This window comes from Mustela putorius, unplaced genomic scaffold, assembly GCF_011764305.1.
Source record: "Mustela putorius furo isolate JIRA1106 unplaced genomic scaffold, ASM1176430v1.1 tig00003845_pilon_pilon_pilon, whole genome shotgun sequence".
NCBI lineage: Eukaryota > Metazoa > Chordata > Mammalia > Carnivora > Mustelidae > Mustela > Mustela putorius.
In genome coordinates this window covers 96,697,519-97,274,234 of record NW_025421998.1, presented here as the reverse complement: position 1 = coordinate 97,274,234, position 576,716 = coordinate 96,697,519, and the positions used below count along the sequence as shown (strand labels likewise).

At 36.6% G+C, this 576,716-nt stretch overlaps 1 long non-coding RNA gene across 1 annotated transcript; it reads left to right on the top strand.

Annotated features, from left to right (window-relative positions):
* Positions 1-268,413: 268,413 nt before the first annotated feature.
* LOC123387060 lies at positions 268,414-291,246 on the top strand. The gene is made up of 3 exons (XR_006601435.1): positions 268,414-268,646; positions 284,310-284,354; positions 288,669-291,246. It is a non-coding gene; the product is annotated as an uncharacterized LOC123387060 (long non-coding RNA).
* The last annotated feature ends 285,470 nt before the right edge of the window (positions 291,247-576,716 follow it).

The window sequence follows — 576,716 nt, the reverse complement described above, 5'->3', positions numbered from 1 at the left end:
ATTTTAAAGCAATTTAGTAGCTAAGGAAATTGAGATTTGTTGAAGGACAGTTCATGGGCTTCACATTTCTGAATCTTTGGAACAGAGGCACTGGATCTTTTTGTTCAGGATGATCTTTTCAAAGATGTTTGTATGGCCCAATCTTGAAAGATAGAGATAGCATTCTTCTCTGGAGCAGAGGGCAGGTTTGTGTACTGGTCTGTATAATAAAGATACCGCTTTCCAAGGCAAATATTGTGCAGGTTTTCTTATAGCCCATTATGAAGAACTGGATTTTGTAAGTTTGCATTTCTTTACCTACGGTGAAAACCCATTGCACATGCAGCATTCACTTGTGCTGCTCTATAACACAAGGGGAAACAACGCAAATGTGAGTAACAAAGTCTTTGTCTCTGACTCATGAGTATCGTGTCCTTTGCCAGCATCTATGAAACCACCGAGGGCTTACTTTTTAGCTTATGTGTCAGATAAAAGTCTCATGCCCTTTACAGTTTTTAACAAGAGAAAATAGGTGCAAGTGAAATACTGGATACAAATGAGAGTTAATACTATTGTTATTATATATCATTTGATTATAGTTAATTAAATAATTTTTAGAGCTATTTTTGTTAAATGTTATGTATCCTGTTGCAGTTTTTGCATGAAAAAGTACTTTATAATGCAAAAATTCCTTATTTGCTGACTTTAAAATATCTTTAAATACTATTAATTGTGATTTTAAGATATAATATGGTATCGTTCATTTATAATATTTGGAGGCAGTCTTTTATAAAAAACTAAAATACATGAAGATAAAAAAAAGTAAACATGGCAATTTCAAGTAAAGGTTCCCATATATTTCTATATAGTCTTCTGTGAACATATACTTTTTTCATCCAGCTAAGCTCATGCCTCAAATTTTATTATTAAAAATTCAGTTATGGCATAACTTTTTTGGAAAATATATGAAGCTAAATATGTAATTCAGCATTAATTTTATGTTTTTCCCACTTACCGCTGTACTGCAAGTGGTTCAATATGCTACTAAAATGATTAATAAAAGTTATTCAACTGGTGCACATTATTCTATTGATTGGATACACAGCAGTTTATTTAGTATTTCCTTCTTTTTGGGGAATTTTATGTTTTATTTTTCACCATATAAATAAAGTTGTGATGATCAGTTCTGTGCATAAATCTTTATTCACAAATATAGCAAAATGATAGAATAGATTTTCAGAAGGGAAATTGCTTGCTCAAAATTTGAATACAATTAAGAATTTTGAATTTATATTAATATTTTTCAGAAATGTTGTACCATTTAACCTTTAGTGTTAAGAAGTAATCAGTAATATGGCAAGGGAAAGGTACAGGTTACGCTTGGCTCTGTTTGGCTTTTGAGTTTGTGAGGTTAGACAGGAAAAGTATATTAATTATTTACTTGGATATCCACTTTTTAAAATCACCTGCCTGTGTTTTTCAGCTGCATTCCCATTCTTGCTCTCCCCACTGTGATCAATTTCTCTCTCATCTAGCTCCATCAATTATGGAAGAGGAAAAGGAATTGCATACTAATAGAAACCCCATTCACCCCGCCCGAACAGTTTGTACATTTTATGTTCACATACTTTTACCAGCATAAATTCTATGAGAATCATTCATGTTATTGCATATATCAGTATTTTGTTACTTTTTATTGTTGAATAGTCCACTGTATGTATATATCACAAACTTTTCAGTATTGATAATTTTTCTTTCTTTTTTTTTTAAAGATTTTATTTATTTGACAGACAAAGATCACAAGTAGGCAGAGAAGCAGGCAGAGAGAGGGGGAAGCAGGCTCCCTGCTGAGCAGAGAGCCCCATGCGGGACTGGATCCCAGGACTGTGAGACCATGACCTGAGCCAAAGGCAGAGGCCCAACCCACCGAGCCACCCAGGTGCCTGTTGATAATTTTTCTAACTCAAGGTACACTTACATTTCTGCTTTTAAGTTCCTTTTGAGTAAATTGTCAATCAAATATTCTTAGATAATGTCTTCTTCCAATGCAAAGGTGGAACAGGTTTTCTTGCAGCCTATTAACAAAAAACTGGAATTTCTTAAGCTTGGACTTGCTCCACTATTATGAAAACCCATTACACATACAGCATTCATCTGGACTGCATCACAAGGGGGAAAAATACAAATGTAAGTATTAAGGTCCTTTGTCTCTGACCCACGAATATCATACCACTTGTTAGTACATATGAAACTGCTGAAGGCCTCTGTGGAATTCCGTTCGCTGTAGACCCAATGTTTTAGCCTTCTCCGTGCCCCTTAATATGTTGATTCCCAGTGTGAGGGTACTTGGAGGTGGAGATTTTGGGTGGTGATTAGGTCACTTTGGAAGGTGATTAGGAAGGGCATTAGTATCATTATAAAGAAATCTCAGAGAGCAGCCTTATTTCTTCTGTCATATGAGGTTACAAAAAAGTGGCTCTTTTGTGAAACAGGAGGAGTCTCTCAGCAGACACGAAATGTGCTGGTGTCTTGATCGAAGACTTCCCAGCCTCCAGAACTGTGAGAAATCAATTTCTGTTGTTTGTAAGCCATACAGTTTATGGTATTCTGTTATAGCAGCTTGAATGGACTAAGAGACTACTTACTATTTACTAGCAAAGAGGGCTTATGCAATTGTAAAAGTTTCCAACTAGCACAGCCAATGAAAACTGGGTTCAGGACAGGTTAGCTGATGACTCCTATAAAGGACAAACACATTATGATCTTTCCACACATAGTGGCCATGCAAAATATGCATCAGGTAAAGCCTACTTAGTCTCTGAAAAATCTTTCCAGTCACTTTCCCCCCTTTGTTATTTTACATTTATATTTGTTCCCTCCAGCACGGAATCTCTAAACCCATACAGTTTCACATTAGAACATTAAGCATCGTCCCTATCTTCCATAATATTTGTGTCCGTTGAACACAGGTGTCTTAAAATTCTAAGCAGTTATGCATATTACCCGTAGATTTAACCCAAATCACTGTACGCTTCCTAAGGTCCCTTGACAGTTGCACTAATTTTGAAAGTGCTATAGGAATGAGATATGCTTCTGGTTTACAACATTGCTAGAGTGAAAAAATTCCAGAAGATTCCACTTAGGCGTTCCTATTACATTGTCCATTTCTCCATGACTCAGAGAGCCAACGTGGAAATTCTGAGAATTGTGAAATATGTCAATCTTAACTCTACATTCAACACATAACCACAAGATGGGTCACTTTCTGACCCCACTTTGAGTTCATATTGAACCAAGATGCCATCTATTACCTGAGTCCAAAAGTACACACTTTGTCTGATAAGCTGCTGTACCATTTTTGGTGCTCAGGAGTTAGTGTTCATGCAAAGTCAGGATCAAACCATCTTTGACAAGTCTCAGCATCCCTTTATCCCCAGGGCACAGTCATTCTATTAAATGGTTTTCAGCCCCTTAGGAAGATTTGGAGGATGCTCTTTGTTTTATACTCTGACAGTGCTGCAGGGTCTTTCCTCAGATGGTCAGTGCTAGCTTCCCTTGATGTTTTTAATAGACTGTTTTTTAACAGTTTTACTTTATAGAAAAATTATGCAGATATAAAGACAATGCCTATATACTTATCCAAGTTTCTCCTATTTACAGTAATTAGTGTAATTCATTTGTTATAATTAATGAGCTAATATTTATGATTTTTAACTACATTAACAGATTCCCTTAGTTTGTATTGATGCCCCTTTTTTATTCCAAGATCCCATTCAAGATAAAACATTACCTTTCATTATATGTCTTTTTACGTTCCTTTTGGCTGTGACAATTTCTCTGAATTTCTTTTCATTTGATGGCCTGGATAGTTTCTGGTAGTATTGGTTGGGTATATTATAGCTGCTCCTCTATTGAAATTTTTCTGTTTTCTTGTGATTAGACTGGTGATGTGAATTTGGGACAAAAATTATAGAGAAAAGGCACCATTTTGTCACTCATGGAAAGGGTACACAAATCAACATGATTTATTAATGCCAATAGTGACCTTGTTTAACTGAGTCAGGGAGTGTTGGGTTTCTCCACTACAAAGTTACTATTCCACATCTCCATTTCATACTCTACTCTTTGGAAGGAACTACATACAGCCTACAAATAAGGAGTGGGGAGTTATGCTACACCCTAAGGATGCTGTGGAGTTTCTATATAAATTATTTGAAATTCATCAGCATGGGGTATTTCTCTCTTCTCCCCCTTATTCCGTCATTTTTTTACTGAGATAAACTCATAGATATTTATACTTTGAGTTAGAATCCAACATTGCTTTATTAATTGTTGCTCAGATTATTCTAGCTTTAACCACTGGAAACTCTCAGTTGGATCCTTGTGCCTTTGCCATACTCCGATCATTGAAATTTTTTGAGCAACTTCTTACTTGAGGGTAACTGCAAGATGCTCTAGACTCCTCTTGGGTGTTTCCTGCACAGTCTTATAATTAGTCCCTTCTCACAGGAGCCCTAGGTGTGTGCATTGCTACTGGGGTGTCCTAACCTCTAGACCCTTTTAGCACAGAGAGCAAAGAAATATATCTTGGTATGCTAACCTGTGTATACACACATATCTATAAATATTTCTATATGAATAATACATATCTATATTAAGTTAAACATAAGTTCTTACATTCTCCAACTATAATCCATTACCACATGGATCATTCTAACATCTCTCACTTGCTTACTATAAATTTCTACTTCAACAGTGAGAAACCTGTCATAGTCACCCATTCATTTACCTAATTGGTTAAGTCCAGCATATCCATTAGTAATTGGAGAGTAGTATTAGAACTGTTAGCCTGTACCTCAATAGAAAATAAATTAGTCAAGTAGAGGTTTAGTCTTAGATATAACTCTAACTCCTTTAGTGTGGTTTTTAAATTCATATAAAATAGTTAGATTCTCTTATCACAGTCTGCATTCTTTCCGGGGATCCCATATTATCCTAAATGATTTTTTCTCTCAAATCGCATACCCACAGTATGTAAATTTCCTTGCTATTAACTTCTAAAGTTTTTGACAAATATATAGTGTTGCATATTAATCATTACATTAATATACAGGAAAATTTCACTGCCCTAAAATTGCCTGTGGTTCACCTATTCATACCACCTTAGTCCACAATCCCATTAAAACCACTGATATTTTAATATTTTACTTTCTTTATAAGTTTGCTTTTTTTAAGAATGTCATATAGTTGTAATTGTATTGACTGATTTGTTTCACTGAGCAACATATAAAGTTCCTCCAAGTCTTTTCATAGTTTAATCGTTCATTTCTTATTATTGCTGAATAATATTCCAAGGTATAGTGTAGTACCATAGTTTAGCCATTCAGTTTTTGAATGCCATTTTGGTTGTTTCCAATTTGGGTTGACTATGAATAAAGCAACTATAAACATTTAGATTTGGGTTTTCCTGTGGACTTAAGTTTTATAATTAGTTGCATAAATACCTAGGGATATGATTTCTGAGTCATATGTTAAAACAAAGTTGAGATGTGAGAGTAATTGCCAGAGTGTCTTTTAAAATGGTTGTACCATTTTGAATTTCCATGAGGAAGGAATAAGAGTTCTTGTTATATATCTTCATCAGAATTTAGTATTTTAGTGTTCTGGATTTTAGCCATTCTAGTAGTTGTGTTGTGGTATCTTATTGCTTTAATTAGAACTACCTAATGACAGTAATATCATTTATCTTGTCATATGCTTATTTTACATCTGTGTATCTTTACTGGTGAGGTGTCTGCTCAAATCATTTGATCATTTTCAGTTGAGTTTTTTTTCTCATTATTGAGTTTTAAGAGTGCTTTGCAAATTTTAAATACAACTTAAGTAAGAGTACTTTTTAAATTTCAAATCCTTTATTAGAGGTATTTTGCAAATGTTTTTGCACAGTGTGGGTTGTTTTTTCATTCTCTTAAAAGACTCTCACAGATATGAAGTTTTTAATTTTACTAAATCCAACTTTATCAATTTTTTCTTCCTGAAATCTGCTTTTGGTGTTATATATAAAAAGTCATTGCAAAAGTCATGGCCACCTATACTTTGTCATGTTTTCTTCTAGAAGTTTATATTTTTTAAAAATTTTATATATAGATCTATTAAATATTTTGATTTAAATTTGTTGAGAAGTGCTTTTATGTATATGTCCAACTGTTCAAGTTTCATTTGTTGCAAAGATAATCCTTTCTTTACTGAATTGCCTTTGGTCTTTTGTCAGAGAACAGTGGACTATAGTTGTGTAGGTTTATTTTTATTTTTATTTTGCTTTTTAAGTTTTTATTTAAATTCCAGTTAACATACACTGTAATGTTAGTTTCACATGCACAGGATAGTGATCTCACACTTCCACATATCACCAGGGCTCATCACAACAGGTGCACTCCTTAAATCCCATCACTTATTTCACCAATCTCTCTACCTACCTCCCTTTTGGTAACCATCAGTTTGTTCTCTATAGTTAAGCATTTGTTTCTGGCTTGTCTCTTTCTCTGTTTTTTTTTTTTTTTCCCCTTTGCTCATTTGTTTTGTTTCTTAAATTCCACATACAGTGTTTGTCTTTCTCTGAATGATTTATTTCACTTAGCATAATGCTCTCTAGCTGCATCTATGTGATTGCAAACGGCAAGCTTTACTTTTCATTTCATGGCTAATTAATATTCCATTTCATATATGAATATTATATATATCTCACATCTTTATCCATTCATCAGTTGATGGACATTTGGGCTCTTTATAATTTAGCTATTGTAAATGATGCTACTATAAACATAGGAGTGCTTGTATTCCTTTGAATTAGTGTTTTGGAATTCTTTTGTTCCCCATTGATTGAATTTTTGTTATTTAACAGAACAAGGATGTGTTTTTGTTTGTTTCTTTCTTTCTCCACTGTGTTCAATTAGCCAACATATAGCACATCATTAGTTTTTGATGTAGTGCTCAGCAATTCATTACTTGCATAAAATACCCACTGCTCATCACATCATGTGTTCATAGCAACAACATCCACAATAGCCAAACTGTGGTAGGAAACAAGATGTTCTTCAATAGATAAACGGATAAAGAAGATGTGGTTCATATATAAAATGGAATATTATTCAGCCATCGGAAAGCATGAATACCTACCATTTGCTTTGACGTGGATGAACTGGAGGGTATTATACTGAGTGAAATAAGTCAAACAGAGAAAGACAATTATCATTTGGTTTCACTCATATGTGGAATATAAGGAATAGAGCAGAAGACCATAGGGGAAGGGACGGGAAACTGAATGGGAAGAAATCAGAGGGAGAGACAAACCATAAGACACTCTGGACTCCAGGAAACAACCTGAGAGTTTCAGAGGGGAGGGGGGTAGGGGATGGGGTAACTGGATGATGGGTATTAAGGAGGGCACATGATGTGTTTTGGTATTCTTTAGGTAAATACCCCATAGTGTGATTGCTGGATCATAAAAGGAAGTTCTGTTTTTAACATTTGAGGAACCTCCATATGTTTTTCTACCAGTGGCTGTACCAATTTGCATTTCCACCAACAATGCATGAGCGCTCCTTTTTCTCCACATCCTAGCCAATATCTGTTTCTTATATTGTTGATTTTGGCCATTCTGACAGGTGTGAGGTGATAGCTCATTGTAGTTTTGATTTGCATTTCTCTGCTGATGAGTGATGGTGAACAACTTCTCATGTGTTTGTTGGCCATATGTATGTCCTCTTTGGAAAAATGTATATTCCTGTCCTCTGCCATTTTTTTAAACTGGATTATTTGGGTTCTGGGGGGGTGAGTTTTATAAGTTCTTTATATATTTTGGATACTAGCCCTTTCTCAGACATGTCATTTGCAAATATCTTCTCCAATTCAGTAGGTTGCCTTTCATTTTTGTCAAATTTCCTTTGCTATGCAGAAACTTTTAATTTTGATGAAGTCCCAATAGTTTATTTTGCCTTTGTTTGCATTTGGCCCTTCACTGTGCTCTCTGGGTCTGTTCTTCAACTAATACCAAACTATGTTGATTTCTGCAGCTGTATGAGAAATCTTGTGCTTGGGTGGTATTGGTTCTCTGAATTTGTTCAGTATTATATTGCTTTTTCTGTATCTTATCCTAATCTGTATAACTTTTAGTTTCAGTTTGTCAATAACATAAAATTGCTTACTGGGATTCTGATTGACTTGCAATGAATCTATGAATCAAGATCGGAAGTATTCACATTTTAATAATATTAAGTCTTCCTATTCATAAACATGGAACATCCTTTCATTTACTTAGATTTTTAAAATATCTTCTTTCAAAGTTTTATAGTTTTCTGCACATAGATTCTATTTATATTTTGTCAAATTTATGATTGGGGTTTTCTCTTTCTTTTTTTTTCTTTCTTTTGGGGGAGGGGTACAAATATCAATGATATTGAGTGGAGGAAACCACTCAATAGATCAAACTGATGGTGTTTACAACAGTTTGGATTAATTGATGTTGTTTGCCATAAGGTTATAGCTGTTTACTTTATCCTTACTAGTTTAATTTCTTATAGTAACATAGAGCTGGGTCTTGCAATTTTTAATAAACTCAGACAGTACCTTTTAATTGGTGCACTTCAGGAATTCACATTTAAAGTCCTTATTGATAATATTTAGATTAACATCTGCCATATTTTTAATAGTTTTCAGTTAATTTCACTTATTTATTTTTTATCTTCCTTTTTCTGCCTTCTTTTTTGTTTGTTTCTGTTTTTGTTTTGAACATTGGTGAAGCAAAACTCTATCTGCTGGAAGGATATGGTACAAAATTTTTAAAAAGATTTTATTTATTAGAGAGAGAAAGGAAGAGGGGAAGGACATGAGGAGAAGCAGACTCCCTGCTAAGCAGAGAGCCTGACACAGGGCTCAATCCCAGGACCCTGAGATCATGGGCTGAGCTAAAGGCAGATGCTTAACTGACTGATCCATCCAGGCACTACAGGAAATGGTATGATGTAATGAGAACCTTTGTCAGAAATATTTGAGGCAGTTTGGAAAAGCAGAATAGACTTCTCTGAGCAAGTAGGTCTGAGTTTGGAAGGATTAATAGGAATTAACTCATTGAAGCCATGTGTATGGGGGGGTGTTAGGATTTATATGCAAGGGGGCCTTCTGACAGGAATGAGAAGATGCTTCTGAGAAAAAAATAATGTGTGAGGAAAGCATAAATATCAGGTAGACAGGTAATTCCAAGCGCTCCTGGAGAAATCAGGTTCAGTGCTCAAAGAACCTAGGAAGCCTAGCCTCAAAACACTAGTCTTACACCATTGAAAGGTGTTAAAATGGGGGCTTTTGGGGAGGGTACAACCAAATTCTTTTTAATAAATTGTCATTCTCTTAGTATGAAGAATAGATTAGAAGGGCGCAAGAAGAGAAATGTTAATAGATAAACATCTCTCTCTCTTTCTCTCAACACCCCCTTCTCTCTTTGCATGGTTTGTGATGTTAATTCCAATCTAATTTTTATCCTTAGTCCACTACTGGTGAAGTGTGATTTTTTTTTTCTCTGCTTTCTTTTAAGATTTTCTCATTGTCTTTGATTTACTACTGTATAGATATGATACCCCCAGATGTAGGATTGTTGGTATTTATCCTGGTTGGTATTCTGTTAGCATCCTGAATCTATTTATGGCTTTAATTAACTTTGGAAAATTCATCATTAGTACTCAGAATCTTTATTCTCATTTTCCCCTCCACTTCTGATATTTCTATTGCATGACTATTATACCTTTTGTTATTATCCCACTCTTCATGTAGGTTTCTTTCTATTTTACTCTTAAATAACACTTATTTTTCCTCTTTGCATATCATTTTGGGAAGTTTTACCTGATCTGCTGTGGCCATGCCTATTGATGAGCTCCAAACAAAGGTTTTCTTCATTTTTTAAAGTGATTTTTGATTTCTTATGTTTATGGCACTTTATTTTTTAATTTTTCTCAAGTTTTTATTTAAATGCTAGTTAAGATTATGGTAAAATTGATTCCAGGCATAGAATTTAGTGATTGATTGCTTACATATAACACCCAGTGCTCATCACAACAAGTGCCTAATATCCATCATCCCTAATACCCATCATCTATTTAGCCCCCCCCCCCCATAAACCCTCATTGCTTTTGATTTTTTCTTGGAGTTTCCATTTCTTTAGTTATGTTACTCATATAGTCTTTAGTGCTGTCCAATTGTATCTCTCCATTAAAGTCCTTAATGTACTAATCATAGTTATTTTAAGTTCTCTGTATAATAACTCAGTCTCTCTGATACTGGAATCTGGTTTAGATGACTGTTTTGTGTCTTCAGACTGTATTTCTTGGCTTTTGGCATTCCTTGTAATTTTTTATTGAAAACAACCAGTAATCGTTTAGGAAATTGGACTTACGGTAAATAGAACTTCAGTGAGAGGCTTTGTGTTAACCTGGCTAGAAGCTAGGCTGTGTTTAATGTTTGCTGTAGTTTTTGATACCAGAATCTACACTTTGGTCTCTTGTTCTTTTTTATTTTTCCTTTGTTTCTTTAGGTTTAAAAACAAAAACAAAAATCTGCTTTACCCCCAAGCTATAGTAATATATAATTGACATATAACATTAGATAAGTTTAAAATGTACAGCATTGATAAATGTGTTTGTTGTGAAATGATCACTGCAGTAGGGTTAGTTAATGCTTCTGTTTCCTCACATAATTACCGTGTGTGTGTGTGTGTGTGTGTGTGTGTGTGTTGAGAACTACTCTTTTTGCAACTCTCAAGTATATAGTACAGTATTGCTACCTGTAGGCAGCATGATGTACATTGGATCTCCTGAATTTATTCATCTTAAAACTGCAAGTTTATACCATATTCTTGACCAGCATCTTCCTATTTTCCCCACTCCCTCAGTCCCTAGCAAATACCATTCCATTCTGTTTGTATGACTTTGGCTTTTTTATGTTTCACAGAGAAATGAGATCATCCTCAAGGTTTATCCGTGTTGTCACAAATATCAAGATTCCTTTCTTTCTCATGTCTGAATCGCATTTCATTGATATGTACACAACTTCTTTATCCATTCATTTGTTGAGAGACATTTAGGCTGATTCTATTACTTGGATATTGTAATATTGCTTCAGTGAACAAAGGAGTGCATGTATCTCTTTGAGTTCGTGATTTCATTTCATTGAGATACCTACTCAGAGTGGGGTTGCTATATAAATTTTTTAAGACCCCGCCATACTGTCTTCCGTAGTGGATGCACCAGTTTATGTTCCCATCAACAGTTCACAAGGACTTTCTTTTCTCTACATTCTCACCAACATTTACTATTTGTTGTCTTTTTGAAAAGGGTCATTTTAACTTGTGTGAGGAGATATCTCATTGCTTCTGATTTGCATTTCCCTGATTCGCATTCTCTGATTAATTTGCATTGTTTAAGCATATTATCATGTACCCATTGACTATTTGTACATCTTCTCTGGAAAAATGTCTTCTTATTCTCTGCCCATTTTTAAATTGGATTTTTTTTTTGTGCTATTGAGTTGTATGACTGCCTTAATTTGGTTAATTTGGATATTTACCCCTTAATAAAGATAGTTTGCAAATATTTTCTCTCACAATCCATAGGTTGCCTTTTTAGTTTGTGGATTGTTTCTTTTGCTGTACAGAAGCTTTTTAGTGTGATATAGTCACATTTCTTTAATTTTGCTTTTGTTACTTAAACTTTTGGTGTCCTATCAAAAACTCATAGCCAAGATCCATATCAAGGAGCTATTTTTCCTATGCTTTCTTTCAGGAGGTTTATGGTTTCTGCCATTGTTTAAGTCTTTAACTCATTTCCAGCGAATATTAGTGGTATAAGAGAAGAGTCAAATCATTCTTCTGCATGTGATCACCCACTTTTCCCAACATGATTTAAGAGATTGTCCTTTCCCCATTGAGTATTCTTGGATCCTCATCAATTGTTACTTGAACATATATACAAGAGTTTATTTCTGGGCTCATAATTCTGTTATATTGGTCTATATCCTTATTTTTTTCATTTTTTTTATTTTCAGTGTAACAGAATTCATTGTTTTTGCACCACACCCAGTGCTCCATGCAATACGTGCCCTCTCGAATACCCACCACCTGGTGCCCCAAGCTCCCACCCTCCTGCCCCTTCAAAACTCTCGATTGTTTCTCAGAGTCCATAGTCCCTCATGGTTCACCTCCCCTTCCAGTTTCCCTCAACTCCCTTCTCCTCTCCATCTCCCCATGTCCTCCATGTTATTTATTATGCTCCACAAATAAGTGAAACCATATGATAATTGACTGTCTCTGCTTGACTGATTTCACTCAGCATAATCTCTTCCAGTCCCATCCATGTTGCTACAAAAGTTGGGTATTCATCCTTTCTGATGGAGGCATAATACTCCATAGTGTATATGGACCACATCTTCCTTATCCATTCCTCCGTAGAAGGGCATCTTGGTTCTTTCCACAGTTTGGCGACCGTGGCCATTGCTGCTATAAACATTGGGGTACAGATGGCCCTTCTTTTCACTACATCTGTATCTTTGGGATAAATACTCAGTAGTGCAATTGCAGGGTCATAGGGAAGCTCTATTTTTAATTTCTTGAGGAATCACCACACTGTTCTCCAAAGTGGCTGCACCAACTTGCATTCCCACCAACAGTGTAAGAGGGTTCCTCTTTCTCCACATCATCTCCAACACACATTGTTTCCTGTCTTGCTAATTTTGGCCATTCTAACTGGTGTAAGGTGGTGTTTTTATGCCAGTATCATACTTTTCTGATTACTATGACTTTGTGATATAGTTTGAAATTAGGAAGTGTGATGACTCCAGATTTTTTCTTAGGAAAAGACAATTCAGTCTTTTGCAATTCCATAAGAATTTTAGGGGTTTTTTTCTATTTCTGTAAAACATGCCGTTAGAAGTTTTTGTAGAGATTATACTGAATGTATAGATGACTTTGAATAACATGGGCTTTTTAACAATATGAATTTTTCTGATCTACAAAGATGGATTATCTTTCCATTTATTTGTATATTCTTTGATTTCTTTCTCCAAAGTCACAGTTTTCAGTATACTGGTTAACCTCTGGTTAAATTTGTTTCTCAGAATTTTATTATTTTTCATACTATTGTCAATAGGATTGTTTTCTTTATTTTCTTTCAGGTATTTTGTTGTTACTGTATAGAAGAAACACAACTGATTTCTGTAGGTTAATGTGATTTCTGCAACTTTGCCAAATTTGTTGATTAGTCCTCAGAGTCTTTTGGTGGATCCTTTTAGGATCTTCTCTATATAAGAGCATATTATCTAGACAGATAATTTTACCTCTTCCTTTCCAGTTTGGATTCATTTTCTTTCTTTCTCTTTCCTAATTGCTCTGGCTAGGACTTCCAATACTATATTGAAGTGGAATTGTGGGACTGGGGCACACTTTTCCTGTTCCTGACCTCAGAGGAAACACTTTTAAATTTCATCATTGAGTATGATGTTAACTATGGGTTTGTAATAGTTAGTCTTTATGATGTTGAGGTGCATTCCTTTTATATCCCATTTTTTGAGAGTTTTATTATGAAAGGATATTCTGTTTTGTCAATGACAATTTTGGCATTATTGAGATACAACTTTTATCATTCATTTTATTAATATGATATGCCATATTTATTGATTTGCATGTGTTGAACCATCCTTGGGTCCCAGGGCTAAATTGTACTTATCATGGTGTATAATCTTTTTAATGGGCTGTTGAATTTGGTTTGCTAATATTTGAAAATTTTTGCATATGTGTTTTTCAGGGACATGGGCCCATAGTTTTCTTTCCTTATAGTCTCTTTTTCTGGCTTTGATATCAGGGTAATGCTAGTCTTTTTTTCTTTTTTCTTTTTTAAAGATTTTATTTATTTGACAGATAGAGATCACAAGTAGGCAGAGAGGCAGGCAGAGAGAGACAGAGAAGCAGGCTCCCTGCCGAGCAGAGAGCCTGATGCAGGACTCAATCCCAGGAGTCTGGGATCATGGCCCAAGTCGAAGGCAGAGGCTTTAACCCACTGAGCCACCCAGGTACCCCAGGGTAATGCTAGTCTTATAATGTGAGTTTGGGAGTGTTCCTTCCTCTTCAGTCATTAATTCTTTAAATGTTTAGTAGAATTCACCATCTTTTCCTGGGCTTCCCTCTTTTGGGAGGTTTTTGATTACTAATTCAAACTTTTTTTTTTTAAGATTTTATTTATTTATTTCACGGAGAGAGATCACAAGTAGGCAGAGAGGCAGGCAGAGAGAGAGAGGGAAGCAGGCTCCCCGCCAAGCAGAGAGCCCGATGCGGGCAGAGAGCCTGATGCGGGACTCGATCCCAGGACCCTGAGATCATGACCCGAGCCGAAGGCAGCGGCTTAACCACTGAGCCACCCAGGTGCCCCACTAATTCAAACTTCTTACTTGTTTTGGTTTGTTCAGACTTTCAATTTCTTCAAGATTCAATCTAGGCAGGTTGTGTGTTTCTAGGAATTTATCCATTTTTCTGTTACTCAGTTTGTTGGTGTGTCTTCACAGTAGTCTCTAATGATCTTGTGTATTTCCGTGGTATCAGTTATAAGATCTCTTCTTTCATTTCTAATTTTATATACTGACTCTTCCTTCTTATTAATTAGTCTAATTAAAGGTTTATAGATTTTGTTTATCTTTTAAAAAGCAGTTCTTGGGCGCCTGGGTGGCTCAGTGGGTTAAGCCGCTGCCTTCGGCTCAGGTCATGATCTCAGAGTCCTGAGATCGAGTCCCGCATCGGGCTCTCTGCTCAGCAGGGAGCCTGCTTCCCTCTCTCTCTGCCTGCCTCTCCATCTACTTGTGATTTCTCTCTATCAAATAAATAAATAAAATCTTTAAAAAAAAATAAAAATAAAAAGCAGTTCTTAGTGGTGTGAATCTTTTCTGTTTTTCAGATTTTTATTTCATTTGTGCTCTGATCTGTGTTTTGAGATACAGTTAAGGGTTGGTGTGAAGGTTGCAAAAATTAAATATATTTCCACCTTCTCATCTCCTGGAGTTGTTTGACTCTTTTTTCCATGTCATTGCTGAGAACATCTTTCATACCCACCTCATGAAATATATGCTACCTTTAAATCCATGTTACTTTTAACCAAGTAGGTAATAGAAGGAGCTACTGTGTATGAGTTCACACATTAAATCCAGATTCTCTAGTAAAAGCATGTCCTAGTGTTTTATTCTACCCTTGGTCTAATGTCTAGGATCCACTTTCATATGTATTCCCAAGATTCTCTTGACATATATTTGTTAAATCTTGGAATTATTTTGTGTGTAAGCTATTTCTTCCTGAGTCATAGTTTGTCCCTGGCCCAAGAATCATGCTGATATTTAACTCAGCTATGGATCTGGCGCCAACAGGGGGTAATGGTGGTCTGTTTGAGGAAAATAAGTATCTTCCTCTAAGACAGATGACCCAGGTAAGGTTAACAAAGAGTTTTCAGCAAAGAAAGGCAGCTTTTCTCAGACAGGTATGGACAGCTAACTTCACCGGCAAGGAAGGCTCTGGGTAACCAGGTACACAAGATTCTGTTTCATAGGAGCCCCACCAGATGCCTTCAGTTTAAGTGTCTCGGTCCCTATCCTTTTCAGTCAAAATCTCAACTTTCATATGAGAAATTGGGCAAGATTATGAAGTAAATAAGCATCCTGATTCTGTAACCAATGCAATTAAATTTTGTTTGATAATCAAAAATCTTGGTTCTGAAGCTGCAAAAAAAAAAAAATTATTCTAGTATTACCATGAAAGCTATCTAGTTTTAAGATCATGACTTGAGCTGTTAACCATCTGAACTCCTTAGGATCTTGCTGCTTTTGTGATAGATCACAGTCAACCACAGGAAACAACTTGACTCAGCATGTGCCAGTGTACACACTGAATACACTGTACATCATAGGTTACATCATAGATATTACTATCCCATTTTCCATAGGCAAGACCATGACTACCCCTTCCAAAAATTCCATATTTGAGATATGGTTTCCAAAGACACCATAGATTATTACTATCCCATTTTCCATAGGCAAGATCATAACTACCCCTTCCAAAAATTCCATAATTGAGATATGGCTTCCAAAGACAACTGTTGTTATCTGTATTGGTTGGGATCCTATCACAAGGGAGAAACCACCTTAATGATTTGAAAAGATATAGATTTACTAAAATATAACTTTCTTAGTGAGGCATTCTCTTAACCCCCAATTTAAAATGTCTATGATTTAGTTTCCTACAAAATTCTCACTACCATTTATTCAAATACAGATTTTATGTGTTATCTGTGCTTTATTTCACTAAAATTTAAGCTCCACAATGCCAGAGATGTTTACCTGTTTTGTTTATTACATTATTCTCATCCCTAAGAACTGTGCCTGAGATAGGGCAGTTCTCAGTAAACATTTGTCAAAGAAATTGAACAAACTCCATTCCAAATGAAGAAAGAATGCCCCCTATACAAGTTGGGGTGAAGGGTGTTTAGGGCTTGCATTTCCTTCTTAAATTGGGACAAATTATAATCTCAATGTATTTAGGAGCCATATATGTAATTTTAAAAGTCTGATAAAATGTTTTCATTAGAGGTTATCCTAAGAATAATGATGTTAATTTTACAAATTGCTTTTGGCTTTAAACATTAAAAGCATTTTTTTGTGTGTGGGAATGCACAAAAATGTTTTCTCTATCATTTGAGAAAAAGTAGAGAAGCTTTTAAAAATACCATTTTAAAATTATTTATATTAATAATAAAATTGAAATGTGGTGGTAAAGAGCTGATGGTGTTGCAATGAAGTTGTACATTTAGTGAATGTTTATATGCTTTTAGCTTCACTAAACAAACTAATATTTCTGACACTGAAAATTAATATGTCCTTACATCCTGCTTTACAAAAAGTACTCCATCTACACATTACTTATATTTGTCTTTTCCATTTATGTCCTGGCCTTCTTGCCCAGGGCAAAAGGAGTGAAAAAGAGCTGGTAATGGTATTTATTACAAAGAGTAATCAACCATAAAGACTGTAATTGAACACACAAGTGTAGTCATTACATGATTAATTACTTTGGTGAATCAGCCTCCTACATATATCATAAAAATATTCAAAGGAGCTAGAACAGAGTGTACAAAAAGCAAACTTTTCATCAGCATAATCACTGCCATTCGTGGCTTGTTTTCAATATTTCTCAGTTTTCATCATTTTTTCCTCCCTGTTAATCCTCTATATTAACTACATTTTTAGATAAATGTTTTGATGATTAAATGGTAGCTATGCAGGCATTGGCTGAGGCCAGTCTTTTGTCACACACACAAAAGATTAAACTCAAAGATGTATTTGGCATCTTAGGCATCTATTGTTGATTGATATATTACTGCACTCATTGCTAATATTTCTCTAATGCTTCAGTTTAGTAGAAGTAGATCAATAGAACTTTTTTTCTTAAGTTAAAACCAATTCAATGCCCTGTGCAAAGCTTTGGAAAAATAGTGCAGAGCATAAAGTCAGATGTGATGAAAAGTGATTAATAGGAGATGATTTCCTTTGCTATGGTTGTTCTCATGTTTAGATATGAACTTCCCTAGAACTTCTATAGCCTCCCCTAGAACTTCTATAGCCATTCCATCACCTTGAGGGGAATCAGCCCAAGGGGGAAATTGGTCATACTTCAGAAGATGTATCAGAAAAGTGAGAAGAACCCTGATAATGGACACCATCATCAGAGTATTGAGACAAGTAAAGCAAGAATATGCCCTGAATCTGGACATTGAGTCTTCTCAGGCTATCTCTGCTCAAACACCAATAATGCCCCCCCAACTATACCTATGCTGTTACTAAAATAATTTATAACTAAAAACAACAGGTATCTACTTTGAATTATTTCTCATAATCTAACTCAGAGTGACATTTATGTAGTTTTCTTATATATAATATATAATATGTATAAATTATAGAAATATATAATATTATATATATATATAATTTCCTTCCAAAATTACAGTAGAAATTTCTGACATTTGTGCTTTGATTGAAACATCTATTGGGTGGTATATCATTGCTTTTAACTGTTTGGTCAAAATAGGTTTCAATGGGGCACCTGGGTGGCTCAGTGGGTTAAAGCCTCTGCCTCTGGCTCAGGTAGGATGCCAGTGTCCTGGTATCAACCCTTGCATTGGGCTTTCTGCTCTGCAGGGAGCCTGCTTCCTCCCCTCTCTCTCTGCCTGCCTTTCTGCCTACTTGTGATCTCTGTCTGTCAAGTAAATAAATAAAATCTTTAAAAAAAATAGGTTTCCATAACCTGGAAAGGTCCCTTTCCAGTGATTCTTACCCCCAAACTGGGCATCTCCTAAAGCTGGGACCTATGTGTGTCCCCTTGAATTTTAGAAATGAGTAAAAATATTCCACCTTTTTTTTTTTTAAAGATTTATTTGAGAGAGAGAGAGAGCACAAACAGGAGGAGAGAGTAGGAGAAAGAGATAATCTCAGGCAGACTTCACATCAAACGAGGAGCCAGATTGGGGAGCTCAGTCCCATGACTCTGAGATCATAACCTGGGCAGAAATCAAGAGTTGGATGTTTAACTGACTGAATCACCCACGTGCCCCAAATTCCACTCAGTCTCTTTCAAGATATTATTTATTTATGGGACACCTTGCTCTGTTGGTTGAGTGTCTGCCTTTGGCTCAGGATCCAGGGATCTAGTCCCACATCAGGCTCCCTGCTCAGCTGGAAGTCTGCTTCTCCTCTGCCCCTCCCCCAGCTGGTTGTCTCTCTTACTCTCTCTCTCTCTCTAATAAATAAATAAATAAATAAAATACTTTTTAAAAGATTAAAAAGATTTAAAATCCTTTTTTAAAAGATTTTATTTATCAGAGAGAGAGGAGAAAGAGAACAAGTGGGGGGTGCAGGAGAGGGAGAAGCAGGTCTCCCTTGGAGCAGGGACCCCGACACACGATGCCCTCCCTCCCCCCACTCATTCTTACTGTTCCAGTAAATCATGAAGATAGAACTCTGGAGTCCTGGTGATCATAGTTTCTGTTAGGAAGATTAAGAAACTGGAAATTCATTTTAATTGGAAAATAGATAAAAGTAGCAAACTTTGTTAAGGAATAGGGAAATAATAGAGCAGTATGAAAGAGAATGTTTTATGTTACATATCATCACATATTGAAATCATGTCACATATTGAAAATGGAAGAGAAAAAGAGACATAAGGGCAATAAGGTTGAATATGAAGCAATGTTTTATGTTTTTTTGCTTTACTGAGGAATTGACAATATAGTTGTGTATATTTAAAGTGAATTGATATACATATACATTGTAGAATGATTACCAAGTTTGAGATAATTAACATATCCATTATCTCACATAGTTACCACAGAAAATTTTTTGGAGGGTGTGCACTGAGAATGTTTAAGATCTGCTCTAGGGATGCCTGGGTGGCTCAGTTGGTTATGCATCTGCCTTCAGCTCAGGTCATTATCCAGGAGTCCTGGGATCAAGCACCACATCAGGCTCCCTGCTCAGCAGGGAGGCTGCTTCTCTCTCTCTCGCTCTTCCCTTTCCCCTGTTTGTGCTCTCTCGCTCTCTGTCAAATAAATACATATATAAAATGGGTGAAAGAAGTTAAGCAGAGAGAGTCAATTATCATATGGTTTCACTGTGGAGCATAAGGAATAACAAGAAGGACATTGGAGAAGGAAAGAAAAAGTGAATTGGGGGAAATCAGAGGGGGAGACAAACCATGAGAGACTGTGGACTCTGAGAAACAAACTGAGGGTTTTGGAGGGGGTGGGGGATTGGGGGAGCCTGGTGGTGGGTATTAAGGAGGGCATGGATTGCATGGAGCACTGGGTGTGGTGCCTAAACAATGAATTTTGGAACACTGAAAAAAAAATTAAATTTAAAAAAAAAGATCTGTGCTAAAAAACCTTCAAATATTTAATATCATTATTATTTTTTTTAAATATTTTATTTATTTATTTATTTGACAGAGAGAGAGAGAGGGATCACAAGTAGAGCAGCAGGTAGGGTTGGGCGTGGGGAGCAGGATCCCTGCTGAGCAGAGAGCTCAATGCGGGGCTCGATCCCAGGACCCTGAGATCATGACCTGAGTCAAATGCAGAGGCTTAATCCACTGAGCCACCCAGGTACCCCTTAATACTGTATTATTAAATATAGTCACTGTGCTACGCATTAGATCCTCAGAACTTATTCTTATAACTGAGTATGTGTGACCTTTGACCCCTAGCATCCTATTTCCTCCTTCCCACTCAGGCAATGGAAAGCACCATTTTATTCTTTGTTTCTATGATACATTTTTTAAAGATTCCACATGTGATACCATATAGTATTCGTCTTTGTTTAACTTACTGTGCTTAGTGTAATGCCCTCCCCGACTCATCCAAGTTGTTAGAAATGGCAGAATTTCCTTTAAAAAGAAAATTTAAATTCCAGTTAGCTAATATACAATGTAACATATGAGTTTCAGGTGTACAATTTAGTGATTTCGGCACTTCCGTACATCGCCCATTGCTAATCACAAGTGCACTACTTTTTTTTTTTTTTTTTTAAATTTATTTGACAGAGATCACAAATAGGCGGACAGGCAGGTAGAGAGGGAGGCAGGGGGTGGGGGGGGAGCAGGCTCCCTGTTGGGCAGAAAGCCAGATGCGGGACTCAATCTTAGGACCCTGGGATCTCGACCTGAGCCGAAGGCAGAGGCTTAATCCACTGAGCCACCCAGGTACCCCACAAGTGCACTACTTAATCCCCATCATCTGTGTAACCAGTCTGCTCACCCACCTCCCCTCTGGTAACCCTTCATTTGTTCTCTATCGTTAAGAGTCTGTTTCTTATTTGCCTCTCTTTTTCTCCCCTGATGATCATGTGTTTTCATTCTTAACTTCCAATATGAGTTAATTCATATGGTATTTGTCTTTCTCTGATTCATTTCACTTAGTTTAATAGTCTCTAGCTCCATCCACATTGTTACAAATGGCAATATTTCATTCTTTTTTATGGATGAGTAATATACCCCTGTGTTATGTACATCTTTCTTATTCATTCGTCAGTCAACAAACATTTGTACTCTTTCTATAATTTGGCTATTGTTGATAATGCTGCTAGAAACACTAGGGTGCATGTATCCCTTTGATTTGGAATTTATTGTTCTTTGGGTAAACACCTAGTAGTACAATTGCTGGATTCCAGGTAGTTTTATTTTTAACTTTCAGAGGAACCTCCATACTGTTTTTCAGAGCTGGCTGTACCAGTTTGCATTCCCACCAACAGTGCACAAGCATTTGCCTTTCTCCACATCCTTGCCAGCACCTTGTTCTTGTGTTGCTAATTTTAGCCATTCTGACAGGTGTGAGGTGATATCTCATTGTAGTTTTTTTTTTTTAAATTTCTTTTCAGCATAACAGAATTCATTGTTTTTGCACCACACCCAGTGCTCCATGCAATACGTGCCCTCCCCAATACCCACCACCTGGTGCCCCCAACCTCATAACCCCCGCCCCTTCAAAACCCTCAGGTTGTTCTTCAGAATCCATAGTCTCTCATGGTTCTTCTCCCCTTCCAATTTCCCTCATCTCCCTTCTCCTCTCCATCTCCCTATGTCCTCCATGTTATTTGTTATGCTCCACAAATAAGTGAAACCATCCCTGATGATAAGTGATATCGAGCATTTTTTCATGTGTCTTTCAGCCATCTGTATGTCTTCTGTGGGAAAATGTCTGTTCATGTCTTCTGCCCATCTTTTAACTGGATTATTTGTTTTCGGGGTGTTGCATTTTATAAGTTATTTATATATTTTGGATACTAACCTTTTCTCAGATATGTCACTTGCAGATGTCTTCTCCTGTCCCATAGGTTGCCTTTTAATTTGGTTAATAATTGCAGGAGCTTTTTATTTTGATGAAGTCCCAATAGTTTATTTTTGCTTATTCCCCCTTGCAAAGGGGAGGGGTATCTAATAAGGAGAGGTGTCTAATAAGAAATTTCTATGGCTGATGTCAAAGAGGTTACTGCCTGTGTTCTCCTCTAAGATTTTGATAGTTTCCTGTTTCATATTTAAGTCTTTAATCCATTGTGAATTTATTTTTGTGTATGGTGTAAGGAAGTGGTCCAGTTTCACTCTTCTGCATGTGGCTGTCCAGTTTTCTAAACATCATTTGGTGAAGAGATTTTTTTAAGTTTTGTTTTTATTTATTTTCAGTGTTCCAGAATCCATTGTTTAGTGCTCCATGCAATACGTGCCCTCTTTAATACCCACCACCAGGCTCACCCAACCTCCCACCCACTTCCCCTCCAAAACCCTCAGTTTGTTTCTCAGAGTCCACAGTCTCTCATGGTTCATCTCCCCCTCTGATTTCCCCCAACTCACTTCTCTTCATCTCACAAAGTCCTCCTTGTTATTCCTTATGCTCCACAAGTAAGTGAAACCATATGATAATTGAATCTCTCTGCTTGACTTATTTCACTCAGCATAATCTCCTCCAGTCCCATCCATGTTGGGTATTCATCCTTTCTGATGAATACCCTTTCTGATGGAGGCGTGATACTCCATTGTATATATGGACCACATCTTCTTTATCCATTCGTCCATTGAAGGGCATCTTGGTTATTTCCATAGTTTGGCAACGGTGGCCATTGCTGCTATGAACATTGGGGTACAGATGGCCCTTCTTTCCACTACATCTGAGATTCTTTTTTCCATTGGATATACTTTCCTGCTTTGTTGAAAATTAATTGACCTTATAGTTGTGGGCCCGTCTCTGGCTTTTCTTTTCTGGGCCATTGATCTATGTGTGCATTTTTGTCCCAATACCACAGTTTTATCCCAATACCATCCTGTTTTGATCACTACAGCTTTGTAATGTAACTAAAATCCAGAATTATAAAGCTTCCAACTTTGCTTTACTTTTTCAAGGTTGCTTTGGCTGTTTTGGGTCTTTTGGTTTTCCATACAAATTTTAGGATTGTTTTTTCTAGCTCTTTGAAAAATGATGGTGGTATTTTGGTGGGGTTTGCATTGTATGTGTAGAACTGCTTTGAGTAATACAGACATTTTAACAATATTTGTTCTTCCAATCCATGAGCACACAATGTTTTTCCAGTTCTTTGTGTCATCTTCAGTTACTTTCATAAGTGGTTGATAGTTTCAGGATACAGATCTTTTTACCTCTTAGGTTTATTCCTAGGTATTTTATGGTTTTTGGAATAATCTTAAAGGGCATTGATTCCTTGATTTCTCTTTTTGCTGCTTCATTATTACTGCGTAGAAATGCAACAGATTTCTGTACACTGATTTTGTATCCTGTGACTTCACTGAATAACGTTATCACTTCTAGTAATTTTATGATGGAGTTTTTGGGTTTTCTACATAGAGTTTTGTGTCCTCTGTAAATAGTGAACATTTTATTTCTTCCTTATCAATTTGGATGCCTTTCACTTCTTTTTGTCTGCTGTGGCTAGGACCTCCGCTATTATGTTAAATAACAGGGGTGAGAATGGACATCCCTTTCTTGTTTTTGACCATAGAGGAAAAGCTCTCTATTTTGACCTACTGACGATAATATTAGTGGTAGTTGTTGTTTTGTTTTGTTTTTTAATATGGCCTGTATTAAGTAGAGGTATGGTCCCTCTACCTCAACTTTGTTGAGGGTTGTTTTTATGAATGGATGTCCTACTTTGTCAAATGCTTTTTCTGCATCTATTGAAAGGATCATATGGTTCTTATCCTTTCTCTTATTAATGTGCTGTATCATGTTGATTGATTTGCAAACATTGAACCACTCTTGCAACCTAGGAGTAAATCCTACTCAATCGTTGTGAATGCTTCTTTTAATATACTACTGTTGGATTCAGTTTGCTAGTATTTTACCAAGATTTTGTGCATCTATATTCATTAGGGATGTTGGCCTGTACTTCTTTTTCTCAGTGGAGTCTTTATCTTGTTTTGGTATCAGGGTAATGCTGGACTCATAGAATGAATTTGGAAGTTTTCCCTCTATTTCTATTTTCTTGGAATAGTTTGAGAAAAATAGATATAAAGTCTTCTTTAAATGTTTGGTAGAATTTACCTGTGAAGCCCGAGACTTTGGTTTGTTGTGAGATTTTGATTGCTGATTCCATTTCTTCGCTGGTTATTGGTGTATTCAAGTTTTCTATTTCTTCCTGTTTCAGTTTTGGTAATTTATATGTCTCTAGGAATTTATCCATTTCTTCCAAATTGTCCAGTTTGTCAGCATATAGTTTTCATAATATTGTCTTATAGTTATAGTTCTGTGGTGTTAGTTGTTTCTCCTCTCATTTGTGATTTTGTTTATTTTGGGCCCTTTCTTTTTTCTTTTGATAACAGCTGCTGAGTTCATTGATCTGTCCTACTGTGGTTTGTTTGTTTGTTTGTTTCTGTGTCATTTATTTCTGCTGTAATCTTTATTATTTCCCTTCTGATAGCTTTAGGTTTCATTTGTTCTTTTTCTATCTCCTTTAGGCATAAGATTAGGTTGTTTGAGATTTTTCTTGCCTCTTGAGGTAAGTCTGTATTGCTATATACTTCTCACTTATGACTACGTTTTTGTTTTTTTTTTGCTTTTGCTTACTGTTTTTTTTATTTTTTAATTTTTTATAAACATATAATATATTTTTATCCCCAGGGATACAGGTCTGTGAATCGCCCAGTTTACACACTTCACAGCACTCACCAAAGCACATACCCTCCCCAATGTCCATAATCCCACCCCCCTTCTCCCTACCCCCCTCCCCCCAGCAACCCTCAGTTTGTTTTGTGAGATTAAGAGTCACTTATGGTTTGTCTCCCTCCCAATCCCATCTTGTTTCATTGATTCTTCTCCTACCCACTTAAGCCCCCATGTTGCATCACCACTTCCTCATATCAGGGAGATCATATGATAGTTGTCTTTTTCTGCTTGACTTATTTCACTAAGCATGATACTCTCTAGTTCACTTATGACTACTTTACTGCATCCCAGAAGTTTTGGATCATTGTGTTTTCATTTTCATTTGTTCCCATGTATTTTTTTTTTTATTTCTTCTCTGATTTCCTGGTTGACCTATTCTTTCTTTGGTAGCATGTTATTTAATGTCCATGTATTTATGGCCTTTCTAAATGTTTTTCTTGTAATTAAATTCAAGTTTCATAGTGGTGAGATCAGAATATATACAGTTGAGATTGTGATCTCCATATTTTTGTACTAGTCGAGGGCTAATTTGTACCATGTATGTGATCTATTTTGGAGAAATGTCCTGTGTGCACTTAGAAAGAATGTGTATTCTACTGCTTTAGGACAGAATGTTCTGAGTATATCTGTTATGTCCATCTAATCCAGTGTGTCATTCATACCCATTGGCTTTTTTCTTGATTTTATGCTTAGATGATCTGTCCATTGATGTAAGTGGGGTATTTCTTATTGTATTATTATCAATGAGTTTCTTTCTTTTTTTTTTAAGATTTTATTTATTTATTAGAGAGAGAGCACAAGCATGAGTCAGGGTATGGTAAGGTCAGAGAAGGAGGGAAAAAATCTCAATTACATTCCCTGCTGAGCATAGAACCTGACCTGGGGCTCAATCCCAGGACCCTGAGATCATGACGTGGGCCAAAATAAAAAATCAGATACTTAACTGACTGAGCTACCCAGGCATCCCATCAATGAGTTTCTTTATGTTTGTTATTCATTGTTTTATATATTTAGGTGTCCCCATATTGGGTGCATAAATATTTATAATTATTAGATATTCTTGATTGTCTTCTTTATTATGATATAGTGCCCTTCTTAATCTCTTGTTAGTCTTTGGTTTAAAATCTAGTTTGTCCAATATAAGTATTGCTACTCCCACTTTCTTTTGATGTCCATTTCCATTATAAATACTTTTCCATACCCTCACTTTCAATCTATAGTTGTCTTTATGTCTAAAATGAGTCTTTTGCAGAAAGCAAATAGATGGTTTTTTTTTTTTTTTATCCATTCTGACACCTTATGTCTTTTATCAAAGTGTTTAATCCATTTACATTCAGGGTAATTATTGATAGGTAGTTAGTGACATTTTTTTACTTGCTTTGTTACTGTTTCTGGTGATTTTCTCTGTTCCTTTCATCTTTGTCACTTTTGGTCTCTCCTTCCCACTCAAAAACACTTTTTTCCCCCAAATTTTTAAAAAATTATTCCATCACCCAGCCACCTCATCCCTCCTAGTCCCCTTCCCTCCAGCAACCCTCAGCTTGTTTCCTGAGATTAAGAGCAGAGACACCTTTAATACTTCTTGCAAGGCTGGTTTAGTGGTCATGAGCTCCTTTAGATTTTTTTTTTTTTTTTTTTTTTTTTTTGTCTGAAACTATCTTTCCTTCTATTCTGAATGATAGCCTTGCTGGATATAGTATTCTTCAAGACTTTGGATTTTTCCCATTCAAGCACATTGAATACACCATGCCTCTCCCATCTGGTTTCTCAAGTTTCAGTGGAGACATCTACAGCCTGCCTTATGGTTGTCCCCTTGTAAGTTAGGGACCACTCCTTGATGCTGTTAAGATTTTTTCTTTATCATGATATTTTGCAAATTTAATTAAAATACATCCTGGTATTGGCCTGTTTTTGTTGACTTTAGTGGGAATTCTCTGTGCCTCCTGGATCTGGATGTCTGTTTCCTTTCCCAAATTAGGGAAGTGTTCAACTATCATTTCCTTAAATAAATGTTTTGTCCCCTTTCCTCTCTCTTCTTCTGGGGCTCCTGTAACATGAAGTGTTATGTTTGAATCACTGGGTTTCCTAAGTCTATTGTGTTCCATAACTCTTTTTTTTTTTTTTTAATAAATTCTCATTTTATTTATTTTTTTTATTTTTTTTTAATTTTTTATTTTTATAAACATATATTTTTATCCCCAGGGGTACAGGTCTGTGAATCACCAGGTTTACACACTTCACAGCACTCACCAAATCACATACCCTCCCCAATGTCCATAATCCCACCCCCTTCTCCCAAACCCCCTCCCCCCGGCAACCCTCAGTTTGTTTTGTGAGATTAAGAGTCACTTATGGTTTGTCTCCCTCCCAATCCCATCTTGTTTCATTTATTCTTCTACCCACTTAAGCCTCCATGTTGCATCACCACTTCCTCATATCAGGGAGATCATATGATAGTTGTCTTTCTCTGCTTGACTTATTTCGCTAAGCATGATACGCTCTAGTTCCATCCATGTTGCTAAAATCAACAAGTCAGGAAATGACAGATGCTGGCGAGGATGCGGAGAAAAGGGAACCCTCCTACACTGTTGGTGGGAATGCAAGCTGGTGCAGCCACTCTGGAAAACAGCATGGAGGTTCCTCAAAATGTTGAAAATAGAACTGCCCTATGACCCAGCAATTACACTATTGGGTATTTACCCTAAAGATACAAATGTAGTGATCCATAACTCTTTTTCTCTTTTTTTTCACCTTCATTATTTTTCATTATTTTCTATTCCAAATCACTTATTTATTCCTCTGCTTCTTCCATCCTTGTGTTCATTGCATCAAGCCTGTTATGAATTTTAGTTCTGCATTTTTCATTTCTTTTTTAAGATTTTATTTATTTGGGAGGGAAGGTGAGAGGGAAAGAGCAAGCACAAGTGGGAGGAGGGGCAGAGGGACAAACAGGTACTGAGTGGGGGCTCAGTCCTAGGACCCTGAGATAGTGACTTGTATGACCCTGTGATGGTGACTTGAGCTGAAGTTGGATGCTTAACTGACTGAGCCACCCAAGTGCCCTACTGCATTTTTCATTTCTGTTTTTTTTTTTTTTTTAATTCCTTCTTCTCTGTGGAAAGGACCTCCCTGAAGTCTTTTATTCTTTTCTCAAGCCCAGTGAGTATCCTTATGATTTTTGTTTTAAATCCTCCCATCAGACATGTTACTTAAAACTGTTTCATTTAGATTTCTGGCTATGACCTTATTTTCTTCTTTCATTTTGGATGAATTCCTCTATCTTGGTATTCTAAGTCTCTGCTTTCTTCTGTATGTTAGAAAAACCCATTATTTTTCCTGCTCCTGATAGTCATGGCTTTATGAAGATGAGGTCGTACAGTTAGAGCTTTGTGCTTCAGGGAGTGTCTCTAATGTGTGCTCCATGCACTCTGCTGTTGTGTTTTGACTATTCTGTCCCTCAGGCCAGTCATCTGCAGAGGCTCTTTGCCTGCAGTGGGCAGTGTTTTGTCCTTGGCCAGAATGTGATGAGTTTTGACTAGGTGTTTTCTGGTCTGCTTGTTAAATGAGAGCTGATAATACTTCCACTATAACGGGAGGCCTGCAGAACTCTCTGGTCAGGAGATGTGGCATGAGCAGTGTTTTCTGCTGGTCTTTTGGCAAAGGGCTCACTGTGCTGGCATTGAGGCAAGCTCAACAGAGAAGGGCAGTCACACCAGAGTGCAGAGGTGTGGGACTTGGTGTAAGCAGGTTAGGCAGCCAGTATCAGCAAAGTGCTGCTTACTACTAGTGGCTCTTATTTGTACTGATGGGTGGTGGCCGGGGGGCGGGGAGGCAGAAAAATGGTGCCAGCTGTCTCTTATGTCCCAGGAGAGGCATCTCTGTGAACTCTCCTGCCAAGGGTACACTCCCAGAAGAGCAAATAAACTCCCCACTATGTGCCCCAGGCATTTTTCCAGATCGTTTTCCATACTGACTCTGGGTTGTTTGCCTGTTTCCTCTGCAGGAGTAGGGCAGTGGCCTTAGGTCTTTATTCAGCCAAGCCTGAAGACCTTTAAAACTCTAGTGTTAAACCCTGATGGTTGCAATAACTCATAAAACTCAACCTTTCTTATTTTTCCCATCAGTGGTTTTTGGGAATTTCTCCTTGTGCATTCCCCTGTGTGCTCCTGTCTACCTCCCCTTTCTCTGGGACCATAGTTTGCTCTTCTTTGCAGCACCCCTGCTCCATTTCTCCCCCAAACCACATGTCTGCACTTCCTACCCTCTTCCGTGTGGTTTATTCTCTCTCTTTAATTGAGGAGTTTGTGCTGTCAGTCTTGAAGTTGATTTCTGGAGTATTTAGAATGATTTCATAGTTATCTAGTTCTGTTCAAGGAAAACAAGATAGGCTTAGGGTCCCATTACTGTGCTGCCATCTTAGCTCCCCTCCCAAAACTTCCTTCTTTCTTATGGCTGAATATTGTTCAAGTGTTCATGTATACCACAGTTTCTTTATTCATCAAAGGACATTTAGTCTGTTTCCATATCTTGGCTCTTAGGAATAATTCTGCAATAAACATGGGTGTGCAGAAATCTTTTCAAGAAACTAATTTCTCTTTCTTTGGTTATATACTCAGTCGTGTGATTGCTGGATCCTATGGCAATTCGGTTTTGAATTTTTGGGGAAATCATCATATTGTTTCCTAATATGGCTATACCATTTTATATTTCCACTAACAGTATAATGGTTCCCTTTTCTCTATATCCTCACTCATTTCATTTTGATGATAGCCAGACTAACAGATGTGAGGTGATAGATATCTCGTTGTGATTCTGATTTGCATTTCCCTGTTGAACACATTTTCATATATCTGTTGACCATTGATATGTCTTCTTTGGAAACATATCTATTCAGGTCTTTACCCATTTTTAATATGATTATTCGCCTTTTTTTTTTTTAAACTGTAAAGTTGTATGAGTTCTTTATGTATTTTGGATACTGACCCCTTATAAGGTATAAACAGGCATATATACCAGTGGATTAGAATAGAGAACCCAGACATAAACCTATGCATATATGGCCAACTATTTTTTAACAAGAGTGCCAAGAACACAAAATAGGGAGAGGAGAACCGGGTATCCACATGCAAAAGAATGAAACTGGACTGCTACATTACACTACTGATAAAAATTAACTCAGATGGATCAAAGGATTAAATGTGGAATCTGAAACCATAAAACTCCTACAAAAAAAAACTTAAAGGAGAGGATCCTTAACATCAATTTTGGAAATGGTATTTTTGGATAAGACTTCAAAAGCACAGGAAAACAAAAATGACAACAAGAACAAAAACTAAAATAAGCAAGCATAACTATATTAATCTAAAGAGCTTCTGCATAGAGGAGAAAATGATAAATAAATTAAAAAGGCAATCTACAGGTTGCATTTTTTTCATATGTCAAAACATATCTTATAAAATAAAAAATATATTAATTACAAAAAAGAAAAAGAAACCTCAGTGGATTTCAGTAAGAATTAATTAGCAAAACTATGAAGAGAAATGATGCATTTCTGAGGAAATCAACAAAACCCAAAGATTAAAAAATGTATGTCTTAAGACATTTCAGTGTTTTAAGAGAAATGGAAAACAAAGGAATAAAGCAGTAAGAATTGAAAAATTAACTGTGGAGTGAAAAATAGGTCAGTATTTAAAGAGAAATTGATACATGTATAATAAAATATTAGGGGATAGGGAATGACTTCTCCAATTGAAGAGACTGAGTCCTGAGCAAGACCATTGGAAAAGAATCACAGTAAAATAGAAATTCAGTGACAAAATCTGAACAGCTACCAGAGAAAAACAGATTACATCAAAGAAAATAAAGTTGAACTAACTATATACTTCTGCCCTTTAATAAAAGATGCCAAAAGGCCATAAAATGATATGCTCAAAAGTATTATAAAAAATAATAACTTCCTACCTAGAATTTTACACTTCAGAAAACTAACAAAAGCATTTAGATGAGCAAATACAGAAAGAATGTGATTCCTTAATTTGAGAAGAACTAAACTGCACTCCAGTTAAAATAAAATTAAACCCAGAAAGAACTGGAAGCTGGAAGTATTAAGGAACAAAGAAATTACTAAACACATTATTGATATGTCTAAATTACTCCTGGCTGTAAAAAAATAATACTGGGTGCTCAGAATTTAAGAAAAATCAAAGGTTTAAGCTTTTGTAATATTGTAGTCTAGATATTTCTCCTGCAACAAAGTACATAAAAATGCCAGATAAATTACTTCAGAAAGCTATTTTAGCATAATACTCTTAAGTTATTCAGAGAAGGGCAAATACCATGTGACTTCACTCATATGTGAAATTTAAGAAACAAAAAAATGAGCAAAGGGGGAAAAAGAAAGAGAGCAAGCAAGAGAGGCAAACCAAGAAACAGACTCTTAACTATAAAGAACATACTGATGGTTACTGGAAGAGAGGTGGGTAAGGGATGATTTAAATAGGTGATAGGATTAAGGAGTGCACTTGTGGCGATGAGCTCTGGGTGATCTAAGGAAGTGTGGAATCACTATATTGTACACCTGAAACCAATATTACACTGTATGTTAACTAACTGGAATTTAAATAAAAACTTTTTAAAACAACTTTTCAAAATTCACAGCTTTTTTAACAAATAAAAGGAAATCAGAGATGACTACAGTAAGAAATACCTGAAATCTACAAACTACTTCCTTTCTTCAAAACTCAGAATATTTTAAATAAATAAAAAAGGCAAGGCAGATACAAAAAGCAAACATTTCTTCCTCCATGGTGATATAGGCTGCTTCTAGCTTAGTGAAGTGAATACATCTCAAAATGTGTTAGGATTGTGGTACTTTGTACTTATTATTACCATATTTTGTCATATTAAAAAATTAGCTTTTAAAAGTTTACTACCTTTTAATTTTTTCCTTCCTGTACTCAGGATTGTTTATTGAATAGAAGAGTCTATACATTACTTCTGGCTTTAGTTTGTTGTTGTTTTTCTTAAGTTGATGTTGTTTCATTAATAGTTTTTTTTTTTTTAAGATTTTCTAGTATAGTTAACATACAGTTATATTAATTTCAGGTGTACAATATAGTGATTCAAAAAGTTTATACATTATTCAGAGTTCATCATGATAAGTGTACTCTTAATCCCCTCACTTATCTCACCCATCCCCCACCCACCTTCCCTCTGGTAACCATCTGTTCTTTATACTTAAGAGTCTGTTTCATAGTTTGTCTCATTTTTTTCTTTGTTCATTCATTTTGTTTCTTAAATTCCACATTTAAATGAAACAATTTCTCTGATTTTTAGTAGGGGTTTGCACACAGGATACTTTGACAATGTTTATTTTGAGAATGAGTTTATATTGCTCAGAGTCTTGTATGACAGTTTTGCTGGATATAAAATTCAGAGTAGAGAGTGTTTTCTTTGAAAACACTTATCTTCTGGTATCTTTATGCATTGGAAATAAGTCAAAGATTAATTATTATCTCGGTATAGATAAACATTTGGCTATTTGGTAGCTTTTAAGATTGTGTTTGGTTTTTTATTTAAATTTTTTTTTAAAGATTTCATTTATTTGAGAAAGAGAGGCTGTGAGAGAGAACATGAGCAGGGGCAAGGGAGAGGGAGAAGCAGGGAGCCCAGTATGGGGCTCGGTCCCAGGACCCTAAGATCACAGCCAAAGCAAAGGCACATGTTTAACTAAGCCACCCAGGCTGCCCCAAGATTGTGTCTGTTCTTGATAATTTTTGCTTCATTATTGAGCATGTATATATAGATTTACTTTCTTTTTCACTGCTTAGAAATTTAGATTTGCCACCAGTGGGAAAATTCTGAGCCAATTATTATTTTACAATAATTTCAAGATTTACAAATGAAATGAAGCTCCTATTATCCACTAAAGCAATTAAGTTACTAACATGCAGTTAAGGGTTCACCTATCTTCTTTCTCGGTGTTATTTTCCCTGGCTGTCATCAGTATTTCTTTTATTTTACAAGTAAGCTAATTATACCTGAATCTTCTGTCTGGGGAAACCCAATCTAATAGATATTTCTATTATATAAATTATATAAATTATATAATTATATATATTATATGTTGTGTATATAATATATATTACATATGATAAATTATGTAAATTAAATTTCTTTGCTTTCTCCTCTTTTTTATAACTATTTAATGTAAAAGTACCCCAGTTCTTAGTACACGGCTTTCCCCCTTCTCTTTCTACCCTGATGTATTTCTGGTTATCTTATCCAGCCATTGGCTTTGAATACAACAAAAGGTTGTCTTCAAAATTTAGACTCCTTTTCTAAACCCTGGACTCCTTTTCTAAACCCTGGACTAATATACCCAACTACCAATATGATACGATACCTCCATTTGGAGGTAAACACTTGAAAAAAACTTGAAAAACGTGGCATGCCTAAAATTGAACTGCTGAATTCCTCCAATCAATAAAACCACTACTTCTCTTCCCTTTCCAGTTTCTGGCCAGTTAGTCTTTCCAATTGTTCACACCTAAAATTTTATAGACATTCTTAGTACTTGTTCTTATCTACCACATCCATTACTGTCTTCTCTACTTTAAAAAAAATATGCAGAGGGGCACCTGGGTAGCTCAGTGGTTAAAGCCTCTGCCTTTGGCTCAGGTCATAATCTCAGGGTCCTGAGATCAAGCCCCGCATCAGGCTCCCTGCTCGGCAGAGAGCCTGCTTCCCCCCTCCTCTCTCTCTGCCTGCCTCTATGTCTACTTGTGATATTTGTCTGTCAAATAAATAAAATCTTTAAAAAAATATATATATGTGCAGAATCTGGCTACTTTACTACAACTCCTATTCCCGCTTTGGTCCAAGCCATCGAATTTCCTACCATTATTAGCACAGGAGCATCCTAGCTAGTCTGCATGCAACCATACCTGCTACTCTGTAGTCTGTCATTTACAAAGTCCTTTACATTTACCAAGTCATTTACAAAGATCCTTTGAAAATATATGTCTAATCATAGCACTCCTTTGTACAAAATTATTCAGTGTATTTTTACCTCACTCAAAAAAAAATTCCAAAAATCATACAGTGGCCTGCATATCCCCACCAGATGAGGGATTTCGTCATCTCTCTGACCTGCCCTCCTAGACCCTTACCCCTTATTGACTTTGTGTTGGCTACAGCATTCTTCTTTCCTGGACTATTCTATTCCCAGCTATCCTAATGGCTACCCCTCTCATCTCCTCCAATAATTTTTACAAATATCACTTTCTTTGTGGAACTTACATCGATGACTCTAATTAAGATTGCAAATCATCTCCACCCCATTTACATATATTTTATATTCCTTACCTTATTTTTGTTTTAAGTACTTATTAACTATTAATATACCATATTTTAAATTATTTATTATATTTAACATATTGTGTTTTTTCACCAAACAAAACGTTAGGCAGAGATATTTTATTTTATTAATGATGTAACTCGAGTACTTGGAATAGTTAATTATATGTATTAGGTGGTCAGTAAATATTGCTAAATAATGGACTGTGCATGTGTGTTTCCATGAGAAGTTTGGAAATGATAAGTGACTATTGATGTGAAAATTGAAGTACATTTTTAAAAAATATTTTATTTATTTTTTTTGACAGAGAGAGAGAGAGAACACAAGCAGGGGGAGTGGGAGAGGGAGAAGCAGGCTCCCCACTGAGCAGGGAGCCCCTTGCAGGGCTTGATCCCAGGACGCTGGGAACATGACCTGAGCTGAAGGCAGATGCTTAATGACTGAGCCACCCAGGTGCCCCATTAAATACATTTTATAGCAGAAGAATGAAGCCATTGAGAAAGGTATGTGAAGATTCAGGAGAGAATAATAGGTTACATAAAGTACCAAAAGAAGTAAGAAGGGGTCAAATGAAGTTCATTGATCCAAAATGATGAATTATCAAAGACTTCCCAGGTTCAGGGGAGAGTACCTATATAAACATAATCATTTAAATACACACAGTGTCTGATTCATATCCAGTTAAAATTAATAAAACACCCTAATATCAGAATCTCAGGTTGTGGTGTTGAGCCATATGCTAAATCAAAAAGTTAATAAAAGTAACAAAATTGCCTATTTTCTGACCCATTATTGGAAAGTGATATACACCAATAAGTAAAAATACCAAAATAAATTATGTAGTTTTTAATAGTTTCAGTAAGGTGAATTTATTATATCTCATCAAGGTATTTAAATAAATTTCTGGTTTTCCAGGGATTTTGTCATTTTAGAGTCAGTTAATATGTGATTCTGATTATTTTCAGCAAATAGTCTATAAGAACCTATAGAAATATATCTAGCCCTAATCTGTTGTTATTATTATTATTCCCATTGAATTATTTCTAAAGCACTACTGATAATTCCTTACGCTCATTTTTCATCTTGAGGATTTCCCTGTGATTATACTTGGCAGGAATTTCACACTGAGCAATGATCAGTATTAGAGCACTCATTTTTAATAGAAACAATAGTGTGCATGCTACAGTTTATTAATTAAATATACAAATGGTCCCCTTCCAAATTTTTATGATGATCTGGAATTTACCCCAGAAATTAATTAAATCCCTTTTTACCATAACTAACTACATGATTCATGAAAGCTTGTGGAGATTAATTCTAAATTACTGTATTGTCAATGAGACTATATGATGAGGTTAAAATATAAATGGCAAAAGAAGATATATCTCTAATTATTCTGAAATACTTATTTTGGTTATCACCGTATTTGATTTTATTGCTTCTTTCAAATTATTTCCTTCAGAAATCAGACACAGATGCTAACCATAACATAGTCAAAGATGAGAGTGCTTCATTTATCCAGAAGTCATTCATGCAACAAACTAACTTTCCTTAAAATAAAAAGCCAATAAATCTTAGTAAGTGAAGCAAAATATTTCTGAGCAGCCACCATAGAGAGAAACCATGGCAAAGAAATGATATGTACTTGTGGAAAAATGTGAACACATTTAGAATGCTATAATAAAATACAAATGCATTATTATGGTTTATATGGTTATATAACTAAAACTCTATTTTTTCATAGGTATTTCTTTCATCAATATGTATCATTTATTTAGGATTAATTCAAAATAAATTCTGATAAAGTTAATGTGTGTTGGAATAGGATGCTTCAACAGGCAGCCTTTAGGCAACAGAGGAATTAGGTTTACATACATGTGTTGATACATATATTATTTCTAATGCAAGTTGAGATAGTTTTAGAGAAAAAAGCATTTTTAATATTATATATGTTTGTCACCTTCATGAGGTGGGGATCCTGGTGATCGGAGCCTAAATGGTGGGGGGACTACTGACTGATCAGTAGATGACTTTATTTCTTACAATCACTTCTCTTATACTTTACACAATATCCAGTTACAAACAACATAGAGATTTATGAGCAGGACATGAACTGCATGTGAGATGTGAGCTACGTGTGGAACATGAACTTCATGTGAGATGTGAGCTATGTGCAGGACGAGGACTATATGCAGGTAATCAAGTGCGATAAGTGAACAACAATGATTATCTCTTAGCTTTAAATGACAAGAGCAAGTTAAGGTTTCTCCACACTTAGCAGATACATCTAAAGGAGGACAGGAAAGCACTCGGGGGAGCCTCCCATGTTTATTCTGGGCGTTGGCCCAGGAAGACTCTTGCCCTCCATCTCCTGGAGTTTTCTCACAGGATCCCACACGACCCCAGTCACATTGGTGAGGATCCAGGTTGTGTTCCAACATATGTTAGTGGTTTGTATTTTATTTACTTAAATAAATACTCATAAATTTCTGGAAAAGCAGAAATTAAAAATTTTTTGAGGTACAAACTATTGTTTCTAAAAATAATCCATTTTTGTAATATCTAAGGCATCTGTGCTCAAACTTATAGACCAAATTGAGGAAAGCTGACATTCTACAAATGTTGATTCTTCAAAAATTTATAAAACTAGGATATATTGAAAATTTTTAGGTTTACTTTGATTTTTGACATCAGTCTTTTATTGTTTGAAAATAGGTCTCGACAGTGGCAAATATGTTTTATTAAGTTTATATAAAAATTGTGTTGTGTGTCTTGGTTTTTCTGACTTTTTTATCAGGATATAATTGCTATACATAGACAAAGATATAGATATATATCTTCTGTATCATTTTTGTATCCATTGATAGACACTTGTTTCCGTGGCTATTGGTGAATATTGTTTCAATGAACAAAGAAGTGAATATATCTTTTCTTATAAAATTCAATTAATTAACATAAAATGTGTTATTAGATTTAGTGCTCATTACATCAAGTGCCCTCTTTAATTCCCCGTCAATCAGTTACCCCATCCCTTGACCCGCCTCCACTCCAGCAACCTCTGTTTCCTACTATTATGGTTTATCTCTTTGTTTTCATCTTCTTTTTCCCCTCCCTTCCCCTATGATCCTCTTTTTTTTTTCTCTTAAATTCCACATACGAGTGAAATATAATAATTGTCTTTCTCTGATTGAATTATTTTGCTTAGCGTAATACTGTTTAGTTCCAACCATGTCATTGCACAGACAAAATTTTGTTTTCTTTAATGGCTGAGTAATATTCCATTAAATATATATACAACCTCTTCTTTATCCATTCATCTGTTGATGGACCTCTGGGCTCTTTACATAGTTTGGCTGTTGTGGATATTGCTGCTATGAAATTGGGGTGCCCCTTTGGATTACTGTATTTGTATCTTTGGAGTATATACCTAGTAGTATAATATCTGGGTTGTAGGGTAGCACCATTTTTAATTTTTTGAGGAACCTCCATACTATTTTCTAGAGTGACTGCACCAGCTTGCATTCCCACCAACAGTGTGAGAGGGTTCGTCATTCTTCACATCCTCACCAGCATTTCTTGTACCCTGTCTGGTTCATTTTAGCCATTCTGACTGGTGTGAAGTGGTGTCTCATTGTGGTTTTGGTTTGTATTTACATGTTGCCTAATGATGTTGAGCATTTTTTCATGTGTTCATTGGCCATTTGGATGTCTTCTTTGGAAAAATGTCTTTTGCCCATTTCTTGATTGGATTATTTGTCCTTTGGGTGCTGAGTTTGAGAAGTTCTTTATAGATTTTGGATACCAGCCCTTTATATGTTAAGACAAATATCTTCTCCCACTCATGTCTTTTGGTTTTATTGACCATTTCCTTTGCTGTGCAAAAGATTTTTATCTAAATGGAGTCCCAGTAGTTACTTTTTGTTTTTGTTTTCTCTGCCTTTGAAGATGTGTCTAGCGAGAAGTTGCTGTGTCTTAGGTCAAAGAGGTTGTTGCCTGTATTTTCTAGATTTTGAGGGATTCCTGTTCTGCATTTACATCTTTCATCCATTTGGGTTTATTTTTGTATATGGTGTAAGAGAATGGCCCAGTTTCATTCTTCTGGATGTGGCTGTCCAATTTTTCCAACACCATTTGTTGAAGAGACATTTTTCCATTGGTTAATCTTTCCTGCTTTGTCAAAGTATAGTTGACCATAGAGTTGGGGGGTCCATATTTGGGTTCTCTACTCCGTTCCATTGATCTATGTGTCTCTTTGTGTACCAGTGCCATGCTGTCTTGATGATTATAGATTTGTAACATAACTGGAAGTCTGGAGTTGCGATGCCACCAGCTTTGGTTTTCTTTTCTTTTGAGTTGTTTTGTGCGTGTGTGTGTTTTTTTTTAACTTTCTTTCTTTATTCTTTATTTAAGATTTTAATTATTTATTCAACAGACAGATCACAAGTAGGCAGAGAGAAAGGCAGAGAGAGAGGAAGGGAAGCAGGCTCCCCGCTAAGCAGAGAGCCAGATGCAGGGCTTGATCTCAGGACTCTGAGATCATGACCTGAGCCAAAGGCAGCGGCTTAACCCACTGAGCCACCCAGGCGACCCAATTTTCTTTAGATAAATACCAAGAAGGAGAATTTCTAGATCATATGGTAGTTTTTTTTTTTTAATTTTTATTAAATGATTTTACTTATTTATTTGAAAGAGAGAGTGAGAGAGAATATGAGAGGGGAGGGAGTCAGAGGGAGAAGTCTCCCCATTGAGCAGGGAGCCCGATGTGGGACTCGATCCTGGGACTCCAGGATCATGACCTGAGTTGAAAGCAGTTGCTTAACCAAATGAGCCACCCAGGCACCCGGTAGTTTTATTTTTAATGTTTTGAGGAAATTCTGTATTTTGCATTGTAATTGTACCACTTTATATTCCTGCAAGCAGTGCATAAGGGTTAGGTTTTCTCCATATCCTTGTCAGCACATGTTATTTCTCGTCATTTTGACATAAGCTATTCTAACAGATATGAGGTGATATCTTATTGTGGGTTTGATTTGCATTTCCTTGATGATTAGTGATACTGAATACCTTTTCATGAACCTATTGGCCATCTCTCGTCTTCTTTGGAAAAAACTCTCTTCATGTTGTTTGACTACATTTTAATTGAATTATCTATTTTTGCTTTTAAGTTGTATGTGTTCTTTATATTTTGAATATTAAACCCTTATATAAAATTTGCAAATATTTTGTCCCATTCACCTTTTCATTTACATTGTCTTTTCATTTAATTGTTGAGTTCCTATGCCATGCAGAAGCTTTTTAGTTTGATGTAGTCTCACTTATTTATTTTTGCGTCAAAAAATCATCACCAAGAATGATATCAAGGATCTTACTACCTATGTTTTCTTCTAGAAGTTTTATGGGTTTTGGTGTTATGGTCAAGTCTTTAATACATTTTGAGTTAACATTTGTGCATGGTGTTAAGATAGTGATCCAATTACATTTTTTTGCATGTGACTGTCTTGTATTACCAGCACCATTTATTGAAGAGATGGTCATTTTGACATTGTATACTCCTGATTCCTTTGTCATAAATTAAATGACAATATATGCAGGGATTTTTTTTCTGATTTTTTTGTGTGCTATTGCATATGAGCATTTAAAATTTTTTTAAAAGATTTTATTTATTTTTTCAACAGACAGAAATCACAAGTAGGCAGAAAGGTAGGCAGAGAGACGGGGTAAACTGGCTTTCCACTCAGCAGAGAGTCTGGTGTGGGGCTCAATCCCAGGACCCCAAGATCATGACCTCAGCCAAAGGCAGAGGCTTAATGCGCTGAGCCCGGCATTTAAAATTTTTAATTTCCCAATTTTTATTACTAGTACATAAAATATTATTTTTATCACTTTTAGCTAGTAATCTTGATTAAAATAACTATTAGTTATAGTAAAATTATGTACATCAATAGATAAAGAATGACATCATTAAAGGACTGACAGGAAATTAAAAAATCCTATAAACCAAGACTTATATACCCAGCATGTGAAGCAATAGACTGTTATTTTAAGGTAGACTATGAATAATTTAAAAGGTATATTGTAAGTGCCTAGACAACAACTTTTTTTAAGATTTCTTTATTTATTTGACACAGCACAGTGATGAGGAGCAGTGATCATGGAGGAGAGCAACTTAAATAGAGTAATGCTAAACATGGAGCCTGACGTGGGGCTTGATCTAATGACCCTGAGATTATGACCTGAGCTGAAACCCAGAGCTGGGTGCTTAACTAACTATGCCAGTCAGGCACCCCTAGGCAACAATTATTTTTAAAGAGTTATTAATCCTGAGCCAATATTGGAGCTAAAATGGAATCTTAATAAATAATCCAAAAGCAAACAAGTAAAAGAAATAGAAGCCGAAGTAACAAGTAGAAAATAAAGATAATCATAGACATTAATAGCACAATTATATTGAAAGATACTTAAGGGTGCAATTGAACGAAGACACTTAAATCAGCACAAATATAAATAAATACTCAACCATCTTATTATGACAATATGGAACAGTAGCATTCTCACATGCTATTGGAAGAAATAAAAATATGGGAACTTGGAAACATGTTGGAAAATTTTTCTAAACTTATAGAAAATATGCATTTTCCCTCAGCTATCTTATTTTTTTGTTATAAACCCCAAATTAAACCTGTGAACATGTTCATTAAAGATATACAGTAAAGACAACACTGAGCCTGGCTAGCTTGGTCAGCAGAACATGTGACTCTTGATCACAGGGTCATGGGTTCAAGCCCAATTAGGCATAGAGCCAACAACAACAACAACAAAAAGACAAAACATTTTTCACAGCAGCATTATGCATAATAATCAAAATCTAGAAACAACATAAAGGTTTAATGCAAAAATAGAAAAATAAATAATATGAAAGTAAATACTACATAGCAATAAGTACAAATTATAATTATATACAACATAAACTCTGTGAGAAACTAAGGGAACCTATTTTATCTATGGAGCAAGAACAAGTCTGACTTTATCTCTGTGTGAATCTCTCTTCTTTCCTCTCTCCTTCCCTCCATAACTAAACCTTCTATTTGTATAGAGTGCTCTAGCACATGGAAGGTTAAGAAATACTTTTATACATCCTAAGACATCTGAACTCTTGTAATTCAGAAGGTACGGATGATGTGTTTTATTTCCTTAATTTACCCAAAAGAAGCATTTTACAGAACTTAATTTTCTTTTATTCAAGTTTTGATATCTCACTGGGAATTGAGGGCAAGAAAGAGGACAGTCATAAGCCTGAAAAAATGTGGAGAAGAAGTGGGGAGAGTTTGCTTCATCTGGAACATTCTGAAAGAGGAGGGATAAGGGGCCTTGAAGAGACCAACAGCTTCTGAATTTATGTGGTGATACTCCTAAATCTTCCATTAAAACTAAAATTACTGACTGATATTTTTTTACCCTGAAATAAATGGCTTTTTGTTCTACTTTTCTCATGAAAAATAGCCTATTCCTTTCCTAAATACATACTCCGACTAGAAATAGTCATAGTACCTGGAAGTCAGCATTTCTGATTTTTATAAGTTCATGATTATTCTCATTTGTTACGTGTTTCTCTGTGAGCTTTCAGTTAAATTATGTTGCGAAGCATACTATCTCATATAAAAAATATAACATATTATTGAGTTTGTAGGATTCCTTCATTATCAAATTACTGACCCATACACAGAAATTTTTTCCTCATTGTATAATTTGATGCAAGTTGTAAGTTCTTTAATGAATCCATTTTCTAGCCTCATTGTACTTTTCAATTTTAACATTTCATTATCTATAGTTTGACACCCCAAATAGCTCATTTTTAGAGGTTTATTCCTCTTTTTAAAAAAGTAATTCATTTTTGTGTTATAAAAATTGATGCAGATTTACTCATACATGGCCAAACTGTCTTAATTATGTAGCTTCCACAAGTGAGGAAACTGAATTAATTCCTGCCTGCCTTAACTCCTTATATAAATAAGAGCTAGAGTACTATGTGTGTTATATACACGTGTGTGTGTGTGTGTGTGTGTGTGTGTGTGTGTGTGTGGTTCCTCTTCAGTGCTTAATTACCTCTCAAGTATTATCTTCCTTAAGGATACTGTATGAAATCACTTCTGCAGTGTTCTCCGTGATAGCATATGTACAAATTATTTTAATGTTATAAAGAATGTAAATCCCTTGGCCTGGGAATTTTATCTAACTTGAAATGCTTAGATCATTTTTTCCAATACTTTCTCATTTATCAGGACCTGCAGTTGCCCCTTTTTAATTTTAGTTTTGCCCTTCATAATCTGTGAAAGCAAGAGTAGAGGAGTTTGTTGTACTGTCTGCTTTTTACTAAGTCTTTGTTGTTGTTGTTGTTGTTTGATGTTATACTATTTGTTTCAAGAAAAGGGAATCTTTCACCCTTATTGCATTTCTTGCAAGGCACATGGCCTAATAAAATTTTTTGTCATCTTCTATTGTTCTGTAAGTTACTTATCAGAGCCGTCTTTTTTTCTGTGAATATGCCACTTTTCACAAACGCACAATCAGGGTGTCTGAGTGGCTCAGTTGATTAAGTGCCTGACTCTTGGTTTCGGCTCAGGTCATGATCTTGCAGTTGTGAGATCAAGCCCCACTTTGGGCTCAACACAGAGTCTGCTTCAGATTCTTTCTCCCTCTCTCTGCCCCTCCCTACTGCTTGCACACTCTCTGTCAAACACACAAATAAATAAAATCTTAAAATAATTGCATGATCAGAAATAAAATTTTTGGAATTTATTAGCCTTTATGAGCTATTTTAAATTATAAAATTTATATGTAGCATAATTAAGAGTGTACCATCCAGACATTGCATGCCACTTGCTCTCCTGTTGTGTTTGAATAAGAAATACAAAGAATCACCTATGGTATATTCTTAGTTTGAATGTAGCTGACCAGTTTATGTAGTAAACTATGTAGATTTTATTTACTTGTTAGAGAGAGAGAGTGCAGACACAAGCAGGGGGAACAGCAGGCAAAGGGAGAAGTGGGCTCCTCACTGAGCAAGGAGCCTGATGCAGGACTTGATCCCCAGACCCTCGGATCGTGACCTGAGCTGAAGGCAGTTGCTTAAATGACTGAGAACCCAGATGTCCTGGGTTGGCAATTTTTAAAAGAAAATTGGCCTGTTCTCTTCAAAACCTGGGTAAATTAAAAAATCTGGTCAATAAGGAGTACTATAGGTTAAAAGAAACATAATATTTATGAAAAACAGTACAACATGTGGAACTTATGTGCATAAAAATTTGACCAGATCAAGGTCCAGCAAACCATTATTAGAGATTTTCTTTGGGACAACTTTGGGTATGGACCAGCTGTTAGATGTTATGGTTAAATTTTAGTTGTTAAAATGAAATATTGGTTCAGAAGTTAAGGAAGTTTGTTCAAAAATGACACTGATATCTATCTATAGTTGTCTGGATTAAGAGCAATTGGGAATCAGGGGCACCCTACTTTTGGAGTGTGTAATTTAATCAACCATTATAATGGAATATTTTACAATTTAAAGATGATTCTTATTATTTGTATTATGTTCTATAAAGTTACAGTGAACAATGAATTAGTAAATACTGACACATTGCTCCTAGAGGAAATACAGGGTTAGGTTCCTGCAAGCTTTTGGTCATAATATTTACATCAACCAGTCAGTCTCTAACCTTGTTTTATGTATATTTCTGTTTAACCACACCTTATAAAATATGTATTATTGATTCATTAACATTGAACTCTCAGTGAACAGCAGTGTAACTCATATATTCTCCAGAACATGCATCATAGGACTTTTATATTTGGAAATCATTGACAACATTTCAACACTGTGCTTAAGGAGCATTCTAAGCAGTGAAATCAGCAATAAACACAAATGTGAACAGTATTGCACTAAATAGAAAAAGGATCCTTTGGACAGCGTGAGAACTGGACCAAGAAGACAGAGCACCCTTGTTTGACCTTAGCTAGGAACACACATACTTATTGGATAACTAAAATTTGGAACAGTCCTATGCATATGCATGTCCATGAATGATGGAAGTGGTAAAAGTATGGATTTGAGGGCACATATTTTACTGAGTAATCAAATTCCAAATGTGAAGCCCACAAATAATGAGAATTCATTCTATATTATAGTTTGCTAGTATTGCTATGTTATCATTATGAAAATCAGCACTTTCTATTCAACATTAGATTAAATAATTTTATAACTATCATTTATTAAAATTGTTAACATATTTTTGTATGAATGCAAATGATAGAAATATTGTGAACAAGACAACTAATAGTTTGATGTGACAGGCCCTATCACACTCTATACTGAGCAATTAAAAAATACAAATGTCAAAAATTGTCCACATGCTAAGCCATAAGAAATCTTTAAAACATTTAAGTGAATTAGTACTCTGTTAACCTTCATCTCTTAATATTGGACAACAAAGTTAAAAGTCAGTATTTGACAGGTAACATTTAAAAAGTCCAAATATATTACAAAATTTAAAATCCACAGTGCTTTTGGATTCAACTTATTGCATAGAAAGATGACAACAGCATCACTCCTACTGTAATTGCCAAAAAAGTCAGAAAATAGATAAATTTATAACTTTCCTTCATCCAGTCAGAGAGCTAAGACTATAGGGCAATCAACTAGCCTAAAATAGACACTTCCAAGGAGAGATGGATGTGTGTACTGCTTCATGTGTGGCAGTGTACATAAGGAAGAAAGGTAAATAAGAAAAAAAAATATTTTTATCAAATTGCTAAAGACGAAATGTGTCCCCATCCCTAAAAATATTAACATAGATGGCCTGAGACTGTTACCCTTAAAAAAGCATGCTTGTAAGGTTGAATTTTGGCTTCTGTCTGGAACTTGAATTTTGGGAGGAATTCCACCATTCTGTAAAAGAATGGTTACCTGTGCCTAAATTGTGTACATACTATTTTTTGTGAAACATCCACTTTTCTTCTGGGAGTCTGGAATCTTGATAAATGCTAGGCAGAGGGTGTCAATGTAAATAGTCCTCAATCAAAATCTTGGGCATTGAGCCTCTAATCAGTTTCTCTGGTAGATAACACTTATATGAGGTGCTACAATTTGTTGCTATGGGAATTAAGCATATTAATATATATATATTCATCTGGGAGGACTTTCTAAGGATGATGCAAAAATGTATGAAAAAGAAAACATTTGATATATTAGATGACATTAAAGTTAAGAACTTCTATTAATCAAGACACCGAATAATTGGAAAAAAGCAATCAAAATGATCCATACATGACCAACAAATTACAACAAAGGATTGATAGCAAAATACATAAGATTTTATTTATGTTTTTTAAAGATTTTATTTATTTATTTGACAGACAGAGATCACAAGTAGGCAGAGAGGCAGGCAGAGAGAGAAAAGGGGAAGCAGGCTCCCTGCTGAGCAGAGAGCTCAAGGTGGGGCTCGATCCCAGGACCCTGGGATCATGACCTGAGCTGAAGACAGAGGCTTTAACCCACTTAGCCACCAGGCGCCCCCATAAAATTTCCTTTAAAACACACAAAAATATTACCATATTAAAATGGATAATTAAAAAGAATCATGCATAAAAAGTGAACCTGTTTCAAAATATCCTGTTTTTAACCATATAAATTTAAATTTAAAAACCAAGAAATACTGTAACTCTAAAAATAGCTGTGGATAATATGGAACAAACGTGTTCCTTGGAAATCTAAATGACACTGTCTGGTAAACTTAAATATGTAAACATACTTTTTAAAGATTTTATTTATTTATTTGACAGAGAAATGTAGGAAGAGAGCAGGCAGAGAGAGAGGAGGAAGCAGGCTCCCCACTGAGCAGAGAGCACAATTGAGGGTCAATCCCAAGACCCTGATATCATGACCTGAGCTGAAGGCAGAGACTTAACCCACTGAGCCACCCAGGCACCCCTGTAAACATATTTTTAGTCAATAGTGCTATCTCTAGGCATCCTAGAATAACTTATGCCAATGTATATGGAGTATCAATGTTCATATGTATATATATCATGTTCATATATATACATGCAATATCAATGACTACACATATTAATACAGTCATAAAGTGAAATATAAGTTAGACTAGAATATTTAAGTTTGCACATAGAAGTTTGACTAGAAGTATTTATAAATTCATTTTCCTTCAAATATTCAATACCCATATACATGCCTATTATACATTATACATTAAAAAGTACATAATATTTTTTAAAAATCACCTATAGTTTCATCAGTTAGCAATAGTTACTATTATTTTTCCAGTTTAATTTATATATATAAGGATATAGCTTATGCATTTATCCACCACTAGCTCTTCCACTTATATACAGCTTTATTTTGGGTTAATTATTCAACTTCTCTAGGACTTCTTACCAATCCGTTTAAAAAAAAAGGATAGTAGTAATTATTTCATAGGCTTTAGGGGTTTTTTTTTTGTCATAGTTAATAAGATAGATTATGTCTTGCACCTCACCTTCCGTATTCTCTTTTTTCTTTCTCCAGTCCCCCTCCCCCAGTCCTTCCCTGTGTATTGAACACACACACACACTGTGGCTTGCCTTCCAGAATGTTCCTTGTTATCATTACTTCTAGGTCTGTCATAGACAGTGGGAAATATATTTCTGGTAGCTGCACACCTCTTCTGGGAAAGGTTCGGTGGAGCGTGGACTCTCTTTAGAGAAATTATGGGCTATAAAAGTATTTACAAATGTTAGAAATTCTCTAGTACATTCTTCTAAACAAGTTCATCTATTACTAACCATACCTTAAGTTCTCATCCAGATATGGTGAAGCCTGAACATTCTCACTTTTTATTTACTAAGCTTTGTGTTCTTCCCACCTCCTATTCATTAAAATTACCCTATTTTGAATACACTTCAAAAAACAGGCTCAAGTAGGAATGCCATACTTTTTTCCTATCTTCACCAGTGTGTTTACTCCTGTTAGATACCAAGAGAACAGTAAGAAAATTGTTTAAAAGGGTTTGGCCAGTATAAGTTCTAGCAGTTTTGGAGTGGAGTCTTTTCGGTTTTCCACATATAGTATCATATCATCTGCGAAGAGTGATAATTTGACTTCTTCTTTGCCGATTTGGATGCCTTTAATTTCCTTTTGTTGTCTGATTGCTGAGGCTAGGACCTCTAGTACTATGTTGAATAGCAGTGGTGATAATGGACATCCCTGCCGTGTTCCTGACCTTAGCGGAAAAGCTTTCAGTTTTTCTCCATTGAGAATGATATTTGCGGTGGGTTTTTCATAGATGGCTTTGATGATATTGAGGTATGTGCCCTCTATCCCTACACTTTGAAGAGTTTTGATCAGGAAGGGATGCTGTACTTTGTCAAATGCTTTTTCAGCATCTATTGAGAGTATCATATGGTTCTTGTTCTTTCTTTTATTGATGTGTTGTATCACATTGACTGATTTGCGGATGTTGAACCAACCTTGCAGCCCTGGAATAAATCCCACTTGGTCATGGTGAATAATCTTTTTAATGTACTGTTGAATCCTATTGGCTAGTATTTTGTTGAGTATTTTCGCATCTGTGTTCATCAAGGATATTGGTCTATAGCTCTCTTTTTTGGTGGGATCCTTGTCTGGTTTTGGGATCAAGGTGATGCTGGCCTCATAAAATGAGTTTGGAAGTTTTCCTTCCATTTCTATTTTTTGGAACAGTTTCAGGAGAATAGGAATTAGTTCTTCTTTAAATGTTTGGTAGAATTCCCCCGGGAAGCCGTCTGGCCCTGGGCTTTTGTTTGTTTGGAGATTTTTTATGACTGCTAGAACTTATACAGGGATTCAGTAAAGTGTCAGGATATAAAATTAATGCACAAAATCAGTTGCATTTCTCTACACCAACAGCAAGACAGAAGAAAGAGAAATTAAGGAGTCAATCCCATTTACAATTGCACCCAAAACCATAAGATACCTAGGAATAAACCTAACCAAAGAGACACAGAATCTATACTCAGAAAACTATAAAGTACTCATGAAAGAAATTGAGGAAGACACAAAGAAATGGAAAAATGTTCCATGCTCCCGGATTGGAAGAATAAATATTGTGAAAATGTCTATGCTACCTAAAGCAATCTACACATTTAATGCAATTCCTATCAAAGTACCATCCATCTTTTTCAAAAAAAAAAAAAAAGGGTTTGGCCACAGTGTTGCCTACTACTAATGCTTCCCTTTAACATCTAGAGTTGATAAATGCACAAGGTTAAGATATAGTAGAATTCATCATTTTACCCAAGCTAGATTCCAAATTAATGGAGTCTGAGTGAAATTAGACTGCAAGCCATTGGAAGATAGTTTCTGCAAGGCTTATTTATTTGATCTCTGCTTACTTTCCTCCTGGCTCTAACTTTAGTTTATTAACTGAAAGTAATACAGAATATTGAACATGTGCCGTACTTTTATTTTCTTCTATGATAGCAGAGTTTGTGATGTTACAACCTAAGTTGGTTTGTCATCTTCCTCTTCCAATATATATCAGGCAGTCTGAACACAAGAATATTATTTCTCTAGTTTACAATACCTGAATGCTTAGTATTTGTCTTATGATCTTCTCCCTTCAGTCAGTTCCATTGTTGATGATCTGTTAATTGCAATATACACTTCCAGGTACAAAACTTTATATCAGTTAGAATTAAATTTATTCTGTATGACGTAAAAAACTCACAACAAAAATTAATATAGTAGATTTTTTAATGTTGCTTTTAAGTAATAGGGTCCCAGTCTAGGCAGATCAGGGTTGATACAGTTTTATGGAGTCTTTGGTATCATTGGGAATCTTTTCTCTCTTTATCTGTACTGTGGTCTTTCTGATACATTTCCAAACATAAGGAATGACTCATTTTCATGAGGCGATCTTTGTGGCTCTAGTCATCAAATCCATGTTCTCAGAAGCAAGGAGGAGTAAGAGGTAGGGATAAAGCACTGGGTACCCAGCAGAGTGAGCTCTCTTTAAGGAGATTCCTGGGAAGCAAAATCCAACAGTTTCTATTTGAAAATAGAACTTTATAAGCTAGTGTATGTCCACATCTTTGGTTAGTTTCCTAAAGGAAAAAGTAATGGAAAATATATGGTAAGCAAGTAAGTAGAATTCTCTGATATGTAACTCATATGTTACACTTCATGAGTTCCCATTATGTAGGGATGTGTTGATGTTGGCTTTACTCTCATAAAACTTTTTGGGAATTCTGTTGAAGTGCATATTAGCAAATTCCATAAAACATTGTATGTTTCAATATATTAATTTCCCGATAAACATACTTTAGTATTCTACTACATGGAGTCCACTTCCCATTTTTTATTTTATGACAAGTAACAAACATAGATACGGCTTTAAAAGAAAATGCCCTGCAGTAAATTTTAGATTAGATTTTGTTTTTTATGTTGGTTCTACTGTTATTTTTTAATGGAATTTTCTGAAACAATGAAACAACTCACAAGATTAAGCTTTTTTAATGAAACCAATTTTATACATTAAAATTAACGTATTTTAAAAGATAACATTGCTTATCACTGCTATAATGGTGATAATTTAGTGCCCATTTTTTGCACTATATCAAGCTTTATCTGGCTGTACAACTGGGGAAATATCACATATAGCATAAATTCAATCCAGAATCAAACACAAAGCAATACTTTATTTTTGTAAATGGTTCTGTGTTTTATTTATTTATTTTAAAGATTCTATTTATTCATTTAAGAGAGAGAGCCAGAAGAGAGCACAAGTAGGGGAAGCAGCAGAGGGAGAGAGAAAAGCAGACTCTCCACTGAGCAGGTAGCCCATTGTGGGGCTCGATCCCAGAACCCTAAGATCATGACTTGAGCTGAAGGCAGCCGCTCAACTGGGTGAGCCATCCAGTGCCCCACAAAATAGTACTTTAAAAGCAAAAAAGAAACTTAATTGTTAAATAGCATTACTCTTGGTTAAATACACAAACATTATTTTTTTCTTTTTTGTGTGTGTTTCTACTTGGCCCTGACATTAAAAGTCCGTGTAATAATAGACACTTTGCAGCTCTCCAAATTTCAGGCAGAAGAATTCCATACATAATCAATAATAAAATACATGATTGATCAGTTCTTTCATATGTTGACTGGGATTAAGGCAAGTTTAGGGAATATTTGTCCTTTATACATTTCCTCCCACAGCATCCATGTAACCATCTTTACGGCAAGGGTGTAGACCTGTGTAGCATTAACAAAAAAATATATTTCCTTAAGGATAGTGTAACAATGAACATAGCATTATTCACACGAGCCAAAATGGAAGCAACACAAGGTTCCATCAGTGGATGAATGGATAATAAAATGTGGCATATACATACAATAAGACATTATTTAGCTTTAGAAAGGAAGGACATTCTGACACATACTTCAACATCCATTAAGTTTGAGGACGTTGAGCTGAGTCAAATAAGCCATTCACAGAAAGATGAAAACTTTGTGATACCACTTAAATGAGGTATTTAGAGCAATCAAATTCACAAAGACCTAAAGTAGCTGCTTTTGAGCAGAGAATCTAGAGCAGACTGCACCACAGATATGACAGAGGTTTTCCACCACTGTCAGCTTTATTTATTTTTTTTAAAAGAACTCACATTGCAGATAAAATACAGTATACATATAAGGCCAGATATATGGCCACCTAGCTGATTTAATAGACTGTGTAATTGTGTAACTGTGTGTTTGTGCATGTGTGTGTGTGACACTTTGTGCATTGTATCTGTATTTAACAAAGATAGGAGTTTATACTTCCAAAGTAGAAAACATGGGTAGGCTTTTCACCTTCTTCTCCTTATTCATCATTGTTTCCTTTAGTCTAGGGAGGGTGACTGTTAAAAAGTTCTTAGGAATTACTCTTCTCACAGAATGCTATTAGTACATCGTTCAAATATTACAGTTAACATGTGTCAGTGGAATTAGATAATAAAATATTTAAGAGATGTGTTCTATGTTTTAATACCTCAGTGTAATGGAATTGGTACAATGTATTCAAATGCCAGTATTTTATACTATTCTATTAAAATAGCAAATAGGAAATAAACAGGGAAATATAAGGAACATTTTATACATCTTTTGAATATATGACTACTTTATTAGGTTTTAAATATACAAAATATTTATGATATCTGTTTCTTTACATGAAACAAACTTTATAGTGATCAGATCAATAAATATCACTTAAAGATTTATTCATATAATTTATAACATCAAAAATATGGATTCTAATGGCTATTTTTATTGATGTATAATAATTAAAATTTAAATCAAACAGTATTTCCTAGAAAAATTATATATAGAATTTATGAATATAAACTATTTATATTCAATAATAGCATTAATATGTGAATATATTCAGAAATTTAGAGATTTTGAGATGTATTGCAAAATATGCCTTCTACTTAAGTCATCAGTTGTCTATCTTTTTCTTGGGATTTTTAGCATGAAAAGTTGCAGCAAGTGGAGTTACAGAATTTAAGACAGAAGTCTAAATTGCCTGGTATGTTCAAAGGAACATGATTATCCCATCTGCAGTTCAGTTTTAAAATCTGAATACAACATACACATTATTTGTAACAATTTCTCCTTAAGTTGTATAAGCTGACAGCCCACATATTAAGTTTAGAGTTTTCAAAAAAATACACTTCTAGAACAAAAACAAGCCAGAGTATTGGAAGATTACAAGCACTGTATTTGTCTCTCTGAAATTCTATTACATTGTCACATCTATAAACATATTTATGTTGTGTCTGACACTGGGAAGGACACAGGTATATTTTCAGTGAATGGCTAATGATTTGATATGGCTTGGCTTTCATTGCTCATATTACAAGGCTCATGTTACAAATTGGTGATAAATAGAGAAGATAAGGAGAGATCATTGCATATCTTTAATGCAATGAAGAATCACATGACCTCTGATCTGCAACATGATAGGTACTATGACAGTTTTTTAAATTAAGAGGCCAAATATCATTAGCATTAGAAGTCTAATCCTAGGGAAGGAAGAGACCCTAGGAGTTGTGGATTTAGCAGTAGGAACACCAGTGCAGAGATACTGCAGTATTCTGGGTAGGGAGTATTAAGATACTAGACTATGCCAGTGGCAATTCTAATACAAAAGGAAGGGTAAATGTAAAACATTTTAAGAAAATAATTGATGATTTTTCTTTTTCTTGTCTAATTGCTGTGGCTAGGACTTCCAGTACTATGTTGAATAAAAGTGACAAAAGTGGGCATCCTTGCCTTGTTTGAGATCTTACAGAAAGTCATTTTTCACCATTGAGTATGATGTTTTCTGTGGGATATTGACATATGGCTTTTATTGTGTTGAGGTTAATTTCTTTCTATACCTAATTTGTTGAGTATTTTTTTTTTCAAGAAAGGGTGTTAGATTTTATCACTTGCTTTCTCTGCATCTATTAAGATGATTTGTGCTGTTTATTCTTAATTCTGTTATATGATTATTGATTTGTATATGTTGAACCTTCCTTGTATCCAAAGGATAAATCCCACTTGGTCATGGTGCATGATCTTTGTTATATGCTATTGAATTTGGTTTGCTAATATCTTGATGAGAATTTTTACATCCATGTTCATTAGGATATTGGCCTGTAGTTTGCTTTTTGTCTTGTGTCTTCTCTTTGTGCAAGGTGATGCTGACCTCATAAAATGAGTTTGGAAGTACTTTTTCCTCTTTTTTTGGAAGAGTTTAAGAATGATGGGTCTTCATTCTTCTTTAAAGTTTGGTAGAATTCACTTGTGAAGCCAGCTGGTCCTCCACTTTCATTTTTGAAGAGGCTTTTGATTACTAACTTAATCTCCTTATTTGTTATTGGTTTGTTAAAGTTTCCTATTTCTTTTCAATTGAGTCTTGGTATACTGTGTGTTCCAGGAATTTATCCATTTCTTCTAGATTGCCTAATTCGTTGGTGTATAATTATTCATAATAGTCCTTTGTGATTTTTTTCATTACTTCTGTGGCATCAAATCATAATATCTCTTCTTTCATTTTTAATTTTATTTCTTTGAGTCTTTTTTTCCTTCATTAATCTAGCTAAGGATTTACCAGTTTTATTTATCATTTCAAAAGCTATCTCTCAGTTTTGCCATTTTTTCTATTGTTTTTAATATTCTCATTTATTTATGCTCTGATATTTATTATTTCCTTCTTGCTGCTAACATTGGGCTTAGTTTGTCTTTTTTTAACTCCTGAGGTATAAAGGTCAGTTGGTTGAGTTCTTTTTTTTTTTTTTTTTAAGATTTTATTTATTTATTTGATAGAGATGACAAGTAAGCAGAGAGGCAATCAGAGAGACAGGCAGAGAGACAGGAGGAAGCAGGCTCTCCCAGGACCCTGGGATCATGACCTGAGCCGAAGGCAGAGGCTTTAACCCACTGAGCCACCCAGGCGCCCCGAGTTCTGCTTTTTTAATGTATGTGTTTTTCACTGTATATTTCCCTCTTAGTACTCTTTTTTTTTTTTTTTTTTGTATTCCACAAGTTTTTGCTGTGTTGTATTTTTGTTTCATTTGCTTTGAGATATTTTTTAATTTACCTTTTGATTTTTTGACCCAGTGGCTGTTTCATTGTATTTAATTTCCATGTATTTGCACGTTTTCCATTGTTCTTTTGTTACTGATTTTTAGAACATTTGGAAATATATTGTTCAACTTACTACAAGGATAAAGTGTATTTGTGATTTTTTAAAAAATTTATTTTTTTAAATTTCTTTTCAGTGTTCCAGAATTCATTGTTTATGCACCACACCCACTGCTCCATGCAATATGTGCCCTCTGTAATACCCACCACTAGGTGCACCCAACCTCCCACGCCCAGCCCCTCCAGAACCCTCAGATTGTTTTTCAGAGTCCCTAGTCTTTCATGTATTTGTGATTTTTAATGTTAAAGCACTAAGAGAATAAGGCAGATAGGGAAAACATAGAAGTCAGTGGTTTGCCAGGGAACTCAGGACAGCAAGAGCTTGTGGGGTTAGATGGAAGATTTATACTCTGCTAAATTTTAGGATGAATTCAGCTTACAGGATGGATACAATATACAAATGAAGATGATGCATAAAAATGTAATTGCATCTTAAGAAAGAAATACTCAAGAAAATTATATTTTGTTGATCACGATTTTAATGTAAAGGAAATCTATAAACTTTGTTTGATTATGAAGAACATTGTATACTTTACTTTTGTCCTCACTGTTGGCATTACTGAAATAGATGGGTATGTGAGTTTAGGTTGCATGTGGTAAGTTAAGCGGGGCTAGTATATCAAACACCACTGAGCCTTGCTCTTACTATCAGGGCTACTATTCGGTTTGAAAAACTCAATACAAAAAAAGGTGGTCATCAGTTTCCTTCATAAATATTACATCAGTGGTATTCTCAGCTCTGAGAGTACTATCACAGAATAAGACGCTTATGTCAGGAGTGTACTTTCTAAAGTGAAACACTTAAGAATTTCTATCTTAACCTGAGAGGGGACCAAATATAATGAGATTTTAGCCATCTCCACCAAACCCAGATTTTATAAGATCAAGATATCAAACTAATGTTTACCACCTTTGATTTGGTTGACAGAAGAAATACTAGTTACTTATAGCTTATAAAAATAGATCTGTATGTATGTATGTATGCATCCAGCACTTTCACTGGTAACATAAATTTAGTTTGTACCATTTCAGAAGTTTGTAGAGTTACCAAATAAAAATTCATTAGGTAGTGTCTCTTTATAGCCTGGGGACAAGGCTAAAAAAACAAGAGAAAGAGAATATTATCCAGGAAGACAAATGGAACTGCGTTATAGCTTCTTAATTCCAAAGAAAATGAATCATTATTCATAATAAATTTATGGAGAAAATATTAACATAACAGTGTGTTTCAGAAGCCTGGTCTGTCTGATTTGACTGGGAACTTAGTTTTCCTCCAGGGCATATTTTATCATTTAAATTATAGAAAAATGTGATGAACCTGAAATAATATTTGAAATAATAAAACCTAAAATTTATCTTAAGTGAGATTAGACTATGCCATTGTTCTTAAAGATATATATATTTTTAAAACGGCTGTTGGGAAATAAATTTATCATTTCTATATCAATTCTAATATAACCACTATGTATCTTTTGAGATTAATTGGCTTCTCAAAATTTTCTATCTATGTATTAATAAAGGAGAAAGCAAAGAGATGCTCTTCATTGTAATTGGAGGTCTGTATCTGAGGCAGTTAATATAAATACAAAAGCACATATTCAGAAGTGCCTAAGGGATATTTAATAATTTCTCTATCTTTCTTCATAAAATATTAACCAGTTTTTTATGAGGGGTGATAGGGAAGCCTTGACTAAATACAGAAAACATCTCATTTTTTTATCTATATCATATTAACATTGATTTTTTTTAGAAAACCCACAAGGAATAATTCAAAGTAGGACAGAGCCTAAGTTACATATTTCAGCATATTAATGTCCAAAAGAGGTCCCTGCTTTAGGATAACTTCAGATTCTTATTTAGCTTCTGATTTGCTTACAGAAAATTAAGAGGCAGATAAATTTTAGTGAAATCAAGAAAAACATATATGGTAGACTCTGGAAAAGGAATTGTTGTCCCCCAGATAATCTCTTCAGAAAATAAGGATTTTTAATATCAGGACACAAAATACGTTTTAAACTTTTCTCCTCTGATTTCTTCTATATAAAATGATTCATTAAAATCATTTTATAGATGAATTAATAATGAATAAGTATAAAATACCTTATTGTGATTACTATAAATAATAGCAAGTAGTCCTATGGCTCCTATTTATACTTACATTTCATATAATGTAATACTGAATTACATATAACACTTCACTTGAATATGTACAAGAAAAAAGGGAACTAAAAATAATCTCTTCCATCCTTGTCAGTTTTTTCTAATTTTACTATATCAGTGTTACTGCTTTAACCTAAGACTTTCTTTTCTGTAAAGTATTATTGTCAATGGAACCTTAAGTGGTTATTTAGTACCATGTTTTGATTCTACACTGTAAGTCTAAGAAGATCTGTTCATGATCAGAGTATATTATACCTAGAGAGGAAAGGGCAAAAACAGCAGGTGGAAAAAGTGGTATTAGCAAGAGGTGATAAAAAGGACTTCAACCCAAATGTCACCTGTTCCACAGTCTTTCTTTGTGTTGCCACTACTCAAAGATACTAGAGTGTCTTTGTTCTCTGTTACAAATGGAAGTAACTCCGTATCAGGAGGAGGCAAGTACTTTCTAATTCTTACTTTATTCCCATCCTGAAAAAGTGAAATGACAGGTATAAAAAATGCTTTGTCTTTAAAATTTCTGGGATAGAACATCTGTGTCAGCTTTAATATGTCAGTTGTATGTACCCTATTTACTTTGGAACATTAAAAAGAAACAAGTTAAATATTAAAGATTTTTTTCATAAAGTTAGATAAAAATAGATAAATTTAATTATACATTAAGAGCACTTCATTTTTATATTGATTTTTACCTTTACCAAAGGACAATATTCCCTTGTCTATTTTTAACCCAATCAATAAAATAAAATCCATGTATAGCCCTAGGATATTTTTTCAAGTATAAGTTGAATTTATTCATCTTTCATTTATTTTTTGTCATGGTTAGACTACACTATCAAAGATATATTAAAAATCAAAGAACAAATACTTTCTCAAAGTCATTACTTTCAAGAGTGTCATGTTGGTAAAAGCATATTTGAAACAGAGAGGCTGTTATTAGATACATTTAAATATCTGAATCTTTTTAGGAATAGATATATTTTAATGCAAAAAAATTTTAATAAAATAGTATCAGTGTTTTCAGTGAGGATAAAATAACAGGGACTAGGTTTGCTTTACTGTCTGAAGCCACCAAAAAAATGAACCAAATTAATGGAACAGTGATTTTAAGAACACTAGATATTGGGCAGTGAAGGGCAGAAATCCATGAGATGAAGTAGTAAATAAACAAGGTGAACCCCGTGAATAGCCAAATGTACTATCTTGAATGAATTTCTAGGTTGTGAGAACCCAAAGCCCAACTGTGTCCCTGAGATGAAGAATTGAAGCTGAGAGTACCAGTAGGTCAAGTCTAGAACCGTCAAGACATGCAACTAGGTAGCTATACCTTCACAGAAACAGCACTCAGAAGATGTGCAGAATACAGATTAGCCCAAGAACATAAGAAGTTACTCGAGGATGGAGAGACTACAGATCCTCATTGTTTTTAGGGATATAGACTGCCTGGAATTCACATGGGGCCAGGAATATTGTCAATTCCCAACAGCTAAAATAGAAAGCTTCAAGATTAAGAATTGAGTAAATATACCATAATTCCTAGTTGGTGAATAGGGAATAACTAGCCTAAAGCTGAGCATTATTCTGGAACCGCCTAATAGATCTTTAAAACAGGATTCAAAGGATTGAGCTGTTTCTAACTAAGTTATTGAATTTCAAACAACACAGCATAACATTTATAGGATTCCCAAACTATCTAGTACCAAAGAAAATAAAATTCAAGTTGTCTGAATCATGACTATTATGTGTAATTACTAACCATTCAAAATGTAAGAAAATACTCAAAATGAAGAGAAAGATAAATCTATAAACAGACTTCTGAATTAAAATACATTTTAGTATTAACAGATAAGAACATTACAATAATTTCTATGACTGTATTCAGTATATTCAAAAAATTAAGTGGAATAAATGGAAGTTACAGTGACTCACACCCCTTAGAAATGAAAGCTAAAATATGTGAGATGAAAAATTCCCTGAATGCTATATTCATAGCAGACAGTCCACTGCAGTAGAAAACATTATTGAACCTAAAGACATCAATAATAGGAAGTACTTAAAAGTAAACAAAGAGAGGAAGGAGAATTTAAAAAAAAATATGAACAGTGAGTTTGGGGATAAAATCATGTAACCTAATATGTGTAAGTAGTTTCCACAGTAAAACTTAGCACATAAAATTCAACAATATGTAAAAATGATAATGCATCAGAACCTGTTGGATGTTATCCCAGGCATACAGGGTTTTAAAAATATTCAAAATTAATAAATGTAATTTGACATATTAACAGACTGAAAAATAAAAACCATATGATTATTATAATCAATCCAGAAAAAGCATCTGATGTACGTCATATTTAAATATGGAGAAAAACTAATCCTTCTAAGGTTAGAAATATGGCTAAAATGTCTGCTCTCACCACATTTACTTGACATTGCTCCAGATATTCTAGCTGGCATGGAAGGTAAGAAAAACCAATAAAAGCGATACAGAATGGAAAGAAACAAAAAAAAAATTATCTTTATTTGTAAGCAACATTCTACATATTAATCCAACTAATATATAAGAAGCTAGTAAGTGATAATAGGTTACAGGATACAAAATCAAGATACAAATACCAATACTATATTGATAACAAATCAATAAAAGTGGAATCAGAATAATTATACAGTTTATAATATTATCAGAACTATGAAATCCTTAGAGATAAATCAGACAAAAAAGCTGCAGGACCTGCATAGTGGAAACAACAGAGGAGAGCTAAGTGGTATCATGTAGTACTTGTCCTTCTGTGTCTGGCTTATTTCATTTAGCATAATGCTGACCAGATTCATCCATGTTGTTGCAAATGGTAGGATTTCTTTCTTTTGTAAGACTAATATTCCAAGGTAAGTTTATTCCATATTTTCTTTATCTGATCATCCACTGATGGACATTTAGGTTTGTTTCTGTTTTCTTCTTGGCTATTGTATGCTGCAATGAACATGAGAGTGTAGATACTTTTTTGAGATCCTGATTTCAATTTATTTTAGATATACACCCAAAAGTGGGATTCGTGCATCATACGGGAATTATATTTTTAATTTTTGAGGAACTTCTATAATGTTTTCTATATTGTCTACACCAAGAGGTCTACCTTACAGCATACAACCTAGAGTACTGCCTTGAATACTTAAATATCTACAAAAAGGGTAGATCTTATGTTAGGTGTTCTTATCACACAAATGGTAATAAAGAGGTTGGAGGAAACTTTGGGTAGTGCTGGGTATGTTTATGTCATAGACTATGGTGGTCTCATGGATATGCAGTTACCAAAAAAAAAAAAAAAAAAAAAAGTGAAAGAGAGAAGAGTCAATGCCACCCATCTTATCCTCTCTTTTTTTCTGCCATTTCTACTGTATCGGGTGAAGGCACCACAAATGTTAGGTGAAAATTTTTGCTTCAGGAATACGTGATTTTTAACCTAGAAAGGTAGTCAGGACTGTGCATTAAGAAGCCATTTTACCTGGAAGTTCATTTGAAGATAGAAATGTCACTTGCTTTGAGGTTGCCTTTATTACTAAAAAGACAAGAAGGGACAAGATGATACAGAAATGAGCCTATTTTTCTCCTTCTTTCCCTCACTTGGCTGTATCCTTAAGGGAAAGAGAGAGAAGATTCCTACTTACGTTTTCAGGCCCAGATTGCCGTCATATGAAAAGAGACATGAATTTGGTCCATGAATTAAGTGTGTGTATTTGACAGTAAGGTCCACTGTGGTTTCTTCCTCTGAAAAATGAGAATAAACAAGAATGGTTTCTTTTCCTATAGCTCAGTGGCCTATATTCTAGTTCTGTATTTATAGGATTTTGTTTTATATCCAAGAATAAAAATGATGCTAGACCAAACAGATCAAATTTTATTGGTAATCATATTAACTGCTAAAAAAGAAAGATTGATTTGTTTTTAAGATTGAATTTATTTATTTGAGAGAGAGCAAGCAAGAGAGAGCACTAGCAGGATGAAGGACAAGGGAAGAAGCAGATTCCCCTCTCCATAAGGAGCCAGATGCAGGACTTGATCCCAGCGCTCAGGGATCGTGACCTGAGCTGAGCGGAAGGCAGATGCTTAACAGACTGAGCTACCCAGGTGCCCTGAAAGATTGATTGGTTTAATCATTTAAGTTTTAATAAATGTTTCATGAATGATTTATTCATCTTTTTAAACACAATTACTAAAAGAATTTTATTTTTAATATTTTAAAATAATGTTTGGATTAAACATGTAATTTTAAAATGTGTAAATAGAATAAATTATATTCACCACTTTTTGTAGGGCATTAAGGAGATTTTTTTGTCCAATGCAGATGAAAAATACAACTTGGAAATTTTACATAAAATTATATAAAGTAGAAATAACCTCTAAATATTTAATGGTAATTAAATAATTACTTAATGGGATATTAGAGCAGAACCAAGATGAAAAGTTCATCAGAAAGTAAGTCTACGATACATAGATACCCAGATACATAGTAGGTATGGCACATAGATATAATACCCAGATGAAATTTAACAACTTATGTCAAGATGATTTTGCTTTCATTACAATGTGTCTTACAATTAAATAATAATATCCCCCAGTGTGTTTTATTTCAGTGCCACAGCAGAACTGGATTTTCTCTTTAGTAATATTCATAGCCATGGATGAGGAACTTAATATTACTTTATTTAATTCAAAGGTAGTGATGACATTATCAACATTCAAAATGTATGTTTAAGAGCCAGAATTTTAACATTTGGCTGTGAAAATACCAATTAAAACTATAATTTGGCCTGTTACTTAGTTTGAAATTTAGGAAGTAAAATATACAATGGTATGACATATTATGTGACATTAGGTAAACTACTGAATCTACATGCCCTTACATGCAAACATAATTATAAAATACCTAATTATAATATATGGACTGTTTTCATATATCTCCAGGATATTGCCTTTTGAGTAGAACACAATATGTTTGTTGCCTTATAACATAGGTAAAGTCTTAACTCCCAAGGACTAGGCATTTGTATCTGTCTTAATGGTCATATTACTTTTTCATCTGATTGATTTAAACTGCAGTGTCCTGTTTTAAAAATATATATAATTTTGACTTGAAATTTATAATTTTTATAAACCTACTTCATATAATTATATTAGAAATAAAATCCTTTCCTAGAGATACCTAAAATATGTAGAAATCTATATTCAAAACATAATTTGTAATACCACTAAATCAGATTATTTGCTATTTGCTGACATGATTTTTTCTGACATTCAAGCATTTCATAAATCAGTTTGATGTATGCAAATCAAAATTATTGGATTAACATAAACTGTTAGATGTCACACAAAATATAATGCTGGAATTGGAATAGGGAAACAATTTTCCTCATCATTTAAATTAAGAAAATAGCTAACAGGATAAGTTACTTTAAAATTTCAATACTACTTCTGTTGTCAGTGTAATATTATTTTAATGTAAGTCTTTTTAAAGGACTACAAGATGTCCCCCAAATAATTTTTGATTCATAATTAGGAAAAATGAGGAAAATATTTTTGCAATTATTTAATATTCCAAAATTTAAAACCCAACCACAGTAAAAGCTAATCAAATCATTTATATGTCACAAAATGTTTTAATAATAGTTATATTTAAATGAATGGTAAGTATCATGAATTTATTGTATTTTTTTTATTGTTTTAAAGGTCTAAGCATATTGCAGCAAGAAATGGTCCATATGCTTTCTTTATAAGGAGTTTCTTAGATTAATATAACATGTTTACTGAGTATTCTATTTGCAAAATTTTCTGGAGTTTTTAAAAGCTATAAAGATAAATAGAGTGGGGGCGCCTGGGTGGCTCAGAGGGTTAAGCTTCTGCCTTCAGTTCAGGTCATGATCTCAGAATCCTGGGATCCTGGGATCGAGCCCCACAGAGGGCTCTCTGCTCAGCAAGAAGCCTGCTTCCCCCTTCTCTCTCTCTGCCTGCCTCTCTGCCTGCTTGTGGTCTCTGTCTGTCAAATAAATAAATAAAATCTTTAAAAGAAAAAAAAAGATAGAGTGCATCTGTTTGCCCTCAATGAGCTCATATATCATGAAGAAATAAGATAAATGTGTAAACAAACAAAAAACAGAGGTACCTCAGTATCAATAAATGGATAAAAAGTAATATGATAATTCATAGATGGGAAGGACAATTTTAGACTGACATTTTCTGCTATCATATCATCTGTTATTTAGATGATATGGAAGATTTAATTAAATCTTAAAGGATAAAATTCTCCTGTATGCAGAGGTGTCTCTATTAATTGATGCCTATGCAACACCTATCAATGGCTTGATTTTATTCACCAAGAGATAGCACAGATCATATTGTTTCTGAGTATTTCTCTGCTGGCAGTTGCACAGTCACCAAACCCAATATGAATAACAGTAGCAACAATAGAAAAAACATTCAAAACAACAAGATATTTGACAGGGGAAATATTCTGAAGGACAATACAAGCAATAATATTTAAAGCCCAAACAGATTCTCCTCATTTTTTGATGGTTCAAATTTTTTTTTCAGTGTTCTTAAAAGCATCTTAAAGGCACAATTAGTCAAAGTTTGCCTGATTGATTTATTTTTAAAAACTGCTTTATGAGCTATAATGTACACATGCCATAAAAATCATCCATTCTAAATAAAGGTGGTCTTATTTACAGAGCTTTGCCATCATCACCACAATATAATCTTAGAAAACTCCAATCACTCTGAAAGTCTATCTCATTCCCAGATTAGTTCTTACACTGTCCTTGAACTTCTCCGAATACTATGCATGAGTAGGGAACGTGTAAAACATTTGGAAAAGTTTATAAAGGTGTATATATGGGTTTTTAACACACTCTAAAGTTCCTACCATCAGAATTATTTACCAGCTGAGATACTTGTAATAATTTTATTATTCAGAGTGTGAGTACGTGAGGTTATTACATATAGTTTTCAGTAATTTCTTTCAAACCATCTGAGTGAATACTTTTGTGTAATTGGTTGACCTCCTGACTAAATATGATTTGGTCTTTACCAGGGGAACACACCAGGTTAAGCACATTTTATTCAAATACGCTAAACAGTTTGTCTTTAATCAAATATCTTACAGTATAAAGTAGCTAGTTTTAAATAATTCAAAAACAATAATGATTTAAATACCATTTCAATGAATTATGGTATCATTTAGATGCAAAAAACATTATTACATTAAACAGCTATTTCTAACATTATGAGGATATGTGAGATTGTGGTTGATTTTTTTTGCCTCCTCTCACAGCAAACAGCAATAATATAAACAAGTTCTATTTTAATACAGAACATACTAATGAGAAAAGACAGGTAGTAATACTTTTTAGGCATAATATCTATAAAATTTTCACCTACATGATTATTTTTCCCTTAATAGTTATTAAAAAATATTCCCAAATTAAATTGAATCATCATTAAAAACCTGTCATAACAATATATTTACTAGTAAAGTTTAGCTTACTTTTTTCTTTTTAAATTATTTTTTTATTTTAAGTTTTTGTTTAAATTCTAGTTAATACATAGGCTAAAATTGGTTTCAGGTGTAGAATTTAGTAGTTTGTCATTTACATATAATACCCAGTGCTCATCACAAGTGCCCTCCTTAATACCCATCACCCATTTCGCCCAGCCCCCACCAACTCCTTCCATCAACCTTCAGTTTGTTCTGTATAGTTAAGAGTCTCATGAGTCTCTTATGGTTTGCCTCCCTGTTTGTTTGTTTGTTTAAGATTTACTTATTTGAGAAAGAGAGACAAAGACAGAGATAGCACACGCAAGGAGCAGAGGGAGAAACAGGCTCCCCGCTGAGCAGGATCCTGGGATCATGACCTGAGCTGAAGGCAGACACGTAACCAACTGAGCCAACCATGCGCCTCATCCCTTTTTTTTTTCTTCCCTTTCCCCAAGTCCATCAGTTTGTTTCTTAATAACCACATATGAGTGAAATCATATGCTATTTGTCTTTCTCTTATTTCACTTAGCATAATACACTCTATCTTCATCCATGTTGTTGCAAATGGCAAAGTTGCATTCTTTTTTGCGGCTGAGTAATTTTCCAGTGTGTGTGTGTGTGTTTACAAATACCTCCTACCTCTTCTTTATCCATATATCAGCTGATGGACATTTGGCCTCTTTCCATAATTTTGCTACTGTTGATAGTGCTGCTATAAACATCAGGGAGATTTTGCCTCTTTGAATCTGTAATCTTGTATCCTTTGGATAAATACCTAGTAGCACAATTGATGGGTGGTAGGGTAGTTCTATTTTTAACATTTTGAGGAACCTCCATACTGTTTTCCAGAATGGATCCACCAGTGTAAGAGGGTTCCCTTTCTCCACTTTCTCACCACCATCTGTTGTTTTCTGTGTTGTTAATTTTAGCCATTTGACAGGTATGAGGTAGTATCTTGTTGTGGTTTGGATAGGCATTTCACTGAAGATAAGTATTTTCATGTGTCTGTTGGCTATCTGGATGTCTTCTTTGGAAAAATGCCTGTTCATGTCTTTTGCCCATTTAAGTGAATTATTTTGGGGATGTTAAGATTAGTAACTTCTTTATAGATTTGGATACTGACCCTTTTTCAGATACATCATTTGCAAATATCTTCTCCCATTCTATAGGTTTTTTAGTTTTGTTGATTGTTTCCTTCACTGTGCAGAAGCTTTTTATCTTGATGAAGTTCCAATAGATCATTTTTGCTTTTGTTTCTCTTGCTTCCAGAGATATATCTAGTAAGAAGGTGCTATGGCCAAGGCCAAAGTGTGACTGCCTGTGTTCTCCTCTAGGATTTTGATGGTTTCCTGTCTCATATTTAGGTCTTTTATCATTTTGAGTTTATTTTTGTGTGTGGTATAAGAAAGTGGTCCAGTTTCATTCTTCTGCATGTTGCTGTTCAGTTTTCCTAACACCATTTTTTGAAGAAACTGTCTTTTTTCCATTGGATATTCTTTCCTGCTTTTTTGAAGATTAGCTGACAATACAGTTGTAGGTCCATTTCTGGGTTTTCTATTCTGTTCCACTGATTTGTATGTCTGTTTTTGTGTCAGAACCATACTGTCTTGATGACTACAGCTTTGTAAAACAGCTTGAAATCCAGAACTGTGATGCCTCCAGCTTTGCTTTACAAGATTGCTTTGGCTGTTTGGTGTCTTTTGATGTTCTATACAAATTTTGGGATTTTTTTGTTCTATCTCTGTGAAAAATGCTGGTGGTATTTTGATAGGTATTGCATTAAATGTGTAGACTGCTTTGGATGGATTAGACATTTTAATAATATTTGTTCTTCTAACTGAATGTTTTTCCGTTTCTTCATGTCATCTTCAGTTTCTTTCATAAGTATTTGATAGTTTTCAGAGTTGATCTTTTACTTCTTCAGCTAGGTTTATTTCTAGGTATCTTATTGTTTTTGGTGCAATTGAAAATGTGATCTATCTGTTGTTTTCTCCTTTTGCTGCTTCATTTTTGGTGTATAGAAATGTAACAGATTTCTGTACATTGATTTTTGTATCCTGTGACATTACTGAATTCATGTATCAGTTACAACAATTTTATGATCTAGTCTTTTAGGTTTTCTACATAGAGTATCATGTTGTCTGCAAATAGTGACAGTTTGACTTCTTCCTTGCCATTTTGGATGCCATTTATTTCTTTTTGTTGTCTGACTGCTGAGGCTAGAACTTCCACTACTATGTTAAATAACAATGGTGAGAGTAGGCATCCCTGTATTTTCCTGACTATAGAGGAAAAATTCACCTTTTTTCTTCATTGACAATGGTATTAACTGTGGGTCTTTCAGATACGGCCTTCATGATGTTGGATGTGTTCCATCTCTCCCTGCTTGTTGAGGGTTTTCATCAAGAATGGATGCTGTATTTTGTCAAATGCTTTTTCTTCATCTATGGAGAGGATCATATATTTCTTATCCTTTTATTAATATGACATATCATGTTGATTGATTTCCAAATATTGAACCACCCCTGTAGACCAGAAGTAAAATCCCACTTGATCATGGTGAATAATTATTTTAAAGTACTGCTGGAATCAATTTGCTAGTATTTTGTTGAGGATTTTTGCATCCATGTTCATAAGGGATGTTGGCCTGTACTTCTCCTTTTCAGTATGGTCTTTGGTTTCTGAATCAAGGCGATGCTGGCCTCATAGAATGAGTTTGGAAGTTTTCCTCCACTTCTATTCTTTTGGAACTGTTGGAGAAGAATAGGTTTTAAAAAGTATTAAATGGAAGGCAGAATTCCTCTGGAAAGCCATCTGGCCCTGGACTTTCGTTTCTTGGGAGATTTTTGATTACTGATTCATTTCTTTGCTGGTTATGGGTCTGTTGAAATTTTGTTTCTTCCTGTTTCAGTTTAGCTTACTTTTATGCCATGTCTTGGAAGGTTCTGAGCAGTTTATATATAGTGTATTTATTCAAAACTTTATATGTGCTTGAGAACAATATGATGATTTGATATACATAGTGAAATCATTACTACAGTCAAGTAACATATCTCCTCACATAGTTACAATTTTTTGGTGCATTATGAGAATATCTGAAATCTGTTATCTTAGCATTTTCTCAGTTTTCAGTACAGCATTATTATCATCATGCTGGCTATTATCTCTAGACATACTCCTCCTACATGGCTGGAACTGTGCACTCTTCAACCATAATCTTCCCGTTCCCCTCTTCCCTCCCTCAGGTAACCACCATTTTACTTTCTGCTCTATATGCAGCCATTTTAGATTCAAAATATAAGTGAGATCATCAGCTGTGTTTTCTCTGTCTGGCTTATTTCACTTAGTATACGTTCATTGATGTTGTTGCTAATGGAAGTATCTCTTTTATTCTAAGGCTGAATAATGCGCCATCATATATATGCACATGTACACACATACACATATACATATGTACACGCATACATACACACACACACCACATTTTCTTTATTTGGTCACTCACTGACAGGTACTTAGTTTGTTTTCATATCTTGGCTATAGGTAATACTGCTACAGTGGACATGGAAGTGCAAATATCTGCTGGGGATACTGATTTCATTTCCTCCAGGTGTATGCCCAGAGTGGGTCTGCCGGATTGTATGGTGTTCTATTTTTAGTTATTTGAGGAAGTGATATGCTAATTTTCATGATTGGTGTAAAAATCTATATTCCATCAAAACTGCACAAGTGTTCCAGTTTCTCCACATTCTTACACTTCATGTCTTTTATTTTTTGATAATATCCCTTCTAACTGGGTATAATGTGGTGGTATCTCCCTGGAGTTCTCATTTGCATTTCCCTGATGATTTCATGTACCTATTGGCCATTTGTATCTCTTTTTTTTTGAAAAATACATACTCCGTTCCTTTGCTCATTTTAAAAAATTGTATTGTTTGATTAATTCTATTAAATTATATACACTCCTTATATACTTTGGATATTCACCTCCTACCAGACAGACAGTTTGTAAATATTTCTTCCCAAACCGTAAGTTACCCTTTTCTTGCGTTGGTTGTTTCTTCTGCTGTGCAGAAGATTTTAGTTTGATGTGGTATCATTTATTTTTGCTTCTGATGCTTGAGCTTTTCATGTCATATGCAAAAATCATTGCCAAGGCCTGTTGGGTTGAGCCAGCAAACCCTGAGGCGGTGAATGAAAAGATTAGTCCAGACACCTAAATGAGAGAAAGGAGAGAGCAAGGGGACTGGTTGCTCTAGTGGCAAATGTTACTGAGCCAGACTTAGTCTCTGCTTTTATTGCAGGTCTTATCAGTACATCAAGTAAGGGCAGAAGAATAAAAAGGAACATTAGAGTTTGATAATCAAGATATAGACATATGGGGCAATTGATGATTAAAGTGAGTAGTGTTCATGACGTATGTGCAGGCTAAGGGTTTGCTGAATAAGTGACCATAAGGAGAGCGTGTTCTTCATCTAAATTAAACGTTTACTCTTTAGGTGAGACCACTGAGCCACAGTAAGATCTGGCTGCTTTCAACTCAGAAACTTGAAAGGAGACCCAGTGTTCCAGGCACTCCTTTGCTTTTCAATCTGTCTCACCCCGGGAGACTTATCTCACTTAGATCTTTCCTACCTAGGCATTATGAATCCCCACAAAGGCCAATGTCAAGGAATTTTTTGTTTAAATGATTTCTTCCAGAAGTTTTGCAGTTTTAGGTTTAAATCTTTATCTGTTTTGAGTTATTTTTTGCATGTGCTGTAAGGTAAGTGTTCCGTTTTATTCTTTTGCTTGTGGATATACAGTTTCCCCAGCACTGTTGAGGAGACCATTCGTTTTCCCATCTGTACGTATTTAACAACACTAATCCATTGTTTCTCAAAGAAATACTCTTCCACGGGATAAGCTGACAAGAATATTTTCCAAAGCTTAAAAAATTGGGAAGCCCTACACATTGTTTAGAGATTTTAATTGTACATTTACCTATGAAGGCCCTATTAACCCCTGCAGTAAGGAAACCTATGTTGCTATTTTATCCCACTCTTCCAATGCTAGTTGCTCATTAATTTTTTTAAAAAAATCTTATTAAAATTGGGGTGCCTGTGTGGCGTAGTTAAGCCACTGCCTTTGCCCCAGGTCTGATCCCAGTGTCCTGGGATCAAGCTCCACCCACATCAGGCTACTGGATCAGCAGGAGCCTGCTTCACCTTCTCCTCCTCACTGGTGCTCTCTCTTGCAAATAAATAAATAAAATCTTCCAAAAAAATCTTATTAAAATGTATTTGCATCCTACAGAGTAATGGTCTATGGAATATAGTTTGGGAAACACCAATTTAAACCATGAATATAACAAATGACTGGGGTTTGTTCTTTGAGTGGTAATGGGTCTATTTCTGGAAACTCTTTTCTCAATATTTTTCTCTCCATTCATTTTACATTGTTTCAATTACTGTAGCTTTATAGAAAATCTTGGCATGAATAGTGTTGACCTTATACTTTTGTTGCTCTCTTAAAATACCATTTTATTTGAGATGTCTTTCATTTTCTTGTAAACTTTAGAAGCACCCTGGCAATTTTTTTTTTTTTTTCAAAAAGCTACTGAGATTTTGACTGGGATGAATTGATATAGATATAAAAACAGATATCTACCTATAAATCTATCTATCTGTAGATAGATCAATATAGAGAGAGGGAAAATAAATATAAAACTTACTATATTTGGAGCTATGTTTCATTTGTTTAGGCTGTCATAATAGAGTATCACAAAATCGGTGTCTTAAACAACAAAAATGTTATTATCTCACAGTTCCAGAGGCCGGATCCAAGATCAAGTTGTTAGCAGGGTCATAATTCCTCTGAAGGCATGAAGGAAGGATCATTTCCATGACTTCCCCTAGCTTTTGTTTCTTGGCTTGTGGCCTTGTAACTTCAGTTTCACTGGAGGTTATCTTTTTATGTGTGCCTGTGTTGAAATTTCCCATTTTATTTATTTTTTTTTTAATTTTATTTTTTTTTTAATTTTTTATTTTTATAAACATATATTTTTATCCCCAGGGGTACAGGTCTGTGAATCACCAGGTTTACACACTTCACAGCACTCACCAAATCATCTAAAGCCATCTATGAAAAACCCACCGCAAATATCATTCTCAATGGAGAAAAACTGAAAGCTTTTCCGCTAAGGTCAGGAACACGGCAGGGATGTCCATTATCACCACTGCTATTCAAAATAGTACTAGAGGTCCTAGCCTCAGCAATCAGACAACAAAAGGAAATTAAAGGCATCCAAATCGGCAAAGAAGAAGTCAAATTATCACTCTTCGCAGATGATATGATACTATATGTGGAAAACCCAAAAGAATGCACTCCAAAACTGCTAGAACTTATACAGGAATTCAGTAAAGTGTCAGGATATAAAATCAATGCACAGAAATCAGTTGCATTTCTCTACACCAACAGCAAGACAGAAGAAAGAGATATTAAGGAGTCAATCCCATTTACAATTGCATCCAAAACCATAAGATACCTAGGAATAAACCTAACCAAAGAGACACAGAATCTATACTCAGAAAACTATAAAGTACTCATGAAAGAAATTGAGGAAGACACAAAGAAATGGAAAAATGTTCCATGCTCCTGGATTGGAAGAATAAATATTGTGAAAATGTCTATGCTACCTAAAGCAATCTACACATTTAATGCAATTCCTATCAAAGTGCCATCCATCTTTTTCAAAGAAATTTCCCATTTTATAAGACTACCAGTCATAAAGGATCGGGGACCTACCTTGTTCCAGTATGGTCTCATCTTAACTAATAACATCTGCAATGACCCTATTTCTGAGTAAGAAAACATTCTGATGTTTGCTAAGTTCTTTCCTCAAAATGTTGAAAATAGAACTGCCCTATGACCCAGCAATTGCACTATTGGGTATTTACCCTAAAGATACAAATGTAGTGATCCAAAGGGGCATGTGCACCCGAATGTTTATAGCAGCAATGTCCACAATAGCCAAACTATGGAAAGAACCTAGATGTCCATCAACAGATGAATGGATCAAGAAGATGTGGTATATATACACAATGGAATACTATGCAGCCATCAAAAGAAATGAAATCTTGCCATTTGCGACAACATGGATGGAACTAGAGCGTATCAGGCTTAGCGAAATAAGTCAAGCAGAGAAAGACAACTATCATATGATCTCCCTGATATGAGGAAGTGGTGATGGAACATGGGGGCTTAAGTGGGTAGGAGAAGAATCAATGAAACAAGATGGGATTGGGAGGGAGACAAACCATAAGTGACTCTTAATCTCACAAAACAAACTGAGGGTTGCTGGGGGGAGGGGGTTTAGGAGAAGGGGGTGGGATTATGGACATTGGGGAGGGTATGTGCTTTGGTGAGTGCTGTGAAGTGTGTAAACCTGGTGATTCACAGACATGTACCCCTGGGGATAAAAATATATGTTTATAAAAAATAAAAAATTTAAAAAAAAAAGAAAAAGAAAAAAAAATAAATAAACAAATAAAAGCTCAAAAGAAAACATTCTGATGTACTTGGGTTTAAGATTTCTGCATATGAAGGGACGCATGGGTGGCTCAGTTGGTAAAGCCACTGCCTTCAGCTCGGGTCATGATCCAGAAGTCCTGAGATTGAGTTTCACATCGGGCTCCTTGCTCAGATTGAGTCCCACATCGGGCTCCTTGCTCAGCAGGGAGCCTGCTTCTCCCTCTGCCTTTGCCTGCCACTCTGTCTGCCTGTGCTCACCTGCTCTCTCTCCCCCTCTCTCTCTGACAAATAAATAAATAAATAAAATTTTTAAAAAAAGGTTTCTGCATATGAATTTTTAAGGGACATAATTCAACTCATAACAATGTTTATGTATAGATTTCATAAGGTTGCCTCTATAGCCAATCACGTTATCTTCCAATAATGAGAGTTCAACTGCTTCCTTTACACTTCATGCCCTTTGTGTCTTTTTCTTATCTAACTGTATGACTAGGATTTCCAATACAATATGGAATAGAAGTTGTGAAAGTCCATATAGATTCCTTCTTTTTCTTAGGAGAAAACATTCACTTCTATTTCACCATTAAGTTCAGTGTTAGACTCAGAGAAGTCCTGTAAGAGATGAATGCAAAATACCTTCAATTCCAAATTTGATAAGATTAATATAATTTATATTGAATTTTTCAAATACTTTCAAACATATGTATGGCATTGATGATACAATATTTCTACATTATCCTGTTTTACAGTTAATTTTTAACTGCTGAACCAAGTTTGGATTCCAGGGATAAATACACTGAGTTTTATACATGGCCTTAATAGGATGTTGAGTTTCATTTGCTAATTTGCAAAGGATTTTGGTGCCTGTGTTCACAAAGATAATGTCTTTATCAGGCATTATTTGAGGGCAATAATGGGAGATACAAAATGATTTGAAAAGAGTTCTGGCCTCTTCTGTTTTATTAAGTGTTTGTGTGAAATTGCTATAATTTCTTCCATTTATTATTGATAAAACTTACCATTGAATCTCTTGGTGTGGAATTTTATTGGTGGGAAGATTTTTTTTTAATTAATAGAGCAGTCTTTAATAGATGTATGTATATTGAAATTATCTGTTCAATTTCCTACTTCAATTTTGGCTTTTATTTTTTTAGGTAAATAGTTTTTATTGTTAGAAAGTCTTTAAAATATACTTCTTTACATTTCTTTTAATGACACTTTGGTTATCTTTCATTGAATATAATGCTAAGTTCTCTTTGTTTTTTTTTTTGTGTGTTTTTTTTTTTTTATTTCCAAACAGCCTTACTAAGAGTTTATAAATTTAATTAAAATCTCAAAGACCATTATTTGGATGCTGTCGGTTTTCTTGATATGTTATTTGTTGTTACTTCACTCCTTTATTTTGTGATTGTGTTTATTTGCCCTTCTGTTTCTAGCATCTGAAGTGGCAACATAAACCACTGATTTTAATTTTTCTAAGCAGATTTCTGCACTGCATTTCCTTGCAATCACTGCTTTAGCTGCAATCTGTAAATTTTAATATGATGTATTTTCATCTTCAGCAAACTCAAAAGGCTCTATTTCCCTTTGTGATTCCTTTTTTGATCCTTGTAGTATTTGGAAGTGTGTGGCTTAATTTCAAAACATTTAGGATTTTGCAGATATCTTATTCTTATTTATAATTTAATACTGTTATTGTTATAAAACTACTCTGTATGATATTATTATATTTAAAAGTATAGACCTTTGTCTTTTGACCCAGCCAGTGGACTATATTGGTTAATATTCTATGTAATACCTGACAAGCATATGCATTATGCCATTGTTTGGTATAATAATTTATAAACACCCATTTTGTGGAAACCATCTAAATGCTCATCTGTAGATGAATAGATAAGATGTGATATGTGCGTAAAATGTAATATTCAAGCACAAAAAAAAGAAATCCTGCTACTTGTGACAACATGGATGGCCCTCGAGGTCATGGTGGTGAGATAAGTCAGCCAGAGAAAGATAAATACTGTACGATATCACTTATATGTAAAATACAAAAAAAACAAACTCCTAAAAATGGAGTAAAATGGTGGTTAAATGATGCTTGTCTGTAGGAGAATAGTTCTAGATGTTGTTTAAGGTACAAATTTGCATCTAGTAAATAAGTCCTGGAGCACTAATGCAAAATGTAGTCAAATATAGACAACAGTATTATAATTAAAAAATTGGTGGTGTTGTAGATAAAGTGATAGAGGCGCTATCACCATACAAAATATATCAATTTCATCAAATTTGTTGGTAATTTGGTTCAAATCACATCCTTACAGAGTTCTACCAGTTACTGAGGAAGGGGTGTTAAAATATCCAGTTATGATTGTAGGTATATCTACCTCTTTCTTTGACTCTGTAGTATTTTCTGATATATTTTGAAGTTACTGTGTTTGGTGCCTAGGCATTTAGGGTTAAATTTTCTTGGTGAATTCTCATTATGTAATATCTTTTTTTTTTTTTTTTAAGATTTTATTTATTTGAGAGAGAGAGAGACAGATAGTGACAGAGATAGCAAGAGAGAGCACACGCCGGTAGTCGAGTGAGAAGCCGGACCCTGGGATCATGACCTGAGCTGAAAGCAGACACCTAACTAAGCCACCCAGGTGCACCAGGAATGTCTTATTTTATCACTGATAATACTGTCTCAAAACTTACCTTATCAGATACTAACATAGCTATCCTAGCTCGTTTTATGCTTATTGTGATGGTTAATTTTTTTGCCAGCTTGACTGGATCGTGAGGTACCCGGATACTGAGTCATACATTACTCCTGGTGCATCTGCAAGTACGCTGTGGGATGAGATGATGAGGGACGCTTCCCCAAATGCGGGCCTCAATTGTATGAAGGCCTGACCCTCCTCCTGCCTGTCTTTGAATAGGGACATTGCTTGTTCCCGCCTTTAAAAAAAAATTATTTAATATTTTCTTTATTTAGAGAGAGTGAGTGTGAGTTGTGAGAGGGGCAGAGGGAGAGGAAGAATCTCCCGCAGACTCCACGGTGAGTGCAGAGCCCCATGTAGGATTCCATCTCCTGACCTGAGACAATGACCTGAGCTGAAATCAAGGGTCAGGTGCTTAACCAACTGAGCCCCCCAATGTGCCCTTTCCTCCTTCAGACTAGAACTGTATCATTGGCTCTTCCTGGTCTCCAGCTTGCCAACTGCAGATCCTTGGATTTGTCAACTTTTATAATCATGTGAGTCAATTCCTTATAATATGTGTCAAATGCATGCCAAAACTATGTGTATGTATCCCTTTGGTTCTATTTTACAGAGAATCTTAATCTGTTATTCTATTCAGACAGTTACTAACAATGACATACACTGTGTGGCTTAAATAACAAAGCTTTTTTCTCTTTAGGAGGCTGGGACATCCAAATCAAGGTGTTGGCAGATTCCTTGACTGGTGAGTGCCCATTTCTTGATTCATAGATGTCATTTTCCCATTGTGTCCTCGCTTGTCAGAAGGGGAAAGGGTCTCTTCTATATTGACACCAGTGCTATTCATGAGGAGTCCTTCCTCAGGACCTAATTACATCCCAAATGCCCACCTTTCAATAAGATCACATTGGGGATTACAATTAAAACATGAATTTTGGTGAGACACAAACATTCAGTCTATAGTGCTATCTCTTATTATTTTACTTTCAGCTTCTCTGTTTTCACACATACATATGTAAATTTGCTCTTTTAACAGTCCTGTTATTTTTATCCCTGTGTGAGAATCTGTGCCTCTTATGACAAATGTGTTTAGTAATTTAAAAATAAATAAGGACTGACATTGTTAAGTTTTAAGTCAGCCATGTCGGTATTTGTTGTGTATTTTCCCCATTTGTGCTTTGTTCCTTTATTCCTGTGTTCCTAACTTCTTTTAGGTGTTTTGAATACTTTCCCAATTGTATTTTATATATATATTTTTTAATTTTTTAATTTTTATAAACATATATTTTTATCCCCAGGGGTACAGGTCTGTGAATCACCAGGTTTACACACTTCACAGCACTCACCAAATCACATACCCTCCCCAATGTCCATAATCCCGCCCCCTTCTCCCAAACCCCCTCCCCCCGGCAACCCTCAGTTTGTTTTGTGAGATTAAGAGTCACTTATGGTTTGTCTCCCTCCCAATCCCATCTTGTTTCATTTATTCTTCTACCCACTTAAGCCTCCATGTTGCATCACCACTTCCTCATATCAGGGAGATCATATGATAGTTGTCTTTTCTATGTCCTTTTAGCTATATTTATTTTGTGTTAATATTGATTGTTGTAAAGATTTGAATATTCATCTTGTACTTCTAATTTTAAATGAATAGCATAATTGCATTCCTCATTGATGTTTTATGCTGTTTTTGTCATTTGTTTTACTTATAAAATGATGGTATTTTCCCTAAAGTAAGTTGCTTTTGTAAAAAGTACAGAATATTTTTAGGTACATATAATCACCCTTTATTCTGTATCTTAAGACTTCAGTGTGATATCATCACCTTTTTCCCTGAAAAACTTTTCAAACTATATGTGGATATGTATGTCTGCTGGATATTTATGCCTGATATATCTCTCATTTTTGTGTTACTGAAAATGTCTTGATATCTCTTTCATTTAGAAGAGAATTTCTGCTATATGTAGAATTGTGAGTTAGCAATCTCTTTATCCTCTACCATTTTGATTGAGAAGTCATCCATATGTCCTTAGTCATATGCTTTTATTTAATATGACCTCAGTGTAAATGGTTTTAAAAGTTACTTTACTATTCACAACTGTAACTACAATATGCTTTATTGTGGTTTTCCCTGAATTTATGCTGCTTGGGATTCCTTTGGTTTTTGGGTTTGAGGATTGATTTCTTTAATTTTGCAAAATCTTACTCACTATCTTCTCTTTCTGGCATTTGAATTATATTTTATATTTTATTTAATGTTTAATAGTCTCAGATTCTGTTACATTTTCCTAATTTTATCTATAATGACCTTTCTTCTAATCTATGATTTCTTCTGTTGTCTTCAATTATTACAGTTACGACCACCAAATGAATTATTTCTGATATACAATTTTTCATAGGTAGGATTTTCATTTTGTTTGAGAAGGAGGTTTCATTTATCTTTTAGCCATTTCCCATCTGTTAATTCATGTTTAACTTGTTTAACATTTATCATAGTTATTTGAAAGTCTTATCTGGGTATTTGTGAGTCTGCTTTTATGGACTGCTTTCCCCCTTAATCATGTTTAACACTTTCTTCCTTTTTATCATCACTTAAGCAATATTTATCTTCAGGAAAGACACATTAGTATTATCATGTCACAGCTTTAGGCAGAGAGCTGAGTTAAAGTTAATCTGCAGTGATTTGGATTTAAATTTGATTGCAGGTTTAATTGGATTAATTGTCCCACTAGGTGTGAATATTTTGAAGTCATGAATTATGGCATTTCCTGAGAGGAACTTGAGATCTTAGAACCAGGAAGATTCTAGAGATTTTTGCTTTATATATCAGGTGTCAGCTTTGCAAATTATGGTGAGTTCCCCTATTTTTCAATAGGTTATCAGGTTTTATATCTCAGGTTTTATATCACATTTCTTTCTCTCTATCCTTATTCTAATCTTTCTACATCTTGTTAGCTCTCTCACCATCCTATGGCACTGCCCACAGACTTTGGACTTGTACAGTGCCCTAAGTGGACAATCTCAGAAATATTTCTGTTTTGCTCATGGACTTTACCACCATCTTACATATTCAAGTATTTCATGATCTCCATTCTCTCCACTTCTCACCACTTCTTCCTTCCCTACATGTACACTTTTCTAGTGTTTTCATCCCTACTCATGCTTCTGCAACACCTTAAATTTCATGGGTCACATAGTTAAATTCCATAGATCATACCAAAGGTTCAAACATTACTCAAACATTTAAGAGAGTCCAATTGCTTACACACTCTTACATAAAGCAGCTTTTACTAATTGTTTCTATCCAAAACATCTTTGTCTTAATATTTTAGTCTCCTCACAACTTTCGTACTTTGTATTTCATATAGAATCTGGAAATTGCTCTAGCATTTCTCTTCTCTTAAATAGTATATAAATTCTCAAAGAGGATGGTTTTTATTATCTTGAGTGATTCCCCCAAACACACACACATGTAATTTTCTATGTAGAGGGTAGAAAAAAGGTGAAATACTGAACTGATAAAGAGGAAAGACTGTGAACATTTATAGAGGAATTTATTTTATTCTATTGTGCTACAATCCTTTGTCTATGCTCTTCTATATATATGGCTTCTATTTTCCCCTGGTGTTTGAGTAATTGTATGTAACTATTTATCTATAGTCCTATCCTCTTTTAAAATGTGATCTCATTTATGGTAAACAGTGTATCTCTGTCATTTGTGTAAGTACAAGCCATTTCACAGTATTTCACAGTAGTGATGGGCACATGCTTGCTGAACAGAATTTCATTAAATTCTGTGTATAGTTTGAGGAGCTTTAATATAAAGGTAGAAAGTATTACAGTATCAGGTGGTTGATAGATGGTATCCGAGCTCTCTTCTAAGTTCTCTTTGTTATGTTTTCCTTATTATTGCTGCTCTGTAATTGTTTCTCCTCAAATTTCCAGAAGTTATATTTAATGCTAGTATGCTTTCAGTTGAAGATCACACCTCATATTAAGTGAGAAGTGATTATATATGAAACGAATTAGATAAGGAGCTGCAGCTCAGAAAACAGAGCAATATTGAGATGCAAAAGAAAACACTGGGAACAGAAACCAATATGTATATACTGTAACACTGTGTTGATGAGAACTGAATGTTAAATAGAATGAAAATACCACTTACGGGTTGTGCATGGTTCCCATTTTTAAAGTAATTACTGAAATTTGATTTTGGTAGCCAAGGGTTCCTATGTATAGGAAACATCTCTTTATTACAGTTTTACACATAAATGTCAAAGTATAGTACCTACTATTTCTTAGAATAACTCTGATGCAGGGAAGTATTCCAGGGGCATATTTTTAAGACTCATCTGTTACCACGTCTGTCCCACAATTTTGTAAGTGAATGCATTTAGCATAAAATCCTACTGCAAATTTAAGGAATCCCCCCTAAATATTTATTGTAGGCCAGAAGTATTTTATGGAAATATGTGTGTTTGTGTATATTCTAAGCATTTCTGTATTCCTCAAACTAATGCAGAGATCCACGTTAAGACCAGGCTTTTAAAAATTTTATTAATGGAATATTGGAAGACTGGAAAACAAAACCTGACATTGGTTCAATACTTCCTAAATTAGATGACTTGTGCCTGATATGTAGTACAGTTTAATAGTTGATAATTCAGGCCTTCAAAAAGTGTACTCTGACACTATTGGGAATTCACTGTATGGAATATAGTGGCAGGAGAAGTACTCTGTGGGAAAAAAATGGAGCAATCACTTTTGTAATGTTAATTATGAATAGTCAGGGAATAAAGTGAATATTAGAAATAGAGAGGGGAGTTTGCTTGCATATTTTGGGGCCTAAAATAAAACTGTGAAGATATTTGGACAAGGCTAATGATGGAGACTAAAGAGTTTGCTTGCATATTTTGGGGCCTAAAATAAAACTGAAGATATTTGGACAAGGCTAATGATGGAGACTAAATTTGAACCCTCTGACCTGTGCTTTTAGTTACCATGTCTACTATCTTTGGCAGGAGTGAGGCACAAGAATCCTAGAACTGGAAAAGGCTCATTTTCTACTAAACTGATTTTCTTATATTTTTACAGCAATCTATTTTTCAGAATTCCTGTTTTCATTCTGTTCCAGTTTAGTTTTTCATCTTTTATATGGTTCTAATTCCAAGACTATGAAATCCTTGAAGGTAAAGGATACTTTTATTTCACCTTCAAAACTCTGGAATTTGGCAGGCTAATTTTAAATACATGTTTCAGTCATTTGAATCTGGAATGGAGCCATTTGCCACGGTAAAAAATTCAATGAGGAGTTCTGGTTCAAGATGGCAACTTTAGTGGGATCCTAAACTCTTCTCCTCACAGGGACACAGCTTATCTACAGTTACATACAGAACAATTTCCTCTGAAAACCCTAAACTAGCTGAGTGGATGTTCCACTCAGGGAAAAATAAAATACTGAAGCAGGTAAGAGAAGCTGAGACAAAAATCTCATCATGAACTCTAACCACAATGTGGCGACTCACAATCAAGAGGGAACAGAAAACCTTGAGCTTCTCCCTAAGGAGTGAAAGGTTTGCATCCCACATGTAATGCCCCAACTTTTAAAATGTGCACCTGAGCGATGAGCCTCCAAGTCCTCTATTTTTGAAAGCCAAAGGGTCTTGTAGTTAACTAGGAGTCATTTCTTAAAGGCTCATGCATGTAGACTCAGGTATCCCAGGACCCTACACAGAGACAACTAACTGGAAAGTTCCCAAAACTCTCAGTAAAAGAAGCAAATTTGCACACCCTAAAGCTCACCCTGAAGTCACTATTTTCACACTCACCCTCACTCCACCTTAAGAAAGGAGTCGGTATACTCCTCTGGCACCTAGATTTTCGTGACTGCCACCAAGGAACACCTCTAGATTTCCTGGCTCTGGTAGCTACAGGTGCTCATATTAATGGGTTCACTGGGGCAGTAGCAAAAGCAGAAACAGTTATTTCATTTTTTTCCAGTATAATTAACATATATTGTCAAATTAGTTTCAGGTTTACAGTATAATATATCATCAATTCTATACGTTATTGAGTGGTCATCACAATAAATATTTTCTTAATCCCCTTCACTTATTTCACCCACCCATGCCCTGGGCCTACCTGCTGGTAAATATCACTTTGTTCTCTATATTTGAATTTTTTTGGCCTTTTTTTCCCTTTATCAATTTTCTTAAATTCCACATGTGAGTGAAATCATATGGTATTTGTCTTTCTCTAACTGACTTTTTTCACCTAGCATTATATCCTCTCGATCCACCCATGTTGTTGAAAATTAAAAGATTTCTTTTCTTTTTATGGATAATATTCCATTGTATGTATGTATGTATCATCTATCATCTGTATACACCACCTTTTCTTTATCCATTCATCTGTGGATGGACACTAAAGTTGTTTCCTTAATTTGGCTAATGTAAATGGTGCTCCAGTAAACAGAGGGGGTTACCTACCTTTTCAAATGAGTGTTTTGTCTTTGAGTAAATACCCAATAGTGGAATTACTGAATCATATGATAATTCTATTTTTAAATTTCAAGAAATCTCCATATTGTTTTCCACAGTGGCTGCACCAGTTTATGTCTCCACCAATAGTGTACAAGTGTTCTTTGTCCTCCACATCCTCACCAACACTTGTTGTATCTTGTGTTTTTGATTTTGGCCATTCTGACAGGTATGAGTGGATAGCTCTTTGTGGTTTTGTTATGCATTTCACTAATGATGATTTACAGCATCTTTTCATGCTTTTGTTGGCCATTGTGCGTCTTTGAGAAAGGTCTGTTTGCATCTTCTCTCCATTTAATTGACTTACTGTGTGTGTGTTGAGCTGTGTAAGTGCTTTATATAATCTGGATATATAACCCCCTATGAGATATGCCATTTGCATGTATCTTTTCCCATTCAGTAGCTTGTCTTTTAGTATTGTTTGCTTTGTTGTGCATAACCTTTTATTTTGATGTCATCCTAATAGTTTATTTTTGCTTTCTCTTGCCTTAGGAGACATATCTAGAAAAATGTTGCTATAGTCAATGTCAACGAAGTTATCTCCTGTGCTCTCTTCTAGGACTTTTTTTTTTTTTTTATGGTTTCAGGTCTCACATTTAGGTCTTAATTCCATTTTGAGTTTATTTTTGCTTATGGTATATTATAGTGACCTAGTTTCATTCACTTGCATGTGGCTGCACAGTTTGGGCAACATCATTTGTTGAAGAGAATGTTTTTTTCTCATTCCATATTCTTCCCTCCTTTGTTGAAGATTATATACTTGTGTATTAATTTTGGGGGTTTCTATTCTGTTTTATTGATCTGTGTCTATTTTTGTGCCAGTACCGTACTTTTTTGATTACTGCAGCTTTGTAGTATATCTTGAAATCTGGAATTGTGGGTGTCTCCAGTTTTGTTCTTCATTTTCAAGACTTCTTGGGCAATTCAGAATCTTTTAAAATTTCCATACAACTTTAATTATTGTTCCAGTTTGAGAAGAAATGCTGTTGGCATTTTGCTAGGACTGCACTAAATTTGTAGATTGCCTCAAGTATAGACATTTTAACAATGCATGTTCTTCCAATCCATGAGCATGGAGTAGCTTTCCATTGGTTCATGTCTTCTTCAATTTCTTTCATCAGTGTTTTATAGTTTTGAGTAGAGGTCATTCGTCTCCTTAGTTAATTATTTTCCTAGACATTTTATTATTTTTGATATAATTGTAAATGGGACTGTTTTCTTAATTTCTCTTTCTCCCTCATTAGTACACAGAAATGCAACAGATTTCTGTATATTTTGTATCCTGTGACCTAACTGAATTCATTGTTCAGTTCTAGTAGTTTTTATGAGGGGAGTCTATGGTGCTTTCTATATATAGTATCATGTCATCTGCAAATAGTGAACGTTTTACTACCTTTTGGGGTGCCTTTTATAATTTTTTCTTGTCTAACTGCTGTGGCTAAGACTTCCAGTACAGTGTTGAATAAAAGTGAATGGACATCCTTGTCTTGATCTTGGGGAGAAACCTCAGTTTTTCACAATTGAGTTTGATGTTAAATGTGGATTTTTCATATATGCCCTTTATTATGCTGATACATATTCCCTCTAAATCAGTGGTGTTGAGGGTTTTTATCAATGAATGGATATTGTATTTTGTCAAATGCTTTTCTGCATCTATAGAAATGATCATATAGCGTTTCTCCTTTCTCTTGTTAATATGATGTATCACCCTTGCTTCCTAGGAATAAATCCCATTTGATCATGGTGAATGGTTTTTTAATATCTTGTTAGATTTGGTTTGCTAATACTTTGTTGAAGATTGTTGCATCCATGTTCATCAGGGATATTGGCCTGTAGTTCCCCCCTTTTTTTGTAGTGTTTTTATCTGGTTTTGGTTTCAAGGTAATTCTGGCCTAAAATGAATTTGGAAGCTTTGTCTATTATTTGGAATAATTTGAGAATTCTTTAAATGTTTGGTAGAATTCACCTGTGAAGCTGTCCAGTCCTGGGTTTTGTTTATGAATTTTTTGATTACTGATTTTCATTGCTGTAATTATTCTGTGCAACTTTACTATTTTTTCCTGTTTCCATTTGGGGAGGTTACATGTTTCTAGGTATTTTTTCTAAGTTGTTCAGTTTGTTGGCATATAATTTATCATAATATTCTTAAAGTCCTTTGTATTTCTGTGGTGTCAGTTATTATTTCTCCTCTTATATTTCTGATTTTGTTTGAGTCATCTCCTTATTTATTTATTTATTTATTTTGGTAAGTCTGACTAAAGGTTTATCAATTTTCTTTTCTACCTATCATGTATTTCTATTCTAATCTTTGTTTCTTTCCTTTTGTTGGTTTGGGGGTTTGTTCTTTTTTTAACTCCTTTGAGATTTTCCTTGCTTTTTTGAGGTAGGCCTGTATCACTAATCTTCCTTCTTAGAACAGATTTACTGTATCCTAAATACTGGAACATGGTATTATATTTTCTTCTGTCTCCCTGTAGTTTTTTATTTCCTCTTTAATTCTGTAGTTAACCCATTCATTGTTTACTAGCATGTTCTTTAACCTCCTTGTATTTGTGTTCTTTCCAGACTTATTTCTTGTGGGTGATTTCTAGTTTCATAGGATTTTAGTGAGAAAGATACATGATATGACTACAATCTTTTTTAATTCATTGAGACTTACATTGTACATGTTGTCTATTGAGGAGAGGGTTTCTGTGCACTTGAAAAGAATGTGTATTCTGCTGTTTTGAGATGGAATGGTCTGAATTTATCCGTTAGACCCATCTGGTCCAATGTGTCCTTTGAAGGCATTGTTTCTTTGTTGATTTTCTGTTTGGATGAAGTCCCTTACTAAATTTTATGTTACTCTCAACTGCTACTTTTATGTTTTTTAATAGATGTATTATGTATTTATGTATTTGGAAATATTGGGTACATAAATATTTACAATTGTTATATCTTCTTGTTGAATTTGTCCCATTACAATTATGTACTATCCTTCATTGTCTCTTGTTACAGTCTTAATTTAAAGTCTGTTTTGGCTGATAGATGTATTGTTTCCCCAGCTTTCTTTGGCATCCATTGGGATGATAAATGTTTTCCCATTCCTTCACTTTCAACCTACATGTGACTTTAGGTCTGAAATTAATCATCAGACTTACACAGTTTACAGCACTCACCATAGCACATACCCTCCCTAATGTCACCATAACCCAGCCTCCCTATCCTTCCTCCCACCCCCCAGCAACCCTCAGTTTCCTGAGATTAAGAGTCTCTTAAGGTTTTTCTGCTTCCCCAGTCCCATCTTGTTTCATTTTTTCCCTCCCTACCCCCCATGACTTCCCACCCTACCTCTCAAATTCCTCCTGTCAGAGAGATCATATGATAATTGTCTTTCTATGATTGACTTATTTTACTCAGCATAATACCCTCTAGTTCCATCCACGTTGCTGCAAATGGCAGATTTAATTTCTTTGGTGGCTCCCTAGTATTCATTCATATATATATATATATATATATATATATATATATATATATCACATCTTCTTGATCCATTCCCCTGTTGATGGACATCTAGTTTCTTTCTATAGTTTGGATATTGTGGACATTGCTGCTAAAAACATTCGGGTGCATGTGCCCCTTCGGATCACTACATTTGTATCTTGAGGGTAAATACCCAGTAGTGTGATTGCAGGGTCATAAGTTAGCTCTATTTTCAACTTTTTGAAGAACCTGCATACTGTCTTCCAGAGTGGCTGCCCCAACTTTTATTCCCACCAACAGTGTAGGAGGGTTCCCCTTTCTCCACTTCTTTGCCAACATCTGTCATTCCCTAACTTGTTAATTTTAGCCATTCTGACTGGTGTTGAGTTGGTATCTCACTGAGGTTTTGATTTGTATTTCCCTGATGCCAAGGGATGTTGAGCACTTTTTCATGTCTGTTGGCCATTTGGATGTCGTCTTTGCAGAAATGTCTGTTCATGGCCTCTGCCCATTTCTTGATTGGATTCTTTGTTCTTTGGGTGTTGAGTTAGGTAAGTTCTTTATAGATTTTGGACACTAACCCTTTATCTGATATGTCATTTGCAAATATCTTCTCCCATTCTGTCAGTTGTCTTTTGGTTTTGTTGACTGTACCTTTGCTGTGCAAAAGCTTTTGATCTTAATGAAGTCCTAGTAGTTCATTTTTGCCCTTGTTTCCCTTGCCTTTGGCGATGTTTCTAGGAAGAAGTTGCTACGGCTGAGGTCGAAGAGGTTGTTGCCTGTGTTCTCCTCAAGGTTTTTGATGGATTCCTTTCTCACATTGAGGTTTCTCATCCATTTTGAGTCTGTTTTTGTGTGTGGTGTAAGGAAATGGTCCAGTTTCATTTTTCTGCATATGGCTGTCCAATTTTTCTAGCACCATTTTTTGAACAGACTGTCTTTTTTTCCATTGGACATTCTTTTCTGCTTTGTCCAAGATTAGTTGACCATAGAGTTGAGGGTCCATTTCTGGGCTCTCTGTTCTGTTTATTGATCTATGTGTCCATTTTGTGCCAGTACCATACCTTGATTACAGCTTTGAAATAGAGCTTTGAAGCCTGGAATTGCGATGCTGCCAATGTTGCTTTTGTTTTTCAACGTTTGTATTCAGGGTCTTTTCTGGTTCCATATAAACTTTAGGATTATTCCATTTCTTTGAAAAAAACTGATGGTAACATCTTAGGCATATAGCTTTAGGTTGTGGGAGGGGAGCTGGAACTGCTTTGGAGTACTCCTGCTGAAAATGACTGGATAGGGCTTGGTATGCTATTAGCAAGTTAGGTGGAGCACGCTTGCATTGGTTCCCACAGGTGTCTGTGTAATGAGGCTGCAGTAAGAGAAAGAGTGCCTTTGAGCCTAAAGACTCCTGCTGCTCCTGTGCTCATTCTGAGATTAGTAAATAAATCTTCCTGTATATCTCAGGTGTTTTTCAAGCTGCTGCTTCTGTGCTATATCTCAGTGGAGTTACTTGTTATTTTGACTCTTTAAGGTTGGCGGCTCTCTTATGCCTCCCAGATCTCTCATGACTTTGAAAACCAGAAGGTCTTAAAGCCAAATGTTTTTAGGGATTCATCCTCCCAGTGTGGGTCCCTCATTTCTGGGTTGGGGCCTTTTCCTCTCCCTTCTCTGTGCTTGCCATGGCCCTCCTTCCCCTAGACAGATCTATGGGTCAGATTTGTTCCTCACCATATTTCTGACCTCCCTCCCATTTTCTACTTGCCTGTTCTCTACATTGAGCTGTGAAGAATCTATTCTGGCAGTTTGGCGGACATTTTCTGGGTTATTTACATTGATGTGGAGGTTTTCCAGGTATATCTTGGGATGAGGTGAGCTTAGAATCTTCCTATTCTGCCATCTTCCCTGGAAATGAAAGAAACATTCTTTCTGGCTATCGCCTAAAGGTTCTGGGCAGAGGGAACAGACATGAATTCTAATACCCGTTTTCCACTGAAAGAGATATATTTGCATAATTTAAAACCTTCTACCTGAGGGTCTGGCTTCTAGTCAGCCTGAATCTAGGGGCTAACTGAGATCCTTCCCTTTGGGAAGACATTGACAGATCTTTACAAACTCTTAACCAGTAGGAGCCACTAAAAATAAAATAGACTGCTTGGATAATTACAGAGGTTTGAGAGCCAACTTCAAAAGTCTAAGTAGGACACAGCTGAATGATAAGGCTCAAACATTCCTTCACTGGAAGAGGAGGCTGTTTTACCTAATGCCTAGAACCCAACAGAGAATCAAGGAAAATGAAGAAGCAGAAGAAAATGAAAGAACACAATAAAACCTCAGAAAAAGACCAGTGAACTGGGGATAAGTGATTTAGCTGATAGATTGTTCAAATAACAGATGCATACTGAGCACAGGAGAAGAGTGGATAAAAAAAAGTGAGAATTTCAAGGAGAAAGTATAAGAAAGTACTAAGTAGAAGTAGAAGTCAAAATAACTGAAGAATATGGTAACTGAACACTGCAATGGAGGGGTTCAACAGCTGACTAGAGAAGATACAAAAAATATCAGTGACTGGTAGGGCAGTAGAACTCACCCAACTAGAGCAGCAAAATGTAAAAGAATGAAAATAGCTTAAGGGACTTGTAGTACAATACAAGCAGACCAACACTGACATTATACAGGCCCCAGAAGGAGAAAAGAAAGGGGAAGAAAAGTTATTTTCAGAAAAAAAGGCTGAACAATTTTCTAACCTGAAAGGAAGGAAAGATACATCCAGGTCCAGTAATTTTGCAGAGTTCCAATGAGATCCACATCAAGAAAAGAATCTGAAAAGGAGCACGAGATAAACAACTTGTTACATATAAGAGAACCACTCCCCCACCTCCCATAAGACCATCAGGTTTTTCAGCACAAACTTTGCAAGCCAGAAGGGAGTGACTAATATATTAAAAGTGCTGGGGGGGATCCCCCCCCCCAAAGTACTCTGTCAACCAAAGCTCTTCAGGTTTACAGGAAAGGTAAAGAGTTTTCCACATAAACAAAAGCTAAAGGAGTGTATCTCTACTAGACTAGGCTTGCAAGAAATGCTAAAGAGAATTCTTTCAGCTGAAATGAGTGCTAATTCATAACAGAAAAACATATAAAAAGTGTTACGTTTCCCTGAGAAAGGTGGTGAGTTCATCACTTTTTAAGTTAGTCTGAAGGTTAAAAGTATGTAAATCGTGACATCGAAAACAAAATGTGCATGGCGGGGGTTAGTAAAAATTTGCAGGCTTTGAATGTGTTCAAATTTAACTTGTTATCAACTTAAAATAGTTGTTTTAAGTCATCCTATGTAAGTCTAATGGTAACCACAGAGCAAAAACCATTGGTACGCGCATAAAAAATGAAGAGCAAGAAATTTAAGCCTAACACTGTAGAAAATCATCAACTCACGGAAAAGAGAAGGATTCCTGGGTGGCTCAGTTAAGAATCTGCCTTCAGCATGGGTCATGATTACAGGGTCCTGGAATCGAGTCCCCCGTCAGGTTCCTTGCTCAACAGGGAACCTGCTTCTCCCTCTGCCTTCCTGCTGCTTTCCCTGCCTCTGACAGATAAATAAATAACATATTTTTTTCAAGAAAAAAATCACAGAAAAGAGAGCAAGAGAAGAAAACAGGAACAAAGTAACTATAAAACAACCAGAACACAATTAATAAACTGGCAATAAATAGGTACCTATCAATAATTACTTTAAATGCAAACAGACTACATTCTCCAATCAAAAACCCAGAGTGCCTGAGTGGATTAAAAAAAGATCCATGTAGATATTGCCTACAAGCAACTCATTTCAGATATAGGAAGCACACAGGAAATGAAGATATTTCATGCAAATGGAACCAAAAAGAAAATTGGTATAGCTCTAATTTATATCAGACAAAACAGACTTTAAGACAAAGACTATAATGAGAGGGAGAAATAAGGCCATTATATAATGATAAAGGAATCAATCCAACAAGAGGATATAACATTTGTAAATATTTATACACCCAACAGTAAAGCAGACATTAGCAGACATAAAGGGAGAAATAGCAATACAATAATAGTAGGGGACTTTAATACCTCACTTCCATCAATGGATGGATCATCAGACAGAAAATCAATATGGAAACATCAGCCTTAAATGACACATTAGCTAGCTGGACTTAAAATATGCATGGAACGCAACATCCAAAAACAAGAATATAGATTCTCCTTGAGTGTTAATATAATATTCTCCAAGAAAGGTCACGTGATAGGCCCTTAAACAAGTATTAATAAATTTAAGAAGACTGAAATCCTATCAAACATTATTTTCAACCACAGTGATATGAAATTAGACATCAATTACATGAAGAAAACTGAAAAATTCACAAATACATGGAAATAAAATGACATGCTACTTACAACTAATTGGTCAAAGAAGAAATTTTATAAATACCTTGAAACAAATGAAAATGGAAATACAACATACCAAAACTTACAGAAACAGTAAAAAGAATTTCATAGTGACAAAAGCCTATATCAAGAAACACATTTTAAAAAATCTAAAATAACCTAATTTACACCTCAAGGAATAGAAAAAAAAAAGTCCAAAGCTGGTGGAAGGAAATAACATGGTGGAAAGAAATGAAATAGAGACTCATAAAGCAGTAGATTAGATTAACACAATTAAGACACGGCTTTTTAAAAAGACAACAAAAGAGACAAGACTCAAAATAAGATTTGGGAGACCTTATAATTGATACCACAGAAATACAAAGGATCAAAGATTACTATAAACAATTATATACCAAAAAATTGGACAACCTAGAAGAAATGTATATATTCCTACAAACCTACCAAGAATGAATGATAAAGAAATAGAAAATCTTAAATTATGAAAGAGATTGAATTAGTAATCAAAAGCCTCCCAATATAGTCCAGGACCAGATGGCTTCTCTGATGAATTTTACCAGCCATTCAGAGAAGAATTGATACATCCTGAATTCTTCCAAAAAGTAAGAGAACACTTCCAAAGTCATTTTGCGAGGCCCAGCATTACATTGATACCAAAACCAGAGAAGGATACTACAAAATCCCAAACAACCTATTTACAGAAAAATTCAATAATATATTAAGAGAATCATATACTGTGATCAAATGAGATTACTTCCAGGGAAGTAAGGATGGTTCAACATCCATAACTCAGTGTCATATGTGATAATAATAAAATGTAGAATAAAAATCATTACCTCAATAGGTGCAGGAAAAGCATACATAATTCAAAATCCATTTATGATAAAAACTTTCAACCAAGTGGGTATAGAGGGAATGTACTTCACCTTAATAAAGGCTATATATGATAAACCTACAGGTGACAAGTTGTAAGTTTTTCTTATGAATTCAGAAATAAGACAAAATTTCTCATTCTCACTACTTTTATTCAAAATAATATTGGAAGTCCTACCCAGAGCACTTGGGGGGGGAAGTCATTTAAATCAGAAAGAAAGAAAGAAAGAAGTAAAACTGTCACTATTTGCAAATGACTTGGCATTATATATAAAATACCCTAAAGACTCTAACCCCTCCAAAACTGTTAGAATAAATTAATGAATTTAGTAAATTGTGAGATACAAAATCAGTATACAAATACATGTTGTGTTTCTATCAAATAATCAGAAAGGAAAATATACAGAACTTTCCCATGTCCCATTTAGTACTAAATCAAAAAGAGTAAAATACCTTGGAATAAATTTTACCCAGAAGGTGAAACACCTGCACACTCAAAACTTATAAGATATCAATGAAAGAAATTGATGACACAAATAAATGCAAAGATGTTCCATCATCATGGATTGGGAGAAGTAATATTGTTAATATGACCTTACTACACAAAGCAATCTCCAGATTCAATGCAATTTGAATCGGTATATTTTTCACAAAAGTGAAACTATCCTAAAACTTGTATGGAATGAGAAAAAAAAAAAAAAAAAAAAAACCCAGGGGCGCCTGGGTGGCTCAGTGGGTAAGTGTCTGCCTTTAGCTCAGGTCCTAATCCCAAAGTCTTGGGATCAATCCCAGCATCAGGCTCCCTGTTTGGCCTTGAAACCTGAAAATAAGACTTGAAGCCTTAAGATTCTGAGAACACAAAGTAGTAATTTTCTTGACTTAGGTCTCCAAGATTTTTGGATTTGATACTAAAAGCAAAGACAACAAAAATAAACAAGTGGGACTACATCGAATTGAAAGGCTCATACACAGCAAAGGAAACCAACACAATGGAACGACAACATAGGAATAGGAAAAATATTTGAAAATCATCTCTCTGATAAGGGCTTAATATCCAAAATATGTAAAGTGGGCGGTGTATCCGAATAGACATTTTCCCAAAGAAGAAATGCAGATGGCCAACAAGCACATGAAAAGGTGCTCAACATCACTGATCATAAAGAAATGTAAGTAGAAACAACAATGAGAGATCATCTCACACGTGCTGGAATAGCTAATATAAAAAAGGGTATAACAAGTGTTGGCAAGGATATGGAGAGGATAATTATTGTGCACTATCGAGGGGAATGAAAATCGGTACTATGGGAAATGGTATGTAAGTTCCTCAGAAAACTAACAGAATTACACCGTGATCCATACATTATGCCTCTGGGTCCATATCTGAAGAAAACAAAAACAGTAATTTGAAAGGTTATTTCCACCTACATATTGATAGCATTACTATTTACATATTCATAGTATCCAAAGCATAGAGCAACCTAAGTTTCATTGATGGATGAATAAAGAAAATATGGTGTGAGTATATATACAGATACAGATATATAAAATGGGATATTAGTCATACAAGAAAAGAAGAAAATCTTGCCATTTGTGATTAGATTGATGGGCCTTGATGGCATAACATTAAGTGAGAAAACTCAGATGAAGAAAGACAAATACCAGATGATCTCATTTAAATGTGGACTCCTAAAAAACAAACAAACAAACAAAAAACACATATACAGAGACCAGATTGGTGGTTGCTGCAGTGAAGGGGGTCAAAGGTACAAAACCTTGAGTTATAAAATAAGTCATGGGATGTAATGTTCAGCATGATGACTGCATTTAAAACTATATTGTATATTTGAAAGTTCTTAAAAAAGTGAATCTTAAAAGTTCTCATCACAAGAAAAAACATTTTCATTTTATGACTTATTGTGCTGACCATTTCACAGTACAGTTTACCCTTGAACAATGTAGAGGTTTGGGGCCCCAACAATCCAGCAGTCAAAAAAAAAAAAAAGTCTGTGTCTACTTTGGACTACTCAAAAACTTAATTATTTATAGCCTACTATTGATAGGAAACCTTACTGATAACATACACAGTTGATGAATATATATTTTCTATGTTATAGGTAGGGTATGCTGTATTCTTAAACTAGAGAAAAATACTATTAAGAAAGGCATAAGAGAAAATGCCTTTATGGTACTGCATCGAAAGATTTTGGCATATAAAGTGGACCCAAGCATTTCATACTCACATTGTTCAAGGGTCGGCTGTATGCACAAATGTCAAATCATCATGCTGTATACCTGAAATTAATATCAATTGTATCTCAAAAATGTAAGGTAATTTATGAAAATGAAACTGATTATTTTCAATATATTCTGAATAGCATAAAGGTTTTACAAGTACTAAAATAACTACAGAAGTAATTATTTTGAAGGGTAAACATAACGATGCCTAAGCTTTTAACATTATTATGCCCTTTTAATTAGAAAGTAAAGGAACTATGTGTAGACAAAAATTCTGCAAGTCAAAAATTTCTCACCTCACATACTGACATCAGTTCTTGGTAATAAAGAGCAATGTTGAAAAGTAAGGTCGATGAGACTGCTAAAACGGGTAATGATGTCTACAGAACACGTGGAAACTTTTTAGTACTGATTTGGATAAACACTATCTGCCATCATTTTAACTAAGAAATGTACAGCAATATCACAAAGAGTTTCTTTTCCCTATTGGTTTCTTTAAGAGGTATATATAGTTCAGATACTGAAAATTTCATTTATGAATTCATCTTTACTTAATCTCAATAGAGTTAATAACTCTCACATTCTTTAGCAGACCACTGAGGAACTCTGCAGCAGAGATCTTTGCTCAAACTAGAAAGATGGAAATCTTTAGAGGAACATGAAAGATAATTATAAATTAACCTAGGAAAATAAGATTACCTAGGAAGATAATACTAATGAGAACAAAATTAAAGCAAAAATTCTATTTTCCCCTGGAGTGGAATGAAAATGTAATTTCTTATAAAGGCTCAATGTAATGGTGCATTTGATGGTGAGTTTGATTGATAAACTCATTAAAATTGGTCATATATAAAAATTAGATGCTTGTAGATCCAAATTCCATAGTTTTAATAATTTGAATTATTTTCCCATATAATAAAATTGCTTGAATAATCTCTAGAGAAGCATTCTTAACTAGCCAATTAATGAGCTCCTAAACTCACAAAAATTTTAAAGGAAAGAACAGAGCTCTTAAATTAATAAAGGGAGCATGATAATTCAAAATTACTAAGGAAGGTGGCAGAATTGAGTATCGTGTCAAACTGTTAATATACATAACAATAAAGGTGACAATAATGGTGAGATTGATATTGGGAAGAGGAGAGAACCTTGTAATTTTGAATTCTCAGTTAAATGAAGAGGATTAGATAGCTGTAACAGGCAAAAAAAAATCTTCAGTTGAGATTATTTTTTTCTAGATGGCCTGTCGCAAAAGATTTCCATAGTGATTGACCAAACACTTCATTAAACATAGACTCAATTCTCTTTTGTCATTCCATAAAAAAAATTTCTTGTACTTATATTTACCTCAATTAAATGAGTCTCTAAGCAAAATATTACATCCATGACACTATTAAAAACAGCACAGTCTGTAAGTAATACAGTTTACATATAAGGACTCGCAGAAGTTGAAAGGGAAGGGATGGAGAACATTACCATGGTAACAGAAAGTTGAGTAGCTACAATATTTTCAGATAAGAGTTTAGAAGTATAGTCTTCAGATAAGGAAGGACATAAAATAATAAAAAGCTCAGTTCTCCAAGAAAAACCTCTATATACCTAACAACAGAACATCAAAGTAAAAAAAAGTAAAAACGGAACTAGATGAAGACAAACAAACCCACTCTTCTAAATATATTTTTTAACATCTCTTTTTTGGCAATTGATAAACCAAGTAGGCAGAAAACTAGTAAAAATAAAATTGACCTTAAAAGCACTATTAATTCAAAAGCATTTCACATATTCTAGTACCCATCCATGAAAAAACTGAAGTAGGAGTAGAGGAGAACCTCCTTAACCCGCTAAAGACTATCACTTCATGAATGCACAGATATTAGGGTGCTATAGGGCAAAGTAAATACAAGGTAAAAAGAATCCATTCTTTTTTTTTTTTTTTTTAAGATTTATTTATTTATTTATTTGACAGAAATCACAAGTAGACGGAGAGGCAGGCAGAGAGAGAGAGGGAAGCAGGCTCCCTGCTGAGCAGAGAGCCCGATGCGGGACTCCATCCCAGGACCCTGAGATCATGACCCGAGCCAAAGCCAGTGGCTTAACCCACTGAGCCACCCAGGCGCCCAAAAAGAACCCATTCTTAACATCTTTCCTTACTTACCCTTTGGGCTTTGGAGAGTGGATGTCCAGTTCTTTTACTGATCACTGAAATTCTCAACTGGTCTCCCGTCCCTCAATTCTGTGTGTTATGAAATATTTCCATTAGTAAGTATAGCTCTGTATGGCTGATAATGATAATTACTATTGATCTAATAGCTAGTAATTAACATATATTGAAGATTTATAGATCATACTGTGCCAAGCAGCCTACATAGATTACCTATTCCACCTCAAAACCTTCTGTGATTTATTTTTAATTCCCATTTATAACTGAAGAATCTATGGTACAAAAAATAATCAATTTGGTGCTATCAGCTTAGGATTTAAGCCTACATAATTAGGTTCCAAAAGCAATGCTTCTCCTGTATCATGTTGAGTTGCCTCTTGGGCAGGTGAGTGTAGTTAGAAAAATAAAACCCCTCAGTTAATTCTGGTGAAAACTGGAGCTTTCTCTCCTCATGAGAATTCCTGGTGCACACCTTAAATCTCTGCATCAAAGCATCAAAGGACCAATTATAAAAGTTTAGAAATGTTTGCCTTTTCAGGTAGTCTCTTAAAAAATAAAGGCCAAATTTACTTTACATTCAAACTATGTTCCCCCCCACCACACTCCAGCTCTATCTCACTTTTGATAAAATTCTGATCTTTTTCCATATCCTCCATTAGATTATCTGTGAATCTCTGTCTGAGGTTAATTTTTGATTCTTTTGTTATACTTCACCATAATGAGAAAACACATATTTACTTTATGGACAATTAGTAATTTCCTATTTATTTACTCATTTAGTTAGTTAGTTATTTGACAGACAGAGATCACAAGTAGGCAGAGAGGCAGGCGGGGCCTGGGGGGAAGCAGGCTCCCCGCGGAGCAGAGAGCCCAATGCAGAGCTCAATCCCAGGACCCTGGGACTGTGACCTGAGCTGAAGGCAGAGGCTTTAACCCACTGAGCCACCCAGGTGCTTCAGTAATTTCCCCTTTTATCAAGAAACTTAAAACTAGTTTTTAGGGGTGCCTGCATGGCTCAGTGGGTTAAAGCCTCTGCCTTCAGCTTGGGTCATGATCCCAGCATCCTGAGATGGAGCCCCACATTGGGCTCTCTGCTCAGCGGAGAACCTACTTCCTCATCTCTCTCTCTGCCTGCCTCTCTGCCTACTTGTGATCTCTGTCTGTCAAATAAATAAATAAAATCTTTAAAAAAAACTAGTTTTTAGTTGGTTAATAAATTTATCCCACACCATGGAGTAGGTCTTTCTGGAGTCTTAATTTCCTGGGTCAGTATTTCTAATACCCCTGAAACAAGCAAAAGATGCTATTTTGATTTCATGAAGTTTAAGTACTTAATAACTGAATTTTATTAATTTGAGTGCTCTTATTTTCTTGGTCTTTTCCATGAAAATGTTTTCTGTATAAAGAAGTTATAAAAATAAGTGGACTGTTTACTGAAGAAAACACAAAACAATCATACTTTAGTAGAAATTAAATTACCAAACAGATAAAATACTGAAATGCCAAAGAGAATACCAAATAATTTATCCTTTATATGAGTACACGACTTGCTAAACAACAATGTAGTACCATGTTTAATGTCAATTGCATAATTTCATGCAAATTTTATGGAATAGAATTCCAACATATAAAAATAAAACCATGAAAATAAATAAAATAATAGCTTGTTGATGTGTTTTTTCTTTTGTTAAGGATTTACGTACTAATGAAATTAAGTAGAAAACACATTACAATTTGACAAACAATTTCTGGAGTGGGAACAGACATATTTAGAAAAAGCTTTCAAATCAAGTGTTTTTCTTTTAATGGCTTGCATTTGGGGGGAAAAAAATCACAGGTTAGCTTTTTTCATCGCCCTTAATTTGTCTCCTTTTCCATAAAATGCCTGGGGAGAATATCCTTTAGTCTTTCCACTTATGTTTCCACTTATGTAGTTCCAAAATGCCTAGTCCAAATCTATTCTATTCATTAGAATATACATTTACATTTTCTAACACTAAAATACTGATTGCTCTTTCCTTGCTGACTTTGAATAGCAGGCCGATAAGAACCCTGTACATAAGCTATAAAGGAGTTGTAAGTTAAATACGCTTATTACGGTTCTTTACCATAATCTACATATTTATTTAACAATGAGCGTTCATCTATCCCAACAGTGATTCTTGGGATTTATCACCTTTCAATCTTGAAAAAGATCCCTATAAAAATTTCCGCTTATGACCAAGAAAAAGTAACAGCAGCTGAATTTACACACCCAGCTTAAACAACTAAAAGTCTGGACATGATAGGTAAGTCAGCACTTCTCAAGGCATTGGAGGTTCTGCAGTTAAGGACAGAGTTCACTAACAGGAGCGGGGGGAAACAAGGTGAGCTCTAGGATTGCCACAGTAAACCCCCTGCAGAGAAGTTCCAGGCTTTTTTATCACAGGAGGTGAAATGTTGAGTGCTCTGGGTTGAGGAGGCATCGACAGTGTGGATAGGACAAGAGGCTCGAGTTCACAGGGCAGAATCCTGAAAGCGGAAAGCTGTATAGAGACAGCAGAGTGGAGATGGGTATAGGCGTGTCCTTTAGTTTTCAGCTGAGTACTTACCAATCTTGATGGTGAGAAGACTTGTGGCTCCAGAAACAACCACCTAAAATAAACCGAGGGAAGCAGCCTTCAGAGTTCACAGAGCCAAGTGTCCTTCCTATTCCCATGGAGTAGAAAAACCTCTTAATTCGTGGGTCGTTGGGTAGACCACTCAGAAGGGATCTGGAAGTGGAAAAAAAATTAGACCTTGAGTGAACTCTGTTCTGGCCCTGCGTAACAAAACCTAAAAGCAAGACAGAAGGATAGTACATTATTTTAAAGTAAGTTAACTGTGTCCATTAACAAAGCTCAACACCATTTACAGGAATACAAAGGTAGATAGACAGACAGAAGGTGTTTATTCAAAAATTGCCAGGTATGCAATAAAGAAAATATGACACATAATGAGGAAAAATATCAATCAAAATATTAATCAAAATCCAAGAAACAGGTTATAGAATTAGTAACAACACTAAAACACTTATTATAACTGTATGAGAGATTTTATATATATATATATATATATATATAATATATACACATACATACGCACACATATGTATATGTGTATATATGAAGCTAGCGGAAAAGAGCATGTAAAGTGAAATACAGAAATGTAACAAGATACAAATTTAGAGATGAAAATTATGATGTCTGATATGCAATGCCCTGGATAGAATCAAAGGTAGACTGGATTTCTCAGAATAATGAATAGATGCAGATCAATGAACTTGAAGACCTAGACACAGAAACTATTCAAAATTTTAAAAAAAGCAAAAAGAATGAAAAAAATAAAAATAAAAATGTGCATCATTGAGTTGTGGGACAAATTCAATCAGTTTACTATAAACATAATTAGTCTCAGAAAGAGCGAGTGGATTGAGGGAAGACAGAAATAATAATAGGAAAAATAAAGTTTGAAAATAGTGCAAATTTAGTGAAAACAAATCCCACAGATTTTAGAAGCTAAATGGACCCCAAACATAATGATTTGATGAAATTACTTGAAGGCCATATCATAGTTACTTTGCTTAAAATCTGTGATAAAGAAACATCAAAAAGTAGAGGGAAAGCAAACAGTACACACATAGGAACAAAGCTAAAAATCATAGACTTTTCATATAAGGCAAACTAGACGTTCCTAGAGCAGCATGTTTAAGATAGAAGAAAAACAAAATCAAAGCAATTAATGTAGAATTTTATGCCCTACATAAGTATCTTCCAAACAAAGGTAAAATATAAACATTTTCATACATTCTTTGGCTCAAAGAATCCCCTACAAACCTAAAATACAAGAAATAATAAAGAAAAATTTTCAGGTAGAAGTAATGATACCAATAGATCATCATATACACAATGGAATGAAGAGCACCCAAATGATAACTGTGTGGATATAGAAAATGGGTTTTTCTTATTATGTAAAAATCTCCAAATGATAATTAACTGTTTTAAAATAATATTGTATTACGGACTTTTTAACGTGTGACAGTAAATATATAGCAGTAATGATATGAGGGCTAATAGGAAAAAATGCAAGTATATGTTCTTATACTGTGCATGAAGTGCTATCATATCATTGAACATAGACTGATAAGTTAAAATGTATCATACAAACATAAGCAAACACTAAAACAAAAAATGTTACAGCCAGTAACTAAAGGAGAAAAAAAAATAGAATCATAAAATACACTAACCCAAAAGAATGCATTCCAGTGGGGGGCGGGGAGTGGAACAGGAATAAACACAACAAAAGCAGTTAGCAAATAAAAGATTTAGAACCAACCACAGCAATGATCATATTAAAGGATATAGACTATCAATACACAGTGATTGTCACCATGGATAGAAAAGCAAGACCCAACTACAGTTTGCTTCCAAAATGTCCACTTAAATATCAGATGCAATGAACAAAGTAAAAGACAGAAATTACCAAACTCATTCCAGAAATCTGTTACACAAAGAACCAAGTATCAGTTATCTTTACTTAAAATCTTTCCCACAAAGAAAGGTCCAAGACAAGATGGCTTCAGCTTAATAAATAAATGCAAGAATATATCAGAAGCGTGATAATTCACACCTCGACTCACTTACAAAAATTAACATAATATGGGTTGTGGAACTAAATATGAAGCCCAAACTTCTGGGAGAAAGAAAGAAAGAAAATATTTGTGATCTAGCATTGGGCCAATATTTCTTAGAAGAGTAATAAATGAATAAAACAATTGATAAATTGTGTTTTTTAAGTTTCTGTTAGCACAAAGATAAGTCACAACTGGGAAAAATGATTGTATATCTGATAAAGAACTATTCTGAATATATAAGGAAATATCAAACTCAATGAGAAAACTGGCAACTTGATTAGAAATTAGGTACAATCTTTGAATAGAAATACATTTTTGTTCACTAAGGAGGAAATAGAAGTACAAATAAGGATCTGAAATGTCATCCATCATTCATTATTTTCAAAAAACAAAAAATTAAAATCACAAGTTGATACTTCTCTACATCACCTAGAATGCCTAAAACTAAGAAGCCTAACCAAACAAATCAGTGGCAAGATTGTCGAGCATTTGTAAATCTTACTAACTACTGGTAAGAATGGAAAATGGAAAATATGTTTGAAAAAAGCTTGGCTTTTGCTTGAAAAGTTAAATATACATGTACCATATGACCAGCCAATTCACCCCTAAGCATATATCCATGCAAAGACATACACACACAGCAAGTTTGCACACAGGCAAACAGAAGGCATGTGTAAGTTTTAAGCAGTCCAAGGAAATATCTAAGGAAGTGAAGTCATACTTAGCAATTCCAGATCTCAACAAGGGCTGGAAAACCTCTAGATATTCCAGCCTTATGTGAGAAAAAAAAAAATATGTGACTAAAATATGTGAGAAGTTAAATCATATAAGTTAAATACAAAAGGCTTAAGAACAATTATAAGCACATTATTATATAGAGAGGAATGTCATCTCAATAATTACTAAAAATGAAGGTCTAGAGGCAACTGGGTGGCTCCATGGGTTAAGCAACTGCCTTGAGCTCAGACCATGATCCCAGTGTCCTGGGATCTTGCCCCACATTGGGTTCCCTGCTCAGCGGGGAGGCTGCCTCTCCTTCAGCCTCTGCCTCTCCTACCCCTGCTCATGCCTGCCCCTCCCTATCATTCTCTCCCTCTCTCTCTCAAATAAATAAAATCTTTAAAAAGTAAAAAATGAAATTTTAGGACTCTCAAGAAAATCACCACGACTAAAAACTGGGACAGGATATCAGTATGTTTCTATCACTTTTAATTCAAAATATAACTTATATGTGAACATGTTCAATTTCAGTATTAAGAAAATATTGAAGTCACAATCAAAAGGCCCCAATAATACTTACGTTGATGATAGTGATTAAAAGTGGTGATACCTCCTGGTATAGCAGATGCAGGGAAAGTGGCCTGCTCTTCTTTTCAGTCTTTGGAAACACAACCTCAAATGTACCTACTAAAATATTTGACACATATACACATTGAAATAAAAGACAAAAAGACATCTTTTTTATAGACAAAGTAGAAATAAGTTGGGGTGCTGTTTACTAAAATATATGAAAAAAGAAGAGCAATTTACATCACTAGTTGGAGAGATTCCTTGGATACAGTTATGTGAAAGAGCTAGATGCAGAGACGTGTCTATGTTACCTGTTTATTATGCAGAAATGGCAGAAATTCATTTTATGTGTGCTTATGTATATCTGCAATGACATTATGCACATGGAGAAAAACATACACGAAGTTGTTAATATTTGGTTCCATGGTAAAAAAGGAAAAAAAGGTGAGAGGGATATAAGTAAAAATAGTACCAAGGTGCTATAAAAACGAGAATGTCCATTTCCAACTAAAAAGTAACACCCCCTAGGGTAAGATATGTGAAAATATGTGGGTGGATGGGAGGCTGGGGTATATCTAGAAGGATGTATTAAAAGTTACAAAAATATTAATGATACTTCTGTCAAGATACTGAAAACAAACAAAAAGATACTGAAAATATTTTTTACTTCTTCACTTATGTTTTCATGGCTTAATAGTTTTACAATGACTTTGTATGGTAAATACAGTGAGAAATCTATTAAGTATATGAAACTACAGAAGAAAGTATGGGAGATTTTTAGAAAATTATTTTTGGATGAAAAATGTGTTAGGCTTTTTTTTTTTTTTTTCTTCAAGGCAGAATGAATCTATTCAAACTGACACTTCAAAATGTAACAGTTTAAGAACATACTCAGACACCTGAAAAGTGCCAGGGTTGTCTCTGTTTTTAGCACTCTTGATACTGGTACCCAAGCAAGGCATCAGGGATGTGTTTCTCCACATCTTTCTGTATTGCTTTCCCTTGTGTTGGATTTGTTTTCAGGCAGGGTCTACTAAAGGTCAACCAGATGGTCATAGAAAGTTCTAGGCTTATATACAATGAGGACTCCAATGAAGAAGTGATTTCCTCTCTTTATGGAATGTAATAGCAATTTTCCCCAGGTTAATTTTCCCTTGCTTTCTTTCACATGGCCTGGGTTCATGTGTTCTACCTCTTGAGTCTTCAGATGCAGCTGGCTCTCCTGCCAAGTCCACTACTGACGCTAATCCTTGGAGTCAGAGTGGAGTCTGCAACCTGAATCATATAGAGACAGGGTGATATCCTTCTTGGAAATAAGATGCCAGAATCAGATGAACAGGAGTTGGGCAATAATCCAAGGTATAAGAGAAGTCTGTATCTGGCCCTTCCTAAATGAGATAGAAAATTAAACCTAAGTTTATATACCTTTTCAACATGAAATACATTATAAGCATAGTTAAAAGATAACATTGAAAAATATATATGTTGTAATATAATGTTTAATATTTATATATAGAGTCCCTATAACTCCAGAGACCAAAAATAATAAGAAAGGGACAGGGACGCCTGGGTGGCTCAGTTGGTTAAGCAGCTGCCTTCGGCTCAGGTCATGATCCCAGCGTCCTGGGATCGAGTCCTGCATCGGGCTCCTCGCTCCGCAGGGAGCCTGCTTCTCCCTCTGACTCTGCCTTCCACTCTGTCTGCCTGTGCTCGCTCGTGCTTGCTCGCTCTCTGACAAATAAATAAATAAAATCTTTAAAAAAAAATAAAAAGGACAAAAAGCAGATTTCTCAGTTGAAAATTGCTAATGGCCAATGAACTTATAAAATATTCTCAGGACATGTGGGTGGCTCAGTCGGTTAAGCATCTGACTTGATTTTGGCTCAGGTCATGATCTCAGCAGCGTGAGGCTGAGACCCACATCAGGCTCTGAACTCAGCGGGGCGTCTCCTTGAGCTTCTCTCTCCCTCTCTCTGCCCCTGCCCCGACTCATGCTCTCATTCGGGCTCTCTAAATAAAATCTTTAAAAAAATGTTTAAAACATATTTCAGTTAGTAGTCAGTAATTCAAATGAATGTGACCATAAGCTTTCAATTTCATTAATTAGGTTATGGAACTAAAAATGAAAAATATAATAAATTGCAATGATACATTAGTCTATCAAAACAGGTACTCTTACACACAGTTGATGGAAATATAAATTGGTAGAGCTTTTTAGTCTGGTACAGCTTTTAAGGTTGACAAGTTGACAGTAATCTGCCGAAACTGAAAATGTGCATACTTACGTCTGCCACACAAAAATATTCATAAATACACAGAAATGTATATTTATGTTACTGCACAATTATTTGTTATATGAAAAATTAGAAACTATGAGTAGGATAATGATGAATAAATTCCGGGATATACATACTTGAATAATGTGAAAGTCCATAAAGATATAAAATAGCTCTATATGAGCAGAAATCTATAGCTCATTAGACAATGTGTATGTGATGTGATTTTATTGAGAGCAATTCTGTATTTATGTGCAAATACACATTATTCCTAACTAATCATGCCTATCAGGGCACGTGTGCATGTGTATGTCTGTAGAGGAGTAGAAGGATGGGCACAAACTCCCAACAGAGGGTGCTGTTGTGGAAAAGTAAGGGGGGGGGAGAAAAAGATACATTTCTGCATTGCTAGAGGGGTTTTTTGCCCATTTTTTATAATTTTTTAATTTGTGGCTCAGGGAGTCCTCCAGATGTTGAAATAAATGTGTCATATTTTCAAAAATTATAGAAATCACCTTTCTGAAGCCTGTTCAAAGAAATAGCACTGGTTGCTGTTGTTTTTATCTCCATTTCATAGGCAAGCGTTCTATTTTTGCTACTTCTGCATCCTGACCCCATCTCTCCTCCAGCACCTCTAAGCCTCCTGGTGCTGCAAATATACATGGAAATGGAAATGCTAATAGATGTAGATTTATACTGGGCCATTTCTCATGGTCTCCATGGAGGTTTATCTCACACTTGGTAATTTATTTCCTATGATCAACACACCATTAAGAATGTATTGGCTGCTGTTTCTTTGTCTTCTTAAATGTTTAGAATGTCCTAATGTTGACGGAGCTAAGCCTAGAACGCGATATGCTTATTCTTGATGCTCACTCTCCTGCTCCCCACCCCCGTTTTAAAATAATATAACTATTTTAATATTTTTCTTTTCTTTTTATTGTTGAAACTAGCCAAATGATTCACGATGAATCAGTAGTCACCAGAAAGTGGGCTATTACTTGCCAAGAATTCTTTTGGAATGGGCTGGCATACCTGGAGCGGAGCCTATAGCATCTGGTAGACTGGTCCTTCCTAGGAGGCAGGGTTGGGGCTGCCTGTTGGCTGTGCCCAGCCCGAGGGCAAGTCAGCACTGCTTAGCTAGCATCCAACGGGAGTTCTGCACGGACCTTCCAGAGAGCTATTCCATTGGAGCATGCCTATTAGTGCAATACAGAAAAGTTATGCTTTTCATTTTCAATATAAACTTTTATAAAAACTAACTTTTCTCATTTTTATTTTACTGTGAAGCTGTTCAGTTTTGTTGTATGTGACAGTATATTACTAAAAACAATCTAGACCAGGGCAATGCTATGATTTGATTTCCCGAAGAGTTTTTGCATGAACTTTTAAGAAAATGCCATTAAGAAAACAAACAAAAAGACAATATCATAAAGAAGTGTTCTGCCTATGTGATTCTAAGAAACGTGACTTAGCATTTAATTCTTTTTTTATACTCTACACACTCCTCAGTAATTGGCACTTTTTAACTAATCAAATCCATCAGCTTGATCATTCTTACTGCTGTTTGCCTTTCGTTCCCACTTGTTTTTCTGTTTGTTAATTGCCCTATTGTACTTGCCCCTGTTTGAGTCAAACAATTTTTAAAAGTCACGTTGCTGATGCTGGAATGATATGAATGTTTAGCCTAAATGTGCCTTGAGGGAAGTTTTCGGTATCCAAAATTTGGCGTATTTCAGACTTTAGATGACGGAAAACTAAGTTCCTTAATGTAACTTTAATGCATTATTTAATGACTGCAATAAATTCTGATGTACTTTTTTCAGTCTACAAAAGAAGAAAAATCATTTAATATTTAATACAACTTCTCAATTTACAGTTGAGGTTACAAGTATTCATTTTCCTCTTCTGGAAACATAAACCTCTTCATTATACCCAATGGCTATGAGGGAACTTTTTTTTTCAATAATGAACATAATATCAGCTTTTGATTTAACAATTTTTAAATCAAAATGATTTCTTGCATAAAATTTTTTTATACTGCTTCACACAAAAGCAAATGCATTAACTTGATAGCTTTTTTTGGCTTCATATTTTAAACTCATTTCTGTTGGGGAACTGTGTTTTTTCAGCAATTGAAGTTGTATGTGGGAATGAGTAATTGTATGGAGGAAGAGAATACTATAAAAATGTATTTAACTCCTGGAAAGCTTAGTTAGAAAGCTTTAGAAAGCTTCTACAAGAAAGAGTGCATCACCTGCTACTTTATCACATACTGAGAAAAAAGGGAAATTTTGTCTTATTTTTGGACCAGAATAAATAAGCACCACGTGGAGAGTGGGAGAAGGGAGAGACAGAGAGAAAAATAGTGGTGTTTCTTCTTTTCCAAAATGTCTGAAAAGAGGGAGTATGGGAAAATGTTTAGTTTTCCCACAGTCTTCTAAGTACTGAAGTGTAGGACGAGGAGCGAGTGAGGAGGAAACAGTGACGGTTAGGGAGAACAAGTGAGGAGGCTTGGGTTGGATTCTAAATGATGTTTACAGGATAATGACTCTCTGATCTATCAATAAAGACCCAAGAAGGGCATCACATAAAGAGAGGTCTGGGCAAGAAAGGCTTTTAAATTATAAAGAGCAATAAGGATTATGTTAGAATTCTTGCATTTGAATAAGATTTATTACTTAATGAGGTAGCAAGACACTTTAGCAGGCTTAAGTTTGGGTCATGAGAATGGGGAGACATTAATAGATGGTATACAAGCTTATTACAATTAATTACTGGAATATTCCATATAACTCCTCTTGCTTTTGTTCTATCCATGCAACCATCCATCTCTACTTGTCTATCATATGCTTACTTGAAAGTATATAAACTATATTATTCAAGTTCAGGAAGCAATTTTTCAAGTATGAGGTACTGAATTCTTAATTTGGAAGAATGTATTTTCAGTATAAATCCCATTTGACAGGTGTTAGTGCTTGGACATTCTTAACCCTCTGAGATAGGTCAGATATTATTATTTTCATACAAATAAGGAAACAAACCCCCAAATTCCCAAAGACCCCTGAAATAGTTAATGAGGGAATTCTGAGAATTCTCTTAAAATATAACTGTAGTATAGTCCTATGTTTTATTTTTTTTTTATTATTATGAATGATACTGTTGACCAAAATTTGATATCCCTCAAGTTTGTCAGCTTCAAATTATTTTATTTACTCTCCCATTTAGTTAGTCATTTAAAAAAATGATATGCAGCGAACTTTGAGAGGGAATGGAGATGCAGATATTAATAGAACTTTGTTATTTCCTTCAAAGGACTGATAGTTGTTTAGAAATTAGTAGCATGGGAAACATGCTTTTTACTGATTTAAGTGCACTAAGATAAAAAGTTTTAAATCATCAAAATCATGTTTTAGTATAAAGTGTCATAGGTCAGAATAAGACTGCTGAAATTCAAATCTTAGTTCTCCCACTTTCCAGTTGAGGGTCTTAAGTAATACGTCTCTAAGTGATAGAGACTGAGTATTACATGCCTCATGGCAATATTGAGAAGATCAAATGAGCCAGTTCCTGTTAGATGCCTAGAAGAGTACCTGGCATACAGTAAGATTTTGATAAGTATTTGTCTTTTATCATTACTGTACTCATCAATCACTCATCTGATACACTACTATTATCCAGTAGTGGTTATATCACCTGTTAGTCCAAGTTGTTATATGTATCATACACTGTGTGTGTATGTATGTATGTATGTATGTTGATAAACATCTTAATGTTTAAATAGTACATTTAAATAAAACAGCCAGTTACTGAACACCAGGTTCAATCTGAATGTCAATCTGAATGAGGGCACAGTGATATGTGTGTGAAATGTGTGAATATTAATGTGAGGCTTCTGAAAATTTAAAAGTCATTTTAATTGAAATTTCTATAAGACTTGGGTCATTTTGTGATTTCTGTGGGTAAATTACCCACTGGGCAATTTATACACCAGAAGATTTCTTCAGATACTGCCTCCTACTGACAGTCTCGTTCAACAAAGGACACAAAACACATTTCCTCACTGGGACTCAGAGGGTCCTACCCAGAAGTACAGGTATTTGAGAATTAATCTCATATTGTGAGAAAGCAAAGACTTAAGAATTTGCCTGGTATGAATCCCACCCATCCCACTACTTACTTGTTGTGTAATCTTGGCCAAATCTTCACTCTATGTTCAGCTTCTTCCTTTATTAAGAGGAGGTCGAGATTAATACTGACTTCGTGCTTTGAAGAGGAAGTAAATTAATAAATGCTAAAAGCTTAGAGAAAGTATGACCCATTATAAATACTGTGATAAAAGTATTTGCCATTTTTTCTCCCCTTTAGTTACTCAAGAGTTTACAATTTTAGAACAAGGATTAAATGAATTCCATGCTGCCTGTATCCTGGTTTCACATGTTTAATTCAGTGTGTATAAACTCAGCCATTAAGGAATGGCCTTTATCTTTAAAGGCAGTGCTCATGCCTGTGATGTTCTTATTATACGTTAAGTTCTTGCAAGTTGTAAGAGGACTGGAACTAGCTTCCCTTCCTGGAGGTTCCCAGTTACCCTTACCTAGGGTGCAAATTAGGAGCAGATAAAAGGAAGGGTTCTCTGACCGTCCACCTTATTTCCTAAAATGGCAGCTATTCTATGACTGAATGCCCTGCGGAAACAACTCCCACAGCAGGAGCAAGCTCACACACTGAGGGCTAGATCCAGTGACTCTCAGTCTGTCTTAATACAGGGCTGTGCATTTTTGTCCAGTTTCATTTCCCCTCAAGTAAGTAGACTACAGGTCTGTGTTAATATTGTTGGCAGGAAGAAACATCGCCTCCTGAGACCTTAGGCACATTCACATGGGGGGGCGACTCTAATCGAGGAACTTTGAGCAAGTCTCAAACTAAACCTTGAGAAAATTCCACCTCGGTTTTTTTGTTTGTTTGTTTGTTTAACTTAATTTTTACCAGGTGGCAGATGCTGAGCTTCTCCAGACACCTCAAGAAACTTCTCAGTCGAGTGTGTCAGGTTTTCCCAGATCCTGTGAAGATCCTCCACTCTAAGAAAATGTATGTTCTTTGCTTCTGAAAAGCACGAGCCATCCCTTGATGGAAAATGCCATTCATTCCAAAGTACAAAGCCCTGCATCTAGAAAGAAATGTAAAGATGAATGACATAGTCCTTGTCTTCAAGTTGCTCATAGTTCAGAATCACGATACTCCACATAATGAAGATGTGAATGAATAAGGTACATGTGCTCAAATCATTAAGTCTAAATCCCTGTTTCTCTCTTTTAAAATAAGGCTAATAGCACCATGTATCTCATAGAACTGAAGGTGGAAGCATTGACATGATGAATGGAAGGGGTTTTGGCAGTGTCCTGCATAAAGTAACCATTAATTTTTCATATTTTTATTATGCCTGTAATATTCTATCATTAGTATTGGAAAAATACCTCATTTAGCCATTAGTGTTGACCTCTAAGTGATTGCATTCAAAATGTGAATAATTAAAATATTTTTGATGACTTTTATTTCATAAACTTTGCCAGCACAGTAAGAAATCTTTGTGCCAAAAATTTCACTGCCATTTTTGCTTGATACTAAGTAAATTAGACTAATTTTGCTTAATATTAAACATTTGCTAAGTTATCTTCTCAGTGATTTCTATAAGGCTTGATCTATTTGGGTAGAAAATTCTCACTGAACTAAGAACTAAGAAATATCAAAACTCTAATCAAAATGTTACCTGAGAAAAGCAGAATATAAAATTTATTTTGATTCGCTTAAAATTTATATTATATTCCAAAAATTAGAAGTTACTATGTAAGAATTATTTTCATTTATGGTACATGTGTGTACAGATAATACCCTATGTCTTCCTGCAGAACAGATTCCCACCCTTTCCTACCTTTACTGGACTCTTTTGGGTGCTGGCTTTAGTTTGTGTTCAACCAGTGGGAAGCCGGAATAGGAGGTCAGCATGGTTAATGAAAGCTCACTTCTTCGTTGCAGGGTCATTTCAACATGGCTGTGTCTCAGCGTTAAAGATCACAGTTTTCATATTGACCCTGCTTCCACCATGACCTGCTACTGGGTTGAGATAAGCAACTATTCTCACCACACTGCTCGGTCCCAGGGTAGTAACAACAGCTGTTGTTAGCTCTGACATAATGCATGATCTCCCGAGGTTTTCCTATATTCTGCCCACACTTTAGAAATAGGGCCCCTTTTTAAGGTCTTTGAATTATCCCAATTTAAGTATACCATCTGTTTCATGCTATAATCCCAATGAAAACAGGCACTAAAAAAAAAAAAAAAAAAACCACAAATTTTTTTCTTTACATTAAAAAAAATCTTGTCTCTGAAAAAAAAGGAGAAAAGCTGTACTTTTAAGTTTGAGTTGGGAGGCAGAAAGCACAGGGTTGAGAGGGCAGTCTCTTTGAATATTTATGACCAAATTCTGACTTGGTCATTTATTACTTGTCATTGACTTTATTTCTTTACAATTCAATGTTCTTATAAAATAGGTTAGTAGCAAATGGTCAGTGGCTTCTATCTCCTATTATTGATGTGAGAATTATATAAAAAGACATATGTAGAGTATTTAGCATAACACCTTGCACTGGGTAATCTTTCAATGAAGGATAGCTCCTACTTTAGTATTTACATCTAATAACATTGTAAACAGTTCAGTGCTTAAATTACGTCTTTTTTTATTACCATTGCAAATTTAAACACTTTGAAAAATCTGTGGGCATATTTGTAAGTAATTTTAAGTTATAACTCCATTATAAAATAAAACATGCTCTGAGTCATTATATTAAAAATATATTTTTAAAAATATCTATTGTAACCTGTAATTTTTAGCATTTCTACTGCCTCCATAGAATATTATCTGGTAGAGTAGAACAATTCTAACAAGTAGAGTTAGATCATAAATAAATAAGACATTTACAAAACTTCTTTCTATAAAAATGTTACTCTAAACTAGTGTTATTTATTCTATCCTCACAGATACAATACTTGCCTGGGAGGTTCCTTGGGAACTGCTTAAAGCACGTAACAGGAAATTCAGTGGGTAGGATTCAAGGTTCATAACCAGAGCTGCATCAATTTTTTATCTTTTTTTAACTATAATACTAGAGTAGATACGCCTTCTTTTGCAAGGAAGCTTTCATAGTTTAAACTTAACCAAAATCTAGAGGATAGCTATTATAAAAATGAAATTTCGTGTATAATATAAAAATGTATTGGCTCATTTCTCTATCAGTTGCTTATTTTTTCAGCCCTGAGTTCCCTACAGAAGGTATATCTTAAACTGTCAAATGTATATTGAAATCTTCTAAACTATTTTAATGTAATTTTGTATGTGTTTTCTCATTTCAAGAGCAATATATACTTTACTACAGAAAATGTGAAAATTAGAGAAAAAGTATAGAGAAAAATCCATAATCTCAAGATGAAAAAACGCAAGCACCATTAGTATATTATTATATTTACAACTTATTATTTTCTTTAGGCAGCTTGATTTTAGATTTAAGGTGCTATTGCATTTTTTACTGAAATTATTATAGAGTTAATATGTTTTAAAATATTACATGGCAAGTATTTTCCCATGATATTACAAAAGATCTTGAAAACACCATTTTAGTACATAATGATAATTTGTACTAAAATTACATTTACTACATAACGTTAATCCTTGTAAGAAAGTATTCTTTTTAAGATTTATTTATTTGAGAGAGCAAGAGAATGAGCTGGGGAAGGAGAAGAGGGAAAATCTCAAGCAAACTCCATGCTTAGCACGGAACGTGACCTGGGGCTCAGTCTCACAACCCTGAGATCATGATCTGAGCTGAAGTCAAGAATCAGAGGCTTAACCAACAGAGCCACCCAGGCGCCCATAAGAAAATATTTTTATAGTTATCAGTTTACTTTCTAAGAATTTTTGAAAGGTAATAACTGACTCGAATGCAAACTTATTAGCTCTTAAAATATACTGCTTCATTATTTCAAGTTTTACAGATTTTCATACATAACAGCAGGAAACATTCTTTCCTTTTCATTTTGCTAGTTTAATAAATGAAGGGTGATATATTACTGATTTATTTGCATTTCTTGTTTTGCACAGAACTATATTATTTTCTCATTGGTGTATACTATTTATATTTGTTTTGTGTGTTATGTAGTTTTTTTCTTTGGAAGTTTCCTGTTTTCTTACTTCTGAAGGCATGAAATACCTGTTGAGGCTGAGAAAATAGGTGATCCAAAATCACTTAGAAGAAATAACCATTCAGATGTGAGTGGATAGATGAGCAGCTGATTTTCAGAATGAAAATATTTGCAGATGTGAGTATAGGCATACAATGAGACTATGGACTGTTGCTAGAGAAAGGGAAATCTGCAAAGCTTTTAACTGATGTGTGAGACTGGAATGACCAAACATGAAGATTTTTGAGGACTACACAACTTTGAATTTTCAGACTCAGTACTGGCCTAAGGAGTTAGGAGGAAAACTCTGGAAAGGAAAGTGAAATCTCCCATAGACTTTCACTCCTTTGGAGTTTAAGAATTTCCTGTCAAAAATAAACTAGATTTAAGTAAAAGCAAAATAAGCCAGAGATGAAGAGTCTGGAATGAATGAATTCATGTTTAGAATCTACAACCAATATCACGTAGGAGCAGTGACTCAGGGCTCAGATAAATGTTCCAAGTCTAGTTTAGGAAGGCATTTGCTGTAGACCATAGAAACCATCAGAGATTTTATGTTTGGTGTGTGCACCCTGACCAGAGGATGGAGGCGCCCTCAAAACCAAGGAAATTCCTGTCAAAATAGCTAGGATAACCAAGGCAGAAGATAGAATTAGTGACTTAGAGGACAAAATGATAGAGAAAAAGGACCAGGAGAAGGCAAGTAACAAACAGCTTAGAAACCATGAAAACAGAATTAGGGAAATAAATGATGCCATGAAACATTCCAGCATTAGAATTATTGGGATCCCTGTGGGGGGTGGGAAAAGACAGAAGACTAGAAGATATCGTTGAACAAATTCTGGATGAAAATTTTCCCAGTCTGGGGAATGGAATAAGCATTCCTGTCTTAGAAGCAGAAAGAACACGCACCCCCCCCCCCAAGGTCAACAAATCTGGAAAGAACCCCAGGCACTTAATTGTGAAGCTGATGAATCATAATTTTAGACAAGAGCTTCTGAGGGCAGCTAAGGGGAAGTTTCCTTAGGTACAAAGGAAGGTCCATCAGAATAATGTCAGACCTGTCCACAGAAACCTGGCAAACCAGAAAGGGCTGTCAAGACATATTCAGGGCACTAAATGAGAAGAGCATGCAGCCAAGAATACTTTATCCAGCAAGGTTGACATTCAAAATGGATGGAGAGATAAAGAGCTTCCAAAACCACCAAGGTTTGAAAGAGTATGTGACCACCCAGCTGGCACTGCCGGAAATATTAAGGGGGGGGGGTTTCTATAAAAGAAGAAAGAACCCAAGAGTGACATAGAACATAAATTTACAGAGACAATCTATACAAGTAAGGAGTTCAAAGGCAACATGACGTCAATAAAAACGTATCTTTCAACAATCATTCTCAATGTGAATGGCCTAATGCTCCCATAAAACAGCACAGGGTTGCAGATTAGATCAAATGACAGGATCCGGCCATATACTGTCTACTAGAAACCCATTTGGAACTTAAAGATACATCCAGACTGAAAGTGAAGGGGCGGAGAATCATCTTTCATGCCAACGGGCCTCAAAAGAAAGCTGGGGTAGTGATTCTCATATCAGATAAATTAGATTTTTAAACTAAAGACTGTAGTCAGAGATACAGAAGGACACTACATAATTCTTAAAGGATCTATCCACCAAGAAGATCTTGTACATATTTATGCCCCCAGCATGGGAGCAGCCAACTACACAAGCCAACTGTTAATCAAAATAAAGAGTCCTATTGATATGAATATATTAATAGTAGGGGATCTTAACATGCCACTCTAAGTAATAGATCATCCACGCATAATCAATAAAGAAACAAGAGCTTTGAATGACACATTGGACCAGATGGACCTCATAGATTTATACAGAACATTCCACCCTAAAACAACAGAATACTCATTCTTCTCAAGCACACATGGGACTTTCTCCAGAATAGACCACATAATGGGTCACAAATCAGGGCTCAATTGATACCGAAAGATTGAGATTATTCCCTGCATATTCTCCGACAACAATGCTTTGAAACCGGAACTCAACCACAAGAAAGAGTTTGGTAGGAATTCAAACATTTGGAAGCTTAAGAATGTTTGGATCAACCAGGAAATCAAAGAAGAATTTAAACAATTCATGGAAACAAATGAGAATGAAGACACATCGGTCCAAAACCTCTGGGATACAGCAAAGGTGGTCCTAAGAGGGAATTACATAGCCATTGAAGCCTCACTTAAAAAAATTGTTTCGAAGGGGCGGGGGGTAGGAAATTGCGTGAGCCTGGAGGGGTATTATCGAGGGCACATATTGTATGGAGCACTGGGTGTGGCACATAAACAATAAATTCTGGTACACTGAATAGATATTTAAGAAATTAAAAATTAAACAAACAAACAAACCAAAACAACAAAAAAAAGAAAAATACACAATCTCTCTTTATACCTTAAAGAACTAGAAAATCAACAACAAATTAAATCAACCCCACATATAAGAAGGGAAATAATGAAGATTAGAGCAAAGATCAATGAGATAGAAACTAGAGATAGAGTAGAACACAACAATGAAACTAGAAGCTGTTTTTATTTTTTTAAGAATCAATAAGATTAATAAACCATTGGCCAAATTAATCCAAAAGAAAAGAGAGAGGACCTAAATTAATAAAATTATGAGTGAAAGCGGAGAGATCACGACTAACACCAAGGAAACAGAAACAATCATCAGAAATTATCAAAAGTTATATGCCAATAAGTTAAGCAACCTAGACAAAATGGATGCATTCCTGGAAACCTATAAAATTCTAAAACTGAATCAGGAAGAAATTGACAACCTGAATAGACCAATATCTAGTAACAAGATTGAAGCAATGATCAAAAACCTCCCAAAAAACAAGAGCCCAGGACCTAACGGATTCCCTAGAGAATTCTACCAAACATTCAAAGAAGAAATAATAACCTATTCTTCTGATGCTGTTTCAAAAACAGAAACAGAAGGAAAACTTCCAAACTCTTTTTGTGAAGCCATCACTACCCTGATCCCTAAACCAGGCAAAGACCCCATCAAAAAGGACAATTTCAGACCAATATCCCCGATGAATATGGATGCTAATATTCTCAACAAGTTCCTAGCTAATAGGATCCAACAGTACATTAAAAAGATTATCCACCATGACCAGGTGGAATTTATCCCTGGGATGCAAGCGTGATTTAACATTTGCAACTCAATGTGTTAGAACAAATCAATAAGAGAAGAGAGAAGAACCACATGGTCCTCTCATTTGATGTAGAAAAAGCATCTGACGATACAGCATCCATTTCTGATTAATGCTTTAAATTATAAGATAGAGGGAACATTCCTCAACTTCATAAAATCTATCTATGAAAAACCCATAGCAAATACCATTCTCAGTGGGGAAAAGCTTCTAGCCTTCTCTTTGAGATCAGGAACACGACAAGGATGCCCATTCTTGCACTATTATTCAACATAGTACTAGAAGTCCTAGCAACAGCAATCAGACAACAAAAAGAATTAAAAGGTACTCAGATTGGCAAAGAAGAAGTCACGCTCTCTCTCTTCACAGATGACATGATACTTTATATGGAAAACCCAAAAGACTCCACCCCAAACTACTAGAACTCATACAGCAATTCAGTAATGTGGCAGGATACAAAATCAATGTACAGAAATAAATTGCTTTATTATACACTAACAGTGAGAGTATAGAAAGGGAAACTGGAGAATCAATTCCATTTACTATAGCACCAAGAGCCATAAGATACCTGGGAATAAACCTAAACAAAGAGGTAAAGGATCTGTACTCGAGGAACTACAGAACACTCATGAAAGAAATTGAAGATGACACATAAAGATGGAAAAGCATTGCATGCTCATGGATTGGAATAATTAACATTGTTAAAATGTCTATACTGCCTGGAACAATGTATACTTTCAATGCCTTCCCGATCAAAATTCCACCGGCATTTTTCAAAGAGCTGGAACAAACACTCCTAAAATTTATATGGAACCAGAAGAGACCCCAAATTGCCAAGGAAATGTTGAAAAAGAAAAACAAAGCTGGGGCATCACGTTTCCTGATTTCAAGCTTTACTACAAAGCTTTGATGACCAAGACAGCATGGTATTGGCACAAAAACAGACACAAAGACCAGTGGAACAGAGTAGAGAGCCCAGATATGGACCCTCAACTCTGGACAAATAATCTTCAACAAAGCAGGAATAAATATACAGTAGAAAGAGGACAGTCTCTTCAATAAATGGTCCTGGGAAAATTGGACAGCTATGTGTAAAAGAATGAAACTCATTCATTGTTTACCAAAGAAACATAAACTCAAAATGGATAAAAGACCTCAATGTGAGGCAGGAATCCATCAGAATCCTAGAGGAGAACATAGGCAGTAACTCTTCAACATTGGCCACAGCAGCTTCTTTCAAGATATGTCTCCAAAGGCAAAGGAAACAAAAGCAACTTTACCAAGATCAAAAGCTTCTACACAGCAAAGGAAACAGTCAACAAAACAAAGAGACAACCAACAGAATGGGAGATGATATTCACAAATGACAGTACAGACAAAGGGCTGATAGCTAAGATCTATAAAGAACTCCTCAAACACAACACACACAAAACAGATAATCACATAAAAAAAATGGACAGAAGACATGAACATACACTTCTCCAAAGAAGACATACAAATGTCTATCAGACACATGAAGAAATGTCCATCATCATTAGCCATCAGGGAGATTCAAATCAAAACCACAGTGAGATTAACACCTTACACCAATCAGAATGGCCAAAATTAACAAGACAGTAAACAAGTATTGGAGAAGATGTGGAGAAAGGGGAACTCCTCTTACACTGTTGGTGGGAATGGAAGTTGGGGCAGCCAGTTTGGAAAACAGTGTGGAAGCATGAGAGACTGTGGCCTCTGAAAAACAAACTGAGGGTTTTGGAGGGGAGGAGGGTGGGGGGTTGGGTGAGCCTGGTGGTGAATATTAAGGAGGACACATATTACATGGAGCACTGAGTGTGGTGCATAAACAGTCTTGGAACTCTGGATAAATTAAAAAAAAAAAAACCAGCTGCCAGATTTTGAAGTATTATTATGCAGAAGCTCAAGAAAAAATAATTAAAAATTTCTCAAGAAGAAGTAAACCCTCAGAGTCTCTCAATATAGACAAGACCCGTAGATGCTCTGATTAACCAAAAGTAGCTGAGTGCTTTGAAACTTTCACCCTGCCCTAAAGGAGCTTAATCCTAGATTAGATGGATATGACCAGTGCCAAACTGGTGAGATGAGAAAAAGCAGGATCATCTCTGGTAAAGAATGTATCACCATTTTGCAGGCTTTACACTTCTTTCATATACAGTATCTGCCAAATGATTAAAAACTAAGAGGAGGGTGAACTTTTCAGGATGCAAGTTATGCATCAGTAAATGTTTCTTTTTTCAAAAAACATGAAAACTAAAAACAAAACAAAAAAGAAAACATGAAAAGTTATGACTCTCTGATAACCTAAAGAATAGACAGTATAAATAGATGAATAGGTGATCAAATGCTGATGTCAGTAGATGAGGAGCTTACAATAATTATAATTGATATGTACAAAGTAAAGAAAAAGATAGTCAACTGAGATGAAAGAATGGGAATTTTCACCAGTTCATAGGATCTAAATCATCATTCTCAAATATTTTAGGGCTGAGAAAATGAAATATTTGAAATTAACAACTCAGTGAATAGTTTAATAGTATATTGTTTATAGCATGACACAGGCACATGAATAAAAGATGACCATACTGAGACAGATAAAGCAGAAAGAATCACAAGACAGAACATAGGTCATATGGTCATATGGTCTAACACATAGTTAATTAGACCTCCCTCAAAGTCCCATTTCCAGACAGTTGTTACTTTTTGTTTATTTGTTTGTTAGAGCACAGGGGTGTGGGGCAGAGGGAGAGAGGGAATCTTAGGCTCCATGCCCAGCACGGGGCCTGATGCAGCGCTTGATCTCATAATCCTGAGTTCAATACCTGAGCCACAATGAATGTTTAACCAATTGAGCCACAGGTGCCCCAATAGTTATTACTGTGGACCTGTTTTTCCCCTGTAAAACAATCCTCCTCACAGGATTTATCTTTATTTAACTTGACTCACTGAAGACAAATAATATTATCCCCAGAGTATTTATCAGCAACAAATAGCAGCAAGTGTTCAGCAAAACTGTGGTGGATGATAGCTGTCTAAGGTGTAAATACCACCTGGGGCAAACAGGAGGCTGACCAGAAAACTGAAAAGGAAAACCTAGGGAATAATAATAATAATAATAATAATAATAATATATTCATAGTAACTTAAAAATTTGTCCCATATTTCTGGTTACCTAAACATATCTACATCTAAATCATGTACAGATGCAGGCTGTGAATCTGTCCAGCAAAGACCTTAGACTGTCATAATCCCTCATTTTTGGTTTATTTTAAGGCTCTGTGGAAGCAGGAAATGAAGGCTAAGGCAGAGTTGTATACTGTAATGAAGGCATGTCCCCATACCCATATACAAAACCCCTCAGCAGTGGCTGAGAGATTTACTGGTTCAAGGCTAACTAAACTCAGCACCATATAAGCATTCATATAAAGAAAATTATAACCCATCATCAATTGGGTTATTTCTAACTAAATTCAACAACATATAAAGAAAATTATAACCCATCATCAATTGGGTTATTTCAGGAATGCAAGGTTGGTTTAACATCTGAAAATCAACTAAAGTAACACAGAACAACATGATCATCTCAATAGATTCTCATCTATTTGAAGAATTTCATGAATATCATCCTTTCATGAAAAAATTACTAGGACCAAAGAGAATTTCTTTAATGCAATAAGGACTGTCTGTGAAAATCTCTAGCTAACATCATATTTTATGATATACGGGTAGTTTTCCTGTTAAGATCAGAAATAAAGATACCTATTCTCACCATGACCATTCACCAAAGCTCTGAGAGTTCTAGCCATAAAAGTCTGGCAAGACATTTTTTTTAAAAGGCACTCAGATTAGAAAGGAAGAAGTAAAATATATCTATTTAAACACAGTATGATTTCAAAAATTTACTGACATCAGTAGGTTTGGATATAAAGAAAGCTGCTACAAATCTCAAATAGCTGAAATCACTGAGAGTAAATAGTAAAAACTCTGATCACAAGAGTTCTAACAAAGTTAAATAAAATGGCATTTAGTAAGTTTAAAATAACTAGACAAATCCTGTAAGTCTGGAATTTAAATAAGAGTGTTCTGTATAACAAGGAAAAGGTAAAATCAAAACCAGAAAATAATTTGAACTAAATTATAATTAAGATACCATGTATATGACATAGCAAAACTTACAAGGTACAAGCAGTGCTTAGAAATGTATAGTCTTAAATGCATATATTACACAAGAAAGGCAAAAAAATAGTGATTTAAGCTTTCATCAAAAGCTAGAATTAAAAGAGACAAAATTTTAAGTAAAAGGATGAATATAAAATGAAATAGACATCAATGAAATTGTAAATATGCACAAAAAAACTGAAAGCTCGGGCGCCTGGGTGGCTCAGTGGGTTAAGCCGCTGCCTTCGGCTCAGGTCATGATCTCAGAGTCCTGGGATCGAGTCCCACATCGGGCTCTCTGCTCAGCGGGGAGCCTGCTTCCCTCCCTCTCTCTCTGCCTGCCTCTCCATCTACTTGTGATTTCTCTCTGTGAAATAAATAAATAAAATCTTTAAAAAAAAAATAAAAATAAAAAAAAAACTGAAAGCTATTTCTTTGAAAAGTTTTAAGCATTAATTAGTTCCTAGCAAGCCTGCTATAAAAAAGGAGAAATAAAAACTATCTATACCAAAAACACAAAAAGGGTATCACTACAGATTTCACAAACCCAAAGCAATAATTACACATAAAAAATGCACAGTTTGAATCTGATAGAAAAAAAGCCTTAAATAAAATACAATTATATAAGGTTAATAGTAGCAGAAATAGACAATGTGAATATGCTGGTCTCAACTAAAGAAGCTGAAAACATTACTACAAAACTTCCCACAAAGAAAACTTAAGACCTGTGAGTTTCATCAACAATCTTTTCCAAATATTTAAGGAAGAAACAACAGAAATATTCCACAAACTCTTTAGGAGAAAAGGAGGGAATCCTTTCCAACTCATTTTATGAGGAGGAATATTTTTTTTTTTTTTTACCAGTATGTGAGAAGGAATTAGAATAATAGAAAGTGAGAGACAAATCATGCTCACAGATGCGGATGTAAAATCTACTAAATAAATATAGCAAATGGTGCCTGGGTGGCTCAGTCAAGTTAAGAGACTGCCTTCCACTCAGGTCATGATCCCAATGTCCTAGAATTGAGACCTGCCTGCATCTGGCTCCCTGCTCAGTGGAGAGCCTGATTTTCCCTCTCCCTCTGCCTACCTGTGCTCGCTGTCACATTTTCGCTCTCTCTCTCTGTCAAATAAATAAAATAAAATCTTTTAAAAATAATAATAAATAAATAAATATAGTAAATGGAATCCAGTAAATATAAACATAGAATCATCAAGGAGAGTTTTACTACAGAAATACAGAGTAGGTAGAATCAATGCATGCCATCTCATTAACAGATTGAAAAAGAAAAAAAATTCATATGTTCCCTGAAAGACGCAGAAAAATGTACCTGATAAAATTGTTTCCATTTATTCTTTTTTAAATGTAGCAAACTGAAGGTAGGGTGTAACTTCAGTTCTCTGAAGCATATTTTTTTCCTGATAAAATATAGTAATGCAAATGAGCAAATCCAACAGTGCAAGCACATTTCAAGTCTCCACTTTTACCATGGTGGTTAGCAATTTCTTGACCAAATTTAGACAAGTAGCTGCTCAAAGAATATTTTACTGTGCTTTCCTAACAGGTGTTCTGAGTAGCTTCAGAACTGGTAGGGACAAAAGAAAAAAAAAAAGCAATTAAGCAATTAGCTGGTCTCCAGGCCTCCTCCTATTACCTTTAAGCAAAAAGACCTATTATCTTGGGGCACCTGGGTGGCTTAGTATGTTAAGCCTCTGCCTTCAGCTCAGGTCATGAGCTCAGGGTCCTGGGATCGAGCCCCACATCAGGCTCTCTGCTCGACAGGGGGCCTGCTTCTCCCTTCTCTCTGCCTGCCTCTCTGTCTACTTGTGATCTCTCTCTATCAAATAAATAAATAAAATTAAAAAAAAAAGACCTAGAATCTCTTTAAAGAATAGGCTCAGAGATGAAAAGTAATTTGAAAAACACTGTCACTCTATTCTAGCATGGCCAATGGAATAATCCTCCCTTTCTCCACTGAGAATATCAGCTTTACTTACAGTCTGGGGGAGCCTGGGTGGCTAAGTGCATGAAGCCTCTGCCTTCGGCTCAGGTCATGATCTCAGGGTCCTGAGATCTAGCCCCGCATCAGGATCTCTGCTTGACAGGGAGCCTGCTTCCCCCTCTCTCTCTGCCTGCCTCTCTATTTGTGATTTTGCTGTCAAATAAATAAAATCTTTTTAAAAAATAATATATTCTGTAGACTCTGAACTATACAAATTCAGGTATGTTGCTTGGTACTCTTGGATAAATATGACACTCTCAATAGCTTTGTAATTTTTCAATATGTGGTAGGTTAATTTTTTTAATTAATTTTTTATTTTTTATAAACATATATTTTTATCCCCAGGGGTACATGTCTGTGAATCACCAGGTTTACACACTTCACATCACTCACCAAAGCACATACACTCCCCAATGTCCATAATCCCACCCCCTTCTCCCAAACCCCCTCCCCCCAGCAACCCTCAGTTTGTTTTGTGAGATTAAGAGTCACTTATGGTTTGTCTCCCTCCCAATCCCATCTTGTTTCATTTATTCTTCTCCTACCCACTTAAGCCTCCATGTTGCATCACCACTTCCTCATATCAGGGAGATCATATGGTAGTTGTCTTTCTCTGCTTGACTTATTTCGCTAAGCATGATACGCTCTAGTTCCATCCATGTTGTCGCAAATGGCAAGATTTCATTTCTTTTGATGGCTGCATAGTATTCCATTGTGTATATATACCACATCTTCTTGATCCATTCATCTGTTGATGGACATCTAGGTTCTTTCCATAGTTTGGCTATTGTGGACATTGCTGCTATAAACATTCGGGTGCACGTGCCCCTTTGGATCACTACGTTTGTATCTTTAGGGTAAATACCCAATAGTGCAATTGCTGGGTCATAGGGCAGTTCTATTTTCAACATTTTGAGGAACCTCCATGCTGTTTTCCAGAGTGGCTGCACCAGCTTGCATTCCCACCAACAGTGTAGGAGGGTTCCCCTTTCTCCGCATCCTTGCCAGCATCTGTCATTTCCTGACTTATTGATTTTAGCCATTCTGACTGGTGTGAGGTGATATCTCATTGTGGTTTTGATTTGTATTTCCCTGATGCCGAGTGATATGGAGCACTTTTTCATGTGTCTGTTGGCCATCTGGATGTCTTCTTTGCAGAAATGTCTGTTGCCAATAATTTTTTTTAACAGAATATTTTTCTTTCGTATTATATACTGATTTTGATGGTATTGAGCAAATACATTTATATTTTAATTTCATACAGGCTAATTTATGGGGTCCTCTTATTGGTCTAATTTTTTCCACTTAATTTGGGCACTTCATTCCTCTCATAAAACAGACCACAAATAATTGTAACATATACTTTACTTGTGTTTTATGTTTTAATGAATTTACTAAAGCTCCGGAGTAAGATAAAATAAATGTAATTTCCCAAAAAAATTGAAGAAATTTTATGCCATTTAAAAACTCTTCAGATAATAGATATTTCCAGTGAAAATGCTTTAATATTCATTTTGTATTTAATATGGGCTTGCTTAGAGTCATGTGTAGTAATTTTGTAGGTGCCTGATAGAGGAAATCTTTCATTTCCCTTTCAGTTAAAGCATGCTTTAAAGTTGCACATCATACCCAGGGATATTCTGAGTGTATATGTTAGCGGATTCCAAGTCTGTAAATAAAATGATAAATCTGTGTTGTCATTAATATATCTCTATGATAGATAGGCAAAAAAATGGCAAAAGAAAGCATGGAAATTAACAGAATTAAAAGAAATATACCTCTCTGCAGGTTATTGAAAAGACTTCATTTTATAGTGACTTTGATCAGTTCACTCAAGATCTAGTCCTCCAATTTATACTTCAAGAGAATAACATGTTATCCTGTTTATACACAGTTAATAATGTATACATTAAAATCCATTTTGATTAAGATCATGTTCAAAATAACAAAGTATGTATTATCAATAATCACATAACATAGGCTGTTATATTCCACTTCAATTATGTATCATGTTCTGTATAATAAAGCACTGGTTATGAGAAATAGCTTTGGTCTCACTATCCTCTAGTTTATCTGTAACTTGGGCCATTGTTCAGTGAAAACATACCTTGAGTAACTACTGTGTATTAAAGCATGTATTGCCTGAAACAGCAGCCACTAGTCACATGAAACTACTGAACACTTAGGATGTGGCCAGTTCAGATTTATGTGGTTTAAGTATAAAACACATTACTAATTACAAAGATGTGATAGAAATAAAAAAGAATGTAAAATACCTCACTGATAATTTTTATATTGAATTCCTATTGAAATGATCTTTGGATATATTGGGTTACAGGAGTGTTACTAATTTTGTTTTTAAAATAATAGGTATAATAGATTTAAGTTATACATGTGACTTAACATTATGTTAACATCAGATGTAATTGGGACACTTATGATACAAATATCAAAATGCTTATAACTTTGATCTCAATGAGTGATGATTATTATTTCTGATGCTTTTCAGTTTATTGAAAACTCACAAATCCCTATTTAGGTAATAATTTTCTTTATTTTACACTCTAGATAGTTAAGGTTTGAAATGGTTAAGCTATTTTTTCAGTGTTTTAGAGTTGGTGTAGACTGAACGTAGAATGTGAACCTGAAGTTATCTAGTATTCAGAGGCATCTCTAGAGAGGACATAGCCCCAATAGAAAATAATAAAAATATAAGACAGTAGATTTTGGCATGTTAACAGATGTTTCTTAGAGAAAATTTTAACTCTATAGTCTACTTCACTCAGAGTTGAAAGGCTAATTATTTGGGCAGAGATACAAATCTGTTGCTTCATATTTTTTAGCCAGAAGCCAACTTTTTATCTCCATATTTGATTTTAATAAAAGCCTCTTGTTGTCTTCAGAAAAATGTCACTATTGAGTTAGTTCCCTTCCAGTGCTGCTGTGTTAACTGATGTGAGATGTGCCAAGCTTTCATTCTTTTTGGGACATAGGTGGCTCTATCAGTTAAGTGACCAACTCTTGATTTCAGCTCAGGTCATGATATCAGGAGCCTGGGATCAAGCTACCATGCGGCTTCATGTTCAGCAGGGAGTCTGCTTCAGATTCTCTCTCTCTCTCCCTCTGTGCCTGCCCCCAACGATGCACATTCCCTATCTCATAAGTAAATAATATGTACCCCAATGTTCATGCCAGCAATGGCCACAGTCGCCAAACTATGGAAAGAACCAAGATGCCCTTCAACGGATGAATGGGTAAAGATGTGGTCCATATACACTATGGAGTATTATGCCTCCATCAGAAAGGATGAATACCCAATTTTTGTAATCAACATGGACGGGACTGGAAGAGATTATGCTGAGTGAAGTACGTCCAGCAAAGAGAATCAATTATCATATGGTTTCGCTTATTTGTGGAACATAAGAAATAACACGGAAGACATAGGGAGATGGAGAGGAGAAGGGAGTTGGGGGAAATTGGAGGGGGAGATGAACCATGAGAGACAATGGACTCTGAAAAACAATCTGAGGGTTTTGGAAGGGCAGGAGGTGGGAGGTTAGGTGAGGCAGGTGGTGGGTATTACGGAGGGCGTGTAGTGCATGGAGCACTGGGTGTGGTGCATGAACAATGATCTCAGGAACACTGAAATTTAAAAAATAAAAAATTTAAAAAATCTTTATTTTAAAAAAACAAAGCTTGCATTCTTTCATTCTGGGTGTGTGCATAAACAGTGAACTCTGGAACAGTGAAAAGAAATTTAAAAAATGAATAAAAATTTTTTAAAAATCTTTATTAAAAACAACAACAACAAAGCTTTCATTCTTTTAGAATCTGAAAGCAAAGCCTTTGGATCAGTAAGACCACTAGGCTGTACAGTTTTGTTTTGTTTTGTTTTAAAGATTTTATTTATTTATTTGACAGAAATCAGAAGTAGATGGAGAGGCAGGCAGAGAGAGAGAGGGAGGGAAGCAGGCTCCCTGCCAAGCAGAGAGCCCGATGCGGGACTCGATCCCAGGACCCTGAGATCATGACCTGAGCCGAAGGCAGCGGCTTAACCCACTGAGCCACCCAGGCACCCCTAGGCTGTACAGTTTTAAGATGGTGCTTCTACTTTACCTTGGAAAAGCTTTCAACATTTAGAAATATACTCCTGGGTTTTATTATAAACAAATACAATAAATAGCAAAAAAAAAAAAAATGAGAAAGAGATAGTACACCCACATTTCTGTTCTCAGCATGATTTAAAAGTTGCTCACATAACTTCTGATTATATTTCATTTCCCTAGACTTAGTCATAAGAGTGTCTGGTATTTGAAGAGAGGCTGGGAGATAGCCCCTGACCTAGTATCCAGGTGGCCAGGGGGCTCCCACTAAAGGTAAGGGGAGGACTGAAGAGGTTCACAACTACTAGCGTGGACCAAACATATTTGCCTAATGCCTTTCTAAGCAACTTCCAGATTATGTTGAAAAGGTAGTCTCTATTCTCAGATCTATCACTTTCTTCTAACTGTAATCAAGTTGGTATGTTCTCTTAATGTCCAGTTATTTTTATTTTTTTTAAGATTTTTATTTATTTATCCGACAGACAGAGATCACAAGTAGGCAGAGAGGCAGGCAGAGAGAGAGGAGGAAGCAGGCTCCCAGCCGAGCAGAGAGCCCGATGCAGGGCTGATCCCAGGACCCTGAGATCATGACCTGAGCCGAAGGCAGCGGCTTAGCCCACTGAGCCACCCAGGCGCCCCTCCAGTTATTTTTAATATGTGAAGTTAAGTTATTTAATCACAATGATGTTAATATTCCACAGTTATATCACAAAGATTCACTACATGGTAAAGTTCTCAAATTCAAATAGTATTTTAATTATGAAGGAAAAATTGTTTTAAGTACCATCATTCAAAATCTGTCAAAATTGGGGCTTATGACAACTAAAAATGGTGTGCACATTCTATTCATAAAGGTATCAAAAAAGGTAATTCAAAATGAAAAAAAAATATTTCAGAGAACATATTTATAAGATCTACTGAGAAGATAATATGATTTATGCACAGAAACACCTACCCCTCACCCCCCCGACAGAAACACAAGATACATATGTATATTTTCCATTTAACATTGGCATAATTCTTCAAAGCAAGCTTTCCATTTTCCAAATGAAGAAAACTGAGGTTTTAGTGATATTATGTACACTAAACTGATAAAGAACAGAACTAATATCATAATCCATATGTAATTCTAAGGCCAGAGCTAAGACTTAAGCATTTATTCACACTTTATAGTGATTGATCCAAACATTATTTTATTAAAGATTCTTAGGTTTAAAAACAGCAGCAACATTATCAAATTAATCTTACTACATTGATTTTAATTCTAAATATTTCTTCTTTACTTTGGAGCAAAGATATTGGAAGCTTCGATCAGATTGCTAGTAACTGAATAGGGAAAATATGTAAGTTTTAACTATTTACCCACTTAACTCATAATAATAATATTTCCTAAGTAATAAATGTAAAGAATTTATATTCTAGTGATGGAGATTATGTAATTTTATTGATTTGGTTAATTTTCCCTAAATAAGAGATGCCTAAAATTAGAACCATATCTTCATATGCTGTCATCGAATGAATTGAAAATGTTTGATCCCTGATGAAATATTCACATTTTTCCAGTTCAGCGGAAATCAATATTGATTCATCATCTTTAGTCCACTGGAGGCAACATCCAAGTGTCAAACTACAAGCTCGTCAGCTTCATTAACAATTAAATTTCATTTAAAACAGAGATGTGGGGAATTGAATTTGCTTATGGTAAATGGAAGAAAGATTGGATTGCCACCTGGTTCCCAGAATGACTGAATCCTTTCTGGGTGAAGCAGTATTAAATAAAATGATTAAAAAGAGACTGCTTTTTTTTTTTTTCTTTTATAATGTGAATGGATCAGCTTTCAGGGTGAGTGCCAGAGGTAACATACAGCCACTTCATCAGCTGGAAAAATGAGGAATCAAAACCTTATGGAAAATTAACATTTTTAAAAATGTCCAGAATAGGGTAGATGGCGCCTTTTCCAACTTCCAGCTCTCGAGCAGCAGCAGGACATACTAAAAGCAATTCTTCCTGCCTGGGTTATGTAGTTATAAAATGCTAATAAATTATTTCACCCTTCACTAATGCACTTAGGAATTTTAGTGTATATTGAATCTTATTTTTCTACTGTTCTTCCATGTAACATGAGTTTTTTTGTTAGAGATTGGTGGGGATTACTTCTTGACATATTTGATCCATTTCTTTAGACTTTATACATATATCTAGAATATATCCAACTTGATTTCCATACAAGTGTTCAGAAAAGAAACACAAAGTGGCTGTTTCCAGTGATTTATGTTTAATTGTATAATATCATCTCTGAACCAGTTTTTAAAGCACAAGTACCAAATAAAGAGGAATCAACTTGAAATAAACATACTTTAAAAATTTATTTACTTTTTTCACAGAATTTTCACTGCAAGATTCCAAGATGATTATGTCCAGAATTCAAATTTCACTGAATTATTTCTGTAACTAACTTTATAGCTTTATTCATCTTTAAATGTGTTTCTGCCCAATATTGAATTTACATCTGCTGCTAAGTTTATCCACCAAATGTTTTTAAAAAAACCTAGGAGTTGTGATTTTAAGACCGTATGAAAACTAGTTGTCATTAATTTAATATTTTTAATAACATGTTTTTAGGGGTTGCAATTCACTGGCAGGACACAGTTTTTAATCCTTTGTCCTCTAGGAGCATCTTCTATTATTAAGTTTCTCTTATTTGTGTATTTCCTACCAGGATAGGTATATGGATTCTTACATGTTGTGTTAATCACATCATTAATTAAATATCTGGGCATTGACTTTATTTCTTTGTATTCTTTTTTTTTATGATGATTTTTTAAAAATTTTTTATAAACATATATTTTTATCCCCAGGGGTACAGGTCTGTGAATCACCAGGTTTACACACTTTATTTCTTATCTAATCTTTTGAAGATAATAACTAATATAAAAATTATTCCTAGAGTTACTGCGTGGCCATCTAGTAAAACAGATTTCACTAAAGATGGTTTAGACCCTCTATTAGCAGATACAATTTACCAGCATTGGCTATTGAACCTAAATGGTAATGAAATGATTGTTTTCTTTCTTTAATTCTACCTCATTCATAAACAATTCTTTCTCCTATGGAATAAGACTTTTCTTCCAAGTGATCCTGGGCTTTTGAAAATTTGAGAACTGCCAAGACATGGCAGAACTGCAGAGTACAAGAGAGTAATGTGAAATAAAAATTAAAATGTAAATTAGGTAGACCATAAAGGAAATCATAAAAAAAAAAGTTACAAAATGAACCTAGGGAGGAAAATTTCACTGAAGAGTTTAATTTTAAAAAAAGAGTTTAATTTTATCTGTTATCCATTTGACCTTATCCAAGAGCCTTTGAAGGATTTTAAGTAAGCATGTAATGAGGTCAAATCTTCATTTTGGTATGCCAAAGACACATAACCACCCAAATGCTTGGAATGACTTTTCCAAAGTGAGACAGTTGTAGTTGGCCGTGGTAACTGTGTCCTTTATTCTTTCCCATATTCCTCTCTACTACTCTTTATTCTCAGGCACATTCATCCTTGGGGCCATGCATTCAGAGTTATCCTTCTCTCATTGAAGGAAGAGAGTGTCTAGAGGATTGATCTTAGGTTCATAGGAGGATAAGCAGTTTGATTAACTTAGCACTTGAGAATATAGATTTCAAAATCTCTTCTGTGTTAACAATGACATGTCATTTATCACTTGAATAGTTTCAGATAAATGTCTTCATATCAGCTAGTGGGAACTTTTGGTAATTTCTAATGATATGAAAAGCACAAAGAAAAATTCAATGGGAATATGAAAATCTCTTGACTCTTAGATTCTTGACAAGGAGAAGAGTTTGGAGGATCACAAATAATAGATTTTCATTCGTACCATCTTATTTAGAAATACAATGAGAAACTCAATAACAGAAAATATGTATATGCTTAAATCTTATCAGCAATAGTTGGTGAGCAGTTTTGTTTTAGCCCCAATTTTAAGTTACTTACATATTTGATAATCATTATGAATCTTCTTACTTTGACATAAAAATAACAAAATTTTAGATTTGGAAGATTGTTCAGCCCAGTATTTTCCCTCTTACTCTTATCAGAACATCCTTAATTTTCTACTTTCCTTACATGTCAAGGTTTTCTAAAATTTTCCAGTGTTCACTATTTTTTTCCTTAGATATGCAACTTTCAAATCTCTTGTCCTCTCAAAATGTTTCCCTGGGAAATAAATCTTAAGATGGACCAAGATATGAAAGGCAAAGCCAATAACTGAAGACATTATTATAAAATAAAGGAATTTTCCCTCTCTGAATTCTGATCCAGTCACATCAGAGGTAAGGATTCCATGACAAAAAGGGTTACAAGCAGGCTGATCATAGGTTCCTAGCATCCCTTAGATAGAATTTAACTCTGTTGTCCTGACATTAAATCTTGTTAACATGCCTTGTCACTAAAAAGTTACCAAAATTTAGATGACACATTTTATGATCATCATAATTATAAATAGGAAGAATTTTAGGAGGCTGAAATTATTTTCTTTTATTCAGATCCTCTCTTTTGGGACCAACAATGTCCAACCTACATTTTGTTATTTAATTTTATTTACCCTGTACTTCTTTTTCTTTTTTTTTATTTTTTTAAAGATTTTATTTATTTATTTGACAGAGATCACAAGAAGGCAGAGAGGCAGGCAGAGAGAGAGAGAGGAGGAAAGAGGCTCCCCGCTGAGCAGAGAGCCCAATGTGGGGCTTGATCCCAGAACCCTGGGATCATGACCTGAGCCGAAGGCAGAGGCTTTAACCCACTGAGCCACCCAGGCACCCCTTGCCCTGTACTTCTAACATAGAACATATCTAGGAGATGGGTGCTGGGAGGGAAAGAGTGCTACCTAACCCTACCCAGTTTTACCATCTTCAAACCCTCCTTAAAAATGTGTATTCATCTTAGTTCCTAGTGTAAACAGGTTTAGGAACTTTAAAAGGCAAGGAAAATCTCTCATTTCTGTGATATCATACAATCATATGTCTCCGCTGAGACAAAGTATAATGACTAAGTAACTTAGGCTAAGGTGGGGCAAGTAGACAGAGACAAGAGCTTTAAAAACAAAAACAAAAACAAAAACAAAAAAACAGCAACAACAACAAAAAAAACCTCCCACTACATCATCCTGTCATGTATTTCTTTGCTTTTCTGGTAGTACCTTTCATATAAAAGTCCTCGTTAAATATTTGGTGAGTGAATGAGTGACCTGGAATGAACTATGTCTTTATATAAAATCTGAGGTGACTAGGACACCTTCCAATTTCAGAAAATGATATTAGGCAGCTGTGACCCTTGAAAGACTATTGCTTCAGCTGGAGCTCATATAAATTCAGCATGTTAAAGAATGTTAATCTTTTGTTGTTGAATATTCAAAAGTATAGCAACTGGTTAGAAATTGCCTGAAATTTATTTCTGTTTATTGAAGTGTTCCCAGCCTTAAAATGAGCTGCTCCCAAACTTATTGGAGTATTTTGGTGAGGTGATTTTCATGAAGGCTTAGATAGAGCTAGGGATGTATATGAAAATGCCCAAAGGAGCATGTATGAATGGCCAGGTTAAAAAGGCATTATGGAGTCGACCTAAGGGATTGACATCACAGCTCATGCCTGGCAGTTTTGGAGACATACTTCAGGTCTTATAGCAGGACCAAGTCCTTGCTTTGTAAATCACGGGGCACCAAAATGGTCATTTGTGTGTGAATCTGAACTGGAAGAAAATTTCCCCTCACATTCTGCAAGGTATGGCAATTTTTTGTTGTTTCAATACAGTGGAGCCTCTGGAAGATCCAGTAATACTTTGATATCTTGAAGGTTTTGTCTTAGGTGTTAGTACATGAGTACTAGCAGCAGTGGTGGTCATGAGGAGCATGAAAGTGACTTCATGGGTGATGAAAATTAGTAACAGCAGAGCAAGTGAGGAAGAACTTCAGGGCATCAGGTGAGAAAAAAACCAAAGTACCAACCAGCCAGAGTGAGGTGTGTGTGGAAAGGTGCTAATGGAGGAGGGCTGTTGTTCTTCATAAGCCTGGAAGTTTGCCATTAGCTTTTAAGGGCATAAGCCACAAAAATGAAGATTATTCCTTATATAGCTCCATTTGTACCCACTACTCTCTGACATGACCAGATAAAATAGTTTGTATGATATATATATGTAGTTTTTTTTTTTTTTCAAAAGAAATTCACAGTCACTATCTTAGAAGAACCAATTTAGTATTTCATCCCTGTCAAGCTTGACTCTTGACAAGTCCCTAGGTTAGGTGTACTAGATAAGCAAATAAAAATATGGTATCCCTATTTTAACTTTATATAAACAAATACTTCTTAAATAATGTCCCAAATAGAGATTGCTGGAAAGATGATGAAGAGGAGGACTCTAAGGTCACCCTGCCCCATGGATACAACTAAAAAACACTCACATCAGTGTAACTAACCCAGAAAACAACCCAAAGACTGGGAGAACAACCTCAATAAGTAAATGTAGAGAAGGGCCATGTAAAAGAAGATAGGAAAGGTAAGGACACGGTAGGGATCTAAATGATCCTATTGGACTGCTCAAAGAGTGAGGGATGCTGGTGGGCATGGAGAGGAGAGAGAAGACGACCCTCACACCTGGGATCCTGCACTGGGAAGACAAAACCCCATAACATGTGCTTTGAAAACCACACAGGCCAAATTTCACAAGCTCTTACAACCAGCAGGAATTTTAAAAATCAGCAGGCTCATCTCTGAGAGAGGAAACTTGAGTCCCTGCCCCTAAAAAGAAAGGCACAAAAAACAGCCCACAGAGAAAGCATAGACACAGCAGTTTGAAAAATGCCCGGGGGCATACTGGAAGGAGCGTTGTTTACTTATCTCAGAGCATGTACTAGAGGGACAGAGATGTTTGGGGGACTCCTCCAACAAAGGAGCTGGCAGGCACTATTTCCCTCCCCATCCCACATAAATACATCCCACCTTCAAGAACAATCATGGAGATGACATTTGGTACCAAACTTGCCAATACTGCTAGGACACCACCCCCCACACTTTGGTGGATCCATCCCCTCCAGCCAAGGCTCCCTCAGTCCTTGTGCTGCAGGTTTCACAGAGGACCAAGGCTCATCCTGCAGATACTGCATATCTCACCCCCTTACATGTTGCAGATCTGCCTCCTCTACTACACTCTTGGCTAAAGCCCATACAAAGCCGTACCATGAGCTTGACAGGACGGAAGCAGCCCTAAAAGGGGCAAACATCAGTCCAAAGAGAATCTTATCCTAGAAAGAGGGATTGATAAACACACGCACACACACAAACATACAACAATTAGACTGCAGCCCTGGCAGTGGCTGGAGTCAAACATCTGGTCTGACTGCAGTCCCACCCACCAATGCAAGCTTTTCAGGATAAAACACAGGGAAAGTGGCCTGTGTTTTGGTGCTACTGCATCCTGAAAACATATGGTGTGATTCAACTCAAGCCCAAGGCAGCCCCAGACTGACCCATTAACACCACAGGGACCAAACATTGCTCACAGCAGGCAAATAGAGCCACTGCAAATGACTGAACTGAAAGAAAAAGTGCCTCAACCACAAAAAGAAAGGCAGATGCAACACACATAGAAGAAACTGCTGAAAAGCCAGGGTAAGGTAGAAAGGGGACACTGCAATGCAGGGCACCACAGGACCTCTTCTTTGTAAGGCCACTACTCTCAAGAGCAGGAGAAGTAGCTAATTTTCCTAATAGAGAAACAGTCACAGAGAGTTAGACAAAATGGGGAGACAGAAGAATATGTCCCAAATGAAAGGACAAAAATCATAGCAAGAGACCTAAACAAAATGGAGATAAGTAATATATGTATAGAGAATTTAAAATAATGTTCATACAGATACTCACTGGACTTCAGCAAAGAGTAGAGGATATAAGTGTGACCCTTAACAAAAGAACCAAACAGATGAAGAACACAATAAATGGAATTAAAAATAGACTAAGATGGTATAAATAGTAGACTAAACAGAAGAATAAATCAGCAGCCTGAAATAAAACAATGTAAAGAATGACACCATATACCTAAATAATGGGGTGGGGTGATGAGAGAAGTGAAAGAATGGGTTTAAACTTAAATGACCATCAACTTAATATAGACTTCTATATGCAGAAGATGTTTTATACAAACCTAATGCTAAGAAATCAAAACCAGTAATAGATGTAAAAAAAATAAAGAGAAAGGAATCCAAGTGTATCACTAAAGAAAGCCAGCAAGCCATGATAGAAGAGAGCAAGAGAAGAACGGAAAACAGAAGAGCTACCAAAACAACCATAAGGCAAGTAAAAACATGGCAATAAATACATATCTATCAATAATTACTTTGAATGTAAATGGACTAAATATTCCACTCAAAAGACATAGTGTTATGGAATGGGTAAGAAAAATAAGACCTATCTATATGCTTCCTATTAGAGACTCATTTCAAACTTAAAGACATATACAAATTGAAAGTGAAAGGATGTAGAAGCATTAACCATGCAACTGGAAATGAAAGCTGGCATAGTAGTAATTATATCTGACAAACAGACTTTAAAACAAAGGCTTTAATAAGAGACAAAGAAGGACAATGTATTTCACAAATGGAAAAATCCAACAAGATATAACTGGTAAATATTTATGCTCCCAACATGAAAGCACCCAGATATATAAAGCAGTTAATAACAAACATAAAGGAACTAAATCAATACTAATACAATAATAGTAGGGGACTTTAACACCCAACTTATATCAATGGACAGAGCATCTAAATAGAAATCAACAAGGAAACCATTAATCTGAATTCCACCTTGGGCCAGATGGATTTAACGGATTATTCAGAATATTCCACTCTAAAACAGCAGAATATATATTCCTATCAACTGCATATGAAACATTTTCTAGAATAGATCATATATTGGGCCACAAAACAATTATCAACAAATTCAAGAAGACTAAAGTTATACCATGCATCTTTGCTGACCACAATGCTATGAAATTAGAAATCAGTTGCAAGAAAAATTCTGGAAAGAGCACAGGTACACAGACATTAAATAATATGCCACTTGACAATGAATGAGTCAACCAACAAATCAAAGAGGCAACCCAAGAATATACATGGAGACAAAATGAAATTGAAAATACAATGGTTCAAAATCTTTGAGATACAGTAGAAGCTGTCCTAAAAGGTAAGTTTAAAGCAAAACAGGCCTATGTCAAGAAGTAAGAAAAATCTCAAGCAACCCAACTTTATATCTAAATAAGCTAGAAAAAGAAGAAAAAAACACAAAACCAGAAGAAGAAAATAATAAAGATTAGAGCAGAATAAGTGAAATAGAAACTAAAAATAATAGAATGAATCGATGAAATCAGGAGTTGGTTCTGTGAAAAGACCAACAAAAGTGGTAAACCTTTAGCCAGACCCATAAAAACAAAGAGACAGAGAGAAGACTCAAACAAAATCATAAATTAAAGTGGAGAAATAAATGATACCACAGAAATACTAAGGATTATAAAAGAATATTAGGAAAATTTTCCAATAAATTGTACAACATAAATAGATAAATTCATAAAAACAGATAACATCCCAAAACAGAATTAGGAGGGAATAGAAAATTTGAAAAGATTGATTACTAGCCCCCCCCCCAAAAAATTGAATCAGTAATAAATAAACTTCCAACAAACAAAAAGTCCAGGACCATATGGCTTCATAAATTCTCCCCAAATTCTACCAAACATTTAAAAAGTTAATACCTATCCTTCTTAAAATATTAAAAAAAAAAAATAGAAGAAGAAGAAAGGCTCCAAACTGATTCTATGAAGCCAGAATTACCCTACCAAAACCAGATAGACACTACTGAGGGGCGCCTGGGTGGCTCAGTGGGTTAAGCGTCTGCCTTCAGCTCAGGTCATGGTCTCAGGGTCCTGGGATCGAGCCCCGCATCAGTCTCTCTGCTCAACAGGGAGCCTGCTTCCCTTCCTCTCTCTCTCTGCCTGCCTCTCTGCCTACTTGTGATCTCTCTCTGTCAAATAAATAAATAAATAAAATCTTTAAAAAAAGACACTAAAAAAAGAGAGAGAGAGAATTACAGGCCAATATCTTTGATGAACTTAGATGCAAAAATCTTCAACAAAATATTAGTAAACTAAATCCAAGAATACATTACAAAAGTCATTCGCAGGTATTCTATTATTTTTAGTAAAATTGTAAATGGGATTGTTTTCTTAATTTATTTTCCTCCTGCTTCACTATTAATGTATAAAAATGCATCCTGGGAATAAATTTCACTTGATCATGGTGAATGATCAAGGATGTGGAGAAAGGAAAACCCTCTTGAATTGTTAGTGGGAATGCAAACTGGTACAACCAATCTGGAAAGAGTAGAGACATTACTCAAAAAGTTAAAAATAGAACTACCTACCCTACAATCTGGCAAATGAACTACTAGGCATTTACCCAAAGAAAACAAAAATACTAATTCAAAGGGATACATACACTCCAATATTTATAGCAACATTATATATAATAGCCAAATTATGGAACTAGCACATGCCCGTTGACCAATAAATGGATAAAGAAGTAGTAGAATAGATAGATAGATAGAAAGATATTAGAATACATGCACACAATGAAATATCATTCAGCCATAAAAAAGAATGAAATCTTGCCATTTGCAATGACATGGCTGGAGCTAGAGAGTATTATGCCACATAAGATAAATCAGAGAAAAAAACCCAGCATATTCTTTTACTCATGTGCCATTTAAGAAATAAACAAACAATGGGGGGCAAAAAGAGAAAGATCAACCAGGGAACAAACGCCCAACCATAGAGAACTGATGATTATCAGAGGGGAGGTTGGTAGAGAGATGGGTTAAATAGGTGATGGGGATCAAGGAGGGCACTTGCTAGCATGAACAGCAGGTCTTGTATGGAAGTGTTGAATCACTGTAACATGCACCTGAAATGGGTATTACGTAGTTTATTAACTAATTGGAATTTAAATAAAAACTAAAAATAAAATAAAATAAAATAAAATTGCCCACTCTATAGAACTCCTTTCTTCCTTGTGGAAATGTTTGTCTAAGGAAAACAATCGCTCTTCCATGACTTATTCCATACCTCAGGTTCATCAGTTATTTGTATATATGCCGGAAATCCTGTTTTGGATGCAAATTCTCGTCCTTGGGATTTCTGAGCTCAGTGTAAGAAAATGCATTGAAACATCTATTTCCATGTTCCTGTATGAAAGGTAAGAAGGCTTCCCCCTCCTTTTGTTTGCTTATTTTTTGGTGCTATATTTTGGGTTGTTTTTGCTTTGGCTGATCTGATACAGCATGCAGGAAGGAACATGTGCTCATTTCACTTCTCTCTTTTAATAATGTATTTTGAATATCAGCTCTAGCCCAGACAAAACATTAGTACACTTTCTAGTCAAATACTCTCCACCTAAATGGGATTTTTAAAATTTGCATGTACATTTTTAGACCTTTCAAAATAAACATATTCATATATATTCATATATAGATGAGTTTACCTGGTTTTGTAAAAGAAAAGGATATAGGCATAGCAATATATAAAATAATAGAATAGCAAAACACAAGAATAAATTTTACTATTTGATCTACTACTAATGTATTGAGCTATCCATCCCTGTACTTGGATTTCCTTGTCTGTGACATGGGCAAGACACACCATGGTGTTATAGGAACAACCTTTTTGTTTTGCAGGAATTTCTTTTTTAATGGTAGAGTACTATTACATTCCCAAATTAAGCAAGGAGTTTCTTGAATATATATATGCTGGTTTATTATCAGAAATTTTAGCTTTATAAAATGAACCCTTAGTCGGGAGTACATGATTTTGATCCCATGCCTTGACAAGATAATGCCCATTTCTTTCATACAAAGTTGTTGAAAGAAGTTAATATTCTTCTCACCCTTAAATGACTGTTTTTGGTGCCTGATTCCTAGTGTTCCTTTGCTTTTACAGTTTTCCAAAAATATTGCTTCCAGGAGGCACTCTGCCATAGTTTTCCTCAAATTAAGTCTCCTAGGCATGCTTACATAAAGAGGAACTGCATTGTCAAGGAAATAACCACAACAGAAGTGTAGACACACAAGTTTCAGTATACTAAAATTGCACATCTGAGCTCTTACTCTGTTTCAACAACAACAAAAAATTTATGTCATCCAGAAACCTCTTTTCACCTTTTAAGACATCAATTTCTTTAAATATGAAACCATGCAATACATTTGTGATTCCCAAATCAACTGATGAACAGAATCACCTTCAATTTTTTAAATTATAGATTCCTGGGATCCCACTCCAAACTTAATGAATCTGGCGACCACATCTGGGGAACTTCCTTATGCCAATGATTACCTTATAAAATAGAGATGGTCAAGAAACAACTGGTTTGGTTCTACAGAAAAATATGAATTCATAATATTTACCTAATATTGGAAATATAGATTTGAGTGAAAAATGATACACATAAATAAAATACTGTTTATTGAGACTACACTGTGATTAGAGAAGTTGCAACATTAACCTAAGGAGGAATAATGAAAATTTAAAAACACTTTGTGACCAGCAGATCCTAGAAATCTACCTTTTATTTTTCATCTGTTTTCATATGATTCTGAAGATTTGTGATATAAAAGGATGATTGGATTCTACCAGGTAACACACTTTATTTCATGTAAAGCTCTGACTACTACAACTATTACATTCATGTTATTGTTTCTTCTATAAAAGTGATAAATATTTAATAATTGGCAACAATCAAAGTAAAAATGTCTTTCATTTGAAAGTCAGATATGTCAGTCATTCTGGATTTTTAAAAACTATCTTGACAAATAGACAAGGAGTATCTCAAACTTCCTTATATATGGCTCTTGACTAGATGAGACACTTTCTTCCTGAACTCAAAGGATTCTTTGTACTACAGGAACCCTATACGGACAATCTGCTTCCAAACCAAGCCTCCATGTTTCAAGCCAGTAAGCAAATGATCTTTGTATTTTAGTCTGTCAGTCAAAACAGGCTTCCTATTCAAGGTTACATAATATTTTCTTTTACAAGTTTCTGTTGAATTTGTGGAGTATTTATTGAGCACATATTATGTGTTTAGAACTACATACAGAAAATAAAATTATCTCTGTTCTCACAAATGGGAGAAGATATGTAACAAATGAAGCCTACATAGCTATTATGTATCATCATGAGAAAAAGAAATGAGGAGTCTACAGGGGTTTTTGAAGGAGGAAGAAATTAACAGTAATGAGAACAGTCTAGAAAGCCTACATCCTGGGAAGGGAGTGCTCTGAGTCAACAGAATTTGCTTATGCTAAAAAGGGTAAGGAGATACAGATGTTGACATTTCGTAGGTACAACCAAAACTCTCTATCGTGGCCTTTCAAACCTTTGTACTCAAAGCTCCCATACCAACCACACATTCTGCCACTGTTGCCATCATGCATCTTCTAAATGTATTTTTTTGTTTTTCCTCTGGTCCTCAATTTTATATGACACAAAATTATGTAATCTTTTTTTTTTCTTTCTACACAGCTCTTTGATGAGAAGTTCAATGCTTTTGTTTGCTTCTATGACCACCTTTTTAAAGATTTTATTTATTTGACAAAGAGAGCACAAGACGGCAGAGCAGCAGACAAAGGGAAAGGGAGAAGCAGTCTCCCGCTGAGCAGAGATCTCCCCACTGAGCAGATCCCTATGTGAAGTTTGATCCCAGGACCCTGAGATCATGACCTGAACCGAATGCAGACACTTAACTGACTGAGCCACCCAGCACCCCTATGAGCACTTTTTAGCGGTTGACATGAATTTGTGAGCTGCTTAGAAGTGTTAGTGTAATCTTAGTTTTTAAGGGAATCTTAAGTACCTGTTTCTGTAATGCCTACACTTAATTATTGTTCCCTTTCCAAAAATAGCAAAACCATGTGATAAATTATTTTGCTTCCTTACTTGGTCAGCTTTAAAATATAGTCAAATTGGCATTCTATGGCAATTCATCCAATTGTGCTGTTTATTCTAATTCATATACATTCCTCAAAACACTAAAATATATTTCATTATAGTTTTGAAACTACAAGTACAAGGTGATTGCATATTCTCTTTTAAAACTCTACAATTCCCACTTTTTCCCTCATAACTCCTGGTTACATGTGTGTTTTTAAGGGAAGTCCTACCTAGATTAATGCTACAACTTCTCCAACCTTAGTCTCCATATACAGTATTTATTATCTATACAACATTTTTTTGTTGAAACATGTCTGTCCTTATGACATTACATAAATGTTAGGGACCCATATAATTCTGTAGCACAAGAACAAATGCTCTTTGAATGTTTCTAAAACATAGCGTGAATACTGGTACAGGTAAACTCCCAGATGGGGCTGACAGAATAAAAAAAAATACTAGGCATAAAGTCAAATTTGAATTTCAAATAAATAATAAATAACTTTTAATATAATTACACATGTGTGGGTCATACCTATATTAAAACTATATCAATCATTTATTTTGAAATCAGAATTAACTGGGCCTCCTATATTTCTATTTGCTTTATCTGGCAACACTACCATAAAATTAGTACCGAAACTCCATCGGGCTTCCCCAGAGTTCTCTACTTCGTGTCTTTCTTCCATCCCTTTCCCTCACATACTTCCTCTTGCTACTTTGCTTAGTCTCATCTGTGAATGCTGTCACCCCGGAGTATCTACACTCCCTGCCTCTGGTTTCTCACATGGCATTCTCATCCAACATATTTGTACATGCTCTCTTCCACTCATGATCAAGTCCAAATTTCTCAGCTTAATTTCCAGGCATCTTCTTACCAGGGTGCATGTTTCTATTCAACTGCTGTCCCATTGGCTCTCCAAGGTACTGCCTCACTCCAAACGTCTTTAGAATAAACGTGTTTCTTGTGTATCTCCTTCACTTCAGCCATGCTACTTCTGAGTCTCAGATATCTTCTCTCTTCTCATGTAATCACCATGTCAAGCTCTCATGCAATGTTCCTCTCTTGTATGTTTTCCTATACTTTTTCATCCACCTTGCAAAGACTCTTCTATGGAAATTACCTGTAACAATTACTTTAAGATACTTTAAGACACTATCATATACTGAATTTCATTTTTAAAGCGATGTTACTTCTTTCTCCCTCAATGAAATACTATTATTTTTGAGATCAGCAAATGTGTGAACTTCATATGGAACAAATAATAAGGCAGAGACACCTTTTTTTTCTTCAAGTGCTAATCAAATTGTGGGCATTCAATAAGCAAGTTTATAATTGAATGGAAGATGATCCTGATCTCTTAAAATAAAGTGTGCCCATTTTCACAGAGAAGGAAATGATTGAAACAGTGTGTAAGGATATGGGCACAGCCATACCCCCGCTTAGAGTACCCCCCGCTTAGAGTACTTGCTGTGCTGGATGAAAGTTGCGTTCAGCAATAATCAAAGGGGAGTTGGAAAACTGAAAACAAATTATCAGGCTCTAATCATGCAGCTCAGAGTGGAAGGGATAGGGCCCTAAGATGCTCTACAACAGTATTTTTGCAGAGTTCATTTTAGAACTTGGAAGTCTAAAGGTATCCTCTTTGTTCTGATTACCCATCTTTGCACCTGCAGTCTGACCCTCCATTTCAAGGCCAGATTCCTACAATTGGTTGTCTCCTGGCCATTGTGAGAAGTTATTGCATTATATTTGAGACCTGATCAGTGGAGGTCAAGGTTCAGAATACTTGACTAGAAGTATGACATTAGGAAAATGGGCATTTCGGTGATCATTCTGAACTTCATATGGAACAAATAATAAGGCAGAGACACCTTTGATCCACTGACTGAGGCCCAGACGTGGCCCGGTATTTTTTGCTGGTGCTGTATCTCTAGAGTTCATATAAATCAATTTACAAGAACATTATTTATTCCTCTCTCCAAGACGATTTGCCAGAATGAGGTCAGAAAGAAAGATTAATATGACACCTAATACCGCAGCAAGAAGAAAACTGTTTTACAATTAGGGTCAAATCTTAAAGAGGCAGGTGTTTTTCCTTTGCCAGAAAATATTAAATTCACAGTCTTGCATTAAGGAACCTGGTAGGTCTTATTTTAGTCTGTCTAGCAGCAGTGACACATACACAGGCATTGGGAATTTGAAAACCTGGCTTGAGCATTTCCTTAACTTCTCTGACCCTCACTTTTATCATATGAAAAAAAAAAATAGGGTTTAGTGCAGATTAAAACTGAAAATATGGGGCACCTGCGTGACTCAGTTGGTTAAGTAACTGCCTTTGGCTTGGGTCATGATCCTGGAATCCCGGAATCGAGTCCTGCATCAGGTTCCCAGCTCCACAGGGAGTCTGCTTCTTCCTCTGACCTTTGCCCCTCTCTCTTTCTCTCTCTCTCTCTCAAATAAATAAATAAAATCTTTAAAAAACAAACTGAAAATATGTGGGTGGTAGAGCTCCTCTACTAATAGTGCCCCTTAATAAATGGGTACACTTGACTGTACCACTTATGATCACTCCTTACCAAAGAAACCAAGATTTGGATGTAGATAGAAATTTATAAAGTATTTATACTGCAAAGATCTTTCAAGTGTCTTGTCTCTTGTGTTAAAAAAGTACTCCATTGAGAAGCAAGGATTATGTCATTATCCTTATACTTTTCAGAGAAAGAAAAGGAATTACAGAGAAACTATGAGATACAGTAGAAAGATTCCTAAGCAAGAATCAGGAAAGTTTGTTCAATTTCCAACTTAGCCTCTAACTACTTTATGGCCTCGAGCACTTTAGCCCTCTTGTGTGTAAAGTAAAAATGCTGACCTAGATCTTCACCATCCTCTGGCATAATTCTCCAAGTTTGTAATGCAGCCCAAACAAGGACAACATTATAAACAAAATGCCTTTTTTTTTTCTGGTTATTAAATGGTATGATTTTCCTCACTTGATCACATGGCTACTTTTGCAATTATTTGAAGCATTGATTCTCTACATTTACATGAAGAAATATAAATTTCTTTGCCCTTTAAAATCCAACTGCTAAATGTGCGTGTCTTACAGTAAATGTTGCTCAACCACCAATGATTTGTTGTAACTGCGTGGGGGACACACATAAATCAAAAACGCATTTAGAGCTCAGTCCAAATTATAAATTCAATAACCTGGTGCAAATTATAAATCAAGTAACTGACTACTGTGCAACTGTCAATCAATTGAAATAGATTAATACCCTCAACCGGAGTGACTTGAGGACCTGGAGAAGTTATGGGAACTACAAGATTGCAGTTCTAATTTGAAGAGCTCTCCACAGTGCTGGCAGAGCACTTCTGTGCACAGGGTAATAGGAATAGGGAAATTTACGGAACACACTGGGCTTTATTCAGACTATCTCGTTCTCATGACTGCCCTGTGCAGAAGTTGCTCTTACCATTATTTTCTAGAGGATGGGCTGAAGGCAGAGGTTTAGGGGCTTACCCCATGTCATATGCTCCTAAAACACGCAGCAAGACCCAAATCACCTGGTATCTTTGTCTAGACGCTGGTCTCTTAACAGTTACATGGTACTGCCCACTCCTTGTGTAATTCTAAGTAGAGGACGGCTAGAGACTATAAAGATTTCAAGAAAGCCAAAAGATGTTGCATTTATCTCTTTTGGTGATTATAATGTCTTTTTTTTTTTTTTTTTGCTCAAATGCATTATTTTATCTTACCAGGATGTGCACTGCACCTCTGTAGTATTCACCACTTAATGCAACTACAAGTTTACAAAACATGGCAGAATAGGTGCTTTTTAATTTTTATAATGACTTCTCTGAGCCACTTAGTCACTACCTGCAACTTCCACCCTCTCCAGATGCAAGAAATGTGTGGCTGTGTCATGGGGTTTTGTGAGCACTGAAAAGGAGGGAAGCAAAGTGTTTTGCCAGTAGCTCAGGACTCTGTCCCGTGGAGCATATATTAGATTAAGATAATTAGATTTCATCTTATAACAAGGTAAAATTGTACCTACTGCAAGACAGCACTGTGAATGATCTTCACATGCATTATCTGACCTGATTCTCAAAACACTGAGAAACAGTTCTTAAGATTTCCTTGGCAGTCATGAGCTCTGTGGAGTTGCTTGGGAAATATAATGAACATGTGTGGCTTTTCCTGCATACTTTGGAAGATGCCCCTCCTCAAGGTAACTAATGTTCTGAATTTAATATTAATGATTTTCTTGATATTTTTAATTTAAAAAATTTTATTGTTGTAAACTACACATAGGTTTTACCAAGCTGGCCAATTTAAGTGCACGGTTCAGTAAAATTAAGTTCATTTGTGTAATGCAGCCAGTCTCCAAAATCTTTTCATCTTACAAAACTGAAACTGTGTGCATGCGTACATATGGACCTATAGTCTTCTGACCCAGAACCATCTACTGAAAAGACCATGACTGCTTCATTGATTGGCCATGCCATCTAGCTGCGTCATCAATCATTTCTGGATTCTTGTTGTTTGATCTGTTTCCCTGCTCTCAAATCTGTTTCAATAGTCTGTGTATTGATTCTCCTAACAATATTTGTGTTATTTACTAATACCTCCTAAAACTTCTGAAGTCTGTAGGAGAAATTCCCCAAATTTTGTTTTTATTCTAGATTTCCTCAGACATTTGGCTGTTGGCTTTTGCACACTGATGTAGAAATGAACATGTCAATTTTTAGCACCGTCATCACTCTCACAAATGCAAATAAAATTGCTGTGACATTAAATGAAATGCATTTCATCTGTAGATGAGCGTTGGGAGAATTAATTTTCTCATGATATGGGATATTTCAATCTATGACCTTCTGTTTCTTAATTTAAGTGCTGTTAGTACCATAAAATTGAATCTTAAATTTTCCATAAAGCCATCAACATCTTTTGGTTAAGTATTTTTTGAGATAATTTGATCTATTATTTTTCACATCAGATTATTCCAATGTACACAATGTATATATACACTGTGAACACACAATATACACACACTATATACATGTATACATATGCACCCAAACACCCATAGATACTATGTATATCAAAATATAGAAAATTTATCACATGCCAGCAACCCCCTCAATAGTTAATATTCCACAAAAATAAATGCTATTCTTACTCCTATTACCACAAACTTAATTTGTTTGATTTTGAATTTCTCATAATGGAATAATATAATGATACCAAGCACTCTTTGTATCTGGCTTCTTCATTCAACAATCTGTCATAAAATCCATCTGTATTGTGATATGTAACAAAAATAGGTTTAATTTCTATATAGTATTATATTGTGTGAATATATCATTTTATAAATTCTGTTGATATACCTTTGAATTATTTCCTTTACTTTGTTATTATGAATAAACATGCTATGGACATTCTTGTGCATGCTTTTTGATGGGCATATGCATTTATCTGGGGGTGGCAACGTATAGCCAGGAGAGTAATTGCTGGGTCACAGAACAGATGTATATTTAGCTCTGATTGATACTGTGAAATAATGTTTTTACGTGATTGTATCAATTTAGACTCTTTCCAGCCATGTATGAGTTCCAGCTGCTCAACATCCTTGAAAATACTTGGTATTTTTAGTTATTTCACTTTCAGTCATTTTGTTTCTGAGCCTCATTTCTAATATATTGTTGTGGGGTTTTGTTTCTCTTTTACTTTTTTTTTTTTTAATTCCTGAAAGAGCTAGATTGATTGAACAGGAGCTGGGGGATGGGGGACAGAGAGAGGAAGAGGGAGAAAGAGAGAGAGAATCTTAAACAGGCTCCATGCCCAGCCTGGGGCTCAACCCCATGATCTCAACCCTGAGATCATGACCTGAGCCAAAGTCAAAAGTCAGACACAACCAACTGAGCCACCCAGGAACCCTGTTTTGTTTTTCTTTTGAAGTAATATACCTGTTTTCCTAACTATAACCAAACAATAGTTAGTAGGCAAAACTTGGTTTCTGTGTATTGATTCTCCTAACAATATTTGTGTTATTTACTAATACCTCCTAAAACTTCTGAAGTCTGTAGGAGAAATTCCCCAAATTTTGTTTTTATTCTAGATTTCCTCAGACATGTATATATATATATATATATATGTATGTATATATATATATATATATATATATATGTTTTATATGTGTTTTGTATGTGTTTCATATGATTTTATATACATATAAATACATATATGTGTATTCTATGTAAGTACAAATGCAATGAAAAAAAATGGGTTAAATGATGTACTTTGTTAATCACTGTAATTTTGCATACCAAATAAAAGCCCAGCTGCAACACAGACCATATTTCAAAAATATCAATTTTAATTAATATGCAATTTGCAACTATAAGCAAGAGACTGTGAGGGCACTATAGAGTATAAGAAAAAAAAGTGAGGATTTAGCAAGCTCTGTTTCCTTGAATCTTGCACTCCAAGATAGGGAGTTAGAACTAAACATGAGTAACTAACAAATGTCAAAAAAATCAATAATTCAAAAAGTGTCATAAAAATGTAAGCTGTCAGGACACCTGGGTGGCTCAGTTGGTTAAGCAGCTGCCTTCGGCTCAGGTCATGATCCCAGCGTCCTGGAATCGAGTCCCACATCGGGCTCCTTGCTCGACGGGGAGCCTGCTTCTCCCTCTGCCTCTGCCTGCCATTCTGTCTGCCTGTGCTCGCTCTCTCCCCCTCTCTCTCTCTGATAAATAAATAAAATCTTAAAAAAAAAAATGTAAGCTGTCATTGTTACATGAGTTCAACCAAAGTAGATGCTTAGTTCCAATCACAGGAATCAGAAAAGAATGATGAAGATTATGTTATTTTTTTCTTGAGGGAAACAAAGGATTTCATTAATAGAAATAAGTTAGATGATTATCAGAGTAGAAGGAAGAACATTAAAAAAAACAAAACAAAACACTGTCATTGTGTTAAAAATTCCATGGAATGATTGATTGATTGATTAACTGAAAGTAGAAAGATCTATTCCATGTGGCTGAAATGGAGAGTTATGAAAGAATAGAACAGTCTCAGGCAAAGAGATGGGATGTTCACTGAATAAATTGTAGAAAAAGTGGATAGAAGAATGAATAAATGAATAATTCAATTCGTGAGTGAAGAAAGAACCAATAATAAAAGGTTGTTCAGTCACAGTTTATCTATCCCATTGTTGCACGTCTTCTGAGCAAAGCACTGACTGACTTTTTTATTGTTTAACCTATCTTCTCAAGGATGTTTGTGTAGTGAATAGCCTTGGAAAATTAAGATCTCTGAAAAACAAGACAGATTTACTTACAGTCCAGTGCAACAAAGATGTCTTTTTTTTTTTTTTTTTTTTTTTTTTTTTTTTTTTTTTTTTTTTTTTTAGGATAATGAACAGGTCTGATTGTAGGCCATTAGGAAAAAGCAAAAACAAAACAAAACAAAAAACTTTGGATTTCCTGAGTTCAAGGTTCCTCAGCTGTGGTTCATAACTATGTGAGTACAATAGCTCTGAGACCCTCACACGGAATTTGTGGAACTTAAGAGGCAAAGGTGAAGCAAATATGACACCCAATGGGTTTAGTGTGCCAAGAGTAAGCAGCTGCTTTATCTAACTCGGGATTCTGTCATCTTCCAACAACATCCCTATGACTTAGACAAACTAGCTTGTTAGCTTCTAAGCAATATAAAATCTCAGACTCTTCATGACAAATGTACAGGACAGTCTCCTCAATAAACAGTGTTAGCAAAACTGAATATTCATACATGGAAGAATGAAATAGGACACTTCTCTCACAAAAATCAACACAAAATGTACTAAAGACCTAAATATAAGCCTGAAACCTTAAAATTACTGGAAAACAACCTAAGGAAAAGGATTCTTTACACTGGTCTAGGCAATGATTTTTCAGATGTAACACCAAAAGCACAGGCAACAAAAGAAAAAATAGAAAAGTGAGCTTGCATCAAACTGAAAGTCTTCCGTAAAGCAAAGGAAACAACCAACAGAGTGAAAAGACAGTCAATGGGAGAAAGGGGAGAAAAATCTATGGAAAAATGGGATGGAATATTTGCAAGCCATCTCTCTGATAAGGAGTTAATATCCAAAAATAAACAAGGAACTCCTACAATGCAATAGTAAAAAAAAAAATTCAATAGCCAAAGAAGATAATTGAAAAAATAGGCAAATAACATGAATAGACATTTCTTAAAAGAGGATATACAAACCGCTGATACATATATGAAAAGATGTTCAACGTCACTAATCATTAGTGAAATGAAAGTCAGACCACAATTAACTAGCACTTCACTCCCATTAGAATGACTATTATCAACATGATTATTATCAGAAAATACCAATGTTGGCAAGGACATGGAGAAAAGAGCCCTTGACACTGTTGGTAGGAATTTAACTTGGTACAGCTATTATGGAAAAAGAGTACGGACACTCTTCAAAAAACTAGACAGAATTCTCTTATGACCAAGCAATCCCACTTTTGGATATATATGCAAAGGAAATGAAATCAGGATATCAAAGAAGTCTGTCTATACACATTTATTAAAGCATTATTCTCAATAATCAATCAACAAATAAATGAGAAAAATGTGATATATGCGTGTGTGTGTGTGTGTGTGTGTATAATTGAATATTATTCAGACTTGGAAAAGAAGAAAATTCTGCCATTTGCAACAACACAGAAACACCGGTAGCAAATTTTGCTAAGTACTCTAAGTCAAATACAGGAAGCAAGCAAACACTGTGTGATCTCATTTACATGCTGGACCTAAGATAAACTGAAAAAAGGAGGTGGTTGCCAGTGTTTGGGGAGGAGAAAATGAGATGTTGGTGAAGGAGTATAAAGTTTCAGCTATGCAAGATTAATAAGTTCTGTATATCTAATGTACAGCAATGTGACTATAGTTAACAATGCTGTATTGTATACTTGAAATTCATTGGGGGTAGATCTTAAGTGCTGTCACCACAAATAAACAATAACAATGACAAAATGAAATCACAATGACAAAATGAAAAGGATAACCTATGTAAGGTGACAGCTATGTTAATTACCTTGAGTGTGGTGGTTATTTTACAATGTATACATATATCAAAGCATGGAGTTGTATACCTTAGTTATATACAATTTTCATTTGTCATTTATCCCTCAGAGAGATGGAAAAAAGAAAATAGACATATTATAGATATATAATATATATATATGTGTATTTATATGTATTATGTGTGTGTGTGTGTATATATATATATATATATATATATGGGCTGCAACATGGATGTATCTTGCATACATTACATTACATTACATGAAATCAATTGCTAAAAGACTGATATCATATGATTCCACTTACATAAAGCACCTAGTGTAGTCAAATTTACAGAAATATGAAGAATTATGGTTTCCAGTGGCTGGAAGAGAGAGGAAATGGGAAGTCGGGGTTATGGGCACAAGTTTCAGTTGGGAAGACGTAAAAGTTCTGGAGACTGTGGTGATGGTTACACAATAATGTGAATGTATTCAGTATCTCAGAGCTGTACACATAAAAATGGTTAAAATGGGAAATTGTATGCTATGCATACTTTATTGCAACAATACTACCAACAAAACACAAAACAAAAGAAAAGCTGTATCAGGAGCGTATTTTTGGTCAACTTTGAGAAAGTGCACTAAATTTACCACTTGATTTACTTTTCAATTGTTTTCAACTTATCAGTTTAAATATAGGAAGAAAAGGACACTGTAATCACTCAAAATGAGGAAATCTGGATTCTAGATTTTTAGTTCTTTGTCTCAGTCTGGCTCATCATAGCACCTCCCTAAGCTTCAGTATCATCACCAGGAAAATGAGTCATAGGATGATTTCTAAGTCTGTATTTAGCCTAATCATTCTCTTTTTCTCATGTTCCAACTTCAATATTCAGAAATTTACTATGCTTAAGGCAATAATTATTATTTCAACTTTAAACATTGGTCTAAATTTTAACAAATGTGACTTAGCAGACTTTTAAATGAGAAATGTTCTTTTAGAGGAGAAAGTACCTATTTTTATTTTATGGTTTTTTTTTCTAGAATGTTAATTATTTCTTTGTAAAATGGAGAGAGCCCCAATACAGTGAATGAAAATAACAGAAAGGTGTAGTTTGACCCTATATGGTATATAATTCTATATTTGCAATCCTCTTAATTAAAAAATATTTATATAGCATTCCTTTTTTCAGAGGTTTTGGATCAATTGGGCTTTGGTCAGAAGAAATATATAAAATAGGGAATTACTGATGCATTACCATAAATTTATTTTTCTTTTGAGATTTTTCACACAGTATTCACAGAGAAGTAGACATAAGATAAATAATTAGAAATCTTTCTCTCTCTCTTTCTTTCAATCTCTCCCTTGTCATGTCTCTCGGATTTTTGGAGTGAATAAGGGATATGTGCAATCAGAGAAATTTTAACAACATATACTCAGAAAGAAATCATAAATCATTTACCGAGATTTATTCCCTAGAAGTACAGCCTGCTGTTGCCCTTCTGGGACAACATCTATTTTAGTTATTTATTAGTAGTTATTAGTATTCTTTAACATTTCCCCATTGGGCATTTATTTTATCCTAAAAGATACAAATGCTAACTATACAAATTGAAAACTGTACAGTGAGCACTTCATGCTCCATCTAAATATATTTGTCACTTATACAGAAGCTGTAATCTCAAAAAGGACACAGCAAGGTTCCTTAAATGTTAGTCCTTCATAGATGATTGCTCATAAATGAAGGCTATTTTAGAATGCTTTGTGCACCAGCATAACTTCAGACAACTTGACTTCTCTCAGCAAGAGAAAGAAAGAAGGAGAGAGAGAGAGAAAGAGAAAGAGAAAGAAAGGAAGGAAGGAAGGAAGGAAGGAAAGAAGGAAGGAAAGAAGGAGAAATAAATAAATTGTGGCAAAGGCAAGGAAGTATTTCCATACTGTGGGTGCAGCTAGGGAATGGGATGATACACTTATACCTCAGGTAATTATGGACTGACCATTATCTCCCATAAATGAGATAAAAACTCAGTAACAATTTTCTGGAGTATTTATCACTTTTCCCCCTCTTTCCTGTTTCAATTTCTACCAGAATAAACACATGGATACCGAAGCACCATTCAGGATTGTGTGTGTATATGTGTTTGCACATGTGTTATTGGAAGAGAGAAAGAGCATGTGTGACAGTTTTCTGATTCTAAATCTAGATGGTATTACATACCATGGATAAATTTTAGAAAGCATATATTGTACCATCCCTGTTTTTGGAAAATCCACAGACTCTAAGGAAGTCAGAACCATTCAAGGACAGTATATTAATTGTAGCTAATTAATTAGTCCAATTAATTAATAATATTTTTTTTTTGGTTTCTCAATTTAATCTTCCCTAAAGATTTTATTTTCAGGGCCATTATAATAGGATAAACACTGTGTATGTGTTTAAGTAGAAATTCAAGTACAATAGAGACTGGCTGTAGCTGAAAAGTTTGATATACTTTAGAGGACAAGCTGAAGTTCAGTTGGCTTTGTAGGCAGATAAGATTGAAAGCAACAGGTGATGTGGTGATTGATAAGTATTTGCCTTGTAAATTTATACATGATGAATGGATGAATGAAGAGAAAACATAGCAGAACAGTATGAATGAAGAATCAAGTATGAATCATTTTATAGAATATTTATTAAAAAGCATTGTGGATATTTATCAATAAACAAAATGTTTATATTCTTTTTCCTCAGGAAGTCTTTACTATAGTGGGTGAAGAATACACTTGTGCAGGGAATATCGGACACAGTATACTAACTGCATATGAGGACACATTGAGAAATAAATATAAAAGGAGAAAGCATCATGTTAAAGTTAGAAGGAACATCAGAGACCATCCAAATCATTCCCCTTACTCTATACATGAGACACTGTAAGTGGAGAACTGTCAAGGACCTAAAGTGACAAACATTTTACTGTTGGAGAAAAAGAAAAACAAATAAACAACAAGCAAAATAAATTGAAAATGATATCACCAAGGTGGTGAATATCCTGACTTTATTCTCCCCCTCATGAAGAACAATAATTAAGGAGGGCACATGATGTAATGAGCACTGGGTATGATGTGAGACTGCTGAATCACTAAACTCTACCTTTGAAACTAAAAATACGCCATATGTTAATTGAATTTGAAAAAACAGTTTTAAAAAGAACAATAATTAACAACTATTCATGGACAACATATCACTGAGAAAATCTTAGAACATGGAGGTGAGGCTAAAACATGCCCCTATACCATAGACACCAAGACATCTAACATTAGAAGGGTGAGAGGAGAAGCTATTTGCCAACTAAATTGCCCCTACCTCCCTTCTGGACATAGCACCATGCCAAGAGATCAGAATTCTCCCCTGAGCCTAAGGTGCCTCCACTGGGAAAAGAGCCCAGGGTGGACATCCAGTTCACCTAGTGTTGTAGGTCACTTCTTGGGAGTCTCCACTCTGGTTTCATCCCTCAGGGATCATAGAGGAATCTAGAGGTATTTACTAGAGGGAACCTGATCATGAAAGAGAAGTGGAGAATGGTTACAACACCAACACTTAGATTTTGGCAGACAGATTTCCCACCAATCGTGCCCAGATAGTCCAAAACCATGGGTTTGGTCATCCACAGAGCCAATATAGTGGCACAACTTAACCAAGTAAGTTGGTGGTGTGTGGTTTTTCTGATTTGGGTCTCCAAATAAAGAGTCCTTCTAGCACTGACACCTGGTCTACCCCCACCAAAGGAAAGGAGCTGAGGCATACCTCGCCCATTGCTTAAAGCTTGCAGCCCTGTATGAAGAGAAAGATTGTTCAGAACATCTGGAAGATTAGTAGACCAGCAATGCTCAAGCAGATATTATAGCAGACAAAGATGATTATCCACTGAGTAAAGTTGGTGGCCTGTTTGTCCAGGGAACTTGCAACATGGGTCAACTTGAGTCAAAACCATGAAGAGTCTTTCTGATGTTAGATCTGGTTCTCCTGCTCTATCCTGGCAGGGAAACTAATTTATAGCCTTGCTCATTACTGAATATAGCTTTCAACCTTCTCAACCAAGGAACTTAGCCAGACCATATAGGAGGCTTTGTAAACTACCCAACAGTCCTGCTTACAGTGGCACTTAAACAGAAAGCATAGCCTGTGGGTTTTTCTATCTGCAGAGCAATATTGGTGGCCCTATCTGGCCAGGAAATTCAGTTGCTAGTTTTATATGATTCAGTTCCCCCAAACAACGAGTTGTTCAGGCCCTGGAGCTTAGCTTCTTCTACTGCCTTACCAAGGTAGGAAAACTGATTCAAAGACCCTACTAATACTGAGTATAGTACCTAGTCCCAACCATCTAGTCAGCATGACCAGATAACTCAGGCACCTGTGGAGCACATTCTATAGCCTTGCTTCTCTAAACAACCAAGCCAGCAGTCCTGACTGTTTTGGCCAGCAACACTCCGCTTCTGACTTCAAAGCTCAAACAGTGGTATCTCCCCAAAATAGACCATGATAGCTTGAACCTGCCCAAGGACACTATCAGTGGACAAATCCAGAAACCCAAACTGAGTTTATCTGATCTTAACTAATGAAGAATTGTTTCTGCTTGAGCAAACCTATAAAGTCTGAAAGAGGAGATTGCTTATTTAAAAGTGCAAATATCAACATAAGGACTCAGGGATCATGAAAAATCAGGTAAACATGACACTGTCAAAGGAAACTAATAAAGCTCCAGTAATAATAGACACTAAAAAAAGGGAGATCTATGAACATTCAAGGAATTCAAAATAATCCTCCTAAAGAAGTGAGCTACAGGAATACAACTAAAGACAGCTAAAGGAAATTAAGAAAACAGTACATAAACAAAGCAAGAAGTTCAACAAAGAAACAGAAGTCATAAAAATAATTCTAGAGCTGAAAAATACATAAGTGTACTAAAAAACTCAGTAGAGAGCTTCAAAGAAGACTTAACCAAACAGAAGAGAAAATCGATGACCAAGAAGATAGAGTATTTAAAATTATCCAATAAGAGGAATAAAAAGAAAAAAATTAAATGACAGAGTTAAGAAAGCCTACAGGAATTATGGACCATCAAGTCAAATGGATCTGCATTAGGAGTATTCCAGAAAGAGAAGAGAAAGGGAAAGAAACAGAAAGTATATTTAAAACAATAAGGGCTAGGCGGCGCCTGGGTGGCTCAGTGGGTTAAAGCCTCAGCCTTTGGATCAGGTCATGATCTTGGGGTCCTGGGATCGAGCCCTGCATCTGGCTCTCTGCTCAGCAGGGAGCCTGCTTCCCTTCCTCTCTCTCTGCCTGCCTCTGCCTACTTGTGATCTCTTGTCTGTCAAGTAAAGTAAATAAATTTAAAAAACAAAAACAAACAAACAAACAAACAAAAAAACCCCCCAAAACAATAAGGGCTAGAAATTTAAACCTGGGAAGAGAAATGGAAATCCAGGTCCATGAGGTCCAAAGAACTCCAAAAAGGTGGAACCTCAATAGGGCTAAATTGAGACACATACTAAAATTGTAAAAATCAAACACAATAATGAAATTTTAAACAGCTAGATAAAAGAGAGAAATTATGTACAAGAAAATACCCACTAGATTAGTCAATAGTACTTTTTCAAGCCAGGAGAGAATGAAATGATATATTTGAAATATAAAGAGAAAACACCACCAACCAAAAATTCTATCACCATTTCTTGAGAAATGAAGAAATAGAGGCTTCTAAGAACAAAATCTGACGGAGTTTGTCACCACTAGATCTGCCTTACAGGACACGCTAAAAAAAGTTCTTTGAGTGGAAGTAAAAGGACATTAATTTATTATATAAACCTAAGAAGGTAGAGTAAAACTGATTGGTAATGCTAAATATATAATCAAAGATTGTGTAGGAAGATAATGGTGGCTGATAATTCATTTATAACTCTAGTTAAAAAAACAAACCAAAAACTAAGTTGAAACACAAACCTAAAATAACCTTAGCTACAATAAACTGTTATTCGATAAAAATATTAAAAAAATAAGTAAACTGTAACATCAATAACCTCAAATATGAAGAAGGAGGAGAAGTAAAAAAATTAAAGCTTAGGAATGCTATCCAAATTAAGCTGTTAGGAGTTTAAAATATGGTGTTATAATTTTAAGATATTTTATATACACCTCATGCTAATCATAAGGGGAAAACCTGTAGTATATATACAAAAGAACATGATGAAGAAGTCAAAGCATATTGATACATCAAAATATATCAAAACACAAAATAGGCAGCAGGATTAAAAAATGAGATCTACACAAGTGCCAAAAACCAATTAATGATAAAGATCTTGATAAACCAAGAAGATAGAACAATGGTAAATATTTATGTGTCCAACATCAGGCACCTAAATATATGAAGCAAAAATTAAAAGAACCAAATAAATAAATAAATAAATAAATAGCAACATGGGGGACTTTAATATTCCCTTCTTAATGATGGAGAAATGATTCAGACAGCTCTTTCACCTCCTTAAGAGGCTAATGTGAACAAATTTTGCCAAAAAAAACTGGAAAATCTAGAACAGATGGAAAAATTCATAGAAACATAAACCCTAACAACACTGAATCAGGAAGAAATAGAAAATCTAAATAGACCAGTTACTAGTAAAAAGATTGATTTAGTAATAAAAATTATCCCAATGATGAAAAGCTCAAATAGTTTCACTGATAAATTTTTGTGAACATTTAAAGAAAAATTAATACCAAATCTTCTCAAACTCTTCCCAGTTGCAGAAGAGGAAATACTCTAAAACTCATGAGAACAAATAACCTTGATACCCAAGCCAGAAAAGTACCTTACAAGAAAACTATAGGTTGATATTCCAGGTGAATATAGAGGCAAAAATTCCCAATAAAGTACTTGCAAACTGAATTCAGCAGCACATTAAAAGGACTATTCACCATGATCAAGTGGGATTTATCCCTGGGATGCAAGCACACTTCAATACACAAATCAAAAAATGTGTTATCATATTAAGAGAATGTAAGAAAAAAATCATAGGATTATTTCAATAGACACAGAAAAAGCATTCAACAAAATTCAATATCCATTCATGACAATGATTCTTAACAAATTAGAAAAAAAGTATTTCAACATAATAAAGGCCATATTTGATAAGCCTACAACTAACATCATATTCATTGCTGAAAACTTTTTCTCTAAGATCAAGAACAAGGCAAGGATATCTGTTCTCACCACCCCTATTCAACATTAAATTGAAAGCCCTAGCCAAAGCAATCAAACAAAAAATTATTTTAAAAAATTTAAACAAAAGAGGGACGCCTGGGTGGCTCAGTCAGTTAAGCCATTGCCTTCGGCTCAGGTCATAATCCTAGGGTCCTGGGATCGAGTCCCACATCAGGCTCCTTGTCCAGCAGGGAGCCTGCTTTCTCTCTCTGTGACTCTGCCTGCTTGTGCTCTCTCTCTGACAATAAATAAATTTAAAAATCTTAAAAACATTTTAAACAAAAGAAAAGGTATCATAATCTAAAAAGAAAAAAGTGAAATGTCTTTATTTGCAGACGACATGAATTTATATACAGAAATCCCTAAAGACCCCACCAAAAATCTGTCAGTTATAATTAAATTCAATCCAGTTGACAGATACAAAATATACATAATTCAATAGAATTTTAATAAGATAACAGTGAATTGTCAGAAAAAAAATCAAAGGAAAGGATACCATTTACAATAGCATTAAAAACAACACAATACATATGTGTTGTATCACGGTGAATGGTCCTTTTAATGTGCTGCTGAATTCAGCACATTATTCAGTTAAAAATTATTCAGTTAAAATAAATTTAACTAAGGAAGTGAAAGATGTCTAATTTGAAAACTATAAGACACTGACTCAAAGAGGAGTCAAATAAATGAAAAGATATCCCATGTTCATGGATAATATTGTGAAAATGTTCAAAGAAATTCAAAGGAATCCCTATCAAGATTCCAATGGCATTTTTTACAGAATTAAATAAAATCCTAAAATTTTATAGAACTACAAAAGATCCTGAAAAGCCAAAGCAATCCTGAGAAAGAAGAACCAAGTAGGAGATATCACGTCTTGATTTCAAGCTGTATTACAAAGCTATAGTAACCAAAGAAGTATAGTATTGGCATAAAGACAGACACATAGACCAATGAACAGAATTAAGAGATCAAAAGTAAACTCAAAATATTAAATATATATACTAATATTAAATATATGCAAATATTAAATATGCGTATTTAATATTTGTCAAGTGATCCAAAGTTACTCAATTGGAAAAAAATCCCTTCAATAAATGATGCTGGGAAAATTAAACATTCACATGTAAAAAATGAAACTAGACTCTTCTCTTACACCACTCATAAAAATTAACTCAAAATAGATTAAGGGCATAAATATAAGAAACCACAAAACTCCTAGAAGAAAACATAAAGAAAAATCTTTTTGTCATGGGTTTTGGCAATGATTTTCTTGGATCTGACACCTAAAATGCAAGCAACAAAGTCAAAAAATAAGCAAGTGGGACTACATCAAACAAATTTTTACACAGCAGAAGAAACAATATAATGAAAGACAGCCTATGAAATGGGAAAATATATTTGCATATGATCTGATAAGGGGTTAATATCCAAATTATGTGAAACACTCATGCAACTCAATGGCAACAAACAAAGCCAAAACCAAAACCAAACAAAAAACCCAACAAAACAAAACAAAGACAAATAATTCAACTAAAAAATGGACAAAGTACCTGACTGGACACTTTCCTAAAGAAGATTATTAATAGTCAACAAGTCCATGAAAAAATGCTTGAAGGGGAAATGCAAATGAGAACTACAACAGGATAATACTTTATGCCTGTTAGAATATTTGTCATCAAAAAGGAAAGAGATAAAAAATGCTGGTAAGAACACAGAGAAAAGGGATTCCTTACACACTGTTGGTGAGATTGCAAATTGGTACAGCCACTTTAGAAAACAGGATGGAGTTTTCTCAAAAATTTTAAAATAGAACTAACCATATGGGGGCACCTGGATGGCTCAGTGGGTTAAAGCCTCTGCTTTCAGCTCAGGTCATGATCCCAGGGTCCTGGGATAGAGCCCCGCATCGGGCTTTCTGCTCATCAGGGAGCCTGCTTCCTCCTCTTGCCTGCCTCTCTGCATACTTGTGATCTCTGTCTGTCAAATGAATAAATAAAATATATAAAAAAAAAAGAACTAACCATATGAACCAACAACTCCACTTTAGGGACTCTATCTGAAGGAACCAAAAACACTACGTCAAAAAGAGATGATATTCACCCCTATGTTGACAGTAGCATTATATACACTAGCTAAGACATTGAATCAACTTAGTATCCACTGACAAATGGATAAAGAAGTTACAAGATAAATAGATGTGTATTATTGTGCCCAAAAAAGAAAAATCTGCCATTTGCAACAACATTAATAGACTTTTGTGCTATTTTTGGCAAAGTGAAACAAATCAGACACAGAAACACAAATGCTGTATGATGTCTCTTATATGTGGAGTAAAAAATATAACTAAACTCACAGTTACAAGATAAGTAAGTACTAGGATGTAATGTAGGACATGATGACTATAGTTAACACTGCTGTCTGATACAGGTGACTTTGTTAGGGGAGGAGTTTATAGAAGTCTCATCACAAGGAGAAAAAGACTATTCTTTTCTTTTTAGTATCTATATGAGACAATGGATATTAAGTAAACTTTGTTAATCGTTTCACAATATATGTAAGTCAAATTATGATGGTGTTTACCTTAATTATAAAATTAAAATTATACAATCCTATATGTCAATTCGATCTCAATAAAACTGAAAGAAAAGGAAAAAGATATATATATATATATACATCTCCTTATAATGCATTCTTACCCAGCCATGAAAAAGAAGGAAATCCTGTCATTTGCAACAGCATAGATGGACCTTAAAGGCATTATGCCAAGTGAAATAAGTCAGACAAAGAAAGACAAATACTTAATGTTAACATTGATATGCGGAATTTAAAACAAACTTAATACAGAGAATAGATTGGTGGAGTGGGTGAAATGGGTGAAGCTTGTCAAAATGTACAAATTTTCAGTTATAAAATAACTCCTGGGAGTATAAAGTACAGTATGGTGACTATAATACAGTATTCTATACTTGAAAGTTGCTAAGAGAATAAATCTTGAAAGTTACCATCAGAGAAAGTTTTTAAACTCTATGTATTCATGGATATTAACTAGACTTATTGCCAGAATAGCCAGCAATCGCTGTACCCACGGATGAAAGATTACTCCAAACTTTGCTGGGAAAGAGAACAGAAGTCCAGGAGGTCAATGCTCAGAGGCAAAGACCCTTTGCCCTTCTTTGATCCTGCTTTTTTTGGTCCTTCAAGACAATCACAAATCCTTATCAGCGTTCCTCAAGCACCTGATGGGCGACAAGGGGTCTTACTGAAACTGGGAGGATCTGTTTACAGGAAAGATACAATATGCTAACCTGCATATTCTGCTAAACATAGCCTAAGGGACAATGCATGTCTCTCTTAGATCATGGGATGGCTGTTTGGGCTAAGAAAGCTTCCAGAAGGCAATTCCCCACAGTATTCCAATGGCAGAGTGGTCACACAGGCCTCAGCATTCCAAAGGCCTACCCATTCTCTGAAGCCTGCCTTGGTCCCCAGCAGCCTCTGTGTTACATTTTAGCAAGCAAGGTATTATGGCTGATTTCATGGTCTACATTTACCCCCAACAACTTATTGTGGTCATTTTGTAATACATACATAAATAGAATCATTGTGTTGTACATCTGAAACTAATATGACAATTACATCTCATTAGTTACTGAATAAAAAAATAGAAAAGAAAGTAAAAGGGTCTTCAGCTTTGTGTGGGACTAAAAGGATGAAACTTATTATGTGAGTTTCCTCCATATAAGTCTTGTTCTCAGACTTGGTTTATTGCAAGGTGAATAAGAATTACCTCACAGTTGTTTCAGCATGTCCCCAAACTTATTCTGTATTTAGTTTCCTAGTTCCTAAAAGTTTAATTACAAAAAGACCTACTTGTACAAATAGAATATCACCACCATCAGGACCCTGATACATGGGTTTGTAGAAAGATCTAAGAAGAAGTTTTGAAATGGTCTCACCCTAGCAAAATAGTAAAGCAAAAACCATCATACTGTGTTCCTGTAAGAACTCCACACCAACATGCTGCCACAAAAATTTGGTCACTGCTAAGCATCCAGTCAATATAACAAGGTGTGAAGGAGCAGTAGCAGTTCCTGCATTATAGCTATAATCATACTCTTAACTTCAGCGGCAGACTCCCTTATCCATTTCTGCTTAAAACAAAGAGGTTCCTACTTCCTGCCATTGGACTATGGTTGATGTAATAGTTAACTAAGATAACACTGACACATGGCAAGTAGCCAAGGATGGGTTAGTCAAGAAGTTATTGAGATGGGATAATCAACGATGGAAACTTTGCAGTTCTCAACTCCTTTTGAGTTGCAATATGGAAGCATTCAGTCAAGTAGAAGTTTAGTTAGGGCAGGATATACTTATTAGTACAACTGGGACTACGTTTCTGAACTTGAGACAGTGGGACAAAGAACTGGTTGTCCAATTTAAGTAAGAAGCAGCAGTGGAGGCTTCCTTATGTTAGAAGCAGCAACTGATATTTTCCTAAGAGGACTGGATGTTCTTTCAGTGACTTGCTGCAAAGTGTGATCCTAAGGGAGGCAGGTCCATCTAGTTGTATGGCAATACAAGTCATGTCTTTGTATGTTGGACTTCTCTAGTTCCACAAAGGAGGTAATGCCATGGATGTGAAGTACATGGAGGGCACTGACTGAAATTAGATAACCTAACAATTAAATTTCTAAGTTTTTAATTTATGGTTTTAGAATTCACTAAAGTGTTCATTTAATCAGAGCCCTGATCACTGTTATGAGGAAAAGGAGGAAAATTTGTTTAGAAACTCACATTTTATAATGAGTAATCAAAAAAGATCTCATAGAGAAAATGCATTTGATCAGAGGCTTGAGGTGTTGGGAGCAATTTGAGTGTCAGAGATGGGAGAACAGCTTACATAAAAATGAGAACTGGGAAGTTCAGATGAATTTTAATAAGAATGAAAGAACAAAAAACAGAGTCAAAGGTCATGCACTACTATGTTCTTCCATTCTAGGAAAGCAGATAATAAAGATTTAATTTCACACTCTGACATAATCTCTTACTTTATGTGTAACATACTTGACCTAGCTCTCAATTTACTCACTTGTAACAAATATCCATAATAGTGTAGAAAGGTTTATATAAAATAAGTAAAATACTTAGCCTTTGATAAGTTTTCTAGAATGTTTCCTACAACCCCTGAAACCATTTTTCTTCTAAGATGACTTTTAGTTTCCAGAGAAAGACACTGTATATAAAAATACACTTGAGGCGGATTAAGAAAAGCTTCTTAGCTAAGATTTAGGTTGAGAAAAACAACAATTCCCCAAATGAGGCAGAGATAAGTTACCCAGAGAAGGGTCAGCTTCAGGAAATTCACAGTTCTTTCTTCACTCTCCCATATCCACCTGGACTGCCATTCCTAGTAAATTCTTAAGGATCCTACAAGTTTTAGCCCATACATATTAATGCTAAAAATAACCTCCTGATATTTCCAGGTAGGGAGATGCTTCACACTAGTGATAACCATATAGTTTATTTGTACACTTATAACAGGTTGACCTATCTATCCTAACCCTACCCTGGGACATCATTAATGAAAAGACATGTTCTAATGTGCTCCATATCCACTATAAAGTATCTGCAGCATAAAAAGAACATAATAAATGCTTGCTCTAGAACAAACCAGAAAGCAAATGACAGGGGATAAGGAACCAGAAAGTCAAGTGCTAAGCATAAATTTTTACTTAGAAAATTTGTGTAAAGCTAACTTTTATTTAAGGCTATTTGTTGTTTGATATAGCATGCAAAGCAAGAAGGGAGAGAGTTAAGGAATCACCCCAAACCAAACTAACAGAAATTAAATTCTATGCAAGAGCTGCTATGATGAGCAGGAACCAAAAAAATAAGCTATTATGCATTATTGTCAAAGATTTTTGAAGCTTCATGTAACTAGACTAACAAATCTCTTACCATGAGCCATCTGCTATGTTTCTGACATTACTTTTTCACAGGTCATCTTTTTTTTTTTTTGATGTGAAGACCCTTATAATAAGATATTATGAAATATTGGTCCTCCTTGTTTGAACTTATATAAAGGATTGGGTAGAGTTTTGTGACTTTCAAATGGAAATATTTGTAATTAAAGCAAACATATGGGGGTGGCAGGTGGTCATCTTCCTCGATAATGGCTATGATATGAGTTAATTTAGAATGCTAAATTAAAGAGCAAAGAGTTCCAAAATGCATAATCCATGCAAGGAAAATAGCCCATTCAGTTTACGCCTGATCAGTTATTAACTGATTCAAAAGAATGAATGAACTCTTTCATTCCCAATGCATCATTAACCAAATCTCATGGTACATTCTAGTATCTAAAGCAAAATGACTCTAAAATCTATCCATATAAGCAAGTGGGAGGGAGGGGTTATTTTTCTGAAAACAAAATCAGCCCTGGAAAGAATCCAGTGGCAATAGTCGTAAGGTCACCAACAGCACTAGTTGGTGTTGTCCTGTGGAATGTAGTGACTTAAAACTGAAAGCAACAGATGGGAATTCAGCAGCACAAGGTGCAGAAATTGAGGTGGCAACTGTTTTTCTTTCCTCACGGTCCCTGATGTGAAAATCAGAAAGGATTTAGTGGAGCAGGAGAGTAGGAAGAGTAGGGAAGAAGAAAGATAAATTGTTTTTTGTGAGATGCTTAAAAAGTCACTATGGGGTTCACTTGAACTATATTTTAAATGACTTTGAATGAATGATTTATTTCTATTGACTGAATATGCCCCTGCAAACCTATTAGCCACAAGTAACTTTGAAAATAGATTACATTCCTTTGAATAAGAGTAGGAAATTTTATTGGCCATATGCCATTCACCAGGCCAAGAAAATAGGAGATGCTCAAATTTCATTTAAAATAAGAAAGAAATCTCAAAGTTTTAAGAAAATCCTTCAGTCATTATTATCAAAGGGTGATGAAGTCAAATATCTAATGATCTTTATGTCCAGAAGCCTTAACAAGTTTGGTTTTCCATGTTAACACAACCAGGAAACAAAAGCAAACACATTTGGAAAATATATGAACATTTATGGTGATTCTGTCTTGAAGAGATTATGTCCTTTGCTGGAAGAGAATGGTAAGAAGGAAGAAACAGAGTTCTGCCTTTTTTCCTTACTCTTCTCTGTTTTAATATTAAAACATTTTATAATTAGCATGAATTTCTCTATTTACTAGTCCTTACTTAAAATGTTAACATTGGCCAATATTCAGTGCCTTACTGTGAAATAAATGGCAGTCATAAATATTTTCCATTAAAAGTCAAAACAAAGAAAGAGTCGAAATGATAGAGGAGTAAAAGACTGAGAGGACATCGGGTCACAGGAGTTCAGCTAGATAGTTATCAAACCATTGGGAACACCTGTGAACCCAACAGGAGATTGAAGAGAGGAAGAGCAGCAATTCTAGGAACAGGAAATTGACCACTTTCTGAAAGGTAGGACATGCGGAGAAATGAATCTGAAGCAAGGGGAAGATAGATCATGTCAGAGAGGAGCCAGCTCCCGGCAAGCAATGGAGCAACAAAGCACAAAATCCAAACTTTAAGAAGTCTGTTCCATTGAGGAACATCACTCCAGAGGCTAAGCGGGGGTGGAGCCCTCACTGGGACAGTGTGGTCTCACGTCCTGCAGGGTCAAGGAAGGATGGGGGTGTCTGAATGTAGCAGAGCTCGCAGGTATAAGAGCAGGGAAGCCGACTACAGAGATGGAGCCAATGAGTGAGCTCTCAGCTTGGGGTTACCATAAACTGTAATCTGTGGCACAGTTGAACCACTGCTCTTTGAGCAGGTACCCCACAAAAGGCAAATCTGGGGAGACCCACCTTCCTGGCCAAAGAGTGGCAAGAGTCTGCTGGATCTGAAGACTCCAAAAGGGACTGTGTGCAAGACACAGAAATGCTTGGTCACAGGCTGGGTGAGCTTGTAGTGCAGACAGAGACCAGAGAGATGGGAGTGACTGAGCCCTTTTCCCCGAGCATGCACTGAGGAGTGGGGTCCTGAACTCTCAGATCCTTGAGGCCAGAGATTGGGAGGCTGCTATTTTCATTCACATCCTCCAGAGCTCTAAGGAAAGCATTCAGGGAACAAAAGCTCCCAGGAGCGAACCCCAGGCAGATTATTTGGACTGGCCCCTGTCAAGAGCAGCAAATTCTGCCTCAGGCAAAGACATTTGAGAATCACAACAATAGGCCACTCCCCAAGAAGATCAGCAAGAACATCCAGCTAAGACCAAGCTCAATGATAAAGGAGAACAGCGGAATTCCGAGGAGGGGAAAGCAAAGCATGGAATTCATGGCTTTTTCCCCGTGATTCTTTAGTCTTGCAAAGTTAATTTTTTTTTATCTTATTTATTCTTATTCTAATTTTTAAAATTTGTCCTCTTTCCTCTTTTAATGTTTTAAACTAATTTATCTTAACAATACTTTCTAAAAATAATCTTAAACCTTCATTATTATAATCATATTTTATCCTTCATTGTATCTAACATTATTTTTGGCATACATATAGGGTTTTTTCTTCTAAAATATCTTGGGATACAGTTTCTTCTAATAGATCAAAATTACCCTAAATCTACCACAGGGCTTTGTTCTACTATCCAGCCTGAGCAAATTCTCTCCACTTTCTTTTTCCCTCTTTTTCCAACCAACTTATCAATTCTTTTTTTAGAATTTTTTTTAAATTTTCACCTTTACAGTTATATTTCATCCCCTCATCGTGTTTACCCTTATTTTTGTATATAAATTTTGTATACATATAAGTTTTTCTTGTATATATATATAAATTTTTCTTTCTTTAAAATTTTGGGAAGTAGTTTCTTGTAAGAGACCAAAGTACACCCAAAATCAGGTGAGTGGCCCTGTTCTATTCACCAGTCATATATATATATATATTTATATTTATATATTTATATATATATATTTATATTTATATATTTATATATATTTTTTAATTTTTAAATTTAAAAAATTAATTTTACCTCCTTTATACCCCTCCCCAGTTTGGGGTCTCTTTTGATATGGTTAGCGTACATTCTTCTGGGGTCTTTCCCACCCTTATAGTATTTTATTCTCTCGTTCATATATTCTTATCTGGATAAAAATGACAAGGCGGAAAACTCACCACACAAAAAAAGAACAAGAGGCAGTACTAGAGGCTAGGAACCTAATCAATACAGATATTGATGATATATATATATCTAGATCTAGTGTTCAGAATGATGATTATCAAGGTGCTAGCTGGGCTTGAAAAAGGCATGGAAGATACTAGACAAACCCAGAGCCCTTTCCAGAGAAATAAAAGAACTAAAAGCTAACCAAGATGAAATAAAAAATGCTATTAATGAGGTGCAATAAAAATGGAAGCTCTTACTGCTAGGATAAATGAGGCAGAAAAGAGAATTAGTGATATAGAAGACCAAATGATGGAGAATAAAGAAGCTGTGCAAAAGAGAGATAAACAACTACTGTACCACGAGGGAAGAATTCAAGAGATAAGTGATGCCATAAGATGAAACAATATTAGAATAATTGGGATTCCAGAAGAAGAAAGAGAGAGGGGCAGAAGGTATACTGGAGCAAATTATTGTAGAGAATTTCCCCAATATGGCTAAGGGAACAAGCATCAAAATCCAGGAGGCACAGAAAACCTGCCTCAAAATCAATAAGAATAGGTCCACGCTCTGTCATCTAATAGTGAAACTTTCAAGTCTTAGTAACAAAGAGAAAAACTGAAAGCAGCTCAGGACAAGTAGTCTAACATACAATGATAAAAATATTAGATTGGCAGCAGACTTATCCACAGAGACCTGGTAGGCCAGGAAGGACTCACATGATATATTCAGGGCACTAAATGAGAAAAACATGCAGCCAAGAATACTACATCCAGCTAGGTTATCATTGAAATAGGAGAGATGAAAAGCTTCCAGGACAAACAAAAATCAAAAGAATTGGTAAACACCAAACCAGCTCTACTGGATATATTGAAAGGGCTCCTTGAAACAAAGAGAGAGCCTAAAAGTAGTAGACCAGAAAGGTACAGGGACAATATACAGTAACAGTCACCTTATAGGCAATATAATGGCACTAAATTCCTATCTTTCAGTAGTTACCCAGAATGTAAATGGGCTTAAAGCTCCAATAGAAAGGCACAGGGTATGAAAATGGATTAAAAAACAAAACCCATCAATATACTGTCTACACAAAACTCATTTTAGACCCAAAGACACCTCCAGATTTAAAGTGAGGTGGTGGAAAACCATTTAAAATGCTAATGGGCATCAAAAGAAAGCTGGGGTGGCAATCCTTATATCATATAAATTACATTTTAAGCCAAAGACTATAATAAGCGATGAGGAAGGACACTATATCATACTCAAAGTGTCTGTCCAACAAGAAGATCTAACAATTTTTAATATCTATGACCCTAACATGGGAGCAGCCAACTAAATAAACCCATTAATAACAAAATCAAAAAAACACATCGACAATAATATAATAATAGTAGGGAACTTTAACACACACACCCTCACTGAAATATCATCCAAGCAAAAGATCCACAAGGAAATAAAGACCTTAAGTGACACACTGGACCAGATGGACATCACAGATATATTCAGAACATTCCATCCCAAAGTAAAAGAATACACTTTCTTCTCTAGTGCACATGGAACATTCTCCAGAATAGATCACATCCTGGGTCACAAATCAGGTCTCAACCAGTACCAAAAGATTGGGATCATTTCCTGCATACTTTCAGACCACAATGCTCTGAAGCTAGAACTCAATCTCAAGAGGAAAATTGGAAGGAACCTGAATACATGGAGGCTAAAGAGCATCCTACTAAAGAATGAGTGGGTCAACCAGGAAATTAAAGAAGAACTGAAAAAATTAATGGAAACAAATGATAATGAAAACAAAATGGTTCAAAATCTGTGGGACACAGCAAAGGCAATCCGGAGAAAAAAATATATAGCAATACAAGTCTTTCTCAAGAAACAAGAAAGGTCTCAAGTACACAACCTAACCCTACACCTAAAGGAGCTGGAGAAAAAACAGCAAAGAAAACATAAACCCAGCAGGAGAAGGGAAATCATAAAGGTCAGAGCAGAAATCAATAAGATAGAAACCAAAAGAACAGTAGAACAAATCAATGAAACTAGCAGCTGGTTCTTGGAAAGAATTAAAAGATTGATAAATCCCTGGCCAGACTTATCAAAAAGAAAAGAGAAAGGACCCAAATAAATAAAATCATGAATGAAAGAGGAGAGATCACAACCAACACCCAAGAAATACAAACACTTATAAGAACATTTTATAAGCAACTATAGGCCAGCGAATTTGAAAATCTGGAAGAAATGGATGCATTCCTAGAGACGTAATAACTACTAAAACTGAACCAGGAAGAAACAGAAAACCTGAAGAGACCCAAAACCAGTAAGGAGATTGAAGTAGTCATCAAAAAACTCCCAGCAAACAAGAGCCAAGGGCCAGATGGCTTCCCAGGGGAATTCTACCAAAAAATTAAAGAAGAATTAATACCTATTCTCCTGAAACTGTTCCAAAAAATAGAAATGGAAGGAAAACTTCCAAACTCATTTTATGAGGCCAGCATTACTTGATCCCAAAACCAGACAAAGACCCCATCAAAAAAGAGAATTACAAACCAACATCATCCTTGATAAACACAAATGCAAAAATTCTCACCATAATACTAGCCAATAGGATACATGTGTACATTAAAAGGATTATTCACCAGGACCAAGTGGGATTTATCCAGAGCAGCAAGGTTGGTTTCAATATCCCCAAGTCAATCAATGTGATACAATACATTAATAAAAGAAAGAACAAGAACCATAGGACTCTCAATAGATGCTGAAAAAGCATTTGACAAAGTATAGCAAACTTTCTTGATCAAAACTCTTCAAAGTGTACAGATAGAGGGTATATACCTCAATATCATCTGAAAATATCATACCTCAATATCATATGAAAGGGGGAAAAACTGAGGCCAGCGAATTTGAAAATCTGGAAGAAATGGATGCATTCCTAGAGACATAATAACTACTAAAACTGAACCAGGAAGAAACAGAAAACCTGAAGAGACCCAAAACCAGTAAGGAGATTGAAGTAGTCATCAAAAAACTCCCAGCAAACAAGAGCCAAGGTCAGGAACATGGCAGGGATGTCTGTTATCACCACTGCTTTTCAACATAATACTAGAAGTCATAGCCTCAGCAATCAGACTACAAGAAGAAATAAAAGGCATCCAAATCTGCAAAGAAGAAGTCAAACTTTCACTCTTTGCAGTTGATATGATACTTTATGTGGAAAACCCAATAGACTCCACTCCAAATCTTCTAGAACTTGTACAGGAATTCAGTAAAGTGTCAGGATACAAAATCAATGCACAAAAATCAGTTGCATTTCTATATACCAACAACAAGAGAGAAGAAAGAGAAGTTAAGGAGTCAATCTCATTTATAATTGCACCCAAAACCATAAGATACCTAGGAATAAACCTAACAAAAGAAGCAAAGAATCTTTACTCAGAAAAATATAAAGTGCTCATGAAAGAAATTGAGGAAGACACCAAAAAATGGAAAAATGTGCCATGCTCATGGATTAGAAGAACAAATATTGTGAAAATGTCTATGCTACCTAAAGCAATCTACATGTTTAATGTAACCCCTATCAAAATACCATCCTTTTTTTTTTCCCAAAGAAATGGAACAAATAATCCTAAAATTTATATAGAACCAGAAAAGACCTCGAATAGTCAGAAAAGGTAATCATAAATGAGAGACACTGAAAAGAAAGCCAAAGTTGGTGGCATCACAATTCCTGACTTCAAGCTATATTACAAAGCTGTCATATGGTTACATTTTTATAATAAAATGCTATAGTATTGGGTGTGATCCCCAGGTTCACACATATGGTGAATAAGGAAAAAGTTTAAGACCATGACTTCTATAAGTAGAGCATGAATGACCTATAAAAATATGTCAAGCAACAACTGTAGGAGAAGAAAGGAAACCTACTGTAATCAATCCATAAAATCCAAAGGAGTAGGTAGTTCTTAAGGGGAAAAATTATCAGTAATGTTGAACAATGTAGATCTTAAAAGAAAATTACCCCAAAGATACAGATGTCATGAAAAGAAGGGCCATCTGTAACCCAATGTTTATAGCAGCAATGGCCACGGTCGCCAAATTATGGAAAGAACCAAGATGCCCTTCAACGGACGAATGGATGAGGAAGATGTGGTCCATATACACTATGGAGTATTATGCCTCCATCAGAAAGGATGAATACCCAACTTTTGTAGCAACATGGACGGGACTGGAAGAGATTATGCTGAGTGAAATAAGTCAAGTAGAGAGAGTCAATTATCATATGGTTTCACTTATTTGTGGAGCATAACAAATATCATAAGGACAAGGAGTCTTAGGAGAAGGGAGTTGGGGTAAATTGGAAGGGGAGGTGAATCATGAGAGACTATGGACTCTGAAAAACAACTGAGGGGTTTGAAGTGGTGGGGGGGTGGGAGGTTGGGGTACCAGGTGGTGGGTATTATAGAGGGCACAGATTGCACGGAGCACTGGGTGTGGTGAAAAAATAATGAATACTGTTTTTCTGAAAATAAATAAATTTAATTTTATTTTTAAAAAAAGGCAAAAAAAAAAAAAAAAAGAAAGAAAGAAAGAAAGAAAATGAGCCATGGAAAGAATCCAATGGAGTTGGTACACAGTAAAGTCATCAATGGCACTAGCAGGTGTGGTCCCACTAGAGTGGTAGTAACTTAAGAGTGAATGCAATTGATGAGAGTTCAGAAGCAGGAGGTGCAGAAACTTAGGTGACAACTATTGATTTTTCCTTTAGGTCCCTGATGTGAGCATCACAAAGGATTTAGTGGAGTAGGAGAGATAGAAAGTAAGGGAGTAGCCAGGGGAACAGAGAACAGAGGTCACTTTTTGATATACAAGAAATATGCTGGCATCCTTAAATGCTTTATTAAGAAGTCAACAGAGAGGATAAAGTTAAATTTGTAAGAGTGAGCATAAATATTGATAATATCCTTGTGGGTATGGTGTGGGCTCATGAAGTTAGATGCAGGGCTCATTAATGGTAATCATAAATGAGAGACACTGAAAAGAAGACTTTCTTTAGTTTCTGCTAAATCTGGCTAAACCAAGAGAATTTATTTTTTTAACTTTTTAAAAATATTTTATTTATTTATTTGACAGAGAGAGAGAGAGAGAGCACAAGCAGGGCGGATGGAAGAGGGAGAAGCAGGCTCCCACCTGAGCAGGCACCCCACTGCAGGACTCAAGTCCAGGACCCTGAGACCATGACCTGAGCCAAAGACAGCAGCTTACCCAACTGAGCCACCCAGGAGCCCCTAAACCAAGAGAATTTAATCTGTATTCCAGAAAATGAGGTACAATCATTTTGGTTTTTCATTAAGTTCACAATACATCACAATCCTAGCAGCACGAGGACTGAGATAAACATGACAAGAGAGTATCATTCCCATCTGCACCTGCAATAAACCTCCATTACCAGTTATTTTGTAAAGTTTGCAAATGCCTATTTCTTGTGGCCAGATTGACGTTTTGCTCCAGAACCTATTCTCGGATTCACCTCTGATACGCCTCCTTCCAAATTCAAGCACTCACTGATCAGTATCAAACCTGCTTTTGTTTGGTGCCTCCAGCTGCATTTTCCACACCATTCCCGCTGGATCTTGGCTTCATTTCAAGGCTTTCTGCTGGGAGTCTTTTACCTCTTCCCTCTCACATTTCACCTGTAATTTGTACTAGATAAAACTTCCTAGAACTGCTTTAAACACCTTCATTCTTACTCCAAAAAGCTTCAGTGGTTCCTCAGTACATACACAAAGATCCAAATAAGCTGACAGTCAAGGTCTATCACAATGAAATCCTACATGTATCTTTACTTACTACTATATTCCTACATGACACTACATTTCAGACAAATTGGTTTGTTGGTTGTTCCACATTCAATTTAACACACATACTTTGCTGTATGCTTCTCCCCAGTGTGGACTTTTCTCAGTACTCGTAACCCATCTATTAAGTCATTATTCATGCTACGTGAGCAATCTCCAAGGTTACACAAATCTTTTTCAAATTTTATAAATTACTTGTTTTTTAATTGCTTAGTCACACTTATGATACTCAGTATCTTCCTACTGGCTCATAAAGACTACAGACCCTTTGTGAAAACCATAAAGTCATTTCCTTATTTCTCTGAACACTTTCTAGATTGCTATATGTTTAGGAGTCCATAAATACATGTTCACAAGGATTTAAATTTCAAATAGATAGATGTCATAGCTAGACACTAGTGGTAATGAGAAAGCTGTTTTTTTGTTTTTTGCTTTTTTTTTTTTTTAAGTTTTCATTTATCTATTTGACAGAATGAGACACAGCGAGAGAGGGAACACAAGCAGGGGGAGTGGGAGAAGGACAAGCAGACCCGCCGAGCAGGGAACCCGCCCCCTCTGGGCCTTAATCCCAGACTTTGGGATCATGACCTGAGCTGAAGGCAGACGCTTAATGACTGAGCCACCAAGGCGCCCCAAGAAGCTGTTACTTTGTATGTATAACTGTGATCGTTGTGCTGTAAGATTACTAAGAAATAGGTTATTTATTTTCCAAGTTCTACAAATGCAATTAATACATGAAATGCAGCTTTACTCTTTTCTAATGTTACCTATGGGGGGAAAAATGTGACAAGCAAAGTAAGCAGCTTCTTATTTGGCAAGAGAAAATGACAAGTGGATTTGCATATCTTCAGAAATGTGTTCTGGAAAGTAGGAGACTAACTGAAATTGTAACAACCTATTTTATAAGCTATTGAGACAGAGAAGTAATATTTAGAAGTCCCTGGATTCCCAATCACACAGTAGATGAAGTAATATCAGGGTTCAATCTGCCCCAGTTCTTTTAGCTGTTCCACAGTTCCATACTTATGTGTCACTTCCTCTTAGAGTATTTTACAGGTACTTAGCAAATTCTTATAAAAATTCCTAGTGCATGAGCTACTACAAAACACATTTTTAAAAATGCTTTTATAGGCTATCCAGCTGGACATCTTCTATTTTCTAAGAAGGTAAATATTAATTAAATTATTAATTAATATTAGTTTTTCTGCCCAATACCTAGTGCTTCCAAATAAATTTTGCTATTTAACTTAATTGAATACAATTGAAATTTTAAATGTTCAATCGAATTGAATATAATTGAATACAATGAATATAACGGAATACAATTGAAATTTTAAATTCAATCAAAGTAACAGAATCTTCATAAATCTCTAAAATTTCAGATTGCTCTCGATCACAGTAAGATCTTAATAGTCAAAGCATTCTAAAAGAAATGTCATTTTTATATATAAGCAAATAGCTTTTCCATGTTATACTGAGCATTCCATAACAATCAGCCATTGTTAAAGCATTAGCAAAAATATATAACTGTTCCAAATAATATTTTATTTTTTCAACTATAGTAATTTCACTAGGAATAGGTTATGGCTCTTTATTTGTAATCCTTAAGTCTGGCCTTGTTGTCCAGAGATGTCTGTAAAATGCTCTCCATAATAACTGAAGTTAATCATGTGCTAGCACTTCATAAAAACTCCAGAACCATAAGAAATTACTTAATAGGTGCAAGTATGCACTAAAATAATTCAGACAATGTTCTGAACATTTATTCACAGGCCAGGCTCCTCTCCATTTCAGTTAACTATGTTCTCCATCTCAGCAACTACATTCTTCCAGCCATGCAGTCCAAAATCTTGGATTCATCACAAATTCTGCTTGCTTTTACGTCGCATATTCAATTACTTTGGCACAGCTTGTCTCTACTATTTCAAAATATACCCAGTACCAAACAATTTCTCACCTATCCGCCACTAACCATCTGCCCCCAGCCACCAACATCTTGGAGGGCACATATGAAGGCAGAGAGTTTGCTAAATTGAATTTCCTTGAGTGTAGCTCTGGATTACACATTTGGGTGATGTTATTTATATAGTGGCTCCTTGACTAGTAGTATTTACAAGACAGATAATAGGTATAATAAAAAGAGACAATCAATTAATAAGCGAACATCTGTTCCATCAAGAAAAGGTGGCATTGCTTAATAGCGATATGATTATGTACTTAACTTTATTAAGAAGAAATTTTAAATCCTAACCACAGTGAAGGATTACAAACCTTCCCATTTGCCAAAAAGCAAAAGTCGCTCACATGAAGTGTTCTTTAAGTGGAAGAAAAATTGTATCATATACACATCTGGAAAGAATTGAAAGAGATGCTCATTTGGAAACATTTACTTAACTGAGATCAGTTTATCAGTATTGGGATTATTTACTCATTCTCTTCTTTTTTGAAGTTTTTATTTACATTCCAGTTAGTTACCATACAGTGTAATATTAGTTTTAGGCATACAGTGCAATGACTTCGCACTTCCCTACGTCACCAGCTGCTCATCACATACGCCCTTCTCAATCCTCATCAACAATTTCACCCCTTCCCCGTGCACCTACCCTCTGGCAGTCATCAGTTTATTCTCTAGAGTTCGGAGTCTGTTCTTTGATTTGCCTCCCTCTCTCTCTCTCTTTTTTTTTTTCCTTTGCTCATTTTTTTTTTCTTCAATTTCACATCTGTGAAATACTACGGCATTATCTTTTCTCTGAGTGACTTACTTCACTTCGCATCATACTCTCTAGCTCCGTCCATGCCATTGCAAAGGGAAAGATTTCACTCTTTTTTCAGTGAGGTTGATCTTGGCTATGAATTCATATGGCTTTTCCTGGTGCTTTTGGTTTAAATTCCATGGTATTCCTTTGACTAAGCAATACATTCTCAATTTGCTACAAAACTCTAGAGACACAAATACATATAGTTTCCTTCTCTCATCAAATACCTAACAGCAACCAATGAGTCGCTTTCACCCTTGCCAACAATCAACTTGATAATTTCCCATTGCTTTGATGAGAAACAGCATTTTGTTTAATTGGCATTTATTTAATACACCAAATTGTTATTTGGTGAAAAGGGAAAATATACCCCGCTCATAAGAAAGCATATTTTTTTCCTCTTAACTCTCTCCTCCAGTGAATTCGGAAGTTAGCAGGAAATGAATCTTTTCATTTATATGTGTAAGTTTGCTGAAAGTATGCACAAGATTTTCATTATTTGCTATTTTTTGCTCATTATATAAAGATATATCTAGTCAAACTTCAAGGTGTTACATTTAGAAATCACAGCATATTTTTAATTCCAGAATTCACATTAATACCATATATAATTATCCTTAAGTATTTTATGCATATGTGCATATGTATATGCATGCAAAGGTACATAGATCTATAAAATATACAAGTGTTTGCGTTTGTATGTACATTAACCTCATTAACATATTTTTTAAGTTATTTTTCTCATCCTCCCGAGCCCAGATTTTGTTTTCAGACTACTGTAATCACATTGTTCCTTCTCTGGCCCTATTTATATATTGGTGATTTTACATTTTGTACTATTGCAGCTCAGGTCCAGTTTTTAACATATCTTAACAAGCAGTAGCCCAGGAAATTATAGAAAATAGAGCTGTTTGTGCTTTGTGGTGCAACAGTTTGGCAGAAAACAAATCACACAATAAATGAGGTTACCTTAAATGATACTCTGGAAAAAAACAAACAAAAAACAAAAAAACCTTGTAGTAAATTTGACCATAAAAAAGTTGTTAAGTAGAAAAAAAAAAGTTGTTAAGTAGGATATACAAGGAACTTCATTATTTCATTAAAAAAGACGAAAGTTGACAGAGTATATGAATAAGCAACTTGTAGAAGAGTAAATGCAAATAAAAAATGAAAACTTATTTAAATATAAGATTGAAGGAAATGTAAATTAAAATGATGAGTTACATTTTATACTTATCAGACCAGCAGGCATCAAAAGATGAATGCAAGCATCTAAAGGTGAAGGCAACATTGCAAGGGAAACAAGAAAACACAGTCATATGCTTTGTATCTATAAACTGGAATTAATACCAGGACTCTTACCATAGGTCTTATGCCTATAACAAACACAGATGAGTAAGCAAATCTCATTTCTCCCTTGCCAGCATCGAATTTTATAATTTCCTATTGCTTGGATGAGAAAAAGAATTTCATTTAATTGTCATTTATTTATTGAATATGGAGTTTCACCAAATCACTATTGGGCTGATGAAAAAGCAAAACGCACTGTTTAAAACAAACACTGACCCAAGTCCATTCTATTTCCCAGGAAGCAGAATGTTTTGGAAATGGGGTGTTCTTTTATTCAGTTAAACACCACACTGGATAAATTTTTCTACGACAAATCAACTCTTTTTCTGATAACTTCCACTCTTTCTCTCCATTCTACAGTACGATATGGGAAAAACAGGAATAACAAGGGAAGAGTATGGTAGCTTTACTTTTTTAAGTTAAGAGGAAAGTCCTCAAAATTACTGGGGCAACCAGAGAAAGACGGATGGGAGAGCAGAATAAAAATGAAGGCAAGAAGGGTAAAGGCAGGGGTTTGGGAAAGAAAAAGTTCCCAAATGATTTAGCAGTTTGCTAGAGCACCTATGAATGAGGAGAGCGCCGGAAAAAACTTCCCAATCAGGGTGTAGCTAAGGCAATTTAGGGTAGCAATATTAATATTCAAATAACCGCTCCTTTGTCTAAAAAGTGGGGTAATCATAAGGGATTTTCTGGAGATTTCCTCTTAACTCTCACGCAGTATTTCGTTACACATATTAAGTAATAAGGTCCATTTAAATAATCAATTGTGAAAAGACATTATTAAGGTTGCCAGCTGATTTATTTTTAAAGTGTTGAAACCAGTAATTACAGAATAATTGAGCACATTTTATGATGGTATCATTTATTTCCATTCATAATCCCCTATGTCTTCATTCTCTCTTCCTTTTCCTCATTTACTTTATCACTATTTTTCTCTCTTGAAAATCAATTTTCTATTTTCTGAAAGTTACTAATAATTTATCTCTAGGTACATCTAACCAAAGATATATTCCTTCCATGTGACACAACCAGAATTTTTTTTTTTTCTGGAACTGAAATTATAAGATCCTGGATAAAATAACTTAACAGAACCACCCTGCTACCCTGCCCCTAAAAAAGAAACTGAAAAACTGCTCACTGTCTGAAATATGGTGCTTCCACGGATAACAAGACTAAAGAGATTTCCTCTCCCATCTTTGTACACGCTTGCGTTGCCAAATTTTCTATTGGGTAGTGTCTAGTTCTTTCTTTTGTTTGTTGAAGCAAACAAAAATCTGTGAGTTTAAATACTCCATGAATTTGTAGGTAATCATCAAATGCATTTGGTTTAAAAGAACTCCCAGTCGAATTTAAGCTTTTTAAAATAATTACACTTTAAAGAGCATTTAAACAATCTTTATATTTAATTCATGAATATTCTTTGGATTTTATGACCAAATTTGATATGCAAAACAACTTAATGTTTTCTTCTCTGACTCAAGATGTCTTTTTGCTGCTAATAAAAATAATCAGTCTCATTTTCTCTTGTGTAATAAACCACGTGACCTGCACAATTCGAAGCATGTTTTATCTATTGCACTAATCATGACAACAGCCATGCCAAATAGATGTTATTCTCCATTTTACCCAGAAAAATCAGAGAAGTTGCAGAATTTAATAAAGCCATAAAAAACATGAGAGACTATGGACTCTGAAAAACAATCTGAGGGTTCTGAAGGGGTGGGGGCTGGGAGGTTGGGGGAACCAGGTGGTGGGTATTGGAGAAGGCACGGATTGCATGGAGCACTGGGTGTGGTGCAAAAACAATGAATACTGTTATGCTGAAAATAAATAATAAATAAATTTTTTTTAAAAAAGTAAATACTGGCAAAGTCCAAATTAAAACCTGATTCTCTCGTAGTTTTTTTTAACTGTTTAAATTGTATCCACCCATTTCAGTACATTTTACAGTTTGAGGATTTTTGATCATTGTGTACAGATACTTAACTCTTGCTACAAAAAAAGAGAGGGAACAGTTCCATGGTTTTCTCATTGTTAATGTTAACAATGTTAGCAATGTTAATGTCTTTCAATCTCCAACCTCAGGAAACCACCAATCTGCTTACTGCCTATATAAATATTTTCTAGAATCTCATACGATGAATCACACAGGACGTAATCTTTCATGTGATTATTTTCAGTTATCATGTTTAAAAATTTAGACATACTCTTATGAATGCTAGTATTTTCACTTTTCTTGCTGAGTAATATTACATAGTGGGCAATATGCCTATTTGCCAAAGTCGCTTATCCTTTTGGTAGTTAATGGACATTTGAATTGTTTTTAGTTTCTTTTTTATTATTATTTTAAATAACACTGTTAACATTTGCACAGAAATCTTTAGGTGGACCAATATTTCCACATTCTTCCTGTGGACATAATTGCTATGAAGACCTACAAAATGCCCTTATTGCTAATGATGCTGCCTGTGTCTCTACTTCTTGGTCAAATGAGGATTCTGATCCTTGGAGTTATAGGAAAAAAAACATGCAAGCAGTTAATTCTACTATTGCCATGAGGCCACTAACCCTGATGATACTGATTTGAAGGTCTCTAGATAAATATTAAAATGTAAGCAGGTTAGAGAGAACCTCTCTCCCCACCCCCAAAATATATCGAATTTCCACAAGACAGAAGAAAAGAGTGGGAGAGAGTGAGGGAGCAGGCAAAAGAGAGACTGAGAGAGCACTAGAGAGACAGAAAGACGTACATGAAATCTGGATACGGAGGGAGAAAACAAAACATGAAAATCTGTAAAAGACCTTCACAATTCAGTTTAACCCAAAGAGATATCCAAAATTCACTAAGAAAGTTATACAACAGAACTTTAAAAGGACCTCTAAAGCATAAACCTTGGCTTGCCACTTAGAAATCCTATGAAAGTTTCTCCCAGTTTCAACAGTTAATATTGACCAATATAAATTAAAACAGGGTCTTCAAGAATTGAGATCCATTATAGGAGACATGTTTAGAGAAAAGGTGATTATAAGCCTTCTGAATACTTTGCTTATATATGATCTTCCTTTCTCAGAGAGGTTACACAAATCCCTGTTATTAAGAGCACAGCTGCCAGAACACCTTTTTTTTGACTGTTCATTTACACTCAGATGATTTCTCAATGCACACTTATAGCATGTCTTTGTCTCCTACAGAGTTATAATCCTTCTCTGCTTTTATATACTGTATTTGGAAGGTGACTAATTCCATCCTCTACTTGCCAGAATTTTCTTTCCTATGTATAATCTCCATTTCACATCTCAAATTCTTTGGTCTTTTCTCTGAAATTTCTAGACTATCGGAACATCATTTTGTTTCCTTTTCGGGCCACTGTATAATTGTGGTACAGCAAATAGTTCATGTTGAAGAGATCAAAAGAATCTTTTAATATTGCCTCTCTATTGCTTAAAGAAATTCCTAAAAGAAAGTTATATCATTTTACATGCACTTAGGGTTTCATTGATTACAAAGTACTTTCCTACACATCATCTGTTTTTTTGTCTATGAAGGGCACATAGAGCTTGATCCCGTTTTATAAGGACAAGATTGAGGCTCAGTGAGATCGGTAATACATGCTGGAGCCAGGATAAAAAAGTAACAAATTACTGCCCCTGTTTCCATCCCCTTACCCCTTAGGGCTCTTTCTACCACAAAATGTAAATTTATAGTTTGACCCTTTTTCTCTTGATACCATCATCTACCACCTTGATTTACTCTAGTGTCTATCAGTCCACCTAAATTTTTTCATTGATACTGTGTTGGGTTGCAATCAAGACATTATTAACACTGAGGCAACTTGAGATTTGCAGAAGCCAACTGTGTTCTGAATTATGCAAAATAAAGGAAGTTTCTCATGGTGACAGACCCTAGCATAGTTCTTTCAGAAAACTGCTCTCAGACTGCTGGAGGCTCATAAATATTGCCCGTTCTGTGCTCTGTATTCTTCTTCCATAGTTAGTGATCCTCTGAATAACAATCTTCTTTCTTCTATTTGCTCATAATTATTCCATTCCTGTTTTCTTCCTTTCATCCATCCTGACTAAATTGTTTTTTTCTTTTAGCTTTTCAGGTTTCTGCTCATGGGTTACAGTCATTGTTCTAGAAGTTCTCCTTCAATAACTCTACCACAAGTCTATCTGCTGGCACTGTAATAATATCTCTATAGCTACACATGCTATCAACATTTCTCCAAGTCTGTCCTCATTCCAAGATTCATCATTCATTTACAGTTTTTGAAAAACTTCATTTGATGATCTTGAAAATCTCCATGAAATGGAAAAAAAAATACTGTATGCATTTTTCAAATGAGGTAACTTGTATAGAGAAATTTAGTATTTTTTCTAAGATATTGATAAGGGAATCAAGCATTTTTTTAAATGTCATACACTTATTACTGTGAGCATTTCATAGTGTATATAAGTGCTGAATAGTTATGTTACATATGTAAAACTAATATAATACTATGTTAACTATATTTAAATTGAAAAATAAATAATTCTTTAAAAAAATAAAAAGGTTATACACAAGGTTTCCTCTTATTACAGGATTTATTCATAAAACTTATAACTTATCACTTACAATCCAATTAAGATAAATTTTTAGAATATCTAAATAATGTCAGAATAAATTCATTAGCAAGTTGAATTTATTTTTATATTTCAGAAATTTTTCTTAAGTATGGATGGAATAAAGGACTGTTAGTACTAAAGAAACTAAATTTGACCTAAACAAGTGCAAAATAGCATTTTATTTCAATTTTAACAATTTTTTGTTTCTCAGATGAAATTAAACACCTAAGATTCCTTTTCAGCTTAGTATTAACTAACATATATCCCCTTCCTTTTCTTATTTATGTAGTAATTTACTTGAAGTAAGAACATTATTTACAAATAATACTTTTCTCCTACACTTTGTTGTTTTATATGTACATATGTATATCCAATCTCCTATGCATGGAGAAACATATTATTAGCTTTTTTGGTAAACCAGGTCAGGTAAAATCAAGAACTCTTCGAAACTTCAAAAGAAAATTTACATCAAATCACATTAACTTCAGTCCATTTCTGATTTACTCAACTTCTCCTGATATTTATGCTGATTAAATGGCTATATGAATATGGCTTTTATGAGCCCAAGAAGTCAGTTGTAAGATAGAGCATTAACTTCAATCTACCTTGTTAAATTTATGAAATAACAGGAATTATCATTAATCTAATATTACCGTATTTATGATTATCCCTAAGTTTAAATTTTAAAAAATCAATATTTAAAATGGATATAGAATAGCAATAAGTAGAAAAATTACAAATAACTTCAGAGTTTCATTTGCTTTTCCAAGAGTTTCCATGACATTAATTCCAGCAAACTATTCTAGGCTGCCCTCATGCATAAACTACTGGTTCCTCATAATGGCGTATGGCATTTCAATTTCAAACCTGCCCTCAATAAACAGGATGAAGAATTACTTTGCTCATGTATAAACTGCTTTGTGACTCAATGTTTATCTACCATAATCAATAACAGCCAAATTCAAAAAAACTCAAAGCACATGAAAAGTAAAACAATTTTATTTCATCTGCTAAGCAAATGCTTTGTTCTTTTCATGAGGTAGATAAGATTATTGAAACAATTGGTGCCACAAGGTAAACTCCATCATACAAAAGCTGTAATGTAAATTAAGCAGTAAAATGTTCAACAAATCTCCTTAGTTTCTAAAGGTGATTTTGTTTATGCATTTATTGATTTCTTCAGATGTATAATCTAGTCCAGCTCCTCTATTCGTCAACCCTGACCTGTCCTCTATAAACCCTCAAATTACATAATAAATACTCTTTAGGAAAATACATTCTGCTGCAAAGCAGTATCTCCCTGTGTAAAAACATGTCTGAAATAAAGGATAAAGCAATCTAAACAGACTTCAGAGTGTCACAAGTTAACCAAACTGAAAAATAAGCTTATTCAAACAAAAGTTTCAACTGTTTTTAATTAAATTCTAAATGATTTTTTAAAATATTTTGCAGAACATTAATTTAGAACACAGCTTTTATATTTGGAGGACTAGATTCTGCTCTTCATTTGTTTTTTCTAGTCCTAAAGCTAATATTTTCTTGAGTATCTATTAACTATCATTTTAAAAATCCCACTGCACAAGAACTTCAGTTAAGCTTAACTTTTCTGTGACTATCACAACTGCCAAACAACAACAACAACAACAACAACAACAACAAAAGTGCAGACATCAGGATCTGCCTTTTGCTGCTTCCATGAAGAAAATATTCTTCCTGACTTTACTACATACTTACGACCTTAAGACCACATATGGTATGAGAATCCTTGCCTTCCCTTATTCATCAGGAATAAAAAGAAAAAGAATTTCAGAATTAGAGGTCTTGTGATTTGTTAGCTATATGGCTCTTTCATTTATCTGTCCAGTACATTTTCATTAAGCAGCTACTATGTGTCAGGTACCTATCTAGACTCTGGGGCTACAGTGTAACAAGTAAAACTAAGTGCCTTCCCTATGGAATATACCTCCTAGTGGATATGACAAATGAAACAAACCCATTACATGGGCAGCTACAGAGATATAAAGACTGGAGTATCATGGTAGAAGTATGACTTTTAATAGAATGGAGAGAAAGATTCTCTCTGAAGAGACATTTGAACAGAGGCATGCTTGAGGTAATGCAGTAAGAAAGTTAATGCTAATTCCCAGTAGGATGAATACTAGTGTAAAAGTTTTGGAACTGGAGTGAGTGCTGGGAGTTCAGAGAAGGGAGAAAACTAAGGTTCAAGTGGCTGAAACAGAATGTGCCATGCAAAAGCAGCAGGAGAGTAGTTCAGACTGGTTTGTGGGAGCCAGATCACGTGGGCCTTGTAAACCAGAGCACAATGGCTGTGAGACCGTGTAGGACAGGAAACCACTAGAGATACGGAGTAGAAATGACCTGAATATATTTTTGCTATAAAAGGCTCACACTGGCTGCTGATGGAGAATGTGCAAGTTCTTTAAACTCTCAAATCTCAACCTCTGATTTTTTAATTGGAATAACAATGTTTACCTAGTTTGTCCCATAAGCATTGAATGAATTAGCATGCAAGTCTGACACATAATAAGATCTCGCTAACAAATATTTCCTCTACTGTGCTTCTTTCTCTTGAGTTAGATAAAACACTAGCCCTATTCTTTTCAAAGCGAATTCTGCTCGCAACCCTTATTCCCCTAATTCCATTGTTTCTGTATTTCTTCTGGGTTCTTTTCTGTCAAATATTTTCTTTACCCTCCATCTTTCTTCCAAATGATTTATTCTCTCAGTGTGAAAGAATATACATGTCTTCCTACCTCAAAAAAAAAAAAAACATCTTTTCTTCAATTCTGTTACCTCAGATATCCCATCGAAATGTACCCCTCTCCTCCATTTTTGTAAAAAAAAAAAAATTATAAAAGCAATAGTCAATATATAATGCTTCCATTTTGTCCACATTTCATTGTTCCCTCATATTTATAGTTGAACACTTGACATTACAATTCTACTGAACCCAAGTCCCTGATTGTTCTACCCAGTAGACAAGGCAGTGGAAGACTTTAATCATGATAGCAACAAAATAATTCTGCTACTGAAGTCACATGCTTGCCAAGGCTTCTTAAAGGTATAGATAAAATTTAAAAACTAGTCTATTTGTCCTTTTTCATCCTTGGGAAAGGCAACAGCATGAACAAAGTCCTGGGGATAATGAAATAAAAATGATTTTGGTGATGAAACTATGGAAAGTCCCACTTAAAAGTTACCCTGCTATGGGGGCTTCCCCTTCTGCCATGATAGGGTAACTACTTCAGAACTTGCCCGTCCATTGTAAATAACCCAACAACTGGAAAGCTTTACGGGAAAAATGTTTAAGACAGCGGACAAAAGGCACTGCACAATTTTGATCCATGACATAAAAGAAATGGCATGAGGTTTATGATTATTGGATTTCTACCTAGAGCCATTTTTACACTGCAGGCATGATGTTCTGGCAGAGTTGAGGAGCCCAATCTTCAAATTCAAGGAGGACAAAGTATCTAGAATTGATGGTAAAGATTGTGAAAAAAGGAAGCATACAGAAAAAGAGATCCAAAAGCCAACAAAAGGCTCCCCTTGAGTATGTTACCAGATAATAAGCAGCTATACATATTTAGGATGAGAGATGTCAGAGAACAAACTACTAGGGAGATATAAAAAATAATTCCAAGAACTCACACAAGACCAGGAGATAGTTGAGTTCTTATGAGCCAAATTGCAGAGACCTTACTGAGCACCCAGAGCATTCTGCTAAAGACTCCAAAACACTTTATTATAGCTGTCACCAAGTTCTCACACCTACTCACAATTTACCCATTGACTTGGCTTGATCTAACCTCTTCCCACAGGCCCCTGAGCTTTGGTTCACACTTAATCTTATGCAAGTACTAACACGCAGAACATCTTCCCTTATCAGATCATTCTGGAAACTGGCTGCCACAAAGAACATTTCCTGTAGATCTGCTTCAGTGATATTCTCTGCTCACTCCCAGTTCTGTATCTCAGTCTCCTAGTCATGTTAACTCCTTGTAGTGAGTTGAAGGTTGTGCCTCCCAAAAAGATAAGTCCATGTTTCAACCCCCAGAATCTGTGAGTCCTACCTTATTTAGAAAAAGGGTCTTTGAAGATGTAATTAAACTAAGGATCTTGAGATGAATCCATCCTTGATTATCCAGTGATAATCTAATGATAAGTGTCCTCATGAGAGAAAGAGGAAAAGGCCATGTAAGGAGAGGGGAAGAGTGGATTAATGTAGACACAAGCCAAAGAATGTCTGAAGTTACCAGAAGCTAGAGGAGAAAAGGAAGGATTCTCCTTAGAGCCTTCAGAGGGAACACCTGCTGACACCTAGATTTCTAACTTCTGGCCTCTGAAACTTTGAAAATAACGTTCTATTGTTTTAAGCAACCAAGCATGTGATAATTTATTATGGAAGCCTTAGGAAATTAATGCAGTCTTCCTTTATAAAATAAAATTCTTTCTCTGTTTTCTTTTCTGATGCTTATGGATCTTGAGGTAGGAGTACTCTTCCCACTGCATTATTCTTTTTTAAATGTAGTCTCTTACTGTTTCTTTTGATTTGACAGTAGTATGGCTAAGCCCTAAAGTAAAGGCAACTTCAAACTCATCATAACTTTAAAAACAAAGCCAATAAAAAGCCTGGAAAATATGGAGCTGAACCACTAGTAAGCAGCTTAACTACCAACCTATTTGAGTTCTATGCTTTTAAGAAAGATTACTTTCTTAAACAACAATAGAAATATATCATTCATATATATGTATATACATATATATATATATATATATATATGCTGGTCTCTGCACCGATTTCTGGTTACAGAGCCCCTAAAACCTTGTAATTTCCTAAGTTTTAAGAGCATAAGGAGCATCTTTCTTTCTAATATTTGGTCTTTGGTGGTAGTTCCTGATATACAAGTTTCCTGTTACTTTGGAATTTCCTGGGTGATAGGTGTGTGTTTTGTTCTAGTGAAGCAACCCTTGATGGGGTCCTGGATAGCTTTAGAATTGGGGTTGGTAACAAGACCACATAACTTAGAACTCAAAGCCCCACCCCCTTCCTCTGAGAAAGGGAGAGGGGCTAAAGTCTGAATTAATGATTGATCATGCCTACTCTATGAAACCTCCTTAAAGTCCTTAAAGTACAGGATTAGGAGAGCTTCCGGATGAGTGGACACATTTATGTGCTGTGAGGATAGCAAATCCCAACTCCATGGGCCAGAATGTCCTGCACTTAGGACTTCTCTGGATCTCACCCTATATATCTCTTTATGTTTCTGTTTATCTGTATCCATTATCATACCTTCTATTATGTAATAACTGGTAGATGTAATTATTTCTCTGAATTCTGTTGGCCATTCTAACAAATTATCAAACCCAAGGAGGAGATTGTGGGAACCCAGTTCATAACTTGTCACCCAGAAATCCACGTGACAATCTGGATGTCATCTAGAGTGGGGAGAGGGTACACTCTAATGCAACTGGGCCCTTAATCTGTGGGATATGATTCTGTTTCCAAGAAGAAATAGTGTCAGAAATGAGCTAAGTTGTAGGAAACCCAGCTGGGGTCAAGACTTGCTTCATGTGTGTGTGGAAAACCGCACACATTTGGTAACCAGAAGTTAATTGTTATAGCAGTGTGAAATAAAGGAGAAATGCAGAATTCTTCCAGCTCAACAAAATCCTGATATTCAACAATATAACTTTCCTAACAGGAAATATAATAAAAAATATCATAAGATAAATGAAGCAGGAAAATATATCTCCTGAGACAGAAAATCAGTAAGTAAAACATACTCAGAAATGACAGAGATGATGGAATGGGCAAACAAGCGCTTCAACATAGCTCTTACAAAGAGCAGTAAGGTGTTATAGGAAAACATGAGCATAGTGATAAGAGATAAACTCCACATGCAAATGATACAAGGGAAAGTCTACAACTTAAAAAATACATAAGCCAAAATGAAAAATTCACTGAATGGTCTTAACAACTGGTGTTACAAGGAAGGAAAATTCACTAAATTTGAATAAAGAGCAGCATATATGCAAACTGAGGAATAAAAGAGTGAAAACAACACAAACACACACACAACCAACCATCAATTACCCTTAGGATAATGTTAGCTGAGGAAACAATTAAAATTAAAATCCCAAATTAAGAAAGAAGAAAAAAATGTTGATAAATTAGTGGACAAAATATTTCCAAGTTTAATTAAAACTATCATCCCATAGATTCAAGAAAGATAAAGATACCTGAGCAAAATAACATAAAGGAAGACATACTAAGGCATGAAATAAGTATACTAGGAAAAGTAGTGGTAAAGAGGATATTTGAACAACAAGAGGAGGGGTGGGAAAGAATCATTTCATCTGAGAGGGGAAAAAGAGAAGAAAAATCTGAGACTACTCTTCATTAAAATAACCAATCCACACAAAAAAGAACAATTTTATATTGAAAGAAAAAGAAAAGTTAGGCCAGAATTCTATCCAGGAAAAATATCCTTCAAAAATAAGTGTAAAATAAGATGTTTTTAGACATAGAAAACTATGAGAATTTATCAGCAATAAATCTGCAGTTAGAAGAAAGGTATTAGAAAAAAATCTTGGATCTACACAAAAGAATGAAAAGTGGCAAATTTGGTAAATAAAGTAAATAAAAATTAATAATATAACCTTTATAGCACATGGAGAATATGTACATATGACAAAACCAGAATAAAGGACAGGAGGTAGTTATCATAAAATAACCATTGTAAGAGTTTAACTTTACATAAAGTTATATAATTTGAAGTTAGACTGTGACAAACTATTAAAGATATTTATTTTAACCTTGGAGCAACAAAGAAAAAAGTAATTACATTTCCATTAGTGAATATAAAGTGGAAAACTAAAAGATACACAGTGACTCCATAAAAAGGGGGGAAAATTGAGTAGTTTTCTAAGTCCTACTGTCATCAGGATGTACCAAAAGTTGTGCCAAATATAGTCATTTATATGAGACCGTAGGAAGTCAAAGATGAATATTCTAATTTCCAGGAAGCCTCCCAAAGAATAGATGAGATATATAACATCAAGCTAATATAGGAGAAAAAATAGACTATTAAGACATTTATTAGTCCAAAAGGTGGCAAGAAATGAGAGTAAAAAATTTATAGAAAAAGATGTTTGTCAAAAAGAAAAATGAATCACAATTGAAGTAATAAAGAATTTGTACTTCATGGAAGTCGCTAAAATTAGGAAAATAAAGAAAACAAATACTTTTAAATACATGTTAGAAAATAAATTAAAAAGCTACAAAACACATCTATTTTAGGATTACAGGAGGAAGGAATGAGAATAGAAGAGAAAATGTTTACTCTTTTTTTCCTCAGGTTTTATTTATTTTTAGAGAGAGAGAGAGTGAGAGAGAACCTGTAAGATGTGGGGGTGGTAAAGGAAGAGGGGGCAAGGGAATCTCTAGCAGACTTCCCAAAGAGTGAAGAGTCCATGTATGCAGAGTCAACCTCACAACCCTGAGATCATGACCTGAGCCAATATCAAGATTCAGTCACCCAACCAAATGAGCCACCCAGGGGCTCCCAAAATAATTTACCCTTAAAAAAGCCAACTAATATTTGAAGATTTTATAGCAAGAAATAAAAAGCAAGTATAATCAGGAATGAAAATGAGGATGTCACTATTGTTCCTAGATACCATATAGTTAATAACAAAATATTGTGAGCAACTTATGTCAAATTACTTGAAAAATTGCATGAAATGTCCCAATATTTTAGAATACTGCTTTCCTAAAATGAATTGTACCATACCTACTTTTAAAACTGAATCTCTTCAATATTTTCACAAAGAGAAAATTCTATATAAATTTACCCAGTATATACTCACAAATATTTAAAAAATAACACCAATTTTACACGAATCCTTCTATAACATACAAAACAGAGGCCAATTCCAAGGTATTTCAGAAGTCTAGGACCTTGACACCAAATACAGACATAAATAAAAGAACATTATAGAGTAAGCCTGCTCATGAATGCAGATGCAATAACCCCCGCAAAAATATTACACTAAATTTGGAAAATGCAACAAGTCTAATAAATCTTGATTCAATGGTTCTATTTAAATAATGCCAGATTGGTTTAATATTTGAAAACTGACTGTAGTATTTATCATATATGGAGAAGAACAGGAGGAGGGAAAGGAGGAATAGAAGAAGGAGAAGGGGGGGAGAAATAAAATAGACTCACCTGGATAGATGAACACTCATTAACGGCCAATAAATTGTGGCAAACTAGCAAAATAAGGAGGTTCTCAAACTGATACAGAATATTTCAAACACTCTGCTAGAAAGTCTTCTATCTGTGATCAGGAGAAGTATGACCACTATCACCACTTTTATTCAGTATTGTATTTTAAATATAAGTTACCATAAAGCAAGGAAAATAAGTCAAAGACACAGGATTAGGAAGATTAAATAGAAATTATTCAGAGAGCATAACAGAATTCCTAAAACAGCTAAGTTTCCAGGAGCAAATTTATGCTTTAGAATTTTACTGGAATTTGTAGAAAATATAAGATTTCTTAGTGCTCCTGTAGAAAGTCCTAGTCACCTAAAGTTGTAAAAGCTGAAACAAGGTGACCTATCCTGCTCCCCAGGAGATTTTATTTACTTACCAAATGGCTAGAAGAGATAGAGGTAACTGTCTTTATAAGGGGGAAAAAATCATTCCCCTTTATTGCTTGATTATGGGGTATTGGGTTCCTCAGAAAAAATGACCTGGCATTCATCCCATCACACTGAGAGTGAATTCTATCACAAAGGAGGACTAACTTATGTAATGTTAAATATTTAATAAGAAACCCCTCTCCAATACAGTATACCTGATGTGTTCATTCAGGATAAAATTAATAAAGGTAACTACTAAAAACCTAACAGAGTTCATAAAGATCTTTGGATCTAAGATCAATATTCTAAATTCAGTTATGTTTCTATATACTAGAAACAATGTGTAGAAAATATGTTAACAGTCTAGGCAAAAGACATGATAAATTGGGTCTCATTATAAAAACATCAGTTGACCAAGAGACCATATTAAGACTGTGAAAATTCAAGCTGCAAACTGGAAGAAGGTAAGATCTAACAAAGGCTTTCCATTTAAAACACTTATAAACGAGTAAGAAAAAGACAGGTAACCTCATGTAGAAATGCATGAAAGATCTAAATAGGTACTTCAGAACATAGGATTTCCAAATGGCCACTGAACATAAAATGAAAGACTTAATTTTATTAATCATCACATAAATGCCAAAAAGAACCACAATGAGACATCACTACACACCCAACAGAATACCTAAATAAGAAAAAGAATAAAAAACTATGACAATTGTTGGTGAAACTGTGGAGCAATTAATATTCTCATACATGGAAGGTGGGATTATAAATTTCTGAAGTGTTCCTATGTTTAGAAGAAAAACTTTAGCCCGCAGAAAAAAGAATTACTCAGTTACCCAACAAACAAACCACAGAATAGAAAATGCTATTTGTTTTGTATATATATATATATATATATATAGATATAGATATATGATGTATATATTTACATGTATATATACATATATATGAAAGGACTTGTATTCAGAATACAGAAAATAAATAATTTTAAAGATCACAGAGAAAGTACAGAATATGTGACTCTCATATATGAAAGGCTGATCAACTTCACTTGTAATAGAAATGGAAATTTTAAAAATCTGAGATACTGTTTCTCACAACATTGAGGAAAAACTGAGTAAGTTTGGCAGTATTAACATGTAGTGTAGCAGGTGCTCTATTGCAATGCTGGTAGAATGCACAATTTCATTGCAAACTCCTATGGACATTAACTGGAACAGTTGCTATTAAAATTACAAATCCAATTATCTTTTGACCCAAGAGTCCTATTTGTGACACTTTAACTTTCAGATAAACCACTATGAGTAAAAAAAAAAATTTAACATTATACAAAATAGATGCTATAGCTTTGATTATAATAAAAGAAATAACTCATGTTCTTTACCAAATTACATCCACATAAAATATGATGCAGCTATAGAAAAGATCCAAGAAAGCTATTTTTTTCTACTCACACTAAACAATTAAGTAATAACTGAAAAAGGCAAGGCATAGAAGGTTTATAGTGTTGTCTTTCATGAAAGATGGGAGAAGCAGAAAAGGTAGCATAGCATATTTATATTTGCCTCAATCTGCATAAAGAAACAGTAAAGAGGTTATATGTTGAGAAAAGGGAGAGTGGGGTATTTGGATACAAGAGTGGGAACAGACCTTTCAATTCATACCCCTACAGGTCATTTTAATTTTTATCATGTGCTTATATTACCTAAACAAACAAACAAAAAAAAAGACATTCAAAAATTTAAAGTTATAAAAATTAAACTACTCATCTTTATGTTAGGATGTACTTTCTATCTTTTGGTGTTAAAAAATGTCTTTTGTTCTTGAAAAAATGATAGTCAACAGAAAATTGTTTTTACCATCTTATTTCACTAAAAATGAAAATCTTGTGTCTGTTTCCCTATTTAATTATGATTTTTGTTATATTTATTATTAGATTGTTTCAGTTTATATGGGAAACTCTGGATAAAAGCACCTGATATCAAATTCAACATTATTATCCTTTTCCTGGGTCTCCAGTATAGTATATACATATTGTTCATTTAAATATCATGAAGAAATATCTTCTCTGAATTTTTGGTTGCCATTCCTTAAATTTACTGAAAAACTCTATTAGAAGAAACCATTTTATGAGTTTTCTACATATTCTACAAACAGGAAAAGCCCATTAGGCTGCTCTTTGACAAACACAATAAAATTAACTAAATAATTTAAATAATAAAAATTAATGAAAAATATCCTTTTGGAATTTCAAATTAGGAAAAAGTATATTTCTTCTGAAAAACGTATGTTTTCAGTTAGCTGGATTTATTGCTGACTCTATATTAAATAAATTAGTCCTTACTACATAGATGCTAAATATTTTATTAATCTTAAATTATTAAAACATTTCATTATAACATATTAGTGCTTCTGTTTATATTAAAATTCACCTCAAATCATTTTTTTGACAGTAGTTAGGACATAAATTAGCATATGAGTTTTCCATAGCTAACATAACAAATTACCATCAGCCTAACACCTTAAGACAACATAAATTTATGGTCTCATGGTCCTATAGGCCAGAAGCCGGGGTTGTCTGGGCTGGTTTTCTCTACTTCAAGTTACAGGAAATCAAGGCATCTACTACTGGGCTATTATCAAGGGACTCTGCGAAAATCTGTTTCCAAGCCCATGCATATTGTTGGCAGAATCTACTTCACCAGCTGTCATCTGGAAGAGGTACACATAATCACATAATAGACCATGCTGTGGTGTCCTGGCACATGGGCCCCTGTATCTCAAAGACAGCAATGGTATTTCCATCCTTTACCACTCATGAAATCTGACTTTTCTACCACATCTCCTCTGCCTCTAGCCAGAGAAAATGATTTGTTTTAAAGGGCTCATGTGATTAGATTGTGCCCTCCTAGATAATCTAAGATAATCTTCTATTGAAAGGTCCATAACCTTAATTACATTGGCAAGTTGTTTTTGCCACAAAATGTACCATCTTCACAGGCTCCACTGATTAGTTTGTGAGAATCTCTTTTTTTGGCGGGGGGGGGGGGAGGTGTCAGGTGGTGGAAGATACAGTAAGGTATAAACTAAATTACTTGGCTATTTCCTGTATCTGAACACCCACAGAGTCTAATTATAACTGATTGCTCTAAAACTCACAGAAGTTATCATTAATGTATTTTTATAGACAACAAAATAGAAGAAAAATACTTTTTTTCCCAAAACAGTGGAAATATTAAAAGGAAAACCTTTGAAAATAATTTACTTGGATTGGGGAGAGAAAATAAATAAGCCCCCTTTTTAATTATTTGTTCATGTTTTATATTCCAGAATCTAAAATATATTTTAAAAAGCTGCCCTATTTGTCAATCTGTCATGAAATATATTTCAGCTTCAAGCCTTCTGCTCCTGGGGAAATCACAAAACATCTCATTCAGCTGAAGAGGCTGAAGCTCTAAGCAGGGCAATTAATATCTTCCATTTTTGCCATCGGCACGGAAAGCAGCTCCTTGGACTCTGAATTACTAATTGTGTCTAATAGCTTACATCTGGCTTGTGCAAGTTCAGCACATCAGGATTTAGTTTATGTGTCCTGGTCACCAGGCACTGAGTGGATATACTCTGACCTGGAATTCAGGATAGCTGCCACATTAAAACCTTCTCAAGAAATAGAATATTCACTAATGAATTAAATCAGGTTTCTGGAAATTGTCTGTAGACATTCTTCCCACTGAATGCAGCTTTATTGTAACTGGCAGTCCTGAATAAGATGACAGAAACACCATAAAAGAGAAAAATCTTCCCTGGAGTGTTTCAAAAGAAGTTTTGTTTAAAACTCTGAGATAAACAGGCTTGTTATACTGATTCACTTAATTGGTTTTTGGTGCTATGAAAACTCAAGACTCTTGCATATTTTAATTTTCGAGGATACACAGGACACCACTCATCTAAGAGTACAATCCAGAATATATGAAAAGTTTACAGTTATCTTGAATAAGTGAAATAATGCAGTATTTGTCTTTCTGTAATTGGCTTATTTCACTTAGCATAAAGACTTACCCTGTTGTACATGGCAGGATTTCCTCCTTTTTAAGGCTGACTAATATTCTATGATATGTATATACCTCATTTTCTTTATCCATTCATCCACTGATGGACATTTAGGTTATTTTCCTGTCTTGACAATTTTGAATAATGCTGTAATAAATGTGGGAATGAAGATATAGTGCCTATAATTAACAACACTGAGTTGTACACTTAAAATTTGTTAGGAAGATAGATCTCTTGTTAAATGCCTTAGTACAAAAAACAATGATGATGACGATAGCAAACAAGGAAACTTGGGTGTGTTGGACAGGTCTACTACCTTATAGTGGTAGTTTTATGGGTGTGTGCACATATGTAAACTCAAGAAATTATATATATTAAATATGTGCAGTTTTGCATATCATAGTTCAATAAAGTTTTTTTTTTAATCCGTTATCTGAGCTTTGACCCTGCCCAATTCCTTCTTCCAACTCAGAAAAAAAAAAAAAAAAAATCCCTGATAATCCCCAGTCTAGTCTACCATGCCTAACAGGTGTCCCAGCCTAGAACTCACTAATTTAGCTCCTAATCCCTAGAACAACTTTCTCCTAAGTGACAGAAATACTACTGCCTGGCAGCACCCATCCTCAAGGCAATGTGATGTCACATATAAGACTCCTCCTCTTTGGGAAGGAGCTGGAAAAACAATAATTGTGCACAACCTTCATTATGAGGAAAGAAGGTAGGCTTTTTCTGGTTTTGCTTCTCTCCATGTCACACATGGTAACTTGCCCTCGATTTCCTTCAGGGTATTTTTCCTTTTGGCTTCTATGCTCAGATCTCCTTGCTTCCCGTTAGCATTTTTATTCTTGGAAAGAAGAGGAGGAGGAGGGCCCTTAGTACTGCAATCTTGCCCAAAATACATGTTCTGCTATTTATCAATACTGGTAAGTACGAAGAACAGTGCAGGCCGTTATTACTTGAACAATGGGAAAGAAGGGTGCTAAAAGCTTTTATACATAAATCTTCTTGTACTTTTACGGAAATGTACAGTATTTAAATACCCAAAAAGAAGATCAAAAAGGAAATCAGACACCAACATTTTAAGAGAACAAAAAAGTGAGAAACTCTCAGATATCATCTCATAGTTGGTGCTTTACAAGACATAGTCAACAAAAAATATAGTACCTGTCCTCGTAAAGATTCAGAATCTCTTAACAGCCTTGCAGTCATACTGGTACATTTCTCAATGGCTCGATTTCATAGGTAGAGGGCAACATAATCTTTCCTTGTTTAGGGCTATTAAATTTATCCCTGTATGTGCTTGATATGTATAGTTGTGCTTATGTTTGGTTTTAATGGATTTTTTCCTTAAGGTTAAAAAGCAATAATTTCAATAATTAATACCTAGCATTTATTTAACATTACATACATGCAGGAGTGAAAACATTTTATGGGATTTCTCCTTGTTTAATCTTTAAAACACACCAATAAGGGGCGCCTGGGTGGCTCAGTGGGTTAAAGCCTCTGCCTTCAGCTCAGGTCATGATCTCAGGGTCCTGGGATCGAGCCCCATGTCAGGCTCCCTGCCGGGCAGGGAGCCTGCTTCCCTCTCTCTCTCTCTCTCTGCCTTCCTCTCTGCCTACTTGTGTTCTCTCTCTCTGTCAAATAAATAAATAAAATCTTTTAAAAAAATAAAAAACACACCAATAAGTTGGATTGTATCAGCTTCCTCCTTTAATCTCTGAGGAAAACTGAAATGCAGAAAGGTATCACTAGCCTGGGTAGTCTATATGAGAGAAGTGTTCAAAGTATATTGGTGACATAAAGGTTGGAAAAATAAATAACCCTGAGGGAGTCTGGGTGGCTCAGTCAGTTAAGTGTCTGCCTTCAGCTGAGGCCATGATCCTGGGATCCTGAGATCGAGTTCTACATCAGGCTCCTTGCTCAGCAGGGACCCTGCTTCTCCCTCTCCTCTCCTTTCTTGCTATCTCTATCTTTCTCTCTCAAATAAATAAATATTTTTAACCACGTTAAAAAGAAAAATAGGGGCACCTGGGTGGCTCAGTGGGTTAAAGCCTCTGCCTTTAGTTCAGGTCATGATCCCAGGGTCCTGGGATCGAGCCCCACGTCGGGCTCTCTGCTCAGCGAGGAGCCTGCTTCCCCCTCCCCCCTTTCTGCCTGCCTCTCTGCCTACTTGTGATCTCTACCTCTCTGTCAAATAAATACATAAAATCTTTTAAAAAAGAAAAATAAATAACCCTGACTTATATCATATTCAAAGGTGAAAACAAAATGACACTGAAGATGATTGACTAGGACTTAGCAAAGAAGACAGGGTAAAGGGCTTTCCAGGCCCAGAAATATGCTCCCATAGGGCGCTATCAAATAGGCCCAGTGAAGAGTATGGGGTGAATTCAAAGGGGTTCTGAGACTGGAGACAGGAAGGCCATACAAACAGTATGTCCTGGAAATAACATTTGCCTCAGTCAGCAGTAGGTGTACAAGGGGGTTAGCAGATGGTGCCCCACATGGCCTGGAGGAAAATCCCCACAAGTAGAAAGGTTGATCCTTCTCAGAGGGTCAGGCTGGAAACTGAAAAGCAAAGAGACAAGGCACAAAGTTTGTAGATCGTGCAAAATCACCCAGGTAAGCATAACAACTTGTACTTGGAAAAGCTAAAGAATGAAAGATGTATCCATAGTGGAAAGGGACAGCCATCATCTAAACCATCTCTAGTTTAAACCATCTACAGTTTAAATGTTCCTTGTATTTTCCTCACTTTCTTCCTATTTTTCTTTAATATTTAGATCTACTGAAAAACATATTTTCAAGTCCCAGTTGTTTTAACAGAACTAATGGAAGAAATTGGTGTCCACCCTGAGTTCAGACTTTAAAAGAATGAGCAGCCCCCTGGCCATCAGTGTGATGAAAGCAACAGAATCCCAAGGAGAGATGAAATGCAGGGTGGCAAAACAGAGAGGATTCTGGTGCAGAACTTTTCCCCCTTCAATCAGGAGCTAATTACATAAACAAGAAGAGAGGCTCTCCTATTTAAGTCTAGAATGAGCTATTTTTCTTATACTTTATATTGTTCCAAACAAGTCTTGTAATTCAAAATTTTAAATGCATGAAATCTATGAAAGTATGAAATTTTTGCTCATTTGAAAAAAGTCAAGAGACAGTCAATTCATATCCTCTGTTGAATGAACCAACTTTGATCTGCACTATTACTTGATTAAAAAATAGTATTTAACAATAAATTCTTATCTAATAAATTCCATTGAGATCTGCTATAGTATATAAAACCTATAGTTAACAATATTATATTATACATTTAAAATTTTTAAAGGTAGAGTTCATGTTAAGTATTCTTAGAAAATGTAAAAAATAACTTTCAGCTGAATAAAACATGCAAAATAGTATTCAAAGGGGAAAAATGATTTTGCTAGCAATATCACTAAGAATACGGTATGGATCATGAAATACAAAAATCACATGCAATATTGACATTTGATATTCACCTAAAGTAGAGTAAGCTGCAGCTAATTTTTTTTTAGCTTTATGGAGGTAGAATGGACAAACACTGTACATCTTCATGGTATATAACTTGATGTTTCATATATGTAAAAATTATGAAATGATCACCACAATCAAGTTAATAAACATTCCCATCATATCACGTAGTTACCAATGTTTTTGTGTGTGTGATGAGAACACTGAAGAACTACCTACTTTGCAGATTTTAAGTATACACTACAATATTGTCAACCATAATCAATGTGCTATATGTAAGATCGCCAGAACGAATTCATCCCACATAATTGAAACATTTTCTCATTTCCCTCAACCCAACTCTGCAAAACATCATTCCAGTCTCTTCTATGATTTAGACTATTAAAAAAAATAGACTATTTCAGATTCTTCACCTAAATGAGGTCCTGCAGGATTTGTTTTTCCATCTGCCTCATTTCTCTTAGTATAATGTCCTCCAAATTCATTCCTATTATTACAAGTGACTGGATTTCCACCTTTTTAAAGGCTGAATAATAATCACACAGACACATATATACATGCATACACACACACACACACACACACACACACACAACATTTTCTTTATCTACTCAGCCATCAGCAGATATTTAGGTTGTTTCACTATCCTGGTTATTGTGAGTAATGCTATAGTGAATGTAAGATGCATGTAGCTCTCCAAGGTATAAACCCAGAATTGAGATTGCTGAATCATACAATAGCTCTATTTTTAGCTCTTTGAGGAACCTCCATCCTGTTCTCCAAAATGGCTGCACCAATTTACATTCTCACCAACGGGGCACAAAGGCTCCAATTTCTCCACGTTTTAATCAATACTTGTTATCCCATCAGTTTTTTCTCCTGCTCTTTCTTTCTAAATAGATTATTTTATAGGAAATTTTATTCTCGGACTCTAAATGTTTTTAATAGAAACATAATGCAGATACTGGGCTGATACATAAAGACATATGAAACTACCTCTCCTAGTGTTTTGTTAATCAATTTTGCTAAGGCTTTGGGGGAGAGTGATTACAGCTTTCCTGGCAGATGTTTAGGTAAATAGGAATTTTTCCAAAAAATAAATTTCTTTGAGGAGATGTGCAACACTAACAAAATCAAGGTAAACATTTGTTCTGTTTTATGAACACAAGTGAAAACCTCTTTAAATTAAAAACAAAAGTCAGTTACTACAGGCCAACTCAATTTACTAAGTCACAAAAAAGAAGAACAAATGATGTGATGTTCCTCTATAGCTCATTTCAATATATACACAGAACCCAGATTTCACATTGTTCAGCTCTGAAAGGTAGTTATTGCCAAAGAATTGGTGACATTTTCCCTAATATTTAATTTCTATAGCATTACTAATCCTTGATAATGTATTCATCCTCAAGGAGAAACAAAAAGGCAATATCTTGGCTTTCTGACAGTCTAAATTATTCTTTGTCCCGTATTCCTTGTATGTATCTGCTTGTTTTTCTCAACTTCCATTTATCTTGTTCTATTTTTTTCTTCCTATAAACAATGGCTATCTTAAATTTCTTTTAAATATTTTTACAGAACTTAAAGTTACTCAAGTGAACTAAAGATAGCCAAAATATCTTATAAGAGCATGTAAGCTGTAACGCTTTGGCTGCCAAGTTAAAATATTTTTAATAGAAAGACGTGAGCATGTTAATCCTATTCAGGATGATTGAATGTGATCAATATGGAATGTGAGAATATGTAATGTGATGACACCACTTTTATGTGTACTCTCATAAAAATAAGTTATATCTTTCCAGGTCAACATTAATATCCCTATTCTTTAAGTACAGCCATGGTGCTACAGCTCCAGTTACTACAGTAAAAAGATAGTCTCCTGATGTTTTCAGAGGGAAAAATATTGAAATCAGATGTATATGCTTGTATGCCTATATGTGTGGATTTATGTCCTTCAGAGACAAAATCAGCAATTTTATTTTTAACGAGGTTCTCTCTACATTAAGGCCACTTTATACATGAAGATACAATACTGCCATGTTTACGCACTGTCCCTGAGGATATATTTTTTAATGAGCTTTTCATGTATGAAGGGACATTTAATGTCAGTTAAGTAGAAAGAATGAAAATTGATGATATTCTATAATCATTGAGACTTAGATATAAAAAGGACTTCAGAGAGAACCTGAGTCATCACCAACAGTTCAAGTCTATCGTGCAAGATGCCCATGAAAACCCTGCCAGAAACATTTAATTAAGATAAATTTCATTACACGTTCTTTTCTGTTTTTTGTATCTTCAACAGTGGTAGTAGAATTTCCTAAAGATGCAGCCACTGCACCATTTTCTTACTAGAATATTAATACACCAGGGACGCCTGGGTGGCTCAGTTGTTTAAGCAGCTGCCTTCGGCTCAGGTCATGATCCCAGCGTCCTGGGATCGAGTCCCTCATTGGGCTTCTTGCTCGGTGGGAAGCCTGCTTCTCCCTCTGCCTCCGCCTGCCATTCTGTCTGCCTGTGCTCGCTCTCTCCCCCTCTCTCTCTGACAAAAAAAAAATCTTAAAAAAAAAAAAAGTGAGTTGGACTTACTTCTTCAGAACAAAGTAGGGAAAGGGAAATTGGTTATTTTGCATTGAAGAAATCTAGCTAAAGTTGCCTTACTCAAGTGATGAAAATAATCACCAATAGTGATATGGATATGATGTATTCTCTGATATGAAGAAAAGAACGCTTCCTAGATATCTCTCTAAAACACTGTAACTCCAGAGTAATTCTGATAGAAATCAAACAAAACCCAGTTTGGGGAACATTAAACAGGATCAAAATACTTGTCAAGATCAAAATTATTTAAAAAAAAAAACAATAATTTAAGAACCACCACAGATCAGAGGACACTAGAGAAATATAAAAACTAAATTTAATGTGGTACTCAGAATTGGATCCTGAACCAGAATGAGGACATTAATAGATGAAACTCAAAGTCTGAAGTTTAGTTAACAATAACACACCAAAGTCAGTATCTTAATTTTTACAGATGCACCTGGGTAATAAGATATTAACAATAGGAGAAAGTGGGTGAGTGTTATATTGAAACTCTCCTTATTATCTTTGCAAATCTCTATGAATCCAAAATTATTCCAAAATAAAACATTCACTTTAAAAAACACAAAATTAATTTTATTCTACATTAAATTTCAAATGTCTATGAGTTAAATATGTAACTGAACAAAAATACAAGACAAAGATATTTGCCAACTTTATCACAGATGAAAAATTTAGTATCTGTAATTTGAGAGAGAGAAGAAATTAAGCAAAAATACCTAAAAACTGTAAGGAAACAAGACACATACTGGGAGAAAATATTCACAACTCATATAACAAATGAAGGACTAATATTCATGTTCTCAGAGGAATAAAAATTAAGAAAAAATAGATAATGGGAAAAGTAAATAAACAGAAGAAGCAACTTGAAAATCCAATAAAAATATCATGAAGCTATTTTAAGTAATAATCTATATGTCCAGTTATTAATTTATTGCTGTTCAGGTGCAGACTGACCTTCTTTGCCTTTCCATAAAGATACTAAAACATGAGCCTACAGACTGCATTTCTCCTTTGGAAGCTGGCTCAATGCTTGGCATCTCCAGTAGCTGGTACTGGAGGGACTCAAAGAAGATGGAAAAGGAAGAGGGACTCTTTTCTGTCTCATTTTTCTATTTTGCAGCAATCCTATCAGGAGGTATGATACTTGGGGTGCCTACAGCTCAACTGGAAAAGCATGGAACTCCTGATTTCAGGGTCATGAGTTTGAGCCCCATGTTGGGTATAGTGATTTCATAAATAAAAATTTTAAAAAGATAAAAGAAAAAAGGAGGTGGGATACTGGTACCATTTACTGCAACTGAGTCACTGGCATCCCTCCAGCCAGTGTCTTCACCATCCGGCAGTGGCTCTGCTCTCATGGCTGAGGGTAGTCAAACTTTTCATCATTCCAACAGTCAAAGCATTACGTTTACCCTCTTCTGAGAAATGTGATTGTCAGCAAGGAGGGACCCCTTCCACTGATTTTCTAAATTCTTGGTTCTGAAGATATACTGGTGCCATTTGGAAGTGGACCGTTGTAGCTTTACTTCTCCTTTCAAGTGGTTGCCCGGAAAGCCTAAACTGAAGGATAACCTCTCTGTAGGCAGAACTTTACATGGTGCATTTTATAGTCACTTTTCCTGGAATAATGACGGCCATAAATATAAATGTATTCATGTGTGGTTGCTATTGTTTTGGTGGATAGTAATGGATTGGAAGGATCAGGATAGAAAAGTGGTGACAAGGAAGTCTAGGGAAAAAAATCTGTTGATAACCTGCTGAGAATAAGCAGCTGGTGAACATATTCATATCCTATTTTAAGAGTTACCCAGAATATCTCCTGCAGTGGACAGCATGAAGTGCTTTTTGCATGACAATAAGCCTCTCATGTTGTAGCAGTGCTTTCCAGTGATTGCTCAATGAGTTAATGAGAAAAGTGGCTATAGTGGCAGTTAATTACATGGTCATAGATTTCAGTGATATCATGTTAGTAGGTAAAGCACACCATGAGTCCATGGATGGTGGCACCGACAGAACACTATAGACAGAAAAGTAAATTCATATCCCATAATATACCCAGAGATGATGCCACAGTGTTGACACCATCTACTCTGATCAAGGAAGTGCAGCTATGGGCTTCTTGTCTATGTAATTAAGTGGCCTTACCATAACAAAAACTACCACACATAGAATCTCAGTCCTAATTGCAAGATGAAAGGACTTAATGAAGACAGAGTTAGGATACCAGTTAGAGGATGTGATGAGACATGGGGTACCTAGGTGGCTCTGTTGGTTTAGTGTCTGCCTTTGGCTCAGGTCATGATCCCAGCACCCTGGGACTGAGCCCCACAACAGGCTCTCTGCTCAGTGGGAGCCTGCTTCTCCCCCTCTCTGCCACTCCCTCTCTCTGCCACTCCCTCTCCGTGCCACTTCCCCTGCTTGTATTTTCTTTCAAATAAACAAACAAAATCTTTTTAAAAAATGACATAAGACAGATATCCTATAGGATGAACTATATGCTTCCTATTTGAGACAATGTTAAGGTACTATCCTCCCTCTAGCAAGAAATACAAGAATCTAAGAATCAAGAGATGGAAGTGATTTTTCACTAGTCTACTTAATAATTCATTCAAAGATTTTTTTCCCCAGCTCTAGCAACTTTGAATTCTGCTGGATTAGAGATCTCAGTTACCAAGGAGAGAATGCTTTCACCAAAGGACACAACAATGGTTCCATTCAGCACTGTTGCTTGGACATCCTGGACTCCTTTTCCAGTGAACCAAGTGGAAAATAGAAGACATCGGGTTACAACTAACACTGAGGACAAAGAAGACTATGTCTGAAACTCAGAGGAGCTTCTGAGTAGCTCTTCGCAGTTCCTTCTAATTAGTTAATTATCACAGAAAACTACAGCAGTCAAAACAGGCAGGACCATTGAAGTCCAAAAGAGAACCACCACTGAGGAATTAATGTTTGGGTTACCCACCAAGTAGAGAACCCTGACCAGTTGAGATTTCATTTCAAAGTGGAGAATACAGTTATTATTTCATACAATTTTATTGGTAGCTCACTTGATAATTTAGTCTTTAGGTAAGAAAATATTTGATGGGTCTATAACTAAATTTGTGGCAACCACAAATGAAAATTTGAAGCTGTCTCTCTCTACATTTGGGGGAAAGGTTGAAATCATCACTTCTATAGAGATGTACCTTTAAGGTGAAAGCAGTTGCTTTGTTTCTGTAGAGAAGTCCATATTCATATATGACAGAATGTGTCATGCTTTAGGATGCCAGAACTGGGCTATCAACTACATTATCCTTTATCCAGTTGGATCAATATTGGCTCTACAAATAGAGAACTCTAGAGGGACATAACCAAATTAGAAGATGAAGAAGACACTTCATTTTTTGAAGCATTTTATTTTTCCATGTGACTTTGAGTAAATTGATATGCCAGGATCCCAGCAAGATTACCATAGTGTCAGGCTGATTGTACAGCTTAGTGTGAAAGTCCACTCAACTAGTTTCTCTGTTACTGCATTGACAGATACTCCTGGCCCTGACAGCTCAACAGCTGAAACTCTTCCAGTGGTTTTTATCTTTGCAACACTTACAGCAGCTCCTGCTCTTGTGGCATAGCAGTAGCAAGTTTCATTGTCACCAGAGGCCTGGGAAGTATATTCCTTTGGCAACCATATCCTCTCTCAGTGTCTGAATCCTGCTTCTGCTGTTCTCTCTCCTTTGAGTTTCCAGGTTCCTCTTTTATTAAATTTCCCCCACAGTCCAAAGGTGAATAGTTACTCTGCAGCAATCACCTTTCTACCTTCTTACTGTAGACCACATTTTTTTTTGTAATTTTATTTTTTTTCAGTGTTCCAAGATTCATTGTTTATGTACCACACCCAGTGCTCCATGCAATACATGCCTTCCATAATACCCATCACCAGGCTCACCAAACCTCCTATCTTCCTCCTCTCCAAAACCCACAGTTTGTTCCTCAGAGCCCACAGTCTCTCATGGTTCATCTCCTCATCCAATTTCCCCAAACTCCCTTCTCCTCTCCAACTCCTAATGTCCTCTGTGTTATTTCTTATGCTCTACAAGTAAGTGAAACCATATAATTGACTCTCTCTGCTTGACTTACTTCATTCAGCACAATCTCCTCCAGTCCCATCCAAGCTGATACAAAATTTGGGTATTCATCCTTTCTGAAGACCTCCTAAAAGCCTTTCAAGACCACTTTAATTGATTTTTCTTCACAGGAGTACCTTTGCTTTAACACTTAGTATTTGTATTCATTTTTTCCCGCAGTTATCTAGAGATCTATACATGTTTATTCCTATTTTTAGTTATGATACAATATCTGGCATAGAGAAATTACTAAGAATACAATATTCCATTGTATATATGGACCATATCTTCTTTATCCATTCATCTGTTGAAGGGCATCTTGGCTCTTTCCACAGTTTGGCAACTGTGGCCATTGTTGCTATGAACGCTGGGGTACAGATAGCTCTTCTTTTCTCTACATCTGTATATTTGGAGTAAATATCTAGTAGTAAAATTACAGGGTCATAGGGTAGCTCTATTTTTAATTTCTGAAGGACTCTCCACACTGTTTTCCAATGTGGCTGCACCAACTTGCATTCCCACCAACAGTGTAAGAGGGTTCCCTTTTCTCCACATCCTCTCCAACACTTGTTGTTTTCTCTCCTGTTAATTTTGGCCATCTTAACTGGTGTAAGGTGGTATCTCAATGTGGTTTTGATTTGAATTTCCCTATAGCTAATGATGATGAACATTTTTTCATGTGTGTAGACACATTTTAACTTGATAAAAGGTCCTTATACTAAATTACTCCTACTCAAATTATTGGGCCTTAGTTAATAACCAGAAAAGTGCATGAAGAGTACTATTTAAAGACCAATGATATACTATTTCATAACTGATTCTTAAAAGTTTTAAACTCTAAAAATAGAAGTTCTTGGCAAGAATGTGAAAAAAAACCAGCAACTGTAAATAAGCATGGAAATTGCAACAACACATTAATACCTAGGAAATTTGAACATGTTCATATCCTGGTATCAGTCATTCTATTCCATTCCTAGTCCAATATTCTAAGAAATCTTTGTTCATATGCACAAGAAAACATATGCAGAGAACCACTGCTTTATAAGAATTAAAATGGAAAAGCATAAAATTTCATCAATACTAGACTAAACTATGTATATTCATTTAGTAGCATAGTATTATAACAGTAAAAGAAATATAGAAATACACTTATGAAGATCAATAAATCTCATGAATACTGAAAGAAAATCAGAAATCCAATAAAAAATGATGTTCAATTTTAAAATGTGCAAAACTGGTTTTAAATAGATATGCAAACATTTTATGTATACTGTATACACAAAAATAGTAAATATAAACACACTTACAGAAACAGACATGGGAATGAAAATATCTGGGCAAGTAAGAAGACAATGGCATTGGAGAAGGGCAAAGCAGGGAATTTTTATAGGAAAATTATGTTATATAAATTAATTTAAAATCATAGCTAAAGCATCCTAAAATCTTGTCACTTATGTATCTCTTGCCTAGAACCCAGTGAGTCGTATTTAAGTGGATGATTTACAAGAATGTGTCATACATCCAAGTTTTTATTTTCCTTTTAAAGAGTTTGTTTCCCCACATTACTTCTTTAAACTTAGTTCAGATATTACTTCCTCCTAGAAGCCTCTCATGACTGCTTTAACTGATTTTTCTTCACAGGAGTACCTTTGCTCTAACACTTAGTATCTGTATTCATTTGTCCCCTCAGTTATCTAGAGATCTATATAGGTTTATTCCTATTTTTAGTTATGATACAATATCTGGCATAGAGAAATTACTAAGAGGCATGAATGCAAGTTAAGATTTGGAAGAATCTGAACCTTACAAGGACCTAACCAGCACCAGGATCTGAGCATTATACATTTCTTATATAGCAACAGACTGTGGAGGAAACAGCAAAATAAATTATCTACATTGATTATAAGCATATTAGTCTTTAAATCAGAGGATAGAGACCTATATTTATAGAATTCTCAGTTTCTATTTGTCAAAGTTAAAAGGACAGTAAGAGTTTCATTCATTCATTCAACCAATCTAAAAAAAGAGATCTTAAAAATTATACATACTGCCTACTATACCTGCTATTATACTAAGTACTATAGGTTCAAGGATGAGTAAGAAAGAACTATATCTTTCTTTCCTCAAAGAAGTTTATTTTCTAGGGGTGCCTGGGTGGCTCAGATGGTTAAGCAGCTGCCTTTGGCTCAGGTCATGATCCCAGGGTCCTGGGATTGAGCCCTACATTGGGCTCCTTGCTTCGCAGGGAGCTGCTTCTCCCCCTCCCTTGCTTGTACTCTCTCACAATCTCTCTCTCTCTCTCAAATGAACAAAATCTTTTTTTAAAAAAAGTTTATTAGGAGAGGGGGCCAAGGTGGCGGAGGAACAGCAGAATGAAATGACATCAGGTCCGAGGAGTTCAGCTATAGAATTATCAAACCATTCCAAACACCTACATATTCAACAGGAGATAGAAGAGAAGAACAGCAGCAATTCTCAGAACAGAAAATCGACCACTTTCTGAAAGGTCAGACATGTGAAGAAGTGAATCTGAAGCAATGTAAAGATAGACTTTGGCAGGAAGTGCCAGCTCCTGGCAAGTGGTAGAGCAGCAGAGCACAAAATCAGAACTTTTAGAAGCCTGCTCCACTGAAGGACATTGCTCCAGGGGCTAAGCAGGGGTGGAGCCCTCATAGGAACAGTGTGGTCTCAGGTCCCACAGGGTCACAGAAAGATCAGGGGTGTCTGAGTGTGGCACCGCTCCCAGGTATTGGAGCAGGGAAGCCAACTACAGAGGCGGAACTGAGGAGTGGTCTTTCAGATTGGGGTTACCTTAAACCATGATAAGGCACAGTTGGAACACTACTCTTCAAGCAGGGGCCTACAAGTGGCTGATCCAGGGAGACCCCCTCCTCTGGGAGGAGTGGAACGGGAATGTGTGGCAGGAATCTGCTGGGTTTGGAGACTCCAAATGGGGCTGTGTGCCAGAGACAGAAATATTCAGTCACAGGCTGGGTGAGCATGGAGTAAGGCCAGAGACCAGGGAGACAGGAGAGACTGACTGGTTTTTTTCTAAGGGCACACTGAGGAGTGGGGCCCCAAGCTCTAGGCTCCTCTGGTTGGAGATTGGGAGGCTGCCATTTTCATTCCCATCCTCCAGAGCTCTACGCAAAGTGTTCAGGGAACAAAAGCTTCTGAGAGTGAACTCGAGCAGCTGACTTAGCCTGGGCCCCAGCAAGGGTGGTGCAATTCCACCTCGGGCAAAGATATTTGAAAATCACTGCAACAGGCCCCTCCCCCAGATGATCTGCAAGAACGTCCAGCCAAGACCAAGCTCACTGATCAAGAAGAACTGTGGAACTCCAGAGCTAGGGGAAAGCAAAGCATAGAATTCATGGCATTTCCCCCATGATCTTTTAGTCTTACAAAGTTAAATTTTTTTTTAATTTTTTTTCTTATTCTATTTTTTAATTTTTCCTCTTTCCTCCTCTAACATTTTTTAAATTAGTTTATCTTAACATTAACTTTCTTTTTTAAAAAATCCTTTTAAACCTTCACTGTTATAGTCATATTTTATCCCTTCATTGCATTTAATCTTATTTTTGTACGCATACAGGTGTTTTTCTCTTTAAAATTTTGGGATACAATTTCATCTAATAGATCAAAATACACCCTAAATCTAGGACATGACTTTGTTCTAGTCTCCTGCCTGAGCACATTCTCTCCTCTTTTAATTTTTCTTTTCTTTTTCCAAACAACTTATCTTATCAATTCCTTTTATAGAATATTTTAAAAATTGTTCATCTTTACACTCATATTCCATTCCTTTATTGTGTTTACCTTTATCTCTGTATTTATATAAGTTTTTCTTTCTTTAATTTTTTGGGAGGTAGATTCTTCTAAAGGACCACAATACACCCAAAATCAAGTGGGTAGCTCTGTTCTATTCACCAGTCTAATATATATATATATATATATATATATATTCATTGTTTATTTTTATTTCTTTTCTCCTCCTTTCTTCTCCCCCTGGTTTTGGATCTCTTCTGATTTGATTAGCATACATTTTTCTACAGTCTTTGACACACTTTGAGTATTTTATTCTCTTGTCCATGTATTCTTATCTGGATGAAATGATAAGGTGGAAAACCTCACCACAAAACAAACAAACAAACAAATAAATAAATAAATAAATAACAAGAACCAGTACCAATGGCTATGGACCTAATCAATACGGAGATTGGTAATATGTCAAATCTAGAGTTCAGAAGTTGCTACCTGGTCTCGAAAAAGGCATGGAAGATATTAGAGAAACTTTTCTGGAGAAATAAAAGAACTAAAATCTAAGCAAGCTGAAATTTTAAAAAGCTATTAAGTGGAGTGCAATAAAAAAATGGAGACTCTTACTGCTAGGATAAAGGAGGCAGAAGAGAGAATTAGTGATACAGAAGACCAAATGACAGAGAATAAAGAAGCTGAGCAAAAGAGAGACAAACAACTACTGGACCACGAGGGGAGAATTCAAGAGATAAGTATTATCATAAGACAAAACAATATTAGAATAATCTGGATTCCAGAAGAATAAGAAAGAGAGAGTGGGGCAGAAGGTATATTGAAGTGAATCATAGTAGAGAATTTCCTTAATATGGCAAAGGGAACAGCATCAAAATCCAGAAGGCATAGAGAAGCCCCCTCAAAATCACTAAAAATAGGTCCACACCCTGTCATCTAACAGTAAAACTGACAAGTCTTAGTGACAAAGAAAAACTGAAAGCAGCTGGGGACAAGAAGTCTGTTTCATACAATGGTAAAAATTTTAGACCGACAGCAAACTTATCCACAGAGACCTGGCAGCCAGAATGAACTGGTGTGATATATTCAGAGCACTGAATGAGAAAAACATGCAGCCCAAGAATACTATATCCAGCTTGGTTGTTACTGAAAATAGAAGGAGAGATAAAAAGCATCCAGGACAAACAAAAATTAAAATTATTTGCAAACACCAAACCAGCCTTACAGGAAATATTGAAAGGGGTCCTAGAAGCAAAGAGAGAGCATAAAAGTAGTAGAACAGAAAGGAACAGGGACAATGTACAGTAACAGGTCACTTTACAGACAATACAATGGCACTAAATTCATATCTTTCAATAGTTACCCTGAATGTATATGGGCTACATGCCCCAATCAAAAGACACAGGGTATCAGAATGATTTAAAAAAAAAAAAACTATCAATATGCTGTCTACAAGAAACTCATTTTGGACCCAAAGACACCTCCAAATTGAAAGTGAGGGGGTGGAAAACAATTTATCATGCTAATGGACATCAAAAGAAAGCTGGGGTGGCAATCCTTATATCAGATAAATTATATTTTAAGTCAAAGACTATAATAAGAGATGAGGAAGGACACTATATCATACTTACACAGTCTGCCCAAGAAGATATAACAATTTTAAATATCTATGCCCCTAACATGGGAGCAGCCAACTACATAAACCAATCAATAACAAAATCAAAGAAACACATCGATAATAATACAATAATAGTAGAGGACATTAAAAACCGCCTCACTGAAATGGACAGATCATCCAAGCAAAAGATCAACAAGGTGGTAAAGGCCTTAAATGACACACTGGACCATATGGACATCACAGATATACTCAGAACATTCCATCCCAAAGCAAAATAATACTCATTCTTCTCTAGTGCACATGGAGCATTCTCCAGAACAGATCATATCCTGGGTCACAAATCAGGTCTCAACTGGTACCAAAAGACTGGGATCATTCCCTGCATATTTTCAGACCACAATGCTATGAAACTAAAACTCATCCACAAGAGGAAAGTTGGAAAGAACCCAAATACATGGAGACTGAAGAGCATCCTATGGAAAAATGAATGGGGCAATGAGAAAATTAAAGAAGAACTGAAAAAAATTCATGGAAACAAGTGAAAATGAAAACACAACAGTTCAAAATCTGTGGGACACAGCAAAGGCAGTCCTGAGAGGAAAGTATATAGCAATACAAGCCTTTCTCAAGAAACAAGAAAGGTCTCAAGTACACAACCTAAGCCTACACCTAAAGGAGCTGGAAAAAGAACAGCAAAGAAAGCCTAAACCCAGCAGGTGAAATCATAATTATCAGAGCAGAAATCAATGAAATAGAAACCAAAAGAACAGTAGAACAGATCAAAGAAACTAGGAGCTGGTTCTTGGAAAGAATTAAAAGATTGATAAACCCCTGGCCAGACTTAACAAAAAGAAATGAGAAACAACCCAAATAAATAAAATCATGAATGAAAGAGGACAGATCACAACCAACACCAAAGAAATACAAACAATTATAAGAACATATTATATAAGCAACTATACACGAGCAAATTTGCCAATATGGAAGAAATGGATGCATTCCCAGAGACATAAACTCCCAAAACTGAACCAGGAAGAAATAGAAAACCTGAACAGACACACAACCAGTAAGGAGATTTAAACAGTCATCAAAAATCTCCCAATGAACAAGAGTGCAGGGCCAGATGGCTTCCCAGGAGAATACTACCGAACATTTAAAGAAGAATTAATACCTATTCTCCTGAAACTGTCCCAAAAATAGAAATGGAAGGAAAACTTCCAAACTCGTTTTATGAGGCCAGCATTACCCTGGTCCCCAAACCAGACAAAGATCCCATCAAAAAGGAGAATTAGAGACCAATAACCTTGATGAACACATATGAAAATTCTCACCAAAATACTAGCCAATAGGATCCAACAGTACATTAAGGGGATTATTCACCACCACCAAATGGGATTTATTCCTGGGCTGCAAGCTTGGTTCAACATTCCCAAATCCAATCAATGTGATACAATACATTAATAAAAGAAAGAACAAGAACCATAGGATACTCTCAATAGATGCTGAAAAAGCATTTGACAAAGTACAGCATCATTTTTTGATCAAAACTCTTCAAAGTGTACAGATAGAGGGTACACACCTCAATATCATCAAAGCCATCTATGAAAAACCCACAGTGAACATCATTCTCAATGGGGAAAAACTAACAGCTTTCCCGCTAAGGTGAAGAACACGGCAGGGATGTCCATTATCACCATGGCTATTCAACATAGTACTAGACCTCCTAGCGTCAGCAATCAGACTACAAAAAGAAATAAAAGGCATCCAAATCAGCAGAGAAGTAGTCAAACTCTCACTCTTTGCAGTTGACATATACTTTATGTGGAAAACCCAAAAGACTCTACTCTAAATCTGCTAGAACTTGTACAGGAATTCAGTAAAGTGTCAGGATACAAAATCAATGCACAGAAATCAGTTGCATTTCTATATACCAACAACAAGAGAGAAAAAAGAGAAGTTAAAAAGTCAATCCCATTTATAACTGCACCCAAAACCATAAGACACCTAGGAATAAACCTAACCAAAGAGGCAAAGAATCTGTACTCAGAAAAACTATAAAGTACTCATGAAATAAATTGAGGAAGACACAAAAGAAATTTAAAAATGTGCCATGCTCATGGATTGGAAAAACAAATATTGTGAAAATGTCCATGCTACCCAAAGCAATCTACATGTTTAATGTAATCCCTATCAAAATCCCATCCATTTTTTTCAAAGAAATGGAACAAATAATTCTAAAATTTATATAGGAACCAGAAAATACCTCGAATAGCTAGAGGAATATTGAAAAAGAAAGCCAAAGTTGGTGGCATCACAATTCCAGACTTCAAGTTCTATTACAAGGCTGTCATCATCAAGACAGTATATTACTGGCACAAAAACAGAAAAATAGATCAATGGAACAGAATAGGGATCCCAGAAATAGACCCTCAACTCTATGGTCAACTTATGTTCGACAAAGCAAGAAAGAATGTCCAGTGGAAAAAAGACAGTCTCTTCAAAAAATGGTGTTGGGAAAATTGGACAGCCACATGCAGAAAAATGAAACTGGACCATTTCCTACGCCACACACAAAAATAGACTCAAAATGGATGAAAGACCTCAAGGTGAGAAAGGAATCCATTAAAATCCTTGAGGAGAACACAGGCAGTAACCTCTTCAACCTCAGGCGCAGCAACTTCTTCCTAGAAACTTGGCCAAAGGCAAGGAAAGAAAGGGCAATAATGAACTACTGGGACTTCATCAAGATCAAAAGCTTTTGCATAACAAAGGAAACAGTTAACAAAACCAAAATATAACTGACAGAATGGGAGAAGATATTCACAAATGACATATCAGATAAAAGGCTAGTATCCAAAATCTATAAAGAACTTATCAAACTCAACACTCAAAGAACAAAGGATCCAATCAAGAAATGGGCAGACGACATGGACAGACATCTCTGCAAAGAAGACATTCAGATGTCCAACAGACACATAAAAAAGTTCTCAACATCCTCAGCATCAGGGAAATACAAATCAAAACCACAATAAGATACTACTTCATACCAGTCAGAATGGCTAAAATTAACAAGTCAGGAAATAACAGATGTTGGTTAGGAAGTGGACAAAGGGGAACCCTCCTACATTGTTGGTGGGAATGCAAGCTGGTGCACCCACTCTGGAAAACAGCATGGAGGTCCTCAAAAAGTTGAAAATACAGCTACTCTATGACCCAGCAATCACACTACTGGGTATTTAGCCTAAAGATACAAATGCAGTGACCTGAAGGGGCATGTGCACCTGAATGTTTATAGCAGCAGTGTCCACAATAGCCAAACTATGGAAAGCGCCTAGATGTCCATCAACAGATGAATGGATAAAGGAGATATGGCATATATATACCATATATATGTTGTATATAGTATACAGCATATATATATACTATATATATTTATACTATATATATTACTATATATTTATATATACATGCTGTATAAATATAGTATAATATATATATAGTGTATATATGCTGTATAAATATATAAATATATATACTATATATATTTATACAGCTGTATAAATATAGTATAATATATATATAGTATAATATAATATATATAGTGTATATATGCTATACACTATAATATATATAGTGTATATATATATATACTATATATATTTATACAGCATATATACACTATATATATGCATGTATATATACTATATATATATACTATATATAGTATAAATATACTATATATATACTATATATAGTATAAATATATATAGTATATATTATTTATAGTATAAATATATATAGTAATATATATATGCTGTATAATATATATTTATACTATATATATTACTATATATTTATATATATATACATGCTGTATAAATATAGTATAATATATATATAGTGTATATATGCTGTATAAATATATAAATATATATACTATATATATTTATACAGCTGTATAAATATAGTATAATATATATAGTGTATATATGCATGTATATATACTATATATAGTATAAATATACTATATATAGTATAAATATACTATAGTATATATTATTTATAGTATAAATATATATAGTATATATATATATGCTGTATACTATATACAACATATATATGGTATATATATGCCATATCTCCTTTATCCATTCATCTGTTGATGGACATCTAGGCGCTTTCCATAGTTTGGCTATTGTGGACATTGCTGCTATAAACATTCAGGTGCACATGCCCCTTCAGGTCATTATCTATCTATATATATATATAATGGAATACTAGGCAGCCGTCAAAGAAATGAAATCTTGCCATTTGCAACAACGTGGATGGAACTAGAGGGTATCATGGTAGGAGCAGTAAGTTAATCAGAGAAAGACAATTATCATATGATCTCCCTGGTATGAGGAATTTGAGAAGCAGGGTCAGGGGTTTAAGGGAATAGGGGAGAAAAAAATGAAACAAGATGGGATCAGAAGGGATGCAATCTACAAGAGGCTCTTAATCTCACAAAACAAACTGAGGGTGGCGGGGGGTGGGGGGAGGGATAGGGTGGCTAGGTTATGGACACTGGGGAGGGTATGTGCTATGGTAAGTGCTGTGAAATGTATAAGCCTTATGATTTACAGACCTGTACCCTTAGGGCAAATAATAAAATAGCTCAGAAAAAAAAAAAAAAAAAATTTTAGTGACAAAAAAAAAAAAAGGAATGAGTACTGTGGGCTATTTCTAAATGTATTTCTGAACATGTAATTTCTGTTTGTTTCTTTTTCTAAAACAGTAAAATAGTTATTCTTGTCCTACTTAAAAAAATAGTTTATTTTCTAGTGAGAAAAAGAGTCAAGTAACCCACACACACAAATGTATTAAGAAACTGTCATACATAGTTATCATATTATGATCACTGAAGGGAAGAAAAATACATTTTGATTCCCAGTGTCTTTGTTAAAATCACAGGCTTATTTAATTCTAAAATAATCTAACTCCTGACTTATTGCTATGTGTAATATATATTCAAATTCAGTGTCACATTTTTTATTTAGTTTTCTACTACTTCCCTCACACACACAAAAGTCCAAATTGATAGCCTTGATCACTTTATATATACTTTAATTACTTTAATGACTACAATTTTATATACTTTAATGACTTTATATACTTTAATATACTTTATATGCTTTAATGACTTTATATACTTTATATAATATACTTATATACTTTAATGACTCCAATTTATATATTTTATGCATACTTTTATGTCTTTATATACTTTAATGACTACAATTAAGTTATGGAAGAACCCTGACCAATACCAGGTGAATATCCTGAGACAGTTCAGCCATTGGTAGTTTCCAGTGAGGAATAAAAGAAAGGTGTATCTCTAAATAGAGTTAGAAAATTGGGTCAATAGTTTGTTTACAAATCTTAAATAAATTTTTAGTAACTCAAAAGGAGAATAATCTATCTTAACCAGTATGGTTAGCAGACTCTTACCTTCATAATTTTGGCTCTCTGATGTTACTCCTATGTTTATGTTATAGTACATGGCAAAGGGACTTTTCTGATGTAATTAAAGTTAGTAATAAATTCTTGAGAGGAAGTTATCCAGGTGAGCCCAGTGTAACCACCTGGGTCTTAAAAAAACAGAAGTCTTCTTTAACTTTTTGAGGAACCTCCACAATTTTCCAAAGTGGCACTATTGGGTATTTAGCCCAAAGATGCAGATGTAATGAAAAGAAAGGCCACATGTGCCCCAATGTTCACAGCAGCAATGTCCACAATAGCCAAACTGTGGAAGGAGCCAAGATGCCCTTCAACAGACAAGTGGATAAAGAAGATGTGGTCTATATATGCAATGCAATATTACTCAGCCATCAGAAAGGATGAATACTCAACATTTGTAAAAATGTGGATGGAACTGGAGGATATTATGTTAAGTGAAATAAGTGAAGCAGAGAAAGACAATGATCATATGGTTGCACTTATTTGTGGAACATAAGGAATAGCATGGAGGACATTAAGAGATTGAAGAGAAAAATGAAGGGGGGAAATCAGAGAGGGAGAGGAACCATGAGAGACTATGGGCTCTGGGAAATAAACTGAGGATTTTAGAGGGGAGGGGGCTGGGGGGATAGGTTAGCCAGGTGATGAGTGTTAAGGAGAGCATGTATAGTATGGAGCACTGGGTGTTATATGCAAACAATGAATCATGGAATACTACATCAAAAACTAATGATGTGCTGTACCATGATTAACATAACATAATAAAATAATAATAGTAAAAACCAGAAGTCTTTCTCTGAAAGAAATGGCAGAAAGAATTAAAGCACAAGAAGACTTCAATATACTGTTGATTTGGAGATGTGAGAGTCCACATCCACATGGAAAGCATGAGAAAAAAAATAAGTTCTGTCAACAACCACTGAACTTGGAGGAAAAGGACCCTAACTCCAGAACAGAACCACAACAAAAGGTGATAGCTTGATCACAGCCTGGTGAGACTCTGAACAGATAATCAAGCCACATTGTACTGACTTCTGACCTACAGAAACTATGAGATAATAAATTTCTGTTGTTTGAAACCACAAAGTTTGTAGTGATTTGACCACAGCTAAATAGAAAGTAACATACCTAGATATTTACAATTTGAATTGCTTCTTCACTTTGATATTCGGTTTCTGTGGGTATCATTTCTCTTTGGCTGAAAGTTGTAAAATATGGGGAAATCTTTCCACGCTCTCTTGGCTTTTGGAAACTGCTGTTCTTGAGCCAGACCTAGATGGCTTGTCCTCTTTCACTCCTGCCAATGCCAACTTCCAGATTGTGGGTGAACTTGAATCCAGGGCAGGGTATACTGAAGGAAAAATGATGTTAAAGTCACAGCCAGTTTGGTGGAACTGCATCTTCAAATAGCTGTTCCATGCAGTATGTCAAGATTCTGAACTACATTCAGTAAGAGAAAAAGTGTGCAGTGTACTAAATCCATTTTATCTGGGAATGGAACTCCTATGACCATAACCTTAAAACTTACAAAAATTTAATTTATGGTTTTCCAAAATTCCCTAGAAAATATATGTTTAATAAGAGTGCTTTCCTTGTGATTTATTGCACTGTCTTGCAAGTAGAAGGAGTCATCAAGAACTGGCTGGTAGAATTCAGTTCACAGTAAATGTAGCATGATAAATGACAGGGAGTTTGATACTGAGTGAAAGTGAATAAAAAGAAAAACACCTTAAGAGGAGAACACAAAATGGACAGGAATCCAAAATATCTTAATATTCAGCTTAACATCAACATTTTTATAATAAGTATTTATAATCTCAAGTGAAGATGCAATACTACTAGAAATATTCAAAAGGAAATCATCATTGCAAAGAGAAATAACTTTTTAAAAATGAGTATGAAAGAGAACCAATCAATTTTCTTTAAAACATGGTTATTGACTTCATCTTCAGAAATATTTCAGTTCCTTATTCTAACCTAGGAGTACATCTTTTCTAGTCCAATAGATAAAGATTACACACATGTCAATACTCCAAAAGTAAAATAGTATATTTGGGTTAAGTCACTAATAGTGGATATGAGAAAGAGTAGAGGCTCTATCCTTCACCATAATTACTACAAAGTGGCTCTTACTCTTCAAATCCCTTCATCATCCATTTTCCTTTCTGGTCTTTCCTCTCTGTTCTGCTAACTATTGCAATTTATTATTTTCTTTTCTTTGCTCTGTAGAACAGCACTACTGCTTTGGGGAGTATGTGAAAAATTCAACATGTGACCTTCTCACTGAAGGGAAATTGTCCTCCAATAATATTTGCTGTTCAGTGTATATTTTAAGAATGACAAACACTTGGGGGTGCCTAGGTGGCTCAGTCGTTAAGCGTCTGCCTTTGGTTCAGGTCATGATCCCAGGGTCCTGGGATGGAGGCCCGCATCAGGATCCCTGCTCAGCGGGAAGCCTCCTTCTCCCTCTCCCACTCCTCTTGCTTGTGTTCCCTCTCTAGCTGTGTCTCTCTCTGTCAAAGAAATAAATAAAATCTTTTAAAAAATGATAAACACGGGGTGCCTGGGTAGCTCAGTGGGTTAAAGCCTCTGCCTTCGGCTCAGGTCATGGTCCCAGGGTCCTGGGATCGAGCCCCACATCGGGCTCTCTGCTCAGCAGGGAGCCTGCTTCCCTCTCTTTCTCTGCCTGCCTCTCTGCCTACGTGTGATCTCTGTCTGTCAGATAAATAAATAAAATCTTTTAAAAAATAAAAAAAAATTATAAACACTTGATCCATATGTTTTCCTCCACGTGCTATTAACTGAGAAATTTTCAGGATTCGTGTTATTGGTACATTTCACAGTTCTGGCTTACAATCCCTTAACTTCCATAACACCATAGTATTTATCTTCATTATCAAGCAACCATTCAGCCTGGCATATAGGGAAGAATACCATGTCCCTAGAGTTTGTATACACTGTCCTAAATTAACTATAACTGCCCCCAAATTTTAAAGACTTTTTTTTTCTTATGGAGGGTAACATTCAAGCTTTGATATCCTAGAGTCTCAGATATCTTGACTTCTTAGTCAAGATAGTGTCAGTGGGAGCCATAGAACAAATAGGCTTTCCCATGTTTCTGCCTCCAACTGGTTTCACTGGAGAAGTAATTTAAAGAGAGGGAAATCCCCTGTGCCCTGAATATCTTTCATGCATTTAATTGAGAAAGGACCAGTAATTGTCACTTGCGAATCACCTAAGTAACAGGAACAAAGGCTGGAGAATTGTGACAGGAATGTTTTGGAGATATTCACTATTATGGAAAATTTATCATTTATGAAATTAAAACTTACCCAGAAGATTCTAACTAAGTGGCCAAACAGGAGAACAGTAAATATTTGTGGAAAGAAAGAATGAATGGATTATTGATGATTCTATTTTATTTTTTCTATTTTATTTCCATTTCTTTGTCCTATTCACAGATTCTCATCTTATACCTAAACCTTACCATAGGTTCTTAACTGTTACTTGGTTTTCACTCAAGTCTAAATGTTTCACTCTTCCTGCATGACTCCTTCCATAAAAACAGTCTTGCACATCACTGTATTTCTAAAGGAGGCCCATGTCTCTCTAGTGTCTTCAACTCAAATGACTGCTGTAAAAACACAGTAAGATCAGATAATAGCTCTTTATTCCGAACTTCCTATAGCGAGAGAGTCCATCACCATCGCTTCAGCTTAACAGAGACTCAAAAGAAGGCAAAGGAGGAAAGCTTTACAGTTGAGAAAAAGGTAAAGAATTCGGGTTATTGTTATCCTGGAAGCTGGAAGTGGACTGCATGGAAGGAGAGCATCCTACGTGATAGTTAGGGGGGAGATAGTGGATGTTCTCTAGTTAGCCCTCCGTTAGAAGAGGAGCAAAAATAGAGAGAGATTACTGATCAAGTCCTGGCCATTTGGGGCTGATCTCAGCAGGGGCTGTGTTGTGGTTTCTGGAGCTGACTGCTGCAGATGGGGGTCAGTGTTCTATTGGAATAAATGGTCCGGCCATTTCCTGTCTGGATAGTCCGTCTCTAACTGGCTACAACTGAGCCCATTTTTCCTTTCCCGGGATAAATTCAACAAATATCCTCTATAGTTTGGTTGGTGCTTCCACTAATATGCAAACATTCCAGAACTAGATGTTATTTTTTCTTCAACTATTCCCTTTTTCCATAATGCTTTCCACCATTCTCTATGACTACCTCCTATCCAATTCCTAGAGACCATCTCAAGAACCATCAATGTCAAAAGAATCTTCCCTTCACCCTTTCACCCATTAAATACCAAAGAAGCTGTTCTTTAAACCCCTAGTGTTCTGATAACTTACCCCCAACTATTATTGTGTCACATGACATAAAATACTGCCTTATTAGACATTTTGTTTTCTTTTTTGTCTGTTTAATGGAGGGCTGGAATCAAGCCTGAAGCTTTTGTTTGTGTCACTACAGAGCGATGAAAATAATTTCAGTCAAGAGGATAAGATTTTGAATGCCAGCTCTATCATTTATTAGTTCTGCAAACCTGGACACTATACTTTGCTTTTCTAGTGTATAAGATGGGAAACACTAAAGAAATCTGATTAGGTGGCAAAAATTTAAATAGAAAATACATGTTAATGTTTAATGGTTAATGTTTAACCATTTTTACTTTCTTCTTGTATCCGCCTCATTATATAATGTTGAAAGAATGTTTATAGCAGAATTCTAGGAAGATGGCGGAGTAGAGGACCCTAAGTTTGCCTAATCCCATGAATACAACTGACACTGACATCAGTTTAAATAACCCAGAAAATGTCCCAGCCTGGCAGAACAAATTCCACAACTAAAGTAGAGAAGAGGCCATTAAAAGAAAAAAAGGAGTACTCAAACAAAATCAGAAATGAAAGAGAAGTAACAACTGGTATCACAGAAATGCAAAGAATTATAAGAAAATATTATGAAAAGATTTATGCCAACAGATTATATAACCTAGGAGAAATGGATAAATTCCTAGAAACTCATAACCTCCCAAAACTGGAGCAGGAAGAAATAGGAAACTTGAATAGACCAATTACCAGCAATGAAATTGAATCCAAAAACTCTCAAACAAGAACTGAGAACCAGATGGTTTCACAGGTAAATTCTACCAAACATATAAAGAAGATTTAATACCTATTCTTCTCAATTCCAAATTTTAGAAGAGGAAGGAGAACTTCCAATTCATTCTATGAGGTCATCATCATCCTGATACCAAAGGCAGATAAAGACACTACCAAAAAAAGAATTATAAGCCAATATCTCTGATGAACATAGATGAAAAATCCTCCACAAAAATATTAGCAACATGAATTCAACAATATATTTTAAAAAACCATTCACCACAATCAAATAGGATTTATTCCTGAGATGCAAGGGTGGTTTAATATTTACAAATCAATCAACATGATACATCACATCTATAAGAGGAATTGCAAAACACCTGATCATTTCAATGGGTACAGAAAAAGCATTTGACAAAATATAGCATCCATTCATGATAAAAGGCTTCAACAAAGTCAGTTTGCACGGATATACCTCAACACTATAAAGGCCATATATGAAAAACTCACAGCTAACATCCTATTCAATGGTAAGAAAACAAAACAAAACAAAACAAAACAAAAACAACAACAACAACAAAATACCTGAAAGCTTTCTCCCCAACATCAGGAATAAAAAACAAGGATGTCTACCCTCACCACTCTTATTCAAGTCCTATCCACACCAAATAGACCAGAAATAAAATGCAGCTAAATTGATAAGGAAGAAGGAAAACTTTCATTATTTACAGATGATACAATATTATATATAGAAAACCCAAAAGACTCCACCAAAAAACTACTAGAACTGATAAATGAATTCAGTAATGTCATGGGATACAAAAATTAATGCACAGAAGTCAGTTGCATTTTTATATAATAACAAGGAAGTGGCAGAAAGAAATTTAAAAAATAATCCCATTTACAACTGAACCAAAATGAATAATGTACCTAGGAATAAACTTAAAGAGGTGAAAGACCAGTACTCTGAAAACTATAAAATACTGTCGAAGGAAATAGAAGATAACACAAATGGAAAGATATTCCATGCTCATGGATTGGAAGAATAAATACTGTTAAAATGTCCATACTACCCAAACCAATGTACAGATTTAAGCAGTCCCTATCAAAATATCAAAAGCATTTCTCATAGACTAGAAGAATAATTCTAAAATTTGTATGAAACCACAAAAGACCCCAAAGGGCCAAAGCAAACTTGAAAATATCACAATATCACAATTCCAGACTTTGAGTTATATTACAAACCTCTAGTATTCAAATTAGTATGGTACTGGCACAAAAACAGACAGGTAGATCAATAGAACAGAAACAAAACCCCAGAAATAAATCCACAGTTACATGATCCATTAATCTTCAACCAAGGAGGCAAGAATATCCAATGGGAAAAATACAGTCTCTTCAACAAATGGTGTTGGGAAAATGGGCAGCTATATGCGCAAGAAGGAAACTGGACCACTTTCTTATATCATACACAGAAAATGAACTCAAAATGGATTAAGGACCTAATTGTGAGCACTGAAATCATAAAGATCCTTGAAGAGAGCAAAGGCAGTAAATCTCTGACATCAGCCATGGCAACATTTTTCTAGATATGTGCCCTGAGGCAAAGGAAATGAAAGCAAAAATAAACTATTGGGACTACATCAAAATAAAAAGTTTTATTTTGCAGAGCAAAGAAAAATGTCAACAATGAGATATCATCTGGAGAAAAAGGAACCCTCGTGCACTGTTGGTGAGAGAGCAAGTTGGTGTAGCCACTCTGGAAAACAGTGTAGAGGTTCCTCAAATGTTAAAAATAGTACTATCTTACAATCTAGGAATTGCACTACTAGAAATGTACCCCCTAATACAAAGACACTAATTCAAATGGATACATGCACTCTAATATTTATTGCAGCATTATTTACAACAGCAAAATTATGGAAGCAGCCCAAGTATCCAATGATAGATGAATGAATAAAGAAAAAATGGAATATATACAATGAAATATTATCTATAAAAAAAGGATGACATCTCGCCAGTGCTACAACATGGATGGAGCTAGAGTGTACAAGGCTCAGCAAAATAACTCAGAGAAAGACAAATACCATGTGATTTCACTCCTATGTGAAGTTTAAGAAACAAACAAAAAAAAAGTAAAAAAAAAAGGGAGAGACGCACACCCAAACCAGCAAACGCACTGATGTTTAACAGAAGGGAGGAGGGTGGGGGATGGGTGAAACAGGTGAAGGGTATCCAGAGTCACTTCTCTTGATGAGCACTGAGTAATATAAAGAATTGTTGAATCACTATATTGTACTCCTGAAACTAATATAACACCGTATGTTAACTATACTAGAATTAAAACAAAAAACTTAAATTAAAAAAATAATAATAAATAGTGCTTGTAGCAGATAAGAATAAATCTGAACTTTATTAGCCTAGATTTCATACTTATAATACTGTACATCTAGATAATAATCAGCATTTTCTTCCTTTTCTCAACTAAGTAAGCATCAGTTATAGAATCAATTTAGAGAAAATTTTACTTTGTTGAAGAAATTTTTCAATTGTTTGAAGTAACCTTAGTTTGAAATAACTTTGAGTTTTTATAACCACTGATACAAACACAAGTATATTTTGAAAATATTGGAAAAATAAAGATTAAAAGAAACCCAAGTGACTTATTTCAAAAATAAACACCACATTCCATTCGGAAATAAAAGCTTTCAAAAAATGTGCTTCAAAGTTCCAGTTGAAGACTTACTGTGAGAATGAATTTATCTCCAAAGAAAGTATTTTTAAATACAACGGAAATAGAGAATCTAGTCTCAATAAGACCACATAGAAGAAAACTGTCGTTTCCTGAAGTTATGATAAGATTTATGCAATCTTTTTCTACAGTCCTAACTTTACAGTGTAGAGTTTTTAAGTTTTAGTGTCAGTAAAAAATACCATTTTGAAGGCAACTGGCTTCCTTTTATAAGACAAGAATATTTGGAGTTTTCACACTTTTCTAAGTAGCTTATCTGATTTGGATTCCCAAACAATCAGTAGTGTTGTCTAAACATAAGACAACAATATTCTTTATGAAACAGTGACAAAGTGTGTTGTCACAAAAATATGATACTTATAAATGGTCTAAGCTCCTAGAAAAATATTCTCTGAATTTTTGCAGAGTAAAAGCATGAAGAAAACTATTTTTTCTACTGTACATAATGGGTAAGTACAAAATATGTTTTTTATTATTTTCCGAAGACCTTAATATTAATAATTTTATGAATATTAGTAATTTCTCCTCCAGGTTATCACACAGAAATTTGTCTACTCCCAATGTAAAAAAAAAAAATTGACCATCAAATGTGCATGAATATGCATCAGAATAATTAGTAGTAATTTATTAGTATGTTTCTTGGGAAAAATACTTTAAAAAATATTTTATTTCCTTATTTGAGAGAGAGCAAGAGAGAGCATAAGAGCAGGGAATGGTTGGGGGCGGGGGGAGAAAGAGAGGACTAGAGGAAAAGGAAGAGAATCCCCAGTAGACTCTGTGTGGAGCAGAGAGCTAGATGTGGGGTTTGAGCTCACAACCCTGAGACCAGCTGAAACTGAGAGTCAGACACTTAAATGACTGAGCGACCCAGGTGTCCCAAGGGAAAAATACTTCTGAGATGCCTGTAACAAACTCTCAATGAAAGAGGAAACTTATTATAATAGTCGACATGGCTGGCATAATTTAAAGTACATTCCCAACTTAATTCAAAATTAAATGTAACTATGGAAACTTGAAAACACTTTAGATTTTTAAGATTCAGTAAGCTAACGGGGAAAAGACAGTATATCATAATTCTTATTTCCTATATTATGCATACTTCTTCATTCCCTTTATAACCATGATGGGCATAAATATAGTTATCTTGCTATCTAGTATGCAAAGAGGGATTTAGACAACAACTATCAACATCATACACGATTTTTTTTAAAGCATCTTTCTGAAGGATTATTTATATCATGTTATTGTGGGGCCCGAATAAATTTCTTCAAAGAGGTCAGCATTCTAATCCCCAGAACATACGACAATAAAACCATACGCTTAAAATAACTTTTCAGACGTGATTGTCTTAAAATAAGGGATTATCTTGGATTTTCCAAAATAACCCAATAGATTTATAAGCATCCTTATAAAAGGGAGACAGATGGTCAAAGAAGGTAGAAGATGCTATGTTGGTGGCTTTGAAGAGGAAAGAAGAGATTATAAGCCAAAGAACATGGCCTCCAGAAGCTAAAAAATGACAAGAAAATGAATTCTTTCATGAAGCCTACAGAAGGAATAGAGCTCTGCCAGCACCTTGATTTTAAGCATTTGATTTCCAAAATTATACAATATGTGTTTTAAGTTTGAGGTAATTTGCTACAGCAGGAATATGAAACTATCAGTTATCTTACTATTACTTGATTACTTTAAAATTTTGTTTCTATATTTTATGAATAGGAAACCATTCTGGAATGCAGGTATTTTACAAAATGTATTATTTTAAAGACAAAATAGTGAAAAATCTACCTGGGCCAGTATGAGCAAAGAATTGGGTATTCATTTATTCACTGGTAAACTAAAGATTGAAATTTTTGATATTTTCACTTTTTCTTCTAATTCAGAATTTGCATTAGTACTTATTTATAAATGCCATGTAATCCTAGCACAATGCTCAAGGACAAAAGTCTGTACTTGGAAGCAGAGAGGCTCAGATTTTAACTCCGCCTTCACTGGCACACTTAGGCAATAACAACCCTTAGTGTCTATGTTCATATGTGAAATGAGGGTAACCGTCCCTGGGGTGTTTTAAACATTAAATTAAGGTATTTTAAAAGGTGCTGACCATGTATTAAGCTCAAGAGATTATAAGGATGAAAACGCTGATCATGAAGACATTAAAAACAAAACAGGCCCTGCATGGAGCTGTGTATTTTAAGGTCACCAAACTAAGATTCAACTTCATTACAGTCTCAGCTGTCCTAGGCAATGGAATCTTAACCAGACTATCAGGATTGATCAGCATTATTACATCATCATCTACCTGATAGACCTCCTGCCATCCAAGAGAAGGAAAGAAACCTTGCAATAACCAAACCACTTTTTAGTCTTGTAGAACGTCCTTGGTCCTGCTCCCTTCTGCCTAGATCTTTTGTGTTGTCTAGTTCTTGGAAGCTCCTGTCTAATCTGCTAGATTGGATGCTGGTCAATTTGTGAATCCTTGAATAAAGCTAGTAAGATATTTAAAATTGACTCGGGCTTTTTTTTTTTTTTTTAATAAAACAAAGAATGTTGATGAATATGATGAGTTCCTGCTGTCAATACTGACCGGAATCCTAATCCTGAAGTCTTCCCGAAGGTCCCATTTTTAAGATCTGGGGCATCTCATGTATAGATACAACTTTTAAAAAAATTATCAGTCACATCAGTACATAACAGGCAGAAGACAACCCGACTTCCCAAGAATGGCTTAGCTGGTGTGTGCGGTGGCAGTGATGAAGGTGGGTAGAAGCCAGAAGCAGAGGCAAAGAAAACGTAAGTGATTTGACAAGTTTATTGGGAACCTGCATGGAACACAGCTCTAAGGAACTAGACTTAAATGAAAAATGAGCTTATTTCTACTGAAGGCAAAAATAAAATTATTAGATGGGGGGTGGGGGAGGACAAAGCCAGAATTTAAATGATTTTTAATACTAAACAGTATTTTTAAAAAGATTTTATTTATTTGAGAGAAAGAGAGAGCACGCACATCAGAGGGTGGTCCGAGGGGGAAGCAGACTCCCTGTCAAGAAGGGAGCCCGCCCAATCCCAGACTTAATCCTCAGAATCCAAGATCATGATCAGAGCTGAAGGCAGTCGCTTAACCAACTGAGCTACCCAGGCACCCCTAAACAACCCTTTAAAACTTTCATTTCATCGGAGTTTTGTGGGAAAATGTTATTTTAGTCATTTTATGCGAAGCAATTCTCAATGAAGATTACCTACTGAAATCCAAATTTTGTTATTTAAGTCTATATTCCCAAGAAGCACCTGTACTGTACAAGCTCTTCACAATGTGGTAACCGAAAATTAGCCACGTATTTGGAGAGCGTTCACTTCTCTTCCCTCTTCTCCTCCCCCATACACAATCTCAAAACCTATGGACACAGGCTTAAGCTTAAGTCATTAAAGCTTCCAATAAATAATTTTTATTATAATATTTCTGAAGCATTGGGTAAAAAATTTAGACGGTCCTAAAACGTTTTTCTACAGCAAACTCTAAAGATTCTATTTTAGCTCTAGTCAGTGATCTCTCAAAACACTTAAAGCTCAAGTTCCGTTAAGCATCTATGCCTGACATTTTCTTCCAAAAGGAAATTAGGAGTAATCAATCATGATGGCCTGAGGGAGTTTCTAGTGAAAAGAGCTATTTGAATATCTGACTTGTAGGCTTCACTTCCTAATTTGTTATGAATATGCATTTCTCTCCTTATAAAATGAGTACTTTAAAAAAAAAAAAGAAAAAAAAAACCACTGGGCATAAACCTTTAATACAAAAGTTACTTTAAAAAAACCCATGCTCTATTTCAACCCCATATTTAGGAAAACAGTAAGTAAAATGCATATTGGTTCCTTCCCATAATCAGTTATTTTTCCTAATTTTTAAATTTTGTTTTCTTTGGTTTGCATTGGTACTATTTAAGTCCAAAATATTAAAGTAGTTGAGTTTTAAACAGGCTTTTTATAGCTTTCTTTTTAAAAATGTATCCAGCAGTTATTACCACACATATTACATATATAGAATTTGTAGATTTTGTCAAAATTTAAAAGTAAACATGTAGTTACTTTGGTAAAATACTTTTGGTAGAATAGTGTAAAATCTTTAATGTTTTATTTATAAGACCTTATGTTTGCATTTTTCCAATAAGCAAATCATATTTATCACTTTTTTTTAAAGCTTTTATTTATTGGACAGAGAGAGTAGGCAGAGAGGCAGGTGGAGAGAGAGGAGGAAGCAGGCTTCCTGCTGAGCAGAAAGCCCGATGCGGGGCTCGATCCCAGGACCCTGGGATCATGACCTGAGCCGAAGGCAGAGGCTTTAACCCACTGAGCCACCCAAGCACCCCTCATATTTATCACTTTTAAAGAAGGACTTTCTACAGGAAAGAAAATAGTGAAATATTCATCTGATTCTTCCTAGTCTCTTTTTTAAAACCAGTTTCCAACCTTCAAATAGTGTGCTAGTCTTCCGTGAATCTTTTGAATCACAAGATAAAAATAAATACAGCATTGGATTTAAAACTGACTTGGCAATATTGGCTTGATGCAATTTTCACAACTTCCCAATAAAATAAACATTAAGGTAAAGAAAAGATGAAAACCTAGAACACCATTGCAAATGCTGTCTTCAAGTTTAAAATATGGAAGGTTTCCTCTGAAAAATGGACTATTGTAACAACATTAAGAAATGTAACTGCTGATGAATATATGTTATATTCATGTAATACTAAAAAGGGATACATTTTATCCCTCCTGCCTTCTGTTCATCTGGGTTTATAAACTCCAGTGTTTCTTCCCATCAGAAAATTGAGTAATCACCATCAACTATATTAGTGCTGTTGTTTAAGGCAGCCGAAGAATTATTTCCATACCTTCCATCTCTGATAATGGTATTCATTTTTCAACATCCAGAAAAAGATGGACACCACCACCTACATATGCAGATGCATATGTACACACGGGCACACGAGCACACATACGTTACACGCTTGCAGGTTTAATCCCCACAAGTACACAGCTCAGTAAGTGTCAAGACAGGAGAAAGTTCTAGTAGCAATGCATCTAGAGACAAATTTTAATGGTGTTGATGTTTTTGGACTATCAAAAAACTAGAGAGTAGTGATAAGAAAAGATTCAATTTACTAGAACCCAGCCAACTAAACCCTGCCATTCTCTGGGAACTAGAGTAATAGCTGTGCACATTTACCCAGTGTATAGCTAAAAATCTTTATAATGAAGAAATAGCAACTCAGGGGCATCTAAATGATTAGCTCAATACCTTTCTAGACAGAAATTTGTATAAATTTTACATGTAAAATATACTATTACTATATAGTCCAGATGAATATTTTAAAACATTATCAGAAATTTTCAATGGAACTTAAGGGGAAAAAATACAGAACATTTATTTAACAAGAGAAAAAAGTGGTAACATCAACATGACAAAAATGAGGATAGAAGTTATTAAGAAAAATACAGAGACAAAATAATTTATAAGGTAAAGAGTAGGGATAGTTTGGTGCTAAGTTGAGTATAACTTAGAAAATCTAAAATTATAAATTTTAGAAAAAATATGAAGAACAAAGTTTAAAAGTTATTACTGAGTAAAGAGGAAAAATAATGGAAATTTTAAAATATTTTTAGAAGGTGAGAAATAGGATGTAGAGAAAACATAAGTCCAAGTCATTCTTTATTAACATATTTGAGGGGAAAAATAAAATAATTAGTAACATGGAATTTAAACATTGATATGCTCATTGGAGTCCAGTAAATATGTGTGAATTATATAAGTAAAGGCAGGTTAAATAGATCGCTTAACCAGCCTTATCTCTCAGCAAAACTAAATTCCAGATGACCATATTGTTATGTCCCAATAATGGGTCCACGATTAAAGGAGCGAGACTGATACAAAGCGAAGCTCAAGCAAAGCTTTATTTCGCACCAAGCATCAAGAATCTAACAATCTTACAAGAGAGGGCGACCCTTCCCAAGGGTCTCCCTGGTTACCAAGCTCCCAGGCTAGCTTTTAAGGGCAAAGGCCATGCGGTCGGCCCTGGCTACGCACAGGTGGCCAGTGAGATTGTAACACACACAGGAAACTCCACAGTGATGCTAGGTGATGAATTGAGTTAACAATTTACCTTAGTAGACATTTGAACCAGCCTATTACACCTTGATTGGGATTGGAGCCAAAAGGCTCCCAAAGGGAGGGGCCCATACTCCTTGGTAACCAGGGAGACAGTATGCATCCCCCCCACTGATCAATGTCTCCACCTGGCCTGACCCACCTTTGTATCTGGGCTTTGTTACCTGTAAATCCCCTGGGGGAAGGGGAGCAGGGACAGTTTCTAAATAGGTCCTTATACATATAACAAATGCCAATAGATTTTTAGGAACCATTTGGTAACCCAATAATTTTAGACCCAACTTCTCTGTTGTCCACTAGTGACCATGTAAAAGCAGCAAAAATATCTTCATATCTAGAAGATCCCCAAAATTATCTATTTCCCCTTGGAGAAAAAAACTTTTGAAGACAAGTACATAAGATATCTGAAATTTAAGTCAAAATTAACTAAGTCATAATTATTTTTTTAAAATACTTTTTATAAGGGTGCCTGATTAGCTCAGTCAGTTAAGCATCCAACTCTTGATTTTGGCTCGGATTATGATCTCAGGGTTCTGAAACCAAGCCCTGCCTGCCTTGGGCTCTGTGCTGGGCATGGAGCTTGCTTAGAATTCTCTCTCCTTCTCTCCCTCTGCCCTCCCTCACTGCACGTTAAACAAACAAACAAAATACTTGTCTCGTTTCCTATAGGGCCATCAGAAATACACCCTGAACTCAACAGGGCGCTGTCAAGCCTCATTCATTCACTGATAGCCTCAAAAAGTACCGCTTCTCATTGCCTGTACAATGCAGGCTTTGGCTGGCAGTCTTAGGGGGATGGATTTAGAAAAGACACGAAAAATAAGCAGTAGATACAAAAATAAATACATAAGAAATAAATTATGCAACATATTAGAGAATAATGAGTGTTGCGAAGACAAAAAAAAAAAAGCAAAAAAAAAAAAAAAAGCAGAATTGGAGGAGACTGTCAGAAAATGTAGGGTGGTAGTGGTGCCTGGGTGGCTCAGTGGGTTAAAGCCTCTGCCTTCAGCTCAGGTCCTGATCCCAGGGTCCTGGGACTGGGCTCTCTGCTCAGTGGGGAGCCTGCTTCCTCCTCTCTCTCTCTCTCTGCCTGCCTCTCTGCCTACTTGTAATCTCTGTCTGTCAAACAAATAAATAAAACCTTTTTAAAAATTATAGGGTGGATAGATCCCACAGTCAAGAGCTACAAGTCAACAATTCAAACACAGAAGGATGTGCAGGTAAGGAGACTTTAAACTCATTATTAGTCATTACTGCTAGTATTACTACTGCATGCTTCTGCTACCATTAGCATTACTACCATCATTATTACTACTGTTCCTGCTGCCGCTGACACTGTTCCTAATGATATAATTACCATAAATGAAGTATTCCCTATGTTCGCATACATTGCAATGTGTGCTTTGCACAGTTAATGCTCACGGTCTCCTAAAACTGTTACTATTATTTTCCATTTTATAGATATCTCACCCAGGACTCAGAGTACTCATTATCTAGTAAGTCTCACATTGATAGAAGATTAAAATCAACAGATTTTCCTGTGATTTTTAAAACCTCATTAAATTACCTTGTAATTAGATGCAAGAAATACCTCTGGAAAGCCTTTGCTTAAGGCAGCATTGTCAAGCAGATTCACAGTTCTTTTTAAATAAAATTTTCCTGATTTAAGTTAAAACGCAAACCTTCAGAGAGTAAACATACCCAAATGCTAACTTACATCTTACGACTAAAGTGACTTTTATTAACCCGGATTTCACTCGGTGTTATCTTAATTTTAATGGTTGTATGTCTTAGTGTGAAAAACAGTCAGGTAAAGAAAAAACATTGATGATAGCCCACAGATCTAAGAAATCCCACAAAACATTTACAACTGGTACATAAAACATTTTAAGAGTGCCACCTCCAGGCTTTGGCCAGTTTTGCTTTGCAGTGCAGAGGAGCAATAATGAAATTTAACTTCAATCAGCAGAGAAAAATACTGACTTTCATTTTATAATCAGATTAAATATTGGGACCAATTTTTGACATCTTCTATTGGTGGTTAAATTCCAAGGACCATTTTGGTCTCCACAGTGGTTCCAAAATGTTCACAAACTTACTAGGATTCTCTTAGCAGCAGCTGACAAAAAAAAAGATACTCAAGGACAAGTGTGCCCATTTGCATGGATACTCTCAGCTCAGATTCCCTTGGATCCCTTCACTATTTCTCTATACCTCTTCCTGGCTTCAACATGCTTTTGCCTCCAAAGGCCTGCAGGGGCCAGTCTTCTTGTGAAGAATTCCCTTGGGCTACAGGAGTTGTCCTGTCTGTGGGCTAAGATCTAGAAGCACCTGGGAGTTTGCATCCATACTCCTATCCCAGAGGCCCTCAGCCAGTACAGACTAGAGAAGAAGTTAAGAGACCCTGGCTCCTTGGCTCTCTGACCGTGTGTGTATATGTCCTGCAGTTGATGGTGTGTGTTTGAGGTGTTGGGGGGGGCAGTCCCATTAGTCTAACTCATCAGCTTATTTCTGTATCTGCAATTTTTTTTTTTTTTTTTTTTTTGCTTACCTATGTTTTATCATTTAGGAACATAAGGTGTTCAATAAGTATTTACTCCTAACTTTATTCATCCATTTGTTTATTTGGGCAATCATTCACTTGGTGCCTACCCTGTGCCAGTAAGTGTTTCACATTACTCTAGACAGCAGGAAAGTTCATTAAGCATAGAAACATTGTCAGAATTTATCCACAGTGCTCCAACCCCTCATCTTTGTCCAAGGATAAAGTATCACAGCCATTAATTTACTGATAAGGCAATTTATAAGTAAACTCCCTCATCTGTAAATATCTGTTTCTCAAATTCCAGGGACTATCTTTGATGTAGTCTATTTCTTAAGGTGCATAAAATTTCAGATACAGCACATACATTTGTTGGATAAGAAAGCATACCTAGGTTCTTACCACTAGGTGAAGATAGTAAACTGAGTTTACAGTGGAAAAAAAAATTATAGTAATGCCAATGCCCTTCTTTGTCAGATGAGGAAAACTTGAGTACCAGGTATAGGACCTACTGATTTATTCCATTAATGCAGGTCTTTGTCAGAGAGAGAGAACATTCACACTAAGATTTTTATCTCATCTTCTCTGGGTTCTTCTAATACCTTATTCCATTATTTTTCTGCTTTCTTCCTGATTTTTCTCTGTCCAAATTTTCTGATATCAACACTAACAAACAAGAATAAAAAGCCAGGAGATAGGGAATATAAAAGCTTTATTGGTTGGGTTATTTGTTTTGTTTTGTTTTGTTCAATGCCTGCATAAGTTTTACTTTTCTTTCTGAACGCTGAATTGCAGGGTTTAGACTCTCCGGGACTTAAATTAGCAGTGTTTCCTAGTAGCTTGAATCCACAGAACACTTTTTTGTGGGGCTGCCTGTTCCTGAACCAGCTAATTCTGATACCTGAACACAGAATATAGCCCATGCTCTTGCTAATGATGAGAAGGCAGGGCAGTTTCGCTTCCAGACAGAACTTCCTATCATCTCCTGACTTTCCCCTTCATACCTCAATGTGCCAAAGTGTTCCCCATCTTATAAAGAAAGGAATCCAATACAAATTAAAATCCTGACCCTGTCAATGCATAATTTTCAAATTTTCAAGACATAATTCTGGTGTAAATGAGCAGTGAAGTTGCAACAAATTTTTATTTAACACGTAATGAGAACATAGCAGGGAAGCAAATTCAGTCTGAAAGAAATTCCAGAAAAATGAATTTTATATTCAGTGGGAAAAATATGTTTATGTAAGATTGCTATGTTAGACAAAAGTGATAAATGTCCTACAAGGGGAAAAAAGGCATACTTTTCAGGGTTATTTTTTCTACTGGACAATAAGAATAACTTTTATCAGCTATCTATAAATTTATCTCTGAATTTATGGAGCTGCAAAGTATCAATAATATGCATTTTCTAAGAACATTATAAGACAATATGTATAATCAGTAAATAGCAAGTCAGATAAATTTAGATATTTCTAGGCTCAGATGACCTACATGTGGGTCACCCTATAGTAGGATTTCTCAGGCAATGCCAGGATTAAATTAAAAAGTCATCCATATTTTTTCCCATTTCCATATTTTGGAAAAGTGTCTTCAAGTCAAACTCAGTCTGTCTCTTTTTACTGGCAAATTTCTCTAACAAATTTTATCAGATCTGTTACAGTTGTTTTGTCACGACTTTCCTCACTTTTTATGATCTTAGACCAACTTCCTGTAATACCGAAAAACCCAGACGGGGAGAGCAGCAATGATCCCATAGACGCCACATACAAATGCTTTTTTGGTAAAGATTTTATTCTTGGTTAATGTTTAACCATTTGGTAGCACGCTGCATTTCCTCCCTAAACCCCCCCCCCCACTTTCTTGTGGCATTGCACAGACCATCCTTTCTGGGCGCGCTCTTTATCTCATCCACTTTTTGTATTTCGTTAGCCCCAAAGATTTAACATTCAAAGCTGGGACCTCATAATTCAAAAATCTTTGTTCCCTAAATGAATCTTCTACTAAAGAATTCATTTGTTCAATATTTTTTAAAGATTTTATTTGAGAGAGACATCGCAAGAGAGAACACAGAGAGGGGAGGGAGAAGTACTCTCCCCACTGAGCAGAGAGCCCCGTGCGGAGCTGGATCCCAGGACCCTGAGATCATGACCTGAGCTAGCCAGGTGCCCCTGTTCTCAATATTCAAAGTATTATTTCTATAAGATATCTGAGATCAATTTATTCTAACTCAGGGGCCAGATATTTACTGGCAACTGCCGACTAGATGTTCTTATTTGCTATCATTACCCAAGTTCAAAGCCCGTAAAGTTAGAAGTCATCTCCAAGGCCCACTGACCACACAGTTCCTGTGTTTTGTTAATCAGATGGCTGGTTTCCCAAGTCTGGCTGCCCAAAATTTTACTGTAAGCATTACCTCTTTCCTTTCCTTTAGTTTCTACACCCAGTTGTTAGAAACCCTATGAGCCAAACAATTGTGAGTCTGCGATGACTCCTGCATCAGTTTTCTTCACTCTACTAATATAGGGCATCTTTCTACTTCCCACTCACTATGACCTAGCTTGCTGGCTTGTTTTGCTGAAGGCAGACTCATTCTCTCTTATCTAGCCAGCTTGAACAGCTGAAAATATGACTCTCATAAAGCCTCTGTTTAAAACTTTTCCTAAGGCCTTTTGGGATGATAAAATTCATGCTCCAATTTTAAGGATAGCCATAATTTGACCCCCTGACCTACTTTTCTGACAGTAATGCCCTCTCCTCAATGCACTGCCATAGTTTATCCTCCAGTACCCTGGCAGTCTTTGCCCTGGTAACTCACCTCAGGTCCCTCATCCCTTCTTAGAACGTCTGTTTCCTCCTTAGCGCATGTGCAACATTTAGAAGGAGGTTCACCTTTCTTAAGGGAAACACCGTCAAATTCTTGTTGTTTTAGCCATCAGTAATGGATCGTCTACAGCAGCAAGGAGTTGATGGTTGTAAATCTCTCATTAAATCACTCACTGTCTCCTTCAACAGAAATATTTAAGGCCCACTTTGTGCGCTGAAATAAAGTACCAGATGAAAGAGACAAGTTCCTACCCTCATGGAACTTGTATTAATAATAGTAGGAGCCAAAAGGAAGCTCTATGTATTAAAAACAAACAACAGACAGACACTTAGGGAGAGGCAGGACTTCTGAGCTAAAACAGGAAGACAAGGAGCCCTCGGGCTGCAAACGTGACCAGGCAAGTATGGGTGACGTTCTTGACTGATAAGAATACTGGAGGGAGAATCCATGCCAAGATTTTCAATATGATTTGAAGGCAGAGTTGTAATTGTCGAACCAAATGGATTATACTGGGGGGGTGAAGGAAAGTTTCAAGACCGTCTCAAGGTTTTTATTTGAGAAACCAGTAGAATAAAGACCCAGTTAAAAAGGGAGTAGGAGTGGGGCGCCTGGGTGGCTCAGTGGGTTAGAGCCTCTGCCTTCAGCTCAGGTCATGACCCCAGGGTCCTGGGATTGAGCCCCGCATCGGGCTCTCTGCTCTGCGGCTAGCCTGCTTCCTCCTCTCTCTCTCTCTCTGCCTGCCTCTCTGCCTACTTGTGATCTCTGTCTGTCAAATAAATAAATAAAATCTTTAAAAAAAAAGGGGGGGGGAGTAGGAGAGACTTAAAGAATGGACAGTTATCTGTGGGAAAATGACAAATTGTTCTGAAATTGTTTACTTGGATATTCCTATTCTCCATCTAAGTGGAGCAAGGACTCATCAGATTGCTGTGCAAGGGACACTGAAGGCGGAAGTCTCTGGCTGGAGACAATTCAGAAGACATTAGCATGCAGGGGAGAGTAGGTAGGGGGCAAAGAAAACATGATCCCAGACTGACCCTTTGAGCCTTCCAATAGTTAGAGAGAACCAGTCAAGGCAACTGAGAAAGAGAAGCTAGTGAGGTCCAGACGTGTGAAGAGAGCTGTGCCGGACGCCCCCTGGAAGTTTTCCAGAAGTGCAAAGTACTTTCCGAAGAGATCCTGACTAATGGAATAATATTAATGGCTCCAGGTTCCTTGAATAGTTTTCTGACCCCCCGTCAGCCCGTCTTCAGTCCCTCACACATGGTAGGCGTTCAGTCAACAGTCATTAGCCGTCTCTCCATCACTGCTGCATCTCGATGTCACATGAAGATTTAGGGCGACAAGTTTCCTGCTGAAAGTGCAGGGCGGGCTTATCTCAGGAGTAAATTGGAGGCACTATATCCAATACATGCTCTAAAAGTTCTTCTATTAGTATAAATCCTTCAGGTACGATGCCCATTTCCAAGACCAAAGTGACTGTGGCTAAGTGACTATAGATATTCATTTCAGCCTATCTTTTATTCATGTTTACGATAGCCACATTTACAGTTTGAGGAGTCTATTACTTCCAAATGCCTCCCAAGAGGAGAGAAAAAAGTTACTAAATAAATAAGTATATTTATGAAGTGCCAAGGATATCTCATGTGAACTTTTTTTCTTCTTTAGGACTTCATGTCCAAAACCAATCTACTATTTCTACAAAAAAAAAGAAAAAGAAATAAATGAGCTTTTAAGCATTACCATCATTTCCACATGAAAATGCTCCATTATCGGATGCTCACAACAACCCCAAGTAGATAGAAGACGGTTGGGTGGCCTAGGAAAATCGACCCCTTTAAAGACGCAGACACACACTGGTTCCAGTCTCTCACTTTTCAGGACTTCAACAGGGTCACTACTTCAAATGTACCTGAGGAATGGACAAAACTTTTTCTCTGCCTGACTCCTTACAGGCCAAGTGACCTTTATAAATGACAGCAAATCTCTGCTGAATGAAAGATGAAGGCCAAGAGGAAAACATTAAGATATTTTGTCCTACTTTCTTGTGACTTGTTGAAAATAATCATGGGGCCTATTTGTCACCGGAGCTTTGTCTCTTTCCCCCCGTAGCATCTGACAGACTCAGTGAAAAAAGTGCAAGTAAAGATGAATTGGCAGCAGCATCATTTCTGCTCTGTCTCTTGGTCTTTCTAATTTTGCCTCCGATGAAATATGTATCTACAATATCAAGTCTGTTAAGGGAAGAAACATCTATAGGGAGAAGGAGAGTAACCAAGCCCTTTTTCTAGTATAGAAAACAGCTATTAAACAATATCTGTCTCCTTCACTTTCATAGTCCAGTTATACCCCAAATCTTTATATCCACAAAATGAAAATGTGTTTTCCTTTAGAAAAGACAAATGACAGATGGCCCAGGGAGGCAGAGGATTGAGAGGAAATGAAAGGGAGGAACAGAGAACTCAGGTTAAATAAATACTAACAACCATAAACTGAGTTAAGGGAAAAGATTATATTCTACAAGACATTGTCAGGATGAAATGTTTTGAGGTAAATAGAACAATTCACTCAAGAAATAATATTGCCCAGAAAATAACTGAAAATGATGACACAGGATTGCACCGCATAATTTAGAGCTAAAGGAAGTGTTTGAGGTTCACTGAGTTATCTCAGTGTTTCTGCAGTCTCCCTGACAGTAACGGAGTCCCTCCTGGAACAAAATGGAACTGAGAATTTCTTTTTCAACATGCCCAGTCCTTTTGATGGACACCTTTTATTTATTTGGGGGCTAATGTAACCTCCATTCCTCAGTCCTAATCAAACTATTTCGTGCTGCTCAGGGTAACTTACATGTTTATTCCCTATTTTTGGTGAGAAATGTCTTCCAAGTTTGACTCTCACTCTCAGTGACATAATCTTGCGTCTTTTGCTCTGCTTTTGTTTTAATTTAATCCTATTACTACGTTACATTGTTGCTAAACCCTTTTTATATTTCTCAAGCTTCAGTTTTTTTTCTAAATGTTATGCCAATATTCATAATTTACCTTTATTTGTATAGCAGTTAATTTCCTTATTACTTTTAAGTAGGTATTGCTGATACACACTGAGTATGTTTAAATAACCCACTAAGTTGTTGTCTTTTTCCTTTGCTCACCCATGAACCAATGCTCAGATGATCTGATTTCCTGATCAATGTCTGCAGTTGTGTTACTAAAATTAAGTGTGATAGTTGAACTTCCTGAAACTGGACATGGCCAAGTACCTGACTCCCTCCAGGAAAATGTAAGAAGTGACATTTTTTATTTCTATGCAGAACTAAGTGAGAACCAGGATGTAATCTTCCTTCCATCTTCCACTCCCTAGCTATTATAATGTTCTCACAGTATTGCAGTAAGTTCAGATAGCTTTGAATGAAGAGTCCCCACCAGCAGGGCACCTGCCCTGCACTATCCATAAGTGGAGAAAATCTGGTTTTCTTTTCCAGCTACATGGCCCATCTTATCCCAGCTGATCTCATCAGTACATTAGAATCAGTTTAAAAATTCCCTATTTGGGGTAATCCATATGTGAGTCAGTCCAATTGAGACCATCACTAGGCAGATTAATGGTTCTTGTGACACTATGTCCAGCTAGTACATACATATTTCATAGACCTATCCATTCCCCAATTCATGCAGTGCCATTCATTCTCTGTAGGAAGATATTTGTTTGGTGGACAAAGAATTAAGAATTTCTCAAATTCCCAAAGGTATTCATGACCCCCCCAAAAGACATTAAGATATTCTAGAAGAAACTATGTTAGATTAAGTATGATTTGAAACCTGGGTTCCAGAAAAAGATCTGAAAGGCACACAGCCTATCCAAACTGTCAGATCACCCTGCCTGAGTGATAGAGTGCAGATATGCAAATAAAATACAAGGGCTTCTCTCTTTTTTTTTTTCAATCTTTAATTTTTAATTTTTTATAAATATATAATATATTTTTATCCCCAGGGGTACAGGTCTGTGAATCGCCAGGTTTACACATTTCACAGCACTCACCAAAGCACATACGCTCCCCAGCGTCCATAACCACACCCCCCCTTCTCCCAACCACCTTCCCCCAGCAACCCTCAGTTTGTTTTGTGAGATTAAGAGTCATTTATTGTTTGTCTCCCTCCCAATCCCATCTTGTTTCATTTATTCTATCAGAAAGACCAGACATAAAAGTGACTCCTCACTGCCTATATCCTATTATTAAATAAAAATAACTACAGGTAGTAAGAGACAGTAAATGGATACCAGATTTAATTCCTAAATTATGATTCATGCAATTATTTTGCATTCTATTTACTTATTTGCTATAGTGTTAAGAATTTTAAAAAGTATTTTATTGTTTACATTTTCCATGTGTTCCCCAATCTTACTATTTTCCATATGGTCTCTTGTTGCATTATAAATAATTTTAACTTTGGCAAGGTCATCATTAACAAATTCAAAAAAGAAAACATATCATCCTTCCTTTGTGGTTGATTTTAAGAAACAAAATGCCAATCAATAGGAAGATATTTGATAGCTTATTTCTAATATTTAAAAAGCAATTCAAACTCTAACAAATAATTAACAGAATCTTGAGAACCATATGCTATCACTTAACTATTAGAAAGAAATATTATCTTGAGCGTCATGATGGTGTGAAATGTTCCCTTTGTCCCTCCTTTCCACTTACAACTAGTAGGACATCCATAACCTACCAAAAGTACTCTGCACAGCACATCAAGACACCAGAAATATACACGCATGTGCCCAGCTAAAGTTAGTCTGGGAGGAGAGGGGGCTGCAGACATGGGGAGAGGGTTCTGTCAATATGGGGGGGGCTCACAAAGGTACCTGCCATCCCATCCAGTGACCCCAGCAGCAGAGATGCAGGCACAGCTCTGGCCGAGGGGTGGAAGGTGAGAAGTTGGGAGGGAAAGTCTATGCAGCTCTGCAGGCAGCAGCTCAGAGTCCTGTTGCACTTCAGCAATGCCTGGTCCTATGAGGAGAGAAATCCTCACTGTGGGGGTGGCAGAGGCATAGGAATGAAATGAAAGGGAAAGAGACAAGGAGAAACACATTACTTGTTGCCTACATCTGAAGTTCAACAAGAGGACCATCCAGGACTCCCTCACTGAAGGATTCCCCTACCAGGCCATGGGCATGCCTAAAGCCCTAAGGGCCAAATACACACTTCCCCAACTCTGTTCCTCCCCCCACCCTATTTTCAGTGTGAGTTCCCAAACAGCCACAGAACAACTCAGTTAAGAGTAACCAAAGCTGGGGCACCTGGGTGGCTCAGTGGGTTAAGCCTCTGCCTTCAGCTCAGGTCACGATCTCAGGGTCCTGGGATCAAGCCCCACATTGGGCTCTCTGCTCAGTGGGAAGCCTGCTTCCCCCTCTCTCTCTGCCTTCTGCTCTGCCTACTTGAGATCTCTCTCTCTCTCTCTGTCAAATAAATAAATAAAATCTTAAATCTTAAAAAAAAAAAAAAAAAAGAGTAACCAAAGCTTGTGGTAAAACAAGCTTTGTCTTACCTGCTGTAAAACAAAAGAACAGGCTCTAATTGCCAACCTGTTGGACTATTAGACTCAAAATCAACAAAATGTCCCCTAGATGTGTGTTTGCTATTCTGATGAGCCAGGGGAGGTACATCTCAAACACCATGAAAAATCATGGTAATATGATAGCACACACACAAAAGAATCCTCCAGAAACTGAACTCGAACTCAAGGAAGATTGTGATATGACAAAGAATTCAAAATAATGGTTATAAAAATAGGTTCAATGAGTTACATGAAAACTCAGAAAGGCAAACTCAATGAACTCACAAAGTTACTGAAGGGATACTTTACCAAAGAAATTGAAATTCTAAAACAAAACAAAGCAGAACTCAAATTCTAGAGCTTAAGAACTCAATAAATGAGATGAAGAGTGAATTCAAAAGTAGTACAAAGAGAGCAGATGAAAGGGAGAATAAGCAATCTAGAAGTTCAGAAACTAGAAATTATTGAAGTAGAAGAGAGAAAATTAAGATTCAAAAAAAGTTTAAAAATAAATAAATAAATAAATCCTGCAAGAGATATGAAACTCCATTAGAAAACCCAACATAAATAACAGGAAAAGGAGAAAAAGAGAAGGAAGAGAGGGCTTAAAAAAATAATAGTTAAGAATTTCCCAAATTGGAGGGAAGAACTGGACATGCAAGTCCACAAAACTCCTAGATCACCTTACTACCTAAATGCAAAAAGACCTTCTCCAAGACACATTGAAACAAAGCTGTCAAAGTCAATGATAAAGAACTTCTAAGGGCAGCCAGAGGGAAAAAGCAAGTAGCCTACAAAGAAACCCCCATTAGTCAGTCAGATTTCTCAGCATAAACTCTATAATCCAGGAGAGAATAGAAGGACACAAGCAAAGTATTTAAATAACAACAACAACAAACAACAAAAACAACATAAACATTTCTAGTCAAGAATACATTATCCAGCATAGTGATCTTTAGGTTTGCGGGAGAAATAAAGGCTTTTCGAGACAAACAAAAGCTGAGAAGGCTCACTAGCTCTAGACTTGCTTTACAAAATATGTTGAAAAGAGATCTTCTACCTAAAATGAAAAGACAAAAGTACACAAAACTCTGAATAAGGTGATAATAGAATCAGAAAATCAGAAAAGCCTAACTGTTTTAGAATAGGCTGTTAAACACTTACAGCACAAACGTTGAAAGGGGGGGGCATTAAACTATAGCTACTACAATTTGTCATAAACTCACAGCATAAATATTGATAATTTGTGACAGCAAAAACATAAAAGGGGAGGAAGAAAATAATGAAAACTAAATGGGCAAATGAGGATCAGTTGCTATCAGCAGAAAAAAAAAAGATTATGTATGAAACACCTTATACAAACCTCATGGTAACAACAAAACAAAAATTTAAAGCAGAGACATGAAACATTTAAAAAAAAAAAAAAGGCAAACTGAGCAAATCATCATGGAAAACAACTAACTTTAAAAAGTAAACAAACAAGGATGCCTGGGTGGCTCAGTTGATTAAGTGTCTGCCTCCAGCTCAGGTCAGGATCTCAGGGTCCTAGGATTAAGCCCCTGCATGGGGCTCTCTGCTCAGTGGGGCATGTGCTTTTCCCTCCCACTCTTCCTCTGTGTGTTCTCTCTCCCTTGCTCATCCTCTGCCTCAAATAAATAAATAAAAATCTTAAAAAAAAAAAAAGACAAACAGTAGGAAAAGCAAAACAACCAGAAAACAAAAGAAAAAATGGCAGTAGTTAAGTTCTGACATATCAATAAATATGAATGTAAATGGATCGCTCTCACCAAAAGGCACTGAGTGGCTGGATGAATTAAAAAACAAGACCCAACTACATGCTGCCTTCAGGAGACCCGTTTCAGCCTTAAGACACACATAAGCTCAAAGTGAAGGGGTAGAAAATGGTACTCCAAGCAAATGGATGTATGTGTAGCCATACTTTTATTAGACAAAATAGACGTCAAGCCATAAATAATAACAAGAGACAAAAAGGTCACTATATCATGATAAAAATATCAATATATCAAGAAGATATTTCAATATACATGCTCCCAAAACCTGAGCCCTAAAATTTACTAAGCAAATACTAACAGATATTAATGGAGAAATAGACAATACAATAATATCAGCGGAATTCAATAACCCACTATCATAATGAATAGATCACCCAACACAGAAAATCAACAAGCAAATGTTGGAATTGAACCATACATTATAACAAATGGACTTGACATGTATAGAACATTCCATCCAACAGCAACAGAATACGTATTCTTAAGTGCACATGGAACATTCTCCAGGATAGGTCATATGATAGGCCACAAAACAAGTAATAGCAAATTTAAGCAAACTGAAATCATACCAGGTGTCTTCTCTGACCACAATGTTATGAAATTAGAAATCAACACCGAGAAGAAAGTGGATAGATTGACAAATATGTGGAAACTAAACAACATACTTCTAAACAACCAACAGATCAATTACAAAAGAAATAAAAAATTACCTTGAAACAAGTGAAAGTGAGAATAAAACATATCAAATTTTGTGGGATACAACATAAGCAGTTTGATAGCAAAGTTTATGGGAAAAAATGCATGCATTAAAAAATTAGATCTCAAACAAACAACCTAACTTTATACCTTCTAACTTAACTCTTGAAGGAATTAGAATAATCAACTAAGCCCGGTGTCAGCAGGAAAAATGAAATAATAAAAATCAGAATGGAAGTAAATGAGACCAACAATTAAAAAAAAAAATCAATGAAACTAAAAGCTGTTTCTTTAAAAAATAAAATTGACAAACCTTTAGCTAGACTAAGGGAAAAAAGAGATGGCTCATACAAATAAGATTTTAAAGTTTTTCTTTTTTATTTTTTTAAAGATGTTATTTATTTATTTGATAGAGAGTGAGAGAGAGAATGACAGGGGAGAAGGTCAGATAGAGAAGCAGACTCCTCATGGAGCTGGGAGTCTGATGCGAGACTTGATCCCAGGACTCGGGGATCATGACCTGAGCTGAAGGCAGTCCCTTAACCAACTGAGCCACCCAGGTGCCCCCAAATAAAATTTTAAATGAAAGAGTTGACATTAAACTGATATTATAAAAATAGAGAAGTTTAACTATGAACAATTATATGCCAACAAATTACATAACCTAGAAGAAATGGATCCATTTCAAGAACACACAACCTACCAAGACTGAATCAAGAAGAAATAGAACAGATGAATAACAAGTCAAGAGATTGAGTAAGTAATTAAAGCTCTCCCAACATAGAAAATTCCAAGCCCTGACAGCTTGACCTGCAAATTCTACCAAACATTTCAAGAATTAACATCAATCCCCTTCAAACTCTTCCTCAAGATTGAAGAAGAGGGCATTCTTCCAAACTCACACAAAGCCAGCATTACCTTGATACCAAAACCAGTTAAGAATATGCCAAGAAAATCATATAGGCCAATATCACTGATTACTAAATGCAAAAATTCTCAACAAAATATTAGCAAATGAAATTCAAGAACACATTATAAAGATGATACACCATGACCAAGTGGGATGCAAAGATGATTATTTCTGGAATGCAAAGATGATTCAAGACACACAAATCAATAAATATAATTCATTACATCAACAAAATAAAAGATAAAAATCACATGATTATCTCAATAGACACAGAAATAGTATTTGAAAAAATGCAACATCCTTTCATGATAAAAACAAAACAAAAAAACTAAAAAATAAAAAAATTAAAGCTCAGAATAATCTTAACAGATTGTGTATAGTAGGAACATACTTCAACATAATAAAGAACATACATGACAAAACCACAGCTAATATTATAGTCAATGGTGAAAAAAACTGAAAGATTTCTTCTCAGATCAGGAACACAACAAGGTTGCCCACCTTCACCATTCCCATCCGAAATAGAAGTCCTAGCTAGAGCAATTAGACAAGACAAAGAAATAAAAGTCATCCAAATAAGGAAGGAAGGAAGGAAGTATAACTGTCACCACTTGCCGACAACATGATCTTACAGAAGAAATCCCAGAGATGTGCCTGGGTGCCTCAGTAGGTTAAAGCCTCTGCCTTCTGCTCAGGTCATGGTCTCAGGGTCCTGGAATCAAACCCTGCATTGGGCTTTCTGCTCGGCAGGGAGCCTGCTTCCCCTTCTCTCTCTGCCTACCTCTCTGTCTACTTGTAATCTCTGTCTGTCAAATAAATAAATAAAATCTTTTAAAAAAAAATCCCAGAGACAATCAAAAAAGTGTTGAAATTAATTATTTAATTATATTAGTTTACAAAATCAACTTCCAGAAATCAGCACATTGACAATAAGAAAACATCCAACTAAAAATAAAGAAAACTATCCCATTTGTGATTGCATAAAAACAAAAGAATGCTTAGAAATAAATTTACCAGAGGTGCCTGAGGATCAGTTGGTTCAGACTCTGACTCTGATTTCACCTCAGATCATGATTTCAGGATTATAGGATTGAGCCCCATGTTGGGCCCTGTGCTCCGCAGGGAGTCTGCTTAAGAGTCTCTTTCTCTCTCCCTCTGCACTTCCCCTCCTTGCATTCACATTCTCTAAAATAAATAGATCTTTTAAAAAAGAAATAAATTTAACCAGGAAGTGAAAAATCTGGACAATGAAAATAACAAGACTGTGTGTTAAGAAATTAATGAAGACAAATGAAAGGCATTCCATGTGCATGGGTTGGAAGAATATTGTTAAAATGGCCACACTACCTAAAGCCAACTATAGATTCAATTCAATATCCATCAAAACAATAGAAGCATTCTTCACAGAAATAGAAGAAACAAACTTAAAACTTGTATGGAACCACAGAAGATGAATACTCAAAGCAATTCTGAGAAAAAGAAGAAAAAAACAGAAGCATCCCATTTTCTGATTACAAAGCCAGTGCAGAGAAACACAGTGAAGGAATGAAGTTGGATCCCTACCTCACACCACTCATAAAAATTAACTCAAAGTACACTAAAAGCTTAAACAAAAGATCTGATCCTATAAAATTCCAGAAGCAGCTCATTGAAATTGGTCTTGGCAAAGATGTCGTGGACATAATGTCAAAAGCACTAATAACAAAAGCAAAAAAAATCAGCAAATGGAACTACATCAAACTCAAAAGCTTCTGCACAACAACAACAAAATCAAAAGGCTGCCTATAGAATGAGAAAAAATTTTGTAAGCCATACATCACATAAGGGGTTAATATCCAAAATATATTAAGGACCAACACAACTTAACAACAACAATGACCATAAGAACAAAATCCCAACAATATGATTTTTAAAACAGGCAGAACTAAGTACATTTTTTTCAGAGAGGACAGTAAAATGCTCAAAAGGCACAGAAGAAGGTACTTAACATCACTAATCATCAAAAAAAAAAAAAAAAAAAGCAAATAAAAACCACAGTGAGCTATTACCTCACATCTGTTAGAATGGCTATCATCAAGAAGACAGATAACAGGTGCTGGTAAGGGTATATTGAAAAGGGAATCCTTATACACTGTGGTGGCATGCGTATTAGTTTATCCACTATGGAAAACATTATGGCAATTCCTCAAAAACTAAAAATAGATCTACTATATAATTCATTAGTTTCACTTCTGAGAATGTTAAAATTTCCTGTTTTTATATCCTTTGCATACAAGATACATGCACATCTGGGTTTACTGCAGTACTATCCACAGTACCAAAAAAAGGGCATAACCCAAATGCCCATCAAAGGATGAGGGGGTAGGGCGCCTGGGTGGCTCAGTTGGTTGGACGACTGCCTTCAGCTCAGGTCATGATCCTGGAGTCCCGGGATGGAGTCCCGCATCGGACTCCCAGCTCCCTGGGAAGTCTGCTTCTCCCTCTGACCTTCTCCTCGTTCATGCTCTCTCTCACTGTCTATCAAATAAATAAATAAAATCTTTAAAAAAAAAAAAAAGGATGAGGGGATAAAAAAAAATGTGTTATCTATACACAATGGAATGTAAGTTAGCCATAAGAAAGAAGGATATCCTACTATTCATGACAATATGGATGGACCTTCAGTACATTATGGTGAACAAAAACAGCCAAGACAAGCACTGCACGATATTGCTCATATGTGGAGTAAAAAAAAGTAAATAAACATGTGAAAAAAAGATGAAGAATAAAATGGCGGTTACCAGGAGATAAGGATGAGGAGATAAAATTGCTGGTGTTTAAGGGTACAAAGATATAACATAATAATATAAGTATTAAAATAGCTTTGAGATTTACTGTGTGTTTATTGAACAAAGTAATATTGTACTATTTTGTACTATGTTGTAATAGGTATGTAATGTGATAAATATCATTAACAGCAACTGTATTACAATATATAAATGTATCAAAGTAGTTCAATACATATCTTAAATTTATACAATATTAATGCAAAATTTATCCAATAAACGTCTTGTTCATTTTGTAACTAATGACAGAACATGCATGTCCACTCAAATGCATATATTTCTGATATTTCCTATGTAATTACTCATGAAATTGTTCTTTTGCTATTTTTATTTACTATTTGTATCACTTCATATATTTTATAAATGATTTCTAGAAGGCACAATAGGAAAGAACATGAAATTTAGAGTCAGGTGAGTCTGTTTCTTCCTTGTTTCACTTATTAGCTATGCAACTGTAAGAAAGCATATGAGTATAGCCATATATATATACATATGTATATATATATGAATATGTATTTGTAGAAAGATTTATCTGCTTAGTGGCAGGCATATTTGAGCTGATATAGAACCACAGCCATGACCCTGTGGACACCTCCAGACTCCCAGCCCCTCTAGCCTCTCTTCCTGAAAGTATTTCCAAGAAGTAGTTGCTCATTTTCAGATCTCCAGAGCCAACAGCAAGGAATTCAACAGCAGAAAGATCAGATTCCGCACAGAGAAACGAAGGCTTCTGAAATACTGTCACTCAATGGCCATTAACCAAGCCTCAGACGGGCATCCTAATGAGGCAGATTATGGAAGCTGATGGTCCCAAGAAGCCAGGCCACTCCATTAAACCCCTCGCTTACGTGAAACCTGTGAGATGGGGGACCCTTGTTTACAACCTTTCTTCACTTATAAAATAGTATACCGAAACGAACATCATGAAAGTACTGGGTATCAAATAAGACGGTTTGAAGTTACTAGAATAGAGTAGGTAATACAAGATACTTATTATTTTTCATAAATTATTTTGATACATTTGTTGTAAAAATTTTTCATGATAATGTTTACTGTTTAACTTCATTTATTTTGAAACAAATTTTTTGCTTCCATGTTTGTTTTAGAGTTTTTAATGGTTAGATTTTTTTTTCCCCTCTTTCAGAGTTTGAGTCAACATTAAATGGCTTTTTTATTAAAAGTAATTTAATTTTTACATATAGCTATTCACTAATTATGGAATATATTTAGATGTATAATATGATGTAAAACTTGTTTCTAAATTTCTAATTAATATTCCAGAATTATTTATCAAGTATCCACATGAAAAGGTAACAAAACCATAATCAAAATGATTATCTACAGCTAAATGGAGAAAGTAGATGGGAAGAACCGGAAAAACTTTTATGGAAACATAGCTCTTCTTCATTTTGACCTTGGAACAGGGTAAATATTCTATGTACATTAAAAATACCACAAAAAATCCCTAAATACTGGGTTTGGGGGTGGCAAAACAAAAAATAACATTGAACATTATAACAAAGGTTGCAAATCACAGAGAGAAAGTTATTTTATTTTGAGAAAATAGTTAAAATATTCTGTTATTTCAAAACCATTACTGGAATAGATAAAAGCAAATAGTTGTGTTAATATTGTTAAGAACCAATATTTTCATTAAAATAGAAATATGTAAAAGTATAAAATCAAAGAATTAAAGTAAAATGTAAAATATCAAATTTGAATTTGAAATACCAGAATAGATACATCCTCACTATTTCTATTCAACATATTCATAGCCTGATCTACCAAATGAAAAGGTCTGGAAGTAAAAAGTAAATCTGTTTTGCCGTGTAGAATGGAAGAGGGCAATGTAAGTCCAATCATGGTATGACAAAAGGACAAAGAATTTGACAGAACCCCTATGGGACAATTTAAATAGCATTAAAAAAAAACTGTAATGAATCAAGTGTATCAAGTATACTAAAATTCCTGATTAGACTAAAAAAATAAGTATCACTGGACACCATGGAAGTTGCTAGGGCACCAACTCACTGCTGTGAATTATTTTTTCTACCTTTCCTTCATGTTTAGATGAAGAGTAGCAAGAGGTTGATGAGATTCCTTTCATAGAATTCCAGGAAATAAGGATAGGAGGAAGATCGTATTAGAACATTTCCACTTGAAAATCATAACAGATCTACAACCTTTTATCATCATCTTAATGATACAATGGTAAAAGAGGACATAGAGTCATAGATATAGAATTACTGCCCAATTATCAAGCCTATGGATCTATCAATTTACAGGAAGTACAGGGTAGAGAGAAGGTAAATAAACAGCTCTGTGAGACAACAATCAGCATCAAAAAGCATCTTTGATACAATGTGGGTGATTAAGTATGAGCTAGGTATTAGAGGCTATTAAGGAACTACTATTAATTCTCAAGGATTCATAATGACATGGCAGTTTTGTTAAGAAGAGGATCCTGACTCATACATAACTGGGGTTACCTTTTTTTTTTTTAAGTAGTACGCTGAAAATAAATAAATAAATAAAATTTAAAAAAAAAAAAAAACTACGTCCATCATAAAATGGGAAGGGAAAGTTGGTAATTGTTCAAGGAAGGTGATTACAAATAGTAGTTTGTCGTATAATTCTCTTTATATGCATTTGAAAATGTCCTTAATAAAAAGTCAGATCAATTGGAGAGTCACAGAAAGCCAAAATCCCATGGAAGCTGAACCTGTAAGGAGAAATCCAGTGTACGAAGTTGGTCCAGTAGATAAAGCAGGATTAGACAGAGAAATGGGGAACTCGGCGGTCTCTCAAGATGTCTGGTTCCACTCCTGGTAAAATCACAGTGAATTCTCTTGTTTTTTTTTGTTTGTTTGTTTGTTTGTTTGTTTGTTTTAAGATAAGTTAGTGATTTTTCATTCAAGAAGCATGACTACTATTTCAGAAGGACAAATGTGTCCTCGTGATCAGGGATGCTCAAGTGTCTCAAAGTAATACCACTTAAGATGAAGAAGAACCTTTATTTACTGAGTATTATGAAACATTTAAAAAATTACTGGATTTCCATGTCTACATTATCCCCTTTAAATTAACACTTGCTTCATGTAACTCTACAAGAGCCACAAATCCTTTGTCTATTTGATGGCCGCAGAGAATCTTATGCCTTTATAGGTCATCTAGCAAAGGGTTAACTCAGTTCAACTGACTCTACAGAGGGGCTTCAAGGTCTAATTAAAACCCCAATACCAAATAAATAAATTATTAAATAAAGTAAAACTCCAACACCTCTTTGAAAAATAAGGTTTTTTCCAAACCGAGACAAATCAAACTGCAGCTATAAATCCACATAGTGCTTATTACTTTGGTTCAACCCTGAGTTCCCGGGTTCCAGCTGGAATTGTCTCTGTTAGAGTACTACCTTGGATGGGCCCTTGCCTTGGTTTATACATCTCATAATGGATAAAGCCTTCAATTAAAAGTTTTGTGCTCTTAATATAATCACGGTTTTTGTGTTCTGCTAACATCTCTGCATTCTTATTTTTGTTTCAAATTTCATCTGAGTATTATTCATAATCTTGTCAGGACTTTGATACTTTAAACAAGGTGATTTATATTTTTTATTTGGCATTTGTCATGGTTTTCAGTGGAACAATTAGTCTTAATCATCTCATCCACTGTTATCAGAAACTAGAATTCTCAATTTTCAATATTTAGCAAGTAGATATATATATTAAACCACAGGTCTAAATGAGGAAACTATATAGATGAAAGGCTAGAGGACAAATCTTTGAAAATGTCCAAAAGAGAGGCGAATGAGTCGATGGGAGATAAAGGTCTGCTTAGGGCAGTCCCCTTTACCTGGTGCATTATGTCTGACTAACAGAGAAAGAAAATCACAAGGTATACCAAAAGGCCAAAACAAACAAATGCACGCAACTGGAAGAGAAGATCCAAAATCAGAACCAGACATAGTAAAAATGAATGTAGGAGTTATCAAGTCAGGAATTTAAAACCATGATTATTAATATGTTAAGGCAGAGAGCATACAAGCATAGATGAGCAATGTAAGCAGAGAGATGTAAATCTAAGAGCAAACCAAGTAGAAATGCTAGAAATAATATCACATTGTAAGAGAAATAAAGAATATATTTGATAGGCTTATTAGTAGATTAGACAGGGCTGAGGAAAGAGTGTCTGAGCTGGAGGATATCAAAAGAATCCTCAAATACTGAAAAGCAAAGAGAACAGAGACTGAAACACAGGAACACAGTAAGAACTGAGAGACAACAAAACATCCTGGGAACACCACAGGCAGAGAGAGGGAAAGGACCAGAAGAAATATTGGAAACAATGATTACTGAGAACTTCCCCCGAATTAATGTCAGAAACTACACTACGGATCCAGGCAGACAGGAGAAGAATTATGCTTATAAGTTTTTACATCTTATTTTTATGTCCATCAAGTGGGATAGTGTTATTTGAAAACAGACTTGGATTGGTTGTAAAAGTATATGGCAAATTCCAGGGCAACCACAAAAACTGTTTTAAAAAGAAGTACAACGGATGTGCTAAGAAAGAAAAGAAAATGGAATCACATAAAATGCTCAGTTAAAACCACAAAGACAGAAAAAGAGTAGAAGACCAAAATAGGAGAATGGGAAAAAATAGGAACCTAGAATATGGGCAAGAAATGGAAAACAGCAAGGAATATGGTAGTTATTAATCCAACTATATCAATGATCACTGTGAATGTCAGTGGCTTAAATGTATCGTGTAAAAAATAGAGATTGTCAGAGTGGATCTGGTGGGTATTAAGGAGGGCATGGATTGCATGGAGCACTGGGTGTGGTGCATAAACAATGAATCTTGGAACACTGAAAAAATAAAATTAAATTTAAAAAAAGAACAGGTATAATGAAGTGTACAAAAAAAAAAAAACCCACCACCAAATTATATGCTGTCCATAAGAAATCTACTTTAAAATGGAAACATATAGATTAAAAGTAAAGGGATGGAGAAAAACACATCATGCTAACACTTGTCAAAAGGAAGCAGGAGTAGTTTTATTTATTTATTATTTATTTCAAACAGAGAAGACTTCAATGTAAGAGAAGTTACCAAGAATAAATGAAACAAGATGGGATTGGGAGGGAGACAAACCATAAGTGACTCTTAATCTCACAAAACAAACTGAGGGTTGCTGGGGGGAGGGGGTTTGGGAGAAGGGGGTGGGATTATGGACATTGGGGAGGGTATGTGCTTTGGTGAGTGTTGTGAAGTGTGTAAACCTGGTGATTCACAGACCTGTACCCCTGGGGATAAAAATATATGTTTATAAAAAAAAAGAATAAAGAAAGGGATTACCATAAGGATAAAGGAGTCAATTCTCTAAGAAGACAGACAGTTTAATGTGCATGTACCTAATGTCAGAACATCAAAGGATGTGAGGCAAAAACAGATAAAACAGCCAGGAGAGAGAGATGAATCCACTCTCGTAGTTGGAGATTTTAGCACACCTTTCTCAGAAATGGGCAGATCCAACAGGCAGAAAATCAGCAAGGACAGAGTTGAACCCAGCTCCTTTGACAATCAGCTGGATGTAATTGTAATCTCTAGACCACTTTATCCAACAATAGCAGATGATACGTGTTTCTGTAGCTCACATGGAACTTTCACCAAGATAGACCACTTTCTGGGCCGTAAAACGGATCATAGCAAATTAAACAAAGAGAGATCATAAAATGCCTGTTTTGAGACCACAGTGGATTTTACTACAAATCAATGACAGGTAAGTAGAAAATCCCCAAATATGTACAGATTTAAAAATACACTTCTAAATAACATATGGGTCAAAGAATAAATCTCAAGAGAAATTTAAAATGTTTTGAACTTAATGAAAATGAAAACACAACTTATCAAAATTTGTGGGATGTGATGAAAGTAGGGCTTGGAGGGAAATCTATAGCATTGACTGCATACACTTAAAAAGATAAATATTTAAAAGCAATAATCTAATCTTTCTTTTATCTTAGGAAACTAGAAAAATGAGCAAATTAAACCCAAAGCAAGCAGAAGAAGAGAAATGAGAAGACTTTGAGCAGAAATCAAAGAAAGTGGAAACAGAAAATCATTTCCAACAAGAAATTTTATTTATGAAAATCTGAATTTCAAAGAACAAAGTGAAAGAATTTAGAGGCATGCACCACTTCTCAACAAGACGCACAAAAATATGGATAACTACCCTCAAAAAGGAGATCTGGATATTCACAAGTCAAAAACTTTTAAAATTCAAATTAACTTACAAACCACCTCACTAACTACCTAGCATGTATTTATTAATTCATACAACAAATGTGTTTAGAAAACCTCCTATATTCTAAGCACTGTTCTAATATCTACATATACCTTTTTTAGTAATAAAAATTTTAAAAGCTCCAAGTTAACTCAATTCAACTTGGCATTCTGCAGCCCAAAGTGAATTCAAAAAACAATTCAAATTCTTATCTCTTAAGTAATTCAGCTCCAAGGATCTCTGATGTCTCCTTTCCCTCTGCTTCTTTTGCAATTCTGTTTCAATAATCAGCTATCTATAGACCAAAATGTGTAATTAACCTCCACAAACAAATCCCACATACAATAATGGAAGAAAGGTGGAATGAAAAACGGAAAATGAGCAAAATTTTGAAATCCTTTGTTGTGTTGAGCCTTCTCCCTACATGTTTGACTTCATAATTGGTCTCCTACACATACTGGAATTGGATTCTAATTATAGGTCTGGAGATAATGAAGAGTGATGGGGAAGGAACATGAAGAAAATTAACTTCCTCTTGAAAGGTAAACTCCTCTGACAAGTCACTAACAGTGTCTTTTTTCAATGGAGGAAAGAATTATCAAGTGAGGGAGAGGAGGCTGTGATGCCCAGCATGGCAGGTTTAGCGGGAGGCGATTCTGGTTATTCCAAACGCAGCTCTACCTTACCACACAAAGGCCCTAAGGTCTGTCAAAACTATCCCATGTCTAATTCTTCCCCATGCCATCTCTCCCCAAAATCAGAAGAAAAAAAAAAAAAATTCAAGTCTGTGATTTTCCTCCTTACAGTCCTCGACCCACTCTGTTGTGCCTCCTGTTGGCCAAGTAGTTCCTATAGTCATGGATGCAGGAGGTGTCCTTTCTTTTCAGGAGAGACATGTAGCTCTAAAACTGTTCTCATTCAGGGGGAAAGGTCAGAGAGCTCAGTTTTGGCCTCAGGTTAAGGCTGCATTTTACAATTTAAACTTATTCATAATAAAGGAGATTAAAAATAATTAAATCTCATTTCTGCAATCACAGGAACATGCTAATGGAGAACTATAATACATTGTCACACCAGAGCATCCAATATCTATGTAGAACAGGAACACTATCATAATGTATCCAATAAAATGGCAAGATAAACATAGAGAAATGGATACTATTTCAGCAGACAACTGACCTACCAAAACCCAAAAATGAACAAAATGATCTATTTCACGGTACAACTTTAAGATTCCCAAGAATAAATCCAACAAGATCTTTGAAGTTTCATAGGAGAAAAATTAAAATACGTTATTGAAACCTACAGAGGAATGTTTAATAAATGGAAACACATGGCTATTCGTAACTCTGCTCCTTGAAATCATTGCCAAAGGCAGTTTTGAAACTTGACAGGCTGATTCAAAGATCCCTACAGAAAAATACATGTACAGAGATACCTAGGAAGAACAGACCAATGGTTTGACCTACCAAATAATGAAACTACTAGAAAAGGATCATAACTAAAACAGTAAATCATTGATGTAGAGACAAACAGATTACAAGAACAGAATGGGGAGTACACAAAGTAACCCATGCATATATGGAAATTTGAATATGGTATGTATGGCATTTCACATAGGTGCGAAACTTGAACTACTCAACAAATGCAGAATAGAATATTGTTCACTCTAACCACACCAAAAAGAAAACAAACTCCATTAAATAAGAATATAAAGCCCTATTGCCAAGAAGCAAAACATGAAAATTTTTTACATTAAAAATATATGGCTAAAATATAAGAACATAGATACAGTTAAAAGATATACAATAGACTGAAAGGAAATATTTGCAATATTTATAGAAAAATTTTAATATCTATAATACAGTATATAATGAATGGCTTCAACTAAAAGCATAGAAAATGCTTAATTAAAAATAGACTTCTGGCAGAAGAGAAAAATGTAAGTACCACTTAATATATGAATATTAATAAATAAAATTAAATTAAACCTTGATAGTCAAAGAAACACAAACAAAAATAATTATAAATTATTCATCACTCAGTAGAATGGCAAAAGTTAAAAGTTTTTAATAATGTCCAGTGCTTGGTTCTCAGAAAATAAGCATTTTCCCATTGTCCCATTGTCCCATTGGTCAGTCTGTAGGTTGGAGGACCCTTGGAGAATATTTTATCACCATCCATCAAACTCTTAAGTCTCAGGGTGCCCGGGTGGCTCAGTGGGTTGGGCATCATGATCCCAGAGTCCTGGGATCGAGCCCCACATCAGGCTCCTTGTTCTGTGGGAAAACTCCTCCTCTTTTTCCCTCTGCCTGCCGCTCCCTCTGCTTGTGCTCTCTCTCTCTCCCTCTGTCAAATAAATAAATAAAATCTTTTTAAAAAATTAAGTCTCTTGAATCTCACTTCATAATCCAACTTTCAAGAATATAGCCAACACATATTCTGAGCATTTGTGTACAAAGAAATATATACAAGGGAACTCATTGCAGGATAGTTCATGTTTTTTGTAAAATTGTGTATAATACTGTAGAATTTTAAACAACTTAAATATATGTTTAAATATATCAAGCTGCATTTCTATTCAGAACACCAGGCAGCAGTTACAAAAGATCAAGCTGGAACTATTAATTTTTCCATGAACAATTTTGGGGAAAGAAAATGTAATTGAGAGAGACAGAAATTCACTTGTGAAAGAAAGAAACTATTCCATAATTTTGTGAATGGCTTTAAATTGTTATAATCACCAAGCATGTAAGTATTTAGTTCCTCAGGTTTAACCAATTAAAATGACATAATGAGTCAGAGAATTACTGGGTGCTGAGATTGACCCAAGTCACACAGTAGGATGGATTTTGCACCCCGCATCAACATTCCATGGGGGGCCTGAACTCCAGACAATTTAGAATTGTGTTGAACATCTCTTGGCCTCAGAGTTCTTTTCATCGATTTTAAAATCCAGAAGACTGTAATGTTAAAGCATGAAAAAGGCCATTTGTCAACCATCTCTCCCAAGAGATCAGACAAGTCATCTAGTTTCTTCACAATTGTTTTTCAACACCAACAGAGGGCCTAGTATATGGCAGGCAGCCACTATTTCTTTGAGTAAGTATAAGTAGAATGAAGTTGATATTAATCTTTTCATAAAATAGCAAGCAATTATTTTATTTCTTTTGTTCCCACCAGTTCTCTTGAGATTTGCAGCTTCTATTATTGCCTTATATTAAATTATTATATTGTTCAGAAGTCTTAAAAAATAGCGGGGCTATTTTTGGGGCTCAGTCGGTTAAGTAACTGCCTTCAGCTCAGGTCATGATACCAGAGTCCTGGGATCCAGCGCCGTATTGGGCTCCCCACTCAGCGGGAGTCTGCTTCTCCCTCTGCCCCACCCCCTGCTTCCACTCTGTCTTTCTCTAATAAATAAAATATTTTTAAAAATAAAATAAAACACAAGTTGTTTTTAGTGTTCTTTTCTTCCTCTGAACAAAATCAGCATTAATTGATTAGAAAATTAGTTAAATATTTTCTCAGGTATTATGAAGGTGTGTTGACACATTGCTACCAGATCTGAGCAGGTTTCACTGAACCAGAGGCAGCAAGCGTTTTAATAGGATTCTATTTTTATGTTGTGGCAAAGAATCAGTTGCGTGCCTTACTGCCCTAATCTTCTATCAGAGCTGTTATGAAAAGGAAAAACAAATTAATCCAAGATAGTGTCATTCCCCCAGAAACAGAGAGGGCAGACATCAAAATCTGGGATATTTAGTGTGATGTCACCAAACCTGCAAATGAGCTGAAGAAAAAAAAAAAAAAAAAAAAAGGAAAGAATTACTCTACAGTCTGCTCCAATGTTGTATTACCAAGGAAAATATTTCTTCTCTTTTTATCAATTGAGAGTGTGTTGAGTTTCAGAAATAAATAATAGTTACCTTTGAGATGTTCATACTTAAAATATCACTGAGTAAAACAACTAGCAAGTCTGTGACTCTATTGAGAAAGCTGAAATGGAATTGAGGACATTCATTCACCCTTTCTCATGGGACAGGAGCCCAGGAAAAAGATGGCGGTCCACATATTAATCAGTGCCCACTTGAGTATCAGGCACTACTGGGAAGTGGAAGAGTCTAGAAATAATTAATGAAGTGACATCTTCTCCTATGTAAGAGAAACAATGTTCCTTAGGATGTAATATAAAAACTGGTCCCCTTTTCTTGTGGGAGAGCATGAGACTACAGCACAGAAAGATTTAAGAAGGGATTTATTTGATGCAAAACCCTTCATATGAGGGCAGGATTGGCAAGGAAAGACAGGAAGGAACCTCCACAAGTCCCTCTTTTCTGAAGACATTAAAACATCAGGTGCCAGGCGCCTGGGTGGTTCAGTGGGTTAAAGCCTCTGCCTTCAGCTCAGGTCATGGTCTCAGGGTCCTGGGATCCAGCCCCACATCGGGCGTTCTGCTCAGCAGGGGAGTCTGCTTCCCTTCCTCTATGCTGCCTGACTCTCTGCCTACTTGGGATTTCTGTGTGTCAAATAAATAAATAAAATCTTTAAAAAATAATAATAATAAATAAGTAAAATAAAACATTAGGTGCCTACCTTGAGCACTTACAAGAAAAGTCCCGTTAGCAAGTTCAGAGACTTTTAAGTTTTCATTAATAACCCTGTATTAGTTTCCTATGGTTACCGTAACGAAGTACTATACACTGGGTGGCTTAAAACAACAGAAATTTCTTCTCTAGCTAAAAGTCTGCAATCGAGGTGCTAACAAGATTGCTTTCCCAGGAGACTCTGAGGGAAAATGTGTCCCATGACTCTCTCTTAGCTCGCGGTGTTGCTGGCAACCCTTGGTGTTCCTCAGTGACAGCTGTATCATTCCAATCTCTGCTTCCATGGCCGGCTTCTCTGTGTGTCTGGGTCCAACTTTCCCTCTTCTTAGGACACCGGTCATATTGGATTTAGGAGCCACCCTAATGCAATATGACATCATCTTACCTTCATTACATCTGCAGAAAACTTATTTCCAAATACGGTCACATTCACAGGTTCTGGGGAGACAAGAGTTTTGAGGAAACACTATTCAATCCAGCACAAACCAACAGTAAGAAATGTATTTTATCTGTATGGGAAAACAATACATAACAAAAGCTTCCATGGACAATATTTAGCCCTGCTCTGCACAATGAACTCTAATATTTTTTATTCTCTTAGTTTTTACTTTTAACTGGTTACAATACCCAAAATTGAGTCCATGAGTCAATGATATGTGACCATGTCAGCCTGAAAACATTTAGTAAGGCCAATAATTTTTGTCCCTCTAACATTTTAAGTCACTTATAACATCACACTAAACCTTTAACAAAAAAATGGTGAAGCAAGGGTGGAGCGACAGGATATTTGTCCCACCAGATAACCTCTTTTTTTCAGACCTCCAGAAGAGAAGGGGCATGGGTTCAATGGGTGGCCTAAAACACAGAGGTGCCAGTATTATTGCCATCAGTAAAGAGTCCCACAGTCCTGTAGACAAGATTCTACATGAACGGACACAATATATGTAAACAAGATCAGAATCCATCCCAGGGATTAGCAAAGGTAAAAAAAAAAAAAAAGAGAGAGAGAGAGAAAAGGATTAGAAGGAGCAATAAATACATAGGCTGAATTTATGTTAAATTGAAGTCCATATTATTTTTCATTAAAAGCAGCTATGATCAATAAACCTTAGAAAGTACCTAGCTGTTTTGATGCTTTCTTCATTTGTAAAAAGATGAATCTAATCAAAACAAGGGAAACACCCTTGAAAGGTAACTCAACACTCTTCTTACAATTTCTTTGGCAAATGTATTGTTCGAGAAATCTGCAGGTATCAAATTGAATAAATCTGAGTTAAAGTCCTTGCTGGAAAATAAAGAACAGAAGTGTCCTTTCCAAGTCACTTTTATGACTAGCCCCAAACCTTAACTACAAGCTAAGAGATCATACCAATGATTAACCCGGGAACAAAACTCTTCTACAATATTAATTGATCTAATAAAATATTCTTCCTCAGGCTACTTTTCACGCATTCATTTTAGTATCAAGGAGGCAACCCGTCATAGGAGTTATAATTCTTTTTTTTTTTTTTTTGGTACCCATATTCTGGGATAAAGTAATAGATAGTATGATGAGCTAGCCCTTTATAACACTGCTCCAGAGAAACTAGAAAAAAATAAAGTTGTAACTTAAATCACAGAAGGTATCAAGGTGAGATTCTAATTCATGGTTTTGTGCTCATGAATTTCAGGGACGTATAGTCTGTCTGTCCATACCTTACCCTCTGAATCTGGTTTCTCATAGCCTCTCCTAACCTTAACCATATCCTTCTTAAGGACACCTTTATAATTTGTTCAAATATAAAAGGGTTGCCATTCTAAACCAAAAACACTGGCCAAATCTAATGTTGAATATAACATGTTATGTAAATGACAATAAATATTCCACAGGAATTTTAATAAATTTATATAATCATCATGTTTCTTATAATGTGTTAGAGTTAGTCACTTTCTTTGTTAGGCACTTTCATCGCCATATCAGACATCTAAAGGGGTGATATATTTAACATATGCTATGCAAGAAAATCCCTCTAAGGTTTCGAGATCTAGGTTGCCACCTGGAAAAAATACAGAGAGCCTTTGTTTTCTTTCTCATTACACAGAGTCCATAATAACCCGAGGCAAAGCTCAGGGTTTAATACTTTCCAGTTCTAACATGCTGGATTTGTTTTCCACCCCCCATGAATGGAATGGATTTACAACTCGTTATCTTTTGGCAAGTCCGTGGCAATGATATTTTTAAATAACATTTTCTAATAAACTCCTAGACTAAAGAATGGTTTGCTAAGCTCCTCCAAGCATCGACCTGGATGCTGCTCTTAAAATAAAGACGTGTTCCCACCATCTGTCTTCCGTATCTTCCCAACTGACTTCCCTACGGTAATGACTCACCTTAGATTCTTTACTTAACTGATTAGGAAGCTCACAAGAATAGTTGAATGAAGTGCAATTTTTTAATTTGGGGAGACCTTCTCTGCAAACTCAGGTTTGTCCTAAAATACAGCATGTATCTGAGTGAGAGTGACCACTACTCCACCATCGGCTCTATGATTTCTATCCATCAAGCAGACCAATGACTCAGTGCCACGAACCATCTGCATCTTCTTTGTCATAGACCTGCATTGTCTCTTCTTCTCAAGACATTTAATTTATTTTGACTGCAGGAGAAAAAGAGTCAAATTTATTTTGACCGAAGATCATTTTTTGAATGGGAAGAACGTCAACTCTCACATATCCACCACAAGCACTTTTTAAATTATCGATATATCTATATTATTTTCTACATTGATTTTTTTTGAATTTTTTATTTTTTATAAACATATATTTTTATCCCCAGGGGTACAGGTCTGTGAATCACAGGGTTTACACACTTCACAGCACTCACCAAAGCACATACCCTCCCCAATGTCCATAATCCCACCCCCTTCTCCCAAACCCCCTCCCCCCAGCAACCCTCAGTTTGTTTTGTGAGATTAAGAGTTACTTATGGTTTGTCTCCCTCCCAATCCCATCTTGTTTCATTTATTCTTCTCCTACCCACTTAAGCCCCCATGTTGCATCACCACTTCCTCATATCAGGGAGATCATATGATAGTTGTCTTTCTCTGTCTACATTGATTTTTGAAAACACTCACAAAACCTCAAAAGTCCACTCTTTCCTCAAAAGCCTACAACACTTTTCTTCTTCCACTGTTATCTATACATTTTCATTTTCCATTCATTCAGTTTTTAAAATACTCATTCTGCTCTCTATAAATTCTTACCCATGCCCCGTACAGTTTAAGAAAGACCTACTATTCCATCCTGAAACTCAAAACATATGAAGTTTGAACTGTTGAGCATCGCTTGTTTAACAAAGACATCGCATTGTTTTTCCTCTGCTCATCATCACCTATATTACGGCCCTCAAAGCTCCAGTTCCAGTGCAGGGATTAATTGTCAGTTTAGAAAAAACATATGTGAGAGAGGAAACTGAGTTTCACCAGTTCAATTTTGACCTGTGGGGCCAGAATGAGTGTTGTCTAAAAACTTCTACTCTGTTTTCCAAAGAAATGCACCTGAACGTATTGATAGAATGAGCTTGTTCCCTGAATGTTAGGAGCAGCTTCCCAGTGAGCTAAAATGGAATGGATTTCTGAGTTTCTTGGCCACAAAAGTCCTAGAGAACTTTTCCTTAAGACCTGAAGGAGAGCATCATATGATCACAATGTTTACCTCTCCAGTCCAACTTGTTCTCAACTTACTTGTTTTTTAGTTGTGCTTGTTTCCAGCCAATCACGGGGAAGTGGATTCACTGAGCCCACAAGAAATGTATTCCTCCTCTTATCACATGTGTTACTGCATTTCTGGGGCAGACAGAAATTGTGTTTGTATTTGCTCCTTGTAGGTACTTAGGAAATAACAGACACTATAAAATTGCAAAAAGGTTCATTGCAACTGGTGTTTAATTTTTAGACCCATCCATAAGTTATTATCTTCTTCTTTTGGGAAAATGTGATGACTAGAAAACCATATAGGCAAAAAGGTAGGGAACAAAAGAATAAGGATATTAACTGTCCACTTTGACACTTTACCTATGCATGACTCTGTTGTCCTGAATCAGAAAAGAACAAACTAATTTTGCCAAAGATAGGATACTCAGAATCCAATGTTGACAGACTGTTGTGACTTTAGTTGTTTCAAAACTTCTTTGAATGGGATAGCCAGGTTTCGGGGAGAGGACACTAAGGAGTTAGTTGCATTCTTTCATGCTCCTTCCAAAAGCCTGCCCCTCACACCCTCCTCCAGTATGCTCACTGTGAAGGAGGCTGTTCCGCGACTAGAGAGATGGGTTAATAATGCTGTTAATAACAAATCCTCCATAACTATAATATCATTGTATGAGCTATCTGAACTACTTACTACTCCATAGTAAGGATCAATTTTTCAACTTTGGTCGTTACTTTCTCTAGCCCCGGTGACTCCCAGAAAATTACTTTGGAACCTTGGATTGACATCTAACATATTTAATATTATAATAAAAAACAGCTGCCATTTATTAAGCACTTAAACATCCAGGTATTGTGTTATGCTATCCCTAATTAATACTCAAAATAGTTGTATGAGATTAATATGATATTCTCCATTTTGCAGCTGAAAAATCTGAGGCATATAGAGTTTATCCATCTTTCTCAAAGTCCTGAAGTGGACCACGGATTTTAACGCAAAACTGACTAATCCCAAATCCTATCTTATTAAACTGTGTGCTTTACTCCTTTTTCCCTGCTATTTGGTTTCATGATGACTGATTCAGATTGCTAAAACTGCTATGTTATGTAAACCATTATAACTCCAAGGTTTTTTTTTTAAAGGTTTTATTTATTTGACAGAGAGGAATCACAAGTAGATGGAGAGGCAGGTAGAGAGAGAGAGGGAAGCAGGCTCCCTGCCGAGCAGAGAGCCCGACGCGGGACTCGATCCCAGGACCCCGAGATCATGACCCGAGCCGAAGGCAGCGGCTTAACCCACTGAGCCACCCAGGTGCTCCTAACTCCAAGTTTTTGAGAATGAAAAAACAGCCAGCATCCTTGGTCCAGATAAAATAAACAGAAACAAGGGTACTGTGGCTAAGAAAGTGGAGGTGGAAGGGTTTCCTTTGCAGGAGCAGAGTTGGACCTTGCTAAATAAGAAAATTTGATTTATAAGTTTTTTGTAGCAAATCTGTGTATTCTTTCAAATTCCTTTTTAGTTAGTCAAATTTCATATCAAATTTGTAAAGGTAATTCTATTTCAACTCTAGACACAGTTCAAAAATGTCTAGCATGAGTGTGGCTTCCCTGAATAATATTTTTTAAATTGAAATAAGGAGGTGAGATTTATTTTCTTGAAATGTCCTTCTACATTTGATAACATGGGAATTAAATAATTCTATCATCTTAAGGCCATTTAGTATTTCACAAAACCATAGAAAATTATTGGGATTAGTCAGTCTCATTAATTATCTCAGAATGTTGACTCTGGTTTGGATCAGCTGTTTGGAATTCTTTCTTATTCTCATTTTTGAAATGTGTTATAGCTTCTAGGAATGTGGTATCTCAATTGCTCTAAATCAGGTATTACTTTTCAGGGACTAGGACATTTCCCTAAGTGAATGAATATAGCAGATGCCACAGTGTAATTTTTTTAATCAATGAAAATGTCTAATATAAATTGATAGCATGTTTATTTTATTACTATATTTAAAATAGTATTAATGTATTTAGAATAGGAACATCATATCACTGGTGAGCTAACCCTGATCCCAATCAAGCTATTTAAATAGCTGTATGAACTGCTGTTTTTCCCCTGATGTTAACTAAAATGAAGTCGTACCTAATGACATCCTCTATCAGTCTAGCTTTCATTTTTTAGCACTGTCTTTCTTAGGTTTTTAGTGTGTGCTTAATCAATGTTTGTTTAATTAACAGATGTATATTTTTGCATATTCATATTTATTGGTATAAATTATATATTCATGATAGAAACTTTATATGAATTAGCTACAAATACCTATTTCTATAATTAAACACATTTTATATCAATGGTATTATTCATTGTCAAATGTTGTTTCCAAACATCTCCTAGATAGTTACTCTTTCTTGAATGAGGAACCTTGAATATCTGATGCGATCTCCAGTGCAATGGAGCAAAATGGAAATTATTTTTGCAGAATGGAAAAGAACCCACCTTGAACATTATGGCCCCAAATATAATCATTACATCATTACAATCATTACTATCATTACATCCCTCATAAGGCCTCACATCTTAATTGAATATGCATCTCAAAGTAATCAAAAAACCATGACAGAATGTGGACTCTAAGAAACAAACTGAGATTTGCGGGGAGGGTTGTGGGGGTGAGCCTGGTGGTGGGTATTAAGGGGGACACATATTGCATGGAGCACTATGGTGCATAAACAATGAATTTTGGAACACTGAAAAAAAAAAAAAATAAAATTCAAAAGAAAGTAATCAGGGGCACCTGGGTGGCTCAGTGGGTTAAAGTCTCTGCCTTCAGCTCAGGTCATGATCCCAGGGTCCTGGGATCGAGCCCCACATCGGGCTCTCTGCTCGGCAGGGAGCCTGCTTCCTCCTCTCTCTCTGCCTGCCTCTCTGCCTACTTGTGATCTCTGTCAAGTAAATAAATAAAATCTTTAAAATAAAAAAAAGGAAAGTAATCAAAATAGAAATAGAGATCTTCAGTAAGTGATCATTCATTTCTCCCTTAAACAAATATATAGTTTGGGGCACCTGGGTGGCTCAGTGGTGGATTAAGCCTCTGCCTTCAGCTCGGTTATGATCCCGGGGTCCTCGGATCAAGCCCCACATATGGCTCTCTGCTCAGCGGGGAGTCTTCTCCCCCCTCTCCCCCGACACTTGTCTCTCTGCCTACTTGTAATCTCTGTCTGTCAAATGAATAAATAAAAACTTTTAAAAAAACCACAAATATATAGTTTGACCATTGATACGATCTCATTTGCACCTCACACAATGTTGTGAAGTAGGGTGAGGCATTGTGACTCTAGATAAATCTAAATAAAGTATATGCTGATATTTGGTTTTGCCCAGCTTTAAGAATGCTCCCAGACCCCTAGGTCAGGACATCTACCACTCACTCCCTGGAGAGGATCTCAGACTAAGGAGTAGATAATTGTGTCTCTAAGGAAGCAGGTTCCCTGGCTAAGCACCAGGGACAGAACACTGACCTTCAGAGTCTAATAAATTTGTGGACAGAGGAAAACACAGCACCTGACTCAGAAAAATCAAACCCCTCTTGTAAAACAGGCCTTTCAGACATAGATGCACTATGACTAGTACCACTTAATTCTAATATGCATGTAACATGCTTTTTAAAATAATTTTTTTAAATATTTTATTTATTTATTTGACAGAGAGAGATCACAAGTAGGCAGAGAGGCAGGCAGAGAGACAGAGGGAAGCTGGCTCCCTGCCGAGCAAAAAGCCTGATGTGGGGCTCGAACCCGGATCCTGAGATCATGACCCGAGCTGAAGGCAGATGCGCTCTCCCTGTGCCCCTTCTAATTCTTTGCTTAGGTCTTGAGCCCATTACCAGTATTCCTGACTCTTCTATGTTTTCATTCAGTTTCACCTCTTTTTTTCCAGCCAACCTCAGCCTGCTGCCTTCAGTGAAGAATCTACCTCCTGTCAAGTTTTGACCTACCAATCATGATTGTCAGCTGCTTATCATTCTCCAGCGACACCTATGTTCAGCAACACTAGCACATTCTGCGTTACATGTGAAGCCAAGCCAGATCAACAGACCTTATCTGTGCTCTGTAACTTCTGGTGTAGTAGATATTTTACCTACCTGAAAATGCTTTTACTCAGGACCTGGGCCACATGTGCTGGGCCCCAAACCCCAAGTCCTTTCCACCATGCCTTGCTATCTCCCAAAACAGGAGTCATGCCAGAGATGGACCAAATGTAAACACTGATTGTAACCATCTGCAAAAACATATTTTTAAAACACACTGTACCTCTATAAATTTCTTAGACTGCATAGAAAGTAGGTGATTTTTAAATTTCTATTGAATTAGCTTTCTTGTTAGTGTCAGTTAATATGTTGTGCATTGTGGACATCCTGGGCATGTGCATGGCACATCATTATTTTCAAAACAATTTTATACGACACGGGCAAAGAAGGCACTTACAAACCATAAAAAAAAAAAATACTTGATTGTTTCCATTTAGAAGCTGAGAATTCTGAGTCTTAAAGATATTACATGAATTTATTAAAAATCGCAAGCTAGGAAGTACCTGGACCAGGGACTGAAATCAGGTAATTTTAATTTCTGATGCAGAATTCTTTCCTCCACATATTATGGATTCCCTGGAAGCCTGTTGAGATTGGTAGCTCATTAGCCCCTACTCAAAATGGCCTCACTAAGCTGTGATTTTAGAGGACTTGCACATTTTCCCATAATATTCCTGTTCCTCCCACGGGGAGGAATTTGTCAGTTACTTTCCTCTTTTTGTCATTGTGGCTTTTTATAGTAGTTCCCCATTATCCCTCCTTTTAAATTCCTGCTACCAATTTGCTGTTGGCTTGAAATCCAATCATTAAATGTTTAAAATAAAAAATCTGCTGGCTATGAGAGACCATCTAAAAGTAAATCATATGAGCTTGCATTTTATAGGAGATTTTTGGTTGCTCTTTATAATCTTTTTTTTTCTGACTGTGAAATTAACCCATGCTCATTATTTAAAAAATAACACAATGAAAAACAAATAACATAATGTAGAAAGGTTTAATTATGACCACTGAATACAGAATCTTTAACCTCAGCAGGCAGATAACAACCCAATATTTTCGTGCATTTTCTATTGCATATCCTTTAATATTATTACTATTAGTCTGATTATCATTAATGTTATTAGTTTTAGAAAATGGAAGTTTGTACCGTGCTTTTTTCACTTAGCATTTAAATTGGAATATTTTCCTATGTAAATAAATAATTTTCAAACACATGAATTTTGATTTCCATATAACCTTTATGATGTGAATATGCCATAGTCTATTTAGCTATTTTTCTTTGTTTCACATATTGTTGCTATTGCCTTCATTTGGGCTATGATTCTATGAAAATCACTTGTCTAATCACAACTCTAACTTGGATTACTAGTTGTGAATTCAAGGTCTAAATTTATGAAAAATGCAGGCCCTAGTTACACATTGCCAAATACTTTTTTCAACAGTTATATGTTACACTCCCACCAAAAATGAAAGAACTTTAATTATTTTTAATTATTTACTCTAGCTCTGATAATGATTTTTCTTGCTCACTCCAGGTTTGCTGGTTGTGTTTCAAATATTTGACGTTGAAATTAGAGGACACTAAAAATGTACGGTGTTACTATAATCTGGAATGCAAGATTTCATTCCACAATTACAAGTTCTTATTACTTAAAATTCAATTTTATTTTTAATAATTAGAAATAATATTACTGATTCACACAAATCCACCAAAGCCTTGTGCTTTGAGCTGTCTTTATCCCGTGTGGGGAACGGCACGCAGAGCCATCTGTACTCTTCCTTACTCCCCCCTTCAGATTTCTATGTAATTCCAAAACAGCTGTCTGATATTCAATTACAATCTGTAACAGTGCCATAGTGTAAAGTTAATTTGTCCATACTGTTAGTAAATCTGTTGGGAGAAAAAAAAGAACTCTATCATAAAGCATAACCATTTTCAGGATATAAAAATGAAAACAAACTGAGGGTTGCTGGGGGGAGGGGGTTTGGGAGAAGGGGGTGGGGTTATGGACATTGGGGAGGGTATGTGCTTTGGTGAGTGCTGTGAAGTGTGTAAACCCTGTGATTCACAGACCTGTACCCCTGGGGATAAAAATATATGTTTATAAAAAATAAAAAATATTAAAAATAAAAGGAAAAATAAATGGTTGCTTTTCCTATTCTTTAAAAAAAAAAATGAAAACCCTTTAAAAAAAAGTTTAAAAACTTGCAAAACATATTATTAGGATCTGTCTTAGTCAATTTTGGTTCCTACAACAAAATACCACAGAGTGGGTGGCTTATAAACAGCCAATTATTTCTCACAGTTCTGGAGGCGGGGAAGTCCAAGATCAAGACATCAGCATGGCCGCATTTTTTTTTTTTTTAAGATTTTATTTTTATCTATTTGACAGACAGAGATCACAAGCAGACAGAGATGCAGGCAGAGAGAGCGAGGAGGAAGCAGGCCCCCTGCTGAGCAGAGAGCCCATATGGGACTCTATCCCAGGACCCTGAGATCATGACCCGAGCCGAAGGCAGAGGCTTTAACCCACTGAGCCACCCAGGCGCCAGCATGGCCGCATTTTGATGATGGATCTCTTCACCATTGCCCATGGCTGACTCTTTGCTGAGTCCTCATATGGTGCAAGGAGGTAGGGAACTCTCCCAGGCTTCTTTTATAAGGGCCCTAATCCCTTTCATGAGGGCCCTGCCCTCCTGACCTAATAACTTCCCAGAGGCCCCATCTCCTAAGACTGTCATCTTGGTAGTCAGGTTCCAATATGAATTTTGGAGGAACACACATTTAGAACATAGCTAGATCTAATTGTAACAACAGCACATAATAACAATGGAATAAAGAAGATCCCCAAATCCTTATTTATTAGGTGGCATTAGTAAGGTAGGATCCCTTTATAGTTCAGGCTATAGAAAGGGATCACAAACCACAACATGATTCATTTAAAGTAAGCACATTTCCACAGTGGGTACATTTCACCAGCTTTCATGATTATCCTCTCACTATGGCCTCATCCTACCATCTTTACTATTTGTGCCTCTGACCCCCTTATATCAAATGAACATAATGAACCCTAAAATTGAGAAGACCAATGTTCGTGGACCATGGCCAGTGGTTTCACTGGATGATCAGGGACTTGGAAGGAAAAGGAATGGGAAATTGGTGACTAAGAAATTTTAGGAAGAGATATAAGATCAGATCTGCTGAATAGGCAAAACACATGAAGATATCCTTTGGATCAAGTCAGCCTTTTTCCCCAGCCACCCCCTCACTGCTCAAAGAATGAGTCATCCTATCTGCTTGATTATTAAAATCACCCTCTGCTGAAGGATGCTTTCAATGAGCATTCATATGGGACACAAATACAGAGATTATGCATGGGGTCAGCAAAACGGACTTGGACTCAGCAAGGTCGATCTGACTACAGCTACTGTTGCAGTGCCCAATCTGTCAGCAGCGGAGCTCCTAAGACCAACACCAAGACCCAAGGTAACACTATCCTCCAGGGTGATCAGCCAGCCTCCTTGTGACAGGTTGATTATATTGGATTGTTCCCACCATGGAAGGAGCATCATTTTGTCCTTACTGGAATAGACACCCTGGACACAGACTTGCCTTTCCTGCAAACGTTTCTTCTGCCACAACTATCATGAACTCACAGAATGCCTTATCCACCATCATAGTATTCCACACAGCATTGCTCTAACCAGGAACTCATTTTACAACAAAAGAAGTGGGACATCCTCGTGCTCACTGACCTTGTTCCCCACTGATCATGTTCCCCATGATCCTGAAGCAGCCAGCTTAAAAGAACAGTAGAATGGCTTTTTGACACTCAGTTACAGAGTCATCTAGATGGCAATACCTGGCAGGGCAGGGTCAAGGTTCTCCCCAAGGCCATATATGCTCCAAATCAGGATTGATATATGGTGCTATTTCTTGGATAACCAGGATTCAAGAATCCAGGAATCATCAAGGTGTGAAAATGAGAGTGGCACCATTTATTAGTACACCCAGCAACCCACAAGTAAAATTTTTGCTACCTGTTCTCATTAATTTTATAATTTTCTGGCCTAGAGATTCTAGTTCCAGAGGGAGGAATGCTTTCATCAGAAAACACAACAATGATTCCATTGAACTGGAAGTTAAGACAGCCACATGGCCACTTTGGGCCTCGCATGTCTCTGAATCAACAGGAAAAGAAAGGAATGACAGTGTTGGCTAGGGTCATTGATCCTGACTACCAAGGGGAAATTGTGCTGTTCTTCTATAATGGATGTACAGAAGAGTATGTCTGGAATACAGGAGATCCTGCAGGGTATCATCCTTTATAATTGAAGTCAATGGAAAACTACAACAACTCAATCCAGGTAGGACTTCTAATGGTCCAATGTCCTCAGGAATGAGGGTTTGAGTCACACCATCAAGTCAAAAACCATGATCAACTGAGGTTCCTGCTGAAGGCGAAGAGACTATGGAATGGTTAGTAGAAGGACGTAGTTACAAATACCAGCTACAACATGTGAGCAGTCACAGAAATAAAGACTGTAATGATTGAGAATATTTTCTCCTTATTTTGTAATTTTTATGTTTGTGTGTATATAAGTAACTACAACATATATTAAACATAGACATACAACATCTATTAAACAAATCCTCTTTGTTTTCTTTCCTCTCTTATTCCTTTATCATATAACATAAGAGGTACTGACTTTATATCAGTTTTTAAGTATTGCTAATTTTACACCATCGTATCTAAGTTATGAGGTATCAGGAGAAGAATACACATTCCTCAAGGACCTTATCTCCTCTTCTGAGAAAGAGATGCAGTCAGGATAGTTGTACCATGTTGGGTGGAATTATGACCTTGTTACCATCTCCATTTGGAGGTTAAGTATGGTTTAAGGAGATGGGTGCCAAGGTGACAAAGGGTGGACCTATGATGACTAATTTTATGTGTCAACCTGACTGGGCTAAGGGATGATCAGACAGCCAGTATAACATTATTTCTGGGTGTGTCTGTGAGGATGTCTCTAGAACAGATTATCATTTGAACCAGTAGACTGAGTCAAGATTGCTCTCCCCAATACTAGTAGACCTCAATAATCCTTTCTGAGCCTGAATAGAGTAAAAAGGTAGAGGAAGGTTGAATTCACTCTTCCTGCTAGAGCTGATACATCCAGGTTCTGCTACCCTCAGACTTCTGTGCTCCTCATTCTCTGGCTTTGGGACTCAGGCTGAGAATGACTGCATCAGACCCTCAATTCTTAGGCCTTCAGACTCAGACTGAACTGCACCACTGGTTCTCCTGGTTCTCCAGCTTGCAGACAGCAGAACTTTGGGACTTCCTGGCCTTCACAATCATGTGAGCCAGTTCCTGCAATAAATGTCCTGTATATCTGTATCTATCTATGTCCATATTTATCTATCTTCATTTGGTTCTGCTTCCCTGGAGAGTTCCTTAATCCTGACTAAATGGGTAGAAAGGGCATTTACATAGTATTAATCCCTTTCTTTATACCATACCCAATAACCAGTTATTGTATTTGTATATATTAAACCCCAGCTTTATATTCAAATTACTACTACAGCAAACATAAGTAATTAGGGAAGGGAGGTGCCACCTCCAACTGGAGATACTTACTTCCTCTTAGAAGATCCTTTTCCCTAGGGTGTGACAGATCCAGCTCCATGTGGTTTAGACATCATTTCTTCTATACAAACCATATTGCCAAGTAAATTCAGGAGGAAATAATGAGAAAACTATCAAAACAAAGCAACTGCTAATTCTTAAGATCTATAAATTATAAGCCTTATATTCTTAAATATTCATATTTTACACTTTTCCATATATGCTTTTTTCACTATAAAGGGTGAATTATTTTTCTTTATCTTTCTCTTCCCTTTGATCTTGTACACATTTTCTTTCCCCTTGTAACAGGCATATGAAATTCCCTAGCCCTAGAACATCCCTATATTTAAAGTGTAGATCTTTAAGATTTCTTATTTTTGCTGACTCACAAATGAATATAACATAAGATAGGAGCACTTTGCTATGGAACATTATGAAGCGAGGAAATCTTAACTAATTTTTTTTCTTTTTTTAATTTAAATTCAATTTAGTTACCATATCGTGTATTATTAGCTTCAGAGGTAGAGTTTAATGATTCATCAGTTGCATAGGACACATAGAGCCCCCAGTGCTCATTCCATCACCCTGGCACCCTGTCACCCCGCCCACCTCCCCTCCAGTGACCTCAGTTTGTCCCCTACAGTTAAGAGGTTTTTTATGGTCTGTCTCCCTATCTGTTTTTATCTTATTTTCCCTTCCCTTCCCTATGTTCTTCTGTTTTGTTTCTTAAATTCCACATCTGAGTGAAATCATATGGTATTTGTCTTTCTCTGACTGACTTAATTCACTTGCCATAATGCCCTCTAGCTCCTTAATCTCTTTTTAAGACTGGCCTTAAGTAAGGTCAGACTGGGTCATTCGCTCTGTGTGTGGTGTGTGTGTGAGTGTGTGTACCTGTGTGTATCACATGCATACACTTTGCCAGCAGTCAGAACTTCTGCACTGAAGACTCAGATCTCCTGAGCCACTCCTCTTGGGTCCCCAGTTAAGAACAGTAAGTACCCTATAATAATCAGACTCTAGCATTCCAAGACAGCCTGCAATTATGCTTATTACAATGATATAAACAACAAATAATGTTATAAATGGCACTGTTTATGAGCAAATGCTACTCCTAGATTTTCCTGGCTCAAATGACAAGGGTTGACTATTTTGGGAATTTTTGTTTCTTTAAGCTAAAAAAAGGGAAGAACAAAAGGCTATGATATTTTGACAGCCTTTGCTATTTTTCCCTTGACAAATGTGTGGCAGCTTTCAATTTGATCCAAATACTTCTGTTTTTATTCCCAGTCCCATCTCTAAAAATGATTACTGTATTTTCTTATTGGTCTTACACCAGCTAATTTTTATATAGCATATTGATTTCTAATTTTGTTGCTGGCAGTTCATCATTCACTTGTAAGACACATCATTCTTTCTATGAATTGAAGTTTCACATTATCCATCTTGATCCTTTATTCTAAGCAATGTTATCTCCTTTCTTTATACCTCAGGACTTTTTTCCTCCCTAAAGATTTATCTTGTTTAAAAATGCATGTTCCTTCATGCCTTTTTTTTTGTTAATGAGGTATTAAACTTTATTACAAGGCACACAAGGGTATTGAATTTGAAGCTTTGTTTTTGAGGAAGTAGGAACAAGTGACTCACTCACCTTAATCCTGCACTTAGTAATATAAGGTGTGCATACAGAAGCGAGGAAGCCACGAGGAAGCCAAAATCAGAGGCCCCTGTTCCTCTTAAGGGCAGTTTCCTTCCCTAGAACCACGTATGGACTGGTATCAGCACTGTGACATCTGTGTTTTTTGAAGGAGAAGTGAAGAAAGAAGAGAAATACATTGAACCAAATCCAGAAGAAGCAGAAATAGAATCCCAGGTCCATCTACACAGTCCCCCAGTGTTTGTACCAGGTAAGCATCCTTTAGAGTTCTTTCTTAGTTTATCTTTAGGCTAAAGCAGGATCTGATTGTCAGCTGGGTCTTCCGGCCGAAAGAAGGCCTCCTTCAGGGCATGGAGGGGAGGGAGGGGAGAGAACAGAGAACTTTCTCTTTTTAGGAATACTTCCAAACTCCCAGCGGAGCGGGCTCAGCGGAATCTGCAGACCTCCTTACCTACACTCGCCCTGCCTTTACAGCCATTCTGCACCTCACTCCCACACTAATCTTCTAAAGTAGAGCTTTTATCATGTCACTCCCCTGCTCAGGAACCTGTAGTGGATGAGAATAATAGTATTAATGCCTCACATTAGCATAGAGTCTTCCCATTTACCAAGTGCTCTCACATATGTTATCTCATTTCCTCCTAGCAGCAATCTCGGAGTACTTATTAGATCAAACCCAAACTCCTCACCCGTAGCATAGTCTTACCACTTGCTTGACTTGTGGTTAGCTGTCTTCCTCTGACTTTTCCTGAAGAAAGCCTTCCTTCCGTCTCTCATTCCCTCCCAGAGAGCATTTATTTTCACCTTCAAGAGTTGCCATTTATAGATGCCCCTGCCCTCTCTGCCTGAAATTGCTCCAGCCTCCTGCCTCCCTACGAAAGTCAGGAGGAAATGCCAGTGGCGGGGGAATCCTGGTGTCTGAGAACAGTCTGGGGACAATCCCACCCTTCCTGGTCTCACTTTATGAAGTCTGTACATGGACATATTAGGCAGTTTCTTCCCACTCGTGAGGAGTGACCCATTGTTAGCGAATCTGTGTTTGGTATATCAGCCTTCTGACCCACATATACATGTCATGCGATTTTTTGGCTCAGTTTGCTTGCAGACGCAAAGCAGAAAATGATGATACACACCTAGGCTTCCCTCAACTGCCTTATATGGCTCTGCAAAGTTCCTGTCAGAATCCCATCATTAGAAACTATGGTATATCCATTAACAGAAAATTCTGTAGAAGTATTTTCTCAGTTTACTTTGACTTGACTTCCCTTTCTTTTTGGGGAAAGCTTTAAAATTATCCACAGGACATAAACTATTCTCTTAAAACTGAAAGACTAACAGGGGTAGGAGTAAGTAATGCAGACTTTCTTCTCCTCTGTAGCCTTCACTGTCCTATAAAGATGTTCCATTTCTCAGTCTCTCTGACAGCTGGGTGTTAGGTCAGATGCAAGCCAAAGCCAAGACTTTTTTCTCTATAAAATTTTAGCCACAATATTAACTTCTGAGACCTTTATGAAATGATCTGTAATGGGATTGTACTCTTCTCTGATTTTTCAAATCCAGTGTTAAAACTTCATGAAAATAGATGTGTAAGGGCCCAAAGTTAACAAATACTCTTCATCCCAGCCTCTTTACGGAAAAGACTTTTCTTTTTTTCTATTTTTTTTGTCACCCTCTTTACCAATCTCTAAATTCTCCCTTTTCTCTCTTGTATTGGTTCTTCCCCCTCTTCCTTTTCTTCTTGATAGTAATTTATTAATTCTAATAATTATCATTTGGTCATAATTTAAACAGATCTCAAATCTGAAAAAGAAAACTTCTGGAGAATAAAGTCAATTTTTTTTCTTTTTTAAAGAAATTTGTTTATTTATTTATTTACCTATTATTGCTATATCCAACATGGGGCTTTAACTCGTGACCCTGAGATCAGGAGTTGGATGTTCTACTGACTGAGCCAGCCAGGTACCCGTAAGATTTATTTTTTCATCCAGATGCCCCTATTCATCAACACACCCAAGCAGAAAGGTCATTATTGGCAAATGCCCACGACTGGCCGTCAGCTGACAAGGAAAAAGACTGCCCCCACCATGGCCTCCTCTCTACTTCCAGTCACTGCTCTTACGTTGCTATCTCTGCTCAGCAACCTGATTTGTCCCCTTCAACCTTACCAGCAGAACTATTTCATTGCCTATTATTCAGCATAAAATCTATTCTTTCAAACCCTACTGTCATAACATAGCAGAGGAAAAAGAGCAAACAGTTATCCTTACAAAAACAAAAATCTAACCTAGCTTTAAGCCGTGGAAATTGATAGCCCCACTCCACTCCCTCCTTCATCCTAATTTCTATGGTTCCCTTTACACCCAAACAATAAACACAGCCACACCTGCTCTAATTCATATCATGAGATATACACCCTTCACTTTCAGCTATGCTTCTACTGACCTTGGTGTCTTACCTCGGGGTGTGCCCTAAACCTGAACCCCGAAGGTTATTGAACCCCTTGATTACCAAGCCCTTCCCAGACTGAAGACTTTGATTTATGCATTTACCATCAAAATTTAGCATTAGAAAGTCAAGATGATCCCCAGGGGATTGCTTGGGCACTGATCCCCACTGTACACTGTAGCCCAATCACCTCTTAATAATCAGGGTCAATAACACCTGCCCAGTTGAGACTCCTTCCTTGTCTGATATTCCCTTGACCCTGAAGGGCCCAGGTGGCAGCTGAAGAAAATGATATACCACTTCCTTCTGGCCTCTCTGGTTTATGATGAAAGAGTAGGTTAGATGATTAGATAGATTTAGATAATTAGATAGATTAGATAATTAGTTTTTTTTTTCTTTATTTCTAGTTTTCAGAAGTTTATGATGTGTCTTGGTGTGGATTACTTTGAGTTTATTCTAGTTGGGATTTACTCAGCTCTTGAACCTTTAAGTTCATGTTTTTTGATAAATTTGAGAGATTTTTAGCTATTATTTTGAGTATTTTTCAAAAGCCCTACCCTTTTCCAGCTCTCCTTCTAGATGCTGATGACATATATGTGAGAATATTTTTATATTACCATAGGTTACAAAATATGTGTTCTTCTCCATTTTAAAATCTCCTTTCTTTGCTGTTCAGACTGAGAAAGTTCTATTATAATGTGTTTTTCTTCTCTCCCCCGACCCGTTCTGCTTCTGAGCCATCCATGGAGTTTTTTATGCCAGTTTATTTTTCAGTTACAAGATTTTCATTTATTTTTGTATCTTCTGCTTTTTTTTTTTTTTACTATTTTCTATTTCTTTAGCAACACTTTTTTTTCATTTTTTAAAGACATGTTTACAATAGCTTGCTGAAATATCTTGTAATGACTACTTTAAATTCTTTCTCAGATAAATTTAATATCCCTGTCACATCAGTGTTGATGTCTCTTAACTCTCTTTTTCCACTCAAGTTGAAATGTTCCTGCTTCTTGTTATGCTGAGTGATTTTAAACTGGTATCTGAACATCTTGTATGTTATAAGACTCTGATGTTTATCTAAAACTTTTGTTTTTATCTGGTTTCTTTTGACAATGCTCCTGTAGAAAGAGAGGTCATGCCATCTTCTTACTGCCAGCTGGGGATAGAAATCCAGGTTTCCCACCTGGACATCACAGGGTATGAATGTGGTGGGAAGGAGGGCCTTGCATTAGACTGGGGTAGTCCTGAAGAGTCTGGACTCCCCACTAGGACTTCTTTGACACTAACGTAGAGCAAGAGAAGGGGCACCTCATTCTCCTGGATAAGTGTGGGGCATCCACAGGAAGGTTTCTGACCATGGCTGAGGCAATTCCCTGACTCTAATTGGTGGAACATAGGTTTCTTAATAATTATAAATGTAATATAGCCCATTTCTTTCTGAAGATGATTAACTCAAATTACTCAAATACTCCTCAACTAATTTTTAAATATTTCCTTCTTCAATATAAACTGTGATTTTTCTTCAGTAAGTCCATGAAGATAGGTGAAAAAAATGACCAGAAAATTTAAAAAGACATATATGTTATGAAGATGACTCTTCACTGGCATAAATGTTAGTATCTCGAAATAGCCTTAATGAGTTAGCATTTTTTCTCAGGAAGGACAATGATGGAAGCATGAGGACATGTGTAACCATGACAATAATATTTATGCAGTTGCCTATTAATCATTAAATTATCTATTTTTATTTAAAATATCCTTGTTTATCATTTGAGATCAAAATAATGCCCCAAATTTAAAGGTATGAAAATATACTTTATCCCATTTGTTAAAATATAAAGAGCATGTATCCCACACAAGACACACTCAAATTACCACATCAAGTAATTGAAAAAACAATCTAAGTACTAAAATGTGTGCTGGAAAGTGTGAACATACTAAGTACCAATTAGAGGATCTGAATTCTAGTCTCCACCTTCCTCTAAAATGTGTGATGACATTGCTAAAACTGTTTCTTGGTCTGAAAAAAGAAGAGCTTGGATTAAGAGTCAATGCCATTGCTAAGGAAACATTAAAAAAGAAAAACAAAACTGGGGGCATCAAATTGCCTGATTTCAAGCTTACTACAAACTGTGATCACCAAGACAGCATGGTACTGGCACAAAAAGAAACACACACTCCAGTGGAACAGGGTAGAGAGCCCAAATATAGACCCTCAACTCTATGGTCAAGTAATCTTCAACAAAGCAGGGGAAAATATACGGTGGAAAAAAGACAGTCTCTTCAATAAATGGTGCTGGGAAAATTGGACAGCTACATGTAGAAGAATGAAACTCGACCATTCTCTTACACCATACACAAAGATAAACTCAAAATGGAGTTTTGATGTGAGGCAGGCATCTATCAAAATCCTAGAGGAGAATGTAGGCAGTAATCTGTTCAACATCGGCCATGGCAAATTTTTTCAAGATATGTCTCCAAAGGCAAAGGAAACAAAAGCGAAAATGAACTTTTAGGACTTCATCAAGATTAAAAGCTTCTGCACAGCAAAGGAAACAGTCAACAAAACAAAGAGGTAACCCACAGAATGGGAGAAGATATTCGCAAATGACACTATAGACAAAGGGCAGATATCCAAAATGTATAAAGAACTCAAACTCAACACACACAAAACAGATAACCGTGTCAAAAAATGTGCAGAAGATATGAACAGACACTTCTCCAAAAAAGATATACAATGGCTAACAGACACATTAAAAAATGTTCCTCATCATTAGCCATCAGGGAGATTCAAATCAAAACCACACTGAGATACCACTTACACCAGTTAGAATGGCCAAAATTAACAAGACAGTAAACAACGTGTGGTGGAGAGGATGTGGAGAAAGGGGAACCCTCTTACACTGTTGGTGGGAATGCAAGTTGGTGCAGCCTCTTTGGAAAACAGTGTGGAGACTCCTTAAGCAATTAAATAAAGAGCTTCCCTATGACCCTGCATTTGCACTACTGGGTATTTACCTCAAAGATACTGATGTAGTGAAAATAAGGGCCATCTGTACCCCAATGTTCATAGCAGCAGTGGCCACTGTGGAAAGAACCAAGATGCATTTCAACAGACAAATGGATAAAGAAGATATGGTCCATATATACAATGGAGTATTATGCCTCCATTGGAGAGGATGAATACCCAACTTTTGTTATCAACATGGATGGGACTGGAAGAGATTATGCTGAGTGAAGTAAAGCAGAGAGAGTCAATTATCATGTGGTTTCACTTACTTGTGGAGCATAAGGAATAACATGGAAGACATTGAGTGAAGGAGAAGAGAAGTGAATTGGGGGAAATCAGAGGGGGAGATGAACCATGAGAGACAGTGGACTCTGAGAAACAAACTGAGGGTTTGGAGGGAAGGGGTGTGGGGTGTTGGGTGAGCCTGGTGGTGTGTATTATGGGGGACATGTATTGCATGGAGCACTGGGTGTGGTGCATAAACAATGAATACTGGAACACTGAAAAGAAATAAAATAAAATAAAATGAAATGAAAAAAAGAGAATGAGAGAGTTGATGCCAGATACTACTCTAATATTTCAGATATCAGAGTTAGGATAAAATGATTACACTTAAATATGTTAGTGGAACTTCCTTCACTGCAACTATGTAACTGTGGTATATAGAATTAGACATTGATTTCAGAATAAAAATATGTTTTGTATTACAAGAATATGGAGTCATTTGCTTCATTTTTTGGTCAGTTCCTTTAGTTAATATATTAGTTAGGGCTATCCAAAGAAACAACAATGGGTGATGATAGATAGATGATAGATCAATAGATAGATAATAGATGAGAGATAGATAGATAGATAGATAAAATTGGTTCACATGATTGTGGAGGCTGGCAAGCCCAAAATCCATAGAGCAGGCAGGTGGCTATAGGTGTAGAAGTTCAGACACAGTTTCCAAGTAACATTCTTGAAGCAGAAATGCTTCTTCTCCCAAAAATCTCAGTGGCTGCTCTTAAAGCCCTCAACCAATTACATAAGGCCCACACCTACAGTATCCAGGGTAAACTCCTTTTTATTTAAAGTCAATTAAATAATGTAAATGTTCATCTCTTCTACCTTCACAGCAATATCTGTACTAGTGTTTGACCAAAGAACTGGCCCCATAGCTTAGCCACGTTGACACCTCAAATTAACCACCACAGTGATCATGTGTGCTCACTACAGTACCTGTTATCTAGTACTTAAAATACCTCACAAGTTATTCTTGGTGCTGTGAATGGGTAGTCTCATGTAATTCTCAATGTAATCTCATTAATTACCTTGTTATTTCCACTTGAGACATGAGCAAATTGATTCCCCCCCAAAAAAATTTTGTCTTAGGTCATAAAGCCAATAAATGATACAGTCGGGTCTGAAATTTAGGCTTATCTGACTAAAGAATGTGACAAAGTGAACACCGCAGAAAGAGGTTAGAACATTCAGATTTGGATAATTTCTTTCCCAGTAGCTCGCTTTTGAACTTGAAGGATGTAACAGTATTATTTTCTGCATATCTATAATGAACAGTTTGAATTGGACATTCTCTAAAAATATTCTGTGATTTTACTTTGATACTGTGCACATGGTACCTGCTTTTCTTTTCAAATACATTATTATCTTTTAAAGGGTAGACATTTCATCAGAGTTTGGGTTGGGTTGTTCTCTTGAGCCGCATAATGAACATTTTGTGCTGGCTGATTATTCAATTACAACAGAGAAGAGACAAACCATTATGAGAAATTATGAATCTACACATTGGAAGGAAATCCTGTGATTTTGTTTTGCCCATCAGCCTTTCCATCTGTACTTATGTTATAATGAAACAAAATACAATTTAATGAATAGAAAGCCACATGAACTGAAGAAAACAGTAAGCATGGCTGATGCCAGATGGTGAATTTTGCAGAGTTTCACTCAACACTTTTTTTTCTCCCTAGGTGTCTTGGCCCAGTATCTTCTTACCTCGGTAACAGAAAACAAGTTTTTAACACCATTATGTCCTGCTGAGCCAATGCGGTTATGAAAGAGCAGGCTGGGTTCTTTTTGTCTCATACATCAACTACAACATTGTCGGCTAAGTTCCATTTGCAGAATCTTTATTACTGCTGATGATGTCAGAGAAAAGGAACATAGCTTGATTAATAGATTGCAGGTGGAATTTACAACACTGGCAGGTGAAAATGATCTTTTGATTTATAAACTGAGGATATTCAATTTAAAAGTCACTGAGAGTGAATAATATGTTCAAAACCCACCAGATCACTTTAGAAATCAATTCTCTATTTATAATTACAATTTAAATGCTGTTAAAAAGCTCCTTTCTTTGCTGTTTTGCATGTATTTTTTTTTTCACTATGTTAGAATCATTCGTTTTCCTGAGTGGAATCATTATGGAGGATTCTTCCACAAGGACCTCCTCTGGCCTTTGTGAGTAACTTATTCTTTTTCCAAGACAATACAGTACTTGTGTATGTGCACACAGTAGATCCACAGACTCAAACAACACATGCATAGAATGTGAAAATCTGCAAGATTATCTATTATCATCCAAAATATGAGCAATGACAGTAATGTTTATACTTACAATACTCATTTCCTCAGAACTTATATTTTTTGAGGTTAAAGAAAACAGCTTCCGATTTTTACCATTCTCCTCTACTGCTTCTTTAATCAGAAAGAGTTGAATGCTTTATTTTCTAATGTCAATCTTGATTCTAGGAGATCTGAATAAAGCTGGACTTTTTTCTTATTTACAGCAGAGACAGCTAGGATTTGGCAGAGCACACCTGCTTGGACTGAAGGTCATTCAGTTGTTTGCACATCTTATTATACCACTACCCTTTAAATAGGCATCCAAATGGAAAGGCACCTGGTAAGTCTCCCCCACAACACACACACAGGAAAATGCAGCAAGAATAAAAGTGGCATTTTTTTTAAAAACTCCTGGCTACTGTAATATCAACATGGTATTAAAAGCATAAGAAACACATTGAAAGATATTAGTTAATAGGCTCCTGGGTGACTCAGTCAGTTAAGCATCTGCCTTCAGCTCAGGTCATGATCCTGGAATCCTGGGATCAACGCCTGCATCAGGCTACCGGCTCAGCAGGGAGTCTGCTTTTCCCTCTGCCCCTCCTCCCTGCTCCTGTGGGCACTCTCCCTCTCTCACCCAAAAATAAATAAAAACTTAAGGGAAATGTATTGGTTAAAATATTTGTACAAAGTACAGTCTTTTCTAATGTTACCCTAATGTGGTTTTCTTTGCTGGCTCTGTAACAACCCTCCTCCGATTTTGGAGTGGTGGAGATGATTTTCATTCATCCTCATTCTTTTGCTCAACTGACATTTTAAATATAATATATAAATGCTCAACTTACCCATAATGGAGTGAAATTTTATACACAGTATATACTGCAGAAGGTCAACTATCAGAAGATACAGAGAAAGCTCGATAGCAGCACCAGCTTCTGCGTTAGAGATAACCTAACATTCAGGATTCTCTGTATTATTATGTGACATTAATACGTTAATGTCTACATTAATTTCTTTAAATGTAGTTGCTTTGTCCTTGGATTTACCCTAAACAAGTGTTTAGCACCTCAGATCTTTAGATAGAATCACTGATAACATCTGCTAGAGCTTGGATTATTTTTTCACTATGAGTCTCCATGGTTTCTCTACACTTAATATACAATATTTTTAAAGAAAATCTATCCAAAAATAAATATCCCAAATTTATCTAAATTTCTGGTCAATTCATAGGTCAAAAGCCAGTTGGTGATAGAGTAGATATGTCTCTTATTCAACAGATATAGGTGTGAAGGAAATTTAAGTTTATGTTCTATTTTCTCAATTTAATAACTTAATGGTGTGAAGGAAACTTAAGTTTATGTTCTATTTTCTCAATTTAATAACTTAATGGTTAGTGAGAACACTAATCTTAGTCTCTGGGGCAAGGGATGGGGAGGTTGTCTCTGATTTCTGATGTCTCAGGTTTTGTCAAGTCTTGGAGTGGCTTGTGTATTGTCAAGGAATTCAGGGACACAAAGCCAGATGATCTTCAAGTTATTCCTTTGCAAGTCAGAACAGACATAAACCATCAATTAAGCATGCCTTGTGTCTTTGGCATTGTAGCTAAAATGTCATCACCATACCCAAATTTACCTGTATTGTTATCCTACCTTATCTGTAGGAGTTTTATAGTTTTGTGTTTTGTATTTAGGTCTGTGATCCATTTTGAGTTCATTTTTGTGAGTTTAGATTTAAGTCCATGACCCATTTTGAGTATATTTTGTTCATTTGTGAGACTAGGTCTGTGTCTAGTTTGCTTAAAGGACTGTCTTTTCTCCATTACATTATCACTGTCCTTGCCAAAGGTCAGTTGACTATGTTAAAGATATGATAAAAGGGATTTCTACACTGGCTGGAAGGAAGAAATCTGTGCTTAAAGAAAGAGATTTCTTTCAATGTTAAGATTTGACAATTTAATTGACTAGTAAGATTGATATTAGTATTTCTTCAAATTTTGTTTGTTTTCAAATGTATTGTTAAAAGTGTCCATCCAATGAAAGTAAGCACGTCTCTGCTCTCTCCAGGGAATATTAATCCAAGGAAACTTGGATTGCAGGTTTTCCTATTTCTTGCTCTTACACACCTTCCCAAGGTCTTCTAGTAAAATTCACTTTAGGAGATTAATGGCAGTGTATTTTCAAGACATCTATAGTGCAGAATTAGCTTCTATAATGGCACTTATGTACCATGCTCATAAAATTCAATGCTCCAAACTCTACTTCATATCCTTTGGTGGCCTCTATATTGTCCACTAAAATTATTTCCTAACGGATAAATTCTTTTTTGACACTAAACTTATCAAAAGACTTAAAAAGCTTCTTCAGAGTAAAGCAGGGCTCCCAGGAAGGCATTTCCTTGTTTTTAAATTGTTCTGCATGTTTTACAGTAAAAAAATGTAAACATGTGAATCAGAGATAATTATCAAAACAGAATTGTCTAAAAACCTAAGCGTATAGACAACTTTATGATTTTTGTAAGACTTCCTTTTATAGGTGGCTGTTTCATCTTAAAATGCATAGAATCATTTTTCAAGTAAACATGAATACATGGTAAATTCTTAGAGGTGCTAAGCATCTTAGCAGTGTACTTTATCTTTTGTTTTTAAATTATTATTCACTCAAGGGGCACCTGGGTGGCTCAGTGGGTTAAAGCCTCTGCCTTCAGCTCAGGTCATGATCCCAGGGTCCTGGGATCGAGCCCCACATAGGGCTCTCTGCTCAGTGGGGAGCCTGTTTCCCTTCCTCTCTCTCTGCCTGCCTTTCTGCCTACTTGTGATCTCTGTCTGTCAAATAAATAAATAAATAAAATCTTTTTATAAACAAATAAATAAATGAATTATTATTCACTCAAAAGATATCCATTCAAAGTCCAAGAATGTAACTTAAAGTAGAGGGTGTGAGGTAAGGGAGGCTGTAGAATACTTTTGATTGAACTGAGTTTGCCTTCTTCAGGTACTTTTTCCAATATTTGCTCCACTTAAAATACGATTCCATCTACCACTGCCAGCTTGATCCTGAATGGGCAGGATTTGAGCACTGGCAGCCATGCTACACTATATTGGCTACTATCCGCTCTAGGTTCTTCTTTCCTTTCTAAAGCGTACCAGCAATTGAAAAAAGTTACCAGCCTCCACTCAAACTCTTGTCTGCTCACGTTTCAATCATCCCTGATCTGCCCAAGTACAGCTTCCTTTTATGACTGCACATCTGCATTTTCTCCATGGGAGAAAAGTTATCTTGGACATTGTTCTGGGTGAATTTTACAATAATATATTGATAATTTGCAGTTGCAATACTATGTTTGAGAAACCTATACTTTGTTATTGGGTCGTTTGGCACTCCCTTCCCACTGGTCAATAGGATTTTGGCCCATTAACCTTTAGCTGGAGCGAGAAGAGTTGAAGACTAAACACAACAGTAGGTTCCATGATCATCAATATTTCAGAACAAGAGAAAGAGCTGTCACTGCAGGATTCAGCACAGCACTCACTCTGCTGGGCCTGAGCGAAGACTTAGCACAACGTCATAATTAAGTAACGATCAAGGAAAGGCCACACCGCATGCTCCAATTTGATACATATGAAAGCAAGTGTGGAATGCGATGGAAACATTCAATCATGAAACACAATCCTGAATGTCCCGAACTCCTTCAGAATTGCTAAACAAGTTCTAATAGTACAATACACCCAGAGAGATCATCAATATTCAGAATTTAAATATTTCTCATGCTCCATATACTATGTAGCAGAGCTAGAGAATTGATTAACTGTCCACTCAATATATATATTTAAGGAGTTTCTTTTAATTATAAGGAGAACCATATTACTAATAATTTCACTTTAAATTTAAGCATATGATTAATGTGAGAATCACAAGTAATGGCAACTCATTTAACAAAAATAAAAAGTATTGATTGTTTCATTGCGAACTCTACTTGAATCTATTTGGTGATACTCAAAAAAAGGAAATTGTCTCTGCTTTTGAAGTATTTAGAATCTAGTGCAGGAAAAAATGTAGACAGAACTTAAAATGGAACTAGAAAACATCTGTAAAGCATTAGGCCACGAGGGTTAATACAATTCAGTAATATGAAAAAAAGAGAAGGAAGAAGAGGTCAGAGTAGGTAGTGGAACATATGGTTATGGGTTGCAAAGCATTTTGGTATTAAGGACTGTATGCACTCCTCTCTCTTCATGCAGAACTAGTTGAGGGCCGAAATCAAACACTTTACCAGCAGGTGACACCACATTGAGTCAGTTTAATGGAAACTACAAGGCCTTTTGAACCAAAACTCAAGAGCAAGGTTGAGCAAAATTCTTGCACTGAAGACAGCAAAGTTGAGCACTTTGCAAACCAAATAGAAAAGAATGCTATGGGGGACCCTTTCTCTCACAGTGACCTTAATCTGTTTGGTGTCCCTTTCATGACCTGTCTTGTCCCCTCTGCCATTCCAGTTGACTATTCAACTTAGACCTGTCTCCTCCTAATTTCTGTTTTGCAGCTCCTGCTTCAAGACATTGGACCACTAACAGAAGTCCTTTAGGGTGGCTGCAGGCTGTGGAAGCTCTTGGGAGAGTCTTTTTATAACTGCGGCTCTGTCAAAGGGATTGAACTTTAACTTGACTAAAGTTTCCCACAGTATAATGTAGGCTTCAGAACGAATCAACCGAGAAGTCTCTGTGTAGGTGTGTTTTCTGGGCTTTATACATATAGTATATGTATAAAGTGTCTATGAAGAAGCTTCTGGAAATTATATAAAAATGTTTACCTTCAGCAGAATGATATCAGAAAACTTTGAGCTTCTGAGCTGAAAATTTACAGAAATAATTTAAAATTGTTCTGTATTTGCTAGCAAAAAAAAATTACTAGCAAAAAGGTAAATCAATATTGGAACCTGTACTTTCTTCGGCATGGTAATTACTATCATTTTCTTACAATATGAGTAGTTAATCTATTCTCATCAAGTTATAGATTAATATTCTCTCAAGATTTACAATTAAAGTTGCCCCCAAACTTGGGATATGAACAAACTCAAGTCCTGATGGACAGCGCTTTTCACATTCCACATATTTTTATATAAAAGCTATGGACTATCTTTGATGATGCTCCTGTCCCTGACTTCAAAAAGGCTAAAAACCTAATTTCAGTAAGAGCAGTATTAGAGAAGAAGACCTGGTCGCCTTTCAACAAAACTTTTCTGGCAATTTTCTTGTTAGGACTCCTTATGTTTTTGGTCTTAGCATTACCTTCTTATTAACTAAGTCATGCCTTTATTTGATACACAGAAATATAAAAGTGGGGGGAATGCAGAGAGAGGCACTGTGAGAGACGGCGGGGGGATCGTCTATTTTTTGTGTATCAGACTCTTCAGACATTTACTTATAACTACTGGATTTTTATTTCGTACTGAACTTTCTTCTTTCAGAAACATTTAGAAGGAGAAAAAAAATTTGCATTGGAATATTCAGGTTTACTCTTTTCTTAAAATGCTTTCATCAGAACTGTTTTGTCTAAGTTTACCATCTGAAAGATACTCTCAGTCTATATTCAACATACAAAGAAAATTGTCTTTACATTTTAATATCATTGAATCATGTTTAGTTACCCTGACTCCTTTTTAAAAACACAGCTATATTCCTTCATTTTTCAAACATTTTTATGATTGTATACTGAATATTATCTGAGAAAATCAAACAGTGCTAATAATACCATGTTCTTTATTTAAAGTGCAGATGAAATTTCCTCCATATAAATCTTATGTAAGGGGTGCCCGAGTGGCCCAGTGGGTTAAAGATTCTGCCTTCAGTGCGGGTCATGATCCCGGGGTCCTGGGATCGAGCCCTGCATCGGGCTCTCTGCTTGTCAGGGAGCCTGCTTCCCCTCCTCTCTCTCTGCCTGCCTCTCTGCCTACTTGTGATCTCTGTCAAACAAATAAATAAAATCTTTAAAAAAATTTTTAAAAAAATCTTATGTAAGTGCTCATAATATATTCTATTTCTTTTCTATTTTGGGGATAAAGATACAAACCACAACATCCTCATCTACAAAAACTAAATTCCATTTTATAATATTTACATGAAAATTAAGTGATACCACATATGTCTTGAATAATTTGCAATATATTGAGCAGTTTTATATACTTTCTAGTAATTTTAAGTGACATAAGATGCAAATAGATTGTTTTAAGATAAAATATAGAAAATTTGGTTCATAAAAGAAATTGCCAAATATCACAGAGGGGTCCACCCCAAATATAGATATGTCATATTGTAATAGACATAACTGGGCATGAAAATACTTAGAAATGTTATTCATTTTGTCTATTTACAGCAACACTACATTAATCTAGAGGGGGGAAACCTCATTTAAAAATATTTAACTTTTATTGACGCCTGGGTGACTCACTCAGCCAAGCCTCTGCCTTCGGCTCAGGTCATGATCCCAGGATCCTGGGATCAAGCCCCACATCGGGCTCCCTGATCAGCGAGGAGCCTGCTTCTCCCTCTCCCTGCTGCTCCCTCAGCCTGTGCTCTCTCTCTCTCTCTGACAACTAAATAAATAAAATCATTTTTTTAAAGATTTTATTTATTTAGTTGACAGAGATCACAAGTAGGCAGAGAGGCAGGCAGAGAGAGAGGAGGAAGCCGACTCCCTGCCGAGCAGAGAGCCCGATGCGGGACCCGATCCCAGGACCCTGAGATCATGACCTGAGCCAAAGGCAGAGGTTTAACCCACTGAGCCACCCAGGCGCCCCTAAATAAATAAAATCTCTAAAAATGAATAAAATAAATAAAAATATTTAACTTTTAGTGATACTTACAGGGATAAAATTCCAAACGTCTAGCTGCTTCAAGTTAAACATTCGAATTAGACAAATTTCACTTAATATAGAAATAATGTTTCATGTCACTGAGATTCGTTATCAACACCAGCATACTTTAACATAGATGGAGCTTCTGATCTCAAAAGCTCAGGCATGTAACAGGGCACAGACTATAATCTTTCTTTATTTCACCAAGGGGGCTCAGAGATGAGGGGTTGCTTTCATAGGAGTAGGAGAGGGAGAAGTTGGAAAGAGAGCAATGTCATCAGTATCCATAGACTTCCCTCAATTTATGTCTTGGAAGTTCCATTCAATGTCACTTATTGATCCTTTAAAATCTTCCTACAAAAGGAAAATATTTATGAACACAATATCCCCCTCCACATCTACATTATCTATATTTTTATAAAAAAGAAAATGCACATGGTTTTAAGGTATACAGCTAGAAGTTCTTGTTTGTGAACAGGCAGGTCTGCTTATTACCAAACGTGCTCAGTCCAAAAATTAGTATTCATGTTTATATTTCTCTTTCCATTAATCTGAATACTCAACAAGATTTCATAGTTGCTTTCAGCATGTTTTTTTCCCCTCTGTGAGTGCTATATTTCTTAAGATACATAATCAGATGAAAGGCTTTGAGATAAAACACAAAAAAGTTGAAGTATTTGTTACAGTTTTGCTATTGTTGCATTTTAATTCCTATCAAATCAATTACATTTTCCAGACCCAGAATAGAGAAGTCTGCACCTGCTGGTGATTGAAAGGACAGTACACTTGTTACACTGATATGGATAAGTTTTCCTTCCTCTCTCTCCAACCCTCATAGCAATCATTAACAATGAAGCCTCCATCACAATGGGCTGTCAGTGCCTTCCCCTTTATTAGAAGAAAAATATACCGCCCATCTCCAGAGAGAATAGGTAATACAAGCTGAAAAATGTAGCAACGCAAAGCAAGGCATTCCTTCAAGTTATTTTACCTAATTCCATTTGACACCTGGAAGAAAGTAATATTCATTTTATCTTTCTATCATAGATACTGGATGTGAACAATCAAGGCAATGTATTCTGGACTTATCAGGTAATACGACAAGGCCATAAAAAGCTTTCTTTTGTGACTATGATTCAGTCTGACAGGTTTTATTGGTGGTGGTGGTGATCTTGGAAATGTTGGCATTGATTTGAGAAGAATTTCCCAAGTTTTGTAGGATTTTGCAAGTTAGAACCCATTATGCAACCGTAGGTGTTAAAACCCTCAAACCCAGGTGTTAAAAATGTTTAAATGTTACTGGTATAGAATAAAAAAACTAACATTTAACTTATTAGTACTTTTGTTCTCTCTCTTTATTATTAACATCAAGAAATTTTTTTTAATTATTTTTCAGATGTCAGTTGGGAGTGGTCAGGAAAAAATCAGATTAAATATAATGTTACTAACTGCTATTCCCTGGAAATTATAATATAACTCACATTAGAGACATAATATTAATTCCTCTTAGTTGAAGAAAATGTGCCCAATAGTGAAACAAGTAACCATATAAAGAGGTGTATTCCTTGCTATGAAAAATACTCAGAGATTAGATGACCACTCACCAAAAATGTTCTAATAAAAAAAGGGAATTTTTAAAGTAAAATAATAGGTGAACCAATTTACCCTAAACTCTCTCCCTACCTTGTCATTCTATGCTTCTATGAAAAAAATAACATGATATTAAAGACTCAATCTGGTCAGGATTACTCCAAGGCACTGAGCGTCTCCAGGAAGAAATGTTTAATATAGAGAAACAACTCCTATCAAGCACTTATAGGACTCATTTAAAATTCACACAAACGTAGGAGTTAAACCTCTCCCAACAGTTAACAGAGAAGGCAGTTTGCACAAAGTCACACAGTGACGTGGAGTTCAGATCCCAACCCTTTACACCGAGGCACTCTGCCCTTAGTGTTTAAAATACTCTATGTACTCTTCTAATTATTTCTGAAATATGTGATTCTAACCCCATTCAGGAATATTACTGTTGAACCTCTGGAGACAAATTCATCTAGAATTTTCTCAGGCAGCCTGCCAAAGACTTAAAATGTCAATGTGCGGGTGAAGCTTCTGGCTCAGTTTATCTTAGTGAGTCTCTGAACAGGTAGGGTTTGATGGTTACACAGGAAACTCCAGAAGTGGTTCCCAAAGACCTAAAGAAGGCTTTGGAAATAGTCACATGAGCATTTCTAGACTCCTGCTGTGAAAGAATTCATTAGATCAGGAAAAAAAATCTTCCCAACATCGTCTCAGAGGAATTAAGTGTGTTTTGCCGCAGTTGTCCAAATAGCTCTGCAGGAGTCTAGACAGAGGCTGACTGTCACCCACGAGGCTGGTTTTAATGGGATCGCAGCCTGATTCAAATCTTTCTCACTTAAAAATTATCAGAATTTTTTTTTTGTTTTTGGCTAGGATTTTTGGATTCAACTAGATTAATATTATTGTTCATTTTCTTTCTCATTTTATAATATGTGAATTTATGCAAAACAGCATTCTGTTTACACAGCATGTTACCGCATATTCAGTTTTAAGCTAAGGTAAATTCTATGCCTTATGTTTTTGTCTCAAAAGTCTCCTTAAATTTCTACACCTTATAATACATTTTCCATGCTCCTGCTCAAAGAGGCCTGGTCCCTACGGCTCACTGTCTGCTCATCATCTGATAATCTAGGCCGTCTCCCACCTCTGCACGGTATAGAGATGCTGTTTCTTTTTTTTTTTTTTAATATTTTATTTATTTATTTGACAGACAGGGTCACAAGTAGGCAGAGAGGCAGGCAGAGAGAGAGGGAGAAGCAGGCTCCCTGCCAAGCAGAGAGCCCGATGCGGGGCTCAATCCCAGGACCCTGGGATCATGACCTGAGCCGTAGGCAGAGGCTTTAACCCACTGAGCCACCCAGGCGCCCCCAATTTTCATATTTCTAAGTGAAATTTGAGCACTGCATAAACATCTAGCCATAACGTACATTTTCTTGCTGTCTTGATTAAAATGTAATGCAATGGCGTCTACTCCATATTTAATTAATCACCAGAATTTACAAAACAGACTTTCTAATCTGAGGGAGAAGATGTCAAACTCTTAAAATTTTTTTTCCATTTTATTTCTCTATGTAGGTGGCCACTTCTACTTGAAAACCAAAAAAATGCCACTGCCAGAAAATTTACTTTACTGGTACTTTAAGAACAACAATTTAATTTTATGTAAGCACTTTCCTTTCTCTTCTTTCCATATCTTCATTTTAGCTCACTTTGACATAAAGCTAAATACTCTTTCATCACGAAGGCAGTAAAAAGGTTAAATTTAAAGGAAGAGGAAGAAAAAAAAAGAAGTCAGCACTTTGCCACGGCCCAATCTCGGGTTCTACTCCACTAATTTGTTTCACCATTTTCATTTTGAAATATTCCAAACACCCCAAAATAGACAGACTCATAAAATGAACACCAAGGAACCAATCGTTCTCCTCTGCCCAATCCTGACATCAGGCAAACCTTCTACAGATTTTTAAAATCAATAAAACATTATTCAAGGAATTGGCCCCTCCCTATGTCATTTGTCTGAGGAGTCAGATATTCAATCTTAGACAGGTTTGTGCCGTTGCTACGGTATCTTTATATGTAACTCAGAACACAAGGAAGGTCTACACAATGACTTCCACGTGCATTGTTTTATTTAATCTTTAGAAAATCTTCTGCATTATAGTTATTATTTTTCTTAGTTTGCAGATAAGGCCAAGCTAAGGCTGACAGAGTTTAAGGAATTCCCACGAACCCAGAGTGGCAAAAATAGAATCAAACGAAAGTCTTTTGCAGAGTCTATTACTGTGTCCTACTTATTGCCTGTTTTTATGTAAGTATCAGAAAGCTTTAAGATTTTTCAGATGTCTCCTGAAAAGCAGAACTCCTTTTAAAAGGTAGATAATATTACAAAATGGGTTTATACTTATCCAGCAGAGTCACTCTCTGTTTTTAAAGTAAGTTTTCTGTGGGGTTCAAGTTGAAAATCCTTCAGAATCCTCAACTGCTTTCCACAAAACTGGTTCCTAAGTACGAGATGGAGAGAGAAAGATGTAGTGGGGAGAGGGGAGAGAAAAAAAGAGTAAGAGATGGAGGGCAAGGAAGGCGAGAGAGAAAGAGGGAACGAGAGAGGGAGACAGAACTGTTTTGTTACTAACAGCAAGATGAGAACAGCAGTCAATTTCTCTCAGTGTAGTGAGAACTATATAATAAATTCAAGTGTCCCATATTAGAGATGGGCTATTTTATACTCTGCCCATTTTGCCTCAGAGTGTGGAGTCTCAAATGCACAACATGAAACAGTCACAGCTGTTATTTCCACTATTTCAGAAACTACAACCCTAAAATAAATCCCACACTTAATTAGCAATTCAAATTCTGCATAAAATATTTCTATGCTCCAATTTTTTTCAGCTGATAAAAATTCAGGTTTTTTAATAAAAAGGAAGGCAACTAAAATATTATAAGTCCAAGGAGAATGCAGGAATAAAATTGATTTTAATTGTAATTTTTCCCCTAAAGGAAAAAACATTTTCCTCATGTAAAGTATGTTTAGGGATCACTAAAATTTTTGCAATTGCTTAACAGATGCTTGGCACCTTCACAAAAGAGAAAAAAGTGGGTTTGGGGGCGGGGGCAAGTTTTGAAACTGTCAAAAGTATATGCTGTAAACTATGAAATCATGAAACTTACCACTGCTGTTAATTCCATACATGAGAGCATATTCTCCAACACAGAGACAGAGCATATGTAAGTGTATATAGATATTTAAGTTCTCCCATTAGTATTGGCTGAGTCAGCCAAGGTATCTTCAAGACCTTTTCCTTTCCTTGTTTCTATTCACTTTATGTCCTAAATCCAGAAGAAGACAAAGTCCCACATGGGATTTTTGGTCAGGAAGTTTCAGAACAGTCACTCCAAAGGTTTCTTACTTCGCTAATCCTACAAGTACATGTGTTGGGGGAGGCATTTGCCACATTATCAATTAGTGCTCACAGTAGCCATGAGTGGCTCAGGTTTCATGGCCACTGAGCGCTAAAATAGTAAAGAGGTAGTTGAAACTCTCCATTGACCGAATTATCATCCCTGGGGCAGTCTTTTTTTACTGCCTACATTAGTTTATTGTCATCATTTACAGCAAAATTCAGATGACAACCCTGCTGCTTCTTAAACTTTTTCCAATTATATGGCCCTAAGTGTTCTGATGGACTTGGGTTCTGTTCAGATCTTTCCTGAGTGTTAGGAATGGTGGACTACAAGTAAAAATGGAACGGGTCAGATGGTGTGTGTTGAATGAAGTTATGTCTTTACTGAGTTTTCCACTTAATCATTATTTTCTTTATTTTCCAGATAAAAATGGAACACGTCAAAAGCAATGGTCCTGTCCCCTCTGAGAGAACTGCAGAATCTTTCCTAACTGGCCGGATAAGACTGCCTCCTGTTTCTTGAGAATTATGCATGCTTACATGTTGTCACAAAACAATTGGAAACTTCCAGGATCTCTAGAAACCACAACAATTTGGCATAGTCATGTAGCCAACTGTGCAGTCATCTACTCAGCCTCGTGTACTATGTCCAGTGTCTATTCCTTGGGGTTGACCAGTTGTCTTCCAGGGTATCCATTGTTAGTGACTATCTTTTTAAAAAATAACTTGGCCAGGTTCATGCCATTATACTTTCTGTCTACTATATACCCAATGGACAATTAATTTCATGGCATATACATGGGCAAAGAAAAAACAACAATGAAGAGCAGAAATCAGAATCAAATTAAAGATTAAAGTAGTGGTAGCTTTCCAGTATGAAATCCCACATTAATGGAATATTTTGGAAACAGGGTGTCAGTTAACTAACATATCTTATGCAACAGGAAAAGTGCAAGCTGAGTAAGTTTTGGAGGATAAATGAATGACAAGATGCACCAGCCAGATGGCTGTCATTCAAAGTTGTCATTCATAAGCAGCTGATATTCTGAGACAAAAAGCATGGTATAATGCAGTTTTACTGGGGACAAGTAGAGTGATTCATATGTATGTGACTTAAATGCCTTTCAAGGAATTTTCCAGAAAATTTATAGTAATAAATTATATATTTGAATAAGCTTGAAACTTCAGTAATAAAAATGTATTTGTCTATGCATCCAACTAAATAAATGTTAAATATTTAAGGGCTATTGGTTTTTGGAGGGAGTCAAAAAATTAATGTGATAGATCTCATTATTATCAGTTCAGTTCTGATCCTGTCAGAAGTAGCTGTAGAATTCTCATATCTTGTTTTTAAAGATTTATCCATTTATTTTAGAGAAAGCATGTATGACTAAGAGTTGGGGGAGGGGAAGAAGAAGAGAATCTTCAAGCAGACTCTGCGCTGTGTGAGGAGCTCAACGTGGGGCTTGATCTCACTACCCTGAGATCATGACCTGAGCCGAAACCAAGAGTTGAAGGCTTAATGGACCAAGACAACCAGATGCCCTGAATTCTCATACCTTGATCCCCAAAAGGAGACCATAGCTTTGTTATTTTGTTCTATTCTGAATGACATAGAAATGTCCTATTTACTATCCTAATTCCCACCATCTGCAGCAATGAGATGCCATTTATAAAAATTTTACAATCCTAGGGAAAATTATACCATCATATATAAAATACATTTGTCTTTGTTACAACTGTACAAAGAGTTGTAATTGCTCCTATTTTTGTAAATGTATTCTGTTGTATTTTGAGAACTTTTATATTGGATATAATTCTAACATCACTAACATGGCTTTCTAAAATTCATATTGAAGAAAATGCAGCTTTGCCTAAAGATGTCTTTTTTGCAGGTGTAAAGTATGAACTAAATTATGAATAACTATAGCCCAGTGAAAGAAAGCACCTTTAATATGTTACTAAAGCATAAGAGGAAAAGCATTCTCTGCAGCCTCCATAATATTAACAAAGAAGCTAAAATGTTTAAAATCTGCCTCAAATTTTTTTGTAAGTCTTAATGATGCCAATTCTCAGTTTCTAATACAAACATCTCCATCATTATGCAAGTAATTTAGTAGATTTTCATCTAAGTGGTCATATTTGTTCCTTCAGATCTCAGGTTGCCTCTTTCCTTGTCCCACTTGGTCGCGCACACCCCTCACCATCCACTGACTCTAACTGTTCGGCCTCTCTTACACTGGACCCACAGCCCCTTCCAAGGTGGCATCAGAGCTGGGGCCTGCTGAGAACAGTTTTTTTTTTTTTTTTCTGATCCTAAGTCCTATTAATTTGGGGCATGCATCTAGACATAGAACAATTTCCTGCAACTCTGAAAAGACACAGCACCATAAAAGGAAATGAGCATATTGTCCAAAGAAATACAGAGCATATTTATAAAGTGAAATAGTTCTTCAGGAAGCATATGAAATAGGAACCTGGTTAGGCAGCACTATAATGGGGGTACATGCTATGTTTCAATATTAAGTGTCATATTAATTGAGATACATTAATCATTTCAGAAACTACCTTTCTCTTCATTTTTTAAAAGCTTTTTATTTTGAAATAATTCTAGATTCACAGGAAGCTGCAACAAAAGTAGCAGAGACCCGTGAATCCTCAGCCAGGTTCCCCTAATGTTAAGAAGTTTACATAACTGTCGTACAATAATTACTAGAAACCAGGAAATTGGTGCCAATTCAATACTCCTTTGTAGACTACGGGATCTTACTCAGATTTCAGCAATTTTTCCATGCAATCCCTAGTGTGTGTGTAGAATCCTACACAGTTTAATCACATGTATATGCTTATGTAACCATGGCCAAAATAAAGACACAGAGCTGTTCCGTCACACAAAGTAACTCCTCTCCCCTGGTCCTAAGTAACCACTAAACTGCTCTTCATCTCTATCCTTTTGTTATTCAAGAATGTTATATAAGTGTGGGGGGGTGCCTGGGTGGCTCAGTGGGTTAAAGCCTCTGACTTTGGCTCGAGTCGTGATCTCAGGTTCCTGGGATCGAGCCCCGCATCAGGCTCTCTGCTCAGCGGGGAGCCTGCTTCTTCCTCTCTCTGCCTGCCTCTCTGATACTTGTGATCTGTCTGTAAAATAAATAAATAAAGCCTTAAAAAAAAAAAGAATGTTATATAAATGGATTCATGCAGCTTATTTTTTTTTTTTTTGCAGGCAACTTACTGCCTACATTTTGTTTCAATGATTTCGTAATCAAATGTTCTAAGGTACTCAAATTTCAGTAGTGAAGATGCTTTAGAAGGAGTAAATTTTTGCATATTCCTGCTAATGCTCTAATAATCAGTTGGGAGACCAACATGTTAATAATATTTGCATGGGATTTAATTCTTCTGGCAAATACATGGGAAGTTAAAAACATGGCACCTTCCCCAGTACTGAATTTCCTCAGTTTCTGATGTAAACTTGAGAATTCACCCTTGAATAATTGGCCCATTTATAACTTTTGTGATGGGCTGTTTTTATTTAGTATGTGGCCCTTGAAATCCTTCAAAGTTGTACTGGGCATCTGTAGTTCGTTTCCTTTATGACTGAGTAGTGTTTCATTGTATGCATGTACCATAATAGGCCTAACTATTCACCCATTGGAGGACTTTTGAGTTGTTTCCAGTTTGAGGTTATATAGGTGCTGTGAACATTCATGTGCAGGCTTTGTGTGAAAGTGTGTTTTCATATCTCTAGGATAAATGTCTAGAAGTGCAATGGTGGAAATAATTAATGATAAGGATAAGCCTAAATTAACATTAGCTGTGTAAACAGCATTAAGAAAAATAATAACAATAATACCAAAAGCAAAATGAGTTATTAATGCGATTGAACTTAATGGTAGACAAAACTAACATGGAAAGAGTTGGGACTTCGTTTATGAATGAGTGAAGAGTTTGTCAATTCTCCAAACTATAAAACTACATAAGAATATCCCAAAACAACCATATCAGGGATCTGGATATCAACTAAAAGAAAGCCTCAAACTGAGAAGTTGTCATTCAAACAGAGCTGCTGGACTTCAGGTACGAGCTGTGGGTGTCGACACCATTTATGCCTGGGGCTCCCATCCCTTGAACAGCATGGTGGTTCCATTGAGCCATCACTGGCTATGGCCACCAAAGTGGCCAGAGGGGCTGACTCAGTCTAGAGTGAAAGATGGACACCCACATTCAGATGCACTGTCAGTGCAAGTAGCAAACCCAGAAGAATGGACACAAGAAGCTTCAGCAGCCTTAGCCTGAGACTATAGTCCCAGGTCACACCGTAGACTGGAGGAAGAGCCTGAAATTTAATGAGGCTTCATAATCTCTCCATTCATCTCAGGCATGTACCTCAGGTGTGTGTAGGAAAGATCTGAGGGGATGCAGCAAAACTACAAGACAGAGGCAATTTTTAAAAATCACCCGAATTTTGGGTGCACTTTTAAACCCACATACTGATCTACCAGCAGAAAATGGAACCTTACCCCTCAAAGCATTTCAGCACAACAGCGCAACCTACAATAGATCACTGGCTGGTCACAAAGACATCCAGGAAATCCCCCTAAATTTTAAAAACCATCCTCATCCCCATTATCTAAAGAGAGACAGCAGTGATTGTACAACACAGAGGAGGAAAAATCCACAGATTAAGTCCACTCAAGTTACTTTTAAAATAAATAACAAAGCAAAAGCAACAACCCTCAAGGGAAAAAAGTCAGAATACAGAGTTACCAAATGGCCTAAATAACCAGTTTTCATCAAAATAAGATGAGGAAGGCAAAGAACCAGTAGTGTGAACCATTTCTAAGTATTTAAAAAAAAAAAAAAAAAGCAATCAGCAGAAATTGTCACCGAGTGGACCAAGATATTTGGTTTGGCAGACAAAGACTTCAAAGCAGATACAACAAAAATATTTAAGGAGTTAAAGATAACCAAGTTTAATGGAATAAAGAAATATATCATGATAATAACACACTAAGGAATATCAATAAAGTAAAAAAAACAAATGGAAATTCTAGATGTGAAAAGTGCATTCATTTTAAGGAAAAATTCACTAGGTGGGCTCAATAGCAGACTTGAAATGACAGGACGAGAGACACCTGGGTGGCTCAGTTGGTTAAGCGTCTGCCTTTGGCTCAGGTCCTGAATCCACATTGGGTTCCCTGCTCAGTGGGAGCCTGATTCTCCCTTGTCTGCCGCTCCCCCTGCTTGTGCTTTTTCTCTCTCTTTCTCTCTGACAAATAAATAAATAAATCTTTTAAAAAATGATAAGTAATCAGTGAACTTGAACATAGATGAATAGAAATCATCCAGTCTAAAGAACATCAACAACGAATTGGGGGGGGGGTGCAGGGACCTGTGGTATAACAGCAGGTGTCCCAACATATATGTTGTGGTAGTCCCGGAGGAGAAAGAGAAGGAGTCAACAAACAAACAAACAAAAAAGAGAGAGAGAGAGAAAAAAAAAAAAAAAACTAATGGTAGGAAACTTCTCAAACTTGCTGAATATTTTCAAAATTCCATTCTTCCACTCTTGGATCTTGTTAGGTGTTTCCATCCTTTTGCTTTTAATGTAATTATCTATATGTTTAGATTTAGCTTTTCCACTTAATTTTTACTGTGTAGTCCATCTGTTATTTTATTCCTTTACTCCTTTGGGTTATTTGGAAATCTTTAGCATTCCATTTTAATTTATTTAGTTTGATTTTGACTATACATCTTTTCATATTTTAATGGCTTCTCTAGGGATTATGAAATCCATATGTAATTTTACATTCTATTTAGAATCAATATTATACCATTTTGTTATAGTGCGGAAATACTATCACTTTCTAGGTCCCTTTATGCTATAATTGTCATATAAATTACATATGCATAGCCTGAAACCATTAAACTCATATTAAGGAACTTGAGAAAATGGCTATTCTATGAACCCAATATTTACTTTTTCTTTTGAGCATCCTTCCTTTGGTGATGTCCCAATTGTCCTTCCAGTATTATTTCTTTCTGTCTTTTTTTTTTTTTAAGATTTTATTTATTTACTTGACAGAGAGAGAGATCACAAATAGGCAGAGAGGCAGGGAGAAGGAGCTCCCTGGTGAGCAGAGAGCTCGATATGGGGCTCGATCCCAGGACCCTTACACCATGACCTAAGCAAGAGGCAGAGGCTTATTCCATTAGGCCACCCAGATGCCCCTCATTTCCTTCTGTCTTAAAATCTCTCTTTGGTAGCTATTGTAAGTCAGTTTGCCTGGCTCAATATTCTCAGTTTTCCTTCCTCTGAGAATGTGTTTTTTTTTTTTTTTTTTTTTATCTTCAGTGCTGAAGGATATTTTCAGTGGACATAGAATTTGGGGTTAACAGTTTTCTTCAAGACTAAAAATGAAGTGCCACTCTGTTCTGATGTCATCATTTCCAGTGAGGACCATTCACACTTTAGAATCTTGGTTCCCCCTTACAAGTAAAGTTGTCATTTTCTAGGAATTTCTTTCAAGGCTTTTATTTTTCTTTAGTTTTCAGTGATTTGATTATTATGTAGGAGCACAGATTATTTGGGTTTCCTACTGATGGTCTGCTCAGGTTCTTGAATTGTAGTTTTATGTATTTTGCTAAATTTGAAAGGTTTTCATTATTTCTTCAAATGTTTTTTTTCAATACTATACTCCTGGAATTCCAATAACATGAGCAGAAGACATTGTCTTCTTATCCCGCAGGTACTTCAAGCTCTGTTGATTGTTTTTTCAATTTTTAAATTTCTATTAATATTTGATAATTTGGAGGATGCCTAGGTGGCTCAGTCGTTAAGCGTCTGCCTTCAGTTCAGGTCATGATCGAGCCCCACATCGGGCTCCCAGCTCAGCAGGGAGCCTGCTTCTCCCTCTGCCTGCTGCTCTCCCTGCTTGTACTCACTCACTCTTTCTCTCTGACAAATAAATAAATAAAATCTTTAAAAAATATATTTGATTATTTTTATTGATTTATTTTCAGGTTAACTCACCCTTTCTCTTATATCTTTATTCTCCTGTTGAGAACTTCCAGTGAGTTGTTTTTTTAAATGTTGGTTATGATGGTTTTCAATTTATTTGGTTCTTCACTTGCTCTATTCTTTGCTGAGCTTATCTACTTTAGCAAATGTTTAAGGAGTGTTCATGATCGTCATTCAAGATTTTTACAAGTTGTTTTAATGTCTGCATCAGCTCATTTCAACATCTATATCACTTAATATTAGCATGTGTTAGTTGTCTTTCTATGTGAGTTGAGATTTTCATGGCTTTGCTGTATGAAGTAATTTTTAATTTCATTTTGGGAATTTTGTAAATTATGTCAAAGGTCTGTGTTTTACTGCCATTTTATAGAGAATGATACTATTTCTGTTTTGACTATCAAACCTGGTTAAATTCAGTCCTTAGGTTCCAATCTGCTTTCTGTAGGCTGTGGTTTCAATAAGTGTTCAGTTTTTAAAGCCTTTTTAGATGTTTTCTACACAGGTGTTTACTTGCTATCAGTGAGTCTGTGCCATAGAGTACAGCTCCTACATAACATGCTAAAAACTACGAATACATCACATTATCAGGATCAATGAACCTAGTATCTGCCCTCAAGAACATCTTAATCTAATAACAAAGTCAAACATGCAAGCAACAACATACAGTTTGTAGATATGTACAAAGTTAACATGGAAAACAGAGAAACAAAAAGAAGAAATATATAGGTCAAATGTCAGTAGAATTTATTTTCTTTAAATGCAGTATAAATTTTTAAAATTTTATACTTAAAGGTACATCTCCACCAAAAATGAGGTGCTGTATGGTGATTAACATGATTTTTTAAAAGGTACATTTTGGTCTATTTAAATGGTTTTCATACTGTTATTTGACCTGTACAGAAGTAATTTCAGAAGTTTTGACTTAGATCACCATAGTCTAATCATCCCTACTTTCACTAACAAACACAACAGGGAATTATACAAACTCTAAGCACAAGAAATATTTCTAACAGTAATTTGATTAGCAGGTACTCAATATTCACTAGCAGAATGAATATTTCTAGGAAAACCCTGAATCACTTGAACATTTCTGACTGCATTATTTGTCCTACACATCTTGTAAGTTTAATTAATTGCCTCATATACAATGCAGAAAAATACTGCATAGCACAAGTATCTATTATTTGCTGTCATGAACTTGTTTTATTTTGTCTTGCTATATGCACAGCATTTTTGAAGTACTTACATTGCTAAGACTGAAACTTGGACCACCTTCTAGAAATGTTTTGCCTTCCCTATACTTCTACTTCCCTCTACTGTGTTCCATTGAGTCTATAGTTGTGTTGGATATATATTGTGTTTTACTTAATTCTGGCTTTGGTTTTCCTTCAGTACTAACCGACACTGTGTCCCTAAGAGCAAGAGTAATTCTTAAAAAAAAAAAAAGAAAGAAAAGGGAAAAAAAGGAAAAGAAAAAAAGCAAAGGAAATGAAAGAGAAGAAAAGAAAAGGAAGGAGAAACTAAAGCTGCCAAAGTATAAATTATAGAGTATTGGTTGGATACATTTGTTTATGTTGGTGAATTTGGGATTCAGCAGAAAAACTAAAGAAAAATACATCATAGCAAGGAATGGTATAGCATAGAAATTTGCTCCTTATTCATAATAACGAATAAATTTTCATGCCTGAAGAGGTAATTCGGTTTTCTCTATTTAATGTTATTTGTTTAGTAAGCTTTTAAATAACATGCAGTTTCCTTAACACATAACTTCAAATGCATACAGGGATTGCTCTCCCACTCAAATGGTACTACTAAGTTAAACTATTGATCTGTGGTATTTTAATAACAGCATTTCAGTTTACCAATAAAATTAGAATATAGGTGTTTAGGTTTAAAGCCTACATTTGAAGTAAATGTGCAAATAATGCATGAGGATATCTACAAAATTCTGTTTATATATGTCTTTCTCTTAATGAGACTAGATAGAGATAACATTTCTATATGGTTTCTATATGCCTAAACAGTTACATCCCTGAAGTCTGTTCCTAGGAATTTTTTTTTTTAAGATTTTTATTTATTTGACAGAGATCACAAGTATGCAGAGAGGCAGGCAGAAAGAGAGGGGCAAGCAGGCGTCCTGCTAAGCAGAGAGCCCGATAAAGGGCTCAATCCCAGGACCCTGGGATCATGACCCGAGCAGAAGACAGAGGCTTTAACCCACTGAGCCACCCAGGTGCCCCTGTTCTTGGGAATTTAACGTGTATTAAAACAACTTGCCTTCTTATTCCAGAATTTACCTGAATGTATCAATTCCCACTTTGTACTATAAGAGTTGAATTTAATGATTCAGCTAAGTTTCACATAGCACAATTTTGTGAGAGCAATATTCTTTCTTCTTGCTCACTGTTACTGCACAGTTTTGATCTGTGGCCTGAGTAAATATGCTGATTAATCTGACATTAACAGAGTTGATTTCTTTTTATGTAAAATATTCAAGACTTTGGTTGCAAAAGTGCTCTGTCATCCAAAAAAAAATTTTTTTTAAATTAATGCAAGTGACTAAAAGTCGTTACAGGGCGCCTGGGTGGCTCAGTGGTTAAGCTGCTGCCTTCGGCTCAGGTCATGATCTCAGGGTCCTGGGATCGAGTCCTGCATCGGGCTCTCTGCTCGGCAGGGAGCCTGCTTCCTCCTCCCTCTCTCTCTCTGCCTGCCTCTCTGCCTACTTGTGATTTCTCTCTGTCAAATAAATACTTGGCACCCACCACCCCTTCCTTGATTCCTTCCTTCTCCTTCATATATTCTCTTTGATTTTCAGAATTCTACATCCTCTTGATAGTCTCTTATCGTGTTATTCTCTTCTTATCAAGTCTCCTTTTCTTATTCTTCCTTTCTGCCTGAACTCTTAAAATTGAAGTGTTCCAGAACACAGCCCTTGATTCCTAGTCCATCTATGCTCACCACGTTTTTTATTCTGTTGGATCTGTCTTTATGCCAATAAATCCCAAATTTATGTCTGCAGCCCATACCTCTCTTTTGAACCTCAAACTCACATTTCAAATCTTGATTCATTTCCACTTGGGTATCTAGTAAATACCTGTAAGTGAATATCTAAAAAAATATTGTACTTGAATATTTAATAAACTTTTCCATCTGGATATCTCATATTTCAAATTTAACATCATCCTAACTGAACCTCAGATAGCCCTGAAAACTGTTTTTACCTGTATTATCTTAGTTGACAGCTCAAGGCCAAAAATTTAGATTTATCCTTGAGATCTTTCTCTTAAAACTATAGCCAATCCTTCAAAAAATTATCTTGGCTATACTTTCAAAATACATCAACAATTTGCCCACTACTCACATTTACTCTTTTTACACTTAAGTGCAAGCCACCTTTGGGGGTTTTGGTTTGGGTTTGGTTAGGATCATTGCAGTAGCCTCCTAACTAGGTCCTTGCTTCCTTCCTTGCCCCATACAAGTACTCTCAATAAAGCAGTCAAAATGATTGCTTTAGAATGTGAGCCATATTCTTATGTCAAACCTCACTCCAAGTCATCAAATGTTTCTCTCTTCCTTTCAGAGGAAAATCTAAAATCTTTACAATACCTTTGTGTCCCTATCTGACTTCTCTCCCATCATACCCAGCCCCCTTACCTCCTTTTCTCTCCCTTTCCTCCTCGCCTCCTCCACCCCAGCTCCACTGCTCCTTTGCTGTTCCTAGAAAATTCCTATTATTGCCTTTGTGCTAACTATTCTTTGCCTACAATCCTCTTTTCCTAGATAGTAACAGACCAACCTCTCTTTCATTCTTTAAGCCTTGGCTCAAAGAGTACATTCTTAGTTAGATTTTTCATAAACTTGAATCTTTACATTCCAGAATCAACATTTCTGATCTCTTTTGTCTTGCTTTGTGTTAGTATTTGTTTTCTAACATTCTGTATAACTTACTTAAATAGTTGAGTACAGGAATTTTGTATCTGCTTTGTTTTTTCATGATCTCATTCGCTAGAAGAGTGAAAAAAGGATCGATATTGACATATAGTAGGTAGTCAATAAATATTTATTAAACTAATGACGTATGAACAGTTTCTTTTAATCTGTGTTTTCACTACGATGTTTCTCAGATTCTAGAGCTCTCCTGGACACCAGACCTAGGGAGCACTTACCACAGGCCTACAATGACAAGATAAAAATTTAAAGGAGTAATCTATTCACTAGAGAGTCAATGATCCAAATTTGAATTTAAACACTTGGTAGCCACATATGTAACTTCTCTCTAATTTTCAATATTTATCATTCACATGAATCTCCATTTATTTCTTGTAGACTTTCTGTGCATTTTATAAGGAATCATTAGAGTCCCTCACCGATATTAGAAATGAATGACTGTATAGTTATATTTGAACTCCATAATCCTAGAATTTAAATTGTCCTATGACAACCATAATGAGAACCAAATGTGACAAACAAAACTGCAAGGTTTTACATTAAGAAGTGTGTAAACCTGGTGATTCACAGACCTGTACCCCTGGGGATAAAAATATATGTTTATAAAAAATAAAAAATTTAAAAAAAAAAAAAAAAAAAAAAAAGAAGAGCAATAATAAAATAGAAGAACTATAAAGCTTGCTCTGCCAGACTGAGTAGATTGTAAGAAAACAAAGGTAGTATAAATAAATCAGATACCAGGTCCTTGCCCCACCTGTCTTTCAGTGCCAGTAGAAATGTATGGGAAAATCCAAGAATATACAGACCTGAGGGCTAATTAGTCAGGAGTAGTGAAAGACAAGGGCTCCAGAAGGTCCACAGGAGCATCTCATCCATGGTGGGCAGAATTCTTAAATGGCTGCCAGTTATTATCCTTCCCCACTCTTTGGAAACGATGAAAATGATTCCACAGCCTGCCCATGAACATGTTATATTGTATAATAAAAAGCACTTTGTAGATGTAATACAGCTAGCCTCTAGGAGAGGAGCACAACCCTTGGCAAAGAGCCAGCAAGGAAAGGGGACCTCAGTCCTACAACATAAAGAACAAAATTCTGCCAACATCCTGAATGAACTTGGAAGCAGTTTCTTCCTCAGTCTCCGGGAAGAAAGGTAGCCTCATCACCTAATTTAGATGGTTTAGATGATGAGATTTTAGAATTTGGAGCTGATAAGATTTAGATGAGATTTGAGATTTGAAAATAATGCTGTAATAAAATGAAATTTGGGGGTACCATGAAATGGAGTAGATATATTTTGTTTGGGGAAGGACATGACTTTCTGGGGGCCAGAAGGCAAACTGTGGCAGGCAGAATTCTTAAGATGGTCCTCCCAAGATTCCACTCCCTTGGCTTTTCAAATGCTAATCTAGGTACTGCTTTGAAGGGATTTAGATTAAAGTCCCAGGTCAATTGATTTAAGATCTCAAGATTATTCAGGTGAGCAAGACCTAATCAGATAAGAATACTTAAAAGCAGACTATTCTGTTTTGGGCAGAACAGAAGAAGTCCTGGGAAAGATTTGGAGTATGGAAAGAACTTGACATTCTGAGGCTAGTTTGAAGATGGAGGGAACCATAGGACAAGTAATTACAGAGCTGAGAGAGAGGCCTTAGTCAACATCCAGGAGAAAAGGGATTTCATCTTCCATCTTAAGGAAATCAATTCTATCATCAACCAGAATCCAAGGGCCAATTCATCAAACCAAGGCCCCCTTCTCTCCACCCAGACCTAGGTACACTCATTCACTTAGATATGATCCTGAGGTATAGCAGGGAAAGGGGTGGAGGGGAATGATTAGTGCAAAGGCTACTGCATCCTACCAATCTGAGAATTAAATTATAAGTTAAAATTTAAGTAGACTGACACTTAGAGTAAAAAAGAAAATTATTAACTCAGGAAATATGGACATATGAGTAAGTAAAAGTTTCTTTGTCATCCAATAGAAAGAAGTTTCAGTTACTTGAAAAAAAGTACTTAAACTTTGTTTGCGTGAGTAGAGTATGGAGGGTTTTTTTTTTTTTTTACCTTATTCCATTAGTGTAGTAAGTATCAATTCATGTGTGTCATTTATAGAAATGAAAACTAAATTAAAATGGCATGTGAAAAGAATTCATTTATCTAAAATAATTCTTATCATAAGAGACATATAGACACCAGTAAATAAAAATGATTCAAATATTTTATTATGCCTATTGGTTAATATGTGACTAGGAGCAAAGCCCAACAAAGCATACATTATCGAAAAGTTCAAAACCTTGAAAACTGTTCTTGGCTTTATCTCCCCACCTCTAAGTTGAGTAAAATATTACGTGCCGATGGAGGTATGTAATGTGATAATGGGATAGGTTGTGTTTTATGACGAGATTGTAAAACCTGCAAAATGTTGCCCATAGCCAAAAGGAAATTAGGCCAAGCATAAAAAGCATACAGCTAGCTGAAAATAAGAATTTTAATAAAATTGAAAATACAGCCTAGCTCCCTCTTTTACACTTCTTCAGGCTACCAGTCCTCTCAGCCAGCCAGGTTTCACTGGTACAACACTGGTAAGTATGAAGAAAGCAGGTAAAAGTTTTTAGAGCTGGCAACACATTTTTTGACATTGAGCTACCTGAAACCTTGTATGGAAGAATTAGTTCCCTGACAGCATTAATTTGGCTGTCCTATTAAAGACATAATGATATAACTGAAAGTGGGTAATATTTTACATGTATTAGAATGAAATAATAATTAGTTTTGGGGTAGAGAAGATAACTGAGAATCTAGTCTAGTCTCTTGATTCACAGCCATTAAAACAAAGGATTAGAAGGAGTAATAGTAATAGATACATTTAAATCCAGTGGAAAATCTGAAAGTCTATCTCTTTTGATCCCACCTTTATATACTTCGCTTGACCAGATAGACATGATTTATAACAAAGTTCAAATATCCTAAAAGGAAAAAAAAAAAGATTAATTGAATAGTAACATTCACTTGCATGAAGTATTGTTATTACCATTAAAATCAGGTAGTAAAAAATAGCCAGCTACTTCCAGAAGGGCTTCCTTTGTTCCTATCTTTAATAAAACAAGATGGAAAAGAACGTAATTAGCCAAGGGAAACTCCAGCTGTATCTGAATCTATCCAAATTGGTGATAAACAGGTTAGCTTTTCTCTAGTCTTGATTCATAATGAAATTCCTTTCGGCGGTGTGTAGCTCTCTTTGGTGATTTCGTGTTCTTATAGTAGAACTGACAGCTGAGACCTTTCAAGATATCCACGCGACTGCGGAGAGGTGAGAGAGGTCCTCAAAGCCAATTGTTCTCCTAGAACAAAAGCTCCATTTTCATTACACCTACATACACACTTACATACTCAAATACTGACATATTCCTCATTCTTTTTTTTTTTTTTTAAACTTAAGTTAAATTTAGCTGGCTTACAACACAAAGCATCCTAACTCATGGGTTTATTTCTGTGCCTGCAACTGCTCTCTCCTTCCTAAGATTTCCCTATGGGGTAGAGGAAGGGAATGAGGTCAAAAACAGACAGTACCTGCTAAGCTGACTTCATTCAATGGCCCCTAAGAATTGTGCTTTACCCACATCTAGGAATGCTGAATCCTAGGATAGGTCAGCTGGTCGGAAGCACAAACTGACTGCGTAACACGGTTTCTTCTTTCATCTACATGGTAATCTGCACGGACACAAGGGACAGAACTGGTGGAAGCATGTTTCATTGTGTTCAGCACAAAGTTAAGTTTTAAAGACTGCAAAATAAAGGAAAAATATACTGTGCTGGCAAAAATCACGAAGAGAGGGAGGGCTAGTTCTAAGGCCTTCCACAGGGAAAGGGAAAATTAAATATATAAGTAAAAATCATCCTTTCTCATGAACATTCGTGCCTTGTGAGAAGGGGTAACTAAAGTCAACGACTCACTTAGGGTCACGAATCCACAGACGCATCATATGTATGTGTGACTGGGTGATAATACAAAGCATTTATTCTAAACAGCACAGTAGCACAATTAATTTGTCAAACTCCCCAAATGCCCAGATTAGCAAGAAGCCCAGAATTTCCTACTGGGACCCTCTCTGCTGCCCTAAATGGTCCAAGAATGTTCAATCAGAACAAAGGAGGCTGTTCGGCGGCAAATGCTTCATCCAGTCATGGGGAATCCGTTTCTTGCTCTGGCTTTAGAGAGACTTGACCTTAAAACCCGGCCCTGCATCCTCCAACGAGCCAGTAGATTGTTACCTGATATCAGTGCTGGTCCAGCAGTGTTTTTTCCAGAATGCGGATGGAGGGCAAGGCAGTCTTCCTCCCCAGTGGAACACAGGCCCGTAGTCCAGTATGCCGCTGTGGGCTAGTCTCCAGACACAGCCGCACCTGAACTGCAGGTACGAGTGGCGGTCCTTCTGTGGGCTGTGACTGCTTAGGTCAGACTTACTGCTGTCTGAAGGACATGGTGGGGGGGAGCACGAAGACTCCAGAGCCAGATGGTCTAAGTTCATTTTGTGTGTTTCATTTTTGGTATTATTTTATTCTCAATACACCTTTAATAAGTGTGGCACTTTTACATGATTATCTGTTTTTTAGGTGTTGAGTTTGAGGAGTTCTTTATAGATCTTGGATATCAGCCCTTTGTCTGTAGTGTCATTTGTGAATATCTTCTCCCATTCTGTGGGTTGCCTCTTTGTTTTGTTGACTGTTTCCTTTGCTGTGCAGAAGCTTTTGATCTTGATGGAGTCCCAAAAGTTCATTTTTGCTTTTGTTTCCCTTGCCTTTGGAAATGTGTCTTAAAAGAAGTTGCTGTGGCTGATGAAGAGGTTACTGCCTATGTTCCCCTCTAGGATTCTGATGGATTCCTGTCTCACATTGAGGTCTTTTATCCATTTTGAGTTTATCTTTGTGTATGGTGTAAGAGAATGGTCGAGTTTCATTCTTCTACATATAGCTGTCCAATTTTCCCAGCACCATTTATTGAAGAGACTGTCTTTTTTCCACTGTATATTTTTTCCTGCTTTGTCGAAGATTATTTGACCATGAGTTGAGGGTTCTTATCTGGACTCTCTACTTTGTGCCATTGGTCTATGTGTCTGTTTTTGTGCTAGTACCATCCTGTCTTGGTGATCACAGATTTGCAGTAAAGCTTTAAATCAGGCAACGTGATGCCCCAGCTTTGTTTTTCCTTTTCAGCATTTCCTTAGCAATTCAGGCTCTTTTCTGGTTCCATACAAATTTTAGGATTGTTCATTTCAGCCCTTTGAAAAATGCCAGTGGAATTTTGATCAGGATGGCATTGAAAGCATGGATTGCTCTGGGCAGTAGACATTTTAACAATGTTTATTCTTCTAATCCATGGTGCATGGAATGCTTTTCCATCTTTATGTATCTTCTTCAATTTCTTTGATGAGTGTTCTGTAGTTCCTCGAGTACAGATCCTTTACCTCTTTGGTTAGGTTTATTCCAAGGTATCTTATGGTTCTTGGTGCTATAGTAAATGAAACTGATTCTCTAGTTTCCCTTTCTATATTTTCATTGTTAGTGTATAAGAAAGCAACTGATTTCTGTGCATTGATTTTGTATCCTGCCACATTACCGGATTGCTGTATGAGTTCTAGTAGTTTAGGGGGAGAGTCTTTTGGATTTTCAATATAAAGTATCATGTAATCTGCAAAGAGAGAGAGTTTGACTTCTTTGCCAATCTGAATACATTTTATTTCTTTTTGTGGCCTGACTGCTTTTGCTAGGACTCCTAGTACTACGGTGGTGAGAGTGGGCGTTCTTGTTGTGTTCCTGATCTAATGGGAATGCTGTCAGTTTTTCCCCCATTGAGAATGATATTCACTATGGTTTTTTCATAGATTTTATGAAGTTGAGGAATGTTTCCTCTATCCCTATACTTTGAGAGTTTTAATCAGGAATGGATGCTGTATTTTGTCAAATGATTTTTTTCTGCATCAGTTGAGAGAAACATGTGGTTCTTCTCTCTTCTCTTATTGATTTGTTCTATCACATTGATTGATTTGTGAATGTTGACTCACCCTTGGATCCGAGGGATAAATCCTACCTTAAAAGGCACGAACAGATACTTCTCCAGAGAAGACATACAAATGGCTAACAGAACAATAAAAAATGTTCATCATCTTTAGCCATCAAGGAAATTCAAATCAAAACCACATTGGGATATGACCTTACACCAGTTAGAATGGCCAAAATTAACAGGACAGGAAACAACAAGTGTTGGAGAGGATGTGGAGAAAGGGGAACCCTCTTAGACTGTGGGTGGGAATGCAAGTTGGTGCAGCCACTTTGAAAAACAGTGTGGACATTCTTCAAGAAATTAAAAATAGAGCTACTCTATGACCCTGCAATTGCACTACTGGGTATTTAGCCTAAAAATACAGATGAAGTGAAAAGAAGGGCCATCTGTACCCCAATGTTCATAGTGGTTATGACCACAATCACTAAACTGTGGAAAGAGCCAAGATTCACCAACAGATGAATGGATAAAGAAGATGAGGTCCATATATACAATGGAATATTATGCAGCCATCAGAAAGGATGAATATCCAACTTTTGTATCAGCATGGATGGAATTGGAGGAGATTATGCTGAGTGAAATAAGTCAAGCAAAGAAAGCCAATTATTATATGGTTTCACTTACTTGTGGAGTGTAAGGAATAACCTGGAGAACAGTAGGAAAAGGAAAGAAAAAGTGAATTGGGGTACATTGGAGGGGGAGATGAAGCATGAGAGACTGTGATCTCTGAGAAACAAACTGAGGGTTTTGGAAGGGAGGGCAGTGGGAGGATGGGTGAGCCTGGTGGTGAGTATTAAGGAGGGGCACATATTGCATGGAGCACTGGGTGGATGCATAAACAATGAATCTTAGAACACTGTAAAAATAAAATTAAGATGTTAAAAAAATAAATTAAAAAATTTTTTCTAAGTGTTGCAGTTTCATTTTTTATTATGTTTAGTTAGCCACCATATAGTATGCAATAATTTTGAGGTAGTGTTCAATGATCATTAAGTAAGTATAACACCCAGTATTCATCACAAGATGTGCCCTCCTCAATACCTTGTTACCCCCTCCCTTCTCCCCTTTGAAATCCTCAGGTTATTTCCCAGGGTCCATAGTCTCTCCTGCTTCATCTCCCTCTCTGATTTCTCCCCCTCTGGATTTCCTTCCCTTCTGCTATGGTCCTCTGTTCACTTCCTTGTGTTCCACATATGAGAGAAACATATTAAAAGAGATGTGACTTTATGAGTTCTGCAACTAGTTAGATGAAGTAATAGCAAGGACATTTAATGAGAACTTAAACAATGTTCCAGGCACAGTATCAATTAATTTACATAACTTAACTCCTTTAAGCTTTGCAACATGAAAGGGTAAACTGTATAACCCACCCTTTATACACAAGACAACTGAGCCCCAGCAAGTTAAATAACGTCCAAGGTTGCGAAACTAGGGTGTGGCAAAGTATTTATAATCAAAGTTTCTAATAGCAAAGGATTTCCCTTTTCACTGTGAAATGGCCATGCTTAAAATATGGAGGGAGAAATATTATAGTAAACTTGCTAGATATATAGATCGATCTCTCTATCTATCATCTATCTATACATCACAGTAATGGATTCATTCTCCTCGCCATCATTTTAAATCTGCTCCATTAGAAGTAAGGGTCTGGAGGTCTCTATAGGACACAGCATATACCCACAAGTGAGTCTGGAAATGAAGAAGGCAGGCCTCCATGGGTGGTGGCATTGTGAATGCATACTAAAAATTTCCCCTTCTCAAAAAATAGGATCAAGGATCCAAGATGAAAATGAACCTTTCTTCAAAGTGGCTGAAGCTTTCAAATCTACCCATCTAAAATTCAGACTCATGTAAACTTAGAATCTGATGCTGGAGACTTAAATCCCCAAGGATAGCATTTGGGAAGGGAAGATGCGTGTAAATACAGGAAAGCAAGCATAATCTGCATCCACAGTGTGAACTAGAATTCATGAGAATGGACTGGAATGTGTCAGTTCCTGTTGCCTGTAATCATGAGGGTAAGGAAGCCCTGCAGGGGAAGCTGGTGCCCTTCATTATGGAAGTGAACACAGCTCTAGACCAGAAGAAAGAGCTAAAAGAAGACCCAGAGGAAGGAGGAGCCCTTGTAGGACAGGTAACTGTCCCATACCAATGCCATGAACTGTCCCATACCAATGTCCCATACAATAAGGATGAGTTCTAAAGTGGCTACTGCCTTAATTCTATCCTCCAAATCTCACTCAAGAATTTATCTTTTTTCCCACTCTAATAGGGAACACATACTGAATCTTTAAATAATGGTATTTTAGACCAAACTACTTTCCAGTGAAAGAATGTAGTCTATAAGATCCCAACAGGAAAGCTACATGATTACTGGAAGGGACTCTTGGTCACATATGGGAGAGGAAATAGGACATAGTTTCAGCAACACAATATTTGTGTGTATTCTGATCATGAATATGACAAGAATAATTTCTCCTAACTCTGCTGAAATACACTAGATAAAATTAACTGCATGTATATAAAGAGTATTCTTTGGTTAATTTTGACATACAGACACACACAGTGAAACCATCACAATAATTGGGCTAATAAAAATATCCATCATCCCCAAAGTTTACCTGTGTACCATTGTACCCACCCCACATGCCTCTCTCTATTCCTAATTCCCATCCCTAGGCAACTTCAAACCCGCTTTCTCTGTTGACAGATTAATTTGAATTTTCTAGAATCTTATGTAAATAGAGTCATAGAGTATGTACTCTTATTGTCTGGCTTCTTTACAGCCTAATTATATTGAATTTCATCCTCGTTGTTGGATATTACCAAAGTTCATTCTTTTTTATGGCTACTAGTATACCATTACAAGAATGTATTATAATTTATTTAATGATTCCATTATTGGTGGACATTTGGGTCATTTTTAGTTTTTAGTTAGTACAAATAAAGTTGTTATGAACATGTGTATACATGTCTTCATGTGTAAACTTGCTTTAATCTCTCTCTTTGGTAAATACCTAGTACTGAAATTGCCAAGTCATGCCATTGGTGTGTACGTAAATGTTTTTCTAAGATGGTTGTGCCTTTTTACATTCCCACTAACAACGTATAAGAGGTGAAATGGTTCTATGTCCCTGACATAATTGTTTTGATCAGGTTTCTAATTTTAGTCTTCCAGTATGTGTGTAATGACATCACACTGTTTTTTAATGTACATGTTCTTAATGACTCATGAGGTTGAGCATCTTTTCAAGGGCTTATTCTTAATGTATGTATCTTTTTGGGTGAAATATCTGTTCGTATATCTTGCTTATATTCTGTTTGTGTTGTTTGCTAATGTAGGTAGTATTTCATCTTTACATAGTTGCTAGAAGTCACCACCTGAGTCTGGAATTTTCTTTAAGTAAAACTGAAATTGTGTAATAGAAAAAGCACAATTCAGTTATCCATTTCTTTTTGAAGGACCTTTGGCAGTTTGTGTTTTTCAATGAATTTTTATACTTCATCTCAGTTGTTATATATGGGCATAAAGTTTTCCATAATATTCCCTCTCCTTAAACGCGGGGACCTCTGTACTGTTGTCTCTTCTCTCATTTCTCATATTGGTAATTTGGTTCATCTTCTCTTTTCAGGTTCTCTGGAGATTTATCAATTTTATTGATTTTTTCAAAGAATCAGATTTTAGTCTCTTCAATTTTCTCTTGTTTTTCTGATTTATTTTTGCTCTTGCTTTTCTTTTGCTTACTTTAGGTTTAATTTGTTCTTTCTAAAGTTGTTGTTTGTTGTTTTGTTGTTATTGTCGTTGTTTAAAGGAAGATTTAAATCAGTGACCTCAGCTCCGTGACCTTCTTATTTATATATATCCATAATATTCCCTCATTATCCACACACACATGCGCGTGCGCTGTAAACTGTACTCTAAGCACAGCCTTACCTGCATTAAATAATTTTGATAGGTTTTGTTTCCTTTTTTTTAGGTTTTAAATGTGTTTCATTTCCCTTTTGAGGGGCACCTGGGTGGCTCAGTCAGTTAAGCATCAGCCTTCTGCTCAGGTCATGATCCCGGGGTCTTGGGACTGAGTCCCTGCTCAGTGAGGAGTCTGTTTTTCCTGCTGCCTCTGCTCCTCACCACCACCCCCTGCCCTGCTTGTGCACTTTATCTCTCTCTCTCAAATAATTTTTTTTTAAATCTTAAAAAAAAAAAAAAAAGGTAATGGTACCCTAGCTCCAGCATCCATAAAATCCCCCACAGCATAACTGGGACACAGTTAAAAATACATGTTAAATTTCCTAACATGACAAGAAAATAAAACCTTACCTTAAAAATAAAAAAATATATATTTTTTTTTACTGGGTAAAGTGTGCAAGGTGCAAAGATTTTCTTTTTGCTTTTCAATAACTCTAAAGATGTTACTCCTGCCTGTCATTATCTTTATTCTCTAAACATACTCTTCTGACTTTTTTTCTGACTACTTAATTTTTTTCTAATGACTAATTTTAAGCAATTTGACTTTGATGTGACTTAATGTGGTTTCCTTCATATTTCTTGTGCTTATACTGTGTTGAACTTCTTTGGGAGTTTTCTTTATAGTTTTCTTTCTTTCTTTATAGTTTTCATCAAATTTGGAAAATTAAAATATTTGATCATTTTATCTTTTTTCTCTGTTTCCTCTCTTACATGGACTGCAATTACATGTACATAAAACTCTGAAACTGTCACACAGTTGTTGGTTCTGGGTTCATTTTTTTTTTAAGTGGGTTTTTTTTTCTGTGTTTTAATTTGGATCCTTTTTAGTATCGATGTCAAGTTCCCCATTTTTTCTGTGTGTCTGACCTGCCGTTTTAACCACCCAGAATATCTGTCATTTCTGACATTGTAGTTTTCATCTCTAGAAGCTTGATTTGGGTCTTATCTCTATCTTTTTATCTCTACTTAACATGTATAATCTTTCTTCTATTTTCTTACATCTACACCATATGAGTGTAACAACTGTTTTAAAATTCTTTTTTTCTCATTTTATTTCTTTTCAGTGTTCCAGAATTCATTGTTTATGCACCACACCCAGTTTTTAAATTCTTGTCCTAATTCTATCACCTACATCTTTCATAGGTTTGTTTCTATTGATTGATTTTTTCCCCCTCATTACAGATCATATTTTCTGCTTCTTTGCATGCCTAGTAACTCTGGATCAGATGTCAAACACTGTGAATTCTACATTTTTGGATCTTGCATATTTTTATATTCCTGTAAATATTCTTGATCTTTATTCAGGAGAGTGGTACAGTTAGTTGGACATAGTTTGATCCATTCAAATCTTGTTTTTATACTCGTTTAGGTGGGACCAGACGTGACCTTAGTCCAGAACTAATTTTGCCCTATTACTGAGACAATATATTTCTGTGTACTCTATCTCAACTCCTTTAATTACAAAATTGCAGTCCCTCTGAATGGTGGAAACAAGAACTATTGCCAACCTTTGTGACTTCGGTAAATTCCTTTCTCTAAGCCTTTTGCATATCTTTTCCAGCTGTTGGATAGTTGTCTCAAATTCACTGATCAGTAGTTAGCTAAAGAACAAAGAGAAAATCTGTAGATGCTCAGATCCCCCCACTCCCAACACACACAGCTCTCTCTCTATGTCTGTCTTTCTCTCTCTCTCCCTGTCATCTAGCACTCTGCTGGGCAAATTCAGATCACTTGGTCTCCCCACCTTTCCTCGCACTGAGTCCCTGAGGCTGCAGTAACCTGGGCCAGTCAGAGACTCACCTCATTGTTTCGTCTCCCTCAGGGATCACTGTTCTGATGTCTAATGTCTAAAAATCATAGTTTTGTCGATTTTGTCTCTTTTTTATTGTTTCAGATGGAAGAAAAGTCTGGTCCCTGTCACTTTATCTTCCCAAGAATATATTAAGGACTTCATTTCCATATAGTGCAAGTAACATCAGATTTAGAATCAGAATATTTAAATTCAAAATCTAATTGGCTTCTGACCAGCAGTGGCTTACTTTTTTATGAACTATAGCAACTTTGGCAATAATTTAATACGTCACTCTAGAATGCCTTTCCCCTTTTATAAAATGAGGATAGTTACACATGTTTTCTCCTTTATGGGTTTTTTTTCTGAGGGAAAATGAGCACTAAATTACATGAAGTTCTGCTGTAATTTCACAGCCTAATTCTCTCTTCCAAACCTAGTCTTGTCTCTGCAATTGTCCACTTTATTAAATATACAATTTAGGAATTGATTCTTGTTAATAAAACATTCTAGAGACTTGCATGACTTTCCTAACAGTTTGTGTTTTTTCCTCCTCATATTTTTTGACCAAATATTAGAACTCTCTATTACTCTTAAAGGATTTACATAACTTTTATCTAAAAATTGAGATAGTTATCAGCTGCATTTAAAATCCAGTTATAAGTAGCTAGGTAGAATGAGGGTTCATAACATTGGGCAGTTACATATTATTATTACTAACTACATAAGGTGATTCTTAATTCTGCCTTATACAAAGAAGTCCTTGCTACCCCAAAAGCACTATAGAATTGCAACAAATATTGTACAATGTGAGGAAATTTTAGTCAATGTGTTGATAAGGAAACCTGGTTAAAACAACAACAACAAAAACCAAAACAACAACAACAACAAAAACCAGGCCCTAGGTCCTGGATTTAGGATTAGAAACAATTTTGAAAAAAAAAAAATGCAGTAAATACATGTGATTACATTTTATTTTCAATACCTTCTACACCTTTTTACCTCTAGTGATTATTTCCCCCGTTATGTCTTTCCTGGTATTTTCATATTCTCTCCTGCTATCCCTATGAAAAAAGCTCTTGAAAGAAAGTTATGAAAAACTCCCACTATGGAAATGTCTACTACTGATAAGTCATTCTAGGAGATAATGTAGCATTTTTCCTTTTGGTTTCTTTTTATTTGGGGTTAAAAAAACACAGACTCTTTTTTAGCTTAGAGAAAGCATGTTGAAACAAATGATCTGCAACATTGCATCTAAACCTGATTCTTCCACAACTCTCTGAATGAAAATTTGCTGATAGAAATTCAACAGTTATCAAGGGATTCTAGTATAGAGATGATGAGAAAATTCAATGAAATACCATTTTCAGAGGTGCGCAAAACACAGGACCGAGAGTCAGGAAACAATTTTGAGACTGATTCTCACCCAGAGTCCCAAAGCTCCCCTTAAAGACTTGGATAAAAATTTCTCAGGATGCAGTTTTCTCATTTGCAAAAATGTAAACAGCTAACAAGCCAAGGACTATCTATGTCCTTTAGCATAGAGAGATCACACTGAAAAGGCTCCATCCACCTTTGTGAATTGAAGTATCTTATTCAGTGTCCTGCAAAATTCTCCAGAGGAAGAAGAAATGTTCTTCTACTTAGAAACTTCCACTAATTTTCAAACAAGAAATAAATAAATAAATAAAGCTCCTTGAATAAAATGAATGTAAACAATTCTCATTTGTTTCTCTTCCACTTAAAACCCCGGAAAGACTGACTCGGGGAGATACCATAACAAAGAAAAAGAATTTATTAAGGTTGGTTCATTGTAGTCTAGATCAAAGTAATTAATTTGGAAGTATTGTGTCCTGTCTACTTCCACCAAAGTCAGCACAAAGCTTCTGGCTATGAAGACTTTGAGGGAGCTTATAATGTTTTGTTTTTTGTTTTTGTTTTTGTTTTGTTTTGTTTTGTTTTGTTTTCTCATAAGGGAAAGTGTACAGTTGGATCAATCTTAGTTAGATTTAGCATGAACCCTTCTTAGCCACTATTCAAAGTTTCTAAAATTTTTGGAAAGTAAATTGATATCTTAGGTGAAAACTACATTATATTATCCTGACCTTAACTGGGAATTAACTAGAAAGTGATTTCTTTCTGAGGACATTATAATTTACTTTTTATTGACTGAGAAAATTTTCATGTATTTCTTCAAAAGAAAACATGATAGATTAATTTTAAATATTAAATACATTTAACTCCTTCTATGCTCACACTTAAATCAATGGTTATCATAAACACTTAATTGGCTGCTAAAGACAGTTGTTATAAACTACATAAAGGCACCAACAATATTCTAGAGTTTGTGCATAAATCTATCTTCGTGGGTGTTTTGTTTTACTTCTTCCTAAAAACCGTTTCTGTCAAACTATCAATCCCACATAAAATTTGAATTTTTAGTATGTGTGGAGCCTCCAGAAACTAAAGGATAATTAATTCACTGCAAGTGTTCCATAAACAATTGGAAAGGTATTTTATTACTCCTTTTATTCCAATTAAATGTATTCAAAGTTATGTTGACCTTTGTTAACCCTGGTTAGAGCATTTTAGGATTGCAGAAAAGAAACTCCAGAACTTGTTAGAGGGAAATATATTCTTTGGGATTTACCTCAGCCAGGGGGACATATTTCTCACTCTAGTCCCTTAGACTGAGGTCATTAATCATTGATATGCATAGGAATCACCCTGGTATCTTTGGAAAAATATTTATGGTCCCACATATGTGACACGTCTGCCTCTTTTAGGAAGCTCCCTGACTCTAGCACCTATAACCACCTATTTACATATAGAAAGTTCCTTCTTTCGTGCTTTATCAGGAACAGTATTTCTTCCAGCAGGCTCTATCTATAGACATGGCTCATTAATATCTATGATATGGTAAAAACAATAGCATGCACTACCAAATCAATTATTCTACATGATTCTACATTCTACAACTTCTGGTTGATAGTTTTGCCGACTGAAGATTCAAACAATGGTTGATATTTTTGCCATCTGAAGATCTGAAGATTCAAACAATATGCAGTGCTAGAACATTAGAGTTTTGTTGGGTAAGTCTTCCCATCTGGCTCTGGGTGTGGGATTTGAGCACAAAGGGGTTTCTCAGAGACCTCCAAGTCAGCTATCATTAAGTATTTCCATATTGTGTCATGCTCAAAGTACATACTTATTTAGTAACTCACCTGCTCAAAAATATTTATTGTGCATATACTATGTGACAAGAACTACACTGAATAAGAGAAGGCAACACTGTCCAATACTTATTTAACTGATTTCATACACCTTAATATTTAGTCCCACTCTTGCAAATGTGGAAAGCCAACAGTTCAATGATTATTTGGTATCAGTATATTTTTTAATTCATCTGATTTTCTAAGCATTATAGAAGGCTCTTGGGATGGCAATTACTAAAATACTTTCTTTCCCCCCAAATAGTACAGAGCTAAATGCAAGTGGAGCATAAAGGAGGGAACGATTAGTCCTGGAGAAGGTCTGAAGGTCTATTGAGTGAGGTAAAGTTTATCAGAGAAAGGAGGAGGAAAAAGACATTTCCTAGAAGAATGAACAAGACAGGGATGGAGAGAGTATGTTTGGACAAGAGGAAAATATTTGACGTGGAAATGGGATGTGGTATCAGTCAGAAAACTGGTAATTAAAACCAGAAAGATAAATAGGGAAACAACTTTGAAAGCTTTAGTACACCCAACAGAGTTTGAATATTAGTTCTTACCAATTTGTCAGAGAAAATATAGGTATATGGGTAATGTGATCATATTCCATCTTCAAAAAAATGGCAGCTTAGAAGCCCTTGAGGAGGAAGGAGTAAGTGAGAGAATCAGAAATAATCAGGAAGTTGGTACAACATAGGACTGAAAAAGGTTCAGGGAGCAGGTTAAGGCTGTACCAGTGAGGCAGCTTGAGGGATATATTTTATTTTATTGGACAGAGAGAAATCACAAGTAGATGGAGAGGCAGGCAGAGAGAGAGAGGGAAGCAGGCTCTCTGCTGAGCAGAGAGCCCGATGCGGGACTCGATCCCAGGACTCTGAGATCATGACCTGAGCCGAAGGCAGCGGCTTAACCCACTGAGCCACCCAGGCGCCCCGAGGGTTATATTTTATTTTAAATGAAGGGGATTTTATGATGGATTGAAGTTTTCAACAGATGGCAAAAGAAAGGAAAAGCCAAAGACTTTAACATTTCAACCATGAGAAGTAAAATGGAAATACTATTAATTAAACAGGGATACAGGAGGAGGAACTGCTTCATAGGTGAAGAATTGAATTTCCTTTGGGGCAGATCATGTGTTAGGAGCCCTTAGAACTGAGTTATAAATGGAATGGGTGCTGAACAGATGACTGTAGAAGAAAAGAAGGTAGAAGTGAAGAAACAGATTTGAACCTTGGTTTAGGGAATACTTTTTGGAAGAAAAAAAATTTCACTTGGCAAAATTTTATAAACTGGCAATGCTATTCTGGTCAACATTTTTTCCTTGATCTTAATTGTTTTTAAAAACATCCAGGGGTACCTGGGTGGCTCAGTCAGCTAAGTGTCTGCCTTTGGCTCAGGCCATGATCCTGGGGTCCTGGGACTGAGTCCTGGATCGGGGCGGGGGGCATCCCTGCTCAGCGAGGAGTCTGCTTCTTACTCTCCCACTCCCTCTGCTGTGCTCTCTCTCTCTCTGTCAGATAAATAAATAAAATCTTTAATAATAATAATAATAATAATAAAATAAAAACCTAACAACTGGAAACTACAGGTGGGATAGACTTTTAGAATAACCAGTTTTTAAGAAGAATGAGGAAACAGGTCCAAAATGAGGAACTGCTTTGTCCCAATTCTCAGAGTAAATTATTGGCATATTCAGAATTACAACCTAGCTATTCGATTCTCAGGTAAAAATCCTTTCCACTGTGTCACCCACACTATCTAAGAGCCAAAATCCCTATGTTTGACTAGAAAATCATCACCTCGGAAAATCACAACCCAGGCTATACAAAACATAAGAAACAAGAGAAAAAAGAAGGAAAATACTTTTGCAGTGGCAAAAGTACATGGTTACATACATCTACACTCATATATAATGCTAGAAATGATTTTCCTTATTACAAAATCTACATCTTGAAAACATTGTAAATAAAAATAATAATCAATCTTTGGATGCAAAATAACAAATATATAAATAACAGGATAGTAATCAAATTGAGGACTGAAGATAAATAGTAATACATAAAATTAAATTAAATCAAATACTAATTAAGTTACATAAAGCAAAATAAACCAGGGTCCTTGCATGGACCAATAATATTAATGTGCTAATAGTGAAGAGTAAGATAAACTTAATTCTTTAACACCTTAACATAAATACCTGTTTCAAGCATATTTAAGGTCTACATATGCTTTTTTACTCTCCAGATATATTAAAATAAAAACCAGCACTACTTTAAAAGATGATGAGTTCATTTTGATTATTTCTTAATATCATACATCCTCCTAAGACTCCACTTATTTTTAGGAAGAAATAGAAGTCTCTACTAAAGAGAAGAAAGGTTAAATGATGCAATAAAAGATCATTATCCTGAAGACAGATCGCATTTCTCTTAAACAGAATCACCTTGATAAGATACATATTTCTATACAAATTTGGTTACCATTGTGTATTGTCTAATCCATTCATCTTCAGAGCAAGTTCTCACAATTCAGGGAGCACACAAGATGATCCCCTGGGATGTGAAAAGCATATATTAAAATTTTCATTGGAATTTATTTTTGTATTTTTATTTCAAAATATAAGAGACATATGAAAAAGTCTATAAAACACAAATATGATTCAGTGATTTAATAACAAATATTATAGACAAGTTATCATCATCCAAATAAAAAAACAACATTCATTGGTCACCATCGTCTTCCCTTTTCACAATTACTAACTCTTCATAGCCCTTGTAGAATTACTCACTATCTTTAGTTGTATGGTATTTATTTTCTTAATTTATTTACAGTCTATCAGCTAAATGTGCGTCTTTTAAAATAGTGTTTTATTTTAGTTTTGTCTGATTTTCTTGAACTATATGTTTATATATATAAAAGATATATATATAAAACATATATATATATATAAAAGAATCATACATCCTAAACTCTTTTCTTCCTGTATTTGATTACTCAACATTTGATTTCTGAGGTGGATTCATACTCTGGATAACTATATTTCATTCACTTTCAGTTCTACGTAATAGTTTCAGATGAATACTACAACTTAGTATCTATTCTGTTGCTATTAGATATTTGGATGGTTTATATTTAAGAGGTTTGCAAATAATGCTTCTGTGAACATTCTTTTCAAAGCAAGTCTGTTAGGTGTAAATCTAGGAATGAAAACATCTATTCATTTAATTTCAGAACTACTCTGTATCTTCTACAAATATTTTAAAGGTTTTGGATTTTGTTGTTATTATTTTGTTTATTTTGCTTTTGTTTTATTTAGGTTTCATGTGTTTATTATTAAATGTACTCTAAGTAAATATACTATTTTTACTTTTGTAGTTATTGTAAATAAGGTGATATCTTCTATTATAGCTTTTCACTATTAATTATGAATACAAAAGTATTAGATTTTTATGTGGTAATTTTGTAATCTTACTGAATTTTCTTCATTGTACAAGTTTGAATACAAATTCTCCAACCTTATTCTTTGTTTCAGATTTCATTGGACTATTCTAGGTCCTTTGCATTTCTGTATGAGTTTTACAATCAGCTGACCTATTTCTATAAATGAACATGCTGGAGTTTTGATTTGTGATTTCTTTCTTTTACTTATACTCAATTAGCCAACATGCATGTGACTTCTTTAAAATTGGAACTGTAAGCATTCTTTAGTTTCTAGAGTATAGATCCTTTACCTCTTTGGTTAGGTTTATTCAAAGAAATTGAAGAAGACACAAAAAGATGGGAAAATATTCCACGCTCATGGATCGGAAGAATAAACATTTTTAAAATGTCTATGCTGCCCAAAATAATCCTTACTTTCAATATCATCCCAATCAACATAGGAGTAGCATTTTTCAAAGTGTTGAAACAAATAATCCTAAAATGTGTATGGAATCAGACCCGAATCACCAAGGAAATGTTGATAAAGAAAAACAAAGCTGGGGGCATCATGTTGCCTGATTTCAAGCTATATTACAAAGCTGTGACCATCAAGACAGCATGGTACTGGCCCAAAAACAGACACATAGATCAATGGACCAGAACAGAGAAGCCAGATACAGACCCTCAACTCTATAGTCAACTAATCTTCTACAAAGCAGGGAAAAAATAGCCAGTGGGAAGAAAGACAGTCTCTTTAATAAATGGTGCTGGGAAAATTGGACAGCTATATACAGAAGAATGACACTTGACCATTCTCTTACACCATACACAAAGATAAACTCTCAACGGATGAAAGACCTCAGTGTGAGACAGAAATACATCAAAATCCTAGAGGAAAACATAGGCAGTAACCTCTTTGACATCAGCCACAGCAACTTCTTTCAAGAAATGTCTCCAAGGGCAAGGGAAAAAAAAAAGCAAAAATGAACTTCTGGAACTTCATCAAGATAAAAAGCTTCTGCACAGCAAAGGAAACAGTCAACAAAACAAAGAGGTAAGCCTCGGAATGGGAGGAGATATTTGTAAATGACACTAGACAAAGGGCTGGTATCCAAGGTCTATAAAGAACTTCTCAAACACAACACCCCAAAAACAAATAATCAAGTCAAAAAATGGGCAGAAAACATGAACAGACACTTCTCCAAAGAAGACATACAAATGGCTAACAGACACATGAAAGAATATTCAACATCATTAGGCACCAGGGAAATTCAAATCAAAACCACACTGAGATCCACTTTACACCAGTTAGGATGGCCAGAATTGATTAGGCAAGAAACAATCAATGTTGGAGAGGTTGTGAAGAAAGGAGAACCCTCTTACACTGTTGGAGGGAAAGCAATCTGGTACAGCCAATTTGGAAAACAATGTGGAGTTCCTCAAAAAATTAAAAACAGAGCTACCCTATAACCCTGCAATTGCACCACCGGGTATTGACCCCAAAGATACAGATGTCCACAATAGCCAAACTGTGGAAAGGGCTGAGATGCCCCTCAACAGACTAATGAATAAAGAAGATGTGGTCCATATACACAACGGAATATTACTCAGCCTTCAGAAAGTATGAATACCCACCATTTGCACTGACATGGATGGGACTGGAGGAGATTATGCTAAGTGAAATAAGTCAAGCAGAGGAAGTCAGCTACCACATGGTTTCACTTATTTGTGAAACATAAAGAATAACATGAGGACATTAGGAGAAGGAAGGGAAAATGAAGGGGGTGGGAAATCAGAAGGGGAGATAAACCATGAGAGACTATGGTCTCTGGGAAACAAACTGAGGGTTTTAGGGGGCAGAGGATGAGGGGACTGGTTAGCCTAGTGATGGGTATAAAGGAGGGCATGTACTGCATGTAGCACTGGATATTATATGTAAATAATGAATCATGGAACACTTACATCAAAAACTAATGATGTACTGTATGGTGACTAATAGAACATAATAAAAAAAATTAAAGCTCAAAAGATAAAAATTAATAACTCAAAAGAAATAAATTTTTTTAAAAAAACTGGAATTGTATTACATCTGTACATCAGTTTGGGGGAAAGTAACATTTTAGCAACATCTACTCTATGAACATGAGATATCTACGTGCTTAGATATTCTTTAATTTCTCTCATCAATGTATTGTTTTTCAGCTTAATGATCTTGTATCTGTTATGCCAGGTGTATCCTTAATTACTGAATTTCTTTGAATATCCACCAACACAAAAGAATTTTCTAATGAGTCTGTTATGGATTGAATTAGGTCCACTCTAAATTTATATGTGGTAAGTAATGTGACCTTATTTATAGATAGGGTCTTTACAGAGGTAATGAAGTTAGAAAAGCCTCAAAGATTATTTAAAAAAAAAAAAAAAGATTATGCCTGGCATCATAAAAATGGGAAATTTGGAGACAGATAGGCACTGGAAGAACACCATGTGACCATCAGACCAAAAGTGGGGATAATGTTTCCACCAGCCATGGAATACCAGCTGGTCAGCCAAAGGGCAGAAGTGAGGGGAGAGGCATGGAAAACACTTTCCTCACATCCCTCAGAAGGAATTAACTCTGTTGACATCTTCATCTCAAACAGCAGCCTTCCATAATACTGAGACAATAAATTTCTGTTATTTAAGTCACCCAGCTTGTAGTGTTTTGTTACGGCAGCCCCTAGCAAGCTCATACAAATGCCATGCTTTAAGATGCAGAATACACTGGATTTTGTTTCAAGACTGGAAATAATTAATCTTCTTTTCCAGATCACAGATCCAGACCATGCCAATGTCTCATCTATTTCTAAACAAATGGAAACACCATTCATTCCCTCAGACTCTGGGATTATCATTTGGTAAAATTAACCTCCAAGGTGCAAAAGAGGGAGTAGTGCTTAAAAAGAGCTAACCAGCCAAGTCCTGTTCTTGATCCTGTCACCTGCACTCACAGTGCCCAACTCTTCCTATATGTGAGCTGCTTGCTCATCAACGTAACATGTTGGGAAGTTATGTTAACTCACTCAAGGCTCTTAGAATAATTCACCAGTTTGGACCTGGCTAAGACTGACCCTAAATTATACTAAGTACTACCCAAAAGGCCTGAAAGAGTTAATGTAGCTACCAAATGGTCTCCTTTAAAATATAACCTGGGGGCACCTGTGTGGCTCAGTGGGTTAAAGCCTCTGCATTCGGCTCAGGTTATGATTCTGGGGTCCTGGGATCGAGCCCCGCGTCGGGCTCTCTGCTTAGCAGTGAGCCTGCTTCCTTCCTCCATCTCTCTCTGCCTGCCTCTCTGCCTACTTGTGATCTCTGTCTGTCAAATAAATAAATAAAATCTTTTAATAAATAAACAACCTGCCAGATCCAGGCAACTACAACCCACTCAGGCAGTATCTTCTGGGAAAAATCGGAGAAATGCAATCTTGGGAAAATAATGGGCATTTCACCATCCTAAGTTCTAACCAATGGAAAAAGAGCCAAATTATTTATGCGGCCTTCACTGGGAATTGTAAGCACAAGTATGCTCTATTTATGTCTTAATTATTATTATTACACAGTAAGAGAAAGGAGGGTGACACAGACAATACAAATGAAAAATAGCATTAACCCCAGAAAAGCTAAAAAGCCTATACCCTTTGTCCACCACATGTCTCCATGACTGGATGCCTCATGTCCTGCTTTCATTTTTTAACATGTTTTAAGGAGTTATTCTCATGTGTGCTAGGGAATACAGACTTCATAATGAGTCCATTTACTCTTGAAAGAAATTTATAAGTGCTGGGCACCATAGACATTTTAACAATGTTTATTCTTCCGACCCATGAGCATGGAAGGTTTTTTCCATCTTTCTGTGTCTTTTTCAATTTACTTCATGAGTGTTCTGTAGTTCCTTGAATATAGATCCTTTACCTCTTTGGTTAGGTTTATTCAAGGTAGCTTATGGTTTGGGTGCTATTGTAAATGGAATCGATTCTCTAATTTCCCTTTCTACTATTTCATTGTTAGTATGTAAGACAGCAACTGATTTCTGGATATTGATTTTGTAATCTGCCACATTACCAAATTGCTGTATGAGTTCTAGTAATTTGGGGGTGGAGTCTTTTGGGTCTGAGTGAAATAAGTCAAGCAGAGAAAGTCAATTATCATATGGTTTCACTTATGGAGCATAAAGAATAACATGGAGGACCTCAGGAGAAGGAAAGGAAAAGTGAAGGGAGAGAATCACAGGGGGAGATGAAACATGAGAGACTGTGGACTCCAAGAAACAAACTGAGGGTTTTAGAGAGGAGGGAGATGGGGAGATGGATGAGCCTGGTGGTGGGTATTAAGGAGGGCAAGTATTGCATGGAGCACTGGGTGTGGTACATAAACAATGAATCTTGGAACCCTGCATCAAACACTAATGATGTAACCAGGGGTGCCCGGGTAGCTCACTGGGTTAAGCCTCTGTCTTCAGCTCAGGGTCCTGGGAAGGAACCCCACATTGGGCTCTCTGTTCAGCAGGGAGCCTGCTTCCCCCTCTCTCTGCCTGCTTCTCTGCCTACTTGTGATCTCTCTCTGCCAAGTAAATAAATAAAATCTTTTTAAAAAAACCTAATGATGTGTTTTATGGTGACTAAATAACACAATAACTTTTTTTTTTAATTTTTAAAAAAGAAATTTATAAGTGAATGAGAAAACAGCAGAGTTGGTGTAAGAAGCTAGGAAAAGGATGTGGTTTTAGGAGAAATCAAGATCAATCTAATTCCACAGGGAGCTATGGAGCATGGGTGGCACCAATGATATACTGAAAGACTTAGGGGGCTAAACTGTTACAACCTCAGGGTGTGAGTGCTTGACCTTTCAGGGATCATTAGACAAGACATCTCCTAAAACCCAAACTACCCTCCAGAGATGGGTGCAGCAGACACCTCAGCAGCTGCAGGAGGGTGCCTCCAGCCACTTGAGGGGACTTCGGTGGGGCATCAGCAGCTTCTAACACAACCATTAACCTATATTCCTCTATCCCTAGCTGACTTGTCACAGTTGCATTAAGTAAATCAGAGGCCTCACTCTCCTGAAGTTTGACCTTACTGAGAAGACAGGAGGTATATGTGTGTGTGTGTGTGTGTGTGTGTGTGTGTGTGTATATAAACTAAGCAATGAAAATAGGTTTCTATTTTAGCAAATCCTATTATACTGAATCTGACAACGTTTAATAGATTACAGCAAAATCTTTTATCTTTGAGTTTATCTCAAATGGGTTTATACATTACACATAAAGAATGGAAATTTTTAACACAAGTTTTCCTCACAATAAAATGAAGAACATTCATACTGAAGCTACAGAAAAAAATAGCTTAAATGAGTTTGGCAATTTTTGAAGTTTGGAAAGTATCTTATAAAGCCTTATACATGAATATTAGACTTAGTAAGAAGTATCTTAGTAAAACAAGAAAAAGACCAAATGGTGTAGAAGAATTTTACTACAACTACAAATTGCATGTGTTTCCCAGTATTTATTTTCCTTACTTTAAAAAAAAATCCCATTATCTCCAGTCCTATGATTAAATTTTCCTATACAAGGGTAAACATGAAAACAGCCCTCCCATGGGGCACCTGGGTGTCTCAGTCCCTTAAGCATCAGCCTTCAGCGCAGGTCATGATCCCAAGGTCCTAGGACCAAGCCCTATATCAAGCTCCCTGCTCAGCAGGGAGTCTGCTTCTCTCTCTCTCTTTCTCAAATAAATAAAATCTTAAAAAAGAAAGAAAGAAAAAGAAAACAGTCCTCCTTTCTTCTTCTCTCCCCGGTTGTGGGTCTCTTCTGATTTGGTTAGTGTACATTTTTCTGGCATCTTTGCCGTACTTTTAGTATTTTATTCTCTCATTCATATACTCTTACCTGGATAAAATGACAAAGTGGAAAAACTCACCACAAAAAAAAAAAAAAAAGAACAAGAGGCAGTACCAATGGCTAGGGACCTAATCAATATGGGCATTGGTAATATGTCAGAACTAGAGTATAGAATGACAATTCTCAAGGTGATAGCTGGACTCGAAAAAGGCATGGAAGATATTAGAGAAACGCTTTCTGGAAAAATAAAATCCCTTTCTGGAGAAATAAAAGAATTAAAATCTAAACAAGTTGAAATAAAAAAAAAAAGGCTATTAAAGAGGTGCAATCAAGGTGCCTCAGTGGCTCTGTGGGTTAAAGCCTATGCCTTCAGCTCGGGTCATGACCCCAGGGTCCTGGGATCTAGCCTCACATTGGATTCTCTGCTTAGCAGGGAGCCTGCTTCCCCCTCACCCCCCGCCTGTCTCTCTTCCTACTTGTGCTCTCTGTCTGTCAAATAAATAAATAAAATCTTAAAAAAAAAAAAAGGTGTAATCAAAAATGAAGGGTCCTACTGCTAGGATAAATGAGGCAGAATAGAGAATTACTGATACAGGAGATCAAATGACAGAGAATAAAGAAGCTGGGCATAAGAGAGACAAACAACTACTGGACCATGAGGGGAGAATTTGAGAGACAAGTGATATCATAAGACAAAACAATATTAGAATAATTGGGACTCAAGAAGAAGAAGAGAGGGGGCAGAAGATATATTGGAGCGAATAAGAAGGTACATTGAGATAAATTATAGTAGAGAATTTCCCCAATTTGGCAAAGGGAACAAGCATCAAAATCCGGGAGGCACAGAGAATCCCCCCTCAAAATCAATAAAAATAGGACCACACAATAAAAAATAGGACCCTGTTATGTAAGAGTAAAACTTACAGGTCTTAGTGACAAAGAGAAAATCCTGAAAGCAGCTTGGGACAAGATACCTATAACATACAATGCTAGAAATATTAAATTGGCAGAGACTTATCCACAGAGACCTGGCAGACCAGAAAGAACTGGCATGATATATTCAGAGCACTAAATGAGAAAAATATGCAGCCAAAAATACTATATCCAACTAGGCTATCACTGAAAATAGGAAAGATAAAAAGCTTCCAGGATAAACAAAAATTACAAGACTTTTTAATCACCAAACCAGTCCTATAAGAAATATTGAAAAGGGTCCTCTAGGCATAGAGAGAGACTAAAAGTAGTAGAACAGAAAGAAACAGAGACAATACGAAGTAACAGTCACCATACAGGCAATACGATGGCACTAAATTCATATCTTTCAATAGATACCCTGAATGTAAAGGGGCTAAATGCCCCAATCAAAAGACACAGGGTCTAAGAATGGATAAAAAAAACAAAAACCATCAATATGCTGTCTACAAGAAAATCATTTTAAACCCAAAGACACTACCAGATTTAAAGTGAGGGGGTAGAAAACAATTTACCATGCTAATGGACATCAAAAGAAAGCTGGGGTGGTAATCCTTATGTCCGATCAATTAGAATTTAAGCCAAAGACTATAATAAGAGATGAGGAAGGACACTATATAATACTTAAAGGGTCTGTCAAACAAGAAGATCTAACAATTTTAAGTATCTATGCCCCTAACATGAGAGCAGCCATTTATATAGACCATTTAATAACAAAATCAAAGAAACACATCGACAATAATATAATAGTAGTAATGGGGGACATTAACACCCCCCTCACTGAAAGGGACAGATGATTCAAGCAAAAGATCAACAAGGTAATAAAGGCCTTAAATGACACACTGGACCAGATGGACATCCAAATATATTCAGAACATTCCATCCCAAAGCAACAGAATACATAATCTTCTCTAGTGCACATGGAACATTCTCTAGAACAGATCACATCCTGGGTCACAAAGGAGCCCTCAACTGGTACCAAAAGATTGGGATCATTCTCTGCCTATTTTCAAACCACAATGCTCTGAAACTAGAATTCAATCACAAGAGAAAACTTGGGAAGAGCTCAAACACATGGAGGCTAAAGTGTATCCTACTAAAGAATGAATGGGTAAACCAGGAAATTAAGTAAGTATTGAAAAAATTCATGGAAACAAATTATAATGAAAACATGACTGTTAAAAATCTGTAGGACACAGCAAAGGCAGTCCTGAAAGGAAATTATGTAGTGATACAAGCCTTTCTCAAGAAGCAAGAAAGGTCTCAAATACACAACCTAACCCTACCCCTAAAGGAGCTGGAGAAAGACCAGCAATAAAAGCCTAAACCCAGAAGGAGAAGGGAAATCACAAAGATCAGAACAGAAATCAATGAAATCAAAAGCAAAAGAACAGTAGAACCAATAAATGAAAGTAGGAGCTAGTTCTTGGAAAGAATTAATAAGATTGATAAACCCCTGGCCAGATTTATCAAAAAGAAAAGAAAAAGGACCCAAATGAAAGAATGAATGAAAGAGGAGAGATCATAACCAATACCCAAGAAATACAAACAATTATAAGAACATATTATGAGCAACTATATGCCAGCAAATTTGACGATCTGTAAAAAAAAAAAAAAAAGGATGCATTCCTAAAGACATATACACTACCACAGCTGAACCATGAAAAAAAGAAAACCTGAACAGACACATAACCAGTAAGGAGACTGAGCAGTCATCAAAAATCTCCCAACAAACAAGAGCCTGAGGCCGGACAGCTTCCCAGGGGAATTCTACCAAACAATTAAAGAAGCATTAATACCTATTCTCCTGAAACTGTTCCAAAAAATAGAAACGGAAAAAACTTCCAAACTCATCTTATGAGGCCAGCATTACCCTAATCCCAAAACCAGACAAAGACCCCATCAAAAAAGGAGAATTAGAGACCAATATCCTTGATGAACACAGATGCGAAAATTCTCACCAAAATACTAGCCAATAGGATCCAACAGTACCCTAAAAGGATTATTCACCATGACCAAGTGGCATTTATTCCTGGGCTGCAAGCTTGGTTCAACATCTGTAAATCCATGTGATATAATACATTAATAAAAGAAAGAACAAGAACCATATGATACTCTCAATAGATGTGGAAAAAGCATTTGACAAAGTATAGCATCCTTTCTTGATCAAAACTCTTCAAAGTGTAACGACAGAGGGTACATACCTCAATACCATCAAAGCCATCTATGAAAAACCCACAGTGAATATCATTCTCAATGGGGAAAGACTGAGAGCTTCTACCCTACGGTCAGCAACATGGGCAAGGATGTCCACTATCACCACTGCTATTCAACATAGTACTATAAGTCCTAGCCTCAGAAGTCAGACAACAAAAAGAAATTAAAGGCACCTGAATCAACAAAGAAGAAGTCAAACACTCACCTTTGCAGATGATATGATACTTTATGTGGAAAACCCAAAAAACTCCAACCCAAAACTGCAAGAACTCATACAGGAACTCAGTCAAGTGTCAGGATATAAAATCAATGCACAGAAATCAGTTGCATCTCTATATACCAACAGCAAGACAGAAGAAAGGGAAATTAAGTAGTCAATCCCATTTATAATTGCACCCAAAACCATAAGATAACTAGGTATAAACCTAACCAAAGAGGCAAAGAATCTGTACTCAGAAAAATATAAAGTCCTCATGAAAGAAATTGAGGAAGACACAAAGAAATGGAAAAGCATCCCATGCTCATGGATTGGAAGAAGAAATATTGTGAAATGTCTACCACCTAAAGCAATCCACACATTTAATGCAATACTTATCAAAATAACATCCATTTTTTTCAAAGAAATGGAAAAAATAATCCTACAATTTATATGGAACCAGAAGAGACACCAAACAGCCAGAGGAATGTTGAAGAAGAAAGCCAAAGTTGGTGGCATCACAATTGCAGATTTCAAGCTCTATTGCAAAGCTGTAATCATCAAGACAGTATGGTACTGGCACAAAAATAGACACATAGATCAATGGAACAGAACAGAGAGCCCAGAAATAGACCCTCAACTCTGTGGTCAACTAATCTTGGATAAAGCAGGAAAGAATGAGATTAAGAGTCACTTATGGTTTGTCTCCCTCCCAATCCCATCTTGTTTCATTTATTCTTCTACCCACTTAAGCCTCCATGTTGCATCACCACTTCCTCATATCAGGGAGATCATATGATAGTTGTCTTTCTCTGCTTGACTTATTTCGCTAAGCATGATACGCTCTAGTTCCATCCATGTTGTTGCAAATGGCAAGATTTCATTTCTTTTGATGGCTGCATAGTATTCCATTGTGTATATATACCACATCTTCTTGATCCATTCATCTGTTGATGGACATCTAGGTTCTTTCCATAGTTTGGCTATTGTGGACATTGCTGCTATAAACATTCGGGTGCATGAGGGTTGCCGGGGGGAGGGGGTTTGGGAGAAGGGGGTGGGATTATGGACATTGGGGAGGGTATGTGATTTGGTGAGTGCTGTGAAGTGTGTAAACCTGGTGATTCACAGACCTGTACCCCTGGGGATAAAAATATATGTTTATAAAAAATAAAAAATTAAAAAAAAAAAAAAAAAAAAAAAAAAAAAAAAAAAAAAAAGCAGGAAAGAATGTCCAAAGGAAAAAAGTCTCTTCAACAAATGGTGTTGGGAAAATCAGACAGCCACAGGTAGAAGAATGAAACTGGGCCATTTCCTTATACCACACCCAAAAATAGACTCAAAATGGATGAAAGACCTCAATGTGACACAGGAATCCATTAAAATCCTTGAGGAGAACACAGATAGCAACCTCTTCAACCTCCGTCACAGCAACTTCTTCCTAGAAACATTGCCAATGGCCAGAGAAGCGAGGGCAAAAATGAATTATTAAGACTTCATCAAGATCAAAAACTTTTGTTTAGCAAAGGAAACAGTCAACAAAACCAAAAGACAACTGACAGAATGGGAGAAGATATTTGCAAATGACATATCAGACAAAGGGCTAGTACCCAAAATCTATAAAGAATTTATCAAAATCAGCACCCAAAGAACAAATAATCTTATCAAGAAATGGGCAGAGGACATGAACAGACATTTTTGCAAAGAAGACATCCAGATGGCCAACAGACACATAAAAAAGTCATCAACATCCCTCAGCACCAGGGAAATACAAATCAAAACCACAATGAGATAGCACCTCACACCAGTCAGAATGGCTAAAATTAACAAATCAGGAAATGACAGGTGTTGGTGAGGATGTGGAGAAAGGGGAACCCTCCTACACTGTTGGTGGGAATGCAAGCTGGTGCAGCCACTCTGGAAAACAGCATGGAGGTTCCTCAAAAAGTTGAAAAGAGAGCTACCCTGTGACCCAGCAATCACACTACTGGGTATTTACCCTAAAGATAGTGATCTGTAGTGATCTGAAGGGGCACATGTACCTGAATGTTTATAGCAGCAATGTCCACAATAGCCAAACTATGGAAAGAACCTAGATGTCCATCAACAGATGAATGGATAAAGGATATGTGGTATACACACACACACACACATACATACACAATGGAATACTATGCAGCCATCAAAAGAAATGAAATCTTGCCATTTGCTATGATGTGGATGGGTATTATGCTGAGTGAAATAAGTCAATCAGAGAAAGACAACTATCATATGATCACCCTGATATGAGGAATTTGAGAGGCAGGGCAGGGGGGTTGGGTGGTCAGGAAGGAAAAGATGAAACAAGATGGGATTAGGAGACAGACAAACCATAAGAAACTCTTAATCTCACGAAACAAACTGAGGGTTGCTGGTTGGGTTATGGACATTGGGGAGGGTATGTGATATGGTGAAGGCTGTGAAATGTGCAAGCCTGATATTCACAGACCTATACCTCTGGGGCAAATAATACATTATATGTTAATAAAAATAATTAATAAAAAATATAAAATAAAAAATAAAAGCAATTTAAGAATTTTACAATTCATACTTACAGTCATACAGGTAACTTTTTTTTCTTGGCACTCATCATTTCAAATGTCCAAAAAAAAAAAAAAAAAAGCCTGGAAAAACAGATTAAAAACTCAAGAATACAAAGTCATGAACAATTACCAGCACTAAGAGTGCATGCTCTGAATTATCCCTTTGTTATTACCAAAGTAAATGGCTATGGAATTGAAGTAAATTTTTTCCCCTAAAATAGTCGTTTTATTTATTTGACAGAGAGAGGGAAAGCACAAGCAAGAGGAGCTATGGGCAGAGGGAGAGGGAGAAGCCGGCCCCTGGCCAACCAGGGAGCCCAATGCAGGGCTCGATGCTAGGACCACAGGATCATGATCCGAGCCAAAGTCAGTGCAGTCACTCAACCAACTGAGCCACCAAGGCGCCACTGAAATAATCTTTTAAAGAAAAGCTGATAACCTTACCCAGAAAAAATCACGCTAAGACACGTAAAATAAGGCGACATGTAAAATAAGGCATCATGGTCAAATTCTTAGCAAGATTTTATAAATTGTATATGTAAATTATTTACTCCTTTAAAGTAGCTTTATTGGTAAACTATACATTCATTCCAATAACACCAGTATTTTTTACTTTAGAAAGGGGTGAGACAGCTACCACTTTCTTAGGACCTGTAGTGTCTTCTAATGTTAGTAAATGCTTACCTGCATTGGTGGCCTTTATATTCAGAAACAGCAAAAAATAGAGTGAGATACAAGTTTGGTGAATAATACGAAAAATCACGCTATCAGTAAATTCACACAGAAACACTCATTGAAATGATGTAAGTACTGTTTTCCAGATATATGAATATATTAGATGTTCATAGTCATTATAATAATGTATATGACTTGATACGTTTTTGAAGGATTTTGAAAAATTATTTCTTAAACTTCTTCTCACGGCTTAAGAATCCTTCTGACAAACCCAGATAAATCAGCTGCCATGAAACAAGAAGGTCAGGAAAATATTTCCTCCAGTAACATTATCAGTATTAAAATTACCTCATTGCCTCCAAAAGTGAGCTGTGAACTGTGGCCTTGATGGTAGAGTTTCCTCTTACTACAGTTGGTCATTGGCCAGCCTCCCTCAATCTCCATCCTTAAAAATATGAATCATGGGTTCATAGGTTGCATTAACTCTATTCTAAGAAAAACAAGTTAACCTTTGTGGTCAGAGGTGGCCTTGCTCAGTTAGTGGAGGGTATATTTCTAAGTAATGAAGATAAAATGTCAAGATATCAATAGACTTTGTAACTATTATGGATCGGTAACTCTCTTATTAGACATGGCTGGAAACTATTTGTCTTCAGTAATATAGAAGGATTATAGTGTACCAGTAAATGAAGTTGTTGGGAATTACTCAAATAGGTATTTCCCTTGGAAGTTCAATGCATGATGTTGGAGAAAACCATGTGATGTGCACAAATGTTAACCCTATTTTAAAAGTAACCCTTGTAGAGCTAAAACGTTCTTAAATGGCATTGTTGAGATAAAGCCCTATGTCCCAAGGGTAAACCTGCAAAATTCAAACAAGAATTTGTGCTTCTGGTGTATATGTTAATGGCTAATACAGTAGCAGGTTGGTATTTATTTCTGTTTCCTATATATTTTCATGCACATCTGAATGTGTGTAAGAGAGAATGCTCCAATATTTCACTATTATTAGGCGTTCAGAAATTAGTGAGGTAAAAACATACATCATTATAAACAAGGGATCTTTTTTTTCCAACATTCTTTGCTTCTAAACATACTCCACTTATGTTTAAGTGAAGGGTACTAAAAGGTTGAATCCTAGTAGAAATCTCCTTTTTGCGTTTATTTTGTTACAGAAAAGAAAATGCAAAAAAATGCTTTGTAACCATTCAATTTACTGGGCATACACTAGCTATAAATGAAAAGTAACTTTTTGACAGTCTCTAAATTATTTGATTTCTTTACGACTGTCACACAATCTGAGTTATTAAGAAAACTCATGCATTCTTTCAATCATCCAAATTCAATTAACCATAAAGCGTCCTTGCAAAATATGGAAGTAAAATATGATTCCTAGTATATAAAAATAGTTTACAACAAAATGCCTTATTGCTATCAACACCAAGCATACGATGTAAGTTTGTCAATGAACAGTAGTTTAAATGTAATGACACCCCTCTTCAAAACAAGTCCTTCTTCAAACGGAAAGTAAGTTCTATTGTATTACATTTTCCATTTAGATTATAACCTCAAAAATAAGACTTTGTCATTAGATCCTTTACCTCATTTTGTATGTATACCAATAAGGATTTCAGAAACTAAGCAGAGAATCCAGATGGAGGGGATAATGTATAAGAAAAGATTGTCTTTTGAGGCACCTGGGTGCTCAGTCTGTTAACCATCTCACTTTGCCTCAAGGTCATGATCTCATGGTCTTGGGATCAAGCCCCATCTAGGGTTCCCTGTGCAGCAGGGAGCCTACTTGTCCCTCTCCCTCTGCTCCTCCTGTGCACTCATACTCTATCTGTTCCCTCCTTTTACTCTCTCAAATAAATAAATAAATAAAATAAGAAAGACGAGATAAGAAAAGGAAAAGATTGTCTTTCTTCATTTGTGACTCCAAGCTAGGGAGATGCCATGGTAAAAAATGATCAGGATTTGTAGTTATGAGCTTAGATACTAACTCTTCCAACTTTTAGCAGTGTTGCCTCTGGCAAATTAGGTAACCTCCCTGAGTTTCAGTTCTCTAACTTTAAAAATAAGGATAATAATATAAACCGAATAGTCTAATAATATATAAAATAATATAAACAAATTCTAAGATATTAAAATTTCTATTGGAAGTATTCTGGATTATTATACTTAATCTGCACATCTTCCCCTAATATCTATGTAAAGCTACTTTTTACACATCATAATAATGACTGCTGTCAATTCTAACTCTTAACATTATTTTTTGTTTATCCAAGGGCTGTCATTATATTCAGCCTCGGGGGTAAAGTATTTCTCTTCATTAACCCCAGGATAACCAAGCCCCTACCTATCTCAAACAAATAAACTTAGATATTTTTGTGAAAAAATGTACCAAAAAAAGAAACACTATCCTAAAAAATAAGGTGAAGAAATATTAACATACAGCATTAAGGCCATGTGGGAAACAGAAAAAAAAAAAAAAAAGCCTGTTTTGAAAAGTAGGTAGGTATTTAAATAGGTAATTATAGGTGTTTAAATAGGTAATTAGGATTAATAAGTCAGTAAGTACTGGGAGAAAGAGAAAGATAAAATGACTTAACCATGCACATGCAACATATCCAAACTTACATTAATTCTGAACTCTTAGCCCCATAGGAAACCATCCTATTGAATTATGTTTGATTTTATTTTACTCTTAAATTATTCTTATGGAGGGACACCTGGGTGGCTCAGTGGGTTAAAGCCTCTGCCTTCAGCTCAGGTCATGATATCAGGGTCCTGGGATTGAGACCCGCATCAGGCTCTCTGCTCAGCAGGGAGCCTGCTTCCCCATCTCTCTCTGCCTGCCTCTCTGCCTGCTTGTGATTTCTGTCAAATAAATAAATAAAATATTTTTAAAAATTATCCTTATGGACATCAAAGTTTTCAGGGCTTACAGGTTTTATCTCTTATTTACTATCATATCTGTAGGACATAAGATACTGTCCACTAAGAGCAGAGATTACTAGATATGCATTGACTGCATACATGGTTAGATGGTTAGCCAACTGGATGAGTATATACTTATTAGGTCATATTTTGGACATATTTGTGGTTCTAGCTTTTCTATCATCATCGACCTCTGATTTTTGTTATATATGTTTAAAGCAATAAATATTAGTATTATCATAAATTGATACCATCATAAATATAAGTAGAGAGTCTTAGGGTGTCTATAGAAGTATCCATTCTTGTGTTCCCATTGTGACCCACGGTGGTACTTGTTATTCATTCAATCAACTTTGCTTGTCTACCTAGGACCTAAAGTTTCAAGACATAAAGAACCCAAGTTTCCTCTGATATAGAGGAAAAAGAAGAAAAGGACATAAGAATATGAATATATCTGTACATTATGATGTAAAAAGAGTGACTTTTTTCTTGGGGTTAAATAAACAAGTATACAACATAGATGTTAATTAGAGTGTTAAATTTGTACTATCTATATCTCTATTAAAATTTTTTATTAAATATAATGGAATAGATAGATAGATAGATAGACTTCTTCTTTATTTAGAACAAATATTTATTGCTAAAATTGTTATTTCCAAATAAGTCTTCTTTAAATTTTTAATAATCAACTTATCAAATTACCTTAGATTTATCATGCAACTTGTAAAAGCAGCAATGAAAACTTTTTATCATTAATCTGTTTAAGTTTAATTAATTATGAGCAAAGGATGTAAATATTTAATTTCCTAGAAAATTATACAAAATGTAAAATATATTTTGATATCCTCAGGGAATTCAACTCAATGGGTATTCAACTCAAAAGTTGTGAACTTGTTTCGGTTGAGTGAGCATGTTAACAACTTTTGCACCATCTAGACAAGAACCTTAAATTTCATCTCGTATTTTAGTTCAAACAGAGATTTGTGAAGTCCTAATTTGTGGAACCATGCCTTAGCCACTGTCTCCACCTCAATCAAAGTAGTTTTACCTTTATCTCTCTTGATATTGTGATTTATGAGAAATATACCTTTGGTTTTCATCCACAGTTCCTGGCCCATATCTCTCAGAACCCTTGATAAGAGCAATGGGAACATCTTTTGTTATAATAATTGGTCTCTTGAACCCAGTCTTAAAATCACTAGAGTCCTAAAGGTGAAATGGGTATCTTGTTATTCTTAATAAGCCTCTTTCTTCCACAACTGGTTTTTATGTTAATCAGGTGACTTTTGAAAAGCTCTGAATAATGGGGGCTGGTTGTCAGGGGAACAAACCTTGAATAGATGGTTGGTTGGCAATTTCAGTCCCATCTCCTGATTTCTGGGGAGGAGACAGAGGCTGGAGGTTGAATCAATTACCGGTAGCTAATGATTTAATCAATCCCATCTATGTAATGAAGCATCCATAAAAACACAGAAAAGACAGGATTCAGAGAGCTTCCAGGTTAGAAAACAAGATCCCTTCCATGTGCCAGGCCCCAAACTCCACAAGAACAAAAGCTCCTTTGCTTGAGACCTTGCCCTATGCACCTGTTCATCTGGCTATTGATTCACGTCCTTTAATATCCTTTGTAATAAATCAGTAACCTAGTGAATAAACGTGGGTCCCGAGTTCTGTGAGCAACTCTCGCAAGTTAATCAAACCCAAAAAGGATGTTGTGGAAATCTGATATACAGCCAGTCAGTCAGATACACAGGTAACAACCTGAACTTGCAATTGTCCTTTAAAGTGGAGGGCATAATCTCCTCCAGTCCTATCCATGCTGCTACAAAGGAGGAGATTATGCTGAGTGAAATAAGTCTAGCAGAGAGAGTCACTTATCATATGGTTTCACTTACTTATGGAACATAAGGAAAAACACAGAGGATGTTGGGAAATGGAGAGGAGAAGTGAGTTGGGAGAAATCAGAGAGAGAGACAAACCATGAGAGACTGTGGACTCTGAGAAACAAACAGGGTTTTGGAGGGGAGGGGAGTAGGGGTTGGGTGAACCTGGTGCTGGGTATTGTGGAAGGCACGTATTGAATCAAGCACTGGGTGTGGTACATAAACAATGAATCTTGGAACACTGGAAAAAAACTAAATTAAAGAAAAAATAAATAAAGCGGAGGACTGTCTTATGGGACTGAGATCTCAGCCTGTGGGATCTGATGCTATTTGCGAGTGGACAGTGGCAGAATTGAATTGAACTGTGGGAAACCCAACTGGTATTGAAGAATTTCTTGGAGGTATGGGGGAAAAACCCACACATTACAAATGGATGCACAATCCTTACCTCTGTGTTATACTGTGGTTCTGTATATATTTCATTTAAATAAAGATGCTTAGGATATTAAAAGTATGAAAACTAGAGTTTTAGGACAAGGCAGGAGCCATGTATTTCATGTTTAATCCTACCCCCAACATTTGACATGGCTCCTGGCATTGCACAGATGTGCAGTAAATATCTACTGAATTAATGAAGGAATGAGTATCTCCCCTGATTCTTAAATGACCTCCACAATATTCAGACTCTGTGGTTGGCCCGCTTATTTTCACCCATTCCTAGTAGCAGAAAACATACAAGACGAATTAATTCTATCTTGCTTGGGCGTTTGGTTTGAAATTTCTTCCTATTGCAAGCCTAGCTCTCTTATATTTTTTATTTTCCTATTGATCCTGATTTTACCTCCACATATCATGGTTGAAACCTCCCCAAATAACAGAATTTTCTAAAAAGAGTGAAGGAAGAATTAATGTCCAGATAGTGCTTTTGCTCTAGATAAGACATTTATTGCTAAATTTAGAATTTCTTCTCCATGGAGTTCGCCTCGCCCTGAGTTCCTAATGCAGCTAGGTCAGGATTATCTCTTTCCCTCATTTGAGGTGCTATGAATCCATTTTTTGACACTTTTAGTACTCACGTCATTCTCTTGACTTATTTTAGGTTTAACGTGAAACAAAATAGGAATCATTTATAATACTTTCATTATCCTCTCCTTTGAAAGAGAAAATAGGATATAAAAATATAAAAGTACATAAAATTTAAATATATATGTCAAAGGAGAAAAATAAGATGGACACACACTTGTCAATCACTCAACTTCAGAAATAAACTTTATCCCTTCCTTTAACCTCCTGCATGCCTTCCCAAATAACCAATTGTTCCTTCTACCCCATTTAACTGTGATAGTAATAGTTGTGCAATTATTCCCTTTTTTATCATAGTTTTTTCACCTATGCAAATGTGTGTGTATATACAAACCTATGTCATAAATATGTATATGCATAAATTGATGACAATTTAATTTTTAACTTATATCCAACTTCAAAAAATAATATTCTCATACCTTATAACATTTATAATTTTTAGGGTGTAGTAGACATTGTGGTGTGCCACCCAGCTTCCCCTTCAGGACTGAGGCTTGACTCCCACAGTAGCCGGGAACCTTGGCTGTTAGTGTCTAGGTTGCCCTCCGCCAGAAACTGTCCTCAGCTAATGGAAACTGTCATACCAAATTACACCCCTTACTGGAAGGAGCCTGTATTCAGTGACTGGCTGATACACAGGGACAAATCTTTGACCTTCTTGTCTTGGACGGGAACAACTCTGAAGAGACATCTCAACTACAAATGTCCCCATTGTGTCTGTTCAAACTGCATTTCAGGCCAACATCTACCACTGTACCATATGGCTTTTCTGAAGTCTAATAGATGTTGATCTCACTGATACTCCTCAATGAGCAGACATGCACACACAGTCTGTTTCCTATGGAATATAATCTATAACATTAGTGCCAGTGGTGGACTTAGGAAACACACTCTAAGATCTGGAGTAGGTCACTGCCCAGTTGACAGAGAATGAAAACTCCATTACTTGCGGCAAGTAGAGCACTGGTTACCACTGATGTGTGTTTGTGATGCATTTGTTAAACTTTCATTAGTGGAGAACTAGAATGAAATGCTAGAGGAAGGAATTTCATTGGTGGGTGCAATAACTCAGATGTTCGACAAGTACAGGGAAAATAGAAATTATAAGGACTGTTGCTGGGACACATCAGGGTGCTGGAAGAAAAACATAAGGCTGAAGGTTGTGAATCATCAATATAAAAAATGAAAGCTAGAAGCAGTTGTGTAAGTCTCTCATTTGCTTTTATTCCAGTAATAAATGGGAGTTTCTACTGATTCTCATCTTAGTCTACACTTCGTATTTTTGGATTTTTAAAATTTGGATGTTCTTGTAGAATTTAAATAGTATCTCTTTATAGTAAAGCTTGTATTTGGTGGTCACTCCTGAAGTTGAGTTTCTTGTTCCATTCTCTTTATCAGTACATTTTTTGCTTTGGCACATGTTTCTAGTCATTTGGCTTATAAGTTTTAGATTCCTCACCTTTTATTAATGAAATGCATTGTTAATATCCTGAGTGTGTGGATTTTACTTTTCTTTTCTTTATAATGATTTTTAGTGTAATTAAGATTTTCAATCTGTTCCATTTTAGTTTGCCCTGCTTGACTATTGAAAAAATTTTAATTAATCACAAGTTATAGGTTCTTCCATATTATGTTCTAAAAATTTTATGGCTTTGTTTTCATACTAAATTCTCTATATCTTGAATTGATTTTTGTGTATTATTAGAGATAGAGAAACTTTTTATTTTCTTCTTTATGACTCACCAGCGCATTTACTGAAAATTTAACCCTAACTCTAGTGATCTGTCTTATGTCAGAATTTCATATGGGTAGAGACACATATCCAGGTTCTGAATTCTGTCCTATAAATGGCTTTATCTATCTGTGCACCAAATACCTTATTTATTTACTGAGACTTTAAGATACCTCTTGATATCTGATAAAGCAAGTCTTTCTTTGTCCATTTCTAAAATATAACACCCATATGAATTGAAAATTACATATATAAGACCAATATGGAGACTACTCTAAAACACTTTTGAAAGACCTAAAGACTGAACAAATGAGAATGGATAGTATGACTTTGAATTTAAAAACACTGCATCATAAGATATATCTACACTGCCTCCCCTCATTTCCACCAACACATGCACATGCACAAGCACGCTGGTCTTATCCTCTTTCTCTGCCTTGTTCCCACCACCACTCTGTATTCACCTTTGAATATATGTTATCATTTGCTTACTATACTTCCTTGATTATTTCCCTACCATCACCAAATGCAAGTTCCATAAGCACAGTTGACCTCCATCAGTTAGACATGACTTGTACATGATAAGTGCTCAATTAAGAAGTATTGATGGACACAAAATAAGGTTGTATAAACGGAAAATATGCCAGCTTTTTGTATAAGTACACACAACATTAGATAAATAAATGATAGAAAGATGATAGATAGATGATGATAGACAGATATAGATAGAAGGATGATAGAAACATACACACATACATACATACTGGCCCTCTACCCCATTCCCTACTTTTGTTTTTTCTATAGCCCTGGAAACCTTTAATATATTGTACCATTTACCCATTTTACTTTCCCATTGTTCATATCCCACAACTAAAATGTAAATTCTTTAAGGACAGTAAAGTTGTTGGTTTTTTTTTTCTTTTTGGTCCACTGTGGATTCCTAGCACTGGAACATTATCTGGCACATACTAAGCATCAAATAAATATTTGTTGTTTATAGATTATTCTACACATTTAAAATATATTCAAATAAAAATTAACTTTCTTTAGACCTATATAAGCAGATGTTAAAATTCTTACAAAAATAAGAATATTCAGTACATTTTTGTAAAAGATTCATGAAGGAGGTCTAAACCTATCAGGAATATAAAGATATAGTTTCAATATTTGAAGTAATATAGCACCAATCCACAAATAGACCAATCAATGACATGGAAAAAAACAAAACAAAAGTAGACTAAAAAATACACAAATATGGAAATCTGGCATCTCAAATTTGTAAGGAATGGTCACTTGTTCAATAAATAGTATCTTATCACCGAAACCACATCATAAACCAGAATAAACCTTAAATATATCAAAGATTTAAATACATAACTTAATCAAATGTACCGTAAAAAACAAGTATTTCTTTAACAATCTTAAAATAGGGAAGACCCTTCTTGCTTTGAAACAAAATCTGGAAGCCATAAAATAATGACTGATAAAATCAGCCTCATAAAAATTTAAAACTTCTATCAGAAAAAAAATAGGCAAAGTGAAAATTTGAGGGGCACCTGGGTGGCTCAGTAGTTAAGCGTCTGCCTTCAGCTCAGGTCCTGATCCCAGGGTCTTGGGATCGAGTCCCACAACAGGTTCCCTGCTCGATAGGAAGCCTGATTCTCCTGTCCCACTTCCCCTGCTTGTGTTCCCTCTCTCGCTGTCTCTCTCTCTGTCAAATAAATAAGAAAATCTTAAAAAAAGAAAGAAAGAAAGAAAAGGTAAAACTTGAATAAATAAATTAATATTAAACTGGGAAAAATATTTATAATTCACATTACAAAAGCTGATCTTGAGGTTCCTGGGTAGCTCAGTGCATTAAGCCTGCCTTCGGCTCAGGTCATGATCTCAGGGTCCTGGGATCAAGCCCCTCATCAGGCTTTCTGCTCAGCAGGCAGCCTGCTTTCCCCTCTGCCTGCCTCTCTGCCTTCTTGTGATCTCTCTCTCTCTCTGTAAAATAAATAAATAAAATCTTTAAAAATTAAAAAAAAAAAGCTGATCTCCTTAAAACATTAAAAAGCCTTCAGAAATCAATCAGGCTGATAAAACAATAGAAATATGCATAAAACCCATGAACAAATTTTTCGTCAAAAAGGAAGCTCAAGTGATTCTCTATTACATAAAAAGTTTCTGAATTTAGTTCAGGAAATAGGAAATGCTCATGTAAACTACATAGATAAATGTTTTTTCACTTATGAGTTCAGCAGATATCCAATAAATTATTAATATCCTCTGTTGGTAAGGCTGTGGAAAAATAAATGATCAGTAACATGGCTCCCAATATCTATGGAAAACAATTTTCCAGTATTTATCAAAATTATAAGAGAGTATACATTTTGACTGAACAGCCCCACCTCTGGGGTTTTCCTGGGTAAACTTGTGTGTGTGCAAAAATATCTTAGGTATGATGTTATCAATTATGAGGAGAAACCACCAGTCTATCAATAGGAAACTAGTTTAAAAACCATCCTGGTATCCCACTATAAAACAGAATAAAAGCCTCTTATATGAGGATACGCAAAAATATACATAATATGGTATACATGAAGAAAGCAGAATCTAGAAGCATATGGATAGTATGCAACCTTTTATGAGAAATTAATAAAAATATATAGTTTTCTGCTTACACTTGAGTAAAGAATTCATGCATGAATAGAAATTAATGAAAATAGCTAAATGAAAAAGGGCAGGAGTCTGAGAAAGATGGACAGAACTTAAAGCCACTTACACTGCTTGGTATACTGCTTTTCCTCTGTTGTTTTATTTTATTTTTTAAAGATTTTATTTATTTATTTATTTGACAGAGAGAGAGAGAGATCACAAGTAGGTAGAGAGGCAGGGGGGGGGGAGCAGTCTCCCCCTGAGTGGAGAGCCCAATGAGGGGCTGAATCCCAGGACCCTAAGATCATGACCTGAGCCGAAGGCAGAGGCTTAACCCACTGAGCCACTCAGGTGCCCATCTACTGTTTTATTTTTAATGTTACTGTTATAGCAATGCTCGTTTAGCAAGCATTATTAGGTCAACAATATTTACATTTACCTTGTCACTTTATTGGAAACATTTAAATAACATTTCCCATATCACTAATTTAATCACACTAAATAGAGATGCTTATCATCTTTACCTGATACCATACCAGTGAAGAGGGCAGGCATCCCTAATGTGATGCTTTATTAGCACTGAGACAATACTTCATTCCTCTACTAAACTTGTACTAAACTTACTTATTGTTGTTTCCTTTTAAGACAGATACACAGATATAATAATTTTCTTTTGCTCTTAGCACAACTCTCAGCTTTGATTTTACTTTAGATGATGGAATTCAGGCAATGAATAAACTGTGATCTTAGTTTACAACTTTACTTATTAAAGTTTGGCCTATAGATATCATAGGTATCATCTGGAAACTTGCTAGCAAAGCAGAAGGCAAGGCTCCAACCCAGAACAACAGAGTCAGAATCTACATTTTTTTATAAGAACCCCAGGCCATTTCTACATCCTATGAAGTTCAAGAAGCACTAATTTACAGGACAATACACCCAGCTTTTTTGGTTACCTCTATATATTAAACACATATAGTTTTACACATTTTTTGAGTTTCCTATAAATGTTTCCGCATTCTATTCCATTAGTCATGTTTTTCTTTCTCCAGATTTTCCTTCTCCTTACTCAATGTTTCTCTTTTACCATGTTTCTAAGCTTTTCTATTCTTCTTTTATCAAGATAGCAAGAGATTTTATAGTCTTTGGGATCTGAGCAATTTTAGCACTGTTTTGATCTGTACTAGAAATGTTAACCCTTTAAGAACTTCTACATAATAATTGTCTTCAATATTTGTATTGTTTTATTTCTGACTTTTAGAGTGTTTCATTTATTTGAATTTTGCTGAGGTGGTAGACTGGTGAAAGATATTGCTAAAGATTTTCAGCATTACGTGATAAGAAGCCATAAGAAAACCAGATATACGGGTCCACCAAATGAGGTTACTTTAAGAAAAAAAAAAAAGGAAAGGATCATTAGTCTTCAAATACTTAGTGACTATTTTTAAATTTTATTTTGGGGGCACGAATCCAATTTGAGAACTTAAAGAAAATTTTTTTAGTAAAATACTTTAAGCACATGCATCTAAAATTCTGCATATAGCTTCTGGGCATTCGTATACTTCAAAACCCACATACGGATCTTGAATTTCATATCCTAAGCTCAAACTAAAATAAATATAAATGTCTACACTTCTTTATCAGTGTTTCAGCCAACTAAAGAATACAGATTCTTCTGGGAAAGAAAGTAAATTCTTTTGTCCCTGCCAATGCACATAATTGTGAAATATTGGTATAATCATAGCAAACCAAATGAAATATAAATTTCCTTTAGTGAACTGAAGATAATTAATTCCCTCTCAGATGATAAAATGGAACAGCCCAGTAAGCATTTGTTTCATGATGTAAAGTTCCTTATATGTAAAACCGCAGGGTCAGAAATGCTCAGCCCATTGAGCGATTGGGTTGGCTACACATTCTCAAGTGCTGTATAATTTAGGTCAAGCAGGTTAATTAGCATATTATTGTTTGGCCAAATGAACAGCATGAAGTCGCCAAACCTAAATTCCTTAAATAGTAACACATAAATCTTAGTGCTGTGGCACTTCTACAGATGGTGGCTTGCTATCTGATGGATGGAAAGGGGTGCCTGAGCACATAACATTAGGATTCTAAACAGCAAAAGAACTCCACACTGAACAAATTTCACAGGGCAGCAGAAATTCATCATGTTTGTTTTGTCACAGTAACTCACATCTTGCCAACTCAACCTCAGAAAGAAATAAAGGGACACATACAGGAGGTAACAAAAGGGGGAGTTAACAAAAACAATTTTAGCAAAACTGTACAATCGAGGACATTCTAAGAAAGAAATGATTTAAAGTATTACATTGTTGCTTTGCTTCTTATGGATAATGTAAACTTCCAGGTCTCCTTCATTAGTTTCTTAATTATCTACCTTCTTTTATCTATACACAATGGTTTTGGAAGCTTTCGGTCAGGTACTAACTCTCCATTTTATTGTCTTTTGCCTTCTGATGGGTATTTATTTATCCTTAAGTACAAACAGAACATTATAGCACACATGCATTATGTGAACAGTCCCTGAAAAGAGTTTGATAAGCAGAGAGAAGGAATAGGTTCTACTCTTTAACTCAAGATTTATGGAAAGCTAAGTTAAATCCTGTGCCCCATGTGTGTTGCAGGTCTCCAAGACTACCCTCAGGCTTGACCATTCACTGGAAGGAAGAATTGACCAGATGCAACAGAGCTGTCACATTCATGAGTGCAGCTTATTATTACAGCAAGAGTATTAAATCAGCAAAGAAAAAGGTGTCCAGGGCAGAGCCCACAAGAAACCAGGCTGGAACGTCCAGTTTTCTTCTCCCAGTGGAGCCACACAGTTGATATGAACTCTTCCAACAACATGTGACAACACGTGCAAAGTGTTGTCAGTTGGGAAGGTTCACCACAGCCCTAGTGTCCAGGGGTTTTATTTGAGTAAGTCACCTAGGTATTCAGTGCCTGTGTAACTGATCTCAGTTCTCAGACTAGCACTTCCCCAAACAGAGCCTGGCTCAAAGCCCTAGGCGTCCAGGCAAAAATAGCCAGCTACCATAAATCACATTGTTAGCATAATCTATCCAGCATGGCCCAAGGTCTCAGGTATGCGAAGACATTCTTATCAAGCAGGATATCTTCATGGCACAGAGGTTATCTCCCAGAAGCCAGAAAAGGGCCAGTCCTAAAGACCCTTGGAATGTGCAGGGTGTAGACTTATACTGCACACCATGGAAAGAGGAAAACAATCATGGCCATATATTCACTCTAAGGTTTACCTCACTGACTGCTATTTTCTCTAATTTTCCCCCAAATTTCCCATTGCCATATTCTCTGACAAGACTATATTTTTACTTTCTGGAAACTGTGATATCTATGTATACCCATGTATGATCTTATAACTTTATTCTATTTTTCTCTTCAGGCATCCAGATGTATTCTTTCCAAAGCAATGTTGATCATTATTAAGTTAATTACCCAATATCTAAATATACGAATCTTGGAGGAGGCAAGATGCATGACATCCTAAAGAAGACAAAATGTCTAATGCCTGTCTCCTTGTTCCTCTGGTTGTTAGGGTATAGCATGGGACTTTGGATCAGCCAATAATACCGTCCCACCGGGGACTGAATCTGGCACAAGTATTGCAAAGAGAGAAATAAAGTCTTCCTCCCAAAAGGCTCCTGTAGAGTCTCAAGCCTTACTTAATTCCTACCTATTTTGGATCCAGGTTCTTCAACTTCCCCCAAATTTTTACAAGCTATAAAATATCCTTTCAGTAAATTAAGTTTATGTTAAAGTTTCCCAGAGTCAAATTTTGTTGCTTTCAACAAAGAATTTTGGCTGACAGAAGAATTAAAATAGAAATGAATAAACCATTACAGGGAAGATTTCTAAATTTGTAATAGAAGTCTAGCGACAGATTTTATGGGTTTCTCAGGGACTCAGATTCTCTATAAGACTACCAATTTCTTTCCTTGTCCTGTCTGAGCAAATTCTAATCTGATGACTTCTACGGGCTCTGTTATGAGATCTACTGAGAACCTCAGTCTCCCCAAGGCTATTATTTCTTGGTCTTTCTAAGTACGACCTCAGTGTCACCTCTAATCCTGAGTTTTACTACAGTTTTTAATTTTCTGGCCCTTTCAATTTTTCTCTGAATTTAGACCTAATAGTGACTAAGACTGACTTATTTAAATATTTGTTTGTTTTTGTTTCAAGTTTTTATTTAAATTCCAGCTAGTTAACATACAGGGTAATATTCGTTTCAGGAGTAGAATTTAGTGATTCCTCACTTACATACAACACTCACTGCTCATCACAGTAAGGGCCCTCCTTAACACCCATCACCCGTTTAACCCACCTCCCCTCCAGAAAACTTCCGTTTGTTCTCCATAGATAAGAGCCTATTTTATGGTTTGCCTCTTTTTTCCCCCATGTCCCTCTGTTTCATTTCTTAAATTCCACACAGGAGTGAATATTATGGTCCTTGTCTTTCTGACTTACTTTGCTTAGCATAATACATTCCAGCTCCATCCATGTCATTGCAAATGGCAATATTTCATTCTTTTTGATGGCTGATTAATATTCCATTGTATATATATTCTACATCTTTATCCATTCATCAGTTGATGGACATTTGGGCTCTCTCCATAGTTCGGTTATTGTTGATAATGTTGCTATAAACATCAGGGTGCATGTATCCCTTTGAATCTGTATTTTTTTAAAGATTTTATTTATTTGACAGAAAGAGATCACAAGTAGGCAGAGAGGCAGGCAGAGGGACGGGGGGAAGCAGGATCCCCGCTGAGCAGAGAGCCCAATGCGGGGCTCGATCCCAGGACCCTGAGATCATGACCTGAGCCAAAGGCAGAGACTTAACCCACTGAGCCACCCAGGTGCCGCTGAATCTGTATTTTTTTATCATTTGGGTAAATACCTAGAAGCACAACTGTTGCATTATAAGGTAGATAAAGAGTTTTCCAGCAAAATAAAACTAAAGGAGTTCATGACCCCTAAACCAGCCCTGCAAGAGAGTGGAGAAAAAAGACCAACAGCAACAAAGACTAGAAAGGACCCAAGAACATCATGAGAAACACCAATTCTACACACAAAGGCACTAAATTCACATCTCTCAATAAGCACTCTGAATGTAAATGGACTAAAAGAACCAATCAAAAGACATGGGGTTTCAGAATAGATAAAAAAATTAAAAAAAAAAAACAACAAGATCTAGCTATATGCTGCTTATAAAAGACTCATTTTAGGCCAAAGACACCTGCATATGGAAAGTGAGGGGACAGAGAATGCTAATAGATGTTAAAAGAAAGCCAGAGTAGCCATACTTACACTAGCTAAACTGGATTTTAAAGCAAAGACTGTAACGAGAGATAAAGGGAATTATATCATAATTAAAGGATCTATACATCAAGAAGATCTAACAATTGCAAATATTTATACCTCCAACTTGGGAGCACTCAATATATAAATAAATTAATAACAAACATAAAAAAAATCAATGATGATACAATCATTGTAGGGTACTTTAACACCCCACATACAACAATGGACATATCATCTAAGCAGAAAATCAACAAGGAAACAATGGCTTTGAATGACACACTGGACCATATGAACTTAACATCTGTTCAGAATATTCAGAATATTTCACCTACAGCAGCAGAATACAATCTTCTCATGTGCATGTGGAACATTCTCCAGAATAGATCACATACTGGGTCACCTTCAACAAGTACAAAAAAAGAAAAAAATTGGAAAGTCCTCAAATACATGGAGGTTAAAGAAGTTCCTACTAAAAAATTAATGGATTAACCAGGAAATTAAAGAATTTAAAAAATACATAGAAGCAAATGAAAATTAAAACATGACAGTCCAAAAACTTTGGGATGTAGCAAAAGCAGTCCTAAGAGAGAAGTATATAGTAATACAGACCTTCCTCAAGAAGCAAGAAAATTCTCATACATACAACCTAACTTATACCTGAAGGAACTAGAAAAGGAACAACAAATAAAGCCTAAAGCCACCAGAAGACGGGAACTAATAAGGTTTAGAGCAGAAATGATATAAAAACAACACAAAATAAAACAAAAACCCAGGAGAATAGATTAACAAACCTAAGAGCTATTTCTTCAAAGGAATTGATAAAACTGATAAACCCCTACATGACTTAACCAAAAAGAAAAGAGAAAGGACCCAAATTGATTTTTTTAAATATTTTATTTATTTATTTATTTATTTGATGGAGAGCGATCACAAGTAGGCAGAAAGACAGGCAGAGAGAGAGGAGGAAGCAGGCTCCCTGCCAAGCAGAGAGCCCAACACAGGGCTCTATCCCAGGACCCTGAGATCATGACCTGAGCCGAAGGAAGAGGCCTATCCCATTGAGCCACCCAGGAACCCCCAAATTGATTTTTGATGGTAGATACAAGGTTTCTAGAGGATATTATACAATGAAAACAAACTGGTTTGTTTTTCTTTTTTCACTTTTAAATAATTTCACCCAGTTTGAGGCCCTCCATTGAATTCTTGCTCTAAATGAAGAAACAATTTATTTCTTGGTTTATGTGCAAAGAAGAAACTCTTAATAAACCCTAAATGCCAATTCAAAACCAAGGAAGGGAGGTCCCTGCCCCAATCCTTAAAATTTGGGTGGCCTGATTTTGGCTTAAACCCTCTACTGGCTATATTCCTTCTAACCACCAGGATAAGGAGTTTGTAAATCAAAGTTATGTGCCTACTGCAAATTTTCCTGTCCATTTCTTGACTATAATTTAGATTGCTTAGAACAAAAAAATCACTGGCCAAATATTCCAAGCCTGTATGCAAGACACATACAAACTTCTTCCCAAGGTCTACGCTCCTGAGGGAGACCTTCTTTACAGATAGAGGCATCCCTAGGTTCAAGGAGCCATAGTTGCAAAGGTTTGGGAAGAGTTAGGGCTTTATGTCCACACATTTACACACAAGATCTCTTAGTGTGGGAAGGAGAAAGGGTAAAGAGAAAACACAGGAAGACTGGGGTAAAGGCTGGATCTATCATATTCTTGCACAGCATTAGAAGAGGCTGAGGATTTTAAATCCAAACCAGGCCTTTCAGATCACTGTGGAAGATATTTGTCAAGGAAAGAAAAAAGCTTCCTAATATTATTACAGTTTCTAAAATATTTATACATATGGTGTATGGCATCCATTTACACCCATGGTCCAGGCAACTTTGCTGATCCCAATAAATGATTAATTTTATTTGGGTTTAGTTGTTGAAATCTTTGCAACTTCTTAGGTTATATTTTATAACATGAATTGGTATATATTTTGTATAAGTTATACAGACATATCCTCACTTAAAGGAATGATTTCATGTAAATTTAAGACTGTCACCCATTTATAATGGAGAAGAAAATTTACTAAGCCTGATTATAATATTCAGACACTGTAGAACTGTATTAGTTTCATGTAAAATCTGTATTTTATTTTATTTTACTTATTTATTTTTTATTTTCAGCATAAGAGTATTCATTATTTTTGCACCACACCCAGTGCTCCATGCAATCCGTGCCCTCTCCAATACCCACCACCTGGTGCCCCGACCTCCCACCCCCCACCCCCTACCCCTTCAAAACCCTCAGATTGTTTTTCAGAGTCCATAGTCTCTCATGGTTCACCTCCCCTTCCAATTTACCCCAACTCCCTTCTCCTCTCTAACTCCCTTTGTCCTCCATGCTATTTGTTAGGCTCCACAAATAAGTATATTTTATTTTTCCATTTCCACCAATTTCTCCCATCTTTCATGGGTTTTATCCACATTCATGTGTATTCACACACTAGCAGAGAATACAGATTATCCTGTTGCAGATATAAACTCTTATCTTGGGCACGCAGGAGACCTAGAGCTTTAACCCAGCGCTCTGATGTGGCTGGGGTTTAGGGAGCAGGGACTGAATGTTAAAGGAAAAACTGAGTTATCAAAGATTTGGGGATGGAGGATGAGAGAAAAGTAAAATAAAAGAGTCCAATTCAAAGGGAGAGAGAGAGGCAAATTCTGGCTACAAAATAGAGGCTATCACAGAAGGCAGACAATATGGAGCAATTAGTTTTAGCAAAGTAAATACAAGATGGATCCTGGAGAAAGTCCGCAACTCTTTAGTACACAGAAGAAGACAGGTCACTTGTCACTTTGGTTTGCTAGAGGGAGGGGGTTTTTAGAGAGCAATGGTGATTTTGACATTATGGGTATGAATTTATGCACATTCTAAATAAAAGTGAACACAACACTTTCAAGGTGTAATTGTGAAGAGTAACTTGTTAAGTGAATATGGAGGCTGGGAGCAAAGGGAGGGGGATGATATGTGCAAAGTCTCAGACTTGAAACAAAAGAAAAGTGAGGGAGGCAGGAAGGGAGGGAGGGAACATCCATGTTGAAAAGGCAAATCCATGGAATTAGCATGAATCAATGAAGGATTTGAATAACAAAGTTAAATTTGATGTAAGAAAATAAAGAAGATAAACTAAATGGGATATTTTAGGGCAGATTAAAATAGAACAGATGAGCAGTTTAGTGTAGTCCAAGAAAGCGCCCACATACCAGGTAGACTGAAGTAGACAGAGAGGATAAGATTTGGGGAAAAGAAAGAGAGACAGAAAAGGACACCGAATGGAAATTAATTAAGTTAAAATGCTATAGACATTATGGGGAATCCAAATACTCTTCATGCCACAGATAATATTGAAATCTAACTGATGAGCGAACTCAGTCACTCAGCCATTACTTATGGAATGTCTCCTATATGCTGATCCCTGTGTTCAGTGGTGAACAAACAAGGTGGTGCTGAACAAACAAACATGATCCCTGAGTCATAGGAGTCACTGTCCATGGGAGCAACAGATGATGAGAAAAACTCACGCAGATTCATAAATTGCTGAATTGCCAAGTATCACTTGTGGTGTTATAAAGAAATTTCAATATGAAAACCAGAATTTATGAAAGTTATCTTTTGAAACTATAATTGATACACAACCTGAAATATGAAGGGGGAAATTAGCCAAGCTGTGAAAGATACCGGTAGTTCAAATGAAAGGAAGAGAACGTGCAAGATTCCTGAGAGATGTAAAGAAGCTTGACTTAGTCGGGTTCCTGAGGGCAAGTCCGTATGGGCAACACAGGTGAGCAAACTGGAGAGTAGAGGGACAGAATATTTTAGAGCTGGGCAATATCTATTGGCTCATAATTAGGATGTGAACTTTTATCCGAAAGGATAAATACTAATATTCAATACAAGGTGAGACCGTAGCAACTTTTAAAATACATAATAACTCAGAGTACAAAATCAACACGGGTTGGCATTTACAAAAGTAAAAACATGATGTGCTGAATTAAGTGACTTAAAAATATACACAGAGTCTGTAAGACCCCAAGATACACATACATCTTAAGGAAAATGAATCTTTAAGATACTGGGCTAGAGACGACAGAGAATATTAATAAGTGAAGAACATATGTACCCAATTTAAACTCAAGCTGTTCCATGGTCATGCTGATGACAATGAACTTTGGATGAATAGAAGCCCTTACGAAAATGGTTGAAAGTATTTTGCTTAAGTGGAATATGAAAAAATGTTAACGCACAGTGCATCTAAACACCACAGATTCTGCAGCACTAGGTAGCTGTGTTACTTGAAAGTGCCACCTCTCATTCTCCAAGAAAAGCAAGAAGAGGTCTATACACCCTAGGATGTAAAGGTGTTATGATGCCACTCATCACAGGAAATGTGGAGGTATTAGCTGAGGAGCTGGGTATCAATACTTACTAAAGTATATCTAAATGAAATAAATTCCAATTCATATTTTTGCATGTTAAATGAAAACTAGAAAACACTGTTTTATGTTTAGCTGCTTATATTTGATTTTTTTGCCTTAGCTCTAATACAATCTCGAAACGTGAAGTCATCGTCAAAGAAATCTTTCTTACAAATGACAAATAATGAAAAAAAGCTCTAACATTTACAGTAGTAGACTCTAATCCCATGGCTACATTCTTTACTCAAAAGCACCCAAAACATTCTGTTTTATTTTCTTCAAGCATAAGGTTTTTTTCGGTTGCAAAATAACTGTACTAATCCATATTTACTGTCCATTTGCATTGTACTTATCAAAAGATATATCACTACTGTTTTGGAGGCAGGTTTTGAGATTTCTCTCTAGGCTCTACAATTTGGCAAGTTAGAGAGCTCACTCTTTCTCATGTTCCTAATCTGTATAATGGACTGCCTCATGGAATTGTGGGAATTAAATCCCTCAGAAGAGCACCCAGAATATAGCACGGGGCCAGTGGACACTATTGATTATTTTATGAATATCTACTAAATGAGGGCAAGCATGTTAAAATACTTAGAAATATTGAGTACTATGCAAAGTGTGACCCATTATTACTTTCATGAGATAACATTTTTATTTTCTCTTGAAGTCAAAGGGCATCACCGTGAAATTCAGTCTTTTATGGTGCTCTAATGTCTGTAATTAATAGTGACAGTTACCAGTCAGTTTTAAAAGAAATTTATTTGGCTGCTTGACATGTGGCGGACATGAGTAGGCAAGGGTGGCTGTGCCAAATATTTGTATTTCTACTACAGAGCCATCCTGTTCTGGGCCTTTGAGGCCTACCAGGATGGACGACGACATCAACATATGCCATCTTGCTTCCAAATCAGATCAATAAGGAGTCCTAGAACGATCTTTGAAAGAACACTTGTTCTTTAATTATTCCCATTCTCTGTAGTGACCTGAAGGGGCACGTGCACCTGAATGTTTATAGCAGAAATGTCCACAATAGCCAAACTATGGAAAGAACCTAGATATCTTTCCATCACCAGATGAATGGATAAAGAAGTGGTGTTTATATATAATGGCATACTATGCAGCCATCAAAAGAAATGAAATCTTGTCATTTGCAATGATGTGAATGGAACTAGAGGGTATCAGGCTGAATGAAATAAGCCAATCAGAGAAAGACAATTGTCATATGATCTCTCTGATATGAGGAATCTAAGAGGCAGGGCAGGGGGTTGTGGGGTGTAAGGAAGGAAAAAAAATGAAACAAGATGGGATCGGGAGGGAGACAAACCATAAGAGACTCAATCTCACAAAACAAACTGAGGAATGCTGGGGGTGGGGGGTGTGTGGAGAGGGTGGTTGGGTTGTGGACATTCGGGAGGGTATATGCTATGGTGAGCGCTGTGAAATGCGCAAGCCTGATGATTCACAGACCTATTCCCCTGGGGCAAATTATACATTACATGTTACTTAAATAATTTTAAAAATCACATGCAAAAAATTAATCCCATTCACTGTTGTCTCTGGTCCAGTCTCTTCAACTTGCCAACCATATATTCCACGGAATCCTTCCCTGAGCCATTGCCTGCTGCTGGCCTTCTCCAGGTAAATGAAGGCTGTGCTCCCCTGTCACTCCATCTCCATGCTCTCATCTCTGACTCCAAGACTGGCAGCAACCCTACCGCTGCTGCTCCAGGTTCCTGCACTCTTATGGCTCCTTAGCACCTTGCCCACACCTCCATCATAAGATCCATTTTATGCAAGTCTTCTTTGAATGACCCTAACTGAATCTCTTTTTGGTTGGATCTTGACTAACACTGAGACTCTAAATTATCTTAATTTTACTACCAGATCTTTATCTCAGACATTATATAAACTATGACTGCAGCATCCCTACTGTGACTTGACTCTAAAAGTCAGTTTTGAAGGAGGGAGGTGCCTGACTCCCCCTTTCATAGGGCAACACTTGACAGCAGTCCTGAGACACTTAGGAAGCCGCCCAAGAGGCTGTGTTAAATCAGTGCTAAAGCTCAGAAGACTTCTTGAGAGTCCAGAGGGGAGAAATAAAGCTCTTGAAAAGTGGCACTGTCATTCTGCACATAGGAACATAAACTGACTCATTAATACTTAGGCATCCATATGAATGGGATCTCAAAATAGGTTTTCAGGTTTTTATTGCTGCAACAGCAGTTAGTAACAACTGGATTGTCCACTGAGCCCTGGCAATGTGTCATGACTTGTACAGTTGAACCACATCCTCAGAGTGGCCCAGCCCAGAGAGTGGCCCAGCCCAGTAAGTACTCCTACTAAAACTACTTTGGTGTTCTAACACTGTTCAGGACAAAAGGGAAAAAATAACAGAAGAAAATTCATGATTAGTTAGTCTTAATTATTGCAAATGAGTAAATTATACTTACAATATAAAGTTAATTTGGGGGCTCCCTAGCTCTCAAAGGACATCCAGAAAGTAGATCCTTTACTCTTGAGACCTGCAAAATAAATAAAGACCCTGTTATCTCCCCTCAAACAATCCACCACATTCTCTCGCATTCTAGACACATTGAACTCTATTCAAAGGAGGTGGGTATTGATGGAGAAGATGTATTTGACACCTACGAGTTACTGAGAAATCTTCTGTAAAAATGTCCTGTATTGTTAGGACTATTTCAATGGCTTGAAACCATACTAGAGATTGTAGATTACACTTATTTCTTCTACAAAAGAAAAAAGAGGAAGATAATTTTAGATGAAACGGGAGAGGCAGGCAAGGTCTAAGATGCGTGGCGTAAGGGAAAAGGGGCAGACACCCTGGTAATGGACTTGTTTATTAAGTGTCAGATTTGCACAGCCCTACCTCTGTCCTCTGCTCCTGAACCTTCTGACAAAATGCATCTTTAACACATCCAACAACTTCAGGAACAGAAAGAAAGTCCGACCTTTCATTGGAAATTCTGATGTGTTTAAGAAGATATCATGTTCATTCAGCAATTCCTGAAGAAATTAGAAAGGAAAACCCTTTCTAATTTTATTTCTTCTGTCTTCCATAAGAGCTTTGATTTATGATCTCTTATTAATGGTATGGTATGGTATGGTATTTTAACATCAATAACCATTAAGTGTTAGGAAAATGTGGAGATTCATTCAAAATCACTTCCAAAGGGTTCCAAGTATTTTGCCATTAAAGTTTAAGTATTTGAATACTTAAAACTGAATTACTTTAGGCTATGTTCAGGAACAGATTTTCAGAGGTAAAAAGAAATTGCCAAAGGACATTAATAGAGGCAGTAAGCCCCTTGAAGGGATTAACAAAAAATAGAATTTCTGGAAATGAAAAACAACTGAAATAAAATGGCAATAGACAGCAAATTTCAACAAAAAAAAAAAAAAAATAGAATCACATTGACAAACAACAACGGTTGTGTTCTATTAAAATGATTCTGTTCGCCCAGGCCTAAAAAGACAACACTCCCATTCAAAAGATCATTACATGGAAGACATTTAAAGCAAGAACATGACGATGGTACAATAAGAATAATAAATTATAAAGTCAAGAATTAGTGTGTGGGTATATTATTGTCATTTACATTCCATAACACAGAACAGAACATTTAATAAATTAACTGTCAGCCCAGAATTCCTTACAGTTATTTGTTCTACAAGGTTTATTCTGTAGTTGCCTTCTTGGGGGATTGTTAGGTCAAGTGTGACATTTTTTAAATACATGATAAAAAGGATATGTCCTTCAAAACTGTGACTTCTATGTTGAGACATATGATATTTTAAGGCTATTTTGTACTGTTTCACATTATAAAGATGTAATTTACTAGGTTCTACTGAATGTACTAGCTGTACTTGAGACAGATGCCCTGGGATAGTTTAATACGTCATAATGCTTCCTAATAAAAGCCTCCCACTTCTTCCTTACTTAAACCCCATTGGAAGAAGCCAACAACGTCCCACTTCATTAGAAACACTTTTGAATAGTAAACATTGTTCTAATGAGGTTTCTGTGCATTAAAAAATTGAATCCAGTTCCAAAAGTACTTTACTCAAATTCAGGGAGTGATAGAGGTACCAAGAGACAATGCCTCATTACTCTGTGGTGACTGTCTATTGCAATTCTCAAAAACATTCCATTCATCTGGTTTAATGAGCTCTTACTAGTACTCACTAGGGATCTCTCTGCAATGTTCTACCTTTAACTGGTGCCTTTTCATAATATGTTAATTTTTCTACATCTTTTTGTTTTTGTATTCCTATTCAGATATTTGCACTTTATTAGCTGTATTTTATTCATCCCTTCATTGTTTCTGGGTCTTAATTTATACCATATTGGAAGTTTATGATTGCTCATTTGGGGGTTATTTTTATTTATGTACTTAAAACAATACCGTACATTTGATGAATTGATTTTATAGTGAGAGAAAATTTATTATGGACTACTTTATGAATATCCCATCTTGAAATCCCTTTTCCTTTAATGCATAAAGTGCACACATTGACATGACTTTTCTTAATAGGTTTGCAATAGGTTTGAAGAATGAATCATGAACAATATTTCAGAAATAACATCGCTAGTAACTTCCAAAACTAAAGAAAGGGAAACAAAGAATTCAAGGACAGCTGAAAATACACAAGGCAAACAAACATGTTTCACTTTCAATGAGGTGCTTTTTATGTTTGCCAGAATTAGAAGAAAAATAAGTAAGAATAAAGTTTTTCTTCTACCTGCTGAAGAGGGAGGCAGAAACACAGGCTTTCCATTTTTGCAATGATGGATAATTTGATGTGCCATGAAGTCAAGAAAATAATAAAGAGCATTATAAAGCAGTGGTAAGGAAAGATACCTGGCCCACTTTTCTGCCTTGGAAAGAACGACCGACGATAACAGAGACAAAGTTCGCATTTGTCACTTTCCTCCGTGTATTTTTGCATGCATGTAAGAACTAGCAGGTGTTCAGTCTAATTGAATGCAAGTTTTGACTAAGATTGCTTGAACAGAATACTTACTACTGAAAACAAGAGACTGTCCTAAGAGATGTAGGTAAATAAGGCTGCGGAGGAGATACTGTACCAAGCAGGAAACAAATTGGGTTTAGTTTGATCTGCTCTAGGGTTTCTCCAGAGTATGCTAATCAGCAAATTTTTGTCAGAAAGCACTTATTCTCATAAAAAGCTATTGTCAGGACAGCTGTTAATAGCATTAGCAGCACCAGTAAAATTAAGAAGCTCTCCTCCATATTACTAAAAGCTAAAAAAATCTGCTTACCTGAACTGCACTCATAAGTATACAAAATAAATACAGTAAGCTATGCGTGTGCAATAAGCAAAAACGATATGATACAAATCATTTACAGAGGCTTTACTGCTAAGCACCTATTAGAGCTAGACATAGAGCATTAAGAAGCAATGGACCATGTTGTACCGGCCCATTTATACTGTATATACACTGCATACTCATTGTTGGTACCAGGAGTAATCCACCAAAGCACATCTAGCCAGAACTGTCACATAAAGGAAAGGACTGTTTGAAAGGGCTATGGAACAGGAATGGAGCTAGTCAGAAAAGGCATAAATGGGGCTGCCTGGGTAGCTCAGTGGGTTAAGCCTCTGCCTTCAGCTCAGATCATGATCCCAGGGTCCTGGGATCGAGTCCCACATCAGGCTCTCTGCTCAGCAGGGAGCCTGCTTCCTCCTCTCTGCCTGCCTCTCTGCCTACCTGTGATCTCTGTCTGTCAAATAAATAAATAAAATCCAAGAAAAAAAGAAAGAAAAAAGAAAAAGAAAAAGTAAGAAAAGGCATAAATGTCGTCTAGAGACCAGACATTTTCCCTACCTGTTCCCTACCTCTTCCTAAACACCATGAAGATTTCAAGTAGTTTAGCCCCCTCATTGGAGAGACTATCTCCTGAGATTCTCTCCATAGTGTCCCTGAATTGCAAGGAATTAGTGCTAGCTGCTTCTGGAAGAGGAGTCCAGCTAAGTCAGGAAAACCTGGGTCATTCTGGTTGATGAGTTCAATATCTCTTCTTTTTTTTTAATTTTAATTTTTAGCATGTTTATTGAGCTATAATTAATATACACTAAATTACACATATTCAAATTGTACAGTTTTGTGAGTTTGACGTATGCATCCATGATGATAAACATATGCTTTGCTCCAGAGAGTTTCCTTCCTCCTTGGCAATCCTTTTCTTACATCCCCTCCCCATTCTCCAGTCCCCCTGTCACCAAGCAAATAGCGATTTGTTTTCTGTCACTGTAATTTACCATTTCTAAAATTTTATATTAATTTAATTTATATGATTTGAATCATGCAGTATGCTCACTTTTTTGTCTGGGTTCTTTCACTTGCCATAATTATTTTGTAGGTTGTGTGTGTATCATCAATTTACTCAACATAATTATTTTGAGTATATTAAGAGTTTATCCCCATTTATTGCTAACTTTGGGCCTTAAGGCCCAAACAAGGCTGCTTTTCATCAGAGGCTTTAATTTCAATTAAAGATAATTTGTGTGACTTTTTTTTAAAATACTTTAAGTAATCTCTTTACCTAATGTGGGGCTCAAACTCACAACCCTGAGATCAAGAGTTGCACACCCCACTGACTGAGCCAGCTAAGTGCCCCTGTGCAACAACTTTTGTTGCTTTCTTGCTCCCATTACACTGATAAGAAATGTCAATGAAACATTTTCTGCTACTCTAGATGCTCCATCATGTGCTGGCTCAGCCTCAAGTAAATGCCCTCCTGTTATGAGAATGAACATCTTATAGATGAGAATAAAGATTATGAAATCCCAGTAGACTAAATTCCCAAGGCCGTGTAATATATTACTAAGTATGACCCTCACTTGCATACTCACTGTGATCAAAACCCTTCTCCACTACTTAACAGTTGTATGACTATAAGAACCTGGGTGGTTCAGTCAGTTAAGTGACTGCCTTTGGCTCAGGTCTGGATCCCAGAGTCCTGGGACCGAGTCCCACATCGGGCTCCTTGCTCAGCAGGGAGCCTGCTTCTCCCTCTTCATTTGCCTCTCCTCCTGGCTCGTGCTCTCTCTCTCTCAAATAAATAAATGAGATCTTTTTTTAAAAAAAGAAAAGGAAGTAGGGGTGCCTGGGTGGCTCAGTTGTTAAGTGTCTGCTTTGGCTCAGGTCATGATCCAAGGTCCCGGGATCGAGCCCCACATCAGACTCCCTGCTCCATGCGAAGCCTGCCTCTACCTCCCCCACTTCCCCTGCTTGTATTTCCTCTCTCACCGTGTCTCTGTCAAATAAATAAATAAAATCTTAAAAGAAAAAGAAATATACCCCATATTGTACCTCTCCTTCCTCATCTGTAAGATGGATGGTGCCTAATTGATAAATTTTTGTGAAGATAAAATGAGTTAATATGTGTAGAACAGTTAGAACAGTGCCTGATACATAGTTAACATTGCGAGTGTTATCTATTGTTAGAAGTGGGAGTTGTTAATGGCATCTTTCATAGACAACACATACTACTCATCCACATAATGTTAGAGAAGCAAAAATGTTTCTTTAGCTTTATTTTTGATTGTTTGTTCTTATTAGGAATCAGATCAAAGGTAATGAGATAAAGGAAAAGTCCGACAACAAACCCCTCTTACATATCTTATTGGTTCTTCTCCTCTGATTCTATTTAAATATTGAATATTGACATTGACAGCACCCTGGTATGTCCTACAGGTGGCCCATTTTCCTCTTACAGTTGTAAGTCAGCACATCACAACAGCTCCCTGTTTAGTAGGAATCCTAACTTGGGTGTCAACTTGCTGCCTGAGTATCTAACTTGGGTATCTCCCATGAAGGAGATGGTACCAAGATAGCCAAAGGGAGCCCTTTCTATGAGGTGCTCTTTGCTTCCAATTTTGCATCATGAACCTAAAAACAAAACAATAAAAATCCAAGTTGTTGCCCATATTCAGAAAGTCCTATCTTCATTCATAATATATCAGTGAGAGTATATAATCAGTCATAATGTTTAAAATATCAAAAAGTGAGATGCTAGATTTCCATGCAATTTACCAAGTTTGGAGTGGGACTCCAGCCACTGACTGAAATAGGACACTGACTTCTTGTTCTGGGAAAAGCTGCTAACGAGAATGGGAAGAATGATCAGGGTACCAGCCATGATGGTACCAGTTCCATGAAGCTGGGTGTCTGTAGGAAACCTTGCAGCAGTCCATGACTGGGAGAATCTGGTGGCAGACTGGAGAAAGTCAGTGGGCACAGAGGGACCTGAGGATTCCTGAGATACATTTTCCTAAGGAAGTCAGATTGATTCCTCGTCCACTGGCAATGTGAGTGGGGCTCAAGATTCTATCGACAAGTTTATTTCAATTAAGTTCAGAAGCTAATCCTCTAGAATGACACTTTTTGCTACCTGTTGATCATGACCTGAAGGCAGACACTTAACCAACTGAGCCACCCAGGCATCCCTGCAAAATGCATTTCTAAGCTCCATAAGCATCACAAGAAACTGTTCAAAAAGTTCCTGCCTTCAAGAGCCTTACTGTTAATTCATATATAAACTTAACAGAGTTTAAATTTCTCATTAAAAATAAAAATACTTTATGAAAATGAGCAATTATATTTGTTTTACAACTGTTATTTAAAAATATTTCATTAATTAGCAGCAACGGGATTTGATTTTTAAGTAAATCAACCATAATATAGAGTTTATTGAATTGGGGTGAAATTTCCTTGACAAAGAGAAATTAATTCAAGAATAAATAAGGAGAGCTACTTAAAATCTCCTCATTTCTTAGCATAGAATGAAAATACTATTTTAGCCATCTGGCTTTCTTTAGTGTAGTTCATTAGCATGCAGTAGTTTAGTTTGGCCATCTACAAAAATTTAGGGAAGTATACCCCTATAGATCCTGCTGTACTGTAACCTCCAAATATTTCAGTTATTAACACAGGCAGATGTTAGTTCATATCATTTGAACTGGCTATATCACTGGCTGAAGCCCACCACTATAGTCTAATATACAAAAATAGAAAAACATTATTTTAATTGTATGAAGTCTCGGAGAACTAGCAATTCAGGGTCAGATTATGTAAAGATAATTTGCCTATTCAGCTTAAAACCATACGTTTTTAAAACTATAAGATACCTAGGAATAAACCTAACCAAAGAGGCTAAGGATGTATACTCAGAAAACTATAAAGTACTCATGAAAGAAATTGAGGAAGACACAAAGAAATGGAAAAATGTTCCATGCTCATGGATTGGAAGAACAAATATTGTGAAAATGTCTATGCTACCTAAAGCAATCTACACATTTGGTGCAATCTCTATCAAAATCCCACCCATTTTTTTCAAAGAGATGGAACAAATAATCCTAAAATTTATATGGAACCAGAAAAGACCTCGAATAGCCAAAGGAATATTGAAAATGAAAACCAACGTTGGTGCACAATTTCAGACTTCAAGCTCTATTACAAAGCTGTCATCATCAAGACAGTATGGTACTGGCACAAAACAGATACACAGATCAATGGAACAGAATAGAGAGCCCAGAAATATACCCTCAACTCTGTGGTCAACTAATCTTCAACAAAACAGGGAAGAATATCCAATGGAAAAAAGACAGTCTCTTCAACAAATGGTGTTGGGAAAAACTGGACAGCCACATGCAGAAAAATGAAACTGGACCATTTCCTACACCACACACAAAAATAGACTCAAAATGGATGGAAGACATTAGTTTGAGACAAGAATCCATCAAAATCCTTGAGAAGAACACAGGTAGCAACCTCTTTGACCTCAGCCACAGCTTCTTCTTCCTAGAAACATCACCAAAGGCAAGGGAAGCAAGGCCAAAAATGAATTATTAAGACTTCATCAAGATCAAAAGCTTTTGCACAGCAAAGGAAACAGTTAACAAAACCAAAAGACAACTGACGGAATGGGAGAAGATATTTGCAAGCGACATAACAGATAAAAGGCTAGTGTCCAAAATCTATAAAGAACATATCAAACTCAACACCCAAAGAACAAAGAATCCAATCAAGAAATGGGCAGAGGACATGAACAGACATTTCTGCAAAGACGACGTTCAGATGGCCAACAGACACATGAAAAAGTGCTCCACATCACTTGGAATCAGGGAAATACAAATCAAAACCCCAATGATATACCACCTCACACCAGTCAGAATGGCTAAAATTAACAAGTCAGGAAATGACAGATGCTAACGAGGATTCCCACCTACACTGTTGGTGGGAATGCAAGCTGGTGCAACCACTCTGGAAAACAGCATGGAGGTTCCTCAAAAAGTTGAAAATACAACTACCCTATGACCCAGCAATTGCACTACTGGGTATTTGCCCTAAAGATACAAACGTAGTCATCTGAAGGGGCATGTGCACCCGAATGTTTATAGCGGCAATGTCTACAATAGTCAAACTATGGAAAGAACCTAGACGTCCATCAACAGATGAATGGATAAAGAAGATGTGGTATATATATATATATATATACAATAGAATACTATGCAGCCATCAAAAGAAATGAAATCTTGCATTTGTGATGACGTGGATGGAACTAGAGGGTATCATGCTTAGTGAAATAAGTCAATTGGAGAAAGACAACTATCATATGATCTCCTTGATATTAGGAAGTGGAGATGCAATGTTGGGGGTTTGGTGGGTAGGAAAAGAATAAATGAAACAAGATAGGATCGGGAGGGAGACAAACCATAAGCGACTCTTAATCTCACAAAACAAACTGAAGGTTGCTGGGGGGAAGGGGGTCAGGAGAGGGGGTGCGGTTATGGACACTGGGGAGGGTACGTGCGATGGTGAGTGCTGTGAAGTGTATAAACCTGGTGATTCACAGACCTGTACCCCTGGGAATAAAAATACATTATATGTTTATAAAAAAAAATTAAGAAAAAAAGAAAATAGATAAAACAGAAAAAAAAAAAAAAACATGTTATTCATAAGACTATGCTACCCAAAAGACTGGTAGATTTCAGAGGATGGTACTGAGTCTTCTTAAAGGCCCAATAAGTTTTTGAATACTCTTCTTCTTCTATAATCAGAAAGTTTAAAACTTGCACTCTAGAATTATTTGTGATAATATGTCAAGGCTACATTTGTCAAGTATGCCCCCTTGTAAATGAGTAAAGCATTTTGGAATGCAAGATGTTAATCTTAATTTAAAAAGGAGGATGGGGCTTACTAAGACAAAACATAATGTAAGAGCACATTATATTTTTGATAAGCTCTTCAAGAATCTAGAGTATGTTCTCACTTATTGGGAGGATTAAAAATATAGCTTTATAAAAAAAATATATAGCTTTACACAAGAAAAAAAAAAACACAAGTGCTATTTAGGGAAACTATATGGTGTGCTCTGCATTTATCCAGAATCAGTACGATTTTTCTCTCATGACTGCGACACTGGTCATTAATCTTTGCAAGCAGCCAAGTGGAAATCTAAGGTGTCGTCCATGCATAGCATTATACTCACAGACTACTAGTAGCACATTTTAGAGTTCAGCTTACTGAATCATTGAGCAACTTACTTTCTCTAAAAGAAGTGTACTTTGATCCACACCTTTCAAACTGGCAATGATCAGAGATCTTTACCTAATTACTTTTAGCAATGTCATCATTTTTCAAAGCAAGTGAATATATTTTGATTGCAGTTGAAAATGCTTTGAAGGGCATTAGATTTGCACAGAAATGGCATTTTACCGGTAATCAGAGCTTTAGTAAATCAAAATCCAACTTCTTTCTTGTAGATCAATTCCACTCCTTAATTTAAGTGTTCAGTGGGCACTGCTCAGTAACCATTAGGAGGATCTCAAAGAATTGCATTAATTTAATAATACCTGAATACAGCCAAACACATCCCACGTCAGGCTAGAGGCAAAGGTGATTGCAGAAGAGTTGTCTCAGGCATATGTGGTTTATGCCTAAATTATTATGAAGAATAAGCTGAAGATATTCAGGAGACCTAGATGTAACCTGATTCCACCTCTTACTAGCTGTGCGACCTTGTGCTAGGAACACACCTCTCACAGTATTCATCTAGAAAGTAATGATATGGCTTGCTCTACCTAACACACCAAATCCCTATAAAGTTCAAATGAAATTATGCATATGAATGTGACATTCCAATTTTAAATGCTATGCAAGAGAAGACTGATTATCATACTGCTACATTTGTGCCTCTTCACCTTCCAAGTGTCACCTTCCTACAGCATTTCAAGAGAGGAATCAGTGTGAAACAGACCCTCTTAAGCCAGCTCACACACCTATTTCTAACTCCTAAATGTGGCTCTCTGTCCCAGGCTCCACTTCATGCCTGATCTTGCTCTGAAATTCTCCTACAAGGTAGAACATTTGCGAAGTGGGTCTAGTGGACGGCGCTGCACTTCTCCCCACTTTCCTGCCTTAGTTTACCATATAACCAATGGCAGGCTGCTGCATCAGCGTACCAGGAAAGGTTAGGCACTGTGGAGGAGGGAGTGCTGCTCATTGCAGCAGAGGGAACTAATTGAATTAAAGCTATGTTAGGTACGTCTGTTTTTCCCAGTTACCAAACAAATAGCCAACCAGAATTTTCCTTCAGGCTAGACATCCTTTGACTTATTAAATCAAGACCCTGTCCTCTCTTCCCTTCCTTTACCCTACAAGTGTCAAACCCCCATCCATCTCCTTGCAACTCACTCCAAAAGAGGCTCTAAGCTTCCCTTTGTACAACCACCAACCCCCCCCAAACAAAGTCTTAAAGTAAGTAACTCTGTTCCATTACTCAGTCCTTATCAAGAAATCAATTTTTTGAATTATTTTTTAAACAGGTGTAGGTATGCATGTGTATTTGGTTGTGGTTTTAGATTTATTAGATTTTAGGCAAGATGCTCACACACAAAAGGAGTGATAAACTAATCATACTTATAAATATTGATGCAGTGGGTGCCTGGGTAGCTCAGTTAGTTAAGCCACTGCCTTCGGCTCAGGTCATGATCCCAGAATCCCACACCTGAGTCCTGCATTGGGTTCCCAGCTCCGAAGAGAGTCTGCTTCTCCCTCTGCCATTCTCCCCTCTCGTGCTCTCCCTCACTCTCTCTCTCTCTCAAACAAACAAAATACTTTAAAAATATTGATGCAAAACACTAAATAAAATATTTCTGAGCAAAAATCAGCAATATGTTAAAAAAATCACGAGTATTCAGAATTTATTCCCAGATTTCAAGGATGAGCTAATTTTAAGAAAAGTAGGGTATTTGAATGACTCAATTGGTTAAGTGACCAACTCTTGAGTTCAGTTCAGGTCATGATTTCATGGTCATGGGATTGAGCCTCGCATCAGGCTCTGCACTCAGTGTGGAGTCTGCTTGAGATTCTTTCTCTCTCTCTCTCAAAATAAATAAGTAAAATATTGAGGGAGAAAAGAAAGGTAAAAATATTATTTCCTTAATGATAGAGCTAACACAAAATTATGTGACTACCTTCACAGATACAGAAAAGGTATTTGACAACACTGAAAACTCATTCTACACAAAAATCATTCAATGATATAGGGAAAACAGAACTTAAAGTTATTTATATATTCACATATAATTTTATTTATAATTATATATTATACATGTATGCATATATAAAATAATAGAGGCATTTATATCCAAAATACAAGAGGAAAAAAACCTATACTACTTCATATTGTACTACTGGAATTAGCCAATACAGTTAGAAATGAGAAGTTAATTAGAAATTTCTAGTTTCAGAAGATGACTATAACCCAGAAAAGGCAAGAATATATTGAAAAAATATTACTATAAAAGTAGAGTAAGGAGATTTTTAAAAGAAGACACAAAGGGAGAAAGGACTATTTACAGTGACAACCCCAAACATAAAATATCTAGGAACAAACATAACAAGAATGTAAATTATACATGAAGAAATTTTTAAAGCAATACTAATCACTTAAAACAATATTTTAACAAAATGGAAACCATACAACTTTCTTAGGCAGAAAGTCAATACCAGTTCAATTGTACTGACACTTGTTTGAAGGCCAAGCATCTAGTCTATCCTGGTGATTAGTTAATGTACACGTGACAAAAAGATCTATTTTCCTGTGGTTGAGTGTAGTGTTCTAAGGATCTCTGTTTGATCTAGTTGGTTGTATAGTGTTCTTCTTGTCTTCTACTTCCTTTTTGGTCTTCTGCTTACTTGTTCTACAAAATTTCCCAGTTTTTGTTTATATGGAAATGTATTTATTTTGCTCTCATTCCTTGTAAGTGATTATTCATTTTCCTTTTACTGCTTTCAAGATTTTCTCTTTGGTCTTTGTCTTCCAGCATTTTTACTGAGATATATAGGTTTGTGGATCTCTTTGCTTTGATCTTGCTTGGCCTTTACTATTTCCTAAACATGTAAATTAAGGCTTACCAATAAATTTGGGAAGTTTTCAGCCATTATTTATTTCAGGATGGTGGTGAATATAAAATATGGTCTCCAATGAAATAAAATCTCAAGCAATAGAGACAGAAATTTGAGAAGTTCCCAAATATGTGAATTTTAAACCACACATTCATAAATAACCAATAGGTCAAAGGCCATCAAAAGGGAAATTAGAAAATACTTTGAAACAAAAGAAAATAAAGACACAGCCTACCAGGGCACAGGAGTGGCTCAGTCACTTAGGCATCTGCCTCTGGCTCAGGTCATGATCCCCAGGTCCTGGGATCGATCCCCATGTTGGGCTTCCTGCTCAGTGAGGAGCCTGCTTCTTCCTCTCCCTCTGCATGCTGTTCCCCCTGCTTGTGCTCACTTTAGTTCTATCAAATAAATAATAAAACCTTTAAAAAAAGAAAAAAGAAGTCTACCAAAGCTTATGGGATGCAGCTGAAGTAGTTCTTAGAGGGATCTATGCGGTTGTGCCTACATTAAAAAAATGGGGTGGAGGAGTGAGAAAGATCTCAAATCAAGAACTTAAACTTCCATCATGAGATACTGGATGAAGAAGAGAAAATTTAACCTGAAGGAAGTAGACAGAAGGAAATAATAAGGATTAGGAAATAATAAATAATATAGATTAGGAAATAATAAAGATTAGGAGTGAAATTAATGAAATAAAGAACAGAAAAACAATAGAGAAAATTATTTTAAACCCAAAGCTGCTTCCTTGAAAATCAGTAAAACTGACAAAGCTTTAAGTACATTGACTAAAAAAAGAGAAGAGTCAGAATACTAGAATTAGAATAAAAGAAGGTGCACAACTATCAGCCTCACAGAAATAAAAAAGAATACTGGGAATAATTATATGCCAATACCTTGCATAACTTACATGAAATGAACATATTCTTAGAAAGACAAAAGTATCCAACTGACCCTTAGAAGAAGTAGACGATCCAAATAGAATTACAAGTAAAGAGATTATTTCATAATCAAAACTTATCCCAAAGCAACAAATGTATAAAACAAAACTCAGGCAGATGACTTCACTGGTAGATTCTACCAGATGCTTAAAAATTAATACTAATTCTCTCTAGACTCTTCTAAAACATTGAAGAGGAGGGAATACTTCCCTAGTCTTTTGATAAGACCAGTATTACTCTGATACTAAAACCAAATAAAAACCTGACAAAGATAGAAAACTATAGACCAATGTTTTTTACATATATGAATGCAAAAACCATCACACACACACAAACACACACAGGGTAAGAAACTAGGTTTGCTGCCTGAGAGCAGTGTCTATCATTGAAATAATAAACACTCTGAAGCACTACTTGCTAGTCATCTGTTGTTGCTAGTCCTTGACATAAGAGAAATAACAGATTGGGCAATATACGTTGTTTCATTGAATTTCATGTTTCAGGGTATATACCCTACTTCTTCACGTCTTTTTCCAAAGTTTTTATTTAAATTCTAGTTAGTTAACATGTAGTATAATATTAGTTTCAGTTGTACAATACAGAGATTCAACACTTCTATACATCACTCAGTGCTCATCACAACAAATACACTCCTTAATCCCCATCACCTATTTCTCTTATCCTCGCCACCCACCTCCCCTCTGGTAACCATGTGGTTTTTCTCTACAATTAAGAGTTTGTTGGGGCGCCTGGGTGGCTCAGTGGGTTACGCCGCTGCCTTCGGCTCAGGTTATGATCTCAGGGTCCTGGGATCGAGTCCCGCATCGGGCTCTCTGCTCAGCAGGGAGCCTGCTTCCTCCTCTCTCTCTCTGCCTGCTTCTCTGCCTACTTGTGGTCTCTCTCTGTCAAATAAATAAATAAAATCTTAAAAAAAAAAAAAAAGAAAAAGAAAAAAAAAGAGTTTGTTTCTTGGTTTGCCTCTCTCTCTCTCTTTCCCGTTTGCCCATTTGTTTTGTTTCTTAAATTCCACGTATGTGTGAAATCATATGGTGTTTGTCTTTCTCTGACTTGTTTCACTTAGCTAAATATTCTCTACCTCCATCCATCTTGTTGCAAATGGCAAGATGTAATTCTTTTTTATGTCTGAGTAATATTCCATTACATATATTTATTCTTTATCCATTCATTTATCAGTAGATACTTGGGCTGCTTCCATAATTTGGTTCTTGTAGATGATAATGCCATAAACATAGAGATGCATCCCTTCAAATCATTATTTTTGCAGTCCTTAGGTACATACTTAGCAGTGCAATTGCTGAATCATAAGGTAGCTCTATTTTTAACTTTTTGAGGAAACTCTGTTTTCTAGAGTGGCTGTGTCAGTTTGAATTCCCACCAATAGTACACAATGGTTCCCCTTTCTCCACATCCTTGTCAATACCTATTGTTTCTTGTGTCATTGGTTTTAGCCATTCTGACAGGTGTGGGGTGATATCTCACTTTAGTTTTAATTTGTGTTGCCCAGATGATCAGTATTGTTGAGTATCTCCCCATGTATCTATTGGCCATCTTTATGTCTTCTTTAGAAAAATATATATTGATGTTTTCTGCCCATTTTTTAACTGGATTACTTGGGTTTGGGGTGTTGGATTTAATAAGTTCTTTATAGATTTTAGATAGTAACTCTTGATCACATATGTCATTAGTAAATATCTTCTCCCTTTCCATAGGTTGACTTTTTGTTTTGTTGATTGGTTACTTCATTGTTCAGAACTTTTAATTTTGATGTGGTCCCAATAATTTATTTTTTATTTTGTTTCCTTTGCCACAGGAGACATATCTAGTAAGAAGTTGCTGTGCCCAATATCAGAAAGTTTACTGCCTGCGCTCTCCTCTAAGATTCTGATGATTTCCTGTTTCACATTTAGATCTTTCATCCATTCTGAATTTATTTTTATGTTTGGTATAAGAAAGTAGTCCAGTTTCATTCTTTGGCATGTTTCTGTCCAGCTTTACCAGTTTCTGTTGAAGAGATTGTCCTTTTCCCGTGGATGTTCCAAAGCTGTGTGGTCAGTTAATCTTCAAAAAAGCAGGAAAGAATATCCAAATGGAAAAGAAGAGTCACTTCTTCCCTTCTTGAGGTAATAATGGAAAGCTATTGCCAGGTTTACATGCATTCCAATCCATCTTTGAGAACACTCTCTTCAAACCCTTCAGAAGTTGACTCTAGCATATGAACAGTCATATTTAGAATCAGAAGGGCTTAGCCATTTCTCACAGAGAACTGTACCTACAGTTCTCCATTCCTATTTAGGCAACTTCTTTCTTAAATTCATATATCCATACCTGGGCACACTGAACCAAGTTACTGTCTCTATACTACCTACTAGTCAAGGATTTGCCACTATTTACTGGGGATTCTGGAAGGCAGGTAGAAAGAGGCAATAATCTGGCTTTTAAAATATTAAGATTTTTTTTATGTTTTACCAAAAGCAAAAAATAATAATTCACATAACAATGAACTCCTTACTGATAGAAATCATGTATTCATCTTTATGTCTCTAACATTTAGAATGATGCCTGGCATATAGTGTTTATAGAATGATTGATGAATGAATAAGTGGATGGATGATAAATTGTGTGTCATGTTTCATAACTCTGCAGAAATATCATATTCAGTCTCCTACTAAAAAACCCAATACCTTGATTCTTGTAAACTTGAGGCTATGTTATTAAAGTATGCAAACTTCGAATTGTTATATGTTCCAAGCAAATTGAACTTTGTTTCTAGATTCATGACTTGAAATTGAAATCTATTTTTGTTCTACATTAATATAACTACACCAGCTTTTTGAATGAATACTTCCCCAATATCTCTCTCTAGAATCTTTACTTTCAACTTCTCATTATTTTTATAGAGTAGACTGAATTGTTAGCCACAGCTATTTATTTCCTTGCAATGATCTCATAGGAATGGAGTATATATCCATGGGAATTCCCAGTTTCTGATTCAGTAGGTCTGAGGTGGGGGCCAGAGAATTTGCATTTCTAATAAGTTTCTAGGTAATACTGATGCTGCTACCTTGGGACCACAAATTTAGAAGCATGTTTCAAGAAGCAAAAATACATATATTTGTATTTTAAGCAAATACTCAGGTGATGCTGATGCTGTTGCTCCAGGAATCAAATTTTGTGTTTTCTTCCTCTGACCCTCTCTTTTGAATTTTCCATCTTTCTCCTCTCTGTGCTGTATCTGGATAATTTCATATTTTTATTTTCTTCCAGTTTCCAATTCTCTCCACTGCTGTATTCATTCTCTTAATACACAACCATAAAGTTTTTAATTTAGGTCATCTTGATATTCATTTAAAAATTATTTTGCTTATTTTTCCAACCTAGTATGTCACATTTATAAAATCTTATCTGCAGCTGATTTGTTGTTTGACATTCTATACTTAAACAGATTAAGCAGAGTTATGTTAAAATTTATGTCTAAGGTTTATAATTTGTTTTATACTGCTGGTTCACATTCATGACACTTTATTTCTAAGTGTGATTAGTTAATATTTTAAAAACTAGAGTGTATCATGCTTAGCGAAATAAGTCAAGCAGAGAAAGACAACTATCATATGATCTCCCTGATATGAGGAAGTGGTGATGCAACATGGGGGCTTAAGTGGGTAGGAGAAGAATCAATGAAACAAGATGGGATTGGGAGGGAGACAAACCATAAGTGACTCTTGATCTCACAAAACAAACTGAGGGTTGCTGGGGGGAGGGGGTTTGGGAGAAGGGGGTGGGATTATGGACATTGGGGAGGGTATGTGCTTTGGTGAGTGCTGTGAAGTGTGTAAACCTGGTGATTCACAGACCTGTACCCCTGGGGATAAAAATATATGTTTATAAAAAATAAAAAATTATAAAAAAAAATTAAGAGCCAATGGACTTGAAATATTATTTGTGAGCATCCATTGGTCCTAAGATGCATGCATCCTTTCTCAAAAAACTTTCTTGTGCTTCTGCCAGATGCACAGTTACAAGTCATGGATCCCCTTAGAAAAAGTTCTTGTGTTAAGACTCCTTGGTCTGGGGCACCTGGGTGGCTCAGCGGGTTAAAGCCTCTGCCTTCAGCTCAGGTCACGATCCCAGAGTCCTGAAATCGAGCCCCGCATCGGGCTCTCTGCTCTGTGGGGAGCCTGCTTCCCCCACCCCTCTGCCTGTCTCTCTGCCTACTTGTGATCTCTGTCTGTCAAATAAATAAATAAAATCTTAAAAAAAAAAAAAAAGAATGACTCCTTGGTCATCCCAGGCTAAGTGTACTCAGGTCCTTGGCTTTAAGTTCTCATTTTCTTCTTTCCAGTTTATTCTCCTGCTTGGCTCAGAGCCATGCCAGATGTCTCTGAGGTTCCTGGGGATTCAGAATGGGGTATAGCTAGAGTGAGATTAAACCTGGCATACCATTATCCAAAGGATGTGGACCTTTTTTTTTTAAGGGATTTTTTAAAATTTTTCTTTCATTTATTTGAGAGAGAGAGCACAGAAAGAGTGTGAGAGGGAGAAACAAACTTCCCCCTGAGCAGAGAGCCTGATGTAGGTCTTGATCCCAGGACACCGAGATCATGACCTGAGCCAAAGGCAGATGCTTAACTGACAGAACCACCCAGGTGCCCCTCTTTTTTTTTTTCCCCAAGATTTTATTTATTTATTTATTCATTCATTTAACAGAGATAGAGCACAAGCAGGGGGAGATGGAGAGAGAGGAGAAGCAGGCTCCCCACTGAGGAGGAAGCCCTAAATGGGGATCATGACCTCAGCCAAAGGCAGATCCTTAACCAACTGAGCTACCCAGGCACCCAAGGATGTGAATCTTTGAGTTCCCAACTTAATTGGGAAAGGGAATCCTACAGGACTCTGGGCAGTGGTCAGATTCTGGGCCTTAACTACTGTCTCTCTTGTATGTTAATGGCATCAAATCACAGCCCAAGATAAATGTATCAGCAAATGCTCCTAAGGCAAAAATGGACTTAGTATTTATATCTCTGCTAACAGGTTTTATTTGAATATCTCATCCTGGAAGTCCCCCCGTTGTCTCTCGACTCCTCGTTGTTTATAAAGTTAGTTTTTAAAAATATATTTCTTTTGGCATCTTTTGTTGTTTTTAGTGAAAGAGTTGATCCAAGTAACCCTGTTTTTCATTACCTGGGAACTCCCTTGATTTTAAAATACGTATTTTGACAAGAATGTAGATAATGTTGATAAGTACCAGGTTAAAATGTCTTTAGAAGTATAACTAATACCTGTTTTCGTTATACTTTAAATATGCTCCTTTCACTTGAGTGATAATGACCCCATGTGAAGCGATTTAGGTTAGCAGTTAGATGACTTTGAAATCTTATACATATAGCATAGGGCTTTCTGTTCCATTTCATAACTGTTTCACAGTAAGATTTTACTTTTCCTGATACTGACCCCAAAACTACCTATAAATTTGTTGCAGAACAAAATTTTAACAGGTGGAAAAGTTAAGGGTAAATAAAAATTGAAAATAAGAGGCTTAGTTCTCCCTGTTAAAAATAAAGGAAGAGACTCTATGAGCCCTCCCCTCCTTTGCTTTTATAACACTTAACTTTAGAAAACTTGTAAATTCTTTCTCTGTCCCTTTGAAATGTACGTAAATCATTTTAAAAGCTAAATAAGCCTCTTACCAGCATCACAATCTCAGACTGCCTTTCTGGCGTACCTAGAAGCCATCCGTTTGAAATGCAGTCATCAGGAAAGAGGTCTCCTTGTCTCAGGGGAACAAGGAGTCTAGCTTCAGCGCAGGCTGCCTCTCTAAAATGCAAAATGATCATAAAGATAGGAAAAATTTATTTTCCCTGCAAATATTGTCAATTAACTCACACAGAAGTTCCCTTCAAATATTAAATACATTTATAATGAACAAATAGTGCTGACAAGTCTTATTTGAGGACTAGTTTTGTTTATCTTCAGAAAATGCATACAATGGGTGCACCTGCTTGGCTATATAACAAAATTAGAGCTCTAACTTTTAGATCTTTGTGATGGATTGCCTATGATGTGTGTCACATTTTGGTTTAATGCTTATTCAATAATAAAAATTGTTTTCCTTCCCTTCTGCCTTTATGGAGAAATTTTCTGGCTTGGGAGGAGATTTTTGTTTGTAATTGTATTTCCCCAAATCACACCAAACTACATCCAGCTGAGCTACTATTAACTCTACAACAAAACAAATACTGAGAAATCCTTCAATAAACTAGAACATATAAAAGAAAATTTCTATCAAAAGCCAGCTACAGTATGTTTAACTATAGATGGAATTAAACATTTGTTATATAGCTAGAAATGTTATTTCTTTTTTTTTAGAAGTTGGGGAGGAGTATATGGAGAGGAAGGGAGAAAATCTTAGGCTCCACACCCAGCATGGAGCCCAACGTGGGGTTCAATCTCATGACCCTGAAGTCATGACCTGAGTGGAAATCAAGGCACCCAGGTGCCCCTAGAAATACTATTTTTAAATCTTCATTCAAGATAGACATATTTGTTTTGCCATATTTAGAAGAGTAGTGATAACATCACTAGTAAGTGTCTATACTCTATAGTTTTAGAGGTATTGTCATTTATAATTATGCTTTAGTTTTATAAACTTATAAGAGATCTCAGCATATAAAACCATTGAAATTTTGTGTATTACAAATTGAATCATGGTATTATGATTATATACATTATACAAATTAATAGATTGAGGTAAAATAGAGGAAAGAGAATTTGTTTGTATCATAATGCAAATCAATGACCCAATTAAAAACAATTTTCACATCCACCCAAGCTCCTGAATTCCATTTCCAAAATCCTAATTCAGATTAACATCATGCTTTTTCTGAATGACTACAAGAGCTGTCTACACTACAAATATAATAAAAATAAATACTAGTATTTTGGGGAACAAGTGGGTGGCTCAGTCGGTTAAGTGCCTGCCTTCGGCTCAGGTCATGATCCAGAAACCTGGGTTCAAGCCCTGCAATGGGCTTTCTGTTCAGTGGGGAGCCTGTTTCTCCCTCTCCTTGCCTCTCTCTTTCTCTATATGTCAAATAAATAAAATCTTTTAATAAACAAATATATAAATATTAGTATTTTCAAAAGCTATGTGGGGTAATCTTCAACTATTCTCAATTATTTCATTATTATGGACATTTTTTTCAACATTTTAAGTGAGCCAACTCCTTATTACCCCCGTCCCTATTAACAGTTGTTCTTTTGATTTTGTTTGTATATGGATGTGTGTGTGTGTGTGTGTGTGTGTGTGTGTGTTATCAAATCTTAATTGATTTAGCCATGTTCTCTGGGAAATTGTTTGAATATAAAAGTTTGGGCCCTTCTAAAAATTCAAAAAAAAAATCAAGTTCTCCCATTTAGCCTTAACATTTTCTATTGCTCCCACTATACATACTTTTATATCTTCCCAACACTCCAATCACATCAGTCTAGAGCTCATGTCATAATTCACAAGGGCAATAACTATTTTTAATTGATACCTTTAATCAATCACTTCACTCTCTGTATTTGGAATGGCCAGCACTCTTTCTTCCCCGGTGTCTAAATAAAAGCTATCTTTCATGACTCAGCTCAAGCTTCATCTTCTCTGTCTTCTCTGAATATTCTCAACAGTGTAGAGCTCTCTTTTCTATTTCTCTATTCTGCTGAACAGGACCACAGCTTTGAAATTTCCTATTAAACAAAATCCCTAATATGTTGCCATGTGCTACAATTTTCCTGAATGCAAATCACCTTCTCAGGCCTTAGATAAGCCTTATTATTTATCAACTATACTGCTAACATATAACTTTTTAAACAAGTGATTGTTAGGATTTTTCAAATGTCTGCTATCCTATCTTGCCCCACAAGCCTCTATTCACTATACCATGACTTTTCATGAAGTGACTGTTGTGCAAAAGATTTTCAGTTTTCCTATGTAAAGAGGCTTTGAAAAAAATGTTGTTAGATTTCTAATCATCTGATGATAATTCTGCACCTTAGAATTCAACCCTATGCCTTTCAGTTATTCATAACGAACACCAAGGAATATTAAACATATCAGTAAGGGGAGTCCCAAGTGTCTTAGAGAAGTCATTAAAATAAACTAAGAGATGCATTTTTTTAAATGGAAAATCTAATATCTACAATTGTTGAGATGATTCAATAGAGGGATTTCTAGAGATGTGAATAATATGAGATACAGTTTGTAATTTAAATATATGATAATCATAATTAACAGTGTTTTGAATAAGTAATGAAAGCTCCAAAGTTTTCTTAAACTTATAGACCACTTAGTACAATCACTACACAAGGCATTATTTAGATCACTATATAATATGCTATGAAAGAAAGAAAAACAAGAGCACTGAAGTTGCATGCCTATTTCTGCCACTAACCATTTTGGAGAAGTCAATTAATTTCCTTCATATTCTTATCTAAAATTTGAGTTTTGAGCTAGAATTCGCTCTCTCTCTCTCCTCTTTTTTTTTTTTTTAAGTATGCTCCATGTCCAACACAGGACTTGAACTCAAAACCCTGAGATCAAGAGTCAGATACTCTACTCACTGAGTCACTCAAGTGCCACTCTCATTCTGTAATTATGATTATGTCTTTTTACTTCATTTTATAGGACCTTCTACTGATCCTTTATTTTCACGGGAACAAGATTCAGCTTCTTTACTTGAGATATAATGTCCTGTCTGAGGACATTAGTAAGAGAGCAAAATAAAGAACCTATAGACCATCTTTCCCCTAACAGAGACACCAAGTTAATAATATATGGACCAGAATATGTGAGAATTCTAGAGATCAGTTGAAAAGCTATAATACCTTGGCTGTTCTAAAACCAAGAAGAGATTCCAATGAAAGGGGTAAGAAAATTTGCAGGTTACAACATACCCTTTATGCCCCTTCACTTATGTGGCACAGTGGAGGAACCAGGAAGAAGTTCCCATACTAGGGATCCACTTTATGACAGGAACAAAAGAGTGAACCCTAAATCCAACATTCATACTTGTGTGAGGGCTGCCCAGGAAATGATCTGTACCTCATCTGACTCAGCACTAATGGGTTGGCACCATTGAATGCCACTGGAAACAGTTGCCTGCAGTCCCATAAGCAAGCATGAGAGGGAGCTATAGAACAGAAAAGTGTGACGGACCCTGGACCCTCTAGTCTGCTAATTGGTAAATGTCTTCCCTGTATGAAGCCAGTATGCAGACTGAGATAGATGGTTGTTTTCACAAATGCCCACATCAACCCTTGCCAAAAATATAATAATAAGGCATACAAAAGAAACATAGCCCAATTAAAGGAAAAAATTGAAACTCCAGAAAACAATGCTAAAGAAATGCAGATCGTGAACTGACAAAGAATTTAAAATAACTGTCATAAAAATATTCAACGTAAAAAAGAACACAGACACAAAACTAAGGGAAATCAGGGAAATAATGCAAGAGCAAAATGAAAATATAAACAAAGAAATAGACTCTATAAAAATTAACCAAACAAATTCTGTTACTGAGAAAGACAATAACTGAATGGAAAAATTCATCAGAAGGATTAAATATCAGACTTAGGCAAAAGAAAAAGTCTGCAAACTTGAAGAAAAGTCATTTTAAATTATTGAGTCAGAAGAACAAAAACAAAAAAAGAATAAGGAAAATTGAAGTGTGACTAAGGAATTTATGGAATATTATCAAGGGGATGAATATATGCATTATGAGGATTGGAGAATAGTAAGAGAGAGAAAAGGGAAAGAGAATTTATCTGAAGAAACAATCAATGCTAGAAAATATCCCAAATCTGAGGAAAGAAATGAACATATATATTCAAAAAACTTCAACCAGAATAAGTCCAAAGAAAATCATACTGAGATACATTATTATAATCAAACTATATAAAGTCAAAGACAAAGAGCAAATCTTAAGAGCAACAAAAGAAAACTACTCATTGCATACAGAAGAGTTTCCATAAGATTATCAGAGGACTTTCAGCAGATTTCTGCCCTTAACTCTGCAGGCTACAGAGAAATATGATGATTTATTCAAAATACTGAAAGAAAAAAAATTTTCAGCCAAGAATACTGTATCTGGCAAAAACTGTCCTTCAAAAATGAAGGAAAAATTAACACTGTCCTAGATAAACAAGAACTGAGATAAACAAAAACAAAAACCACTAGATCTGCTCTATAAGAAATGCAAAAGGGAGTTCTTCAAGTTGTAATGGAAGGATGCTAAACAGCAAAACAAAAACCATACAAAAATATGTTTCTTCAGTAAAGGAAACTATAGGGGCAAAGAGTAACTTGTAGCATTATAATTTTGGTGCATAGAATTTAAATGACAAACTGAAACATAACATAAATCAATGCATGGGTATAAAACATATAGATATAATTTGTGAATCAATAACATAAAAGAGGGAAGTGGAACTGTAAGTACAGTTCTTATATGTAATTGAAATTTTTATCAGTTTAAAATAGGTGATATTCCTTTACAGTGTTCTACATAACTACAATAATAATCACAAAGAAAATATCTAGAGAATATTCACAAAAAGAAATGGAAAGGGAACCAAAGCACATCGCTGCCAAAAATCAACAAAACACAAAGGAAGGCCCCAAGAGAAGAAAGGGTGTTTTGTAAAAAAAAAAAAAAAAAGAAAGAAAGAAAGGTGCAAAAAATAGAGAAAACAATTAATAAAATGGCAATAGTAGGTTCTTCCTTTTCAGTAATTACTTCCATGTATGGTAGTCACCCCTTATGCATAGGGATATATTCCAAGACCTCCAGTGTATGCCTGAAAGAGTAGACAGTACCAAACCTTATATATACTGTATATTTTCCTATACATATATACCGAAGTTAAAGTTTAATTTATAAATTAGGCATAATTTATTAACAAGTTAATAAAAATACAACAATTATACTCATAAATATAGTCTCTTAAAATATATTATTGTACTGTACTCTTCTTGTGATGACATGAGATGATAAAATACCTACATGATGAAATGAAGTAAAGTGAATGATGTAGGAATGGTGACATGGTGTTTGGCTACTACTGACCTTCTGAGAATAGGTCATAAGGTGGAGCATCTGCTTCCAGACCACAGGTAACTAAAACCATGGAAAACTACAGATAAGGGTTGACTACTGAATACAGTAGTCAATAAAAGACATTAACTGGCTGATGGATTAAAAAAAATAGGATCCACTGTTCTCCTCAAGGATTTTGATGGATTCCTTTCTCACATTGAGGTCCTTCATCCATTTTGAGTCTATTTTCATGTGTGGTGTAAGGAAATGGTCCAATTTCATTTTTCTGCATGTGGCTGTCCAATTTTCCCAACATCATTTGTTGAAGAGGCTATCTTTTTTCCATTGGACATTCTTTCCTGCTTTGTCGAAGATTAGTTGACCATAGAGTTGAGGGTCTATTTCTGGGATCTCTATTCTGTTCCATTGATCTATGTGTCTGTTTTTGTGCCAGTACCATGCTGTCTTGATGATGACAGTTTTGTAATAGAGCTTGAAGTCCGGAATTGTGATGCCACCAACTTTGGCTTTCTTTTTCAATATTCCTTTGGCTATTCAAGGTCTTTTCTGGTTCCATATAAATTTTAGGATTATTTGTTCCATTTATTTGAAAAAAATGGATGGTATTTTGATAGGAATTGCATTAAATGGGAGGGTATGTGCTAAGGTGAGTGCTGTGAAGTGTGTAAACCTGGCGATTCACAGACCTGTACTCCTGAGGATAAAAATATATGTTTATAAAAAATAAAAATTAAAAAAAATAGGAATCCAACTACAGGCTATCTATACTAGTACTAAAGAGACTCAGTTTAGATCTAAATATACAGGTAGCCTGAAAATGAAGGGACAGAAAATGACACTGTGCAAATGGTAACCAAGAGACCAGGGATACCTACACTAATAAGAGACAAAATAGATTTACATTAAAAACTGCTACAAGAGATAAAGAAGATTATTATTTGTGACAAATGGGCCAATTCACAAAGAAGATATAATAATCATAACTAAGTATAAAACCTCCAAACTTACATGGAGCAAACTTTGACAGAGTTAGAGGGAAAAGTAAACAGCAACAAAATGGTAGTAGGAGACTTCAATATCCCACTGCCAGTGATAGATAGAAAGCCAGACAGTATATCAATGAGGAAATAGAAGATTTGAGCAATGCTATAAGCCAATTGAACTTAAAACCCATTTATACAATACTTCATCCAACAACAGCAGAAAATATATTCTTCTCAAGGGTATATAAAACACTCTTCAGGATAGACTACATGTTAGCTCACAAAACAAGTCCTAAAAAGAAGGTTGGAATCATACAAAGTATCTTTTCTGATGACAATAAAATGAAACTAAAAATCAATAGCTCAAGGAAAACTGGAAAAATCCACAAGTACGTGGAAATTAAACAACATACTATTAAACAACAAATGGATCAAAACAGACATCACAAGGAAAATTAGAAACTACCTTAGGATAAGCAAAAATGAAAACACAAAATACCAAAACTGATGGAAGGCAGTGAAAGCACTGCTAAGAGGGAATTGTATGGTTGTAAATACGTATATTAATAAAAAGAAAGCTCTCTGGGCACGTTGGTGGTTCAATCAGTTAAATGTCCAGCTCTTGGGTTTAGTTCAGGTCATGATCTCATGATCTTAAGATCGAGCCCCGTGTTGGGTTCTGCACACAGTGCAGAATCTGCTTTGGATTCTCTTTCTTTCTCCCTCCAGCTCATGTGCTCTCTCTCATTCTCTCAAATATATAAATAAAATCTTAAAAAAAAAAAGGAAAATCTCATATTACCAACCTGACTTAACACCTCAATAAACTGGAAAAAGAAGAACAAACCTAACCCAAACTAGCAGAAGGAAGGAGGTAATAAAAAATCAGAGAAAAAAAAAATTCTTTAAAGAAAAAAAATCAACAAAACCATAGGAACCTAAGGTGTTTTTTTTTTTTTAAGATTGAAAAATGTACAAATCCTTAGCTAGATTAAGAAAAAAATTTAGCTAGATTAACAAATAACTAATCAAAAACAAAAAAAAGAAGAGATATTACAATCAATGCTACAGAAATTAAAAGGATTATAAAAGAATACTATGAATAATTACATCCCAATACTTGGAAAACCTAGAAGAAATGTTCACATCCCTAGAAACACAGCCTACCAAGACAGAATCACAAAGAAATATAAAATCTGAACAAAAAATAAGTAGGTTAACTCAGTAGTCAAAAACCTGCCAACAAAGAAACACCCAGAGCAGATGGAGAATTCTACCAAACATTTATAGAAGAATTAACAAGAATCCTCCCAAAATTATTTTTAAAAAATTGAAAAGGAGGGAACATTTCTATGCTCCATCCATGAGGACAGCATTACCTCAATACCAAAATCAGACAAAGTCATTATAAGAAAACTACAGACCAATAATCATGGTGGATATTGATACAAAAATCCTCAATAAAAGGTAGCAAACTGAAATCGACAGCACACTAGAAGGAATACACACTATAATCAAGTGGGATTTACCCTGGCATGCAAGAATGGCTCAACGTGCAAAAATCCATCAATGTAATACTCCACATTAACAAAATGGAAAACAGAAACCACATGACTTTCTCAAATGACACATTTTTGTATAATTTTTAATTTTAATAAATCTTTAGAATTTGATAAGATTCAACACCTTTTCATGACTAAAAACATTCAACATACTAGGAACTGAAGCAAACTAAGCAAGCATAATAAAAGCCATATATGAAAATCCCAAAGGTAACACCATACTTTATGGTAAAATACTGTGAACTTTACGATCTGGAACTTGACAAGGTTGCCCACTTTTACCACTTCTATACTATAAAGTACTAGAAGTCCTAGCCAGGACCATTAATCAAGAAAGAGAAAAAAAAAAAAGAAAGAAAGAAAGAAAGAAAAGCATCCAAATTGGAAAAGAAGAAGTAAAATGATCTCTAGTCACAGATGACATGACCTTTTGGTAGCAAACTTTTAGAACTCCAAACACACACACACACACACAACTTGAACTAATAAATCCAGCAAAGTTACAGGATATAAAACAACATACAAAAGTCACCTGCATTTTTATATACTAACAATTAACAATCCAAAAAAAGAAATTAAAAAAAATTAAACTAACACCAAAGGAATAAAATACTTAGGAATAAATCTAACTGAGGAGGTAAAGGACGTATACACTAAAACAGTGATGAAAGAAATTAAAAGAAGAAAAATATAGATGGAAGGACATCCTGAGCTCATGGATTGTAAGAAATTAATATACAACCTAAAGCGATCTACATATTGAATGCAATTGCTATCAAATTCCCAATGGCATTTTTTGCAGAAATAGAAAAATTCATTTTAAAATTCATGTGGACTTTCAAAGGACCTTAAATTGCCGAAACAATTTTGAATAAGAAAAAGCTGGAGGGTTCACACTTCCCTATTTCAAAATATATTACAAAACTACAGTAATCAGAACAGTACAGTACTGTCAGAAAGACAAAGACCAATGAAATACAACAGAGAGTCTGAAAATAAACCTTCATTTAAATGGTTGAATAATCTGACGATTATGCTAAGATTACTCAATTGGGAAAGGACAGTGTCTTCAACAAATAGTGTTAGGAAAACTTGATATCTGCCTGCAAAAAAACAAAAACAAAAACAAAAACAAAAAACAAAAAAAGAAAAACAAAAAAAACCCAACAAATGAAATTGAACCTTTATCTTACACCACCAAAAACTGAAAGTAAAGACTTTAAAGATTTTAAAGATTTATTTATTTATTTATTTATTTGACAGAGAGAGATCACAAGTAAGCAGAGAGGCAGGCAGAGAGAGAGAGGAGGAAGCAGGCTCCCTGCCGAGCAGAGAGCCCGATGTGGGACTTGATCCCAGGACCCTGAGATCATGACCTGAGCCGAAGGCAGTGGCTTAACCCACTGAGCCACCCAGGCGCCCAAGACTTTAAAGATTTTAAATTTAAAACAAATAATTCTAAAACTCCTATAAGAAAATAGGGGAAAGCTTCATAACATTGGACTTGACAGTGCTTTTGCAGATAGGACAATAAAAGCACAGACAAATAAATATAACCAAACAGGGCAACTGAAACTGAAAAACATTTATGTCCAAAAGGATAAAACAAGAGAGAAAAGGCAGGGTGCTGGGTCATTTGGTCAGTTGAGCATATGACTCTTGTTTTCAGCTCAGGTTATGATCTCAGGGTCGTGAGATCAACTGCTGTGTCAAGCTTTGTGCAAAGTTTGGAGCCTGTTTAAGATTCTTTCTCTCTCTCTTCCTCTGCCCTTCTCCCCTCTCTTGTGCACACACTCTCCCTCTCTCAAAAAAAGTGATGTTTGCAAAAAATAAAGAGAGACAGAGAGAGAGAAAGAGAAAGAATGAGAGAGAAAAGGCAACCTACAGAATGGGAGAAAACATTTGCAAATCATATATCTAATAAGCAATTAATATTATATATTACATAAGAATAATAAGTATAAACTATTAAATCATAACTATAAAAAAAACTCTTACACTTCAACAACAATAAAAATCAAATAATCCAATTTTTTAAATGGGCAAAGGACTTAAATAGACATTTCTCCAAAGATGATATACAAATAGCCAACAAGTATATTAAAAATGCTAAATATCACTACACATAAGAGAAATGTAAATCAAAACTGCAAAGATATATCACTTTATAACATTTGTATATTTAGTATCAAAAATATCAAGGAAGTAATAAATGCAGACAGAATATAGAGAAATTAAAACCCTTGTGCCCTATTGATGAGATGGCAAAATAATTCAAACCACATGGAAAACAGTATGAAGGGTCTTAAAAAATAAAAAACAGAACTACTACATGATCTAGCAATCTTAATTATGGGTGTTTATCCAAAAGAACTGAAAGCCAGCTCTCAGAGAATAGTCATCAATTCATGTTCAGAGCAACACTTTTCATAAAAACCAAGAAGTGGAAGCAACACCAATCTCCACTGACAGATGAAGGGATAAGCAAAAATGTGGTACATATATACAATGGAATATTATTTAGCCTTAAAAAAGGACAGAAATTCTGTCACATGCTACAGCATGATTGAAACTTGAGGACACCATGCTAAGTGGAATAAGCCAGTCACAAAATGACAAGTACTGTGTAATTCCAATTATATGAGAACTCTAACATAGTAAAAATTCATTGGAGCAGAAAATAGAATGGGGGGTCTTCAGGGGCTGGGAGGAGGAGGAGGAAAAAAGGAAGAGCCGCTGTTTAATGGGCACAGAGTTTCTGATGTGCAAGACAAAAATTAAAAACAGTATGAATAGACATAATACCAACTGAACTGTATACTTAAAAATCATTCATAGGGTAAATTTAATTCATGTGTTTCTTACCACAATTTGAAAGAATCTCTCTATAAGCTATCTCTAGCCAATTTTTCCAATTTCATTGTACAACAGTCTTCCCATATATTCAATGCTCTAAGGGTCACTGCAGTAATGTGTCATTTGGAAATCCTAAATATTTCCCACATACTCTTTTCTCAGCTTGGAGCAATACTCTGATCTGTTTTCCCAGTTGAAAGCATTCCTCATTTGGAAGGAAAAGTCACCGTGAATTCATATCAGAAGCAGGGTAAGGATGAGAGAAGAGAAAACAAGAAAAACTAGGCTCTTATAGGACTGCTGCCAGAGTTCAAAGGCACCCTCTTCTCACTAAACCCAACTTTTAAAACTTGGCTTAACTGCCCCTTTTCTGATTTGGGCTCTGTTTACAAAATTAGTCCAATCTCTGGCTACCATTTGCTCTTCTCCTTTTTCAAATGTGCTTTACTCCAGCTATATTTCATTTCTCTTTGGAAACAGTCCTATCTTTTCCTACTTTCAGGCTTTAGCAATGCTCTTAAATGTTCTGGGAGACTGTACCCCCTCCCTTCCCACTGAGTAATTTCTACTCCGTTATTTACATGAAATTTCCTCCATACAGTCACACCTGACATAAAATGTTTTGAGTTATATGTTGTTTCTATCGAGTTCTAGATTGTTCTACCAGTATCCAGAGCTTGCCCAATCACAGTGCTTAATATTGATTGGAACTGCCTATTTGTTTGTCTTGATTAGCACTGTACCCGTAGAGCCTTGGCACTTGATAAAATTTGCTGGATTGATGAACAGGTGAATAAATCAGCAGTGTTCCTTGTGATCTGGGAAGATATACTGAGAGAAGCAATCTTGAAACAGATGCCTATGTAGTAGAGAATGACAGGGTAATAGGTTAATGACTGGACAGTTAATAGAGTGATTGAGGAGATCTGCTCCCACTTGCTATGTAGAAATTCACAGAAGATAATCGTTCTCACTCTGACAAGAACAGGCTAGAAAACCCACAAGGTCATGATTATTCTGAGCCCCTCACTGAGGTGATGTCACAAAGTAAACAAATGAACTAAAATCAGAAAAGTGACAGCCCGCCTAGGAAAAAAATGGAACGCAGAACTATTTCATGTTTGGCAGAGCTGGCAAAGGAGGAGGAAGTCACAGGAGAATTGGAGGAAAAGAAAGCGACCGAACTTTTAAACACATTTCTAAAGACCAACTGCAAACTTGCCTGTCAGTTTACAAGCCTGGGGGCCCCACAGAGAGGAAAGTCTGCACACTGTGCCAATTCTATTTCATGGGCCCTTACTGAGCGCTCCCAAGAAAGACTGGTGTAGGGCAATAAGATCTGAGAGGCTGGTTCTAAGACTCAAGGGTGCCAGGTCTGCTTGTGCCTCCAGGCAGACTTAGAAGCCCAAGGAAAATGCTCTCACACCCTGGCCACCACTGGGTGTGTGAGGCAGCTGCCATGAGGTGAACCACAAGTGCTTAGGCATGGTCTCAGAAAGTCCAGCTACAGAGGGCTTGCCTAGTGCTGAGGGCCACACAGGAATTTAGGAGAAAGCCTCCCACACTGTAGGCACCACAGTGAGTACAAGACAACCACCGTCAACCGCTGGGAATCAGCAAAGAACATAGAGACCTCACTCACTTGAAAGGCACTCAGGACCAGCCGAGTCTGCAAGTACAACATGGGACCTGAGAGACACCCTTCCAACACTGTGCAACTAATAAGTACAACACAGTGGGAAAAGATACCATGCCAACAGGAGGCGTGTGAAAGCCTCTATGGCTACACTAATATCAGACAAAATAGCCTTCAAGGTGAACAATAATACCAGAGTTAAAGAAGGATCTCAGAAGAGTCAACAAACCCAATAAGAAAACTCCCAAATACATTAGGTAAAAATTTATAGAAAGTTATAGGGGGAAAAGTGATAGGGGAATAGGAAAAAAAAATCGCAATCATAGTTAGAGATTTTCATCCATTTGTCCAAAAAATGATAAAGCAATAAAAAAATATCAGGAAGGATATAGAGAGATTTGAGGATTGCTAAAAACCAGCTTGACCTCATTGACAGACACTTGGAGAGCATTATACTTGGTAACCACAGAATGCCTATTTTTCTCAAATGTACTGTATTCACTAGAAGAGATCATTTGCTGGGCCAAATACATGTCTAAATCATTTTAAAATGATTGAAATCATACAGATTAGGTTTTCTGATGAAAACAGCACTAAATTAGAAATCAGTAAGGACCTAGAAAATCCCTATATAGCTGAAGGACCAATAAAGCAATTACAAAGGATATTAAAAAATAGTTTGAATTGAATAATGAAAGTATAACATATCAAAATACATGAGATGACCTAAAGATAAATGTATTACTTCATGTGCCTATATTAGAAAAATAATTAGGTGAGAAGGTTAGAATTTTTTTAATATAAGTTATTGGTAAAATACTAAAGGTTGGGAAAACATGGGACTATAATTATCCATAAAGAAATAAATATATGTACTTCAAAATTTCTTTTCAAATTTAATAAATTTTGATTTGGAGAAGTATAATTTTTGAAGACTTTTTATTTGTTTTTAATTCCATGTTTGACTATGATGAAAAAACATATGCCAGAATTGCTCTAAGGCCACACATAAATAAAAACTACACAAAATATATGAGACTACTGTTTTCAGACTTTAGGAAAACAACCCAACATAGAGCTGTATTTCTGTGGAAGGAAAGCAAAATAACTGAGCCCTATATTTAGCCCAACTTTATGCCCAGAGCACATTCTGGACCTTGGAACAGGGAGGAAAATTCTAAACAATGTACTGAATTTAAAGTGTCTGAAGTGGCTGGAAGTTGTAAGGTAGATATTAAATTGGAATATTAAAAAGAGAAGAGTGTAAAGAGAGTACAGAAAAATATTCAAAGAAATAATGGTCAATTTTTCCAAATTTGATGAATATTATGATTGCACAAATCAAAGAAGTCCAACTAACCCCAAGCATAAGATATTTGAGGAAAGTAACACCAAGACACTTCATAATCAAATTGTTTAAAACCAGTGACAAAGAAAACACTTTGAAACAGCCATCAAAAGTAAGGCTCTGTGTGCAAAAAAAAAAAAAAAAAAAACCCAAGAAAAATAAAGATAACAGTAAATTCCCTCAACAGTGTAAGAAATACACAATGAAAGAGGATCTTAAAAGCACTAAAAGAAATTTTAAAAACCTGTTAACTTAGAATCTCATACCCAGCAACATAGGTCTCAAAAATGAGGTGAAATAGTGTCCTTTTAAGATTACCAAAGGCTGAGAGAATTCATCAGAAGCCAACTAAAAAGCAACAGATATTAAAGGAGGCTCATCAGACAGAAGGAAAATGAAAATGATGCTCTAAAATAGAACAAAGGAGTGAAGAACATAAGAATGGATAATAATATGGATAAACATATAAGGTCTTTTCTTATTACTTAAATATCTTTAAAAGAAAACTGCCTACAGCAAAAAAAAATAACAATAAGTTGCTGGATTTATAATGTCTATAGACGTATAAACTGTAACAAGATAGCAAAAAGACCATGAGGGAAGATATTTTAAAAAGATTTTATTTATTTATTTGACACAGAGACAGAGAGATCACAAGTAGGCAGAGCAGCAGGCAGAGAGAGAGGGGAAAGCTGGCTCCCTGCTGAGCAGAGAGCCCAATGTGGGCTCAATCCCAGGACCCTGAAACCATGACCTGAGCCAAAAGTAGAGACTTAACCCACTGAGCCACCCAGGTGCCCCTGAATCTATTATTTTGTATCCTTTGGGTAAATACCTAGAAGCCTATTTACCACACTATCTGCTTCCCTATACATGCCAAACAAAACATTCTAAAGCATACAAAAAGGCAAGAAAACATAAAGCAATCATCTGAAGACATAAAGCAATCATCAGAGTGAGATTTAGATGACACAGACATTATAATTATGAGATAGGGAATTTAAAATAACTATGATTAATACATTAAAGATTCTAATGGGAAAGGTAGACTACCAGTGAGATTAGGGACATAATTTTAGCAGAGTGATGGAAATTATAAGAAGGAATTAAGTGGAAGTGCTGAAAAGTTAGCCACATTGCTCTCTTCAATATCCTTATCTTTAGGGGTTTTTTTCCATTCTAATTTACCATCCATGCTACTGAAAAAGTAATCATTCCTAACTATCAAAACATACATCATAGCTCTACTCTAGTTAAGAATCTTCAAAGAAGGAGAGAGGCAAGATGGCAGAGGAGTAGCAGACTGAAATGACATCAGATCCCAGGAGTTCAGCCAGATATGTATCAAGCCATTCCAAACACCTACAAACTCAGGAGGAGATAGAAGAGAAGAAGAGCAGCAATTCTAGGAACAGAAAATTGACCATTTTCTGAAAGGTAGGCTGTGCAGAGAAGTGAATCCAAAGCAATGGAAAGACAGACGGCAGGTGAAGGGGAAAGCCGCAGAGCAGTGGACCACAAAATCAGAACTTTTAGAAGTTTGCTCCACTGAGGGACATTGCTCCAGAAGCCAAGAAGGGGTGGAGCCCTTGTGGGGACAGTGTGGTCTCAGGTCCTGCAGAGTCACAGAAAGATCGGGATTGTCTGAGTGTGGCAGAGCTGCCAGGTATTGGAGCAGGGAAATTGACTACAGAGACAGAGCCAAGGAGTGAGCTTTTAGATCAGGGTTACCTTAAACCATGATCCAAGGCACAGTCAGACCACTGCTCTTTGAGCAGGGACCCTACAAGTGCCAGATCTGGGGAAACTTACCTTCCTGCTCCAGGAGGAGCAGTGCGGATGGGTGTGGAGACTACAAACAGGGCCGTAGGCGAGAGATAGAAATGCTGGGTCACAGGCTGGGTGAGCAGAGTGTGGCCAGAGACCAAGGAGACAGCAGTGATTAACTACTTTTCTCTCAGGGCACACTGAGGAGTAGGGATCCAAGCTCTCAGCTCCTCTGGCCAGGATATTGAGAGGCTGCCATTTTCTTTCCCATCCTTCAAAGCTTTACGCAAAGTGTTCAGAGAACAAGATGTCCAAGAAGAAACCTGAGCAGATTTCTTACCTCCACCCCTGACAGGGGTGGTGCAATTCCACCTCAGGCAAAGACATATAAGAATCACTGCAACAGGGTGCCTGGGTGGCTCAGTGGGTTATAGCCTCTGCCTTCGGCCCAGGTCATGATCCCAGGCTCCTGGGATCAAGCCCCACATCAGGCTCTCTGCTCAGCAGGGAACCTGCTTCCTCCTCTCTCTCTGCCTCCTCTCTGCCTCCTCTCTGCCTACCTTGTGATCTCTTTGTCAAATAAATAAAATCTTAAAAAAAAAAAAAAAGAATCATTGCAACAAGCCCCTCCCACAGAAGATTGGCAAGAACATCCAGCCAAGACCAAGCTCATAAATCAATGAGAATGGCCAAGCTCCAGAGCTAGGGAAAAGCAACACAAATTCATGGCTTTATTCCCATGATCTTTCAGCCTTGCAAAGTTAAATTTTTTTAATATTTTTTTTCTAATTCTATTTTTTTGAACTTTTCCTCTTTCCTCTTCTAGCATTTTTTTAACTAGTTGATCTTAACAATAACTTTCTTTAAAAAAAAAAGACATTTTAAACCTCCATTGTTACAGTCATATTTTATCTCTTCATTGTATTTAACTTTATTTTTGGTATAAATATAGGCTTTTTCTTTTCCATAAAGATTTTGGAATACAGTTTCTTATAATAGATCAAATATACCCGAATCTAGCACATGAGCACATTCACTCCTCTTTTTTTCTTTTTCCAACCAACTTATAAATTCCTTTTTTAGACATTTTTTAAAAATTTTCATCTTTATAGTCATATTCCATCCCTTCAATTGTGTTTACCCTTATTTTCATATACATGTAAGTTTTTCTTTCTTTAAAATTTTGGGAGGTAATTTCTTCTAAGAGCCCAAAATACATCCAAAATCAAGTAGGTGGCTCTATTCTATTGACCAGTCATATATGTATATATATTTATATTTTTATATATTTTTATTTATATATTTAATTTGTATATATTTAAATTATTTATATACTTAATTTATATTTAAAATAATTTAATAAATTATTTATATATATTTAAGTAAAATATATATATTATATATGTGTGAATGTGTGTGTGTGTGTGTATATATATATATATATATATATATATATATAAATTTTTTTCTTTTTCTTTTTTCCCCCTCTTTCTTCTGCCCAGTTTTGGATCTCCTCTGACATGGTTATCATACATTTTTCTGGGGTCTCTGCCACCCTTTAAGTATTTTTTCTCTCATCCATATATTCTTATCTGGATAAAATGACAAAGCAGACAAACTCAACACAATAAATAAATAAGAGGCAGTACCAATGGCTAGGGAACATAATCAATATGGACGTTGGTAATATGTCAGAACTAAAGTTCAGAACGATGATTCTCAAGGTGCTAGCTGGGCTCAAAAAAGGCATGGAAGATATTAGAGAAACCATTTATGGAGAAATAAAATCCCTTTCTGGAGAAATAAAAGAATAAAAATCTAAACAAGTTGGAATAAAAAAAGCTATTACTAAGGAACAATTAAAAAATGGAGGCTCTTAAGGCTAGGATAAATGAGGCAGAAGAGAGAATTAGTAATATAGAAAACCAAAAGACAGAGAATAAAGATGCTGAGCAAAAGAGAGACAAGCAACTACTGGACAATGAAGGGAGAATTCGAGAGAAAAGGGATACCATAAAACGAAACAATATTAGAATAATTGGGATTCCAGAAGAAGAGGGAAGTGAGAGAGGGGCAGAAGGTATATTGGAGTGAATTATAGTAGAAAATTTCCCTAATATGGCAAAGGGAACAAACATCAAAATCCAAGAGACACAGAGAACCCCCTCAAAAAAAAAAAAAAATTGGTTCACACCCCATCATCTAAGAGTAAAACTGATAGATCTTAATGACAAAGAGAAAATTCTGAAAGCAGCTCTGGACAAGAAGTCTATAACATACAATGCTAGAAATATTAGATTGGCAGCAGACTTATCCACAGAGATCTGGCAGGCCAGAAAGGACTGTCATGATACAGTCAGAGCACTAAAAGAGGAAAAACATGTAACCAAGAATACTATGTCCAACTAGTTTATCACTGACAATAGAAGGAGAGATAAAAAGCTTCCAAACAAACAAAAATTAAAAGAATTTGCAAACACAAAATCTGACTTACAAGAAGTATTGAAAGGGGCCCTTGAAGCAAAGAGAGAGCCTAAAAGTGGTAGACCAGAAAGGAACAGAGATAATATACAGTAACGTCACCTTACAGGCAATACAATTGCACTAAATTCATATCTTTCAATAGTTACCCTGAATGTAAATGGGCTAAATGCCCCAATCAAAAGACATAGGGCATCAGAATGGATAAAAAACCAATAGTTATAGTTGTCTATAAGAAACTCATTTTTGGTCTATAACCAATAGATTATATTGGTTATTATATTATTATATTGGTTATTATATTGGTTATTATATTAGATTATAGATTATAGACCATTATTGGTTTATAACCAATAGTTATAGTTGTCTATAAGAAACTCATTTTAGACCTAAAGACACCTCCAGATATAAAGTGAAGGGGTGGAAAATAATTTACCATGCTAATGGCTATCAAAAAAAAGCTGGGGTGGCAATCCTTATAACAGATAAATTAGACTTTAAGCCAAAGACTATAATAAGAGATGAGATGTGACACTCATGAGATGGGTGGCTCAGTTGGTTGAGCAGCTGCCTTCAGCTCGGGTTATGGTCCCAGAGTCCTGGGATCGAGTCCCACATCAAGATCCTTGCTCAGCAGGGAGCCTGCTTCTCCCTCTGCCTCTGCCTGCCACTCTGTCTGCCTGTGCTCATGTTCTCTCTCTCTCCCTAACAAATAAATAAATAAAATCTTTTTTAAAAAAAAGTAAGAGATGAGGAAGGACACTATATCATACTTAAAGGGTCTGTCCAACAAGAAGATCTAACAATTTTAAATATCTACACCCTTAACACAGGAGTAGCCAACTACATAAACCAATTAATAACAAAATCAAAGAAACACATCAACAATAACACAATAATAGTCAGGGGCTTTAACAGCCTCCTCACTAAAATAGATAATTCAAGCAAAAGATCAACAAAAAAGTAAAGGCCTTAAATGACACACTGAACCAGATGGACATCACAGATATATTCAGAACACTCCAACCCAAAGCAACAGAATGTACATTCTTCTCTAGTGCGCATGGGACATTCTCCAGAATAGATCACATCCTGGGTCACAAATAAAGTCTTAACTGATACCAAAAGATTGGGATCATTCCCTGCCTATTTTCAAATCACGATGCTCTGAAGCTAGAACTCAATCACAAGAGGAAAGTTGGAAAGAACCCAAATACATGGAGACTAAACAGCAATGGAACTGAATACAAACCCCAGAAATAGACCCTCAACTCTATGGTCAACTAATTTTTGACAAAACAGGAAAGAATGTCCAATGGAAAAAGACAGTCTCTTCAACTAATGGTGTTGGGGAAAAATTGGACAGCCACATGCAGAAAAATGAAACTGGACCTTCCTACACGACACACAAAAATAGACCCAAAATGGATGAAAGACCTTAGTGTGAGACAAGAATCCATCAAAATCCTTGAGAACACAGGTAGCAACCTCTTTGACCTCAACCACAGCTTCTTCTTCCTAGAAACATCACCAAAGGCAAGGGAAGCAAGGGCAAAAATGAACCATTGGGACTTCAAGATTAAAAGCTTTTGCACAGCAAAGGAAATAGTCTACAAATCCAAAAGACAACTGACAGAATGGGAGAAGATATTCACAAATGACATATCAGATAAAGGGCTATATCCAAACTCTATAAAGAACGTATCAAACTCAACACCTAAAGAACAAAGAATCCAATCAAGAGATGGGCAGAGGACATGAACAAACATTTCTGCAAAGAAGACATCCAGATGGCCAACAGACACATTAAAAAGTGCTCCACATCACTCGGCATCAGGAAAATACAAATCAAAACCACAATGAGATATCACCTCACACCAGTCAGAATGGCTAAAATGAACAAGTCGGGAAACGACAAATGTTGGAGAGGATGCAGAGAAAGGAGAACCCTCCTACACTGTTGGTGGGAATGCAAGCTGGTGCAGCCACTCTGGAAAACAGCATGGAGGTTCAAAAAGTTGCAAATAGAGCTACCTTATGACCCAGCAATCACACTACTGGGTATTTAACCTAAAGATACAAATGCAGTGACCCGAAGGGGTACATGCTCCCAAATGTTTATAACAGCAATGACCACAATAGCCAAACTATGAGAAGAATCTAGATGTCCATCAACAGATAAGTAGATAAAAGATATGTGGTATGTGTGGAATATATATATATATATATGTATACACATATATACATATGTACATACATATATACATCTGTATATATGTATATATATACATATATACATCTGTACATACATATATACATATATACATCTGTAATACAGATATATGTATACATATATGAGACAATGTCAATATGTATACATATATCTGTATATACAGATGTATATATATATATGTATAATGGAATACTACGCAGACATCAAAAGAAATGAAATCTTGCCATTTTTAACGATGTAGATGGAACTAGAGGGTATTATGCTGAGTGAAATAAGTCAATCAGAGAAAGACAATATCATATGATCTCCCTGATTTGAGGAATTTGAGAGGCAGAATGGGGGGTTTGGGAGGTAGGGAAAGAAGATGGGATCAGGAGGGAGACAAACCATAAGTGACTCTTAATTTTACAAAAAAGACTGAGGGATGCTGGGGGGGAGAGGGGTAGGGAGAGGGTGGTTGGGTTATGACATTGGGGAGGGTATATGTTATGGTGAGTGCTGTGACACGTGTAAGCCTGATGATTCACAGACCTGTACCCCTGGGGCAAATAATACATTATATGTTAATAAAAATAATTAAGAAAAAAAAGCTAAAAAAAAAAAAAAGAATCTTCAAAGAGGAACCATAGAATAAAAAATAAATAAATAAGATTGGAGCCAGAAAGTCTTAGAATGAAATGCGGGCTTTATCACTTCTTAGCTGTGAGATCTAAAACAACTCAAACACTTTTTGAGCTTCTGTTTCTCCACCTGAAAAGTAGGAATAATAATAAGCATATTATGAGGATTAAAACAGATAACAGTAACACTAGTCATAGCACACATTAAGGGATACATGGTGGCAGCTGTTGTCCTCTGTGAAATCCTAACCTTTAGAATGTGAAGTCTTTCTTTGTTTATACTTCCTTTTATAATCCTTTTTTTTTTTAAGACTTTATTTACTTATTTGAGAGACAGAAAGCACAAGCAGGCCAACGGGCAGAGGAAGGGGAAAAAACAGACTCGCTGCTGAGTGGCAAGCCCAACATGAGGCTCAATCACAGTACCCTGGAATCATGACCTGAGCTGAATGAGCCAATGGTAGCCACTTAACTTACTGAGCCACCCAGGTGTCCCATCATTTTCAGTCCTGATAGCAGTGTATTTATCCAATGTTGTTCTCCATTTCATCCAACAAAGTCTTGCTCCTTAACAACCCTAAAATAATGAAATTCTTTTCTGAAGGCTTGCTGACTATTACAGTCCCATGAAGTCCTTTTCCTCTGTTTCTGTAGTACTAATTACATATACTCAAAATGTAGCATTTATTATTTGACTCTTTGTCTTCCTGAGTTAGCTCATCTATGCATCAAGGACAATAATGTTCTCCTTAATCTGTTTGCTTCACTCTACCTGTTATAATTTGAATGAATTTAACTTTTTATTCTTACCAAAACTGCATCATATTCAAAACGTGGAAAGGTAGAGTTCTCTTTGGGATCATTTAAATACATTCTACTTTTTTTTTTTAAGTTGTTATTTATCTGACAGAGATCACAAGTAGGAGAGAGGCAGGCAGAAAGAGAAGCAGGCTCCCCACTGAGCAGAGAGCCCAATGTGGGGCTCAATCCCAGGACCCTGGGACCATGACCTGAGCCGAAAGCAGAGGCTTTAACACACTGAGCCACCCAGGTGCCCCAGTACTTTCTACCTTTTTGACATTTTCTTAATAGATCCCACAACATGGATATTCATTCAGTGATATAAATTTGGAGGACACAATTTTGTGTTTCACATTTCTCGAGCTCTTTTGAATTCCTAGATGTAAGCATGTGTAAAACAAATAAAAAACGTTTCTGCATCACTTCCTTTCCTTTCCTGTCTCCAAATGTTAATTTTTTTTGTTCCATGGCTGTTTGATATCGTTTTAGCAACAGAGTTCCTATTATTAAAAAAAAAAAAATCTACCAAACAGTATGACCCAGCCCTTGGAGTAAAAATGAAAGCCTTTATTTCCTGAATGCAGTAAGTAAAATGTGTACCTACAGAAGTGCATTAAAAAAGAGAAGACTGCAATTGTGTTTTATGATAAATACTTGTTACCCAGTTTTATATCAATCAAAAAAATCACAATGAGAAACATAATTCAATAATAACTACACATCTCTATCTTTTATTAACACTGACTGTAGCAGATGAATGGGCAATGCCCAACAGTTATGACGATGTCGTCACTGAACGAGAACTCTTCTAGGCTGAGACTAAAACCTTGTGATCCATATTCCCATTCTAATATGCTTTCAGAATTTCCATATCACAGTGCATCATCTTATGCATCAGTGTTCTTAACAATAAAAGGAAAATGATCTTTATACAGATATTGAGATATGAGAATATGGACCTCATTTTGACAAAAGTTTTTGGAAGTACTATTATTCCTCAGTCAAACCCAATCCATTTTTTTCTCCTAAAAAAGCCCTGACTTGAGAGGTGAGAGAGTTGGCAGAATATATTTTAAAATAACCTGTACTTTGGGTGGAGTCCACTGGAGTGTCTAAGGAACTCAACCCAATAGAAGGATATTAGTTCAATCATCAAACCTTTAATATAATAGACAAGAAAAAAGAATAAGCAAGAATTGATGCTGATATTTTCTCATGTTCTGGTAACTTGTCCAGTTAACTGCCAGATGTTTTCCAATATATTTACAACATCATGTAACATGCAACTTCATCTTTCCTGGGGTAAGGGATGGTCATTAAATTTGTCAAAGACAACTGAGACTGTCATACCCCAAAGGGATGACCTTGCTTCTCTGGGCTATCCAGGATCATCTGAGGGTGAGGTCAGAGTCTGAAGAACTACAGAGCACCCACAGGTAAAGGCAAAGAGCAAATATAACTGATGTGAAGGAAAGAGCTTGTGCTTTCTCATTTTATCACTCTTACCTAATAGCTCTACCGTTGGATTTTACGTAATCCCTCCCAGTTTAGATCTCATCGTCAGATTTTTCAGAGTTTCCTTCTCTAGAACCACCAATTACTTTTCATTTTACTCTATCAACTTACTGGCTGCTTCTACTTCTTCCATTTGGGACTGCTGAGGACAGCTAAAAAATAAGGTAAAACAAGCAAAAATCCAACCACCAGGATACTCTCGTAGACTCCACCACAAATTAGCTTGCTTGACATCCACCAAACCCTCTCTGCAGTTCCCTGATTCTTTTATACATTCCTGTCCCCTAAAGCTGGGACTGATATGGGGATTCTTGTCCCAGTGGTTTATTAAATTTAATGCCCTGAGGAGTAAGGTCATGAGGAAGCAGGCTAGGGCATAGGGGGAAAATGCAAGGAGGAATGTGTTCCACCTGGAGCCTATTCTGTTCCACTGCAAAGCTCTGGATCACGAATTGCACCCACAGAGATGGTTGCACCTTGAGTCAAGGCAGTTGGTGTTTTTGTACTTTTCTGTCAATGCCTGGCTGGGGTCTCCAGCTGAGGGTGGTCATATTCTAAAGAGGGTACAGCTGTGAGAAATTAGCAGCCAATATTCACAGCAGTCAGGATTGGGTACACTACCAGTAAAGGGGATGCTGATGGAGCACCAAGAGCAACAATATAACTTCTTTCACACTAGATTTTATTCTTCACACCAAATTTTTTAAAAAGTTTCCCCCACTCCCTTTAATGTCTGGAAAAAGTAGAAAACTTGGTCCAATTTCTTTCAGCTCTCTTGACACCTCAGTATTTCTCCATAACTCCACCATTTGTGCCATCCCCAAAGTTTCTCCACATGTTTATCCTTTCTTATGTTTTTCCCTTCTAGATAAATATAAGAAATATTTTCCAGAGTTTTTTCCCTTTTGCTTTCCATTTCACAGTTCTCTTGCTCATCTTCAATATAATCCTTTCTATTCATCTTTCTTTTAAAAAAAAAAAGCTATTCCTTGATATTGCATAATCTTTGGTCCACTATTTTTCCTCACTAATAAACTTTTTGAAAGAGTAATTTTGGCTCCTGTCTCCATTTAATTACCATCTGTTCATTCCTTAACCATTTTCCTTTTTGGCTCTAAAATTGCAATATAATCACATATATTTGGAAGCGGTAAAGACACTTTTTTTTTTTTGCTTAAGGAATGACACGATCTGGTTTTTCAGCTCCAGGATTATTGCTGAAATTATTCTGTCAATGATCAGCTATCTCCTCACCAAATTCAATAGCATTTTCTCAGTTCAAAACTCCTAAATAGCAGTCACCACAACTGATCAACTCCTTTTTAAATTTCTTGTATTTGGTACAATGATAGGGAGAAAATTGTATCCTCTTGGCTTAGAAATTATCTTAGTGAAAATACCATCAATTCTATTTTCATGTAATACTTAATAACCAGAGTTAACAACATAAGCTTCTTTTAAGCTGAGAACATTCTGCTGATTATAAGATAGACTGCTGGACAGAAAATTCAGATGAGCGTCATATTCAAATTTGTGTCCAGAGCAAGGTTATTCTGCACAGATATGAAGAGGGAAGCACACCGTGTGGGCACAGGGTAGAGTAGGAGGAGGAAGAATCATTAGTGACAAAGAAGAAGCACAGAATTGGGGATATAAAAATATTTATGGGGATGTTTTTAGTAAAATTTTGTGTGCTGTGGGACATGATTCTTCCTGTTAACCCTATTAAACCATCAGTCGAGATTATAAAAATTATAGGATGCCTGGTATAACCATTTTATAGAAATCAGAATTGCTTGATTGACTTAGGATGGAAAGCAATCAACCAGCACATAAAAGTGGAAAATGGACATCTAGGTTATTACTGATTTCCTTAATTCTATATTATACTCTGTTTGAAGCTATTCTTAATTCCATTTGTCGGATGGTGATCAGAGTGGTGGTAACTGTAGACGAGTAGTACATAACTTTCTTGGAGTACTTACCATTAGATAGACACTATGATAAGCATTTTGTATGGATATTTTATTTAATACTCAAAGCCTATATGGAAGTTGGTATATTGTTAACCCTATCTTTCAGATCAATAAATTGGCTTAGAATTATAACTGCTGTAGCTATATTTAGTTCCAATTGTAACAAAGCTTGCCCAATCCTTGCTAGCAAATTGTCATATTTTCATTTACTTTTTTAAGGTTTCTCTTCTCAAATACTTCTATAGCTTGTAAAATAGAGACAGCCCTTGGTATCCTTTGTGTCTTGCAGAACTTGTGATGTTGAGAATAACAATTTAGCACATACTTCTGAAGACACTGAAGGTGTCCTAACAGATCCAAGACATACAGGATGAAAAACTTATGCTGCTTAGCTTCTCAGCTGGCTTTTCAAATTATTATTTAGGAACTGCTTACTGTCCTTAAAATAATTCCCTGTGCCACTTATTTAAGCAGAAAATTCCTGGGGAAAATCACCAGACACAAACTCCATGAGGGCAGAAACAACATATGTTGAATAAATTATGAATTAATACATCTAGTATCAGTGGTGGTAGAACATTCGGCCATTGATAAAACACAGCAATAAACCAGTTAGAAAAGACGCTGGACACATATCATTGCACAATACCTATGACTATCAGTCCCTCTAGTCCCTAGTGTCTATTTACTGGTGTCCAATAAACAATGAAATAAATGTGAAAGAAAGGAGGGAAAGAGGGAGAGAGAAATGGGACTTCCTCCACAATTCTAAAATGTTTGGCTGATATGTAAACTTCCATATAGAAGTCTTCCAAAGGAAGCAAAGCAAAAAGCTTTTTTAAAATTTCTTTTTTTCAGGGCGCCTGGGTGGCTCAGTGGGTTAAGATGCTGCCTTCAGCTCAGGTCATGATCTCAGGGTCCTGGGATTGAGTCCCGCATTGGGCTCTTTGCTCAGTGGGGAGCCTGCTTCCCTATCTCTCTCTCTTTGCCTGCCTCTCTGCCTACTTGTGATCTCTCTCTGTCAAATAAATAAATAAAAATCTTTAAAAAAAAAATTTCTTTTTGTTAGGGGCTCCTGGGTAGCTCAGCTGGTTAAGTGTCTAACTCTTGATCTCAGTTCAGGTCTTGATCTCAGGGTCATGAGTTCAAGGCCTACACGGGGCTCCACACTGGGCAGGGAGCCTACTAGAAAAAAATATTTTTCCAGGAACCTGGTTGGCTCAATTGGTTAAGCGACTATCTTCGGTTCAGGCCATGATCCTAGAGTATCAAGGTAGAGTCCTATATTGCGCTCTCTCCTCAGCAGGGAGTCTGCTTCTCCCTCTGACCCTCACCCCCCACCCCATGCTCGCTCTCTCTCTCTCGCTCACTCTCTCTCAAATAAACATATTTTTTAATTTCCTTTTCAGGAGGTAAGTGTTGCCTATGGATTGATTGTTATAGTTAAAATTCTTGTTTAAAAAAAGGTTAGGCGCACCTGGGTGGTTCAGTGGGTTAAGCATCTGCCTTCAGCTCAGGTTGTGGTCTCAGGGTCCTGGGATCAAGCCCCACATCGGGCTCTCTGCTCAGCCGGGAGCCTGCCTCTCTGCCTGCTTGTGAGTTCTGTCTGTCAAATAAAAAATAAATAAATAAAATGAAATCTTTAAAAAAGTTAACTTTTCTTTACAAAGAGAACACCATTTTAATGACACCTTAGGATCTGGTGTTAGGATAAGTTTGTGGTTCAACATGGAAAACATTTTTAATCCCTAGAAGTGATGTCTTAATTATATGGGTTTGGAAAATCAGCTTTGTTCTCTCCTAATACCCTTGCATGTGCTTGAATATTTGCTAATCCCTTGTATCTAGTGGTGATACTTAAGATGCACTTCAATATACTAGTACCAGTATAACTTTTGCTAACCCATGCTGTAAGAAAACAGCATGCACATGTGGCTTAAAAACTCCACGGGATCCTCTATAGAAGCCACTGTGAGGGATAGAAGGACTTCCATGGTACCGTTTTCACCCAAGCTCTTTTATGGTTATAACTGCATTTAAAAGTCACTGTGGCTGTCACTGATCCATCTTGGCATTCCCGCTGATCCTCCATACAGTCAATCTTGCTGCTTTAAACCATCAGTATCTGTAGTGCAAGTATGTCAAGCAGTAGGAATAGGGAGTTCAGCATTTCATTGGCTGCCTAAATCAATCACTTTTTGAGCATGAATAAGTCATGCTTAAATGGATGGCTTCAGCCCACATTAGGAAACACTTGTGTGAGGAGAAGGTTGAAAAATAGAACAAATTCCGGTGTGGGGATGCCACAATGCATTCTCCTTTAGCCAGTGCCGCTTTTTCTTCTACCAAAATGATAGATATACAATGACTTTAGTACAAATCCTGCTTAAGTCTCCTGAAACTGATTTAATAGAACAGCTTGTGATATTCCAGCAGAGAACTCGTTAAGGAAATTCAAGATTCTGAAATCAGAATAGCATTGCTGCCTTTCAGAACATGAAATGATAGATGGAAATGTCTTGCTATGCATGTTTACCAGCAGGCAGGTGTATTTCATTCCCTTGATCCTTTAAAGAACAGTTGAAGGATTTTTTCAGCATTAACTTCTCTCTTTTCAATTCCATCATCAATCTGTAATTCATTTGAGGCAGTGTTTTTGTTGGGCCTCTGTCTCAGTGAGCATTTCATTGGTTTCTTTTGAAGGTCACACGTTTCTATTTTTCCTATAACAGAGTTGAGATTTTGCCAAGAGCAATGGGTTATGCGCTCAGGGATCAACCTATATTTCTTCGGTTTCACATTTTCCATGGCCTCTGCTACATTTGGTTGCATATAAATACAGGAACACCTTACTGCCCCAAAAGAAACTTTAATGAGCACGGGTATAGCTGAGCAATGGAAATCAAGAGAAAAGACCTCCATGCTGTAATGCAAGCTAAAAATTAACACGTGGAATATTTAGAGGAATTTCCAAAACTTTCATTCAATATTCTCATACTTACATTTTACACACTGTTGATAAGCCTCATTGATAATTTTCCATTCCATATAAGAGTAGAATCCTCAGACTATTCAATCTGTGAAAGAAAGAAATCACAGGGAAAAACAAAAAAGCTAGAAACATTTACATTGAAAAAAGTACAATTACCTAGCAGAGAAAAACTGATGTTTATAATTACATTATATTCATATAATAGAATGCTATATACCAAACAGGCTGAATGATTTAGAGCAGGAATCAACTAACTTCTCCTGTAAGGAACCAGGTAGTAAATATCTTAGGCTCTGTAGTTCATAGAGCTTCTGTTGTAACTACCCAACTCTGTTGTATAGCAAGAAAGCAGAATAGACAATATATAAGTCATACCACATCCCATGGCAAATATTCCAATACAATTTTACAAAGACAGGCAGTGATACAGCTCTAGCCTGCAGGCTGTAGTTTATTAACCCCTGATGTACAGTTAGGTAGAAAACATAGACGAGCCTCAAAAAAACAATTTGGAATGAAAAAAATTAGGTTGCTAAATGATATACACAAGATGATGCCATATATTTATTAAAGTAAAAAAAGATGCAACATTTTACTACATAGTGTTTATGAATCGACACACATATCCTAAAATTATAAGAGCATGCAGAATAGTGATAAACACAAATTCATGGTGGTTGTTATTCTAGAAAGAAAGCTTATAGGATGAGGGAAAACAAGAGGTACCAACTATTTCTGTAATAACTCTTTTCTTCTTAAGCTCTATGTTGGCTGCAAATATGTTCATGATATTACTGTATAGATTTTTGTGTACCTAAAATAATTCATAATCATAAAAATAGGCACTTAAAAAATAGGCACTTTAACTCCTACAACATGATATGCAGAGCCAGTTTAATAGGGGCAAAGAATGAATTATACCACTTAGTATCTCTAAATCTATCAACATTTTACATGCTGAAAAAAATTCATGTATATAATAATTACAAAGTTGATACAAAATAGAAAAATTAAATTTAGGTCAGATGTCTATTGAAGATTCTAAAGACATTTTATTTTTTTTCACATTTTTAAAAAAATTATGTTCAGTTAGCCAACACGACTCTAAAGACATTTTAAATATATTTCAGAGAGGAAAAAAAAGTTAAGCTCTTAAGCTTGAATATTTGAATCCTTATAGGGCTTCCTGTTATTGGAGACAATCCTGTGAAATATTTCATGTTTGATTTGCCAAATGGAGTTTTAGTTTATTGTAATTCTTAAGTATTCAACATTATTTAAAACACATGTGAATATATTTATATTCTCCAAATTTTCTAAGACTCCTCACTTATCTATAAAAGTGATTATATTTTTTTAAGATAGCATGGGATGGTCTTGCTTACTTAAAGTAGATTCCTCAACAGATTTTTTAAAAAAGATTTTGAACCAAAAGATCATGTGATTTTCAAGTCATAATATTGCTAAAAGTTTTTCCAATATTCAACTGTACCTTAATTACCATTACCAGGCAATAATTCAGTAACAAAGCACTAATAAAGACAATGCATAGGAAAGAAAATTATTTCTTCTAAATGTAGAATTTTAAGGATTACTGCTCAAAGATATAAAATATCTTTCCAGTTACCATGAATCAGAATAACAAACCTACAGGGGCTATGTATTTTAAGAAGATAATGAACAATTATTCAGGTAAATATATATTAATTATATTAATCAATATATAGACAGTGTTTTAGTTCCTAAAAAGGCAGTTGTGTACACAAAATCTTTGCTCTGTTAGTTGAGAGAACCAAGGAGTAACAACACCCTAGTAGCAATGAGCATATATACCACAAAGATCTTAGTTTCTAATAACATTCTTCAAAAAAGGGAACTAAGAGGGGCACCTGGGTGGCGCATTTGGTTGAGGGTCTGACTCTGTTTGGGCTCAGGTCATGATCTCTGTGTCAGGAGAGCAAGCCCCGTGTTGCACTCCATGCTCAGTACAGTCTGCTTGAGATTTCTCTCCCTCTCCCTACCCTTCCCACTTGTGCTAACTCTCTTTCTCTTTCTCTAAAATAAATAAATCTTTAAAATGAAAAGAAAAGGAACCAAAATTCCACAACTTGGAAAAATGTCTGAGTCTAGAATAGTGGCAGGAAATACACAAGATAATCCTGATCATCTTGTAGAACCAGAAAGAAGGCAATGCCCAAGTACATAGACAGATGGACACACACAAACACACACACACACACACACACACAATAATGAGAGTATGTCAAAGACAGGTAGGCACCAACTGAAAGAGCTCTCAGTTGTCAGAGCTGGAACAATTTGAGTAACAAAACAAGGTAGCATTGAATTATAACCAAAATATAAAATAGATACCCATGACTCTATACTGATAAAAAAATAATTGAGTAACAAATGGGGGGAAAGTGACAAATGTCCAATTCAGAAGGATGCCAAATAATTTATATAGATACTCTATCCTAGGTGAGGTTGAGCATCACTCCCTACTCCTTAATTCTGGGCTGGTCACAGTAACTTCCTTCCAAAAATTACAGAAGACAAAGAGGGGAAAGAGTAACCTTATAATGGAGAAACCTGACAAACACTATTTCAGTCAGCTGATCAAGGTCAACATCAACAGTCAAGTTCTGTCAATAGTATGAACCTTTAATATGATAGAATAAAATGGCATTCTACTTTTGTGGGCTTCTGCCCAAGAACACATAATCCCAGTTTATTGATGAAGAAACAGACAAATCTAAACTGAATAACACTGTACAATGTACAAAACCAATATATCTCAACATTGTCAAGGTCATCAAAAACAAAGATAATCTGAGAAACTGCCAGATAGGTGGGGGAGGTGGGGTGCGCCAAGACGGTGGAAGAATAGCAGACTGAAATGACATCAGATCCCAGGAGTTCAGCTAGATAGGTATCAAACCATTCCAAACACCTACAAACTCAACAGGAGATAGAAGAAAAGAAGAGCAGCAATTCTAGGAACAGAATACTGTCCACTTTCTGAAAAGTAGGACGTGTATAGAAGTGAATCCAAAGTGACGGGAAGATAGACTGTGGGGAGAAGTCCCGGCTCCTGGCAAGGTGGGGAGCAGCAGAGCACAAAATCAAAACTTTTAGAAGTCTGTCCACTGATGGACATCGATTCAGAGGCTAAGCAGGGATGGAGCCCTCATGGGGACAGTGTGGTCTCAGGTCCTGCAGGATGACAGAAAGACTGGGATGTCTGAGTGTGGTAGAGCTTCCAGGTATTGGAGCAGGGAAGCGCACTACAGAGACAGAGACGAGGAGTGAGTTTTCAGATCAGGTTTACCTTAAACCATGATCCAAGGCACAGTCAGGCCACTGCTCTTCTAGCAGAGACCCCACAGGTGGCAGATCCAGGAGACTCACCTTCTTCCTCTGGGAGGAGCAGCGTGGGAGGACTGTGCTAGGTTTGAAGATTCCAAATGGTGCTGTGTGCCAGAGATAGAAACGCTCAGTCACAGGCCAGGTGAGCTTGGAGGTGGCCAGAAACCAGGGAGACAGGAGTGATTGACTGCTTTTCTCTGAGGGCACACTGAGGAATGGGACCCCAAGCTCTCAGCATCTTTGGGCCAGAGTTTGGGAGGCTGCCATATTCATTCCCGACTTCCAAAGTCTTCAGAGAACAAAAGCTCTGAGAGCAAAACCGAGCAGATTACTTAGCCCAGTCCCTAGCAAGGGTGGTACATTTGTGCCTCAGGAAAGACATTTGAGAATCACTGTGACAGACCCCTCTCACAGAAGATTAGCAAGAACATCCAGCCAAGATCAAGCTCACAAATCAATGAGATCGGCCGAACTCCAGAACTAGAGGAAAGCAATGCATAGAATTCATGGCTTTTCCCCCATGATCCTTTAGTCTTGCAAAGTTAAAATTTTTAAATTTATTTTATTTTTTAATTTTTCATCTTTCTTCCTTTAACATATTTTAATGAGTTTATGTTAAAAATACCTTTCTAAAAAAATCTTTTTAAACCTTCATTGTTATACATTATCCCTTCTCTGTATTTAACCTTATTTTTTGTATAAATACAGGGGTTTTTTTCTAAAAAAATTTTGGGTTACAATTTCTTCTAATAGATCAAATATACCCTAATCTAGCACATGGCTTTGTTCTGGGCTCAAGCACATTCCCTCCTCTTTTTTTTTTTTTTTTTCCTTTTTACAAACAAATTATCTTCTCAATTCCTTTTTTAGAAATTTTAAAAATTTTTCATCTTTATAATCATATTCCTTCCCTTCATCATGTTTACCCTTATTATTGTAAATACATAAGTTTTTCTTTCTTTAAAATTTTTGGAGGTAGTTTCTTCTAAGAGACCAAAATACACCCAAAATCAAGTGGGTGGCTCTGTTCTATTCACCAGTCTAATATAAATAAATAAATAAATATATATATATGTATTATTTCTATATTATATATAATTACAATTATATATAATAAATATATATTACACACATATATATGTATATAATAAAGAATTAATTATATATATAATTAATTCTTTTTCTCCCTTTCTTCTCCCCCCAGTTTTGGATCTCTTCTGTTTTGGTTAGAATACATTTTTCTGGGGTCTCTGTCACCCTTTCACTATTTTATTCTCTCGTCCATATATTCTTATCTGGATAAAATGACAAGACAGACAAACTCACCACAAAAAAAAAAAGGACAAGAGGCAATACCAACACCTAGGGACCTAACCAATATGAATGTTGGTAATATATCAGAACTAGAATTCAGAATGATGATTCTGAAGGTGCTATGTAGGCTCGAAAAAGGCATGGAAGATACTAGAGAAACCCTGTCTGGAGAAATAAAAGCCCTTTCTGGAGAAAGAAAAGAACTAAAATCTAACCAAGTTAAAATTAAAAAAAAAAAAAGCTATTAATGAGGTGCAATAAAATATGGAGGCTCTTACTGCTAGGATAAATGAGGCAGAAGAGAGAATTAGTAATATAGAAGACCAAATGACAGAGAATAAAGAAGCTGAGCAAAAGAGAGATAAACAACTACTAGACCACGAGGGGAGAATCTGACAGATAAATGATACCATAAAATGAAATAGTATTAGAATAATTGGGATTCCAGAAGAAGAAGAAAGTGGGAGAGGGGAAGAAGGTATACTAGAGCAAATTATAGTAGAGAATTTCCCTAATATGGCAAAGGGAACAAGCATCAAAATCCAGGAGGTGCAGAGAACCCCCCTCAAAATCAATAAGAATAGGTCCACACCTCATGATCTAATAGTAAAATTTACAAGTCTTAGTGACAAAGAGAAAATCCTGAAAGCAGTCTGGGAAAAGAAGTCTGTAACATACAAATATTAGATTGGCAGTAGACTTATCCACAGAGACCTGGCAAGCCAGAAAGAATTGGCATGATATATTCAGAGCACTAAATGAGATAAACATACAGCCAAGAATACTATATCCAGCTAGGCTATCATTGAAAATAGGAGGAGAGATAAAAAGTTTCCAGGACAAACAAAAAAATAAATAATTTGTAAACACCAAACCAGCTCTATAGGAAATACTGAAAGGTGTCCTCTAAGCAAAGAGAGAATCTAAAAATAGTAGACCAGAAAGGAACATAGACAATATACAGTAAGAGTCACTCTACAGGCAATATAATGGCACTAAATTAATTTCTCTTAATAGTTACCCTGATTGTAAATGGGGTAATCATTTACCCCAATCAAAAGATATAGGGTCTCAGAATGGATAAAAAAATAAAACTCATCAAAATGCTTTCTATAAGAAACTCATTTTAGACCTAAAGACACCTCCAGATTTAAGGTGAGGGGGTGGAAAACAATGTACCATGCTAATGGACATCAAAAGAAAGCTGGGATGGCAACCCTTATATCAGAAAAATTAGATTTAAGCCAAAGACTATGATAAGAGATGAGGAAAGACACTATATCATACTCAAAGGGTCTGTACAAGAAGATCTAACAATTTTAAATATCTATGCCCCTAACTTGGGAGCAGCCAATTATATAAGCCCATTAATAACAAAATCAAAGAAACACATTGACAATAATACAGTAATAGTAGGGAATTTTAACACTCCCCTCACTGAAATGGACAGATCATCCAAGCAAAAGATCAAGAAGGAAATAAAGGCCTTAAGTCACACATTGGACATGACAGATATATTCAGAACATTCCATCCCAAAGCAACAGAATACACATTCTTCCCTAGCGCACATGGAACATTCTCCAGAATACCTCACATTGTGGGTCACAAATCGGGTCTCAACCGGTACCAAAGATTGGGATCATTCCCTCCCTATTTTCAGACCATAATTCTCTGAAGCAAGAACTCAATCACAAGACAAAAGTTGGGAAGAACACAAACACATGGAGGCTAAAAAACATCCTATGAAAGAATGAATGGGTCAATCAGGAAATTAAAGAATTGAAAAAATTCATGGAAACAAATGAAAATGAAAGCACAATGGTTCACAATCTGTGGGACATAGCAAAGGCAGTCATGAGAGGAAAGTACATTGCAATATAAGCCTTTCTCAAGAAATAAGAAATGTCTCAAGTATACAACCTAACCCTACATCTAAAGGAGCTGGGGAAAGAACAGCAAAAAAAGCCTAAATCAGCAGGAGAAGAGAAATCATGAAGATCAGAGCAAATCAATTAAATAGACACCAAAAGACCAGTAGAACAAATCAACGAAACTAGAGCTGGTTGTTTGAAAGTATTAATAAGATTGATGAACTCTGGCCAGACTTATCAAAAAGAAAACAGAAAGGACCCAAATAAATAAAATCATGAATGAAAGAGGAGAGATCACAACCAACACCAAAGAAATACAAACAATTGTAAGAACATATTATGAGCTACTATATGCCAGCAAATTTGACAGTCTGAAAGAAATGAATGCTTTCCTAGAGATATATAAACTACTAAAACTGAACTGAAAACCTGAATACTCATAACCAGTAAGGAGATAGAAGCAGTCATCAAAAATCTATCAACAAACAAGAGTCCAGGGGAATTCCATGAAACATTTAAAGAAGAATTAATACTTATTCTCCTGAAACTGTTCCAAAAAATAGAAATGGGAAGAAAACTTCCAAATTCATTTTACAAGGCCAGTATTACCTTGGTCCCAAAACCAGGCAAAGACCAAAAAGGAGACAGAGCTCAAAAAGGAGAATTAGAGACCAATATCCTTGATGAACACAGGTGTGAAAATTCTCACCAAAATACTAGCCAATAGGACCCAACAGTACACTAAAAAGATTATTCACCACAACCAAGTGGCATTTATTCCTGGGCTGCAAGCTTGGTTAACATTCCCAAATCAATCAACGTGATAAAATACATTAATAAAAGAAAGAATAAGAACCATATAATACTCTCAATAGATGCTGAAAAAGCATTTGACAAAGTAGAGCATCCTTTCTTGATCAAAACTCTTCAAAGTGTAGGGACATAGGGTACATACCTCCATATCATCAAACCCGTCTATGAAAAACCCACAGCAAGTATCATTCTTAATGGGGAAGAACTGAGAGCTTTTCCCCTAAGGTCAGGAACATGGCACAGATGTCCACTATCACCACTACTACTAAACATAGTACTGTAAGTCCTACCCTCAGCAGACAAGAAAAAGAAATTAAAAGCATCCAAATCAGCAAAGGAGTCCAACTCTCACTCTTTGCAGATGAGGTGATACTTAATGTGAAAAACCCAGAAGAATCCACTCCAAATCTGCTAGAATTTGTACAGGAATACAGTCAAGTGTCAGGATATAAAATCAATGCACAGAAATCAGTTACATTTCTACACACCAACAGCAAGACAGAACAAAGAGAAGTTAAGGAGTTGATCCCATTTACAATTGCATGCAAAACTATAAGATACCTAAGAATAAACATAACCCAAGAGGCAAAGAATATGTACTCAGAAAACTATAAAGTACTCATGAAAGAAATTGAGGAAGACACAAAGAAATGGAAAAGCATTCCATGTTCATGGATTTGGGAAGAACAAATATTGTGAAAATGTCTATGCTATCTAAAGCAACCTACACATTTAATGCAATCCCTATCAAAAATCATCCTTTTTTTCCCAAGGAAATGGAACAAATAATCCTAAAATTTATATGGACCCAGAAGAGACCCCAAATAGCCAGAGGAATGTTGAAAAAGAAAGCCAAAGTTGGTGGCATCACAATTGCAGACTTCAAGCTCTATTAAAAAGCTATAATCATCAAGATAGTATGGTACTGGCATAAAAGACAACACACATTGGGGCACCTGGGTCGCTCAGTGGGTTAAAGCCTCTGCCTTCACCTCAGGTCATGATCCCAGGGTCCTGGGATTGAGCCCCGCATCGGGCTCTCTGCTCAGCGGGGAGCCTACTTCCCCTCCTTCTCTCTCTGCCTGCCTCTCTGCCTGCTTGTGATATCTGTCTGTCAAATAAATAAATAAATCTTAAAAAAAAAAAGAAAGAAAGAAAGAAAAAGGAGAAGACACACAGATCAATGGAACAGAACAGAGAGCCAAGAAATAGACCCTCAATTCTAAGGTCAACTATCTTTGACAAAACAGGAAAGAATGTCCTATGGAAAAAAGTCTCTTCAACAAATGGTATTGGGAAAAATTGGACAGCCACATACAGAAGAATGAAACTGGACCATTTCCTTACACCACACACAAAAATAAATTCCAAATGGATGAAAGACCTCAGTGTGAGACACGAATCCATCAAAATCCTTGAGGAGAACACAGGTAGCAACCTCTTCGACCTCAGCCACAGCTTCTTCTTCCTAGAAACATCACCAAAGGCAAGGGAAGCAAGGGCAAAAATGAACTCTTGGGACTTCATCAAGATTAAAATCTTTTGCAAAGCAAAGGAAATAGTCAACAAAACCAAAAGACAACTGACAGAATGGGAGAAGATATTCACAAATGATATATCAGATAAAGGGCTATATCCAAACTCTATAAAGAACGTATCAAACTCAACACCCAAAGAACAAAGAATCCAATCAAGAAATGGGCAGAGGACATGAACAGACATTTCTGCAAAGAAGACATTCAGATGGCCAACAGACACATAAAAAAGTGCTCAACATCATTCAGCATCAGGGAAATACAAATCAAAACCACAATGAGATATCACCTCACACCAGTCAGAAGGGCTGAAATGAACAAGTTGGGAAACGACAGATGTTGGAGAGGATGCGGAGAAAGGGAAACCCTCCTACACTATTGGTGGGAATGCAAGCTGGTGCAGCCATTCTGGAAAACAGCATGGAGGTTCCTCAAAAAGTTGCAAATAGTGCTACCTTACGACCCAGCAATTGCACTGCTGGGTATTTACCCTAAAGATACAAATGCAGTGATCCGAAGGGGCATGTACTCCTGAATGTTTATAACAGCAATGTCCACAATATCTAAACTATGGGAAGAACCTAGATGTCCATCAACAGATGAATGGATAAGAAGTGGTATATATATAGAATGGAATACTATGCAGCCATCAAAAGAAATAAAATCTTTTATTTTATTTGGGTGTGGGTGGAACTAGAGGATATTATGCTGAGTGAAATAAGTCAATCAGAGAAAGACAATATCATATGATCTCCCTGATAGGAGGAATTTGAGAGGCAAAGTGGGGGGTTAGGGGATAGGGAAGGAAAAAATGAAACAAGATGGGAGCCAGAGGGAGGCAAACTGTAAGAGACTCTTAATCTCAGAAAACAAACTGAGGGTTGCTGGCAGTTAGGGGATTAGGGATAGGGTGGTTGGGTTATGGATATTGGGGAGGGTATGTGCTATGGTGAGTGCTGTGAAGTGTGTAAGCCTGATGATTCACAGAACTGTACCCCTGGGGCAAATAATAAATTATATGTTAATAAAAATAATTTTAAAAAAAAGAAATTGCCAGATCAAAGAGGATCCCAAGGAGACATGACTACTAGATGTAAATGACACCCTGGATGAAATTCCAGAACAGATAAAGAACATTAGTTAACAACTAAGGAAGTCTGAATAAAGTGTAGGCTGAACACTGAGTTATCAATAATGTTTCCTTAATTATCTGTAGGCTTCTATAGTAAAAAGTTCATATAAGTAAAATTGAGTGTCGGATACATAGAGGTCTATAATATCTTCACAATTTTTTTCTTTAAATCTAAAACTGTTCTCAAGTAAAAATTTATTTTTAAAAAGAAAAAATTGTGTAAACTGTTTATTTTTCATTTGTTATTTAAACAGGTAATGTTTATTGGCTGCACATCATTTAACTATGTTGAAGCTAATCTCCCCATAGCATTTATCCCCATCTGGCATAATGTATATTTATTAGTGGAAAATAATTACCATGAAAGTGAAGTTTCCGTGTGTTTTATTTAACGCTATATTTCCTTCATTAGATCAGTTAGCTACTGTTGATCAACAAACCACTCTAAAACCTAGTAGCTTTAACTAATAGTCATTCATTATTTCTTCATATATTTATGGGTCTGTAGGAAGTTCCCCTAAGAGATCTACGTGCTACGTTTGGCTGATCCTTGCCAATTTCATTCATGAGTCTTTGGCCAGCTGGCTGGTAGCTGAAGGTTTGTTTGTCTAGGATGGCCTTAGCTGCAATGCCTTGGCTCCTCTCTGTATGTCTTTCACATCCCTAGAGCAGGTTAACCTGGGTTTGTTCTCATGGTAGTGGCAAGATTCTATAAAAAGGAACAGAAATGTGCAAGCAATTAAAAAACCCTTTATTAACATTAACTTTGCAGTTGTTTTGTTGGTCAAATCAAGTCACATTGGCCAAGCTCAGAGTCAGTGTGCAGGGGTACTATCAAAGGCTTTGGATACAGAGGTGAAAGGAAGGGAGGCTGTTGATATATTCAACCTATCACAATCTTCTAGAACAGTGCTAGGCCCATAATAAGCCCTTGATAAATATTTGTTGAATAATAGAATGAAACTTCTTTAACATAACAAAATTTTTATTGATTTTATACTATGTGCATAACACATCTACATTTGGAGCTACAGATATTTCCCTTAAGAAGTTTAGATTCCTTTAATACATAGGCAAATATAAATCTAAGTAAACATAAAAGCAACATATAGTTATATATCAAATTTAGCAACAGTTGTCATTAACGTGTGTATGCTTTAGACTTTCTATGTCATTAGTCTGTTTATCCACCTTTATATGAATGTCCACACTGTTTTCATTACTGTAGCTTCATAATGGAGATTAATATCTTGTGGTATGTATCCTCCAACTTTCTTTATCCATATCACTCTGCCTATTTTGGGCTCATGTGCCTTTGCAGATGAATTTCAGAATTAGCTTATCAATTCCCACAAATTGATTTTGATTGGGATTGCATTAAATGTATACATTATTCTGAGGAGAACTGACATCCTTACAATGTAACAATATAGGACCATATAATATCACTTCATTTATTTAATCCCTCTCCAAAAAAGTTTTAAAGTTTTTGTGTTGAAGATTTCAACAGCTTTCATTCAACTTTTTCCTAGGTATTTGATGTTTGTAGATGCTATTATTAACTAAATCTTCAAAAAATCTTATTTAGTATTGTTGCTTTCTGGTATATTTTAAATTTAATTCTTTTATATTGAATTTACATCTAGTACACTTACTAAATTCACTTTTTAATTCTGTTTTAGGTATACAACCATGTCACCTGTGAATAATGATACTTTTTTTTTTGAAGTATATTTATGTGTGTGTGGATGTGTGTATTTTTACCTAAATTGTCTTTTTTTCCAATGTCAACAATAATCTCCCAATAATATTTTACTCATTCTAATCCTTATTCAATTCATATCCAACCAACTATTCTTCTGTTACTTCTTGAAATGTCTTCCACACACACATTCCTTCATTTCTCTTTCCACAGCCCCTGCCACTGTGTTTCTCATCAGTCCTTGTGGGGACCAGTATAATCATTAGGCTCCTATGTCCTCTTCTCCTTTTTTCATTCATAATTGACACCTTCATTAAATTATACCACTTTACTCTCACATCAACTACTGCTCCATAGACCCAAATTTCACTGATTCTTTACTCATTTCATAAAAAGTCTAAATTTCTCAACCTAGCAAATTTAAAACTTTAATATTCCCTAATCCTAATTTGCAGCCCTTTCATCTATGAATTGTGCATCAAGACAAACTGTTTCCTTAATTGAGATATTTATACTCTTGCATTTCCCTACTATAACTTGGCTTTCTTTAGCTCCCTCTACTTAATATCCATATGTCCTTTCCTTTTACAAATATTTTCTACTTTTTTCAAATGCCTATAGTACTCCTTGCTGATCATTTCAGATAGAATTAAATTAGGTACTCCTTTGTAGTATTACACCATGCTCCTTTTGAGTTAATAGGGATATTTTCAAATGTCCTGATTTCTCAAAATCACCTATAAGTCCTTATGATTCAGGATTCAGCAAATAATTAACTAATGCCTACTATGTTTCAGGCATTATGGAGACAAGGAGTCTGCCTGTTATGATCACAGCAAGACAAAAATAATATAAATGATATATATTTTCAAATTTTTTAAGTGCTATAAAGAAAAATAAGATGTGGTATAAAGTAGTAGGAGAGGCCAACTTTGCAGTCATCAGTAAAAGAATCCCTTTGGAGAGGATATCTGTTTCAAGAATAATATGATGAGTAAGAGAGAACAGAGTGAGAGAGACATGAGCTGAGGGAAGACCATAGAGGGGACAGCAAGTACAAGTCTCTGACAGATGAAAAGGCCTTTTATGCCAAAGCATCAAAAAGGAGAAGAGCTGTCTGGAGATAACTGGAGAGCGAGAGTGGTATGAGATAAAGTTGGAGGAAAATATAGATCACTAAGGAGCTTAAATGACATTGAAAATATTTGGATTTTTCCTAAGAAGAATTGGAAGTCAATGAAGGGATATAAAACTAGGCAGGAACATGATTTCCTCCACTCTTGCGTAAGATGCCTCTGGCTGATGTGTAAACAACAGATAGATGAGGAGCAAGAGAAGAAACTGGAAGACAAGATTTGAGGTTAATTTAGTTTTCTGGGGGAGAGATGATGCTAGCTGGATTCAGGTAGAAGGTCCCAAACTGGAGGCAAGTCAATGGATTTGAGAAATATTTTAAAAGTATAAAGACTTGGGCATGATAATGAATTGGATACAGAGGGCTAGAGGAGCCACACAGGAGCCTTGGAAATGAACAAGTTTTGTTGAGGGTGATTCCATTATTAGAAGATTAGACAGTTGAATAAAGCTTCATATTGGTAGGTGATATGAGTGAGAAATAAATAAATTTGAATTATCAGTAATTGAAGGTATTTAAGACCATGAGACAAGATATCACCTAAGAGGCCAAATAATCAAAGAAGAAAAGAAGGACTAGGGCTGGCCCCTGGAAATTCCAAATTTTAAAAGTCTGATAGAAAAAGGATCATGAAAAAAGACTGAAAAGAAGCAGACAATATGACATTAAGAACCTGACTGTGGTGTCACAAAAACCAGTAAACATGTGTTTACAGAAAGATGGATTGGTGGACTGGATTAAATATTACTGAGAAGTGAGAAAATTTGAGAAAAAATTTCCATACAATTAGGCAACTTGGACAAATGTTATGAGTTTTTCAAGAGTATCTGAGAAGTGGAATCAAAGTCAGATTGGAAGGGTCAGTCTGGAGGAAGGAAAGAAGGAGCTGGAGGCAGAGAAGATAGATCACAATTTTTAAGAGATGTTTTTCTAGGAGACAGGGAAGAAATATGTGGTGTTAGCTGTAGGGCTTGTGAAGTCAAAGGACGTTTGAGATTTTGTTTTTCCTTTGGGTGGGTTTTATTCATTTGAAGATGGTTGTTTCCAGAACATGTGTATTCACTGTTAGGGATGAAATGGTTGAGTGGGAAGGACTTGTGATGTATGAGAGAAAAACCATAAGTTGAAAAGTGATGTTTTAAAATACTGCTGAACTGATCTGACCCTAACCCTTCAGGCTCATAAATAAAGCACATTCCTTATTGTTCCTATTAGCAAAGACCTGGGTCAGCAGAGACAGATAAAACTTGGCATCGTCCCAATCCCCAGGCTGACTATGAATCTCAATCTTCTCTCTTTTCTTTCATCTACTAATTTATTTTACATCCAAAGCTATTAACAAGTCATGAAATACCTGTAATGTCATCCTTCCACAGTTTCTTTATGGAATGAAACTAGTAAATTTAAGAGAAAAATGGTCCAATTTATATAATGAAAAGAAGAAGATGCAATAAATACTGACAGTCTCCAAATTTACAAACCAATTTTAAAATTTGTTTTTATTAGAAACCAAATTTTTAACACGGTGGCGGTTTGCTGATGTCTGGTTGAAGTATCACTGTGTGACTTGATAGCAGGTGGCTCTCTGGAGAGGGAGAGAGCCCTGATAGGGCCAAAGATAGGGTCAAAGATAGGGCCAAGGTGGGAAAAAAGGCAGTGAAGGGAAAACAGGTAAGAATGAAGGGAGGGGACAGGTATGGGAAGAAACTATGGAGGCTACTGAAGGTTGTTTGTGTGACTTATCCTGACTCAGAAATGCATACACAGGACATATTCCTAAACTTGTGCCAGGTTCTTGCCTACACTCCTGCTTTAGAGTTTTTAGAGCAGGGGTGGCCCAGCTGAGGTTAGATAACCAGAAACCAGAGGAATAGCCCCCACCTAAGCAAGGTTAGCTCCTGCCAGACGCTGCTGCAACCAAGGACCAAGCACTTGAAGAAAATAAAAGCAAAGCTAAAGTCGTTAGTCCATTCCAAATTTACCCAGAGGTAGCTGAGTTGAACTATGAGAAGAGAACATAAGGAGTCTATTAGAAGTATATTCTGGGCTTGGCTGAGACTCAACAGTTATGTGAGTCTCCATGTATCACATCAGCTCTCTGGGATTCAATTACACAGTATGCATAAGAGCTCTAACCTAGAAGGTTGTGAGTAGTGTCTGAGTGTCTGGCTTTAAAAAAAATAAATAAATAAATAAATAAATAAATAAAAAGACAAAATGCTGTTTGGAAACTCTCTCACTTTGCTCATTAAGTCCTCAAATCAACAAATATAATTGTCTGAATTATTTAGTTATTAGCTTATCAGAAAAAAAGTTGCTGAAAATATCCTAAACATTAAGAATTGATGCTTACAAAACTGGGAATTATTAAATACAGACATGTTCTGAAGAGCAGATCCAGAACAACCTTTCATATGGCTTCTTGAAATAAAAGTTAGTTGAAGAAAAGTCACTTATATCATTTTGATTGATAAAAAATTAATTTTTACTATTGGAGGAATGCCTAAATATCTTTGATGTTTTTCTACTACAGAGATATGTTGACTGATGTTAAAATTTTTAAATAGCTGTAAATAATTAACTTTAAACCCCATTTTCATCTCAAATAAAGTGGCAATGCACTGTGTAATTATTTGTGACTAGCAAATCCTATTTTGCAACTCAGAAATTTTGTAGATCAATGACATGCATTATTGCTCTGTTTTGCTTACTTTTTTTTAAAATTTTTGAAGTCAATGGTAAAGTTTGGTTACATGTTCGTATTTGGTTATGAAATGTTTTTGGTACATACACATTTTTATGGTTACCTTACATATATATATCACAGGTAAGTAGTTATTTTATTTACGGAACTATAAAGTTTATTATTTACATAAAAAGTAAGAAAATATTTTTAAAATACTAAAATAACAATGGAATGAGACTATGGCAAATATTACGAAGGTAATTATAAAAATGAAGGAGAACAAACTGAAGTTTGAGAAATGCTGGCTTAAACAAAGAAGATGAAAACATTGACCAACCTTTATCAAAGACTTCTTTCCCATACATCAGTGATTAGAGAGAATCATATTTATTTTTCAAGATCATTGGAGTTAGGCCCATTTTCTTAAACCTCTTACTACTTTTCTTTAAATGGGCTGAAAAAAATTATAAAGTTACTTCAAGAGAGTAGTGCTCACTTATGATTCCCAGTGTATCCGGGTGATTTTTTAAATTTAATAATGCTGCAGTATAACACTTGAGTAGGTATATCAATACCTATATTATTATAAAATGAAGGTTCAAAAATACCCCACTATATTACGGCTACCTAAATATTAAGGTTTGGCCAAAAAGCTTCATTAAATCTTCTCCAAGAACACCAGCTACCCTGAGGTCATGGGCTTCAGGAGTAGGCATTCCAATGAAAGGGTGACAGCACTGTCTGGTTAGCTTGAAACAAGGTCACAGTGTAAGAAATCAGAGAAAGCAATCCTTAAAATGTTGCATGATTTTTGTTTTGGAAAGGTAATTTTTGCCTATTCTCTGAAAACTGCTAATTTTACTCAGAGGCTTGCAGGCTCAAAGACTCAAAATCTGAAAGCTAGAAACTCTTAATTATTTTTGCTATTGGTTCAGTGATGAGTTCAAGGAAAGAGGACTTTAACAGAGATTAACCATCCTAGCAAAATTATGAACAGTTGAGCCAAAATTAAGTCTTCTTCTGTATCTACCCATTATTAATCACAGGGGAAACCCAGAGAAGGATGGTACCTGATACATATGATTTAGTATTCTAGAAATGTGAGAGCTGAAGAGGACCCACCTCAAAAATCATCTAACATAACTATTTGTACAAAGGAAGAAATTAAGGTCGCAGAGTCAAAGTGGTCCAGGCATGCACAAACGCACACATACTACAGGCTAACGATACAGAAAATGTCCCGTGTTCTTTACAAAAGCAAAAATCTTTTTAAAATGATATGTGAGGATTCTCCATATCTGATTTTTCTTATTTGAAGGTGTTTCTTTCAGGGAGAAAAAAAGATCCCCATATTCTAGCTTACAGTTTGCCTGCATTTTCTGTCCTAAAATGTATCTCTAAGAAACTGCTTATCAAGAGGAACAAGAAAATGGGTGACACTTCAGAACAGGTATCAGAGGCTGGGAGACCCTCTGCTCCATTTAATAGTCCTCAGTTGGGAGCCCTAAGGCCACCTTGTTTTGGTCTCTATTATAGCTAAGAGAATAACTCTCCCCTTCTTACAGAGGCTCTTGTACTGACTCACATTCAATGAGCTTATTTCTTAAATATAATAATACATACTCACAGAATTCTATTTTTGATCACAGAAGTAATAATTCAAGGTTATTACAGAAAATCTGGGAACCTGGAAAAAACAGGGAAAATAATAAAAATCAATCTCAATCCCAGTATAGTGGGAAATTATTGATTTCATTTTCAGAATCCATTCCTCCTTCTTAAAAACCTCTGGTTTTATTTTTGAATACATGTATTTCTGGGAAAGCAGAGCCCCAAAGGGGTGCCCAGTCACTGTACATCCCCTATCCATGGCCACAGTAATAGTTTCAGGAGTAAAGTCAACCGTGTGAATGCTTTCTCTATGAAGGATATTATCTCATTATCATATTCATTACTAATATCTTCCAATCTGCTTTGGTTTTCCTTAATTTATTTATATTTGAATATAAATAATTCTTGACATTTTTCATGCATGCCAGTACACTTTTCTGTTTAGAATTTTGTTACAGCTTTTCAGTTTAAATGTTCATTCCTGGTATGATGATAGTTTGTGTTTCCCCAAATTCATACGTTGAAATCCTAACCTTCAAATACGATGGTCTTAGGAGCTGGGACTTTTTGAACTGATTAGCTGATGAGGACAGAGCCCTCATGAATGGCAGCAGTGCCTTAAAAAAAAAGACCTGACAGCTCCTGAGCTCCTTTGACCACAGGAGGACATAGTGAGAAGACACCAACTATGAACCAGGAAGAGGACCCTTACCAGAATGTGACCGTGCTAACATGCTGATCTCAGACTTCCAGTCTCAGAATAAATTTCTGTTGTTTATAAACTCCATAGTCTGGAATATTTTCTTATAGTAGTACAAAGGGACTAAGACAATAACCTTTCAGAAATGAACCAGAACCATTTACGTATTTATCTAGGTTTTATGGCATCATGTTTTGCATTGAAGAAAAAAATTAATGCTAGTTAAACAAATAACCAAAAACCTGTAAGAAGTACCTTCTGTCCATATAGTCCTAAGGTTATTTGTTTTGTCTCATTTTAAACTTAAGGCTATTTTTTTATGTGTGTTATTTTATTTTATTTTATTTATTTATTTGTTTGTTTGTTTATTTTTATTAAATTAATTTATTTATTTTCAGAAAAACAGTATTCATTATTTTTTCACCACACCCAGTGCTACATGCAATCCGTGCCCTCTATAATACCCACCACCTGGTACCCCAACCTCGCACCTCCCGCCCCTTCAAAACCCCCAGATTGTTTTTCAGAGTCCATAGTCTCTCATGATTCACCTCCCCTTCCAATTTACCCCAACTCCCTTCTCCTCTCTAACACCCCTTGTCCTCCATGATATTTGTTATGCTCCACAAATAAGTGAAACCATATGATAATTGACTCTCTCTGCTTGACTTATTTCACTCAGCATAATCTCTTCCAGTCCCATCCATGTTGCTACAAAAGTTGGGTATTCATCCTTTCTGATGGAGCCATAATACTCCATAGTGTATATGGACATCTTCCTTATCCATTCATCCGTTGAAGGGCATCTTGGTTCTTTCCATAGTCTGGCGACTGTGGCCATTGCTGCTATAAACATTTGGGTACAGATGGCCCTTCTTTTCACTACATCTGTATCTTTGGGGTAAATACCCAGGAGTGCAATGGCAGGGTCATAGGGAAGTTCTATTTTTAATTTCTTGAGGAATCTCCACACTGTACTCCAAAGAGGCTGCACCAACTTGCATTCCCACCAACAGTGTAAGAGAGTTCCCCTTTCTCCACATCCTCTCCAACACATGTTGTGTCCTGTTTTGTTAATTTTGGCCATTCTAACTGGTGTAAGGTGATATCTCAATGTGGTTTTAATTTGAATCTCCCTGAGGGCTAGTGATGATGAGCATTTTTTCATTTGTCTGATAGCCATTTGTATGTCTTGATTGGAGAAGTGTCTGTTCATATCTTCTGCCCATTTTTTGATATGTTTGCCTGTTTCGTGTGTGTTGAGTTTGAGGAGTTCATTATAGATCCTGGATATCAACTTTTTGTCTGTACTGTCATTTGCAAATATTTTCTCCCATTCCGTGGGTTGCCTCTTTGTTTTTTTGACTGTTTCCTTTGCTAGTGCAGAAGCTTTTGAGAACCAGCGTTCATGTACTAGAGGCTGAATGGTCTCCACCCAAGATTATACATTCCAAAAAGACATCACGACACCTGATAGTCAAATTGAGGAATTATAATTGTAGGTATAATCTCTTGAAAGCTGCCAGGGCAAAGAGGCTCCTTACTTACAGAGGGAAGCCCATCAGAATAACGTCAGACCTGTCCACAGAGACCTGGAAAGCCAGAAAAGGCTGGAAAGATATATTCAGGGCACTAAATGAGAAGAACATGCAGCCAAGAATACTTTATCCAGCAAGACTGACATTCAAAATGGATGGAGAGATAAAGAGTTTCCAAGACCGGCAAGGCTTAAAAGACTATGCAACCACCAAGCCGACACTGCAGGAAATATTAAGGGGGGTTCTATAAAAGAGGAAAAATCCCAAGAATAGCATTGAACAGAAATATAGAGACAGTCTACAGAAAGAAAGACTTCAAAGGTAACTCGATGTCAATAAAAATGTATCTATCAATAATCACTCTCAATGTGAATGGCGTAAATGCGCCCATAAAATGGCACAGGGTTGCAGATTGGATAAAACAACAGGACCCATCCATATGTTGTCTACAAGAGACCCATTCTGAACCTAAAGATACACCCAGACTGAAAGTGAAGGGATGGAGAAGCATCTTTCATGCCAATGGGCCTCAAAAGAAGGCTGGGGTAGCGATTCTCATATCAGATAAATTAGACTTTAAACTAAAGACTGTAGTCAGAGATACAGAAGGACACTACATAATCCTTAAAGGGACTATCCACCAAGATGATCTAACAATTGTAAAAATCTTGCTCCCAATATGGGAGCAGCCAATTACTTAAGAAAACTGTTAATCAAGATAAAGAGTCATATTGATATGAATACACTAATCATAGGAGATCTTAACACACCTCTCTCAAAAATAGACAGATCATCGAAGCAGAAAATCAATAAAGAAACAAGAGCATTGAATGACACATTGGACCAGATGGACCTCATAGATATATTCAGAGCATTCCACCATAAAACAACAGAATACTCATTCTTGTCAAGTGCACATGGAACCTTCTCCAGAACAGACCACATACTGGGTCACAAATCAGGACTCAACCAATACCAAAAGACTGAGATGATTCCCTGCATATTCTCAGATCACAATGCTTTGAAACTGGAGCTCAATCACAAGGAAAAGTTCAGAAGGAACTCAAACACCTGGAAGCTAAAGGCCACCTTGCTTAAGAATGCTTGGATCAACCAGGAGATCAAAGAAGAACTGAAACAATTCATGGAAACCAATGAGAATGAAGACACTTTGATCCAAAACCTATGGGATAAAGCAAAGGTGGTCCTAAGGGGGAAATACATAGCAATCCAAGCCTCCCTCAAAAAAACGGAAAAATCCAGAATACACCAGCTGTCTCTACACCTTAAAGAACTGGAGAATCAACAACAAATCAAGCCAACTCCACACATAAGAAGGGAAATCATCAAGATTAGAGCTGAGATCTATGTGTGTTATTTTATCAACTTTCTTAGCATTCACTCAAAATATATTCATTGAGTTTGTACTATATTTTAAACACTGTGGCAGATACACTAACAGAGTTCCTCTTAGACTGAAGTTGGAATTGCAATAGTGTGTCATACGGCACCAGGAGGCTAAGTAAGTTAACTGTCCAGTTCTTGGTTTCAGTTCAGGTCATGATCTCAGAGTGGTGAGACTGAGCCTGGCATTGGGCTCCCCGCTCAGCTGCTCAGAAGAGAGTCTGCCCCTCTCCCTGCTTGCATGCACGTTCTCTCTCTCTCTCTCTCTCTCTCTCAAATAAATAAGTAATCTTAAAAAAAATCTTAAAGAAAAAGGAAGAAGAAGAATGTCACAAATATGTGCCTTGCAGAGTTAGGAAGAGAATTTCCTTATGTCTGAAGACATTAGGAAGGACTCCATGAAGGATTCTGAGCAGGGCAGAAAAGCTTTAAAGGCAGACATAGAAGAAGCAGAAGTATAAAGAGGGAGAGCTTAGGGAACATGATTCACCTTTGCTGAAACTTAGTGCACAGGAAGAAAAGTAGTTAAAAAGAAGACTGCAGATGAAAATAACACAAAACAGAGGCCTTGAAAGTCAGAAAATTTGTACATTATTTGTGGCAGAATGAGTCTGTTCAAAGGGTTTCTACAGGAAACTGAAGAGTTAAAAACTACATCACCAAATTGTACTTAGTTTAAAGAAAAGACTGAATAATTACATATTTCTAATCCTTACAATAAAAAGGAAATCTGACAGTTTTTGATAGTGTACAAGAAACTTTCCACGATAGCCGATAAATTGAACACACAGTTTTCTTAACTCAACAATACCAAAGTTCAATCATCACTTTAGAAGAAAATGCTACACTGTCCTTCCTTCCCATTTATTAGAACATGAATGGTCAGAAGTGCTATCTATCCCTTAGGTGTGAGGTCCCCAGAACCAGAAAAAATTTCTAATGAGGAATTAGTCAAATACAAACAAAGAGACGCAGTGTGAGGGATTTTCTCCTCCATCTTGGTCTCTAAAGATTTCCAAATATTATATTTAAATTTTGAAGAAAATGTTACTCTTCCTTTGTATTTTTTGGATATGACTTCCTACTTAGTCTTTATTTTTATTTAAATTAGTTAGCCAACATATAGTACTCATTAGTTTTAGAGGTGGTGTTCAATAATTAATCAGTTACATGTTAGAGTGCTCATCACATCACATGCCTTCCTTAATGCCCATCACCCAGTTCCTTTGCATTTTTAATTGCTTCTTAGGCTGATAGTTATCCATGGAGAGACTGACAGCCATATTTTCAGTCACCGTGGATATCTAATTTCTATTCATGCATTGTACTCTTTACTACTGTGAAACTAAATTCAAGCTGAAAGTAGAATTTTTTTTCCTGCCGCATTAATTCTCTCTACCAAACACAGCATAGTTCGAATCATGTTGCTCTTCATGGTTTCTCCTGGGGGCAAAGTGAACTTCATAGAGCCAATTTATGACCTCCTATAGCAATTTTATGAACCTGAAAGTATGGAGCCATCCCTATGTGATTTTCATGTACCTTAGAGAATCAGATTCAGATGTAATAGAATTAATCCTTGTATTATATTCCATGAAATGTTGATGTTCCTGTTGCCATACTAGCTCATAATGCCCTGAAAATAATTTACCTTAGAAAAACTAAATATTGAAAATAACAGGTTAACATTTATCACAGTCAGTTTCAGCAAGATGCCCAGATATAACTAGGGTCTTTATTTGAACTAAATTCTGATCTCAAGTCCTACTGTAAATGTGACCCCTAGATTTTTATGGCCAGGCTATAGTTTGAATGAAAAATTACCTCATTTAAACATAATTTCAGGTAATGTTTTTCTTGACTTTTATACAATGAAGTGTTTTACTGCAGCTGCTGGTGGATAAGGTACAAATTTTCAAATCAATGTGCTCAGCACTTTTGAAGAAACTAATTCACTTTTCATAGAGGTAAAATCATATACATTTATACTCAAGCATTAAATTCCTAAAATACCTACTCTGTGATACTTATCTAATAGCAGTAATTAATATTTAGTAATTAGTATATTAGTAATTTTGTTCTAGTTATGCCCTTATAGCAATAGAAACACAACTGCTCAAAAATGGTCATTGTTGAAATATTTTAACCACCTAATAGGAATAAGTCAAACTGAGTGTCAGAAGATTAGGAAAAAAATGTGTAGATGGTAGGCTTTCGTTTATAACTAAACTTATGTAGAGTATGGTAAAATTAACCATGCTGTAAAATTATTATTATAACCATATTAAACTAACCATATTATAACTAAGGGAACATTTGTGAAATACAGTGAAGATAAGCAATTCTAGAATGGCCTTCAGAAGAACAAAATGCATATATATCTAAACAACAAATAGCTATACAGATAATATTCAAATGAGTGACTCAATTATCAAATCAGTTATTAAATTAATACCAAAGATCTAAATTATAAAATAGAAACAAATGAACATTTAGAGAAAATGGGGTTGTCTGGATACTTACTGTCCAGTCATGTACAAAGCCAGTTACTGAGAGTGTATCTGTTTGACTTCAGAAAAATGAAAAGTAGACCAACCCCAAAACTTACAAGCACAACTTAAAATCCTACTAATTAAAACTAAAATAATGACAATGTGGGGCACCTGGGTGGCTCAGGCTGTTAAGCATCTGAATCTTGATTTTGGCTCAGTCATTTTCTCAGGGTTCTGGGATCCAGTCCCAGTCAGCCTCCTACTTAGGACTCTGCTTATCTCCCTCTCTCTCATCCTCTCCCTGCTCCCTAGCCCCCATGCTCTTTCTTTCTCTCTCAAATAAATAAATAAATAAATATTTTGAAAAATAGTGATAGTGATGATGATATATAGTGGGTCTTTTAGCATATTTAGAAGCAAAATGCATGAAAACAATAGTATAAAGGATGGGAGGGAGAAATCAGAGTAATTTTGTGCAGATTTATTACACGGTCATGGACTGATAAAACTATTTGAAAGTAGACTCAGAAGTTAAAAATGTGTATTAAAATCCCAAAATAAACTACTTTAATAAAAGAAAACAATGAGTATAGTTGATAAAACACAAAGTGGAAATACAATGAAATCCTAAGAACAAACTTAGTTAATACAAGAGAAGACAAAAAAAAAATGGGAACAAAGAGCATATGGGGCATGTATAAACAATAAGCTCAGAGACTTAAACAAATCGATTAACTAAACAAGTTAACATAAAATATATATGGTCTAAAGGTGAATAAAAAATCAAAAATTTTAGACAGAATTAAAAAGCCAAAACAACTGTATGTTTCTGTAAGAAACAAAAGTTACACTACTGTCTCTATATTTAGAAAAAATTGTTAGGATAATTATATCCTAAGAGTTCTCATTACAGGAAAAAAAAATGTTCTTCCCTTTTAAAAAAATCTATATAAGATGATGACCATTAACCAAACTTACTGTGGTGATCATTTCCTAATAATGTAAGTCAAATCATTTTGCTGTATACCTTAAACATACACACTGGTATATGTTAATTGTATCTCAATATTTTGGGAGAAAAACCAAATTTTATATATAAGGATGCAATAAGGATAAAAGTAAAAAATGCTATTAAATTAATGTAAAATGAGGTAGATTTTAAAAAGAAATATTACTAGGGATAAATAATGATATTTTATAATGATAAAGAGATTGAATCAGCAGGAGGATACCAAAATCACAAATGTGGATGCATCCAAAAACATAGCTAAGGAATAAATGAGGAAAAAAACTGGTGGAGCTTAACAGAGAACTAGACTAATCAACAATTTTCTCTTTGGCTTTTCTTTTTTTTTTTTATTATTTTTTACATTAGTCATCATACAGTACATCATTAGTTTTTCATGTAGTGTTCTGTGATTCATTGTTTGTGTATAACACACAATACATGCCCTCCGTAATACTAATCATCTAGCTAACCCATTCCACCATGCCCCTCCCCTCTGAAACCCTCAGTTTGTTTCCCAGAGTCCATGGTCTCTCATGGTTCATCTCTCCCTTGTTTTGCCCTTCATTTTTCCCTTCCTTCTCCTAATGTGCTCCATGTTATTCCTTATGTTCCACAAATAAGTGAAACCATATAATAATTGACTTTCTCTGCTTGACTTATTCCACTTAGCATAATCTCCTCCAGTCCCATCCACATAAATGCAAAAGTTGGGTATTCATCCTTTCTGGTGGCTGAGTCATATTCCAAGGTATATATGGATAACATTATCTTTATTCATTTATCTGTTGAGGGGCATCTCTGCTCTTTCCACAGTTTGGCTATTGTGGCCATTGCTGCTATGAACATTGGGCTGCATGTGGCCCTTCTTTTCACTACATCTGTACCCTTGGGGTAAATACCCAGTTGTGCAATTGCTGGGTCATAGGGTAGCTCTATTTTTAACTTTCTGAGAACCTCCACTCTGTTTTCCAAAGTGGCTGTACCACCTTGCATTCCCACCAACAGTGTAAGCGGGTTCTCCTTTCTCCACAACATCTCCAACACTGGTTGTTTCTTGCCTTGTCAATTTTTGCCATTCTAACTGTTGTAAGGTGGTATCTCAGTGTGGTTTTTATTTGAATTTTCCTGATGGCTAGGGATGATGAACATTTTTTCATGTGTCTGTTAGCCATTCATATGTCTTCTTTGGAGAAGTGTCCATGTCTTCTGCCCATTTTTTGACATGATAATCTGTTTTGTGTGTGTTGAGTTTGAGGAGTTCTTTATAGATCTTGGATATCAGCCCTTTGTCTGTAGTGTCATTTGCGAATATCTTCTTCCATTCTGTGGGTTGCCACTTCGTTTTGCTGACTGTTTCCTTTGCTTTTGATCTTGCAGAAGCTTTTGATCTTGATGAAGTCTCAATTGTTCATTTTCGCTTTTGTTTCCTTTGGAGACATATCTTGAAATAAGTTGCTGTGGCCAAGGTTGAAAAGGTTACTGCCTATGTTCTCCTCTAGGATTCTGATGAATTCCTGCCACATGTTGAGGTCTTTTGTCCATTTCAAGTTTATCTTTGTGCATGGTGTAAAAGAATGGTCGAGTTTCATTCTTCTACATGTAGCTGTCCAATTATCCTAGCACCACTTATTGAAGAGACTGCCTTTTTTCCACTGTATATTTTTTCCTGCTTTGTGAAAGATGAGTTGACCATAAAGTTGAGGGTCAATATCTAGGCTCTCTACTCTGTTCCACAGGTCTATGTGTCTGTTTTTGTGCCAATACCATGCTGTCTTGGCGATCACAGCTTCTTAGTAAAGCTTGAAATCAGGCAACATGATGCCCCCAGTTTTATTTTTCTTTTTCAACATTTCTTTAGCAATTCAGGGTCTCTTCTGATTCCATACAAATTTTAGGATTGTTTTCTCCAGCTCTTTGAAAAATGCTGGTGGAATTTTGATCGGAATGACATTGAAAGTATAGATTGCTCTAGGCAGTATAGACATTTTAACAATGTTTATTCTTCCAATCCATGAGTGTGGCATGATCTTCCATCTTTTTGTGTTTTCTTCAATTTCTTTCATGAGTGTTCTGTAGTTCCTTGAGTACAGATCATTTACCTCTTTGGTTAGGTTTATTCCCAGTTATCTTATGGTTCTTGGTGCTATAGTAAATGGAATCGATTCTCTAACTTCCCTTTCTGTATTTTCATTGTTAGTGTATAAGAAAGCAACTGATTTCTGTACATTGATTTTTTTGCATCCTGCCACATTACTGAATTGATGTATGAGTTCTAGTAGGTTGGGGGGTGGAGTCTTTTGGGTTTTCCATAAAAAGTATCATGTCATCTGCAAGAGAGAGAGTTTCCACACAAATTTTAGGATTGTTTGTTCCAGCACTTTGAAAAATGCCTTGGTATTTTGATTGGGATGGCATTGAAAGTACAGATTGCTCTGGGCAGCACAGACATTTTAACAATGTTTATTCTTCTGATCTATGAGCATGGAAAGTTTTTCCATCTTTTTGTGTCTTCTTCAATTTCTTTCATGAGTGTTTTGTAGTTCCTACACTATAGATCCTTTACCTATTTGGTTAGGTTTATTCCAAGGTATCTTACAGTTTTGGGTGCTATTTTAAATTGAATCAATTCTCTAATTTCTCTCTCTACAGTTACATTGTTAGTGTATAAGAAAGCAACTGATTTCTGTGCATTGATTTGATATCCTGCCGCATTACTGAATTGCTGTATGAGTTCTACTAATTTGGGGGTGGAGTCTTTTGGGTTTTCAACATAAAGTATCATGTCATCTGTGAATAGAGTTTGACTTCTTTGCCAATCCAAATAAATTTATTTCTTTTTCTTGTCTGATTGTTGCTAGGGCTTCTGGTACTATGTTGAACAAATATGGCATAAGTGGGCAACCTTGTTGTGTCCCTGATCTTAAGGGAAATTCTCTCAGCTTTTCCCCATTTAGAATGATATTTGCTGTGGGTTTCCAAAGAAAGAGTTTATGAAATTGAGGAATGTTCCCTCTATTCCTATATGCTGCAGAGTTTTAATCAGGAAAAGATACTGCATTTTGTCAAGTGCTTTTTCTGCATCAATTCATAGGACCATATGGTTCTTTCCTCTCCTCTTATTAATGTGTTCTATCACATTGACTGATTTGTGAATGTTGAACTACCTTGCATCTCAGGGATAAATCCTACCTGGTCGTGGTGGATAATCCTATTAATGTATTATTAGATCCTTTTAGCTAGGATCTTTTTGAGAATTTTGGCATCCATATTCATCAGGGATATTAGTCTGAACGTCTCCTTTTTGATGGGGTTTTTGTCTGGTTTTGAGATCAAAGTAATGCCTCACAGAATGAGACTGGAATTTTTCCTTCAGTTTCTATTTTTAAAACAGCTTCAGGAGAACAGGTGTTATTTATTCTTTGAATGTTTGGTAGAATTCCCCAGGGAATCCATCAGGCCCTGCACTCTTGTTTTGGGGGAGGTTTTTGATCACTGCTTTGATCTTGTTACTGGTTTAGTCTATTCAGGTTGTCAATTTCTCCCTGTTTCAGTCTTGGTAGTTTATCAGTTTCCAGGAATGCATTCATTTCTTCCAGGTTGCTTAATATAGTTCTTGACAATAATTTCTGATAATCGTTTCTATTTCCTTGATGTTAGTCATTATCTCTCCCCTTTGATTCATAATTTTATTTAATTTGGTCCTTTCTCTTTTCTTTTAGATATGTCTGACCAGTGGTTTATCAATTTGATTAATTCTTTCAAAGAACCAGTTTCTAGTTTTGTTGATGTGTTCTACTGTATTTCTGGTTTCTAATTCATTGATCTCTCCTCTAACCTTATTTCCCTCCTCATATGTGGATTAGGTTTAGTTTGTTGTTCATACTCCAGTCGTTTAAGGTATAAAGACAGTTTGTGTATTCGAGATTTTTCTATATTTTTTAGTGAGGCTATGGCTATGTATTTCCCCCTTAAGACTGCCTTTGCTGGAGGAGGAGTCAAGATGGCGGAGAAGTAGCAGGCTGAGACTACTTCAGCTAGCAGGAGATCAGCTAGATAGCTTATCTAAAGATTGCAAACACCTGCAAATCCATCGGCAGATCGAAGAGAAGAAGAACAGCAATTCTGGAAACAGAAAAACAACCATTTTCTGAAAGGTAGGACTGGCAGAGATGTGAATCCAAAGCCACGGGAAGATAGTACCCCGGGGGGAGGGGCCGGCTCCCGGCAAGCGACGGAGCAACAGAGCACAAAGTCAGGACTTTTAAAAGTCTGTTCCGCTGAGGGACATCGCTCCAGAGGCTAAACTGGGGCGAAGCCCACGCGGGGTCAGCATGGCCTACGGTCCCACAGGGACACAGAAGGATCGGGGGTGTCTGAGTGTCGCAGAGCTTGCAGGTATTGGAACAGGAAAGCCGGCTACAGAGACAGAGCGGACAGTAAGCTCACAGCTTGGTGTTACCTTGAACCGGTCGCAGGCTCAGTGAGCTCGGAGCGCGGCCGGAGGTCAGGCAGACGGGAGTAACTGGGCGTTGTTCTCTGAGGGCACACTGAGGAGTGGGGCCCCGGGCTCTTGGCTCCTCCGGGCCAGAGACCAGGAGGCCGCCATTTGTATTCCTGTCCTCCGAACTCTACAGAAAGCGCTCAGGGAACAAAAGCTCCTGAAAGCAAACCTAAGCGGATTACTCAGCCCGGCACCTGGAAAGGGCGGTGCAATTCTGCCTGGGGCAAAGACACTTGAGAATCACTACACCAGGCACCTCCCGCAGAAGATCAACAAGAAATCCAGCCAAGACCAAGTTCACCGACCAAGGAGTATGGTTTCAATACCAAGGAGAGCAGCAGAATTCCAGAGGAGGAGAAAGCAAAGCATGGAACTCATGGCTTTCTCCCTGTGATTTTTTTTTTTAGTCTTGCAGTTAATTTAATTTTTTTCTTTTTCATTTTTTTTTCTCGCCTTCTGGTAAAATTTTTTTTTTTAACTTTTACCCATTTCTTTTTTAACGTTTTTTAACTAGTTTATCTGATATATATTTTTTTTCTTTTTTATATTTTTCTTTATTTGTTTTGTTTTGTTTTTTCTTTCTTCCTTTTTCAACCTCTTTTAATCCCCTTCCCCCCCCCTCACGATTTGGAATCTCTACTGCTTTGGTTAAAGCATATTTAACTGGGGTTGTTGCCACCCTTTTAGTATTTTACTTGCTCCTTCATATACTCTTTTATTTTTTTTTAAAGATTTATTTATTTGACAGAGAGAAATCACAAGTAGACAGAGAGGCAGCCAGAGAGAGAGAGAGAGAGGGAAGCAAGCTCCCTGCTGAGCAGAGAGCCCGATGCGGGACTCGATCCCAGGACCCTGAGATCATGACCCGAGCCTAAGGCAGCGGCTTAATCCACTGAGCCACCCAGGCGCCCCCTTCATATACTCGTATCTGGACAAAATGACAAGACGGAAAAATTCACCACAAAAAAAAGAACAAGAGGCAGTACTGAAGGCTAGGGACCTAATCAATACAGACATTGGTAATATGTCAGATCTAGAGTTCAGAATGACAATTCTCAAGGTTCTAGCCGGGCTCGAAAAAGGCATGGAAGATATTAGAGAAACCCTCTCGGGAGATATAAAAGCCCTTTCTGGAGAAATAAAAGAACTAAAATCTAACCATGTTGAAATCAAAAAATCTATTAATGAGATGCAATCAAAAATGGAGGCTCTCACTGCTAGGATAAATGAGGCAGAAGAAAGAATTAGTGATATAGAAGACCAAATGACAGAGAATAAAGAAGCTGAGCAAAAGAGGGACTAACAGCTACTGGACCACGAGGGGAGAATTCGAGAGATAAGTAACACCATAAGACGAAACAACATTAGAATAATTGGGATTCCAGAAGAAGAAGAAAGAGAGAGGGGAGCAGAAGGTATACCGGAGAGAATTATTGGGGAGAATTTCCCCAATATGGCAAAGGGAACGAGCATCAAAATTCAGGAGGTTCAGAGAACGCCCCTCAAAATCAATAAGAATAGGCCCCGTCAACAAATAGTAAAATTTACAAGTCTCAGTGACAAAGAGAAAATCCTGAAAGCAGCCCGGGAAAAGAAGTCTGAAACATACAATGGAAAAATATTAGATTGGAAGCTGACTTATCCACAGAGACCTGGCAGGCCAGAAAGAGCTGGCATGATATTTTCAGAGCACTAAACGAGAAAAACATGCAGCCAAGAATACTATATGCAGCTAGGCTGTCATTGAAAATAGAAGGAGAGATTAAAAGCTTCCAGGACAAACAAAAACTGAAAGAATTTGCAAACACCAAACCAGCTCTACAGGAAATATTGAAAGGGGTCCTCTAAGCAAAGAGAGAGCCTACAAGTGGTAGATCACAAAGGAACAGAGACCATATACAGTAACAGTCACCTTACAGGCAATACAATGGCACTAAATTCATATCTCTCAATAGTTACCCTGAATGTTAATGGGCTAAATGCCCCTGTCAAAAGACACAGGGTATCAGAATGGATAAAAAACCAAAACCCATCTATATGTTGCCTCCAAGAAACTCATTTTAAGCCCAAAGACACCTCCAGATTTAAAGTGAGGGGGTGGAAAAGAATTTACCATGCTAATGGACATCAGAAGAAAGCAGGAGTGGCAATCCTTGTATCAGATCAATTAGATTTTAAGCAAAAGACTATAATAAGAGATGAGGAAAGACGCCATATCATACTCAAAGGGTCTGTCCAACAAGAAGATCTAACAATTTTAAATATCTATGCCCACAACGTGGGAGAAGCCAACTATATAAACCAATTAATAACAAAATCAAAGAAACACATGAACAATAATACAATAATAGTAGGGGACTTTAACACTCCCCTCACTGAAATGGACAGATCATCCAAGCAAAAGATCAGCAAGGAAATAAAGGCCTTAAACGACACACTGGACCAGATGGACATCACAGATATATTCAGAACATTTCATCCCAAAGCAACAGAATACACATTCTTCTCTAGTGCACATGGAACATTCTCCAGAATAGATCACATCCTCCGTCCTAAATCAGGACTCAACCGGTATCAAAAGATTGGGATCATTCCCTGCATATTTTCAGACCTCAATGCTCTAAAGCTAGAACTCAACCACAAGAGGAGGTTTGGAAAGAACCCAAATACATGGAGACTAAACATTTTATTTAATTAAAAAAAATTAAATAAAATCCTTCTAAAGAATGAATGGGTCAATCGGGAAATTAAAGAAGAATTGAAAAAAATCATGGAAACAAATGATAATGAAAATACAACGGTTCAAAATCTGTGGGACACAACAAAGGCAGTCCTGAGAGGAAAATATATAGCGGTACAAGCCTTTCTCAAGAAACAAGAAAGGTCTCAGGTACACAACCTAACCCTACACCTAAAGGAGCTGGAGAAAGAACAAGTAAGAAACCCTAAGCCCAGCAGGAGAAGAGAAACCATAAAGATCAGAGCAGAAATCAATGAAATAGAAACCAAAAAAACAATAGAACAAATCAACGAAACTAGGAGCTGGTTCTTTGAAAGAATTAATAAAATCGATAAACCCCTGGCCCGATTTATCAAAAAGAAAAGAGAAAGGACCCAAATAAATAAAATCATGAATGAAAGAGGAGAGATCACAACTAACACCAAAGAAATACAAACTATTATAAGAACATACTATGAGCAACTCTACGCCAACAAATTTGACAATGTGGAAGAAATGGATGCATTCCTAGAACCATATAAACTACCACAACTGAACCAGGAAGAAATAGAAAGCCTGAACAGACCCATAACCAGTAAGGAGATTGAAACAGTCATTAAAAATCTCCAAAGAAACAAAAGCCCAGGGCCAGACAGCTTCCCGGGGGAATTCTACCAAACATTTAAAGAAGAACTAATTCCTATTCTCCTGAAACTGTTCCAAAAAATAGAAATGGAAGGAAAACTTCCAAACTCATTTTATGAAGCCAGCATCACCTTGATCCCCAAACCAGACAAGGATCCCATCAAAAAAGAGAGCTATAGACCAATATCCTTGATAAACACAGATGCGAAAATTCTCACCAAAATACTAGCCAATAGGATTCAACAGTACATTAAAAGGATTATTCACCACGACCAAGTGGGATTTATTCCAGGGCTGCAAGGTTGGTTCAACATCCGCAAATCAGTCAATGTGATACAACACATCAATAAAAGAAAGAACAAGAACCATATGATACTCTCAATAGATGCTGAAAAAGCATTTGACAAAGTACAGCATCCCTTCCTGATCAAAACTCTTCAAAGTGTAGGGATAGACGGCACATACCTCAATATCATCAAAGCCATCTATGAAAAACCCACCGCAAATATCATTCTCAATGGAGAAAAACTGAAAGCTTTTCCACTAAGGTCAGGAACACGGCAGGGATGTCCATTATCACCACTGCTATTCAACATAGTACTAGAGGTCCTAGCCTCAGCAATCAGACAACAAAAGGAAATTAAAGGCATCCAAATCGGCAAAGAAGAAGTCAAATTATCACTCTTCACAGATGATATGATACTATATGTGGAAAACCCAAAAGACTCCACTCCAAAACTGCTAGAACTTGTACAGGAATTCAGTAAAGTGTCAGGATATAAAATCAATGCACAGAAATCAGTTGCATTTCTCTATACCAACAGCAAGACAGAAGAAAGAGAAATTAAGGAGTCAATCCCATTTACAACTGCACCCAAAACCATAAGATACCTAGGAATAAAACTAACCAAAGAGGCACAGAATCTATACTCAGAAAACTATAAAGTACTCATGAAAGAAATTGAGGGAGACACAAAGAAATGGAAAAATGTTCCATTCTCCTGGATTGGAAAAATAAATATTGTGAAAATGTCTATGCTACCTAAAGCAATCTACACATTTAATGCAATTCCTATCAAAGTACCATCCATCTTTTTCAAAGAAATGGAACAAATAATTCTAAAATTTATATGGAACCAGAAAAGACCTCGAATAGCCAAAGGGTTATTGAAAAAGAAAGCCAACGTTGGTGGCATCACAAATCCGGACTTCAAGCTCTATTACAAAGCTGTCATCATCAAGACAGCATGGTACTGGCACAAAAACAGACACATAGATCAATGGAACAGAATAGAGAGCCCAGAAATAGACCCTCAACTCTATGGTCAACTCATCTTCGACAAAGCAGGAAAGAATGTCCAATGGAAAAAAGACAGCCTCTTCAATAAATGGTGCTGGGAAAACTGGACAGCCACATGCAGAAAAATGAAATTGGACCATTTCCTTACACCACACACAAAAATAGACTCAAAATGGATCGAGGACCTCAATGTGCGAAAGGAATCCATCAAAATCCTTGAGGAGAACACAGGCAGCAACCTCTTCGACCTCAGCCGCAGCAACATCTTCCTCGGAACAACGCCAAAGGCAAGGGAAGCAAGGGCAAAAATGAACTATTGGGATTTCATCAAGATCAAAAGCTTTTGCACAGTAAAGGAAACAGTTAACAAAATCAAAAGACAACTGATAGCATGGGAGAAGATATTTGCAAACGACATATCAGATAAAAGACTAGTGTCCAGAATCTATAAAGAACTTAGCAAACTCAACACCCCAAGAACAAATAATCCAATCAAGAAATGGGCAGAGGGGGGTGCCTGGGTGGTTCAGTGGGTTAAGCCGCTGCCTTCGGCTCAGGTCATGATCCCAGGGACCTGGGATCGAGCCCTACATCAGGCTCTCTGCTCAGCAGGGAGCCTGCTTCCTCCTCTCTGCCTGCCTCTCTGCCTGTTTGTGATGTCTCTCTGTCAAATAAATAAATAAAATCTTTAAAAAAAAATGGGCAGAGGACATGAACAGACATTTCTGGAAAGAAGACATCCAGATGGCCAACAGACACATGAAAAAGTGCTCCATATCACTCGGCATCAGGGAAATACAAATCAAAACCACAATGAGATACCACCTCACACCAGTCAGAATGGCTAAAATCAACAAGTCAGGAAATGACAGATGCTGGCGAGGATGCGGAGAAAGGGGAACCCTCCTACACTGTTGGTGGGAATGCAAGCTGGTGCAGCCACTCTGGAAAACAGCATGGAGGTTCCTCAAAATGTTGAAAATAGAACTGCCCTAATACCCAGCAATCACACTACTTGGTATTTACCCTAAAGATACAAACATAGTGATCCAAAGGGGCACGTGCACCCGAATGTTTATAGCAACAATGTCCACAATAACCAAACTATGGAAAGAACCTAGATGTCCATCAACAGATGAATGGATCAAGAAGATGTGGTATACATATACAATGGAATACTATGCAGCCATCAAAAGAAATGAAATCTTGCCATTTGCGACAACGTGGATGGAACTAGAGCGTATCATGCTTAGCGAAATAAGTCAAGCGGAGAAAGACAACTATCATATGATCTCCCTGATATGAGGAAGTGGTGATGCAACATGGGGGCTTAAGTGGGTAGAAGAAGAATCAATGAAACAAGATGGGTTTGGGAGGGAGACAAACCATAAGTGACTCTTAATCTCACAAAACAAACTGAGGGTTGCTGGGGGGAGGGGGGTTGGGAGAAGGTGGTGGGATTATGGACATTGGGGAGGGTATGTGCTTTGGTGAGTGCTGTGAAGTGTGTAAACCTGGTGATTCACAGACCTGTACCCCTGGGGATAAAAATATATGTTTATAAAAAATTAAAAAATTAAAAAAAATTCAGCAGGTAAATTGTCTCCTGTGGATTGCCTCTGAAGTTTTTACTAAGGTGCATTTTAGATGCTTTTCTAAAAATAAAATCCTACTATATGTAACCGGTGTTCAAAATTATACTGAACAACTACATACATCATAAAGCTAATCACATCAATGAGCTGTAATAGATTTAATTTTCCATTTTGTTAAGTTTGCACCTCTGGAGTAGGTCCTGCCTTGATCTTCAGAAACTGAATTTGGTTGTATCCATCCTGTGTCTTGTGACACATTCTAAAGTAAAACTGAGTAATTCCAACTTTGAAAATAACACCAATAGAGCTTTTTTATGAGAAAGGTGAAAATGTATCTCTTGTGTATTCTTTCTCAATATACACAAATGCTAACACACATGCGCATATACATAAGCATAGACCTATTTTACTGAAAGTCACTCATTTCACAAACTAGTGGAACTCAATTCTATATTTCCAAAATCCTACTTATTAAAAATATATACTCTTGTATAGTTAATGTTATTATAATAGCATTGCATGGTGACATGTGGTAGTTACACTTGTGGTGAGCATAGTATAATGTATAAACCCATTGAATCACTGCATCGTACACCTGAAATTAATGCAATATTGTGTGTCAACCATGCTCAAAAAACAATTTGAAGTATATAGTCTTATGTTATGAACATCTTTGCTGAAAACCCCACACTATTTCTAAAATTATAGGTCAGAAGTATAGTTATTTCCATCTTTATGACTCCCTTGTTTTTATGTTAGTACATATCCAAAGGGAGGCATGAATGGACTGTGCTAATTGGAAATTAATGGAATATCCCAAAGTGCCCCAGACATTGCTGAAATCAGTGGTGATGTGTCTTAATCTATCTGCAGCATTCACTTCAGTTTTACGGGGCAGTATTTGGATAATTGTGGAAACTCTATGTAAGCTTGTCTGGACCTCTTGATACTTCTTAATGGTAAGGCCATGGCTGTTCACTGTCTATCACTCTTAATAAAATAAAGAAACCCTTAAAACTTAGAAACAAGAAACGTTAAGTGCAAGCACCTAGTTTGGGAATTAAGAAGGAAAAAGCAGAAGGGGCAAGAGATCAGAATGATGACCTCACTAAGGTCTCTGCACATGGAGGCTTCACACTTTGGAACACGAAAGTAGAGGAAGGAGGGCGTTGGGAGCCCTTTGATCTGGCTCAGAGAAGGTAGAGCAGGTAAAGCACACAGGAGAAGAAGCACACCTCCCTGCCTCCCACTCTGTCTGCTCCTGCACACACAGCTCATTTGAATGTTCACCACTGTTTCCCTTCTGAAGATCCCTCTTCTCACCCTGGTAGATGTTCATGGAAACGAAAAATAAAATAGGAGATTGGCAGTGATTTTGCAAAAGAAGTTATCATGGGCAGGACATAAGAAGGAAGAAGATTCGTTTAGCTAATAGATACAGATGAGTACAGTTAGACACTGATTGGAGGAAGAAACCCAAATGGGAGCCAAACAGAAGGAAAGTAAGGGAGGAGACACAGATTTACACCCCTCTTAGATCAACCTGCATAGCTGAACACAACAGCATTGCTCACTGAAATCTTTTTTACTGTAAGAAACTATACATGCATATACATGTACGTATGTATATATATGTATGTATAGTTTGTGTATGTGTGTATATATGCACACACATATACATGTATATATACACTGATAGCCGTGAGCACTTAAATGTTTCTTATGCACTCACAGATATCAGGCACCACGTGGAAACGGTGAAGACATTCCAATTACACTTCTGAAAGGATGTAAATTATCAGAATGATAAAAATGAAAAACAATGGAAACGGTGCTTGTCAGAATATCTCCATTTTCTCACATTTATCTTGCATACACATGCAGTGCTTCCACGGGGCGAGCTCCGGAAATCGATACTGTAAGTGAAATATCATTGGCATCCTCTTCTCATTTCAGCCGTGGTGTGAGTGAAGAGCGGTGATGTCTCGATAAATAATGTTTAGCTTCAGTGTCTTTTACCCTCGTTCCAAACAGATGAGCAATTTCTGAAAAGCAACTGTAGAAGATGCACTTTTACCTCTTCATCAAAAACATATAAAAATGAAATATATTGTGATATTTATTACCATGTATATTACAAAGTACCATGGCGATCCAGTACAAATGGCTTTTTTCTCTGTGGCACCGACCTTCAAAAGTGATGATGTGGAAAGCCCTAGACTTTATGACAGCTTAACTAGAAATACATTTTAGCTGCTATATTAATATGTAGTTGTGGCTTTGCTATAAAGTTGGAATATAGAAAGAAACTATGAACCTTGTGCTCTGCTATAAACTTTAAATATGCAGAAAAATATGTTCATGAAAGCAGCAGAGGAGGTTGAGACAATGTTTATATGAAATGATGCTGCCTCTTCTTTGTAGCCTCAAAACCTCACGGCAGTTTTTGCATTGCATAATTCAATATTAACAACTGAATGACTGGTTTCATCTTTAGCACACCAAATCAGAAAAGCTTTCCAGAAGTCTTCACACTTTCAGATCCCTGTGCATGGTGACATGTGAATCTTTATACATATTCTATACAGCTATCTATATAGAGACAGATAGATAGAGATATATTTAAACTCCACATTAAATCAAGGAGTATGTTTCAGTGACCAGATGCTGAGTAGTGAAAAATTGATGGGCAATGAACTATTACTTTGAAAGCATCAAATTTGCTTCCTCTTTATAACGTCAAAGCTTTTCAATATGCATAAATATTATGATGCTACGTTCTTAGGAGCTAATTTAACACCTATATTCAGTGTGGTGGATATTTTAGTTTGAAGTTCAAGTAACTTTCCCTGACATATAAATGATGTCATGGTGCATAACAAGGTAATTTTATAGGATTCCATATTTGCAAACATCCTCAGACAGGGACAGAATCTGTTCTTTTCTCTGATGGTATAGGCAGGTGTAAGGTATAGCTTAAACACGTGATCTCAGGTATTTTTTTCTCACAGTTTTGGAGGCTGAGAAGACCAAGATTAAGGTACAGCAGACTGAGTTCCTGGTGAGAGCCCTCCTCCTAGCTTGTAGGTGGTTGACTTCTCACTGTGTAGTCACATGGCACAGAGAGAGATCTCTTCCTATTTTCCTCTTCTTAAAAGGATACTACCCCATCATAGGCACCCCACCCTCATAAGTCCTGGAAACTTATTAATGTCACAAAGTTGCCTTCTCCAAATACCATCACATTGCAGATCAGGGCTCCAACATCTGATGGTCAGGACAAAATTTAGTCTATAGCAGGACCTAATATCTGTATCTATTTTAGCAGATTTGCCAGTTTTTGCAAACCATCTAAACAACAGGAATGAAGAAGAAACAAGTTATGTCAGTTTTTGTATTATTCTTTTTAATTTTTTAAAAATTTCTTTTCAGTGTTCCAGAATTCATTGTTTACACACCACACCCAGTGCTCCATGCAATACATGCCCTCCATAATACCCACCACCAGAACCCTCAGGTTGTTTCTCAGAGCCCACAGTCTCCCATGGTTCATCTCCCCCTCTGATTTCCCCCAACTCACTTCTCTCCATCTCCCCATGCCTCCTTGTTATTCCTTATGCTCCACAAGTAAGTGAAACCATATGATAATTGACTTTCTCTGCTTGACTTATTTCACTCAGCATAATCTCCTCCAGTCCCATCCATGTTGATACAAAAGTTGGGTATTCATTCTTTCTGATGGAGGCATAATACTCCATTGTATATATGGACCATATCTTCTTTATCCGTTCATCCGTTGAAGGTCATCTTGTTTTTTTTCCACAGTTTGGTGATTGTGGCCATTGCTGCTATGAACATTGGGGTACAGATGGCCCTACTTTTCACTACATCAGTGTCTTTGGGGTAAATACCCAGCAGTGCAATTGCAGGGTCACAGAGTAACTCTATTTTTAATTTCTTAAGGAATCTCCATACTGTTTTCCAAGGTAGCTGCACCAATTTGCATTCCCACCAACAGGTGTAAGAGGATTCCCCTTTCTCCACATCCTCTCCAACACATTTTTCCTGTCTTGTTAATTTTGGCCATTCTAACTGGTGTAAGGTGGTATCTCAATGTGGTTTTGATTTGAATCTCCCTGATGGCTAGTGATGATGAACATTTTTTCATGTGCTTGTTAGCCATTTATCTTCTTTGGAGAAGAGTCTAGCAGGAAAAAAATATACAGTGGGAAAAAGACAATCTCTTCAATAAATGGTGCTGGGAAAATTGGACAGCTATGTGTAGAAGAATGAAACTCGACCATTCTCTTACACCATACACAAAGATAAACTCAAAATGGATGAAAGACCTCAAGGTTAGGCAGGGATCTATCAAAATCCTAGAGGAGAACATGGGCAGTAACCTCTTTCAACATCAGCCACAGCAACTTCTTTTAAGACACATTTCCAAAGGCAAAGGAAACAAAAGAGAAAATAAACTTTGGGGACTTCATCAAGATCAAATCTGCACAGCAAAGGAAACAGTCAACAAAACAAAGAGGCAACCCATGGAATGGGAGAAGATATTCGCAAATGACAGTACAGACAAAGGACTGATATCCAAGATCTATAGAACTCCTCAAACTCAACACACAAAAAACAGATAATCATATCAAAAAATGGGCAGAAAACATGAACAATTTTTGTATTATTGCTATAACTAATTTCATTTGGTTTTGTATAGAGTCAGTATTTGGTATTCTAGAAAAAAGATAAATATCAATGACTTGTCCTTGAAAGAACTATCAGCAGCTGAAATGGCAAAGATGACCCAAGTGGTGGATTTGGTTCAGACGATGATTTAAAATGGTGTGAAATGAAATTGACCATATAATATAAATTGGGATGAAGGCAAAAGAACAAATGAACTAAACATGAAAGTCACCTACCATGCACTGTGTCCAAGAGTTGGACATTTTATTTTAAATACACTACAATCAATTTCCAAAACTTGTCAAAGAAAGACATAAGTAATATTAGCCTACTTTTGCAGGTGAGTAATAATTCACCCAAAGTTCACAGAGCTGATGGGGGCTCAGAACAGAACCCCAGGCTGCTGAACTGCCAAGGGAAAGACAACAGAGATAATACCTTGGCTCTATATATCCCCAGGAAGAAAAGATGAAAACAGAGAGAGAGAGAGAGAGGTATCTAATGAAAAAGCTGTGTATAGAAGAAGGGAAAAAAAACATTTTTACATTAATTTGAAAATGGTTTTTGAGAAGAGAAGCTGAGATAATAATTCTCACAACTTAAATTACTTTGTTCTAATTTTCTATTTGCCCTGCATGCTTTATACTTGATCGTTTTATTTGTTCACTGAAGTTATATTTTTAAGAGAATTCCAATCTAAGCATGTCTCATCTATGCCATGAAGGCTAGAACTGATTTCTGTGCCAAAACTTCCAATCTAATCTGTCTAATGTGGTAGCCCTAGGCTTATGTGGCTATTTAAATGGAAATTGAAATAATTAATATTAAGTAAAATGTAAAGTTCAGTTTCTTGGTCATACTAGCCACATTTCAAGTGCTTGATAACCACACATGGCGCATGGCTACTATATTTGGCAGTGCAGATATAGACCATGGCCCTCATTGGATTAGGTTTTATGGGACAAGGGCTGCTCTAGAGTCAGCCTGTGGACCAAAGCCAGCCTACTACGTGTTTTTGTAAGTAAAGTTTTAATGGAACACAGCCACACTCATTCCTTTCTGGATTATCTATTGCTGCTTTATGCGATATTACGGCAGCCTTGAAAAATTGCAAAAGAAACCATACACCTCAAAAAAAAAAATCTAAAATATTTCCTTTCTAGTCCTTTACAGAAAATGTTTGCCACCCATTCTTCTAGAAGATGATTATCCTAGGGAGTTGAAACTCAAAGTCTGCACATCAACACACTGGAATCTGCAAAGAGACCGTGCCAGAAGTTACATTCAGTTTCTCTAAGCATTCTTTTCTATTGTTTATAAAATTAACATTGTAATAATACTGATGCTACAGAGTTTTGTGAGTTTTAAGGAGAGATTTAATCAACAGAATGACTGATAGATTGCAAGCCCTCAAAATAAATTGTTAAGTTTTTATCGTTGTTATTTTCATTAATGTTATCATTCTTGTCACTGGGAGAAGCTGTGCAGCGGTCACCTGTCTCTCAAATCTCAGATCAGAATCACAGCTCAAGAGATGGCAAACTAACCAAAGGTACAAAGGCCCAATGTTTTACAGGCATAATAGTGACCTAGGTATGTAATTCACTCCAGACAATGTATGCTAATTCTAGGAATTATACATCTTTTGAAATCGTATATATATTTTCTACTTAGTATGTCAGACACATAAACACATTTAAAATATCCCATGCCTATGAACCAATAAGCCAAACTTTATCTGACATCCCTTCGGCTCCTGGTCCAAAGGCTTGATTCTATGTGAAATCGTGGATAAGCTAAATCTGTCTCCGATTATTGCTTTAATCCCCAATTATTTTATGCTTAGGGGATGACCACTCAACTCTCCTTGGCTAATCATAATGGCCAGGTGCAGTTCCCTGCTACCTACCTTCCTCCTTATAGAAAAGTTCCCACTGCCTAACAATAGCCCATTCTTACAGAAAATTAGGAGTCTGTATGGGAACTATTTATGGAAAAGGACTTTGTCAGTAACAGAGACACAGATGGTGGAAATCAGCTCCCAAAATGATTTCCACCTTCTCCTTCTGCTTCTGTTGCCTCTCTTGATTTTGGAGATTCTCAAACCCTGGCTCCTCCCATTCCCAGATCACTCAGACCAATGAACTCACTATTTTCTTTTCTTTTCTTTTCTTTTATAGATTTATTTATTTATTTATTTGACAGAGAGAAATCACAAGTAGATGGAGAGGCAGGCAGAGAGAGAGAGAGAGGGAAGCAGGCTCCCTGCTAAGCAGAGAGCCCGACGTGGGACTCGATCCCAGGACCCTGAGATCATGACCTGAGCCGAAGGCAGTGGCTTAACCCACTGAGCCACCCAGGCGCCCCTCACTATTTTCATATGACCCTCCAGTACCTAGTGCCTCTCTCCCAGACGTTAATGCCCCATGCACACAAGGAATCAGATCAAAGTAGAGTCTACAAAAATCAGATCACATGGGAAACCTACACAGTTTAACAGGCTGTTCTGTTTTTTCTTTCCAGTCTTTCCTCAGCCCATCATTATGGACTTTTAGTAGCAATTATTATGTGCAACAATATTGCTTAATTATTAATTATTAATGGATTAACCCTCTTTCCTAAAATATTATGTATGAGAGTTATTTCCAAATGAGCCTTGAAATAAAAAGAAGAGGCGGAGGGAAACGTTGCACTTCATATATACCAAATAAAGAAAAAAGGATAAGACAGAGATGGAAACAAATCTATGTGGAAATTGACTGTGCTTGAAATCATCCTGGGCACTTCACAAATAGTAACTTGATGGATAATTTTTTCAACACATTTCTGAAGCAGATAGTAAAAGCTCCCCTCTGTTACTGGAAAAACTGAGATTCAGAGAAATTAAATAATTTGCTAATAAGTGACAGGATTTGGATTCAAATCGAGTCCATCTGATTCTAGTATTTATTCCCTTCTGCACTCTATTATCTCTCAATATTTAAGGTAATCTGTAGTGCATGCCATTTTATATGGTAGAACGTTTTTATAAGTGAAAAATTATCTGTAATTCACCTCTTGCATAAATCCAGTATATAGCACAATTTGATAAACTCATAAATAATCATAAATGCCAGCCATGGATTTGAATTACAGGAGACCCATACAGATCTCTAAATAACTCTGACCTTGATTGAAATTTGCAGTGAGGGCCATGCCTGAACAGCAGCTGGAACAGCTTCTTGAGCTTAGGGTCCCTGCCCGGCACCACAAATTGTACAGCACGTCTTATGCTGCTCTTCCAGAATACATGCTTCCAGGGACCCAGAGCATTTATCTTAATCTGGAGCACCTGGAAGTAAATGGAACCTAGCACTCTCCACTAGATGGAACTTGGCCTTGATTGTCTCTGATGACTTCAGAGATCAGATCTGTCCCCTTTAATCATCTTGGCAGACGATTTCAGATTCCTGCCTTTTGTGCGCAGGAGAAAGCATGAAAGTGTTTGGGATTTTTGTTTGTGAAGAGCCTCAGTTTTAAAATTCCTCTTTTTCCGAGTTTAATTAAGCTTGAAATCAGTGACCTATCGGATATGTTATTTAATGCTTTCTCTGAATAACAACAATATTTGAACATCTTGTCAAATTTGAGAAGACATTTTGTGTCCCAATTTTGTCTGAGAGGAACCCAAACTCACACCAGGCTAGTAAATATTGCTGCTTCGACTGCTGCTGCTTCAATGTGCCTGCAGAGCCCCTCATTACCGGAGTGCTTTCTCTGCTGTGGATGTCGCTAAGGCTTTCATATATCGATCCCATTTATTGAAGCAGCACAAAAACTTGGAGACACAATTCCATTGTTCCCACATTACCCATCAGTTAATGGAGTTTCAGGAGGCTTAGGGGGATTTACCTAACAATAGATGGCATATACAGAATCTGAACTGAGACAGCTGGAGGCCAAGCAAGATGTTCTGAACTACAGGTAGCAAAAGGCAAAGGTGCAAAGAAAGGTGCTCCTGTCTGAACCCAGAACCTTATGCAAACGACAGGGCAACAAGCAATAGAAACAAATTATTCCCTGCAGACTTGTCCAGTTCTGCGGCAGCAAACCGCCTAGAGGTTTCAGCCTAGCTTAACTGGGCAATCACCTGGGAGGCATTTGAAAAAAACATCTCCTAACTGAGCCCCAATGACTAGATCAAAATATCTGGAAGTGAGGTCCACGTATTAGGGGTTTGATAGTGAACATTCCAGCAAACAGACCAGTCAGCACCAGGAAGATAGGGTTATTTTGATCACAGTAGAGGAGACAGTTGTCTTAGTGGTGTTGAGGGGAGGGAGAGGAGGAAGAACTAGTGGATAGAAAAAAATCCCAAATAAATCTCCCAGCATTCTTAGGGCAAAAAATGACTGGAGGCTACATCAGAGCTTGCTGATACTGTCCCTACCCGCCCCCCCTGGCCCCCCCACACACCGCACACCTACCCTACAGCCACTAGAGACTCTGAGAAGATTTCCGTGTCTCAACAAATGTAGTAGCTAGGCAGTTCAGTAACTATATTGTAGTTAAAACATACCTGATGAATGGATAAAGAGATGAAGTGATTTCAGTGTTCACTGGTTCGACATAAGTGCAATGGGGCTTTTCAAAAAAACTGCTTGCATTCCGTAACACAAATTTTACTGCCAAAACTCTTCTTCCAAAATATCATGATTCTTCTTCATGACTATGTTAATTCAATAAACAACAAAGCACAATAAATGGAACAAATCTGGAGACTGATCTCATTGGGTCAAGGCAGCACCAATGCCACCACTAGAAATTTCTGCTGGTTTACAAAGTAAATCAGATCTGAGTGGAGTGAAATAAGAATAGAGCAGAAAATCGCTTTGAGTTGGATGGAGTTAACTCAAAAAGCTGGAAGCCATTTCAAAAGAGATCCTCAGTAAATACTAAAATATCTGGCACTAAGATTACAACACCGTAGTAAGCCCAAGAAAATGCTTTACCTCTCACGGGCTACTATGCGTATCTTCTGGAAGATTCAATTTACAAGGCTCGAGAAGGAATAATGCACCCACAATAAGTCAACAATTCCCTGCATGAATGTACATTTTTCAAACTTGGTCTCAGAAGTGCAGGAAGCTCACAGATATCAGATAAATTCCTATTTTGTCACAAAAGTATCAAAACATTCCAGAGATAAATAACCACATTATGGTTAGAAAAAAAAAGGAACCTTGTATGAAATGGCTAGAAGCATGTGGCAATATTACACATAGATTGCAAAATCCTATATGTGAGCCATATACATCCACTTTTCTGCTCATTTCTATAGCATTCTTGAGCTAGACTGAAACGACTTAAATGTTCCAGAAACCTAGGTTTAAAAAAAAGAAGAACATATGCCCCCTTCTAGGCCTTTCAGTGGAAGCAAATGTGTATTTGTTATTGATGGCTGATTTAAGGTACAGAAATTTTTTAAGAACTCTGCTCCAGGTTCTTTTTGTAAAACATGAATGCCCCTGATGGACAAATGAGCTCACATAATAAGTCTTCATGCAGACTTGCTCACGGAACCCCTGATTTCAGCCTAGGCGTTAAATATTTCTCTGAATTGGATTTAGAGACAAGATATACACAAATATATTGACAGAATTATAAAAGGCTTAACTCCTACTTTGTCCCTAAATAAGACAAGTGTGCCTGGCTCCCACCCCCAGACATCTTTATTTCATTGCTATGGGGTGTGACCTGGCATTTGCATTTTTTAAAGTTCCCTAAGTGAGTCTCATACGCAGCAAAGATTGCAGACTATGGTGAACTGAAGGCAGGCCTGGAAACTGATGCAGTCATGGATACAGCATCTAGGAGGAGATCAGTGTGAGATAATGAAATTTTCACACAAGAGAAACAGGACATTTGGGGGAAATTCTCAAGGCCTCAACTCTCTATTTCCAGCTATCCCTGGGACATCCCTGTCCTTCCCAAGCTTGGTTCTATGAGGAGAATATACCTCCATCCTAACAAGGCTATTAAATCTGGGATTCTCCTACATGCCACTGAGCTGACTAAATGGCCCAGGGACAGAGACAGACACCTCAGGGGGCTCATGCTTGGAAATAGGACCAGGACATAATTCAATGGCTCTGCATAATAAAGGCAAACAGATTTCAAATTTGAGGGGCAATCCCAAGAAAAAAGTAAAAAGAGAGATTCTAGTAAGACAGTGAAAAGTTAGAATTCTCTTGGAGAGATAGGTCAGTGAAAACTCTTCCTCTTATCAAAATTGCCCAAAAATCCTTTAGGAGGAAGGAGGAATAATATGTAACTTGTCAATGTCCCACAAATTACTAGTCTGCCTAATAAATGTTGCATTGGGTTGAATGTGTTTGGGTGGTGGGGAGATGTCTCAACAGGGAAAGTCCGGATAGGGTCACAGGATAAGGTCTCAAGTTTACCATGTTCTAGATCACAGACTGATCGAATATACTATCCAGTGTCTGGAAACACTTACAAACAGAAAGTAACTATAAGCAATTCTCAGAAACAATCTGGAAAATAGGAGAGATGCCAGGATTTCCATGAATAAAATTATCATCATGTTAAACTGAAGTGTAAGGAGGAGAACCTAAGCAGATTCTAGAAATCTCCCTGAGGAGAGGACACAGAGTTTGATCTTTAGAGAAGTTAAAATGACCAGATTTCAAAAGAGATTCACAAAGGTGCCTGTGATCTCTCTGTCAAATAAATAAATAAAATCTTTAAGGAAAAAAAAAGAGAGAGAGAGAGAGAGAGAGATGCACAGAGAGCACCAGAGATCAGTTTGCATTTCCCCTCAAATCCTCAGCTGAGTGCTGATCAACACAAGCATATGGTGAATCTACCGAGGTAGAAGGAAGCAAAGGTACAATTCTTGGGTATCAAAAGACCAAGAAAGGGGAAAAGAAAATGTACTGCTATAAAGTTTTTATACTAAATGTCGAGTAGTTGAAATATTTGAAGGTAGACCAAGATATGTTAAACATGGATACAGTAAATCTTAGGGAAATGACTAAAAATAATAAGAAATGGGTATAAATAATAAATTGATACAGCAGTTAAAATAGATTTCTAGAAATTACTCAATCCAAAAGAAGGTGAGAAAAGGGGGGAAAACCCAAATGAAACAAGAAAACAATACGATAGTAGATTTAAACTCAAATCTACCAATTACTGCAATAAAGTTAAATGGTGTAAGCCAGTGTTCCTCAAACAGGAATGATTTCGCCTTCTGTCAACACCGCACGATGTTTAGAGACCTATTCAGTTGTCACCTGGGGAGCAGGAGTGGGACTCAGGTGTTGGTGTCTAGTCCATACAGGCCAGGAACGCTGCAAACATTGTAAGATGCAGACAATCATACCCCACAAAAATCTGGCCTAAAATGTCAACAGTACCAAGGCTGAAAACCCTGCTCTACAATGTAAGAGGGCTATTGTCAGAGTAATCCCAAGTATGTGCCTTCTACAGGAAATCTATTCTAAATGTAAAGACACAGGTGGTTACCAGAGGCAGGGGTTGGAAGGTGGGTGAATGTGGCCAAAATCTATAAACTTTCAAATATAAGACAAATAAGTCCTAGGGATATAAAGTACAGCATGGTGACTACAGTTAACAATACCATATACTGTGTATTTGAAAATTATTTAGAGAGTAGATCTTAAAAGCTCTCATCACAAGAAAAAAATTTTAACTATATGTAGTGATGAGTTTAAACTTATTGTGTTGTCATTTTGCAATATATACTTATACCAAATCATTATGGTATACACCTCAAACTAATACAATGTTATATGTCAGTTATATATCTCAATAAGAAAAACAAATCTTTTAAGTTTGGGCCCATATGGCTTCATTGGTAACTTCTACCAAACATTAAAGAAAGAAAGAATGCCAAGTTTTACACAGACTTTTCTAAAAACTTGGATTGGAGGAAATACACTTCAAAGCTTTTAATGAATTTAATCGTATGTTACCAAAACCAAGACATTAGATGAAAACAAAATTCCAGAACAATATCCCTCATGAACTTAGATGCAGGTATTTGTAACAAACATTAACAAATAGGATCCAACAACATAAAAAAGATATTATGTCATAAATAAATTACTTTTTTCCTAGGCATTTAAGATTGCATTTATATTTAAAAATCAACTGATATAATCTGCCATATTAACAAGATTTAAAAAAAAGAAAAAACAATATTATTTGAATATAGAAAGACCTTTGATAGAATTCAATACCCATTCTTAACTTTAATACAGTAAACAGAATATATCCTCCTCAATATGAGAATGGGTATCTGTAAAGATTATAGAGCAAACATAATATTTAGTGAAATGTTGAATGCATTCGTTCTAAGATTAAAAAAAAAAAAGGTAAGGGGTGCCTGGGTGGCTCAGTGGGTTAAGCTTCTGCCTTCAGCTCAGGTCATGATCTCAGGGTCCTGCTTCCCCTTCTCTGCCTACCTCTCTGCCTACTTATGATGTCTCTCTCTCTCTCTCTCTGTCAAATAAATAAATAAAATCTTGAAAAAAAAAAAAAGGCAAGGAACTTCTCTTCACCATTGTACTAGATGTCCTAAGCAACGGAATAAGTGAGAGATATAGAGATAAAAATAATACTGCAAGGTAAGAAAAAATTGTCTTTTTTACAGGCAACACAACTGCCTATGTAGAAATCTGAGGGACTCAACACAAGGGATATTAAAAGCTAATCATTGAACATAGTGAGGTTGCAGGATACAAGGTTAATATAAAAATGTCAATTCTTAACTGCTAGCAATGAACAACTGGAATTTAAAATGTAAAATGCAGCACTACTCATATTAGTATCAGAAAAATAAATACTTTAGTTATAAACCTAAGAAAATATGTGAACCATCTATATGAGGAAAACTAGAAAATTCTGATGAAATAGAAGAAGTAAATAAATGGAGATAGACTTTATGTTTGTGAATAGGAAGACAGAATATTGTCAAGATTTATGTCCAACTGGATCTATAGTTTCAGTGCTATCCCAATCAAAATCCCAGCTGATATTTTGTAGCTATCAACAAACTGATTTTAAAGTTTGTATGTATTATACGCAACTAATGAATTGTTAAATGCCACAACAAAAATTTATGTTGGTTAACTGAATAGAATTAAAAGAAGACTTCTCCCCATATAAAAAATAAATATATAAAATAAGTTTATATGGATATTCAAAATGCCCAGTATAGCTAGTACAATATTTAAGGATAACAAAGTTAGAGGACTCACAGTACCCCAATTTGAGAATTACTATAGAGATACAGAATCAAAACAGTGTAGCATCAGTGAAAGAATAGAAAAATAGATCAATGGGACCAACAGAGCCCCCAAATAAAACCACATGAATATAGTAAACTGATCATTGACAAAGGAGCAAAGGTGATTCAATGGAGAAAGAATAGTGTTTTCAATAAATGGTGTTGGAATACATGGATATCCACATATGAAAAATGAATCTGGACATAGACCTTACACCTGTCCAAAAAATTAACTCAAAATGGATCACAGATCTAAATGCAATATGCAAAAAATTTTAGGTTCCTAGACAGTAACACAGGAGAAATTCTAGATGACCACAGGTTTGAAATTACATTTAAGATACGACACTTGGTTCATGAAAAAAATTGATAAATTGTACCTCATTAAAATTATAAACTATTTGGTGAAAAGACACTGTCAAGAGAATGAAAAATATAAGCTACAGACTGGGCGAAAATATTGGAAACGTCCATATTTAATACTGTCATATCCAAAACAGAAGTCTTAAAACTTAATACTAAGAAATTCAAAAAAAAATTAAAATGGGCAAAAAATCTGAAGAGGCATCTCACCAAAGAAAATACACAGATGGCAAATAAACATATGAAAAGATATTCAACACCATATATTAGAGAATTGTAAATTAAAACAATATGATACAACTATGCACATATTAAAATAGCTTAATATTTAAAACACCAATTTCAAATGTTGGTGAGGATATAAAACAGTAGGAGCTCTCATTCATTGTGAGATTGCAAAATGATACAGTCATTTTGGAAGACTGAGTTGCAGTTTCTTAAAAAACTATATGTAGTCTTACCATATGATTTAGCAAATGCATTCCTTAGTATTTACCCAAATGAGTTGAAAACTTATGTCCCCATAAAAGTTTATAGCAGCTTTATCCATAATTCCCAAAACTTAGAAGCAACCAAGATGTTTTTTAATAGATTAACTGTGATACATCCGTATAGTGGGATATTATTCAGCAGTAACAACAACAACAACAAAAAGCCATCATGTCATGAAAAGACATAGAGGCACTGTAAATGAATATCAGTAAGTGAAAGAAGCCAATCTTAAAAGGATATATATATTGTGTGACTCCAACTATATGACATTCTGGAAAAGGAAGAATATGGAGGCAGTAAAAAGTTCAGAGGTTGCCAGAGCTTGGGCGAAAGGAGGGAGAATGCAGAGAATACATAGAAAAAGCACCAGGGATTTTTAGGGCAGTAAAATTCTGCAGGATACTATAATGGTAATTACATGACAATATATGATTTTTAAAAATCCATAGAACTGTAGAACACAAGAGTGAAACTTGATAAAAAATATGGACTTTAGTTAATAATACTGTATCAATATTAGTTCATCAATTGGAACAAACATATCACATTAATGCAAGATTTTCATCATAATAAGGGAAACTGTGAAGTAGGTGGTAGTGAGAAGTGGTATATAAGAATTATCTATACTTCCATTCAATTTTTCTTTAAACCTAAAAGTGCTCTAAAAAAAAGAAAAAGTCTACTAATTAAGAAGAAAAAGAAAGACAAAGACATTGTTGATTCAACCTCAGCCAAAGTTGAGTAACAGGAACTAGATTTAGTTGTCCACTTAATTTTCCCACCTAAAACACTACAAAAATATGTAAAATAGTTTCTGGAAAGGACATCAGGCAATGAAAGAGAGTGATCTGTGAGAGGTGGAGAAAAGAATGAGTTTTTGAACTCTAGGACCATGAACACTTGTTACCTGGAGCGAGTTCATGGTCACTGTGCAGGGCAAGGGAATGCAAGTGAAGCCTGCTGGTATTCCTGCTAAGAATTCATCAGTTAATGAATGTGAGGAAATTACACAAAGTCTGGGAAGTATCAACAAGCAAGTTGAAAGGGAGCAATTCCTATAGTACAAATCAAGTAGGATTTCTCTTCACAATAACCTAAATGAAAAATCTCATCATTGACAGGGCATCATAGAGAATACAGAGAAAAATTCTACCTCAGTAAAAGAGAAATGTAGTTCAAGACAAACAGTACTTTTCTACCTCTTAGCAAATCTTAAGAGCAAACCCGAAAGGAACAGCCTGTTTTTAAGTGATTTAACTAAATCCAGACCACGTAGAAGAATATATAAAGGGATGAAAAAAATTCAGAGCCCAAGAACAGAAAAGCCTCAATGTCTTACATTCAATAAAAATGTATTGGTAATGCAAATAAAGCAGAAAAATATAAATGATGGATGAGGAGAAAAATCAATCAAAACCAACCCTGGAGGAGATGACTCAATTAGCAGAAAATTAGAATTGTAATCTAGATGTTCAAGAAGCTGGAGGAAATATTAAGCATTATAAGCAGAGACAGAGAAGTTACAAAAAAGACCAAAATCAAGATTAAAAATTCAATGTTTGAGATGAAAAACTCAGTGGTCATGATAGACAACAGATGCACCATTACAGAAAACTTCTAATGAACTTGATCACCTGCCAATAGAACTACTCAAAATGGAAGAGAGATGGAAAAAACACATTTTTAGTGATCATTGCTGAAAAATTAAGGGTCTAATTCACATGTAATTGGAATCCCCCAAAGAAAAGAAAGAACAGAAAAAAATATTTGACGGAAGAATGCCCCCAATTTTTTGAAACATGATGAAAACTCTAAGCCTACAAACAAGTACAATGAGCCACAAAGAAGAAGGAAGTGGAAGATGAGGAGGAGGAGGACAGTATACCAAGACCCATCATAATCAACTGTTTAAAATGAGTGATAAAGAGAAAACCCTACCAAAAATATAATGATATAACGAAAAAAGACACTTTGTGGGGAGAGGAACAGAAATAAGAATGAAAGATTTCTTGTAAACCATGTGAAACAAGAAGACAGTGAACACCAAGAGGGAAAAAACAAACAAACGAACGAACCTATCAACCTAAAATTCTACGGCCAGAAAAAATACCTTCCAAAAATGAAGGCAAAATAAAATTTGATTCAGACATAAAAATGCCAAAAAAGAATAATCAGCGGCATACCTCTACTATAAGAAAGAGTGAAGGAATCCCTTTAGGAAATGGGAAAACAACACCAGAGGCAAATACAGATCTATGCAGAGGAATAAAGGACACTGGGAAGGGTAATGACTTGTGTAAATTTTTTTAACTATTTTACTTATTACTTAAGGATCTTTAAAAGGTATAGGACAGGTTTTTGTTTTGTTTTGTTTTGTTTTTAAAGATTTTATTTATGTATTTGACAGGCAAAGGTCACAAGTAGGCAGAGAGGCAAAGCAGGCTTCCTACTAAGCAGAGAGCCTGATGCGATGCGGGGCTCCATCCCGGACCCTGAGACCATCACCTGACTGAAGGCAGAGGCTTTAACCCACTCAGCCACCCAGGTGCCCCATAGGACAGTTTTAAATAAAAATAGTTAACAATGAATTTTCAGTTATACATTTAGGGTATGACAAGACAAAAACAAGAGGAGAGACTGACATACATTATGATACAGTTCATATGCTGTCTGTCAAGTGGCATAATTGTCACTTGAAAATAGACTGTGACAATTTAAAGATATATACTATAATTTTTTAAAAATAAAAATAAAGATTTATTAAAAAATAAATCTTATGGGGCACCTGGGTGGATCAGTTGGTTGGGCAACTGCCTTCGGCTCAGGTCATGATCCCGGACTTTCAGGATCAAGTCCCGCATCAGGCTCCCAGCTCTTTGGGGAGTCTGCTTCTCCCTCTGACCTTCTCCTCTTTCATGCTCTCTCTCACTCATTCTCTCTCAAATAAATAAATAAAATCTTTAAAATAAATAAATAAATAAATCGTATGTTCTATGAAAGAAAGAATTAAAAACAAACAGGAAACCCCAGAGAATTCAGAGAATTTTGAAAGAATACCTTCCTAAAACATATATGTGATCATTATTTATTTATTTTCAGCGTAACAGTATTCATCATTTTTGCACCACACCCAATACTCCATGCAATCCGTGCCCTCTCTAATACCCACCACCTGGTTCCCCCAACCTCCCACCACCACCCCAGCCACTTCAAATCCCTCAGATTGTTTTTCAGAGTCCATAGTCTCTCATGGTTCACCTCCCCTTCCAATTTGCCCCAACTCCCTTCTCCTCTCTAACTCCCCATGTCCTCCATGCTATTTGTTATGCTCCACAAATAAGTGAAACATATGATAATTGACTCTCTCTGCTTGACTTATTTCACTCAGCATAATCTCTTCCAGTCCCGTCCATGTTGCTACAAAAGTTGGGTATTCATCCTTTCCAACAGATCCTTAATACTCCATAGTGTATATGGACCACATCTTCCTTATCCATTCGTCCATTGAAGGGCATCTTGGTTCTTTCCACAGTTTGGCAACCATGGCCATTGCTGCTCTAAACATTGGGTTACAGATGGTGCCCTTCTTTTCACTACATCTGTATCTTTGGGATAAATACCCAGTAGTGCAATTGCAGGGTCATAGGGAAGTTCTATTTTTAATTTTTAATTTCTTGAGGAATCTCCACATTGTTCTCCAAAGAGGCTGCACCAACTTGCATTCCCATCAACAGTGTAAGAGGGATCCTTTCCCCTTTCTCCACATCCCCTCCAACACATGATGTTTCCTGTCTTGCTAATTTTGGCCATTCTAACTGGTGTAAGGTGATATCTCAATGTGGTTTTAATTTGAATCTCCCTGATGGCTATTGATAATGAACATTTTTTCATGTGTCAGGTAGCCATTTGTATGTCTTCATTGGAGAAGTGTCTGTTCATATCTTCTGCCCATTTTTTGATATGATTATCTCTTTTGTGTGTGTTGAGTTTGAAGAGTTCTTCATAGATCCCGGATATCAACTTTTTTTTTTTTTTCCAAAAGTTTATCTATTCATTTGACAGAGAGAAATCACAAGTAGACGGAGAGGCAGGCAGAGAGAGAGAGAGGGAAGCAGGCCCCCTGCTGAGCAGAGAGCCCGATGCGGGACTCGATCCCAGGACCCCGAGATCATGACCCGAGCCGAAGGCAGCGGCCCAACCCACCGAGCCACCCAGGCGCCCCCCGGATATCAACTTTTTGTCTGTACTGTCATTTGCAAATATCTTCTCCCCTTCCATGGGTTACCTCTTTGTTTTCTTGACTCTTTCCTTTGCTTTGCAGAAACTTTATACTATAAATTTTAAAGCAGCCATTAACATAACATGACAAATGGTTATAGCTAACGAGATGCCAAAGAAACTAAAATTGAACCATAAGAAAAATAATTAATGCCAAAAGAGGCAGGAAAAGAGAGCAAGGGGAATAAAAGAACAGATGGAACAAATGGAGAACAAATAAGATATTAAATTTAAAACCAACCATCTCGGGGCCCTGGGTGGCTCAGTGGGTTAAGCTTCTGCCTTCGGCTCAGGTCATGATCCCAGGGTCCTGGGATCGAGCTCTGCATCAGGCTCACTGCTCAGCGGGGAGCCTGCTTCCTCCTCTCTCTCTGCCTCTCTGCCTCTCTGCCTACTTGTGATCTCCGCCTGTCAAATAAATAAATAAAATCTTCTAAAAAAAAAAAATAATAATAAATAAATAAATAAAACCACATCAATATTCACATAAATTTAAATGTAAATATTTAAATATATTTTTAAAGAGGAGGCTATTGTCAGGTTGGATCAAAAAGCAAAAATTAACTATATGCTGCCTAAAGAATTACATATGAAATATAATAACATTAATCAGGTAAAAGAAATAGAATATAAAAGGACATATGATGCTAACAAAAATAAAAAGAAAGCTTGAATGATTATATTAATATCAGGTAAGTTTACTTAAGAAAAAAGAACATTAGGTGCGCCTGGGTGGCTCAGTGGGTTGGGCCTCTGCCTTCAGCTCAGGTCATGATCCCAGGGTCCTGGGATCGAGCCCCACATCGGGCTCTCTGCTCAGCAGGGAGCCTGCTTCCTCCTCTCTCTCTGCCTGCCTCTCTGCCTACTTGTGATCTCCGTCTGTCAAATAAATAAATAAAATCTTTAAAAAAAAAAGAAAAAGAAAAAAGAACATTAACAGAAATAAAGAGTATCATTCCATAATTATATATGAATCAATATTTTAAGAGAACATAATAATTTCAAATATTTATGCATCTAATAATAGAATTGGAAAACCTGGTAAAACTGCAAGGAGAAATAGAAAAACCTACAATTATAATTGGAGATTTAAATACTACCTTCTCAAAAATTGATAAAACAAGTGGACAGAAAATTGATAAGGATAGAGAAGAAATAACACTCAATAGCACTGAGTATTGATCAAATTGATCTAATTGACATAAAATCAACAGCAGCAGAATATGCAATCTTTTCGATTGCACATGGAACACTTAACAAAGTAGGATATTCTCTGGGCCACTAACAAGACTTGTTGATGTTTTTAAAAACCTGAATTATACAAATATGTTCTCTGACTGCAGTGGAATTTACTTAAAAATTAACAACAGAATGATGTCTGAACAATTCCAAATATTTGGAAAATGTTCTTCTAAACTTAACAGATTTAAGAAGAAATCCAAAAAGAAATTAAAAAATAGTTTGAACTGAATGAAAATGAAAGAACAACATAGCCAAATTTGTGAGGTAGAATGCTAGTGGTACTTAGAACAAACTAAGGTTATCAGAGGGGTGGTGGGCAGGGGAGAATGGGTAAAATAGGTGATGGGGATTAAGGAGTGCCCTTGTGATGAGCATGGGATGTTGTATGGACGTAATGAATCCATGAATTGTACACCTGGATCTAATATTACAATGTATGTTAGCAAACTAGGATTCATACAAAAAAACTTTTAAAAAATTTAAAACACCAAATGCTTATATTAGAAAAGAAAGGTCTCAAATCAATTATCTTGATTTCCACTTGAAGAAACTAGAAGACCAATTTATCTCAAAGAAAATATAAAAAATAAAATAAAGATCACAGCAGAAAACAATGAACTAGAAAACAGAAAAATGATGAAGAAAGCCAATAAAACCAAAAGCTATTACTTGGGAAAATCAATAGGATATATAAACTCTTAATCACAATGATTAGGACAAGGAAGCTAGAAGATACAATTATTAATAACAAAAATCAGAAAGGTGCTACTACCATAGATTTTACATATAGGAAAGGTAATTAAATGACAGTTTTGAACAATTTTATGCTGATAATTGACAATTTAGATGAACTGAAAAATTTCTTGAAATATACATACTAAAATCTCAAGCAAGAAAAAATATGTAAACTGAATAATGCAAGGCTATTTTGTTTTGTAGAAAAATATTCCATACATGTAACTAGACTGTCTACAAATAGGTCTACACATACACAATGACTTGATTTTTGACAAAAGAGCAATGGCAAATTCTGTCAAAAAAGTGTTGTTGTTGTTTTTAATTAATGGTGCTGGAATAATTGGTTATCTATATGTCAAAAAAATGAGCTTTGATCCAAACTTTACATCATATGAAAAAAATGATTCAAAATTGATCACAGACCTAAATATAAAATCTAAAACCTTAAAACATCTAGCAAAAACATAGTAGAAAATATTTGTAACCTTGAGCTAGGAAAAAATTTCTTAGATTTAATTAAGTAAGACTTATCAACAAAAATGTTAAGAATTTCTACTTTTTTAGAAACACCATTAATAACATTAAAAGACAAACCACAGACTTGGAGAAAATATTTGCAAATCACATATCTAACCAAACCATTCTACTCCCAGATATTGTCCCAAAAGAAATAAAAGCATGCATCCATCTGAAACTTGTACTTGAATGTTCATAGCAGCTTTATTTATAATAGTCAAAAACTTGAAGCAATCTAAATGTCTAAAAACAGTGAATGGATAAACATATTCTGGTATATCCATCCAGTGGAATAACAGTCAGCAATAAAAAGAAATGAACTGTTGGTAGACACTGTAACATTGATGACTCTTAATCATGCTGAGTAAAAAAGTCATATCCAAAAAAAGTAAATACTGGGTGATTTTATTTATGTAAATTTTTAGAATGAGAAAACTAATATATACTGACAACAGATCAGTTGCTACTTGGGGAGTAGTGGCAGGGATAGATAGTTTATAATTGGGCATGAGGAATCTTTTTGGACGTGATGGCAATGTTCACTCTTTTGGTTACAGTCATGGTTTCACAGGTGTGTATGTATGTTTGTGTGTTATGTGTAAAAATGTTAATAAGTGTCATTTAAACATGTGCAGTTTATCAAAGGTCAATTAAAAATCAATAAATATTCTGTTAGGGGCATGTGGGTGGCTCAGTCGGTTAAGCATCTGGCTCAAGTCATGATCTCAGGGTCCTGGGATGGAGCCCCATGCTGGACTCTCTGCTCATTCAGGACCCTGCTTCTCCCTCTCCTTCTGCTTGTGGTGTTTCTCTCTCTGTCAAATAAATAAAGTCTTTAAAAAAAGGTAAGTCATTAAAAAATAAAAAATAAATGTTTTATTAAAAAAGATAACTTAATTTACTCAGAGAAGTGAAAACCGATGAAATTAACAGATTAAAAATAATTCTGAATAAAAGATTTTTAAAAATTTCAGAATAGAAGATCTAAATAAGTAAGAGATAAGGGAATTAAGAAATAAAGGAATATTTATGATACTAATAATAGCTAATTCACATTCAGCAGTTAATGTGTAACAGGCAGGCATTGCAACAATGCCCTTGGTACATGGAGCATAGGCTGTGGTGGCAGCCATGTTGGCTGTTGATATCTCATGGGTGCAACCCTCTCTGGTACTTCCCTCTATCAAAGGAAGGAGCCACCCAAGTCCAGGCCTCCCTTGTGAGGGGTTACTTGCATCCAATGACTGGTCCAGGCCATAGTACAAAAACTCCCCTGCACCCCTACCCTTGCTTTGATGGACACGTCTGCAGACATCCCAGCTCTAGAGCTCCCCATGGAGTTATCTGACTCATTGTTGTAACTGCAGAGCAATTCACATCTCTCCCTGCCCCATCCTTCAATTTCCTACAGGCTTCGATTCCCAGAAACTTCTCCAATTAACCTGTCATATGCAAATATCAGAGCCTTAAAATCCATTTGCCAAGGAGAGGGATCTGAGAGAGTTGATTATCTTATTTCACCCACCAAACAATTCTCTAAGGTATGTGATGCCAGTATCTAGGTTTTAAAGTGAAAAAAGAGTGGAGGTTAGAGAAATTTGAAGTAACTTGTCCAAGACCCCCAGGATAATGGTTGGAGAAGCTGATAAAACAGAGGCCTTTCTAATGACAAACTACATAGCCCTTTGGAGTGTTTTAACCAGGAATGAATCATAAGAATCAAATTTAGTATCTTCTTTCATAACATTTCAGGTGGGCATATTATATAAATGCTGAAAGCACAGTTTATCTTGATACATCAAATTACTTCAAATATGCTTTATAAGGTAAAATAAGATATAAATGATGGTATAGGTAGATAAATGAAGGGCTAGTTTGAATCACTGTTCCCAATGAGTGTTGATTAATAGGGCTATGTCAGACTAGCCTGTGTGTTTTTTGAAGGCAACATATTGTTAAGGCCTACACAGGCCTGCCACCTATTTAGCACTGATAAATGCTTGCGGAATTTAATTGAAATCCTCGGGAGTCCCTGATAGCTTGTCATCAGGCCCTATCCTTGACCTTGTCTTATGTGATATTTATATCAGTGAACTGAATGGAGCCTGCAATCATACCTACAAAGTCTGCAATAAGTGCTCCATTAAAACAGAACTAATAAATCACATATTAAAAGAAAATTAAAAGACATCTTATACAGCAATATTTATTCAAACATACTTAGGAAGCAGCCAGTATGTTCTAGATCCTCTCCCAGCCACCAAAGCCAGAAAATTGATTAAAATATTTTTTGACTTTCTGGTATAAGAGAACATTTAATAGATTTTATGAGAAGTGCAAGATTTACTTTCCACAAAAGGAATGACATAATTTGGAGTAACTGATAAGGCTTTGGGTTTCACTGGGCAGAGGATACAATTATAGGAAACCTAAGAATATAATATTGTTATCAAGATTACCTGAGTCAAACTCCTTCTGGGTAAACAGAAACACAACACAGAGCTAAATCAAAGGCAGTGTACCCAGCTGTATTCTGACTTGGTCAGACCATATCTACAATACTATATTCAATATGAGCAGCACATAAAAAAAACACCACAGCTAACCAAACATTTAAAAATGACACATACAGTAGCAATTGTCCCAATCAAAAAGAAAGCAGTAGGTTTCTCTGTGATGCTTTGGAGAGGTGGGAAAAGAAAACTAGAATGGAACACATTTTGGTTTTACCTGGAAAACCAAACTTTGTAACAACTACACCAATCTGAAAAGAGGAGTGTTCTCTCTCAGGATATGGTGAGTCTTCTCTTACAGGAAATATATTTTGAAAAGAAGTTGTATAACGTTAGCTCAATAACTTCTAAAGTTCTCTATACTTCTAAAGAGCAGAGAGACCTTTTTGCTTTAGGATCAACCATTTAAGGGAATTAAATGTCACTGTGATTTTTCATGGAGTTCATATATCCTGAAAAATAATGCACATATTTTTCCCTCAGTAATGTATTTCCCCCAAGAGAATATTCACTCAAACTCTCTGAGGAAAACCAAATTCAGAATGAACAATCTTTGTGGAATAAATTCCAACAAACAGATTTTACACCTTATTCTATTTATTTGAAAAACTCAGATTATTAACAATGCAGTAAAGATCATTCCCTACCCACTTGTCTCCTGACCTCAATCTACCAAATAATTTACAGTGTCATTTAAAATCTTAGGATAATATCTATACATCCTGAATTAATGGAATATGGATATAATAATAATGTAGTTACTACTTTCGGTGTCAATTTAATGAACTGAAGCAACAAATTTTTACATGTGTGTCATAAATACGATTTGGTACTTTTTCTTTCTTTAGGGGGAGCAAGAGATAAATAATATAAGACAAAAAATATACTAGATAAAATTTTGAATTCTCTCTAACCAGACAATTAACAACTGCTATGAACATTGGGTGTATTACTGAAACTAGAGAAATATTTTGGGATTATCTTTTCTCTAAAGAGACCTAACATTATTTCTTTTTGCTAAGATCCAAAGAAGAAGCTCTTAATTTCTCTCTCTGGAAAAAAAAATGGTGAAAATCACTCACATGCTGTTCATTAAAAAAGACAGACTACTCACCAGCTGTAGAACAATGAGTCTCATCCTGAAAACTTTCATTGAAAAAAAAACTAAATGATTTTGTAATTTTTATAAAGTTAACCTCTTAAAAAAAAAGGGGAAAGAAATAAAGAAAGAAAGAAAAGAAAAGAAAAGAAAGCTCTCTGGGGCACCTGGGTTGCATAGTCAGTTAAGCATCCAAGTCTTGGTTTGGGTTCAGGTCATGATCTCAGGGTCCTGAAATCAAGCCCCACTTCGGGCTCTACCCTCAGCAAAGAGTCAGCTTGAGATTCTCTCTCCCTTCCCTTCATGTACTCATGCTTTCTCTCTCTCTAAAATAAAAAATATATATATTTTTTTAAAAGCTCTCACATAGTACAGTGACTAGGGAAGTCAAATAACACACATTTTTCTTACAACAGGTACTAGCTGTAAAATACATCTCTTCTCAATGTGCAAAGAAGCTAATAACTCATTACATGCAACTATTAACTCTGAAGACCTCAGTCTTTTAACAAAAATCAAACAGTGTGTTATGATTCTAGGACAAGGAGCTAATTAGAGGACAGAAGGTTGTGATTTTTCACTTTGAGATATAGTGATAGTAAAGGCAGATATGAAGAACTAAAGCAGTCAGTTTGTAATGTCTATCTGTGGAATTTAAAAGAGCTAGGGGTGCCTGGGTGGCTCAGTGGGTTAAAGCCTCTGCCTTCGGCTCAGGTCATAATCCCAGGTCCTGGGATGGAGCCCCGCATTGGCTCTCTGCTCAGCAGGGAGCCTGCTTCCTCCTCTCTCTGCCTGCCTCTCTGCCTGTTTGTGATCTCTGCCAAATAAAAAAAAAAAATAAAAAATAAAAAAATAAAGAGCTAAAAATTACTCAGAAAAAGAAAATATTTAGACAGTAAGTCTCAGGAAGAATTTTGATGGAACTGTATAATAACTTTTAGCATTGAACAAATTTAAATCATTATTAACATCCTGATACCAAATATAAATAAAATACCTATTATGTGGAAGCCTTACAGTAAGCACAGGGACAACAAGAGATTTAAGAAATGTATCCTGTCCTTATTGAGCTTAAAGTCGAGCAATCGGAGATAGAAGATGGGCTTTACCATGAGTATGACGATTAATTTATACTGGCTTCCTGGAGTGCTGTATAGTAAAGGAATCTGATAGAATGCCAAAGCTTTACAGGAAAGGGAGCCATTTCTATGTATTGAAGCCTGCCTTTGGAATGCAAAAGACCAGTAACATCATATAAAGAGGCAGTATGCATAATGGTTAAAGCACAAGCTCCAGACCCAGACAGCCTAGGTTAAGCAAAAATAAGTATACTAATGTATACTAATAATCAAACAAATATTTGTGTTTATACACAGAAAGAATGAGATAAAGAAAGATGTATTTTATTGTATGAGTATATAAGTGGATCACAGATCACACACAAACTATTCCTTGCCCAGATACTAAGGAAGGATTTCACAGGGCGGGGGGGGGGGGGTAAAAAAAGGATACTAAACTGGTCTGTAGAAAGGCTAGGAACTAAATATGTGGAGTGGATGTTAACCTTAAGATGGGCTAGGCTGAGCAACAGCAATAGCTAGATTATTCCAGAACTAGGTTATTCCAGAAACTGAAACGTGTGTGTGTGTGTGTGTGTGTGTGTGTGTGTGTGTGTGTTTCTGGTATAACTCTTTGGATGAAGTAGAAGTTTCTTTAGAAAGCCATAGAGAAAACGGAATGCCAGGACAATGATTATGGACATGATTTTATATTTTAGGAAATAACTGCTATTTTTTAAACAAGAAAGTACTGTATTTTAGAAAGAGTGTCCCTTTAAAGTGTGTTGGAGGACTTCTGGAAGCTCAAAGAAAATAGCGTCAACAAGTAAGAGTTCCTGCGTCAGTCCCCCCAAAATCTATACAGGTCTTAAGACAGTATGTTTTAACAAAGTAGAAAGAATGTGAATTTTAAAACGAGACAAGGAAAGAGAGAAACATCCTCTACCTGGTATTACAGAACTTTCCATATCTCTAGACCTCATTCAAACACTGGTGACTTAATGGATTCTACTGGTGAATGAGTCACAGCAGGACAACCAAACATGGTCTGTGTTTCCTCCATGAAGAGTTATTAGCTGTAGGTTCTGAGTTGACACTAATATCCAGGGACTCAAAATGCCCACATTGGTCCAAGAGTCAGAGTGGGGAACTGTGGAAATCAGTCATATTTGGAGTCTTTCCAATAGTCCATCTTGCAATGAGTCCAACAGACCAAATTAGACAATTCTATTATTTTGCAAAAGCATACTTCACAATTGTCAAAATCTTCATGGGTGTCTGTGTGTGTGTGTGTGTATGTGTGTGTGTGCCTGAGGGCTACTACAGTAGAAAAGATCAAGGACAGTGCTTCTCCCAGAATAAAGAAAACACAAGTGATACTCATTTTTGGTGCGATTCCAGAAATTAGTGCTGAGAGTAAAGACCTAAAAATGCAGGGTGTTAGTTCCCTTTGTATCCTGAATAACTCCAACTCTTTGGCTGCCACTGGTACCTAATGGACCCTGGAGGGTGACAATATGTTATCAAAAACTTAATAAGAAAGTGACATCAGTCACAGGTCCCATTGCAAGAATGGTTATCTTACTGATACAAATCACTGGAGCCCCTTAAACTTGATACACATTTATGTACCTCTTGAGCTGGTGAATGTTTTCTTCTCAATACTAATTAAGAATGACAATCAGAGGAGCACCTGCATGGCTCAGTAAGTTAAGCGTCTGTCTTCAGATTCCAGGTCATGATCCTGAAATCCCAGGATCAAGCCCCACATTGGGCACCATGCTCAGCAGAGAGCTGCTTCTCCCCCTGTCCCTCACTCCACTCATGTTCTCATTCTCTCTCTCAAATAAATAAACAAAATCTTTTAAAAATTTTTTAAAAAGAAAGACAATAAGAATATGACCTTTATCTGGCAAGTACAATAGCAGTACGCCCTCTCTGTCTTCCTCAGAGCAGTTTCTATTCTCTTCATCTGTCATAATGAAGTCTGCAGAGCCCTCCTTGTATTCCCAGAAAAAAATCAGGTTAGTATTTAACATAACTTCATTATGCTAAGTCAGCCTGGAAAAGTAGTATTCTGTCTGTAAGACTTAGGAAGACACACGTATGTTAGCAGGTAATGAGAAATCCCATGAATAGCCTTGTCAATAACATTGCCAGGATTCCGTGTTCTAAAACATGTCAAGATACCACCCATAAAGTGAGAGACATGTAGCAATAGATTTTTTAGTGTGACTAAACAAGTTGAGAATAAAATATTCACTTGGAAATCCCCATCTCATTAAACTTTTGAATGTCTTCTTTTATGGCAGAACTCAGTAAACTTTTTTTTTTTAAAGGCCAGATAACTGTCTTTCTCTGCTTGACTTATTTCGCTAAGCATGATACGCTCTAGTTCCATCCATGTTGTTGCAAATGGCAAGATTTCATTTCTTTTGATGGCTGCATAGTATTCCATTGTGTATATATACCACATCTTCTTGATCCATTCATCTGTTGATGGACATCTAGGTTCTTTACATAGTTTGGCTATTGTGGACATTGCTGCTATAAACATTTGGATCACTACGTTTGTATCTTTAGGGTAAATACCCAATAGTGCAATTGCTGGGTGATAGGGCAGTTCTATTTTCAACATTTTGAGGAACCTCCATGCTGTTTTCCAGAGTGGCTGCACCAGCTTGCATTCCCACCAACAGTGTAGGAGGGTTCCCCTTTCTCCGCATCCTCGCCAGCATCTGTCATTTCCTGACTTGTTGATTTTAGCCATTCTGACTGGTGTGAGGTGATATCTCATTGTGGTTTTGATTTGTATTTCCCTGATGCTGAGTGATATGGAGCACTTTTTCATGTGTCTTTTGGCCATCTGGATGTCTTCTTTGCAGAAATGTCTGTTCATGTCCTCTGCCCATTTCTTGATTGGATTATTTGTTCTTGGGGTGTTGAGTTTGCTAAGTTCTTTATAGATTCTGGACACTAGTCCTTTATCTGATATGTCGTTTGCAAATATCTTCTCCCATTCTGTCAGTTGCCTTTTGATTTTGTTAACTGTTTCCTTTGCTGTGCAAAAGCTTTTGATCTCGATGAAATCCCAATAGTTCATTTTTGCCCTTGCTTCCCTTGCCTTTGGCGTTGTTCCTAGGAAGATGTTGCTGCGGCTGAGGTAGAAGAGGTTGCTGCCTGTGTTCTCCTCAAGGATTTTGATGGATTCCTTTCGCACATTGAGGTCCTCGATCCATTTTGAGTCTATTTTTGTGTGTGGTGTAAGGAAATGGTCCAATTTCATTTTTCTGCATGTGGCTGTCCAATTTTCCCAGCACCATTTATTGAAGAGTCTGTCTTTTTTCCATTGGACATTCTTTCCTGCTTTGTCGAAGATGAGTTGACCGTAGAGTTGAGGGTCTATTTCTGGGCTCTCTATTCTGTTCCATCGATCTATGTGTCTGTTTTTGTGCCAGTACCATGCTGTCTTGATGATGACAGCTTTGTAATAGAGCTTGAAGTCCGGAATTGCGATGCCACCAACGTTGGCTTTCTTTTTCAATAACCCTTTGGCTATTCGAGGTCTTTTCTGGTTCCATATAAATTTTAGAATTATTTGTTCCATTTCTTTGAAAAAGATGGATGGTACTTTAATAGGAATTGCATTAAATGTGTAGATTGCTTTAGGTAGCATAGACATTTTCACAATATTTATTCTTCCAATCCAGGAGCATGGAACATTTTTCCATTTCTTTGTGTCTTCCTCAATTTCTTTCATGAGTACTTTATAGTTTTCTGAGTATAGATTCTGTGCCTCTTTGGTTAGGTTTATTCCTAAGTATCTTATGGTTTTGGGTGCAATTATAAATGGGATTGACTCCTTAATTTCTCTTTCTTCTGTCTTGCTGTTGGTGTAGAGAAATGCAACTGATTTCTGTGCATTGATTTCATATGATCTCCCTGATATGAGGAAGTGGTGATGCAACATGGGGGCTTAAGTGGGTAGGAGAAGAATAAATGAAACAAATGGGATGGGAGGGAGACAAACCATAAGTGACTCTTAATCTCACAAAACAAACTGAGGGTTGCTGGGGGGAGGGGATTTGGGAGAAGGGGGTGGGATTATGGACATTGGGGAGGGTATGTGCTTTGGTGAGTGCTGTGAAGTGTGTAAACCTGGTGATTCACAGACCTGTACCCCTGGGGATAAAAATATATGTTTATATAAAAAAAAAAAGAAGGGAATCTTTCTGCCCTTCAACAGACGAATGGATAAGGAAAATGTGGTCCATATACACTATGGAGTATTATGCCTCCGCCAGAAAGGATGAATATCCAACTTTTGTAGTACTATGGATGGGACTGGAAAAGATTATGCTGAGTGAAATAAGTCAAGCAGAGAGAGTCAATTATCATATGGTTTCACTTATTTGTGGAGTTGAAACACGGGAGAGGAGAAGGGAGTTGGGGGAAATTGGAAGGGAGGTGAACCATGAGAGACTATGAACTCTGAAAAACAATCTGAGGGGAATGAAGTGGTGGGGGGGTGGGAGGTTGGGTTACCAGGTGGTGGGTATTATAGAGGGCACAGATTGCATGGAGCACTGGGTGTGGTGCAAAAATAATGAATACTGTTATGCTGAAAATAAATAAATTTAATTTAAAAAAAATAATAAAGAAAATGTTGGAACCACCCAAAAAAATAAAAATAAAAAAATAAAAGGCCAGATAATAAATATTTTATACTTGTTTACTGCATTCTGTCTTTTGCAACAATTCAACTTGCCATTATAGCATGAAGCAGCTAGAGACAACCAGCTTCATGGTGTTCCAATAAAACTTTATTGACAGGGAGGCATAGTTTGTTAATTTATATTTTATAAAGTCCCAGCAACCCAAGTTTCTTGACTCTGGAATCTGGGTTTAAATTAACACCCTGTCCCAGGAGGAGAAATTGAACATAACTGGATGGAAAGCTAGGTTATGCCATACTTAGAGAACAACCTCTCTGATCTCATCTAAATGTTTTACTAATGGAGTACAACATCAAAAAATTCAGAGACCACATTTTAATCGTAAATAATCTGTAAATATGAAATTTAAATAATAAATATCTGTAAATATGCAATGTTATACATGAAAGACTTTTCATGTATAGTGTCCATATAGAGTAGGGGCACAGGGAATATCTATGTAAGACATCTCAAAATTTCAGTGCATTCTGCTTTATGGCTATATGAAAAGTTTTTTATGATCTTTGCTTCCTGGGATGACATTATGAAATCTGTTTTTGCTATGGAAAAGCAATAATGCTTCCTCTCAATGTCACAAATCTAAATATGCAATGTTTATGATCCTTCTTCGTTCTCACTGTCCTCCAAATGAAATAGTTCCTCATATTTAATGTTTATGATTAAACAATCATCCTTCAATGTGCATTTAGTTGTGTGTTCATTATCTTGCACATCAGCGTCGTCTATCTTAAGTTATAGGTACAGATGATACCTGAAGTTCACATCTCCATATCTTATGTTGAATACAACCCATGGCTAACACAATGTTCAGAAAGATGATCAGCCCAGGCCCTGATGATTGTGATTTTCAATGACAGGAACCTCTCAGCATGACAAAAGGGGAATACAAGGTCATCATTCCTCCTCTAGACAGACCTTACAATACTTCAATCACTCCCAGACAGGTAACAAATTCCTTTCCCCATTTTTGCTGGGATATTGTGAGTTGCTTATTACTTCTCTTCTAGGGGCAATTGATTTTCCTTATGCACTCCATGTCATCATTACCGTCTGAGTAATGTTAATGCACCCTCACTATTATAAACTATTTCATTTTTGCTTAATGATTTCCCACCCCCGCAAACATTGAGAATCAGAAATTTTTAACTCTTGTCCTGCTCTTCCATTTACCATTTGTGGATTTTAGGCAAATCACTTCTTCCTGACTCTTAGCTTTCCATCTATTGTAAATACGCAGTTACAACACTCTAAATTCATGAAATCCCTCCAGTGGTATTTGACCACTGGTTCTTTCTTGCAAACTTTAACATGCCAGCCTACAAAATGAGAAGTGTTTATAAAGTTGAGATTATCTTAAAATTCATCTTTAAACTTCAGTTTTCCTCACTTGACAGTATTTCCTTTAGACCCTGTGTAGTTTTCTCTCTCTCTCTCTCTTTTTTTTTTTAACAATATAAGCAATGTGCTTGACATATTGACCACTTCAACCTTGCACCTACCTCTTTGATTTCCAAAATGTAAACTCTATCTTTTTTAATGCTGTTTTCTAGGTCCTCAGCTAGCCTTCCCTTCCCTTCAATGTCCATACTCCTCAGGGCTCTGTCCTTGATGTCTTTTTCGCCAGGTGCCCCATACAACCCTCCATCCACACACCTGGTTTCAAGGGCCACCCATGCATGGATGACTGCTTATCAACATCTCCAGCCCCTACACTTCCATATCTGCACCCCTTCGTTCTGCTGTCCCCTTGACATCTCCGATCAAGTGTGGTACAAGCACTTCCAATGCTGTCTGTCTGACACACGCTCATCATCATTCTGCTTCTTCTTCTGTGCACCCCATGCTTTTTCAGTGTTGCATCGTTCCCCCAACTGCTCAAGCCACAAAACTGCAAGTCCTCTTTTCATATTCCATTCTCGATTCCTACATCCAACTAATGTCTCCGGAGACCGTGACTGGAAGAAGGTACAAGTGGGACAGCTTTGCTTTTGGATCATGCAAGAGGCCTATGTGGACAAAACCTTCCCCTCCACTCCAGAGAGGACATGAGGTTTGGTCCGTGTGAGAACAAGTTCATGAATTCGATCTGTAAAAGTAGAATTCCCATATTTAAACACCATAGTCTTCTCTAAATTTGAAACTTACTTCTGGGCTGAAATTAGCGAAGTGATCTAATGGGATGCTCATCTCACTAACGGGCTGCATTTACTTTTGTTAATTTAGTATGAACACGCACTAATCTTTATTCAAGTTAAAACAATAAAAAATACACAATTTGATCTAACTGTGGTTGTTTGAAAGAAACAATCTGGAAAGAGATCCTGTGATTTGAGGTTTGTGCCAAATTAGAGAATTATAGAAAATTCTACTTTCTGTTAGCTTATAACATTCAATTTTCTTCCTCCATATAAGGCCAAGGATTCATTACCCATGTTGATTTATTCCATGTCAGGTGACTGAAAATTTCAAAAACACAAATAGAAACAAAGTTCTCTTACAGTTTCTCTTCAGAGAAACCTCATCAGAAAAATATTTACATAAAACATGCATGGAAGTACTTTTAAGCATAGAAATTGCAGCCACAATGAACAGGATTTAAAAGGGTTTTTTATTTCTCATTTTTACAGAGTGTTGACTGCGTGCTAGGCACTCTTTTAAGTACTTTATAAGTACAGTCAATCCTTGAACAATGAAGGGGTTAAGGGCACTGACTCTCCCACACAGTCAAAAATTGCATATAACTTTTGACTCCCCAAAAACGTAATTAAATTTTTATTTATTTATTTAATAGAGAGCATGAGCAGGGGGAGGGGCAGAAGCAGAGGCAGAGGGAGAAGTAGAACCCCACTGAACAGGGAGCCCAATGGGGTGCTCAATCTCAGGACCCTGAGATCACGACCTGAGCCAAAGGCAAACGCTTAACTGACTGCCATCCAGGTGCTCCAAAACTTAACTAATAGTACTCTGCTTGTTGACCAGAAGCCTTACCAAGTACATAAACAGGCAATTAAACATACTTTTGTATGTTACACATATTATATACTGTATTCTTACAACAAAATAAGCTAGAAAAGAAAATGTTAGTGAGAAAATCATGAGAGACAAAATACATTTACAGTACTGTACTATATTTATTTTTTAAAAAATCCATGAGTAAGTGGATCCCACAGTTCAAATCTGTGTTGTTCAGACACCAACTGTACTAATTTATTTAATCCTCAGAATAAACCCATAAAAGAGATGTTTATAAAGACTGTAAAATAAAACAGTGCCCATTTTATAGATTAAGAAACTGATGTTCAGAGAAGTAACTTGCCTAAGATCCCACAGCCAGTAAGAAGTACAACTAGGATTCAAAGCCAGGCTGCCGGGCAGTAGAGGGCACTTGCTTAATCATAATGCTATGGTGAGAATATTTCTTAACCTGATTTCAATCAAACTCAACTGACATATGCTATATTTCTTGGAGAGTGTTCAGGATAGTCAACTTACTCTATCTGAATTTTCAGATGTATGGCGAAGCACTATAAAAATCTTCACAACCTGTATGCAAATTATTTCTGTACTGTCTTCTTCCTTCTATTAGGCACAGGAGAAATGGTTTCCCTGCTATCCAAGTATCTGTCAGAAATTAGTTCCTAGAAGATATATTTCTGTCTTAAATTTAACTTCAACAAGATCAAGGTGATACTCAAAGATGAGATTATTTAGAAGTGGCTCAGGACATAACAGCAGTAGAAATGAAATGTAGTCAAAGTTTCTAAAAAGACACAAAGAACAGAAATTTTGTCCTAAAAAAGGAAATGCTTGGAAATGCAGAATACATGCATTAATGGTTCACAAAGGAGTCTGTAGCACTACATAAAATGTTCCTAGCCAGAACCTGGCCATGTGGCTTTAAATGAATTTGGAGAATAATTTTATAAATATCAGGTGTGTTTCATCTGTGAAAGACACCCACACGAGGTCATTTTTATGAAAGTAATTATTGTAACATGTGTTTTTAATGCCAACATATACCCAAAATTGAATCTTAGAGACAATGTCCTAATTTTGGACATTAATAATTATTTTTGATTTCTCTAGGCTGCTCTACAGGAGCTAAGATAATTTTGTAAAACTTAAGCATGACCACCAATTTGCTTAATAACATGCTGAGGGAAGCAAATCAATGGAACACAGTTGTACATTCATATTTAAAATAAAACTAATTCTAATATATTAACTAAAAACACTATGGTATCATTACTCTTCAGCTTATCAGAGTTTATACAAACTGCAAAGGTAGAATTCTGTGGCTTTTATTTACTTCACATTTCTTGCAGACATTTTTGCTAAATGAACAAAGTCAGCTAAACTGGACACTTCATAGATACTTCTTCTCTACCAACTAAATTTTGGGGTCAAATGAAGGTTCTGCAGTTCCTTACTGAGTGAGTGTGCCTTGCAGGATGGCCTTGTGACTGACAGGTAAGGTCAAAGCAGCCTGCCATCCCTGCTGCCAACCCAGAGGCCACAAGCGCCTCTTACATGTCCCCACTGTGATTCCTGTCACTGCCACCACATGGCTGGTGGCTCTTTGTGTTACATACAAAAAAGCTAGACAATATATTGTTCCCCACACATAAGGGCTTCAGAATAATGGAACAAGTTTGTAATTAAGGCAGCATTGTTTTATAATACATAATTCAAGATTAATACATTCCATAAGATCTGACTAAACCCAGAAGTGAATTTCCCTCAAATACCTCTGGAGAGAGAATTTTAAATTACATGCTTACTTTTAATTAAATATTCTTGACTATCAAGACTTACTTAGCTCATCATCAGACAAACCAGTAACCTTGCTGGTTATTTATCCATACTTCTTTCATGGAGCTGATCACTTAGAGTGTGATCTCTCTGGAAGCAAGCTTTTCTATTATCTAACCATGCATTCTTCTAGCCCCTACCAGAATTTTTGGCATATGGTAGACTCCTGATACAGTGGATGTGCAGTGTGTGCTATATTCCTGGCCTACTAGAGACATAGGATCACAGTAGAAGACCTGGCTTCAAAAAGCTTATAATCAGGGGCGCCTGGGTTGCTCAGTGGGTTAAAGCCTCTGCCTTCGGCTCAGGTCATGATCTCAGGGTCCTGGGATCGAGCCCCACATCAGGCTCTCTGCTTGGCTGGGAGCCTGCTTCCCTTCCTCTCTCTCTGCTTGCTTCTCTGCCTACTAGTGATCTCTGTCTGTCAAATAAATAAATAAAATCTTTAAAAAAAAAAAAGCTTACAATCAAATCAAGGATATTAATGCAGTGCAGCAGATTTTTTTTGTGAGTATATGTCAAATCGCGGGAGAGGACATAGACGGTACACCTGCTTTCGATGGAAGAAAAGGCAGTGCCTTAAAGTGCTCAGTTTAGACAGGAATGTGATTAGGAGGAGAGTAATACATGCAAATTACCAAAGATGCAGGACAACAATAGTCCAAGTTTCAAGTAACCTAACTCGAAGGACATAGTGTACGAGGATGGTGGGAGTTGGAATAGGGTTGTGTTAAGAGGTGTGGTAAAAGACAGGCACAGCAAAGCCAAAAAAATTTGAACAAAGTGAAGAGTCTGGATTTTACCAGGAAAGCTATGACAAATAGCCAAAAGTTACTAAGTAGTAATAGAACAGGATTGATTGGGATTTGGGGAAGAACTCCTCAACAATGCAGAAATTGAATTGAAGAAAACTGAAAGATGCTGCAGTGACTCAGGAAAAAAAAGATAGCCTAAATTATAGCAGCGACAGTAGAGAAAGAAGAAAAATTTTTTTTAAGATTTCTATTTATTTATTTGAGAGAGAGAGAGAGTGCATGCGTGGGGAGAGGAGCACAGGGAGAGGGACAAGCACACTCTGCCCTGAGCACGGAGCCCAATGCAGGGTCTGATCCCAGGACCCTGAGATCATTACCTCTTGAGATCACAACCTGAACCAAACTCAAGAGTTGGATGCTCAACCGACTGAGCCACCCAGGTGCCCTGGAAGAAGAAAACATTCTAAGAGATACTGTGAAGATGGAATAAATAAGGCTTCAAACCAGTTATTAAAACAGTGAAAGAACAGAAGAATAGTTAGGTCTGCTGCAGTTCTAGTCTGGTCATCATTGTTGATCTTGGTGCCGTTAGCCAGGAGAAAGGCTATGGGGAGAAGAGTAAATTTAGTCGATTACAAGAGGAAAGAATTGATGACATCTAAATGTGCTGTGTTTGGTTGCACTGTTAGGGGACAGCACAGAATAGTGGTTAAGAGAGCAGACTTTCCATCAAATGGGGTGATCATAATAACATCTCTCACACAGGGTTATTGCAAATGTTAAGTGAGTTAATATATAAATTTCATAAGGCAAGGCCTGATGGGTACATGCTATCTAATAATCCTCTTCAATGTCATTATTTTTATCCAAGGCACCCAAGCAGTTTTAGATGGGTTCGAAAACTCAGTAGAAAAATGCAAGCCAGTAATTCCCCCACTTTGGAGATCATCATCACTGGGCAGTGCTCTTCAACCAAGACTATGCATCAGAATCATCCAGAAGCATTAGAAAATATCCTTGTCTAGTATTTTCCCCCTCAGTATTACAGGGTATTACAGGGTATTCCCCTGGTGATTCTGATGTAAACCCACCAGAGAGAGCACAGGTAGGCAGACATGGAAGACCGAAGCACATGCTAGGTGAGATCTCACTAGAAGAAGAATAGGACAAATGACAAAAGTTCTTAATGTTCAAGGTTTCCAAACAAAATTCATCACCTTTCTAATATGACCAGCTAAGTCTTTCTCCAGATTTTTCTCCAGTTACTTTTCATAATGGGACTATGGACAAGTAGGAACCACAATCGGATGGACAAACGCAGAGATGCTAGAATCTACTGTTTTGGACCACCTATGACGAGATGTGGGAAAGCCAGTAACTACTCCCACCATTAGTCAGGCTGAAGCAGAATTCAAGCAGAGTTTGAAAACGCTGGGGACTAGAGAAGATTCCAGGTGTGATTCTTCACTGAGGGGAAGCTGCCCCTGGACATGCGGAAGCAAGCAAAAACTCTACCGGCACCGTCCAGCCGGTCACAGCAAAGGTGGTAGAGACTCTAGCCTGGACATAGTACATTTATACCCTGGGCTCACAGGCAAATGAGGGCAGGGATGATGAACAGTTCTTTACACAGGAGAGCAACAAACGTGAGTGCTCCCTCCTCACATTTGAAAGAACTTGTTTGTACCAATAGCGTCTTTTGACCTGGTCTTCCAGGTGGTCCACAGGACATGGCAGACCCATGCTTTTTAAAGAAACAGTGCCAAGAAGACCAGAAGCATTAGGAATCAGGTCTACTGGGACCAGACACTGCCAGAGCTGAGCATAACAGCAGAGAAAGCAGACCTCCTCTTTCTTTCCCAACCTCTTATACAGGTGCATGAAATCACAGGCTATCTGTGGTAGCACCTTCTTTGGAAGTCAGAACCCTTCCTGCTGTGTTACAGAAAGTACACCATACCCCTGAACCAAGGATTATCAACAGAAACACCTAATGGGAAGTCATTAATTCACAAAGATCACTGTTATTTGGGAAGCTTTCTATAACCCTGCCTTGATCTGTTATATGCAGATGCTAACGAGTAGGCCAAACTAGTTATACATATGTCTAAATCTAAAACTAGGATTTTTCCCTCTATATTTATAGGGTGCTTTTGAACACAATAAATACAATAGTCTGGTTTGGCTAACTGTAGAATAAATACAGGAAATAAACTCAAAATAATGCTGGGGAAATGGTTTGGAAGACTATGTTGTGCCCTGAGCCTCAATGAAAAGAGTGAAAATTAAATTCAGTACCGTGCAGAGACTGGTATTGTACAGCATCACAGTGTTCATCCCCTCCATTCCACAAGTATTTCAAAGGCCCCTACAATGTTCTAGAGCCTGGGATATACCAGTTAAAAACAAAGGTGACAAAGTGGTTGCCATCATGGGGCCTAAAATCAAGTTGAGACAGAAAATACACAAGTCAAATGCACATATGTGGGGTTGACAAACACTATGAAGGAATACATAGTAGAATTCATGAGGAATGGAAAGGAGGAATGAATGAAAATGGTGGTGGAGGGGGGCATGTTCTGCTTTATGTGGCACTATTTTATCCAGATGGCTTTTCTGATAAGGGGATATTGGGACCAGACCTGAGACAGTAATGGAGTGAGCCATGTGGACGTGTGGGGAGAGACAAAGAAAGAGACAAAGAAAGATCAAAGTACAGAGTCCCCAAGAACAGAAAGAAGGCAGCCAAATCTCTGTTGACCTAATTTTGGATTCTAACTGCCTACCCGAATATTCTTACATAGATAGTGACATTATTTATACAAGATTGGTTTGTGTTTTGTTCTGTTCTGTTTTTGATAGATACTACTTTTCACAACATGGGATCTTTGGGAAGAAGGAGGAGGAGGAGGAGGAGGAAACAAGAAAAGCTCCTCTCCATCCTCTTTGTCCTCTACAAAGATTAGAGCCAAAATAACTGTTTAACAAATCTACCGCCACCATTGCTGTCTCCTAAGCCCTACTATCATTTTTTAGTAGACCAATTTTCTCTTTTATTGTCTGTCGACTGAGGATATACGAGAGAAGCCCTTTATTGTTATATGAAACATTCCCTGCAATTTGGGAAGACTGAGTTTTCTTTTCGTACTTCTAATTATGAAAGGGAACCTGGACACAGCATGATTGAAGATATCAAACAGCTGTGATGAACACTTCTGATACTTTTGATTCATTAAAAAGTGTATTTTGCTCCTTTCTGAGTAATAGCTTCCGAGAATTTCTGTAACACAATGATGTTCTGACCAGCTTGATAGTTTCAGGGGTGCAAAACTTCATTTTCTCAGCATTTTGAATAGAAGCACGAAGTTACATGACTTTCTGGATGTTCTAAAGGACACAAAACACCTCAGAGAAAATTGTTTCTTAGTTATAGCTTCTGAGAAGCTAGCAAGAGTTTCAAGTTTACTGGTGTCTTTTCAAATGGGGAATATTCGAAATTTGATTTTTTTATTCCCCCATCATGTCACCATAAGTCTTACCCTCTTTACTCGCTGGATATTTCCTCTGTTCAATGTAACTTCAGTCCAACGGTAACTCTTCATAATTTACAACTCTTCTAGAAACAAAGGGCAAAGGAAATCTAGCAGCAAATACTGTCAAAGAGAGCATTCTTTCTTGCCTCTGATGAAGTAACTTTCCGCAGGATATAAAAATGGCATTATCAAAGAGGAGAAGTATGGTTTTGAATTTGACCTTGACCTAATTACTGAACTTGAACCAAATCCAGCTTCAAACCATGACAGCGTTGGTAAGATAAGGCAGTATTATATGACATGATCCCCAAGACACCAGGAACTTCCCTGTTTAAAATATAAACCTTTTCATAGATAGTCCAGGAGTAATCCATTCCTTTGGGGTACATGTTACTTTATCGCCACAATTGCCTACAAATTCCATTTATGGCAGGGTACACGTGTGAAATACAGGTCATTTTAATTTGAGTCTATGCAGTACTTCTCCTGGATACTTGAGTAATAGGACCCAGGAATATTAAGAAAATAGTAGGCAAGGATATTTAACGTGGAGGAAAATGCTGGTCAAACATGGGGGCTTAAGTGGGTACGAGAAGAATAAATGAAAGAAGATGGGATTGGGAGGGAGACAAACCATAAGTGACTCTTAATCTCACAAAACAAACTGAGGGTTGCTGGGGGGAGGGGGTTTCGGAGAAGGGGGTGGTATTATGGACATTGGGGAGGGTATGTGTTTTGGTGAGTGCTGTGAAGTGTGTAAACCTGGTGATTCACAGACCTGTACCCCTGGGGATAAAAATATATGTTTATAAAAAATAAAAAATTATATTTAAAAAAAAAACCACACTAAATCCAATGTTTATCCTAGAGACATCCCTGTGAGAGACAAATGGTGAAATTCTGGCTTTTCTACAGCCTTAGTGTAACCACAGAGGATGGGAGAAGGGAATCAGACACCTAGTGAGTCAGCTTCTCCTTTAGAAATACGGACATAGGGCCAACATGCCCAGCCATTTTCATCAAATTAAATCCGAACAGAACACCCACTTGGATGGTTTCAGTCTATAGTAATTTTAAGTGCACGTTTTATGTCTTCTCTGACACCAAAGAGCACTGCAATAAAAAGGTGACAATTTGCCACTTGCAGGCAAGTGAAAAGCAGAAAATTACTCCAACCTGGCAGAATAGGTTTTTTTGAAAATATTAGGATAGCTGCCTTAAAGATGGCAACAATCTACGGGTCTGAATCCCAAAGAATAAAAGATAGGCTGTACGATGTAAAGGTTGTAAAATAATTGCCCATAACCATAAAAGTCTCTGTAGCATAAAAATTTTTTTTTGCTTTGTTTTCTTAGCTCACACCATGTGTCAGCAAAAGATTAGTATCGTCATTATTTTGTTGCCTTCTTCATTATCCAAACGCTTTATAGACATTGATTAGTTAACTGTACGATCCCTGCCAGAAAGGTCAGTATGATTAACCTGAAGGCAGAGCTGGAGTTCCCCAAGGTTAAGTGATTCATCCTTCCCTCCAAGGGTATCAGTAGCGGACAAGGTCTCAACTCTGGAGTCCCTCCGTCTGAAGTCGCTCCTATCCTGGCTGAGAGATGTAACAGGAAAATGCTTCTTCTTCCCTAGCAGAACTGATACCAGAAAAGACTAGAGATTGAACACACTGACTGGTAAAGAATGAAGAGTTATCCTGGCGAGATTCTCTATTCAAATAAAGTAGGTACATCTGGGTTAACTTCCCAATCTGCAGCCAGTGGAGGAGTTTCCGGTTAGAGTTCTTAAACATCCTCACGCAACAATCTGTTCCTTCTCTAAATATTTACTGAGACACCATCATGTCCCCAGAGGAATGTTCTAGGCTCCAAGGACACTGAAGTGAATTTGAGATCCAAGGTCCTGCTCTCATGAAGCTTATTTCCTAGTGGGCTGAGGCTAACAATAAAAACATTGAAGAAACAAGAATCATAACAAACAGTGTGAGAACGGGGAGAGAGTTAACACGGGATGATGAGTAACAGAGCCTGGGTGATTTTTCAATGAGGTACTAAGGAAAGAGTCTCTAAGAAGGTGGCCCCTGACACTCAATGGCAAAAAGGAACTTGGGAAAAGGAAACCGAAGACCATTTTTGGAAGAAATGAAAGCCAAAAGAGAAGACTTAAAGTGGAAATGACCTTAGTAAGGCCCAGAACCCGAGCACAACTCTTCGTGTCTGGGAGATGGTGAACAACAGAGTGAGCGGAATAATTTAAGCTTAGAAAAATTAGAGGGCCAGGATGGGGACATCAAAGAAAGGAGTTCTTGAAGTGTTAATGTAATAAAATCTTATTTCTATTTGTAAAACATGACTTCGGCTATTATTTTGGGGGGAAGAGCAAAAGGAGGGAAACCAGTTAGCAGGATGTAGGAGGTCTCAGGGAAGATGTGGTGATTCCTGAACTAGGATGGCAGCAGTGAGCATGGAGATCATTGGGTGGACTTCTTTAGATTTTGATGGTAGAAGTTGTTAGGATTTGTTAATAAGTTTGAGAAATACAGGTAGCATGGAATCAAGGACAACTCCTGCGTCTTCACGTAGAGAAATGAAAGACAACTATGAGTAAATGTTGAAAGCTAAGGCTCGCCAAATGCATTTCAATTTGGAAAATGCAAAGCACCAGAAAAAGAAAACATCCCACATAGTCTGGGAGGTCAGGAAGGCTTCCTGAGGAATGGACTTAAAAACTAAGGTCTGAAAGACTTAGCTGGGAAAAGGCTGTGACTGTCACGGAGATATAAAGTCAAAGTTCATGTATCATACACAACAGTTTACAGACTATAACCATTGTGTCTCCTTCTTCAAGTTCTGGAGACAGAGTGCCTGGTCAACTGTTTGACCGGCCCTCGGACAGGTGTCTAGTCCTGGCCCATTCCGCTGTAGCTTGGGAAATCAGAGTGTGTCACAGGGCCTGCAATTCCCAAGGACTAAGAGAGAGACCATCGCACTAAAAGAGAAGTTGGATATGACAGCAAACTGACTTATGTGTATAATATAATTCTCCCTTCACCTTTGCACTCACGGAGCTTAGCAGAGCACCAGGCATATAGGAAACACTCAATGTCAAGAGATTAAATGAATAAAGCAATTAAAGAGACAGGAGGCAATTTGGGTCTTCTTTTAAGTAGTAAGGAAATCTATATCCCAGATCAATCACAACCATCTTCCAAATGGACTATTCCCTCCACTCCCACAATCTCTGGAAATCCTGCCTCACTAACAGACATGTTAACAATATGAGGATGGAAATAGTTCAGTTATTACTGACACCTGAAGTTTCTCACCTCTGACTCCCGTGCTTCTTAAGCTTTGCAGAATGTAAGAATCACCCTGGCCGACTTCCTAGCTCTCTCTCGTTTCAGTACAGCCAGAGTGGGAACCCAAAAATATGAATGTTCATATGATCCAGCTATTCTGCTCTGGCTGCATATCCAAAAGGAGTGAAAGCAGGATCTTGAGGTTTTTGTATGCTTATGTTCACAGCAGCATTAGTCATAATAGTCAAATGTGGAAGAAACTCAAATTTCTATCCATAAATTAGTGGACAAATGAAATGTGGTTTGTACATACAATAGGACATTATTCAGCCTTAAAAATAAGGAAAATGTTTACATACATACAACATGAATGAACCTTGAGGGCATTATGCTAAGAGAAATTAGCCAGTCACAAAAGGACAAACGTCTTATTCCACTTATCTGAGGTGTCTAGAGTAGTCAGACTGACAGAGGTGGAAACCAGAATGGTGGTAGCTGTGGGGGAGAAAGATGGGGAAGTTGTTTGATGGGTACAGAGGTTCATTTCATAAGTTGAGGAAGTTCTGTAGATTGCACAACACCGTACATATCTGTAACATTATTCAATATGACACTTACAAGTGGTTAAGATAGGGGCACCTGGGTGGCTCAGTTGGTTAAGTGTCTGGCTTGGGCTTGGGTCATGATCCCGGGGACCTGCGATCAAGTCCCGCACAGGGTTCCTTGCTCTGTGGAGAGCCTGCTTCTCCCTTTCTCTCTGCCTGCTGCTCTCCCTGCTTGTGCGCTCTCTCAAATAAATAAATAAAATCCTTTTTTAAAAAATGGTTAAGATGGTAAAGTTTATGTCAGGTGTATTTTACCACAATTTAAAATAAAAAGAATATGAATTTTGGCATCCTGATGGCTCAGTCAGTGGAAAAGCCCACTCTTGGTTTTGGCTCAGGTCATGATCTTAGTGTTATAAGAGCAAGCCCCAAGCCAGGCTCCATGCTCAGTGGGGAATCTGCTTGAGATTCTCTCTCTCCCTCTCCCTCCACTCCCCTCCACTTACATACACCTCTCTCTAAAGTAAATAAGTTAATCTTTTTAAAAAATGAATATAAATTTTAACAATGATCCCAAGTGATTAAGATGCAAGTGAGGACATTTATTTTAAGAAACATCACCCTAGGGACACCTGGGAGGCTTAGTGGGTTAAGCCTCTGCCTTCAGCTTAGGCCATTATCTCAGGGTCGTGGGATCGAGCCCCAAGTCAGACTCCTGCTCAGCAGGGAACCTGCTTTCTCTCTCTGCCTACTTGTGATCTCTGTCAAATAAGTAAATAAATAAAATCTTAAAAAAAAAAAAAGAAGAAGAAGAAGAAGAAGAAGAAACACCACCCTATAGTGGGTGCTTTCCCACATCATCTCTTTATTGGAATCCTGGAGCTGCATGCCTGTTTTTTCTGGCTCTGATCTCTCCCTTTCCTGTTCTTTAATCCATGTAATTTTCCCTTTTTCCCCAAACAATGATTTCTGTTTAATATAAATAGATTATGATCATAATAGAAGAGTAGAATGGAATGAAAGAAAACAAAAAAAGGTGTGGTCATATGATGACATAAAGGCTGCAATGTTTAGTAAGTTTATATTTGAATTACAGATTTGAATTCTATCTTTTCTATGGTTTTACCTTCTCAAATTTGAGGACTTTTGATTAATTGGACCTATTAAAGAATCCGATTTATTTTCTTCCTCTAAAATGCAAACACTGCCCCCCGACAAACGTGGTTATAGGTGTAACATCTTTGCATTGAGGATTTTCACCACAGACATTTTCACTGCATAACTAACTGGCCAGAAGACAACTTGGCCATAAAAGATAAAACAATGAAGGATAAAAGAAGGACACCAAAAAGGACATAATGAAACATGAAAAAATTAATTCTCAACTTTTTCCTTCATTAGAGAGGTATCAGTTTCCGAAATACTAGGACGCATATTTGTAACTGAGCTTTGTAATGTATTGGGGAAGCCTTCTACATTCTTGTGCATTCTTGGTATACTGGTGTGTGTCCCTTAAGAGGCACTCCTAAGTTCCATGGGGAACATGGAAGAAACACTAACACTGTAATGCATGTGTGACTCAGTTTTTTAATCACACCTGACTGGTTAGCTCGTTCTAGTGCAGTCTACTAGGCAATCATGGCTTCACAGTCTCTTACTTCACCTTTCCAGTAAGTTTCATCACCGTATTTTTCCATCAAGTCAATCTACATAGTTGTTATCGTCTGCTATTTTAAGATCACCGTGTCTACACATCACTGTGTGGACCGTCACGGGGGCTAACTAATATAAAACATAATATAAAAATGGGAAATTTGTCAATGAAGAAATGAAACCAACCTGTCAAACAGTTATTTTGTCTTTTATGGCCACACTGCCTTCCAGCCAGCTACTTATGTCGTGAAAACATTTACAACAAAAATGCTCGCAGCAAAGATGTCTACTTCAAAGATAACTTATGGTGAAAATGCCAGACAGACACAAAAATGCCTCATGGCCTCTGCTCACCTACCTCCCCATGTTTTCCAAGGCTCTGTTTCACAGGACCTGCTCCCCTCTGAACAGAAATCCAAAAATGAGATGACTCAGGAAGCCTGGTCTCAAACCATTCTTTTCCACAAACAAGCTGTATAAATGCAAGCCATTTTCTTGGCTTCTCTGAGATCCATTGTTCCCATCTGTAAAAGTCAGAGTACTGACTCGGATTAGTGGATTTCAAACATTTTAATGATCACTCCCTATATAAAAGAGGTTTTACCTGGCAAAGAAGTTTCACAAAATTTCCACACTGCTTCCACTCACTCTTACTGAATGTGGTACACACTGATATTTTATCTCCCAATCTGTCTTGTTATATCCTATATTATTTTTTCCTTTGAAAAAAAAAAATGTTGGTTGCAACCCTAAATTGATTTCACAACATTCTGCCACATCAGAGCCCCAATTCAAAAAACACAGATGTAGAGGTCCTTCTGGTTTTTCCAGTTCTAATATTCTATGATAATAAATAAATACGGAGTTTCTTCTGCATAACTGTGTGTTTTCCCTATTTGCATGTTGTCAATTGTACAGATAAATTCTTGGGAGTGAAATAGGTTTCCTAAAATTATATGACAACTCTAATAAAACAGCATAGATTCCTATTGCAAATTCATAAATTAATAATTTATATATTAAAATAGCTTATTTAATAAGAACATAAGCCAACAGAAAAGAAATTGGATTCCTTTCCTCATTGTCTCACTGAACCAAGTTTACAGCTTATATCTCAACTATTCTTACCATGATCAAGGAAGAAGCACTTCAGTGGAGGGGATATCCCTTCATATCTTGGTTAAACCACTGGCTCTCAACTCTGACTGTACTTTAAAATCATCTGGAGAAGTAAAAGGAACAATTTCCTGACCTCACTCTAGAATCATTAATTCAGAATATAAAGAGAAGTACTGATTATCAGTATTTTCAATCTCTCCAAACCAGGGCTGAGAACAATTAAACGAGTTGATACAACTTAAAGTCACCATCCTCTAAGTATCCACTCAAGTCCGGTGACAGAAACTAATCAGGGTGATGGGACACACTGTTGATTTAACATTCCCTTCTAATTCCATGACCCCATATTCTTCACTGTTGTGGGCTCAATGTACCATCCCCTCAACAAAAATTCATATGTTGAGGTCCTAACCTTCAAGGTGATGATGGGATTTGGAGGCTTTTAGTGAGTAATGGGGTTTAGAGGAAGCCATGAGGTAGGGATCCCTTGATGGAGTTAGAGGAGGACACTAGAGCTTGAGAAGTTGGCTCTCTGCAAGCCAGGCTGACAGCTCGCACCACCCTCCAACCATGCTCTCAGTCCTTCAAACTCCAGAGTGTAAAGATTCAATTTCTGTTACTTAAGCCACTCAGTCTATGGCCTGAGCTAAGACACTCCCTTAAACCTCATGCTGATCTTCGCCCTTGTCATCTTCATAATCCATAGCCGAGAACCATTATCTACTGCAGTTTAAGCAAGGATGTCTTTAAGTCCCAAATCTGCCTTGTTGGCACTGCGAAAGTGCCTTGGGCTTCCTGAGGGCAAATGTTACCAGAGGTGCGTAACTCCATCAACACATGATCTTTTCTGTCAGTTGCACACTCGTTCCAAGGGGTAGATTCACCCGCGCTGGCAGACGGGTTATTCTGAAGGAGTGAGAGGCGAGAGCCGTGAGTGATGAAGAGCAACAAGCCTCCCACCACACGGGGGGAAGCAACACAGGCACTTGGGAATACAAACAAGCAGACAATAGTGTCAGAAATAGTGACAGGCCGAACGGTTGTAGAAGCTGTGCTTTGGCTTTTAATCCAACAAAGCCTAACTTCTGGGTAAATCACACAGTAAAAAACAAAAAACATTGATGAGAGAAAGTGGAGACCAGAGAAAAACGTACTAAAGAATAGTTCAACGAAAAAAATTGCCAATACTATGGTTATGGTGCTTTTGGCTTTCGCTCTATAGGCCTGATTTTATCATGGTGATTTGTTTTTCTCAATAATCAAATTAATTTAATTTTGAGACATAGTAAGAAGGTTGTTTTAAACTCATGAATCCTCGTTTGAGATAAAAGCTACTAGCTTTTCTATGCTTCCTTACTGCCACCTGGTGTATGTTAATATATTGCAAGGGAAACGCCACATGGTACAACCAGCTTTATCAGTGTAAGATCAAAGCTGTTGACTAATCGGTTTAATTCACCAACACTTTTGATGTAGTTCGATGAGTTGAAAATATAATAGAGGAGCATCTCCATTCACTAATATGGCTTTCTCTGGCCTTCGGAGACTCCTGTAAGAGCTTCCTTTTGTTTTGAGATTATGACTTTTATAGCAACATTACAGCATACTTTAATAAAGGATTGGTGCACAGAGGGCGTAATTTCTTATTGTACCACGAGATTTTGATTACCATACTTGGCAAAAAGAAAAAGAAATTGAGACAAGCAATCCGTCTTTCTGAGGAAGGCCGAGAGGTGTTCAGACCCTCAGGCACACTCTCTTGCTTTCTCCTTTCCCCATCACATGGACAGGACCTCACTTATGCTGAGTTGGCTCAAAATCTAGAAAACAGCCCATCTAATGTAGGTATCTCCTCAGTGGAGGTTCATAGGTGGTTTGTGTAAGTGCCACTTGAATGGCGATAAAAATTCCACAAGGGTTTACGGCAAAGCAAGAATGGAGCTTCTTTCTCAATTCTGACAGGTTTCTACCAGCTTGGAAAGTACCAGTAGATACTATATTGAGATGCAAATGGATGTTCTAGAGAGAAACAGGGGCAAGAGAAAAGCTGCACTGAATCACAGCACATCTCCTGCTCTGTAGAGCTCCATCATATACATTCATTTCTGTGCCACTGGGACAAATGTATTGAATCCTATAGCACATGCATGGATGGTGTGTGTGTGTGTGTGTGTGTGTGTGTGCGCGCGTGCGCGCGCACGCCCATATCCTCTTCTATCAATCCAGCTCCGAAGTTAAAACCCCTCTTCCTGGGGCTGCCTGGGTGGCTCAATGGGTTAAGCCTCTGCCTTCAGCTCGGGTCATGATCTCAGGGTCCTGGGATCGAGTCCCACATCAGGCTCTCTGCTAGGCAGGGAGCCTGCTCCTTCCTCTCTCTCTCTACTTGTGATCTCTCTGTCAAATAAATAAAACCTAAAAAAACAAAAAACAAAACAAAACAAAAAACCCTCTTCCTGCCCCACATACGTATTCCCAGTGTTGTTGTTGTGGAACTTTTGCTGGACTATAAAATCCACAAACCCAGGAACCATGGATACCGTTAATGTAAATAACAGAATGTGAAAGGAATGAGCTATTTCAGAGCCTTATTCCCTTTGGTCACTCACTGATATGAGCACAAGCTGTTAATTATCAAGTGTAGAAAACAGTCCAGCAGACACTGGTGAGACGCGAGGCTGGAAAAAAGGGTGGCTGGTGGTGGGGGCAGCGGGGGAGGGCTGGCTCATGAGAAGATACACACTCCTGGAATTTGGGAAGAGAAGCTGAAATGGGAGGTCAAGGCTAAGACTGATTCACATGTTTGCATAGAGACAGTCCTGCTCTTGGCCTTTTATTGCACAATGATCTGTGAGCGCTGGTTTATGGACATGTCCTCAACAAGAGACCAATTTTGGAAAGAGAAACATTAAGTAACAAAGGGAGGGGTAACTGAACATGGCTCCCACTCCCTTCTTACCTCTTAGGTTTTATATAATTGTGACATCAATTGCTTTTTTTTCTCCTATTCTTCACACTTCTCTTCAATCAGTATCATAGTCAAAGCTTATGAAACAAATGAGGAAAGCATTTTATCAAACTCTTGAAAAATTTGCCTAGCCATTAAAATATATATTCAAGTTCTTAATTCTGTTCCTTTAGACATTTAATGTTCCTTAAAGCAGCGCCTGATTATTCAAGAGATGCTTATCCTTTTCAAATATTGCAAGTGTCTATTGTTGGCAGAATTCTGACAGCTTCCAAATCTTCAGCAAAGCTCACCAACTTGGCTTAATGCAGGAAAAGCCTCATTAACTTAACTAGATCAGAGAGTCTCTCTGCCAAAAATTAACCTATTTAGCACAGAAATAGTTCTTCTTTACCTATGTCATATCTCCCAGATCACTGCAGTCAGGCTGTCACTTTCTTTTTTCTCCACCCACAAAGACTAAGACTCCTGCAGCTCATAGAATGATCTGGCATTTTATAATACTGGTGTCACTTAAAGGGCCATGTACATGTTTTCCCAGTTATAATCTATGCTGTCCCAAATACAACTTTTTACTCTAATGGATTTTATAGAAATTATCTATCTTCAAAAAGCCCATTTTTTGACTAATGCTAAAGTTCTACCAGTGATATTTATTTAAAGTCTTTCCTTTAAAATGAACAGTTATGGCTATGTGAATAAAACAGAGGGAAGTTGCTGAAAGGGGAGTTTCTTTCTTTTTTTTTTTTTTTTTTTTTTTTGCTACTGATTCATACAATAATTGGAAAGAGAAAAGTAGCAAGCATGAAAAGTAGTAATAGTACTTTCTTATTCCGTAGTCATTGAAGAGTGGGAACTGTATAATATTTGAGTCTTTATTAATACTTACAAAGGCAATATCTCAAATTTGAATATTTTTGTTCACTTTCCTCAAATTGGGTTCTCATTGCTTTTTTCACAGCACTGGCTTAAAAAAGCTTAAGTTATATTTATAAAATGAGCAGTTAAGTGTTTTATTGATGAGAAAAATTCAAGTTGAAATGCAGACGTATTACTAAGAATCGGAATGATTGAGCTAGAAGGCAATTTAGAGAAAATAAAATAGAATGCTCATTCTGACTCCTCGCTTTATGGTTTCACAGATGAGGAGACTGAGTCCCAATGAATTGCGTAATTCTACAGAGCTAATCTGTGGGGGCAAGAATTTACTTCACTTTTTAAAGGAAGCCAGTAATGCATATTGTCTTAGATTAGGTGCTACAAAACCATAGTATATTCTCAAACCCTATAAAAAATGAGAAACCTCAGCATCTTCTATGCTAAGGTCTTATGGTTATAATATTCCTTACAGATGAAACAGGTAATAAATGAAATCATTTACATTATTGAGTTATTGGTTGGTATTCACAATGGAAATGAGATCGATATTTTTTACAATATCATTAATTGAATTGGGGGGATTTTTGTGTTGCTGAATAGATTTTTAACAAGTAACTGACACTTAAGATGGATTCGTATTCTTATCTAAACCTAACATAGGCAGGAATACACAGGAGGCTCCACAGCCAAAGAGAAAACCCTTCAACCTTGAGCCCCAGAGGTAAATCAAAGCCAGACCAAAGTGCTTACTGTGACCTACCTCTTTTTGAAAAGAGAAATACCCCAGCTCCCAGCTCACACCTTGCAAAAGAAATGTTATATCTCTGTCAGTCCTGAACAAACCACTTCCTTCTGTAGCTTCAGGCTTTATTATCTCCAAGAATGACCCTTGAGAGCTATTACAGCATTTATTACGTGGCCTTCTTTCTAAAAGCTTCACGTCCCCAACACTTAACTTCATCATCTAGTATGACTTGGTGTGTGTTTTCCTCTAGATGAAATAGGCTTGACCAGCTTGTAGTAATACAACCAGGTTGAGGTGAATCCTGGCCTTTTGTTTTAAAAACTTCCTTTTAAAGCACAGAGAGAGAAATTAAAAGAAAAATCACACTGCAATGAATGAGCTCTGGAGGTCTACCGTGCAGCATTGCACCTACAGTCAGCAACACTGACTTGGACACTTAAGAATGTGCTAAGAGAGCAAATCTCCTATTACATATTCTTACCACAGTACAGTAAAATTCAGTCAAAGGTGGGGGAAAGAAACATCCTTTGAATTTGCTCCAACAAGTGAACAGTTAAGAAACGCGTGAGTATTTTCTCTTCTTTTACTCTATCTGACTGGAGGTGTGTCTGGTGTATTGCAAACTGAGCTGCTTCCTATTCCTAGTCTACCCGCCAGCTTTCAGGCTTAGAAAATCTTTGTGTCGAAAGAGAAGGTTCAAGATGCTGCCTATAAGCAGCTGGGACTTCTCTCTTGTGATCAAAATCAGAGTTCTATCAGCTAACCTTGTAGATCTGCCACGTCCAGCCTACCTTTCATCAAGGAAGGCCACACAGTCACCAGCAGGACCCCATAAGAAAAAAATAAATAAATAGACAATACCGTTTTTTCTAAAGAGAGACACTGGCATAGGTAATTGACCTAAACCAAATGAAAGGCATTTTGTTCACCTGGAATGACCTGAGTTTGCTTTCCTGACATGATTGATTGACCAGGAGACTGAGTCACCATCATGGGTGTGGTCAAATCAGCCTTTATCTGAAGTCATGGTCACTTTCAGTGAAAGACGAGTCACCTAGGAAAACTCCTGCATAACAGATTTTATTTGGAAAATGTTTAATAGAGTTGAAGATGCCTTTGGAAAACATGTCTTAAGGAATGACACTACTGGCCCCTAATGACTTCTTTTTCTCTGAGAAAAAAAAAAAAACTTTAATTCCATTACACTAGAAATTCAACTGAAATTAAAAATGTTTAAAAGCTTACTTTCAAGTATTTGCGTTTTCAAGTCCTTGAGTTCTCAAGTCTGACTTTAAACCTTTAGCCCACAGTTGTACAGTGTTTAATACCTTTTCTAATGAGGGAGTAAATTTTTTTAAAGATTTTTTTATTTATTTGGGAGACAGAGAATGAGCAGGGGCAGGGCAGATGGAGAAGGAGGAGCAGACTCCCCGCTGAGCAGGAAGCCCCATATGGGTCTCAATCCCAGGACCCTTGGAGCATGACCTGAGCCAAAGGCAAACACTTAACGGACTGAGCCACCTAGGGGCCCCAAGGGAATAAAATTAAGAGGAAATTGGAGGTCACTGCATAAAAATTTAAATAAGATGAAATGTTCTTATTTTTCGTTTCCTTAAATGTATTCGTGTATTGAGTCAATCCAAGGCTATTCATTTGTTCTACAAATCCTGTCTAAATGCTCATGCCTGGCCATGCTCTGGGCCCTGGGATTACAGTGGTGACCAAATGGACACTATCTTCTCCTTCACAAACCCCACAGTGGCATAAGAAAGTGAATATTAAGTTAATAGTAATCAAATAACTAGGTCATCAATACATGTCTGAGATTACTGCAAAAAGCCCGCATTTAGGTGAGGTGATAAGGAAAGGTCCCATAAGCTAATACCATTTATACCAAAACCAAAAGAATGAGCAGATGACCAAAAGACTCAGAGGGAGAATGTTCCAGGCAGGCAGAAGGGGCTCTGAGGGAGAAGAGGTTAGGTTTTTCCAGAAACTGAAAGTACAGATTTAATAAAACTGTAATTTTGAGGGAGAAAGACATAAAATAAGGTTTAAGGGTCATATAATGTTCAAGGGTGAATCCTTCCATTATATGGAAGGATTTTGCTCTTTATCCTAAATGCAATGGGGAGTCATTGAAGTGTTTTTACAGCACACGAACTCAGTCCAGTCTGTGCGTTTTTAAACTACTTTGTTTTACCCAGAGCTACATTATGTCTCCCACATTATCTTTATGGAGCCCTTCCTCAATTTCATATCTTACTTGTATATTTATTTTATGTCATACGCATTATTTATTTATATATATTTTTTATTGTATTCATATATAAATAAAGTACATATAGAAATATACACATTCACGGTTTATTTTGTTACTGTGTTAGTATAAAGATGAATATAATCATCTTTAGACTAAATTTTGTTTCTCTTTCACATAATCCTGGCTATATTCATTTATTCATACATGTTTTATACATGAATTCGTACATATATATATACACATACACACATACACACACACTTCATTTTATTTATATATATCTCACTGTGTTTGCATAAAGGTGAATACAGATAATCCAGGCTAGACTATGTTGGGTTTTTTTTTCTCTCTGAAATTAAAACCTTCTCCTGGGCCCCTAAAATTATCATGGACTCTCAGCCCTGTACCTATTCTGCCCCATGCATAAGGCAGGCTGGTCTTATCAGGAGAGAACAGATTTTAGTCAAGAGAAAATAGAAAACTATTATAGGACTACAAGCAAGAGAAGGTGGCAGACACAGACAAGAAAAATCTGTAAAATCTTATTAATTTAATTTTAAAATAAAAATAAAACATAAGGGGTGCCTGGGTGGCTCAGTGGGTTAAAGCCTCTGCCTTCAGCTCACGTCATGATCTCGGGGTCCTGAGATCGAGCCCCACATCGGGCTCTCTGCTCAGCCGGGAGCCTGCTTCTCGCCTCACTCTGCCTGCTGTTCTGCCTACTTGTGATCTCCCCCTCTCTCTGTCAAATAAATAAATAAAATCTTAAAAAAATAAATAAATAAAACATAAAACTTGGACGCGGACGCTTTAAGAATATATACCAAGAAACCAAAACCAACATTTGCTAAAGTGCGGAACACTCTCATTGTGGTCAGCTGAGACAGTGACCAGGGACCTACAGCCAAGGAAAGAAATGAGAGGTAAAGACTGACCAGCAGAGAGGTGGAAGCCTGCGGGGGGGGGAGGTTGGGGGGCAGAAGGATGGAGGTAGAGGCAGGAGAGAAATATAGCCCGCCAAGAGAAGAAGGCAGCTCATCAAGTGGGAAATGTATGTGAAAGCTCTTTGGAAGGTAAGCAAGTGGTACAAATGCAGGGGAGTGTGACAGGAACCCGAGGACACATTTCCCTGGGAGCCAGAAGTCAACGCATTAAAAATCTTCTAATGATCACCCACAGTCCTTCAGAAGAAATCCATAGAATGTGGGCCATTATCAAAATTGTGCTTTTAAAAGGGAGCGTGCATGAGTTTTGCTAAACAAACATTTTTGCAGAGAGGTGTGTTAGAGGAAGTCTGGCAGGCATTTGTAACTGGAACCTCGCTGCATGCTCGCTGGGGAAACTACACTGGGGGGATGTGCTGCTTGCCTGGTCCTTTCCGCAAGGCCTCTGCAATGTTGTTATGGGAAAAACACTCAAAAATGGTTTATAAGAAAAAGGCCAATGGATCCTCACACCACTCCCTTCCTTCCTCCCAACAGGGTTTGATGACCTCCTTGCTCCTGTCAGGTCACCTTTTTTCTGCTCCACCCTATGTGCAACGGGAGTGACATCCTCTAGGTCCAGAGGGAAGCCTGTTGGGCCCTTTCTCCCCTGCACAGCCCGCCTCTTGGCTCTGCAACTGTGGTTAGTCCCCCTGTGAGTTTAGCCAGGTCCTAGGACCTAGGTATTCAATCAACTAGTCTCCATCCCCCACACCGTGGGAGTCGAGTCCTTGAAATAAACCTAATACATATATTCTCCTGGTTCAGTGTCTCTGGAGAACCCTGACTGAGACAGACTTTGGTCCTGGGAGTGATTCTAGAGGAGCAGCATCTTAAGCATGAGTTTTCTGAACTCGTTCTGGAGATTCTGGAACTCGCTCCCTAAGCTAATTAGACTTAAAGGCACTAATGGTTCTACTGCCGGTGTCAAAGGGGGTGCTGGTCCGTGGTCCATGGCGTAAGGTGGGAATTGAGATAGGGAAACTATCACCATTGGATGCCATGATCAAGCATCTACAAAAGGCGAGGTTCTGAGTAACCACATATTGATACCTTAGAACATTATTATCGGACAGATGGGTGTAAGAAGGAAACTGACTCATCACTCCTAACCATACTGGAGGAGGTGGGGAAGGAAAGGGATGAGTTCAGGTCTTCCAACGGGCCCCCCTGCAGCATAAATGACGTGCAAGTCTCTATGTCTGCCCTCAAAGAAATCCTTACCGCCTGGAGCTGAGGAGTGATTTCTGAAACAAAACCAAAACCCAACAAAAGCCAGAGAGACTCCTAGTACAAGTGGGTACATTATAACGCCAGTGGAATTCTCACTCTCTGAGGCTGTAGCTGGACAACCTTTTGTTGGAAAGAATAAGCTTGGCACCAGTGGGTCTAATCGACCATCTCAACAGAACCCAGGAAAAAAAGGAGGCTTATCCTGGAAAGATTGGTGGAGGGTCCTCTTGCCTGAGGGATTATACCCTATTAATTGCACAGAAAAAAAAAAAAACAGTAAATTAAGAATTTTATACCAGCAGGAACAATACCAGCCTGGATTAAAAAGGAGCAAGATTCAGAAGATATGCAGGGAAGACGATCTTGTAACAACAGAGTCAGGAATTGGAGTGGGGCAGCTGGGAGCTACAGATTGCAAAGGCCCCCCGGGAAGTCAGGAGGAAGCAAAGAGGATTCTCCTTGGAGCAATCCCAGGATGCATGCCCCTGCTGGCACCTGGACTTCCGATTCCCGGCTTCCAGAACTACAAGAGTATAAATTTAAGTTGTATTAATCTGCCCAGTTTGTGGTCGTTTTCTAGAGCCACCCAAGGAAACTAACACAACAAACATAGCCACCCAATATGTCCTTTGTGCGAGGGGAAAATACTGAGCGTGCAGATCTTCTGTTCCTTCTTGAAATGTTTGGAAATTCAGAGGGGATGTGGGTTTAAAAAAAAAAAAAAGTTTTAACCTTTGCTTCCCTTTTCTCAACTTTTCCAAGATCCATAATAAAGCCTGGTATATCAAAAATTTATCTATATAAAGATGGTTCAAAAAGAAACATAGCCAGTTTTCCTTCTCTTGCCCCAAATAGTATTACACCATTATCAATTATTGCCAAAAGACTCAACAAAGCCAGTAGAAGAAAGGTCAAGGAGAGACTAGAAGCAAGGGCAGGGAGCAAGTTTCTTAAAAACGCATGGCCTAGAAAGAAGTGTAGAGGTCCAAGGGCAGTTCCTCACAGGAACTGTTGGAGTTCCCAGAGATCTTAGGAATTATGTAGTCTAGAGACATACTATTTATCCAAAGACAAAATGTAGGGCAACTTTTCAGCATGCCTAGAAAGTGAACATATGTAGATCAGGCCTCTGAGGACTAGAAACTACGGGGACAGATGCACAACACTTATGTCCATGCCCCACGAGCTGGAGGAGAGCCTGATAGGGCAAAGAAAAAAAAGAAGAAAAAACCGCAGCCTGGTTCTCAATAAGTGTGCTGTGTGGCACACCTACGCATCTGTCTTCAAGCCCAAATCACATATTGGTCTTACTGGGTCATAATCACTGGGTCAGAGATGTCTTTCATATAGTAGACTGAGCCAAACGGGGCCTGTGCCATGAATTCGAGCTATTTACAACGATATGTTTCAAAGAAAAGTCTTATATTTACCAGAATATGACAAACTATAAGAGACCAGAGTGAAAAAAAAAAAATAAAATACAGTGACAATGTGTTTAAATGGGTCCAAGATAACAGAGAGATAATTGTTTGGATTTTGTAAGATGTATACTGAAGTACTATTTGCATTGTAATTAAACCTAATCTTTAAAACTGTTTTGAAAGACTTTTTGATTGTTTGGCATATGCTGCTAAAAATTGCATGATCTCAAAAATGTTGAAAACTCCTGCAATAAGATCGTTCATCACACTTTATAGATTCGTGTTTCAGTAAAGTACCACCAACCCTGGTTAGCTGTGTTGTCAAATCATAATATACTGAAAACAGGCAATTAGAGGGGGAGGACTCTGGGGCAGTGGCACTTACAGCTGACAGCCTGGTAATGAGGAAGTGGGGATCTAACTACTATTTAGCTACCCAGTAAAAAGCTAATTTGTCATAATAATAGCAACTCTCAGGTGTTTCCATAGGGCCTTGAGCCTAAATTGTGTTCCCACTGAGATTCAGCCACGTGTGGGCATATCAGAAGGGCTGGAGAGTTAGTTACACACAGATTATCTATTTTAAAGAACAATCTTAGAGCAGCCTATAGAAAAGAGTACTTGGGGCAACCCACGGTATATGCTACTCTTATTATCCTTTAGCTAGATCACCAGGAACTTGTCCACTCCTAAGGAATGAAGAGGCTGCCATTAAGAAATGAGAGGCCTGTTTCCACATCAAATTTCTGTGAGTTCTTGGGGCACCTGGGTGGCTCAGTCAGTTAGGTTGTCTGCCTTCAGCTCAGGTCATGATCCCGGAGTCCTGGGATTGAGCCCTACATTAGGCTCCCTGCTTGGCAGAGAGCTTGCTTCTTCCTCCTCCCTATACTGCTTCCCTTGTTTGTGTGTCTTCTCTCTCTCTCTCTCTGTCAAATAAATAAATAAAATCTTTAAAAAAAATTCTGTGAGTTCTTAGGAGCAAAATAATTCAAAAGTGAGGGGAAACGTCCTCCATCCTTATGCCCAGCAGCTTCAGAGATATGACCCTGCCCCAGAGGACCTTGCAGACCTCCCAGGAAATGACACCAGGAGCAGCAAGTTCCCCAGGGGGAAGGTATGATGGACCTCACTTCATCATGGGTGGCAGAAGCAGCGACCGGCCACTAAGTATCAAGGGGCAACAATCACTTTAGTGACATCTTAATTCAGTGCAGTAGAATCGCTGGAGAGTTATAGATGACCAGATCGGGGGACAGATACAGATGTCCCTGGAGGCAGGACCATCAGCAGTGGCAGAGCTGAGGAGTCTCCATGCATCCACATCACTCAAGAGATCAGGGAGTATTGAAAAGAATGGTCGCATTGCCCTAAAAACATAGGACACACCCTTAGGTCCTTCTCGAAATCATTATGGACATGCGGGGAGAATCCTGCAATCATGAATGGCAGTTAGAAGCAAACAAACTATTTATTGCCATTACTGGAACTGCATTTTTACTTCCTGCCAGACTCCCATGTGGTCCCATGTGATAGTTCTGGGGAAAGGCTGACTATATTAAGAAAAAGTGTTAATTATTTTAAATACACTATTTAAGATAGCAGGTGGTCCATAATGCATTTTAGGTGTGTTTTCATCAAAATTGTTCTTTTATTTAAGGTTTATGTACTTGGGGTTGGCATGCTTAAGTTATCTGTGAAATTCACTTACACAGAATAGCTCACCCTTGACAGTGAGATAAATAAGGTATTGCTCCAATAATAGCGGTAAACTGTGAACAAATTTGATTAACAATGGATTTAAGAACAACTAGTGTTAAAAAAAAATTCCTGCTTCAACCAGGAGCAAAGGGACTTCTATTTTCAGTAATTATCTATTCAAGTTGGACCAGATTTCATAAAGAATCAATTGTATTGTCCAATGCCTTTTTAAAAAATACTATTCTTCCTTCCCATCCCTACTATAGTCTGAGCTGTTAAAAATGTAAATTTATGGTTGCTTTCCTCTGTAGTATAAATAGTCAAGTTCTGAAGTCAGTATAGTTGCCGTAGAAAGACTTCTCTTACTATTCACGGGGGAAGGCAAACATTTAACTGCTTCACAGCTGGCTGTCTTCTGCTATGGGCGGCCTCTGCCATTCTTCCCCTGCGAGAGTGGACTAAAAAATTAACAACTGGATGTTATGCTACTCTGCAGGACATCATGCATCTGGCCCAAGGATACATGTTGGGCAGCAGTGACATGGGTAAGTAATTGCAAACAGAGATCAGATTCCCAAATTAGATTGGCTTTTTTTTTTTTTGCAACAGCAGCTCTCATATCCAATTTGCATACTGTACATTATCAGCCCAAATGCTAATAAAATGTGCCCTGAGCAAATTGTTGCTTTGAATAGCAAAAAGAAGTCTAGGAGAGAAAGGAGAAAGTAGTAATGGGGAGAATTTAAATGCACACCCATCATGTAATAAATATTTTTGCATGCTTTCCCATTAAAATATTGGATTTCCCTTGTCAGGATTTTTTTCTTAAATGAGAAGAAGTTATGCTTATATCTAGACTTCTATCTAGACTTCAGACTGTCTCACATCCGGAGCCACAGCAGAAGGTAGAAAATGTGCAGAATGTGAACTAACCCATAGGGTGTAGCTTTGGATAAGATCAGTGATGAGTCTTTCCTGAAAAACCACTTCACCAAAAAAATACATTATCCAAAATTGAGACAGGTAGTACATCATTTCCAAAAAAATGATATGGCCCTCACAAGCTATGTTGGAGGATAAGATGAAGTATGTGAACACATGTAATACAATGCTTAACCAGTTCACGCCCAGGGTGAACATTCAATCAAGGCATCTTTTCTTTAATTTATGGGGAACGGAAGACAATAGTAAACAGAAGTCCTGAGAAGCCTCCATGTCTCGGACAAGAGGACTGAATACCATTTTCGTTCTTCATCAGCTCATAAGAGGCTTTCCTAGTATCATCCCTTTTCTCCTAGCAAGCGGATGATATATATTCTCAATTCATAAAGATATTTTAAACCAAGCCAAAAAAAAGTCCATACTTTTGTCTCAGCTCCAAGTATTTCTGAAAAAATAGAGCTGAAGCAACATGGATGAGCCTTTTAAACAGTTCTCCATTCTGATTTCTAGAGCCAACAAATAGGACATGCTCTGCCGAGAACAGTCCAACAAAGGAAAGATTGTTCTGAAACACACTTGTTTACCATCTCCCCTTCATCAGTGACTAATATCATGCTGGGACCTGCTTTGCCTCTTTATCTGGGACACTTATATAAGCAGAAGGATCCTATCAATTGTAGTGAAGGGCCGGTCATTTCTCTGAGGCGTCTCCAGAGAACCAAGGAAGTTAAAAGGGTAGAGGAGGAAGGCCAGCCTCCTTTCTATTTGGTAGGATGGCACCAAGTCCTACATAAAATGGAGAAATGGCTTTAAGATTATGAATTCCAATGGCACTTGGGTGGCTCAGTTGGTTAAATGTCTGCCTTTGGCTTGGGTCATGATCCCAGGATCCTGGGATCGAGCCCCACATTGGGTTACTCACTCAGCAAGAAGCATGCTTCTCCCTCTCCCTCTGCCTGTTGCTCCCCCTACTTGTGTTCACACTCTCGCTCTGTCAAATAAATAAATAAAATCTTTCAAAAATTTATGAATTCCTAAGGGGCACGTGCACCCGAATGTTTATAGCAGCAATGTCCACAATAGCCATGCTATGGAAAGAACCTAGATGTCCATCAACAGATGAATGGATCAAGAAGATGTGGTATATATACACAATGGAATACTATGCAGCCATCAAAAGAAATGAATTCCTGTGTATGTTTTATCAAACTACAATTTCTAATAAATTAATAATATGACTTTCAAATATAGAATAAAGACACTGAGAAAACCAGCATGATGGTGAAGCTGGTTCAAAGCAGAATTGGAAAGACTCTTCCATGTTCCCCCATAATACCACAAGTTTCTGAGTTATCTTTTGATGGAACAGAAATCTTTTGCACCTCTACTGGATAAAGTCTACACATTAACAACATATCATTTCACACAGGCCCATGCCTAATAAATAGAAAATAGTCAAAACAGAGGGACATCTATCAAAAAATTAAATAAGACCACATTCTGTTACAACACTGGGAAAACAAGCCATGATTCTTTTGCCTTTTTTTGCAAATTCTAGATAACCTTTTTTAACATCATCTAAATTATCTACACCACTTGGATTTCCTCTCAAGAAGTACTCTTTTGCTTTTTTAAAAAGGTGATTTAGGGGCGCCTGGGTGGCTCAGTGTGTTAAACCTTCTGCCTTCAGCTCGGGTCATGATCCCAGGGTCCTGGGATCAAGCCCCGCATCGGGCTCTCTGCTCAGCAGGGAGCCCGCTTCCCCCTCTATCTCTGCCTGCCTCTCTGCCTACTTGTGATCTTTCTCTGTGTAAAACAAATAAATAAAATCTTTTTTTTAAAAAAAGGTGATTTTTAAAAGTTGTCATGATTTAAAAGCTCTTCACCATTTAAGATATGCCTTCTGTCTTTGAAAACCCAGCTCAAGACTCTCCATCACCGTCCCCCTATCTTAGAATGAACTGCTACCCCCTTTGTGCTCTCTGTACCTTTTGATTATAATCTCACTTCTCATAACTCATTTCTGTGTCTATCTCCCAACAAGACTGCCAGTTCTCTGATACAACAGTTACATCTTAATAATTTTAGCAACCCAAAAGCCCTTCAACACACTATCTTGAAGAATATGCTCCCTAAAATCATCATCAATGGTTGTGAACAGGGGTGCTGGGGTGACTCAGTCAGTTAAACACCTGTCTTGAGCTCAGTTCATGATCCCAGAGTCCAGGGATCGAGCCCCGTATCTGGCTTCGTCCTCAGTGAGGATCCTGCTTCTCCCTCTCCCTCTGCTGCTCCCCCTGCTTGTGGGCTCTCTCTCTCAAATAAATAAATAAATAAATAAATAATGATTGTGAGCAAAGATGAGATTTACATATGATTTTATATAATATCTCTTTAATGGAGGCTATACTAATCTGTTCAAAAGATGATTAGTTATTAGCATATCACCAAGTAGAGTGTGACAATCAGCAAAGAGTTACCAAGAATTAATGCAACCTAGTTTCTTCGAACACATGTTAAAATGCACAATCCATAGTCACCTCATTTCATTTACAATATTCATAATTACACATACAGTATCTTAATTGGTTTAGATTTATTCCCCATTTCGTACAAAGGACTGTTGTCAGCCCCAACTGGATGTGGCAAATACGCACTCATCCAGGATTTACAAGGCACTCATGCCTTAATTAACAGACCTTATATCCAATGAGTAGTAAACTCATTTAAATTTCAATAAAATTAAATGTCCATGTTTATGCAGTCCTTTATCTAAATGCTGCCATTTGAATAGCAACATCTATTTCATTTTTCCCTTGGTTTCCCTTGATTAAACTTGTAGTAGATTGTATTGAGGCTGAATTATCCAAAAAGGGTTCTAAAAGTTCTTGGCATTTATTCAGTGTAGCAGGATGGAAATACTAAAGTCTTAGCGGTAACGACAGCTGAGTTTCTGCAATGCTGCAGATTTTCCCAAAAGATGGAAAATAGGATCAGTTAGACTAAATGCTGGTTAAAATCTATGTGATATCTTTGTCAAATTACATGCACATGCAGTATGACTTTTTTAGATTTCAGATACTAGATCTAAGTGACACCCAATAAGTTGAGAGCTAGCTTTTCAGTAGAGCATTTAAATCCATATATGCCATTTATGTGAATAATTGTAAGCTGTGGTCTAATGGCCCGTTGAATCATCATTTACTCAGAAATATCGAACATTTTTAGAAGGAACGAAGAAGAAAAAAGACGTTAGAGCTTTATTGTTGAAAATACTCCAGTGTGCTTCTGCATGTCCATTTAGAAAATTATTTAGTATCCGTAAGGGAATATTTGTATGTGGGAAGGGAAAGTTCTATTCCATTGAGCTAAGGAAACGTAATGTAAACAGCAGGTGACTTGGTTCATGTCTAAATTCTGGCATTAACTAACCAACTACATGGAGAGGGACAACTCCCTTTACTATGATGGGCTGTGTAAGCTTCTCTATAATTAAAGAGATATTTGTGCCAAATATTCCGTGATGTCTTTTCTAGTTTCAATAGTCAATCTCTATTTAGATAGGACTCGGGAAGAATACCTTAGAGGCACTCTCTTTAAAAATCTCTGCCTGAATTCCACCAAATCACTAACCTCTGAAGATTATTCTAAGAATTTACCTCTAACACATCCACCTCCTTCTAACCTATAGCATGGCTGTTGGTTCAAGCTTCTAAGAATTCTGCCTGAATCATTATTTAGTAATAACCCCAAATCGTCTAATCCATTCATCTACTCTTTGCCTAGCTCCTACACATAGACACACAGACACACAGACACACACACACAACACACACACACACGCACACACTTCTTTGTCCCGTTATAGCTGATTTCTATTTTTCATGAAAAATAATATATCTTTAAAATGTAATTTACCAGGGTGCCTGGGTGGCTCAGTGGGTTAAAGTCTCTGCCTTCGGCTCAGGTCATGATCCCAGGGTCCTGGGATCAAGCCCCACATGGGGCTCTCTGCTCAGCGGGAAGCCTGCTTCCTCCTCTCTCTGCCTGCCTCTCTGCCTACTTGTATTCTCTATCTGTCAAATAAATAAATAAATCTTTAAAATGTAATTTACCAGGGTCACTTGGCTTTCCTTTCCTCTTTGGATAAAGCCGGAAATCGGTAATATGGCTCTCTAGCCCTATCCCACAGCCTTTCTTGTACTCCTCACTCCAGAAATCCATTACTTTCTTAAACTCTCAGAATCTTCAGCATGAAGTTCTACTTTCACTTCTCCCTACCAAACTAATTCCAAGACCTCACTTCTTCAGGAAAATTTTCCCCAATTCACATACCAGGTTACCCTGCATAATAACCTGTACTTTCCTTCCTTACTGTTTGGTAAAATTATGATTAAATTCTTTTTAATATATATGCTGCAAAATATACTTGAGCCAGTGATCAGCTGGCAGATCACTCAGTTAATTAGGACTCACCTCCATTAACTACAGGAAGAGAGTGTCTACAGTCTCCTCCTATCTACACTCCCTAGTAGAAGGCATGAGAAAATTCAACACATTTCCAATAAATTCTTCTACACTCAACATCTCTTAGCTAGGAGGCACAAAGACCTACCCTTGGCTCATGCCTGTGAGAGGATGTCACCTTCTCATTGAACTCACTCTTTCTTGCATAGGTTCTCTCTTCTCACATGTAATATTTTCTCTGTAGATTCAGTCAACCTTCTAGTCACATCTGATGTTGGCCTTCTGGTAACTGAAGTAAGAAAGACCAGAGTTTCAAATGCCTGTGTATTGTCTGCTGGGCCTCTTGGTATGTGGTACTTCTGTCATTCCCAAGGTTGCACTAGTTTAAAATCAATAGTTTAAAATCACTCAGTTTCCAAAGCCCACCCTCCAAGCCAGGAGGTTAATATAAAGGGGCTTCCAACTCTCTGGACACTCACGACAGGAGAGGACCCCATGGCAGGCGAGATCCTTATGTGAACCCAGGTGATGTGCAGATGGTGGCTCTCTGCTTTCACTGTGAGGTTCCTCTGGAGGGTCTTGTACTTCCCTTGGAATCAGCCTGAGGCCAAACTATCTATTCGCCACTGGTTAAATGCAGTGAATTTCAAAAAAGGAAAGAAAAAAAAAAAACTGCAGGGCTTACTTCTCTTCCTTTTAAGAGCAAATTGGCTACTATGTCCCAAAAGAGAAGTTTTAAATACATAAGGCTACTGGGAGGGGCAGTAAGTTTTAAGCTTCAAGTTAAAATAAAGAAAAAGGTAACAAAATATCACTCCTTTAGAGCAATTACTTGTTCTTACTGACATCTACACAATTTAAGAGGCTCCATTTAGGGAATTCTTCCCAGATCAAAGAAATTCTACTTGAGATGATTTCTGCCTCTTGATAGAAGAAACTACAGCAGGGATGATAACAGCAAAAATATAATTTAAATTCTGTCTAACCCGTATGCCATAATCATTCCTCATAGTTTGTTTAGGAATCATTGGTATTAAAGAGATCCTAATTAGAATGAATGAATGAATGAATGAAAGGAAGGAGGGAGGGAAGAAAAGAAGGAGGGGCAGGAATGTGCATCTATTCTCTTGAGAAAGAAAATGCCAAGAATGACTCCAGATGATAAACCCAAGATCTGAAGTTGCCTTTTTTTCACCTGGAGTTTATGTTGAAGGTTTATCTTTAAAAGCCTTTATTTCTTCATTTCTTCGATGAATACTATCATGTGCTGACCGTGTTGCAGAGGCCGTGCGGGGCCCCTGTTCAAGGATCAAAGTAACCATATGTGTAAAGTGTTTTGTAATGTATTACGCAATTATGGACAAGGTATCGTTCCCCACTGCTAAAGAAGAAAATTCAACTGAGTAAATTTTAAAGACATTGTTGACTTGATTCAGCGATTCGTGAACTGGGCAACATTCAGTCTAGCAGATAAAAAGGAGCCCCAAAGAGCCGTAGAAGGTGAGAGATCCTTACAGACCAAAGTGAGCAGAAACAAGGAAGTTGCACTGGGCATCTGCTGATTGGTCAAAGCTGGGTGACTTTTTCTATATGGAGCAAAAGGGAGGCCTGGATCCAAGTCAGGTAACTTGTGTTGAGCAGGCAGATGCTGATTGGGTGACCTGGGCCTTCCTTTTCAGAGCGAGCCTGCACAGGAATTTAGTAAGGTTCTAGTTTGTTGACATGGGGCTTAGCATGAGTGACTCCATCGTGGTCCTAATCTGGTGACTTTAACACCACTCGTAATAACCACAGAAGTGCTCTTTTGCTAAAAATCCATGTTGTTCAGGGGACAGAAGGACAGGGATGTTTACTCTACAATGGCTTCACAAGGACCTCGGTCTTTAGAGTTGAAAAGTTCAGGAGAGCGTGCACTGAGTAAAAGTCTCCAGCTCCAGTCAACTTCCCACCATTCATGGCTGCAATTGCCAAGTATGGAGGTGCAGCTGCGTCTCAGCTAGAAGCAAAGCTGGTCTATAAGTCAGTGCCCCTTGCAGGGAGCCAACATGTTCACAGTGACTGAGGGGCAAACTTCGCAATACAACCTTGCACTGCTCTTTTGATAGAATTTTATGCATGCATTTGGATTTTGACTACATGTAGGATACAAGTTGGGAAGCAGAGTTTGCTGCAAGAGATCATCTAATTTGAAGTACAAAATTCTCTTGGATATTTACCTGGGCTTGGTTTACAAATGCAAGGTCTGTGGCCCCTTCTAAACCGCTCTGCCTATGTTGTGCTGATTGTGTTTTTATATTCAAGAAGGGAAGAGATGAAGAAAGTCAAAATTATCTGTGGATCCCCACCCCCCCTTCATCCCATTTCAAATATCCTAATCACCTCCAGAAGACCCCATTTAATCAAATGACTGAATAAAATAAAACTAAATGAGCTAGGTGGAAAAGAAAACACTCAGATCTTATTCAGGGCAAAGAAGAAAGAATATAAAAATCACGGATTTTCCTAGCTCTTTCACTCATTCTATAAATACTTTCTGAGTGTGTACTGTATTTTTCAGGTACTGATCTAGGCACTTAGAATAAGTCTTTAGTATTTAAAAGACAAATACGTTCATCATCATGGTACTTATATTCTAGCTGAGAAGGAAAGACAAAAAATAAACATGATACGTATGTTGCAGAATTGTATTAATATGAGAGATTAACATTAACTGCTGCAAAATAAATACCCCAACACCTAAAATGTTTAACCAGAAAAAGTTTGTTTTCCCCCATATCAGAGTCTTTCATATGCCGGGTCCCCTCATCCATCTTGTGACTCTCCTGTCTGGAAATGTGACATCTAAAATCCCTATATGAAGAGGCAAAAGAAGAGAAAAATACAGGAAGCAGAAGTGCCTTAACTAAGAAATGACATGTATTACTTCTGCTTATATATGATTGGCCAAATCAGCTCATATGTCCTTATGCTAATTGCAGTGGAAGCTGGGAAATCTAGAGCAGCGCATAGACATTTGATGAACACTAAGAGTCTCTGCCCTAGTATTTAGAAGGTTAAAGTAAAAAAAGAAGAAGAAGAAGAAGAACAGTGCAAGGGGCATTAGGAGTCTGTGAGCAATGTGAGGTAAACAGGTTGATACTTTAAGTAGCATGTTCATGGAGGGCCTCACTAAGCAGGTAATTTTGGAAATAAAGATTCTAAGAGAGGGAATTCCTCACGTAGATATTTGAGAGAAGAGACACTTAAGCAGAGGGACTAGCCTAAGCAAGAGTTAGAAGTAGGAGCCTATCTGGCATCTGGAAGGAGTGTCTGAGAAGGCACGGTAGCCCGAGCAAAGCGAGTGACAGAGGCGAGGAAGGGGACAGGTAACAGAAGGGCTTGCCCACTCTAAGAACTTCAGAAATATAAACATTTAGAACTCTGAAACTAGAGCTTTTGCAGGATGCTGAAAAAGGAGTCAAATGATTTTCATCTTAAATAATCATTCTGTCTTGTTTGTAATGCAGATGAAAGTTTAGGAAGAGGAAACCATCACAATAACTCAAGAGAAGTAATGGTGGCTTTCACCACGGAGGTAGCAAGAAGGTTGTGGAGGAGTGGCCGGCTTCTGCATATACGCTGGCAATAAAGCCAACGGAATTTCCCAGCAGACACAATGCTGTGCATAAGAGCAACAGAAGAGTCACAGGCTGATGCCAAGATTTTGGCTTGAGCAACTGGTCGGCTAGAGTTGTCTTCACAAGCAATGGTGAACTGCAGGCTCTGGATTTCACCCAACAGTAACATCAAGCTTAGATATTAAATTATGGTTATATAAGTATTGAGTTAATTCCAGAGGTCTAGGCTTAAAATATAATTTAGAGAGTTATTGTCATATGGTGGCACTTAAACAGGGAGATTGGATGAGATTCCCAGAGGGGTGAGTATAGAGAAAAGGATGAGAGATTGAGCCCTGAGGCATTTCAGTTATCAAGAGGTCAGAGAGAAAAGGGAAGACAAAGAAAAAAGTCTGAGAAGGAGCAATTACTGAAGTGGAAGGAAACCTAAGGGAGTATGCGATTCTGGAAACCACGTGAAAGGAAATCAGGGAAGAGGAGCCATGACGCCAAATGCTGTTGATAAATCGAGTTAAGTAGGGACTGGTCACTGACAATTGAATTTAGCACTAAGAAAGTAACTGAAGACCTCAAAAAGGGATTTTTCTGTGAAAAGAGAATTCTAGTGAAGATGTGGGGCCAAAGGCTAACTTAGGAGAGAATGGAGGAGAGAGGAATTAGACACAGAATCAAGAACTCCTCAGAGAATTTTTACTGAAAATTTCCAGGTTTTACTGAAATTTTACAGGTTGATTTGAATGTCCCAGTAATCAGAAAAATGAATGATAAAGAAAGAAAGGAGTGTCATGTCCATGAACAGGGAAGAAAGACAGGACCTAAAGTAGAAGTCAAAAGATAAGCCTCAGAAAGGAACCCGGATTAGGAAAGGGGGAAAAAAAATGTCTAAAATGACTCTTTGGGGAGAGAGAGAGAGAGAATAAGAGAGACACAAAGATAGAGGGACAGAGAGAAAAAAGAGTACCAACAATATTTGCAGCAGACAACAGGCAGGAGTAAGATAATAGGTTTAGGAAATGACTTTTTGTGAAAGACAGTATTTTACAAACGCCACTAGCTGCCATTTAATACAGAGAGGCTGAGCCAGGCAAAACAATCTGTGGAGTTGCTTCCATAATTGATTAGCCGTGAAGCTGGAGTGAGAACTAAGAGGGCCATTACAAAATGGAAGCGAAAGATGAACTAGTCACATTTAGATCTAGGAAATGAGGGCAAGGAAAGGAAAGAGAAGAGGGGAGACAGAGAGAGGAGGAAGGCTCACACAGGTTGGCTTTTATCTTCACGCCCCCCTCCCCCAGCCTGGAGAGTGAAGGGTGAGTTTAGAAACCTTCAGTTAAGTTGGGGGGCCTTTGCTTTGATTTATTGTGTATGCTCCAAACACACATATGTTGAGAGCAGTTGCTCCCTAACCTCCTCCAGTACCACCCACCAAAGGCTCCTGCTGACAACTCCTGTTTATGCAAAGGGAAACCAAGGTGCCCTTTGTCACCATAAAATGGAAATAAATCAGAAATATGTGGAAGTGTGATGAAAACCTTGCCAGAGAGAGCTGCCATGAAGATCTGCTCTACCACTGGGACCTGGGCCAAAGAGGAAACACAGCCAGACCTCAGAGAAGATCCCCAGCGTTCTTCTTCAGAGAGAATACCATGAAAGAACAGAATATCTGGACCGCTGACCTGGTGCTGGGTCAGCAAAAAACAAATAGTTCTGGAAGAACCCAAGAAAAATCAACCCCATCTCAAGACACCAGCAGAAAATGAGGGAAATGGATTTTAATTCTCAAGGTCAAGCATCCCTAGGCAACCCCTGTACAAACCCTTGGAGAGCTGAAGGATGGTGACAGAAATCTGGGAGCCTAAATATTTTTACTTGAAGACACTGAAAACCCAAGAAAAGACAGGTGCTCAGCTGGCCATCACGCCTCTTTGGGTTGCCCTGTTTTTTGTGGACTAGCGTCATTTTGTTGCTTCAACATTTGTCCTCTGACTAGTTGGTGTCTATACTCTCCCAATCACTAAATATTTCTGAATCTCTCTCCTCAAGGTACTTTCTATAATGTGTCAAGCTACTATGAACCCAATCAGACTAAAAATTATTATTTTCCCTCATTCTCAGAGAGCCAGCAATCATGAAGAGGACCAGATAAATCAGAGACAAAGTCAATGAGCTACACTTCCCCTATGCTGCATCATATCTCGATGGTTTAAGGAAGCAAGTACTGCTGGCCCAAAAAGGCTATAGATGCCAAGATGGTTCGAGCTATAAGGAATTGGAAGAAGCATTTACTCCTTTCTTCATTCAGTACGTACTTAGTGGGTGTATTCTATGCATGAGTCATGGTTTAGTGGTGAAACTGTCAAGACACTGTTCAAAAGTCCATGGGGTAAAATCCTGAGGGAGGTATATCTAGTTCTTAATTTACAACATGTTTGCTATCATCAAATGGAAAACTTTGATTAAAAAATGAATTTTAAGTATGCTGTCAAGCAATATGAAATAAAGAGCATAAAATGATTCAAAGTGACTAAAAGCGGGGACACTGTCCCGGTCATCTTCACCCTCCCTGTGCCTCTTTGATTTGAAGGTTATAGTTCTTAGCTAAAGCACGCAGCCAACTACTTTCCTTCTTTTAACTGATCATTTTAATTGACCTGTGAAGTTTTTTTTTTTTTTTTAAGATTTTATTTGTTTGTCAGAGAGAGAGAGAAAGCACAAGCAGGGGGAGCAACAGGCAGAGGGAGAAGGAGAAGCAGGCTCCCTGCTGAGCAAGGAGCCCTATGTGGGACTCTACCCAGGACCCTGGGATCATGACCTGAGCTAAAGGCAGACAACCTACTGAGCTACCCAGGCACCCCTGATCTGTGAGGTTTATTTGATTACATATATTACATATATTACATTTTATCGTGACATTTAATTGATTACAGGCAGCAGTTTGGAAAAAACTAGAAAATGTGTGAAATGATTTTATGCAATTTGGGAAACTTCACGAATAGATATTTTTTAAATAATGAAAATATTGAGTATATGTTTAGTACATGTAATATAGCATTTTATATAATGAAAATCAATGCAATTTAAAGTTAAAGATGCAGTTTTTAGATTTTATTGGGAATCCATTAATCTAATTATAATGAAGGTACCAAACAGTGGAAGAGTGAGTGATGAATCTTCACTGTGTGTTAAATCACTGCTCAGAGAGACCAGACAGAACTCACCTAATTTATTTTCTTTCTTTCAATCTACTTTTTACTGGAGAATATTTACGGACGCCCTTTAAAAAGCAGAGATCTTAGGAGTACAGTTTGATGAGGGTTTTTTTTTTTTTTTTTTTTTTGTTATTGCATTTATTTATTTGTCAGGGAGAAAGAGAAAACGCATACAGCAGAGGTGAGGGAGGAAGGGGGAGGAGGGGCAGAGGGAGAAGGAGGCTCCCCACTGAGCAGGGAGCCCAATGCAGGGCTCCATCCCAGGACCCTGGAATCATGACCCGAGCTGAAGGCAGATGCTTAACTGACTGAACCATCCAGGTGTCCTAAGTTCTCATGAATTTATGCACTCACATAACCAACATGTCCATCCAGAAATGGAACACTACCCTTACCTAAATGTGCTTCCCTAGTCCTTCTCTGCTCCATCCCTCCCAGCAGAGGGAAACACTCTTTTGATTTCTATTTCCATAAATTTGTTTTACCTGTTCTAGAACTTCATATAAGTTAAACCATACATTTGAACTCATCTGTTTCTGGTTTCTTTTGCATAACATGATATATGTGTGTGTGATTTGTTAGTTGTTACATGTGATAATGGTTTGTTCCTTTGACTGCTAAGTCTTAGGACACACGCCATTTACTCTACCAGCAATGGATGGTTTTCAGTGGCCCCACAGCCTCAACAAGAGTTGGTGTTTTCAGTTATTTTAATTTTCATCATTCTTGTGGGTGGTACAGGTGACATTTCATTGAGCACTCTTTTATGTATTTGCTAACCATTTGTGTATCTTACTGTGTGAAGTGTCTGTTCAAGTCTTTGCCCACTTTTAGTTGCTTTGTCTGCTTCTAATTTGTTGTAGGGTTTATTTTATTTTATTTTTTTTATTCTGGATACAAGTCTTTGCCTACTATATGAACTGTGAATATTTTTTCTCAGTCTGTGGCTCACTTCTTCATTTCGAAACTACTTTCCCTTACTCTTAGCTTATCTTATAATTTTATTAATGTTGTCTTGTGATGCACAGATTGTTTTCAAATTTTTATGAGGTCTGTTTTGTTACAGCAACAAATAGCAAAGTATGTTACCTAGTACAGCTAGAGAATAAGAGAACAGGTCTATTTTGTTTTGTTAGACAAAGATTAACTAAGGGCTATATGCTTATTACCTTCTTTGATATTTAAAACATTGCCCTGAGGTGAGGTTACCCACTGTAGGTAGAACCTCAGGCCAAGAGAGGTTAAAATGAGTTGCCTAAAGACAACCCAGTACTAAACCAAAGTCTATCCCAATTAAAAGTTTATGTTCTTCCCACTATAAAACACAGGTGCTCACTGAGAAAGACAAATGATTTCATTTCACCCAGACCTTGATACAATTCCTCTTGACCTCGCATTCTTTAGTCCCCAAAACCTGCAACCATAAAAACTGAGGAGTAATCCGCCACACCTGCTGAACGGTAGAGTGAATTTTTTTCCTAAAATTATTTTCCAGAAAAGGAGTCACCTTATACTTGACTTTCAACAAAATCTATTACCTTGCAGAATAAACTGCTGTTTACATTATTTTGAGCTGTAAAAGTATTGTTTGGAGAAAACATATTAACCTGAAACAACCTTCTAAGTTCTTAGTGCTCATAACAGCCATCTGGAAGAATCTGTGTTAAAAAATCAAACACATAAACAAACAAATTAGGAAATAAAAACACAGTGCCCATTTAGTAATCATTTCTGTGGGGATATCTCCAAATCTCCTGTTAGATTTTATATTAGTTAGGGCAATGTCAGATTCTGTTACAAATCAATTCCCAAATCCCCAAATTTCTATTTTTTTAAACACAATGAAAGTTTCACTTTTGCTACATTAATAACAAATGGAGTTGCTCCCCGATGGCGGGAGACTTTCCTCCTGTAGTTCTGCGTGTATCCAGAGCCCTGTTTGGTGCCTCCATGAGCCTCTGGAGAGGAGGTCAGCAGCATACAGCCCACAGAACACAGCCACGCCTTTTTGTTGATTGGACTGTCTATGCCGGCTTTCATAATACAACAGCAGCTTTGCCACAGAGACCACATAACCAGAAAAGCCTAAAATATTCCTAAATATAGGAATATTTGATTTATCCTATTTATTGATCCTAATTTATCCTAAATAAAAATATTCCTAAAATATTCGGGTCCTTACTATAAAAGTTTGCAGGAGCGCCTGGGTAACTCAGCTGGTTGTGTTTGCCTTGGGCTCAGGTCATGATCGTGGGGTCCTGGGATCAAGTCTCACACCAGGCTCCTTGCTCAACAGAGAGACTGCTTCTCCCTCTCCTTCTCCCTTTGGGTTTTCTCTTGCTCTAACTCTCTCCCAAATAAATAAATAAAATCTAAAATAAGAAAAATCTTGCCAACAGCCTACGACTGGGGAAAGAGAGGATGGTAGAGGCCACTTCCTTTCAGCAGCCCCAGAAGTCACACCCCTTGCTACTGCTGATCATTCTCAGGCAAGAACCAATCACATGGTACCACCTAGTTGGGACCACCTACTTGGGAGGGGCTTGTAAAATGTAACTTGGGCTAAGAAGCTACTTTCCAGCGATGATTCTGAACAGCTCAAGATAAAGCACACATTTTTGGTGGACACCAATTCTTTCTGCTGCAGCTGTCACTTTAGACAAGATTTTTAAAGATCTATTGAAACAGGAATAGAGATCACATATATGCACACTCAGGATGAATAAAAAACCAAAGGTTCTAAAGCTGGGACTTGAGATAAAATTTCCAGTGACAGCACCATACACAGATATAAAAATTTCAATATCTCACACTAGACAGCAAGATAAAGTGCTATGAAAAAAAAAAAAAACTGTGTCGATAATTTAAAATGTTGTTTTAGTGACATTGAAGGAATAAAAAGGGTATAAAAATGCATATGCAGAATTTGATTAAAAATATTTTACAAATATAAGGTAAAAGTATCATCCTTTCATACTGACAGATCTCATGCCCCTTAAATACGTGTAATTCAAATAAAAATTAAATATAAATACATCTTTGACTATACCACCAACTTGCCTAAAACTTTACCTCTCGTCATGTAAAGTAACTTGAAACCCACAGTATCAGTGTCACAGGGTTGAACAATGGGATCTCCTGATGACCAGTGAAGGAATAACATGTTGCACAGGATGCCCCATACTCCCATGATAGGAGATGCATCTGCATGGACAGACCTCAGTTATTAAGAAAAGCCCTCCAACAGTGGGAACCCTAGCTCTGTAAAGCATTATATATTCATAGGCTAGCCAGAGAAGGGGGACATCTAGTCTTCTGTGAAATAACACACTGAGGGATCTTGAGGCCAGGAAATAGCCCTGGGTTTCTTTCTGAGACCCCCTGAAACACTGCACCTATTTTAGCAGCTACTAAAACTCTTTTCAGCATCTGACTTTCCTTTATTATTAAAAAAAAGGTGTTGCCTTCAAGAGAACCTAACCAAGATCTGAAAGGCCAGAGTGGTTTCAGAAACCTCTAGAACCACTGCTCTTATAAGTTTAAAAGAAAACCAGTATGCACTGAGCACCTGCTATGGTCATTTATTCAGCTAAGCATTTATATACATTGTATTTCATTTCCTTACAACAAAATTATAAGGGATATTGCTGTTGTCATTTATGATAAGAAAAGTGAGAATCAGACCAAGTAAAGCATCTTTCCCTGGATAAACTAGAATTCGTATTTGAGCCCAGGATTATCTAAAGAATATTCAAGACACCACCATAAAGTTGATGACTTCTCTCCCAATGTCCTTGGGTATCACTCTAAATTCCTAGGAAGAAGAGTCTAGTTGACCCACCTAGGTCAGAAAACCACACCTGGGTCAATGAGCCATAGTCAAAGGAACAAGGCTCATAGGACAACCACAGTTGCTGGGGTGCCTCCTGCAGGTCCAGGGTAGGCCAGAAAAGGAGTAAATGGGATGACCCATGATCCACCATGACACGAAAAGGAGAGTCTGCTACATAGTCTTTAGTATGATCCTTCATACCTGATCTGCAGTATTAATCAGCCTATTCTAGATCTTCTGTCTTTTCACCAATTCTTAGGAAATCATCTTTTGCTTTCCAATTCTAATTGGCTTCCCAAATCAGAATGAGCTATGCTATCAGTGCTGGATCCCACTCCTGTTAATTTCCTAACACTAGCAAAGACCATTTCCTCTGGCCTTGGCTTCTAATGAATCCCAGGCTCTACTCTTTCTCAAACCGCAGGCAGCCTTTTTCTAGCCCACAGGGCTAGAGTCTTCATCAGTGACATCCTAAGACAGAAAGTAATTTTGTCTCTCTTGCAGAAGTCTGAAAGTTGTACTTTGTTTACCTATTAAAAATTGCTTCCTCAAAATATGTCAATCACAGAAAGACAATTATCATAGAGTTTCAACCATATGTGGAATTTAAAAAACAAAACAGAGAATCATGGGGGAAAGGAGGGAAAAATAAAAGAAGACAAAATCAGAGAGGGAGACAAACCATAAGAGACTCTAAACTCCAGGGAACAAACAGAGGGCTGCTGGAGGGGTGGTGGGTGGGTGATGGGCATTAAGGAGGGCACATGATGTAATCACCACTGGATATTATATGCAATTGATAAATAACTGAACTCCACATCTGAAACTAACTATGCACTAATTAATTGAATTAAATCAGATAAAAAATTGCTTCCTCAAGAATGATCCATTTAACAATCATAAACAATCCATCAGCATGAATACACACATCAGCTTGTCACACAAGCATCATAACTGGGCACCCGATCCCCATATATTCTCCAAAAACGAAGAGTTCTAACATAATACAGATGTCCTCAGTTATTTCCATACTATACACAGTTGTGTAAAATGATCTAATGACTAGCACAGAGCTACTGCACATAAAGTCCTCAAAAAAGTATTTGTGGATTTGATTTGAGCTCCTCTGGAGAAGATAATGTATTACAGAAAACAGCAGCTGGAAAATTATATTGCTTAAGCACTACATAACTTCTTTTTATTATATAACTTCTCTCCACTTTCCACATATGTGCATATATGTGTGTGTACACATACATACATAAATACTCAAAATATATACATACACAAATATATACTGTCTCTTGGTATATATGTGTATATTACATATAAAAATTATATATATATTTATACATAGGAGAGGCACAGAGGCGGGAGTTGTTCACGGTATGTTGAATTACGGGTTCCTACGCAAGGCCCATTCATGGGGCAGGACAAACAAAATCCTTTAAAGATTGATTGATTGACTGATTGATTGATTTGAGAGAGTGTGAGAGGGAGCAGGAGCAGGAGGGGCAGAGGGAGAAAGAGACTCAAGCAGACCCCATACCAAGCACAGAACCTGACATGGGGCTCCATCCCACAACCCAGGGAACGCGACCTGAGCCAAAACCAAGAATCTGTGCTTAACTGGCTCCAACACCCAGGATCCTCAAGATCCTTAAACTCTTAAAAAGGAAACCCCTTTGTATATGGGTGCATATGGGTGATTAAGGACACACCATTACATAGAATATTCTACTATTCCAAAAATAATACCAACACTATATATGCTATCAGGGGGCCTGAAATGTCATGGATCCTGAATTAGGCCTTTCGAGAGAAACTGGGAAGATAAAACTGAGCTACCTAATCATTGTACCTTAAATGATGAAGCATTTTCTCCTTTTATCCCTGGGCCCCAAACCAGGTTTACAACAGCATTGATTTCCAACTCTATTAAATTATCCTCTTCACATTTGCCTTCTACACCTTTTAGCTTTGTCTAAAAGGTGAAGTAACATAAAGGACCTGACAGCACGAGGAAAAGATACAGGAAAGACGGCAAAGAAGGGAAACCCTGGAGCGGCTTGCACAGGTGACCTGAAATCCACGGAGAGATATGGAAGAGAAGTGTTTCCTGTTGTCTCTGGCTCCATCAGCTCTGCACCTTTCCCTCTCCACCTGTATACACATCTCCTATGGACAGAACTTAAACATGGAAAAGCAGATGCTTTCAGTTAAAGGGTTCTTATGAAATTTTTAAATTTTAATATTAGCATTTGAACGAAAATATAAAGAGGCCTACCCCCCGTTTATTCTCTTCCTGGACAGCCTTAAGGTTTGCCCTATGGACTCTCGCCCCAATGCCAGCCAGCACTCCATCCTCACTCTCATCAATCCCACTTAGTGGATTTCTAACTGTTCTTTTCTCGAGTATCTTCTTTTGTCAATGTCTTTGGCACTTCCAGCTATTTTCCCCCAAAGCATCATTATTAGCATGTCACTGCCAGGTCATGAACCAATGACTTAATACATAAAATCACATTTCTTTCATTGTAGTCTCTACTTTCACAAGCTCGTGCCACCTCTTTCCTGTAACAGAAATTCTCCTCCGTAGACTATTATTTGTCACAATGAGTCTGTTCGAGTATTTCTGTTGTTAGGTCCGCCCCAATTGTTCTTTTCCCCTTCACTTTTCCTGTCTAAATCCTGGATGGTCTCCAAGGCTGGGTTTACTTCCCAGTCTCTCCACAAACGTCTATCCTAATTTCACTGATGTTTCCAAGTCCCAAATTGCTAGACAACCTAAGACACAGGCAAGAAAACTCCTTGCCCAGGACCTTGAGCCTCAGGCGCCCTGTCTATCTCTCTCTCTCTCACACACACACACACACCATTTGCTGCAGAACACTTGGGTACCTCCATCATTCGGAGTCCAGTAATCAATACTGGCAGAGGGAAACCCATAATCTAAGCAGCTACCTTGGTGACTGACACTGTTCAGGTCCTAGAGACCTTCTTCTCCATCTTATTTTCCCTATGGTGCATTTCACAGCTGGTGACTAGCATAAGGGGTTTGGGGTGAGACACTGCCCATGTGTCTCCATGTGGGGGGAGGTACTCCCCATGAGCCCAGGGGCAGGATGTGCTGTCGCAGAAGGACACTCTTAACTTCTCGCCCGCTGACTCACAGTCTGCACACTCTCGCAGCAGAGCCTGCATAACAAAAAATCATTTCCCAGAACTGCCAAGTATCCATTTTCTTGCTTCCCTTACTTACTGATTTAATTTGCAGTTGTGGAAGTATTCATAATTTAGCATGCATTTGCAATTATTACCAAGTGTGACTAGAAGCCTTTTGCAGTGTTAAAAAGTTCTTATTATTCTGTTTATTTGTAAAAATTACATTCCTATAGATACAGAATGTATGAAGTATGATACAAATTCTTCACATGAGAAACTAGATGAACACTGTATATTAGAATTGAAAATATTCAGGAAGATTTAATTTTAAATTAAAAAATACAACTTTAGCTTTATTTAAGTGTTAATATAGGTTTTATATTTATTAATTTATAAAAGTTTATACTTATTTATCAATTATAATAGGTAATTTTGACTAATTTTCAATATTTTAGTACAATATAACTTTTTTAAAATTGACTTATACTTTAGCAAAAATACTTTCAAATTTAGTACACTGTAATACAATTATATTTATTGATTAGTAATTTTAAGTCATTATTGTAGTGAATAAAAAATAAGTGAAAATATTAACTATGAATTTTAGCAGTTTTTTAGTGGTTTTCCTGAAATGAAGGGAACAAAACTAAATATAAAATGTGTAATAGATTATGAATTACAGATATATTTATTTTGTTGTCATTAAACATTAACCAAACTATCAAAAGAATACTGTGTCACACTTAGTAATAATTAAAATCAGTCACTGTTTGTATTTTGTCAACTTTCAGTTATATGAAAATCAAAGTTTTACACAAAGGATTTCATTTCTTCGTTACAGAAAATAATCTGTCAATGGAGGAGGAAAAAATATGTTTTATTCAATAGTTTGGTAGCTTTTCCTACAATTTTAGAACACAGAACATGTGCTAACTAGATCTCCATTTGTAACCGCTGCCTCAGAACTTGTAATTATTGGACCTGACCATATGCATGTTTATATACGGTGTCTGGCTGGCACAGTCAGTTAAGTGTCAGACTTTTTTTTTTTTTTTTAAGATTTTATTTATTTATTTGAAAGAGAGAGACACAGCAAGAGAAGGAACAGAAGCAGGGAGTGTAGGAGAGGTAGAAGCAGGCTTCCCGCCAAGCAGGGAGCCCAATGAGGGGCTCGATCCCAGGACTCTGGGATCATGACCTGAACCAAAGGCAGACACTTAACGACTAAGTCACCCAGGTGACCCATGCGTCCGACTCTTGATTTTGGCTTTGGTCATGACCTCAGGATCCAGAGATCGAGTTCCATACTCAGCATGGAGTATGCTTAGGATTCTCTCTCTCCGTCCCTCTCCCAGCTCAAGCTCCCAATCTCTCTCTCAAGTAGATAAATAATCTTTCCTAAACGATGTTTATCCAGACTTAAATCTAAAATGACCACTTTTTCTATTACTGTCACTCCAGGAGCCACGTATATCTGCTCTCTTTCCCCCACTACATGGTGACTCACGGGGCCTGTCTTCTTTGCTTCCGTATTTCTCAGGGTTCTCATCATTCTTGTGAGCAATACATTGTTCCTCAAGTGACTGTTAATTGGTTAGGAAAGAAAGGAGACAAAGAGCGTATGATTTCACTCTGATATGGAATTTAAGAAACAAAACAAACAAACAAAGAAAAAAGAAGTCCAAAAACCCAGCCTCTTAAATATGGAGAACAAAATGGTGGGTGGCGGGGGGGGGAGGGGGAACAGGTGAAGGGGATTCAGAATCCCTCTCTTAATGAGCACTAAGAAATACACAGAACTGTTGACTCATAATGTTGTGCACATGAAACTAATATAACACCGAACGTTATACCTGAATTAAAAAAAAAAAAAGTTCATAACAGAGAACAGACTGTAAAACAAACACACACAAAATAAAATTTTAGAAATTTTTTAAAAATGTAAAAAGAGAGGAGAAGGGGGCACCTGGGTGGCTCAGTGGGTTAAAGTCTCTGCCTTTGGCTCAGGTCATGATCCCAGAGTCCTGGGATCGAGCCCCACATCGGGCTCTCTGCTCTGCAGGGAGCCTGCTTCCTCCACTCTCTCTGCCTGCCTCTCTGCCTACCTGTGATCTCTGTCTGTCAAATAAATAAATAAAATCTAAATAAATAAATAAATAAATAAATAAGAGAGAGGAGAGAAAATATTCATGAAATTTAAAATAGTGTTTCCAAGATGAGCCTTGGGTGCAGGTTGGTGGTGACGGCAAGTGGCTTCTGGCCTTGATGATAAACAGCTGCCCATAAGAGACATAAAAATATCATGAGCAGATCTTCAGTGAGGCTTTACACATAGCTCCTGCCTGACAGAAAGCTGGTAAGCAACAGTCTTCCTGATGGAAAAGCAGGCTTTTGCAGTCACACAGCAACATTCAATGGTGTTTAATTTGAAAATAAGGGGAATAAGAAGAAAGCAAATCTGCAGTCAATCTTTCTTGTTGCTCTACTTTAAAACCATTTCAAACCCTTTCATTTCCAGACCTTTGGTGAGTTTGTTTAGAATCGATTTTTGGGTGAGCCCCAATGAAAAGCTGTCCCCCTCTCCCTACCGCCTATCCTCACTAAAGAGAAAAGTCTTGATATTTAAAGTTCGACTGACATTTAGTGACTGACAGTTTATGATTAACTATCAGCTTTCTTTAAAAAAAGAAGTAACCAAATATTGAAACCATTATTTTACAAAGACATTTAGGTTTAACCGTTTTGAGAGCTGTTGTTGAACAGCCGAAAAAGAGTTCAGTTAAAGAGATTTCTTGTGTGCAGAGAAATTAACATTGTAAAATATGTATTGTAAAATTTCTAAATAAAACTGACGGATTGCTCTAGTGTTAGGTGTTTTAGTAAATATTTGTAAGATCGTGTTCAAGGTAGTTTTTACCCAAGAAATACAGTTCACGATATTCCTGAATATTCAATCATGTGATTTTCTAGAGCTTACATATTCTCATTACCTGCTCCAAAATATATGTTTGTACATACATAACTCCTATAAATGAGTTACATGAAAATCAAAATCTTTGCAAAAAATACATTCTCATACTTAACTCTGAATAAGCTCTATTTCACATCTTATTTCTTATTTGCCTGTCATTTCAGTCAACAAATATAGAAAACACTTTTATTTAGATTTTAGCATATGTACGATATATTCAAGTTAAATTTTGGTGAAATGCAATCTTAAAAAGACTAAGCCTGAGGACTCAGATTGGATACCAATTACCAGAAACTCTGTGAACTACTGCAGAACAGAGATTAAATACTAAACCATCCCACTTCTACTTTTCTCTTCCCTTTTCTTCCTTTTTCTAATATGAAAGCCTTCTGATGGGGTCAAGCAAGATATGCACAGCACAGGAGTGGGGAAGCCAATGACAGTGAGTCCCAGTGACAAGAGGGATTATCAAAGGCCAAGAGGAATGAGAAGGTGCCTACAGGAGAGGTGTCCTGGTATGGTGCACGGGAATCCAATGAGGGGAAGAGAGTGACACCACACCCAGAACTAAGCCAACGCAGAATGTCCCAGCTCAAGTCAGGTAAGGAGGGTTCCCATATTCGTGGGGCGACATGAGTAGAGTGAGGTGGGCAAACACACAGGGTGATTCGTGCTTCAGCCCTGGGTGTCTGAGCACAGGCAGGGTGGGGAATGTGCCCACAAGAGGGGACAGCAGGGAGAGGCTAGCATAGGAGTAAGCCGTGAGAGCAAGGAAGCTGGAGAGAGCATCATATGGAGGAAGAGGCAGCAGTAGTAGCAGATACGAGCAATGAGGAGGGGAGAGATTTTGACCAAAGAAATAAATGTGTTTCATATATTTACAGTTTTCTTATCCTCAGAGAGAGTACACATAAGGAAAGAAAAAAAAAAAAACTCAAATAAACCCTGTTGCATTGGGTTAAAATTGAAGGTATTGAAAAATAAATACCTTTCAATATACAGACATAAACATACAGAAGTGAATATAGCTGTATATGTACACATGCATGTATACATACATATTCTTACATATATTCCTTGGCTCTATCCAGCAACACCCCAACAGCAATGACATACCCAGGATTCAGATCTCAGTTTCTGAATCCATTCTCTTACTCTGCACTTAACGGAACCAAATCTCCTTGAAGAAATGGCTGATTCCAGAACTAATCTAATACAAGGAAAGTATTAGATGAGCCTTGAACATCTTGCTGGGCCAGAAAGGAATGAAGTACTCAAGGAAGAATGGATACACACCAGAAAGACCCAGAAGCCTCCTTGAAGAGGCTATCAATAGATAAACTAGGGATGTGAACATCAAAATAAATGATAACCATGAATTAGAACCCATTCCTGCATAGGAGACTATGAATCTGCACTGACAGAAATAAATAAATTGCAAGCATCATTGACGGGGGCGGGATATTTGCATAGCCTCAAAGTAACTTCCCCAAAAATACTTCTTTGTTACAAAGGAAAAGTGGGATTTTGGGGATGCCTAGGTGGTTCAGTGGGTTAAGCCGCTGCCTTCTACTCAGGTCATGATTCCAGAGTCCTGGGATTAAGTCCTGCATCAGGCTCCTTGCTTAGCAGGGAGCCTGCTTCTCTCTCTGCCTCTGCCCGCCACTCTGCCTGCTTGCTCGCTCTCTATCTCTCTCTCTGACAAATAAATAAATAAAATATTTTTTAAAAAATAAGATTTTTAATAAAAAGCTTGGCAGACACCACCTTGATTACATGACCAAACTTGTGACTGGTAATGGGACAAATCAAAATTGTGTGCCACTTGTTAGAAAAAGAGCACAGTAGCACCTCTGTATTGGTATCTTTCCCAAAGACACACCATCTAAATATAATCATAAGGAAGCATCAGGAAAACCCAAACTAAGGTGACTTTTATACAGAAATTCTCTTGCAACCTTCGAAAGCGTCAGATTAGGACAATTGAGGAAAGACTAAGGAATGCTTTCCGATTGAAGGAGAACAAAGGAACATGACAGCAGACCCTGAACCATGGTTATGAATCCTTTCGTTATAAGGGATATTATGGGGACAAAGCAAAAGTTAATGAGTTCCAAGGAGGAGGAAGCATGATGCATTCTTTACAACTTTCCCTGTTGATGTCCATCTTGTGGTTATGCAGGAGAACTTCCTGTAGAAAGAAATACATCAACCATTTTTAGGAGTGATGGGCCATCAATCCAGCAACTTACTCTCAAATGATTTGAGAAAGAAAAGAATTATCATTGCTACATTTTTTTGTCTGGAATTATCCAAGTAATAAAATCTGAGCTGAACATATAAAGAAGTTCTCCTCTTAAGAGATAACACAAAATAATCCGAGAGAAGCCCTAAACTAATTTATCAGAATCCTAGCCCCTCACCTGATCGTATTCCCATTTTTCATTTGGATAATATGATCAGAGCCTACCTTGCAAGCATATATAGTAAGTTATTACTAATATAATATGGGAAAGTCAAGGCAGCTCACTTATACCAACCTTCTACGATGCCTAAATTTCCATAAAAGGAGCTTCCCATGGACTAAGAATCATCTTTCAAAAGGACAATTTCCCGAATGCCAGATAAACAACTGCAGATAGAGAAGGTACATGAAAAAATTGATGTGCAGGATGGGCTTATCAAATCCTTTTCATTTCCAAACCTATTTTGACAGGAGAGGATAGGGGAACAATTGTCACAGCCAAGGGGAGAAGCTGAGCCAGGAGTAGCTAAACCAGAGTCTGCAGACCAAAATAAAGCCATCAAGCCAACAACACAGTCAGAGATTGATTAAGTCAGCATGACCAGGAAGATGGTGGGTCCAAGTGGGCGACTGATTTGGGACAAGGTGCTCCAAGGAAGCCAGGGACTGTAAACTGATTCTACGTAAGAGATGAAAAAACCCTCAAGATGGGTTATAAGCATGAAGATCAATCAGTTCACCAAATGTGATTCACAAGCCAGAGAAACAGAAAACAGGAAAGAAGACGACATCCAAAGGCAAGGACATGGATGAAAGAGATGTAAGAACAGATGACCTTTATACACGTAGGATGCTATTATGTGACCATAGTCTTCCTTCATCCCAATTTACTCCTACCTTCAGTTTGAAATCACAGAGTAGAATTAGAGAGTAAACATTAGTCTCTACCTACTTGGTGATGGGTTTTGCAGGTATAAAAAGGAAACACACTGTATTGTAGTAAACAAGAGATTCTCACTCAGAACTCTCTTCAAGGAAGAACTTTCTGCCTAACCATGGAGAATGCAGTAAGCAGGCAATCTTTAAAAAATATATATTGTTGACAAGGATATGGAGAAAAGAGATCACATGTGCACTGCTGGTGTGAATAGCATTATGGAAAATAATAAGAAAGTTCTTCCAAAAGTGATAAATAGACCTATGTTACACCCAGCAATCCCAGTCTGGGCAGGAAACAAAATCAGTTTCTCAACGAGGTATCTGCATTCACGTGATTACTACATCTAATAACATCTCCTTTTATCCCAAATCTCATCTCAAGGCCTGCATCCAGAGAAACCAAACTGTGACCCGTGGTACTGGAAATGATCTGAGAAAGCACCATGGAGTTTGGGAGCAGAATCCTCACTACCACGCTGGCAATGAGGTAAAGGGAGCCAGAGAGCCTGCAGTACAGGGCAGAGGTCCAGTTGTGCGACTGTTCACGGGGGCTGAACTGGGACTAGGGACTCACGGAGGGAAATTCATTAGTAGGCACGATGTGCGAAGCATCTGAAACATACAGAAAAAGCAACTTGGGCGGCTGGCGCTAACGACCAATGATGGGCTGATGGGCTACAGAAAGATGACAAGCTGAGAGAACAAAAAGCCAGTTGAAACTCAGGTGGGAAAGCCAGAGGGTCATTTTGGTGGTCTGTGCAGAGCCTGGGATGAAGGTAAGACCAAATGAGACATTCGCTTTGGCTGAAAATTAACGGAGTGCCAGATGCCAACAGCCTCAGTAATCAGGAGTGGCTTTCTTTGAGGTTGGAGTTGAGGTGGGGAAGAAAATGAAGGAAGAGATACCTACCTAATATAGCTGCTTGTGGATATTCTCTTGTTTTGTGTGTCTATAAATGTTTTAAAACATGTTGACCTAAACAATGTGCTCCCTGTATGGGTATGTTAGCTTTTGTCTACCCCAGCGGTTCTCCATGGGGACACTTGGCTCCCAGGGGCCATTTTACAATGTCTGGAAACATTGTTGGTTGTCACAGTTGGGGCTGGTGCTCCTGGCATGTGTTGTGTAGCCCGGAGATGCTTCTAAACATGCCATTGTACACAGGATATCTCCCCACACACACTAAAAAATTATTCAGCCCCAAAAGCCAGTAGGCTGGAAAATTTTGATCCACACCCCAGGGTGGTTAGCATTTGAAATAGGCTCAAGAGAAATACACCCTAAAGTACATTAATTATTACATAATGGACGCTAATCTCAAGCCCAGGAGCCAGGGGTGGCCTCCACAAACGTCAGCCATCCCCATCGGAGTAGCACTGGTGGATTCCATAATGAGCATTTGAAATTTGCGTTGGAAGAAGCATGGATTACAGACAGCGGCAGGCACTTCTGTCCTGCCATACATAGGCAAATGAAATCCGGCCATCCCTGAAGCCCGTACACATCAGGGCATGCTCTTGGCCCAGAGGCCCAGTTCAGCACGTGTCTGTAGAGAATCTATCACTTGATCCGACAACAAGGTCAGCTGGCTCTTATTAGCTCTCCTGGGGCTAATTAACCCTCTCTGGTAGTGCCAAACCCTTGAACCAACCCACTGTGAACAGGAGTCTGTCTCCCCTTCCGCCAAACACCCTCATCAATGACCACCTTTAGTTTGGCTCCCACTACACGCGGTGCATAGACTAGAAACAGGGGGATGCTCAGGCCCTCTTTGCCACCATATCATGGCATCTTTTGATGAAGCCAAATTCACAGATGGTGCTGATAGGTACTGAAGGAGACAAGCTAACCCGACATATTGGGACCTTTATAACTAGCAGGTTGTTTCTGGTAGACAGACATCAGTATCCATCTTGGGAAAGCCTCTCTTTATGAACACTGAGATCTCCAAAAAGTTGACTCCTGCAGGCCACCTTGTAGGCCTCTCGTATTTCTCTGGGGGTAGAGTGACCAAAATTTCTGTCACTCCGTGGGAGATTCCACAAGGCCCTCTTATAACTCTGCCACAGTGAATTTAGTGCCTTTGTTCTCAGCAGGGTGCTATTTCGGTGGCAAGTCGTGCCCACTTCAGGAGCAGAAAAAGACTCTGATTACCCCCCAAAACCCATATTCAAACTAAACAATGCTTAAGTATGAAGTTTGAGTTCCTCCTGAGATAATTATTTTCTTGGTTTTACCCTACCAATACACAAAGTCTTTATAGAAAATAAGTACTTTTTTTTTGTTTGTACACAGTCGTACAAGATTTTAGAGGTAGACCCAAGTCCTCTGAAGCTGAACGTGGTGTCAAATCAAGCACAATACCCCACACTCGATTCTTCCTAATTTCTGCTTCAGTAGACAGTTAAATGCCATACAATAGGTCCAGCAGCCCCTTAATGCCTACCACAAACAGAATATTTTGCTCTCAAGTGAGGCGAAAAAAAAAAACTGAAAGGAACAATTTGGAATGGTTAGCTATTATTCTCAACTAAACAACACTTACATCTGTGTCAGATCTTCTCAGAAAGTTAAATTGCCCGTTATTCTATTTCTACCACAAAACATGTATATTTACTTTATAAAGACTGCACGTTATTATGAGAAAATTTGATGCTTACAGAGTTTCTCCGATGCTGTTTACTGTTGCTGTTTAAGAATGGAAAGTCCTCTGAAATCCACTTCTGGTAAAGGAATAGAGCAACACTTCTCTATCATCATGTTAATGGTTTCTGTATTGAGATGGGTCATAACCACCCCTCCTTGAGGTAGATGCCTGGTGATGGGCCAATTCCTCTGTGTCCACCCCTACGCACAGACATTTGGGAAAAAAAGTCCACTGAAAAAGGAGAGGGCTAACCCCAGCCAGGAGGCATGCATGCTGTGTAATTCCGTTTCTGCAAAGAAAGGGGCAGGTTTTTTTTTTTTTTTTTTTTTTAGATCTCTTGACTTTTATGAATTCTCTGCCTTTTTTAAGTTAAAATAACTAAGAATTAGGCTGGATTAAAAAGAAGAAAATACTCTTCAGTTGAAAGAGAAATGCCTAATGGAGCTTCAAACCCATCCCAGCTACTAAGTCATCAAGCCTTAGAGAACCGGCAAAACCATTCACCTGTGCAAGACATGAAATAATGAAATGATACAAGGTAGTATGTTTGTTTGGGGCCGAGGGTCCTTACCTGTCCGCACAGGTGCTTCAAGCAAGTATTATACCCACCACAGTTCCAAATCACCCATTCCCTCCATCCACAGAGATCACACTGCCTTATCTCCTTCACCACAGTCCCTGTTGAGATTGAAAAAAAAAAAAAAAAAAAAAAAAATCCGTACAACAGGAAATGACGTGAGCAGTCACGTGGGCGGGCGCTCCATCGCCCGGGGCCAGGAGTGCGGCTGCGCCGAGACAGGGCGTGCAAATGCCCAGGGGCGGAGCGTCCAAGGTGAACTGGACGGAGACTGCGTGCGCGCTCGGCCACGAGGTTTTGCACGCGCTCGCTCCCAGGCTCTAAGCGGGGGTTTGAAAAGGATCCTGGGATCAAAGTGACGCTGTTGGAATTCAAGGGCAGGAGAAGTGTGCTGCATAGAGTCCCTGAAGTCTTCTCTGCGGGAAAACCGTGCTGCCAGGTTTGTGGAGCATGGGTTGGGGTGGGAGGTCTGAAGGCCGGGGGCACCAGGGGTGTGGGGAGCATCTGTCCGCTGCTAAAGAAGTCTTTGAAGAGTGGGACGAGTCCATAACGTGGAAGGCACGGTCAGCTCCAGGCTGATCCCACTGGGGCTTTCGGGAAGGAAACCAGTGTGTTACTAGACAATTCATTCGTTGGTGTCGGTCTTTGGGAATGGACGGGGCTGACGGGTCCACGTGGTGATAGAGGATGGCATAGAGCAGTCCTGAATGGGGAGCCAGGTGGCACAGGCCTCCTTGGCAGCCTGGCTCCCAGCATCATCCGGCAGCTCTGAGGCCTCGGGCCCAGACTTTCTCCTTCCCTGTGAACCTGCCCTGGGCAGAGGGCCTCAACCCAGCCTCAGCTGGGGCACCCAGTTAGAACCTCCGCCAAGTTACTACAATAAGCACTTCTGGTTTAAAAAAAAAAAAAAAACGGTGGAAGCAGTTTTTTTGCCTTTAATTAATATGGACTCAGTGCCCTAACTTGGGGTCAGTGGGAAGGAAGAGGGGAAAAGGTGACCTATGAATGCAGAACAATAATTGTATTCATCTGAATAGGAACACTTAGACTTCTAGTAAACATACCCGAGCTACCCATCCCTGGCATTTCCTTCATGGAGAGCCACAGTGATGAACAGCAAATTGTCACTGAACAATTGTTGTCAGGAGAGCATTAGCAGCAGCTGTTGGAATGAGCCAACAAAGTCTGGCTGCATGAGAAAGCTGTTCCAGGCAGAATTAACAAAGTTTGTTAAGTAAAATGGTTCTGAGCTCCGGAGTTGCAGGAGAACGAAACCAGTTTGCACGTGTGGTTGGGTGGAGTGATGCCAGCGAAGTGGCAGGGAGGACTTCGATAGAACTGCTGAACTTCGAGAAATTTCTTCTGGGAGATCTGGGCAAGATTTTTTAAAAACCTTGGTAATTTGTCTTTATAGACATTTACTATTCTATGTTGACTGTTACAAGCCGCTGCTTTTGCCTTGTGTGTGTTATAGGTAAATACGATGATGACTGAGCTCTTTCTAAATAAATCCTAGTGAGTTGCAGAATTGTCTTTCCTCAATGTAATCATAATATTGGCCTTTTATAATAGAGTTGGCCATAAAAGGCAAGCACTATTGAATTTAATTCCCTTTGTTATCTGAATCTGAAGCTAGAAGTTACTGTCCCCAAGGATTTGGTGGTATCTTGGTAACAGTCACGTGAGAAACTAGAGTTGAGGGGGAAGTAATTTTTCCACTGAATTAGCATTATTAACATGGTGACATGCTCTGCAGGTCCTCCTCCAGATATGAAGGGCTCATTTGCTAGGCTGCCGGAAGAGTTACCCGATGATAACTTGTAGCTGTCGGCTCTTGCGAGGACTGTCTCGGCCAAAATCAGCCCCGTTTTTGACTGATCAAGGAGCAGGCACGGAGGTTCCTGCAAGAGACCCAGTCCCCTAGTCCCAACTCTGGACAGCTCTAAAGGGCCACCCCCAACTGCAAAACTCTCGGGAAATCAGTAGAGACGTTGCTGGAATTGTCCCCTCTCTCCAGTGCTCCTTTCTTTCCCACCATTCATTAAGTATAGAGCTCAAGAACATTCCTTACTAAGTGCCATACCCTGCATGGTAATCTGGGTTTCTAGCAGCTTCCCAGGGAATGCAGCCTGTGATGCTTTGTGCAGGGCATGATCCATCACAGGAAACATGGAGGCGAGATTTGGGAGCAGTAGAAAATTCACCCGTGTGTTTCCTTTACAGTCCTGGGATCAGGCCTGGGATGCCAAAGGTTGAATGGCTGAAAACAGTTACCTCGTATATTTTTTCTGTTTTTATGGTTGTTGGAAGCAGGGAGGGAAGTTTGGTATTGGTTATACTCTCATGGCTGAAGCGGAGGTGTGAAGTCATTTTTCTGTCATAAACAAAGATGAAATGGTAGACTCGAGTCAGGCATAAAGTCGGTCACTGACCTCTACCTGGGGCTAACATTTCTGATGGAATAATAGATATTGAGTTCTTAAGTAATACTTGAGAGAAAATGAAATTACTGAGGAAAGCCAGCATTATTCTGGATACACAGGGATTCTTTGCCTGGTTAACTGAATTATGGGGATCTGCAGAAGTGATTTCTGTTTTATAGTCTGTAGGGACATCTTGGTAAGGACATCTATGTAGGGACAGGTAACCCTCTGATGACGACATGTGATTAGAGTTAGATTTTTTGTCTTGCCCTTCTTTAGTAGACTCTTGTAGAACAACCTCTTGTGTTCTGAGTTGTTTTTCTTCATTGACTTACATACTGACTTTGCGCCATCTGTCAGGTCACTGCATCTACCATATAAATGATCAAAACTCACAGATACCCTGTATATTTACTTAAAGTCCTGTCATTAAGATTCATGTTGTAGCTATTCTCACCTCCCCAAAACTGGGTGCTTATATTCCTGTCCGAATTATTTCCCTTTTGATCTTTGTTTCTTTTTTCTCTGCATCAATATATGCATCTGTAGGACAAGGAGGAGAATATTTCTTGATACAGGGAGATGTCCTGTATCTTCCCCATTGTGGAAGCCACAATATCTAAAATTATCTTCCAGAAAACCCATACACATTTATGGTGCGCCTGAATAAAGGAAGAAGGAAAATCACATTTGGTAACTGTGTTCCATATTAAGATAAAGTCTATTGGTTGAATTGTCTTTTTAATGCATTCCTTTAAGAAACTCAAATAGATTGCATGAGGACATACTGACTGAATAATTTTATTTTCCGTCTCCAATTTGGTGCAGCTGGAGACAATTAAATGTATGGAGCAAGATAGAGATGCTAATATGCACTGCTCTGATCCTGTCATGGCACCCACAAAGGCATTTTTCCTGGAAATGCTTATGTGAGAATGGGTCACGTGATAAGAATGGACTTCCTGATGTACTAGAAATATATCTCTGACAAGATTTTTAAGCTCCAGGGGCTGTCAGAGAAAAATCTTTCGGGTTATTAGTTGTTCATATTCTGACAGTAAAAAGTGTTCTCTTGAGATTCCAGGAGCTCAGTGTAAGCCTGACATCACAGGACTGGATTTCTCCCTGAACAGACCCTGTCTGTCCTATATGAGAAGTCAATCCTTAAGACATGGGGAGAGGAGCTTGAAGAATCGTGATTACATATACCACTGTATCGTCCCTACAGTATGAGGACTCCCTCCCCCTTTTAATTTTCTTTTGGCACTTTTAGAATTTTGTAAGTGATCACATAACTGTAGCTTTATGATGCAGGTTTAGACAAGTGTTTTGATTTCTAATTTATCCATTGTGTAAGAATGTTTAGTGGTTTTATTTAATTATAATCCACTCACACAAATTTGGGATGACGTTTGAGTTTAAAACGAGGAAATGCCACCAACATAATTCTGGCTAATCCATGCCAGTAGTATAAAATATGCTGTTGGCGTTACTTTGCTCCTTATCACCACCAGTATTAAGTGAAACATGCTCAGTGCACACATCTGAGAAGAAAGTCTGTGTCTTGGCTGAGTTCAGTGAGAAGGGACATCTTGCCTTGCCATGTAATGGTGAACTGACCATTCTTAAGAAAGGGAGAAGCACATGGTAGGAGGCCCAAGCCAACAAGGTCTAAGCACTTGTGGAGGGAGGAAGAGGCAGGAATTCTAGGTTCATAGGAATGCAATGTTGACTGTCTGGGGAAAGAGAGTTAGTACTAGGAGGACCCATCTGCTTGGGTTCTCGGGATGCGTGACCTGGGCAGCTGCTCAGGTTTGTACCTGCAGAAGAACTCCCTGCACAGCTAATGTGTGTGTGTGTGTGTGAGAGAGAGAGAGAGAGAGAGAGTGTGTGTGTGTGTGTGTGTGTGTGTATGAGTGTGGTTGAAGGCGGTCTCGTTCACGCTCTGTGCAGGAACCTGTATACCCAGCTCGAGGCTGCCTCCCTCCGAAGGGTTCCAGGACTTCAAATTCTTCCCGAGGAGCCACATGTAAAGGCGCGGCCGGCCCTGTCCTCTGCTCGTGCCCCTTCCCCTTCCCTCTCCTTCTCTTCCTTCTGCCTCCCCGCCCCCCCCCCCCCCCGTCTCCTTTCCCCCGCCCATCCCCCTTCTCAGTCCTGTTTCCTTCGCGCGCCGTCCTTCCAACGCCGAAAGGAGCATGACCTGGATAAGCCGAGTTGAATTGGACTTTATTATTGAATCAAAGGCAAAGAATAATTTAAAAAAAAAAAAAAAGAGGCTTCTGGGGGCACCTGCGTGGCTCAGGCTGTTAAGCGTCTGCTTTCAGCTCAGGCGGTGATTCCGGGTCCTGGGATGGAGCCCTGGTCCTGCTCAGCGGGGAGCCTGTTTCTCTCTCCTTTGCCCTCCACCCCGCTGGCCCTCTTTTGCTTACGGGCTCTCTTTCTCTCATGGATACATAAGATCTTTCTTTAAAACATGAGGCTTGGGGAGGGAATGAGGAGGGAGGAATAGATAGCGTGTATTAAAATCCAGATCTAGGTCCAGGTGGTGGGTATTAGAGAGGGCACAGATTGCATGGAGCACTGGGCGTGGTGCAAAAATAATGAATACTGTTAACGCTGAAAAAATAAAAAATTTTTAAAAAAAAAGAATATAGATACTAAAGTCAAAAAAAAAAAATCCAGATCTGGGGATTTGGATAGGGGTGGAGTATTCTGAGTAGACTGACACTATGATGAAAACAATATTGGAGCACTATCATCCCGGCAAAGCTATACAGAGTGACTGAGCCCAAGGAGAGACTAGAGAGACTCATTTTCCCCGAATAAGTGAATTACGAGAAAAAATTTGTAAGGGAGGAAGAACAGTTGGACTTTACTGGACCACACAGAACTGGTCAAGACCACACTCCAGAAAATCAAGTGAGGGTCAGTAGTAACTGAATTCCGTAAAAGAACATGTTTTACTCTATACCGTTACTGGACTTTATTTAACTTAGAACAACCACCCACATGAGCACATTAAACAGATATGAATCAAACAGAAAGAGAATATTGCAGGATCCTGGGTGTATGTGCTTCTAATGTGGAGGAATAGAAAGTTTCTGCTGAGTGTAATATTTGTGAACTAGGAGTATTAAGTCCTTCCAAATTATAAGAACACCGGATTGACAGGTTAACAGGGTAAAGGAGTCAAGCAAGTAGCTTAGTAGAGGCAGCTCCCTTCTTTCAATTACAATTTCTTCCTACAAAAATTCGATTGGCAGAAGTAAAGTGAAATGTTGGGTCTTGTAAGGAGAGGTCTATCCTCATATGATTTAAAAGTTGGATTTCCAAGACTAAATTTTGGCAATCTATTTCCAGCCTTTGATACATGTTCTTTAATTTTATTCTTTCTCCTTATAATTTAGCACACAATTAACTTAGTACTCAACTGGAGCTAAAAAAGATTGCCATTTTGTAATACCCAGTTATTTCAATCCTTTGTCTCGGTTTTCTGAAGTTTGGGAGACCTCCGCTCATCACGTCTTCTGTTTATCACTTCATTCTTGTGGTAAATGAATAGGGCGAATGCAGTAAATTAGTCAAATAATGAAGAAATGCTACTGTGAAAATTGGCAACACTGACAAAACAGAACTGTTAGCTTTCAGGCAGTGCCAGTGGAGCTCAGAATTCTTATTTCTGACATAACTCATAAAGTCTAAATTCAGAGCACTGCTGGAAGTGGTTTATAGACACCAGTACATAATGATGGGAAATAAAGTACAAGTTTGTGAAATATGGACAAAGTTGGAGAACCACCCGTGGTTTTTAAAACCACCCTTCCAATGAAGTACATATACTGTCTCCACAAAGATGATGGATTCAGCCTATAGAAGAACCTAGAACATAAAGAGATTAGAAATATATTCTTCTAAACATAGAAATTATGGTTATTTTAATTTACCAATGCCATATCCATATCCTGGGTCATACACATAGGCATACATGCGTGCATATATACATACACACATATGTAGTCTCTGAGAAATGAGAGCAGGAATAGGGAAGATGGTCATCTGGAGTTAATCTTCACCATAAATTAGAACTGGTTCATAATATAAAAGTGATAGGATCTTTTGGAACAATGACTATCATTCTGAAGAGTCTTAAAGGAAAAGAGAGGCATACAGAGAATTATCAGATATGTGTATTAGACTTTAAGAGTGCAGAGTTCCGTGGTTCAATGAAAAATGTCTGGGGTATACTTCCGATCCCTCTCCTACAGCCTTTCTCTTCTCTCTTCCATAACAAAATAGTTCTGTCTTAAATCTTCAATTACCAGTCTTAAATTCAAGAGTCCTTAATACACGACCAACAACCACCACAAACACTCATCTGAGATTCAGTCTCACCTGCTTCACCTGCTTTCTGTAGTGGTTGAATGTATTGAACAAGTGCATGGATATTGGGATTTAGAATAACAAGATTCAAATCCCAGCTCTGCTCTGCAATATGTTGACTGTGCAACTCTGAGCTAGTGAGTTAATTTCTTTCCAAGTCTGCATTTTTATCTGGATATTGGACAATACACATACATCAAAAATTTTATGTGAAGGTTAGTAAAATCTGGGGTAGTACCTAGCACATGGTATTCATTCATTTCTTCATTCACTCATTCATTCAGTATTTGTCTACTGCTTACTACATACTGAATACCCTGATGGTATTTGGTACAGTGGTACAAAGGCAGCAGGATAGTTATGGTCTTGCCTTAACAGGGCTTAGAGACCTTAGAGGTGAGGAAAGAAGAAAATCTCTGTAGTGTATTAATATGATGGGAGGTTTATGGGATGATGGGGACACTTAAAAGTCTATAGACTTTTAAGAGCCATAACAAGGCTCCCAATGGTGCAGAAGTCTACGTAAGACTAAACTGGGAATGAGCCTAATGAAGGCAGGAAGACAGAGCAGAGGAGACAACATGTGCGAAGGCAAAAGAGCTACATTCTATGCCTAGAGAATCTCAGTTTAATTCTAGAATACTGAGCAGCAAGTACAGAGAGGCAACAGCTGAGGCGGCAGCAGGACACAAGCTCAGCATCATGCAGGATTTATGAAGGAATTTCTGCTTCATCCTGAGCTAATGAAAAGCTGGTAGCATATTTTGAACAAAGGTGACATAATGGTATTTTTTAAAAAACCAATACTGATAGAGCCGGAAGGTGAGAACTAGTGGAGGTAGGAAACCAGCTGAGATTATATTTGGCCTCATTCACTGGGTCACCCTTCACTGATAAATACAGTTGACAGCTTGGTTCCCCTGGGCAAGTCCACCCATCGCATAGTATCTGGTTATCTGCTCAAGTTCTCTAAAGGCTTTCTGCCCCAACAAAAAAAGAATCACCTTCTGATAATGAGTTCTACAGTTGGTCCAGAGGTCTGTACTTTACCAGATGGTTTTGTATGGCATAGCTTAGCAAATTAAATTCCTTGTCCTTCCTGTTTCCTACACTGTGTTATCTAATCACTGGTAAAACCAGTCGTGAGTCAGTTGTGGGTCAATTCTTCAGGTACAGGCATGCTACAGTAAAAATGCCTGAATCTGTTCTTTTAACATCCTGCTGTTTCCCCTAGATTGTTTAAGACTATCAAATTGCTCAAAATATTATGAAAACAACGTGACTTAACCTAGCTTAATTTTCTTCGATTGCTGCTGTAACCCTTCAGACAGCTAGTTTCCTTGCCATTTTATCTCAAAGTCTGCAGCAGTACTCCAGGTGGCTAGAGGCAAAGTGGAGTGGAGAAAATTGATGAATACAAATATTATGGGATAGAAAACAGGATTAGGTAATAGATTGGATATTGGGAGAGGGAAAGTTGAGTGGATAGAAAAGAAAATAACCTAAATACAACTGTTTGAGGGCTTAATAAATACAATTTTCTCTTCCACATTAAGTCATATAGAATTGGAAGTCCAACCATCACATCACAGTCAACGTATACGTTAGAGATTGCTTCTCTAATCATTTCACACCATACCCCTCTAACTAACTGATTTCTTTAAAAAAAAAAAATCTTTAAGATTTATTTATTTACTTGAGAAGAAGAAAGAAAGAGAGGGGAGAGGTGGAGGGAGAGAGAGTCTTAAGCAGACTCCTCTCTAAACACGAAACCCGGCTCAGTCCCACAACCCTGAAATCAGGAACTCAGCCAAAACCAAGAGTTGGATGCGTAGTTGACTGCACCATCCAGGTGTCCCTAACTAACTGACTTCTATTCATGGTTCTTAAGAATCAACCAGTTTGGAAACAAGGCCCTCTTGGACCCTTGCATCTTCTTTTTTCCTATGCATTTATCTCCCCAGCACATTACTAATTCATGCTTGAATAAATAGTGTGGTTTTACATTTGGTCTTCCTGGTTCAGCTAAGCTGGAAGCAAACCTTAAAAAAAAAAAAAAACATTATCTAGTAAAGACCCTACCACTCACTTTCGCATAAGTCTTATAGATAATTCTGCTAAGAACCACACAGGTGAACTATCTAACATTGTATGACTAGTAAGTTCTAAAATGAAAATTATAGCCGAGGAAATCTCTCTGGCAATGCCATGCCTTTTCTATCACAACCCACCTATATATTTGTCTGCTTTCAGATTTATCTTTTTCAGACACTAATTTCAGCACCTCAGAAGCTGCCAGTGGCTCTCCTTTGTCTGAAAACACAGTCCTGACTCTGTCATCAAAGGCTCTCAATTATCTGGCCTTACCTAACGGGCCATTATTTCCCGCTACACCTCAGTACAGACCTCCACATCGCTCATTCCAGAATCTTTCTCTCCTGCACACACCACACTTGTTAAGAGGCTGTAACATTCGCTTATAATGCTTACAATTCTAAAATTGCCTTTTTTTTTTTTTGCCCTTAGCCCCAATCTCCCCTTTTCTTTTAAGTCTGTTGACATGCCTTTCATTTTCTTCAAAGCAACATTCTTTTGTTTTCCCAAGAATAATTGATCTGTAATCGATCATTGTTTGTATCAGACATTTGGATGAAAGAGTCTTGTACCTTGCTAAATAGTTACTTGGAATAGATAAGTTGTCACTTTCACGTTATTTTCAAAATGCTTGAGGAGGGCGGTGATCATACCTGGCATTCCTTTAATGCTCTCTTTAGCAAGCATAATGCTCATCATTATACTGCTTACCCAACGAATTCTTGTTAAAAGAGCAAAGTGAATTTTCACCGATATTGTTAAAGAGAAATATTTTCATAGCAACCTCCAATTTCTTGGCTTTTACTTGGGATGTCAGCTCTCTGTCTACCACCATCTACTGACAGCAAATTTGCATGGCTGGGAGAGGGAAATAATTTTTTTCCTCTCTCAAAATAAATCCCTGTGTCAACTAATACCATGTTACTGTTCAGATTAAACTAGCATCTCAAACAACCTTACGTACTCAAGAATCTTTGCATCCTAGAATTCATATTTGACCCCATCAAGAAGAAGTTCTCTAACACAGAGAAACACTTTTGTAGAAAGTATTTACATAATTTAAATTAAATTTGGGAAATTGGCTATTACTTTGTTTTGTTTGATGTAATTTTAGAATTTGTAGAAATTTATAAATACAAGTTCATCACTTGAGTTTGACTGAAGTACCTGTAGTTATTTCTGTTAGACATTGAGGATCAAGAGCTTATTTCAGAGTGTAACCGAACAATATTACAGTTGTAAAAGGATATTCAAATTACATAGTTCCACTTTGCTTACCTTTTCTACAAATATAATCCTCCATATTTCTGAGAACAATTTTAGAGAGTACTGTAGACCATTAGGCCTAGAAACAATGTTAGTGATCATACAGTCCCACATATAGTTTTACACACAAGATTATTCCATACGAATCAATCTCCCCCCAGAATTCTTGGTTAGAGGTGATAATACAGGACAACATAAATATATTGTCTTATTATGATTTTTCTTACTACCTTCTGATTGACCAAATGAAAATTAAGTTACTCATTTGTTTGCGTGAGATACCTTCTTCCTTCCTAACCACTGTAGAATGCTACCTCAAGACATCTCAAAAACTAAGAGTGCCGTCAGGAATCTTGACAGTATTGTTTGAGAATATAAGATTAAAAATAGCCAGAAAATGCATAAAAGAACATTGCTGAAAGGCATAGAGAATCAGTAAGTAGAAATTCCCCCAGAAATTGAAAACCCCACCCATATGCCAAAGAAACTTACATGAGAACATTCCTTTTCCATATTTATTTTTTCATTTTTCTTCCTACATATCTAATATTCTTGCTTTATCAAGTAGCTAAAAATATTTGCTATCAGCTGCATTTTCACCAATTTCTCCTCCACTTCTATAGTTTTCAATATGATCTTCTATAATTTTCAATTGTCTTGTCTTCTTATTTATGTGATAGAAGTCCTAATAACTGTCCACATAGCCCCTGGGAGGTTGTGAGATTTCAGTGGACTAAATAACTAATCAATATGAACCATTTGAAAAAGTTAAGTCCATTAGAGCTGTAAGATATTATTATCATTCCTCTCTTAAACACTGGTCACCTTGTTGGAACCTAGAAAAAACAATCGTCGTTGTAATCGTCGTTGTATGTTACAAGATTATAGGAAACCAAGGAATTATGGAAGAAAGGCGACGTTAGATGTATCTGCTCAGCTGCATCTGCTGGACCGAAGCAAAAGGAGCAGAAAGATCAATTGGAGGAAAAACATTAGTATTCAAGTCAGGAAGTCGAGGTGGCCTAGTAGGCTGCCTGGCTTGGCTGTTACCCATCTCGGGCCCCTGCCCCCCACCTTATTCTTGTTTGCTTTTTTTCGGTCCCATCAGAACTGACCCACCTCCCTGACTACCCCAGATGCTTTCTCTTTTGGTCTCCAGTGTTGTCAGAAATGAAAACTTTTTCTCTTCTCCAAGTGACCCCCTCCCTGCAGCCTACATTTCCGGGCTTATCTTGGGTGAATAGGTTTCTCCATCCAGAGCCATTTGATTTCCCCTGGGGAAGACAACAACTCTTGTTTACGCACTGCAGTGAGCCAATTTTCTGTATACACACACGCGTGCCTCTGTGTTTCTATGAAGGCGGCCGCTCGTTGACACAGCAGGGGTAATCCTCTCTCTAAGTGCAGGTGTACATGTGTTGGTCCAATGTAGTATACAGACCACAAGGTGCACAGGTGAACTACAGCCAGTCATCATCTGTTCTAAAACACTGGCCAGATTAAGTCGTGGATTAATGCTTACAGAAGGAAAGTAACCTACTTAATCCTAGTGTCTGAAGCCATTTCTTCAGTGTTTTGCCCCGCAGTAGTGTTCTTGACAGAAGACATTTATTCGTCCTATAGGAGTCTGTTCTACAGCTAGTCCTCGATGATTTTCTGTGGTTATTCTAGTCCTTCCTAAGAAACAAGATAGTGAAATGAACGCTTTGATGTGCAGATGTGATATGTAAATGCAGAGGCTTTAAATTTTGGATTGACAAAACTGAAAAGCAGTAGTGAATGCCACAAAGCTGAAGAAAAGTTCAGTTCTGTGCTTTGTTAGAATCACTAGGCATAGAGCAAAGAAGACAAAATGAATATTAGATATAGATTTTTTTTTAAAGGCAAACAGAGCCAGACATTCCCAAATCCCTATAACCTAAGAAGTGAGCTTAGTTTGGGTGCAAAAATAAAATTTGAATATTAGAATCAAATATTTGTAATATCTCATATCTTTCATCATTTTAATAATTGAACATCGACATCCTAGGGAATTTCTCCAAATCTGAATAACTTAAATATCATTGATTTATTTTGCAAAAGAAAAAAAATACACTGAAACTCAGTGTTTTCTCTGTATTGCACGTAGAATTACTATATTCATGGGCATGTTCATTTGGAGCTCTGTGTTATCCACTGTGACTTTATAAATTTGTTTCCTAGCTCAAGCCTGAAAGTGCTGATTACCTCTTGCTAGCCCTCTCATGCAAGGTCAACAATCAAGAAGTAGTAAGACTGCTAAGAGACTATCAGGCAAGTCAGATCAAGAGGAGGAATCTCTACATACAGGAAACCAAGACCCCCAATATAATATAAGATCCAGAAACATAAATCTGTCAAAAAAGAAAACCCATTAAAATGATGGGGATGAATTTTTCAATTCACTGTACTTGCCCAGTATAAATAGAAATGATATGAAATAAGATATAAGGTATATATTGTCTATCTTCTTCCTCAAAACTCAATTATTGTCTTTGAACAACCCAAGTTAAATTTGGTTTTTTCTTTTTTGTCTTAAGGATACATACTTTGTCCCACTTACGCTCTGAGCATCAAAAATGGCTTTTATTCTACAGCTGAAATGTCATTTTGCCACTCTAGTAATCTAATTTGAAGGGTCCTCTGCAGAATCTGAATTCTCAGTATTTTCTTTTATTTCTCCCTGAACTTTTCCATTCCAGTTGTGAAACTTGAAATTGTTGCTTCCCTGAACATTTTTAAGAAGACTTAACAATGTGCTGTTAACATCACTAACATAATAAAATGTGTTATCTTTTAAAATGTTTAATTCCTGGCCCTTAAGGGGTATTTTCTCCGTCACTTATACATTCATTCATTCCACAAAGACAGCACTCAACGGTACAGTCTAGATCCGTAATTTGGAACCAGAGAACTTGAAGATACCCACCATGCATCTGAAGGCACCCACTGGTATCCAGACTGCAGTTAAGGGATGCTGTATTGTGTTAAAGCTACTGCTTAAGGGGCTGACTTGAGAATAGAGTCACAGACACAAATGCACCAGTGAATTAGAAGCGTTACGGCACTACATGGTTCTGCCATGGTTGGAAGATTGTTGGGAACATGCCTTCAGCTTTATTTCCTCTAAATAAAAATCACATGCATGTATAAAGGAACGTGCATGTAAAGAAATAAAGTAGAGAACTTGAAGGTGTAGGAATATGTAAACAGTTTACTAGGAGTCTCATGACCTCCAGTTGAAACCCTCTGTTCCGATTAAGATCTTTATTTCCCATCCATTAAAATTCTGGTTTCTACCTCCTACAATCTGCCTCTGGTTGCCCTGGATAAATAGTCTGCCTGGTTTATTCCTCCCATCGCTAGCTTTCTTTCCCATCTAAGTATTAATATGTTCAGCAACTGACTAAATACGGGGTCTTTTCTACGTCCTTTATGTCTCTACTTAAATATCTCAGCATATGGAACACATTTATAATAACTGTTTCAGTGCCCTTCTCTGCTAACTCTGCCATTTGGGTCAGTTTCAGTAGCTCCTCCTTATTCATATTTCTCTGGCTGTTTGCTTGGTTAAGATGACTGGATATCAGAAAGACTTTTCTCTTGTTGGGTGTTGAGTATTGTTTTATTCCTGTAAGTATTCTTAAGCTGTGTTCTGGACCAGTTATATTTGTTGGAAACAACTTGATCCTTTCGGGTATTGTTTTGGGGGTTTGTTAGTTTGAATAGGAGCAGTGTTGATAATCAGGGGTCAAGATCCCCTACTATAGAGGCAAGACACTTTGGAGTACTCTCTCAGTACTCTGTGACTCATAAGGTTTCCTATTTTGGCTGGTGGCAATGGGTACTAACTACTCTTGGCTCTGAGAGCAAGACACTGCCTCTAATCCTTTTAGGGCCTTCTTTCTCTGGCCCTGGGTACTTTTTCTCTATGAGTATGCTGGTATACTCATCTGAAATACACAAGGGGGACCCTCTCTAAATTTGAGTGTTCCTTTCTCTGTCTCCTTTTTGTTGCCTGTCCTGCAAACTCTAGCCACCTTAATCTCCCTGGGCTTAAATAGGTGTCCTCAAGTCAGGGACCCTGTCCTCCTAACATTGGGATGTGGACATTCCCTCTGGCAGCAAGCTGGGGTGGGGTAGGGGATCACAAGGCTTACTTGATTTGTTTCCCATCTCTCAGTGATTGTTCTTCTTTGTTGCTTGATGTCCATCATCTCAAAAACCATTGTTTTATTTATTATTTATTGCTTGGTTTTCTTGTTTTTTTTTTTTTAGGAGGAGAGTAAATCTAGTTTTTATTATTCCATCTTAACTAGACTAGAATTCTGTTATCTTCTCATTAAAAATTGAATTGGGGGCGCCTGGGTGACTCAGCCGGGTAAGCGTCTGCCTTCGGTCAGGTCATGATCCCAGGGTCCCAGGACCGAGCATGCATGGGGCTCTTTGCTCAATGTGGAGTCTATTCTCCCACACCTTCTGCCCTTCCCCTGGCATGCTTGCTAGCACACTCTCTCTTGAATAAAGAAATAAAATCTTAAAAAAATAACAATAAAAATTGAGTTGAGTTGAATCGAGTTAAATTGAATTGAATTAAAGTCTAGGATTCAAAGATACATAACAAAATAATTTTGTTCATCAATAGTACTCATCACTGTATCAGTTAGTATATAGGCTAAGATATTATAGTAGAAGAAAATAAAAATTATTGCTCCCTGAGGTCATTTAAGACATTGACTTAGGATGTGTCTCTTTGCATACTGTCTCTAGCCAGAAGCCATGTTTCCAGCTAAAATTTTAGGATTTCATTTACTAAAAGGATGATGAGGAAAATTGATGCCAGGGACAATGAAGAATTTTGGCCCCAAACACTATGAAAATTAATTTAAGGGTCTTATATTCTGTACATACTTTATCTTTTATCAAAAATACCTGAAGTGGTTTTAGACTCTGGGAAGAAGACTAATTTAAAAAAAAAAAAAAAAAAAGCTCAGGATTATAACAAATAATTAACATACTCAGGATTTTCAATTAACCTGTATTTATTCCTCACTTGAATCTAACAGTAGGCTGCTTTGGGATTTGCCTAAAATTTTGTAAAATACTCATTTAAAATAGAAAGTAAATGCTTCACAGTGAATTTTCTATATCTTAATCTGTTGTGATTTAAAAAATAGATGAATGTGTAGGAATTCTCAAGCCTCTGTTATTTTTTAATATGCCATTTCACACTATTCATTTACTAAATTCTTCAGGCCTGGTCACCTAACAGGTAGCCTCTCTTAATTTCCCCCGGTCCTAGACAAAATGAATCAAGGAAACAAAACTCATACAAGGCTAATTTGGGGTCCACTACCCCCTCCTTTATTTGATGAATATGAAAATTTGATGAATATGAATATTCCAAAATGCCAGGAAGACCCTATGTATGTAGGTGTGTCAGCCTACATAAGAGAGCAATTTCAAGATACCCCATGAGTGTATGGGAAGGACAGTGCTATAGACAGATGGTGCCCAATGCCAGACAGAACCTTTGGTTTTCCTGTAATGCATTTGGAGAGGACTCCCTTGCAGCATTTCTGGAAACAGAGGTTTGGTTCTCTTGTTTTTCTTCCACTCATGTGTTCTCACTACCCAACCAAGGACCCCACTTGGTTCAATAACATCAGCACCTAGATACAAGGAATAGTTGGGTCTTTCTTCTTTTATAGAAAGTCTCCAAGGGCTTTTAATCCCTTTTTCAATTATCTTTGGAGAGCCAGTACTTCATAGTAGCATATTTCCACATTTTAACCTTCTAACAGCACAGGGAAGGGAAGTAGTTTTCCTTCAAAAACTTAGTCTTTAAAACCAAAAGTTACACTTACAATTTTCTATTCTCTCTCAAATTTATGAAGCATATTTTAGTCAGAATATAACTATGGCAAGATTCTTAATATACACTTTTAAAATCCCACATTGAATTCTAAATGGGGATGCGCATTTTAAAAGCTCCCAGGGCAGGGAGCAAAGATGGCCAGGGAGTAGGAAGACCCTAGGCTTGCCCTTCCTTCAAAGCTAGATAGATATCAAATCAGCCAGATAAATATCAAATCAGTCTGAATACTCAAGAAATTGACCTGAGGGCACACTGTACAACTAAAGGAAGAAAAGAAGCCACTTTATGGAAGGCAGAAAGTATGGAGAGGTTTCCATTCTTGGGGGAGAAACTGATCGAGGGTGCTGCAGAGGGGAGGGAGCCCTGGTTGCAGAGAAAGGTGAGAGAAAGTGGAATACACAGGGATAAACACAAGGGGAAGGCTTGCCTAAAGTCATTGGCTCAAAAATTCAGGAGCTGAATTTCATGAGTTTTTGCAACTAGCAGGAGTCAAAGATTGGAGCTTCAGAAGTCTGCAGTGTGGCTGTGATGAGACGTAAGGATGTTGCCCTAATCCTGGAGCAGAGGCGGGCAAGCAACCCCACGACCTGAGGATCGCCTAAGGAGCAGAAGGAGAGACTCTTCATAGGTTTGGGAGCACATCTGAGAGGGTGTCATTGCCTCTCTGGGAACAAAAGAACCTTCGGGTGCTATTTCTTTCCCTCACTCCTCAGGAGAGATACAGAGAAAACTGTTGAGGGCGGCTAACCTGCTCTCTCCGAATCCCATGCCTCCGTGCTCTACTGCAACTACCTCGGTGGGTCAAACTTTGACCTGTCCCAGTGCAGTGGGCCTTTCCCATAGGACAAGTACAGATGTCCACCACACTAGGTCCCTGAATTTTGGAATTTTCAAAGTCAACAGGCCTACCTAGAGCCCATGGTCTGCCTCACTGTTGCAAGCAGGAGACACCCAGGGACACACAGTATGAAATCAGTGATTTGTGTGATGCACCAGGGGAAATTATTCACTCCTCTGAAAGTACTTCCCTGAGAGCAGCAAGCACAGACTCCACTCTCCAGGACAGAGGAACAGGCTGGCACCATTTCTCTCCCTTGCCCCTCAACATAAACCAACTTTAGTAAACAGCACAGCACCAACACTGTCTGCCTAACCTGCTGACACCAAGTCCTGCCCCCTGCACTCTCCTGGTACTTCTTGTCTAGGGAAAGTCTTCCTAACTACCAACGCAGAGGGCTCCTCCCACCAAAGACCAGCACAAACCCCTGCACACTCATGTGTAATGACTGTAGACTTCTTCAGAGCTTCAGTTAGTATCAAATCTCTTCTAGTAAGCATACCAGAGCACACTCAACACATTCTGGCCAAGTTCCAAACACTCCCCACTGTAGACAAGGAGAAACTCTGCAGAGAACGGATCTGAGGGATAGAGCAACCATAACACAGAACAGTGTGCACAGCACCACCAGAGACATTTCCTGAAGCACCAGGCCCTAGACATTATATGACCTCTTCTTCATAAAGCCATTACTCTCAGGACCAGGGATTATAACTGGCTTTCCTAGCACAGAAGAAGACAGAGACCTAGACAAAATGCAAAGGTGGAGGAATTCATTCCAAAATAAAGAACAGTAAGAAGTCATGATCAGGGATCTTACTGAAACAAATATAAATAATATGCCTGATCCAGAATTTAGGGCGGCAATCATAAGGACACTAGCTGTGCTTGAAAAACCATAGAAGACATCAAGGAGACCCTTACTGCAGAGACAAAGAGCTAAAAACTGATCAGGCTGAAATGAAAAATGTAGCAACTAAGATTCAGAACTGACTGGATATAATGACCATGAAGATGGCAGAAACAGAGAAATGAACAAGTGATGTAGAAGATAGATTTATGGAAAATAATGAAGCCAAACAAAGGAGGGAAAGATAAATCTTGGATCATGAAAGTAGACTTCGGGAACTCAATTACTCCATAAAGCATAATAACATTTGTATTGTAGGAGACACAGAAGAAGAGAGAAAAGGGGGAAGAAGGTTTGTCTGAGGAAATTATAGCTGAACACTTCCCTAATCTGGGGCAAGAAACAGATATCCAAATCCAGGAGGCACAGAGAACTCCCATCAGAATCGACAAAAGCAGACCAATGCCAAGACATATTGTAGTTATATTTCCAAAATACAGATAGAAAAAAATCCTAAAAGCAGAAAGATAAAAGAAGTCCCTAACTTAAAAGGGAAGACCATAAAGGTTAGCAGCATATCTCACCACAAAAACTTGGCAAGCTAGAAGGGAGTAGCATGATACATTCAATGTGCTGAATGGGAAAAATTTGGAGCCAAGAATACCCTATCCTTAGGAAGCAAGGACAAAAATGAATTATTGGGACTTCATCAGGATAAAAAAGCTTTTACACAGTAAAGGAAACAGTCAACAAAACCAAAAGACAACGACAAAGTGGGAGAAGATATTTGCAAATGAAATATCAGATAAAGTGTTAGTATCCAAAATCTATAAAGAATTTATCAAACTCAACACCCAAAGAACAAATAATCAAGAAAATGGGCAAAAGACATCAACAGACATTTCTGTAAAGAAGACATCCAAATGGCCAACAGACACATGAAAAAGTGTTTGATATCACTCAGCATCAGGGAAATACAACTCAAAACCACAATGAGATACCACCTCACACCAGTCAGAATGGCTAAAATTAACCAGTCAGGAAATGACAGGTGTTGGCAAGGATGCGGAGAAAGGGGAACACTCCTACACTGCTGGTGGGAATGCAAGCTGGTGCAGCCACTCTGGAAAACAGTATGGAGGTTCCTCAAAAAGTTGAAAATAGAACTACCCTACACCCCAGCAATTGCGCTACTGGGTATTTACCCCAAAGATACAAATGTAGTGATCCAAAGGGGCATGTGCACCCCAATGTTTATAGCAGCAATGTTCACAATAACCAAACAATGGAAAGAACCTAGATGTCCATCAACAGATGAATGGATAAAAAAGATGTGAGATTTCATTCATATATACACACACACACACACGCATACATGTGCAATGGAATATTATGCAGCCATCAAAAAGAAAAACAAATCTGGCCATTTGCAATGATGTGGATGGAACTAGAGGGTATTATGCTAAGTGAAATAAGTTGGTCAGAGAAAGACAATTATCATATGATCTCACTGACATGAGGAATTTGAGGAACAAGACAGAGGATCATAGTGGAAGGGAGGGAAAAATGAAACAAGATGAAACCAGAGAGGGAGACAAACCATAAGAGACTCTTAATCTCAGGAAACAAACTGAGGGGAGGGGAGGGAGGAATGGGGTGGCTGGGTGATGGATATTGGGAAGGGTATGTGCTATGGAGAGTGCTGAAAATTGTGTAAGACTGATGAATCATAGACCTGTCCCCATGAAACAAATAATACATTATATGTTAATTAAAGAAAAGAAGAGAATACCCTATCCAGCAAGGTTATCACTCAGAATAGAAGGAGAAATAAAGAGTTCCCCAGACAAACAAAAACTAAAGGAGTTCATGAACACTAAACCTGCCCTGCAAAAAAATATCAAAGGGGACTCTTTGAATGGGAAAGAAAGACCAAAAGGAACAAAGACTAGAAGGAAACAGAAAATTTCCAAAAACAATTACAAAGCAAGTAATAAAATGGCACTAAATACATATTTATCAGTAGTCACTCTGAATATAAATGAACTAAATGCTTCAATTAAAAGACATAGGGTGTCAGAATGAATAAAAAAAAAAAAAGACCCATCTATATGCTGCTATATGAAACTCATTTTAGACCTAAAATCACCTGAAGATTGAAACTGAGGAAATGGAGAAAAGTTTATCATGCAGATGGGTGTCAAAAGAAAGCCAGAATAGCAATACTTATGTCAGGCAAACTAGACTTTAAACCAAAGAGTGTGATGAGATGAAGAAGGGCACTATATCATGATAAAGGGAACTAACCAACAAAAAGTAACAACCATAAATATTTATGCCCCCAACTTTGGAGCACCCAAGTATATAAAATAAAAACAAACATAAAGGAATTCATTGATAATAAAAAAAATAATTGTAGGGGACTTTAACAACCTACTCACATCAATGGAGAGATCTTTTAAGCAGAAAATTAACAAGAAAACAATGACTTTGGATGAAACACTGGACCAGATGGACTTCACAGATATATTCAGAACATTTCATCCTGAAGCAGCAGAACACACATTCTTTTCAAGTACACATGGGACATTCTCCAGAACAGATCACGTGCTAGGTCTCATATCAGGCCTCAAAAAGTATGAAAAGAGTGAAATCATGTTAAGCATATGCTATGACCACAAAACTATGAAACCTGAAGTCAGCCACAAGAAAAATTTTGGAGGGACCACAAATACATGGAGGTTAAAGAACATCTTACTAAAGAATGAATGGGTCAACCGGGAAGTTAAAGAAGAAATTTTTTAAAATAGATAAAAATGAATGAAAGTGAAAACACAAAAGTCTATAATCTTTGGGATGTAGGAAACACAGTCCTAAAAGGGAGCTATATAGTAATGCAAACCTACCTCAAGAAGCAAGAAAAATCTCAAACAGTCTAACCTTATACCTAGAGGAGCTAGAAAAAGAACAACAAATGAAGCCTAAAGCCAGAAGCAAAAGGGAAATAATAAAAACTAGAGCAGAAATAAGTGATATAGAAACAAAATAATGGTAAAATAGATCAATGAAACCAGCAGCTGGTTCTTTGAAAAAATTAATAAAACTGATAAATCCCTAGCCAGACATATCAAAAAGGAAAAAGAAAGGAACCAAATAAAAGCACAAATGAGAGAGGAGAAACAACAATTAACACCACAGAGATACAATTAAGAGAATATTATAAAAAATGATATACCAATAAATTGGACAAATTGGAAGAAATGGATAAATTCCTAGAAACATAATTACCAAAACTGAAATGGAAGGAACAGAAAATTTGAACAGACTGATAAGTAGCAAAGAAATTAAATCAGAAATCTCAACAAACAAAACTTTAGGACCAGAGGCTTCACAGGGAAATTCTACCAAACATGTAAATGAGTTAATACCTATTCTTAAACAATTACAAAAAAAAAGAAAAAGAAATGGAAGGAAAACTTCCAAACTGATGCTATGAGGCCAGCATTACCCTGATTCTAAAACCAAAGACTCCACTAAAAAAGAGAATTACAGGGGTGCCTGGGTGGCTCAGTTGGTTAAGCATCCCACTCTTGACTTCAACTCAGGTCTTGATCTCAGGAAGTTGAGAAAGAGTCCTGCATTGGGATAATGCAGAGGAGACTCTCTCTCCCTCTTCCCCTGTCCCCTTTCTCGTGCTTGTGCTTTCTCCTTCTCTCTCTCAAAGAAAGAAAGAAAGAGAGAATGATAGGCCAGTATTTGCTCTGATGAACATGGATGCAAAAATTCTCAATGAAATACTAGCAAATGAAATCCAACAGTACATTAAAAGAATCATTCACCACGATCAAGGGGTATTTATTCCTGGGTCACAGGGATGGCTCAATAACTGCAAAATCAATCAACGTGATACATCACATTAATAAAAGAAAGGATGAGAAACATATGATCACTTCAATGGATGCAGAAAAAGCATTTGACAAAGTATAACATCCATTTATGATAAAAACCCTCAACACAGTAGGGATAGAGGGAATATAAGTCAACATAGTAAAGGCTAGAGATGAAAAAACCCACACCTAATACCATCCTCAATAGAGGTTTTCCTCTAAGGTCAGGAACAAGACAGGAATGTCCACTTTCACCACTGTTGTTCAGCACAGTAGTGGGAGTCCTAACCATAGTAGTCAGACAACAAAAAGAAATAAAAGGCATCCAAATCAGCAAGGAAGAAGTCCAACTTTCACTATTTGCAGACAACATGATACTCTTCATATAAAAACCAAAATACTCCACCAAAATATTGCTAGAACTAATACATGAATTCAGTAAAGTCACAGAATACAAAATCATTATATGGAAATCCATTGCATTTCTATACACCAATAATGAAGCAGCAGAAAGAGAAATCAAGGAATTGATCTCATTTACAATTGCACCAAAAACCATAGGATACCTAAGAATAAACCAAAGAGTAAAAGATCTGTACTCTGAAAACTATGGAGGACTCATAAAAGAAATCAATGATGACAAAAGAAATGGAAAAACATTCCATGCCCTTGAATTGGAAGAGCAGATATTGTTAAAATAACTATTCCCCAAACCAATCTCCACATATAATGCAGTCCCTATCAAAATACTACCAGTATTTTCCATAGAGCTAGACCCAACAATTCTAAAATTTGTATAGAACCACAAAAGATCCAAATAGCCAAAACAATCTTGAGAAACAAAAGCAAACCTGAAGACTTTAAGTTATATTACTAAACTATAGTGATGAAGACAGTATGGTACTGGCACAAAAACAGACACATCTTTCAATGGAGTAGAACAGAAAACCCAGAAATGGACTCACAACTGTATGTCAATGGAGCATGAAAGAATATCCAGTGGAAAAAAGAACGTCTCTTCAACAAATGGTGTTGGGAAAACTGCCACATGCATAAGAAAGAAATTGGACCACTTCCTTATACCATACGCAAAAATAAATTCTGTATGGATGAAAGACCTAAATGTGAGGGATCCATCAAAATCCTAGAGGAAAACACAGGCAGCAACCTCTTTGACTTCAGGTGTAGCATTTCTTACTGGATACATCTCCTGAGGCAAGGAAAACGAAAGTTCTAAAGTATTAGAACTTCATCAAGATAAAAAGCTTCTGCGCAGTGAAGAAAACAATCAGCAAGACTAAGAGACAACCTACAGAGTGGGAGAAGCTATGCGCAAATGGCATATCCCATGAAAGGCCAGTATCAAAAATCTATAAAGAACTTAACAAACTCAACACCTAAAAAATAATCCAGTTAAGAAACGGGCAGAAGACATGAACAGACATTTTTCCAAAGAAGACATCCAGATGGCCAACAGACACATGGCAAGGTGTCCAGCATCACTCAGCATCAGGGAATACAAGTCAAAACTGCAATGAGATACCACCTCCCACCTGTCAGGATGGTTAATGTAACAACACAGAAAACAACAGATGTTGGCACAGATGTGGAGAAAGGGGAACCCTCTTACACTGCTGGTGGGAATGCAGACTGGTACAGCCACTCTGGAAAACAGTATGGCATTTCTCCAAAAAGTTAAAAATAGAACTACCCTACAGTCCAGGGTGCCTGGGTAGCTCAGTCATTACACGTCTGCCTTCAGCTCAGGTCATGACCCCAGGGTACTGGGATGGAGCTTCACTTTGGGCTCCATGCTAAGTGGGAAGACTGCTTCTCCTTCTTCCACTCCCCCTGCTTGTGTTCCCTCTCTCTGTCTCTGTCAAATAAATAAATAAAATCTTTCAGGGGTAAAGAAAACTACCCTATAATCCAGCAACTGCACTACTAATTATACCCAAAGGATACAAAAATACTGATTTGAAGGGATATATGCACCTGAATGTTTATAGCAGCCATGTCCACAATAGCCAAACCATAGAAAGAGTCCAAATATCCGCTCACTGATGAATGGATAAAGAAGATGTGGTGTGTATATATACAATGGAATATTACACAGCCATAAAAATGAAATCTTGCCATTTGCAGTGATATGGATGGAGCTACAGAGTATTATGCTAAGCAGAATAAGTCAGAGAAAGACAAATAGCATATGATTTCACTCATGTGGAGAGTAAGAAAAAAAACAGATGAACATGGAGGGAAATCTCAACTATAGAGAACAAACTGATGGTTGCTGGAGGGGAGTTGGGGGGGAGGTTGGGGTAAATGGATGATGGGGGTTAAGGAGTGCACTTGTGATGAGCACCAGGTGTTGTATAGAAGTGTTAACTATATTGTATACCTGAAACTAATATTATACTGTATGTTAACTAACTGGAATTTAAATTAAAAAAAAAAAGACATTTGTTCCAGAATGTTCTTGGTCATCCTAAAACAGAGGAAGTCAGAAGCCTTGAAAGACAGTAACTGTCTCTTCATAATCTGAGCTGGATAGGTGCCGGGGGGGGGGGCAGGGTTCAGAGAGAAACTCTGGGGCTACTAGGAATTTGAGTTCTTATGAGGACAAGTATGATCTAAGGAACTGGATGGTAGAAAACTAACAAACTAAATCACTGGAATAAAATTTTATACTGATACATTTTTGAAGTTCGTGGCTGAGAAAATGCTTTTGTTCTATGGTTTTAAGCTTTCCATGGTAATAGTAATAATAGTAAAGAACAGCCACCACTTGGATCTAGGGAATTTAAGCAATAGCATAGACACATCCCCTGGCCACATGCTAAATAAGTCCATTTCCCATGGAATTCAGGCCATTATTATTAGCTAAATACTGTCTAGATAGGCTGTTCCATGTCCTTTGAGAATGAATGTGTACCATCTTAGTATGAGAGAAACCTGTACTCCTGCTTTATATTTTAGATCTACTTTTTGTGCCTCTACATTATAAACTGATCTTGTATGATTTTCAGGTAGAACCAGAATGACATTTACACATCAGTACAGCAAGCCAATAGAGCCTCATGATCTAAGCCTGAGCTTTGAAATCAGATAAACTAACTCCAGGGCTTACAGACTGTGTAACTTGAGATAAATTACTTAACCTTTCGGATGCTCTGTCTCTCTATCAGGAAAGCCGGGCTAAGGGTCGTCATTCTGTAGTTAAATAATTGTTAATTGAGCACAGGTCTGTGTCATACTAGAGAAGGAAGAGTCAACAAAATAGATATGCCTCCTACTCTTCGAACCTTATAGTGTGTAGCATCAGATTACATTTCTCGGAAGGATTTTAGATATGACACGATATGCAGAAAACTCTTAGCAGTGACTGGTGTATAATAATTGTTCGAAAGCATGCTGTTTTAATGTTGTGGGGTTTTTATTTTGCTTATCTACATTCAATTAATTAGCATACAGTGGTGTGTTCTGATCACTATTTCCTTCACATGACTAAAAAAGTGAGCTACTTAGAAATGTGATTTCCAAAGTACCAAGGAAGCCCATGTACAACTAAAATACTCTTCCCGCTTGATGCTAGACCATAGCAAAAGATCCAAATCCAATATTACATCCAGGTTATGGGCAACAGTTTGTTCTGGGGCATAAGTGAGCTACACACTGGAGGAAAAATGTTTTTAGCTTAGGTTTTGGAGGAAATTGAAATTAATACATTTCACAAAATGAATATTGTGGGGCTTGAAGTTATGTGTTCACATATGAATAAAGTAGCATTTTATGTTTTGAAAGGCATTTCAAGCTTAAATGTCTGCCGCCAGGAGACAGGAAATCTAGTTGCTTCCAAGCATTGGAAATTTTACTAAGGTTTTTGTATGTATTCAGAGTAACTTAAGGTGGAGTGATGATTAAAAACAACACATTCAAGTCGATTCTGTGTCTTTTAACCACAAATGCAAATTGCAAACCATCACTGCTTCCCCCCTTGCAAGCCACTATTATTTTAGACTACCCCCAGTTATCTGAAATGCAGTTGACCGACTTGAAACAGAAATACCAAAGTTTACATTTAAATTGTTACTTTTCAGCTGAGAAAAGCAACAACAAGTGTGCCCTCACCTCTTTACACTGAATGGCAGGAAATACAAAAGAAATCATCACGGTCCAAAAGGCAGAGCATGGTCAAGTTTAAGCTTATTTGAGAAATTTACTTCAAATATGGTTACCCAACCAATGCTTTTTTTATCTAGTTTACTAGGTCAGGGTATCAGCCTTCTTATGAGCATTCCGAGGGATTTCTGAGACAGAAACTGAATATACAAATGTTTCCCCCCAGGACGTTGCCTAGCTTTCCTTAATTAAAGCTGATTCTTTCTTAAAGGAAGAATCATATTTCTGATTTTATATTTTCCTGCATCAAAGAAGGGAATTATCAAATGTTTGGCTTCCACAGGGGATAAACAGAGAAGTAAACCCAGAAAGGTTTTACATCCCAGCCCCTGGGAGAAATTCAGCATTGGCTGTGAATAAGAGGGTCAGTCATTTAAATGCTGAAGCTGCCTGCGAATTAATTACATTCCATGTAAGCAAGGGATCCAGCTATTGCTTGAGAAAAGTATGGTATGTTGTTATCCGTTGGTTGATCTTCCTAAGGTAACTGAATTAAGAATATTGTTCCATTCAAACATTCCAGGTGGGAAGAAGTGTTCTTAACAATTTTCTTTTCTCTATTCAGCCCTCATGTACCTGAAGGATGTACAGAGTAAGAGTGTCAGAATAATATGGTATTCTCCACGATGGCATTCCTTCCTTAGATGGATGGTAGCATCAGAAATGTATCAGGGAGGAGATGTAGACTGAGCTTTGAAAAGCACCCCAAAACCTTAAAATCAGTGAAGGAGGGACAGTATGCTACCCTCCAACAATATCTGCAAAAATCAGCTTAGAGACTTCTGGGAGATGTGTTGACACTGTCCCTAGAGTTGAGGTACAGATTCCCTCCAAGAGAAGGATGGTCTCCCAATCCTTAGCGCTGTGATAATTAGTTACTATAATTCGAAATCACCTGAAAGCAAGTTATACTGGAAGGAGATGGAAAAAGCCATGAGGACATAGGTACGTAGGAGTAGCAGCATGGAGACCTGCACCTACTTCACACAGGGGGCTGGTCCAGCACAGGTGGGATCCACAGAGATTCCGCTTGCCGCAGGGGAAGGCACAGGCCATGGCATTCAATTTACCACACCCTCTATTCCTTTCGTGAGGTTTGGTAAATTGCCTAATCCACTTTGCTCATCTCTGCCATGTAGACCTTAAACTTACTTCACATAGCCCACTGAAGGAGGCGATTCGGATAAAGCCGTACAGAGATTGGTCCATAATTAGCCATTAGCTCATGTTGATTGCCTTCATTATTGTTACTGTTATTATTGGTGGGAGAGGCAGAAGCACTCACCAGAGATGCTGGGTTGAGCTCTAGCAGAAGGGAGGGGGGCTTCCCTTCAACACCCCTGAGGCCCTCCAGTGTTCTCTGCTGAGTCATCAAAAGACTAATGCCTGTGCTCTAGCTTGGAGCAAGAGGCATGACCAAACCCAGACTCTTAAACGCTCTGATCCCCTCTGTGTCCATAAGAAATGCTCATCAGGATTTATCACCCACTCCCCACCAAAAAAAAAAAAAAAATCTTCTGGATATCATCCAAGTACACAAAGTTTTGAATTCTCTCTTTTTTCAATTCATAAAATGTGTTTAATGCTTATTTAATGACATAGCTGAAAACACTACAAATTGGCCCAGGAATTGAGAGCTATGAATGCACCTTGTAATTTTCTTACATATTTAAATGTTTCTTTTCCTTGAAAAGAAAATGAATGCAAAAAGAATTACTGAAATGGGCAAAACTTAAGCATCCAGCATTAAAAACTTCACAGCTATGGGGCAGTAGTCTTATGATATACAATCTAATCATATTAAATATAATTTCTAAAATAAAGACCATTTTGCATCCATCTAGAAAGTGAAAATATTGCATTTTCTAAGTACTGTGCATTAAAAATGTGAGCTCTTAAAGTAATTTAAAACTGCAGATTTAGACCTTTTGACCACACACCTCCAAAATGGAAGAGTCAAAAACAATTGATTACAAGCATTCCTTTGTCCCAATCTTTGGTTTTTCACAATTTCCATATCAATGCGTTGAATGCCATTTTCTCTCTTAACCAGTACAATTAACTAGTGGAAACATTACCAAGAAATCTATCAAAGAATCTCTCCAAAGACTGTGTTATAAGAATCTCTGTCCATTTCAAACATGAGTTTATGGAGCCGTTCAGAAAATGGCACGTGGAAAAGAAATCCAAAATGAATAGAACAGAATTTAAGATTGTGGATGAACTTCAGCTTATTCACGTGTAAAGCAAATCCAGCCTGTGTATATTAAAATTGCAAAAACAAATAGATTTTCCCCTGCACTTACAGAGGTTGCCATCTGTTAAAATCAAATTTTAATAGGGCACAAATAATGAAACTAATTTTGAGTATGTACTGATAATACTGTGGATAGCAAAATATGATCAAATTTTAAGTGACCGACTTATTTAAAAAGTAAATTTAAAAGGAAAGATTTCTTTAATTACAGCAGAGACTGGCCAAAGGCTTGTGAGAATGAAATAGTATCAAGTCCGTCAAATGCTTAGAAAGTTGATACAATGAAATACTTTCTAAAGACGATAGCTCCCAGATTACCTTGATGCAGTGAAAATTCCATTTAAAAATTATAAAAAGTAAGATACAGGACTTAGGAAAATTATGTTGATAGAAGTGGGTTGAGATGATAAGTTGTTGGTTGGTAAAGACCTGGCATTGCATTCTTTCTTTCTTTCTCACACCAAGCACGCAGACATACATGCACCGTGAACTTTAACTTAGTGTTTGTTGCAATAAACCAAATTCGTGACTGCCAAAAGCCAGCCGCTGAGAGATCCAAGAGTTGATGTAGGCACCGTGCTGGGGCATAGGATAGATATCGTAGGTCGGGACAGGAGCACATCAGCTTCTGTATTACATCTGGAGAAGAGAGGGTTAGATAGATACTCACAGGCTTTTTACTCATTTATTTACTCAGCCATTCAAAAGAAAAGAAATATTTACCAAACTCATCCAGTGTTCCAGAAGATATCCTCAGTCCTTGGATACTGTGTGTGGATCAGTTTAATAGTCCTTGAACTCCAGGATCTTACCAAATCAAAGTTTCACGTGTGCTCTGACCACCCAAGCCAAAGGATATCCTTCCTGAGAGAAGAGGAGGGTGGAAATTTCTATTCCTAAATCTGATGTCATTCCTTTGCTTAAAATCCTTTAAGGTTTGCCTGTGGTTTAGGATAAAGTTCTACCTGGGCACTGCTCACAAAGCTCTTCTTCAGCCTCCCTCTGCACACCTTGTAACTTGTTGGGGTTAAGGGAGAGCATGAACTCAGCCGTAAATAGCTGGTTTGCTAAAATGGAACACGGAAGCCTCTGCGGGCAGTGGAGAAGGACATAGACCTTTTGAGCGACCACACTGCTGTAGGAATGCTGGGGGGCGGGGATGCCTTTTCCCTAAGCTTTCTTAGCCCAAACAGCCACCCAGTCATCGAAGAGATGTACGCATCGTCCCTTAGGCTGTGTTTAGCAGAACACTTAGCGTACGGTGTCTTTCCCATACACAGATCCCCCCCAGCTTCATTAAAACTCCTTGTCACACAGCAGAGGCTTGAGAAACAGGGATACGGATTTGCGATGATCCCAAAGGACCAATAAAAGCAGGAGCAAAGATGAGCAAAGGGTCTTGTCTCTGAGCCTTGACTCCTTGGCCTTCTCCTCTCTTTCATAGCAAAGTTTGGAGAATCTTTTTACCCGTTGGTACAGCGACTGCGGGTCCTTCCCGGCAATATCTCAGTCATGCTTCCTCCTTTTACCCGCTTTGAGAAAGTGCAGTCAGCTCTCTGGTGGTTCCTCCGAAGCCTCTGCCCAAGCTGATCCCTTCACCGGGAACGCCTTTCCCTGGATTTTCCATCATAAAAATCGTCTGCTTCCAGTTGCTATTTCAATTCTTGATTCTGCTTCCTGTGGAAGAGCACACGTGCACGCACACACGCACTCAGGCACATGCACACCCCACACCCAAGCATGCACCGGTGCCTTTTTCCAGTGCTCTTACTCTGTTCCCTTATAATCCTTGAGCTTCTTCATGGTGACTATCACTTAGCTTTGCAGTCATTGGTGGTTTTGCCTCAACTAAGTTGCAGGAGGAAATTCGTCTTACTGAACATTATATAAATAGCACTTATTAATTCATCTGGTCACTAATAGGTTCTCAGTAAAAATCCTTACATTAGAACAGATGCCAAAAATACCAAGAGATCGTTCTGGAAAAGAAGATGTTTCAGAAATTAAATAGGATCCTTATGTTCTAGACCTTTCGTATTTCAATTAGACCTATTCCTATCTCTATGCCTTTTACATCTTTGAGTTAAATATTTCTATAAGCCATATCGGTATAAGCTGCGACATAATTTCAGCTAAATTTGGAAAGAGACCAGATATTTGTGCAAAAGTCATAGAGTAAGAAAAACATGGGTATTTGAGGCTCGAGGAATCCTAGAGGCAGTCTCTCCGTCCTCAGTGCTGAGGGAGGGTTCTACGGGACCTACTGGTCACTCAGAAATGGAAAGCACAAACATTTTCTACTAAGTTGCTAAAATTCCCTCCTTGCAGAGGCCTGAATGGAAAAACCACGAGCCGGAAAGCCCATCGTGTGGTGAAAGAAAAGAGTGGTTAAACCATAGAGATTGATTTGCTTTAGATGAACTATTCTTAATATTTCCTTTGTGTTGCATAAATTCACAAGAACGTTATTAATTGAATAGAGTTGATAGTTTGTGTGATATTTTTTTCAGCAGTAATAAATGTGGCCCAGAGCTAAATTAAGACTTCCTTCCACTACTTTGGGCATAGCATTTTTTCCCGAACAGCTGGTTTCTGTTAATAGGCATATCCTTCCTGCCAGAGCAAGCAAATTTGTAATCCCCATCATGCTTGCTGGTAACTGCCCCAGAGCACATAATCACAGAGTACGCTCCCATTGCTTTACAGGGATTTTTTTTTCTTTCAAAGTTGTACTTTGGGAGGCACACCATCTATTTTGTACTCCAGTTTCATGCCTTTCTTTAATTATAGCATCTGATATTTATGGTAAGAAAAAGAAAATACAGCTAAAGGTGTACAATTGCCTGTTTAAAATATGTGAGCTCACAAATCCTCAAAATATAAAAAGTTCTCTGAGACGCTATAGACACATATTTCAAATTACAAAAGTGTCTCTTACCTTACAATTAGGAAATATTAAAGAACAGGCTCTGGCCATACTAGATTCATATTTAGTAAAGCTCTGAGATGCCCTGACAAGGAGCAGAATGACCGCCTTACCGTAATCTCAAATTTCCACTGCCTATTCTTTGGGAGTATTTGGTAATGCATTAAGATTGGGGTTTCTGAGTTGTACTTGGTTTTATTTTTCATTTTAGACAATGATTCTATTCCTGATTTAGCTGCGGGAAAGCACTAATTGGGCTTAATATTTAATTCACCAAGTAAATCAGATCTCGAGTTGGTCCATAGTTTCCATTTGAACGGATTCTTCTAAGGACACAGATGTTTAATTTGAAATATTTTCATTTTAATTCGGAATGTGTAGGTATTTGGGTTGATTACCTTTTCCACATATAAAAGCAAAACTCATTTAAACAGAATTTGTAGGTAAATATTTAATCTATTCAGGTGCAAATAAAAATGTTTTCAATCACTTAAGCATAAAATACGTGAATATAATTTTTAAAGTATACAGGAAAGATTTCTTTTCAAAATATGTTCAAAAGTTGGAAAGAGAATGGAGAAAAGTTTCATCAGCAACTGTAGATAAGATCAGGCAGGAGTGAGTGGGGAGATCATGCACAGTGGTCAGATTGAGGCAAATGATTTCAAGATGGATTTACTCGCCGCCCACCCCTGGATGAGCCAGACGCAGACTGTGGTCTGTCTGAGGGGGATCCAAAAGGCATTGCTGGACATGAAGAGGACACTTCCTAAAGATAAAAATGTTAATTGACAGGAAGAGAAAAAGACTTAAATTCATATTATGTAGTAAGAGTCAGAAAATAGAAACAAAAAATTGACAGAAGTAGGAGGAAACGTGATCCACAGTCATACTGTGAGACTTTGCAACAAAACAGTTGCAGGATGGCTGTAAAAAATTTGAATAACATGATTCACAAATGCAACCAAATTATATACAGTCATCTGTTTATAAGTTGCCATTCTTCCTAAATGCACATGGAACATTAATCATAATCAACAAATTCTGGGGTATTGAACAGAATTATATAGATTGTGTTCTCTGATCACAGAGAAATAGGTTGGAAATCAGCAATAACTGTCAAATCTCCATATCTTTAGAAATTAACAAGCACAACAGCAAATATATCCCAATATGTTTGGAAATTTATGTAAAATGAGAAAATTTCAAGAAAACACAGTCACGAACACTTACATAAAAATAAATTAAAAGGGCACCTGGGTGGCTCTGTGGGTTAAAGCCTCTGCCTTCGGCTCAGGTCACCTGGGATCGAGGCCCGCATCAGGCTCTCTGCTCAGCTGGGAGCCTGCTTCCTCCTCTCTCTCTCTGCCTGCTTCTCTGCCTACTTGTGATCTCTGTCTGTTAAATAAATTTTTAAAAATCTTAAAATAAATAAATAAATAAAATAAAAAATAAATTAATTAAAAATCTGAATAGTCCAATGTCTATTCAAGACATTGCTCCCATGATTATAAAACCTCCACCAAGAATGCTCTAGGACAAAATAGTGTCATCAGTGAATTCCGCTAACATTTAGGAAAAAGTAATTCAACTCCGAAACAAACTCTCTCAAGACAAAAAAAGGAGGGAGGATTTCTCAATTTATTTCAAAATTCACTCTAGTCTGAATATAAAAACTGACATAAACAGAAATGTTGAGCAAAGTACTAACAAATCAAATCCAGAAAATATTGGAATAATACATTACGACCAAGGTTGACTTTGCTCCAAGAGTACAAGGTGTTTTGATACTAAAAAGACTCCATGTAATTTGCAATATTATGAAAATAAAGGAGAAAAGATAGGGCCATTTCAATAATTGCAAACAAAATATTTGATAAATTTCAGTATCTGTTCATGCCAAAAGCAAAAGTAAGACCTTAGTAAACTACCAAAGAAGGAAATGTCCATATATAGAAACCAATTTCAGGTCAATTTTATATATTGGTTATAAAAATAACCACTAAGTAGGGGTACCTAGGTGGCGCAGTGCATTTAGGATCCCACTCTCGGTTTTGGCTCAGGTCATGGTTTCAGGGTTGTGAGATCAAACCCTACGTCCAGCTAGATGCTCAGTGTGAAGTCTTCTTGAGGTTCTCTTTCTCCCACTCCCTCTGGCTCTCCCCTGCATTCGCACACACACACTCTCTCTCAGAAATTAAAAATAGATAAATATTTTTAAAAAAACACTGAGATTTTTACAAGGTCTATAACCACAGAAGCTCTATCCAAGTATATACAAATTAACAAGTAAACAACAAACAAGGAAAACAACTTAATAAACAGGTGAACTACTTAAATGAGAAAGTCACAAGAGATACTTAATTGCCCAATAATGTCAGTAAAATTTTTAAGTTTCTCTAGTCATCAGGGAAATGCAAAGTATAAATACAATATGACACCAATACCCCAAAAAACAGCTAAAAATTTTTTAGTTGAATTACTGAATGTTGGCAAACATGAAGCCAGAGGAAGTCTTTATCTCTGATCAGAGGGTGAATTTTTAGAAAGCTGTTTACCATTATCTGCTAACACTGAAATACATTTTGACCCAATATTTTCACATTTCTTTTTAGATAATTCCTAGTAGAAGTACACTCACACATGTACCTAGAGGTCAGACACAACAGTTTTATACCAACATTATTGATAATAAGCAAAAACTTAAAACAACCCAAATGCCCAAGAGTAGTAAAATGGATAAATGTATTGTGATATATCCATACAATAGAAACCACATCAATGAAAACTAATACAGCTAAATGAAACAGAACAGTTCTTATACACTTAATATTGAACAAATGAATGCAGGCACAATGCAATTCATACAGTAGATTACATTTAAAATTAAGCAGAAATAAATCTGTAGTGTTAGTAATCAGTATTCTCATGATCATTAGTTAGAGGGAAAAGCTTGTGGTTGTAAAGGGTATGAAGTGGGTTTCTGAGGGCTGGGGATGTTCTGTTTATTAACCTGCATCATGTCATGTCACATGTTTGAGTTCACTGTGTTTTTTTTTTGACAGATCACAGGAAGGCAGAGAGGTGGGCAGAAAGAGAGGGGGAAGCAGGCTCCCCACTGAGCAGAGAGCCTGACGTGGCTCGATCCCAGGACCCTGAGATCATGACCTGAGCCAAAGGCAGAGACTTTAACCCACTGAGCCACCCAGGCACCCTTAAGTTCACTTTTTGATTCTTTGCTCAGTAGTACACTTATGATGTGCACTTCTCTGCATGTATGTAATTTGTACATTACACTTCAAGAATGCAATTTTAAATAATTTATTAGAGATTACCATTTTCAGCAGTATGCTGGAGTAGTTATTTGGGGGGAAAAAAAGTCCTTCCAATACAAAACTGCTAAAACCATTAGAAATAGTATTTAAAATCTTGGGATGCCTGGGTGGCTCAGTTGGTCTCATGGGTCATGGCACCAAGCCCTGTGTCAGGCTCTGCGCTCAGCAGGGAGTCTGCTTAAAGATTCTCTCTCTCCCTCTCCTGCTTCTCCTCCTGCTGGCTCGTGTGCTCTCTCTCTAAATAAATCTTTAAAAAAGAAAGAATACTACGCATCTCCTTATAAATGCATTACAAGAAGATAAGGGGCAGCTGCAAAAGCTAGAGAAGAAGGGGACAGTGAAAACTGGAACAGTACGTGAGGCAGTGACAGTTTTTGCTGTCACTAGACCTCGGGACGTTTGATCATTTCATTAATGAAAGGGCTTGATTGCCCCTACAGAAGCTTGGCATTTGACCTAACATTCCCACAACGAGGAAGGATTTCTCCAAAGGCTACACTCTCGGGGAAAGGGTGGAGTAGGAATGTGTGTGCATGTGCGTGTGTGTGTACATGTGTGTTCACAGGAAAGAAAACAAGGAATTTTATCAGCTTCACCTGTGCATTAGATAGAAGAAGAAAAAAACTGTCTCCTGAAGATATGACATGATACCTTCAAAAAGTTTAGAGTTTGAATTTATGAGTACACATAGTGCTGAGCCCAGAAGGGGTATGGGAGACGCATACCAAAGACTCTGGGGCGGACAATGTAGCAATTCATCTATAATCTCACATTCTATCTGCTTTTGTTTAAAGCGCATCCCACCTACCAGCTGAGGAAGGTCTTTGGAACTGGCACATTGCCAGTTCAGCAAGCACCCAGGACTCGCCTCCTGTCCCCGCCCTCCCCCCCCCCCCCGATGCTTCTTGCCCTTTTCTGGATCATCTTCACTGTCTCCTAGTACTATCTTGGGCTAAGCAGCCGGTCTGTACCCATCCATCTGTGATTTCAGAGAGGATCCTAGGACTCCAGTGTTTCTTTCAATTTAGCAAGACTGGGTGACACAGTCAGTGTAATGACAGTGGACTCCTCCACATGAAAATCAACCTTGACCCATCTACTGTGTAACCTTCCAAGAGGGCGCCTTCCCAGGGAGACCCACCAGTTTATGGTCAGTTTTTGTGAAACTGTCTTCCTCACTGTGACTGGAGAGGGTGCGGGAGCAGGTGGGCCATGTCCTTTTGGCACCTCTCTGGCTTCATTTAACGAAGACATGAAGCAATCTAGCAGTTTACATTGTCTTGGGTTGACTCTTCCAGTCAGAGGGGAATTGGCCCATTTGGCCCATTTGACTAAAGTCATGTGGTACTTTTTAAAGATTTTATTTATTTATTTGACAGACAGAAATCACAAGTAGGCAGGGAGGCAGGCTCCCCGCCAAGCAGAGAGCCCGATGTGGGGCTCTATCCCAGTACCTTGACATCATGACCTGAGTTGAAGGTAGAGGCTTAACCCACTGAGCCACCCAGGCGCCCCCATGTGGTACTTTTTAAACGAAGAACATGTTTTTAGGAATCACCGGTCAGAGGTTTCAAATTGTAATTTCATCAGTTCAGCCTTCTGTGCAATAGATCCTGCCCTTCTCCTGAGAAGTTCCATCCAAAGCTACTAATAAAAAGTGAGGAATTCTGTTACGGGAAGGCTTTCCCCCCCAATGTCTCCTGTTTCTCAGAACATGGTAGGCAACCTAGTCTTCCAGTCAAGTTAATCTTCTCGTCCTTCAAAGTACTGTATTATTTTTTTCAGCAGCAATTCTCACGATATTTAGCACTCTCTGAACGTAATTATAGTTACAGGAGTATAATGTCGATGTTACAGGCAATATTATTCCCCTAAATTAGCACTCTGTTCTTAGAGAGTATGCCTCAATAAATCTTAGCCAAATGTATGGATTAATGCTAATTTACCACTCTAGTAGAATTTGTATCAGCGAAAGATAAGTAGGTTAGTCTGATGTTACCTGTTCTTAGTGAGCATGTGGTGTTTCCTAATCTTACCTTCTACGTTTTCCATTTGTTTTCACAGAATTTATGGGATAATCTATTAAGTGATTTTGGTGGGTACTGATATTAAGGTTTCCTAATTTGCATTTTCTAAATTGAGTTTAATGTTTTTTGATAGGGTTTCTGATTTGAATTGGTAATTTCACAAACTAGAACATTTAATTATTTCTAGTACTTAAAAAACACTTCCCTTTACCATAATCTCAGGTTTTAAGAGTTGCTAGAATCACTTGGATTTCTTCTATATAATGGACCTTAGGAAAAAAAATTGATTAAATACACTGTTAGTACATTTTGCATGATCCTGCTATTTTATTACTTTTTATAAATGTGGGATTTAAACCTTATTTGAAAATCACTTTGTTTAGTGAATAAAGGAGAGGCAAAACCACAATGTTTTTCTTCTCCATTCTCTTTGACATCATGACCTGAGCTGAAGGTAGAGGCTTAACCCACTGAGCCACCCAGGCGCCCCCATGTGGTACTTTTTAAACGAAGAACAGTTTTTAGGAATCACCTACCATTTGTCATTTATCTTACTGCATTAAAAAGAATTGTAAAGCATATAATCAACTTTTCTTTTGATGTTCTCAAGCATCAAATAATTTGTTTTTTTTAAATCTTAGACACCAGGTTTACACACTTCACAGCACTCACCAAAGCACATACCCTCCCCAATGTCCATAATCCCACCCCCTTCTCCCAATCCCCCTCCCCCCAGCAACCCTCAGTTTGTTTTGTGAGATTAAGAGTCACTTATGGTGATTCACAGACCTGTACCCTGGGGATAAAAATATATGTTTATAAAAAATAAAAAATTAAAATCTTAGACACAACTGGTATGTATTTTTGATATTTTTTATTCATTTTCATTGTATACATATCCCCCATCCTGTACTTTTGATTTTTTTTTTCTCCACACCCATGTTTGTCAACTAATCCCCTATGCTGTTCACCTCTCCACTTCTGATCTTCTTTGAAGAGCACTTTTGGAAGAAGACCAGAACACTCCAGTCCTAAACCGTGAATAATTCATCTTATACAACTTTGGCCTGACCTTCCCTGGCTCCCAGAGACTCTGCCATTCAGCTCTCATTGATTTTATGGTGAAAACTGAGGCCACATACACACTCTTCTTCACATCCAAGAATCAATGTCCCTCCACTTATATAACTTCCAGGCTCAGAGAACGTATAGAACTCTTATTATATTCATGGACTTAGAGAGATAAAGGGAGACTTGGAGGTCATTGAGTCTAAGCCTTTTCATTTTGCCGTCGATGAACTAAGGTCAAGAAAGGTGTATCCAGGAAACCCAAAGACCCAGGGATGTCTACTCCCTTATCCTTTTAATTCATTCTTTTTTAACATTAAAAAAAAAAACCCTATTATTTACTTCTGTTGTGTCCTGTTTTGCAAGATGCTGCTTTGTCAAAAATGTCTTCTCTTCTGGGGCACCTGGGTGGCACAGTTAGTTAAGCATCCAACTCCTGGTGTCAGATCAGGACCTGATCTCAGGATCCTGGCCTCAGGGTCATGAGGTCAAGCCTTGAGTTGGGCTCCGCACTCAGCACGGAGGCTGCTTAAGATTCTCTTTCCCTCTGTCTCTGCCCCACTCCCCTCTCAAATAAATAAATCTTTTTAAAAATCTCTCTTTAATATATTCTCAGTGAATTCCATCGAACTGGAAACTTTTGTTCACTCCATCTGTCACTGTATCAATCATAAATGCATTAAATTATGAGCAAGGTGAAAGTACTTTTCTTACATTTCAGATTTCTAAATTTAGAGCTGTGGGGGGCTCTCACTTTGGTTCAGCAGCTCAAGGATGTCAGGACTGGCTTATTTGCAGTGATGCAACCTCTTCTTCCTAGTGGCAAGATGACAGCTTAGCCTCCAGCATCACAGGTCCTCAAGGCAAGAGGAAGGGCTAAAGACACAGTACCAGTCATATTTGCACCTTGTACCAGAAAGCAAAATTTTCCTCCCAAGTCCATTCAAACACCATCCACTTGTATCTTGAACAGAAATATACCGTGTGGTACTCCTAAATGCAAGTGAGGCTGGGAACTGTAGTGGGTTTTGTTTTATGATGTTTTTTTTTTTTTAAGTAAGTGTGCACATGGCTGCTCTTAACAAAATTGAGGTTTTGTTGGTAGGGAAGATAGAGACTGTATAACAGGTGGGCAATTCGCAATAGCCTCCGGTATTCTGGTACCACAAGAATAGAATCCACCTTCCTTCTCGTGGCCTTCGAAGTGAGGGCCTTGATTCATCTGCACCTGTGCCCTCTTCAGCTGTATTTTGAACCTCTTTGGCCCTCACTACTGAATTCTACCTAACAAGCCTTCTTTCAGTGTCTTTAGTGGGCCAGCTTTTCTCCTCAGGGCTTCCTCTGTCTGGCATGCTCTACGCTCTACCCTGCTCTTCCCATAGCTGGTTCATTCTTACCCTCCGTCTTCTAGAAACTCTGGGCTCCTGGTGGAACATTATCTTCTTGGAGAAGCTTTCCTTGATCATGCTACTCCACGAACTTCTCCCTCCATTCTTCTCTGACAGCAGTTAGGGATTTTTTTCTTGAGAGCACTTACTACAGTTTGAAAATAATCTCCTCTATTTTGTTCATGTTTGTTTTTACTTGTCTACTCGGCTGCTGATGTTACTGATTTACTCCATTTACCATTCAGCAGAAGTTTCTCAAGCAGCAGTTATATGGCAAGCTCTATCCTAGGTGCTAAACGCAGCAATAAGTAAGATAAAAAGACCCTGACTTCGTAAGGTTCACATTTTAGTGGGACAGACAGCGATCACTCTGGATCTTCTTTCACCATCCTGGCTGATGTCCAATAAATATTTCTCAAATGAATAATAAACAAGGATTACTTGCCAGAAACTATATGTACACTGAGGCTACCACCCTTATTCTTTGGGAGTATACCACCTACTCATGATTTTATTTTTAAATAGCTAGAATAGTTTTTGGCTTAAACAATCTACCACAATCACTCTTATGAATTATCATTGAAGACTAGTCTCTGCAAAAATTGCTCAAATTAAAGTTGAGTAATTTTATTAAGAACAGTCTGAATAATTGAAGTAACTTACAAGTTGTTTAAAATTATTTAGACAAGAGGTTTAATGAGGAGGTTGGAATTGATGGTATCTAAGTTCTATCATACTTGTTAACCTCAAGCCGAAGGATGATGAAAGGTGGAGACGGTAGGGTAAACTATGATCATTTCAGTGATAAAAAGATCAAGAAGTAAGGGGCACCCAGTGGCTCAGTGGGTTGAGTATCTGACTCTTGATTTTGGCTCAGGTCATGATCTCAGGGTCCTGGGATCGAGCTCCGTGTTGGGCTCCCTCCTTAGAGGTGAGTCTGCTTGAGTCTCCCCTTACCCCTCCCCCTGCCCACACACATTCTCGCTCTCTCTAAAATAAATAAATGTTTAAAAAACATCTTAAAAAAGAGGTAATAGCAAAGGTTTTAGTATCTAACCACTAGTAATTTAATGAGTCCAGGGAAGAAAATATGGGTCACATGTGTTTCTAGCCCCTTTTGTCTCCTAGGGAAACTTTGTTACCATTAGATTTATTAAGGAAACCAAAAATGAAATTATGTGTATTAGTAACAGCTCTTGTGCCTAGAATAATGAAGGTATGTGTAGGGTGCTTCAGGATAGCTGATGATAATGTTATCACCCAAATAAATGTGGTTGTTCCAAAGGGGGAATTATGGGTTCTGAAATACCAATCATAACCTGGAGGCTAACAAAAAGTTTCTCAACACTCCTAACTATTCAACAGGTGTCTGAAGAAGGAAACACACCTCATACTGAACTACAGGTTTATTATCAAGGCCACGCCCCTGTTTCTCCATCTGTAAATTAAGAATAGTAGTACAGAGATTGCAAGAGTGTTGTAATTGACAAAGAGAAAGAGTTTTGCATCCAGCAGTCTGCTAAACATGGATTGTTGTTACAAACGTTCACATGAAGCAAATATAACAATATATAAACTCATTGTTTATATGTAACAATATATATCTTACTATATTGTTATATATGCATCTTACATATATGTATGTTATATATAAAACGTATATATTTATATATATAAAATAGCAAATTCTTATTTAGCCGTTTGTACTATGCAAAGTATTTTCTTTTTCTAATGAATATATTATTACTTTAACCCATTAAAAAACATATATACATACAGTTGACTTTTGAACAACATAGGGTTTCTGGGTACCAACTCTTCCCCTTACCTCATGCAGTCAAAAAACTGTGTATGCTTTTTAACTCCCCAAAATCCTGTCTACTAATAACGTATTGACTGAAAGCCTTACAAATAACACAAACATTTAATTGACACTTCATTTTGTATGTTATATGTATTATATACTATATTCTTACAGTAAAGTAAGCTATAAAAGAGGAAATTTTAAGAAAATCATAAGGAAGAGAAAATACATTGATAGTACTCTACTGTATTTATAAAAGAAAAAACAAAACTCATGTATAAATGGACCCATGTAGTTCACATTTGCATTGTTCAAGGGTCAACTCTATTACCCAAGAAAATTGTTTGATCCTCTTACTGAATTCGACTAGAATTTTGCAGCTAATCATATCCTGGTCTTTTATTGTTATTGAATTTATCCTTTGATTAGTTCAACTAAGTTTACCCCTAAAAAGAAGAATGTAAATTTTGTTTGTTTCCGAGGCATCAAATGCTCTTTCTCATATTCACCTGAACAATTAAATAGAATAACTAAAATACATGAAAAATTAAATAATAATGCAGGGCCACTTGGTTCAACTGAACTAAAAGCTGCATTTGCAGTCAAATGCTCTACCACTGAGCTATACCCCCTAAAAGCTGCATTTGGATAAAACAAGATCTTATGCTTGTTTTTGTTCACTACAGTAGGTGCTAAATAAATGCTGAAAATTTTGACTAATTAGTTGATAAAAATAAGATTTTCTTATACTCACAGAAGAGTATTTCATTCAGTCCATATGGTTTTCAACTACAAATATTCTTACATGATTTATGTGGTCTCATTTGTATATACTTCCTGTTAATGGAATCAGATATTTTAAGGTATTTCTTATTCAACTGTATATTGAATATCTATTTTGTGTTTAGCTCCAAGTAGCAAAAGCAGTGCAGTTTTTTTCATTCCTTGGACCATTGCCAAAATTGTCAATAAGAACATGTGAACCACCAATAAATGAAAAACAGTAAATTTACACAATCGGGCCTTCTAAGATAGTCGCATTCTGTGCCACAGAAATTCTTGCTTTAGGGAGTTTGGGTTCTACCACATCATGTAACCTTGTAAAAGATGTGTTCATAATAGAGAAATTCTGTCCAGTAGACATGCTTTCAGAATGAGTAATTCAGTCAGACATGTCTCTACAAATCTTTTTTCTGTTGGTTTTTTTTTTTTAAAGGAGGAGAAGAAGAGGTGTCTGTAACCACCAGAAATAGCATGTACCAATCCAAAGAAAGATTTCAAAATTTGCAGAAAATTCTGAGGATCATCAATTCTATAATTTCAACCACATACACTGAATTTTAAGTAGAAGTTTGATTTATTTTTGCTAGTATAAATGTATGAATGATAAGGCAGTGCTCTTTGAGATAAAATATGCTTTATCCCTGAAAATATATTCACATCTTTCATTCAGATTAGAGATAAATGCACACATCTGGGCCACTTTCCTTGTCATCAAGAGGAAAAGAGAAAAAGTATTTTTCTTCTTTATTATCTCTTAAATATATGTAGCTATTGATATATATATGTAGATAAACATATAAATATACATTTATGTGTCTCAGTGAATCCTGATACTTTGATTCTCTACTTACTGTTTTATTCTGTGATTTCTATCAACTTTCTGTCTGTAGGTTCTACTTGTTCACTAAGTAATGCGCCTTGCTGACTCCACATATGCGCGAATGTTCAGTGTTGTTCTGTCCCCAGGTGTCAGTGTTCACTTGTTCATTTAAATCAAGCTTCTGCCAGCAGGGAGCCCGGACTACTGGGGGCCTGGTGGCTGCATGGACCCAGAGACCCTTATCAGAGTATTACTGATGATAACATCTCAAGAAGCTACTACGGAATTTAGAAATACTCTTGTCCCAGACATTTGGTTTCACCCTGCTCCTTGAACAAAAGTGGACAAAGAAGTATTATCAAAATAACATTTCCCCCTTCTCAGTTCTGCCCACCCTATGTAGGCCTGGCATAGTCGTGGCCCATGCTAGTCAGGCCCCTTCAATAGGGATGTAAGGAGGGTATTTTCCCCATTCTTTATTTTTTATAAAAATGTTTAACATGTAAATGTTATGTATACATATACATGATTATGTACAGGTACATAACATGATAATGTTCTGTATACATCTACATAGTAAAATGATTACTACAGCAAAGCTAATAACATAACCATCTCCTGGTAGAGTAACTTTCTGTGTGTGTATGTGTTTGGTGAGAGCCCCTGAAATCTCCCTTTTTTTTTTTTAATTTTTTAAATTTATTTTCAGCGTAACAGTATTCATTGTTTTTGCACCATACCCAGTGCTCCATGCAATCCGTGCCCTCTCCAATACCCACCACCTGGTTCCCCCAACCTCCCACCCCCTGCCCCCTCAAAACCCTCAGTATGTTTTTCAGAGTCCATAGTCTCTCATGGTTCACCTCCCCTTCCAATTTCCCTCAACTCCTTCTCCTCTCCATCTCCACTTGTCCTCCATGCTATTTGTTATGCTCCACAAATAAGTGAAACCATATGATAATTGACTCTCTCTGCTTGACTTATTTCACTCAGCATAATCTCTTCCAGTCCCATCCATGTTGCTACAAAAGTTGGGTATTCATCCTTTCTGATGGAGGCATAATACTCCATAGTGTATATGGACCACATCTTCCTTATCCATTCTTCTCTTGAAGGGCATGTTGAATCTTTCCACAGTTTGGCGACCATGGCCATTGCTGCTCTAAACATTGGGGTACAGATGGCCCTTCTTTTCACTGCATCTGTATCTTTGGGGTAAATACCCAGTAGTGCAATTTCAGGGTCATAGGGTAGCTCTATTTTTAATTTCTTAAGGAATCTCCACACTGTTTTCCAAAGTGGCTGCACCAACATGCATTCCCACCAACAGTGTAAGAGGGTTCCCTGAAATCTCTCTTAATGAATTTCCAGTCTATAATGTCATATTATACACTATTGTTATCGGGCTACATATTAGAGCTCTAGAACTTATCCTATATAACTGCTGTTTCTACCCTTTGACCAACACTATCTCCTCTGTCCCTCCTTCCCCAACCCTGGTAGCCCTGCTCTACTCTCTGCTCCTATGAATGAGCCTTTCTTTAGATTCCATGTGTATGTGAGAGATCCCACAGTATTTTCTTTCTGCTTCTGTCTTACCTTCCTTAGCATCATGTCCTCCGCATTCATCCCTGTGGTCACAAACGGCAGTCTGTATAGGCAACAGAATATTATTGAGCCTTTAGAAAGGAGACTTTTTTAATACAAAAAGGACTGTAGACTTAGTCTCACCAGAATTACTGGGCTTATATATGACAAATAAATCAATCTGAAAGGGTTGCCTAGATGCTTTCTTCTTTCCAGAAATATTTGTCATCCTTAGCCTAATTTGTGGATGCATATGTGAAAATGTGAGATGGAATGATATGGAACCATGGAGCCTTTCTTCCAAGACATTAAAAAAAAAAATCAGAGTGACATATCAGATATCTTCACTATATCCAGACAGTGCTGAATGCAATCAATGTCAAAAGATAGTTTTTTTACTCTGTCGATGATATTTCTTGAAAACCAAAGTCATCTGTTATCTAAGACAATCTTCCATCAGAATAAGTTTTAATGATCTACAACTTGAAAATCAGAAAATTTTTAGAGTAGTTAAGCTTCGAGGCTTTTTATAGTTTCCTTGTCCTAAGGAAACCAAAGAAAGGTTAGCTTCATAATTCACTTACATAGTTGAATTTCTTGCATTCTCATTCCTTCTGCCTACGTGCACCACCACAAATATACACAAAATCCTTAACTTTTGCTGAATAGGTAGGTTTTTTTTTCATATTGAGACTATTCTATAAGCCCATAATCACAGATTCTATTTTTCTTTGTGCTCTTTCTTTGCAATTCCTCAAGATGGTATTTGATGCAGAAGGTGGTACCAGAATGCTTTGCTCTTACCAGTTGGTGAATTAAATTGCCTCATTTAAAGTAATTCAAAAGAGGAGAAATTACATGGAACAGTGTAAGCTGAAGATCTGAGCATGAAGGAAGATCCTAGAATTTTAGGGTTAACTATAGGACCTAGAGGAAATCTCTTTAGCTGTCTGGATCTGTGCCTACTTTAATAAAATATGGCAGCTTTGAAAAGTGTTTTTATAAACTCTAAGAACTCTAATACTCATGTACCACCTAACATGCTGAAAATATTGAAGGTGCTATGAAAGTTATAGCAAAATATAATAATGGTATTTTCCTTCAGCATTCTTAGATATTGTATGTGTGTGTGCACGTGCGCATGCATGTGTGTGCAGTAAAAACATAAAATAAAACATAAAATCTAGCCCCCTAACAAATTTTAAGTGTACAGTACAGTATTGTCTTATATGCAGATTATTTAACAGCAGATCCCTAGGATTTTCCCATCTTGCATAAGTGAAACTCTGTGGCCATTAAATCACAACTCACCACTTCCTCCTCCCTTTAATTTCTGGCAACCACTATTCTACCTTCTGTTTCCATGACTTTGACTGTACATACTTCATGTAAGTAGAATCATGCAGTGTCTGTCCTTTTGTGTCTGTCCTTTTGTGACTGGCTTATTTCACCTAGCCAAGTCATCTGTGTTTGTTTAGCATACAATAGGATTTCTTTCTTTTTAAACGATAACTAATATTCTATTGTATGTGTGTATGTACATTGTATGTGTGTCCATGTATATATGTAAACAATAACTAAATTTACTTATCCATTCCTACATCAAAGAATTCAGGTTGTTTCCACCCGTTGGCTTTTGTAAATAATGCTACAGTAAACATGAAAGTACACATAGTTCTCAAAGATCCCAGTATTGGCACGCCTGCGTGGAACAGTCAGTTGAGCAACGTGCTCTTGCTTTCAGCTCAGGTTTGATCTCATGCCCTGTGTTGGGCTCCACATTCAGCTTGAACTTTGCTTGAGATTCCCTCTCTCCCTCCTGCTCCTGCTTTGCTCCTCCCCTACCCATATGCACATGCTGCTCTCTCTCTCTCTCTCTCTCTCCTTTTCTCTCTCCCAAATAAATCTTTTTTTAAAAAAGATCTTGATATCAGGGGTGCCTGGGTGGCTCAGTGAGTTAAGCCTCTGCCTTCACTCAGGTCATGATCCCAGAGTCCTGGGATGGAGTCCCGCATCAGGCTCTCTGTTCGGCAGGGAGACTGCTTCCTCCTCTCTCTCTCTCTCTCTCTCTCTCTCTCTGCCTACTTACTTGTGATCTCTCTCTGTCAAATAAATAAGTAAAATCTTTAAAAAAAAAAAAGATCTTGATATCAGTACCTTTGGAAAAATACTCAGTAGGAGATTGCTTGATCAAATGGTAGTTCTACTCTTAATTTATTTAGGAGCCTGCATACTGTTTTCCATAGTGGCTACACAAATTTACATAACTATCAACAGTGCACAGAGATTTTAACAACTTCACATCCTCGCCAACACTTGTAATTCTCTGGGGCTTTTTGTTTGTTTTTTAATGGCCACCCTAATGGGTATGAGACAGTATATCATTATGGTTTTAATTTATATTTCCCTGATAATTAGGGAAATTTTCATATACCTGTTGGCCATTTATATGGCAAACTTCTTTGGGAAACTGTTCATTTATGTCCTTTTCCATTTTAAAAATTGTGTTGTTTGTCTATTTTTTTGCTATTGAGTTGTAGGAGTTCCTTAAGTATTTTGAATATTAACACTGTCAGACACATGGCTTGCCAATATTTTCTTCCATTTCATAGGTTGCTTTTCTCACTTTGTCAATTGTATCCCTTGCTGTACAGAAGCCCTTTGATTTGATATAGTCCCACTTGCCAGCTCTAGCTTTCATTGCCTCTGTCTTCAGTGTCACATCTATGAAATCATTACCAAAACCAATGTTTCCCCCATGTTTCCTTCTAGGAATTTTATGTGTTCAGATCTTATGTTTAAGGCTTTATTCTATTTTGAGTTGACTTTTAGAGATGGTATGAGAGTCTAATTTCATTCTTTGTCTGTGGATATCGAGTTTTCCATGCACCATTTGTTGAAAACACTCCGTTATGTAGTCTTGACACACTTATCAAAGATAATTTGTCCTTACATTTGTGGGTTTATTTCTAGGCTCTCTATTCTTTTCCATTTTCCCGTGTATCTGTCTTTAGGCCAGTACCACACTGTTTTGATTATTCTAGCTTTATGATACTTTCTGAAGCCATAAATCAGTGTTCTTAAATCTTAATTGGTGATAAAAGTTTACAAACAGCCAAAATAATAGATTAATATTAAATAATTCAAAGATTAAAATGAAAGGAAAAGAAAATGCTGTAGAGATCAATAGATATTACTATTACTTGGTAAAACATTATAGAAAACATGGATCCTATGGTATGTAAAGAATTGTGTAAGTAAAACCCACTGCAGGCTCAAAGAGGACATCTTCACAGAATTTCAGAAATTAGAGGCAAAGGTGTTTCAGGAGAGGGAGGCTTGGCCCCCTGTCATTGTGCACTTTAGAGCACATTTTTTATTAACACACTCCATTTAGTGCTAGTTCTTTTTTTTTTTTTAAGATGTATTTATTTTAGAGAAAGAGCAAGCAGGGGGAGGGGCAGAGGGCAATGGAGAGAAATCCTCAAGCAGACTCCCCGCTAGGTATGGAGCCTGATGTGGGGCTCTATCCCAGGACCCTGAGATCGTGACCTGAGCTGAAATCAAGAGCAGGCCACTTAACCCACTAAGCCACCCAGGTGTCGCAGTACTTGTTCTTTTCTCAGTGGTCTTTGCACACAGTCTGTGAATGGAAACCTCACTTTCCCTCATGGGCACGGCTTCAGCTGCAGTTCTTTGGAGTTGAGACAGCTCTGTATTCCAAATCACTCACAAAGAAGTGATGCTGAATCCCTTGTTGTTCACTCTTTGCTTCTTATGTTCCCCTTTTCTTCCCAGTTCCTTAAAAGTCCAAGCTCTTCTAACACTCATGTCCCCCAGCTAGATCCCCTGAGAGGCCTCTTGGTTTTGTCATGGCATTAGTCTGTTAGTGCTGCTTGTTTACGCTCCTACGGTGGCTTAAAACAACAGACATCTTTTTCCTCACAGATTGTAGGCTAGAAGACCAAGATCAAGGTGTCACCAGGGTTGGTTTCCCCCGAGGCCTCTCTCCTTGGCTTGCAGATGGCGCTCTCACTGTGTCCTCACGTGGCCTTTCCTCCGTGTGTGTGCATCCTTGTTCTCACTTCTTCTTCTAATAAGGACCCTCTACTCCCCCACTGGATTAGGACCCAGGCTATGACCTCATTTAACCTTAATTGCCACCTTTAAGGCCCCAAATCCAAATATAGTCACACTAGGGATTCCTTCCTTCAACATATGAATTGGCAGGGGTGGGAGGGGTGGGAAGTATAATCCAGTCTGTCACCATCATATACTGCATCTTAGTCACTTCCTGTCATTTAAAGATGATTTTACCTCCTCATTTCTTGTCTTTCTCTCCTCCCCAGTAATAACCATTCCTGGTGTCTTAAATGTGTACTCACGTGACCTACCCACCATTTCTTCTCTCAGTTCCATGAGCATCTCACCTCCAGTCTGTTTTGCTTCAACCTGTCTATTCCCAGGGTGTGTCACAATCATGGTAAATCCACTCCTCCGAGAGATCAGTTTAAACATCGAGTTCTTTCATCAATGATTCCTGTGTTTCCAATTCATTGTTTCTGCTCTTGGATCTCAGAGTCATTCTCCCTGCCTGTCACCACCCTATCATCTTCCTTCTAAGAGAGTTTAGGTTCTGGTGTTCCCACAATCCGTCATCATATTTTTACCCTTTATAAACACTTTCAAATTTTTTTTTTCATTTCTCTCCCTTCTTGTTATTTGTTTAAAATGGATTATATATAATTTTTTCTCTAGATTTCGAAATTAAAACCAGAACATTTATTGAGAAGTAAAATAACTGTAATTTATTTTTTCATTTTAAATTCATAACTATCTAGATTAATTAGGTATTCCATTTTCTGGATAGCCTTCCTTACATTAGTAAGATATTCCCCACATTTATAAAAATTGACCACATACCAAGTCATAAAATAATCTTCAGTTTCTCTGCTCCAAGATAATTAAACTAGACATAATAATGAAAAGTTGAAGTACATAAAACTTACATTTGAAAATTGTGAAACACACTTTTAAATAATTCATTGAATCAAAAAATTAATAAAAACTTAAAAGTACAGCTGAGTAGTATTTTTAAATACTTTGCTTTATATTTCATACAGTGAAAATGTTTAAAGAGAACTATATAGAAGGACAAACACTCCCTGATTCCACTTACATGAGGGATACAAGGTAGTGCAGCTCATAGCAGTGGAGAATACAACAGCAGTTTCCTGGGGCTGGTGGGTGGGAGAAATAGGAAGCTATTGTTCAGTATGTCTAGTTTCAGCTATTCTAGGTGAGTAAACCCTAGAGATCTGTGTATAACATAGTATCTGTAGTCAATACAGTGTGGGTCCAAATTTAAAAGGTAGATCTCCTGTTAAGCATTTTTACCACACACACACACACACACACACATTTTTTTTTACCAGAAATAAAATGTTTTTACCTCACCCCCCCAAAGAGGAGACTCTGTACTATGTCTAGACTAGACTATGTCTAGTACTTAGATTGTGGTGATGGTACCACAGGTCTTGCATATGCCCAAATCCATCAGTGTGCACACTATATCCATGCAGTTCTTTATGTATCAGTTAACTGATTTGAAGAAGAGAACTTTATGGTTTAAATAGTTATATTGTAGTGTAAGCAGGCCTTAAAACTAATTGGCTAAATTCTCATTTTAGACATTCTTATCCTTGAGGGAAAAATAGTAAAAGATGATAGAAGAAATGATAAATACAGGGTCAGAAATTAAAGAAATAGAATCCAGTGACTCAATTTAAAAATAAAATCAAACTTAGTTCTTTTAAACAATTAATAAAATAGCAAATACTGTGTAAATTTCAGTGAGAAGAAAAAAGAGAAAGAAATCTCTACCTAAAAGGGAGACAGGGGCACCTGGGTGGCTCAATGGGTTAAGCCTCTCTGCCTTCGAGTCGGGTCATGATCTCAGGATCCTGAATTCGAGTCCCACCTTCGGTTCTAGTCCTACATTGGGCTCTCTGCTCAATGGGGAGCCTGCTTCCCCTTCTCTCTCTGCCTGCCTCTCCGCCTGCTTGTGACCTCTCTCTCTCTGTCAAATAAATAAATATCTTTAAAAAAAAAAAGTTTAACAAGTGACAACTAAAATTTTTTAAAAAGGGGAGACAAAACTATAGACATCCAGAGATTAAAGAGACAAGACAGAGAGGAGTTTTGTTTCTGCTGTGGTGGTATAAATCTCTCTTTGTCCATTCCTTCTGTTGCTTTCAGCTATAAATTTTAAACAGAATCCAAAACAAACTACCTGAAAATTCTGAAAAGTAAAGAAAGACAGATTGTTCAAGATGGTCAAAACTTGGAGAAACGATTTGCATGGGGATGAATTTTGTGCGACTTTTCCATAAGAACAGGTAATAGCTATGGAGAGCGCTACCAAAACAGCTAATGGTCTAATAGAAACCCCACCATATTCTCATGATCAGAACCAAGGAAACCCTCTAAGAACAAAAGAGAGAGGTAAAAGAAGCTATGTAAGGAAATGGACCCAGAAAAGAACGTTTCCTAATTTTATATATGAACTTGTGCAAGTATAAGCCTAACTCTTGGGCAGCAAATGTGTACGATGGACCAAAATGAGAAAAGTTAAAACTTAACGGAGATTTGAACACTACTTACAGAATGAGAGACATAATGCACTGTATAAACTTAACTATGGTTGCCTGCTAAAACAAAAGTTCAATATTATCTAGAGATTATAACTAAATCCAGAATCTATACAACTAAACATTAAAAGCATCCAATAAAAAATCCAAAATTACTTGCCATGCAAATAATGAGGAAAAATAAAGCTGATTTTCAAGGAAAGACATAATCTACATGTGCCAATTTTAAGGTGATCCAGATCTTAGAATTATCAGGCAAAAAACTTTGAAGCAGCTATTATACGTTTGTATCATGATGTAAAAGGGGAAAAAAGCACTTCAAATGCATCAGTGAAAGAAAATATTAGTAGAAAAATAGAAAAATTTAAAAACTAAATGGAAATTTTAGAACAAAAGAATAAAATCTGAAGCTGAGAACTTACTATATGCTCCCATTAGCAGAACAAACATGTTGGGTAAGGAGTAAACATGAAGATAAAACAAAAGTACATATGTATATGAAGAAATAGAAAATATAGGACAAAGAAATATAGAAAGTCTGAGTTACCTCTAGGCTAATATCCATCATCTGATACACATGTGAGTGGGGTCCCAGAAGAAGAGGAGAAGGAGACTGGTAACTCCCAAAAAGGTGAAGAAATTATGGATTAAAACTCCCACAGTTTGGTGACAAACGTATATTTATAGATTCAAAAAACCCAGTGAACCCTAATCAGGATAAAATCAAAATTCCTAGAGACATCATAGTCAAGCTACTGAAATTAAAATGTTTCTAAAAAGTAAAGCATTAAAGGTAGCAAGAAAACAACACATTCCATAAATGGTATAGAGGAAGAGACAATTTGAATTACTGTGGATTGCCACAGAAATCACAGAGGCCAGAAGACAATGGGATAACATTTTTAAAGTGCTAAACAAACAAACAAAAAATAAATAAATAAAGAGAAAAGCACTCCCAGCCCAGGATTCTGTATCCAGCAAAAATATTTTTTTTTAGAAATGAAGGCAAAGTAAAGACATTTTTTTGGTGAAAGAAAACCAAAAGAATTTGTCATTAGCAGCTACCTGTTTTTCCCACTCTATATATGTATGACTGCTTATTAACTGGTGGGTAATGTTTATAGATGTAATAATATATATGAAAACTATAATAAAGTCAATTGGATCATGAGAATAAAGGAACCTATGTGGTTGCCAAGATTTACATCTTAAATGAGGCAGTACAGGATTAATGCTGAGTAAATGTACATGTTTATTTAAATTGTAAGAGAATGCAAAAAATACTTAGCAAAAATATCCAGTATATAGGTTAAAATAGCATACCAAAATTATTCAAATCCAAGCAAAGGCAGAAAAATGGGAACAAGGGAAGGGAGAAAAAAAAAAAAAAACAGAGAAGACAAATGGAAAATAAATAATGGTAGATAAATCTAACCATATAAAAATCCACTGTTTTTGGTCTAAGAATTTCCATTAAAGGGCAGAGATTGACGGAGTTTTTTGTTTGTTTGTTTGTTTGTTTGTTTTAAGATTTTATTTGTTTATTTGACAAACAGAGATCACAAGTAGACAGAGAGGCAGGCAGAGAGAGAGAGAGGGAAGCAGGGCCCCCGCTGAGCAGAGAGCCCCATGTGGGACTCGATCCCAGGACCCTGGGATCATGACCTGAGCCGAAGGCAGCAGCTTAACCCACTGAGCCACCCAGGCACCCCCTTGACGGAGTTTTTAAAAAGCAAAACTCATTCGCAAGCTGCTGATGAAGGACAAATTTTAGTATGAAAATTCAAGTAAATTAAGAGCAAATCGAGAGTAAAAGATATACCATGCAAATCATGAACATAAGGCCAGAATAACTGCATTATTAAATGAAATGGACTTAATACAAAACGTCCCACCAGATGCAAAGAGCAACATTCAGTAATCATAAGAGGTGTAAATGATGAGGAAATCACAAAAATTATAAATGTGTCCACCAATTAAAGAGCCCCAGATCACAGGGAGGATAAAACGAACAAACTAAAGAGAGAATTAGGCTATTTTACAAATATAGGAAAGGATTGTGATATCACTCACTCAACAAATTAAGAGAAATGCAGCATAGGCATTCATTTCAAGTGAACATAGTATATTCACCAAGAGAGACCAAAACCAGAACTCCCTAAAATAGAACTTCAGACCCAGATGATTTTATTGGCTAATTGTATCAAATATCAAAGGGAAAGTTTGAAACTTTCTTTAAAAAAAAAATATTTTTATTAGAGAGCAAGAGAGAGAGCATGAGCAAGGGGTAGGGGCAGAGGGAGAGGGATGAGCAGACTCCCCGCTGAGCGTCAAGAGCTCAATATGGGGCTGGTCCCAGGACCCCAAGATCATGACCTGAGCACAAGGCAGACACTTAACTGACTGAACCAACAGGCCCCCCTCAAGGGAAAGTTTCATACAGACTTCTGTGGAAATATATTTTTTTAAGATCTTACTTATTTATTTGACAGAGAGAGAGAGATCACAAGTAGTAGGCAGAGAGGCAGGCAGAGAGAGAGGGGGAAGCAGGCTCCCTGCTGAGCAGAGAGCCCGATGCGGGGCTCAGTTCCAGGACCCTGAGATCATGACCTGAGCTGAAAGCAGGGGCTTAACCCACTGAGCCACTCAGGCACCCTCGTGGAACCATTTTAAAAGAGGAAAGAACATAAACTTAGTACCAAAAAACTATCAAAGATGTTACAAAACAAGAGTGTTGATAGTTAATAGACTGATAGCACTCATAAATATAGGTGATGAAAATCTTTAAATCCAATATCGAATAATAAATTATGACCAGATTTATTTGATCAAGACATACAGAGTTGGTTAGGCATTCAAAAGCTACCAGTGAAATTCACCATGTTGACAGAATAAAGAAAAAACACCGATAAACATTTCTATAGATGCAGAAAAAGCATTGGACAAAATTCAGCAACAATTTATGATAAAAACAGAAACACTGGTGAAATTAGGATATAATAGGAAACTCTCTCACACTAAAAGAACCTATAGCTAACAGCATATGCAGTGAGGAATGAGTTCATCCTTCCCTTCTAAAGTCAGGAACAAGAAAAAGATGGCCACGTGTGCAAATTCTATTTCACATAGTACTGGGAGGTCCTAGCCATCCTTATAAAGTAATGAACAAAAGGTACAAACATAAGGAGAGGAAGAAAGTAAACCTGTTGCTATTTTCAAATGATAGAATTATATATAGAGAAAATGCCAGAAAATTTTCAAAACATCTATTAGTACTAATAAGAAAATTCAGCAAAAATCATTTCCTTTCTTATATGCTAGTAGCAAACAATTGAAAATGAAATTCAAAAAGTAATACCATCGACACCATGAAACACTAAATATTAAATCTGATGAAAGTAGTCCAAGACTTTTATCCTGAAAATGACAAAACTTTGCTGGGAAATATAAATGGGAATAGACTAGGGAAATAGTTATAAAAGTTCATGGGCTGTAAAAGTTAAAATCATTAAAATGGCGTTTCTCTCCAGACTGATCTGTCGATTCAATGCAATCCCAATCAAAATCCTGATAGGCATGTTTTTTTTTTGGCTGGGGCCAGAGGGGTTGACAAGCATTACGTGCAGTATGAGGGGACTTTGGATATCAAAGGAAATGTTCATTGTTTTGATTAGGTGATAGTTTCCAGGATGTATACATAGTCAGAATTCATCTGTTGTACACTTGAAATACATACAATTCATTGAAAATCCATGAGGTCTGGGGCGCCCGGGTGGCTCAGTGGGTTAAGCCTCTGCCTTCGGCTCAGGTCATGATCTCAGGGTCCTGGGATCAAGCCCCGCATCCGGCTCTCTGCTCAGCAGTGAGCCTGCTTCCTCTTCTCTCTGCCTGCTTATGATCCCTCTCTCTCTCTGTATGTCAAATAAATAAATAAAATCTTAAAAGAAAAAATCCATGAGGCCTTATGTTACAAAAACAAAAATATAAAGGCAAGGAAATTTTGACCACCTAATGCCCATACATTTGAAAACTTAAAATAGGCAAATTCCTAGAAATCTATGAAATAT